The sequence below is a fragment of the Gordionus sp. m RMFG-2023 genome, chromosome 3 (genome assembly GCF_954871325.1).
Source record: "Gordionus sp. m RMFG-2023 chromosome 3, tfGorSpeb1-WG-v2, whole genome shotgun sequence".
In the NCBI taxonomy this organism is placed as follows: Eukaryota; Metazoa; Nematomorpha; class Gordioida; order Chordodea; family Parachordodidae; genus Gordionus; species Gordionus sp. m RMFG-2023.
In genome coordinates this window covers 1,011,053-1,518,415 of record NC_088777.1, presented here as the reverse complement: position 1 = coordinate 1,518,415, position 507,363 = coordinate 1,011,053, and the positions used below count along the sequence as shown (strand labels likewise).

Here is a 507,363-nt window from a genome sequence, read left to right as displayed (position 1 = left end):
ACACGAAATACATTTCCGGTCAAATCAGATGTTTAAAATTTTAAAATCGTCATCGATAAATGATTTTGAAATAGAAATTCCAAATCCCTGTGGATTCAATATCCCAATACGACATATACTCCTAAAATGATCGCGTTTTTGGTCATGTCTCATAGTGCGAACAAATTGAGAAGAGCCCATAATGCCATGGCCTCATGCAAATTGGTAAAATTACCGTTTGGCGTTAGCAACCATTTTGAAAAAAAAAACGCAAACAAGCGGAAGGATACTAAATTTTTTTAAAACTTTGTTTCAATATTAATTTAGGCGGAAGGACATCATCTTTTTTTTTAAACTTTTTTTTACGAAATTAATTTAAGCGGAAGGATATCAAATTTCCTTAAAAGGAGAGGACCTCCATATTTATTATTCGCATTTGTTTTTTTTAGACAAACATAAAATTTTTTTTTAGCGAGATGTATCATATTTCAGATTTAAATCGTACTAAACAAGCCCAGCCCGTGGCTCGTTAAGAAGTTTAGTCCAAGTTGCCCCGCCGGTCTAAAATTTTTTGTCCGGTCCATCTACGAAAAAAATTTTTTCATACTAATTTTTCGGGCCTTTACATCTGTATATATCTTATTTATTTTTCTTTAACCAATATCTATTAAAGATTTTTATATCTCTACCTCTACGGTTTAGATTTCTATAACACCAGTTTATAAATGTCGTGTTCGATATTAACATATTGTAAATAAGTTTAAAAAAATTTTGTGAATTTACTCTTATAGTTAGACACATCTCTTAAAATTACAAAGAGAATTAACATTTTTTTTGGAGTTTCAAAACTAAGCTGGCCAATTTTATGTATAAATTATCCGCTCTGGTTTAGCCCAAAATTTTTAATATCATTTCAGAAAATGAATAATTTTTAAGCTTTTTGACATTTTAGTGCATTTGTGATAGGATGGTTTGCTAACTAGAGTCTTTCTAAATTTTTTTTTCTTACTTTCATCAAATTCCGGTCATGGGTGTTACTTTATATGAATATTTACTGATTGAATCAAACTTATATTCCTAAATATTTTATATGTACTGGAATACCTTTTCGACAAAATCAGCTGTTAACAAATTTGTGCGTTATTTTCCAATTCTAAATTTATTTTCGTGGGGTTTAAAAAAATCGTAATTTAACCAGAAATGTATTCCATCATGCGAACCAATAAAAAATCATTTTAAAATATTGGGTTAAGCGCGTTAAACATTAGCCAATGGGTGGGCGGGCGGGCCTTCGTGTTACAACCCTCTAAACCTCCCTTCAAATTTCATGGTAACATAATAGTGTCCCCCAAATTTAGTCCGTTCTAAACGATAAATGGCATTAAGGAAATTGGTAAAATTATCGTTTGGCATTTAGCAACCATTTTTAAAAAAAATAAATAAATAACGTAAACATCTTATTCTCCATTTTGTAAAAATTACATAAAAAAGGGAACTTACTTAGATCTTTTAAAAAATGGAATATTTAAAAATTCGAAGATATAAAAAAAAAAGGCAGACGATAAAATATAATTTTCAATTTGGATGGACGATATTAATAAAAAAACATGCTTTACATTATAAAGAAAATTGCGTTATATTAACAAAGATCGACTTTCTTTCTTTCTTTCTTTCTTTCTTTCTTTCTTTCTTTCTTTCTTTCTTTCTTTCTTTCTTTCTTTCTTTCTTTCTTTCTTTCTTTCTTTCTCTCTTTTATATGTATTAAGTGATGAATATATTTAGACGAGAATTCAGACACCATTACAATAGAGGAAACGTAACCAGCGAAGAACTTATTTATAGTCGAACTTAATCTTAGTTTTAACCTTTTACATTCCTTAACCTTCACTTTAAACCAGGACTTCTAACCGAACCGTTATAATTTTCTGAATCGTAACCGATCCGTTATAAAATAAATATAAAAAGAGCAGACCGAAGTGTTATAAAAAATTTTTGAACCGGTGGGGGTTTAAAAATAATTTATTCAAAATTTTAATTTTCCTTGGAGACAATCAATACCAAGTTTTTATTGTTTTTAAATTTACATACGCAATTTAATAAGAGATTAATTAGGCAAATGACTAGTTACATTGAATAGTAAATGTTTCAAAAATATAAATTAACAAGATTTTTCTCTAAGATTAATAGATATATAGCGGAGACCTGCAGAGGTATCATTTGTCGGGCCAGCCTAGTAGGTTTTTTTTAAAAAAAAAAATTTACAGTCCCGGCCCGGTTTTTTTAAAATAATATATAAAAAACCGTAAAGAACCGAAAAGAACCGCTATACATTCTGAACCGAACCGATATAAATTTCTTCAAAAAAAAACCCGAAATGAAATGAATCCTTTATAAAATTATAAAATCCGTAACCAACCGAAACCAACAGAACCGCTACTTAACGGTTCGAACACCTGTCTTTAAACCCTTTATGAATAAGAAGAAAATATTAGATTGTATTGACAATTAAATCTATTATAACAATATTATTACAAAAACGGAAAAAGGATTCTGTTAAACCTCGTCCAAGCACAACATACACCAATTTATATTTAATCATGGAACCATATGCTTGCTTCCGATCTGCTATGATACAAAATTACCTGGGTTAGCTTCAGAAAAAAATGCGATCCTTCCCGAATTCTAACCAAGATGTCAATCACCGCCCGAGTATCACACTCTACTCAAAAAACACCCACTTAGACACTTCCCGCCATATCCATGGCATGGGCAGGCCCATCATAAACTGGAGGGTAAGTAGTTCGATTGAACGCTATTTTAAAGTTTCTTAATATTTGAGTCTAAATCTATAAATAAGCGGTAAAACGTTGAGATTAAAAAAAATAATATAATTCTTAAAAGTATGAGTGCTAATACAGAAGCTGGAAGAAATAGCTTTAAAATATGGAATATCAATTATTATTTTAGTAGGGAAAAATGTTTCAAATATAAGGATTTTGACGTACTAGTTTAAAGGTAGTGCCCATCAAGACTAAGATAATGGTGAACAGACTTAGGTTTTATGGGCACACAAGGAGTAGGCCTATGAACTATATTGAAAAATAAGGTTGAGAGTTTGGAAGTTATGGGGAAACGTAAAAGAGGAAGGCCAAAACTACGATGGGGCCAAAAATTAAGAGCCAATATGAAGAAGTATAAATTATATAAAAGAGAGAAAGATATTGAAGGAGCTTACCAAAGAAAAAAAGATGCCTGAAGATGTAAGGTCCAATCACATAGATGAATATTTTCTTTTAAGGGGAGGGGTGGAGGGTGGTTTAATACAGATATCATCTATTGATATAAATGCCTGGATCCAACTGGCAGCGCGATCTGCCAGTATCGAAATTGATTGAGACCTTTCAATTTATTTAAAAAACCATATGCGAACTATATTTTTTTGTAAAACTAATCCCAAAAAATTTGATTTAAATCATGATTTAGATTAATCATTCCATTGATGGAATACTATTTCCATTTCGACAAAAATTTTCTCTTCGGAAAGTCTTTTTCATTTAATCGATATAACCAGATACTCTCTATAATGTTAGATTAGCCAAATTTTACTAATCAGCCAATGCGGAGAAAACTTTTTTTTTAAAAAAAAGTTCCTTAAATTCAATATCACCAAGGAAAGAATGAAGTAATTTAGCAATGATAACAACCGATATTAATATAATAGTTTAAATACATTTGCTCATGCTATCAAAAAATGACGTCGAAAGGAATTTTCTTTCTCCGTTGATTAAGCGCTAGTTTCGGTCATTTACGCAATGCTACATTCTTCGCGATTTATTTTCATCCAATCGGATGAAGTTATTTTATAATACCATATTTGATGTGCATATCTTTATAGGAAAAAAACGATCATTTATTTAAAAGTGAAATGAGGGGTCCTCATACAGTTTTTATTTCTCGCGGTTTGAGCACTAGATATTGTTTACCCCCCCCCCCCCTCTATATGTATCTTATAAAATGTGTTAGTTGTCAATCCAAATCACAAAATTGTAAAAATACAGGATTGTTAGAAACTATCTAAAGATAAGCTCCCCCAAAAAACGCAAGGTTAAAGATGGGCTAATTTTTTTTTTATCGGTTGTGTCTATTGCCATATGTTATATTTTTTGATAATTGAAGACCTTTATCGGACATTTTGATATTTTATTACCTATTTTTTTAAAAAAAATTAAATTTTTTTCCCCACTTATTTCTGTTACTTCTGTATATTTCCTCCATTTTGTAATATTTTAAAAGATGATTTTATTTAAATTTCAATTCTGATTATTTGCTAATAATAGTAAAAAAAATTATTTATTGGCAAAAAATTATAATTTATAAAATCAAAACATAAAAACTTTATAAATTTTAAAAATAAAAATATATCAATATTTTATAATCACGTGATATTCATATATTTTAGCAAAATTCAAATCCCTTATCATTCCCCTGAGCTTTGTTTAAATGGCATGAGATCACATTGTATAAGAATATTATCCCCATGAATATTATAATTTATTGGCAGAAATTTATTCGTGCTTCAACGGTTACGGAAAAGATTGGCGCCAAAATTTTTGTCACAAGGAACAAAGAATATAATGAAGGTTGTTGTGTAGGGTTATCATAGGATCTTTTGTTTATGATTAAAATATCAAAATCATAATCAATTTTATATAGTTTTTTTTTATAAAATGTAATCAAAAAAACTTTCTTTAAGGTGCAAAAATTTTGGAATAGAAAAATAATATGTTAAATGCGATAAAACGAATGGAAAATATACAAAAACAAATTATGAAGTGAATAAAACAAATTATTAAATGAATAAAACAAGAAAACTTTTGGGTTAATTATTGTATAGCATCAAATGTTATTGATTTTTTATACAAAAAAAAAATGGTTTTTTTCGATTAACGTTTGTGGCTTTATCGGTGAATGCATATAACGTTAACCATATTAAAGATCTGGATTGGAATCCAGGAAGGACGTGTTTTTCTTTTCTTCTCAACTAGTAGGTTCTACGGGGTGCTATATATGTATAATATCTGTCGTAACCACGTGTTTCCGTTAGGGTCGTTGTTTAGTTGACTTGCTATATGATGACCAACCCTCATTACCCAAAACCTTTATTAGCCCATATATGGTCTTCCAATAGAAATAAGGAATAAATGAACCAATAGAAATACGAATTTTTTTTTGAAAGAAACAATTTAATATTCATAATAATTATACATATGCAAGAGAAAATATCTTATCTCCCCAATTGGATTTTTTTAAAATTTAATATTTTAAAAATGAGGTTTATGACAAAATATAGACAAGTTAAATGTAAATTAATTTTTAACAAAAAATGATCGAATTTCGCACATTAGTCAGAAATATTGTTATATAACTAGTATTTATCTCATTTTAGATTAGAACAAAATCTAATTCAAGATTATGATCCCATCCACCATGATTCGAAGTAGTTATAACTATTTCATGATACTTCTAAGAATAATTATTTTAGGCAAAATCTTTGAATATATATAACCGGAAATGCGATAATGAGCGATTACGAAGATTCGCCATATTTCGGCATTATGACGTTCTCAAATAATGGGTAAATATAAAAAAATAACTATATACAAAATACGTGCTTCGATGCCGATAAATTCATCCAAACATTTTAAAAAAAATAAAATAAATAATTATCGACTATTTTATATTTTTTATGAGGAGTAATAAATACTTTATTGGTTTTAAGTATTATTTTGCATTTTTGTTATAATGTCTATGAACCGAATGTATAACAGAGTAGCGTTATAAAGGGAGAGATGAAAGGGGAGGGGGGTCGCGCAGGGGCCCAAATCCCCCTTGAAAAATTTGAGGAGTGCCCTGAGATTGTAAAAGCTAGTTGATCCGATCCGTCTCTGGTGTAACATATTTATGTAAATTCAGGGTGGGTAGGTAGAAGCCCTAGGGGGGGGGGGCTGGATGGACAGGGTAGAACTTCACAAATGAATATCCGAATCGATCTAGGATCGGAATGCAATGTTGTTATAACGGCACGATTTTGGCCGATTTTTTAAAAACAAACTATAAAACTCAATATTTTTTCCAGGCAAAATATTACTCCAAGCTTGAAGGTTTCGCTCTCTCTTAGATGGCACGAATGTGTTTGGGACAATCTATATTAGCGAAATGTCGAGGCTAATGGGCGATATTTTTCTGGGCCAAAATGATTAAATAGAATCATTTATTAAGACTACCGAAATTTTTGTATCTTCGAGAACGCTTAATGAGTTCATGTAATATAGTGTAGTAATGAATATCGATTTTTTTAATTATAAATTTGCTAAAAATTCCGGTAATTTATATTCATGTGTTTAAATTGTCCTTTATAAATATCGTATATTTTTTTAAATATTTTTTTGGGAATTTTAAATTTTTTAAAATTTTATCTCAATTTTGAAATCAAAAAACATTTTTAAATTTGTATTAATCGTATAAAAAAGATATTTTTTAAAAAAAACAATATTCAGTTCATTGAATTTGTGATAATAGGAATAGATAAAACAAATCAATCTCGCTTCTTTTTTTTTAACCTTAATTTTAATTACGAAATGCGATAAATATTATGTTATATTAGATGACAATTTTCCTCCCCCCCCCCCCACCTCGTTGTTTTTAAAAAAAATACTTTTTGTTTTTTTTTCGGATGGAATAAAGAAGTAGAACAGGTCGATTTACGTGGAATTCCAATGCAAGCTGTGAAACCCATCAACTCATCATGAGATTAGAATCATTTTATAAGGGCCGTTACCCTAAGGCTGTTTAGAGAACACCAAAGAGGTTCCTAGGGAGTAATGAGTATGTTGGCTATTTTGAAAGACCTTCTTTATGGCGATGTTGATTGGTGGGGGGGGGGGGGTCCTTTCGATAATTCCTAGTGTAGATAAAGGTAATCGCCCATTTTTACCGAACTAGAATCTTTACAACAAGAAGCATGTACAAGAAAAGGGAGGGGGCTAGTGTAAACGGCTCGTTTTGAGGCGATTTTTAAAAACGGCCAACTCAATATTTAAGCCAGAAAAATATTGTCCTAAGGCTCGAGATTTCGCTAATTGAAGTTCTAAACCTTTGTGGCCATCTATGAGCAATATCTTCAGGGCTTGAGTAATATTATTCTAGATAAACTATTGAGTTGGCTGTTTAGCAACACTAGGAGGGACTATGTAACAAGAGACACGTAGCTCTGAAAGATGTCTAGGAACTGTTTCAGTAACACCCCAATATCCATGTTTATAGTAAATTCAAAATTGGTAACATCCGTAGTTCGTAGCTTCGAAAGAGAGGAGTTCGACGGAACGTTCAAACAGCAGAAAGTCCCGATCCTTTTGACGCGTCAAGAGTGGGCGATCGAATAAACTAAAACTATATAGGAAGAGAAGGGGGATGGGGTTAATAATAAAATAAATTATGTATTCCGATTTATAATGAGCTGGGTAGGACATCCTAGGGTATTAAAATTTCGAGCTAACTTTGGATTAATAATTTAAAATAAAATAAGTTACAATATATGTATCTCTTTGTATTTTTAAGAGATGTGTCTAACTAAAATACTAAATATATATATATATATATAATTATTATAATAAATTCACAAAAAATTATTTTGGTTACTTACGATAAGTTCCAATTTACAAATACACAATACGGATGTCCAAACACGATATTTATAGACGGTTGTTATAGAAATCTAGCCGTAGAGGGCGAGACACAAGAGTAATTAATATTGGTGAAAAAATAAATGTAAAGGCCCGAAAAATTAGTACAAAAACAAAAAAATTTAAAGGAGGGCCGGGTAGGGTTTTTTCGTAGCCGGACCGGACAAAAAATCTGGACCGGTGGGGCAACTTGGACAGAACTTCTTAACTAGGCACGGAATGTGATACATCTCGCTTTAGAAGGAAGAAAATGGTGAATAGGAAAAACCGAATTAAAATTTCTTTTATGTTTGTCTAAAAAAAAAACGAACGCGAATAATAAATATGGAGTCTTCTCTTTTTTTTTGGAAATTTAGTATCCTTCCGCCTAAATTAATTTCGTAAAAAAAAAGTTTTTAAAGATGGTGTCCTTCCGCCCTAAATTAATATTGAAATAATGTTAAAAAAAATTAGTATCCTTCCGCTTAGATTAATATTGAAAAAAAAAACTCAACGTGTTGACAAATGACTTAAAACGCAATCTTTTAGGGCGTGTAATTAATATTTAAAATCATTTATTGTGGACGATTTTAAAATTCTAAACATCTGATTTGACCGGAAATGTATTTCGCTAGGCATCGAGTGTACTCACATCGCGAATTTCGAGCAATTTGGCAGCAGTGAACCTCAGAAAACTACTCTTAATGGATATTCTAATTTTAATTAGGATTATGCACAAAAAGTTTATGACTAATGTCTGAAATCGACAGGATAGGTTGCTCTAACCATGCTAGATGACGTTTCCGGTTAAATTGGATTTTTAAAAGTTTCCCCACAGGCCAAACGATTTTATTATCAAGAGATTTTTAAATCTCAATAGATTGGTTTTGTTTTATACCTTGGATTAAGTAATGGTCAGAACTCAGATCTGAGCATGCGCGATTTTGAACAAGTCTCATCGTATTGTCACGACAAAATTTATAATTGTTTTCGCTTAAAAGAAGAAAAAAAAATGTACATAAATTAATCTATTGATTTTCAAATTTTCTAGAAAATAAAAATTTTTTTATTTTATATTATAGATAAATTAATAAAAATTTAGTTTTTATTTTCCCAACCAATTCCTTCCACAAGGAAAATATAAAAAATATTATCTAGTGTATATTTGATATAATTTGAAAAAAAATATTTCATCAAGGTCATTTTCATCATTTGGAATAATATTTGATCTGATATTATTATGGATTTTATAAGATATATTGGTTGTCCATCATTTAATCGTTTTAGGTAAAATGGTGTCTTAAAAAGTTTCTTTCTTTCTTTCTTTCTTTCTTTCTTTCATTTCTTTCTTTCTTTCTTTCTTTCTTTCTTTCTTTCTTTCTTTCTTTCTTTCTTTCTTTCTTTCTTTCTTTCTTTCTTTCTTTCTTTCTTTCTTTCACATGTCTTTTCTTTAGTTGCAAATATATAAGAATAAACAAAAGCTTTTATTTTTAAGATTAAAAAGGTTAAATTTTGACAATTAAATAATATTACCGCAAAAAATTAAATAAAATATATATATAAATAAATGTTTATTTCTATTTAAAAAATTAAATATAAAAAAATTAAATTTAAAAAATATGTTTAGATTTACAAAAAAAAATTTGACAATTCGAAAAAATTTTAGTAAAAAGAAAATCTAAAAAATTTTAAATTTTGGTTAAAAAATATTATTTTAATTTTTTTTTTTTAAATATTTTTTTAAAATTAAATGAAATAAATGAAAATTATTGGATTTCTTATCAATCACAAATTCGTATTATTAATAACGATAATAATCCACGTTTATAGCGATTTAACGCGCGATAAAATATGGGGTGTCCGAGCGGATATAGACTTTTCTTACAGGGAAGGATGCATCATAGAAACGTGGGGAAAAAAATACCCCAGTTGTGTTAACGTTCCGTACACTCGAACGCAGCTCGCGGCTAAAAGCAACGGTAATCTGAGTAGCGTCGAATCGCCCTCGCTTTCCGTACAGTCACCGATAAATATCAGAACGAGCGAAACCATCAAAGCCTACTTCAAGGATTATTCTCTCCATTTCCGGAATTACGAATTGGAGAGTCCGGTTACCGGTACGTGGAGAATAGAAAAAACGCGTTACGGGTTTCTGCTAAAGGTAAACGGTATATTGCCCTTCATAGAAGTGCTGCTCGGGGATGGGAAGGCGGTAGCCTACGAGTTCGTGCAGGCCCATTTCCACTGGGGCGTAGGCGGGGGGAGCACGGTGGGCTCCGAACATTCTATCGACTGCCAATTTTACCAGTTAGAAGGCCATTTGTTGCACAGGAGTCTAATCGGGAAGCAAGAGAAATTAGCGGTGGTGGCGGTGTTCTACGAATTGATCGACGAAAAGGAAGGAGGAGCGAAGGAAAGCGCGCCGGAGCCAAAAAATTTGCGAGCCATTGTTGACGCCATCAAATCTAGCGAAAATGAGTTGAAGTCCGAAATCCCGATAAACACCAGCTTCAGTCTGAACTTCCTATTACCTGAAAGTGTTTGGCAGACTAAAGGGAACACTCCTTTTTACAAATACCTGGGGTCGCTTACGGCTCCGCCCTGCAGTGAGACGGTGACCTGGTTGATTATTAAGGAACCCGCTAAGATCTCTCTCGGACAGTTATCCGCGCTGGAGAATTTAAAGCTGTGCAACGAAAAGGACCACACATGTTTTCCGGATAAATACGTGGGATCCAACAGAAGGCCCACCCAACCAACTAACAAACGACCCATATATTTTGTCTCGGCCAATGGGCGAGCTGCTGTTATAACAAATTTATATGATTGGCAAATATTATCGATGGCGAGTTTATTCGGAATTATTATTGGTGCAATATAGTTTTGGAAAGTAAAAAAAAATTCCTGCCTTTAGCGACTCATCTGAATAAATTTTCTATAATACTCTATTCTTAATTTTAAAAAAAAAAAATTCAGAACTTACCGCGAGGAGAAAAATGTAAGGACCAATCAAAATATATCTCGGCCATATGTTCCAATCTGATTTAAAATCAATATTACGAGATGTTGTATTTACTTCTTTCTTCATTTCATTTTATTTTTAAAAGGTTTTCAAAATTTCTAATTCATAATTTATTTTTCATATTTTATAAATTATTTTTTAAAATATATTATAATACATTATAAATTTCGAATACAAAATAAATCGCGTTATTAGTTAAATTTTTGAGAATAAGGCATCGTTAGCGTTATCTTCAAGGCGTAGCGTTTTACTTAACGCCAGCCTAAATTACAGCTGAGTCAGTTTTTTAAAGATTAATTTTAAGGATAAATGCTTAAAAATCAGAGATAATTATTTCATATAATATTTAAGAAAAAATTCTCCACGATTTTTACAAATCGTATACCGCTTATTTTTAAAACTCATTGCAACATATGTTTTGTCGATTTTTACCTATTTTTATTGGCTTTAATTTTGTAATAACGCAACGCATGAACAAAACGCGTTTACCAAAAATCTGTGTTTTTTTCCAAATGTTCTTTGAAATATTTAAACATTAACATTTTTCTCAATTTATCAATAATGCCCAAATCTCAATTGATTTGTTCCCTTTAGGGAGCTTTAGCTTTCCTTTCTAGAAAAAAATCAACGGTGTTTAGTTAGTTAAAGTTGGTAACAATAAACATATGGTGCCCCTTATATTAATGTGAAACTATATTGATGATCCATATTTTACTATCCTCTTAGGTATACGTGCTGTAATATCAAACATTTTGAGTAGAGGTCCGTACCCATGAATTCCCTGGGGGGAAGGGGGAAGATGTTATTTAAAAATATATCAAGTTTCACGAATTAATTAATTGCTAGTGACTATAAAATACTGACACTATCTATTACACAAATTCAAACGTAAATGAATGATAAAAATATTTGATGTATATGGTTAAGTGGTGTTGTTAAACGACTCGTTTTGAGTTAAAAACGGCCAACTCAATATTTTCGCTAGAAAAATATTGCCCAGGCCCTCGAGATTTCAAGAATATATGTTCTAAACCTTGGTTCCTTCCATGAGCAAAATCTTCAGGCATGCGCAATATTCTTCTGGATAAAATGTTGAGTTAGTCGTTTTTAAAAATCGTCTCAAATCGAGCCGATTAACAACACTGATTGGTTAGCGTGTCAATGTGTTTTTTTTCCGGCAATGTCTTATTTTTTTTTCAACTTTAAAAAATCAATTTTTGAGCGTATAAAAATTTAAATTTAACGTAGTAAATGTATATTCCTTTTTATGAATTTCAACAATTTTGCCCAACAATCTTAATTACAATTTTTATCAGTTTTTTTTTTATCGACAATTCATAAGATTGGTTATCTTAGCATAATTAGAATATATTTCCGGTATAATAACAGATATTTTTTGAAATTTTAAAAAGGTCACGTGCTAAAAAATGATTTAAAGTTGGGAAATTAACACATGGCGGGGGGAAAAAAAAATCACATTTTGACGCTAACGTATAAAATCGGTGTAAATGAATCATTATAAAATTAATGTATCGAAAAGTTCATAGACAAATACTGCAGATAGAAACCCCTGAAATCCTTAGATCCCAACTTCATAAGATTTTCCATCCTAGGCACATCATTCTTTATTATTTAAATATATAGGATTAATGCGCGAAAATATTCTTAAGAATTATTGCAATGTATTCATAAATTTACAAAGGCATCCTAAACAGATTTATAAGTGGCACCTGGATTAATTAAAGAACCTCCCATTTATTTGAGCTGTATAAGGTATCTAAGAAGGGGAAAAAGATTCATCTTATAGTATTCATCGACTGATCCTATATTAATATTGGAACGACGATGGGCTTGCTTTGCTGGGAGTCGAGGCAGGCAAATAATTCCTATTCCTAGAGCACTGCCTTTGATCTTAACGATGACTTCTCTTAATTTATGAAATTCCTTCATTTGCATTTGCACTGATTTCCTTAAGTTCCTGTATAATGCTTTCAGCTATTCTCAATAGTCTCAATCAACAACTGAGCGATGTTATTCCTTTTTTAGAAATATTTTACTTTAGTTTCGCGGGAAATTTTTAAAATTATAAGTTAAATACAATCCCAAGGAAAATTTGAAATCGATATCATTAATTCATAAAAACCCTTCCCCCCCCCCACCTCAGCTGCGTAGGCCCTGTATTTGTATAATTGTAATGCGATTATTATCAAATTATTTTTAAAGCTAAGTTGACTGGAATAAATGCTGGATAATGTTTAATGATATTACCATTATGGCTAACATTGATACGAATAAACCCTGGCCCATACCTGAGTAGGGAAGGTAAAAGCTAGGACCAGTCAGTTATTTTATTTTTTTTTGCGCTGAAACTAATTTGCCAGATTCATATGAGTGATTAGAATAAGTTGATAATAATAGAAGAGTCGTTCTTTTAGGGAAATTTTCATAGAAGATTAGAGAGACAAGGTGTCGATCAATTACCCCAAGTGTGACGTATTTTAATGACAAAAAAAAAGTTATTGTCCATCTAAAAAACACTTCTTCGATGCTAATGCCAAGCCTCGTCTAATATCTATTATTTAATATATTTTGGCTAACAAATATAATTTTGAGTGCCAAAAATGACAAAAAAATTTGGTCTTTAGAAAATGATATTTTGATTTTGATGAGATTGTAAATTTGTTTAATTTTAAGGTGTGGTTTAAAACATTATATTTAAAAAAAAATTTAATGGAAAGATTCGCAAAATTCTATCGAAAAAAACGCAAAGATAAGCGTGGCCATAACTAGACCTGACCTGTGCGCCGATTATATATAGAGCACTACGAGAAAATGCCATCATAGGTCCAATGACATATAATAATACGTAGACAGATGCGTTCATGATAATGCGGTGTGAAAGCGTTCGTTGAATGCAAATCAGCTGGGACCCGCCACTTTTGGTAACTTAAGTAATTATTCTCGTGTTAAAAAAAAACTACTATTAAATTGATAACTTTGCTTCTCTTATTATCTCGATTCATCAGGCAATTCTTTAATAAAGTTTGTGTCAGAGCATAGGAAATAAATTGGTCTCTCGTTTAAAACGTTTAATAACGATACGTGGGTAATCAAAATGGCGTTCGCCAGCTGTTTTTGTTGATGTGCACTTTTAATGAATGCATGCTCAGTCTAGGTATTACTATATTTGTCGTCGCGCAAACTCTAATCTTCACAGACATGCGCAATGCCTTTTTTTAAAAAATATTATTGATACCACTAATAAAATGCAAAATTATGCGTATTTTTTTAAAGACAAAGGCGATTGGTTCCCCGAAGAAATGATTAAGGCTGACATATAGAGTTGCAACGCTGAACGTTAATAAGCGTGATAACCAGGTGTGCTAAGATAAATTATTGGTAGCGATATATTTTAACAAACATAATTAGTTTAATCCTCGGGGAAAAATTTATTTTAGAAAAAAAAAATTAAGAAAATCTCTAATCGGTCGGGGAGAAAATAATTGTCAAATATTATCCATTTTCTAGCAATCGGCTCATCTAAAAAAAAAAGGAAGAAGGTTTCCTTTTCTGGAATTTTATTCCCATAGCTTTAATTTCGGATTAATCAGCTGTTTCGGATTTTAGTCGTATTCTAGAAGATGGTCCAAAAAATGTCAAAATATATAAATTCAAAATATAGGAAAGAACCAATAAATGATTTTCGATCTGATTTTGAAGAATCGAAATTTGGAAAATTATCAACCATTTATTAACCAATAGTCTAAGTAGATCCCGATGCAAAGGATGCAGTTTCGAATAAACGCGTATAAGACATTGGGGAGAGGGTGGGGGGGAATATAGAAAAATGGCAAAACTAAAATTAAGAAAATGGGTAAGAAAATATTAATAAGAACAGCTGATGTGTCACTACGAATTAATTTTGTATTGCGACATAACTTATATAGTGTTTATAGTGTATACTTATAGTTAGTATCAGACATCTGCAGAGGTACTACTTGCATAGCCCGGCCCGGATTTTTTCAAATTATTTTTTCGGCTCGGCCCAACCCGGGTTTTATATTTTCAAGTCCCGGCTCCAGATTTTTCTTTCTTTCTTTCTTTCTTTCTTTCTTTCTAAATTACTTTCGATTTCTTATCTTTCTTTCTTTCTTTCTTTCGTGCTCTGGCTCTTTCTCAAAGGATATTTTTTTCATAAAAATTTCAGGCCCGGACCGGGTATATTTAAAAAACAGGGGTCGGGCTTAGGTCCGGGCCTGTAGATCTCTGAGTTATATTAACGATCAAATCGACCTTTCAATATAGATTTATTTCGTGAATCTAAATGGTGGCACCACAAGGGATATAAGAATATGGACAAAGAGTTTTCGTTATTACTATACAAAAAAATAATGAGTGTTGAAGACACATGACCCACAGCCTTGTTTTTCTATTTAAAATTGCGTATCGAAAAATGGATCATTATACCCCGGTTCATTATAAACCCAGAAACTAGATTTTTTTTAGAAAAAAAAAAATATATAAAATTTGATAAGGCTTTAATTTATATAATAATATTCACGTTCCGCTAATTAAATTTTCTTTTTCATCTCTTTTTTTTAAAAAAAATATAATTATATGTATATATCTTTCCTTTATACTTTTTTAAAAAATAACTAATATAACTTAATTAAATTTATAAAAATTTAAAAAGTAACATACATATACCAAATAAATTTTTTATGCTATAACTAAAAAAAAATCTTCTCTTCTCTTCTCTTCTCTTCTCTTCTCTTCTCTTCTCTTCTCTTCTCTTCTCTTTCTTTCTTTCTTTCTTTCTTTCATTCTTTCAACGGCAATATTAAAAAAAATAAGAACAAGGACATAACTGGCAGAATCATTAAGTTGAATAGGAGGTCTTTCAGAGTTTTTATTGATTGATTGATTGATTGTTTTTTTGACTTTGTCATGGCTATAGACGGAGATTTATGATCATTGGATTTAGAGGATCGTGCCTAAGGTAGTCTGCCCCCTTGAAATATCAGGAAGGCGATCATAGATGATGATCTGAACTTATCGATATGTTAAGAAGGCCAAAGTTGTTTTGCCCAAAGAGTGATAGTTTAATCTTTTATTAGTGAATGAATATAAAAAAATTCTGAGTTAGAAACTTCTTATTGTTTTTAACCCCTCTTTATTCATGGGAGATGACTTTAAAGGCGATGAGCATTGCACAGATTAAAAGGTAAGTGTTTAAACAAAATGCACGCATAAATTAGGATGCGTGCAATGAAGGTCATCTCTATTCCAATGGTCTAGGACTGCTGAGGAGCGTCAAAGATATGGGAGTCACATATCCTTTATTTTAGCGACGGATGAGTCCATCATACCGACGTATAGCGGGGAACGGAGGCCTAGAACGCCTAATTTTGATGTAAAAGAGGTTTGATCATGCAAATATAATAAGTATAGTATATGTCGATAATCATGTACATTAATGCTTACAATTCGTTACTTATTAAAAAATAAAATTTGACTTATAGGTCCAAAAACTATGTTCCAGATTTCCTCTCATCAGCTGTGGGATTGGATGGTATCAGGCCTGTGTATCTCCGTGATCATATAGATATAGACAATTCTTGCTCTCTGATTTTATTGCAAGCATTGACTGATATCTGTAAATCTTCTATTAATTTCATTATTCTTTGGAACCAGGCTAATTACTTTTCAATAGCGAGATCAATGCTTCCGCCCAATTGCAATAGGGGGAAGTCATAAGAAGGATTATTTCGAAAAATTATATGCGAGCGTATAAAAAAACCTAGGGTTTGGCGCATTAAATGGGGAAGCGATACAGCTAGCCACGCGGCAGGAAGTACTTTGGATAACGATCCTTCAGAAACATGCATTCGTTAAGCTTGACACAAAAAAATGCCTTCAATACTTTAAATCTTAATTTTTATTCAATCCAAAGATTCTGAGAAGTCTACCCAGATTATTTCAACTATATCCGGTCAAGCAATTGAACACTGTCATATTACGATATGCCAATCAAACTATCTCATCGGCACAAGGAATACAACAAGTGGATTCACTCGATCCAATCTTTACTCTGCTCATTAACCATAAAGGACATCATCCAAAATATAGAAAATCCAATTGTAATCTCGATCTCAATGTTTGGGTATTTGTATGATACCCACTTAATTCGGGTTCGGGTCCTATCAGTTAAATAGTTAAAACTGTATATGTCAATCATTTCGAATTTCCCAACAACTAAATTTGCCCCCTTATAAATTATAGGATATACTCAACTAAAAATTTTTCTTTCCCAAACTATATTGATCTTCTTTTTTTTCCTCGTGTGATTAAAGATAAAATCTTCATTCTCTTTGGGTTACCTGGAACACAATCCGATTAATCTAGTGTTGCTAAAAAGCCGGCCGATTCTTCAAAACGGCCCGATCAAGATTCCGGCTAAAAAATAGTATTGTTGTAGGCATCGAGATCTGGCGAGCGAATATATGTCCAAGAATTTCTGCCAGCTAAGAGCAAAATCTTTGACGCTTGCATAATGTTATTTTTGGTTATAATCTTAATAGGGCCGTGTCATAAAATCTACATGAATAGGGCTTTTTAACAACAGCTGTTCAATCTGAATTCAAGGCAAAAGAAGATATTCTCAAGCATTTACCTTCTCATCAGGGCATTTTATTAAAGAAAGAAAGAAAAAAAGAAAGAAAGAAAGAAGAGAAAGAAAGAAAGAAAGAAAGAAAGAAAGAAAGAAAGAAAGAAAGAAAGAAAGAAAGAAAGAAAGAAAGAAAGAAAGAAAGAAAGAAAGAAAGAAAGAAAGAAAGAAAGAAAGAAAGAAAGAAAGAAAGAAAAGAGAAGAGAAGATGAAAGAATTTTTTTTTAATATTCCCCAAAAATACAATTCTGCTTTCAGATCATTTGGTGCCATTTATTTCCATCTACACTTCTAAAAAAAAATGGAACAATAATTTAAATCGATATTGGAGAATATTAGTCAACCTAAAATTTCACCAAAAATGGCTAGTTATAAAACCTTGCGGTCTTGGCTTATGATTAAAAAATAAAAATCTAGTTCTCGAAATTAATTAAACCCTTTTGAGGACGCCATGTTAAACAATGTCTTCGTTATGCTGGTTCTGTTAACACTCCTTTGGCGCTATTTATCTATTTTCTAAATTTACGAAAGGATTGGGATGCTGCAATCGCATCGCGCTCTGTCGATTATCTACTCTCGAGCAATGAGACACCTCAGTGTACTCTAACCTTCGTTTCATTGGTAATGGATAAATCAGGTGACGTATGGTTAATAGCTCATCCAATAATATTAAATAAATATCTTTTGACAAATAAGAAATTTTGATATGCTTTGGCTATCTAGACATATATCTCTAACTCTACAACTGTAAAAAGATGAGGGATAATGTTCGATTCTAAAGCTAGATACCCACTCCAATGTTTCCTGAATGTGTACTAATATGCGAGGCGCGAAAGAATTAATAAAAATAATACAAGATTCAATATTCAAAGCAGGTGTTCTTTTACATCTCGAACCTCGGTTTACCTCTGTTATAAATAACTCGTGGCCTGATGAGCATACATCAATCCACTGGAATAAGGGCCTCAGCCAGGGGGGGAGCCCATCTCCCCCCTCACCAAATTTTTTAGGACGCCAAACCTGGCCCTCTCGAAAAAAAAATTTTTTTTTAAAAATATTATTTAATTAATTTATACAAATTAGAAAACATATTTTATTTAAAACTTTCGTTAAATTTTTTTCGTGGAGTTATAATCCAGGAAAATTTAATAAGGAATCATTAATTTTACAATGTCTTTCTGTCTAAAGGTACTAACTAATCGTATTTTTCAAAGCAACTTATGAATTAAATATTAATTCATCGAATATTATATGACAAGCACGTGATGCGCAAACCATGTGTTCAGGCCGAAATGGAGTGGTGCATACTCTGCTTTGGGACTAGTATACATCGCTACTAACACATGTTGCATCTCATGATTTATCTAATGTATGAGTATAATTTTTTTAGGTGTTTAACCGTATCCTGTGAATATACAGAGAGAGTTTTAATCCACAGGGGGCTGATCATTTAGAAATAATCTCGTATCATTTCTAAGAATTTTTAGGCTAATTGGTGAAGTATTATTTTACTTTTCTAATCATAACTCTTAACTCAGATCTTTCCGCATCACGATTCAGTCGAAGCCCTTGGACTTTTATCTCAAGGTATTAGTAACAACAGATCCACTAAATAAATATTCACAGTTGAGTAGGCACTAATGTAGTGGATGCTATAAATTGTATTTGATTCCACGATCAATTTATTGAAAAAAAAATATGAAAAAGTGATAATTTTTTATGATTTGATGAGAAATACAGCTGAGAAACTTATGATCAAAATTTACCCTCATCCCTCTGAAATCATCAAAAGGGCACGTATTATGGCTGACAAATCTTCAAGATTTAATTTGATTGTGAAAGGGGCTTCAATTGGAGTTCTTTAAGAATTATTATAAAATTTTTGATTACTTTGTTAGATCATTTTTTTAGACAGATCTGCACGAGATGACTACAATCTTCTCTTATGTTTTAATACATTCCCTCCCTCACCCCCCCCCTCCTACATCCTTTGACTCTAACAATTTTATATCAGATAAAATGGTCTCATTAGAATCATCATCAACAAACTTAAATATGGGGAAAACGTTACGTCATGAAAATGAAAATAGCAAAATGATTATTTAGCTGCTGAAGTTTAATGGTTAAATAATATGTACAAGAAAAATAACTCCATCTTTCATTTAAAGATGTGTATAAATGCTAACTTCAGAAGCCCATCATCGTGAATCAAAGGCTTTTTGTGAGACCTCATTCTCTAGACTAAAGAGAGTTTAAGATCGACGAAAATAACAAAATTTAGTATTTGTGACTTAGGCGGGTAAAATAACAAATACAGAATTTAGCTTTTAATTCGTTTATGTTAGAAATTTTAAAAAAGAAAAATCGTCGTTTACAAAAATTCTTAATTAAAAAAAAAAATAGGAAAAAAAATTTCTATGAGTGTTAAACAATTTCCCCACCCAGTTGAAATTCCTGATTAAGGCTCTGCCCGGGATATAGGGAAACACATGTTTTGGTACTTCACACGTGTAGACATTTTTCGCGCCATCAAATATAAATTAGGATTCATTAGGCATAGCGGAAAACAGGAAATCCCAAAAATAGTCATTGTGGATGGTTTCAATATAACTGCTTATTTGGGAAAGCGGCTAAATCCCTAATTAATTTTAATTGGTTAAAAGAGCTATGAAAAATGGCAATCTCAAGGAGGTTACAATTTTAAATTATTCAAAGAGAGTGACTATTTTTAAACAAATTTTTTATTTTTTTTTCCCTAAATATGACATCTTATAAGCAATCTACCAATCCTTAAAGCTTATAAAATCTAACTAATAATTAAACATGGCGCTGATAAAATATCTCATCATAGAAACTTCATTAAGAACTATAGAGACTTGGGGCCTTTTAGAAATGTTATTTTCAGCAACAACGAGTTAATTATTTTTTTGCGTGAATTTTTTTTGAAAGAGTAAAAAAAAAAATTTCTAAAAACAGCTGTGTCTACTCTTTAGAAGAACTAAGAGTGCAACCTAACCCTAAAAGGATGGGAGATATCAGGAATCAATTGTTATTCTCAATTAACTTATATTAATTTCCCTATTAATAAATTAATAAGGAAGGATGGCAAGTGAGTTAGTAAAAAAAACCACTCTATTAAGATTTTGTTCTTTCTTTCTTTCTTTCTTTATTTCTTTCTTTCTTTCTTTCTTTCTTTCTTTCTTTCTTCTTCTTTCTTTCTTTCTTTCTTTCTTTCCTAGAAAAAAAGATTGAAAAAAAAAATAAGAAAAATTAAAATTAAAAATGACAAAAAATAAATTAAAATAAGGATTAAAATAAAATTATAAGATGGCAAATTAAATATTTGCAAAAAAAAAATAAAATAAAATATTATAAAACCTATCAAATTAAGTTTAAGAAATCGATGGAAAAAATATTTAAAAAAACCTAATCGCCCTGACACCGCGGTGCGGCTATGCCCGTTCATTTTTGTTAGAATGTTTTTGTGAGTCAAATTGAATGAACCCTGGACTGAAACACCGCCGCTAAGTTAGATGTACGGCGTACGCCGTTCTTCCTTTTAGTAATTTTAACTAATTTTTTATTTAGAACCTGTAATCTTCCCCTGATCCGGCGTTGCGGCGGTAGTAGAAGGTTAAGCGGGGAGGAGTGTTGTGTTTTTAAAATATTTTATAATTTTCATTCGTTTATACCGAGCCCCTGTTTACGATTTTATCCTAAAAAACTGGTTTTAGCCAGTTTTCGAGATTGACGATCACACATGACATTGATTGATTGTAAAAGGGGGGGGGGGGTACTATATAAAGACTCCGAAAAGTGAAATTAAGATCATTAAAAAATTTTTAATGTCGATCACGCTTTATGATTACATTTCATCGTAGATTAAATCATGTTAAATTAATTCTTTCTTTTTTCTTTCTTTTTGGATTACCAATTGTGTAAAATAAAAAAATTCGTGTTACGATAAACCCGTCCGGATTTTGGAGATTATCCGACTAAACCTACAGTCAAATCCGGTCCGCCTGTCCCCTTTATGACCATCTCGGACTCCACGAAAACTCCGTCGATATCTGTCCCACCCCGAGGGGAAGGGCCAGATGGTCGAAATTACACTATCAAATAAACATTAAAGAAATAGATAGAAATTTTTTTAAAAAGATAGATAAATAAATTATAGGAAACACAATATTATTAAATTTTTTAATGTATTATTTGTAACTGTTTTTTTTTTAAAAAAAACAAATTTTGTTTGTTGTTTTTTGAAAAAAATAAATTAAAATGGAAAATATCCTATTTTTTATCAATTTTAAATTAGGATTATTATTTATAACCTTAATAGTTCACGTTTATAACGATTTAACGCGCGGCGATAACATATGGCTAGTTCGGGGCGATGTCGACTTTTCGTATAGAGAAGTAGAAACGTGGGGTAAAGATTACCCTCGTTGTATTAACGTGCCTTACACTCGAACGCTCCTCGCGGCAGAAAAAATCACCAATAATCTTGGTGGCATAGTAGAATCACCGTCATATTCTATGCAGTCACCGATCAATATTAGAACGAGCGAAGCCATCATGGCCGATTTCGAGAATTATTCTCTGCGCTTCAGGGATTATAAATTAGAGAGTTCTCGCACTGGCCGTTGGAGAATAGAGAGAACCCGCTATGGGTTGCTTTTAAAGGTAGACGGTATATTGCCTTTCATCGAATTAAAACTAGGGGGTGGGAACCCGCTAGCCTACGAGTTCGTGCAAGCACATTTTCATTGGGGCGTAGGCGGTGGAAGCGCGGTGGGCTCGGAACATTCGATTGACGGCCGATTTTACCCGTTAGAAGTCCATTTAGTGCATAGGAGTCGAATCGGGAATAAAGATAAATTCGCTGTGGTGGCAGTGTTCTACGAATTAATCGAAGGATCGAATGCAGGCGTGCCAGAACCAAAGAATTTGATAGCCATAACCGATTCCCTGAAATCGAGCAAAAATGAGTTGAAGTCCGAATTCCCTATAAACTCCAGTTTCAGCCTGAACTTCCTCTTGCCGGCAACTATTTGGCGTGGTAACGTTAACACTCCTTTCTACAAATACCTGGGATCGTTTACGGCTCCGCCCTGCAGCGAAACGGTGACATGGTTGATTATGAAGGAACCCGCCAAAATCTCTCTCCGACAATTAACCGCGCTAGAAAATTTGAAGCTATGCAACGAAAATAACCACACGTGTTTTCGTGATAAATACGTGGGATCTAACAGAAGGCCCACCCAATCGACTAACAAGCGGCCCGTTTATTTTGTCTCAGCCAATGGGAAAGTTTCCGCCGCGAATACAGTACTATAAACTTATTTGATTGGCAAATATTAACGAGCAAGTCTATTCGGGATTATAACGCTTTATAGTTGAAATTTTTGCTTATACAACTTATTTAAATTATCTATGATATACTTCTATACGTTTCTTTTTTTGTTTAAAAAATAAATTAAGAAATTTGCGCGAGGAGAAAAGTGGAAGAAAGAAGAACCAATCGAATATATCTCAGCCAAAATCTCCAATCAGATTTGAAATAATTTAAATTTCTTTAATTTCATTTTCCTTATATTTTAGTGGTTTCCGTTTATATCTATGATAATAATTTAATAATTTATTTCTAATTTTTTAAATTTTAAGCACCTTAATATATCGCTAAATTAGTTAATTTTGTTGTGAGCAAGGACAAGTATAAAATATTAGCACTGATTTATAATTTACCATTTAAAATCTAAAGGGTTTTCAATACTCTACGAAATATTATAAGCATTCATTTTATGCAGTTTAAAAAATCTAGTTCATTCCGTTAACGTATAAAATATCAATTTGAAATGTATTTGTTCCCTTTAGGGAAATGTAAAGTTTCCTGATTAGAAAATCAAAGGTGATATGTTAATTTAAAGTTGGTAACATAAATATTCGGTGTTTGATATATCAATAAAGCTACAATGGCTTAACGAATAAACAATGATAACCATGTTTTATAAAACCCTGGCCCATACCTGAGTTGGGTTAGGGGGTCGGATCGTTTTTTGGGTACTAACACAAATTGAGCTATGAAATCAAATATGACTGGTTAGCAGCGCTTCTCTTACGACACTTTCAAGTACATTATTACGAATGCATAAGTCTAGGCTATTATTATATGTCATTGGGGAGGGGGCAATAGAGCCGGAATCTGGAAGAAATTTACATTTATTGGTTGGGTTTAGGGACAAAAGATTTAACAGAATTAGTCGATTTAAAATTATCGCGCCTATTTGAAAATAGGATTACTATATATATTTATTTTGTATTGTTTAAGCGCCGTCTAATTTAAATAAATTACTAAAACCCTTTCTGAAATAAATATGAATATAAGTAAATTCGCAACAAAAAAAAATTAACACGTTATTTATGATATATTATATATCGGTTACAAAATATTCGATTGATTTATAAAACGGTTTGTTACAAAAATGTAGCCATAGAAGGACAGAGACAAGAGCCTTTGAATTCATATTGGGGAAAAATTAGATATAGAGATTAGTGATCTCCATCGGGTCGAATATTTCAAACCCGGCCCGAGCCCGGTTTTTTTGCAGATCTCCAAAAATGTGATGGGCAGAGTGCAAAAAATATTTTGAGGGTTTTAAGGAGGGATTTTTTTTGTAAAATTTTAACCAACCGATCAAAATAATCTGACAGGGCGGGGTAGCTTGGACAAATACCCAATCACGAGCCACAGATCGGTCATTGCAATGGTGCAAGTTAAAATACGAATACGATATCTAGCTTAAGGATAGCCAATTAAATAAGAAAAACAGAATAAATTTTTTCAAAGTTTTTACTCGTATAAAAACCGACTGTGAGTAACAAATATGGAGTCTTGCAACCTTCTATAAAGAATAATTACTTAGAGTCTTTCTACCATTAAATTAATATGGGAAAGGGTCCACTAGTGTTTGAATAAAAAATAAGGCCTAAAAAAGCCAAGCATTTGTAGCTTCTAATTAATGCATCATTAAATCATATGCACGTAATGTGGCTAATACTTAGAAAACAATGACACGCAAAAACTAAATTTCCCTATATAATAAGCTTCCCCATTTCCTATTGGTTGAAAATAAATGATATTTCATATTAATCAATATATACCTTTCAAATCACTTCTTTCCACCATAAATATTGTCAGCATCATTTCTGCCATGGAATTTTGTTTGCACCATTTAAATCGCCCGCTTAATAAGTAAAGTATATGTCGATAATCGTGTTACATTAACGCTTTCAACTCAATATCTATAAATATAAAATTTATAGGTCCAAAGAATTATGTAGCAAATTTCCCCTCATCAGCTGAAGAATTGAATGTTACTCAGGTCAGTCGATCTCCGTGATCCTACAAATATACATAATTATTGCTTCCAATCCCATCGCTGGCATTGAATGATCTTTGTTAACATAATTAGTTAATGAACGGACTTCTACCTCATTTAATTCCGTTATTCTTTGGGAGTCAGGCTAAATCGCTTTACAAAAGCCAGCTCATAGCATCAGCTCAGTGGCATTAGGGGGAGTCATAAGTATATCAGAATTGCCGTCTCTCATTGGAATCATTATCAAACTTAAATATGGAAAAACGTTACGTCATGAAATGAAAATAGCAAAATGATTATTTAGCTCCAGAAACTTTAAAATAAAAACACAAAATAATTTTGAAAATATGGTAAATATTATGAATATTAAAAAAAAGTATCATCTCACGTTTAAAGATTTGTATAAATGCTAACTTCGGCAGTCCATCATGATGAATCAACTGCTTTTTGTTAGATCTCATTTCTCTACACTATCATAAAGTTCGGTTCTAGCACTAGAGAATAGATGGAGGATCGACATAAAACATAATTTAGTAATAATGGCTCATGGAAAAAAATGGTATGGAATTTAGCTATTAGCCAAAAAATTATATGAGTGTCTGTTTGTTTTATTTAAAAATATCGCCACCCAACCCCACCTAAGTAAACAGTTGCTCCTCCCCTCAGCTGGAAATTCTTGGTTGAAGCTCTGCCGGGGATTTAGGGAAACACATGTTTTGGGACTTCACATGTATAGACATTTTTGCGCCATCAAATAATAATTAAGATCCATTAGGTATAACGGAAAATAGGAAATCCCAAAAGTATTATCGTGGTTTTAACATATTTGCTTATTTTGGGGAATAGGCTACCTAATCAAAACTTAATTGCTCAAAAGAGTCAAAAAAATGACACTCTCAAGGACGTTACAATTTTAAATTATTTAAAGATTCATAGCCGTCACCAGAGGAGGAGTGATTATTTTTAACAAAATGTATATTTTTTTTCTAAATATGATATCATATAAGCAATCTACCAATCACGTTAAAGCTTATAAAATCTAAGCTAATAATTAAACACGGCGCTGATAAAATTTTAATATTTCATCACAGAAAATTCACTAGAACTATAGAGTGCTTAGGACCATGTCATTTCAGGAATATCAAGTTAATTAAAAACCTTTATAAAAAAAATAATACTAAAACAGCTGTTTCTACACCTACTCTTAGAAAAACTAAGTAGTGCACCTAACACTAAAGGGTGAGAATAGTGTCGTTAATTGGTTGGTTATGTAAACCCCAGACCTTATATTTGGGTCTAAAAATCGATCAAACCAGATCTGAGCGCGAACCCCGGGTCTGTACTACGGGTCTGTGCTAAGGGTTGGTGCTCAGAGCAGGCCTGAGCACAAAACTGGGTCGTTAGTTTTAAGTGATCTAGCAAATTAACAACACTAGATAAGGAGATATGTTCCTAAATACTAGTATACAGTTTAAAATTATTAAATTAATAAGAAAAAATGGGATTCAATATATAAAAAAAGAAGAAAGATTAATTGTAAGACAGTTAGTAATGTTGTTTAAAAAGCCCTACTTTGTTCTATTCCTAAAGAGTAAAGACTACCCAATTAAGATTTTAGCTAAAATAGTGTTGTGCAAAGCTTAGAAATTTTGCTCGTAGATGGCAAAGAAAGAATTTGAACCTCCATCTACCAAATCTCGAGGCTCCGACCCTAGTTGGGGTTTTTGATAACGCTAGTGAAGTAGGACACAATGACTGACTGACGTTGCATTCATTAGAAGTGTACATCAAACGAAAACAGCTGGGGAAGCCATTTCGATTACACGTATCATTATTTTAAAAAAAAAAAAATTTTGAAAGAGAGGCCAATCCTATGATTGAACCTAAACTTTATAAAAGAAATGCCTGATCATCGAGATAATTAAGGAAGCAATTTATCAATTTAAATAGTAGTTTTTGACGTGAGAATAATTACTATACGGGTTACCAAAATGGCGGATCCAGCTGATTTGCATTCAACGACGCTGACTGCATCGTCAGTCTAGGTATTATTATATGTCATAGGTATAGGAACATTGTGGGCTATGATATAAATAAATTTCAAAAAAAAAACCATATAAGGAAAATGATTAAAAATTTTTCAAAAAAATAAAAAATTATAGATAAAATTAAATACGACAAAAAAAAATAGTTTTTTTAAAAGAAAACTAAGGAAAAGATTGACAAAAATAAAATAAGGAAAATTAAAATTTAAAAAAATGACAAAAAATAAATAAAAATAAGAAAAAATAAAATGACATAGTGACAATTTGATAATTATATATTTGCGAAAAGAAAATATTTAAAACCTAATAGTTTAAGAAATTGACGGTGAAAATTTTAAAAAACGACGAAAAAATATTAAAACTATTAAATAAGTTCAAGAAATTGATACAAAAAATTTTAAAAGATGACGAAAAAATATTAAAAAACCTATCAATTAAGTTTAAGAAATTGATAGAAAAATTTTTAAAAGACGACGAAAAAAATATTAAAAAACTTATCAAATAAGTTTAAGAAATTGACGGCGAAAATTTTAAATATAAATAAATTATAGAAATACAATATTATTATTTTTTTTATAGAAATTTGAAAATTATTTTGTATTAACATTTATTATAAGCCAAAAAGCCATTTCGATATCTTAAAATTGGTTTTTAAATTAAAATGAAAAATATCCGATTTCTTATCAATTTTAAATTAGGATTATTCATAACCTTAATAATCCGTGTTTATGACAACTTTACGCGCGATAACATATGGCTAGTCCGGGGCGATGTCGACTTTTCGTATATAGAAGTAGAAACGTGGGGTAAAGAATACCCTCATTGTATTAACGTCCCTTACACTCGAACGCCCCTCGCGGCAGAAAAAATCGGCAATAATCTTGGTAGTAGCATAGTAGAATCACCGTCATATTCTATGCAGTCACCGATCAATATTAGAACGAGCGAAACCATCAAAGTCGATTTCAATAATTATTCTCTGCGCTTCAGGGATTATAAATTAGATAGTTCTGGCACTGGCCGTTGGAGAATAGAGAGAACTCGTTATGGGTTGCTTTTAAAGGTAGACGGTATATTGCCTTTCATCGAATTAACACTTGGGGGTGGGAACCCGCTAGCCTACGAGTTCGTGCAAGCACATTTCCACTGGGGCGTAGGCGGTGGAAGCGCGGTGGGATCCGAACATTCGATTGACGGCCGATTTTACCCGTTAGAAGTCCACTTAGTGCATAGGAGTCGAATCGGGAATAAAGATAAATTCGCTGTGGTGGCAGTGTTCTACGAATTAATCGACGAGAGAGAGGGATCGAATGCAGGCGTGCCAGAACCAAAGAATTTGATAGCCATAACCGATACCCTGAAATCGAGCGAAAATGAGTTGAAGTCCGAATTCTCTATAAACTCCAGTTTCAGCCTGAACTTCCTATTACCGGAAACTGTTTGGCGGGGTGACGTCAACACCCCTTTCTACAAATACCTGGGATCGTTTACGGCTCCGCCCTGCAACGAAACGGTCACATGGTTGATTATGAAGGAACCCGCCAAAATCTCTCTCCGACAATTAACTGCGTTAGAGCATTTGAAGCTATGCAACGAAAAGGACCATAGGTGTTTTTCGGATAAATTCGTGGGATCTAACAGAAGGCCCACCCAATCAACTAACAAACGGCCCATATATTTTGTCTCGGCCAATGGGAAAGTTTCCGCTGCGAGGACTATAAACTTATTTGATTGGTCAATATTATCGCTTAAAAGTTTATTCGGAATTAACGTGAATTATAGTTTGGAGAAATAGAAATTCCTACTTATAGATTCATTTAAATTTTTTATAATTTACTTCCATACTTTTCTTTTTTGTTTAAAATAATAAATCCGCGAGGAGAAAAATGCAAGAAGGAAGAACCAATCGAATACATCTCCAATATTTCCAATTGGATTATCTCTTCTCTTCTCTTCTCTTCAATTTAATTCTATCTTTCTTTCATTTTCTTTATATTTTAGTGGTTTTCGATGTATATATCTAAATTCATAATTAATTTTTAATTGTTTTAAATTTTAAACACTTAATATATAGCGATATTAGTTGTATAATATTTGCACTGATTTATAATTTATCATTAAATTCCAAGGTTTTTTAATACTCTATGAAATATTATAAACATTCATTATATGCAATTTAGAAATCTAGTTCATTACGATAACGCACAAAATTTCAATTTGTATATTTGACAAATTTGTTCCCTTTAGGGAAATACAACTTTTCCTAATTAAAAGTCATAGCTGATATGTCAATTTAAAGTAGGTAACACAAAAATACGGTGTTTGATATTACAATATAATGCTAGATGACTTAAATACCATTATGATGACAACAAACAAATAATAATAACCATGTTTTGTAAAAAAAAAAATACTGACTAACCCTCATTCATACCTGAGTTGGGGGTGCAGGGATGAGGGTCAGATCGTTTTTGGGTATCGAAACAAATTTGGCAGTGAAATCAAAAAGATTCAAATGACTGATTAGCATTCTTTGCAGCAAAGTTATCATTTGGATTTCACGTAGAGAAAATCCTAAGTAATATTTGCTTCGGTAAAAAAAAAAATTGATCCGAAAAAAATGCACCAACTGGGGCTTAGAACCTAGTACTCGATCTTGATACAGGTTGTTATCTCTGAGCCTGACAATTTGATTTTTATATATTTCTTAGTCATAACTGTAATGCTTACCCATAAGTCTATTTTTCTTATGTTCCCTTCATTTTGAATATGTAATATTAACTATAAAACTTCTTATACATTTTGTATGTTATGGTTGAATTCGAAATAGATACAATAAAAACCATATTATATGTTTTCCTTCGGTTCAAAATTTAGTGTAGAAGTGGGCATGACTGGCGTTGATTCCATTTTGAATAAAATTGGGTTTAATCAAACAAATCATACAATTCTTACTCAAAAAAAAAATTAAATTAAATTTGAAAATCAAAGCTTTTAACTGTAACAGTTTTTGAGCTAAACGAGTTTGCGCAGAAAGTTTTTTTTTCGGACTACTTCAAAACCTTACATGCTTTTATTGGTCATTTACCCCAGTATTAACTGGATAGTAACTCCTTAAGACTTTCATTAATAAATATTACGATATGTAATATGTGTATGATACAATGATCTAAAGTTAATATTTCTTGAGTTTTAAAATATTTTAAAAACCCGAATTATAACACTAATTCATTTAATATTATAAACATCTCTCAGTTTATCGTCATGCAATGTCTCTCGAAATCTTTGTTTTAAATATCTTTATTACATGTATTAAGTAGTTAAAAATTATTGTTGTAAAACTGCCCATCTTTAGTCAACCATAAAACAGCGTAGCCATTATTTTTATCCAGAAATATTCTAATCAATCTTCAAGCTGAGACTCAACTTAGAAGCTTAATTCAATTTTTTTTAGTCTAAAAGCTTGACCTAAAGACACAAAAGAGATGGTCAAAGTCATGTAATTTAATAACAACTCTAATCAAATATGATAATTTAAATATAGATTTTAATTAAGACAATATATGAAAAATAAATATGATATAAATTATTATTAAGTTCAAAAAAAGTTCTTTTCATTCCAAACATGATGAGAATGCTTCCGGTAGAATCAGAGTTGAAAAAAAAATTAAAGCATTTCCGGAAAAAAAACAGAATGACGCTAACATGCACAGAAAACAATAGGTATTCAAAATTCAATTAGATAGATATACTACATAAATTAAGTTTGTTTTTTTTTATTAGAAATAATTGAAAGATGTTTTGCTTTACTTCTTTTATTAGTATGCACATTAGTTATATATTATCATTACAGAAATGTTAGTTATTTATTACAGTTTGATTGACAGGTGCGGTGAGACGTCATTAGACTCTACTACAATCTGAGGAGACTCAGAAAGGATCTTTTTTTACAATATACCAATTTTTTTTTCTAGCAAACATTTTCAAAATGACATTTTTTTAGCCCGTTCATAACGCTACTGCACAAGTTTCTAGTAATTGCTGGCTCACCCCATTTAGTAACTTAAGTTTATTTTTTTATATATATCATTGTGATACTATTTTAAGGTTCCTATCAATCAATCATTCTTTATTTTAAAAATTTTCTGTCAAACAAACACATTTCAAGTATATACTTAAAAAAAATGATTTTAATTTTAATGGGATATATGTATAATTTGTTTCTATTTATAAGGTCATGTCCAAAACATCTAAAATAAAAACAAAATTTAAAAACTTTATCGAAAAAAAAATGCGAAAATAGCCTATATTTGGCCACAAAATTATTTTGAAAATTGAGGTATTTTTATTTTGACAAATTCTCAAAAATATAAAATAAACTAATTTATTACTTTTATATCTTATTTTTTTGAAAAAAATACATTTTTTATTGAGAAGGTTTTGTTTTGACAATTTGTGTCTGTGACCCTAATAGAATAATAAAATAACTTAAAAATCATTTTATACTATAATTTTTTTATATTGCTCTTTTATAATAATAAAAATAATATTTTTAAATAAAATATATATGTACATACCAGCTAAATCGTTGTGTATATTTCCTGAATAACAATTACTTTTTTTAAAGATGATTCTTCTCATTCTACTAGAAAGAATACCTAAGCACAAATTTTTTTTTTATGACTCTAATAGAATAATAAAATAACCTAAAAATCATTTTATACTATAATTTTTTTATATTTCTCTTTTATAATAATAAAAATAATATTTTTAAATAAAATATATATGTAACATACCAGCTAAATCGTTGTGTATATTTCCTGAATAACAATTAATTTTTTTAAAGATGATTCTTCTCATTCTACTAGAAAGAATACCTAAGCACAAATTTTTTTTTTAAATAAAAAAAAATATAATAAGCTTTATTTGGGCCAAATATTTTTGTGACATTATCCAAATGTAATTTAAGTTTCCATCATATATATAATCTGAGGATCGGTGTAAGACATGTAGGAATATGTTGGATTTCAGCGTTTCCGGCTGCTGGCGATAGCTAGTCTTTAGGATATTAGCGCTCGATAGTATAACCCCCCCCCCCCACAATCTCTAATTAGTAGCATAAGTCGCGTGAAAACCCGCCAAAATTCCAGCGTTAGCACATAAAGGATTAAACCGCACAGCTTTCCACGATGTAGAATGCGGTTAAACAAGAGCAATTTTATTCTAAGAATGCCAATCATAATGATACCAAGAAACAAAAAGTGATTGATTAAGTTTAACGAAAAATGACATTTGACAAGTTACTTTTTTAGTCGCAAAGTAATTTATATTACACATATATATATATTTTTATGGATGGCCTCTAATATTAAAATAATGTACATAACACATGTTTATTTTTCTTCCTTCCATTAAATAGTTCTACAACCATTTTTATGCAATCGTATACAAATAAAATATAATTAATATAATAATTAAAAACTACTATCAGATTTTTATATTTTTAGATAAACATAATATTTTTTTTCTTTTACATTAATAAAAAAATATGTGTAAAATTAAAATTCAAAAAATTTAAAAAATTTATTTACATAATATATTAAATACGTGTTATAATAAATAAAATCTAAAATTTTTCATTTCTTCATTTCATCCAAAATAAGAGAATGGTAAATATCCTATTTCTGTTCAAAATTTTAAAATTTTCATTAATAATTCATGCCTTGACCGATTTAACTGGCGATAACTCATGGACTGTTCAGGCGGCCAAAGCTGAAGGTCAATGCGGCGCGGAAACGTGGAATAAAAACTACCCGCAATGCATTAACGTACCTTACACTCGACCGCTTCCTAAGACTGAAAAATATGTCGATAATTTGGGTATAGTAGAAGCGGTACCGTATTCCATGCAGTCACCGATAGATATAAGAACGAGCGAGACCATCAAAGTCGATTACAAGAATCATTCCCTCTACTTCCGGAATTATAAGTTGGAGACGGGCCAATGGAGGATCAAGAGAAAGAGTTACGGTTTCAATTTGAGGGTAGACGGTGTATTGCCTTTCCTTGAGTTAGTGCCGGGGGATGGGAAAATCGCGCCTTACGAATTCGTGGATGCTCACTTCCATTGGGGAGTAGGCGGGGGTAGTCTGGTAGGGTCCGAGCATTCGATTGATGGCAAATTTTACCCGCTAGAAGTCCACTTGGTGCATAGGAGTCGCAACGCGGATAAAGAAAATTACGCCGTGGTGGCCGTGTTCTACGAATTAATCGACGAAAAGAAAGAGCCGAACGGACGCGCGGCGGAGCCAAAGCATTTGCACGTCATAACTGACGCTTTGGAATCGAGGGATAACGAGTTGAAGTCGAAATTCCTCATAAATTCTACCTTCAGTCTCAACTTACTACTCCCCGAAATCACGTGGGAGAGTCTTGCTAACACTCCTTTTTACAAATACCTGGGATCTCTCACGAATCCCCCTTGCAACGAAACCGTGACTTGGTTAATTTTGAAGGAGCCTGCCAAGCTGTCTCTCAGGCAGCTTTCGGCGCTAGAAAATCTAAAGCTGTGCGACGGAATCGACCATGACACGTGCTATCCGGATAAATACGTGGGGCCTAATAGAAGGCCCACCCAATCGACCAACAAAAGACCCATATTTTTCGTCTCGGCCAAAGGGGAAGCGTCTTCTGTTATATTAAACCTTTATAAATGGCAAATATTATCGGCAACAAGTTTAGTAGGGATTCTCATTCGTAGAATATAGTTGTTGTTTTTTTAATAAAAAATAATAATTCAGATCCTCGGGGGAAACAATGAAGAACGCATCAAAGTATAAAATCCCAACACCTGTTTTCTTCATCCATTTTTTTTTTATTATAGTTCGAACTTTTATAACCGTGCCTAATTTTTATTTTGTTATTTCTATCATAATATGCTACCATTTTGGTTTTATATAATTAAAGATATAGAGCAAATTAATAATTCGGATTATCATGCTACTTATTTTTGAAATATAAGAGTATTCTATCTACTTGTCAATTTCAAGAATGTATTTAACGTAATATTTTTTTTTTTTAAATTATGTTTTTTTGGGTGGAGTTATAAAACAAACGGAAATTAAATATTATTTAATCGTCACATAAATCTCAAATATAAATCAATCATAATTTTGGTGTAAATTTTTTTTATCATCGCTTGTCAATCATTTTACAACTCAAGTCGATTCATTAAATCCTGTTTGTTTTTAAAAAAATAAAAAACAAATTTAAGCCTTGTTTTTTTTTGTTTTGTTTTAAGTTCGTAAAAAAAAAGGATTCTTTTATAATCCCTTAAAAAGAAAGGATTTGCAATAGGCGAGTTAATTTTAAACAGCTGACGGGCGTTTTTTTAGCGGGTAAAGAGAATTCAAATGAGCGGGCGACTAAGGAAAAAAATACCGTGTATTATAAATTCCTCAGAACATATTTTTAAAAATTAAATACTAACATCATCATTTATTCAAAATTTAAGAAGAAAACATTTTTACCAGTATTTTGTATTTCCAATGACATATATAATACCTAGACTGACGATTCATTCATTAAAAGTGTATACATGAAATGCAAATCAGCTGGAGACGCCATCTTGGTTACACTGATCATCATTAAAATTTTAAAAGAGAGCCTAATATATTCCTAATATCTGATGCGAACTTTATTAAAGAATTACCGGATCATCGAGATAGTAAGGAAGCGAGTTATCAATTTAATGGCAGTTTTTAACATGAAAATAATTACTATATGTGTTACCAAAATGGCGGCTCCAGCTGATTTGCTTTTTAACGACGCTTTCGAATGCATCATAATGAATGAATAGTCAGAATTACTGACCCCCTTGCACCTTCTAATAATATACATGACCCCCTACTTTAGGGCTGAGTCATGAAAATTTTCTAAAATATTTTTTACCCGATGGGTGATACCCGCTTCGCCTTCCGCCTATCGTAGGCTACATCATCCTGGCTCATATGGGGGCAAACCAAACGCACAATCTCTCCTTTTTTTTATCGCGATCACCCTAATTTCAATTATTTAACGTTTTAAAAAAAAATTCTTGCCCCGAATTATTCATTTATAATTTCTTCCATTTTTTTCCGTTCGTAATTTTATTTTATTTTATATTTGTTCTCTTTGTTAAATATTGTTTCTATTTTAATATAAATAAATTTATATGTAAATTTTTAATTATAAATTATAATAAATAATAAAAATGATTTTCTTTACCAATTTGGTGGAAGATGGCTTGAGCACACTTAAGCACCCCATTTTAAACAAACGCGTTCGTATTTTATTTAGAAGGACTCTCTCTCTCTTAACGATATTTTAGTGGTTCATTTTTTAAACAAATATTTTTTTTTTTTTCCTTGTGGCATTAAAATTTTATTCTTTTCCTTTCTCTCGTAAGCCAAAAAAAAACAAAATAAGTGAGAAGAAAAAAAAAGAAGAAAATATAATCATATAAAATTCATTTAGGGGAATATTTTTTCTCTGGCGAAAATATTGAGTTAGCCGTTCTTACTTCAAATGAGTTATTTAGCATCACTACTTTAAAGGAAATTCTGTAAGGTCAAGCTAACCAATCACCGTTTAAGTTTTAAAAAGAATGTTTATAAACAAATTTCTTCTATATATACATATATAAAGTTGTGCTTTATTTTTCAATTACTTTTACTGTTCATTTTTTGGAATTAATCCCATTTAAATTATGGTAGAATCAAAAAGGATGAACTTGGCAAAAAAAATATTTGATAAGAAGCCCTAAGAGCTTTTCGATTGGTGGTTAGTTTAAGAATTTTTATTGGTCGTGAGGAATAAATTAAATTTGAGTTAGACATTATTTTTTTTATTAGCTAATACATGTATATTATAATTAAAGCTATAGACACCAAGACAAAGGCTGAGCAAAAAGTGAAAAAATAATTAGCACACCCCTTTTGTAAAAAAGGTAGCAACGCCCCAGCGGCGTCTATACCCGCCCATTGCGGACCTATGGCCCATCCTGCCCCGATGAAAAGGGAGTATGCTCATATCTGACTCGTTCAAAATCCCATTTTAACAATGATATCGATGCATCTTTTTAGGTCATTAGAAACTTCATTCAGTTAAATGATGAAATTATCATTTAAAATTATATTTTTTTTAAAAAAAGGAAGATTTACAAATAATTTGGAAAAAAACAACCAATAGCATCGCTAGGGAAGGAACGGAGAGGGGTAACAATACCCCTAAAAACTTTGGGCTAAAAAATTGCGAATTTTATTTTCTTAGATATGGATTATAACATATTATTTCTCTTTTTTTAGGGACTGTCGGTTTTCTTGAATATAAACATAATAAATCTTTCATATGGTAATAATAATATTTAAATCAAGACATTGATTGACACAAATCATATGCTGTACTCATTTAATCTAACTTCGCATCTAGCGTTGTCAACATTCATTGATAAACACTTCAATACTTAAAGTTAAAAATGTAGGTTTAGAAAAGAGGGTAATATATATATATTTTTTTTAAATATCCGGCAAAATTTCTCCGTAATATTCATTTTCATTCCGTCACGTGGCAAAATCGAAGAAATTCTTGATGATCCAGAACTTTCCCGTAAATCGGCGCTTCGATCGACGAATCACGGAGGCTCTCGAAATCGTTCTCAGGTAAGGAACGTTCGCTATTATTTGACGAAGGAGAAACGTCCAGGTAGCGGAAAAGATTGTTGGCGGACGCTATATATTTTTTTTTAAAAAACAAACAAAATAGTGCGGAAATATATATGTTTGGCGTCAACGCGTTATTTTTTCAACTTTAAATTCACTCTTCGAGCGCGTTTTTTTTAAGTTACCGGAAATGTATCACAGCATATTTGGAACACTTAATCCTATAGTGAACTAACAGCGTAGCCATGTTTTTATCCAGGAATATTCCAATCAATCTTCGAGTCGAGACTCAGCTTAGAGGGCTTCTTAATTCATTTTTTAGGCTAAAAGCTTGAACTTAAGCCATGATAGAGATGGTCAAAGTCGGGTAATTTAAACAACAATATCGTTAAACTTTGAGTCATTTTATAAATTTAAATGGAAAAATCTTCGGAAAAATTTGAATACAAATTAACAGAGCTGTTAAAAGATACTTTTTAAATGGATCTAGATACAGATACATCGTCTAAAATAATATTTAGATACCGATATCTTAATCAAAAATCTATCTAGATAGTCGATACCACGTTTTTATATCTAGATACAGGATCTAGATACTTGTATCTAGAAAATTACGTGAAATTCGTGGGTCAGGTATATTCCATTCCGAACCGGAAGGAATACGATTCCGGCAAAATAAGATTTTTTGTTTAAAAAAAAAATTTAAATCGACATTTGAATCTATTTTTGTTTGAAAAAAAAAAACAACAACAATGTTTAAAAATTTATTTTAAATTGCGTTTAAAATTTCCAAAAAAAAATAAATTATATTGTCGATTCTAGTATTCGTTAAATTACCTGACTATGACCATCTTCTATTGTGTCAGAGTTCAAACTTTTAAGAAGCTTCTAAGTTGAGCCTCAACCTAGAAGATTGATTAGAAATATTTTCTGGATAGAAATATGGCTACTCTGTTTTATAGTTGACTAAGGATAGGTTAGTTTAACAACACTAGAAGTATCCTTTTTTATATTTTTTTTTTAAAAAAAAGAAGGATAGGCAGAAAACGATTCCCCTAAAAAAAACAAAATCCCTAAATTAATAATTCTTAGAAAATAATCCTATCGATTTTCTAAAAAAAAATTTTTTTTAATATTTTATTTGAAGATTGAATATAATTTGATAGGGGAATTTTTTTTTCTTCTTCTCCTATTGGCTAATTAATTTTGTAATTTTTTCGAAATCTCAACAAAAACACGTGGGAATTTTTTCTTCTTCTCCTTCCTATTGGCTAATTAATTTTGTAATTTTTTCAAAATCTCAACAAAAACACGTGGGAATTTTTTTCTTCTTCTCCTTCCTATTGGCTAATTAATTTTGTAATTTTTTCAAAATCTCAACAAAAACACGTGGGAATTTTTTTTTCCTAGATTTCACTAAAAACTGTGGAAATGTAGCGTATTGATAATTTGACATATTCGTAGTCGAATTTCGATCGTGTTTCAATGTGCATTAAACTTAATGTTGTTAAACGGCTAATTTTGAGTCGAATAAAACGGCCAACTCAGTATTCTAGTCAGAAAAATATCGCCTAAGTCTAGAGATTTAGCTAAAGGATACCCAAACCTTAGTTTCTTCTACAGGCAAAATCCTTCAGGTTCGCGTAATAACGAGCCGTTTAGCAACACTGCATTAAACATAAGTTTGTTTTTTAAAAAAAAATAAATAATATTTGTGATTTTATCTTGGAAAATTGATTTATGCATGAAAATTAGGAAAAATAAAAAAAATTTTCAAATAAAATATTTTTTAAGCTATTTTCAAAACTCTTACAAGTAAATTTCGTACAAATTAAAGTAAAAATAGTTAGTTATATTTAAGGATTATTTTTCTCAAGGAGGAATAGAAATGGGCTACCAAGACCAAGGATGCCATCTTCGCCCGTGTCCCGACCCAGGGAAAATGATACCAGAATCTGTTTCCAGTGACATATCCGGGGACATGTCCGGAGCAGATGTCCGCTTAGGTGGAAGAACCATATAGCCCATGAAGCATCCTGGGAGAGGTCTCCTATACGATTTGTATCTACCACAGGCACCAGGCCGGTAGTTGAGGTGAGGGGGTGTGTATATAGGCCCGTTTCTCCGGACAGAAGAAGTGCAGGAAGATCGACCTTCATATTCATCCTACCTCAATGGAAGGGGAGACCGGCAGATGGCATATGACCAATATTACTGAAGTTGTTGGAGAGATTGAAGGAGCGACGTCGGTTGAGGAAAGCAGAAAGCAATTGGGAAAGGAGAACACCCACAGGATGGGAAAGGACTATGGAGCCGGCCATTAACAATGATAATAAATATGGAGAAAGCAATGCCGCCCCTATCCATAGAAGAAGATTTGGAAGAGACTAGCTAGACCTAGTATTTTCGGGTGGGGATCTCGAAGAGTCATCGTGAGAGCCCAGTGGGGGCTTTGAAATGGGCGAGACTGTGGCGGGAAAAAAAAGCGAAAATCGAAGATCTTATTCCATTTAAAATTATTAAAAAATTATTCAAATTATCTCGGACTTTAAATTGCGTGTCAACTAAGGGTTAAAATAATTACTAAAGTACTCTTAATTGAGGCGGCTGAATTTATAAAATAATGGAAATTTACTAAAGTCATTTTATATTATTAAAAGACCTAAGCGCTGATATTTTTACAGTAAGCACTGTTTTCCAGCGCTGCCCTATCTTTGCGACATTCTACGCTAGGCTCTGTCGAACGAAAGTGCTGCCGAAATTTTATTTTTTTACAAGATGGTTTAAATCTTTTGATTATAATTTTATTAAAAACAAAATTAATTACGATTAAAATGAATAATTTCTATAATATACGATCCGCAAGATGGCTTCTACTATTTTTTAAACTATATAACATAAAATAATTCCAAGTTTAGTTTTAGTTGTCAGATATTACTCGCTAAAACCCTCGATATAGGTTCCATAGTAATCAGCTGATGTCAGCTGATGTGCCATAATTCTATAATTTAAAAAATATCGCGTTGCCAAAAAAAAATAAAGTTTTTATTATTTAATAAATACTGAAATTTTTGTTATGACAAAAAGGATAAAAATTTTTAACCTTTTTTAAAAAAAAAGGATACGTGCTATGTTACCATTCATTTTTCTTCGGGTCCGCTAAATAATTTGATAACGAATTAATTGGATAAAAAAATTATTCGATAGCAAAGTTAGACCAAAATTTTTCTTTTAGGTTGTTTAGGTATTTAAATTTTAAAAACATGCAATAAGCGTTAAAATTTAACCATAAAAAACAAAAATCGGGAATTTTAACCTTTGTATTGTGTATAAATCAATTTATATTTCTTATAGATAATAAATGGATTTAAAGAAAGAAAGAAAGAAAGAAAGAAAGAAAGAAAGAAAGAAAGAAAGAAAGAAAGAAAGAAAGAAAGAAAGAAAGAAAGAAAGAAAAATTTTAAAATCCGATAAAACCGTAAATGTATTCTAGCACGTGTAGAGTGTACTCACCCCGTAAATTTCAAGCCAATTTTTGCCATGAACGTTTTAGAAACTACTTCTAATTTATATTAAATTTTTTCTGGATTTTTTCATTATAAATTTTTTAAAAAAAAAATACTAAAAATGTCTATGGCTGAAATTGGCTGAACACAGAATACATTTCTGGTTAGATCGGATTTTAGATTCCGAATCCCCATATGACATAAATATATATATATGTCATATGCTTACTTTTAATTTTCTTGGACAAAATAAACGACAAATTTCTGATATAATTTCTTACGTTTTATCGATTTTTCGAATCAAAATCTATGAATTTCTGGTAAGAGCGCGATAATAGCGAAAAGAAAGGAAACATCGAAAAAATTGGGGAATCTGGCTCATATCTCATAGAAAAAAAAAATTCTGAAGTAAATTTTGGCATCGATATTGATAGGTGCCAGGGAAGTGAGTACATCTATTTAAATTAAAGTTTATTTTCAGAGAATCTCCTAAAAATGGACGAAATATTCTCCATATTCCCAATTTGGGAATCAAAATTTCTAGTAAACATCGAATAAATAGGATTTTATGGAATGCACATGGAAACATATATCTCAGAATTATAGATATTAAAAGTGTATTCACTAATTCTATGACTCTCACAAGTAATGAATGAAAATAACAGCTGTTCTGAGATTTATAGCAAAATAAGTTCTCATCTCATATTTTTTTTTATTATAGTTTAAACTTATAGGGGAAGAAAATGGGAAGAATTGATAAAAAATAATCTAAGTTATATGACATAGAAAATAACGTATAGTGTAGCAGTAAGTTGGTAAACAAATAAGTTGATGGAATGAAAAATAAGGAGATATTGTTAAACAAGATATTATTCCACTAAGAAAGTGTTATTTTAATAGTTGGCAAAGCCATATATTTATATTTTAAAAAAAAACTAAAATGAGGAATATTTCCAGAGAAAATAGATTATCTTCCTGCCCAATTTCCAGGGAACTCACCCTATGCTGACACCAATATTTATAACTATTTATTTTTCTCTGAAATAAATCATTTTTGCTTTTATTACTCATTATAAATATTTACATTGGTAAATAAATATGCCACATAAAAGTAATACTAAACATTTCATAAAAAATATAGTGGAGGTTTTAAAATATTTGACATAATATTTTTGTACTTGTTGTGAATATGGGGGAATAACTCGGTGGCGGTTTTAAGAAGTTACCTAAACCATCTTTCATGTGGCTTCTATCCGAAGCAAAGTGGTCCAAATAAACTTTGCCGGGAATGATCCGATACTGTTAGATATAAAATAATAAAGTATCTTTAAAAAGGGTTTTGTTAAATAAGATGTAAATACTGCCGTAGTCGTAATTAACGACAGGTAAACTGAGAGAGCCTATATGTCCTAATAGTATTTGTAAATTTTTACGATATTTTTTTTATTATATCTGTCAAATCAATAATAATGCTTACTGTTGATTGGTCGGAGAAAAAATAATTTTTTTTTAAATAATATATTTGTTGGGCATACAAATATAAAAGTAAATAATACGGAATACTTATCCAATATATACAAATAGTTTACATGTACAACTTAAAAATATATTTATATTAAAATATTTAATTTCGCAAATAATAAATATATATAATTACAATAAAATATAAGTAATTTTTACATAACGGAATTTAAGAAAAATATTTAATTTAACAATTCTAGAAATTTTAAGAAATTTAACAACCAACGACTTCATAATACAAAGTATAATAATGGAAATATAATTGATGCAAATGATAATACGAGGAAGAAGGGGGGGGAGGGTAATTTTAAATGATTTAGGTGAGAAGAAGAAAATCTAGATTAATCGGGCTCCTCGGGGAATGAACCTATGAAGCATGTGAAATTAGATTTTATAATCTGAATTCCTATGCGTTGACGTAAGTAGACGCCTTCTTTTGGGTCTCCTGATTTTGTTCTTAAGGCTCTGCCAATCTTTTTAATTAGGCTAAGAGCCTGACTTCCAAGAGATGTTAAGGTTGTCGTGACAACTGGTACGAATTTATACTCATCTGGAATATCCACATATTTATTTGTTTTAAAATCTTCGGTGTATTTTAAAATGTCTTTATTGATGTTGGAGGGTGAGAGGGGGTCAACGCAGGAGAAATCCCACGCTAGAAATCGGCCATTCTCCCAAGGAATTTGTGTAATTCCATCGGGTCGTCTCCCATCCGTAAAGAGACCTGAGGGTTCTAAAGTGGCAGGAAAGCCTGCTGACTGTAAAGCTCGTTTTATGAGAGCATTACACCTGTTATGCCGGATTGAGCGTCCACTGCTAAAAATGCATTGGAGGCAATGACGACCAGTTTGGCTAACTGGCCTTTTGCACTTGGCGCACTTATATGAAACTGAGGTTGTTACATTTAATCGAATGGCTACAGCAAAACTGAATTCTTGATTTGAAAGTTCGAGATCAAGATTTTTAGAGGGGATGGCATCCAAGTATTCATGTCCTGAACCTTGGTTGAGGGAAGCTAATAGGGCATGATCTTCAGATTGCAGTGTCGAAAAGAGGTAATCAACGGACCTTGCAATCATCGGATTATCCCAATCCTTTTGTTTATGGGAGGGTGGTGGTAGACATTCATCTCCAACTGAGGCTTTCCAAATGACATAAGCTTCGTCAAGCAGTGCATCTGGCCAGGTCAGGTGATCAGTTATTATTTTGGAGCTTGTCAATCTGGACGAGATGAAACCACTAATTGATAAGGCTATGTGTGATCATAACCCTAAGCCTCCTTTATTGCAGGGGAGAGTGGCTTGATGCCACGAATTGGAGTTAAATTTGAGGTTAGTTATTTTTTCCATGATGTTTTTAATTATGGATTCATATGCTCTTAAGGGTTTGGGATGTTTAAAAACAGCAGTAGACCGTAGAGCATATGGGATCTTTGGTATATTGAAGAAATTTTTTATTAAGAAGAAAGATTTATGCGTGGGAAGTTGCATAAGTAGACCCTCCATATTGTTCAAATTATTCGAAGTAGCCTGGAAAAAGGCTTCAACTGCTAAGCAACCCCAAACTGGTGAACCAAGATGCGTTAGTTCTTCGGCCATAACCTCTTTAAAGGCGTGACAGTTGGGAGATTGAGAGGTGAGCTGACAGAATTCTGTTTTGTCGACGTTTAAGAGAAGGCCTATGTCTGGCCCATCCTTTTGCAAAATTTCTAGGGCTTTGTCTATCTCTTCTGGGCTTCCGCTTATTATACCGTCATCTATGTACCAGATATGAAGATCTAACAGGCAACTGCTTTTAATTTTTTTAACTAGATTGTCTATTCCTAGGCAAAATAATATCGACCCTAGGGGATCACCCTGTTGAATTCCTTCTGTAGAAAAAAGCCTACCATATTGTAAGATGGATGGATTCGCATAGCAGCTTAAAATGTAGCTGGAGTTGCATGGGAAGCTATTGCGATTAAATGTAACAACCTCAGTTTCATATAAGTGCGCCAAGTGCAAAAGGCCAGTTAGCCAAACTGGTCGTCATTGCCTCCAATGCATTTTTAGCAGTGGACGCTCAATCCGGCATAACAGGTGTAATGCTCTCATAAAACGAGCTTTACAGTCAGCAGGCTTTCCTGCCACTTTAGAACCCTCAGGTCTCTTTACGGATGGGAGACGACCCGATGGAATTACACAAATTCCTTGGGAGAATGGCCAATTTCTAGCGTGGGATTTCTCCTGCGTTGACCCCCTCTCACCCTCCAACATCAATAAAGACATTTTAAAATACACCGAAGATTTTAAAACAAATAAATATGTGGATATTCCAGATGAGTATAAATTCGTACCAGTTGTCACGACAACCTTAACATCTATCGGAAGTCAGGCTTTTAGCTGAATTAAAAAGATTGGCAGAACCTTAAGAACAAAATCAGGAGACCCAAAAGAAGGCGTGGTTAAAAAGATGTCAATGCTGTTTTATTAGTTGACTAAAGTTAGGTAGGTCGTTTTTAACAACACTAATTGTAATATTTTAAATCTATCCATTTTTATTAGAATATTAAAAATTGATGGTTTATTATTCTTGTATTTATTAATTTTTTTAGTCTATAAAATTATATTTATTTATTATTATGATTATGCAATGTATCTTTATTCATATAGATATTCTACGCTGTGTATTGCCTATATGATATATTTAAATTTTAATTCTTTCCACACACTTTTGAATCTATCCAATGACATTATATAATACCTAATAGATTGACGATTCATTATTAAAAGTGTACATCGATGCAAATCAGCTGGAGACGCCTTCTTGGTTACACTAATCATCGTTAAAATTTTCCTATATAAGGATGCAAACTTTATTAAAGAATTACCTGATCATCGAGATAATAAGGAAGCAAGTTATCAATTTAATAGTAGTTTTTAAACACGAGAATAATTATTATATGTGTTACCAAGATGGCGGCTCCGGCTGATTTGCTTTTAACGAAGCCTAGAAATGCATTTTAATAATCTAGTGTCATTCATTGGATAGATTCAAAAGTGTGTTGAAAGAATTAAAATTTAAATATATTATATAGGCAATTAGATTATTTTGAGATTTCTTTTAGTGAGAACCAAAACAATAAGGATATCTTAAGAGTAAGTTATACAGGTTTCATCTTTTATTTTTTTTGTTAATTATTGTCGTGCGTGATTATGTAGATAGTTAGAAAATATTATTTTATTTATGCAAATATTTCTTGTTATTGAGAGTTCGTTTAATTATATTATAATACTTATCGATGTATTCAAATTTTTCTTATCATAAGTTATGTTTAATTATATTATAATATTTGTCGATATATTCAAATTTTAGTTTGTCTAATTTTCACGTTTAACGGTAGATAGATTATATTTATGATAAACAGAAAAAAGCAAATTGAAAATAGATTTGAATATTTAGTTTTTTTTTTAATTTTATTTGTCTAAATATATTTTTGAAAAGCGATAACTAAAAATAATTTAATTTTTGAGTATAAAAACTCTAATTTTTTTACCATTCGCTATCATTAAATTTTTTATATTATATTTATCCTAATTTATTTAAATATATTTTATTTTTTCTTATTATTTAGATGAGTTAATTAACATCGATAATAAATTAATCAACTTTCTATACACAACTTCAACTCAAGCTTACACTCAATCAGTGGCGTAGCTACGGGGAGGGGGGGGTTTCGGGTTTGGACCCCCCCCCCAGAGCAATTAATTTTTTTTTTAGAATATTCGTTTAAAAGACTCAAAAGTGACTTTATATCAAATAAATACCATGAATATTTATATTTTTCTGGTTTTGATGTTTGTGGAAGGATATTATTACTTTTAATTTTAAATATATATATAAATTATTCTGTATATTATTTTAAAGTCATTGATAATAATCTAATAAAATATAATAATATATTATTTGTGCATTTTTAAAAAAATATTTATTATAAATTATCCAAGATATGGTTCGATAATAATAATATCAAATAAAAAAGTGCATAATCTACCCCCCCCCTCAGAGCAATTTTTTTAGATTATTCGTTCAAAAGACTCAAAAGTGACTTTATATCAAATAAATACCATGAATATTTATATTTTTCTGGTTTTGATGTTTGTGGAAGGATATTATTACTTTTATATATATATAAATTATTCTGTATATTATTTTAAAGTCATTGATAATAATCTAATAAATTATAATAATATATTATTTATGCATATTTAAAAAAATATTTATTATAAATTATCCAAGATATGGTTCGAAAATAATAATATGAAATAAAAAAGTGCATAATCTACCCCCCCCCCCTCAGAGCAATTTTTTTAGATTATTCGTTCAAAAGACTCAAAAGTGACTTTATATCAAATAAATACCATGAATATTTATATTTTTCTGGTTTTGATGTTTGTGGAAGGATATTATTACTTTTATATATATATAAATTATTCTGTATATTATTTTAAAGTCATTGATAATAATCTAATAAAATATAATAATATATTATTTATGCATATTTAAAAAAATATTTATTATAATTTATCGAAGATATGGTTCGAAAATAATAATATGAAAATAGTGCATAATCTACTTTCTCTGCTTTTATTTCTAATAATATATATTTGGTTTATATTTTGTAGCATTTTTATAAATGAAATTATTAAAGAGATTAAATTTATGACTAAAAAGTAAAGATTGTTATTTCCTATTTACGAACTTTAAGATTGAAGGAAATGGACATTAGAAAATATTTACTAAGTAACAAAAAAAATTTACCAGCTAATATCTCATGCAATTTATGCCCTGTTGAAAATGATAAGCATGATATAAATACACGAGGTTAAAAAATATTTAATCCAGTGTACTAATTAATATCTTATGCATTATAGGCTCTATTGAAAATAATAAGGATGATGTAAATACACCAGGTCAAAATAACATTTAATATAAAAGATATTTAAAATTAATAGCTAACTATTTTTATTTTAGAATTTAAAATTAAACACCTAGCTCAATCATTATATTGAAAAATAAAAACACCCCTTAATAAAAAAATTTTAAAAAATCATAAATAAATTTACGTTAGATGGCGTAAGAGATTTAAAATATAGTTTTACATAAAAAAAAATTAAAAAGTAAAACGAATTATAGGGAGGATAACTAATAATAAATTTAAAGTTTCCATCATTATTTTTGCTGTTATGATGTCCATTCTCAAATTTAGTCATTTTTTTTTTATTTATTTAGTTTTTTTTTGGGTTTTAAAAAATATATCTTCTATTTTTTTCGACTTCATTTTGTGTAAACTAAGATGAGGCATTTATAAATTCGTCTTCTAACAGGCATCGAAATAATAATAAAATAAAAAAAATTTATGATATATATAAATTCAAAATTTTAAAAATAATAATAATAAAACGATAATTGAAAGAGAGTTGTTTCGGCAAATTGTATAAATATTTTACTTAATGTTTTAAATAAAGTGAATTTTCCCAACTCTTGCATCTTTATACAACGAACGCAGCTTTAAAACTACCATTCATGTCTTGTTGCCCCCCCCTTCCCCCACAGGTGTTATGAAAAGTTATAAAAAGTTAGACACGATGTTAAAGTATCTTTGAAGACTGATATTAACATCATGTGGACTTGCATGATATGCCCAGAAAATTTAGCTGCCTTTTCCCCAAATCATATTTGCTATGTGGAAAAGAAGACATCATACAAATTTGTATGTATATAGATTTAGAAAGTCCAGTAAAATCTCAATCTATAAAACTATCTCCTTCAAGAACATCTTTAACACTTTAACATTCTCCGACAAAATACTAGAGGGGGAAGGTGCTTTAGAAAATGAAAATAGAAAGAAAGAAGAGAAGAGAAGAGAAGAGAAGAGAAGAGAAGAGAAGAGAAGAGAAGAGAAGAGAAGAGAAGAGAAGAGAAGAGAAGAGAAGAGGATGGAGATTTTTTTTAATTTTTGAGTTTATAAATATGATCTGAAGGTGATGTATGTGAAAGTGTTAAAGAATGATTTGTTCTAGGAGGAGATATTTTATAGATTGAAGATTTAACTGAACCTTCCAAATCTATGTATACAAATGTGGATGATGATATCTTCTTGCAAGTCAGCATGATATTAATATCGGTGTTCAGATTCATCGTGTCCTTTTATAACTTTGGTGTATTGGCTATATTCTAAACACACGAGGGGGGAGGGGTAATAAGACATGTTTAAAGCTGTGCTCGTTGCATAAAGATGCATGGGAAAATCCATTTATATTTAAAACATCGCGTAATATTTTTTATATAATTTACCAAAACAATTCGCTCTTCAATTATCGTTTTATTATTATTATTTTAAAATTTTGAATTTATATATCATAAAATTTTTTATTTTATTATTATTTCAATGCCTGTTAGAAGACGAATTCATAAATGCTCATCTTAGTTTACACAAAATAAAGCCAAAAAAAATGATATATTTTTTACCTAAAATTATTGACAATAAATATTGACACTATCTACTCATTGTATCAGTAAGTGCTGTTAATCTTTATTTCCTATTTTTGTATTTTTTAACTCAATTTTATCAATTTCAAATTTCTGAGCTTCATAAATCACCTGTAGATGGCAACAAATATATATTGTACATTATTTGGTATTTGTTATCCGTCGATTAGTGTTGTCAAATGGTTCGATTTGAGCCGATTTTAAAAAAACGCTAACTCAATATTATAGCCAGGAAAATATTGCCTATGTGTCGAAATAATCCTATGTGCCATCTATGAGCAAAATCTCTAGGCTTGCATGATATTTTTCTGGAAAAGAAAATATATAGTTAGCCGTTTAACAACACTACAGTATATAAATGTTATTATCAGGTACCGGTTATCATCTAATTAAATTTATATCGGTGCATTAATAAGAAATATATTTACTACATAATTATCTATAATTTTTAGCATGGCAACTTATCTATTTTAAAAGGATTATTATGATTATCACATTTAACTAGCAAAAAATATCTTTTGAGTTTTTTCATGGTTAAGTTAAGGCATGACTAAAACACGCGCCCCTACATGACCCCTGTGAAAGAAGCTTAATTTAAATTATATTATTTTAGAATCGAATTTAGCTTCATAAGATGAGGCAGAAAATGTTGTTTTTTTCACTTTTTAAAAAAAATGATGACATAGTAAAATTTTTAAAAAATTATTCTTTTACATGACTAAAATACATGCCCCCATCAAAGAAGCTTAATAAAAAATGAAAGCAGAATCGTATTAAGCTCATTAAAAGGAATCAAAAAATGTCAATATTAAGTTAATAAATTATTTATAACTTATTGAGATTTGGAAAAAACTCTTAATTTATAATATTATAAAATCAGTCCATAAGGTTAATATGATGTTAATAGGAGGTCTATTTATTTTAATATTCTCATAATTTTTTAATGAGTTGTATTTTGATAAAATTGAAAAAAAATTGTTAAGATTTAACAAAAAACCCATCTTTTTTAAATACTTATAACATAAATAACGAGGTCTCGTATTGATTTATAGCTTGATTGGAAATAGTCAATGTAAATGAAATTCTGCATAAATAGTGTCATATTTACCAAAAAATTTCGATATTTCAAATTATTTATGTTAAAAAAATTAATATTATCATTTTATAAATCTCCTTAAAAAGTATGATTCTTTATTCTTTTTTAAAAAATAATATATATTTAATGGGGGCGCATAGTTTAGTCAAAAAAAGAAGAAATTAAGTGTTTTTTCCAAATCTCAATAAGTTATAAATAATTATAAACTTAATATTAACATTTTTTGATTCCTTTTAATGAGCTTAATATGATTATGCTTTAATTTTTTATGAATTTAGCTTCTTTGATAGGGGGCGAGTAGTTAAGTCAAAAAAATTTTGTTTTTTCAAAAGCCCACTAGGTTACAATAAGTTTTAAAATATTATATTATCATTTTTTATACCTTTTAATAAGCTCTATATGATTCTGCATTCATTTTTTATAAATGGCTTCTTTGATGGGGGGGGGGGGGGGTGCGTATTTTAGTCATGTAAAAAAAAAAATTTTTTTTAATTTTATTATGATATCATTTTTTTAAAATGAAAAAAACATTTTCTGTATCTTATGAAGCTAAATACGATTCTAAAATAATATAATTTAAATTAAAGTTCTTTCATAGGAAGAGGTGCATAGTTTTCTGGGGCATGTATTTTAGTCATGCCCTTAAGTTTCTTTTTTTTAAACTTAAATATTTATTAATTATAATATATCCAAATTACTTTTCGTTTGTATTTATCAGGGAAATTGTTTTCATTTTTCAAGGCTTTCTGAAAATATTCCTCCAAATTACACCCAAACTCTAAGGTTGTATCAAAATCGTATACTTTGCTTGAATTATCACTTTGATAATATAAGACTAGGTTTACTAGTATCACATGATAATCCTATATATTTAATTCAAATAAATTAAATAATAAAATTGTACCCAGATCACAATATCATTATTTTTGGCACATGTCATAGTCCATATTGGAACCTAAATTTTAAAAGGAAACAATTATTCAAATCACTATATATTAATTTAAAACCTGTTTTAAGTTATTTGTAATAAATACAACATAGTATGAGATGTCATTATCTTTATTACATAGTGTAGATGTAAAAATTCCTTTGCATAATTGCCATATATTTTCCTCACTATCTATTATTATAATAGAATGTTATATTTGCATACTCACCAATAATATGGTGTATAAATAAAGGATCTATGATCAAGTTTAAAACTCATACAAATTTCTAGGACAGATGCATACACTTAAATCTAAAAAGAGTACTGAAACTATAGTAAGCCTGATGTGCATTGAAAATCTTAACATGCTGTTTATGTCAATCATCGTCAAAAAAATATTTCATTGATGTGCTTAAATATTTTTAAAATCGTTTGTATAAATTATCTCTTTAATGTATTTAATAAATTGATTTTTACATTAGCTTAAAGCTACAATTTATTACAATTTATAAAAATAGAAAAACATATTTTTTATTATATGAGATAAATCACTTTATATTATTGTTCTCAATACATTTCATTTGGCGACGATTTATTTTCAAATTTTTGACGACGACAAATTATTTTAAATAAAAACATTAAAATTATACTATGCCTAACGAAGACTCTGTAATAGAAACAATTAGCCTCAAAGGCAATTAAATACATGATGAATTTTAAATATATATATTATTAATTGTGTACGACGATTAATTGTTTGTTTTGTAAAATATATATATACTGCTGTACAAAAGATAAAAAGATGTTAAAATTATAATAAAATTTGGTTTCATCACAGACTCAAAGAAGATATTTCTGAAGAAAAACAAAGAAACATCAACACCTACTCAATTTCACAGAATTCGTAAAAGATAAAGTTAATATTCAGAATTACCTATATAATATAGAACTCATTTTCAAGGTAAAAAAATTTTCCACCAAAATAAAAAAAAAGATTTATTATTGGCCTAATAGGCACTGAAAATTTAATTTAAATTTTTTTATTTTCCAAATAATTTAGATAATATAAATTATTTAACGTTACTCGAGAATTTAGAAATAATTTTTAGATATCTCGAGTATTATTCTTCATAGAGACAATTTTTATACCTTAAAAAGAAATAACTAAACTATAATTGAATTTTCAATTAAATTAAAGCATTTGCGCTTTATGTAATTTTAAATCTTCGGTTGATGAACTCTTAAGAGATATTTTTATCTTAGGAGTAGGGTTACCTGAGCTGGACAAGGAACTTCGGTCAAAATATGCCGAAGGGAATATAACTTTTGAAGATACTGTGTGTCTAATCGCCTGACAGTAGTTAATAAAATAATTAAACATAAGCCTATGCAAGGTTCCAAAAATACTTATTTTAGGAATAATTATAACAACGTAAACAAATTCAATAACAATAATAATAATTATAATGCTAACAAATTCAATCAAAATTTTTATAAACCAAGTTTTAAAACTAATTTCACTCAAAAAAAGTAATATGTTTTAGGTGCAGAAAAGCAAACCACATGGCGATAGAACGTATACAAGTGATTTTACCACGGACACCTCGCCTGTCATTTGCTAATAAAGCTAAAATCGATGCGAAAATAAATGAACTGCAGCTTACTATGGAATTTGATACTGGCGCGGCGTGTAGTGTTATAGATGAGGTTACCTGGAGTCGCATTGGCAAACCACCATTATCACCCATATCAAAATCAAAATATTGGGTTAAATGTTTAGTGGAAGTCGAAGTAAAATAATATTTCAAAATTTTTACCTATTTGGGTAGTTAAGGGTGAGAATTCCCTTATTTTTGGAATGCCCTTTCTTAAAAAATTTGATATAAAACTTCCTGAAGTAGTTCGTATTGATAATATAAATATGATAGATTCCAGTTTAAATACTATTGTTTCAAAATTTCCGCAAATTTTTTAAAAAAAAATAGGAATTACAGGAAGCCGTCATCAAGATACAACCAAATACAATGCCAATTGCGTTGACATCTAGAAGAATTCCATTTCAGTTGCATCGAACCATTGAAGCTGAGTTGGACAGACTTTTAGATGAAGGCGTTATCGAGAAGGTGGATCCAACAAAGACTCCAATTACTTGGGTTGCGCTAACGGTTAATATTTTAAAGAAATCCGGTGCCGTGCGGATATGCGGTGATTTTTGTTTAACAATCAACAAATATTTAGCGATAGATAACGATTTACTATCAACTTTCGTCGACCTGTCAAATAGGATCGCGGGTGGTAAAATATTTTCAACGATAGATTTAAGAGATGCATTTTTACAATTCGGAGTTAGTCCAGAATGTAGAGGCCTTTTAGTAATTTAGACTCATGTCGGTTATTATCGATATCAAAGAATTCCTTTTGGGTTGACTAGCGCTCTGATAATATTTCAACGCTTTATGCAAACCTATTAAAAAGGAATTCCTATAATGAGTGTATATTTAGACGATGTAATTATTGCAGGCGAGAATAATTTTGATCATATAGTTAATTTAGAAGAAGTATTAAGAAGATTTGATAAGGCTGATTGACAATGACGACCTATATAAAATTGGAGAAAAGTCAGTTAGTTATTTAAGTCATGTTATTAATTAATTTGGAATTCATCCGACCGAAGATAAGATTAATGCTATAAAAAATTGTAAAACACCGTCTAATGTTATAGAATTATGTTCGTATTTGGGAATGGTAAATTATCAATTACGCCACTATTGATCGGGAGGCTTCGGCGATCATGTTCGCTATCGAGAAGTTTCATCAATATATTTATGGAAGACATTTTATTTTGTTTACACATCATAAACCTTTAAAATATATCTTAGGTGATAAAAGAGACCTAAATAAAATAACAAATAACCGTTTTACGGTGGGCGACGAAGCTTTTAAATTACGACTATGAGATAATTCATAGGCCGGGTAATCAAAACAGATGCGCCGACGCTCTATCCCATTTGGCGGTAGAGAGAGAAAAACTTAATGAAGTTAAAATAAATTGAAATTAGAGAAGTAAAGATCAATTTAATAGAAGATTTATCGTTCACTCGAGGTAAAGTTATAAGTAAAACCAATGATATAAATCTAAAAGAGATCATTAAATTAATAAAAAATCATTGGCATATTGATAATATGAATAATTATTTGGAAAGTTTAAAAAATTCATCTTAATTAAAGATAATATTTCTTTCGAAGAAGGGCTACTATTTTATAATGATAGAATCATCATTCCGATAACCTAAAAAAGAGGTATTGAATGTTATCCATCAAGGACATCCTGGGATATTGGGGATGAAATCCTTATGCAGATACTATGTCTTCTGGACAAATCTTGATCGAGATGTTGAAGAATTCGTCAAAAACTGTAAGAGTTGTCAGGAAGGAAGACCGGGAGCCAGAGAAGTACCATTATACAATTGAAATATTCCTACCCGACCTTGGGAATAGGCCTATAACGAATTAATTGTTATTTGATATTCGATTCGATTCGATTCGTATTTTACGAATACGAATAACACAAAGATTCAATGAGGAAAATTATTCGTATTATTCGAAATTATTTATATATAAATATTCGTAATTATTCGCAAATATTTTATTGCAAGTAAAATAAAAAGAAGCAATTATTTCCTAGTGGATATCATTTCGTTTTATTTTATTTCCTATTATCAAATATCAAATCTTAACAAGTTATATTTGCTGAAAAAGTTTAATGGAAGAAAAGGAAAAGCTTCAAAGTAAAATATAATTATTTTATTTTGATTGTTTCTCTTTAATCATTTTTGATGTTATGATTTATGAACAAGTCAAAACATTTTTATAAAGTGTACCTCTTTCTCATATTCTCGAGCTCCTGGCAGATAAATAACTAAATTTTTTTGATTATTTCTTATTATATGATTAGGAAAATCCTTTTCCCATTTAGTAAACTTATTTTTGGAAAATTTTAAAGACAATCTAATTCAGATAGTGCATTATAATATCTTCATCCTCTATTACATTGTCATAATCACCTCTAAAAATTATATTAATAATTAAATAAAGGAAATTTATGCTACTAAAGTATTTTTATATATTAAATAAAATCTATAATGAAATACTTTCTAAAATTTGTATATTTTATATTTTATATGCAAATATTTAAAATATAGATATTTTATAGATTATAATTTTAAAAATTTTATTTTGTCATAATCAACTCCACCTCTAACTAATAAAATGATATTAATAATAAAAATAAATACATGATTAAATAAAGGAAATTTAGGCTACTAAAGTATTTTTAATAAATAAAATATATAAAGAAATACTTTCTAAAATTTTGTTGTATTTTATATGCAAATATTTAAAATGTAGATATTTTAAATAGATTATAATTTTAAAAATTTTATTTTGTCATATGATTAAATAAAGGAAATTTATGCTACTAAAGTATTTTTAATAAATAAAATATATAATGAAATACTTTCTAAAATTTTGTTGTATTTTATATGCAAATATTTAAAATATATATATTTTAAATAGATTAAAATTTTAAAAATTTTATTTTGTCATAATCACCTTCACCTCTAATAAAATGATATTAATAATAAAAATAAATACATGATTAAATAAAGGAAATTTATGCTATTAAAGTATTTTTAATAAATAAAATCTATAATGAAATATTTTCTAAAATTTTGTTATATTTTATATGTAAATATTTAAAATAAATTTTAAAATCTAGATATTTTATATAGATTATAATTTTAAAAATTTTATTTTGTCATAATCACCTTCACCTCTAATAAAATGATATTAATAATAAAAATAAATACATTATTAAATAAAGGAAATTTATGCTACTAACGTATTTTTATATAATAAATAAAATATATAATGAAATACTCTCTAAAATTTGTTATATATTATGCAAATATTTAAAATAAATTTTAAAATGTAGATATTTTATATAGATTATTTTTAAATTTTTATTATATAAAAACTATTTAAAATATGTAATTTAACTATTACATAAAGTATAAATTTAAAAAAATATATAAATAATACACTGTACTTTGATTAAAATAGTATTTCTATAAATTTTAAGAATTAATACAAAAATTATATAAATTTTATAACTAAGAATTTATTCTACAAAAAAAATATTATTTAAAACTAATATTATCATATTGCTATTTTTGATTTGAATTTATAAAGAAAGGTCTAATTTTCTCTAAGGTTTTGCTAATTCATAATAGGAATAAAAATAGTAAATTAAAATAATTTTATTTTTTAAAAAACAACCCCCCCCCCCTTCATGCCTATGCCACTGTTTAATTAATTTACTGTTTTTTTCTTTCAATTTCTAATGTGTCATTAATCTGGAATTTCAGGAAGGATGGTAAACTTGGATTTTATATGATATAATGTTAAAATATATTCAAAGATCAATTAGAAAATCTTGATGGAAGAAGATGTGGTGAAGGACATAGTCAATTCTCAAAAAGTTCAAGATCTACATCAATCTCTGATCAAACTGAACCTTTTAATGCTATGCGGAAAAATTCTTTAATAAGGAATCATTATCTCCATGATGCTAAAAAAGAAACAGCTAAATGTAAAATATGCAATGTGGAGATAATGTGCAAGAAAAAAACTACGTTAACACTAATTAATCATAACAAAAGATTTCATCAAAATCAAAATAATACTATTAGAAACTATTTAAATGATATACCCAAAACAAATGCTGATGATGAGCATTATTTATTAAAATTTTTGCAAAAGTCAAATACCTTTTAAAATTCTCGCCACGTTTGAGCTTTAAATCATGAAATAAAAATATGCTCAATACCGTCAATTAAACTATATATGAATGAAATTTTTAATAAATAATTCAATAAAGTTAAAATAATTATAAATAATTTAAAATGCCAAATTAACTTTACAACTGATATATGGTCAAGTCCTACTAATGTACCATTTTTAGGATTGACCTGCCACTTTATTGATGAAAAATGGGAGATGAAATCATTGTTATTGGATATAGTTCCATTTACTGATTCGCATTCTGGTGAAAATATTTATAGAGAGTTTTCTCATGCGATAATGCTACTTTCATAAAAATTCTTCGTATGAAACACCCAAATTGTGAAATTTTACATGTACGATGTTTTGCACATGTACTCAATTTAGTAGTACAGGAAATACTTAAGAAAGTAGACAGGCAAGTATCAAAATTAAGAACAATCATAAAGATTATTCGCAATTCTTTTACAAAGACAAATAATATGCAAAATGTGTGCTCCTCCCTACTTCCCCCTATGAAATATTTAAAATTAGACACATCCATCAGATGGAATAGCTCTTATTTAATGGTCGAAAGAGCTATTAAAATGAGAAGGGCTATTGATGAAGTTGTGACCCAGATATATGATGATATATCTGATATCGAAGAAAGAAAACTGAGTGAAGTAATTTAATTTTATTTACTAATTATTATTTTTTATAAGGATGATTGGACTACTTTAATAAACATACAAAACAAATTAAAGACTTTTTTTGATTTTACCGAAGATATATGTGGTGACAGATATCCTACCCTAAATCTTGTCATCCCTTTCTATGTTTCTTTAATCGAACATTTAAATTCATTTGATCTCGATTTTATAAACTCTATCAGTGCGATTGAGAAAATAGAAACTTATTATAACTTAACAAATATTCACACTATAATATCAACAATACTGGATCCTAGACTAAAAATGGAATTTTTTGAGCAACTACCAACTACATATAACATAGACACGACAAATCTATTATAAAAATTTCAAGATGTATATAATGATTACAAAATAACTAATATCAAATCAACATCAGTTAACCCAATAGTACAGTGGAACATGGATAGAATTTTTAAACAAAATAACATCGCATCAGTATGTGAGGTGGAGACATATCTTAACGAAATAAGAATCAGTTCAAATAAGAGTCCCTTAGAATGGTGGAGATTGCATGGGGATCGTTTTCCTGTGTTGTCGAAAATGGCAACTGATATATTGTCAATGAATCCCGGAAAATAATTCCCCGGAAAAAAAAATCCCGGAAAATAAATCCCCGAAAATTAATTCCCCGGAAAATAAATCCCCGGAAATTAATTCCCCGGAAAAAAATCCCCAGGAAAATAATTCCTAGGAAATAAAATACCCGGAAAATAATTCCCAGGAAAAAAATTCCCCATAAAATAATTCCCAGGTAAATAATTCTCCGGAAAAAATTTCCCCACTATATATTGAATTGCTAATGCATTGCTAAAAAACTGCTTTGCTAAAAAGCAATCAATCATAATCAATTATAAATCAATCAAAAATTTATTACGTATATTTTTTTAATGATAATTTTTTAATGATAATTTTTTAAACTTTTTTTAAAATATATTTAAATCATTTTTTTATTATAAATGAAGTACTGATTAAATGGTATCGTCCCTCCAATTCGTATGAAGATTATGAATTAGGCGGTTTGTCGTATTGCCAAGATTCCCAAAAAAATCTCGAATATTCCCAAAATTGTATTTGAAGTAATTATGAAAATTAAAGAGGTTAAAGATATATCGCTATGTTATGTATTGCATAAACATGGAAAGAATGCTATATATACATGTAGAAGAAAATGTGGAGGAAGAGCTAAAATTTGTGGTACTGAATTTAGCATCACTGTAAAGCATTTAGAAACATGCAAGCCAATTCAAAGTAAAAGTTATAAATATTTTACCATATATTATCCAATTAATATTCCAATTTAGATGATTCTCTATATTGCATAACAATTTTTTAACAAAGTTATAAACCAAGAAGTCTTGGAGGAAATAGATGCCCATAACAGAAATACCATTGGTCCAAGTAAATAGTATCTTTTAGATATTTATATCATTTTTAAACAAAGCTATTATTCAAATTCTAATAATCAAATGGTTCAATATAGTTTGATTAAATCAAAATACAACAATAATATTATCTATTCTAACATAAATTTAATTCAATTTATACATTATCATGCAAAAAAAGAGATTGCATTTTTATATATTAATTAAAAATTTTATTAGAGATATTTGATAAAAATTTTAATAATGTTATACCAAAAATATATTTGTAATACAATTGTGCTGTCTATTATATATTAATGGATCTAGAGTATGAGTTTTCTAAACTATTGTAAATTATCTGCTATTTATTTTTTAATATATACTGTTCTTGTATTAATATAAATATTAATTACCATTTAGCCATTTAAATTTAATTTAAAATAAAAAGCATTTTTTAATTTATTCCTCAAAATTATTTATTAGTAAGAAATTTATTTTTCTAGCTTATTAAAACAAATATACATTTTATTCAATTTTAAAAATTAACAAATATATATCCGTAAGAGGGCGTTATATGTTTTAATATGTATCATTTTAGGAAACCGGCAATTGGATAGCACTTTTTTTATATTTGGGTATATATACATATGAAAAACCTAAAAATTAAAAAATTTTTTTTAGGTTTCTTTGATGTTTAATTTATGAGTAGGTTTAGAATAGTAAAACAATGGAAATTTTCTAAAGTAAATATTGCTGGCGTTATTTATCAAAATCTCTTCATTGTTTTATACGTGTATATTTACGTGCTAAGCATTATCCTAAAAAATATTTTGAAAATAATTTGGTTTGACCGATTGCCGAGTTCAAAACCGACCACTTATTAAATATTCGATTGATCAAATTTGCTATTAAGATAAATTGAAAAATGTTGATTTTTGTTTTATGTGTCTATAAATACGTATAAAACATAATTCCAAAAAATATTTTAAAAATATCGTGATTTGACCCGAAAACCGACCGAATGACCAAATACTGCATTGCTGGCGTTATCCATGGAAAAATCTTCATTTTTGTATTATACGCGTCGTATATATATACGTGCTAAGCATTATCCTTAAAAATATTTTGAAAATAATTTGATTTGACTGATTGCCGAGCTCAAAACCCCACTTACTAAATATTCTATTGATAAAATTTACTAGTAATATGATTCGAAAAATGTTCATTTTTTGTTTTATATACCTATAATTACGAGTAAAACATATACGAGTCGGTTATCCGCCAAACCACGATATTTTTAAAATATTTTTTGGGATTATGTTTTATATGTATTTATAGATATATAAAACAAAAATGAACAATTTTCAAATTATATTACTAATACTTCTTCTCTTCTCTTCTCTTCTCTTCTCTTCTCTTCTCTTCTCTTCTCTTCTCTTCTCTTCTCTTCTCTTCTCTTCTCTTCTCTTCTTTGAATCTAGGAAAATAATTCCCCTGAAAAAAAATCCCGTGACCCGGATCTGCTCTGCAGTATTTATTTAAATAGAAATGTTTTTTAAAGTCAAATTTCTTCGAGGATTTGAGATTCTAAATAATAAAACGAAAGTTAAATAAATCTAGTTCACCTTTACACACTTTCATCAACTTTTAGGTATTTATTGAAAAATTATTTTTACACAAATTTTAATCATTTTTTTAGAAATATGATAAAAGGCTTTTCACAGTTTACTGACTCTTAAATAGCGTCCCTTTTTGTTTTTACAAGGATAAGCTATTAAATAATATAATTTTATAAATTTTGTGGCGAAATAGGAAATTAGCAATTCAATCTGATACCCTTTATTTGATAAAAATTATTTTACTGAAGTATTTACCTACTTTAAGAATTTAACTGACTGAATACAGAATCACTATAAAACTTGCAAAATTATATTTTTTACGGCCCAATTTTAATTAAATACTGCCAAAAGTAATGAAAAATGCTGACCACTTTAATCAAAATACATCCAGAGGTGATTATCAGCAGTGAGTATTATATTTTTCTAATCTAACAATTATTATTTTGCTTATGAATTTTTTTCAAAAGTTACAGAAAAGAAATAATTATAATTTTATTAAATGATATATAGAATATCAAATTATATTATTCAAAAGAAACAATTCTAGAACGTATATGTTCTCCAATTGAAGAGAGAAAATTGGGCAAGTCCCTTCTCTCTTCTAAATAATCAATGCATAAATTTTTTTTAAATAGTTTGTTTCGTTGCATAAATACGATTTTTTTTGGGAGTATATGTCCCAATATTACATTGGCAGATTTTTCCCATATCAACCGCTATTTCCATCCTTATTTTTTCGAGTAGTTCCCATATCTTCGGTTTTTTGTTGCCTACAATATGCTTAAATCGGTTATTCCATCCTTCACATACATTGTTTGTTCGATTTTCCCCAGCAATCGTAACATTAAACACATTCCATGTTTCTGGTGGGAAAAATGGCTCTACTTGCCTTTGAGAGTTTTTCCCATGTCTCAATTCTCCATTCACATAATTTTTATCAAAATAAAACAATAATTCTTTGTTTTCATCCGATACAATGGTTTTTAAATACTCCATACCTCGTTTGACATCGTGTATAGGTAAGAATGCTAATCCATCGATCATAGCTGCAAATAAGCATAACATTCGATCATTCCGATATGATGATTCTAACCCCAATTCCTGAATCTTTCTATGAGTTGATTGAGTTAGATGATAAAAACATCCTTGGATGTTGATATCTCTACCTAAAAGTTGAAAAAATATAGATTAAAATTATTGTATAGGTTTTATTTAATATTTATGTCTTTATCAATTTTTATTAATTACACTGTGTGACAAGAAAAATGGGATAAAAAATAAATAAAAACAAGTTTTGGTGCAGAATTTGACATTGAGTTCGAATTCGTTTTCTAAGTTTTCCCTTCACGTCAAGTTTTAAAAATATTTTCGTATAAAGGCAACTTTTCGAAATCTCAAAAATGGTAAAATTTAGGTCTTTATACGGTATTTTAAAAAGTATCAAATGAAAATCCCTGAAAATTGGTGATAGTGTTAGACTTATATTTCCTTATAAATTTATTAATTTTTATAATTTTTTATCGATTGCTTTTTGAGAAAAATGGTAAAGAATTTCGTTTTGGGGGTCTTAAGTTTTCAATTTAAATTCCCGGCAAGAATCGTATAAATATGTTGGTGGACTACTGCTGGAGTATCTTTTTTGAAAATAAATCATCAACTTCATATTCGGGGAAATATATTTAGATTTACCATTAAATGTTTTTAAATTCGATAAATTTTATGTTATTGTTTAATTTGTTTTAAATTCAATAAATTTATTGTATATTACAAGTTAAATCCTATATAATAATGAAGGAGGGGGTGAGACAACGGACCGATAAAAGGTTTATTAAAAGTAAAATATGAGATAGGTTAGCTTAGCATAATATATTTATTTAAATATGAGAAATGTAACTATTTCATTTAAAATAAATTGTTTGGGATTCGTACCTTGTGCAGTGTAGCGAAGAGAACGAAAGCCACAATAAATATATTAAATGTAAGCTATATTAAAAAAGAATCTAGAAAAATAATTCCCCGGAAAAAAAATCTCCGTTTTTAAGATAATTAAAATTACAAAATTAATAAATTAGGAGAAAAAAATTCCCTATAAATAAATCAACGAAATAATAATTCTCAAATAAAATATTTAAAAATTTTGATAAAATTAATTCTGAAGAATTATTTTCTAAGAATTTACTGTCTTAAAACATGTTTATTTTATTTTCTCCCAAAAAATCAAGTCAAAATTTGTCACACAGTGTTACTAGAAATGGGTTCGCTCATCCTACACTCATAAAAAAATCGTTTAAAATATTACTAAAAACAACAGAAAAAGAAAATTAGGATTAAAAAAAATTTCAAGTCCCACGGTCCAAAATACATTTCAAAATCAAGGTCCTAGCATATCTCGATAGTTTATAGATGTAATTAAATCGTAAAAAGAAACCTAGAGTATTTTCGACGGCATTGATTGCAGCCTTTTCAAAATCCATATAAATAATTCCGTTCTTGGGCTTTTTCGAGTAAAATCTTAAAACTTCATATGTTGTATACGTTTTTTTCTTTGTAACAAGAAATATGCCGCTGTTATAAACAGTGTTTTAAAGGGTATTCTAATTACATATAGCTGCAAAAATAAATGAGGAGCCAATTTAAAATTCCCGTCTATATACCAAGTTTTCGTTTCGGCTAGCATTTTAAGCATATAATCGGTGGCAAATATAATTATCCGTTCATTAGAATCTCCGCCATTATCATGCATGCAAAAGAAATCTCTCATTCGTGGGAGATCCGGTTGTAGCCCAATCCTCTAATATTAAAAGATATTTCCAATTAAAAGTTATTTATAGACATAAATATGATTTAACCTGAAATGCTTAATTCTTCCAATATGGCCGGAATAGGAGGAAACCTTTTTATTTTGCTATTTCTAAGTGTCCTCTTGATACTCTCTTCATTCGGAAGTCTTTTTCTGGATTCGGGAGACAATTTAGACATTTCTTCTGCATATATTTGGCAAGTATTTTGATTTGTTTCAAAGGCTTTTCTTGTCATCGTGCTTATAACATTTTCAATTTGATATTCATGTGGGTTTATAGGATGAATATGAGGCGTATTTTCCAATGTATAGTCATTTTCATTGAAATATTTCAAAATAACGGGGCATTTTTCAGCATTATATAATTTACATTTATATCTTTTAAAATTTTTCGTAGTTTTATGATAATTGTAGGAATATCGCTCATGAAAAATTTTAGCATGCTTATTTAACGGAAGAATAAACATAAAAAATTTATTAAAATTATCAAAAATATTTAAAATGGTAAAAGAAAATTTTATAAAAAGTAATAAAAAAAACTAAATGAAAATCGTTTCTTTCAAAATTACATAGAATATATCACCCAAATATATAAATTTATTTATTTTTGAGCATAAATTTCCTTTCAACGTTATAAATAATAATAAAAATATCAGGGAACTAGGATTATGTAATAACATTTCAAGAGTTGGAAACTTTCAAATAAAAAAAGTTTCTATTTTAAGATTATAGTCCAGCCTTTCTTTGATGAATTAAATATATTAAAAATTATAATATTTATTAAATTAAACAAATACTATTTAGAATAAATAGTATATTTTTTTGTAATGTTCTTACTTGAGATAGTCTTTGAATTAAATAAGCTTTTGTAATCAGTGATTAATATTAATACTTTTTTTGAAAATTTATAATCAGATACAATTTTTAAAAATTAAACATAAAAATTTCCATTATGTTATTTTTGTCCGGGATTCAAACTGATATTAGCATACAGAACAGAATAGTGTCATAATTTTATTTTAGTGTTATATATATTTTAACAGTGGCGTGTTAGAAATAACCACCCCCTCTGCATGGTAAATATAATGTGGTTTAATTACCTGTTTAATATCTATTATTCAAGTCTAGATGAAAAGTAGGTAAAGGAAATAACCTTTCTCTTTCTCAGTAAAAATTTGCTTTCACATTTTTCTTTTCAATTCTAAATTACCTCTTTCATAATTTTCATATATTTCTACGGGAATTTTTTTCCGGGTAATTATTTTCCAAGGATTTTTTTCCGGGGAATTATTTTCGGTGATTTTTTTCCGGGGAATTATTTTCCGCTTACCAGTAAATTTGATCAATCGAATATTTAGTAAGAGGTCGGTTTTGAGCTCGGCAATCGGTCAAATCAAATTATTTTCAAAATATTTTTCAGGATAATGCATAGCACGTAAATATACACGTATAAAACAAAAATTAAGAGATTTTGATTTATAACGCCAGCAATTCAGCATTTAGTCATTGGGTGAGCTAGGAGTCGGTTATCCGCCAAATCACGATATTTTAAAAATATTTTTTAGGATTATGTTTTATACGTATTCATAGATATATAAAACGAAAATCAACATTTCTCAAATTATATAACTAGTAAATAAACTATTAGAAAGACTTCATGCTTAAAAAATTGGATATTATCAAATTCGGATTTACTGTAATTTTATATTTTTGTGTATTATTTTCTATTTTTATAAAATGAGATTATTGTACATTTTTAGAAAATTTTAATAAAATTTGAATATTAGATTGAAGAAATAGTTTAAATATTTTTTTATAAGCAATTCTAATTCTAAAAATCGGATATTTTGGTCAATTTGTTTGGTTAACGTTATATGAAATCATTGGGTTTTATTTCGTTTATTTTCTATAAATTTTTATATTGTAATGACAATTAGTTTAGAGAATCCTTAAAAGTGTCATCTTTAAACATCTGTAAAATTTTTTTTGCAAAATATTTTCTAAGCTTTAGAAAAATTTTCGAATCGAATCGAATATTCGACGAATCGAAACGAATAATGATTTTATTATTCGTACGAATACGAATAGCGCTATTATTCGATTCGATTCTTTTTTTTGTAGGCCTACTTGGGAACGAATGCACATTGATTTGACAGGCCCCGTGTCTGGGAAGTACTGGTTAATTTGCTTAGACACTTTCACCAAAATGGGTTGAAGTTGCAATTTTAACACATATTAATTCGAAGAGTGTAATAAATAATCTGCGTAATTATTTCGCTAGATTTGCTTTACCGCCTTACATTGTCTCAGATAACGGTACTCAGTTTACTGGATCTGAATTCTAAACGTTTCTTTTTAAAAATGGTATTAAAGATTTTAGATCAGCCTCTTATCGCCCCAAATTCGAGTGGTTTGGCTGAGCATTATATACGTGCGATAAAGACGCGTTTCTATGCTAGAAGGAGAAGTGAGACTCCGGACCAGTTAAATTTAGCGAATGTTTTAATTACACACCGAAATACCCCATACGCAACTACCGGTAAATCCCCTGCCGAAATGATGTTTGGAAGGCCGCTCAGGGCGACGCTAGAACAATGGAAATTATCTACGAGAGAAAGGACTGAAAACGTGTTACGTTGAGCCCCGTGAATTTGAAGAGAAGCAAAAGAATTGGGTAAAAAACAAAAGGACTGCGGGGATGGCACTGAAGGGACAGTGGTTCAACGGAGAAGTGCGATATTGTATGATGTTGAGTCTGAGGGTATTGTAAAAAACCAGCATGCCGACCTGAGGGAAGCTCATGTACAAGCTAAAGAAATACCCATAACAATGGCTGAGGATTTGGGCATTGCAGAACATAATGGAAATACAACTCTAGAAAAAAGAGTTTCAAAACCCCCATTACGTTATTATGAGGAATTAAATTTATAGTGGGGAGAACTGTAATGTATTTAAATAAATAGATTTTTATATTTGCTAAAAACTACAATATATTATAATTTATAAAAATGGAAAAACATATATATATTTTACTATATGAAATAAATCACTTTATATTATTGTTCTGAATACATTTCAATAGAAAAATATAGGTAGTTTATATTAGAATATGAGAAATACTGTATTTTATTAAACACCAAATCTATTACATTAGGAGCAGCGCCAAGAGCCAATAAGTAACTTTTATTTCTTTACCAAACTACAGGATTAAGGTTAAGTCTTAATATCAAGAGCAGTAACCGCGTTAGTGTTTAACTTATCGTTATATTAGCAAGATAAGGACTAATTTTTTTATTAGATTTAGAGTGAGGAATACTATATTTTATTAGACACAATCATTAAGCATTCAGTAAAATATATATGAACTGAAAATTAAACTAAAACCTCATGTGGAAACAAATTAAATGTATTGGATGTTGATTTCAAATTATTTTTTGTTTTTATTTTATATAAAAAAAATTTTTTTTTCATTTTTAGCTTTCACCTTTTCTGGTGGGATTTATAATTACTTTTTAAATCTTATATCATTATTTGATCCAAAAAAAAACAAATGGGTTATCAATAACTTCATCATTAATTAAATATTTAGTTGAGATTTATATTTTATTTTACAAAAATTAATATTCATATCTATTCTATTTATCTGATTTTATTTCTTTCTTAGATTCTTTTATCTTATCATTTATTAGATTAAAATTTTTGCAAATATTTAATAGAATTGTATAACTATAAGTTTATCTCTTATTTACTGCCAATATTTTTATATTGGTAATATCTAAAATATTATATTTTAAATATAAAATTGGTCTTTAAGGGACTGGCTTTTATTTTTCTACTTATTTTATGCAGATCATTATGACTTGCATGAATACCCTAAAAATAATGAAAAAATATTAAATGAATTTACTTTTAACAGAGGATGAATTGTGATATCTTGTAAAAGATATTATTTTAAACTGGGCTTACTAATGAGGCTATTTTGAATATATTATCTTTATTCATTCTTAACATATGAATTAAAAATTACGTATCAATAAATCCGAATCTCATAATAATTAGTATTATGTTGACAATTTATAAAAATAATATAACAAACAAAACTTTAATTGCAATATCTCAATAAGCCTAAAAGTTCATAATATATGGGAATAGGGCATAGATTGCGATGCATTTTTATAAATTAATCTCTGGACTGCTGTGTAAACACATGAAAACCACTTTGACTACTGCCTATGTATCCTCCCCCATATATACCAGATAGGTTTTTAAGTGACTTTTTCCCTAGGTTACTATTTTATTAAAACTTACCTTGCACATTACATGTACATACATCATTTCAAATAGCAATAGCCCTTTACAATCAGTATTGTTAAACGCATCTTTAAAAGAGAGGGCTACTCCTATAGCTATCGCAATTTGGGAAAAAGATAGCGCGCTTTCACTAATTTAACCTGTCAAAAACCAAGTGGCATACTATGGGCTAACCCTACCTTAAAAAAAGTACTAATTAATCTTTTTTCCTTCTTTGGTTATAATGTATTTTTTGCGACAAAAATATCGACATTTAAAAATGACAAAAGACTTCGAGCCAGTAGAATTTTATTGAAGTCTACTGGATTTTCGACTATGCTCATTGGTTGAATAGTATCAGTTATAATTCTAAGAGTTTTTGATTAACCATTGGAGAAGCGAAGATAATATAAGAACTTTTGGCAAGCAGTAGGGAAACTTTAATAGTAAAATATAAAGGTCGCTTATGTAATAACAATTAAAATATATAATAATAATTTACTGATCCTCTATTATATATGATTGCAAACACATTTACCATAAAATAATAAAAATTAGAAAATGATAGAAAAATTTAAAGTAGAAATTTGAAAAGTAATACAATATAGTAATTGTGTGAATCGCAAAAGAAATAAAAAATTAATGACGCATAAAAAATATAACTTCCTTTAAAAATTAACCTTTTCGAAATAAATAATGCAATAATTCTTCTAATTATATCTCGTATTTATAAATTTTCATAAGGGAATATAAAAAAAATATTGATTTGAATATCACAACAATAAAGTTTAAAATGACTTTATCACCACTCTTCATAAAGGAGAAAAGAAGTGAAGTGAAGAGAAGAGAAGAGAAGAGAAGAGAAGAGAAGAGAAGAGAAGAGAAGAGAAGAGAAGAGAAGAGAAGAGAAGAGAAGAGAAGAGAAGAGAAGAGAAGAGAAGAGAAGAGAAGAGAAGAGAAGAGAAGAGAAGAGAAGAGAAGAGAAGAGAAGAGAAGAGAAGAGAATAAAATTTTATTCATTCATTCTTACCGCCTAAGAAACCGCACTATTAATATCCATTAGTTTTGTTTGAACTAAAAATGTTTTTTTTTGAGGTGTCTTCATTCTCAATTCAAAATTATTGAGATCTTTTTCAATCTCTTCGAAAACAATTTGTATGAGCATTCTTAAAAAATAAAAATATGAATTGAATTTTAAAAATAAAAAATTACTTTTTAGATCTTTTTATTAAGGTTCTAACTGCTCGATTTATTAGAAGATACTACATATTTTTTTTATAGAAATTATAAACATACGAATTTGTAAGCCCTATTTTAGATTTTTCATATAAAAATACTCTTTTTAAAATTTTTTTAAAAAGAAACTTTGTTAAAGTTTTTGAAAATTCCAATTTCTTTTTCGCGTAGACTTCTACTCCATTTGCATTCCCACATAAATCCGTATCACGTGACCTCGGTATCCATTTGCTTCGACAATTTTAATATTTTTATACCAGCTGATTTGGCTTCCTATTTCGATTTCGTAGTTATATTTTTTTAAAAAGTGACACGCCTCAAAGACTAGCTCTATTGGCTACAGCAATCAAAAGTCACGTGCTCGCTACTTTAACAAATCGTACATGTGCGGTAAAACACTCGTCTTATTTCGGCTCTTAATATTTTGGACAACTCCCTAATTTGATCAAAACTACTTTGAGTCCCAATCAAATTCCTTTTAGCTACTATTTGTAAATGCCTTGATAAATTGAGCAATTGTCTACTTTGAAAAAGTGGGCAGTGTATATTCGTGTAAGACTAAGTGGGCATTGGTCGTTTTTTTATTGCATTCATTCATTCATTCATTCCAGATTAATAAATTCCTAAATCGTAGTACTCAAAGAGAGTGGACTGAATGATTTAATATTTCTGAATAGAGTGTTCACAAATATTTTTATATCCAAAGAGAGGATGTATTTTATTATTCTTTATAAATCGAGGAATTGTCCAAGTTGGACAAAAATCTTGGTTTTAACGGGGTTCAAAATTAGAAAGTTTAACTGCATTTTGCCAAAAAAAAAAGAGGTATTTTTTAAAAGAATTTACGATATTTTCTATCTAAATATTTATAAAATAAAGGCAAATAAATTATAAAGGTAATAATTTGTATGGCTTTTTTTTTGAAGATTATTTTAAAACAGGTTTTAACTGGAGCTAAACATAAATTTATGTAAAAAATTTAAACAACGGCTCGATCCGGAAAATATAGAAGAAGAAAAATTACAGTAGCGGGAAGGACCGGAAAAACATTCAAGTAACGAACCGGGCCTTGGGTTATTCTGCTGCGTGGGCATTAGACTATAGTTAATAAGATATTTTGTATTTTTAACCTAATAAAAATCTCTTTGAGCTATAAATCATCACAATTTCACTGTGCACATAAATTATCAACTTATAATTCCACGGCAAGAAAACGCAACATGTTAGAAATTCCTAGTGCAAAAAAAATAAATAGAATGCAAATACAGCATCAAAAAAGTAAGCCCAAATGCCCGATTCGTGTAGATTTTTTACAAAAAACACGCCATTAAGATTATAACCAAAATAGCTATATGTGAGCCTAGAAAGTTTGCTCTTAGCTGGCAGAAATGCTTGGACATCTATTTGCCAAATTTTGATGCTTACATAAAGCTATTTTTAGCTTAAATGTCGGGCCTTTTAACAAACACTAATAAAACGCATAAAAACTTTAACATATGTATCTATATCATTTTTATTATTCAACATACTTTTAAAAACAATGTTATAATAAATTAATGATAATCTCTCCTTTTTCAACACATCGTAAATGAATTTATATGTTAAACAAAACATTCTAATTTGTTATCATGATATTCAACAAAATACAGAAATTATCTCGAAACCATGAATATCTTGTTGAGGAGCGCTCTAGATCTTTGAATCAAAGATGACGGGAGGAAGGTTCCTGTATAATGCCGGAAGATTTAAACCTTATAACTTGATATTATTTTTTTTAGTATATATAAATATATATACATATATAAAAGGCAATAATGTCAATAATAATTTGGACAACGATCCACAAAGAGGAACATATGATAAAGATTCGCTTATTACCTAAATTTCTAAAGAAAAGGTATTCATACAATAGGTAATGAAATTATTTTAGGGGGGAAATGAGCATAGATTTTTGTGTTTGGATTTGCCTTTCCAACAAACAATTATGCTTCATTGTTACAACATATACATTGAAAGTGAACATTATCTTATACTCATCATAACTTTATACTCAATTTAGTTTTCTTTAGTTTATATCATCATATTTCGTGTAGACGGTGACAGTTGTAAGATAACAATATATTATATAATCCTTTCATATTTGGGTAATGGCTATATGGCGGATTAATTTCGGTTCAATCTTTAGGCGCCTCCCTGCCGAAAATCCAGCAACAAGGTATTTTAATTTCAAATTAGTTTTCACCAAGGGCTGCCATCTTCTTTTTTTTTAAAAAAAAAAACCTCCCGAGACCAAAAGTAATAATATTCGGGTTAAAAACTTTAGTTAGCCGCTTTTCTAAGCCCGGCTAATGATTGGCTTAAATGGCTATAAATATAGTAATTGGTCCAACCCAACTATAATTCCTTATATAGCGTATCCGAAACCTTTTGGAGGTGGTTTAGCTGACACGATTCTTTTGGTGAAAGCTCCTTTCGCAGTCATCATAGGTATCGCCAGCATTATAAATACGATAAATATGCATAGCGAAAAGTAAAAACAAAATTGCATGATTGTTCCCTTGCTAAAACAAGCGTAATTTTCGCTGAATCTTTTGTTTTTATATATATAAACATTTAAATATATAGAATACCTCGAGGAATTTTATCATCTTTTAAGGCGCTTTTTTTGATTCCGAAAAAGTTCTCATTTTGAGCGGAAGCGTATTCCAGCTAGCGTTGTCGAACGGCTCGATCTGAGCCCATTTTTCTGTCTCAATATTTTATCCAGAAAAATATGACGCGAGCCTAAATATTTTGCTCATAAGCGATTATTTCTAGGCTTGGGCAATGAACGTTTTTTCTGCCTGAAATATTGAACTAGCAGTTTTCGTAAAAAAAATCGGCTTAAATCGAGCTGTTTAGCCACACTAATTCCAGCGCACATCGAATACATTACCCCATAAATTTCGAGATAATCTTAGTCACGAACTTACGTATATATTTTTAAGGCAAAATATTCCGAAATTTACGGTGTGGGGTACTCTACAGATGTTGGTATCCCTTTTCGGTCAATAATCGTTTTCAGTAAATTAATTAAATTTTGAGAGATTCCAAAATCCCAATGAATTCCACATCGAGCTAACTCATTCTCCATTTTTATTCTCTTTCAAGTTTGTGAGTGGTAGTGTCCCTTTCTTTCTCTCTAAATGTATGCCAGAGAATGGGAATCCCAAACGACAGTCAGGTCCATTCGGAAAATCAAATTTTTGCCGGGTAAATATTCTTAAACAGATTAGGATCCAATCCAATCCAATATTGTAAATTTATTAAGCACTTTTCTTTTCATTTTTAATCTTTCTTTCTTTCTTTCTTTCTTTCATTCATTCATTCATTCATTTATTCATTCCTTAAGATTTCGGTTATATAACAGAATGGTTTGTACATCTCTCGACCAAATCTCGAAGCTTGGATAATATTTTATTATGCTAAAATTTTGATTTTAGGGGTCTTTCTGGCAACTCTAATAGTGGCATTAACGGTTATCTTATTATATTGATCAAAGTTTATACATCAAAATAGAAAATTATACCTAAAATATCCTTCGAAGCATTCACATCTATAATTTTGGCACCAGGAATTCTCGTTACAGTGATCATCACTGATGCAAATATCCCCAAACTTGGGAATATAAATGGGAGGGTAGATAGAACCATTGAACCAAATACTGTTCCTAATCACCGAATTTTTTTCGAAATCGTGTACCGCGTAACCCGATTTTCCTAGATCGTATTGCGGAAACGTATCTCTATATTCTGTCGGATTCTCCATTTCCAATTGATTCGCCATGAATTGCAATCGGCTGATAAACGAATTGTCGTCATCTTCATAAGCCCTCTTTTGAATTTCGTGGTTTCGTTGTTTTACGTTTCCTCCCTCATTTGATTCAGGCTCAAGAACCGAACCCCGTTCTTGGTCACACGAGAACATGATCAAACAAATACTGAGGAATAGTTTCATTTCATTTTTTTCTTCTTCTTTCTTAAAAAAGTAGTTCTATATATAAAAAATTAAATATATACAATCGTCAATTTTGATAGAAAATTGTTTTCTAAAAAATATAAATATATAATTTCACTTTCTTATAATTTTCAAATGTATTGTACACAATGACATATAATAATACCTAGCATTTGAAAGTGTCGTTGAATGCAAATCAGCTGGGATCGTCATTTTGGTAACCCATATAGTAATTATAGTTACCCTTTAACTTACGAAACATCTCAAGATCATCTCGACCTCTTCTTTAGCTGTATAAGAAACAGAGGAGGTTTTAACAATAACCCTTCAGCTTATCAGCTACCATCAGCTGTAAGAGGCGTCATGTGCCATTGATTGTACCTCAATTTGCGTTTAAATTTATACATTAATTTATAATAGTTATATTTTTCCATATGGTAGTATAATATTTTATACAAAATAACCCTGTAATTAACAGTTGCCGCTAATTTGTGCGACCAAGTGTATAAAAATTACAGACAAAAATACCAGACGTATTTTGCACTACCTCGTTGTGAATTTGTGCTAAGTGAATGCATGGTAATAATAACCTTATTCGTAGTAAAAATGGCGCGGATTCGCGATCTTCTCCATTGAATACTAAGGCACGATTTTTGTCAAGTCTCTGTGAATCCCAGATTGATCATCCGTATTAATCAGTGATTTTAATTTCCATGAATCGAAATCTTCATAATAAATTTGTCGATCATATATATTCATTAACTGGCGAAGAGCCTTCTTCCAATCATAAACACATTTTCTTCCTTTGTCGCTTTTAATGGACTCCTCTAAATGTAATTCCTTTAAATTTAACATCATCTTGCTTGTCGTAATCTTAAATTATTTTGATCAGAATTCATATATATGTATATTTTAACACTTTGAAAATTGGGAACGATGAACTTTTTTGAAGGGATTCCAATCATTTTTAAAACTTCTAATCTCCTTAAAATATTGATCATCGTTTTATGGAAAATGTAAAAAGTTATATGCTTTATTTAGCGTATTTCTTTCTGATAAAAGCTTCATGATTACTTTCATAATTTTATTTTCTATAGATTCTCTAGCGATACTACTCATACACCAGGGTATAGCGTAGGGCATAATGGACATAAAGTAATAGGGGAATTTATCATATTCATCTCTGGATGGAACGAAAGATTTTCCACGCGTTTAGCAGGATCGTTAGCAAAAAAAAGATAATAAATTTTCAATTAATATATACAATAAATTCACGATTTTTTTTTTTGGCGATAATATTAAATGAATTTTTTATACCACCAAAATTTTAATGTGACTAGCAAGATGTAATACACAGATTGCCTCAAAATTTTTTTAATATAGAGACTCGTTTGTAAACCATATATCTTTCCATTAACGTCAGAGACTTCATCATAACATAAACCACTGTGTTTTTTGATGTCTAAAGAATATCTTTGATTATAGAAATTTATCAATTGGGATGAAGGCCTTGCTATCCCCACGAAGTTGGCTCCTTTGATAACCAGTTAGCGATTGTGAAAGGGGCTAAAGTTTGGTTAACATACCTAAATTTGATCTTTTTTTTAAAAAAAGTATACGTTTAAATATATAAAAAAAAATATTTAATTTTCTGAATTGTTTTAAAATAGTTGAAAGCTATCCAGCTGAATATCTCAAGGAATTGGAAAAATATCAAAAATGATAAATTTTAAAGGCTCACAAAATAAAAAAAATAAATAATTTTAAGTTATAAAATTTATATTAAAAAAATTGTAAGGGTTAAGCTTTAATAATTATTAACGAATTTCATAACGTTTATAAAGATAGAAATTATTTTTCACACCTGCTTAAAATCTCTACAAAGATCATGTATAAAGAGGGTAGGGTTAGTTTTAAAACTATAAAAGAAATCATAGGACCCAAATTTTATTTTTTTTAAATGGAAATATTACCAAAAACAATGGTGCCCCGTAGGAATAATCGTAATAATTGAGCAATTATCAATTATCGAATGTTATTGGATTTCAATTGATGACATATGGAATACACATTTTTATCACTAAAGAAACATCACTTCCTTTAAGGTCAGCACTATCTTAAGTCTTTTTAAACATAATTTATCTATTAGATTCTTCAAAATTTTGCTATTGAATTTGTCTAATTTTTTTTTTCTTCTTCCAAGTATTGATATCATTTGAAAAACAAGGATTCGTTTAATTTTATATTCATTTTGTAACAAGATTATTAAAAAATATATTATCTAGCTGGGTATACACTATCCAAATATGAAATGTATATAAAAGAATTGTTTTATTGTAAATAATATATATATATATATATATATACTAAAATATAGACATATTTTAACTTCTCATAAAATTAGTAGAGCAAATGTCGCTTTATCTAACTACTTTTCTTTTCTGATTATTACCAATTTTTGCTGAAATTCTAATAAACTTTCAACCGACATTTCTTAGCATAATATTCTATGTTTAGAAGCGCTTCTTTACTGCAGAGATTATAAGATTCTTGTCATATGGTTCATAAAAGTAATTAAACTCCCCCTTTCTCTCCTTCTTTCCAAAATTTTTACATAATTTTTCTATATTTATTTAGATTAGCGATTATCATTTTTTAGAATTACCGATAAATTTAGCGTTTTATTGTATTGCCATAATCGATTGTTGTAAAAATCTTATAAAATTATATTTTAATCAATTTCAAAATTTTTAAAAATTGTTATGGATCAAAATGTTATTTTTAATAAGCAAATAGAGAGCGCCACCCATTTACGTAATGATATGTTACAAAAATATGGGTACGATTTTTTACGAATATAAATATTTATAACTATATTGGCTTTAAATGACTCCTTTTCAAACTCGTAATATTTTATTTACTATTTTTTGAAATAATACCACAATGTCTTTTTCAAAATAGAAAGAATAAAGGTAAGAAAGAAAGAAAGAAAGAAAAGAAAGAAAGAAAGAAAGAAAGAAAGAAAGAAAGAAAGAAAGAAAGAAAGAAAGAAAGAAAGAAAGAAAGAAAGAAAGAAAGAAAGAAAGAAAGAAAGAAAGAAAGAAAGAAAGAAAGAAAGAAAGAAAGAAAGAAAGAAAGAAAAATTTGAAAAAGACATTGTGGTGTTATTTCAAAAAAAAAAATATAGAATTATTTATAATAAATTTGTTTTTTAAATTAACCAAAAAAAAAAGTAAAATAAGGAAATTGATAGAGATCGAAAGAAAGAACGTTTTCGACATCTATGAAAATATCAAAAACTTTGAAAATAAAGGGTCCCTAACCAAGACTCCAGACAGCGTTGAAAAAGGCAAAGAGCTAGCAAACGGGAAGGCATCCAATACGGCTAATTGTAAACCCGGTGATCCATTGTTCAAATTTCTAAACAAGGATATCCAGTCTGAAAAGGTTCATCAATTTATGGAACTTATATATATGTATATAGTTTATTTTCTTCTTCAAATAACCTGTAATCTTATTATTTTTAGAGGAACAATTAATTTTTATATAATAAACATTGAATTCTGGATTAAATTCTTCCTTCCTATCAGTGGCGTAGCTACGGTGGTGATTTTCGGGTTTGGACCCCTCCCAGAGCAAAATTTTATTTTAGATTATACGTTCAAAAGACTTAAAAGTGATTTTATATGTATATTTTTCTGGTTTTGATGTTTGTGGAAGGATATTAAATTACTATTGAAATTATTCTGGATAGTATTATTATAGTCATTGAGAATAATCTACTAAATTATAATAACATATTATTTATGCATTTAAAAAATATATTTATTATATATTATCGAAGATATGGTTATGATTTGTAAGATAAATCCGGCCGAAGGCCGGGCAAAAGGGCCGAAGGCCCGTTAAAGGGGTCTGGGGGGCGAAGCCCCCAGCTTTTATATGTATGGACCCCCTCTAAGGAAAATTCCTAGCTACGCCACTGCTTCCTATATTCCAAAATATCTTCTATTTATCCTTAGTTTTTTCTTCAAGTATAACGTTGTAATAAATGTGGTTGTCTTATTGGCTACGTTTTTTTTTCAAAATTTTACCATATGATATGATAAGCTAGTTTAGAGTGAAAAATTCCGTTGAGAAAAATATATTTTTGGGTTTCTATCTGTAGTATTTGGCCGAGGATGTGTGTGTGTAGATTAGAGATCTGCTCACCCTCGCCTGAATACCGTGTAAAAAGTTGTTTTATTAGGTAAGGCCGGATAACTTGTGTATTTTACGGGCCTGGCTAAAAAACGTTGTCCGATTAACCTCCAAATATTGATTTGTTACAAATCGCGTTGTTTGTTTGTTATTTTACTACTAATCATAATAGAAATGAATGAATGATATTTTTATTTTTAGACAATTTGCAAGGAAACTGATAGGCAATGCGAACTTAAACAACTTTTGGAGATCGTTGATAAGAAGATGCGTTTTTTGAAATGTAAAGAAAATGTTCTAACATTAGAATTAACACAAACGCAATAAAAAGGAAGATGACATTTTATTTATATTGAATTTTATCATTGTCAGTTTGCGGTAGTGTTGCTAAACGGCTTGTTTTGAGCCGAGCCTTAAAACGGCTGATTCAATATTTCACTCAGAAAAATATATTATGGGAGTTCTGAAGATTTTGCTCACAAACGGAACAAAGGTCTAGACATATATTTTCAAAATCTCGAGGCTTAGGCAATATCTTTCTGGCTAAAATATTGAGAGCCGTTTAGCAACACTAATTTGCAGATTAATATATATATTTTTTTGTAATTAATTCATAATTACAATCCTTCTGTAAAGCTTTCTTATTTCTGTTATTTTTTGGTTACCATATTACTCCTTTTTCAAAATCTCCAGTTTTTTTATTCTTCTTCTTCTTAACATTTCTTAGATTGCTATATGTATATATATATATATGTGATATAGCGATAATGGAGATTTAATGATGAATTTTTTAAGATTCCGATAAAATTATTAGGAGAAGTTGCAAATCAATGATCCATGTAGTTCATATTAAGTCAGTATTTTTTTTACGGTTCCCTGGATTGATAGTTATATTTTAACTGGGTCCGAGAGTTTTAGCGGAAGGAACATTCAATGCTAAATTTCCCGCCTGAGAAGGAGTTGGCATTAGTTTGACTAATAAGCCAGCCAAATGTATGAATCTAATTTCATAGTTTAATTCCAGGGTAATTATGAAGTGTGAATGAATGAAAAAAAAAATTGTATAAATTTTAAAATGTTATATATGTTAGGTTCGATGTGTTTTTTTTCCTGCAATGGGTTATTATTTTTTTATTTAAAACTTTTAAATCATTTTTTGAGCGCGTTTTTATTTTTAAATTTAAATTTTTTTTATTATTACCGGAAATGAATTTCGGCATGTTTAGAATAACCTATCCTAAGAATTTCAGACAATTTATCCGCGAACTTTCAAACTTGATTTAATTTATATTCGATTTCCCATATATTTTTTTTATATAATTTATAAATGAGTCAAAGGTCCACAATAGATTCATAAAGGAAGGGGATGCCAGCGTTGCAATATTGTCTTACAATTCGTAAGATAGGCATTCGTATTCCAAACATGATGGAATATATTCCCGGTAAAAATCCGATTTTTAAATTTTTTTTAAAAAACGCCCTTTAAAAAAAATGTACACATTTCCGGGAAAAAGGCACTGGAGATAACGTATATACCTAATTCGACATAAAATATTATAATAATTGATAGAGTGAATTTTTTTTTTGATATTTGAAAGAGCCAATTTCTCATTGATGCGAACCTTTCAAATAATCTGTAAGATTTCAAAGTAAATTCTTTATCTATAATTATAACCTAAACTTCCCACTTTCAAATTTACAATTCATCAAATATAATCTTCCACTTCCTTCAAACTTCCCTAGTAAAACGTGTTTATTCATACGTTGGAAGGCTGATCTCTAAAGTAAAGCACTTCTTTTTTTGTTATCACAGCTTGAGAACAACATCAAAAAATAAAAATTCTTGACAGAGATTTTTATAATATAATATGATAATAAAATCATTTTTAATCATTATATGACGAATAATGATATAACATTGCCCAGGAATAGACAGGATTTTGTTAAGGGGGGGGGGGGGTTTTAGGTTGGCTTACTTTTTAATTTTTAATATTTTTTTTCGTAAATTTTTTCTTTTTAATTTTCCACTTAATTTTTATTATTATTAAATAATTTTGATTATGTTATTATTGATGTCTATGGGAACATGTGTGTATGATTAAAATAAAAAGATAAGATAACTATAACTTGTATTTTAATGTTTACGACAACAAACCCTAAAAATTTTATAAATACATGTTTCTTCTTTAAAAGAGTTTATTAAACCTCGTTTATACATTTGGGTGGAAGAGAGAACACGTTCCAAAGTTATATTAGGAAAATTTTAGCCTAATGCTAGGCAATACATGGGGATTAAGAGTTTGTAAAACTGCATTCCAAGAATAAAAATTAATAAAAATATTTAGAGAAATTCAATTTATAATTTAAAATACTTATTATGAAAAAAAAAATTGTTTTACAGTTAGAAAAAATTAGAAACTTAAAAAATTTGAGAAATCTTGAAACTAAATTGTTAAGCCTAATGGATAAGAAAGATATTAAGGTTTTAAAAGAAAAAAGGATTAAAGATATCATGCAATTATATTGTTAAAGTAATATTGTGAAAAAATAGAAGAAAATTTATAGTTTCTAACATTTATGGATAAGAAAGATAATTATAAATTTATATTAAATTTTAAAAATTTATATTGGAAATGGAAAAAATTAATATACGATAGCACATTTATATCTCAGACTAATTTTTTGCAAATATTGATAAGATTAAGATACAAAATGATGTAGCAATATTAAGGATTGTCGAAATGAATAAGAAAAAGTCATAAAATCAGCATTCATAACAGATAAGATATAAAGAAGTTTGTATTATAGTTATTTTAAGGTGATAATTTAGGAATTCTATTGTTAACAGAGATATTACTGGCAAACGTAGAAGCCAATATAGTATAACAGAATAGAATTGAGACTATAAGATGTTTTAAATTTTAGAATTATTGTAAGTCATTAAATAATTGATTACTAGAGATAACTGTAACTAATATAAATGAACAAAGATTGTGAGGTTAAATAAATTTATTTGTAAGAATATATTATAATTGAAAATATTCACAGATTAAGAATAAAGACTGAAACGAATACAAATAGTTTGTTAAAAATAAAAGAAAGAAAGAAAGAAAGAAAGAAATTAGAATATTCTGAAAATAAAATTAGAGACTAAGACAAACAGACAGTTATTGTTTGAACATATGTTGATATAGCAAAAAAATTTTTATTGAGTAATTACGTTTAACTTATATTTGATTTAATAATATTTAGTAAAATAATGGGTTGTTGATTAACCAAAATCTTCAGGAAGAGAAAATGCTTTCATCATTTAAAAAATCAGGCCACAATTGAGCTCAATTAGAGATCAAAATTTTATTTAGGATTATTAATAACAATTGAGATTAATTATGCAATATTATTCTAATAATAGCAGCAGAAAGAAAACGTAGAAATATATATGTCAATTGCATTTCAACAACTTGTGTGGAAAACTATAATACTTAGATTTCATGGGTTTACCATCAGCGTGTAGGTAAAAACATAATGATTAGATTTCAATTGTTTTCAACAATGTATGTGTGAAAAGAGATAATATATTTCAAAGATTTTTTTAACAACGGTTCTGAACTGTGTAGAGTAGAAGAAAATAAATAGATATTATGTTTCTTTAAAAAGTTAAGCATTATAGGAAATAAAGGCATAATGATATTTTTTTTGAAAAAAAGAAAATATTTGGGTACATATTTCGAATTAAGAGATTTAAAAATAAAGTTTAATTAAAGAATTTTATATTAATTTAGCATTTGACATGGTTGACAAAAGATGTGGATCAATAGTTTAAGAACTACAAGCGAATCAAATAGTTCAATGAAGATATGGGACTAGTCTAATTGAGGGTAGGATGGTAAATAATAGGATTAGAAAATGATGATTTTTATAACTTTTTATTTTTACGGCAACAAGCTTAAAAATATTATATATACATTTTTCTTCTTTACAAGAGTTATTCAACCTCGTTTTTACATATCGAACAACATCAGATAAATTTAAATTTGATTTAAAAAATTACATTAGTTTTTTCCTTTAGGATAAAAAAAAAATTAAATAGCCATTTGCCTGAAATTTTTAAAATCCATAGCGGAAGTTTTTGCAATATCATTAAAGCAATGAGTATTCATATGCTAAAATCGCCTTTAAGGGCTATTCTTTTCAATAAAACGGTTCTTCAAAATTCAAATTTAATCTATAAAAATGTAAGTATTAAATATTAAACATCCTGATTATATAATATCCGATAGGAATTATTTTCATCTATATACCTTTTTGGTCATGCAAGAAATTATGCGTAAGATAGATATTATATATCGATTTTATCTAAATCTTATATTAAGCAATGAATCTGTCAAAGGAGTTGTTATAGGTATTGACCTGGGAACTACTAATTCATGTGTTGCCACAATGGAGGGCAAAACACCAAAAGTGATTTTTTTAAATAATATTAAATATAAAGTTTGTGAGAATTTATTTTATAAATATTTTTTTAAAATGCTATATTATAAGGTTTTAGAAAATGCTGAGGGGTCCAGGACAACTCCATCTGTTGTAGCATTTACAAAGGATGGTGAAAGACTGGTTGGCATGCCAGCTAAGAGACAATCTGTAACTAATTCTAAAAATACGTTTTCTGCTACTAAAAGATTAATTGGTAGAAAATTTGCAGATCCCGAAGTTCAGAAAGATATGTATGTTTTGTTTTATTGTTTCATTAAAATGAACTTATTAATGTTTAAAAAAAATTAGGATATATATTATTAAAAATTTATAAATGCCCTTTTATTAAAAAAAATACAAACAGAAAAACAGTTTCATATAAAATTGTCAAAGCATCAAACAGTGATGCATGGGTAGAAGGAAATGGTAAAATGTATTCTCCTAGTCAGATAGGGGCCTTTATACTTATGAAAATGAAGGAAACTGCAGGTATTATATATTTTGTTTAAACAATATTTTTTGCCAGCCATTAGTTTAACATTTATTAAAGTTCTCTTACATTAACAATAACTACAAATATATGCTATTCTGCTTTTAAACAAATATTTCTATTTTTTTAAGAGAATTATATTGGTCACTCAGTTAAAAATGCAGTCATAACTGTACCCGCATATTTCAATGACTCCCAAAGACAAGTAAATTTGATTATTAATTAGATTAATAATTTAGATTACATTATTTTAAAAAAAAATTAAATGAATAGAGTTTTATTTCCTGTTAGTAAAACCTAGATGATGATATTTTTAGTCAAAAAATGAAGGCTTTTATTTTTAGGATTATTCAAAACAGATGTAATAAACCCTTTTTAATAGGAAAATAAAAATATGACCAAAACATATTTTTGAATTATTTAATACTTTTTCTTTATATTTTCTTAAATTTTAAAACTAGAAATTTTTGAAACAGTTTTTAGACACAATTTTAATCCATCTTAGCACAGGTGGAAAGAATGGCACCAAAAATATAGATGGGATTACCTTCTTTCCCCAATTTAGATACACTATTAGTGTTAAATGGTTCATTTTGAGTCAATTTTTTCAAACAGCTAACAATATATAATATTTTAGCCAGGAAAATATTGCCTAAGCTGCGAGATTTCCTTATTATATTAGACCTTTGTTCCTTCTATGAGCCAAATCTTCAGGCTTGCGTAAGATTTTTCTGGATCGAATATCGAGTTAGCCATTTTATAAAAATCGGCTCAAAACATGCCGTTTAACAACACTATATCTTAAAATTAAATTTATTTGTAGCTTTCATATTCTATTCATACCTTAGTTTAGTGACCTTAATTGTTATTTTAAAATTGTATAACAGCTTTTGCTAAGAGAGTCAAAAAAGGGGCACATTATTTCAAAATGACACAATATGATATTAATGAATATACGAATAAAATTTATGAGGTGTAAGGTTTATCGAAGTGTTTATTTATGACTAATATTATTGCTAAAACAGACGAAAAAATGTTACACAGATCATCTGTTAGGATCTACGCAGATGCCAAACTTAAAAAAACGGTTATAACTCATGAACAGCCAAACAAAATGAAAATTAATTTTGCACACACACTTAACCAAAAAATAATAAGCTACTAAAAGACCCAGACAAATATAAAAAGATTAAATATGTTGTTTTTAAATGGCTGGAATTCTGCATAGTCCCTGGTACAAGGAATTAAGATAAATCATTTGAATTTTCAAGGATTATAAAAAAAAATATTAGTTAATCCTATTCCTACTGGAGATCGGTTCCACCTCTGGCCCAAATATATTTTGCACGATTTCTCAGCCTGAAATTATTTTAACCTGGCCCATTATTTTTTTTATGAAATAAATATTATTATTTGATGCCTAAAAAACTTTTTCATACAAGGACTGCTTTTTGGACCTAGCAATGTAGATCTCTGATATAATTTTAAAATAAAATTTAAAAAACTGTTTTGGTTAAAATTATAGGGAGGTGGGAATGGATGATATGTCATACAAATATGCAAACATAACCCATATTTTCTTTATGTTCGCAGGCAACCAAAGATGCCGGGCAGATAGCTGGTCTCAATGTGCTGCGGGTTATTAATGAACCCACAGCAGCCGCTTTAGCTTATGGACTTGAAAAATCAGAAGATAAAATGTAAAAAAAATATTTGATTTGTTGTTTTTATCCCCAACTCTGATTGGAAGATTTATATTTTTTTGTATTAAATGGTATAGATCAGAATGGGGTATAAATGAGTATTAACTGACAAGAAGGGGCTTCACGTTTAAAGAAAATAATTAATATAAAGTGCTTCCTCTTCTTAGATTTAAATTGGCCTTAAGGGTTTAGATTCCGTTTTCTTAATCTGAACAAACTCCCATGCTATATAATATATCAAGTACAATGTTAAAACCTACTCCTTCTTAATTTCATATATTTATCTAACGAGTTTATTACAATTATGGTATTTTTAGCATTAGCATTATTATTTTTAAAAATTATTAAAGGTTATTTTTAAGAAAAATAATTTTTTTAAAATATATAACTTAAGAAATCTTCACTATTTTAATAACACTTTTTGATGAGATAAAGAATTTACCTGCTGCATAAGAAATACGTTTCATATGCTTGCTAATAATCTAGATAAACGCAATCCCTCTGTAAAAGCTAGCGGGTTTACTATGAAAATATAATAACTGGATTAATCTCTTGTAGTGTTGTTAAATGGCTCGTCTTGAGGCGATTTTTAAAAATGGCTACCTCGATATTTCATCCAGAAAAATATTGAGCAAGCCTGAAGATTTTGCTCATAGAAGGAACTAAGGTTAAGACAAATATTGTCCAAATCTCGAGGTTTAGGCAGTATTTTTCTAGCTAAAATATTGAGTTAGCCGAAATAGGCTCAAAACGAGTCATTTAACAACACTAATTATCTCGATGGTGAAATCATAGTTGAGATATTGGGGGGGGGGCAAAATGATCTTCTAACAGTGTTAGCGTGATTGTCCTATCTAATCTTGTATTTGATCTCTGACAGCTACATCATAACACTTTTTATTTATTGTAGGCCTATTCATAAAACGAATATGAGTTCTAGTAGTGCATTTATATGTTAGTTCTTCATATTTTGAAGAAATATTGCTTGTTAATTCCTTGAGTTATTGAATATATTATTTTTTTTAAATGCATTAATGAACAATTTTTTAAAATCATATTTATTATTACTTAATAATGTTGAATAAAGAACTGCATTCTAAGTAAACTCCTATTAAATATTAAAATTGTATATACATCTAGCAACAGTACTGGATACTCTTGGACTGTCTAATATAGGAGTGTGCTAAGATTCTTACACTGGTTCCATATTTGGCTAGAAATTTTTAGAGGGTTCTGGTACCTATAAATTTTTAAAGGCCTCGGTCCAGTTCATAGATTTGTCACTCTTAGTGGGTTCTTTCCAATTCCCCTGATCCTCCTCACTCATTTCACGCTAAAATTATTTTCGATTTATTATCTAAACAGCATAGCCGTATACGATTTGGGAGGAGGCACCTTCGATATATCTATCCTGGAGATACAGAAGGGGGTTTTCGAGGTTAAATCGACTAACGGAGATACGTTTCTAGGGGGCGAAGATTTCGACAATGCGCTCCTGAATTACTTGGTTCTTGAGTTCAAGAAAGAGGTTTGCCTAATATTAGTGTATATTATAATGTAACTTAACTAACACCCCTAAAATTTTGGTCTTAAATATTATGGTCCTTAAAATTAGACAAATTGTACGGGGAAAATGCATTTCTCTTAATCAGTGCCGTGAATGATTCATGTATATTAATAATTAATAAAGAAATATGAAATTATATAGCAAGGCATAGACTTGCACAAGGATAACATGGCCATTCAACGACTCAAGGAGGCTGCCGAGAAAGCTAAATGCGAGCTATCTTCCTCTGTTCAAGTAAAAATTTTTTGCCTTATCTTCCTTTTTTTTAAAATTATTGTCCATTGTTTCTAGTGTTGTTGAAGATACAATTTCTTGTAATTTATGTTCGCATAATGTATAACTATACTCCAAAAAATGAGAACGAAATTGGAACCAGGGGCTGCGAACTCACCTTATTAAAATAAGTGTTTGTAAGACATATTTACGATATCACAAAAGTTTAAGAATGCGATTAATTACCTAGAATGCTCAGTCTATAAACTGAAGCCAAATGACAGTCGAATAAACTAAAGATTGACATGTTTAAAATTTTTTTACAACCAGACCGAAATAAACCTGCCTTACCTGACCATGGATTCGGGCGGTCCCAAACACATGAACATGAAATTGACCCGAACCCAACTGGAAAAGGTCGTGGCCGATCTGATCAAGAGAACCATCGGTCCTTGCGAGAAAGCCCTCAAGGACGCCAACGTCAGCAAAAGCGACATTGGGGAAGTTCTACTGGTGGGTGGGATGACGAGAATGCCCAAGGTTTAACTTACACTTTATTTTATTAAGATGATGATACTACTTTTCCAAGAAAATTATCAGCAATTAATTAGGCTCGCTTTATTGTTCTTTCTTCAACTTAATCCCTCCTTTTGATGATCTTGCTTGCTGAAGGGAGAGGGAGTGAGTACTGCTTATACACAATTTTTTAACACCAAGTGAAGTTTAAGAGTTTAGGGAAAGATGCTTCTAATGATCTTTTTTCCTATATATTGTTTTTTTGTAATCGTCTTTTACTTTATATAACCTAAATAATTTATCTTTCTTTTACTAAAATTTGGGTGCCAACCGATTGATTTGTGTTACCTCAATATTTATGAAAATACAGGTTCAACAGACGGTTCTAGAAATATTCGGACGGCAGCCCAGCAAATCAGTTAACCCCGACGAGGCCGTAGCTCTCGGTGCCGCCATTCAGGTTTTTTTTCTTAAAACAAATTGTTTTCCCGGGTAAATTTTTTATAAAACCGCTATTCAGAAAGTACGCTTCTTTTTTTTTACAGTGAGGCGTCACTATCTGAAAACGCAATTAAGGTATAAGAAAACGCATTAGCGTTTTGCTTTATGTCGCCGATAAAAAAGACCTAAAATATGTTTTTCTTATCAAAATTTTAACGCATTCACTTATCGTTTTTGTTTAACGACAACCATTGGTTGTATCAATAAATTTGTACGTTTTATTTCGAAATAATTGGAACAAAGGGGGGAGTTCTATCAGGTTCCGTGACGGACGTTTTGTTATTAGACGTGACACCTCTCTCTCTCGGGATAGAAACACTCGGTGGGGTGTTTACCAAGTTGATCAATCGTAACACCACGATACCCACCAAAAAATCTCAAGTAATTTTTTTTTCTTTGGAATATATTGAAGATTTACTAAATTGCGCGCGAACTTTTTGGTTTAAATCGATGGCGGCTTCCTGCAAAATGGAGGTTCGCGAAGGGCGGGGCCCAGGGGTTAAAATTTTTTTCCCAATATTAGATGAGTGGGTAAAACATAACGAATGGGTGGGTGAATTTGAAATAGGGGCGAAACGGACCGTGGGAACGAGCATATATTGAAGTTATTCTTTTATTTCCATAGGGTTTAAATTTTACAACAATGGGAGGGGGGGGCATCCTTTTGAGTTAAAATTCCGCTCATTATACCCCCCTACTACAGGATGCTGAGAAATAAAAATAGATAATAAGTTCAACCTTAAAAATCATGAAAAAATTAATTCTTGACCTAGGAAAAAAATTTTAACGGTTTTTCCGTTTGGCTCATAAAATATATGCTATCATTAAAAAAATATATTTTGTGAGCTTCATCATAATTCAATTCTAGCATAACTTGTCCTTAATTGTAAAAAAAATCTATAGATAAGGTGTTGATAAGAGACGTATAGTTATTTTTTGCTAGAACACGGGCGAGTATTTAGATAAAAAGCTCAATCATGTTTATAAATATTGAGCACTTTTTTCCGTTCGGTTATTCTCGTATCACGATTATCTTGGCTTATTTTATATATTTTTTTTTTTTAAAATATTTATATACAATTAAACTAATTCAATCATTCAAACAGAATGCAATCAAGTGAAGTTTGACACAAAAAAAATGAAGTAATATTTTTATTTTCTAGGAACTAATAAAACATGAAAGGTCTGATAAAGAAATAAAATATTTGTTGTCAAAGTAAATTGCAGGGTGAGATAGTTCTAAGAACATCCAATATAAGTTTGGGAAAACGAGAGAAATCTTATTCAGGATATGGAGCCACAAGCTCATCATTTACTGTATACAGCACTCGTAAAAATTTTAAAAAAGTAATAATATACAGCTATTTCTTTCCAAGCTCATAATTGGGTGCTTTGAAATCACATATTTTTAAAAAAAGATTATTTTTTTTTGTGGAATCAAAGATCCGATTAAAATCTACCAGAATAAATATCATATCTTGTATAAATTTTTTTTAATTTTTATTGATTTACATATTTCTTGAATATGCCATCAGCTGTAAAGACTTAATTGATATATGCATGAATTCCTATCAATAAATCAAAATCTAAGGATCTATTCCTTTTTACAAATCCCCAAATGACTGGGTTAATTCATCATATTACAAGTGTTGTATTACAATAAATGATGAGCGTGGCTTCTTCCGTATCACGAATAAAGTTTCTCACTTCTTCTGAACTTATATTGGATGTTCTTAGAACTATTCATTTGTGTGTCAACTTCACTTGATTGAAAAAAAAATCATATGTGAATGACCGAACGAAAAAGAGTGCTCAATATTTCTCGACACTAAGAGACTTTGTTCAAATGCCTAAGGGCCATGGCGATTTTTTAAAAATTTACATATAGCCGTTCCTACATTATTTTAATCGGTTATATTTGGATTGATAAAATTTTCAAATGAAGGTATTTTCGACAGCCGCAGATGGCCAAACGCAAGTCGAAATCAAGGTTCATCAAGGGGAAAGAGAGATGGCTGGCGACAATAAATTGCTCGGACAATTTCAATTGGTAATATTTAAGTTTTGAATTTGTTTCTTTTGATCATGTTTTATCCAGTTTTTTTAAAAAAATATGTGTTTTTTTTAAAAGAAAAGTTTTGTTTTATTCGATTTATAGAATTAGAAAGAATTTTTTTTTTAAAAAAAAAATCATACAAATCATCTAACTTTCTATTCTGGATACCAGATTTAAATCAAAAAAATCGAATATATTTTTAATAAATCATGCAAATGCATCTAACTTTTCTATTCTGGATACCAGATTTAAATCAAAAAAATAGAATATATTTTTAATAAATCATGCAAATGCTCCAACTTTTCTATTTTGGGTACCAGATTTGAATCAAAAAAATCGAATATATTTTTATGGTAGCCTGACTTAATACATATAAATTTAATATGATTGGATTCCCTTAAATAATATCTTCTTTTTTTAAAAAAATACCGCATTTACTAATAAATACCATCTTATCAACGGTTGTTGGCGAAGCTCTTTGGGCACTAGTGCGGCTCGATTTGAGCCGAACTTAACATTATAGCCAGGAAAATATTGCCTTAAGCGTCGAGAATTTGCCAATAGAGGTTCAATCCTATGTGCCATCTTTGAGCCGTTTAACGACGTGTTACTTTGGATAGTTACGAGAAAAATCTCTAAGGTAGCTTAATGTTACTTTGGCTGAGCTATCCGTTTGTAAAAGTAGGCTACGCAAGCTGTTTGACGATTAACTTGGACCAGCTCGAACCAATCCACGACCCATCGGTTCATGTGAGTGGGTCATGGTTGACTTCAATAACGGTTTTTATTTTCATTCAAATCTATAGTCGATGTCTCCACGACGCCTTCATAAATTTAATCATTTTTTTTAATCCCTTTATTTTAATCCCTTTATTTTAATCGTATTCGAAAAGGTCGGCTTACCTCCCGCCCCCAGAGGCGTGCCCCAAGTAGAAGTCACTTTTGACATAGACGCCAACGGCATCGTTCACGTATCGGCCAGGGACAAAGGGACCGGAAAAGAACAACAAAGTAACTAATCAATACAACCACATATATTTAAAAATTGTAATCGTGTTACTTATTGTAATATTCTTTATAAAGAACGTTTGATTTTTTTTGTCGGAAAGAGGGAGGGGGGGGGAGGGAGGGCTAGGTGTATTAAATTTCAAGAAACAGTGAAAGTGTAAGGCGCTATACGATTTAAAAAAAATGTGTACTGACGACATATCGTTTCACCACGAAGGAAATTTGTGTAAGAAAAATAATAATGCATTACTATTTCTTGCAAGGATAAAATAAATGATTACAATTTGCAAGTTGAAACGCTTTTCATTTTGGTTTTAGGTAAAGGATACGATTTTATCGCGCCTTTAAAACGATAATTATTTCATATATATATAAAACAAAATATTAGGGTTAGGGTTTTATAATATACGGTCCGGTCCTAAATCCGAGCCGGGCTTAGGGCAGGACCTGCAGGTCTCTTAAAAACATCAAATTTCATATGATCATCTAAATCTTTATTGTTGTTTAAAATAACAACTCCAAATCACCTGATTTAAAAACGAATTATTTGTAATATAATATCTTCTCTAAAATATATTGAAAAACGTCCATATCTTGTCAATTACGAGTGAACAGATACAACAAATAATGGCGTTATTTTTTTTTATATGTAAACAACTTTAAAAAAAAAATTAAATAAATTTTCAGTCGTCATTCAATCTAGCGGAGGTCTAAGCAAAGACGAAATTGAAAACATGGTCAAGAACGCCGAAAAATTCGCCGTCGAGGACAAAAAGAAAAAAGTCATTTTTTTTAAAAACCATATGATTAGAAACTTAATAATTTATCACCATTTTAAAAAAAATATACCATTCCTCTAATATATAATACTAAAAACATATGTTTATGTCATGGGAGGTCTGCCATGATCCAAAATTTTGTGTTATTAGCTTATAGCGATGGGAAAAAAATTTAGGCCAAAGCCCATGGTCTAAAAGAAGAATATATACCATTTTACGGTGTGCGATTAACCTGATACTGTGTTGCTCACGCAGGCCTCCTTTGATTCATGACGACTACCGATTTACTCCTAGTCATTCTAACATCCCGCAAACATATATTAAATATTTAAAGAAAATGTAAATTATATATTTTAGGATACCGTCGAGGCTGTCAATATAGCCGAGGGCATCATTCACGACACCGAAAGTAAGATGGACGAATTCAAGGAGCAATTGCCCCAAGACGAAGTAATTGACAAGTTTTTAATTTTTATCCTCTAAGTAAAATTTCCTTCTTGTATCATTTTTAAAAATATCTTTAAGTTTTTTTTATAGAAATAAATTTTTTTCCCCTTATATTTTAATCTCATTTATAACCACTCTCTTCACTATCGTATTAATATAAGTGCAAGAAATTGCAAGATTTGATTGCTCAAGTCAGGACGAAGTTGGCGGAGAAGGATAAGGAAACGGCGGAATCAATCAAATCATCTACCAACGCCCTGCAACAAGCGTCCCTCAAGCTCTTCGAAATGGCTTACAAAAAGGTAATGTAAAAATACGGGTTTTTTTAAAGTTTATTTATAAACACAGAAGGAGATAAAAAGTATCGAGTGATATCTGTTATATTCCATTTGTGCAAATTTTTGGGCACAATGCTCAATTGCAACGCAATAAATTCCAATCATGTGATTTGTAACGGTCTTTTTACGTAGTTTTTTTTATATATATAGTCCCACCACCTCAAACCAAAGATTTTTGGGTCAAATAAAATATTTTGTTTTTGAATATTCCTAATTATTACCAAATATACTTGTTATTATACACGCGGAAAATAGATGGCTCAAGAGAAAGAAAGCAAACAATCCCCTCCCTCGGATAGTTCGAGCGGCACAAGTGGCAGCGATTCCGGGACCGAATCGCAACAGGAAGGGAAGAAAGAGGAAAAACAATGATCACTTAAAAAAAACATTTGAACCATTTACACCTTACGAAATGATTGAATAATACTCCTTTCAATTTTCCTTTTCCCAAACATCATTTTTTATTTAACAAATTTATAGTCATTTTTTGTTTTTTTTTGCTTTCGAAGACTTTTTGAAAGCAAGATAAAGTTAAAATTGATTGCAAATAAAAATTAGATTAATTTTTTTTAAAATTTTTTATTAAAGTTTCGCAATATTTTTACGTGATCGATAAATTATTGGAACTTTTTAAAAATCGTTGTGTATATTGTTTTTATCTTTTTCGTAGACAAATTTCATATTTCTCGACAACGTTGTAATCGAAGGATTTATATATTTAAAAAAAATATATAATAATTAATGTGTCAAAGCTGTGGGTTAGGGAAACGGGTAAGATTGGAGCTAAGTCGATTATGAGTCAAGTCAACAAAAATGTCTTGAGCTTAAAAACGGTCATGGTTAATTAATGGTAGTTTTGAAAAAACTATGGCTATTGCCGGGTCTATTTATTTATCATAATGAATGTCCACGTGTGAGAATTAATGTGGGAAATAAAGAAATTACAATGTTATTGGGATACAGGAGCTACTAAGGTCATGGGGTGTTTTTAAATACCTTATGGCTAATAGTTTTATTTTTTGAAATTATCTTGTTTTTTTATAGTTTAGTGAGCAGTATGTATGTAATCATGTCTATAAATAAATTTTAATATGTTGTTTTTGTTTCTTCCATTTTTTTTTCTCTCGAAAACCCGGCAATACAAAATAATAACATCATCCCCACGCTATATAATTGTCAGTGTCTTTACAGAGGTATACCGATTTCACGTCCCCTCAATTATAGTTGGATAATTACTATTTTTAGCCGTTTAAGCCTATTTTTACCCGACTAAAATTTCGGCTAAATCAAGTTTTTCACCGAAAACTCTCACTTTGGCCTCTGGGGTGTTCTGAAAAAGTAGGCAAATTTGGAAAATACTAATATTTAAAACGCCTTAATGTTGGCAGATTTTTTCCGGCAGGCGCCTGAAGATTGAGTCGGCATTTAGCCATTACCCAACTATACTCCCAATTATAAAATAATTTTTATTGGCCTTGCATTGCATTTATAAAAAATTTCGATTTGTATCTAAAAGAAAATATTATTCTACATTATACGATTTCCTTATTTGAAAATATCTATTCTAAAATATCAAATATGTAATCATTTAACATCTATTGTTGTTAAATTACCTAACGTTAGTCAACTATAAAACAGCGTAGCTATGTATTTATCCAAAATATTCTCAATCTTTAAGTTGAGACTCAACTTGAGGCTTAATCTAGTTTTATAGGCTAAAAGCTTGATAACTACAATAGAGATGGTCAAATAAATTTTTGAAACCATCTTTATTCTTAAAATGATAAGTGAAGATTATTTTTCGTTCAATACCTAGAAAGAGTATTGAAATATAACTATTAAAATTTACAATTTCAAACCTAAAAACTAATTCTGATTATTATTTGAATAAATTTAATAAAATACTTTAAATTTTTCTTTTCATAAAACCTTACAAATGATAAAATGGAAAAACTAAATAAATGTGATATATATGATTCCATGGACCCAACAATCTTTAAATATATTTCAATTTATTTAATTATAATTTACAATATAAAATAGTCGCGATTTAAAGTATTATGGCCTGACTAGGGTATTTCTAAAATAAGAGAGATTTTTGGGCCTAGTTTACGTATATTTATAAAAAATATAATTTATTACAAAGTAGGATACCCCCAATTTAATATTTTTTAGCCGCTTAGGCACGAAACTTAAATTTTATCAATAAAATGATTCTGACTTTTGGAACGATATAAAAAAATTTAAATTTTGAGTAATAAGGTAAATTAGATGTATCTATATATTTGAAATCCTTTTCAATTTGCTATTTTAAATAAAGATGTCCCATGGCTAACATATTTATATATTTTTTTAAAATAAATTTTTAAGTCAGGCTTAATTTATATGCGAACTTATTATAAGCTATATATTGACATTTGAATGTCTTTAAAGAATAATAAAAGGGTGTAGGGGGTTGTGTTATATTTAAGCAATCGATTCATAACCCGTTGTATCTTTTTTTAAAAAATAATTTTAATTATCATAAATTTTGATAAATTAATATCCATAAGATGGCGTAATAGCGACAACCATGTGAAAATTAGTGTCGTTAAATGGCTTCTGAAGATTTTGTTCACACCAGGAACAAAGGTCTAGACGGCTAAAATATTTAGCCGTTTGTAAAAATCCGCTCATAATAACCCGCTAACAATACTAGTGTAAATATGAATTTTTTTTTAAAAATGATTAGTTTGTAACTCCTTTTAGGAGCCCCTTAAATTGGCTTCCGAAATAGATGAAATCCTTTCCAAGTGATCAAAATTAAAGAACTAACATGCAATCCTTTGGTTTAAAGAATGACAAAACAAGCATTTTGTTTATTTATATATAAAAATATGATATTATCCATATAATTATTAACATTATCGCGAATGACAATTTATTTGTAACCTTTAACGAGAGACGGCTCTCGGTTAAAAGGTATGTGAACATTCTAACGTAAAATTCCGGAAACAATTAAAAATGTGCGCTGAAATTTTATTTGCCGGGATCGAAAATAATTTAATAAATTAATTATATGCAAAAAAAAAGGAAGGTTTTGGAAAATACTGGATTGCATAGTATATAATTTGCATTTAAAAAAATAATAATTTATATAATGATGTTCACAATTATTTGAAACTTATAAAGTCAAATATATCGACCATTGATCTGCAACTGAACATCTCGGCGTACCAAAAAACTCCATAAAAATGGACAATAAATATATTCAGAGTTGGCCAACATTCGGAAATAAGGGAACAGTTTTCTTGTTCGATTTGACATCTTTCCCAGTGGATTTTACTTTAAACAACACGGGGTCGAAGCGAAATTCTACGGTCTTCAGTGGCATTCTATGTCCGAAATGCTGAGTGAATAAGTTGAGGCAATAACTTCTGATATCCTTATGCTGATAGTTTTTCTTGGATAAGCCAGTTTCCTTAGAAACTTTAGAATTCACGAATTTTTGCCTCGAAGTTACCTAAACGTGTATAAATAATAAAATTTTGTTTTAAAAAAAATAAAAATAATATAAGGAATAAATTCGCGCGACACATGGCATAAATTTTGTTATACCGCGATGCGGGTTACATTAAGAGCGATGCGGTGGTCTCATTTAACAGCAGCGCATTGCCATTGTCGAGCTATTTCGACTTTTAAGTCACGTGATTATACATCATATGTTAACTTCAATATGTGTGTGTTTTTCTCAGTATATCTCTTATGATGCATATATGCTAAATACTAATAGATTGACCATTCATTAATTAAACGCATTTAGTGTAGATACATATGAATCATCTTTAATTAATTAATCTCGCCAATCTAATAAGTATATATGTTAGCGTTAAATATGTTTTTTTTCGGGCAATTTGCTATTTTTTTTTGACTTTATATCACTTTTTTGAGTGCTTTTTTTTTTAAGATTTTTTTATAAAAAATCCAATTTTACCTGAAATGACATCTGTCATGTTTCGAAATATCTACCCTATAAATAATCAGTACACTTTCGCCGTGAACATTTTAACTTAATATAATTTATAATAATTTTTTCCTTAGATTATCTTTTTACATAAATGATAAATGACTCAAAGGTTAACGGCATAATTATGTAGAATTCATAGGATAGGTACTCCAAACATGCTATGCCATAATACATTTCCGATAAAATTAGATTTAAAAAAAAGTTGAACCGATAAAAACACATCGGCGCTAACATATATATACATCATTAATTCAAACGTTTAAGAAAAAATATTCTAAAAATCATAAAGTATCTGCAATATTAAAGAAAATGCTCTAATAAAGATCTAAGATTTGCAAAAATAACATGATGACTGAGAAAAGAAGAACAAATTTACGCTAACATATATACATTACTGGTTTAAAAGTTCTTGTTTCTAATAAAGTGGATCCTTTTATACTTGCTAGAACACATTGATGCTAACATATATAAATCATTTGTTCAAAAAAGTTCTTGTTTCTAATAAAGTGGATCCTTTTATACCTGCTAGAACACATTGATGCTAACATATATAAATCATTTGTTCAAAAGTTCATTATAAAATTTTCTAAAAATCATAGAATTGGTCTTTTTATATCTGCAATATTAAAGAAAATGCACTAACAATGATTTAAGGTTGTAAAAATAACAAAATATACTGAGAAACAACAGAAATATCCTATTTCTTATTATATATATCAAAAAATAATATTCAAAAATAAGAAATTTAACGATATTCTAATTTTATAAGGAATCTTTTCATTAATTGTTTAAAAAACAAAAAAAAACACAAAAAAAAACAAATTCGAGGGTATAATTAGTTTTAATTTTTTGTTATAAATGTGTTTGATGAGAAAACAAACTTTAATAGGCGGGTTGCCAGATATGTCCGCGATCAAAAAATTCATTGCGAGATCTTCGCAATTGAAATGATTATTGACGAATCTCCTAGGTTTTTCCGGCATAAGGTAAGTGTACAAATGATGGAAATGCTAAAAAGATAGATAATAAATAATAATAATAAATGATAATAATAAATGATAATAATAAATAATAATAATAAATAATAATAATAAATGATAATAATAAATAATAATAATAAATAATAATAATAAATAATAATAATAATTTTTAAAATAAATGGTCAATTACAAGAAAATTATTTACTAGAAATTTCGCGTAAACAAAAAAAAAACCCAAACTGATTAGGAATAAGGTAGAAATTACGCATTTAAATTTGTTTTTTTTATAGTTTTTTTTTACTCTATGATAAAAAGCAGCTCCGGTTAGTATGATGGATATATTAGGCCTCCATTCTGAATCGTAGCTATAATGATTCCTGAGAGGGTCTAAGGAATGAACCCTACCAGGAAACCCTACTATATGATCGGGCATTTGCTTCCAAGTTTGAAACCCGAATTCCAATTCATCCACCGTCAACATGTCTATATCGTCGTCGATGGATAGAACGCATTCTGGGATGGAAATCTTAGGAAGAAACTCGGGTGGTATTAACCTTTTGAGGGGTAAAAAACGGTTCCCCAATTCATTCGTTGTCATATTTGATAGCTTCCATTATTATGGGAAATAAAAATAAAACATTTAATAATATTTTAAAGAAAGAAAGAAAGAAAGAAAGAAAGAAAGAAAGAAAGAAAGCAAGATTGAAGGCAAATTGAGAATGAAAAAAATCTAACATTGAGATAATAGGAAAGTAAACCGGTCTTACGGAGATTATAAATATATATCTATATATATTGAGTATAAATATATATATACATGGATGTTTCGAATACCATTATAGGTCTATCTAGAGGGTTGTGGAATTCTGATGTATTTATGGTAGGGGGTTTCAAGTTCGGGTTGTTCCATATGACCAGGATCGCGAGATTACTGGGTACCTTGAGTAATTTTCTGATCATATCCTTGCAACTCTTCCATCTGTCGAAAGTTAGCACGATGCTGATAAATCCTTGGGTCGCCGGACTAGACTTCATGGTCCCGTATCTGTTAGCCATGCGAGGCAGTGGTAGGATAGGTCCGAATTTGGTTCTCTGTCCCAATTATTTTTATAGTGTGAAAGAGAAATAAAAAAACTTATTAAACGTGAAATCATTTCGTAGGATATTACAATAACCATATGTTTGGTGTTTTTGTTAAAACAAAACCCCGATCTTAGTAATTTTTTTTTAAAAAAAATGGCGAAATCCAAGATTTTAGCCAAAAAAAATTTATTGCCTTTTTTTCGGTTTTCTGTCTTTTGTCAAATATGGCCATTATTTTCCTTTCGACTATTTTTAAGTAGTTATAGTTTCTCGTCGAAGATTTTAATTATTATTTACGTTTATTTTCATGAATACAAACGAGAAACGAAATTTGGCGGTCCTTAGAATTCATCAAAATTTAGCGGCCTAGTAGCCCTGTGTGCCTATGCCGGCGACACGGACCTGTCTGGGCTCTAGTAGTAGACCTGGGTTCTTATCCAGCAAGGAACTGAGGGTCATGATGTATAATAGATACATTTTGACAAAATTTGATATTTATTTAACTAAAATTTAACAAAATTTGGTCTTTATTTAACTAAATTTACCAAAATTTAGTCTTTGTTGTTTTATCATCGCTAGCCAGAATTTTTACATTTATATAGCTTTTTTTATCCAATTTTGGATCACTCATTCATCCTCAAAATTATACATTTTTAGGACTAATTATTTAATGATCATTTTTTTAAAAACTTTTCTTTTACTGTTAGAAATAGCATATTGTTTTTATAGAAAAAAACAAAGGAAGATGAAAAATATTTAACATTGATTTGCCGGCTTTTATAATTCCATTGATAGTAAAGAGATTTCGTTCCATTTTTAGGTTTGGGATTAAATCTTTGATCGATGATTCTCAGGGTTGTCGTAGTGATTCTTTGGATCGAGCTGAAGTATTTGTGCCAAATGAAAGAACCCTGCTCCCTCAAATCATCGATCCTGTCAGTGATCTGTTTCTGTCGCAAAAATGAGGGCAGGGTCTTCGTTAACTGACTAGCGGATATTCTTATGGAGAACCTAGAATATTTAAAAACGTAATTTATTTGGATAGATATTTATGATTAGTAAGAGAACTAATTTTAGTAAAAAGTGATATAACCTAGAATAATCCAACACCTCCTCGAACGGTAGAATAAAGTCGGACCAGACTATGACAGGGATGCAACCTGTCATCATGGCCTCCGAAATGTCCAGGGAAGTTAAATGACAGTTGGGCAGTATCAAGCAAAAATTCGATTTCTGAAAAAAAAAAATTAAATAATCGTTAATTAATCCATGATAAACTTCGTTTTAGATACATCGATCTCGTTAGTAATGTCAATCATTTTTCGAAATTGATCATTATCATAATCGTTTAGGGAATATTTTGTGTTACATATGTCACATTCAATAAGGGGGATGGTATATAAATCAATGATGATGCCATAAAAGTTCTTAATCAAATACTTTAAGTAAAAATGGCTGCTATTTACTACGAATTATCATATTAATTCGCTATTTTAAAAAATTCTAATCATTTCCGGAAATAAATTGCCTAAAATGTATTTCCAGGAATGTGTCGAGTATCTATCCTAAAAATATTCAGTCAATTTAGCAAGATATCGCGTATGTTGACTAAGGCAATACGCACGCGTATTGTCATTAAGCGATTTTGATGTAACACGTTATTTACTTCACTGATGTATACAAGGACCGCAAAATAAAACTTAAATTTTTTTACTGTTCTTTAAAGGCTCGTACAAAATAACTATTGCGCACAGAGCCCTAACCCCGTATAAAAATTCTAACGATATCTAAGTCTTGTCATGCATCCCTACTTCATATTGCAAGTATACAACAGTATACGGATACAAGACAATGATATCATTTTTTTTTGTAAGGGTCCTCTAACCGGCGGAATATCGTACGTGCCATTAAAAATTTCAGGGATGTAGTCTCATAGTCAACATACACATATTCACTTTCGACATTCATCTTTTTTTATATAATTGCAATCATTTGTATTTTCATCACGGGAAGGGGGGGGAGTTGACCTCCCCATCATTGGATTAGGGGAAAGATACAATCTAAATCTTTGCAGATATGGATGCCTCAAGAAACTTAAAACTCTAAAATATGAATATTGGATGATTAAATCTGCAAAAATTGATAAATTTTATGAGGACTTCTTCGAAGAACAATAATGTATTAGGCTTAATCACACATATATTTTGGTAATTTAAATCACTAAAAATTAAAAAATGATCCTCAAAAAAAGAGTAAATTTTTTTTTTTATCATCTGTGGCGAACCTTCAAGAGTGGAACGTATTCGTAATATTTACCCATCTTTGATCGATGGATATCGTTTTTGAATTTCTTGGTCCCGCGAAAGAATTCGTTAAAGAGCATCAAATCGGATTGACTCAAATCACGTGCCAATGTTGAAAGTATGGCTTTATCGACGTTGTTCGCCAATATCTGAGTGTTGATAATGAGCCACTCCCTAAGACGACGAGACGGTTTGCGGTTTTTTTTATGGGGTAATATTTTAATTATTTATTTATATATATATTTCAACTGATCCAAAGATTTCTCGAATTTTGATTGGTCAATTATATTTTACCTATTTCCTACTGGATCCCACTAAAGACTATAATAAATGTTTGGTAGGATATTACGAGGACATTTTTGGATCAGATGACAGGAAATTATATGACATTCTAAGATTGAATCCAGTCAGTTATTAAAAAAAGAAAAATTTAATTTCGTGGACTAAATTTGATAAGTTGTTGTTTAAAATATTTATTAAAAACAGATCTACAATCGGAAATAGGAAGAAAAAAACCCCAGGAAAAACTCGCCGGAAAGAATACCCCGGAAAAAAAACCACATGGATAAAAATCACTATCGAAAAAAAAAGGAAAGGAAAATTGTCAATCAAATTCTAGAAATTAAAAATTTTTAATAATTAATCCTTTTTTTATTTGAAACCTCTCATATTGAGCATCTTTCTCGCTAGTTGCTCCATTTTTCTGACATACATATTCATCATTCCTTCGCTATTTTTGCACATCAATCAACAGACCTCTCACAGGTGCTTTTGCTTTATTATTGGCAGCATTTTTTTTATTTTTTATACCTATGGCCATTCCCCACGAACGCAGAATCTGCCCATCCTGCATGAAACCAATACATTTAACAAATGATGGAGAATTTTTTGTTCATGGACCAATCTCTAACAGGTGTCCGCATTCAAAACACACGCCTCTTTCTCAGATCACTTACTCGCTTCCCCCCCCTCTCATAGATTCTCCCTTAAACCAAGTAATTGGTGCCTCATTCTCAGATATTTTTCTTAACCTACAAAACCAAGTATCATAACGAGAATACCCAAAGGAGCGAGAATACAAGTAGCTAAATCTCTCAGCAACTGCATATCTTCTCTTTTGCAAAATTTTAACAAAGAAGAAGAATGGTTAAAATTTTTAAACTTTGGGTACAATACTTTCAAAATACCTGACATATCACTCCAAAAATCATTAACTCAACAAATAAAAGATGCCTGTTTAAACATCAACACTCATCTTCATGAGTCCCAAATCTTCAGACATCCCATAAACAAAAAAAAATAACCCCACTTCAACAAAAAGCCTCATTGATTTCGAAGAAAATTGACAGTCTTAATATCAATGGGGCCCTCAAACTCATTTCAACCAATGACACTCTGGCGGAATCCAATTTAGAAACCTTAATTAAGCTTCGATCAAAGCATCCCACAACAACATTTATGCCAATATTGCCCAAACCCTTCTCCCATTGTGCAGCAGATTTCACACAGGAAGAAGTAAGGAAAGCAATCCTATCTTTTCATCGGGATTCGGCTCATGGTCTAGATGGGATTAGACCAATTTCTTTACAGGACATTACCTCTCCTGTGATCTGTACACAGGTTTCAATTCTCACTAAAATCACAAACTTAGTCAACAAAATCCTAAATGGAGACGTACCCAGGTTTATTACCCCCTTACTATTCGGTGCCAGACTCATCGCACTCCAAAAACCAAACAAGGACAATCGGCCCATCGCCGTCGCTAAATTAATCGCATCTAGAATCAAACACGATGCCGCACACATTCTAAGCCCCTATCAACTTGGTGTAGGGATACCTGGTGGGTGTGAAGCTGCTGTGCACTTAACAAGAATTCACCTTGAAAATAACCCAAAAAACGAATCCCTAGTAAAAATTGACTTCTCTAACGCCTACAACACTCTTTCGCGCAACACGTTCCTACATTCAACTTGCTTCCATTTCCCCGCTTATACCAAATTTCTTTTCTCTTGCTACCAATCACCAACAATCTTACAATTCAACAAAGAAAAGATATTTCTGTCGAGGGTATCCAACAAGGTGACCCTCTCGGATCCCTTCTCTTTAGTCTTGGAATCAATGACATGATAAAATCAATAAACTCTTCATGTACTCTATCGCTCCACGCTTGGTATATTGATGATGAAATCTTGAGTGGTCCCAGTAGTGAAATTGCCAAAGCAGTCACCATAATTAAAGATATGGGCACAGCCATTGGACTTTCGCTTAACCAGAGCAAATTTGAATTCTCACTTTTAAATTCTAATGCTCTCAACACTCACGATTTCAAATTCACATCAAGCGTTGAATTAACACATCTAGGATCGCCTGTTGGAGGACACGAGGCAATAAGCACCTTTCATTCCACACTTGACATACTCCTTAAACTGGAGGACATCTTTACACTTCTTCCATCACACAAGTCCTTTTTTTGCTAAAAAATTTCTTTTTTATACCAAGGATTCTTTACGCACTTCGGTCAACACGAATTTTTAATTATCCTATTCCTCTCCAAACTTACGAAAAAGGAATAAAGGACTTAACCGAAAAAATAGTAAATATCAGATTCAACGAAACCGCTTGGGCCCAAGCAACTTTTCCAACCAAATTTGGTGGTCTCGGCATCAGATCTCTACTTGACTTAGCAACAACTACTTTCATATCGAGTAGTCTCTTGACAAAGCCAATAACCACCGCCCATAATTCTAAAGAAGACCTTTCCTTAATCGTTGCTATGGATATTTGGAAAACAAGGATCAATGCTGATTCTCATCCCCCCACAACCTATAAACAGAAAGACTGGGATGCACCAGTGGTTGCTCGCTGCGTTGAAACTCTCTTATCTAGCATGCAATCTACCGACCGCACCCTATTCTCTTCCTTGCTCAATGGTACGGGACATGAGTTTCTTGAGGCCATCCCATCTACCAATCTTCAGCTTCAACTATCCAACAATGAATTTACCCATGCCATCGGCATTCGTCTAAATTGTTCCATCACTCACCCCCACATCTGCTCAGGACGCAACTCGCCAGTTGACTCGAAGGGTAGACATAGTTTACATTGTCGCTCCTGCAATGGACGATTCATCAGACATAAGCAATGTAATACAATCATCCAACATGCTCTGAAATCCGCCCAAATTCCTTCCACGTTAGAACCACAGGGTCTTTTTAGATCTGACGGTAAACGTCCTGATGGGATCTCTTAAATCCCATGGAGGAGAGGCCAACTTTTGGTATGGGACTATTCCTGTATTGACCCCTTGGCCCCATCCAACCACGCCATCAACATCCTTGACCAGAAGGAACAACTTAAAATTTCTAAATACACAGAAATAATAAACGATCATTGCTTCATCCCAATCATATCAACCACTCTTGGCACCTTCGGCAAACTCGCCTTAGCATTTTTCAAAAACTTAGGATCACAAATCATCAAACTCTCAGAAGAACCTCGAGAGGGTTTTTTTCTTCGTCAACGATTATCCATAGCGATTCACAAAGCTAATTATATCAGTTTCAATGGTAGCCTTCTAGCCAAAGAGCTATCATAGACAACGCTTACGTCCCTTTTTCATTTTTGTTTCCCTGCGTCACACCATCTCCGTTCTTTTATTTTAATAGTATTATTATATATTTTTCAAACATTTCTAAATATATTAAAATTTATTATAATGAAAATTTAAATTATTATATCTTATATTGATATAAAAATTATAGTTATATTTATTTTTTAATCTTCGTTCAGAAATAAATATAAATAATTATCAAAAAATGGAAAATTCCCTTTCAAAAAAGGAGAATCGTTATTTCCTAAAAAAAATTTATTTTTTTTCTTGTCAATTTATTATTATTTTTTTTTTATTATATCTTTTCTTCAATTTATATTTTTCTTTTCATTTTTGATAATTCTTTTCTTTTATTTTTGGAATTATTTTTAATTATCACTTATTTATTTTTTTTTTAAATATAACCTAGCAATAATTTTATATTGATAATTAAATTTTTAAGTGAGTGCTCATGGCATTATATTATGGCATGATGGAGGGCTTAGCATTTGTTCCTTTATGCTATATGGGCAATGCAATGGCATTCCTCTGAGATCGGTTGTTCCGAGGAGAGGGAAGGATATTCTTGATTATTTCGATAGGGAAATCACAGGAAGCCATTTTCAATCCTGACACCTCGAATTGGGCCTCGATTTCTTCCAGAAACTTGGGAACGTGAATCAAAGCACTCTTATCCAACCGAAGAACGCGTAAATAATCAATACGAAGGTTGGAATCATCGTTTTTTCTAATCTGGGTTGGGGAATAAACACCCATCAATCTGGGTAATGATTTTTTTTAAAAAATGAATTGCGAGGTAGCGCTAACTATGAAACCTAACTTGAACGATGGCGTGTGGCGTGTAGGTAGTTGGACACCGTAAACAAAATGGCAGAGTCATTATAGCCGGATTCGGTTAAAGAAACTTTGCGCGAAGAATACCGTGATGGGGTTGCGAAGCCTTCCAGATTTTATGAGAGCCATTTCCTTCAATATTGGATGCCAACCCGTATTAATTATTATTCTAAATTATTAAGATAGCGAAACATGGGCAATGAAAGCGACTCACGAAGCCCAAATTAAAAAAAACAGAGATGAGGATGATTAGATTGGATGTGTAGAGTATCTCTGAGAGAGAGAGAAAAAACTAGCATAGGAACTGAGAGCAAGATTGGATATAGAAATGATTGGAGCGGTAATGCGACGAAATAGAAACTATGATGGTTTAGGCATGGTGAACCGTGTGATAAATGATGACTGGGGGTCAGGAGATGCGCCTTGACGGAAGCAGGAGGATCAAGAACCTAGAGGAAGGTCCGAGATGACGCGGACCAAATGTAATAGCGGCGGATAATGAGAAGAATATAGCTTGCACAAATCGATGCTCTCAGGACCGCCAAAAAATGGAAGGCCTACCTGGGTAAATCCGGCCGGAAAGAAAAGAAGAAGAAGATTAAATTTGTCTATACATGATCATGAATTTACCGATAAAATAAAAACATATTTTTTATATTACAAATAATTTTGTCATATTTTAGTCCTACTAAATATCCGTAATTAAGGATGGGTATTTGTATTTAATTACCTATATAGCGAATAATTATTTTACCAAAATATGAAATACATGGGGGTTATTCTAGTACCAATTTTAACATCAGCATTTTTTTTTATGGAGGGTATATGAGTAATCTTTAAGAAAAGAAAAAATTATAGCTTATTAAATGATATTTTAATAATAATTTGTTTTATCTAAAATACTAATAAATTTGTCTATACCTTATTTTTAAAAAATCCAAATAAAAAAAATGTAATTATTATTGTTAGGTCTTGAGTAAATTCGGAAAAAAAAATTTTCTGGAATTATTTTTTGTTCCTGAAGATTTTTTTCCCGGGATTCCTATATTTACCCAGCATCCAAGGACTACAAGAACAGGTAAGGGGGAGGGGGAGATTCTGTCTCTAGAAATCTTAAAGGGATAAGGTGGTTTACGTATTTTAGGATTTGGGAGGAAGGTGGTAAGGACAATTCCATGAAGACTCTGACACGTATCTTTTTTATATTCTTTTTTTCTCAAGATATCTTTTATCAGCGTCCCGAGAAATTTTTACAGAGAGTTAGTCTAAATTTACCCAACTATCCCTTACATCTCAAACATGTAGCCTACTTACTACCTATCATCCTAAAATATATATGGAATATAAAATATTTCTACCCTTGTGGTGTTGGTTGCTCTCATTGAAGTTTATAATGGTATAACCCAACTTTTTTAAAAAATATAAAATTTTGATTGGATTAGAGTGTTAACCAATGATGTTAACGCAAATAAAAATATCTTTAAAAAATATATATTATAGACATGCCTTTTCCTATTTGATAAACTATTCATTTTCCCATTGACTTCGATCCCAAACGTGGCATCCGGAGAATCTTTATCATCCCAACTGGTCAAATTTTTAGGATTTCTAATTAAATCAGCTGTTCGAGGATTTAAAAGCGGGATAGCTATGTCGTAACTGACGCGGTAAGTGCTGGTCCTGAAGTAGGTCCCGGCTATCACCGCGTTACCCAGATACTCCCTGAGTTGCGACATCGTGTTTTTCATGGCATTTGGACACATATTAACGTCGGATAAAGCGTAAGTCATCTTGGGGATTGATGTGAATATCAACCAGTTAAGGTGCGGGGTGTTGGTTCTTTGGATAAGTTAAAGCAATATTAAATAGGAGTGAAAATTTTTTTTTTTTCATAAATTCATAGTTTAATGGTACTCAAACTAGAGATTTGCAATAGTAGGATCGAGCCGGGTCGGGTCGAGTCGGGTCAAGTCGGGTCGAGTCGGGTCGAGTCGGGTCGGGTCGGGTCGGGTCGGGTCGGGTCGAGCCTTTTTTTAAAAAAAAATCGGGTTGGGTCGGGTCAGGCCTTGAAATCTTTTTAAATATATCTAAATTTTCCAGTTTTATGTTGATTTTTTTTTTATGTATAATAAAAATATTTGATTTTATTTATAGAAACTAGACGGCCATATAAACTTATATACTTTTATTTTTTGAGTAATTATAAATAATTTAATTTCTAAAACTTTATAAAAAAAATTTTTTTCATAAAGTTTAAAAAAACTTTTGATAATTTTGTGAGTTTTCGAAAAACAAATTATGGTCACAAAACTTAACATGATATTTAGTAATAACATAAAAAATAAGTCATCCAATGGCGTTTGGGGTATTCCCCTTTTTCATCCTCTCGGAATGTTGTGGATTATTTTATTTACTTTTTAATTAAGAAAAATATCTTCATCTTTGTTATCCAAGAACACAAACACCTTCTCACTTGACGCCAACTGATTATTGGTAGATTTCCCGTAATTGTAACTTTCGAGCACTTTTTTTTATAAAAAACTCCACTAACCAAATAAAAAATTTAGTTTAATTCCTAATACCTCAGCCGCCACGAAGATAGGGATTCCAAAAATGTATCCTGCACGCGATTCATGTTCGTAAAATCGATCGCGGGAACCGCGAGACAAGGGTTAGAAGATGTTGGCGGGTGATATCTTTCGATGTCAGTCAAATACTGGTTATCAATGATCGTTTTCATGATTGCCATGTGTTCCTTCGATTCGCTGGGTATTAGACACGATGGTAACTTGGCTTGGATGGAGATCATCATTTCTTTGTCCGAATCGATACTTATCTTTAAACACATATTTTGAAATATTAAAACAAATTAATTTGTTCCCTCGAGGATAGAGATATTCATTTTAATAATTTTGTCATATTTATAAAACCTCGTGAAGCGATTAAGCAAAAAAAAGCACCCTTTTCCTTAGACTTTTAGACTTCTCGAGATAACGAAGGCCTGCCAAAAAAGTGACGAATTTTGGCCAGAAAAAAAAATATAGCTTATCTTTTAGATGTATATAGTGTTGTTAAATGGTTCGTTTTGAGCCGATTTTTCTAGAAAAATATTTCCTAAGCCTCTAGATTTCGATAATATATGAAGAGATCCTTAGATCTTTCTACGAGCAAAATCTTCAGGCTAGCTTAATATTTCTCTGAATGGAGTATTGAGTTGGCCTTTTTTTTTGCCGTTATAACAACACTAGATGTATAAATAGCTAAAAAAAAATATCAGATCTTTTCAAATTTAAAATATTGACCAAAGATAAAAGATGGTGTCAAAAACCGGTGAAAATCATCGGATCGAATATTGATAACCCGATTTTGATAAACATTAATGTCAAGGCATTTGGGTCGATATTTTATAAAAAAAACGGACTGATCGATATTTTATTTTTCTCGTAGATGGCAGAAAAGGGTTTTAGGAACCTCTATTTCGCAAAAAAATCTCTCGCGGCTTACGTAATATTATTTTTGGCTGATAATCTTAATCAGGTCCGCAGTTTTTAAAAATAGAACACGTGATTATTGAAGAGAATTAACAAAAAAAAATTTGCATAAAGATGACCGAATTTCAAGTTAATGACTTTTAAAACAAAAAGTAATTACGTATTTAGTTAATCGGAATTTCGATTAAGTCGAAGAAATTTTTTGGTCAAATTAGGGAGTTGATCGAATTATCGAGAGCCCAAAGTAAAAGGGTTTTACTTAAATGCTAAATTTTTTTGAAATTTAATTATTGGTCGCAATCATTTGCCATATAGAGTGATGCATAATCCTAAGAGAGTTATTTGAAAGTTATAGGGGATTCAGAGGCGCGATCGATAAAAATATATCGTCCGATACTTTTATTTTTTTTACAGATACAGCGTAGTTTTCGTAAGGCTTCTTTGGAATGAATCATTATTAAAATAAAATATTTATTTTTTTTATATAATTCATCGCAAAAAAATGGTTATTATCTTTTGTAGCTTAAACCATATCAGGCGCCGGCGCGTATGTAGCGGGAGAAATCAGGGGACACATCCCTTCCTCTCCAAAGTCGAAGAAATCCAGATTTCTCAAAAAATATTATTGTCCTATAATTCTTCCTTCTTCCTCCCCGTTCAATGGCGACTTCCTGGTTTACGCAGGTTGGCCAGTTTTCCCTCTGATTTAATCATCAGGAAATTTTCAGGTTTTTTTACAATCGAGTGACCTTTCCTGACATCAACCCCCCCTTAGGTGTTTTTACACCCCCGTTCGAGGAGACGGTGATCCAAATCAAGACCCTGACTCCAAGGAACCTTTTAGACTTCTATTAGCCGCCAAAAGACGTTGCCACTCCCCCGTCACGATTAAGCTGAAAGTAGGATTTTGTGTTTTAATTTGACTCTCAGCAAAGCAAGCTCCTCGTTTTCTAATATTAATATAGGGTCAAGTCGAAAAAAGAGTTACTATAAAATAAATATCTTTGCCCCCCCCCACCCCTCTTAGATACTTTTATGACTAAAAGAATGGAAAGATTCTTGGTTAATCCAGCTAGCACTCATAAATCTGTAAATATTATTTTCCCAAGAAATCCTTCCCTAATCTATTTCAAGTCTTCTTATACGAAAAATGGATGTTAAAGTATCCCATGATGCAATGAATAGTTGATTAACGAACTATGTTATAAAAAAAGGTTATTTTATATGGTTGATAAATGTTCCAAAAGTTACTATAAGATACTTTCGTATAATTTCTATACACATTTTTGACTATTTTTTCTAATATATTAAAATTATTATAAATTTTGGCAACTATATCCATTAGTGCAAGAGATGAGAAGAGAAGAGAAGAGAAGAGAAGAGAAAAGAAGAAGAAGAGAAGAGAAGAGAGAGAAGAGAAGAAGAAGAAGAAGAAGAAGAGAAGAGAAGAGAAGAGAGAGAAGAAGAGAAGAGAAGAGAAGAGAAGAGAAGAAGAGAAGAGAAGAGAAGAGAAGAGTAAATATCGCGTAACCTTGAGATTTGGCTAATCAGATGTCCAAACCTCTAACAGGTACTACCTTATGATGATAGGAATTGGATTAGCCCTTCTTAATATACATAGGAAGGAGTTGGCACCCAAGCGCTGACAAAATCATTTAATAAAAAATTAGCTCAATTTCCCCAAGGAAGATCGAATTTCGCATTATAAAATTTACATGGTTTCTAATTATATTCCCCCCCCCCCTATTTAATTTCACCCATATTATGAATTGTTAAATAATATATTACTTGCAATAATTCTTATAATTATTTTTTGTGCATTTAAATCGTATTATTTTCTGACCTTTAAAAATTATAAATTAAAATTTAAAATTTTCTTAACAAAGAATTTTACAGTGATTCATATGTCGAATTTATATGCATTCAATATTTTATCATTTTAAATTATATTTGACATCATTGTGTATTAGAAATTGCCAATATTTTACGGTAGCTAGTTTTCCAATAAATTTCTGGAATTTAAGATAATCTTAATAATTCCTAGTTACACCCTCACCCTCACCACTCCCACCCCTATGGCGAATTCCTGCATCTAAGCGCCCTGGACCACTTGATTTTAAAAAAAAGTTGCCCCCTCATTTCTTCTCATTTTTTATTTCAGACAGCTACCTAATCAATTTATAAACAAATGCGGGATACATCCATCCTGAAGGGAAATAGATTCGAAAAAAAAAAGAAAAAAACGTTTAGTTTAGAAGTTGACCTATAAAGAATCGCAAATTATATTATATTTACATTTATATATTTTTCGCCTTGGACCGATCGTTGTCTATTCTCGACAAAAAAAATATAGTGCTAGTCGCGTAACCGTTTTCAGATACATATATATCGATACTAATTATTAGTTGTATCGGTTCGGAAGGTAGTATCGGAATATCGGTATAAAGTGCATGAGTGGCGTGCTGGTTATCTCTTCTTATAAAATTTCAGTGTTTGCATTTAAAAATTAGAATCGTAAAAGAATTTTTATTCGCGTATCGCATTTGCCCCCCCCCCCGTGCGGCAAACCGCAGTTACTCCAGCGTCGTTATTATTAAAGCGGAATCCTTTAAAGAACCATTTTCTAAATTAAAACATAGAAGCCTTTAAAGGTAACTTAGAAAATAAGGAGGAAGTAAAAATGTTTTCCAAGATAAGGATCATCAACTGCAATGTGGAGGAAAGTGGGGATGAGAGAAGGGAGGGTTTATTTTTGGAATTCCTACAGGACCTTTGTGAAATGTATTTAAATACGTAGGCTCGCTCCCCTTCCCCCGCTACGCAACCATCACCGCCACAACTCATAGGTGAATAAAAACCGCGGTAACATTACTTGGTTTATGGGATGGGTTGAGAGTTTAAAATTTATTTTTATTTTCTTAAAAATTTAATAAAGAGTTTTAATATATATATATATATATATTACTGTTCGTCCTCTGCATAAAGAATGATCTAAACAATTCGGAGAGTGGCATCTATCCCGGGGTCTTTCTTGTATATTGTTATTAGCAGCTGCCTTATTGCCCTGATACATGTCAATCATTTTCGAGATATCATCCTGTATATATGTTCCCTTCTTCGAAATATTGAGATTAGTAATAGTATAAAATTTCTTCCGAGGCAACATGGCCTTATTCGCGGAATTTTGTTGTCCACCATCCCAAAGAGCCCCTAATAGGTTATACTTTGCTAGACTGTCTCTCAACCGGGGTATATTGGAATTTCTTTCTCTGATATTGTCCCAATTAATATCTCGAAGGTTCGCTAAAACGGAGGACTTCTTTACGAAATAATGGCGCGCGTAATCGATCAGAATTACTAAATCCACCATCAAAATGAAAATCGTCAGCAAACATTTCCAAGAAAATTTAGAGTTGTAATGATGATATCTAGCGGATTTAAAGAAGATAAATTGGGATAACATGAAGGTCGGTTCAAGTAACGCGTTGATTGTGAAGATACGATAAGCGAGGCGGATGTTAATAAATATATTTTATGTAAATAACATATCTTATTATTTCCACTGTAAGAATTTTTCCCTGTAAAATATAAGATTTTATTATTTTATTTCCGACGAAAAAAGGATAAATATTTTTAATATTATTTTTAAAATGAAATGAATATAATGTAATCAGTTTGATTTGCTTAACTCAGCAAAAAATGTTTAGTTTATTTTTTTGTATATAAAAATATATACAAAAAAAATATATAAAAATTTAATAATTTAATAATTTAAAAACTTTTTAAATAAATTTAAAATATTATTTATATATAAAGGTGAATATGTCAATATTTAATTTTTTTTTTGGCGACAATATTTCAAATTCTTATATTTACCTTTTCTTTTCTTTTTTTTTAACTTTAAATTTATATATGATAAAAATCAAAAATATAAGAGTACAAAAAACCCGAAAGAAAGAAAAGAAAAAAAAGAAAGAAAGAAAGAAAGAAAGAAAGAAAGAATCTACACGGCCCTGATTAAGATATTAAGCTAAGAATAATTATTAGGTTAGCATCGAGATTTTGGCAAATAGAATGTTCCAAGCATTTCTGCCGCCAGCTATGAGCAAAATCTTTGATGGGTTACATTATAAATCTACGCTAGTAGTAAGGGCGTCGTAATTTTATACCTACGTAACACGCCTACGCCCGTCCCCCGCCATCAAAACGATAACTCTACAGGAAATAGAAAATATGCCGATTTGCTTCTTTCCTTTTTTTATTTGCTTTTTTTTTAAAATTATTATTATGCTTATAAATTAACTTCATTCAGTTGTTTAAATTAATTACGATTTAATTTTACAGTTTTTTTTTTAAAAATACCTAATTCATATTCTGAGCCGCTTCGAACCGAACCCAGAAAGGGTAAACTAGATAGAAATACGATCGAAAAAACGTGTAGTTATTTTTCGTCACCAGTGCCTTACCAGTCTTAGGGCCGAAATTCTAAGTATGCTCTTGTACCCCCCGTGTTCATTTAATTATTTTTTCTTAAAAAAAACTAGCTCTATATGTTATTGATTCTAGCCCTTAGCAACTCATCACGCCCAAAAATGAATTAAGACCTAAGGGTATCGTAACTGTCGCTAGTGGCCTCGGCAAATTCTTAATATGGGAGTATACTTGGGTCTGGGTTTGATCCGCTAAACCCAAGCTCAAAACCCAAAAAGATTTTTTTAAAAAAAATATAACTCGCACAATTCTGTTCTTATACCCAATAGTCCATACCACCCTGCCCCTCCCCCGCCATTCACAAATGTCAGTTGAATGTCTGTCAAGATTTTTTTAAAAAAGGGCGTATTGGAGTGTATATGATATATTTAAGGAATTGATTCATAATCCCTTGTATCCAGAGACGTCGCTAGCCTTTACAATCTCGATGGGCTCAACTAAAATTTTTATAGGGGGCTTAGCCCCCACATATCTCTTAATCTGCGGGCCCTCGGTCAGCTTAACTCTTAACAATTATTCTAAATTTCAAAGATATTACAACTATAGCTGCTGAGAGCATATGATTGAATATTTTAGATAAGCAATAATGGTCAACTGTGTAGTCAGTCATTTATACATTATTAAAAAATGGAAGATAATCTTTTAGAAAATGTAATATCTCACAATAATTTTTTCGATTACTTCTCTAGCTTCCATCGAATCATCTAAGAGGAAGTTATAAACCACCATATAGTTTTATGATTTGGATTGGTAGGTTTATAATCTCTTCTTCGATAATTGTCGATTTGGTTAGGCCCTATAAATATTTCCTTATTAGTCCATTCTATAAAACATTTGTCTAAAAAATGGTAACAGAGTGTTATATTAGTTTCTTGACCTTTTTGTCAATGTAAGTTACCATGAATTATATAGCCTTATGTGGTTTTTAAAAACCATTATCAATTAAGGCATATGTATGAATTATTTAACCTTCTTTATAACTTGTGATACTTTTTTAACCACTAAAATTTTTTTTTTATATCAGCAATCGAAAATATAATTATAGTATAATAAATAGATTTTGTAATAAAAAATAATTATTTTTAGAAATGTCTTGTATTTGTTTTAATTATTTATAAAACAAAAACACCAAAAATCTTCAGAAGAGATTATGTGAGGGTCGGAGTCGGGCCCTAATTTTATAATAATCGGGTTCGAGCCGGGCCGGGCCGGGTCGGGCCGGGCCGGGCCGGGTTTAGTATTTTTTAAAAAAATTCGGGCCGGGTCAGGTAGAATTTTGGAGTTTTTTTTAAATATATATAAATTTATAAATTTTATATTGATATTTTATGGTTACTCACTGAATCACGGGGAAATTTTTTAATATTTATTTATTTATTTTTTATTCATTTATTTATTTATTTATTTATTTTTTATTTATTTTTTTTTAAAAATATTTTTTATTTATTTATTCTTTTTTATAATATTTTTTTAAATATTTTAAAAACAAATATTTTTTTTTTATAAAAAGAATAATAAATATAAAATCGTCTGGATATTTTTTTGGTGTAATTGATTGACATGTAATTATAATACCTAGACTGACGATGCATTCATTAAAAGTGTACATCAATGAAAAACAGCTGGGAACGTCATTTTTGTTACCCATATCATTATTTAAAAAAAAAATTTTTAAACGAGAAGGCCAATTTATTCCTATGCCTGACGCAAACTTTATTAAAGGAATTGCCTGATCCTCGAGATAATCAGCCCAAAGTTATCAATTTAAAAAAGTAGTTTTTTTAAAAAAAATGAGAATAATTACTATACTGGGGTTAGCAAAATGGCGGATCCAGCTGATTAGCATTTTCAACGACGCTTTTCGAAACGCGTTATTATGAATGCGTCGTCAGTCTAGGTATTATTATATGTCATCGATAAAAACAAGAGTATATTTAAGAATTTTTTAAAAAAACGGAATATTTTATTTGTTAAAATTTTAAATAATTCTTACAATTTACTATTAAATCAAACACTAGATAATTGATCTATTTATTTGGATAAACGTAATATATATTATATACATTAATAATATAGATATGTATCTAGATATAAAAATGTGGTATCTGTATCTGTATCTAGATAGATTTTTGATTAAAATATCTGTATCTAGATATTATTTTAGACGATGTATATGAATCTAGATCCATTTAAAAAGTATCTTTTAACAACTCTGATAGATATATAATTTTTAAGGAAAAATGAAAAATAGTTCTATATAAATCAATATATCATTTTAAAAAATTTAATTTAATTTATTTATACTAGACCAATGACATATAAGAATACCTAGACTGACGACGCGTTCATAATAATGCTTTTTGAAAAGCGTCGTTTAAGGAAAATCAGCTGGACCCGCCATTTTGGCAACCCATATGGCAATTATTCTCATTTTTAAAAAAATCTACTATTTAAATTGATAACTTTGTTTCCTCATTATCTCGATTTATCTATTCCTTTAATAAGGTTTGCGTCAGCAGACATAGGAATAAATGGGCCCTCTCGTTTAAATTTTTTTTAAAAATAACGATATGGGTAGCCAAAATGGCGTCACCAGCTGTTTTTTTTAATTGTACACTTTTAACGAATGCTTCGTCAGTCTAGGTATTAATTATATGTTTTTGTATTAGACATATTTTAAATATTACGAAAATAGGAATATTCACGTATATATTAAATGAGAGGAAGCTTTTCTTCCATTCTCTGGGGCTGCTCGCCTTAAGATCCCTCCATAAATGCTCTATACATTTTGATTGGAGTCTATAAAGTTTTTGCTATGATTGACAGAGTAATGATCATATCAAAAAATATTTAATTATTTCAAGATTTGTCGATATTGAAATTTGCCACTTCCAATTAAAAAAATTTATACCAAAATCCAGAATATCTTATATGTATTATTTGCCTTATAACATAATGTCTTTTATTCTGAATAAAAATTTCATTTCCATATTTAAATCAATTTCGGGTTCGGGTCGGGCCGGGCCGGAAAAACTTTTTAAAAAAAATATTCGGGCGGACCGGGTTTGAAAAATTTGACCCGGTGCAGATCCCAAAACCATATGTTTGGACCTTGAAAATATTTTTCGGGAGAGGCATGGAAAATATAATTTAAGAAAATGAATAATATAGTTGATTAGTAAAATTTTGAACTCGCCTAATTACAATATTAAATTTGTTAATTTTAGATTAATAAATAATTGTATTAATTTAATTTGGGGTTTATTATAAAAATTTAAATAATTAAAATCAATTAAGCTTCAATTGTTACATAAAAAAAATGAATAATATAGTTGATTAGTAAATTTTGAACTCGCCTAATTACATTACAATATTAAATTTGTTAATTTTAGATTAATAAATGATTGTATTAATTTAATTTGGGGTTTATTATAAAAATTTAAATAATTAAAATCAATTAAGCTTCAATTGTTATATAAAAAAATGAATAATATAGTAGATTAATATATTTTGAACTCGCCTAATTACATTACAATATTAAATTTGTTAATTTTAGATTAATAAATGATTGTATTAATTTAATTTAGGGTTATTATAAAAATTTAAATAATTAAAATCAATTAAGCTTCAATTGTTATATAAAAAAATGAATAATATAGTTGATTAATATATTTTGAACTCGCCTAATTACAATATTTTATTTTTTAATTTTAGATTAATAAATGATTGTATTAATTTAATTTGGGGTTTATTATAAAAATTTAAATAATTGAAATCAATTATAAGCTTCAATTGTTATATAAAAAAAATGAATAATATAGTTGATTAGTAAATTTTGAACTCGCCTAATTACATTACAATATTAAATTTGTTAATTTTAGATTAATAAATGATTGTATTAATTTAATTTGGGGTTTATTATAAAAATTTAAATAATTAAAATCAATTAAGCTTCAATTGTTATATAAAAAAATGAATAATATAGTAGATTAATATATTTTGAACTCGCCTAATTACATTACAATATTAAATTTGTTAATTTTAGATTAATAAATAATTGTATTAATTTAATTTAGGGTTATTATAAAAATTTAAATAATTAAAATCAATTAAGCTTCAATTGTTATATAAAAAAATGAATAATATAGTTGATTAATATATTTTGAACTCGCCTAATTACAATATTTAATTTTTTTAATTTTAGATTAATAAATGATTGTATTAATTTAATTTGGGGTTTATTATAAAAATTTAAATAATTAAAATCAATTAAGCTTCAATTGTTAATGCTAAATTTCTATTTAGAAATTATGAGTGATCTTGATATTGCAAGCTGACATAGTTAAGAAAATATAATTTATACTAAATGGAGCTATCTAAACACTTTCTTTTATAAGTTCAAAGAGGATATTAAAGAGCGATCAAAATAAAATTTTTGCTTTAGGGGGGTGGGGGGCTATTCAAATTTTTTAGGGGGCTCGAGCGCCTGCGCGCCCTTTCCTAGTGACGCCACTGATAGTATCTTTTTTAAAAATGTACGATCATAAATTCTGATAAATTACTATCCATAAGATGGCGTAATAGCAGCAACCATATTATAATCATGATTTTTTTTATAAATAAGATTAATTTCGTAATTCCTTTGACAATTTCTTTAAGCAGCCCCTAAATTGGCTTACTAAGTAGATAAAATACCTTTCCAGGATCACTAACACGTAATCCTCTGGTTTAAAGAATGACAAAAAAAGAAGTAATTTATTTATTAATTTATTTTTATATAAAATATGATATTATCAATATAATTATTTAACATTATCGCGAATGGCAATTTATTTGTGACCTTCAACGAGAGACGGCTCTCGGTTAAAAGGTGAACGAACATTCTAACGAAAGATTCCTGAAACATATTAAAAGTGTATACGCGTTGAAATTTTATTTGTCCGGGATCGTAAAAATTTAATAAAATTATATATGAAAAATACTGGAATTGTGCCTATAATTTGCATTGTAAAAAAATAAATAAATAATTTAAAGTATATAATGATGTTATTATACAATTATTTTAAACATATATAAAGTCACAAATATATCTCGATTTAATACTTAAATTTTTTTTATTAAATTTCGTATCATCTCCATCATTGTAGCATAGATTTTGGTATTCATGCCAAATATTAATTTGATTTGAAACTGAATATCTCCACAAGGAATGGACAATAAATAACTAATTTAGACTTAAAAAGTAAAATGGCGTTCAGAGTTGGCCAACATTTGGAAATAATGGAACGGTTTTCTTGTTCGATTTGACATTTTTCCCGGGTTTTATTTTGAACAACACCGGGTCGAATCGAAATTCTACGGTCTTCAGTGGCATTCTGTGTCCGAAATGCTGAGCGAATAGGTTAAGGCAATAACTTCTGATATCTTTATGCTGATAGTTTTTCTTGGATAAGCCCGTTTCCTTAGAAACTTTAGAAGTTACGAATTTTTGCCTCGAAGTTACCTTTCGTGTTTAAATAATAAGATATACAAATATATTAATTATACTTTTGTTTAAAAAAAAATAATATAAGGAATATATCCGCATGACCTAGGGCATCAATTATTGTTATACCGCGATGCGGATTACCTTAAAAGATGCGGTGATCTTATTTAACAACAACAGAATGCCATTGTCACGCTATTTTCCTCTTATAAGTCACCTATAATTGTGATGTATACATCATATGTTAATTTCGATGTGACTTTTTTTTTTCAGTCAATCTTTTATGATGCATGTATACTAAATTACTAAATAGATTACGGATTCATTCACATTTAAAAGTGTCCATGCATATGGGTCAGCTGTAGCGTAGTCATCTTTAATCAGCGAATCGCCAATCTAATAAGTATACATGTTAGCGGTCTTATGTCTCCTTTTCTGACAATGTCTTATTTTTTAGACTTTAAATAATCATTTTAAGCCCGATTTATTTAAATTTTAAAAACCGATTTCACCGGAATCCGCCGGAATCCGCCGGAATCTGATTTTACCGGAATCCGATTTTAGCGGAAATGTATTCCATCATGTTAAGAATTACTTACCTTATAAATATCAGACAATTTTCGCTATGAACTTGAGCTCAATACAATTTATATTAGTTTCTCATATATTTTTTCAAATATATTAATTATAAAAGTTAACTAAAGAAAGAAAGAAAGAAAGAAAGAAAGAAAGAAAGAAATAAAATTATCTACTACAATTCATAAGATAAGTATTTCAAAAGAAACACATTGAACGCTAACATATATATACATCATTGGTTCAAATAGTTCACGATAAAATATTTCTAAAAAGTTACTTAGATCTTTTTTACACCTGCTAGAATAATATATTTTACAGCTAAATTATATGCAAATATTAAAGGAAAGATGCTTTTAATAGTGATATAAGGTTAGCAAAAATAACATAATAACCGAGAAAAGCGCTAAAAGAATTGTGCTATGATATTCAATTTTACGAAAATAAATGGTTAAGGAATATTTTCATTAATTTTATACATTGTTTAAAAAACATAAAAAAAACACAAAAAAACAAATTTTTGTTATAAATACGTTTGATGAGAAAACAAACTTTGATAGGCGGGTTGCCAGATATGTCCGCGATCAAAAAATTTATTGCCAGGTCTTCGCAATTGAAATGATTATTAACGAATCTCCTAGGTTTTTCCGGCATAAGGTGAGTGTACAAATGATGGTAATGCTAAAAAGATAGATAAAAAAATAAAACTTCCCTATACTACAATAATAAATAATAATATTAATAAATAAAAAAATAATAATAACTAATAAATAATAATAATAATAATAATAATAATAATAATAATAATAATATTTTTTTAAACAAAGAGTCATTTTAAAACCGTCATAAAAAAGTTATAGTGTTATATTCAATGATATAATAATAATACCTAGACTGACATGCATTCATTAAAGGTGTACATCAATAAAAAAACAGCTGGGGACGCCATTTTGGTTACTCAAATCATTAAAATTTAAAAAACGAGAGGTCAATTTATTCCCAAGTTCTGAAGCAAACTCTATTAAAGAATTAGCCTGATCATCGAGATGATAAGGCAGCAGGTTATCAATTTAATATAGTAGTTTTTATCATAAGAATAATTATTATATGGGTTACCAAAATGGCGGGTCCAGCTGATTTGCCTTCAATGACGCTATCAAATGCATTATCATGAATGCATACTCAGTCTGGGTGTTTATATTAAAAATTTATTTAAATTCGGTTTTTTTTTATAAATATGCTAATATAATACAGGGTTTCCCATTCAAAAAAGGAAAAGTCCCAATCAAAAAAGGAAAAGTGTCAATCTTAAAAGGAAAAGGTCGGGTCAAAAGGAAAAGTGTCAATCAAAAAAGGAAAATTCCCTTAAAAGAAAGGAAAAAGTCCGATCAAAAAAGATAAAGTGTCAAACAAAAAAGCAAAAGTGTCAATCGAAAATGGAAAACTCCCAAAAGGAGAGGAAAAGTGTCAATCATAAAAGGAAAATTCCCATTCAAAAAAGGAAAATCGTAATTTTTTAAAAATTTTTAAAAAATATCATAAATTTTTTCAATTTTTCTTTAAATTTTTATTTATTTTTGTCATTCCTTCTTATTTTATTTATAACTTTTTGCGATTTCTTTACTTTATTTGTATCTTTTCTCAATTTATTTTTCTTCTCATTTTTGATAATTCTTTTGTATTTTTAAAAATAATTGATAAATATAGGTCCATTTATTAAACAATTCTTTACGTTTTTTTTCGTCATAAATATATCGTAATTTTTAAAGGTATCATAACTATTCGGGATTGTGACGGGATTTAAAGGGATCCCTTCAAAATTTCATTTTTTTAAAGGATAAAGAACTATACGGCATTATCACGTTTGAACCATGATATAGAAGAATCTTATTTTAAAAAGCGTTTTCCGCGCGTTTCGTTTCGTTTCGATTTTTAATTTTATTGTTATTCATTAATTTTCAATGTTGTATTTTTGGCCATATGAAATAAGATATGTCTAATATAGGGTATCAATCGATAGCTAATCAAAAGATCTATTCAACTGGAGATCAATCTCTCTCCCATAATGGGCGGTCTAGGTCTTGGGGGGTCAGATTTATCAACTAAAAATATCGATATGGGTATCAAATAAATGCTAATTTTAATATGGTTTGACTGAAAGTCTTTATTCTTGGTCTTGATGTAATGACTTGGTCTGGGAGGTAAGGGTGGAGGAGGGGTGTAAAAATAATTTTTTTTGATATAGGTATCAAATAGAAGCTAATTTTAATATCTTGACTGAAAGTCTTCATTGTTGGTCTGGATGGGTATTTAATATATACATTGTAAATATTATAAAAAATAATTTTTAAATGTCGACAGTAGACATTGTTAATTAAAATAATTATGGTACAGTTAAAATAAAAAGATTATGATTTTAGAATAAAATTATTATAGTAATCTTTGCTATAATTTAGTAACGAGCTACCGCTATCTCTCTATTTATGTAGCATGCTAAAGCTATCGATACCAAAAAAAAATAGATATGGAATAACGTGATAAATATAGAACCCTGCAAATTATATATTTCAAGTTCAGGATTGGAACCAAAAAAGATTTAAAAAATTGCTTTATCTTCATTCTCTTTTATTTCTGTAAATTCTATGCAACTAGATATTTTGTTAATATGTTGAGGGCCTGACAGTCATATCCATCAAGACAAAAAATGAATAATTTCAATCTAAAGATATTTAAATTAGCTTTTATTTGATACCCATATCAAAAAAATTATTTTTTACACCTCCTCCATTCCTATCCTTTAGAACAAGTCATACCAATCCAGACCAAGAATGAACACTTTCACTCAAACCTAAAATTAGCTTTTATTTGATACCCATATCGATATTTTGTGTTGATAAAAATATTTCTGACCCCCCCCCCCCCAAGACCTAGACCCGCCCATTATGGGAGAGAGATTGACCTCCAGTTGAATAGATCTTTTGATTAGCTATCGATTGATACCCTATATTAGACATATCTTATTTCATAAGGCCAAATTAACAACATTGAAAATTAATGAATAACAATAAAATTAAAAAACGAAATGCGCGGAAAACGCTTTAAATAAAGATTCTTCTATATCATGGTTCAAACGTAATAATGCCGTATAGTTCTTTGTCCTTTAAAAAATCGAAATTTTGAAGGGATCTCTTTAAATCCGGTGAAGATCTCGGATAGTTATGATCCCTGTAAAAATTACGACATATGTATGATAAAGAATTGTTTAAAAAATGGACCTATATTTATCAATTATTTTTGAAAATACGAAAGAATTATCAAAAATGAAAAGAAAAAAAATTGAAAAAAGATATAGATAGAAAAATAAATTGAGAAAATATACAAATAAAGTAAAGAAATGGCAAAAAGTTAGAAATAAAATAGAAGGAATGACAAAAATAAATAAAAATTTAAGAAAAATTGAAAAATTTATAATATTTTTTTTTAAAAAATTTTAAAAAATTACGATTTTCCATTTTTGAATGGAAATTTTCCTTTTTGATTGACACTTTTCCTCTCCTTTTGGGAACTTTCCTTTTTTAATTGAAACCTTTCCTTTTATGATTGACCATTCTCCTTTTTTGATTGATACTTTTCCTTTTTTGATTGGACCTTTTCCTCTCCTTTTGGGAATTTTCCTATTTTGATTGACCCTTTTCCTTTTTTGATTGAACTGTAAATAGTCAATTACAAGAAAATTATTTACTACAAATTTCGCACAAATAAATAAAATAAACCAATTATTCGATTTGAATAGTTAGAAATTACGTATTTAAATTTTTTTTTTTTTACTCTATGATAAAAAGCAGCTCCGGTTAGTATGACGGATATATTAGGCTTCCATTCCGCATCGTAGCTATAATGATTCCTGAGAGGATCTAAGGAGTGAACTCTACCAGGAAACCCTACTATATGATCGGGCATTTGCTTCCAAGTTTGAAACCCGAATTCCAATTCATCCACCGTCAACATGTCTATATCGTCGTCGATGGATAGAACGCATTCTGGGATGGAAATCTTAGGAAGAAACTCGGGTGGTATTAACCTTTTGAGGGGTAAAAAACGGTTTCCCAATTCATTCGTTGTCATAATTGATAGCTTCCATTATTAAGGGAAATAAAAATAAAACAAATTTAACAATATTTTAAAGAAAGAAAGAAAGAAAGAAAGAAAGAAAGAAAGAAAGAAAGAAAGAAAGAAAGAAAGAAGGCAAATTGAGAATGAAAAAAAATCTAACATTGAGATAATAGGAAAGTAAACCGGCCTTACGGAGATTATAAATATATATCTATATATATTGAGTATAAATATATATATACATAGATGTTTTGAATACCATTATAGGTCTATTCAGAGGGTTGTGGAATTCTGATGTATTTATGGAAGGGTGTTTCAAGTTCGGGTTGTTCCATATAACCAGGATCGCGAGATTACTGGGTACCTTGAGTAAAGTTCTGATCATATTCTTGCAACTCTCCCATCTGTCGAAAGTTAGCACGATGCTGATAAATCCTTGGGTCACCGGACTAGACTTCAGGGTCCCGTATCTGTTAGCCATGCGAGGCAGTGGTAGGATAGGTCCGAATTTGGTTCTCTGTCCCAATTATTTTTATAGTGTGAAAGAGAAAAAAAAATACTTATTTAAACGTGAAATCACTTCGTCGGACAATCACAATAACCATATGTTTGGTGGATCTAAATTTTTTTTTTTTAAAAAATGGCGAATTCCTGTCTTTTGTCAAATAATTATTTTCCTTTTGACTATTTTTTTAGTAGTTACGGTTAATCTCGTCAAAGATTTTAAACATCGAGTTTATTTTCATGAAAACCGAACGAGAAACGAAATTTAGCGGTCCTTAAAATCCGCTAAATTTCCGCGGCCCATGGTGGCCGCCTTGCCTGCCCATGTCAGCGGCAGGGGCCTAATTTAGCTCTAATTGGCAAGTGAGTCATTCGATAGACCTAGGTTCTTATCCAGCATGGACCATTTTTTTTTCCTGAAACCAAATCTTTGGTTCCTTGGGGATGAACGATGATGTATAATAGATACATTTTGACAAAATTTGGTATTTATTTGACTAATTTTAACATTAATTTTGTTATTTAAACTAAAATTTAACAAAAATTTGGTCTTTATTTAAACTAAAATTTACCAAAATTTAGTCGTTGTTTTACCAAATGGTTTTGTAAAATTTTGGTAAAATTTAGGATTGGGAGATTAGAACCGTTTGTCAAATAAAGAAAAGTTAGGACTAAAAATGATACAAAATCTTTATTAAATACTTAAATATAAGGTTGAAAACATAATCAAAATAAAATTAATATAAATTAAAATTAAAAATTAAGTTAGTAAAATCATGATCATTTTCTTAAGTAAAATATTCCCGATTATATATACTTTTCTTTCCTATTCCTTTGCATCGTCTTTACTTAAATAATTTAATAAATCGATTTGAACATTAATTCTTTTTGAACATTACTTCTTTTTTCTCTAATTTAATTCCAAGTAATTTACATATTACAACAGGTTTAACGGGTATTATCGCTAGCCATAATTTTTACAATTGTCTAACATTTTTTGTTCCAATTTTGGATCACTCACCTATCCTCAAAATTCTACATTTTTCTACACTAATTATTTAATCATCTTACTGTTATATATATACTATCCTTTTACTGTTATCGAAAAAGCAAATTTACAAAAGAAGATGAAAAATATTTAACATTGATTTGCCGGCTTTTATAATTCCATTGATAGTAAAGAGATTTCGTTCCGTTTTTAGGTTTGGGATTAGTTCTTTGATCGATGATTCTCAGGGTTGTCGTAGTGATTCTTTGGATCGAGCTGAAGTATTTGTGCCAAATGAAAGAACCCTGCTCCCTCAAATCATCGATCCTGTCAGTGATCTGTTTCTGTCGCAAAAATGAGGGCAGGGTCTTCGTTAACTGACTAGCGGATATTCTTATGGAGAACCTAAGAATATTTAAAAACGTGATTATTTGGAAAGTTATTTATGATTTGTAAGAGAACTAATCTTAGTAAAAAGTGATATTACTTAGAATAATCCAACACCTCCTCGAACGGTAGAATATAGTCGGACCAAACTATGACGGGGATGCAACCTGTCATCATGGCCTCCGAAATGTCCAGGGAAGTTAAATGACAGTTGGGCAGTATCAAGCAAAAATTAGATTTCTGAAAAAAAAATAATCGTTAATTAATCATAATCATTATAAACTTCGTTTTAGATACATCGATCCCTTATAAGTCAATCATTTCGAAATTGATCATTAATCTGTCACTTTCAATAAGGGTGTAGTATATATATTAATGATGCCACAAAAGTTCTTTTTAAATAATACTTGCTTTCAGTCAAAAAAAAAATTAAAACTCTTTACTATACTAAATCTCATTTAATTAGCTAGATTTTTTTTTAAAATTTAATCATTCCCGAAAATACAATCCCTTAGACACCTAAATATTTCGGACAATTTAGCAAGATGTCTCATATGTTGAACCTAAGGCAATACGCACGTGAATTGTCATTACGCGATTTCATTGTAGCAGTTTATTTACTTCACGTATATATTACCCCGCCCGTAAAAGAAAAATTTTAAAATTTTACGGTCCTTTAAAAGCTCGTACAAAATATTTTTCAGCGCACAGAGCCCTAAAACCCTGTATAAAAATTCTAACCAGATCTGGGTTCAGGTCTCGCATCCCTACTTCATATCGTAAATGTTGGAGACGAATCCCGGAAAAAAACCCCTGGAAAAAAAAACCCCGGAAAAAAAACCCCCGGAAAAAAATTCCCCAAGAATTATTTTTCATTTTTATAGAATTTACTTAAGACCTAATAATATAGGTATATTTTAATTTGGCCTACTCTCCATAAAAAAATGCTTAAATAAGAAAAACTGATGTTTAAATTGGTACTGGGAAAAAATGCCTCAGTAAAATAACTATGTATTGTAAAAATACAATACCATCTTTAAATATGATATTAAATAGACTAAATTTGACAAAACTTAGAAATAAGAAATGTTTATTTTATTGGTAAATCATGATTATGTATATACAAATTTTATGATTTATAATAATAATTATATGGGTTGACATCGAATATTGAAGGAAATCGCTCTTATAAAATCTGTAAGGCTTCGCACCCCATCACGGTATTCTTCGCAAAGTTTCTTTAGACGAATCTGGTTGTTAGAACTCTACGATTTTGTTTTCGATGTTCAACAACCTACGCGCCATCTTTCAAGTTTAGTTTCATCGGCAGCCCCCTCGCATTTCATTTTTTTAATGAATACCCAGATTGATGGGTGTTTATTCCCAACCAGATTAGAAAAACGATGATTCCAACCTTCGCATTGATTATTTGTTCGTTCTTCATCTGAGAGAGTGCTCTGATTCACGTTCCAGGTTTCTGGAGGAAATCGAGGCTCAATTCGACGTGTTTGGGATTGAGAATTGCTTCTTATGACCTCCCTTGATATTTTTTTCCTGGGGGGTTTTATTTCCTGGGAGTTTTTTTTCAGGAAGCTTTTTTTTCCAGGGGGTTTTTTTTCCTGGGGGTTTATTTTCCGGCGGTTTTTTTCCGGGGGTTTTTTTTTCCAGGGGTTTTTTTTCCTATTACCCTTGGGGACTAATACATAAAAGATAATAAATAAGGGTTCAATATTAGTACACTACCAGTTTACGGATACTAGACAATGACATCAATTCCTCTAACACGGTGGAATATGCTACGTGCTATTAAAATTTTAGGGAAGTAGTCTCATAGTCAACATACATGATATTCATTATTCGATATCCATCGTTTATATATATATATAATTGCATCATTTTGTATTCTAATCATCGGGAGTGTGGGGAGGGGGAATGAGGGATGGGACCTCACCAACATTGGATTTGGGGAAAGATCCAATCCAAATCTTTGCAGATATGGATGCCCTAAGAAACTTAAACTCTACGTTTTTTTATTATATTTTTTTGATGGGTGTCACTTTCGAAGAATGATAATGTAATTGAACATTTAAAATAATCCTTGGATAAAAAAAATTTAGATTTTGGGCGTCGAACCTTCAAGAGTGGAACGTATTCGTAATATTTGCCCATCTTTAATCGATGGAAATCGTTTTTGAATTTCGCGTTCCCGCGAAAGAATTCGTTAAAGAGCATCAAATCGGATTGACTCAAATCGCGTGCCAATGTTGAAAGTATGGCTTTATCGACGTTGTTCGCCAATATCTGAGTGTTGATAATGAGCCACTCCCTAAGACGACGAGACGGTTTGCGGTTTTTTTTATGGGGTAATATTTTAATTATTTATTTTTTATTTTTTTAAAAAAAAAAAAATTTATTATAGTTGTCTCGTCAAACACTAATCACAAGTTTTCTCGAATTTTTATTGGTCAATTATATTTACCTATTTTCCTATTGGATCCCCCTAACGACTAATAAACGTTCGGTAGGGTATTATTAGACTTTTTTTGGAATGACATTCTAGTATATACACATTTTTTAAAAGATTGAATTCAAAGAATATCAGTTATTATTAAAAAAAACAAAAATTTAATTTTGTGGACTAAATCTGACGATTTGTTGTTTAGAATCATTAAAACAAAACACGAATAAGAACTAAGTGATTTATTTATTTATTTAATTACAGATCTATATTCACTCAGCATCCAAGGACTCCAAGAACGGAAGGGGGGGGGGAGTGTTGGTGTTGTCACTATAAATCTTGAAGGGATAAGTGGTTTACTTATTTTTAGGATTAGAGGGAGGGTATGAAAAAGCCCTAAGTAAATGTTTCCCATGAAGACACTGACAGTACCATTTTTTATATTCCTTTTTTTGCAAGATATCGTTATTCAGCGTATTGAGGAATTTTTGATAGGCAGCCCGTCTAAATTTACCCACTATCCCTTACCTCTCAAAATAATTTTTTTTACTCCCCTAACCCACAAAGGAGCCTACTACATATGAAAGCAAATTATTCCTACCCATCTCCTTCTTACGTGGACACTGTCGTTAGTTGTTCTCACTGAAACTTATAAATAAATTTTAATTGGATTAGAGAGTTGACCAATGATCTTAAACGCAAAAATAATATCTCATTATATCTTAAAATATATAAAAATATATATATATATATATAAACCTTTTCTTATTTGATAAACTATTCATTTTCCCATTCCCTTCGATCCCACACGCGGCATCCGAAGAATCTTTATTATCCCAACTTGTCAAATGTTTAGGATTTCTAATCAAATCAGCTGTTCGAGGATTTAAAAGCGGGATAGCTATGTCGTAACCGAAGCGGTAAGTGTTGGTCCTGAAGTAGGCCCCAGCTATAACCGGATTGCCCAGATACTCTCTGAGTCGCAACATTGTGCCTATCATGGCATTTGGACACATATTAACGTCGGAATAGGCGTAAGTCATCTTGGGGATAGTTGTAAATATTAGCCAATTAAGGTGCGGGGTATTGATTCTTGAAAAAAAGTTAAAACAAATATTAATATGAGAGTGATATGGTTTTCAATTATTTTATGTTTTAGCCACCCCCCCCCCCCCCCCCACTTCTTCAAAAACTCTATCTTGTGCTGTGTTATAAGATTTTTACAATCATTTTTCATGCTTCCATGTGTCCAAAAACATCAAATATTTTTTATAAAATAATAAAATTTCCTTAATTTAAAAACTTTCCATAATTTTGTAAGTTTTGAAACAAATTTTGGGCACAATCTACACACAATATTTAGTATAACATAAAAATAAGTAAGTCATTCAAAGGGAGTTTTGGGTATTCCTTTTTTTCATCCTCTTGGAATGAGTGAATTATTTTATTTTTATATTTAAATTAAGAAAAAAATATCTTTTATCCCCTTCTCACTTTCCATCACTTGATTATCGGTAATTTTCCCGTAATTGAAAATAACCTTCGAGAACCTTTTAACTCCACTAACCAAATAAAATTAGGTGTATGTATGTGTATATATATATAGCTTAATTCCTCATACCGTCGCCAAGAATATAGGGATTCCAAGAATTTATCCTGCACGCTATTCATGTTCGTAAAATCGATCGCGGGAACCGCGAGACAAGGGTTAGAAGATGTTGGCGGGTGGTATCTTTCGATGCTAGTCAAATACTGGTCATCAGTAATCGTTTTGACGATGGCCAAATACTCCTTAGATTCCTTGGGTATTAGACACGACGGTAACTTGCCTTGGATGGAGCTCATCGGCAATATGCTCGAATCGATACTTATCTTTACATCAATAATAATAATAATTTAATTTTTCTTTGGTATATTTATAAAACCTCGTGAGGTGACTTAGAAGAAGAAAGAAAAAAAAAATTAAAAATGTTAGCTTTCAACCCTTTTCCCAGACTACTTTAGGCTTCTTGAGATACGAAGTCTTCGAAGTCTGGAATTTTGATCAGAATCTTTTTAAATTTAAAATATTGTCCAAGATAAAAAGATAGATGTTAAAACCCGGTGAATATAACCGGATCAAATACCGAATACCGGATTTTATTAAACTTTAAATGTGAAGGTCGAATGACTAGTTACCAGTTGGTTGTTAAATTTAAAAAAAACGGACCGATGGTTCATAGATGGCAGAAGGGGAGGGGTTAGTGTTGTGAATGTGATATGTTCAATTTATATTTAAATTAAAATGTTTATATTTTTTTTCTTCAAGTGTTGTTAAACGGGTCGATTTGAGCCGGTTTTTAAAACCGGTTTAACCCGATATTTTAGCCAGAGAAATATTGCCCTAAACCTGGAGATTTGGTTAATAGAAGTCCAAACCTTAATGATACCTATGACTTAAATCTTTAGGTTCTGCGTTATATTTTTTGTGGATAGAAATGTCGCGTTCGCCGTTTTTAAAAATCTGTTCAAGTAGAGCCGTTAAAAACACGACACTACTCGAGGCCTTATTTTCTTATTTATTTTTTTTTACTGTTTTGAAGGAATAATGGATTGACTGGCCATATACCATGTGTTAACTGCAATTTATTTTCATATTATTAACACGATAAAAAAAACAAAATTCTTGATTGATAACAAATTAAGAATTCTGGTCCAAACCTACCCCGAGCAATCTCTGCAGTTAGGACCTTTATTTGCTAAATCTCCAAGCTTACTTACATAATATTATTCTGGCTAAAATTTTAACCCGACCGTTTATAAAAATAGAACTACCGTTATAACGTTGAAGAGCGTTAACAAGATAAAAAAATAAAAAATTACATGATTAAAAGATTTTTTTTTGGTCAAATTAGGGAGTTGACCGAATTATCGAAAGCCCAAATTAAACGAGTTTTAACTTATAATGCTAAATCTTAATTAATTAATTGGGTCGCACTATTTTACCGTATATAGAGTTGTGCATAATCCATCTAAATTAGAATGTCTTTACCTGGAGGCTCATTTAAAAGTTCTAGGGGGATTCAGAAAGTGCGAACCGATAAAAATGTACAGGTCGATATTTACAAAGTTTACACAGATACAATGGAGTTAATATCAAATTATTCTAACCAAAGACTTCTTTCGAATATATAACTAATAGATATAAAATATTGATTACTAATAATATATTTATTTATTTTTTTGTTGCTTCAACTATATCTCGGGTTCTGTATGCAGCTGGAGGAACCAGGGGGAACATCCCTTCCCCTCCAAAGCCAAAAAAATTCAGAAGCCAGTTATGTAAGATAAATCAGGTGTACTGAAGAGGAATTCGTTAAATAAGTGTACGCGTTACAATCTAATCGAAGTTCCGAGCTGATCCTTACAGTTACTTAGTTACATTTTTTAAGTAACTCGCAACCGTACCTAATTATTAATAATCACTCATCATCATTCACGGCTGAAATGAATACGCTACTAATTTATTCTACGAATCAATTAATTAATACTTATATTTTATTTTACATCTATACCCATTTTTTTTAAAATTTCCCGCCAAATCATTTCAAAACGATTTGAGATTTGAGATTTGACGAAAATTAACGGGAAAGGCGCTAATATTTTGGGAAGAAGATTAGTTAGCAAAATGGAGTTGGAACGAATTTTCAATAAATTATAATGTCATTTGTTGAGTTAAAAAAAAAGAGAGCTAGCTTCTAACGAATTTAATTACGTAAAAGATTTCTTAGATTATGGGGATGGGTTAGGAATCAAAAGCTAAAATGGATTTCTTTACTAAAAATCATCAATTTTCTAAAGAATACGAAAAAAAAAATAGATTTAAAAGATTTTACCGTTCTTCCTTTGCATAAAGAATGATCGGAACAATTCCTAGAGTGGCATTTATCCGTGCCCCTCACGTGTACAGTATTGTTTTTATTATTAGCCTTAGTAGTATTGACCTGATATTTATTAACACTTTTCGAGATACTTCCTTGTTTAAATATGGCTACTTTCTTCGATACATTGAGATCAGTAAAAGTAAAAAATTTCTTCGGTAGCAGCGTGGATCTACGTAAGGAATCGCGTTGTCCGCCATCCCGAAGAGCCCCGGATTGATTAAACCTTCTTGAACTACCTCTCAACCGGGGTATATTCGGAGAAGATATTTCTCTGACATTGTCCCAGTTAATATCTGAAAGATATGCTAAAACGGAGGACTTCTTCACGGAATAATGGCCGGCGTAATCGAGCAAAATTACTAAATCTAGCATCAAGATGAGAATCGTCAGAAAATACTTCCAAGAAAATTTAAAGTTGTAATGATGATATCTACCGGATGATTTGAAAGTAAATTGGGATAACATGAGGGTTTCGGTTCAAGTAGCGCGATTATTTGAGGATATACGATAAGCGAGACTTTAAAAGAAGAGCTATGAGATTTTTGCCGATAAAATATAAGATTTTTTAATTTATTTTCTTCTTTATATATTCTTCCAAACGTTAAATTTCAAGAAAATCGATCATTTTTATTCCAAAAGAAAAAAATGAAATATTTTAATATTTTAATATTTTTTTTTTAAAATTAAATGAAATATAGTATTTAATTTAGTTTGATTTGCTTAACTCCGCAAAAAATTTCTAGTTTTGTTTTTTGTGTATAAAATATATACAAAAAAATATTTTGTTTTAAAATAATTTTTAAATGTTTTTTAAGAAAAAGACGTCATTCAATTTTATTTCCCATTTAAATTTAAAATATTATTTATACATATAAAAGGTGTATATAGTAATATTTATTTATTTTGGCGATATATGTTTCAAATTTTTATTTACTTTTTGCTTTTTTTAAACTTAAAATTTTATATATGGAATAAAAATCGAAAAAGTATTATGAGTTATAACGGTATCTTAGTAAAGCGGTGTTTGTTAAATAGCCCGAAAGAAAGAAAGAAAGAAAGAAAGAAAGAATGAAAGAAAGAAAGAAAGAAAGAAAGAAAGAAAGAAATAAAGAAGGAATTGAAACTATTTTTTAAAATGGCCCTGTTAATATAAGCTAAGATGATATCTTGTGAGTATCGAGATTTTGGCGAACAGATGTTCCAAAGCATTTTTGCCAGCTAAGGAGCAAAGTCTTAGAGGGCTAACAATAGGGTTTTTTTAGGTTATAAATTTACGCTATTAGTAAGGGCGTGGTATACCTAATTAACACGCCTGCCACCGCGCCACCGAGGCGATAACTCTACAGGAAATAGAAAATTTGCCGATTTGTTTCTTTCTTTTTTCTCGCTTTTTTTAAAAAATTAATTATAATTTTAATTTTATTTATTTTTTTTTTATTTTGGGGAAAAAAAATGGAAACGTAAATATTTGCATAAATTATGCTTATAAATTATTAACTTTATTCAAATTTGTTTAATTAATTACGAATTAATTTACATTTTTATATAATAAATGAAAAAGAAATGAATGAAAGAAAGAAAGAAAGAAAGAAAGAAAGAAAGAAAGAAAGAAAGAAAGAAAGAAAGAAAGAAAGAAAGAAAGAAAGAAAGAAAGAAAGAAAGAAAGAAAGAAAGAAAGAAAGAAAGAAAGAAAGAAAGAAAGAAAGAAAGAAAGAAAGAAAGAAAGAAAGAAAGAAAGAAAGAAAGCAAGAAAGAAAGAAAGAAAGAAAGAAAGAAAGAAAGAAAGAAAGAAAGAGAACCGAACCCAGTTTTATTATGGCACACAAGAAAAGGGGGTCGAAATGCGTTTTTTTCACCGGTGGCTTCCCTATTCCTGGCGGAAATTTTAGCTATGATGATCTTACACCTCGGGTTTACTTCTTCTTTTTTTAAATATACATTTCAAGTTTTGTGCCTTAAAAAGAAATCATGTGTTATTGATTCGAGCCCCACCAACTTATCCACACCTAGATTAATTATGAATCTCGTAGGTATGAAAACTTGTGGCTTGTGCCCTCGGCAAATTAGTAATATGAGACTATACAAGAAGGAAGGTTCTTTCTTTCTTTCTTTCTTTCTTTCTTAGAGAAGAAGAAGAGAAGAGAAGAGAAGAGAAGAGAAGAGAAGAGAAGAGAAGAGAAGAGAAGAGAAGAGAAGAGAAAGAAGAGAAGAGAAGAGAAGAGAAGAGAAGAGGTCTGGGTTTAATGCGCAAACCCAAGCCCAAAACCCCAAGAGATTTAGAAAAAAATATATATATAATGATCTCAAACAATTCTCTTTTTATATTCCTATTATCCCGCCTCCCCCCCCCCCCCCATTACACAAACGTCCATTTTTTTCGCCAATTACATTAAAGTTTATTTTTCTTAAAAAAGGAAATTTTGGATCAGCTATGGAATAATATGATTTGAACTTATATGTATATTCCAGATTAATGTAGGAAATAACTACCCTATAAAATTTGGGAACAAATATAAATGGCGGTGTGATCAAGATCTTAGCCAAAATGATATTATGAGAGCCTCGAGATATGGCAAAAAAACAAATCCCTCCAGGCTTAATCATATCTCGGGGCTCGGTTCCGGGCAAGCTCGGTAACACCTTTTACATCGGAACCAATCCCCATATAAGAGACGGGCAAGCTCGGTAACACCTTTTACATCGGAACAAATCCCCATATAAGAGACGGGCAAGCTCGGTAACACCTTTTACATCGGAACCAATCCCCATGACAGTCTGGCCAGTATGGTGACCGGTTAACGGACAATATCCGCCCAACTGCGCCAGCTTATCCGCAATCTATGCGCCAAATCTACAGAATTATAAAAATATTATTGATATGTTTGGACCGATGGGTCCCCCAGTCTGAATGGGGAAAATACAGTCCGTGATCGGGGGTCCTGGATGGTCGATGACGGAATCCAGGGGGGGCGGGTTTTATCGATTTTGTCATGGAATCACTTGGACAACGTTAGTTAAAATGATATTTTCAAAGTTTATTCCACAAAATACAATGGAAGTTACAAAAAATATAAATTTTACAAAACGAAAGAAACGAATTAATCCGCTAAAAAGGTTCCTTTTTTTTCAACCTTCATAATTTTTCAAAACAAAGAGAGGAAAAAAAGAAAGAAGTTGTTATTTAATCGCGATACAATCATTCATGAAACTGGTGAGAACCAGTTTCAAACGCAATATAAAAATAAGGTATGATATATCAATTTCGTAACAAAATAAAGGAAGATGGGAAAACAAAAGAAACAAGTGGAGAAAAACGTAAAGAAAAGAAATAAGTTGTACGGGACCGGGGCTTAAATGTTCGGCCCCAAATCCGGGGGGGGGGGCGGAGTTTAACGACATTACTATTAGCCTTTCGGCGCGCGTGCGCTGTAAGGTATATCTTTATTTTTTTAGATTTATTGTTTGTTTGTTAATCCTATATGAATTAGTGATGGGTATCGGGCCTAATTTTCAAAATCCGACCCGAAATTTTTTTATAAAGTTTTGCCCGGCCGAACCCGGGTTCGGGTATTACCATCTGAAATGTTAAATATTGTTAAATCGACGGATATTATCTTTTAAAAGTATCGTTAGCGAGTCTGCTAACCGGTAATGTAGTAATAATAATCAATAATTTTTTTTTATAAGGGATAACGCAAACTAACAACTATATATAAAACTAATTCCTAAAATATATAATTTATTTTTTTTTATAAATATCTAATATATATATTATTTATATTAATTATAAATCATATTCAAAAATTACATTTAAAACCTAATAAAATAATTTATTTTTTTTATTAAAATTATATAAAATATAACCCTACTAAAATATAATAATTTGATACAATTATAATGAACAAAAATATATAAGTAGAAATTCTTGTATATAATAATAGACGTAGAAAAATATGCAAAATATTTTATTAAACGGAAGAATCATTGGTTTTTTTTGTTGGAAGATCATCTGTATTACAGTGTTGACAAAGGGCTCTAACTCAACATTTCATCCAGAAAAAATATCACGCAAGCCTGAAGATTTGGTTAATAGAAGGGATCAAGACAATATTTTTTCTGGATAAAATATTGAGTCAGCCGTTTAACAAACACTAGAATCTATAATATGATAGGTTTTGCTTCAACATTCTACTAATATTCTCTCTTTTCTTTTCTCGTTTGAAGCTAAGATTTAAAATAAATAAAATTAAAAAAAAAACAATATATTTTTTTAAAGGAAATATTTAATGGAATGAAGCTAGACTGACGACCCATTCCTTTATTGAAAGTGAACGTATATTAAAGTGTCAGCTATAGTCAAATATCATTGGCTGTAGCAGGCAGTGACGTCACTAGAATCTTTACAAAATCGGGGGAAAGATTCTCAAAGATTATTTTTTTAATTTTCTGAATTTTTTTTTAAAAATATTTTTTAAAAATAAAAATAAAATTTATAAAACGATATCAAAATAAATTTTTTTTATTTTTTTTTTAACAAATAATGAATACATTAAAAATTATATGAAAGTAAAAACATAAAAAAACACTGAAAATGGAAGAAAATCACCCTAGAAGAGAAGTGGATGCTTAAGAAATTGCTAAATCTGCTGACGGAGGTAGAATACCAAGACAAAAAGAACTAAAAATGGCAGGAACATAGAAGAGAAGTGGATGCTTAAGAAATTACTAAATCTGCTGACGGAGGTAGAATCCCAAGACAAAAAGAACTAAAAATAGAAAAAACATATCACTCTAAAAGAGAAGTGGATGCTTAAGAAATTTCTAAATCTGCTGACGAAGGTAGATCCTAAAGACCTCTTTTTTTTTAGTTATCCATTTTTTAAACTATTTAGCTTACATTTTTAATTTTTTAAAAAATTCCTAAGGAACTCATTTAATTTTTCAAAAATCTAGAACCCCCTGTGCCAACCCCCCTTCCCATCTAGTGACGCTACTGGTAATAGCCGCCATTAAAAGTCGTTTCTAGACATTTCCGTCTAAAAATGCCTTTTCAAATGGCTGATTTCGACGGTAAGCGTAATTTTTTTTTTCGAAAAAAATAAATAAATCGAATGGGTCAGCCCTACGTCACTCATTTAAATGCCAATCAAATAAAATACCATAATTTCGATCATATTTATTTTCCTTTCAATCCGTTTTGTTGCGATCGTGTCTGCTAGAAATTTTGTGAAAGAAGTTATTAACGATATTTTTGAAATCGGCCATGAGCGCTTTGGCTTCTTTAGCTCTTGGACCATCGGAGGAGAGTATTTGCTGCTTTGAGGTGCAGTCATCCTTTAAAATATAAAATAAGAGTAATTAATTAATACACTAATGTTGTCAATAAAGGGGGGTGTTAGAGAGGCGCATTAATACAGTGTTGTTAAACGGTTTAACTCAATTTTAGTTAATATATGTCTGGACCTTTGTTCCTTCTATGAGCAAAATCTTCAGGGTTGAGTGATATTTTTCTGGATGAAACACTGAGCTAGCCGTTTATAAAAATCTAACAACACTAGGGAGAGGAGATCTAATCAAAATTTATGGCTTTAAACTCTTTTCCGACATTTATAAACTTCCATCCTTGGATACCCCCTCAAAAATACTAAGGTAAACGCCACTAACGGTTCTAATAAAAGTTCTCAACAATTTTAAGAATAATTACTTACTGAAAAATGTTTGCTTTTTTTTCAAGCTTTATCTTGACGTGGTTCTTTATAATTATAGGTTCGAAATCAAAAATATTATTTAATAAATATAATATAATAAATGAATATGAATGAATGAATGAGCCCAGAATAATTATAAAAGAAAGTAATTTATTTTAATTTTTTTTTTACGTCAGCTTTGATTTTGTCGTGTCGCTTTTTCGAAATTTTTTTGTCGGTTAAATTCGTCGTTTTCGTAGACGAAAGAGTTTTGCTTTTTTGTTTTTTTTTCAAAAAAACAGGTTAAAATGTCAATCTATATTGTCACGTGGTGCTAGGGTCCGCCATATTTTTTTCGAAAAAAAAAATAAAACGGGAAAATGAGTAAGGTAAATGTTCCCAATTTTTCGAAGAAATCTGGATCCAAAGACTTGCCCTGAATTAACAGTTTGTTAGAATTCGCTATGAAGATAGCCACGAATTCGCACTTACTGTGAATTCGGGTTTAGGGAGCTTTTAAGTCGCATTAGCTAGGTAATTATATTATAATGTAATACCCATTTATTTTGATTTTCTTAGAAACGTTACTTGATTTAGATAGTTTGGGAACGGAATATGATTGGTCATTAATTAAAATGATCATTAATATTAGATTAATCTACTATACTTTAACTCAAATATCAAAGTTCAATAAAACTTTTTAATTGTCCAAATTTTGATCTTTTTCGTGTCGTCGCTATTGGGCCTATCATCAATATACCGTTGTGAGGTGGCGGCGGCTAGTATGCCTTTCTTTATATCACGACTATTCCCGTCACGTGGAGTCGCGTTTCCTTTTGGAATAATTCTGGAATCTTCATTGGCATTCGTATTTGTGAGGATCTTCGTTTTTATGCTCTTGTGACCACCATTCGATTCGTGCATATTAGATTGACACCTTTCACGAATGGGTCTTGTGGCGTTCGCGTGTTTGCAAACATTTACGCAATCCTCTTTACGCGTGTCGGTGTGCCTATCGCAATAGTTCTTCCCGTTATGATGCTTCAGTTTATGAATTTCATTGTCCCAGGGTACCTTGTCGTAGTCGTCTTCGTAATTTATCAATAATCTATCATTTGCGTCACCGCCGCGAACCATGAGCGCCAAATCTGAATGGCATTTTTTCATGGCGCTCTTGTCCATTGCATCATAAAAGGGTACATATTTAAACGCGTCGTAGAGGTCTTCTTTGGTTCGGCCGCACGGCTTACCATTGATTACGTTGTATTTGTTGCAACTCCTTTTGCATTTGATCGACGTTTTGACGTTTTTAACCAGAGACTTGAGAAGGAGAAGGTTTGAGGCCAATATCTGACTCGAGTACTTACCACTTTTGTGCCATTTTTTATCCATTAAGTTTTGATGATGTTGATAAATGTACCGCCACAGGGAGGTGTACAGGGTTGAAGGTATCATTATATCATCGAGGCATACCATGCCATCCCGATCCGGGCAACACTTTTGGCATATACTCTCGGGATAGAAATTGTGGTGAATGTCATTATTATGGGCGGGATGTATCAGACTTTGACTACAGCAAGGAAATTTGAGTAAGTAAGAAGAATGTCTCGTAGTAGGCAGATAATCGCCTTTCAAATGGCACCCATACGATTCGTTTAGAACTGTGGGGATACGCGGTTGCCTCATTTCGCCATCGCGATGGCAGATTCGGCAAGGCGTATTCGAACAACCCCCGCACCTGATAGGGTGAAACGAAGAATGAGGTCGGTTATAATGTTTTTCGCATATTTGCTCGCTCCCGACAGGATTGAAACTTTCCGTTAAACTTTTACTGATGCAAATGGGGTTTATTCTCTTTCCGCCAACGTTAGTAGCGTAATGTGAATTTAGTCTGGGTGGCGCGCGAATAGCGCAATAATGACATTTATCGTTACGATCGACGACAATTTGACTAGGCGGCTTCTCATGTATGTCTACGGAATTATCGGTATTCGAATTAAGGGGACATTTACACATTGAAGAGGGGTGCGGAGGCGATTTTACCAAGTTCTGCGTGAAAGATTCCAAGGATAATTTAATGTCCGATTGAGCGATTGGCTTCACTCTCCGGGCGTAGGGTGTCGCCTCTTTAGCGGTTTCGTAAAAATGTTTGACTCCCTCGTAATTATCCTTTCCGCAAAATTTTAAGGGTTTCACTTTACTCAATTCCGAACTCCTAAATGGGATATGAGTGACGGAACATATGGTTCGGGTTCTAGCGGGAGATTTTTTTGTTTGATCATCGGTGCCGTATAACCACGATGATTTTTTATGATCCATATTGTCCCGCCATTGATTTCCGGAAAAGGAGAGTGAGTGAGTTCTTGACGTTGAATCCCTAATTTTTTTAAAAAAATAAAATATTAATTAAACCAAATTGTTTAATTTAATTTTTGCGCCTTAAGTTAAATCTTCCACTTCTGCGAAAATGATGAAAATAGATAAAGTCCTAAAACGCCCATCAGATTATAATTATTCCGATATCATCAGAACCTACAATACCTATTGCACAGCTGTGACAGACTGTCAATATCAGAATTTTGATTTTTTAAAAAAAAACAATATAACATTGGAATAGCCTATTGGAACATATTGTCAGTGCTTTACGATAACCTATCTCCATAAATAAATAGCCATAGTAATATGCCCATTATTAAAAAAAAATAATTATCCTTTCAACCTCATCGTGGTGGGTGAGTGGCAGCGTCATTGGGCTGCTAATAAGAGGTCTAAAAGGTTCCCTGTGGTCTGGGTCTGACGGACCTGAAGGGGTTGATGTCAGGAAAGGACATCCGATTATAAAAACCTTGGTAAAAAATTTCCTAACAAATTAAATCAGAGGGAAAACGGCCAAAACCTGGAAATCGCCATTGAACAGAAAAGAAGAAGAAGAAGCAGAATAGAAACCCTCATACTTTATGTATGTGTTTATGGTTCTACTGATAATAAGTAATAGATATTGTGAAAATCTAATGTAAGAAAAAATGGAGAGACACATGATCCCTTGATTTCCTCTCAAAAACATTAGGTATGGGGGAAGGAATTAATATTATTTTAGTTATTATAGGGCAATGCAATCCACAAGGAGTGATTCCTGACTCTCTAGGCTAAGGCTAATACATCCTCCTGGAACATCATATTTGGAGAAACTACCCAATAGGACTTTATCTCAACCATATTTATCTTCCGCAAAGATTTAAACTAACGATACATTATTAAATTTTATAACTTTTTATTAGTTAGTTTAAAATATATAAATATACGATATTTACTCATTTCTCGAGGATTGGCTAGAACGAGTGTTGAGTGGCGTATTGGTCGCCGCGTATTTTAGGTCCAACGCTTGCGTAGACTTGTATTTTATAATAAAATGCAAAAAAAAATATAAATAAACGTATTGTTTATTTTAGCGGCTTCTTTCACGGCGGGTAGCAGCGATCGTCAGAAAAAATCCATGGAGTGGCGTGGGGGGGGGGGGTAGGAGAGTAAAACGCATGACCGATGTCGATAAAATTATCAGGGAGGTTAAAAAAAATTTTTGAATGAATTAATAAAATAGATATACTATGATATCTTAATCTCGTATCAATAAATAATCATTTGAGGTTTAGGTGGGGTTAGTGTAATTTCAGTTAGATTAGGAGCAAATGATTAAGGTTTGGAATCGGCTACTTATAAAAGACTCGTAGAAGCCGCTGGTTGAATCAAAAAAAAGAAGAGTATTACAAATACAATTTATTAGCCATAATAAATATACTATTAAAATATCGATCCCAATAATTTTTAGAGAATTTTAAAAATAGGAAGATAGGTTTAAGTATTATTAAGTGTATATATTACCGTTAGCGGATTTACGCTTGACTGAGATTGTACGGTGAACCAAGGGCTCGGACGACTGAGGGGGCTAAGAGGACTTCCGGCTAAAAGTTTGTGAATAGTTTTAGCTTCGAAAGGCGGCGAGTAATCGGTATGGCATTTTAAATTGAGGCTCGAAAAGGTTGAACTATATTTCTGGACATTATCGTGGACCGTATGAGTGGCAATTATGTCGTCGCATTTGCAGGGATGATTACCATCAAAAACGACGCTGGTATTAGAGAGCGAACATTTTAGGGGTCCGATGCTATCCCGAGACATCTTGAGACAGGAACTTTTCCTTAACGTAGATGATTGGTAATCGGATGTTTTATCTAACAGGGGTAGGTTAGCGATTCTATCATTTATTAACAATGAACCGTAATTTTGGTAGCTAATACTTTCTTCGACCACCGAAGGATCCATATCGAGGCCCAGCGGGTATTCAGCGTTAGACGGATTTTCAACCACGGTTATTAAAGAGGATGTTTGAGAGTCGTAAGAGTCGGTCATGCAATCGCCGACGTTAGTGTTCTCGTCTTCCGGAAACTCTTTATAGAGTCCACGGGTGTTCAGCTTCACGTTGCTTTGATTGAGTTGACTAATTGAACTGGAATTTACTTCAAAGTTATGACGTTTAGCCATTTTAAATGGCGAGTTTGTCGATAACATCTGTTTATTTGGGGTAGATGCGACGGGCGCACACTTATCAAAAATGGTGGTTGATACGGAGGGATTGTTATTGTTGCTTTCATTATTTATAATATTGGAGTTTCCTGTCCTATTGGGTTCCTCCAAGATAATGTTCAAGGAGGATACATTTGCCTTAGCCAAAGAAATTTTATTGTTCTCCGCATTATCGGCACTCCTCGTGGACTGAATAATAACCTCACCTACTTTATCGGAGAGAACGGAAGATCCAAGGATGCATCGAAGAGTGGATTCCACCTTCGCCATCTTATTTTCCATCCTGCTCATTTCGCTTCTCAGAAATCGGGCGCAAAGCAGCCTCAAAAGATGAGACTGTTCATTCCCCGTCGAGCCGCTCAGCCTATTGCAACTGTCACCAGTAACGCTACCGCCGTTACTAAAATACCCGCTCAAGCGATTGAGGCACTTGGACCCTTCTTGAAATCCGGAGTCGGTATTAATATTGGGTCCTTTGTAGTCATCTTCTAAACTGGGTGGCGCCTCTTCGTCGCTGCTAGAATATTCACCGGGGAGCGAGGGAAAGGATGACGGGGTCTGATCGAAAATGGATTCCTCCTTATAATCGTCGAAGCCTTCCAACCGTTTCCAGAATATGCACCCGTACGCCTTGTCCCGGAAATCGCTCCAGTCTTCCTTCAGCGCGTTCCATTCCCGCATAAAGTGGGATAAATTTTTCGAAAGCTTTTGATCCTTTCCAGCGTTACAGCTCAGAAAATCGTCTACCTTAAATTCGTTCTGCAGTTGGTCCAGCTAAAATAAATATTTTAGATATAAAAAAAAAAGAAATTCTAAGAACCTTCAACCCTAACCCTACTCCTTACAGAAATAATTCCTATGGACCTTAAGAAAACGTAGAACTGCGCTTAATTCCTCTTTTTTTATGCTACTTCCAGCGTTTTTGGCTTTTACCTAGCTCTAGGCAACTAAATGCTGTTAAACGGCTAGATTAGAGTATTTTAGCTTTAAAATTTATAGCACAGACCTCTTAGATTTGGCTAATAGATGTCCCAAACCCATTGAGCCAATCTATGCCAAAAATTCTTCGGGCTCGCGTAATATTTCTCTGGATAAGATTATTGAGTTCGTTCCTAATGGCTCAAATAGAGCCGTTTAAACAAAACTCAGCCATCATCTTTCCTAAGTTAATTTGATTTAGTTCCACCAGGAATAGATTAATAACGAAAGGTGAAGACTGGAAAATTAAATAACGGTTTTAGACACAAGTTAAAATACACTATATATATCAGAGACCTGCATAGGTACCATTTATAAGGCTCGGCCCGGCCCGGAAAAATTAAAATAAGGACCGGGTCGGGCTTTGGTCCGGGCCTGCGGTCTTTGATATATATATAGAAATAACAGAAAGTACAGAATATATAATAATAGCTCGGCCCAAACACAGCTGATTTCATAATTTCGAAACTTCACCTAGGTGTCGAAATGTTTTTAAAAAAATTCGATTTGGCGGGGAGGATGGGAAAGGACCAATAGGAAAATAGTAAAATAAATTTTTTAAAAAAAATATAAAAAAAAAATGAAAACTCTGTCTTCCAGAACTTTGACGTTGAGAATAAAGGGAACGATGACGTCATCGTCCGAAAAATCGCCGCTAAATTTATCGTTGACTAATTCGACGCTCCAACCTAAAAAAAGAAAAAGAAATTATTATTTTTTATTACGAATCGAAATGGCTGGTCGATAACAAACCGCTCTTACTACAAAAGGGGGGGGGGGTTATGACGCAAAACCGTCAGCTAAATTAAAGCGGGGGGTTAGGATATTGTCAAGATATCGTCATTCAAATAAAATTCGAGTTGGAGGGGGGGTTTACTAATTTTAATTTGTTAGGACTAAGAAATGATATCGTCATTGGTTTTGGGGGAGAGGTCAATTACGGCCTGAATTGATACGCTTAAAACCTTAAGCGTGATTATATATACATTTGTGGCGCAAAATTATTTGTTGCCCAATTTGTCCAGCTGGCCCTGCAAATCTTCTAGCCCGGCCCAACAGCTTTCGGGGCACGATAATACCGTATTACGCTTACGATTTCCGCCTTTCGAGTTTCAAAAAAAATAATATTAATAAAAATCCTCAATCCAACTCATTAAATTATTGCACTGAGGTCACGGTAATTTTTATAACAGAAAATCCTGACGCAAAAATCGTACTTAAAATATTCATGGGTGTTATAATAGGCATTAAAAATTTTGAAATCCAAACGCAGTTTTTAAAAGCGTTTTTTAAAGTTAAAAACGCTTCAACATTTTGGGGAAATGGTTATACTAACGAGATGAGAGTATTAAATTTCTTCTTGAGCATATATTTTTATGATTATATATACACATATAATTTAACACAAATTTATTCATAATTGTAATTATATGGGGAAGGAAGCTAAAAATGAATGTGAAATTATTTTTTTAAGAAAAAAAATTAACTAAATTTTTATCATAAATTCTTATTTTTAAAAATACAACGAACTCCAAAAAATTACAACGAAAAATTTATATATACTTTTTTTAATTTAAAAAAATTTAAAACACAGCCTAATTTTTTTTTTAAAAATTTTTTATTTGTAAATATCTTTTTAAGATATAATTTAAAGAGAAGAGAAAGAGAAAGAGAAAAAGAGAAGAGAAGAGAAGAGAAGAGAAGAGAAGAGAAGAGAAGAGAAGAGAAGAGAAGAGAAGAGAAGAGAAGAGAAGAGAAGAGAAGAGAAGAGAAGAAGAAGAGAAGAGAAGAGAAGAGAAGAGAAGAGAAGAGAAGAGAAGAGAAGAGAAGAGAAGAGAAGAGAAGAGAAGAGAAGAGAAGAGAAGAGAAGAAAATGTTTTTTTTTTAAAAAATGAAAAGTTAAGAAAAGAATAACAAGAAAAGACAAAAAATAGAATAGACAAAAAAAAGGAAAAAAAATATTTTCGTTTCGTTTGTATAAATACAAGATTAAAAGAATTATCTGGTTATTTTTTTACAAAAAATACTTTATTTTTAATATTATTATTAGATATACTTTTAATATCCTATGCCAAAAAACCAACTAAAATATGTATATTTTCTTATAATTTTCATATTGCCTTTTCGAAAACAAGAAGGAAAAAATAAAAATAAATCAATAATTTCAGCTATAAAATGACTTTTTGAATTAAAAATTATTCCCCGATGAAATAAAGGAATGAAAATGTAGAAAAATTTGATAATATTAAATATTTATTTATGCTAGAGATCTGCAAAAGTAAACCCGGCCCGAACCCGGCCCGAACTCGACCCGGCCCGTATAAAATAAATTTCGGGCGGGCCGGGCTTAAAAAATTAGGCCCGAAGATCACGAATTTATACTATAAAATGTCGAAAAACTCCTCAAAAAATTAGTTTAGCGACAGATAATTTCCATAAATTGGTATAAATGGGTCGGTGAACAGAGCCGAATTCTCTGGATCTGAGTTGGGATTTAGTCCTGTCATGTCATTTAGAATTTATAACCAGGTATGCTAGGGCTGGGGTAAGTTAAACCCTTATCAAGATATCAACTTATATCATGATTACTTCGTAAATATTTATCAAAATCCAAAAAAAAACCAATATTTGGTCTGAATGGTAAAAGAAGAAGACCTTAACTTCCCGACATCTAAAATGCTAAGTATTGACCTAATATTACATTGGGGGGGGGGGCTGACATTATCCCTGATATGCCATTATACTGCTTTTCATTTGATTGGTTAATGAGAAATGGTATTTAAAAAAAAGTAGGAGCCCAAGAACAAAGGCCTATTTAGGGGATAAACATATGTAACGTAACAACTAGAGTCACTAGTATAGTGGTGGAGTCATTATAATAACACTTAAATTGGAATCAAGCCCTTAAAAGTGGAGTTCAATAACATAATCATAATTAAAAACACACTCACTCACTCATACTTTCTAATTACTAGTTATATTATCAAACCGCTAAAAAAAGGGTTAATCCAGAGAAAAATATTCCGGAAGTCTGAATATTTTGCTCCCACAAAAATAGTTTGGAATCTATTGGCGGAATCTCTAGGAGGAATCTCTAGGCGGCTTTAGGCTATATTTACATCTGGCCAAGAATTTGAGTTAGCCGTTTTAGATGGGCTCAAAGCGAGCCGTTTTAACTACGCTAACTGAGACCTAAAAAAAATTGCTTTAAAATTTTTGTCAAATCACACTAAAAATAATAATATAAATAGAAAAATTACCATATTTTATTAATATTTTATAAGTGACATCTGTGCTGTCTTTTAATCGTTATAGAATGACTAATATTAGAGATGCCATAAATTAATCATAAAGTATAAATATTAATCCTAAAAAATATGCCTGAAATTTAAACTTGAATGAAATTAAAAGGTTTTATGTTTGACTTTGAGTTTAAATTAAAGACCTACCATTCCATCTTTCAAAATTTTAATAGGATCAAATATCTTTGGGATCTAAAATATAGTCCTTTTTGGAATTCTCTTCAGCCCAAATTTCCATTTTAAAAAAAAATCCTCAAAAATGAATTCCTCAGCCGGGTGAGACTTTTTCTTGGAAGAATGATCTTACGTTAAATCGAATAGATGTGGGGTCTTTAGAAAACCCCTTATAATTTTTTTTTTTTACAATAATCATATTCTGATTTCGAATTGAATAATCTGATTATTCTTTTTAAAAAAAATTTAACTTTTCTTGTGGAAGGGTGGCGTAGCTTTAGCGGGATCGCCCATGGAAGGGGAGCATTGAAACGACGACTGGGCGTATTTGAGGAAGTCGGAATTGTTCAAATATTCTTCGCATTTTTGCTGGGGAGTAACGTTAACGAAATTGACAACGCGATTAGGAAAACAACGCGTTATTTGGGACCGATCTGATGGCGGCTCATTCAAAATCTGCAGCTCTGGTCCTGACCCGTAAGAACCGCCCAAATTTAACGGTTTTTCCGCGCCCACATTTTTAGCCCTATAACTAATCTCATTGGCCATAGGTGTTTGAGAGTGAGGCATCATCAAATTCCTGAGACTGTCCTCCACGAAACAGGAGGAGAGCCGCGAGCTGATGGACGGCGATCTGGAGTCCCCGCTATTACTCAAGAGGGCTTCTCTCAGCACGGGTCTCCAATTGCGAATGGTTTCTTCGTTCGCGCTATTCTGCAAGGAAAGTTCGTCGATTTTTACCTGGGCTCTGGATAGCCGGATCAGCAGCTCCTTGTAGGAATCGACGAGGGCCGCATTGGGTTCCGATTTTTTCTCGTAATTTCCGAGAACTCTGAGAATTCCCGTCCCGCGATCATTGGGTCCTTTGGAATCGTGGCGGATGGAAGCGTCAGGCTCGACGAGTTTCGTGGTTTTGTCGACGGCGTTCATTTTTTTATCGGCGCGATCATTTTGCGGTTGTTTATCGGGTAGAATTCTAGGGTTAGAGTTCACCGTGGCGAGCTTCGATTTGGATTTTCGGTGCTCGCGGAGATGCAAGGAATCGGGGCGTTTAATAGCTAGCGGATCGATAACTGCTTCCTCCCGATTTTTATTGGCCGCCACACGGGATTTGACGAATGTAGTAGCGTTCACGTCACTACCACCACGTTTTTCGGAGGGGAACGGGACCGAATGGGTCGATCCCCTTAATCTGGGCACGTCAAGTGTCGCGGAATTCGTCAAAATTTTTAGTTGTTTGTCATCCATCATAATTTTATTTTGTGTTTTTTTTTCGATCGTTGAATAAAGATTAAATAAATCTAAAATAAAATTAATGTTTAAAATTTGTAAATAAATTTTTTAATAAAATATAGATAATTTTTTTTATTTATCGATTTCGTTTAAATCAAATATAAAAATTAAAAAAATTATATATTTTTTGATCAATTTTTTAAAAAGTTTATATATATATAGCTTTTAAAGCATAAAATTATTTAAAAAATGTTTTTTGCTTTGATTTAAATTAATTTTTGGCTAATTTAGAGCTGGCGACTTTATACTTTGAATACGTGTTAAAACGCTAGATTTGAAACATTTTTTTGTGAAATTAAAATTTTTTTTTTTTAACATTTATTATATATATAAAAAATAATTAAAATAAATATTATATTTTTAATAATTTATTTAATATTATTTAATTATTTTATTTATTATTATTTTTTAAAAAAGTTTTTAATTTTTTTTTTCCACTTCATTTTCAAATTTTAAAAAATATTAAATTTATATTCTGGCCTCGTTGGGGGGGGGGGGGGAAGAGAATTTATATCTTAAAAAATCTGGGGGGTGGGGAGGAGGAATGGGAGAAGGAGGGAGGGGGAGATCACGTGATTAGGATTTGGATAAATCCGATTAGAATTCATAATGTCCATTTTTTCCCGCCCTTTTGTCCGTTGATACCAGAATTAATATACGCAACCTATTATGTTTGCGGGGACCCGGAGTGAACCGTAACGAACCGTTAAATTATTATAAACCGTTATCCGTAACCGAACCGTTAAACCATTATAAACCGTTATCCGTAACCGAACCGATAAAATTATTTTTCGAAGGAGTAAAAAGAACCTTTATAAATTTCTTCTCTTAAGAACCGTAAACGGTTCGGATCCCTGGTTTTTTTTGTCGAAAGAAAAAGAGTTGTTTTCTCGTTTACCTAACTTTCACATTAGAAAACTTAGATAACTGGGAAATTTTTTTAAAATCAATCGTTATTGCGTGATTATCCTTGAATATACGATCAATCTTAAAATGTTTGATAATGCTAGAAAAGTAAAAAAATATTTAACGAAAACAAAAGATTTAGTAAGTAATAGTGTTCTCAATCGTGGCTTTGTTAAACTTTTGGCTCTAAAAAATGGAATTAAGCCACCAATTTAAGTCTCAACTTGAAGATCGATTGGAATATTCTTGATTTAAAAACATGGCTAAAGTCTCAACTTGAAGATCGATTGGAATATTCTTGATTTAAAAACATGGCTACTCTGTTTTATAGTTGACTAAAGTTAGGGTAGTTTAACAACACTTACACTTAGTAAGTAGTAATTATAAAAAAAAAATATGAAAATTACTTTTAAAAAGATATCTCTTTTTTTTTTACTACTGTCCTTCCCCCGGTTCGTGATAAAATAACACACAAATAATCGATAAAAGAAGATAATAAAAAAATGTAATAAAATTTGGCTTTTTCTTTCTCTTAAGATTAATCTCCCTAGCGTGTTTTTTTTTGGAGAAAAAATTTTTCTTCGTTTAAAAGGAATTTAATTTTAAAAACAAATATATATATATGGGGGGGCTATTTTCAATTTTTTTTATTTGTGTTTTGTGTCACCAATCGATAATTTAGTTTGACAATGAGTAATAATAAAATAAGACAAATTATTTTATATAAATATTTTATATATAATATCCCTTACATCATTATTAAAATTTATTATAATCATTTTAAAAAAAAATTAATCAAGTGAAGATAAAAATTGATTTGATTTCTAGGTTAAACAGATGGTTTCATTATAATAAAAATATATTAAGTGTTAAGCTAAGTATTAAAAAAAAAATGAGAATTAAAGAATTAAATAACCAATAAATATAAAATTTAATGTAAAAATATTTTTAATATAGTTACTGGTTATGACATTGTTGAAGCTTAATATTTAGTCCGATTTCTAAATCAGTTGAATCGAAAAATTTTAATTTATTATATTCAACGAAAATAAGCAATATTATATATCATTTCGCTAACAATACTGAAATATATTATAAATAGAAGAATTAAGTCAGAAAACTATTAAATAAATGAAGAAAAAAATTTTTAAGCGCGCAGGCCCATATCAATTTTTTTTTCTTCAAAAACCCGAGCACGGCTAGAAAAATATAAATATTAGGGCCCCAAGTCCATGGGGCAGGATATGGACATATGAACCGGGGGGGCAGGTTCGGCCCACGAAGGTCTCCGATAAACAAAGATCGTTTTTAGAGATGTTTTAAATTATTTGGGTAAATTCTAAACTTTATTAAACTTTAAAAATTCGTTATAAAATATTACAAAACGGTGAGGGTTGTGGGGTGAGGAGGTAGGTCTGCACCCGCCCCCTCCTTACCCCCTCTTTTAGTCCCTCCAGTGACGTGGGAATGGGGGGGTTATGGGGGTTCAATCCCCCCCCCCCCTATGAAAAATGAAAAAAAAAATTTTTTTTTTAATTAAACGCTTGATTTTTGTGTTTTAAATTTATTATAAATAATAATAGATAAACACAACACATTTCATTATTTTTATATTTATATTTATTAAATAAATTTTATATTATTTTGCATTTCATAAAAGTTGTCTATTTTTTCATATTTAGGTTCATATGATAAGTTACGATGTCGAATTTTGGTTTAAAAATCTTGACAAAATAGGGTATTCTTTGAGACCAAAAAATGCTCTGCAGGCCCTTTCCATGTGTAATTGCATTTTAGATTCCCTGCCTAATATCAAAACATTATTAATTATTTTAAATACCTTGCCAATTAGTACCTGCACTAATGAAAGTCTTTTTCAACTTTAAAAAGGCTAAAAACCTATTTAAGAAACATAACCGGTGAAAAACTTTTAAATGGATTACCCCTATTGAATATTTATAAGGAGATTATTTTAGATAAAAAATTTGATTCTAGATGAATTAGCAAAGTCTCAGAGAAAAGTAGATCTCTCTTTTTAAATTCAAATCAAAAAATAGCAATAAAATTTTATTAGTTTTAATATATAATCAATTTTTTTTTGTAAAAAAAGTATTATTTATAAGATAATCATATTTTTTTTAAATACCATTATTGGCATAAGAATTACACATATTTTATATAATTATAAAAAATCACTTTTTATTGAATAGAGTTTTTTTACATTATAATTTTTAATATTAAAATCTGTATTGTATAAAATATCAACATTTTGAAAATATTTTAATTAATAAAAATATATACATGGTTAAATAAAGGAATGTAAAATATATAATAAAATACCATAAAATTTTGATATATGAAAATATAAAACTATTTTAACAAATTCAAAAATATAAGCAATTAAGTGTTCAAAAAAAATAGGAGAAACCCCCCCCCCCCCCATGATAAAATCCTGGCTACGCCACTGAGTCCCTCCCTTCTGACTGACGACAATGAAATGAAGTATTCTTATAGTTAGAACAATAATAAATACAAATTATTTATAAAAAAAAAATTATACAAATTGTTTACATATTTTTGTAATCCCGATAAATTTTATTTTGAATTTGAATTTCTTTATTTATTGCATAAAGTTTTGAGTTACACACATCCTCTTCACATCCCTCACAGTCATCTCCCAAAGTTTATAAAAATATTGATTTTGACATATTAAAAAACACAATCTTTTAAAAAATATAATTATCATATTTATTAACAAAACTAAATCATTCATTATCAATGAGATCTCAAAGTGACATACTTTCCCCAAGAATTTTGAGCATTAAATTTTATCGTAAAAAAACAATTAGAGATTTTTTATAATTTTTTTGTATTTTTCTTATTGGATTTTTTCATATGATTTAAATTATTTAATGAATGAATTTTTTATTTAAATTATAATAAAAAACAGTTGCTTTTTATATGTTATTTTGTTATACTTTTTTTTAAAAAAATCTTTCTTTAGTTTTTTTTATGTGTATTATAAAGGTTAATTTTTAATTTACGGTTATTTATATTTTTATTTAGCTATTTTCAAAATAAATGAGGATATCTTTCTAAACATTTTTGTTGTTGTTTGTTGTTGTTTAGATGCAAAATAAAAAGGCGTCATTGTGTCCCCGCTAAATTCCGCTACCCTAAAGTTATAACTCAGAGACCGAGAAAAAGATTGGCTATTCTATACGGCACAAATGATAACTTATGCAATTAGGAATTTGGCGAAATTCTTGCGATATTGCTAGAGTTTATACAATTTTATTAATTTCCTTCTTTTTTTTTGCCACGGAGATTATTATTAAAAAAAACTTATAAAAAACATATGTAGGTGCATCGAACCTTGGGTTTTATTGTTATTTTAATATTTAATCGGGAACAACATTACGCAAACCCGAAAATTTTGGTCATAGATGACACAAAGGTTTGGACATCTACTTGATTCATAGACCTGCAGGCCAGGTCCTAAGTCCTGGTACACGGGTTAGTCGTACCCTAATTTTTTGAATATATCCGAGCCGGCCCTAATTTATTTTAAATATCCGGGCCGGGATTGAAAATATAAAACCCGGGGCAGACCCGGCCTTGCAAATGGTATCTCCACCCGATTTTTCCTATTTCATTTTAAAGTTTTGGTCTTCCTTCTCATCTCGTTTACCCGTCACTTTCTAAATTCTTAAACCTCGTTTCCTGTACAATTTTTAGTCCTTTTCGTCATATGTTATTACCACTTGTTAACCATAAATTTTGACTTCCCAGTAAATATTTGTATATTTCGTATCTGATTCTTTTTTTTTTGATATCCACTGCTATCAATTTTTTTTTGACCTGGACATGAGGGCTCAATTCCTCCAAAGGCTCCTCGAAAGAGGACCAAAGCCCGCACCAAAAATCTGAAAGAGTATGAGAATTGAGGAATAAGTTTTTAAATGTATACGCGTTTATTAAAATAAAGTAAATATTTATAAAATTTGGAGAGTGAGAGGGAGGTCGGGGGGGGGGGGAGGGAGGAATACATAAATAACTCTTCATTGCTTCTACCAAGAGTCGACATCCTCTACATTATGCTGTATAAATTATCTCTTATTTTGGCTAAAATCTCTTGGAGAATAAGGATTGAAATTACAACTTAATACCCAGTGGTATGAATCTTAATGCTTTAGTGCAATGGATCTACTCATATCTGAAACTATGCCTGTTGGGTTGTAGTTACTAATTTTTATTTCCAGTGTTAAAAGTTTTATTTTCCATTCGTTTATCATATAGAGATAATATAAAACATATTGAATAAATAAACCTTAATTATAAAAAAATTCAATTTTTATTTTTAAAAAAATAAAAATAGATTTTTATTTGGAACAAAAATCAAATTTTTATTGTAATTTGATAATAAAGGAGTTTATCGTTATATATATCATATACAAATTTATACAAATATTAGTAAAAATTTTATATACCTATATAATAAATAACATAATAATTCACCTTTAAAATAATTTTTTCATAATTTTAAATATATTTTTAAAAATTTTTTTATAATATATCTAAAAAAAAAAGGATTATAAAAAAACACAGATATAAATTTCATTTTAGTTTATGATAGATTCCTTTAACGATGGTTTCAAATGATCTTTTGCGCTCGTAACAAATTCCTTACATTTATCATAATATTGATCGTATTAGATGTTGTTAGATCTTTCATCGATTCGGGAGCCAATCAATTTTTGAATGGGAAAACATCCGAAGGTAAGAAATTTATCCATCTAAATCAGTGTTAACCGGCTAGTTTTGAGCCGATTGTTTAAAAACGGCTAACTCAATATTTTAGCCAATGGTCTGAGCTTTGAATTTCGCTGATAGATGTCCAGCCGTTCGTAAAAATTGGCTTAAAAACGGCCCGTTTAACAACACTACATCTAATAATACGAAACATAATTAATTTGCGCTCTTGACTGAAGTGTGAATAATATATATATATATATACGTTTTTTTTCGCGGTATAATTAATATCTACAATAAAAAAAATAATTTAATCAATGGTTTGGAAAAAGTGAATTTAAAAATATTCCTTATTGATTTTTGTTTGGAGTAGGAGAAGGATAAGGGGGGGGGGGGTGGAAGGCGGAAGGAGGAAGGAGTGGTATATCATGGCATATTTATTATTATTTCACGGACTATTAGACTTCTTTTTTTCCCCGCTGTCGTCTTTGCAAGATAACGAACAAGTGTATCACCTTTTAGTTAGATACTCATGAAACTTTAATTTTGCGATAACCTCAAATATTTGTAATTTCTAAATGTAATAAGTAATGGTTTTAAACGGCTCGCTTTGAGCCTATATTTTATCTAGAATAATATTACGCAAGCCTTGAAGATTTTGTTTGTAGAAGTAACAAAATCCAGAGACTTAGTCAATATTTTTCTAGCTCAAATAGCGAGTTAGCCGTTTTTAAGGCCATGTGTTAATATAAATTTACTACTGAGTTTGTAAAATATGACTTTTTTTTAAAAAAAAAAAAATAAAAATTTTGAACTTTAAATAATAAAAACACTTATTTTTTTAGATTTACTAAATTCGGTTCACAATATAACTTATTATCAATTCTATTTGATTTTATATAATTGGTATTTAATAAATAGTATGATAAGATTCTAAAGAGATAAAATAACAGCATATCAAAGAACCAATTACGTTAGATCTTCCTTTCACAATGATATATAAATATATAAATATATAAAATATACAACATCTTTGCTTATTTAAGAATAGGATACCTCTAAAAGTCAAGTAAGTATCTTTCTAAGTAACGGTATTTTTACAAATCTCTCCAAAATATCAAACTATTATTATTAAAACATTAAGTCAATCAACCTTTCTTTTTACTTCCTATTATTATTATTATTATGCTTGATTTTTGTTAACTCCTGTAAATTTCTAATTGAATCTCAGATAAAACAAAAAAAGGAAGATTGCTCAATTTCAAATTTTAGCAATTGTTCCACGGATCAAAGTAACTTTAACTTTCGAATCACGAAGAGCTGATTACTGGCACCTCTCAATCATATGTGTACCATTCTTATCAGAGTTTTATTAACGTCTAATTTATAAATCCTACCAGATCATTTCTTCAATATTCCTTGAGAAAGATGTTTAGCATGTTTAATAATTCTATTCTTGGCCAAAGATATGAAGGGGGGGGGGAATTTTCGGGGTTCAATTTGACTTTATCCTATATCATCTTTACAAAATGTTTTACCTTTTCATTCGGTTTAACATTTTCTTATAATTTTTAGAGCTTCCAAATATCATAAATTAATAATCATGAAAAGATAGGCTAATATACTGTAATAAAAACCATCCAACACCGTCAAAATCTAGGGAGCCATCTCTCCCGACCTTAAAGGATTTCAATAAATCTTATCAATAGTTACGTAGCATTGATCTCCCTGTTCTGCGTATGCCAAAAACACTAGTAAAAATAAATGGACATACACTAGTATTATGATATATCACCCACCCTTTAGAGTTAGGAGCGCTGCTAAAAATATTCTAAAGGGTTCGTATCCGATATACTAATAATGTAAAGGTGGGGTAAAGTTTCCAGGGAATTTAAGAAACATTTTTCTGGAAACGTTCCCGGGTGGGAACTATATTTAAAATTTATTTCGATAATTTTTAGGAATATTCAAATAATTTAAAAATATCAGAAAGAAACGAAACAATAAACTTAAGAAAGATCACAATATTTTTTTTTATTTATCTTTAGTCAATTTAGGACATTTTTTTTTACTGAATCTCCCAAAATACCAGAGTTATTTCTAATGTAACTTGTCTGTCCGGGAGCATGTTTAGTTTAAAATTTCCAGGAGTTTCGTATTGGTAATCCGAAGTTTCAAGACAGTATTATGTTCTGAGGCTCTAACTAAAAACAGTAAACTTGTTCTATGGATTTAAAAAAAACAAAGCTCAAGAGATATGCCTACTTACTTTATGCTAGTATACTTGCATCGCATCGCATTACCATATTTCCAACACTCATACGAAAATCAACATCATAAAAGAACTATCTTTCGTAAGGGGAGGTTAGGAGCCATTTGTTGTCTTTGAGGGGTTGTAACAAATAGAGGGTGACATACTAATTCATAAGTCAAGCTTGTTGACTTCAATTTTATCTATCTCATGTAGACCACAAGCATTAACGGACAACAATGGGAGAAATATAAATATTCCTCAATAAAATATTTTCAATTGTTATTTGTCAATTTTAGCTTTGGGGTAAATTCGTTCAAGTAAGCATTGGCTTTCCTGAGGAAATCAAGATATCGGCACATTCAGGGGATCGCTAAAATGATAGGCTTGGTAATATGCAAAGCAATTATATTATACTAGTATATATATATAATATCAAAATTGTGTAAAATTGTTACACCGTCAGATTGTATTGAAATGAGGCAAGCATCCCACCTCTGGTCACACATTTTAGAGATGCTATAAACAAATTTAGATTTTGTATTTACTTGAAATACTATATATATATACAATACAATCAAAGTGTTTATAATCTATCGGGAGAGTTTGAGCAAAGCCATCTTTAAAAAAACAATAACAAATAGAAATGTCTTTATAACATACTTGCACCTCAAAAACTTCCCGTTTAAAATATTTTTGCTGTCCTGTCGATACTATGAGATCTCCGGCAGCAATCTTCATTTAAAAAAGACTAGCTTCTCTATCGCGAATCACAAATATCACATGATTATACTTGGTTTTCAGGCCTCACTTCTATAGTAAATATGGCGGTGTCGCTTGGAACTTGAAAGAGTTTGCATAATCATCGAAATGTGTATAATCTTTCCATTTTTAAAGTTTATTATTTCAAAATTTAGCAAGGAAATGACAGATATTTCATAAATTATAAATCTAATAGACAGCTGTTTTTATATGAGATTTTATGAAATTCTTTAGATTTATTGACTTATCTAGCTTTTTTTTAGCGGGATTTTTAAAATTTTCATAATTTCGCGCAGGACATTTGTTAAACATTTGACGGCGTCGCCGAACAGAAATTTGCTTAACAGGAATGCGCAACCTAAAGCGGACCTATGGAAGGTCTAGAAGTGTCCCTCCTCTTGTCACCCCCTTTGAATTAACTTTGATAATTTATCATAAATGACATCTAAACTCTATATCTTCAATAATGGAATATTAAAATGTTATTTACAAAATTATTAACTTTTTAGTTATGATGTTATTATAAAAAAAAATTTTTTTTAAATGACAGGTAAAAGTAATAAGTTAAAACGTCACGGAGTCCAACTTGACGGGCCTTACATGATCGAATTAGCCATTTTTGTTCACGTGACAACTGGGAAATACTACGACAAATATTACGATATAATCGCGATGATAGACCTTGTAATCATGTCTCTTAAATAAATAAATAAATAAAAATACATTTGCCTTAAATAGAATTGGAATAAATAAGTTTGGAAAGTAGGAAGGAAGAATGGAAAGAAGAAGGAAGTATGGAAAGAGGAAGGAAGAATGGAGAGAGGAAGAGAAAAGGAAGTGAATTGGAAGTAAACAATAGCAATTTAGAAAACATATAAAATATATATTATATACTATAATTAAGATGATGAAGAATATACTAGATTAAAACTTCTTTTTTTTCCCCTTATAAGGCCAATAGGATTCTCAAGGAACCATCTTTAGGAATGAACATAAGCGTGAACATCGTTCGATTCCAATATTTCGATGCCAACGAACATGTGAGAAGATAATCATCTCTTTCATTTATTATTATTATGTATAATAATATAGCTACCAATTATTTCAAGAGTAAATAGTATAATCAAAATGGCAACAATAACGCTAACATATTATATATGTTAGCGTTATCGTCAACGTAAATCATTTTTTGAGCGCGTTTTTTTGGAAATTTAAAAATCTGATTTTACCGGAAGTGTATTTCATCATGATGTTTGGAATACATACCCCTAATGAATTTCGGAACAATTTTTGTATAAACTTTTAAAACCTTAATTCCCGATGACTTATATAATACCTAGACTAACGATTCATTCATTAAAAGTGTATACATCAATGCAAATCAGCTGGAGACGCCATCTTGGTTACCCATAGCCTAATTTATTCCTATTATATCTGATGCAAACTTTATTAAAGAATTACCGGATCATCGAGATAATAAGGGGGCAAGATTATGAGATATAATTACTATACGTGTTATCAAAATGACGGGTACAGCTGATTTGCTTTTTACCTACCCTTAAAAAATGCATTTTAATGAATGAATGAATCGTCAATCTAGGTATTATATACGTCATTGGATTTTCCATATATTTTTTAAAATTAATTTATAATGACTTAAAAAGTAGTTATAGGTGAAATTATCTACGATTCATAAGATTGGTATTCTTAAACATGCCGGAATACTATTTCCGGTAAAATCGGATATTTAAATTTTGAAAAAAAAAACGATTTTAAGTTTTAAAAACACAATGCCCGAAAAAAAAACATATATTTGTTTTTTTTTAAATTGTTCGAAAAAAACACACACTCACATGCATACATATATTATAAATTTAATTAATTTTTTCTAAAAGTACATACCTATATCCTCTTGGGATGTTCCCTACGTCTTGAAACGTTTCAATACATTTTTGAAAAAATTGAGAAAAAAGGAGGGCATAAAGGATAGCGATGCGTGGGATCTCGCCGTACTGCTGTCACCGTAAGCAAATCTTTAATTTGATTGAAGTTTGTTTCTTTTATTCGGGGTATATTTTTACACTCCCCATGCCAACGACAATATTACTCCTCCCCTCTACCCCCTTTACATTTATTTTACCCCACACATTCCCTTCTTAATGACGATAGATATTTAACAACTCCCTCTACCGCCCTCCGCATCCAACTATCCCGCTGGTAGAAGTGCCCGTTATAGCACGTATAATTATGAAGTAGGTAGTGTGCTTTATATTAACGACACGCTATCCGTTAGTTTTCCTCAAAAAAAAATGTATTAAGTTAACGGCGTTGTTAATTGGGGTAAAATATATTGTATTAAAAAAATAACGCGTTACTTCCTTCCGTTACATTATTGTATCTTTAGGCTTTATGCTTGGTAAAACAATATAAATATCTTTAAAAAAAAACCAAGTCATTTAAAACCAATTATACCCGGATCCCATTTTGTTCCTCTTCCTGCTCTTAATTTATTGGGGTCTATTCAGACGTCTTCCGAAAGTAGCAAGGGCGTCTTTAAGCTTTTTACCAAAAGTGGCGCCAAATTAATCATTAGCAGCTGTTAAGTTTTAAGCCGACCTAGGACACAGTCACCCTGCCCTTTATTTTAATTTTATCCTCTACATATCATTTTCTTATTTAGTTTCAAATAATGTTGTATATGCTATAAAATTCAACCAATCATATGATAGATAGATAGATATAATAAAAGATGACCAATGGTAATTATGGCTCACGCGAACCATAATCTTACCATGAAGAGATTGTCTGACGACTCGGTTGATGAATTGTAAAAAATTTATTCGATAAATAAAATATATCTAAGAAAATTTTTAAACAATTCCTTAACATTATAACCATTTTTCAAAAAAAAACATATTGCATCACCCTCTCGTTATCCTCGCAGCATCTATTGAACAGCTGTTTAGTACAGCAAAAAGACAATACTGAGAGATCTTGTGGAATAAATACTTTAAGGAACAATTCATACTATAAAAATTTTTTTTTTTTTAAATGATGAAGTTTTCAAATGAATTTATTAGAATATAAATATTAAATATTAAATATTAGTAAATTAACAAATTCTTATCTATACATATTTTGAGGTTTTGTGTAAAATAAATATATATATATATTGATTGAAATTAGAAATAGTGTGTTGTTAACCGGTTCGATTCGAGCCGGTTTTTTAAAAACGGATAACTCAATATTTTAGCCAGAAAAATATTATCCGAGACTGAAGGTTATGGTCATAGAGAGCGAGCACAAAGATTTATACATCTATTAGCGAAGCCTAGAGGCTTAGGACAATATATTTCTGGCTAAAATATTGAGTTTAGCCGTTTTCAAAAAATCGGATGCAATACTAGATTAGATAAGATTAAAGGAATATAGAATCTTTTTTGTAATCATAGTAGTTTCGTCGATACTTTTTAAAAAAAGTAAAGTGACGATAATAACGTTACTATTTTTTTTATTTACAGAATAAAATTGAAATGTAAAGGCGTTACTTTTTGTTTTGTTTTGTTAGTAAACATTTAAAATTAAATACAAATGTTCTTCTATAATAATAAATTATGTATTTTTTATTTATTTAATAAACTGTCCATTTTTTTTTAGAGAACTTTCGATTCCCGGAGCGCCAACAGGTATAATTGAGGATTATTATAATTTTTAATATTAAAAGTCAGTCGAGATGACAGGCATAACAAGGTGGTAGGATTATTTGTAAAATGTTAAAATTTGTTTATCAAAATGAATATTTTTTTAGAAAGAAAGAAAGAAAGAAAGAAAGAAAGAAAGAAAGAAAGAAAGAAAGAAAGAAAGAAAGAAAGAAAGAAAGAAAAAAAGAAAGAAAGAAAGAAAGAAAGAAAGAAAGAAAGAAAGAAAGAAAGAAAGAAAGAAAGAAAGAAAGAAAGAAAGAAAGAAAGAAAGAAAGAAAGAAAGAAAGAAAGTGCCGATGAGTTTTAATCTGGAATGATTTTAATTTAAATGTTATGTTAGAGATATCCTTATTTTTACCCATTTAACTATTCCTGGCTTGAATTAACAGGGCATTAAATATTTTAAATTTTGCCATAAATTATATGATGACAAAAGTGGTAACACCACTGATTAGACAAGCATGTGTTCACGTTGTTGACAAATAACATTAATACAGAACCGTTTAATGATTCATTTATTAAAATGCATTAAAAAAGCGGCTCATTGAAGTCCGCCATTGTTAGACATTTTAGTTGAAATGTCTTTCAATGGCATCCACTACAGCCAGCTAATGACATTGGCTACAGATGATTTGAATGTGTGTGCATTGTAATCCCTGTATAACTTCTAAATGACCAACAACTTCTGAATCTTTTACATCTAAAATATAAATATGAGAGGGACTAATAGGGGGGGGGGGCATTTTATGATATAATTAAGTCATTTAAGGTTATATTTCTACCTATGGTTAAAGCCTGCAACGATCAGAATATAAAAAAAAAATTTAGATGCACTAGCAAAAATATATTTTTAATTAATGGACATTGAGAGACTTAATTCTTTATTTAAAAAAAAATATCGCACATTATTTACAAATTTATATTTTTTTAAACCCTCCAGTTAGCGGATACAACATTTTAAAACCAATAAACGGGTAATTTTTTTTTCTACCAAAGTCAATAGGCTAAAACCAGCATATTTCAGATCTCTAATTTTTATCTTTTTAAATTCTTATAGGATTAGCGTATACTCCTTCGGTATGTGACTTAACTAAAAACGGATTTATCATGAAATTTTTTGGACGCATATCGATAACGACATTTATACACGAACTCGGACATACGTAAGATCGCAAAATTTTTTTAAAACAAATGTACATTTAAAATCGATCAATATAGTCAGACACTCGCTTTACCGAGAATATTCACATTGAATTGGTATTACTATATAAGATATGTTTAAAGCCATAAAAGTTCTTTAACCGTATTATTAGGAGGTTACAGCTTATAGAGGTGGCTTTTGTTATTTTGTAACATGGTTTGGTCCTATGGTCCGGTCCGACCGAAGACCGATAAAAGAAGATAAAATTTTATTATACTACTTATAATACCTTTAAAAAAAAATATTCTTAACAATTACCCGCATAAAAATGGTCATGTTATATCCATACTAGCAAAATTTCCAGGAAAAACTTTTGTAGCTTAATAAAAAAAATTACATGGGACCGGACTGACAGGTCCGGTCTCATTTGGCATTAATATATTTTATAAATACAATAAAAATTTAAGAGATAAAAATGGAAATTTGTTAAATAAATACTAAATTTCAAATAAAATATAAAATAATTATACCAGAGCTTAGTCAGTTTTATTATTGGGTACGAGAATTGTAAATGGCTTTAATTTTTATTTTAAATTTTATAAAATGATAATTATATTTTCAAAAATGTATAAATTAAAATAATATAAAAATTTTTAAAAAAATATAAAAGTATTTTAATGGCACATTAAAAAAAATGGTTATTAAAATAAAATATACCAGAGCTCCGTTGCTTTATTATTGGGTACGAAGAATTGTAGATGGCTTTAATTTTATAATTAGAAAAAATTATTTCTAGTTTAATATAATTAAAAAATTTTAACCTTTTTTTAGAATACAATTTTAAAATAATTTATAAAACAATTTTAAATTATGAATTTTTTTAAAAAAATTTTTAAAATAAAATATAATTAAAATGACAGAAAAATTATAAAAGTAGCACATGGGGGGGGGGGGGTGAGATATAAATATCATCACATATAATATTCTTTGATTTATATTAACTAGTGCTAAATATTTTATTTTGATAAACATTTTTTAAAACTTATACAATACCTTAAATGGTTCTCATATAAAAAATTTGGCACAGAAAAATTTTAGTAAAATAAGTTTTTTGGTAGACATTAGCACAGGAAATTTGTTAAAACACTGACATCTGAACATATTATTAAAGCAGATACTTCATCAAAATCGCAAGTTTTTTTATAAAAAAATATAATATTTTTAAAAAATAAATAATTAAAAATCCGCGAGATGGCTTATTTGAAATATTTATTTTATTTTTTGAATCAACATAATAAACTTTTAATAGGTAGTTTATATATTAATAAATTAGAAACAGATACTAGCCTAGCTATAGATTATGAATGCCATTTTTATGATTTACAGGTTCAATCAATGAATTTGTAAAAAGGTCAAGCTAAATAAATTTAAACTAGCTGTTATTATCACACTTTAGTTTTTGTCTTATTTTAAGTTTTAACCTAACATTTTGCCTCTGTCAATAATAATAAATTTGTATGCTATTATATATCTGAAGTTCTGAACAATAAATTTTATCAAAATTTTGGATGTTGATAACTGAACCTTTTAGATCAATCATCATTCAAAAAAAAAAGCGATGGGGTTTTTATTTGAATAATTCAATTTTAAAATTATTTTATAGTCATATAATGCATTACCAAGGGAATTAAGTTTAAAATTTAACAATTAGATTACGTAAGGTGTCCTCAAACCGCTCTCTTATCCCCGGTTACCATTTTAATTTATTTAATAATTCAAACTTATTTATATTTCCATTTCTTACAAATTTAAGTATTTATTTTTTAAACCTATTTAATATTTCATAAAATGCCTTCTTTTTGTTTTAATCGATTTTATAAACCCAACATCCTTATCATTTAAGTAAAAAAATGAACATTGGCTTGGATATTTCATATTGCTATATAATGTCATAGGATATTCATTTTGTGCTTTTTCTTCTTTTTCTCAGAAATAAATCTATAAAATTGTTTCATCGCCTTCAGATGTAAGGATAATAAACAATTTCATGGATTTATATAACATAAAAAAATGATATTTATTAAACAGAGCTTATTAATTAAGTTTTAGCTATTATAATATAACAGTTAGAGGTTTGTAAAATGGAAAAAATTCTCAAGCACAGTTCGGATCAATGGGAATTTGGTTTTGCTTAGGCCTGAGCCAGAACCCGACTTGGCTCGGTTTGATTTCGATATTTTACCTAGGTTGCACCAGGAATGATCAGATTTTAAAATTAAAGACCTAAACCAAAATGTTGAACACCAAAAATAAACAACTATTTATAATCTTGGGGATTGTTTAATTTTATAAAACGCTAAACCTAATGGATTCTAAATTCTAAATCATAATCATATATATATATTACAAAATAAAATCCCCAAATTTTGCCCGACTTGGCCCGGAAATTTCGCTTGGACCTGCCAATCAAAAAAGTGATGAGCCGTTGCCCAGCTCAGCCATTGGCGATCTTTTATTAACAATAACTATAAATAATTAGGTTGTCAATTTACATAATATAAATTGGTAGAAGAAAAAAAAAGAAAAATAGAAGGTGAAAAGTTCCTTGGAAATAAGATTGTGCTTTGAAGCCAATTAGTTAGCTTCGAGGGATATATAAGGTAGATCTCGACTTACGATCATTAAACGAAAAAAAAATTAGGATCGGTACCAAATGAATTTGATAAGAAGGTCGAACTTGCTGGAATATTGTTTCTAATTAATTTTTTATAAATATTAGTTATGAGGGGAAAAGGATTCTGACCTTATAAACATTTAAATTATAGATTAATGTATATTATAATAAAAGATTATAAATTTATGCTCAATAAGCCCTTGGAAGCCTCATCCATATGAGGATGGGTGGGTGGGGGTGAAGCACATCATAAATTATACATATTATTATAAAATAAATCAGGCACCCTCAAAGTTAAACAACCCCATTTTTTTAAAGAGATCAATATTTAACCCACAACCTTTTTTATGATTGCCCTAGTTAATTTAAAACTATATTTTTAATATAACAATAATTTTTTTTTAACCAACACACCAATTACCTCTTTTTAATATTATAACTAACCTCCGAAAAAGTTTCTAAAGACAGACATTTATATTTCCTTAGAATTTATTATAAAAAATATAACTTTTCAACACATCGCGCCATCTAGCGAATAGATATATTGCTTTATTATAAATATAAATCTATCATAAAAAACCAGTGTGTTTTAAATATTTTAATATTTTAAATAAATATTATAAGAGATCAGCCAAATTTTATATATTTTTTTTGTTCTTTATCAAAATAGAAACAATTAATTAAACATTATGTTATAATTAATAGGGTACGAAGTAGGCCTTACTAAAATACCATAAGTTATATAATCTTTTTGAAGTGTTTTGAGAACGAGTCATAGACATTATTGTTTAATTTATTGTTTACTTAATATCAAGAAATTTTTTTTACAAGAAAAATATAATATATCTAAACTATAAAGAATTCAACATTAATTTACAGAAGAAAAATAAAGTATATCTAAACTATAAAAAATTCGTCCCTTTTATAGGGAAAATAAAAGGCGCAATTATAAATTAAAATTAAATTGGCGCAAAGTAAAAAAAAGAACGTTTTTGTGGAACCGAGTTGTGTTAGTTTTATCGTACATAATTGGAGATAAAACCTACCCCCCTAAACTTCCCGAAACTCAAAATATATCCTGGGGATGCAGGGTGGTCTCCCGGACCCAACGGTCTAACTCATATTTTCGGATCCCCTTACTGAGGACTCCTAAAGTAAGAAATCCAGTAAAGTGAGAGAAAACACAAAAGCCATATGTTTTATTTTCACTGTGTTTAACTTAAAACAAAAGAAGGAAAAGGAGAAACCTTTTTTTATAACTTTCATTTTATGGTAAACACAAAGGAGGGGTATTAAAAAAAACTTTATTTATCTTTAACATAAACAAAAGAGGGGGATTAAAAAACTTTTTCATCTTAACTATAATAAAAGAGGATATAAAAAAACTTTTTTTCCCATCTTTAACACTTTTACTAAACGCCAGTTATTTACTGATAAAACACTGGAGGCTGTGAGAAACAATAAAAATAAAATAACTATGTCGTAATTATATAATATTTTATTTTAATAATTTTAATATATCTTTTACAATTTTTATTCTATAATATTTAATTTTAATAATTTTTATATATCTTTTACAATTTTAATTCTATATTATATATTATTCTTTATATAATTATTTACATATATACAAAAGAAGAATTTTATAAAAATTAAGATTTATTTTAAGCTTAAAGAATTTAATTTAAAGTTTTTAGAATATAGAAAAAGAAAAGTACGAAACTAAATTTATTTAAGGTTATAAAATTTTAAAGGTTACAATATTCATTTTATTTTTTTTACATATTTAATATGTACAACTTCTATTAATTAAACTGCAATTTATTTTTGTAGGGTTATCTATAGGCCAACCTAAATTAATTTAAATTCTCAATTTATAAATTATTAAATGTTTCTTTGATGAAACTTGACATAATTTTTGGATCATATGTTAATTATATATATATAATACATGTTATTTTAAAAATAAAATAATTAATAAGTAAATCTTTTGTTCTTGCAGAGGCCTAAAGAGAATGCATCTTCAAATTTTGATCTATATAGATTTTTGATTGAAAATAATATTTAATATTCCAAATTTATTTTGTTAAAACTTTTATAAGCAAAATACTTTGTGTCTTTTATACATAAAAAAATCTTTCATAATTTATAATATTTTTGATATTTAAAAAAAAATTCATTTTTTTTGATCTTCAAAGAAGCTCATATGAAGATTTTTTAAAGCTAAACCATGTTTTTAGTAAGGAATCGAGTTCATCCAGCAAAGGTAAGCTCTAATTTTTGAGAGATATGAATTGAGATTTTCTATGAGAAAAAATATAAGCTCACTTTCGGGTCTTCAGTCTTTGGGGGGTTATTATTTTGTCGAATTAATGATTATTTTTAAATACAATTTTGCTTCCCAAATATTGCCAGCATAGTTCCAACGGAAGAATAATGTAAGGAAATAAATTCCCTGGGAAAAATATCCTCAGGAAAAAAAAATTCCTCATTTTTTTGTTTCCTAAAAAATATTGTAAAAATGCTACTTAGAATTCTAATTTAATAATTAAAGGTAAAATTTATACAGGAATGGGCCTAATTACTCTAAAAATGTAATTAATTTTAAAATTTTTATAATTATATTTACATATTCCTTTTTCTAAACAAGGCTAATTAATTACTAGTTAAAATGTAATTGTGATTTACTGAAGTAATTATAAATACACAATTACAATTCCTTTTATAATAAAATTAAAAATAAATTAAAAGTAGGATTTGATTAAAAATCATTGAAAAAACAACGAGAAACCCTATTTACTGGAATTGAATTTATTAAACAGCTGATCTGGGTCGATTTTTAAAAGTGGACCAATTAATATCTTAGCCTTAATAATATTATATAAGTCTGAAAATTTGGCAAATGCCATCTAAAGCTTGCATAATATAATTTAGGAATAATCTTAGTTATCAAAAATCGACCCGAGTCCTTTTTAGCAACACTAACTAGCATATAATATAATTGTAAAATTTTATTTTTGATAAAAAAAAAAGTTTTACTCGTTCAATATAAAGTACAATTCATTAGACATTTATGTATAAATTATTATAAAAATTATAATATCTTAAGAAATGCAATCAAATTCTGGGTCACATGCAAGATGGAATATCATTTATGATATTTAACTATTAATAGATATAATTGGCATTAACATTTAAAGTTCGTTTTTTATCCTAATCAAGAAATGATATTGTATATATTTTACTTAAGATTTTAAAAATAAAATGTTTAATTTTTTTTTAAAGTATCAATTTTTCAAATTCGTTATTTAAACGAGTTCCATTAATGTTAAACAAAGTTGCAAAGATAAATAGTTTTTCAATGTGACGATGAAGACAACAATCTGTTATAATTTAAAATCATTATTTTGATCATGATAACTTTCTAACTTATATTTATGACTTCCATTTCATGTAAATGCACCTCAAGTTCAATATCATTTATCGGATTTGATCAAATTTAAAGAAAAATAAGATTGTTTTTTGTAATTTTGAAACTTTTAGATCTAGCGTGTTTATTGAACAACTTCAGATTATACTAATATTTTTAAACAACTTGTTTAGCTATGAATTCAACTCATCTACGCTTAAAGTTTGGGTGTGATCTTTGCAATCAAACTAAAGATTTTGAATTCAATAAAAATCTCATAGATGGCATAAAAGTTTGGGCAACTATTAACGACATCTTAATATTTTTTGATAGTAGAATATAGAAAACGAAGGACAGATTTAAAAAGGTTAACAACTAATTTAAGGAGCATATTAAGAAGTTGAGAAAAATTAACTATGAGGAAGAATAATTTGCGCGATAGAGACAAAAACTACTGCCTCTATATGAATGATACCGGAATTTTTTAAAAAAACTTAGGCCATTAAACATTAGATTAAATTTGTAGTATGTCCTATTATTCTTATATTTTTAATATAATTCCATTGCTAATTTTGTACTATATGCACGATGGGTGAATTGTATAAGTTATTCAACAAAATGAATAGGTAAACTCTATGGTATTTTAATGTTCAGTTTTGTAGAATTGAAATCCAATCAAACATATTACATAAAAATAATATAAATTGGATTGAGGTTGATTGATACCCTGAGGGAAAAGCCTTACCTTGAGATTATACTTGCATATTTAAATCTGCAAAATAAAACCAATGATTGAATAAAACATAAATACTCACTTCGCATATGGTCATCCATCCCAATCACGATCGGCAATTTTGAACATGAGACCTTTGTAAATCTATAGAGAAAAAGCTATCAGCACTATCTGGCTATTCTAAAGAATACAGCAGATGTGTCAATTCATGGTTCTATAAAATTTTTTAATTTTAATTATCACGTACGTATTTTTTTGTATGGTTTTCGAATTTTATTATAATATAATTATTATATGCTATTTTATAAATAATTCACATTTTATTTTAGTAATATTTAGATAAAAGATTAATTCATTACGAAAAAAATGTATATTATTTATATAAATAAGCATATTTAATCATTTAATTTTCGATTACGACCATATCACGTTGAAAGCACCGGTTCCCTTTCGAACACCGAAGTTAAGCAACGTTGAGCCTGGTTAGTACTTGGATGGGTGACCGCCTGGGAATCCCAGGTGTCGTAATCTTTTTATTTAATATATATATTTTTTTTAAATTATTTTTTATATATTTATACATTATATTAATTTTTTATCTGTTTTTTTTTTAAAATATTTTATTATTTTTAATTTATATAAATTCCTAATTATATTATCCTATAAAAACGGAAGTGAGACTACAAGTTCCCTAAATTGAATAATTTATATTTTAAAATGATTAATTTGTATATTTTGTTTTAGAAAATAAAATTTATTGGGTTCTGATGTATAACTGAAAAGCTCGTTCAGTTGAATTAAATTTTTTGATGACAATATTAGATAATATTGTTTAATGGGTTCTCGTGATAATAACACCTAAATTTTGTTTGGACCATATCAAGATGAAAACCCCGGGGGGGGGCGTAGTCTGCTAGGTTTTCTGGGTACTAACTAACGCTAAGGCATCCCAGTTTTCAAAAATATGCATCATTTTTTTAAAAATTAGCAATTGATAAGAGAACCTACAAGATAAAAATTTTAAGCTTTTAGTTTGAAGTTATAAATAATATTTTTTTTTATTCATTTGAGGTTAGATTCGATATTTGTCTTAGATAATATTTTTATTTGCGAATACATATTTGTCTAGTTAATTATAGTATAAAGATATAAATCTTGGGACAAACTCGAGTCCAAAGGCTGGAAAAAAAGCGCGCCAAAGGAAAGTAAGGGATCGGAGCTGCCCATAATGTTTATACAAAAAATAGTGTAAACAACGTTTAGCACCCCCCCCCCCGTTTTGTTAAAAGCTGGGGACACCCCCTGTTAATATATTATATATAATATTAGTGATACTGATAAAAAAGAAATAGAAAAAAAATCAACCCCATATCACACAATTTAAACTTGATTGGCAGGCGTGGCTTCAAATGCCAGAAATTTTAAAGAGTAAAAAAAAGGGGCTGTTGGCACATATAATTTGTCCATGTAAAGATTACAGAAAAATCGCAAAGAAAAAAATCCTAAATGATTTCAATATTGTATTTTTTTCAACACCCTCGAGAAAAATATGTAATAAAATCAGCATTTGCTCAAAATTTAAAAATCTTCAAAGTTCCCTTGCTCTTTTGAAGATTAAAAATATTGAATTATACACAAATATATTTATTTTATTTAAAATTTAAGCCTGATTTTCCTCTTATTAAGTAATAGCAGTAAAGGATATTTTTGATATTTATCTGTTCTTGCTTGATATAAAATTATAAATTTAAATGTACCAATTCGAATTAAATAATTTGTGATATTTTAAAGCAGTAAAGGAAGGATATTTCCTGTCACTAAGTATTGGCAGCAAAGGATATTTTTCTGTTACTTAGTATTCTTTTATTGTTAGATATTTATTTGTTATTGCTTGATATAAATATAATTATAAATTTAAATGTACCAATTCGAATTAAATAATTTGTGATATTTTAAAGCAGTAAAGGAAGGATATTTCCTGTCACTAAGTATTGGCAGCAAAGGATATTTTTCTGTTACTTAGTATTCTTTTATTGTTAGAGATATTCATTTGTTATTGCTTGATAAAAAATTATAATTATAAATTTAAATGTACCGATTTGATTCATTAATTTTAGATTTTATTCGTAAAAGTTGAGGTTCGGTCATAAATTATCAATACGGTATTGAATTTAGATGGTATTGCTTTTACAATACCACCGGTCCGAACTTATAAACATATTAGGCCTAACCCAGAGATCTTCATTGTACACTAACCTACACTAACCTATTTTTTTTATATGTTCTAAATTTTAAGTTTTCTTTTTTAAAAATTTTAAAAAATTACTATATGTATTTGTTTAATATAAATGATATTTATGAATCATTTTAGCCATGTGACCAATATTTAAGGTGCAAAAACTTCTGGACCATTGTTTGTCCCAGCCTAGGTTTTTGCACAATTTAAGGTACTTTAATGTCCATATGTAAGAAAAAATTGAAAGTAGTAAAAAAAGAGCAATTTTTACATTATAGCTATTTTCCGGTTTTTGGTGATAAACCTATTTAATAGAATAAATTTTATATCACAAAAATTAAAATTATGTTTTCAGCTTAATTATCTTTTGAGATATTTAAAATTAGTATTTTGGAATTTTCGCGTTTCTAAGGATGGCCATATCTCACGAAGTGAGCTGAGTTGGGAATTAAAATTATATATTTTTTTACTATGTTAATAGCAATATGTTATTTTTTACAACTTTAAATCATTTGTTGAGCGCGTTTTTATTTTAAATCTAAAAATCTGATTTTACCGGAAATGGATTCCAGCATGTTTAGAAGACCTATCTTGTGAATTGTAGATAGTTTTGCGGTTAACCTTTGAGCCATTTATAATTTATATAAAAAAAACCTTGTAAAAACTAATATAAATTATATAAAGTTCAAATGTTCGTGGCAAAATTGTCTGAAATTTACAGGATAGGTATTCCAAATATAATATAATGCATTTCCGGTAAAATCAAAAATTTTAAATTAAAAAAAACGCGCTCAAAGTTGAAAAAATAACACATTCCCGGAAAAAAAAACATTGACGCTAACATATACTACTACTACATACAAATTTTTTAAAGAAAAATCGAAGAGGGTAGGGTTGAATCTTCAGTTGATTTGATATGGAATACAACATGTACGAAATCAAATTAAATTTTAAAAAATGTTTGGATATCTGTTTCTAAATATATTTTATAGCATGTATCTGTATCTAGATATCATTTTATGCCGGATATTCGCTATTTTATATATTTAGTGGTACTAAAAAGCTAATTTTTTTAAAAAAAATTATGGAGTTCTAGTAAAAGTTACATTTAAAAAACTTATGAACATCCACCAACGTTTACCACTTCCCTTTGACGCCAATATTTTAATGAACAAGGTAATGGCCGCGAGTTTATAGGGTTCTGTGTAGCGACTATTTTTTATTCACTCACAGTCTTTTTTAAAATAAGTAACGGAAGAGGGAATTACAAGGGTTTCTTTTGAAACACTTCCTTATCCCGCTTGGTTCTAATAATACGTATGATAAAATGACACGCTATTATATTTATGGTTTTTATTCCTTTACTTTTTATCATATTTTTTTTAAATTATAATCAAAACGTTACAAAACATTACAACAAGAAAGAAAAATATATTATTTTTTTTGAAAAAAAATTATCTATAGATTAGGCGCCTACCACGATCCGGGATTTGGCACCAATATAGTGGAGGAACAGCAGATATTTACATGTAGACAAAACCTTAAAGAGAGAGGTATCATGGGATACAATCTAAAATCATTGGAATATTTTCAATGGTCGGAGTGCAGTTCTCTCTACATCCGATACAATTTACGGTTATAAAATTTTACTGAAAAGCAAACTAATTTTTTTCTTCCTTATAATAGAAAGAAAGAAAGAAAGAAAGAAAGAAAGAAAGAAAGAAAGAAAGAAAGAAAGAAAGAAAGAAAGAAAGAAAGAAAGAAAGAAAGAAAGAAAGAAAGAAAGAAAGAAAGAAAGAAAGAATGTATAGCTAAGATATCTTAAACTTCAAATATTTTGCAATTAATCTGGAATATTCAACCAATAACTTTGATAATATAATTATTTTTATCTATTTTATTTATTTAAAAAAAATATGATATGAAAATGAATAGAAATATTTTCCATTTAATTTTATTTTAAAAATTTTCCTGTTACTTTGAATTTTTTATAATTGTGAACTAAGCAAAAAAAATTTAAAAAAATAGGAAGTAAACATAACATTAATATATTTTGGGTCAGGAGCTGTGTTTATTTCTTATTGATTTTCTGCAGGATACTACCCTTTACCCCTTACATTAAATAGATATGCTTTGGCTTTAATTATTTATTATAAATGAATGGAAAAATGTTGATCATAATAAGAAATTATTCTTTATCACAAATTACATCGTATTTTTATATTGGTTTATTTGCTTTTAATAGCACAGCTTCATATGGATTAGTGAGTTAAGATAGTGTCTATTTTGCTCCTACTGTTGTGAATCATCTTGCTTGTTCTTGTATTTATAAAATTTTTGAAAATACAGTAAAATGTCAGATAAACTTAAAAAAATTACATAAAGAGAATGAGGGGAGAGGGGGTGGTGGTCTTGTCTTTCAGCCTCTTGGATTTTACATTTTTGCTTCATTGCTTCATGACTAAACCTCCCTTCATATTTGCTTTCATATCAAGCTGTTTATAGTTAATTTGTACTTTACTATATTTATAATTTATTTAGAAAAAATGGTGGCTGCCTTAAAAAGTCAATCTCAAAAACTAATTTATACAAGATAGATTCCACGTATTATCACTACATTTACGCCTACGTACCCGATCAGTATTGCCATTCGTATTACGGAAAAAATTACAGAGCGGATTACAATATGGTTTATTTTTAATACACCCTTTCTTTTAAAAGAAAAACCCTGATTATATATCAATCAATATTAATTTTGTTCCAATTACTTTGTCGAATAGTCCAATTGTCATAAAATGCGTTGTCGAAAGGAAGCCTGGAAAACGGACAAATTTATCCCAAGTCCCGATTATTCGTTCTGTCATAAAGATACATTAGCATCTTTACCAACGGGATTTGTAAGAAACCATATTTTTGAAAAATTCATTGTAGGATTTCCCAAACATAATATGAATTCAGGAAAAGGATGATGGAAATGGGGTAGAGTGATGTTAAATGAATAAGAGTTTGGCGGTGTGGCCCCGATAAATCCCAAAAAGCCCAAATTTGTTTATCATTATTTTACCAGACTGCTAAACAATAACTAAGGGCTGGACCAATTAACCACTTAAAATATCCACGCTTCGTCACGCTGACCTCTGAGCTGAATATTTTTGTTCGTAAAATAAAATAATAATTATTTTTTTTTTCAAATTTTATAACGGATGAGAACTTTTCAAGTTTCAACCAATAAAAAATTAATTTATCGTAAAAATAGATATATTCAAAAAAAACGATCTTTTTTGATTGGTTATGCATTTAAATATATTGATTTAAAAATTTAAAAGAGCTAATATAATTTTTTAATAATAAAAAATCAGGTAAATATTTAATATTTTAATTATATTTAGCGTATATACATATAATATATTTGATTTGGGAATTTATTTTTGACTTCCCATAGTAAAATTAACATTTTTTTGTTAAAATTTAATACATTTAGGATATTTTATAATTATATTTTAGGTATGTAAAAGTGGGAAATGCCTTCAAATTTTAATAGCATCAAGTAGTAGTGGATCCTTATATTCAAAACGCTTTACTTTTACTATATTCCATTTTTTGATCCTTATAATATATTTTTATTAAAATTAATTAACATTTGCCTTTATATTTTGATATAAATATTTTATTGTATAACTCATTTTATTATAATTACAAATTTATGAAAGAATTTATAGCTTGTATAATAAAATCTATATCATATATCAATTTTCTATTTTATTTAAAATCTATATTCGTCATAAATATTTTAATTTTTTATTTTAATATGTACAAAAACATAAAAAACTTTTACATTATATCGTTTTGGGGAATTATTTAGGGTTTAAAATAACGAGTTAAATAAAAATATTTATGAATTAAATATTTTTAATGGCCGATTATAAATGATGATTTATGCTGAAATTTTATCAAGATCCGTATAATTTATAGTTGTATTTAAATATTTATAATATTATTGAATTTAGTATAAGATATCATTTATTTATTTTGGACAACATGACAATTGTATATTTATCTTAAACGAAAATAGTAACCTTAATATGTATAAAATAAAGTATAAGATAATATTATAAAATTAAAATGCTAATATTTTAGTAAGATTTATTATTGCGTAATTTGGGGTATCTACACTAAAAGAGGTTGATTTTTTTTATTATGCACAAAGGTACTATGATATCAATGTTATTCATTCATGCATGTTCTAAAATTGTAGAATCATGCTTAAAATAACACCATTTCTTATTATAAATTTATTGAGGTTATATGGTGAAATATATTTTAAATGATAAGTTATGCCTCATTTAAGCTAGCTAATATACGAAAACGGCTAAGAAAATTGTCCGTTATAGTTATTGGGAACGAAACCACAATTATTTTTTCAAAGATTGCCTATATCCATAAAATACTCATGCTTGTTGATATAAGCCAGTGGAGGGGATAATCGATTTAATTCTATTTATAGAAAGATATAATTAGGAATAATCATGGACATATGATGGATTTTAGATACACCATAATAATATACATTAATTTTAAGCCGTTTTAAAATGTTGGCTAATTAATATATTTTTTTTTAAAAAACGAATCATTTTTATTTATTTAATGAGAGTTAATTTATTTATTAAATAAATAACCATAATAATTATTTAAAGTAATATTATTTTTTAGGAATAAATTTTTTGGTTTCGTTTTGTTTTCAAATCATACCTACAAATTCCATAATTGTGGGTAAAAATATTTTTCCATATATTTTATGTATATAATAATTAATTTTATATTATATTTTATGATATAAAATATTCTCTAATAATTTTTAATGATTAATATATTCCTTTTAAATTTAGTAATTTCTGTTTATGAAAACGAATCTTTTCTTTTCTTTACTTCATTTAAATAAAATTAAAACTATGTAATCTTAATAATTACTTATTAAGAGATAAAATATCTTTTCTCCCGTATTCATTTCTAATATAGTCCTGGCTAAGCTTACAAATAAAACACCTGCGAAGGTATTTTTTCATTATCCTGATAATTATTTTTTCAATTACACATAATATATGTTATATTAAATCAAATTACATGTGCTAGACCGTCATATTTTCGCCATATTGGATCAATATTTTTTTGAATATAAATTATTGATTTTTCATTTTTAAAAATTGAATTTTTTGACACCATAATTTTTAGTGTAATAATTTTTCAAGATATATAATTAATTATATTATTTATATATATCATTGTAAGATATTTTGAAAATCTTATACCAATCATTTATAAATAAAAGATTTTTATAACCACTAAATTTGTATCCTTTTTTATTTATTAAAAAAATTTCAATGTCCCTTTAATATTTATAATTTCCTTTGATTTTTAATGAGAAAAATATAAAATTTATAACAATCAATATCCAGCATATCATTGTAGCACTACAAACTATAGATCTGCAATAAGCAGTTTTAACCCACTTACCCATGGTTTTAAACAAAATTGCCAGCGTATTTTATTTTAACATCTGTCCCACCCAAAGATTAAATATTATTTGATTTGTCTCTTTAATTATTCTATCTATCAAATAAATAAAATTATAAATATATGCCCATTCTACTTATTCCACTTGGAAAATATTTGAAATCTGCTGATCAACCAACCACTTTCTTGTTTTAAAAATAGGGTTAGTCCATCTCCATATGCTTGCTCAATTTTTAAGTTATTTAATTCACCCATTGCAGACTTCTTCAAACATATGTATCAGACATTTTTTTTAGCAAAATCAATTTGTATGCACATAAATGAGTCAGTTTGTCTTTGTTATGACAAGTATATATCTCTATTAAGTCATTTCATCCCAAATTATCTTGAAGGACCCATTTTAAAGCAAACAAAATATAATATATTAGTGTGTCAATTTAAATAAATCAAAGTTTTAAAGCTGTCTCAACTATATCTGGAGTTGCGGGTCTTCAAAGTCTCACCTGTTTTCCTTTTTTTTAAAAACTCTCAAATGACTAATATTTAGTATAAAATTTCAAATTATAATGCCATCTTTTAGCCTATTTTGTTAAAAAAATACTATTAAATTTTTTTTTATCCATGTTGTTGCAGTTCTAAAAACAAACAAATGTTATTTTAACTAACTCCAATTCGATATGATGGAACTCACGAATATGTTTATTATCAATACATTAATATTTAATTAAAAATGTCTAAATCATTGAACATGGAATGCCCCTATTAAAGGTATGCACAGACCAGCTAAAACCATTCCACAAAAATATTTTTTAGGTTTTTTGGCCTGACCTCAATAAAAGGAAGGGGTGGGGAGTGGTTGAAAAATATTTTGAAAAAAAAACGATGTCTACCAAATACGTTTTTACACTTGTCAATAAATATTTCGCGCATTCGCACCATTCCCAGGAAAAGTCAACCATGGTCTGATGGCCGGCTAATCTTTGATAAACAGGAAGTTGCAAAGTGTCAAAAACGGGGGGTTTGCAATGTAGTTAACAATATGCCGATATTATAATTTTATATAATGATTACAGATTATTGTAAATTTGTTATTTTTCCCTTCGTAAATGGGATTATTTCGGATCCCTAGTTATCAGAATTGCAGGCCCGACCCTAAGCCAGGCCCGGATACCTGGGCCATATATTTTAAAACCAAATATTTGAAATCGCCATTATTAGCTATAAAAATCATATATAATTATATAATATATTTCAAAAAAAAATCCAGGCCAAACCTGAAATTTTATTTTAAACAAGACCCGGGGCAGGGCCAAAAAAATTTTTGAAAAAAAATCTGGGCTGGTTTAATTATGAAAAATTTATATTAGTAATATAAGAAATCATCTAGCCCAAACCAGCTTGCAAAAATTTTTTAAAAAATGTTTTTTTTCAGTCTGGCCCATAATAATTTAAACAAGTTGCATGACTTGGCTCAATTTATTTTAATCCCATTCTGGATGGACTATAATTATTTTTCTATGAAATTGAAATACTTAATTTGCATTATTCAAAGGTTTATTTATTTATTTTTTTAGAGAAGAAAATTTCTTTCTTTTCTTTTCTTTTCTTTTCTTTTCTTTTCTTTTCTTTCAACTGGTATAAATATTGTGCACAAATTAAAAATTTTTTTCACTAGTTACAAGGCCTAGTAGAGATAAAATAGTTTTGGTTCAGGCTGGGTCTAGCCTAATATTTTTTTTAGCCATGCTGATCTTAAATTTTTGAAAAGTGATATTATTCAATAAATTGAAATATTTTAAAATTCTTGCACGAAAGTTATTTTTTAAGAAATATATATATATATATTTTTTTTTTTACAATTTAAAAAATGTTAAAATATTTTATATTTATATAATTTTATGCCAGGCTGTGCAGACAAATAACTTTTATTTATGGGCCAAACTTGTCGAAACAAATAAAAAAAAAATTTGTTCAGGATTGAAACCTGACAAATATGCAGGAAAATCTTTTAGCCAGGCCAGGCTTGAATATTAGGCCCGATGCAGATCACTAAGATTATGGGACTATTTTTTCCAGCTTCTGGGACAGGTTTTTAGACCTGGCTATGCGGGATGTTAAAACTATCATCAAAGGAATTTTATTTCTCAGATAGAAAAAACATATTCTTCATTTTAAAAATTAGTTACTAAAATTTTAAAACAATATATGTATTAATTAATTAAGACACACCAGTTTTGTACACATAATTAATTTTGATTGAGCACTCTTCTGATAAACAATTGGCACAATGTGTTATACTCTTTACATCAACGCGTTCATACAAATTTAGTTAACCTTATATCTCAATTTTAAAGACACGTTGATAATGATAATTATTAATTATCCCAATTCCATTTTCGAAATGCATTATTTTAATCCAATTAATCGCCGATAGAACCTCGGTAACACAAAAAATTGAGCGTAAAATATCCTTATTATTTACTCCTTATTACCATATCACCAACTAGTCCTTGTACAGCTTGATTCTTGCCCAAGGCCACGATAGAGGTGGCAGGGGCCATAGCTATAAGAGTAAAAACTGAGAAAGATGCCTAGTAGTCTCCTTTTGATGAAATGACTACAATTCACATTAGAGATCCGCCAATCACGGCTCGGCCAATAGGTCCGGACGGGTTTCTAGCCTGGCCGTGAGGATAAATGATTTATAAAACGACTCTCTAATTTTTTTTTACCGATCTAAACGATACTAGCAATTTTTAAAAGGGATCCTGAGAAAATGTGCCTTTCTTGATCGATTTGACATGGAATTCTTAGTTCTTTCTCCGTTACTTCTACTCCTCACTTTCCAATATATAGCTTTCCCTAAAAAAATAACGTCACTAGTAACGGCGTTACTTTTGACCACATTACGCATTACGTTACAGGGCTAGTTTTGGGGAAATAATAGTTACTCGTTACCTGGTAATTTAAGAAAACTTACATATTTTAAAAAAGAGTATTTCCGTCCTATCATATTTGTAAAGGGTGGTCTCTTTGGCTGCATTCAAAGCGGAGACGGATCCGTTTTTAAGACGGAAGGTATCGGAAATGGACGCAATATGAACATATATATATCATTTTTAATGAGATTGACTTTTGACGGAACGGATGTAAAAATCGGATCGGTCTCCACTACGAAAGCAGCCTTAACCTTGTACAGGAAGGTCAGTTCTTACCTAATATCCTAACACAACACTTTGTTTACAAGGGTATTTTATATATTTCCTCTTCATCCTTTTAAATTTCCAAATATAAAATAATTACAATTACACTTATAAACTTTCATGATTAAAAAGTGCTATGATTTGATTTTTTTAAAAAAGAAAGAACCACAGCTGTTTATAGGTTTTTTTGTATTTTTTTTGCTTAAAATAACTTCTCCCCATAACGTAATGATTATTATATTGTTACAATATACTTTTAATATAAAAAATAAATAAATAATGATATTTTTCTATTAAAAGATATAATGCATTAAGAAAGTTCTTTTCCGATAAAAAAAATATAACATAAAAGTAAACTTGATTGATTTATTACATCAAAACTGTGGTATGGTAGTAGGGACATTACATCCCCGCCCACGGCTAACGGAGATTTACCCGCTTACCCCTCCTATTCCTTACCAAATCAATATTAGCAATGAACCCTAATTTCAATAGTCCCCTTCCGCGGTTAAGGTCCCCGGTTGGTGTACCGTTGTTAGATCGATTAATTTAGCTGCATAGACTAATACCCTAATTTTAAGGTTGCTAGGCTCCCGACATAAGTTACGCAGAATTATAATCGAATATCTCAGGAAAATAATAAATATTTTGATTGTGTCATGGGATTGGAGTTGTTTATCGGTGCACTGCAGCTAGGTCCTACGCTATCGTGCTCAGTGGGAGCTCTCATAGCTAAATAACCTTAAACCAGAATTTGAAATCTGGAATTGTTTTAAAAATTAAAATTCTTACGCGGTTCTAAGGATTCCAGGTTTCCGGGATTCCTATTTCCATTTCATCCGGTTCTCCGGTTCCTAGATTTGCTCCGATTCCCAGGGTCTTCGGTTTCAGTTCCGAACTATGATACACTTATCGGCCTAAATATAAAAGGGCAAAGGAAAAAAACCGATAATGAATCAAAAATGGTGAAGAGGGGAAGCTAATACAAAATATAAAGTTTGTAATAATAGTTCTAGCTATAGTTTAAAGATGTTGAACCCATTCGTACGATGGTTATTATTTCTCATTCATTCATTTCATTTTACTCCCGAATTTTGTTTTTCGCGGGAAATCTAAATCTTCCTAATCACAACCCCAACTTTTTTATTGAATTTGTATCCATTTCAATTCCGAATCGAATGGAATCAAAACACGTGTAACGAATTACCGGAAAAAAACCTTTTTTCAATAAAATAAAACGAACTATAAAAAAAAAACTCAACAACTTTATAAAATATAATATAATATAAAAGGGGAAAAAAAATATTAAAAGAAATCAATAACTTATTTTTAAAATTTAATAATAAATCGTTATATATTTTTTATAAATATTATACATAAGTGTCGTTTTGCTGTTTTATTATTATACATAATAAATATTTAATGAGAAGGGGGATAATATTTTACCACAAAGTAAAAGAGAAAACATTCATATACTCTTATATTCCACTAGGAGTGGAGAAATATCATCATCTTTTTTATACGGATTAGAATCGTTGGATCCCCCCATATTTTTTTGATCCTTGTCCAAAGCAATCCCGTTTTGGAACACGCATGGAAAGTCGAGATATATCTCGTACCTTAGAACTTATTCGATTCGAGCCAGTTCTGGTCAATCAATTAATTGCCGGAATTTGATAAAAGCCGGCCATTAATTGTTCTTACCTTACGCTCTAGGTGCCAATGTAGCGGAGACGCCCCCTGAGTATGTACGTTGAGTGTGGAGGTACCTGCCGCCAGGCCCGAAATTTTAATTACGCAACTCGTACTTTCCATCACCCTAACCCCCCGGTGTTTAGAGGGACCTCAAATTTTCCGCGCGTTCTACCTTTCCCTTTCATATTACGAGATTCGCGGTTCAACAATTCGAATCGGAGACCCCTAAATAATTTTTTTAGGCGACTCTGATTTAAAATTTATTTAACCCGGGTCGATTTTTGGAAAAATTTGGCGAAAAACAAGATGGATATTTTTTAAAAATATTAAAATAAAAAACAACATGTTTTTTTTGTTTTATTTGTTTTTTATATTTTAGCTCCTTGCCAAATCTGCCCACCAAATTATAATGGTATCCCATCTGGGTTATTTCATTTTAAAAAAATCATTCCAAAAACAGCAAAAAAGTTATTTTATTTTTTGAAATTAAAAATAAAAATTTTCGTACTTTTTTCATTCTTTTTTATAAAAAAAAATGATGGAACAATTTTAGTTGAACCTTCTATAGAACAGATTCCGACCTAGAAAAATTGAAGAGATTCTATTCTCTTGTTACCTACAGTTGGGTAATGGCGAAATGTCGGCGCCTCAATCTTCGGTTACCTACCAGAGAAAATCCGTTAACATTACAGGCTTTTTAATTTATATTAGTTGTCTTTCTAATTTAAGAAAAACCCAGAGGCCAAAGCGATAGTTTTCCAGCTAAAAACTTGGTTTTAGACTATTTTTATTAGCCGGCTAAAAATTGCCTTAGACCGCTAAAAATTTGGTAACCCGACACGTTTTGCCTATTCGAATACAAATCGGATAGCGAATTATTCGTATGAATACTGATAGCGAATTATGAATTTATTTCATGTTCCTTTTTACTTGGACATGGGCCTAACCTACATCGAATAACACGGTACAATTTATTATTATCGCTATCCCTAAACCCGTGTTGTCCATAATTTTCACATTTCGGATTATATTTTGTGGGCAATGGCTTCTAATTTTAAAACCTGGGTTTTAACCGGAGAAACTGTCACCTCAGCCGGTTTTATTTGTAGCGGTCGATAAATATAGCCGAGACTTTGAAGGAGTCAGTTAATCGACTCGATTCTCGGCGGATTTTCTTTAACGACGCTCTCCTGGATCGCGCCGCGTTAGCCGATTTTTCCCCGAGGAAACTTGTTACAATTTTAACGCGCCAAAATTTTAAATATTTTAAATTTGAAAAAATAGCAAACCTTGATTCTTTCTTAACCTAGATGGCTAGTCTGTGGGGACCCCCAGGGCGATTGTAAGATCTTACCCTTCCAGGGTGCATCCGAGGGATCTAGTTGACCACTTGACATCAAAGTCATTGAGACCGTAGATGAGGATGCCGTCACATTGTATAGCTTTTCGTACCGTTTTTAGCGGCAAGCGTGCAATACGACGCTTTGGAGACAATATGGAGCTAAGGGAAGCTATCATGGGGAGGACAATAATATTTTATTCATTTTTTTCCGGAAAAATTTAAACGTTTAAACTATTTTGCTTCCTTCCTCGAAACAAATAAATTTGTTTACTCAGCGGAACAAACAGGGTTTTCCCGCTTCTACCCACAATTTTTTGAGATTAATCTTGGGTTTTAAATTGTTAAAAATTCTTTTAGCACCGACATAACGATGAATAATGAAAATCGAGTTGATTCTAGTCGAGATTTAGATCCCTCTAAGGCTCGTAAATGTAAATAGAAATATATAAAAAAAATTAATTATAAAAATCACTAATTGTTTTGTCCCAGTAAACCCGGATAAAAAAAATTAATTAAAAATTATTTTTCGCGATATTTTCGATGAAAAATTAATTATGTAAGAAAGCGGAGATTATTCCATCATCCATTTTTTGACAAATATGAGAGGTCACGTGATTAGAAAAAGTCGGATAATAAATTACACGAACCGGCCGCCGTAACGGCGAATTTCTTGAGTTGCACCAAAATCGCCGGAGTTCAAACCCGGCCCGAATAATTAAAAAAAATATTTTTGAGAGACCCGAGTTCGTCCCTAAAACGAATTCTTACGTTTAGTGCTTGTCCCTATCTAATTTAAATCAAGGCCTTTGGTGATCTATCGTGAATAACCAGCAGCTAGTTCACGATTTACAGTTAAAACGATTTAATAAGACGATGTAATGGTCCTCCCATTATGCCCCACCCTCCCCCATCCTCAAGAGTATCAGAGGCATATCAGCTTCTTAAAGACAAAAAAAGGCGACACTCATAAATATTAAAGGTTTTGGAAATCCGTTATCGATATCTCGGAAGTCTTATAGGCGGATATTTTTTTTCATGGCTAAAAATATTGTGTTGGCCGTTTTTACTAAATCGCCACGAATCGACAGCCGTTCAACAACACTTGTGCTTTATTCCAGATTATTTATTAAAATATCTAAATCAGATCTATATTTATTAGTATTGAAATATAAGGTTTGTCAATTTTTTTTTAAAAAACTTTTTAGCATTTATCAACATTATAATAGTCGTTAATTGGACAAATGAGATTCGTTATAATATTAATTTCCTCCTCACGATCCCCAATATTTATTTATTTTTTAACAAAACAATTACGTACACCATTTTTGCCCCGTTCATTCCTACCCCACAAACCGCATCTCGTCATTTTTATTATCACAATATTTACTAGCCAATTTGTTAAGAGCTGGGGAGGAAAAATAAAATTTATTAACGAAAAATATCGATTCAAAACAAATAAAAAAAAACAATTTTCTTCTTTCTTCTTATCATTTGAAACGAGAGTTGAGAGAGAGCGTTTTTATCTTATTATATATTAAAAAAAGCAAGAAAAAAACAATACAATATAATTAAATATTTCGTCTCGTTATTTAATATAATGTTTTAATGTCTTCCATCGTATTACGTTATGTAAAATATAAATCAAAATTGCATTTTATTCGATGGTTTGGGGAGGCAAGACTTATCGAATATGGCTCGTTCCTGTTTGTTAGAGTTTGAAATGTGATTGACGGATTAATAACCGGAAGTAGGGGGATCAACGATTTTCGGATATTTTTTAAACCCGAATTCCCGAAATGGGATGTCGAGTTGCGAGGGATGCGCGTCTGATCAAATTAGAGTTTGTTCTTTTTTACAAAATTTAAAAAAAACACTTGACTCGATAGAAACTAGGGCCATCTATAAATTCATCATTTTTTTTTCGGCCCGACGCCGGCCCTATATTGTAAATTAAAATAAAATGTCAGCCCTTAATCACTTCATATAAATTGCTTTATCACTCCTGATGATACCAACGAATCTTTTGTCGAAGAAAGGAAGACACATGAGCCCCACCCGATTAAAAAAATCTTAGGATCTGGCTAAGCTTCGGCCCGATTTTTTAGCACTTGGATGGGCGTCCGGCCTACTTTTTTTAGGAACGGGGCTGAACTTTGAGCCGACTTGCAGGGTTCTAATAGAAGTTATCGATCGATGTTTAAATGGTTCGTAAAACAATCTGTGCCTGGCCAGACAACACGCCTTAAATTTCCCAGACTGTAACCAAAAGACCTTATCAATATCATAAATTATATTTTTATGTCTCCCACGCGTTCTGAATTTTAACGAATAAAATGATTTATTTTTTTTTGTGATTGATCTCGTCGTAAGTAATAAGTTTTTTTTACGACGACGTCCAATAGGAATTCAGACAAATCAGCTGATTTTAACTTTCTAAATATTATTTAAAAAAATATATAATATCATTTTAACCGCGGGGCAACAACAAAATTAAAATTTTTTTTTAATATATGCGTTTGAAATTTGGTGGCAAAAAAAAAATTATATCCGAACTACAACATTTATTTATTTTTATTTGTAGACATATTAATGCTAATTTATTATTTTTTATTGTCTAGTAAATTCATTGGGATTATGACGATATTGATCTTTCGCGGATTTTAATTTCGATCAAAAGCTATAATCTATCATCGAAGCAACGAGCCCATCAAATTTTGAAATATATTCTATACCGGAAATAAAAAATGTTATCGCCTTTTACAAACGTTCCCGTTTTGTCTTTAAAATAACGAATTTTGTTCTAAAATTACGCGTTCTTTATTCGCAAACCCAAAAATCGCTGCCTTCTCATTCGATAAAATTAGCTATTTTTTGTTTGTTTGTAATTTGACAAAACTATGGCTACACCACGCGCCCCGCGTTTTATAGACACCATTAACACGGAAGATCCGGAATACGTCAAGAATATGCAAAGGCCGGCGGATGTTAAGGAAGACATGAGGGACATGGACGCCAGGAAACGCGTCTCTGCCGTTCTTAACTCTAGGGTAATATTTTTGTTAGATTTTTATAAAAATCTGGAATAGAGAACTTTAGAACTTTTCGGGGAAAACAAGACAAATTTTTTTTTCTTTATTTTCGGTTCCAGGGTTCCTTTGAAATTTCGGTTCCCGATGAGGAGCCGTGTTTTACAAGAACCCGGAAAAGTTCTGGAACGTATTCCGTATGTTTTTCTTTTAATGGTAATGTTCCCCCAATTCCATGCGACACCTTTTTTATTATCGGATCGGGTTCCAAGTCCCGGATGTTGGATCTTAGGCGCCATTTTATATAAGATTATCATCTAACCCATGAATCGATTATGTATTAATCGAATGGGTGTAATGAAATGTTTTGTGGACGGATTATACGGTGAGAGGGGGGGGGGTGTAAGATGGAACGAAAGGTAAAGGACCCTAGAATTCAAATTTTATTGACGTATGTAAGTAGCGGATGATTTTTGGGTAGTGTGACTTTCCGAAACCGTTTTAACTTTTATGTAACCTCGTTTATGATGGACGTTTAAACCTGACAGTTGACAGGTTCAGTTGGTCTTTTTTTCTATCTCTCGAGAAGATAAATATCGAAACAAAACTGTAATAAAACATCGTAAAAAATTTGGCTTCTGTTACTGGGAGCTCTCCGTTGGCGGTGTAGCGATGAAATCGGCTTACCCTTCTAGGCGATAAGGACTAGTTGTTTTTCATTCCCTTAGGAAAATATGTCCTTAAAAATTTAATAAATACCGTATACATATTTTAAATAATAAAATTTTTTTTGATAGCTTATTTTAAAAATTACTTATTATTCACATTGATGTAAATTGGAAATGTAAAATTTTATTAACCTCTCATTTCTGGGTTAAAATAATATATATTTTCCTTTTTGTTTCGCAAATTATACTTATGTTTTTGATATCGTTTTAATCATTTTGAATAATGGTGCCACTCAATTCCCAGCTGATTTTCATTTGAAGATTTTTTTTTTACTCGATCTGTTTTTTAGTTTACGATAAATTACGAGATATATTATTTTAACGATGAATCTAGGGCTCACTAAACCTGCAGCTTGTCTATATGTTACCGGAGATATTATTGGCTAAACGCGCCAAAAACGCCATTATTCGCTTTTTCGAATCAATTTGAATATTAAATTATATATATATACCAGTTAACTAGAAGATTGATAATTAGGGAGGGGGGGGGGGTTAAAAAACCAAAATTTTTCTTCTACGTGGCCATCATCTGTTCTAGTTTTTAAGTTTAAAACTTAAATTTTATATAATGACCTAGGACTTTCAATTTTTAGGTTTTTCTTCTAGTGTTTATTGACCAGTTTACTCAAGTTTGGTTTTCCTTCGATAATTTGCGCGGTAAAACGAATTTGTACAAAAATTAAAGCAAATCATATGGCTAAATAAAAGTAAAGATGAACCTTTAACTAGATACAAGATGGCCATATGTTTGTCTCTAAATAAAAGCAAAGAGGGACCTTTAACTAGATACAAGATGGCCATATGTTTGTCTCTAAATAAAAACAAAGATGAACCTTTAACTAGATACAAGATGGCCATATGTTTGTCTCTAAATAAAAGCAAAGATGGACCTTTAACTAGATACAAGATGGCCATATGTTTGTCTCTAAATAAAAGCAAAGATGGAACCTTTAACTAGATACAAGATGGCCATATGTTTGTCTTTTCCCCTAATTAATCAATCTTGTTGCCTAGCCATTCGTACTAAATTTGATATTTAAAATTAAGTTTTTATTTGGCGCTTTTTTTTTACACCATATCAACTCTTTATATATATCCGGTTAATATAAAAATTTGTCAAAATTCCATTGGAATCATAATATTAATGATCGCGAAAACAATAAAGCAGAATCCAAAGGAATCGGCCGTTAAGACCATTTTTTTTTCGTCGATTTGTCGCGGAATTACTCATTTAAGTTTACCGCCATGTAGGTAATTAATTACTTGCGAATATAGGATTAATTTTAAACTTACCGAGTTTGATCAAAAATGGCTAATCGATCCTAATGAAAATTGGGAAAAATGTATTGACTAATTAAGGACGGGTTGGGAAATGAATGACATGGAAATTATTATTTTTATTCAATCAAATAAAAAGTGGAATTGAGGGCCAAAGATCTGCGCGGAGTGCTGTCTTATCCATAAAATATGACACCAGACAAACCCTGATATTTACGGGTTTGCATGTGCATTTTTTAGCGTCAGGGCCTGCTAATGAAGCGGAAAAAGGCGGTTATTTTTTCGAGATGATAAAATCGAGAGTACTCAATGTTATATTTTGGCGCGAAGACAGCCTCCTATGGCTACCCTCCCAATAGAATCACCCTATTAAGACCTTACCCTCCCCACTCCCTCATATTTTCAAGAGACGAGTTCTTAACCCCTCCCTCTTCACCCTACACTCTAGTCAAATAATCCTACCCATACCAACGAAATTCCCCTACTCATCAACGAGGTCATTTAAATAACGAATCACGTAATTTTTTTTTAAGGATTTTTGGAAGACCGGATAATGTTTTCCATTCACAAGCTACGAGTTCGGCCCGGCCCGGGTTTAAAAATTTGATTTTAAAACCGGGGCCAAACAGATCCATAGTTTTTTTTTAATTGAAAACAGAAGTTTTGTCGCGTGCTATTTAAAATGAAATTAACTTTTTAAAAAAGAAAATATTGCATAAATATTAATCAGACACGTAAATATAATTTATTTATTTTTTTTTAAAAAAAACGCGACAATTTATAATTATTTTTATTTTATTTTTTTACGATCGTTTTACAACAATAATATTCTTCGGACACGCTTTTAATTTTAAAACGACATCGAAAGAAAGAAGGAAAGAAAAGAAAAGAAAGAAAGGAAAGAAAAAGAATGAAAGAATATTAATTTTTAAAATCAATAATTTATTTTTAAAAAAAAAAATTATATGTGAAGATATATTAAAATGGCTTTTCTTTTTTTTAAAAAAAAAATACACTTTGGGCCATCGTTTAGACATAAAATAAATACTATAAATAAATTCATTTTAGAATTGTTAAGATTTATTTTTCATTTTCTTTGGGTTTTAGTTGGTGGGGGGGGGGTCTGGAATGATATTTACTAGTCCCCTTTTACTGCGAGATAATTAGAGGTTGTCGAATTCTTTGACTGATGGTTGGATAAGACAAGGGCAATAGATCCAAAAATATTTACAGTGAATGACATCTGCCAAAACGGCTGGTATAACCTTGAAAAAAGGCTGGACCATAATTCCGACAATATCGAATAATCAAACTCGATCTCCGTCGAACCGAACCCTTAACTCTCGCTCGAGTTGTATTCAAGCGCACGCGCACTGCGGAAAATCTAGTTATATCTGTTAATGACCTCCCCCATTCCCATCTAAGTTCTTTTACGATGTTATTAAAGAAAGGGGAAAATAAATACATCTATAATTTGAAGGAACCTTACAATTTACACAACTTCTTATACGGATAAATGATTTTTTTTAAAGGCATTTAAACAAGATCTGGAGCAAATTATAATGGAACAGCTGAGGGATGGTTTAGACTACCCTTCATCCCTCATAGCCTTGCACCACCTATCCGATATATTGACCTCTTACAATCGCTCCCCGGGACCCGACAAGCTCAGTTTGGCCTCTTCGCCGCTATCGAGCATGAACGGTAAAAAAAATTAATTGCGTTATACCTTTTGATTGGGTATTTCAAGAGTTCTTTCTCTTCTAATTGACCATTTAAAATATAAATAATTCTAGCAAAATATTTACTACTCGTTCATAGAGGATTGGGTAACGCCTCATTTTACAGTTAGCGCTGGTGTCGTTAAAAACCGCCCGTTTTGAACCGATTTTTTTTAAAAAACGGCGAACTCAATATTTAGTCCAGTAAAATATTACGCCACGCCTTTAAGAGCTTGCTCTTGGGGTGCCTGGCACACAAAGACGTGATCGTCTACATCTTTCGGTCTAAAATATCGAGGTGGCCGTTTTTTAAAAAAATCGACTTAAATCGCGGTTTAACGATGCCTTGCTAGCGACAATATTTCATTGATCAATATTACTTTCTTTATATTTATATATTTAACCGGAATCCATTTAAAAAAAACATAAATAAAATAATGACTGACAGCTCGAATCCTACCCGTAAACGATATCAGGGGAGCCGACTGGAGTCACGTTCCGCTAGGGGAAAAGGTATTGCGCTGCAAATTGGCCTCGCTTTACAGGTTAGTCGACGTGATGAATTGGGGCCAAAGCATTTACAATCACATTTCGGTAAAACTTTTAAATTATTTACCGCCATTATTTTCTATTCGAGATCGATTTTCGCTCCTTCCATTTCCGGGGTTGACGCCATATTTTTGTAAAAAAATTTAAAAATATTATTGCTTAGCTTATATAAGTGAAAACGAATTAAAAATGCACCGTTCATATTTTTTTTATGCCGTCATCTCAGTTCGTATTCGACATATTTATCATCGATATTTCGCGTTTCGTTTAAATTTGACGAACCTCCACCCGCTGGCTGATTGGATAAAATTTGTGATTGGCACTCATCAATGGTTCGCAGCATATACCGAGTTTCTTTGAAAACCGAACTCACCGCGAGATTCTCGATCCTTGATATGAATTTCTTTTTTCTGGAGATTGTATACTAACAATGAAATGTGTTAAAGTCTGCTACAGATCAGAGACGAAAACTAGAAAACAACGAAAAAAACAGGAGAGTTTTTTTTTATTCCGAAAAAATTTTAGCCTAAAAAAATATATCAACCTTAAACAATTTAAGGTCACAGCTGACTGATGGAGCTGAATCGTATAAGATAAAACCGCCAAGGTCGTTTTGGGCCTAAAAAATTTTCTGTTACAAATTTCCCTAGTGGGGCTAAAAAAAATTTTTTTTACCTATAAATTCGGGTCAGGCTATAGAGAAGAGAAGAGAAGAGTTAAGAGAAATTAGAAAATCCGTGCTGGGCCAAATTTTTTTTTAACCATTAGTTCAATCTCAAAAATTGCGCGTTACCCTAATTAATTCCACAATTTACTAAACGAAAACCATTTCCCTACATCGTGTTAGGTTTTTTACCACAATTTAAAATTAAATTCATTCAAAAAAATACCACTTACCCATTGCAATTGGTACCATTTAAGCTTCGATTATCGCCAAATTTAAAAAATATTTTGTGGCTCACTATAAATTAACATATTTATTATTGCATGAAGTTGTTGAAAGATATTTTTCGGTTGTATCTTAGATGCAGATAGATTAGTATTAAAATGGCAGAGTTGTTAAAAGATACTTTTAAAATGGATCTAGATACAGATACATGGTCTAAAATAATATCTAGGTACATATATTTTAATCAAAAATCTATCTAGATACAGGTACAGATACCACATTTTTATATCTAGTATCTAGATCCTTTAACAACTCTGTAAAATGGTATAGATTACATTTTTATAAAATTTATTGATAATTGTGTGTAATGTAAAGTATGCTTAGTGGAGTTCACTGTTAAAATTCATATTATGTTAAAACTGAGTTTTAAAAAAAAATATTTTATACAGAATCGACATCTAATATACAAAATATATGATTAAATAATAATTATTGTTAGATTTCATTAATAGAAACATAAATTTTTTTTTATCTCTAAGGCATCCCCGTTTAACTATCAAGTCTTCTATCAGAGCACATGTCTACAAGAGTGGCGTTATATTTTATGAATGACAACTTTATATTGGGATTGTGTCAAAATTTATACCACTATTCATATCTTCTAAGTGGATGCTTAAAAAAGCAAATCTGATATTGAATTGATTTTTTTATCACAAATCAGTTAGAAACTTTGATTGTTTGTAAATTAAAATTTACCGTGTTTATAAAATTTGTCTGGTTTGTTTTTGTAATGAAATACACTCGGACATAATAATATTTAAGGAATTGCATTCAAATATTATTTATTAAATATAAAAAAACATATATCTAAATGTATTTACAGATACCATTGTTTTGTATCCATATACTTTTAATAACTCTGGTAAAAAGGCGCCACATTGATATTTTCGCGTTATCATATTTTTTTAAAAACAATGACAGATTATCATTATCCTATCCTCTTTGAAAAATATGATTCAGGTTCGAATAAGCCCAGATAACGAACACTTTCTCATCAATCCATTCGGTTTGTTGTATTCGGAAATAACGGCTTCCAGCCTCGTCAAAGTTAACATGCAATGCGAGATATTAGATCCCGGTTCCACCACGTTGGGAATTAGCAAGTGCGTTATCATTTTTTTTTATATTAGGATAGGAATGCGCCAATTGGCTCCAATAATAGTAGATTTCTGACCTGTCAAATCATGAATCAAATTTAAATGCACACATTATTATGTCCATCAAATGTTTAGTATAAAAAAAAAATCTATCGAATCTTTCGAAAAATACGTAAACATCAGAGCCGGCTTTTTAATTCACGGTGCCGTTCACGGAACGCGGACCGACCTCCGATGCGCCATTCATATTCATACCCCATCCGTCGTGGCCGTATCTTGCCAATCCAGGGGCCTGCTCCCGTTATCCCAAGAGGCTTTGCTCTGCTTACCCCTCGTAGGGTACCACGAGTATCAAGGCATCGCCCTAACCGAACAAGAAAAGGAGGATCTTATCCGGGACCTGGGACCGAGAAACAAGGTTCCTTAAGGAAAGATGAAAACGCGAGAAATAAGATTTAACCCTGAGATCCGTGAGAATTATATGGGTAGAAGAAGATTCTATAGTTGTAAAGCTTGCCCGGAAAAGAAAGAACTCAGTTTTTTGTTTGTTTTTGGAATTGTTTAAGATTGATGGGGATTTATAAATATTTTTAAAGCTTTTCATTTCCTTCACCCGATTTGCTCTGATATTCCTAGTGAATGGCGATATATAGACTTTTTTATCTTTTACAGAGTAATTTTTTGATTCCCAAGCCCTATAATGGAGGGATAGAGAGGAGGAATTTTTACATACGCGAGTGTAATAATTTAGTAAGTAAGGAGAAGGAAAAATGGCTGTCGATAAACTAAAGGGGAGGGAATATAAAACTCGTGATTGGGGTCTTAAATAAGCCAGGCGTGAAACACGCGGAAAAGGTGTGGGAAACTTTGAAAAGGGTATTTCACTGATATCTTATCGGTTTAGCAATTATCTCTTATCTTTAGACCCTGAAATGAGAAACATAGTTAAACCATAATCGACATAATATATATTTCTGTTACAGATCTTGATCCTAAAGAATCACGGCCTCTTAGCTTGCGGCTCGACCATAGAGGAAGCCTTTCATTATGCTTACCATATTATGCTGGCTTGCGAAACACAAGTAGGCTATATTTTTTTTGTTTACAGTGAAACTTTTTGGAGCAATGAATATCGTAAATAGAGTACAAGGATTAGAAACTTTAAAATCTTCTTAAAGGGTTTTCAATTAGTTTGGGATGGAGTTTAGAAGTGCAATATTTTTAGCAGAGTTTTTACAAAAATAAAAATTATAGCTCTAAAAAAATACAATGGGAATGAATAATATTTTAGTTGAATTCTTATGTTATAAATATTTTTATATTTGGACCATCCTACCCATGTCCAATGTTGGCCTATATTTTTATTTTATTTTAAAATCTATTTCACTTTAGGTCAAGGCGTTATCAGTTGGGATGGAAAATTTATCGCTCATAAACGATTCGATGGCCAAGGCCACATTCGAAACAGCTAACAAGCCCGATCTGGGCGTAGATTCGAAAAATGTCGCGAAAGAAGATCGCAACGTTAACGAGGACCAAGGAGCGGGTGGATATAAATGGGGACTCGGGGAGATACTATTTGAGAGTTACATGAGATACTTAGATACCGCGGTATATATAGGCGTAACATTACTAATATTTTATTGGGCGTATCCATTTTGTAGGGGAAATGGGGCTGAGTAAATGAAAAGGTTGCTTGTTTGGGAAACAACATAAAGATCGATTTAGTCTTCATAAAATTCCTTTAAAATACTTGTATTTTGCTTAGGGCTACAAAACCGGATACCCTTACAAGCATGCTAACGTATGGAGAGAAAGGGGGAAGAAAAATTACAATGACATAGAGATACCCCCTTCGGCTTGGTCTTCCAGCTCCGATTATTGGGACGAAAAGTTTGTGGCATATTACAATGTTTTGGGTTTTATTATGGTTATCATTCGCTCTTGCTAAATTGATTGACGCAATTATAAAATGATATTATTTCGAGTCAATCAAAGATTTTATTCATAAGCTCTCTTAGATGACCACCCTGAAATCTGTTTGTAACTCTTAAGTTATCATTTGCCATTCTCGCGTATGCCACCTAAAAACTTTGGTGGCATTTCTAAATTTTTTTTTAATCACAGCCGACTCCCCCCCTCCCGGATTACATCCCTGCCAAGCTGACAGGTCATGTGATTGATCAGCAAACTAAATTGCTGTCAAAAAAAAATCGCGCGTCTTATAAGAAAGACGCCGCGATAAGATAAAAAACTTACTACGAGATCCTTATTTAAAAAAATCATGGTAAAATTTTAGCACGCACGCATATATAAATTTGAAAGCCATCTTTAATAGTTTCCTTTAATTTTTTTTTTCTCTCTCTCTCTCTATTAACGATCAATTCTATTTTTTTTTTAGATTATTCAAAATCAGTGACTTCAAGAAAAAATTGGAAAAAACTCATTGGCTCAATTCGCCCAACGCTTATACCAAAGTGGAGGTTACGGAAATCGGAACGAATCAACCCAAGAAGATTACTAAAGTAGTATTATTATTACTACTACTACACTACTTATTATCTTTAAAATATAAAATGACATTTTAAGTCGTCCAAAAATTTTTTTTAAAGGGCCAAAAAGAGCGAAGGAGGAGGACAGAAGAAGTGCAATCTGGAAAGTTAAGAAAAGGAGTCAAATTTGGGATTTGTAGTTTCGCTGACAGGTGTCGTTTAAACGGCCCTACCCGAGAAACCGCTAAACTCGATATTTTATCCGGTTAAAATATTACACGACCCTGAAGATTTTTTTCTCTCGTAGATGGCACCAAATCTCGAGGCTCGGGCTATATTTTTTTTCCTGGCTTAAAATATTGAGTTGGCCGTTCTTTAAGAATCCACTCAAGAATGGTTGTCATTCAAAAATGAAAAACGCCTAATTTACCGAAATTCTAATGATTCTAACTTGCTAATATTTTTTTTCTCACTAATCAATAGTGGGTGCCTTGCGAAAATGGGGCTCATCATTCTACCACTATCAAGGAGGAAAAGGACCAATTTGCCCCCACCGGGACCAACAAGAAAGAATTCAAGAAATTGCACCAGGACGTAAGAAAGCAGAACAAAACTTCCTTCTTTTTTTTCTTATTTAAAGATAAGTGCGCGCGCATCCTAAAAGCTATATATATATTGTTTGGCGCTAAAACTGTCCAATCAACTCTACTCGTAGATCTTACGACTACGACATTCCTGAAGTGAATCTCCTCCCCCCCCCTATAGCTGATATATCTTTCATTAAATTTAAATATTAATCATGAAATGTATTTCTTAAATGGGCCAAAGTTTATGGCCCTAACTCTAACAAATCTTGAACTGAACATAGTGCAAAGATTATATTTAGAACCTGAAAGACATTATGATAGGAAACGCGTAAGGCTAAATATAAAATTAAAACGATATTTATATATTATAACAACAGATAAAGGACAATAGGAGAAGCGATAAGTTAGACGGTGGTCCTCAATCCAATATATTGGAAGGTAGATCTTGGGAGGAAGTTAATAAAATGCAGGTTTTTGAATTTTCTTTTTCTTTCTTATACCCTTGTGATTCGGGAGAAGATAATCAGGATTGGAGTTGGAAAAAAATATCGATTTATTTGATATTAATTACGATGATTTTTTTTGATTTAAACTAAATTTTTATAATAAAATTAAACGGATGAGTAGCAAAATTATCAATGGGAAAAGTGTATTAATTTTATTATATTGCGCGAATAAAGCATTGCTTAATTGGCACTGAATTGTTTAAAAGTATATTAATATAAACGTTATATAAAAATACTTACATTTATGATTAATACACATTCCTGTAGGTATATCGGATCATTCCATGTCAAATCAATCACTTTTCGGTAAGCTAGTTATATATGTTCCCATTAGATTATAAACAAAATTTTAGCGCATTAGCAACTATATTAGCGGAGATAATCGGGGTTAAATGTCCAAAAAACGTCTTTTTTTGTTTTTTTACTGATGTTAAATAATTAGTTATTAATTTAAAACTAAATATCATCAAATATTGAATCTAATGTCAATAACTAAGTTAATAATTGATAATTATGGCGAAAACATCAAAATTAATTTTTTTTTTAAATAAGTTGAAAATTTGAAATTAATATTTCGAAATGAATGTGATCTCCGATTTTTAATTTTTTTAAGAAATATTATCCGTTTACTATTTTTTTAATAATTTATTTAACAATTAGCATGGCTGGATATCAATTTAAAAAAATAATGCGATTTTTATACTTAAAAAAAAATAGATGGCGCTATATATAATAGTTTTAATATGTTAAAATTCATTTTTTTTAATGATTAAAAACATTTTAATGTATATATATCATACTAAATTGATTACAATGTGCATTATATATATTTGTAATTCAGATCATGAAATTTTTAAAATCTTTACAAATTTTGAGATAGTTTATATTAATTAAATCTTACTTCATCTAAAGGAATACAAACCCTGGCTAGCTTGTGAGATTTCTTCAGGAGATAATATATATGTTCGACTGGTGGGAGTGGAAGGATTGACCAGCGAGAGAATATGAGATTTAGGCAACACTAAAAATTTAAATGAGGCTGAAGGTCCACAAGAGTGTAAAAATTGGATTTTTACTTCCTCATTTGTATCATTTTTATCGATTATATATCCTAACCAGCATTTATCATCATATACACATGTTACATATCCATTAATATTTTTAAATATAATTTTCTCATTTAAAAACGAAACTTGTTTTATATTATATTTTTTGGAATTTGAATATATTTTGGTTTTAGCCTATTTTGATCAATGGGAATAACCTCGTGAATTTTTTGGGTCCCATGTATGGGCAGTGCAGAATTAAATCTTTTATGAAGGGCTAATTCCCCTTCCATATATTCTTGATTGAATACATATTCAAATTGAAATCCATTAATTTTTTTTTAGCATAATTATATAATTCTAATGGGGTTAGGATTTGATTTTTATTTGGCCTTAGACTAGCTCTGGCAACTAATTTTTTTACAGTTCCTCCGATACCGTCACATGAATTTTTGCCGTGAGCAGGGCAAAGAAATGCCATTCGGCAGGAATATTAAAATCATATTTATGAAGGCATATGTTCATAAAATTTTTGCGATTCTTGTATTGAGACGCGCGGCTCCATCTGAAAAATATATTATTTTTTCTGATTTAGAATTAAATTTGGGTGTTCAGAAATTAATAAAAAATTTTTGATAAAGGTGGACTGCACTAGTATTATGGTTTAATGATTTGGATATAATGACAAAATTTATATTTTTTCAATCTTCTCCAGATTTATAATATGCTACAAATGGATGTATAGTAGCCTACACGTTGTTCCAATGAAATTCCTGTACTTCATCTTGTAAAATGAAGGAATAATTCTCAGAATAATCTAGTATTGTTACGAATTCCCCATCTTTTAAATTTTCCTTAGAATTCTTCATAAACTTTGTTAAGCTATAAACAAGTGAAGCAGTCATATTTGAACTTTTTCTAATAGATATTCGATGAAATCATCAACGGACTTTATAATAGTTTCAAGATTTGCTCTATCCACCGTGATCCATTGTTTAAACGTCACATATTCTATACGATTTCTCTGAAACAATTGGTATAATTGGCCCTTAAGAGATTCTATAACAGGGCATTGATCACAATTTGTTAAATAACATTTTGGATGAGATGGATCACGAATAATTTGCGCCAAAAGATAATTATAAGAATTTATACAGTAATCTTCTCCTGCTGTTATATCAGCCATTACATTTGTCATGTGTGGACCTTACTTAACTGGTATCGGCACGAATTACATATTTATTTGTTGAAGATATTAATCACTAATTATATTAAGCATCCAAGGTAGCACCGATCTTAGATTTTTTTATGATTTTTATATGTTTTGGTTTATTCAGTGGATTGCAACACTTTAGCTTATCTTTTAAAGGTTTCGTTTAGAAAAATTTATTTATTTTTAACTACAAGTAAAAATATATTAGTTTTTTTTTTAAATTAGAAAAATGTTTAAGAAATGAATCAGTTTTTACAATCTGTGAAAAAATACTAAAGAAATCAATTTATATTTATAGCAACTGCGATTTATCGATTTAATTCGCTAATTAATTTTGCTAATCAGTATATTTTTTATGGCTGGCTTATTTTTATTAATTTTTTCAGTGTTAAACATTTGCTCAAAATTCAAAGACTGATCAGAAATTGCTCAAATTCATTTGGTACCCAAAATTCTATAAAGTTAATTTAAGTTATTTTTATTGCTTAAAAATTTTTTCAAAATCTTGGAAATTTTCTTTATCTCTTCTGGTTTATTTTAATAATTTAAGTTAATGACAATTTCATGACATTATTGGTCCTGATGGGTATGACATAGTCTGGGGGGGGGGGGGTAGGCATGGTAATTAATGTAATTTTCCTGCACTCCTTTAATCCTGCTTTTTTGTTCGCGTGCTAGTCGGATTTTTCAATTAATTTACATTGAAATATTAAAAAAATTATTATAATTTTTTTTATTCTGCTAATATCTCAGGGGAATAAGGTTTACAAAGTTATACAATCGAATTTTATGATTCTTTAAAGTATAAAAATCGCAATATTTTTTAAATAAATGTCCAGCCAGGCTAATTGTTGAAGAAATTATTAAAAAAATAGTAAACGGATAATATTTCTTAAAAAAATTAAAAATCGGAGATCATATACATTTCTAAATATTAATTTCAAGTTTTCAACTGACCATAAGATGACCCATATTTTATCAAAAATTATTTTGATGTTTTAGCCATAATTATCAATTATTAACTCAGCTATTGATATAAGATTCAATATTTGATCCTAAAAAAAGGACTTTTTTGGACCTTTAACCCCGATTATCTCCGCTAAATATAGTTGCTAATGCGCTGAAATTTTGCTTATAATCTAATGGGAACATATATAACCAGCCTACGATTTTTTATCGGAATTGAAAGGGGTCGGCCGAAAATCTTGATTTTTTTGCTCATTTGACATGGAATGAAGGTCAAGATTATTTTGATTTAAATCATTATTTTTTGTATTGACTTTTAAATAGATATTTAAGGGTGAAATAAAGATTACATTTTTCGTACTATGTCTTTTAACGATTTTATTTAATATCAGTTTTAAAAAATCATGATCGTAGGGCTATGGTGAAACAATTTATTTTTTGTTATCGATGGGAATTTCATCTTCATTATCTGATTAGGCTATTCATTTTCATCGAATAATCTATTAACTTCCTAGTGGAAAAAATTCAAATAATTTATTATAACGTTTTATTTTTTATATATAAACCATTTTTTTCCTTCGCAACAAAAGGACGGAAAATTGAGTGGATTGGGTGATCAAGTCATTATAATGGGAGCTGCTTCCAAGGGGATCATAGAGAGAAATCATCAACATAACAGACAAGTTAAATCTTTAATTATTATTATTGTTTTAAAAGGTTTTTTGGAGAGATGCATATCTAATAAATTTTACGATTTAATATTTCACATTTTATTTCCTACTCAATTCCCTCCTCAACCCCTTTCCCATCCTGCCAGGCCTTTCAACAGGAATACCAGAAGAATCCGTTCGACCATTTAGATTATTCTCACCTACAAGAATATGAAAGACAACTATCGGCCCACTCTACCCCTCACAGCGCCGAAATTTACAACGGAAATGGGGTTAACGGTTTCGAGTCTGGGAACGGTCCGGGGCACGATGGTTCATACTATTATACTAACGGTTAGCGATTTTTTTTTCTTCAAACAACCCATAAAAAAATTCAGACCTACAATATTTTATATTTTTTTTTGCTTACCTTTTCTTTTGACAGGGGATCGTGACGTGATCGACATGTCCACCACGTTTCGTTCTACCGATGGAAGCACCGATGTTACGCTCGAAGAAAAATTAAACGTAATGAAGGGGAAAAATGTGTCCGCTCAATATGGAGAGTGTCGGCACCTATATTTTTGTTCTTATTTTATAATTAAATGTGAATGGCATGCTTCAATCACCCTTATTATTTTAAATTGCGATCCCAAGTTGTTATGGCGGCCATAAAAATTAATTCCTTTTTTATTTATTTAAAAAAATAATAAATAATTTTTAGGATTCTACCAATCTTTCCAACGAAAATCAGCCTTCTCTCATACCTACCCCGTCTTCCCCGTCCAAAGCGGAAGGCAAAAAGAAGAGCGGCTCCACGGGGTTCAGAACGCCCTCATTCCTCAAACGCAAGAAAAGTAAGGAGAGACGCCGCCAAGATACCGCTGTCTAAAACTTAGCGCTTAAACCCCCCCCTCTGCTACCCTAAAAAGAAGAGAAAATCTCAATTTTTTTTAAAAAAAAACGTAATTTTTATGGTCGTATTTGCTTTTTTAGCGGGAGATTATTTCCAAAATTATTTGACAATATTTTATACTTAATAATACTTGTGTATAAATATATCGAAGGCTTTTATAGTTGATAATTTTTTTTAAAAAAAATATTTCATATTCTTTTATGATATAAACAAGAACCTAAATTTACCTTATCATTCTCATAAATTTGTATAACAAGGATTTATTGTCTATTCCTTATGATAAGTAATTCCTTAATAAAATATCTTTTTTTTTTGCTAATTCTTGGAACAGAAAAATATTTTGAAATTATGTATTTTATTTCTTTTTTTTTAAATTCACAAATCATTTTTTTTAGACCAATCATATTTTTTTTATTTACCATTATTGTTCCTTTTACAATGTCAATCTTTTAAAACGAAGCGAATATTTTTGTAATTATTCCCCATATTTTACTACGCTATTATGGTTTATTTCGCTTTACTTTTCTTGGTTAAAAAGGAATGATGCATATTTTTCGTATAAAAATAGCTTATATTTTAGATAATATATCCTTTTTTTTCTTCTTTCTAAAATTTCCTATGTTAAGAATTCTTTAAAAAAATTTTTTTTTATATATATATTTAAATTAATTGCCAAAGCTTAACTAAAACTTTAATATACAATTATTGTATAATATATGATAACATTTTATTTTTTTATATATATATATATAAAATTATTATTTAATTTAACCCGAAATTTAGGATAATTTTTATAATCGTTTTATAAAATTTAAAAATGTAATTCTTTATATTATATTGAGAGTTAGTTATAGGTGGAAGTGTAAAATATTGTTTTATGATTGTAACATCATTGATATCATTTTTTTAAACATATTTTTTTTTACCCCCTTTCACATGTAAAAATCTATTTTATAACGAAACATAGCAATTTCCTTACATTATAAAAATTTAAAAATTTCCTCCCTAAATTTCATAAGATTTTAAAGTAGTATTATATATATATAAACAACGTATTTATCGATTTTATATCTAAGAAAATTATACATTGGTCTCTCTTTATTTTTGCTAATAATTGCCGTTTATTACACAACTCTTGTTCCATTATAGGAAGAAAGGGACTAAAATTTGTGATTTGTCTGCCACTCTTGTATCTCACTATTCAAAGATGCCTTTCATATTCTCCTTTCTAACACTATTTATTTTTTTTCCCTTGGGAGTGCTCGCTTATTATACGGCCATAAATTTAAAGTTTCTCGACGTCGAAGGAAAATCGAAATGTAAAACGGAAAGCGTTAAATAGAAAATTTTCCGCCGGTCTAAATATTAGAGACGCGAAAAGCGGGAAAACCTTGTGGTTTGTAACTCTAATAATTATAAAATATAGATTATTTTCGTTGGCTAGTTTTAAAGTCTATAAAAATTTAACCAAGAGCATTTTATATAAATATATATAATCTATTTTTTTTTGCTATACTTTCTCATTTTAATATATTTAATTTTGTATATTATATTAATTTTTTCCTTAACGCGATTTGTCTTATTTTTAAATATTGTCCCAAATAATATTCTGTTTTTTTAGTGACATTCTTTAAATTAATTACATATATATATATATTATATACTGCTATAAAAAATTAATAAATATTTTTTAACGAAATATATAATATTATGCAGGTAGAATTTATACATAGTAAAAATTCCACCATAGAATCCTATTGTTGGAATGAATGATACCTATATATTTAAGATAGCTATTGTAGGCTATAATAAGTGGCGCTATTTTTAAGTAGCAATGGCTCATTTTTTATCTCTACTTTAAAAAAGAAATTAATATTTTACCCTTTTTCTTACTTTTAAAAAGACGGACAAATCAGATCCTATTATTTCATCAATAGAATGCTGAGAGTCAGAAATTATTCTTTTTCTAGGAACCTTCTGGCCTTATTCTAACGATCTTCCCTGACCCCCTGGTCTACACATACCAAATTTTGGGTATAGATGATATAGAGGCAACACATTTTTTTGTTTAGCTGTATTGGTCATAAATACCTAGAGAAATTTTTCTAAATCATGATAAATGACACTTACACGAATTTTAAATTGAATCCGATACATTATTCCTTCCTAAGATATCTAAAAAAATTATCTTGATGTCTCCATACGGAAACGAGAATTCACAGGAATAGAGTTGAAGCCCGTCAAATCTGACATGATTATTCAATACCTACTTTAACATATAAGATATAAAGGCCAAGCTAGACCAATGACCTACAAGGAGTTAATTTTATTTCCCCTTTCTCCCTTCCCTGATTGGACAGAAAATATTTTATACAAGAATGTTATAAAGTTAGAATGGTTATAAATTATTTCCCGTTGCCGAGATAAGGGCACATCTGAATTCCTAATCCTGTTCAATTTTTACTAGTGTTGTTAAATTATCTAACTTGACTATTTCTATTGTGGTTTAGTCGAGCTTTTAGCCTAAAAAATTGAAAACCTCTAAGATGAGTCTTAACTTGAAGATTGATTCCAATATTTTTGGATAAAAACATGGCTGCGCTGTTTTTATAGTTGACTAAAGTTAGTTAGTTTAACAACACTAGTTTTTACGATCATTTTTTCATATGTTACCTATTTAATTTCCCGAATTTTGCTGTAGGAAGGAAACCATGTGAGAATTTTTGAATAGAAAATATAAGTTTTAAATCTCAATATTTAATTTTATATCGAAAATTATTTTTTAAAAAAAAATATATTTTTGTCACTAAGTTGTATTAGCGGCGATGTGTTATTTTTTTTTCAACTTTAAATCATATTTTTAAGCGCGTTAAAAAATTTTGAAAATCTCTGTTTACCGAAATAGTATTCCATCATGTTTGGAATTACCATACCCTGGTGAATTTAAAGAATATTTCTGTCACCAACTTTAAAACTCATCATTTATACTCATTTTTTTTTTCATAAATTTTTCATTATAAATTACTTTAGAAGTTAACGATTAAAATTGTCTAAAATCCATAAGTCAGGTGATGCCGGAATTCATTTCCGGTAAAATCAGATTTTAAAAAAAAAAATGCTCTCAAAAAAAAATGATTTAAAAGTTGAAAAGATAATAGTTGTTGTTAAACGGCTAACTCAATATTCCATCCAGAAAAATATTACGCGAGTCTGAAGATTTTGCTTCATAGAAGGAACAAAAGTCTAAGACATATATTAACGAAATCTCGAGGCGCATAGGTGTAATTTTTCTGGCTAAAATATTCAGTTATCCGTTTAACAACACTAAAAGATAACGCATTGCCAGAAAAAAAAGCATGTTGACGCAAACATATGACTAAAATTAATCTAAATTTTAAAAAGAAAAATATTTACCAGCATATTGCCCGGGGGCTGACTGGCCATAAGACCAGGTTGACATTTTGCTCAGGAGCCCATCGATAAAATGTCGATTTTGGGGGCCGATCAGAGGAAAGAAAATGTGAAAAAAAAGAGGCCGATAAGAAAAAAATAATAATATTATTATGTTCGCATTATTTTTCACTTATCATTTTATTTATTTTTCAATGATATATCTCTGTTATTTGAATATCGCATTCCTTGAGAATTGTCATGCCGTTTACTATATTGTAATGCATAAAATACAGATAACTTCGCTTGACGCCTTTCGCATCATTACGACGTGCGTAATCTTTGTAGTTTGAGTAGAGTGAAAGCTTAAGTTTTGATTAATTAATTATATTATAATTTTTTAATACAGCCAACATCTGTGTTCGTATAAATAAAAGGTTCGAATTGAAGAGTTGGTGTATAATGAACCCTTATCTTTGGCCGGGCCATTTAAAAAAAGGAAGAAAAATAAATTAATTGTCGTTTCGGCGCAATAAAATTTATGTTAAACATTTCTGATTTTGCTTTATGTATTACATCCCTGTGGTATGTTTTAATCTTGGTCAGGCCGCAAGAAGAAAAGAAGAATGAAAGAGATATTTTTGAAATGTGGGACGGGTACCATCCAGTGTTGTGTTGTTTTATTTTATTTTTTTTTTCCGCTTTATTTAAATTATATTTTTAGTATTCCTTGTCTGTTTGTTTTCCATCTTTGCAGAGCCGCAATGGGGAGACGAAAAACGGAAGAGAGTTGGGAAAAGATGTCATGGTGCTGAATTTCCACCATGCACATGTTTATGTATTAATAATATAAAAAAAAGGAAAAGGTTTTTTTTGGTATAACGACCCTTTCTTTTTGTGAAATATATTTTGTATGACCTAACTTTAAAAAAAGATATCGTATTTTGGCGGATACGTAAAAACGTTAAAATTAAACTTTAAAATGTTCTTTTCTTCAAACAAATAACAATTTTAAAAACAAATATGCAAATATTATAAAAATAATAATATTATTGCAAAAAAGATAATAGAGATTTTATAAATAAAGATAAATTGATTAAAAGATTTCGATAGATTTTATCCTTCGCCTTCCGTGAAATTATCATTTCTTGGCTAAGGATGCGTTTCTTATTTTTATTTTTTTTAAAAAAAATTATTTCTATTGAAACTGTATGATGGAAACAACAGCCAGATTAGTCGATATGGGAGACTGCTATTTCTAATTTTGAAGAGGTTTTATAATATATTTTTTTTTAAATTATGATTGGATATATATATTGATAATAAACTGATGTTCTTTATGAATATTTGGTTCGAATCTTTTTAGTTTGATATTAAATTTTTTAAAGATAGGATATTATTATTATTTTTTTAATTAACCTCTGTTTACTAGTTTATTTGCACTCAAAAAATTATTTTTCTTATTTTTATATTTTTACATATATGTATCCGAAAGAGGGCGTTAGATGTATATATGAAAAAAATATCCTTTTTTTTTAAGAAACCCCGAACGATTATTGGTTAGCGCTTTTTCGTATTTGTATTTGGGTATAATATATATATATAATGGCAGGTGTCTTTGACATTTAAATTTATAAGTAGTTTCTTAATGATTATATTTACGTGTAAAAAAAACATTATCCTTAAAGATATCGTTATTTGATCGATTGCCAAATTCAAAACCGAACCGCTCACTAAGTATTCGATGGACTGATTTTTGCTTGTAGTCTAAATTGAAAATTTTTTAATTTTGATGCAAAGAGGGGGTTGTCTTGAAGTATCTAAGTGGTTTTGGTTGATATTCGAAAGAGAATAAATTTAATCTTTTATTTTTTTTTTCTAACTTCAATAATCTGTTTTATGTAATACATTATCTAGTCATATATATATATGTGTAATTGGGCTAAATAATTTAAACGGTAATAAGTTAAATTAAGGCCTTTTAGATAAGTGATGTAATAAACATTCAATTTTAAATTGAAATAATATAATGTAATATAATTTACAAATTCCAATTACAATATAATTTAATGTCTTAAACCAAGAGAAGAGAAGAGAAGATATAAATAATCCATTATTTAACAATTTCAGATCACTCATAAATATGATTAATTAAAACATTATCCCGAAAAAATATTTTTTTAAAAAAAACCGTAAACAGACCCAATTGACTTGAATACTGCATTACTGACGTTATCCACGAGAAAAATCTTAATTTTTGTTTTGCATTTCTCCTGTACATATAAAGTGTTAAGCCTTATTCCCAAAAATTTTTTTTTCGAAAAAATATTTTCAATCGAACCGATTGCCCAACTCAAAACCGGCCACTTTACGAAATATTTTATTGACCAAAATAGCTAGTAATAATTGAATCGAAAAATGTTCATTTTTCGTTTTATATTCTCTTTATAAGATACAATAATGCTTAACACGCAAAATGATAAGCAAAACAAAAATTTAATGATGTTAAACTACCGAACTTTGGTCAACTATGAAACAGCGTAATAGTGAGTACAAATTTAACCTTTCGACGCAGCGTTTTAAAAACGCATATCAATAATTTAAAATACAAAACGCAAACGTACTCAAATTAAAAAATGCAATTAAAATGCATTATTTGCGTTTCGAAAACGCAGCTTTGAAATGTTTCAATTTTGTGCGCACTATAAACCATGTTTTTATCCAAAAATATTGGAATCAATCTTCAAGTTGAGACTCAGCTAATTCAATTTTTTAGGCTAAAAGGTTGACTAAGCCGTAGCGATGGTCAAAGTCAGGTGACTTAACGAAACTACAAAAATTAAGCTTTCTCCATGGCTAACGCCAGTAATGCAGTATTTAGCCATTAGGTCAGTTTCGAATCGGTTATCGGTTCTAATCAAGATATTTTTTTTTAAAGTATTTTTTTGGGGGAATAATGTTTTGCACGTATTTATAAGAAATATAAAATATGAATACTTTATAAAATTGATACTTATAATTAGCCTAGTAAATTTTGTCAATCAAATATTAGGTAATCTGTCGTTTTTGAGTTCGGTAATCAATCAAAATCACAATTTTTTTTATGGGAGGCATTGGAAACAAAAAAAAAATGAAAGAATTTATAAAACGCCAGAAATATGTGCCATTATAGGTCAGCTGTTATTTGTCGATATCTTATAAACCTACTCATAAATTTAAATGACATAAACTTATCAATTTTTTTTTATTCAAATTTTAAAATTTTTCACATGTTTCTACATCCAAATACAAAAAAAAACGGTAAATAATAATGATTCGGATTTTCCTAGAGGGATGTTTTTCATATATAGGCATATAACTTCCCTCTTTTGGATATATATTCGTTATATCTTTAAAGATTAAAAATTCCCGACACGATTTTTTTCAAATATTTTCCGGCCCGGTCCGGTTTTTTTTCAAAAATTTTTTCCGGCCCGGTCCGGTTTTTTAAAAAAAATTTTATTAGGCCCGGTCCGGTTTTTTTTAAAAAAAATTTTCCGGCCCGGTCCGGTTTTTTTTTCAAAATTTTTTAGGCCCGACCCGGGTAAATTTACAAACCCGGGCCGGTTTTTTTTATTTAATAAAAAAAAGTTTTTCATTTTTTTTTTGTTAATTAAAAAATAAGAAAGAAATTTTTTGTTTTTAAATCACTTTAATTAAGAAATTTATTTTTAAAATTTTTGTGTTATTAAAAATTAGTGTTGTTAAACCATCTAACTTTGGGAAGGAAGGAAGGAAGGAAGGAAGGAAGGAAGGAAGGAAGGAAGGAAGGAAGGAAGGAAGGAAGGAAGGAAGGAAGGAAGGCAAGTTTTTATTCTAACAAATAATATTCTCTAACATTAAGTTCAGGCCTAAACTTAGACGTTTAAAGTCGATGTTTTTAGTGGATAATCCTTGACCACGTCATATTGGAGTTGGTTAAAGTTAGGTGACATAACATTACTATTAAAAAATTATAAATTTTGTTGTAGCTGTTGAAAAAAAATAAAAAATAAATTTAATATAATACATCAAATGTCAGTTATTTTCTGACAGGAAAATTAAGTTTTCCTGGTGGATGGAGGAAAAACGTGATCATCACATGGGTTGAGGAGGAACAATGGAGCTTTCTTTAGGTGTCTTTTGGGGTGAAGAATATATGGAAGCAGGATATTTATAATCTTTATATATATATGAGTAAATATGACGTCTTAATCGACACACACATTAGTATCGTAAAATATTTTTACGCTTGTCATTTATATAAACATGACATGACTTGTAGAATTGAGATGTACGTAAAAAGTGAATAGTAAATGAGAAGTCGGAGGGAGGGGGGGGGGCTTCAGTAAAAGGTTGGAACTGTAGGGAGGTCGTCTTGCTGGGATCTTGTAAGAGGCATTTGAGTTATATAATAAAGAGTTTACTCGTAAAAACATTATTTCAAATTTTATTAAAAAAATTTAAATTTACACATAAAAATTTTGTAAGCCAAAAAAAAAATTATAGATCACAAATTTAATCCTGAAAATTAATTATTATTAAAAACAAAAAAAAATAAAGTATATCTTTTTAAGTATAAAAAATTTTCTGACTTTTATAGGGGAAAATAAAACGCGCAATTATTAAATTAAAATATAAATTGGCGCAAAGTTAAAAAAAAAAAGAACGTTTTTTGCAAAAAGGAGATGCGTTAGTTTTATCTTACGCAATTAGTAGGGATAAAACCTACCCCTCCCTCCTATATTTTCCGGAACTCTAATTATACCTATGGCATGCAGGACTATCTCCAGGACCTAAATATCTCTAACTTAGAGATCTGAACAGTTAGGCCCGGCCAAAGTCTGGCCGGCCCGAATTTAAAATAATCGAGTTCGGGTCAGGTCGGGTCTAATATTTAAAAAAAAATCGGATCGGGTCGAGTCGGGCCGGGTCGGGTCGGGCCGGGTCGGGTCGGGTCGAACCTTGGAAATTTTATAAAATATTTTTTTAAATTTATCAATTTTATATCGAATTTTTTCGGTAAAATAAAAAATATTGAAGATTTTATTTTACCGAAACTTAACGACATAATATAATGTCTTTTATTTTGAGTAATTATAAAAATTAATTTATATATTTAATAAATTCGGGGCGGGCTGAGTCGGTAAATTTTTTTTTAAAAAAAAATTAGGCCCAATGCAGATTACTACTCTAACTTATATTGGTAGCACATCCTACTTAGGACTCCAGTAAGAAAAATCTTCTAAGTAAAAAAAAAAAAACATAAAAACCATATGTTAAATCTTAAAAAAAAAATGTACTTAATTCACAAAAAAAAATTTTATTTAATTTTTATGTATTGAAAAGAAAAGAAAAACTATTTTTAATTGAAGTTTATAAACAAATTATTTTTTTATATAAAAATCTATTTATACAATAGTAATCAACTTATTTATACATCGAAACCTATTAGACAATAAAAAGTAAATGTTGTTGGTTTCCAAAGTATCTCTGGTGCCTCTAAAGAACAAGTTAAAAATTAATCTTCCTTTTAATAAATCGTAACTGTTGTAACTGTTGTAACTGTTGAAAAAAAGAAGAAATAAATTTAATATAATACATCAAATGTCAGCTATTTTCTGACAGGGGAATTAAGTTTTCCTTGGGGGAAGAAGAGGAGGTGATGAACACATGATGGGTGGATTTGAAGGATTCTTTTGTTAGCCATTTTGGGATGAAGAGTTTGGATTAATTCGAGAAAATGTCAGCGAGGAACTACGAATGGACCTTTGGGAAATGAAGAATCAGATAATTATGATTTATAATTTGTAATTTTTTTGTTAATGTTTAGAGATTGTTGGTGTTTTTGTAATGAATAAATTTGAGTCGTTTTATTCGTCTTATTATTAAATATGGTTGGAACTGACAAAAAACACAAACTTAATAATGTTTGATTATAAGAAAAAAATGAGACTAAATTCTAAAATAAGAATAAACCAGAAAGAAAACTACTGAATTAAAGAGCTAAATTAAGAATTATATAATAAAGGAAACACGGAACTGAAACTTGGACTTATATCTTTATTAAGTAAAATATATTCATCAAATTACAAAAAGTCAAAAGTAAAAATCAAAAGTGAAAAAGTGTTATCATAATTAAAAAAAAAGTAATTATTTATCAAAAAAATCAACAATATATATCCATCTCTAATATCAAAAAAATGACTGACATTTCTTTAATTAATATATATATAAAAATTGATTGACATTATATTATAAAATGTATCATTTACGACATAGTTTGGATTAATTCGAGAAGATGTCAGCTAGGAACTAAGAATGGAACTTTGGGAAATGAAGAATTATATAATTATTATTTATGATTTGTAATTTTTTTGTTAATGTATAGAGATTGTTGTTGGTGTTTTTTTTAATGAATAAATTTGAGTCGTTTTATTCTCCTTATTATGAAATATGGTTGGTGTTTAAGTAACCAAAGTATTTGTAATACTATTAATTACCGACTCAAATTTTAATTTATCATCTTTAAAAATATAACAAATATATATCCAAAAGAGGGCGCTAAATGCCTAAATACGATAAATATCCCTCTAGGAAAAGGCGAATGATTATTTTTTTTACCGTTTTTTTGTGTTTGGATAACATGTGGAAAATTTAAAAAAAAAATTGATAGGTTTCTGTCATTTAAATTTATGAGTAGGTTTAAGAATCGACAAATAACAACTGACTTATAATGGCACATATTTCTGGCGTTTTATAAATTCCTTTATTTTTTTGTTTCCAATGTTTTGTTCCGAAAAAAATATTGTGATTTGATTGATTACCGAACTCAAAAATGACAGCTTACTGAATATTCGAAAGACAAAATTTCTAGTATAATATCAATTTATAAAAAAAATGTTCATTTTTATATATCTATAAATACGTGCAAAACATTATCCCAATAAATTACTTTAAAAAAAAAGATATGGTGATTCGAACCGATAACCGATTAGAAACCGACCTAATGGCTAAATACTGCATTATTGGCGTTAACCATGGAAAAGGCTTAATTTTTGCTTTGTGCGTCATTTACGTGTTAAGTAAGCGTTATTGTATCTTATAAAGAGAATATAAAACGAAAAATGAACATTTTTCAATTCATTATTACTAGCTATTTTGGTCAATCGAATATTTCGTAAAGTGTCCAGGAGTTCGGCAATCGGTTCAATTGAAAATATTTTTTAAAAAATTTTTTTTTGGAATAAGGCTTTAATATACGTAAATATACACTGAAAATGCAAAAAAAAATGATTTTTTTTATGGATAACGTTAGTAATGCAGTATTCAAGTTATTTGGGTCTAAAAAGATATATTTTCGGGATAATGTTTTAATTAATCATATTTATGAGTGATCTGAAATTGTTAAATAATGGATTATTATTTATATATCATGGTTTAAGACGTTATGTTATATTGTAATTGAGACTTGTAAATTATATTATATTATTTCAATTTAAAATTTCATGTTTATATAAATACTAAGGTCTTAATTTAACTTATTACCGTATAAATTATTTAACCAATTACATTTATATATGACTAGATAAATGTATAAAACAGATTATTGCAGTTAAAAAGAAAATAAAAGATTAAATTTATTCTAATTCGAATATAAACCAAAACCAGGGATCCAAACCGAACCTGAACCGAACCGTTAAACCGCTAAAAACCGTTATTTTTTATTGAACCTAAACCGAACCTAAACCTCTAAAAAAATTTCTAGCCAAACCTGAACCGAACCGCTAAAATGCCTCTGAACCGGTTCGAGTCTCATAATTTTATGCTTATAAATTAATAAGTTATTACTAGTAGTATATTGCAAAAATTTTAATTATATTCAAATTGTTTTAAAAATTATTATCAATCACATTTGATTGATAAACGTCAGTCATAATTTTTATAAACTTTAGTATATTGCCATTTTACAACATTTTTTAAATATTTTAAGCTTATAAATTATAATGCCTAGAAATAAATTAAATCTAATATATAAATTATTTACATATATTATTATAAATGACACCTCAAATCTGATATCATACTAACAATGCCAGCTACCCAAGTTAGTGTGGAAAGATGTTTTTCAACAATTAAATTTATATTATCTCCTTATAGATGTAATTTGAGTGAGAATTTTGAAAATATATCAATTGTGCGGCTTAATAATTTAAGTAAATAAAATAAAATATTGTTTATATTAAAGTTAATCATTGATATATTTATTTTTTATATTTATAAATAAAATATTATTTTATAATGTGCAATTAATAAAAATGAAGGTTTTTATTTTAATTATAAAATTTAATAAAAATTTTCCTTATACATAATCCTAATCTAGGTTTGAATACATAAATGTTCAAACCGGTTTTTAGAGGTTCGAACCGAACCGATATTTTTATTTTTTGCGAACCGAACTTGAACCTTGAACCGTTATTTATATCCGAACCTTAACCTGAACCGAACCGATGTTCATTTCGGTTTGGATCCCTGACCAAAACCACTTAGATAGTTCAAGACAACTCCTCTTTGCATCAAAAAAAAATGAACATTTTTTCAATTTAGACTACAAGCAAAAATTGGTCCATCGAATATTTAGTGAGCGGTCCCAGTTTTGAGTTCGGTTCGGCAATCGATCAAATCACGATATTTTTTTAGGATAATGTTTTCTACACGTAAATATAAGCATTAGAAACTACCCTAAAATTTAAAATTCAAAGAGAACTGTCATTTATTTGTTAATTCTTAGGGTTGACCACATGTGTATTTATATATATATCTTTCTTTCTTTCTTTCTTTCTTTCTTTCTTTCTTTCTTTCTTTCTTTCTTTCTTTCTTTCTTTCTTTCTTTCTTTCTTTCTTTCTTTCTTTCTTTTATATATATATACCCAAATACAAATACAAAAAGTGCTAACCAATAATCGTTTTTTCATAATTATACATTTAACGCCCTCTTTTGGATATATATTTGATAATTTTTAAAAATATGAAAAATAAATTTTTGAGTTTGTAATAAGCTAGTAAACAAGAGTTCTCTTTTTAAAAGAGGCTAGCTCCCTCTTGAAAACACTCTTAAGAGTTCATCAACCAGCGCTTTAAAATTATGTAAAGAAAAGAGGAAATGCTTTCCAATTTGATTGAAAAATGGATAACTATAAAAATTATTGCAAAGTATTAAAATACTTGGCAATAAAATCATTAAATATTTTTACTAAATTCTCGAGTAAAATTTGGATAATTTATGTTATCTAAGTTATTAGGAAAATTAAAAATTTTTTTAATTAATTTAATTAAATTATCAGTGTATATATAGGTCTAATAATACAAAATTACTTTGATCAACAATAATTTAATTTTACTTTGAAAAATTAGTTCTATGATATATTATAGGTGATCCTGGATGTTAACTTTTTCTTTTCACGAATTCTTAGAACACGAATATCTTTCTCTTTCTCTTTCTATTAGTGGGTGCTGATGTTTCTTCATTTTTTTAGAAATATCTTCTTAGAGTCTTCGTTAGGCGTAGTAAATTATTTTTTAAACCTTTTTTTTTATTTAATACGTCTCTCTATAAAAAGAAAATAACTTCTTATCGCCAACGAAATGGTTTTGAAATAATAATATAAAGTGATATATTTATATGTTTTTTCTATTTTGTCTAATTAATAATAAAATCGTAAACTTAAATGGCAAAACAAAAAATCAATTTATATTTAATAATTAAACATAAGCCTATGCAAGGTTCCAAAATTACTCATTTTAGGAATATCTAGAATTGCAATTCCATTATGTTCTGCATTGCCTAAATCCTCAGTCAGTGTTATGGGTATTTTTTTTAGCTTGTTACGTGAGCATCCCTCAGTTGGGTCGGCATGCTTGTTTTTAACAATACCTTCAGATTCTATAACATACAATATCGCACTTTTCCGTTGAACCACTGTCCCTTCATGCCATCCAGCAGTCCTTTCGTTTTTTTACCCACACCTTGTGCTTCTCTTCAAATCTACGGGGCTCAACGTTTCCAATCTTTATAATATTTATCATTTTCGTGCAGCGCTTTAAGTCCTTTTCCCTCATAGATAAATTCCATGGATCTAACGTCGTACCTGAGCGGCCTTTCCAAATATCATTTCGGCAGGGGATTTACCGGTAGTTGCATTTGGATCATTTCGGTGGGTAATTAAAATATTCGCCAAATTTAACTGGTCCGGAGTACTACCTTCTCCTTCCAGCATAGAAACGCGTCTTTATGGTGAGTATATAACGCTCAGTCAAACCATTCGATTTGTGGCTATAAGGGGGACCGATCTAAAATGTTTATGTTGCTTTTAAAAAGAAATGTTTTGAATTCAGATCCGTCTATACCGAGTGTTGTTATCCGAGACAGAAAGTGTCCTCGATGCGTAAGCAATCGGTTTCTCCTGGCCAAGTAAGAAATCGGGTGTGCAATAACAGCTCCTAGACAATCTTCGGAAGCGTCTCAAGAAACCACGACCAGGAATATCGGCTGAATAAGGAATTATTGTATAATTCCTTTGAAAATATATTTTTTTAACTCTATTAAATATTTCATTTTCTTTAGCTGACCAAAGCCAACTCACATTTTAACCCGTGAGTCGATATAAAGGTGCACAAATAGAATGTAAATTTTTAATAAACGATTCATGATAATTTACCATTCCTCGAACGTAATTCTTTGAAATTAGACGGTGTTTTACAAGTTTTTATAGCATTAATCTTTACTTCTGTCGGGTGAATTCCGAATTCGACAATTACATGACCTAAATAAGTAACTGTCTTTTCTCCAATTTTAATTTTATCGGTCGTCGTTGTCAGTCCAGCCTTATCAAATCTTCTTGATACTTCTTCTACATTAACTATATGATATCTGCGTAATTATTTCGCTAGATTTGGTTAACCTAGTTACATTGTCTCAGATAACGGTACTAAGTTTACTGAATCTGAGTTCATAAGTTTCTTTTTAAAAACAACCTAAAACATTTTAGATCGGTCCCTTTATAGCCCCAAATCGAATGGTTTGGCTGAGCGTTATATACTCGCGATAAAGACGCGTTTCTATGCTGGAAGGAGAAATGGGACTCCGGACCAGTTAAATTTAGCGAATGTTTTAATTACCCACCGAAATACTCCAAATGCAACTACCGGTAAATCCCCTGTCGAAATGATGTTTGGAAGGCCGCTCAGGACGACGTTAGATCAATGGAAATTATATACGAGGGAAAAGGACTGAAAGCGCTATACGGAAAAAATATTATAAAGGTAGGAACGTGGAGGCCCGTGAATTTGAAGAGAAGTAAAAAGTTTGGGTAGAAAAAAACGAAAGAACTGTAGGATGGCATGAAGGGACAGTGGTTCAACGGAAAAGTTCGATATTGTATGATGTAGAATCTGAGGGTATTGTTTTAGAAACAAGCATACCGACCTACTGAGGGATGCTCATGTAACAAGCTAAAGAAATACCCATAACAATGACTGAGTATTTGGGCAATGCAGAACATAATGGAATTACAACTCTAGAAAAAAGAGTTATGAATACCCCATTAAGTTATTACAAGTGATTGATTTTTGTTAATTTGCCTTCAAGTTTACAATTTATTATTAAATAGTCAAAATAGAAAAAAAAACATATAAATATATTTTATTTATATCAAATAAATCACTTTTTATATTATTATCTATCATTTCTTAATTTTATAGAGACGTATTAAAAAAAGAGGTTAAAATAGATACTACGCATAACGAAAACTCTAAGAAGATATTTCTGAAGAAAAAAAACGAAGAAACATAAAAACCTACTCAATTTCGTACTCCAAGAACTCGTAAAAGAAAAAGTTAACATTCAGGGATTACCCATATAATATAGAACTAATTTTCAAAGTAAAAAATAAAAGATTTAATTATTATTTAAGCCTACTGATAATTTAATTAAAATTAAGAATATTTTTTTTTTACTTTCCAAATAGTTTGGGTAACATAATTTATCCAAATTTTACTTTGACAATTTTAGTAAAAAAAAAAATTTTAAAAATTTTTCTAGCATTTTCGTACATAGAAATAACTTTTTTACCTTAAAAAGATGCAGTGAAAACTAGTATCGATTTTTCAATCAAATCGAAAAGCATTTGCTCTTTATGCAATTTTAAAACGGCGGTTAATTGAACTCTTGAGAGATAGGGAGGGTGATCGCTTTGAGGATTTAGTGGCGGGAACGGTAGGTAGCTCTTTTCCTAAAGGAGCGTTAAGAACTTCAGGTTTGCTAGCTTATTTCAAACTCAAAAATTTATTTATATATTTAAAATTTAACAAATATATATCCAAAAGAGGGCGTTAAATGTATAAATAAGAAACACTGATACCCGAACGATTAATGGTTAGCACTTTTGTATTTGTATTTAGGTATATATATATATAATATATATATAGAAAGAAAGAAAGAAAGAAAAACTGATGTTCTTCAAATCTTTTTGGTTGATATTAAATTTTTTAAGGTAAGATTATTATTTTTTTTAATTAACCTCTGTTTACTAGTTTATTTGCAACTCAAAAAATTATTTTTCGTATTTTTAAAATTTAACAAATATATATCCGAAAGAGGGCGTTAGATGTATAAATATGAAAAAAATATTCTTTTTTTTATATGAAACCCCGAACGATTATTGTAGCGCTTTTTTGTATTTGTATTTGGGTACAATATATATATATATACACACACATGTGGTAAACCTAAAAATTAACAAATAAATGACAGGTCTCTTTGACATTTAAATTTATGGGTAGTTTCCAATGCTTATATTTACGTGTAGAAAACATTATCCTAAAAAAATACCATTATTTGATCGATTGCCGAACTCAAAACCGAACCGGTTACTAAATAAAATATATGGAAGAAACAATTTTGCTTTTAATTTAAATTGAAAAATGTTCATATAAATATGTGGTATCTGTATCTAGATAGATTTTTGATTAAAATATCTGTATCTAGATATTATTTTAGACAATGTATCTGTATCTAGATCCATTTAAAAAGTATCTTTAAACAACTCTGGAAAAAATAATTTTTTAATATAAAATAACGTGATTTGACAGCTAACCATCTCGTAACAGACCCAAACCAAATGACTTGAATACTGCATTGCTGACGTTATCCATGAGAAAAAATCTTTATTAATTTTTTGCATTTTTAGTGTATATTTACGTGTTTAAGCCTTATTCCAAAAATTCTTATAAAAAAATATTTTCATTTAAACCGATTGCTGAACTCAAAACCGGCAACTTTACGAAATATTCGATCGACCAAAATTCCTACTAAATATGAATTGAAAAATGTTCATTTTTCGTTTTATATTCTCTTTATAAGATACAATAATGCTTAACACGTAAATGATGCACAAAGCAAAAATTAAGCTTTTCCCATGGTTAACGCCAGTAATGCTGTATTTAGCCATTAGGTCGGTTTCAAATCGGTTATCGGTTTCAAATCGGTTATCGGTTCTAATCACGATATTTTTTTAAGGGGGATAATGTTTTACACGTATTTACAGAATTATAAAAAAATGAACATTTTATTGGTATTATATTGGCTACTAAATTTTGTCAATCCAATATTCAGTAAGCTGTCATTTTTGAGTTCGGTAATCAATCAAAATCACAATATTTTTTTGGGATTCGCACGTAAATATAGGCATTGGAAACAAAAAAAATGGATGATGATGAGAGGCAAAAGAGGCACTAGAAGAACTTCCGGCATATAACATCATCATCCTTCTCCAAGCTTCCTCTGGGATTTATAAAACGCCAGAAATATGTGCCATTGTAAATCAGCTGTTATTTATCGGTTCTTAAACCTAACTCATAAATTTAAAATGTCAAAAACCAATCAATTTATTTTTAAATTTTACACATGTAACTACATCCAAATTCAAAATAAAAAAATACGGTAACCAAAAATGATTCGACTCCCACCAACCAAATCCCCCAAAACTTTTGAGCCAATGGGAGAAAATCGAGAAAATTTTGGATTATTATTATATTCAAACCTTGCTATTTCCACCAACTTAATAATTTTTAGAAATTATCAGAGTTCTTAAAAGATACTTTTTAAATGGATCTAGATACGGATACATCGTCTAAAATAATATCTAGATTATCTAGATACAGATACGGATACCACAGTATCTAGATCCTTTAACAATTCTGGAAATTATCGATAGCTTTTTTTGGAGTAACTCCTCTCCCAACATCCTCAATTGAGGATACTGGCCTATTTTATTTTCTATAATGATGATTAATTTAAACCTTAGTAGTAGTAGTACACCCCTCTTCTCGCTATAAGCAAGGTTGAAGGAAGCAAATCGAACAGTCTATAAATTTTATATTGATCTAGCTTGGGACTTATGTGGAGCTTATTTTTGAAAAAATAAATTATAACACTTGTTTCTAAATATTAGGGAAAAATTATTGATACCTATAACTAAGAGGGGAGGGGGGTTATAACTAACCGACTGTGTTGACTGACATTTTCTTCTTAACTTCTTATTCTATATCAGGTACCCTTACCTATGTTTATTTATTCACTTGAATAATCTAATATCGAATCAAATAGCCTTCCCCTTTTTATCATTGTCTCTTCTCAAAGGGTATACGCATTCAAATTTAAAGTATTTTATATAGATAGATAGAATCCTTACATCTTATGTTATGTTCATATATTCATAACGCATTTAAAGGGTCTTATCTATTATTATATAAAGAAACCATTCTATACTAATAAATAGAAAGATAGTAAATAGGCCATGTATAGGTAAAATTTGATTAACTTAAGGTTATAAATGATTATTAATTCCATTTTTTTAAAAAATTTGATATTTATGATTATAGTTTTAATTATTATTATTTATATATATTAAAATGAACAAATTTAAACTAGGACCTTCCCAAAATCGAATATCCGATTGGAGTCAGGTTTAGGGGTTTCTAAAGAAAGAAAGAAATACAGAAAGAAAGATTAGAAATAATTTAAACCTCACCCCCTCGCCAATAATGAATAAGTGATTGTGGCAATTTTATGCTATGGAAAAGTAAGAAACACAATAAAGGGAACAAAATGAAAATCAAGGCATTTCTTTTATTGCCGTTTTCTTTTTTCCTAGAGGCTGGCATGATTTCCTGTCACCTTGACAGCTGATATATGCAAAAGGGAATGGGATAAATTACATTAAAGAATACTGGCAAATCTTGCAAGAAAAATAAATAATGTAACCTAAATTGAACATGTTTCTTCGTTTAATTTATTCGTTTTACATTTCATAAAAACTTGAATTTAAATTGTTCATTATTTTCCGGTCATAGGTTACTTTATTATGATTAGTAACTGATATAATATGTCTACCAAAAATGTAATTAAAATTAATATAAAGGTGAAAAAATATAGAAATAGAGTTAACGGGAAAGGATAAGGGATAAAAAAAAAAGAAAGTAAGAAAGAAAGAAAGAAAGAAAGAAAGAAAGAAAGAAAGAAAGAAAGAAAGAAAGAAAGAAAGAAAGAAAGAAAGAAAGCTAAGAATGAGAAGGGAAGAGAGAAGGCACAGACATGGAGGGTTATTCGATGGAAGAGAAAAAACGTAGATAGTTAGAGCGAATAATGACAGTATCGGTCTTTGTCGTAAGAAGAGGGATGCCTTAAGCTGATCAGTTTTTTTTCACGAATCGGTTTGCCTAATTCTTTAAAAAAAAACTTTGAGCTTTGCTACCGAAGGAGGCTAGAATGGAGCAGGCTAGGGATGAATAAGAAAGACGGGGTCTAAGGAACTGTACTTGATGATTTTTCGAGATTCTGCGATGGCGAGGGCATCGACGTTATAGTTAGGTGATGCATTTGTGTCAATGCAGGTGAAGTCCCAAACCAGGAGCTGACCCCTTGACCAAGGAATCAAAGACATTCCATCAAGACGTTTTCCATCGGTTTTAAAAATTCCGGTTGGTTCAAGTCTAGATGGAATGCCTTCTGATTGGGCACATAATACGATGTCATTGTATTTGGTGTGCCGTGGAAAACGACCTCGACAAAAGTGACAATGGGGGCAATGTCTGTGCCCTTGCTATCGACGCTGGTTTCGCAATGTTCACATCGATATGGAACAATTGAGCCGAAGTCCAATAGAAAACTTCAACAACTCAAGGTCGTTAGAGGGTATGGGTTCAAGAAACTCGTAACCGAATCGTTGGTCCAATTAGTGAAAAACTGTGAGATCGTCGTCATGAAGGCTCTATTTAGGTAAACCAAGGAACCTTCGTTGAATGGAATATCCCAGTCTTCTGTGAACATAAGGAGGGTCGTGGAGTGTTTGGGAAAACGGAATTGTACCAAATGGTCTGGGCTTCAGCTGATAAGGGACATTTAGAAAAATTAAGATATTTTTTTAAGAATTTGAGATAAATATTCCTATTTCGAAACACAAAGTAAAAAAAATGGATTTTAATAGGTCGATTACGAATATATCGAAATGAATGTTTTATCGATTGAAAAATCTATTTATAATAATAATATTTCGAAATCACTTTTTGATCGATAAAAAAATATATAATTATCACCTTTTTTGATAGCTAAACAAAAAAAATCAATCAATTAATTTTGGTTTTATATAAATAAATGAAAGAAATAAAGAAAGAAAAACAAAGTGAATCTTGATTTAAAAAAAAAATAAAATTAACTAGAACATTTAATGATTCCTCATCTATCCATCTAGTCCTCAAAAATAATTATTATTATTATATAAACACTTATAATTCGTAATCTCCAGGGTTGTGCGAACCCGAACCCGAACCCGAACCCGAACCCGAACCCGAACCCGAACCCGGGTTTCAGAGATGTAAAATTGTTTGGTTGGACATTTATTCGTGGACAACTCGACCCGGGGTAAAATAGACGAGTGTCGGGTTCGGACCCTCAATATTGTTTTCGATTAAGTTTCCCGTTATCAAAATTTACCGCTAAATAGAGCTGATAGCTCTCGAACACGGGTGCGGATTCGTATCCCCCCACCTGCGTATCTCTAAAATTTAAAAAAGATCAAAAAAAATATATATAAATGACTCTTAAGAGCGGTAATGATGGCATCATCAAACATATATGGGGCGTTTCGAGAGTAAATCTACCCACCCCCCCCCCCCCCCCCACCCTCAGAAGGTATTAAATTGGTGGAGATATAATTTTCGACTCTAAAAAAGAGATATATATATATATTCAATTTCCCTTTTAAATTTGTAACGATACTTTTTTTTAAAAAAAAAGATCCATTCTTCAATTTATAAGGTGAAGTTTTAAGTCGTTTTTGCCCCCACAGTGATAGTGTAGAAATAAATGGCGCGATAGGTTAGACAGGGTATAATAACTCAGCCCACGGCCTGTCCCGTCCCCACCCCATTATCTTTATTTTTAGGATCGAATATATATGAGGCTATTATATTTTGGAGATTTTATAAATTCAAATCTTAAAATTGATTTGAAATAGAAAATAATGCAAAAAATTTCCCCGACTTCCAATAAATTAAGAATAAAAGTTATAAAAAAGAGGTAAAATATGCCTTTTTTTTTCTTTCTTTCTTTTCTTTTCTTTCGTTCTTTTCTTCCAATATATCACAAGGTCAACTTGGACCTTTGGAAGGATCTAGAGAACCCCAAAAATCCTACTCTATATTTTTGAACAAATATATATATACATTTTTTTGATTCCTATAATAATTATATCGAAAAATATATGTACATATAAAAAAAAAATACCATTTTCAGTATTAATTATTTTTAATTAATTAATTTTTTTTTCTGTTGTATACCTAAGATTGCATTAATCCCAAAAATCCCACAATAAATGTCTTACCCACATATAAAATTTAAAAAATTCGGCAAGATTCTTTAAAAAAATCGATAATTGTGCTTTAAAGGTAACAACTTTTAACGAACAAAGCAAATTAGATAATTATCTCTTTATAGTTATATATATATAAAATCAAAGAGAGCTATATTTAGTTTGTTGAATAGAAATATGGCATAATATTAAGGAATTTTTTTTTTTTTGATAGATTAAACGTTTAAATTGAATCATTATCTGCCTACCTTTTTATATATTAAAATTTAAATAATATTTGAAAAAATATATCATTTTAATAGAATATTTATAAAAATGACTGTTAAATTTCCAGAATAAAAATTTTTTAAAATTATTTTTGCAAATAATTTTTAGTTTTTAAAATTATGTATTCATATTAATTCACACGGTACAGTCAATTCTTTTATGATTGTTTTCCGATGGTAGGGGCAACGGTCGTTTTTGGGTTTTCGCTGTTTTTGGGGATCGTAACGATGATAGGTAACGGATGTATCATGATACTTTTCCTACGCCACAAGAGTATAAGGGTTACGCGGAATTACATCATTTTCAGTTTAGCCCTGGCCGATTTCCTGATTGGATTATTCGCTATGCCGTTAGCCGCCAATCAAAATCATATCAGCTATTGGAATTTCTCAGTATCGCTCTGCTATTTTCACGTCATAATAGACACCCTAGCCACCCTGGTCAGCATATTCACAGTGACATTGACCGCCCTTTTGGACATAGGGTTAGTCTTTGGGAAGGGCATCAGAAACGTGTATTCCTGCAGGAACGTAAGCATAGTTATAGCGCTGAGTTGGCTCGCACCGGGGCTGACCATCTTACTGCCCATAGCGATAAATCCGAGTCAAATGGGCCTGTTCATCAAAGAGGAAGTCCGAACTCATTCTTTATTCTTTGGATCGGTCCAGATCAATTCAACTACCTTCCATTGTTTGCCAGATTTTCCCAAAGTACTGTTCGCGAGTCTTGTCGTGTTCTATTACATATTCGGATTGTCGTTGACAGTGGCAGCCTACGCGGCCATATTCATTAAAATCAGGCTGAGAAAGAGGTTCGTATTGCGAATAGGTTCGCGTGCGGTTAACGCGTTATCCCCGCATCCTCCATTTAATAACTTGGTGCATCCAAAAGTGACGAAAATTCCAACTGATACTCCCACTTTGACAGTCAAACAAACGGTCAGAGCGAACGCGTTAACAAAATGGAAACGGAACGAGGGCCTCTTGAGGATGATGTTCGCCATTGGTACGTTGGCGTTTGTTTGTTATTTACCAGGTTCTATCGTGTTTTTGTTGGAGGCGTTAGCGGATAAGGGTATCGCGTTATGGGCATTCAAACTCGGAATATGGCTGTCATATGCCAAATCAGCCATAAATCCCATACTGTACGGATTTTTGAATCACAAATTTAAAAAGTACATATGCAAATGTTTCGGAACACGCGTTGAAAACGCAACTACAACCATCGGATCCATATTGGAGGAGTAAATTTTTGAATTTATAGAGAGATGGATACGTCATATTTTTCGTTTATTCAAATGTCGTATTTTAATGTTTGCATATTTCGTTGTTTCGAACGAATAAATTACAATGTTTAAATTAGTTACAAAATGTATATTAAATAGAATAAAAGTTCCCCCCCCCCAAAAAAAAAAAATTAACGTTTATTAATCATTTACGATTTTCGAAGATAGCGAGAGTGGTGGTAGTGACGTCATTAAGGGGTGGGGTCGCAGGGGATCGAACAACCCTAAATAATTTGAAGAGTTCCCCTTCAAAATTTCGAATTTTTTTCTTTTATAACACCAAAAAAAAGGGGGTAAATGTTAGCTAAAAGAAAATGAAGATAGTTTAAGATTGAGTCCCACCCCCCTTCGAGATTGTAATGGCTAGTGACACACCCCTTAGTTAAATAACGTTATTTAATCTTATAATTTAAATAATAAAAAAAATGGCGAATTTTTTTTTCAGAAACCGGAAACCGATTTCTATCAAAAGGTTGCAAGAAATATAATATATATATATACTAAGGTGTCGCGCCCTAGCCCCGGCCCTCTGAAGGAGAGTGTAGTCTGGGATATCAGCGGAATCAGGGATGACCTAAGATGATGGATCAACAAATAATGAGACATCCAGAATTTAAAAACCAGAGTTGTTAAAGGATCTCGATACAAGTATCTAGATCCTGTATCTAGATATAAAAATGTGATATCTGTATCTGTATCTAGATAGATTTTTGATTAAAATATCGATATCTATATATTATTTTAGACGATGTATCTGTATCTAGATCCATTTAAAAAGTAACTTTTAACAACTCTGTTAAAAACGAAAGGAAAAAATATAATTAGGTATATAGGGTGAGGAGGTAAATCAAAAAAAAAATTAATATTAATTTATCGTATCTCCACATAGTGTAAATAATGAGTGTATTTTGAGTGTAGCCAATTTTATTGAACAGGAACACAATGAGAAAATTAAATTTTTATAGCTAATATAATTGGCGATTTAAAATATTTAAAAAAAAATATTTTTATACCCTACCTAGCCCGGTCTGGATATTTAAAAAAAAAATTTTTTAGGTCTGGCCGTTAAAATAGCTAAAAGAAATTTGTGAAAATTTAATTCTAGCACCTTTTGGAATACGAGCCATTGTGGGAAGGGGGGAGATCTTTCATAAATTTTACTAGCCATTCTTGTGCCTCAGCAATAAAAGTTGAATTAATGTTATTATCTGGGCATGAAGATATATTTAAAGGGATTGTTTCTGTGTTGAAGGTATTGGTTCCAAATTAATTCTATTAATAAGAGCCAGGATAAGAAGAAGGAGGCATAACAGGTTCATTGTTGTTAAAGAAGGTACCTGATGAAGGGCATCTGTTGGCCTCGTCTACCCTGACAAATAATTTTATATCCGTTTATTAAGGAAATATTTCTTAAAGCACGTGGGACATAATCACCATGGTTCATATTATTGTTGTGTATGAATTATGTTTAAAGATTACTTTATATTTTGAAAGATTATTGGTATACAAAACAAAACTTATCTCAGATTCAATCAGGATCAGCTGGTGGATTGATGAATTTCATGTAAATATTTAGCTAATTTAATTTTAAAAAATAAATTTAAATATGGCGGCTTTATCCATGGCGTGGAAAAAACAAACGATTTCTTATATTAAAAAAATTTGATAAGTCAGCCATAAAAATAGTCGGGTGGAAGCAAGATTTAATATAATTGGTCATCTCAATAATAGATTAGGCACTGGTCATCTCTATAGATTAGGCATAGGTCATCTCAATAGATTAAGCATTGGTGGTCATCTCAATAGATTAGGTAGTTATCTCATTCAAGTTCACCACCCAGAGCCGGGGCATAATGAAGAAAAAAGAAGGACGTCCTTGGAGAAAAAGTAAAAATATTATTTTATCTCTTTTTATTTCTCTCTTTCAATCTATTATTCATATATTTTTTACAACTAAAATTAGAATATTAATATTAGAAAAAGGTTAAGTTATAAAAATAAAAGTATCACTCAAAAATAAAAATATAATTTGAATAAGTTAAATGAATGCGCGTTATACATACCTAATAAACAGAATTAAATGATTGTGCGTTACATTATAAACGTATACTATTTATTAACCGAGATATATATATTAATTTCTATAATATAACATTCTCCCTTCTAAAAAAAGCCTTCCCATAATTTCATCTAAAAAGTCATAGAGAGTTTGTTGTCCAAGTGGTTCATCGTTTTGGTCATCAAGTTGCTTCATAAGTCAGTGTAATCGTTGGCTTGTCCCAATTGTTGGTTTGTTTAAATCGTAAGCTTGATATCCTTATCGTAAGTCGTCTCCATAAATCATGATTTTGTCATAGAGCTTGCTTGGTAGTACTCAGTTATTATTATTATCATTTTTCAAAATTGTTATTATCATCAGTAAGTTGCGAATATATAATATTTTTAGCGTTTTAATTTTTCGCGTTTTAGTGTTCAATATATTTTTTAGCGTTTTAAGTGTTTATTATTTTTATTTATAAATTAATATTTTCAATCCTGAGGTTAAAATATGCAAATAAAATATTATTCACATTTCCCTCTCTTTAAAAAAAAAAAATTTTTAAACAACAATAATTTTAGATACAATGATAGGAATTACGGTAATAATAATTCGAGATACTACGATAATTATGACAACTATAACTACAACAACTATCGCTACAACAATAATAATCAATCTAATTATGGTAGAAATAATACGTGGCATGATAATAATCAAAGAAAACAAATCCAATACGGTGACGGAAATCGTAACAATTACCAATCTTATAACAACAATTCAAATAATTATAGAGGTAGCGACAATAAACAGAGAAAGCAAATACAATATAACAACAACTCAAATAATTATAGAGGTAGCGACAACAAGAAAGCAAATACAATACAATAACAATGATTATAATATGAATATTGATGAAATTATTGAAGAGAAACAAAGATGAATACGATTTCAATGTTAACAACATATCTGGGGACATGCTCAATGACAAAGATAATGCATTTATGACTACTTTAAAAGTGAACGATATTGTTACATGTATGCAAGTTGACACAGGCTCAAAACATACTATTATACCTCATGGTCTGGCTAAAAAACTTGGTATTTGAGATGTTAAGAAATCCGAATTACAACTTATCGCTTATGACGGATATTTAATCAAGATCATCGGCATCACTCATGTTAAAGTGACTTATGAAGGTATCTCAAAATATTTACAAGCAATAGTCGTCGAATCGAGGTATAAATGCCTTGTTGAGTCGTACATGGATCAATGCTTTCAAAAATATTTTAAATAAATTTATAGCAAATATTGACACTAATTACGAAGATGAAATAAAAAAATTGATTAAAGAGTGTGAATCCAAATTGACTAATGGGCCAATCAACAAAGCAAGTGTCAAGTTACATGTAAGAAGAGATGCCCAACCTAAAATTATACCGCCCAGACGTATTCCTTATTCAAAAATTGATCTTGTAAGCAATGAACTTAAAAAATGGATACATGATAAAATTATTGAGCCGGTGAATGATGTCCGATGGGCAAGTCCTGTTACCGCTGTCTACAAAGATGATGGGAGCATTAGGCTTTGTGCAGATTTTAAGGACACTGTAAACCCAGCTCTAGAATATTTCAGATACCCTCTACCACGAATCAATGATCTAATAGCTAAACTTTCAGAAGGAAAGAAATTTACGAAGATTGACTTTAAAAATGCTTTCATACAGATCCCGATTGATAAAAGTTGCAGAAATATTTTAACCATATCTACGCACAAGGGACATTACCAATTTACTAGACTTCCTTTTGGGCTCAAGACCTCATCTGCAATCTTCCAACAGATCATGGACCAAATCTTCGGTGACATGGAAGACGTCATATTTTATATTGATGATTTACTTATAACTGGGAAAAACGATGAAGCCCACCTTAACAACATAAAAAAAGTGTTTGATAGAATATCATCGTTTGGGCTAATACCTAACTTCAATAAAAGTGTGTTCTTTAAAAACAAAGTGAGGTTCCTGGGTCATGATATTGACGCTAAGGGGATTCATGCTAATCACGACAAAATTGAAGCAATAATTAATATGCCAGAACCAAAATTAGCTGCTGAATTATCAACATTTCTGGGAATGGTTGGCTACTATAGAAAATTTTTGAACAATTTTGCAGAAACAGCCGATCCTCTGTATAAAATTGTCAACAAAAAAAGGCTTGGAACCTAGAACACTCTAAAACTTTTAATGATCTTAAGAAGTTGATTAGTCTTCCACCTGCTTTGACATATTTTAACCCTGAATTACCTATAGGGATAGCCACTGACGCATCGAAATGTGGTTTAGGAGCTGTATTATTTCATACTGAAAAAGATGGTAAAGAAACACCTATAGCTTTCGCGTCAAGAACTTTATTAAAATCCGAAATGAACTATACCAATATTGAGCGTGAGGCTCTCGCTATTATGTTCGCTATAAGGAGGTTCCGGAATACTTAATCGGCACGAAATTTACAATTATTACTGAGCATAAACCTCTAGTTCACATCTTTACCAAGGGTCTTAAGGATAATAGCACTATGTCCTTAAGACTCCAGAAGTGGAATATAACATTAGGAGGATATGATTTTAATATAAAGTATAAAGCCGGTAAATATAATGTTGTTCCTGATTGTCTCTCGAGATTATCACAAGAATGTCATGATGAAGCTGTTGAAAATATCACTATAATAAATGAATATGGGGATTTACCTATTAATTTTAATCAAATTCGTGACGAAACTTTGAAAGATATGGAATTAAATAAGTCATAAATGATATTAAGAACAACAGGCCTATAATGAATAATATTTATAAAAACATTGAATTGGAATTAAGTATAATTAAGGATTGTCTTTACAAAAGCAACAGAATCATAATTCCGTTTTCTAATGTACTACATTCATTACATGAAGGTCACTTGGGAGCAGGAAAAATCAAAGGCCAAAGATTACATGTGGTGGCCTGGTATAAACAATGGCATAGTAATGGAAGTGAAAAGTTGTGACGATTGTAACATATATCATGATAATCCTATAAAGATACAAAAACCACGGGTTTCGGCAACCAAACCGTTTGAAAGGATACACATAGATTATGCAGGTCCGTTTTTCACAAAAAATTGGTTGATAATAGTCGATGCCTACATCAAGTTTCCAATTATTATTCATCTTAAAAATATTACGACTGATGTTACTTTAAGAGAAATTTTTAAAACTATTTCGCTATATGGAATACCTGAAACTATAGTTACTGATAACGGCACTAACTAACGATTTTGAAAAATTTTGCAACAATTATGGCAATATATAAAATACAAAACAAGGTATTTATATAACATACAAAATAAGATATGATTAAATTTATAAAAATCTATAATATAGGATTTTATATTAATATAAGCATAATCATGGAATGAATCAGAATAGCAGTGTTGATTTAATACTATATGAACCTTATGTTGCTAAATACCTAAATAAAAAATATATTTAAATAATAAATTGCTTTATTTTTACCTTAAACAAACCATAAGCTTTTCTTCAACACTTATAGGATGTTTTATAAAGTTGGTACATTTGGTATGTAATAAAGGTTTTACATGTTTGAGTATTTAATAAAAGGTTTCCTAAATTAAAATGAATTATAGACAAAATAGAATAAAATTACTTTAGCACATTCTCATATAGTTGATAAATTTAGGCTCATTTTTTTTAATAGTTAAGGAAAGAGGACATAAAATTCGCCCTCTTTTGTTTTATTAATATTAAGATGGTTTAATCTTCTCCTCTTCAGGATCATTCTGTAAAAAATAATAATTTGAGGGTGGATACCATTTTGAATTAATAACGTTTTGCACTGCACTATAATGAAAATCGTTGCATCCCAATCGCAATCGCTCTTGGTTATGAATTCAGGGTAAAAGAAAAATTTATATAAATTTTGTAAAAACATTAACTTAAACTTAAACGAAATGGTAGAGCTAGGAATTAAGTTAGACAGTATCAATGATAAATCAGATGTTGATAAATATAAGTTATATGAATAACGATAAAAAGTCTGATAAAGATAAAAACTTTAACGATAGAAATGGAAATGACAATAATAATTATTTTAGACCTGATAATAATTTTAGAAAATAATTATGATAATAGAGATAGAGATAAAATAATATATTTACTTCTTTAGCCCCCCCCCCCTTTATTTAGATAAAAAGAATATATTTAAATTTTAACAAATATATATCCAAAAGAGGGCGTTAAATACATATATATATGAAAAAATTATTTATAGGACCAAATGATTATATTAGTTAGTGCTTTTTTTTTGTATTTGGGTGTATATATATATATATTAGCGTTGTTTTTTTTGAAATATAACTATTTACAGTTACTAAGTTACATTTTTAGAAATGTAACTAATTATTGGTTAAAGTTATATTTCAAAAGTAACAAGTTACATAATACGTTACTTTATATATCATTCATAAACGCATTAGTTACTCACTGAACTCATTTATTTAATATAAAAAAAAATTAGGATTATAATAATTATAAATCATTATTTGAAAAAAATATACAATTTATTTTTATAATAAAAAAAAAATTAAAACGAAAAAAAATATCGGAAAATAGAATATATTTAGTAGAGACCTGCAGGCCCGGCCCGAGAACAGAGGCTGGGAATACATTTGGTAAGGTAAACCTATAAATTACAGGTTTCTTTGAAATTTAAATTTACCAGTGGGCTTAGAATCGAAAAAATAATAGCACAACATGTAAAGGCACACATTTCTGGCGTTTTTAATATAAATCTCTTCATTTTTTGTTGTTCTAAAAAGTATTGTGATTTGATCGATTGTCGAACTGAAAGTCGGTAGCTTGCTAATGACAAAAAATTTACTAAAATATCAATTGTTGTTTTATTATCTCTGTAAATATTAGGTGTAAAACAATATCCACCCCCCCCCCCAAAAAAAAATATCGTGATTAGAACCGATAACCTATCTGAAACCGACATAATGAATAAATACAGCAATTAAACCATTGGGAAAAAAAAACTTTCATTAATTTTTAATTATCCAAAAATCTTACAAAATTTCTGTATTTATTACTTTAAAAGTTAAATATCTTCAAAAACTTTCATAAAAAAACAAAAAAAAAGATTAAATTATCGTATCAACAATAATATTTTTTCCAAATAATAATATGGTTGAAATATTCTTAAAAGTATATATTTTTTTTAGCGCCAAAAGTGTTATTTTTTTACAATTTTGACTCATTTTTTGAGCGCGTTTTTTTAAAAAAATCGGATTATTCTGGAAATGTAAGCCGCCATGTTGGAATTACCTGCCATCTTGAATTTCAGAACAATTTTTCCAAGAACTTTTTTTAAACTTAAATATAATTTATATTAAATAATCCATATATTTTTTTTTTATATAAATCATAAACGGACTCAAAGGTTAGCTGTAAAATTGTCTACATATCATGAGATAAGGTATTCCAAAAACATGTTAATTTTAAAAAAAGGTGCTAAAAATATGATTCAAAGTTGTAAAAATAACAGATTGCCGCAAAAAACACATTGAAACACACACCACACATATATATACTTTTCCCAATTTATATTAAATTTAAAAAAAGAATTTGGACATTTTTTTAATATTTAATTTAAAAAATTGATTTTAATATATTTTTTAAAAAAAGTAAAATTTTTCCCGAAATAACTGTGAAAAATCTTCCATTTTACTGTAACTAACTCGACTAAAAGTATTCATCAAATTTTCGTATGACATTACAATATGAAAGCTTAATTTTTTTGGAAGCAAAATTTTTAAATATTTATTTTCATCCCTTTCTTTACAACAACAAATACTGACAAGTAGACTTTGTAACACTCGTCTTTTTCGTAAAGCTTTCATTTTTTTTCTATTTCCATCAAAGATTATAGAATCGATGTCTCTCTTAAATACTTTTCTTTATATTTAATCATTGAAGTTTTATTTTTCCTTTTTTAATTTTATGTTTTTTTGTCCCCCAAATATTTACAAAATTGGTATAAAAACAAAAATATGAAAACGTATTCCTATTAAATTATTAGCATATTAAATTAATATTACCCTCACACAAACACAGATTGTAAAAACTGAAAATTTTGAAAAAATTATGAAGAAAATTGCAAAATGATTTTTATTGATTTTTTCACGAATATTTTTTTTTAAAAAAAAATTTAAATTTTAAGAAATTTTTTGTTTCTTTTTTTCCTCTTCTCTTCTCTTAATGCCTTAGAATTCTAAACTTTTAAAAAAGAGTTCAGGTTTGCTAAAAGTAATATTAAGCCAAGCCTCGAAATTTCCTTAGATGCCCAAAACTTTCTGTAGTGATGTTAAATCACCTAACTTTGACCAACTCCAATATGGCGTGGTCAAGATTATCCCCTAAAAAATTGAGACTTAAACGTCTAAGTTTAGCCTAAACTTAATGATAGAGACTTAAAAAACTTGGCTAAAATCTTTCAGAACTGGCCAAGGATGGTATAACAACATTACCTTTCTGCTATCACAAGAGTAAAATCTCCAGGATTACCTAATATATTTTGGTAGACAATATTCTGGAAGCAATCTTTCTTACTCAAAAATCTCGTTCCTGGTTATGAACAGATCAATCGAGATTATTTCATCGTCTCAGGAACGGTTGTAATATATATATACTCCCAATACATACTCTCTCGGGCCCCACCCTCGCACTGTAAATTCTAAAAAAAAGGTCACCAACCAAGACATAGTGTCAAATAGCAAGGCTAAACATTTAGCAAACGTTGTTCTAGATATTCGCTTATAATTATTATATATCCAAGAGGCCACAAAAAGAATCAATACACCCGCGCTTCCTTAGAACGACTAGAACAAGATATAACCGATCGTATTAGAGAAAGATAGATTGATATTTAATTACTCCAGAACATAGATTTGCCTTCTCCCAATCCGTAATTAATTGTTTTTTTAAAAAAGGTAAATAATCTAACAACATCATAATTTTTTTTTATTGGAAAGAAAAAAAAAATATTTTTATAAAAAAGATATATTTATACACATATTATATATTATTATTATACAATAAATATTTTTACATTTTTTTTTCACAAAAAAAAATAAACTTTTCAAAAAGCCATTTTAGCCCAAATCCAGTTAATTCGATATACAAATCAATGTATTGAATGAATTGATACTAAAAGGAATGGAAATGAGAAAATGAATATCTTTGGTACTTATAAATTTTTTTTTTTAAATATATTAAAATGATCGTAAAAATAGTAGTGTTGTTAAAAAACCTAACTTTGACCATCGCTAATGGTGGCTTTTTAGCCTAAAAAAATTGAATTGTGCCACCAAGTTGAGTGTCAACTTGAAGATCGATTCTAATCTTTTTGGGATAAAAACATGGCTACGTTGTTTGACATAGTTGACTAAGGTTAGTTAGTTTAACAACACTTAAAAAAAATTAGTCGCAAAAATATTATCACTTTTGTTTATTAAAAAAAATAAATATAAAAAAAAATTTATATCATGATTTTTACGTTACGTTTGTGAGAACGGTAAACGGCTCATTTCAAACTTTAAATAAAAAAAAAATATTTTTGTTTTATTTCGATAAAAATTTAAATTTACAAAAATGTTATAATTAATTTTTGTTTTTATAAAAAACATGATTAATTATTATTATTATTTTATATCACTTAAAATAAATAAAAAATATAAATATACAATGATTTTTGAACAAGTTTGAGTTAAATATATATATATATATTAATGGACAATAATTTAAAAGAAAATAATTTATATAAATGATTATGAATCTTAATGTTTAGTCGGGGGGGGGGGGGGGTAAAATCGGTAGGAGAGAACGAAAATGTTCCACCAGGGAGAGTTTTAAAAAATAAAGAAATATACGAGTTAGAAAGATGGGAATTAAAAATTTTCCAATAAATATAATTCTGGAAAAATCTAGAAATGTTGAATCAATTTTTTGTGCTCTTGGGACGTTATCGCGTCCTGATATTCCTTAGCGAATGTTTCGCTCAATTTGGTAGTGAGCTCGAGAGATTCCTTGAATTGACTCTCATTTCCGGTAGCTTGATACATTTCTGTCATATATTTATTGATTTATATATAAAAATTAATGGGAATAAATTTCTCGTTTTATTTTTTTTTAAAACCCTTAGCCCCTTATTCGAGTGCTAATCCAAGCAAACGCATCGATCCGGATTCCAACTCAACCTGGGTCGGGTCGGTCGGATTCGAGCAGCCATTTTTTTCGGATTCGGACAGATTTAGGATTTTCTTTTTAAGATCGGACTGGATCTAAAAGAATATATTTCTAACACATACTAAAATAGCTCTGAAGATTTATCGATTAAAAGTGAATTTAAAACTTGTAACGCATTACAATCAGGAGTTCAACTTAGAGACCCCTTTTTTATGGTTTTGAACGTTTGACTAAGAGGGAACATTACTTTCAGAATTAATTTTTTTTTAAATGTACGTCTATACTCTACGCGCAAGACCATAAAATGACAGTACAGCGTACATCACTTTTAAAGAATGAATGGCCATTGTATAACTAGTATATAATTTGGCACAAGCTTACTTTCCCAGTTGTTATATAAAAATTTCTAAATTCACATCATAAAAAAAACCAATCTAATATAATAAGGATTTTCTCCAATATTAAATAATTATAATTGAATGAGTAAATATCTGAAAAGGTAAAAGGTCATATTATATTTATATAATTTTTATTTAAAAATGAGAATTAGAAAATAATATACGATTTACGTTTATATAAGACAGATGCCCATATTTGTGAGCAAGGATCTTGAATCTTAACCGACAGCTGACATCCAGGATTAAGCATGGTCAAGCAATCCTATTCGCAATCATATGAAAGAAATTCGAAAATTTTGGAAGATTCGAAAAATGTAAAATGGTTTATAAAATTATCTATAAAAAAAATGAGTATAATTGAAAGAACAGAAGGACATAAATAACGAATATAGACTAAATAACGTAGGCTATATGCCCATTATCTAAAGAAAATATAGCAAATTTTCCTTCTCTAAGAATGTGGTCTATATACCCATTTTTTGAACCAAATCTAGCAAATAATTTTTTATAGAAGCATGCCCTAGTCAAATTCCGAAATACAAGTACAGTTAAAATAAGGTCCCTTATCAAAAGGCATTAAAATGGATGCTTACAATGATTTGAAATTTTTAAAGATTACTCCCCCCCCCCCCAAAATCCTAGAATATATTTTTTCAGCGCGATTGGCGTTAAGAATCCTTGTCGAATATCACATAATTTCTAAAGAAAAGACATATTGGAACGTTTCAATCAAATAAGAAAACACTGATTCTCACTTATATATATAATCGATGAAAACACATGATTTCCTCGGAAAAGAAAATGAATGTCAATCAAAAAAAAATTTGAAACTTAACTTGAAAATTTTGTGAATGAATGAAAATTTGGCCCAGGAGAAGAAGAGAGAATGCCGTCATCCTGTTTACGTCTTCGGCGTTGGACATTTTCAGTGCCTCCCTCAAATATTTCCTGGAGTTCAATTTGCGTATTTTTTTTTTTTTAAAAAAATGGCGTCAAAAATATATTATTACCGAAATGTCGTAAAAAGATTTCAATAAATTTCAGGACCATGTTTCATAAACCAGGGGTTTTTTAAGCAAATTTCAGGACCATAATTCATAAACCAGGGTATTTAGCAAATTTCCGGAAGTTGATTTTGCCGGAAGCACGTTATAATTTTTTTATAAAAAAAAATTTCGCCATTTAATAAAATTTTATATATGAACGTATTAAGATTTACGATCAGCTGTAGGTAAGTGTTTATAAAATGGCTCATTTTTTAAAAAAAAAGGTTAACCCACTACATTTTTTTTTTGTCAAAATATACACGTGTCAAGTCTAGGGATTCCGCATACAGGAAGTAGAAAGGTTTGGACAATCTTTTAAACGGAATCTTGGAGATCGTGTCCCCTAGGCTAAAATATAGGGGTTAGCGGTTTTTTAAAAATCGAGCCGGTTTAAACGCAAAAAGGAGGAGTTGCAAAAAATCGGAAAATTCGCCGGATAGTATAGTTCCCATAGAATCCAGAAAACGAGCGTAGCGTTTAACGAATACCGAAAGGGGAGAGGTTTTAAAAACCTCAAATTTCCGTTACCGCTATTAGCGTAAGATATCGATTTACGATAAACGCCGGCCGCGTATAAACGATATGGCGCGGAAGCGATAATGAACTTTTTACCAATAAAAATACCGCCTTACTTGATTAGCAAGAATTAAAAAAAAATTGAAATTATGGTATATGATATAATAATAATAAATAACTGGCAAATAAATCACTAACTTTGCTTCGTTGAAATCTCTCTTGCAAAAATGCCATAAGGAGTAAACGAAATTAGCCGCCGATTTGTAAATGTAAGGACTTGTTTGTTTTTTTATTTAAAAATAGTTTTGTTTTAAAAATATATAATATAATTTATAATTGAAAAAGAATTTAATAAACATATATTAAAACTTTCTTTCTTTCTTTTCCCTTTCTTTCTTTTCCTTATTCTCTTTCTTTCTTTCTTTCTTTCTTTCTTTCTTTCTTTCTATCTATCTATCTTTCTTTCTTTCTTTCCAAGAGAACGATTATATGGGATCCAAAAGAGAAGGAAGGGGGGAGGGATTATAGATTAAAGAATGACCTCAACCCCTTAAAGAATGCCTGAGAGAACAAATAGCAAGACTCAAATTAGGGAATACTTTTTGGCATAACCTTTTTTTTTAGGGTAAATTAGCCAACATTAGAAAACAATATTAAAATTCTCCTCACTTAAAATATATACAAATCTATTATGCCGACTTGAGGTCTGCATTGGTCGGGTTTCCTGCCCGCCCGCCCACGCCTGCCCATCTAGGTGGGCAGGCGTGGGCGGGTAAAATTTTTTTAAAAACGGGCAGGCTAGCGATTTAAAAAAATTAAAAATTTTTATTTTAATTAATAAAAAATTGTTCTTACGAACTTAAAAAATAAAAAGCCCTTTTTCTGGTATAACTTTTTTATAAAATAAATCAACTTTTTTCTTCAATTAAAAAAAAACTTTTTCTACAAATAAAAACAAACCTTTTTTTCTATAAACAAATTAAAATCTCCTTTTTATGGTAATGAAATAAAACTTTTTTTCTTAAAATATATAATTTTTTAGATATTGAAAAATTAAAATTTCCTTTTTTTGGGAATAATGAAATTACTCCATTGTGTTATTTTATTTTAGTAATGATTGTTTATCTTTATATTGCCCTTTTTATTTTCATTTTTATTTTCTTATATAATTATATAAATATTATTTTTTATAACATAATTTTGACAAAATAATATTTTTTAATTTAATTTTAAAATATGAATAAAGAATTGATTGCTAAGAAAATAAAAAATAATTTGTATAAGATAAAAAACAATGAAGATAATAATAATAAACTTAAATCGTCTATGTGGAAACAATTTAAAATTATTTTTGATGAAAATGACAAAAAGCTAGATTGGAATCGCTGCAATGATTGCGACTCCATCTTTAAATATAATAGCAAAAGTGGCACCTCCTTCTTCCTTCGGCATCAATGTTCATCTGCAAATTATGAAGATTTGATAGATAATAAAAAAATAACTGGATATTTTGAAAAAGACAATTCTCAATTAAACAAAACGATAAAATCTGGTCTAATAGCGAATTTTGTAGAATATTGCGCTAGAGACATTAGGTATTTTAATTTAATAAATTATTCTTTTATCTTTTTTAGGCCATTTCAAGCAGTTCAAGGACCTGGATTTATAAATATTTTACAAAGATTTGCCGACTTAGGGGCAAGATATGGTAAATTGGATGTTAATAAGATCATCCCTCGTGCTACAACAGTTAGCCGCAACGTATCCAAACGCTACTTCTGAAAGAAAATTTAGCATTGCCGGAAGGTTTTTAGAAACAAAGAAGAACGTGTTTGAATCCCGAAAATGTGGAATTATTTTTGCATTATAATTACTTATAATATTTATATTTATATTTTATAAATAATTTTATTTGATAAAATAAAATTATCCATAATTTAAATTGAATAAAGCTTACTTAATAATAGTAATTTCCTAAATTATAAAACTTATAGAAGATGTAATGTTGAAACTATTTTTCATTAGATGCTTAAAATAGCGGGCTTGGGTAAAAGATTTCTGACTAATGGGCGGGCGGGCCAAATATTTCTGACTAATGGGCGGGCGGGTAAAAGATTTCTGACTAATGGGCGGGCGGGTAAAAGATTTCTGACTAATGGGCGGGCGGGTAAAAGATTTCTGACTAATGGGCGGGCGGGTAAAAGATTTCTGACTAATGGGCGGGCGGGTAAAAGATTTCTGACTAATGGGCGGGCGGGTAAAAGATTTCTGACTAATGGGCGGGCGGGTAAAAGATTTCTTAGACTTAATGGGCGGGCGGTAAAAGATTTCTGACTAATGGGCGGGCGGGTATAAGATTTCTGACTAATGGGCGGGCGGGTAAAAGATTTCTGACTAATGGGCGGGCGGGTAAAGATTTCGACTAATGGGCGGGCGGGTTAAAAGATTTTTTTTAAAACATTGAGTGGGCGGGCATATTATCCAAAACCCGCCCAATGCAGACCTCTAATGTCGACTCCAATGGCATATAATAATACCTAGACTGACGATAAAGCCTGTGGTTGAATGCAAATCAGCTGGAGCCCCCATTTTGGCAACCCATATAGTAATTACTCTCATGTTAAAAAACTACTATCGAATAGATAACTTGCTTCCTCATTATCTCGATGGTCGGGCAATTCTCTAGTAAAGTTGGCGTCAGACAGGAATAAATTAACCTCTCGTTTAAAATTCTTCTTGATTATGATATGGGTAACCAAAATGGCGTCCCCAGCTGATTTACATCGATGCATACTATTAATGAATGCATCGTAAGTCTAGGTATAATTATATATTGGCTTACTCGACGAAAAAATATATTTATTTTTTACGCGATTTCGCTAATAACGTCGGGATTGAGCGTTTCTAAAATACGCCTAATCTCGGTTTCCAGGTTGCTGTTCGATACGGAATTAATGGAGGAGGCCGAGTTGTAATTGTGCCGGTTCAAATGAAGGTACATGAGAAGCAAGTTAAAGGAACAGAAGATCTTGCATTTGGTTGATTGATAGCTCGTGTTATTGTCGTTTTCTGGATCCGCCGTCTTTAAAAAATAAACAAAAAAAAAATAAACAGCTGATTTTAATTTTTCTTTCCTGAAAAATTTCCCAATAAAAATAATAATTCCTAGAAAATATTCGCAAACAACTTAGTCGACAAAAATTAATAATAAACCTGAAGTCTTATGAAATTGAAATGTGTCTGAGATTTTTCGTATTCTTTGGTTGCCAACGAATATAGACCCTATTTACATATGCCGAAAAATAAGGTAATAAATTTATCAATTCATATATATTATTCTTTTTTAAATACATAAAAAAAAAATACAGTTAAAAATAATGTGGACAAGTCATATTCACGTGAAAAAAGTGAATAAGCACCTACCTCTAAAAAAATTATATGGTATATATTCCATCGGTGCCACTAGATCCCATTTCCGGCAAAATAAGTTTTAAAAAACGCGAAATAAAATAATATTCGAAGTTGGTTAAATAGCATAAAATCATTTTTTCGTTTGGATGCGTTCTAAGTTTGCCTAAAAATGTCAATCCGGATGTGCAGAATATTTAATCCTATAAATTTTACGCAATTTATCCTGAACTCCTCCTGGGAACCGACTAATACCAAAAAACCGGAAGTACAAAACCGGAAATGGCCAAAGAAAAAGAAGGGATTTTTTCTTTCTGCCAGTCTAGGATTTTGTACAAATATAAAAGCAGACTGGTATGAATCCTACAGAAAATAAATTTTTTTAAAAAAATAACCTTTCTTTTTCTAGACAATTTGCGCTTTGGTACTTCCTGTTTTGGGTATTAATAGGGTTTCTATCATATTTATTAATATGCCATATTAAAGAACCGTCACTAGGCTATATAATAAAATTTAAATAATTGTTCTAACTAAATTAAATTCTCGAATACATTTGAAAATTAACGAAGCGCATTTTTTGTCATAAACGTACCATTTTTTCCCGCTCTCGCTGTATCTTAGCGATTAAGTGGTGTAAAAAAAGTAAAATTTGATTTATTTTTTCTTAATTATAGTATATACTAAGCCAGTATACAAAAAGACTCCCGAGTGGGGAGGGGGAGGGTGATCGGGTTAAAACCTCGAGTTGATTTGATGTCGGATATTTACTAATATACCCTTCTCTGTATAGGCCATATCAATAACTAGAGTAAACATGGAGGATCAAAATGACAGCTGTCTCCACTTTTAGAAGGGCTAAGAGTACCCCTAACCCTAACGAGTGGGAGATATGCCCTAGCCTTAAGAATTGAATTCAATATTTAGGTAAAAAATCCTAAGATTTAATAAAGAATGATAGTATAATATAAGGTGAAAATTTATGCCCGATGATTTGGAAGGGGGGGGGGGGAGAAAAAAATGGAATAGTAAAGCTGGTCATAAAAAAAAAATCTAAATCGGAGAAGGGCAGATGTCAAATGCCAGTCCCGAATTCGGAACATATGGGACTCAGTCTGGGATTTTAAAATGCGCAAGGGGAAATTGAAAAATATATGGGCAAATAAATGGATATAATAAACGCTTTTCCAATTGGTTAATATGGATTATAATTTGAAAGGAATATATAATCAGCTGTTTCTAATATATATATTTTTTTTTAAAATTTTCATTCCTCACCAAAAATGTGTGTAAACGTGTTTTGTAGTTCCAATCGACGTCTCTTTTGATCACTATGCCGGTGGGTTCGTAAAAAAATCGCATTTGTATCTGTTAGGAAGGAAAGGGGAGAGGGGTAAAAAATAAGTAAATAATTAAATCAGCTGATCGCTTTTAAAAATAAATAAACAATAAAACAAAATGGTAGCCTCCAAAAGGTGACAAATAAGTAAATAAAAAATGTATACAAAATATAAATGCGAAAACTTCTTTGATAGCGGAAGAATATTTTCCGGTAACTAAATTGGACACTATTGCGTATTCGCGGAAAGCGGATTCGAATTTGTAGAGAACGTTGATGCGCGATAACGGATTATCGCTAAAGTCTAAAGTTTTTATTCTGTCGTTTTGGGATAGGTAGTCGGCTAAAAAAAAACGAAAACGGAAATGAGATTTTTAAAAAAATAAATAAACAAAACCATAATCCATTTGTTTACAAACACCGAAATAATGGGACAAATTCTAGAAAAATAATCGATTAATGGTGAGTTGAGAGAAAATGAAGGCGATGATAACCTTTAGGCAGTTAGGGAGAAGGAAAATAATAATAGGCGAAGCACTAATGGCGGCGCGAAAGTAACTGTAATTACAAGTTACATTTTTTAACGGATGTTACTTGTAAAGAGTTACTTTTCGAAAAGTAACCGTAAACAACATTTAACGGGATAAGTGCAAGGAGGGATGGGCGATAGTGGTCTACAACAAAAAATCGCTATTATAAAAATTTCCATATTTATGCGTATTATATTTATATATATTCGAGAACCTGGAACTGCAGCTGATTAACGGCTAAAAAATGTCTAGAAATTCGACTAGAAGATTCAGAAGTCTGCAGGAGAAAGTCCGTTAACATTAATTCGGGCCTTTTAATTTATATCAGTTTCTTTCAAACTTTGAGCGGCTTAATTGTCATATAAACCCCCCCAAGGCTAAAGGTGATAGTTTTCGGGCTTAAAAAAAATTGGTTTAAATCGGTTTAAACCGATTTTTTTAGCCGGCCATAAATATAGGAACTGACTAATTATTTCCACAGAAACAAAAGAATTCTCGCGCCAGGCTCCCTCCCTCCCCCCTCCCACCCAGTTTCGAGTTTTCGGAAAGTGTTTCTCGGGGAAAAAAAATTTTTTTTTAAAATAATTATTTTATTATTAATTCATCTTTTATCACACAAAAATCAAATCGAATAATAATCGTGTTCACTAAAAATGTAAGTATCATTTTTATCATTTCCGGTCAATGTAGCAAGTTATTATGAAATTCCAACAAACTCGGTAACAGTATTTGGTTCAAAAATTTTTTTTTAAAAAAAACTTTTAATTATATTAAATAATAACTAACTATCTCACGACAGTGACCTGCAAAGGTACGGCCCGACCCGGATTTTTTTCAAAAAATTTTTCCGGCCCGGCCCGGGTTTTTTATTTTTCCGAACCGGCCCGGGTTTTTTTTTAAAAAAAATTTCCGGCCCGACCCGGATTTTTTTCAAAAAATTTTTCCGGCCCGGCCCGGGTTTCTTATTTTTCCGACCCGGCCCGGGTTTTTTTTAAAAAAAAATTTTCCGGCCTGGCCCGAATTTTTTTTTCAAAAATAAATTTTTCAAGCTCGGCCCGAATTTTTTTTTAAATATATTTTATTTAATTTGATTTTTATAGCTACTATTTCAAATATTTGGCCCGGATAAATTTAAAAAAAATTTAAATACGGTGCCTTGCGGGTCTTTGAAAAAAATATTATTTCCAACAAATCAATAATTTTTTAAAAATAAAAGAGAGAAGGGAAGAGCTTCAACGTAGACTTAGATCCACGTTGCTAAAATTTTCTAACTATTTATGAACTATACTCCTAAGTTGAGTTCTAAAAACTTCGTAAGGAATCTAAATGAACATTTCTTGGGATCAAAAAAAAAAATTTTGGCTAAAGCCGTTCTTAGATTTTCCCGAAGTTTAGTCATTTAAACAAACAACTAAAGAAACGAATAATATAGTAATACTAAGGAAGAATGGTTGGCGATGCAAAATCCCTCCATTTGAGCAGAGGGAAAAACATTAGGCTGCAAACTGAAGATTTTGCTCACATATATTACAGCACAAAGGTTCTGGCATCTTTAATACGAAATCTCGAGACCTTGGACAATATCTTATAGGACTATAATATTGAGTTGGCCGTTTTTTTCAAAAAATAGGGGTCAAATGGGGATATTTTGCGTATTACTAGACGATACACCTAAATTTAAATCGACGATGTATTAGGATCCATTTTAAAAGTATCTTATAGTATCGATTTATTTAAAGTTAAAAAAAATTGGAATTATTTTTTAAAAAAATATTATCGTAAGAAATTAAAATTTTCATATTTATTTTTATTATTTCGGAAACGTTCTTGAATTCGCTATTCTGATTTTATCAACGTTCCATAAATCGATGTGCCAGATTTCACGATTCCACTTATTCTAAAAGCTCGCAATTTTCGGGGGGAGTGGGGTTGATAGATCCTTAAACTTACTTTTAAGGTGGGTGCAAAGGGAAACAGGGGAGAGAGGGGGGGGGTGAGGGGTACTCTATATATTCTTGCCATTTTAAGTAATTTTGGTTTTATATAAAAATAAGATATACCTTTTAGTATATCGATTTGAGCTAGCCCCTTGTCTATATACTTCAAGGCTCGTTCCATGTAACCGACTTGCAAAGCGTGAACTACTATTAACTTTTTTTTTTTTAAAAAAACAAAAAAAAATTATTTTAGCCGATAATACCGAACACGAATGCAGTATGCACATATCCTTATTGATACTGAACATTCATTCATATATATTTTGAATCAGCAGCTGGCGCGCCATTTTAGTTCCCCGTAAAAAAATACGTATACATATATGGAAAACAAAAAATGACGTTGTCCCCAGCTGATTTAAATATCGACGCTTTCAAAATAAATTTTTAAAGAACGCATCGTCATCGTCATTTGGTTAAGTATCATATGTCATCGACGTCTATACCCAAAAAAATGATGTAAGGGGAAGAAAGAAGAAAAAAAATTAAGAGCTCCTTCTTTCTTTATTGGTCGCGTTAACAAAATCACCTGACTTTGTCCAACTTCACAAAAAGAATTCGCCAAGCTTTCCGCTTCCGCTTTAAGATTTTAATACGATTATTTTCTAAAGAGATAAATTTCATTGGGCTAAGCCGTGTTAGAGTTTGGACAAAGATTAGGCGAAAGCTCCTCCTTTCTTTATTGGTCGCGTTAACAAAATCACCTGATTTTGTCCAACTTCACATAAGGAATTCGTCAAGCTTTCCGCTCCCGCTTTAAGATTTTAATAAGCTTATTTTCTAAAGAGATAAATTTCATTGGGCTAAACCGTGTTAGAGTTTGGACAAAGATTAAGCCAATCAACAAAGGTTTAGAAAATATGCACGTGAATTTTAAAGATAAAAAATGTCAGGGTCAGGGAAAATGTTAATACGTGACTTCAGGAAGTTAATTTTTTTTGTTCCTCTTTTACCTTGAATTCATAGTGGCGCGATTGCGATCGCGATTTAACAGCTGATTGATTTTAAAAATCTGTTTACGAGATCAATTATACTTTATAAAAATCATTATTTCTTCGATTATTATTATTAAAATTTGAATTAAAGATAAAATTGATATTAATAAATAAAAATTGATCTCAATAAACAAGATTTTTAAAAATCAATCAGCTGTTAAATCCGCGATCGCGCCACTATGAATTCAAGGTTAGCGGATTAATTAATTATTGGGGGGGGGGGGTTAATGTTCAAAAATAATTTAACCTTTGGTGAACTTATAAAATGACTTAACCGAATTTTCAAGTTCAAGGTCTTAGCTTATAGAAGGTAACTCAGTTTTACACGCAAAAAAAACTTGGCCAAACCATATTGGGATGATTAGACTAGCAAGTGAATGGGAGGGGGGGGTGATCACTCAAATCTCACATTCTTCTTGATTGGACTTTAAGCAAAATGATTAAAGCAATTTTTTTTTTAAAAAAAAAAAATACAAATTTATAAAATTTTATGTTTGTTTTTACTAGATAAGACATGAGAATTATGTACGGCCGGGGTAACCACAGTATATCCAAAGTATCTGAGATACAAAAAGAAATATTATAATAAGTGAGGAGATATAAAAAATATCATTATAAATATAACGCGAATGAATGAGTAGGGCGTGAGGCGGGCATATCTAACTCTTCCAATTTTGCGGCTGATATATATATAAAAGAGGATATTTTTTTCGAAAGAGTGTTCGATATTAGGGACCATGGCAAGAGCTTTTAAAAGGTGGATATTCAAAAAATAAACTTAATTTAAATCACAATTTAAATCGAATCAATTTTTTTTTTATTTCCACACTGCATATTATGCCTATTAAAATGTCTATATTAAGCTTAAATAATGTTTATGACATTTAATAAGATTAACCTCAAATTAATTATAAATATATAAGAAGTTTTAATTTAATATTTGATAAAAAATTTTTAATAATGTATATTTATCAGAGTTGTTAAAGTATCTAGATACTAAAAATGTGGTATCTGTATCTAGATTAATTTTTTATAAAAGTATCCGTATCTAGATATTATTTTAGAGGTATCTGTATCTGTTTTTAGATACATTTAAAAAGTATCTTTTAACAACTCTGATATTTACTATATATATATATTATTATTATACAAATCTGTTTTAAACATTGGGCCAATTAAAATTTAACCTCATTATCGATGACATGTAGTAGTACCCAGACGGATGACGCACTCATTATAATGCATCTAAAAGCGTTCTTGGAATGCGAATCAGCTGGACCCGCCATTTTTGGTAACCCGTATGTATAGTAATTATTCTTATGTTAAAAACATTACTATATATTATCCTAATTTTGTGATCCGGATTGGATGTTATTTTTAAAAAGAAGGGGTCACCAAAAATGGCGTCCCCCAGCTGTTTTTCGTTGATGTGCGCACACTTTTTTTTAATGAATGCGCATCGTCGGTCTAGGTAATCATTATACGTCATTGCTCATATATATATTAACTCCCAAATTAATAAACTATAAATAATAATCTATATTCAAATTTTCACCGTCATCTTCTTCACTCCTCGAGGTATAACTTTGCAATATCTGTTGAAGCTTTTTCAGGTACGGTTTCACGGATTTTCCCTTTTATAAAAAAATATTTTATAAGGATCCTTATATCATTTATCTATTATTTTTTATTTATTTTGGACATAATATTCATTTTTATTTAGATAAAATTCTCGAGAGTTTGGAAAAGGAAGCAAAGGAATCGTAAACTGGAACAACCTCCCCCCCCCCCACCCATCACCTCCACACCCACCATTTTCTGACAATTGGGTTAGCTAGACTCTCAATTAAAGCAATCACATTTTATGATAAGTGTGTCGGGTAAGTTTCTATCTTATCGAATTAAACGATCTTTAACTCAATACCTAAAGCCTCGAGACTTCGCTAATAGATGTCTAGAACCTTAGTTCCTTCTATGAGCAAAATCTTCAGGGCTTTGAGTAATGATTTTTCTGGATGAAATATCGAGTTTTTTTTTAGCCGTTTTCAAAAAATAGCGTCAATGTTGTTTTTTTCCGGCATTCTTTTGCAGCGCCTTTTTATTATTTTTAAAATTTAAGAAGCAAGGTTTTCAAAATTGGCGATTCCTTATGATAATAATAACATAATTTCGCCGCGCGTACGAAAACCTTAAAATTAAATGTCCCTAAAACACGGTTAGCGGAGTAATGTGCTAGAAATCTTATCAGGGATTAAAATACCAATTTTGTATCGGAACAAAAAAAGGGGCCTACGTTAAACTTGGCGTTACTTTTTTGGAAATGAAATTGTAACGCATTTAAATGATAGGTGATAGATCTGAAATCGTTAAAAAAATCTTGCGTTACGATTTTCGGTTTGTGATCTGCGATTAATAAGATATAAGTACTACCTAATCTATTGAGATGACTACCTAATCTATTGAGATGACTACCTAATCCATTGATATGACTGCCTAATCTATTGAGATGACTACCTATTCTATTATATGACCAATGCTTAATCTAAGCGGTACAACTAAAAAAAATTATCTAGGTATTGGCGCCTCCTTTAAGATCCAAGATTTCAAAAAAAAATTGACAATCGTGTCAAAGCATTATAATAGAGCAAAATTGATCAGCTTCAGAATTATTTACAATTAAAACATCTTGAACTTATAAGAGAATGATGATGTTCGGGTAGTTAAATATAGCTATCGAGGATCAAGTGGGGAACTATCAAATTCAAGTTATTCGACAAAATCGGCAAATAAACATTCAACAAAAACAAATTTACGATTCCACGTTCAGGTGACTTAGAACAAGAATGCTTCACGAGATATGGATTTTCTAAATATTTTTGGAGAGATAAGAAGAGTGAACTTACCAATGTTTCCAGGCTTGCCCCCCCCCCCAAAAAAAATTCTTTGTATTCCAGCGAACTAGCACACCCAGTGAAGGAGTTTTCTCTCCCGCTGGATTGACGTTGAATTCAAGGAGGCCATCATTATGTTTTGAAAAATTAAAAATTTAAAATAATTTTTATAGCATGGTGCCGTATAAAATTACGCCGTCGATTTTGGATTTGTAACGAGTTTTCGGCTTAAATAAAGATTAAACGATATTCCGCGATATCCGCCGAACAGCGCACGTTTATTTATTTAAAGAAGAAATTCTGCCATGGTAACGAATTATTTTTAAAAAATTCTTTAAACTGAGAATATTTTTTTAGTTCTAAACTCTTATTGGTTATTTTAATTGTTCTGACATGACGAATCAATAAATGATTGACAATTTTTTTTTTTATTGAAAAATTGTTATTTATCCATTTTACTCTCTTAAAAACAGTGGGTTATAGGATCCTGATAATGAGGCATCCATTAACTTGTAGATATTAAAATATGGGGGGGGGGGGGAGTGAGTGGTTTTATAACAGATACATATTTATTTTTTCAAAAACATACCTTTCCCTGTACTAAATGGTGCAGTATTTGTATTAGAAGTGTGTAAAGTGTCAAGCTTTCCTTCTTTATGGAATTCTGAACCTTTTTGAGTAACACATTTAGTAGGTCAAGAGTGACCTCCAGTTTACGGATGTCATTTGTTATAAGAGATACCTTGTATTTATTTTTTTTAAAAAAATAATATATATATGGTAAAATGATGGAGAATATTTTAAGCTGCACAAATGCTCTTAAGGGTTTTTAATAATATTAATGCTTATCTTATAACCCATTAATCACCAGTTTTATTTTTTGGAGCTTCAACTTTTAAATTTGAGGATTTTATAATTTTTCTAACATATAAACACTTTAAAAAAAATATATATTTTCTTATAACTCATATGATTAGTTAAACTATAACTCTTTAAATATTTACCTCAGAGTTACTCATTTCCTGAAGATATAATGTATATTGGTTTATTATGTTCAATTTTTCAAACATTGGTAAGCAACTGATATCTAAATTTTAATTTTAATATTTTTTTTAAGATTTTGTTATAACCAGGAAAAAATTCTCTTATTTTTTAAAAACAGCTTTCAGGCAAATTATTAATCAAGGTGAATATATATTAGGTCCATAATTTATCCCAAATAAATGTCTAATAATTGTTTTCAAGAAATATGATACATCTGGCCAACAATTTTGATATTGATAAAACTGATAAATTAGTGAAGGTTAGGCTACTTTTACGATATTATTGGTCAAAATATGCAACATGGGATATTCAAAGAAAAATTGAGTCTGGATGAAAAAATGATGTCCTATCAAGGATACTAAACCAAAAAGAACTACATGCGAAAAAAAAGCCAGAAAAATTTGGTGTTTGGGTCCTATCTCATCTTGTTTGTATCCTTTTTAAATAGTTATTGGTGATAAGAGTCCTGAAAAAGATTAACACTTATTATTTCTAGCATTTAGGAACATGCACTATTCTTAGATAATTTTTTTTACTTCTACAAATCTAAGCAGAATGCTGGAGAAAAGGCTGAGGTAGTAGAGGAAAAATCCACATAAATCAAAAAATTCCCATAGAATTAAAAACTAATGAAAAAAAATTCATAGATGTCTTTATAAAGATAAAAAGATAGTTTTGTGTTGTAGGAATCATATGTCTCCAATAGCAGTGGCAAGCTTCAAGGAGTGTATCCTATAAATAAAAGTCAAGTGATGGAGTTCTAAGCATAAGGCAAATATTAACATCAATCAATTAAATACGATCACCTCATACTATATAGAAGGAATTGATATATTAGATTAGATTTTTATGTGATTATAGTGCCCGACATAACAATAAAAACTGGTGATGGTGCCTATTTTCTTTTTTTTTACAATTTATGTTGTAGCCACTTGGATAATACATTTATCCTTGGATGGGAATATTGCTCACCTGCTACTCAGAATAATTATTGTGCAATTTTGATTGGAAATGCACTTAAAAAGTAATACCATCCTAGACAATCAAGATGAACAATTGATTCAATCCAAAAAATAAAGGAAAATCAATTCAATTAAAGCCAATTGTCAGGTTTAATGTGACAAATGCTATGATGTACTATCTCATACATATAAAATTTTAAAATTATTTCATCAAACCTGTACCTCCCAATGTTTGATATTTTGAAGGTTCAAAAATCTTTTTTTTTAAATTTTGATATATAAATATGTTTATACTTATGTATTAATACAGAAAAAAATAAATTTTTGAAAAAAGTTTATTTTTTTATATCTCAGATAACTTGGCATATAACGGGTTAAGAAATCATGATGAATGATAATAATCTGAAAAGATATTTCAATTTATTTATAATTACAATTGCTAAGCTCAGTTGCATGAATATGGTATGTTCATATGGATACCCCTTTGAAAATTCAATACCATTTTCCAGGCATATTATAGACTTTTGAACATCTTTTTTCTTCAGATAGGTTTGCTTAATGTTGTAAATTTATCATTTATAAAATAAAATATATGAGCAGCAATTAAAAATGGATATTTTTGTAAGCAATTAATATTAGATCTCATTAATAAAGAATGTAAGTAAAACTTACTGAGAGTTCTGTAATAAATACTGAATACCACAAAGAATTATCTTTTGACAATGATATGCATTGTTTCAGTAAGCGTTCAGCATCATGATATGAGCCCTATAACAATTACAAATTAAAAAATATAAATGAATGCTATCAACCTCAGATTGGTAAATCTTTGCCAAAAAGATTGCAGAGCTATATTTGGTCCCTATGTATGATGCATACTAGCTAAGGAAGTATTAAATACTATTTATTCCAATATAAAAATAATATATATAAACTCCAATAAAAAAGGATATTATACTCGAATACCACTAAAATAAACATAAAATAAGAGATATAAATAATTATATCTAACTTACAGATTTTTCAAAATAAGTTTTGGATATGTCAAGATCATTATATGTAAAATATAATATTTTTCCAATTTTCAAATACACACTGTAATGTATTTCAGGTTCAACAGGTAAATTTAAAATAGCTTTAAGACATTTTAAACTTAATAAACAATTATTGTATGGATCATTTTGAAATTTTTCTGAGAGCCCCAATAATACCAAATAGGTATTTTCCAGATCAGGATCCATAGTTTTCAAGAAATTTCCCTATCATTTCAGGATTCATACAACCGAACCCTAAAGTAGAGCATATGTTGGAATGGAGCAAATCGAAATATAAGCATTATGATATATTCAATTAAACAATAGCAAAAAACGATGGTACCTAATTTCTAGTATTTTTAAAAATAATCAATTCACCAGGATAAATATTAATCTTTTTTTTGTTAATGAAAACTTAAATCAGCTTATATCTCGTTCTTTTCTACAATGTAAACAATACATATTATGTTCTGATTCATTACTTATTATGTCCTTATTAATTTTTCTTTTTTGGAATTCTAGAAATCTATTTGAAATAGTTAGACAGTTGAGTCCAACCATTGGGGAAAGGGAAGGATCGACAGAGTTCGAGGTTCTGAATTGTCGGAGAATGGGCCCAGTGTTTTATTACGGTACCCAAGTCCAAATGCAGGTCGCTCAGAATGAAGTAAACCACCACATATCCACACATGGTTGTATAGCATAATAGAATTTTATTTAATTAAGAATAGTCGCCTCCAAATAAATACTCTCCAAATAAATACATTAAAATAATATGGAATAAATTAATCGTTACATAAGGAGAGTGAAAAAATTAATAATAAATCATTTAATGCCCTATCATTTTTAGGGGTACTCATATACGAAACATTTTCCAACAAAACAACAATAAAATAATCTATAAACGTATTGTTATAATAATTTTTCCATGTAATGGGTGAATAAAATATAAAAACAAGCTCTGTCTATAATGACGATTAGGGCAAAACAAGATAAAGAATAATAATATTTTGAGTGGAAAAAAATATAATAACACTCTTTCGTTTCGTTTATAGTATTATTAAACACTAGTGTTGTTAAAAAGCCCGATTTGGGTCGATTTTCAAAACGGCATAATTAAGATTTTAGCTTAACTAATATTATGTAAGCATCGAGATTTGAGAAATAGATGTCCAAGCATTACTGCCACCTATGTGCAAAATCTTTATGCTTAAAAAATGTTATTTTGGTTATAATCTTGATCGGGCCGTTTTTTAAAATCGACCCCAATCGGGGTTTTTAACAACACTATTAAACACAACACCATTCTGAATAGTAAATTTTAGATTTAAAAAAATAGGACAAAGGATCATCATATTAGTCAAAATTTACACTAAATAGGTCTATTATTCTATTGAGTTTTAACTTTTCAGTATGGATTATTTTAGTAAGTAAAAAAAATTTACTTATAAAAAATAGATTCAAATGTGGAAAGCTTATCTAATTTGTATTTTATTTCCAGAATATTTATTTACAAATTTTTTGTATTTTTTAAAATTATCTTTTTATTTATATTTTCAATTTCAAATATTCAAAACGTAGTAAAAAATATTAATATAAAATTATATAAACAAAATTAAAAAAGAAAAACTGTGGGGTGGTTTAAAAAATTAATTTGTTGGGCGTAAATCTGAAGTTTTAAATAAATTAGATTTACATATCTCAAAAGATATTCTTCCTGTGATATATATTTCCCTAGGATCACCTATGATTTTTATTGACTTTTTACCTAAACTTTTTAAAAATAGAATTGCATTTAACATTAAGTTTCTTAATGTGGTATTAATAAAGGTTAGCAAAAGTATATTTTTTAATTGAGGATAATTTTTAAGTTTGGATGATTCGATGGCCGCTATGGATGAGTCTTATGCTTTCAATTCTCAAAACGTATCTATACAGGTATAATTCCATACCAAAGACTGTCCTTTCAACCACGGCGTAAGAATGACGCATCTAGTTTTTTATTATCGTAGATATTTAATCCGACTGGTTGTAACGTGGAAGGAATGTTAGTTGATAGAAACCCCTTGTGATTAAGTTTTTAATTGTCGGGTGACGGGAATACCTGCCTCTAGAGAATTTTCAATGTAAGGAGTGATGACATAACATGAATGTTGCAGTGGATGTATGTGTGTGGTATGACGATATTACTGTTAGGGCGGAGTCCTTACATATATTTATTTCCAAAAATAAATTCAAATTAACAAATAGAATTTTATTTTCTGCAACCATTATATATGTAAATAATCTAATTTAAAATTTAAAAAAAATTATGCAATACATTTTAAATACATGCCTATGTATATTAACCATACTCGTTAACATCCTTATAAAACATATCGTTTCAAATCCAATAAATTTAAGAGAAACATAATATAATAACTTTATTTTATTTATGATTTATTTAGAAATTGACATACATACCCTCTTTTAAAGTATAATATAGCTAGATAGTAAAATAACTAAACAATATTAAATTTATTAATTTAACATTTAACAAAAGTGTATTTTTATTTTATGTCATTTTGACCAAGGATATTATTATCCAGTGCCATTTTACTAAGCTCTTGACTTTGTTTTGTAATTTTTGCCTAGGCTAGCATACCCTATATTTATTAAATTTGTTAATACAGAATGGGAGAAGTGCCCTCATCATAAATTTTCGCTTCTTAATTGTTTAAATCTCTTTTTTATAAAATCGGAAAAATCACATTCTTACTCAAACTTTTGATATCTAATAAAGATTATTTCATCTACATATATATAATAGAGTCTTGTATGAATTGTAAATTGTATTATATTTAACCCAATTTTTTTTTTAGATTCTTGATGAAAAGAATTTTATTTCACGGCTTCTTGTTTGATAAAATGAATCTGAATTCTTATTGTTTATATGTTTTTGTAAAACAGTCTGCTATCATTTTACATTCAGAAAAAAAAATAAATATATATATATATTAAGTAATTTTTTATTTATCTCTTTCCGAATGCTATTATTATATATATAGAATTTTTTTGGAGGGGGATTCTGAAATTGATTTTCGAAATCTTTATAAAATTATATTATTGCATAAGTCTTATTTTCTTAAGATGTTGTTTATTTTTAATAAGATGGAAAAGATTTCTATACTTATTACTAATCATCGATACGATATCATTTCTTAATCGATACTAAGCTATAATAAAGAAAAAAATGCGATAATGATTTTTAGTTGACACTAGTTAGGTAAATTAACACGAGAGAGGAGACACGTGGCATTATGCCATCAAACCGCAAATTATATCTTAATAAGTTTTGGCAAAACTTAGAACTGTAAATTTTTCTTCATCTCGTAACATTTTAAGGAATAATGGCTCAAACTCAAGGAATGTTCATTCTGAAAGAATTAAAAAATGGATGAAATATAATTAAAACAAAAAACATGTTAATCCAGAGTAAGGAGTAGTAAAATGATTAAAGTCTTATGTGGTGACTTAGGATAAATTAGAGGTTATAGGGATATGGGTTTAGTGTCAATATTATATAAAATTTAAATCATTTTTTATAAAATAACCTGCCAATAAAAAAGTGATATGGGAATAAAATTTAATCATTTTTATTAAATAACCTGTCAATAAATCATTTAGTGATAGGGGCTTAATGTCAATATATACATATAAAATTTAAACATTTTTATTAATATTTTTCGAAGTTTATTAGAAAATATTTTAATAAACTGGAAGATTTTAATTGGGGTTTCTCACCTTTAAATCTTTTATCTCTTTCCTCATTTTTGGCATCGCGTTTGATGAATAACGCCATGATATATTCTTTTATCTCTCCTAAGGATAACCTTTTAAACTCAGCCTTGACAGCTTGGGTATTTTTAGCTCCACCTGAAGCTGTTTTACCCAAAATCTTAACACACCAATCTATTTTCGAACCTTTAATTAAAAAATTTTTCAAAATAATCTCATCAACCCCCCCCCCCCCCTATGGAGTATATTCAACTATTACAGAATTCTGACTGTACTAGTGGTTATGAATGATTGGATTACCAAGTCGTAACCTAGGTAACCTCTTATCAGATGAACAATTAAGAGTTTCCATAGGCCATCGACTTGGATTTAACATTGTTCAACCACATACATGCATCAAATGTAAAATATTAGTTGACTCCAAAGGGAGACATGGTCTAAATTGTATATATAGTCAAGGCCGGCATGCAAGGCATGCAGCCATTAATTTAGCTATTAGCCGTTCTCTTACCAGGGCCTGAATACCAAACATCCTGGAGCCTACAAATTTATCATTAGATGATGGCTTAAGACCAGATTGCTTAACTTCCGTGCCTTGGTCTTTAGGGAAATCCTTAATTTGGGACTTCACATGCATCTTCTTTCCCAATTTAAATTCTAATCCGGTTGATATAGCCGAGAAAAAAATACAATGAAATATTCAAAATTCACAAATTATATTTTTACACCGTGTTATATCTTCCCTTGGACACATGCCAAGCGGAACCTTAAAATTCTTAAAAAATATTGGCGATAAGATAAGAGCCCTTACATCAGAACCAAAAGAATATTATTTTTTAAGACAAAATCTACAAATCATTATTTTAAAATATAATTATACATGTTTTTGGGAACTTGTAATCCCACCTCCGTTTTTATATAATATTTTTTTTTATTTTATCCTATATTTGATATGTTAATTTTAATATTATTTTATTTGATATTATATTCAGTTCTTAAATAAAATATTTTAATCAAAAAAAATATAACCTGTCAATAAATCAGTTAGTGATTATGGTTAGTGTCCATATATATATGATTAAAACATTTTTATTAAATAACCTGTCAATAAATTATTTAGTGCAACAGCCATTTATTTGAGTTAGATTAATCCATTGTAAGAGATAATATTATAAACAAAAAATGTATATAAATTTTGTTCAAAAAGATAGAAAAATATTTATTATTTTTTTAAAAGTCATAATTTATGTTTAATTAATAATTAATAATAAGTTTGATATTGTAGTAAAAACTATTCATTAACCTTGGCATGGAAGTTAAAACTTTTATTTGTGGTATGATTATTAAACATTTAGAATAAATTAATGTGCATTTTTTAAAAAAAAAATCATAACTGATAAAATAAAATTATTGGACATTATTGTTGCTTTCTGCTGGCAAACTCAAACAGATGATTTATAACTTGATTATTAATGCAAAAAATAATAATAATAATTTTTGGCCTAAAGGAGAAAAATGTTATAAAAGGTCTATGCTGAGGTATTCAATTTTTATCACATATAGATTCCAAAAACGTGGTGAACATTTTACCTCCCCGAGGAAAAACCTTTTCCTAGTGGCTGTTATATTTTATTAGAAGTCCAATTTTTTTTTAATATTAGTAAATCATATAAAAACTTAATCAAAAAAATAATATCGATTTTAAAATATAAGAATTATACTAATTTGTAATATAATTATTTTTATAAAATTTTATTTATTTATAGTTCATATTTCAATTTTTTATATTCTAGTGAGACTCCGAAACCAGGAGTCAAGGTAGTAATTTTATTTTTTTCAACCCTTTCATAGCACAGCTGGAACTCATCAGACCCCTATCATGAGGAACGTTATTACTTAAAATTCTACCGATAATTTTTTTGTCTGGATCTTTAGTAGCTTAATATTTTTCGGAAATCTGCACGACCGGTACCATTATGATTTGTTTACCAAATTTATTTACATTTGATTTTTAATTGCGATTTACAGCTATTAATCGCGGTTTGATAATATCCGGCCTTGCCTAGAGTATCCGGGGTCTGCGGGCATCTGATATTTCTAGATAAAATATTTATAGACTCAAAATTAATTTTGATTTTATTTAGTGACTCAACAAGTTATAACGGTTTTTTAGGAGCGTTGCTTACACCTAATGATGCCTGCCACTTTTTTTTTCTACCTGTTTTAGCATTGAATATATTTAGTATAAATGAATACTTCTTTTTCAGGGATCCTAACCGATGTATAATGATTCAGGTTCGGTTCGTAATAATTTTATCGGTTTCGGATTTTAAAAGAAAACCGCCTTATAGCGTATTAATATTATATAAAATGTTATCAACTTTTACTTATCTAATCTCTAAAAAAAAAATAATATAGAACGGTATATACAATTAAATTTTCATTAAACAATTTTTTTCTGTCAAATTGTATCTATTAAAGTGGAAGAATTAAATATTGTACGAGTAACACTTTTATAATGCTAACTTGTGTAGCTGTGTAACGTTAGAATAATAAATATGCTAAAAAAAAATATCTATAAATTAATTAGTGATATTTATCAGTCAAAACATCATTATCAAATCATCTTTTAAAAAAGTTAAAATATCGAAGAGTTCTAACCGCTTTACGGCATATCCGACAAATCGGTTCGAGTTTGAGTTAGGTTAGCTAAATAATAATAATAGAGATCAAATTTTTAAACAGTTCAGTTTAGGGTCGGCTTATAAAAGCCTGCTTATTTTTATACATCATTTCATTGATTTTAAAATTATGCCAACCTTTAGAAACATATTATACATCATGAATGTTATTTATCAGAGTTGTTAAAGGATACTTTTTAAATGGATCTGTATGCAGATACATCGTCTAAAATAATATCTAGATACAGATATTTTAATCAAAAATCTATCTAGATACAGGTACAGATACCACATTTTTATATCCAGATGCAGGATCTAGATATAAGCATCTAGATACTTTAACAACTCTGTTATTTATATATATATATACATATATATTTTTTCATAAATCATATCCTAGCATTTTAAAAAAATAATAATTTTTGAGTTTTTAATCTTTTCTTGCCAATGATGGGCTATCATAAAATCTATAAAAAAAACAGTTTAAAGCCGCTAAATCGGAGTTTATTTTAATGTTAAAATTATGAAAGCTACAGATTAATTTGAAGATTTAGCATAATCGAAATTTAGGCCCCAGGGAAGCCCATCTAGTCTTTCGTGTGATTTTTTTTTTCACTTGTACTAATGAAGGAATTGAGAATATATAAAATTATGTATAATTTTTTTAATATGGTATTTATCAATTTTTTTTTATGAAATATAACTGAGAAAATCAAAAATTTTTCGACCTTTAGGTTTTTCCAGTTTATTTGATATTCAATTTTTAATTTTTTATTTCTTTAAAATTTAAGTCCTAATAATAGACCTCGTGGAAGAAAAAAAAGAAACGTTGATGCAAATCAGCTGGACCGGCTATTTTGGTAACCCATACAGTAATTATTCTCACGTTAAAAACTACTATTAAATTGATAACTTGCTTCCTTGGGTTCAGACATGGGAATAAAATGGCCTCTCGTTTTAAAATTTTTTAAAATAATGATTCGGGTAACTAAGGCGTCCCCAGCTGTTTTTCGTTGAACACTTTTAATGAAAGCATCATCAGTCTAGATATTATTTTCTGTCATTGAAGTATCCCCATTATTGAAAAAGATAATATTTTAGACCCCATATACAGATACATTAATGTAAAAGATACTTTTTTTTTAAAGTATAAGGGCTACACCACCATAGAGATTGTTTGGCTAGAGATCAATCAGATGGCCAGAGCTAACTTCAATTCCTAGACAGAAAAATATCGACTAAACCTCGAAATTTCGTTAACATATGTGTAGACCCTTGTTCCTTCTGTGTGCAAAATCTTAAGGCTTATTTAAGTGAAATATGGAGTCAGCTGTTTTTAAAAATCGGCTCAAAACGAGCCGTTAACAACACTACCCTGGCTCATGCCAGATTCATTTTATTTAAAAAATTTTAACTTTCTAATACGATGATATTTATTGAGTGAAAAAACGATTAAAATATAACTTAAATGACAATATTCTCCTAAATAAATTACCAAAAAAATAATTACCCCCAAACCCTCACCCCCACTCTCAGCTTTAAGATCTAGATTGGATCCAAGTAAAAATATAAGAAGATGGTCCACTGATTTTATTCTTAGCTATTTTGTATAATTTATTATTCCTTTAAAAAAATGACATATTTTTATCATCCACGTATTGACTTTTAAAATGTTTAAGCGGAAATGAATGGTCACGAAGATACCGCAACTTTTGTTTAGCTCGCGAAATTCTTCGTGAAAATTATTGTCGAATAACATGAATACATAGAAAATGAGAGAGACGAACACCAACTCCATCATGTTGGAGATATCAATGATCAACTCGGATTTGATGTCATTTCTCAATATTGATATCACTATGTTCGGGATTTCGCATAGGCAATAAAGAGCGAAATATATCAAAGCTGATAGGTTACGTGTAAATATCTTGGCGTGAAGGGAGCTCCTATTGCTATTTTCTGGTTTCGTAGCGTGAATAGGCACACGCCCCACGGGTGTTGGAGTAGTACGGAAAAACGTTCGTTTAGAGCGACTCAATATCTTAGCGCGTGAGCCCCCGTTACTTCTTTTTGGCTTTTTAGTACGAATAAACGTATGCTCCACGGGTGCAGAAGTAATATGAGAAGATGTTTGCTCAGTATTATCATTTACGACCGGAAATTCGCCTTGTTCAGTGTTCAAGGTTCGGGATTTGGGCCTAGGGCCTATTAAGTCTAAAGAATTGATATTATTCTCAATTTCTCCGGCAAAGCGTGAAAGCTTTGACATCGTATCGCCTACGGAATCTTTTTTCCTGTCCATTAAATAGGTTTTGTCGCGTTTAGCCATAAACTTGAAAACGTAATACGTAACACCGAATCCATAAAAGAGGATAAAGAATCCTGGAATCACCAAAAGTATGATCATCCTGATTAAATCGTAAGTGACCGTCCATGGGAGGACAATTTACCTAACGTAAAAAAGGGTATAATTAATTTGTTTATTAGAGTCATCGCGATTTAACGCGCTTCCGAAGTTCGCGGAATAATTCGCTGAGCCATACATGTTTCTCGAAATGCTACATTCAATGACACCGTACCAGAAATAGCTAGAAAAACAGATGACGTTCGAGATCAAAATGAAAATCGAGGGCGAAAGTTTCAGGACAATCATTTTCCAATTTCTAGTTTTCGTGCCGACTACAGTGACCCCGCGGTTAGATATAATGCTATCACTTACATTGACGTTATCTATTTTGTGATGCCTTAATGGCTTGTGGAGGTTCATAAATCGATCCCACAAAATCAAGCAAAGAATTAGTATAGATGCCCCAAAAAACCCGTTAATTATTAAGAGAGTATAATGAGCATGGAAATGGAGCCAGGCATAGTTGTACGAATACAGGGTATGAGTGATAAGGTTCCTGATACTTTCGCCAATTCTGCAAGCGTCAAAAATACATATTACCAAATTAATCCAGGCTATATAAGTCAAGTAGTAATAATAAAGATAACTAATAGTCACGCGACGTTTTCTAATGTATCTCATAACGTATAACCCTAATCCATTACCTATAACTCCAAAGAATAAGAGGACAGGATTGATGATCATATTTATCACAGTGGATATATCCCATATCAAATTCTGATTTAAGATCTTACTTTTCACCGGACATAATGTCGTAATATCGCTGTCATTTACCAGAATTATGTTCTCGTTGATAGAGTTTGTCATCGAAAAATTTTTTTTTATATTATATGCGTCGAATTTTATTTTATTAATATTGTTTCGCAAATAATTTTCAATTAAATTTAATGCACAATTTATCTTCCTTTAATATATAATATATTAATATTTATATTCCATTTAATAAAAACCTTTTTTTTTTTTCTTCAAAAAATAAAAAAGAAAATATTTTCTATCCAATCCAATATGCCAATTTTTATGATAAATATTGTAAATCAATATTAAATAATAAAAAAATTTTTATATAGTTTTTGCTAATGATAATTAAGGTAACTAATTTAAGGTAGGGGATAAATGCCGGATAAAATTTTAGGAGATAAATTAAAAAAAAAATATGGAAATTCGACAAAGTATTAGGTTTGAATTACAATATTTTTTTTTTTTAAAAATTCGTGTGACGGAACTAATAAGTGCTGCTAAACGTTTCTAAGAACTTCACATTCGTTCATAATTTTATGATAATTTTATTAAATTTAATTTTAATATAAATAAATGTGTTATATACATATATTTTTAAATACGATATATTATAAGTGTCGAATAACGGTTTCGATTTGAGCCGATCTTGAAAAACCGGATAAACGAATATTTTAGCCAGTAAAACTTCGTTAGTAAATATTCAAACCTTTGTTCTGCTTATGAGCCGAATCGTAAGGCTTACATAATATTTTTCCCGATAAAATATCGAGTTATAAGCCGTTGTTTAATGAACACTCAATATTAGCCCATTTTAAAAAATAGTTATAGTTTTATTTTTGATAATATAATTATATATATACAATATAGTATTATAACAAGCGAATAAAAAGATATTTTTTTTTATTTTATGTCAAAATTTTGATAGACTGGGTAAGTTAATACGGCATTAGCTCATTTCTAGAAAATAAAATTTGATTAATTAATCATCTTCAATTTTTTTTTAACCTGTTTGGGTTAGGTCCGTTAAATAATAATAACGATCAATTTTTAAAGGTTCTATTATTAATTATTTTTTTCATATGTATTTTTTTTTTACACTTCTTGCCAATGATGGCTATCACGAAGATCAATTTTTTTTAAAATATTTTTTATATGGTAAATTATTTTATTTTAGAGACCTTTGGGATTTTCCAGTTTATTAGATATTATTTCAATTTTTTTAATTTTTTAAATGTTAATTCTTTAAAATTTAATAAGTTCCTACTAAAAACTATGTTAAATATTCCCATAATGAAAAAAAATAAATATTTTAGACGGCTTACACAAACGTATTTATAAAAAAAATATACTTTTTATTTTTTAAATCTGTACCCTACCCTACCCCTATAAATGGAATTTTTGTAGGAGATCAATCAGATGGCCAGTGTTAACTTGGATCCATTTTTCATATCAATTACGTATTCTATGCACCCAATCAATTAGTCAAGTTTCAAGGCCTAGACTCATATGCTAAATTCCTTAAATAACTTTTTTGGTACGCTGATATTTACTGAGTGAGTTTCCATGTATCGCTAATTCAAAATGATTTAAATATTATATACAATATTCTCCTTCAATAAATTATCAAAAATAAATAAATAATTATAACCCCCTTCTAGGGTCTAGCAAAGGATCTAAGCAAAATATAATGAGATAGTCATATCCTGATTTTATTCATTGTTTATTTTGTATAGTTATTTATTTCTTTATAAGATGACATATATTAACTTTTAAAATATTTAAGAGGAAATGATATTGGTCACGCAGATACCCAGAACTTTTGTTTAGCTCGCGGAATTCTTCATGAAAATTATTGTCGAATAACATGAATACATAGAAAATGAGGGTGACGAACACCAACTCCATCGTGTTGGAGATATCGATGACCAATTTGGATTTGATGTTGTCTCTCAATATTGATACCACTATGTTGGGGATTTCGCATAAGCAATAGAGAGCAAAATATATCAGAGCTGATAAGTTGCGCGTCAATATCCTAGCGTGGAGAGAACTCCTATTTTCTGGCTTCGTAGCACGAATAGGCCTATGTCCCACGGGTGTTGGAGTAATACAGAAAAACCTTCGTTTAGTGCGACTCAATATCTTAGCACGGAGTGAGCTCCCGTTACTATTTTTTAGCTTCTTAGCATGAATATCCGTGTTCTCCGTGGGTACAGGAGTAATATCGGAAAAATTTTGCTTAGTATTACCATCTTCGGCAGGAAATTCACTTTGTTCAGTGTTCAAGGTTACGGATTTTTGGTAGCTAGGGCCAATTAAATCTAAAGATTTGATATTCTCAATTTCTAAGGTAGATCCTAAAGGCGTTGACGCCACGCGGACTACTGAGTTTTTTTTTCTCTCCATCAAATAAGCTTTGTCACGTTTAGCCATAAATTTGAAAACGTAATACGTAACACCGAATCCATAAAAGAGGATAAAGAATCCTGGAATCACCAAAAGTATGATCATCCTGATTAAATCGTAAGTGACCGTCCACTCGAGGACAATTTCCTTAACGTAAAATAGGGTATCATTAATTTTTTTGTAGTTATTACGATTTAACTCGCTTTCGAAATTACCGGGATAATTCAGTGAGCTGTTTGTATTTCTAGAAATGTTACATTCAATGACATCGTACCAGAAATAGCTAGAAAAACAGATGACGTTCGAGATCAAAATGAAAAACAATGGCGAAAGCTTCAGAACAATCATTTTCCAATTTCTAGTATTTATGCCTACTACAGTAACCCCACAGTTAGATATAAAGCTATTACTCATATTGACGTTATCTATTTTGTGATGCCTTAATGGCTTGCGGAGGTTCATAAATCGATCCCACAAAAGCAAGCAAAGAATTAATATAGACGCGCCGAAAAATCCGTTAATTATTACGAGTGTATAATGAGCATGGAAATGGAGCCAGACATAGTTGTACGAATAAACGGTATGAGTAATAAGATTTCTGATGTCTTCGCCAATTCTGCAAGCGCCAAAGATACATATTACCAAATTAATCCAAGCTATATAAGTCAGGTAATAATAATAAAGATAGCTAGCAGTTACTCGACGTTTTCTAATGTATCTCATAACGTATAACCCTAATCCATTGCCTATAATTCCAAAGAATAAGAGGACAGGATTGATGATCATATTTATCACAGTGGATGTGTTCCATATTAAATTCTGATTTAAGTTACTTTTCATGGGACATGATTGTGTAATATAGCTGTCATTTACTAGAATTATGCTCTCACCGAAAGAGTTTGACATCGGAAAAATTAAAATTTTTTAATTTATATTATCGCTATTATTATTTATGCATCAAATTTTTTTTATTTATTAATATTAATTCTTAACTTATTTTCAATTAAATCTAATTTATATTATATATATATATATCATGAAAAAAAATGTATTTTAATATTATATTCCATTTAATAACAAGAAAAAAAAACCTTTTTCCAATTCAATAAGCCAATTTTTAAAATAATTATTATAATCTATATATATATAGGAAAATTAGTTTTTGCTAATGATAATAAGGTAAAACTAATTCAAGGTGAGGGATAATCCAGGATAAAAATTCAGAACAGAAGTAATTAAAATGATAATAGAATGATTTACAATTTTTTTAAAAAAAAAAAAATTTTTTTTTATCCAGTGTAACAATTTTTTTTACCGGAAGTAATTAGTGCTGCTAGCATTTCTAAAAAAAAACGAAGGCGTTTACGTTTATTTTCAAAACAAGGAACGCGTACACGTTTAAAACTTTATTTTATTTAATTTAATATAAATAAATGTCTTAGATATATTTAAATACTTTTCTTATTAATTTTTTAATGACTTTTCAAAATCTTTATCCCCTAGACGGGAACGCTTGGCTACGGCATCAGATGAGGGAGTTTGCGGTATTATATTTAATAAACATCTCTTTTAACGAAGGGAGGGGGGGGTGGTGATTTATCAAGAACATTTATTGTTTTGTCTCCTCTGCTTCAAAAAATTGAGATATAAGTTATCCTCCTCCAAGCTATCCTTTACTTACTCATCAAAAAAAAGGATATATCCGAAATTAACAGTTCTTTGCATTATCATTTCTAGGAATTTCAATGCATTTCTTTCAATAACGCTATAAGTTAATTTTTTTTTATAGATTCGTTCTGTGGAAGTTCTATCCATGGCCACTGAGGCCCTGAATATTGGATATATAATTGCTGAAAGAAAATAATGATCTTCATATATATGTTCAAACTTTTTAAAAAATGAAATATATGAATTAATTTGATAGTGATAGGTTTAATACCTTTTACTGATCCCATTTAATACTGCGTCTCTAAATGGTTGACCATATTATAGGTCATTAATTTTTTTTTTAAATTTTAATATAGCCATCGTTTATTGTTGGGGTCAAATAGTCTAAAATACATATTTTCCTCACTTTCTAGTTGCGATTGGTTCCATGATCTATTTTAACAGTTTAAAAAATTTTATTGGAATATTTATTCTAAGAGACTTTTTATTAGGACTTATGTTACAGTATTCTTCTAGAATAATTTTTTATCATTGCTTGAAAGTCTGCCTAATTCTCCCACGTCACACACTTTGTTAAAAAAAATTAGAATTATCTTATTAGCACTGACAAGTTCTTCTTAAAATTATGGAGATCGTTAAGGTCTTAGAGATACATCAGGGATCTATCTTGAGTCCGTTACTTTTTATTAGTCTGGCCAATCGTTTATTAAAGGATAGATGAACACAACTTCTTTTTCTTAAAATAAAAATTTTGATTTGTGAATGGTATAATTATTTGCTTTTTATTAAATATGGAATTAAAGAAATTAAAAACTATGATAAGAATAAATTCAAGAAAGCCTTAAAAAGTAGCAATAAATTTTTGAAATTTTTTTAAAAATAAATTAAAAACAGCAAATTTTTCTGTAGGTCATTTAGCATGTGTCTGCGCGATGTCACAACATAGACCGTATACCAATGGCAAATGTTTGTCTGATAAGAGATTACAAAGCTTAGGACTAGGGAGTAATTCTAACCATTCATCGCCATCAAGTTCTATCAGCTGATTGATAAATTGTATGCAATCTAAATGTGGATTGACTGATATCGATTTGGATTCCAATATGGTTTGAAAATTTTTTTTATGGGGGTAATGATTGATGGTAAATGAGTGCTAAAAGGTATATTAGCTTCCCATTTGTTGATTGCGTCAACCATTGAAACCTATCTTCGAGTTGTTTCTTAATTTGGATGATAAAAATGACGATAAAGATAATAGATTGAGTGGGAATAAAGTTTAAACAGCCTTTGTTGGTAAGGTATATGGGCGAGTGATGACCAATTAAATGGGTTTAATTTAATGTTCAAATTTTTTCCCAAAGATATTTTGAATTTGTTCCCTAAATTTGTGATAAAAATTTGTTGTATACATATATATATAAAAAAGGATGATGAACGGAAGTATAGGCATTACATATTAAAAATAAGCTTTGATGTGCTGGTAATCATGTTGTGAAAATTTTAAAAATGTTATGAAGGAAATTATCGGGTTTGGTGGTATTAACTATAGAGGGGGGACCCTAATAGGGTTAAACTGTCAGGAGCAATGATTATATAGCCATCCAAATTTAACCTGTTGCTTTTAGAAAATTATAATTCACTCTTTTTATGTTTAGAATGTGATCGGTAGTTTAGGAATTGATTTCCAAATTTTATGGAGCTAAGTATACATTGATTTAAAAAGTGTGTTAAAAGAATTTTTTAAAAAAGAGATAGGTTAGAGGCTTAAACGTTTTCTAAATTCTGGTTGACAGAATTACTGAATCATGAGTGGCGGGTGGAGGGAAGAGGGTTTCCAGGAAAATTCTAAAAAGTATAAGCTACAAATTTCTCTGCCATTCTTGTTCCCGGAAGCTAGTTGATAAGAGTTTTTTAATATTGTCGACATCATGTTTGATAGGTTCAATTTCGATTTTGGGTGAGTACGTTGACAATTTTATCGTTGGTAAAAATTGTTTATTTTGGTGGATTAGTAAATTATTTCGTGGAAGCCTCGTGATGCAGCTGTTTCAATAAGTAACAATTTAATATTCATTAATAAGAACAACAAATCATGACAAAAAAGAAATGCTTATTTAAAATGACAAGCCTTTTATTATATGATTTTATAAAATTTTTTTTTATTAAACTACAATTTAGGGTAGTTTGCAATAGTAATTTCCATGAGATTTAACCGAAAACAATCCAAATTTTTAATTATAAGTTAAAAAATTTTTTTTAATAAAAAATAAGAGTTTTACTTAAGTTTTTATTAATATAATAATGTTAAAAAGTTCGTTTAAATGAAAAAAATATGTTTTCCTCGGTAATAAAATCTCAAAAATTTGTATAAAAAGTAAAAGGTTTTGTTGTAGTTGGAACAATTTATTAATGCGTTGTTATTATTTCCCGTTTGAGATGTGTTAAATAAAAAATATTAAGATTTGTTATTTTTTTAATTTCAAATAGTTTAATGGCTTAGTGTAGATTAGATATATTATATATTATTTTATTCAATGATATATATAATACGTAGACTGACTATTCATTCATTAAAAGTGTACATCAAAGCAAATCAGCTGGAGACGCCATCTTGGTTACACTGATCATTATTAAAATTTTAAACGAGAGCCTAATTTATTCTCAATATCTGAGGCAAACTTTATCAAAGAATTACCGGATCATCGAGATATTATGGAAGAAGCAAGTGATCACATGAGAATAATTAACTATATGCGTTACCAAAATGGCGGGTTCAGCTGATTTTACTTTTAACGACTCTTAAAAATACATTTTTATGAATGAATCGTCAGTCTAGGTATTATTTATACGTCATTGATTTTATTTGTAGACAATAATTTTGTTGTTTTAAAAAATTTATGTTTTCTTTTATATATTTTTTTTAACACAATGTCTAAAGAGAAGAAATTTTCGTTTGGTAAAAAGTTTGCGTTTTAGTGAAGAATCAGAACAAGTTATCCATTGTGTAAGAATAAAATGTTATCATGTATGTAAGAATTATAACCAAAATTAAAAAAGAAAATAAAGTGTAAAAAAAATAAAAATAAATACATTTATAATAGAACTAGAAAAAAAAATAAAATACATTTAAAATTAAACCTACAAAAAGGTTTCAAATAATTGTGAACCAACTAGCTAATTATTATAACGCTAATTTTTTATTTTAATTTTTAAAAATTTAATAAATATATATCCAAAAGAGGGCGTTAAATGCATATATATTTAAATATATTTTTTTTTAAAAGTTACTTTTGAAACATAACTAGTTATTACTTAGTTATATTTTCAAAAGTAACTAATTACATTATAAGTTACTTTATACACCATTCATTTAATGCATTTACTAAATTTTTCAGGAAAATGAATTATATTTAATCTTGCATGGAAATAAAAATATCAAATATTTATTTTTACTAAAATATTAGAGATTAATAAATGGATTATTTGTTTTTAAATTATTCTAACTTTGACCATCTCTATTGTGGCTTAGTGTCAAGCTTTTTAGCCAAAAAAATGGATTAAGTCTCTAAATTGAGTCTGCACTTGAAGATTGATTTGAATATTTTGGGATAAGTTGAATTAAAGTTAGCTAATTTTAACAACACTACAACAAATTGATTTCAAAAATTTTTATCTTAAGAGACGCGTTCGTTTCTCTCCAAAAAAATGAGCTTCCTTAGACTGAATAAACGCTCTTAAGGGAATACTTGATTTAAGGACAACATTATATCTAATAAAAACAAGTAATTTTAAATTTGAGGAAATCATCATATAAAAGATAATATGTTATAATTAAATTTATATAAAATTTTATATATAAGTTCATTAATCAACAATATTTTGTCGTTTTAGGTTAAAAAATTCAACTACATCAAAAGATGTTGGTTTTGAACATGATTCAATTCATTTGTCAGGGACTTTAAAATATTAGAGTCTTTTGTTCCTTTCTTGCCTTATCCCAAGGCCAGTCATTTTTAAATAATGGATGAAGAATTGCAAGCAATTATCATTATCATAAAGATCAATAAAATCCTATAACATTATTAATTTATAAATAATTATTTAGTTTAAGTTTATTTTAATAGCATCCTTTTAAAGGCTGACAATATTATAATTTTTGCACATTCTAGACATATAAGTATCTGTATTTGGGGCATAATAACCCAGATACATCTGGTTCTTATAAATTTTAAAAATGGTCTATTAATTATAAAAGGTTTCAGCAATAAATTTACTTAAATATTTTGCAAATATAATATTTTCATACATGCAGTTGTTGCAATATTTATTTTTAAACTTATTGCATATATTTTTTTTTCAGGTTAATTTTTTTTTAAATTTAATAAGTTCCTACTATAACTGGATCTTTTTGGAAAGCCAACTTGATTTACGTTAAATATTTATCATTAGACGGCGTATACAAACATATTTATAAAAAAGATATGCTTTTTATTTTTTAAATATATACCCTTACCCAACCCCTATAAATAGGATTTGTGTAGGAGATCAATTAGATGATCAGAGAACTTCAATCCATTTTTCATATCAATTACGTATTCTATGTACCCAATCAATTAATCAAGTTTCAAGCCTAGACTCATATGCTAGATTCTTAAATAACTTTTTTGGTTTGCTGATTTTTACTGCTTCCATGTATCACTTATTCAAAACGATTTAAATATTATATATATAATATTCTCCTAAATAAATTATCAAAAAAATAAAATAATTATAACCCCCTTCTAGGGTCTAGTAAAGGATCTAAGTAAAATATAATGAGATAGTCATATCCTGATTTTATTCTTTGCTATTTTGAGTTATTTATTTCTTTATAAAATAACATGTATTAACTTTTAAAATATTTTGGAGGAAATGATATTGGTCACGCAGATACCCACAACTTTTGTTTAGCTCGCGGAATTCTTCATGAAAATTATTGTCGAATAACATGAATACATAGAAAATGAGGGTGACGAACACCAACTCCATCGTGTTGGAGATATCGATGACCAATTTGGATTTGATGTTGTCTCTCAATATTGACACCACTATGTTGGGGATTTCGCATAAGCAATAGAGAGCAAAATATATCAGAGCTGATAAGTTGCGCGTCAATATCTTAGCGTGGAGGGCACTCCTATTGCCATTTTCTAGCTTCGTAGTCGTAGCACGAATATGCGTATGCCCTGTTGGAGTAATATGGAAAAACATTCGTTTAGTGCGACTCAATATCTTAGCACGGAGTGAGCTCCCATTATTATTTTTTAGCTTCTTAGCATGAATATTCGTATTATCCATAGGTGTAGGAGTAAAATCGGAAAAAGTTCGCTCAGTATTATTATTAACGACCGGACCTTGTTCAGTGCTCGAGGTTACGGATTTTGGGCAGCTAAAGCCAATTAAATCTAAAGATTTGATATTCTTAATTTCTAAGGTAGAGCCTAAAGGCGTTGACGCCACGTGGCTTACGGAATTTTTTTTCTCTCCATTAAATAAGCTTTGTCACGTTTAGCCATAAATTTGAAAACATAATAAGTAATTCCGAATCCATAAAATAGGATGAAGAATCCCGGAATCACCAAAAGTATGATCATCCTGAATAAATCATAAGCGACCGTCCACTGGAGGACAATTTCCTTAACGTAAAAAAGGGTAAAATTAATTTTTTTATAGTTATTACGATTTAACTTGCTTTCGAAATTACCGGAATACTTCAGTGAGCTGTTTGTATTTCTAGAAATGCTACATTCAATGACATCGTACCAGAAATAGCTAGAAAAACAAATAGCGTTTGAGATTAATATGAAAATCAAGGGAGAAAGTTTCAGAAAAATCATTTTCCAATCTCTAGTATTCATGCGGCCTATAATCCCACAGTTAGATATAATGCCATTACTCATATTGACGTTATCTATTTTGTGATGCCTTAATGGCTTGTGGAGATTCATAAATCGATCCCACAATAGCAAGCAAAGAATTAGTATAGACGCGCCAAAAAATCCGTTAATTATTACTATAGTATAATGAGCATGGAAACGGAGCCAGGCATAGTTATACGAATACACGGTATGAGTAATAAGGTTTCTGATGCTTTCGCCAATTCTGCTAGCGCTAAAGATACATATTCCCAAATTAATCCAAGCTATATAAGTCAGGTAATAATAATAAAGATAGCTAGTAGTTACTCGACGTTTTCTAATGTATCTCATAATGTATAACCCTAATCCATTGCCTATAACACCAAAGAATAAGAGGACAGGATTGATGATCATATTTATCACAGTGGATGTGTTCCATATTAAATTCTGATTTAAGATCTTACTTTTCACCGGACATAATGTCGTAATATCGCTGTCATTTATTAGAATTATACTCTCGTTGATAGAGTTTGTCATCGGAAAAAGAAATAAATTTTGATTTTTTATTGCCATTATTATTTTGCCTTAAATTTTATTTATCATTATTAAGTAGGGAAATTATTTTTCAATTAAATCTCATTTAATATTAATATCTTCAGTTAATATATTTTATAATTACAATTTTATTTTTTTTAAATATTTATTTTAACGAGTATAACAAATTTGTTACCGGAAGTAATTATTGCTATAAAATCTTCTTTTCAAAATGTTATGATAAATTTTTTATTTTTTTGTAAAATTTAATTTCATATAAATAAATATTTAATTATTTTTACAAAATAATTTTATAGTTTTATTTTTAATAATATAATAACTAATGATATTTTTTCTCATTAATTTTTAATAAATAGTGAGCAAAAAAAACGTTAACGTAGCCATGTTTAAATTGAACCGCCGTCTAAATTTAAAGCGGAAAATAAAATGTTGTTCCAATTTGAACGAACGCATTGAAAATTTTAATATTAGCGTTTTTGAAAAGGCTGCTTCGATACGCTAAAATTTTTCATTCAAAATTTTTTATCTGATAGATAGGAAGGCTTGGCAGTTAATAAGACATTAGCTAAATACTAAAAACGCGCTTCTACAAGGTGCAGGTGAACGGCGTTGCGGCATGACTCTCTTAACCTATGGAATTTATTAAACACATTTATGGTTTTATCCTTTGCTTCAATGAATCGGGGTAAGTTATCCTTCTCCAATCCATCCTCTACTTCCTCTTCAAAAAAAACGGATATCTAGAAATTAATATCATTTCTTAAGGTTTTCAATGTATTATTTTTCAATAACGCTATAAGTTTATTTTTTTTATAGGTTCATTCTCTGGAAGTTTTATCCAAGGCCATTGAATGCTGAACAGTGGTATATGTTCAAATCTTTAAAAAAAAGGATATATGATTTATTTTAGTAGTGATAGGCTAAATACCTTTTATGGATCCCATTCAATACTAAGTCTATCAATGGTTGACCATATTTTATGCCACTAATTTTTGTTAGGGTCAAATAGCCAAAATGCATTCATCTTGACTTTCTAAGATAGTGAGTGCAATTGCAATAGGCTCAATGATCTATTTTAATATTAGAAAAAAAAATATTTCTTTTAATTTTAATTAGGACTTACGATACAGTATTCTTCCAAAATATCGTTGCTTTGATAGCGTGGTTAATTCTTTAACGTGACACACTTTGTTAGAAAATTTTCTTTCACTATAATTGGGTCTATTGATTTCAGATAATTATGATCGCATCAATTTGCTGCTGATTTAAAGAATAATTTATCAAGGTTATTTATATAAGGCTTGTTGTTACAAGATGGAATTCTCATTATAATTCTGTATTAATTAAATGGGATTGATAAAAGTTATTTAACCTTTCACTATCAAATATAATTACATATTATATAAATTATTATTTTTTTAAAAAGATTTGAACATATACCAGTATTCAAGATTCAATGGCCATGGTTATAACTTCAACAGAAAAGAACCTATAAAATATAAAATTTATAGCGTTATTGAAAATAAAAAATACATTGAAAATCTAGAGATATGCCGTAATAACTGTCAAGCCTTCCTCTAATCAGATAAAGATTTCGAAAAACAACAAATTGTTATTACAAATATTAATAAAAAATTCTCTATTTATTAAATTGTAAATTTAATAAATTATATTATCAAAATAAAACTATATTATTTTTTTTTTAAAATGGTTAACTTATATATTGTAAAAATATGAAACATTTATTTAATATTAAATCGCATTAAAATTAAAAATATATTCATAAAATTTTGAACGAGCGTGTGAACGCGTTCATGAACGCGAACGCGTTCGATAGTTTTTTAGAAGTGTTAGTATCACTAATTACTTCCGTTAATAAATTTGTTATGCTCGACAAAAAATATTTTTTAAAAAATTATAATTAAATTTAATAATTTTTCAAAATTTTTTATCCAGGATAATCCATTGCCTTGAATTAGTTACCTTTTTATCATTAGCAAAACTCATTTTTATATTGTATATTAATTATTATAATTATTTTTTTTAAAAAAAATTGGCTTATTAAATTAGATAAATAATTTTTTTAAAAGGTTTATATCAAATGGAATATAATATTAAATACATTTTTTATAATATATAAATTAGATTTAATTGAAAAAGCGTAATATTGATAAATAAAATTTGACTCATAATAATAATTCGTAATTACAATAATGATTTATTTAAACAAAAAATTTGATTTATTTTAAACAATAAAATATAATGTAAATATAATTAATAAATCAACAAATTATATTTTTCCTATGACACACTTTCAATGAGAGCAGAATTCTTAGTAAATGACAATAATATTACACAACCATCCGATGAAAAGTGACTGACATATTAGATCAGAAATTTAATATGGGATATATCGACTATAATAAATATGATATCATCAACCCTATCCTCATATTTATTTGGAGTTATAGGCAATGGATTAGAATTATACTCTATGAGATACATTAGAAGAGGTCGCGTGATTAGCAGTTATCTGTATTTTCATTACCTGACTTATAAGGCTTGGATTAATTTGATAATATGTATTTTTTGACGCAGAATGTATCAGAAACCTTATTACTAATACCTTGTATCCTGGCTCCATTTCCGTGCTAATTATACTCGTAATAATTAACTAATTTTTTTGGCGCATCTATAATAATTCTATGCTTGCTTTTGGAAACGATTTACAAATCTCCACAAACTATTGAGGCATAACAAAATAGATAACATCAATATAATATAATAAGCATTATATCTATATTTTATGTTTAGTGGGAGGTCGGTAGTTTAGGAATTGGCTTACAAATACAAGTAGATTAGCTGAGTGGCCACTTCGAAGCAAAATAGGATAATGAATGTTCCTGTTTGGAAAAGAATTTGAAAAAGTTAGTATGTCAAAGGCGTTTGAAAGCCATAAGAGGATTCAATAAATTTAGAAGTTTAAAAGAAGAATTTAAAAAAAAAACTAGTTTACAGATTACTGAGTTCTTGTGTGTGGAGGGTTTTTTATAAAACTTTTTTAAAGTATGAGCCGCAATTTCGCAGCCACCCTTGATTCCGGAACTTAGTTGATAAGAGTTTTAAATATTGACGACATCATGTTCCATAGGTTCAATTATGATTTGGGATGGTAAAAAAAATGTTATTTGGGTGAAATGGGGGGGGGGGGTGAATAGATTATCGCCTCAAGATGCAGCTGTTTCAATAGTAAAAATTTTTATTCATCAATAAGAACAACAAATCATGACAAATAAAATGTGATAAGCCTTTTATTATATGATATATAAAAATAAATCAACTACCATGTAAAGCAGTTTCAATAGTAATTTCCATGTGATTTATAGATGGGATTAGATGTAAAAAAAATTCAAATTTTTTATATATGTTAAATTTTGGCATAAAATATAAAAGTGTCACTCAAGTATTTAGTAATAAAGTTAAAAAGTTTGTATGAACGAAAGTAATTTCCTTGGTGATAAAATGTTAAATTTTGTATAAAAAGTAAAAGATTGAGTAATTATGAATTAGCTTAATATAACTAAAATTTTTTCTAATTTTAAAATTTAATAAATATATATCCAAAAGAGGGCGTTAAATGCATAGTTTTGTCAAAAGTTACTTTTGAGACATAACTAGTGTAACTAGTTACATTATAAGTTACTTTATACATTATTTATTATGATGCATTATTTATTTACTAAATATATAATTTACTAGAATTATGCTCTCGTTGATAGAGTTTGTCATCGAAAAAAAAATTTGTAATTTATATGCGTCGAATTTATTTTTATTAATATCGTTTCGCAAATAATTTTCAATTAAATTTAATACACAATTTATTTTCGTTTAAATATATTATATATTATATTATATTATATAAAAGTATTTAAATATTTATATTCCATTTAATAAAAACCTTCTTTTTTTTCAAAAAATAAAAAAGAAATATTATTTATCCAATCCAATATGCCAATTTTTATGATAAATATTGTAAATCAATATTAAATAATAAATTTTTTTTATAGTTTTTGCTAATGATACTTATTAAGGTAACTAATTCAAGGTAGGGGATAAATCCCGGATAAAATTTTAGGAGATAAATTTTAAAAAAATATGGAAATTCGACAAAATATTAGGTTTGAATTACAATATATTTTTTTAAAATTTGAGGGACGGAATTAATAAGTTCTGCTAAACATTTCTAAGAAAATCAAAGGCGATCACCTTCACTTCACATCCGTTCAAAGTTTTATGATAATTTTTTAAATTTAATTTTAATATAAATAAACGTGTTGTATATACATTTTTTTAATACAATATATTAGATAGTGTAGTTAAACGGCTTCTACTTGAGCCGATCTTAAAACAACGGATAACTGAATATTTTAGCCAGAAAAACATTTGTCGAAGTTTAGAGATTTCGTTAGTAGATGTTCAAACCCATGTGCTAAATATCACCAAAATCGTAAGGCTTTCATAATATTTTTCCTGATAAAATATCTAGTTAAGCCGTTATTTGCCGTTTTCAAAAATAGTCATAGTTTTATTTTGATAATATAATTATAAAATACAAATATAATATAATAACGGCGAATAAATTAGATAATTTTATATTTTATATCAAAATTTTCATAGACTGGAACGCTTGGAAAGTTAATACGGCATTAGCTCATTTCTAGAAAATAAAATTACTGACATTTATCAGTCAAAACTGATTAATTAATCATCTTCAAATTATTTTTTAACTGTTCGGGTTAGGTCCGTTAAATAATAATAACGATCAATTTTTAAAGGTTCTATTAAAGTTCGGTTTGAAATACTGCTTACTTTTTATATACAAACATTTTACAATCATTAATTATTTTTTCATATGTATTTTTTTTTTACTTTTCTTGCCAATGATGGGCTATCACGAATATCTTAAAATAACGGTTTAAAATCACTTAAATTAGGGTTCATTTTAATGTTAAAATTATGAAAGCTACACACACTTGATCAAGATATAGCATAATCCAAATTAGGGCCACAAGGAATCTAGTCTAGTCCTTTTCGTGCGATTTTTCTTTTCACTTGTCCTAATGAAGGAATTGAGACGTTATAATATGTATAATTTTTTTTAATAAGGTAAATTATTTTATTTAGGGACCTTTGGGATTTTCCAGTTAATTTGATATTTATTCAATTTTTTAATTTTTTAATGCTAATTCTTACAAAATTTAATAAATTTCTACTATAACTGAACCTTTTTGGAAGGCAAAAAAAATCTGCGTGACTTACGTTAACCATATTGAAAAAAAATAAATAATTTAGACGGCATTATATACCCTACTCCTATAAATGAGATTTGTGTAGGAGATCAATCAGATGGACAGAGTTGACTTCAATCCCTTTTTCATATCAATTACGTATTATATGCACCCAATCAATTAGTCAAGTGTCAAGCCTAGACATGCTAGATTCCTAAAATAACCTTTTTGGTATGCTGATATTTACTGAGTGAGCTTCCATGTATCGCTAATTCAAAATGATTTAAATATTATATATATTCTCCTAAAATAAATTATCAAAAAAAAAATAAAATAATTATGACCCCCTTCTTGGGTCTAGCAAAGGATCTAAGTAAAATATAATGAGATAGTCATTTTCCGATTTTATTCTTTGCCATTTTGAGTAGATATTTATTTCTTTATAAAATGACATATATTAACTTTTAAAATATTTAAGAGGAAATGATATTGGTTACGCAGATACCCAGAACCTTTGTTTAGCTCGAGGAATTCTTCATGAAAATTATTGTCGAATAACATGAATACATAGAAAATGAGGGTGACGAACACCAACTCCATCGTGTTGGAGATATCGATGACTAATTTGGATTTGATGTTGTCTCTCAATATTGACACCACTATGTTGGGGATTTCGCATAAGCAATAGAGAACAAAATATATGAGAGCTGATAAGTTGCGCGTCAATATCTTAGCGTGGAGGGAAGTCCTATTGCTATTTTCTGGCTTCGTAGCACGAATAGGCGTATGCCCCACGGGTGTTGGAGTAACACGGAAAAACGTTCGTTTAGTGCGACTCAATATCTTAGCACGGAGTGAGTTCCCATTACTATTTTTTAGCTTCCTAGCATAAATATCCGTATTCTCCATAGGTGTAGGAGTAATATCGGAAAAAGTTTGCTTAGTATTATCATATACGGCAGGAAATTCACTTTGTTCAGTGTTGAAGGTTATGGATATTGGGTAACTAAGGCCAATTAAATCTAAAGATTTGATATTCTCAATTTCTAAGGTAGAGCCTAAAGGCGTTGACGCCACGCGGACTACGGAATTTTTGCTCCTTATTAAATAAGCTTTGTTACGTTTAGCCATAAATTTGAAAACATAATAAGTAATTCCGAATCCATAAAATAGGAAGAAAAATCCCGGAATCACCAAAAGTATGATCATCCTGAATAAATCATAAGCGACCGTCCACTGGAGGACAATTTCCTTAACGTAAAAAAGGGTAAAATTAATTTTTTTATAGTTATTACTATTTAACTCGCTTTCAAAATTACCTGAATAAATCAGTTAACTATTTATATTTCTAGAAATGCTACATTCAATCACATCGTACCAGAAATAGCTAGAAAAACAAATAGCGCTTGAGATTAATATGAAAATCAAGGGCGAAAGTTTCAGAACAATCATTCTCCAATTTCTAGTATTCATGCCTACTTTAACCCCACAGTTAGATATAATGCTATTACTCATATTGACGTTATCAATTTTGTGATGCCTTAATGGCTTGTGGAGGTTCATAAATCGATCCCACAAAAGCAAGCAAAGAATTAGTATAGACGCGCCAAAAAATCCGTTAATTATTACTAGAGTATAATGAGCATGGAAACGGAGCCAGGCATAGTTGTTTGAATACACGGTATGAGTAATAAGGATTCTGATGTCTTCATCAATTCTGCAAGCGCCAAAGATACATATTACCAAATTAATCCAAGCTATATAATTAAGGTAATAATAATAAAGATAGCTAGCAGTTACTCGACGTTTTCTAATGTATCTCATAACGTATAACCCTAATCCATTGCCTATAACGCCAAAGAATAAGAGGACAGGATTGATAATCATATTTATCACAGTGGATGTATCCCATATTAAATTCTGATTTATGGCGTTACATTTCATGGGAGATGATTGCGCAATATCGCTGTCATTTACTAGAATTATGCTCTCACCGAAAGAGTTTGACATCGGAAAAATTAAAATTTTTTAATTTATAATATCGCTATTATTATTTATGCATCAAATTTTTTTTATTTATTAATATTAATTCTTAACTTATTTTCAATTAAATCTAATTTATATTATATATATATATATATCATGAAAAAAAATGTATTTTAATATTATATTCCATTTAATAACAAGAAAAAAAAACCTTTTTCCAATTCAATAAGCCAATTTTTAAAATAATTATTATAATCTATATATATATATAGGAAAATTAGTTTTTGCTAATGATAATAAGGTAAAACTAATTCAAGGTGAGGGATAATCCAGGATAAAAATTCAGAACAGAAGTAATTAAAATGATAATAGGGTGATTTACAATTTTTTTTAAAAAAAAAAAATTTTTTTTTATCCAGTGTAACAATTTTTTTTACCGGAAGTAATTAGTGCTGCTAGCATTTCTAAAAAAAAACGAAGGCGTTTACGTTTATTTTTAAAACAAGGAACGCGTACAAGTTCAAAACTTTGATAAATATTTTTTTAAAAAAATTTTAATTTAATATAAATAAATGTCTTATATACATATATATATATATAAATTTCCTTATTAATTTTTAAATGACAATTGTATTTCAAAGTTTTTATCCGATAGACGGGAACGCTTGGCAGTTAATACGGCATCAGATGAGGCGGTTTGCGGTATTATATTTAATAAACATCTCTTTTAACGAGGGGGGGGGGAGTGATTTATTAAGAACATTTATTGTTTTGTCTACCCTGCTTCAAAAAATTGAGATAAGTTATCCTCCTCCAATCCATCCTTTACTCACACGTCAAAAAAAGGACATCTCCGAAATTAACAGTTCTTTGCATTATCATTTCTAGGAATTTCAATGCATTTTTTTTCAATAACGCTATTAGTTAATTTTTTTTTTATAGATTCCTTGCGTGGAAGTTTTATCCATGGCCATTGAGGCCCTGAATATTGGATATATAATTGTTGAAAGAACATATTGATCTTCATATATATATATGTTCAAATCTTTTTAAAAAAAATGAAATATATGTAATTAATTTGATAGTGATTGGTTTAATACCTTTTACTAATCCTTTTTAATACAGCGTAGAGGTCATTAATTTTTTTATAAATTTTAAGATAACTATCGTTTATTGTTGGGGTCAAATAGCCCAAATACATATTTTCCTCACTTTTCTAAAATAGTGAGCGCAGTTACGATTGGTTCCATGATCTATGTTAATAGTTTAAAAAATTTATTGTAATATTTATTCTAAAAATTTTTTTATTAGGACTTATAATAAATACAGTATTCTTCCTAGAAAAATTTAGCCTGGCTAATCCTCCCACGTCACACACTTTGTTAAAACAAATTAGAATTTTCTTATTAGCACTGACAAGTTTTTCTTAAAATTATGGAGATCGTTAAGGTCTCAGAGATACATCAGGGATCTATCTTGAGTCCGTTACTTTTTATTAGTCTGGCCAATCGTTTATTAAAGGATAGATGAACTCAACTTCTTTTTCTTAAAATAAAAATTTTGATTTTGTAAATGGTATAATTATTTTCTTGTTATTAATATGGAATTAAAGAAATTAAAAACTATGATAAGAATAAATTTAAGAAAGCCTTAAAAAGTAGCAATAAAGTTTTGAGAAATTTTTTAGAAATAAATTAAAAACAGCGAATTTTTCTGAAGGTCATTTAGTATGTGGCTGCGCGATGTCAAAACATAGACCGTACACAAATGGCAAATCGCGATTGTTTGTCTGATAAGAGATTACAAAGCTTAGCGGGAGTGATTCTAACCATTCATGGCCACCAAGTTCTATCAGCTGATTGAAAGAATTGTATGCAATCTAAATGTGGATTGGATGATATCGGTTTGGTATTCCAATATTTAAGGTGCGAAATTTTTTTTTTTATGGGGGTAATGTTTGTTGGTAAATGAGTGTTAAAAGGTATATAAGCTTCCCATTTGTCTATTGCGTCAACCAATGAAACCTATCCTCGAGTTGTTTGTTAATTTGGATGATGATAATGTGATAAAGATAATAGATTGAGTGGAAAAAAAAGAATGGCCTGGTAAGGTTGATGACCAATTGAATGGGTTTAATTTAATGTTCAAAATTTTTTCCCCAAAATATTTTGAATTTGTTTCCTCTAAATTATTTGATAATAATTTGTTGTATATATATATATAAAATAGGATGATGAAAACGGAAGTATAGGCATTACATATTAAAAATAGGATTTGATGTGCTGGTAAATGACATAAAATGGGCTTCATGTTGTGACAATTTTTTAAAAATGTTATGAAGGAAATTATCGGTTTTGGTGGTATTAACTATAAGGGGGGGGGGAAGCCCTAATATGGTTAAACTGTCAGGAGCAATGATTATATAGCCATCCAAATTTAGTGACCTTGTTGTTTTTAGAAAAGCATATTTCACTCTTTTTATGTTTAGTATATGTGACCTGTAGTTTTTAGGAGTTGGTTTCCAAATATTTTAAGGAGCTAAGTATACATTAATTTAGAAAAGTTTGATAGAAGAATTTTTAACAAAAAGAGGTAGGATAGAGGCTTAAACGTTTTTTAAATTCTAGGTTGACAGAATTACTGAATCATGAGTGGCGGGAGGAGGGGGAGGGTTTCCAGGAAAATTCTAAAAAGTATGAGCTACAAATTTCTCTGCCACCCTTGTTCCCGAAAGCAAGTTGATAAGAGTTTATAATATTGTCGACCAATTACGATTTTGGGTGAGTACGTTGACAATTTTATCGCTGGTAAAAATTGTTTATTTTGGTGGATTAGTAAATTATCCCGTGGAAGCCTCGTGATGCAGCTGTTTCAATAAGTAACAATTTAATCTTCATTAACAAGAACAACAAATCATGACAAAAAAAGAAATGCTTATTTAAAATGTGACAAGCCTTTTATTATATGATTTTATCAATTTTTTTTATATTAAACTACAATTCAGGGTAGTTCGCAATAGTAATTTCCATGAGATTTAACGGAAAACAATCCAAATTTTTAATTATAAGTTAAATTTTTTTTTTTATAAAAATATAAGAGTTTTACTTAAGTTTTTATTAATTTAATAATGTTAAAATGTTCGTTTAACTGAAAAAAAATATGTTTTCCTCGCTGATAAAATGTTAAAATTTGTAAGTAAAAGGTAAAAGGTTTTGTTGTAGTTGGAACAAACTATTATTGTGTCGTTATTATTTCGCGTTTGAGATGTAATTGAAAAAAATAAATAATCGATATGTATTTATTATGTTATAATTTTTTTCGCTAGTTTAATGGTTTAGTGTAGATTAGACATATTATAAATTATTTTAATGACATATATAATACCTAGACTGACCATTCATTCATTAAAAGTGTACAACAAAATGCAAATCAGCTGGAGACGCCATTTTGGTTACACAAATCATTATTAAAATTTTAAACGAGAGCCTAATATATTCCTAATATCTGAGGGCAAACTTTATTAAAGAATTACCGGATCATGGAGATAATAAGGAAGAAGCAAGTTATTAATTTTAATATTAGTTTTTAACATGAGAATAATTAACTATACGCGTTACCAAAATGGCGGATCCAGCTGATTTTACTTTTAACGACTCTTAAAAATACATTTTTATGAATGAATCGTCAATCTAGGTATTATTATACGTCATTAAATGTATTTGTAGACAATATTATTTTGTTGTTTTAAAAAATTTATGTTTTTTTTGTAAACATATATTATTTTTTTTTTACACAATGTCTATATAAAGAGAAGAAATTTTTGTTTGGTAAAAAGTTTGCGTTTTAGTGAAGATCACGAGTTATCCATTGTATAAGAATAAAAAGTTACCATTCGTAAGAATTATAACCAAAATTAAAACAGAATATCAAGTAAAAACAAATAAAAATAAATAAATATATATTAGAACTAGAAAAAAAATAAATACATTTAAAATTAAACCTAGAAAAAGGTTTCAAATAATTGTGAACTAGCTTAATATTTATTATAAAGCTAAATTTTTATTTAATTTTTAAAATTTAATAAATATATATCCAAAAGAGGGCGTTAAATGCATATATATTTAAATATATCTACTTCCATTTAAAAAAAGTTATTTTTGAAACATAACTAGTTATTACTTAGTTATATTTTCAAAAGTAACTAATTACATTATAAGTTACTTTATACATCATTCATATAATGCATTTACTAAATGATATAACCAATTATTTTTAAAAAAATATATAATTTATTTATATATAAAAAAAATTTGTAGGAAAATAAAATATATATAATTTTGCATGGAAATAAAAATATCTAATATTTATTTTCCCTAAAATATTAGAGTTTAATAAATGGATTATTGATTTTTAACAGAGTTGTTAAAGGATCTAGATAGATCCTGTATCTAGATATAACAATGTGGTAACTGTATCTAGATAGATTTTTGATTAAAATATCGGTATCTAGATATTATTTTAAACGATGTGTCTATATCTAGATCCATTTAAAAAGTATCTTTTATCAACTCTGGTTTTTAACAACAAATTAGTGTTTTTAAACTACCAAGCTTTGGCCATCTCTATTGTGGCTTGGTGTCAAGATTTTTAGCCTAAAAAATTGAATTAAGTCTTAAGTTGAGTCTCAACTTGAAGATTGATTCGAATATTTTTGGATAAGTTGACTAAAGTTAGCTAATTTTAACAACACTACAGCAAATTGATTTCAAAATTTTTATCTTAAGAGACGCGCTCGTATCTCTCCAAAATATGAGCTTCCTTAGACTGAATAAACGCTTTGGACAACATTATATTTAATAAAAACAAGTAATTTCAAATTTGGGAAATTACCATATAAAAGATAATGTAAATGTATTATTATAGGATTTATATAAAATTTTCTATACAATAAGTTCATTATCAACAAATATTTTGTCACTTTAGGTCAAAAAATTCAACTACATCAAATGATGTTGGTTTTTGAACATGATTCATTTGTCTGAGATTCACCTTGAGGTATTTTAAAGTATTTATTAAACTTAAAATTTTATTTTGCTTTATTCCTTCCTTGACTTATCCCAAGGCCAGTAAGTTTTAAATAATGGATGAAGAATTACAGCATAATAATGTTATCAATTATCATAAAGATCCATTAAACCCTATAACATAAATATTATTAATTTATAAAAAATTATTTAATTTAAGTTACTTATTTTTTTTATAGCATCCTTTAGAAGGTCGACAATATTTTATTCCTTGTGCATCTTCAAGACATATAAGTATCTGTATTTATTGATGGGGCATAATAACCCAGATACATTTGGTTCTTATAAATTTTAAAAATGGTCTATTAATTATAAAAAAATAGGTTTCAGCATTGATTTTTTTTTCACTCTAATATTTTGCAAATATATTTATACATGCAGTTGTTGAAAAAATATTAATTTTTTAAACTTATTGCAAATACATATATATTTTTTTTAAATGTTAAATTCATCAGCATTCAAGTCTTTAGCTTATAAATAGAACTGTTTTAATTTTGGAATATTTTTTTTGTTGTCAAGAAAATTGTGATGATGATAAGAATAATAAGGGAAGGATATTAGAAAATTTATTTTCTTATTATGTATATTTTATAATCTGGAAAAACACTTTTAGATCATGGAATTACCTATTTTTTTTAGGAAGGCAAAAAAAAAATCCCGGACAAGTCGGACCGGGGCAAAGATACCCTAGAAATATCAAATCTCTTGTCGAAGGAAATGATAATTTAATTGATATCTGCGTTATAATATTTTGTTTTTCTTTCAATCTGACTTTAAAAATTAATTTATCACTATATAAATTAAAAATAATTATTTTACATATTTATTTTTTTTAAGTAACCAGTTACTTTTGGCAGTTACATTTAAAAGAAATATAACCAATTACAGTTACTAGTTTCAATTTATAAAAATAACTAGTTACTTTATGCGGTTACATTTCAAAATATATTACTAGATACTTTGTAAGTTACATTTGGAAAAATATAGTTACAGTTACAAGTTCATTTTTTAAAATATAACTAGTTACAGTTTATTTTTTAGCAAAAAAAAATCTTATTAGTAAACCCGAATATTTATTGGATAGCGCTTTTTCTTAGAAAATATATTTGGATGTAGTTACAAGTGGAAAATTTAAAAATTATTTTTTTTAAAAAAACGATACATTTTTCTGTGACATTTAGTTTCTAAGTTACCCGAGACTAGTAGATCGCACAACGGCTGGCGTTATTGATCTAAATCTTTTCATTTCCGTTTTCTACGCTCATATTCGGGTGGTATAAAACAATTCCTCTAAGAAAATATTTTTAAAAATATTGTGAATTAACCGATCACCGAGTCAAAACCGATAGCGATTGACCACCAACATTTCCAGTATTATCCATCAAAAAAATGTTCATTTTTTTGTTTTGTATCGTCATAACTATTTGTAATACATGATATTGTGATTTGACCGATAACCAACTCATATAACCCTACCTATGACTAAATGCTGCGTTTACGGGTAATTCGCTTATAATGATACTCGTAAAATATTATCCTCAAATATTTATTTAAAAATATTCGTTGATCGTTAACTCACTTATAACCGATCATATGACGTTACATTCCCGGTTTTATCCATCGAAAATCTAATGAAATTTCATTTTTTTTTTAAAATTTCCTTTAAACTTTGCGATTTCAACTTGTAAGAATTTTTTTTATGGCGTTAAATTTAAAAAAAGAAAGAAAGTTATTAAAATTTATATATATATATATTTAAAACTTATAATTATATAGTAGTATGAAAATTTTTTTTTAAGGAAAATAAAATATATATTAAAAATTATATGAACTAAATTATTTAAAAAAAACAGGGGAAGGAAGGGGGGAGGGATCAAAGAAATAAAGATTTTACCATTTCTAAATAACTGCTTCCCTTTCTAATTTTTCAAAGATTCTTACTAGAGAAATGTAAAAGTATGCCCCGGCCCAACCAAGCCCAAATGGGTTTGATTCTTTTTAAAAAAAACAAACTAATTTCTATATTTAAATAAATTCGGGCCGGGCCGGGACCGGGCTTGAAAGATTAGGGCCCTATGCGGATCACTAAATTCTTACTCAAGAAATCCTTGAAGATATTCCTGTAAATTATGAAATTCCAATGCTTAATTGGGACGAGAATTGAGCGTCATATTTTTGAAAAAAAGGAGTCATTACCTATTTAAGATAGAACACTATGTTACTAAAAGAAAAAGGAAAGGGTTTACAAATTATAATATATTTGTTTTTTTTTTACGCGATTCGTAATATGGTTTATTATACAAATCCAATTAATTTAATTACAAAAAAAAAATAGGAAAATTACAAAAAAAAAATAGGAAAATTACAACAAAAATTAGGAAAATTACAAACTCATAATTAATATACTCTATACACATTGGATAAGCTAAGAATATCTAATTAACAGAGTTGTTAAAGGATCTAAATACCTAGATACAAAAATGTGGCATCTGTATACAGATAGATTTTTGATTAAAATATATGTATCTAGATATTATTTTAGACGATGTATCTGTATCCAGATCCATTTAAAAAGTGTATCTTTTAACAACTCTGCTAATTAATAAATGTTTAATTATATATATTTTGTTTTATATTCATAATTTTTTATTCATCAATTGAGTGTTCCTTAAAGGTTGTAATGTAGTTGGTATAAGGATAGCCTCTTTATTGAATTTTCTTTATAACGTAGAAATTTAATTTTAAACATTTATCCGCACGAGTGAAAGGATATGATGAAATTATAGGATTAAAAAAATTTTATTATATAAACCATGCACGACCTGGTTTTGTTAAAAAAATTCGCTCCGTCTCAGTTTGGACAAGTCATGGTTTTACCTTTTTTTTATTCCCCGCGCTGGCCAATATTATTTCTATGAATTATTATACGGCCCTGACTCTCATTCGCGGGCCGGGCTTTAGTCTGAATTCACGGTTAGCGACAAAAGTAGAGCATATGATGCCTTAACTATTAAGAATTCAGGGGAGGTTAGTCTAAACTTTTGCAAATCTCTGATATAAACAAAATGGGATTATTTATTCTGGGTATAGTCTAGATTAGGATCTAAAATATAATAGGACGGACCGTACAAGTAGGACAAACATAATTGCTTACAGCTTTTATAATATTATGAACGTTGAGAAAAAAAAATTTTTTAGGGTATTTTTCAGCTTTAGCGATACATTAACCATAGTTTGCCGTAAACGTTTACCTAGCTTATTGATTTCCTCGTGAAAATTTTTGTCGAATAACATGAATACATAGAAAATGAGCGTGACAAAAGCTATCTCCATCATGTCAGAAATATTGAAAACCAATTCGGATTTAATATTATATCTCAAGATGGTAAAAGTTATGTTAGGGACTTCGCATAAGCAAAAAAGCGCGAAGTATATTAAAGCCGATAAGTTACGAGCCAAAATCTTAGCCTGGAATGCTCTCTTGATGCTAGCCACTTTCGAATTCTGGATAAATTTAGCCTGAATAGATATCCGCTCTATGGGTGTGAAAGTTATACTTAGAAACCTTTGATTATTATTATTATTATTTCCAATAAATGATTCTTTATGGTTACTGTTATATTTGGTCGTCAAGGTTGAAGATTTTAATTTAAGATCAATTGAGTCTAAAGAATTGATATTCCCTATTTTATTTTAGAATGTAAAAATATTCGATTTGTGTTTATTCGGGAAGTTGTTTGACGTTTTGCCATAAACTTAAAAACGTAATACGTAATGCCGAAGCCATAAAATAAGATAACGAATCCGGGTATTACTAAAAGTATGATCACTTTGATTAAATCGTACGTGACTGACCAGGGAAGGATGACGCCTTTGACGTAGAAAGTCGTGTCATTATTTTTCGCGTACTTATTCCCATTTGACGTGCTGCCGACATTTCCGGTATGATTCAAGAGGACATCTTTATCAATTGACACTATTATACATTCAACGACATCGTACCAGAAATAGCTGGAAAAAGAAAGTAGGTTTGATATTAATATAAAAATCAGGGGCAAAAGCTTCAGGATTCTCCGATTTCTAGTATCTCTACGACTAATGTTAGCATTGTCCACTTCTATATGCCTCAATGGTCTGTGGAGGTTCATGAATCGATCCCTTAAAATCAAGCAAAGGATTAGAATTGTTGCTCCAAAGAATCCGTTAATTATTACGAGGGTATAATGGGCGTGAAAATAAAGCCAAGTAGGGTTGCGAAAATACACTGTTTTGGTGACAAACTTTTTGATATCTTCACCAACCCTACAAGCGTACGAGAGACATATCACCAAATTAATCCAGGCTATATAAGTCAGGTAATGATAGTAGAAATTGCTAGTCGTTATTCTGTGGCGTTTTCTGATAGAAGCCATAAAATATAACCCTAACCCATTACCCACAATTCCTAAAAATAAAAGTGTAGGGATGATTATGGCATTGATAATAGACGATATATTCCATATCAAATTCTGCGAGGTGCTATTTTTCACGGGACATAATTCTAGAATATTCTTATCCATCAGTAGAATCATACTATAATTTGTAGTGTTTTGCATTTTGAGAAATTTTTATTAATTTTTTTTAATAAAGATTGATTATTTATTAATTAAATCAATTTATTAAATTAATATTTTTGATAAATTATATATATATAAATGACATAATAATTAAAGTAATTTTTCTAATTAATATAGTAATATTATAATTATTTATAATTTTATTAATTTGTTATTTTATTTTTTTACAAATTAAAATAAAATAATATTATTAAAACATATTGCTAATTATTATTCTCCCAATATTATATTTAACATATTTTTGTGTTACGATTTTTGGTTAATAAAATTTGGGATTTTTTCTACAGAGTAAATCACCCAAATTCTCGATGAAATGGGATAAGAAGAATATGTAAATTATTGGTGAATAAGAATTCAATATAAATTTAGCGTTTAATAAATATTTTTGAAAAAATGGTTTCAAGTTAGGATATAAGGTAATATAAAAAATCATGTTTTAAATCAGCTTAAGATAAAATATTTATTTTCATCATGCGAATAAACCATAAAAATCTAAATAGAGTTCGGGAAGTTTAAAATTGTTTGGGGTTGAGCATTTTGAGAAGCGTGGTTCTAAAGAGGGGACCTATTTATGAGAAACCACTCAAACTCCGGGGCAAAGTGGACCATAGGATGGTTCAGACCTCTTTAATAAAACTTCGATTAAGTTCCTGCTGGCAAAAATTTCCGCGACATAGAGTTTTAGCATTCCTGAATCCTATCTGGGCACATCCATGACCGGAGAGTGGATGATATCAAGATTAAATACAATATTTTAGAATTATATTTAGTTAAAATTTAAACTAAATTAAACACCATTTATGATCTTATTTGGTGTTGATGCTATAAGAGGCTCTGCTAACGAATGAAAATTTTACTAATTTGTTTTTAAAATTGCAATAGCGTTCATTTTAAATATTATATATATTAACATTACACCGCATTAATACCTTCAATCCTAACTTCAACCTTTTTTGTTAGAAGGCGTATTTTAGAAAGAAAAAACACTAGTACAGGTTTGGGATCGAATCAGCAGAAAGCCGATTCTCAGTTAAGAGTATCTAATTTCTGAGCCATACCCGCCACTTCTTAAACAATGATTCTATCATTTTATTTGCGTATAATAAATAAGATTATCTTGATATGACGCTCGCGATAAACGCAAAAAAAAGATTTGTATTATTATTTTTAAAAAAAAATCGCGGCGATTAGTTTTTACGACTCGAGTCGCGTGATCGGTAACTATAAATGCGATAGATATGATATTTACTGTTATTTTTGAATTTAACGCGGCTAAGTCGCGATCGCAATAGCGGCCATTACGAATTCGAGGTTTACCATAATTAAAGCCACGTTTATTATTTCTTAATATAAATAATAGATATTTCCTGTTTCTCCATATTCCCCTTAAAATTAAAAAAATGCGTATACCGCTCTGATTATTCCACTCAGATGATCATAAATGTTCTAAAATCCAAAATTTAGGCCGGCCATTTAAAGAATCAATTTTTTTTCTTCGGGTTGGTTGGTTGGTTAAATTTTACCCTTATAAAATTTAAAAAAAATATTAATAATAATTAAGTTTTAAAACATCATTGTCACCATTTTACGAACAATGTCTTCGTAGGAAAAAAAATAAAATAAAAATAAAATAATATGGCGGGTAATGACCGGATATACTTAAAAAAAATATAATCTTACTCACTACCCCATAGAAGTCTTGGAGAGGAATGATTCTTACATCTCTTCCGTCGGTTCATGCAGACACCCGATTCTAAGTATCTGAAAACAGCCAACCTTTTAAAAAAAAAATAATAATCATTGCACAATTGAATTCTCTAAGGATTGAACCAAGTTAATATTTTAAAATGTTACGTTAAAAATTGGTAGATCATACTAAATAATAGGTAATTTATTAGATGAGAAAATAAATTTATTTATCGGCCAAATCAATTTCTTCTTTCTACCGGCCCGGATATTTTTTAAAAAAATTAAAATACGCTGGCACAGGCCGGGCCGGGCCGGGTCGGGCCTGCAGGTATTCGATTTCTATAAAGGAAAGAAAAACATTAAATGATAAGTTTTTTAAAAAAAAAATCAAATTTGGAGAGGAATTAAGCGATAAAATGCCTCTTACACCAAGTTTGGTCGCCGACAACTGTTATAACATTAGAAATTTATATGATTCAGGAGAATCCACCCCGATTTTGCAAATAGTTCCAAGATACTTTCTAATACTCTTCTGAGCGTTATAACTAGTGTAGTTAAGCTAAAAAGCCCGAATGGGCCTATTTTTAAAAACGGCCCGCTCGATTAAGGTTATAACTAAAATATTATAATGTAAGCCTGGATATTTCGCTCATAGCCGGCAGAAAGGTTTGGACATCTATTGGGTTTATCTTGAGGCTTGCATTAGAAACTTAATCGAGCCGTCACTAATCGACACCCAACTCCTGCTTTTTAGCAACACTAGTTATAATAGATTTAGCTTATTCCATACCATTCTAAATCGTCTTCAAATGAAGATTCGTTCATATGATAGTAATTTCATCTTCATTAAAATCTCTCTCTCTTATAAATTTTTTTTTTTTTAAATTTCTGTGTTCATTTTAAGATACATCATTTATAAATACTATTCTTAAATAATTTGTAATATCGGATTTATTTTATCACTTCTAGTTTATATAACTAAGTGTATTAAATACGAATATGCCAATATTTGTGTCTTGATAGATAATCTTTCAAGAAAAAAACGATTCGAGATTATAACTTAGAAATTTTAGCAATAATTATATTACTAGTAATAACTTCTTCAAACGATTTTATAAGCAAAAAACCGTGAGGTTTAGAAACCGGTTCACAAACATTTCTATTTGGTTTAGGTTCGATCAGATAATAACGGTTCAGTTCGGTTTCTATAAAAATAGCGGGGTTTTAAGGTTCGATATTGATGTTTGGATCCTATGGGAGAGGGGGGGATGCATCATTTTATACGAGTTCGTATTTTGGGGAATGGAGTGATAAGAATGACTGTTGTTTTGAGAACTGTGAATGAAATAGGCCTGGAGTCGTCTTACTAGATTGGGCGTCTACCTCACCTCTATCTCTCTATTGTGGTACTTTCTCCCCTTAAATTGAAAGAAAATTAACTCTTCACCCGCCTTTTCTCGTGGAGATGTTGTTCATATCCGATAAAATTTAAAAAAAATTTTTTTTATTAAATAATATTCACGAATTCATCATATTTTCCAGTCTTCATGTCATTGACTTCTAGCTAGAGACAAATATTATAATTTCTATAATGATGAAGATTCTATTTTTATCTCATAAAATTTTTGGATAAGTACACTACAATATTCAAAACTTTTGCATTCAACAATCGTAATATATTTTCCTCTCCCGAAACGACAGATTAATATGTAAATCGCTGTATAATTCATCATAATATATTTTATTTGTATATATACATTTTAGAATTCGCCGTCTATTTTCGATTAATATCATATCATATTATATTAATATATATATATTCATTTAAATAAAGCTATTTATAAATATAGTTAAATTGAAATATATATATAGGTGATTAAATTAAGGCCATTCAGTATATTATAACTGTTACATATAACACGCTCCCGTTAAAAGAAAAATAAGAAGCGAGGGAAATACTTCATAATTAGCGATCAATTAGAATGATTAATTCTGTTTTGTAATGAATATATACATATAATATATAGAAATGTCTAATTAAGAAATTATGATCTCATTTGATTGCTTTTGTTTGAATAAACTTTAATTTTTATAACTTGTAAGAACTATTATACAAGTAAACCTTTTCATTTAAAAAACTGCTCAGTTGAAAGGGGGAAAGGGGGGGGGGGGGGGTTGTGAATTAAGAGAATCGAGGTGGAGGGGGGGGGGCGTTATATTTAAATATTATTTTTTTACCCCGGGTCTTGACCGTGGGTCCGAACCTCGACTTATCCTAAAAATTTCGGACAATTTTTCAGCGAAACCATTAAACTTGATATTAATTTATGTTAAATTTTCCACATATTTTTTTTTATACGAATTATAAATGAGTCTCAAAGGTTGACACCTAAATTGTCTACAATTCGTATAAGATAGGTATTCCACAAACATGATAGAATTGTATTTCCGGTAAATTCAAATTTTTTAAATTTACGCGCTCAAAAAAAAAAATTTATTTTAAAAAATTGAAAAAAAAAATGGAACGCTAAACATAAATATAAATATATTTTTCTAAAAATAATCAACAAAAAAATAAATAAACAAAACTTTATTAAATCGATAAAAAACAAACAAACAAATAACAACAAATTATCAAAAAAAAATATATCGTTAAAACCTTCAATTACCACACTTCTTTTTTTTGGGGGGGGGGGGGGGTGAGGTAAAGACGGGAGGGGGTGGGAATGGGGGTGGAAATTTTCCCACCAGTTGTTCCGTAGTAGTAAAATATCATTTAAATTAACAAAACTTTCTCCCCTAATAAACATTTTTGAAATAACGACTATAAATCTCACAAATTTTTCAGGAAAAGGTGAAAAGTAAAAAATTATTTTTATAAAATTCTAGGCGTAAAGGCATTCAATAAGTTAACCCTTAAGACCTCCAATAAAATTTATGACAGGAAAACCCATTCTAATGATGCTTCCATCCCCCCCTTACCTTAGCAAAATGCTGGCAAACCGCCTACGCAATATTATGAACTAATTTTATATGTTATATAATTTTTCATACTAACTTATAATTTTGTTTTTTTTCTTTCTGTGAATGAAAAAGGATTAATTTAGAATACTTCAGGATAAGATCCTTGTAATCATTCAATTTGATTTGTATAAAATGGTTCCATCTACTTTGTTCGCCTATCCCTTCTTTCGTGCTTATTTTAATTCCCTCAATCAACCTTTGTGTATGGTTGTTAGTAGATTAGTGTTTCATTTGGATATGGCGGTGATTAGCTAGAAACGGGCTCTGATTGGCCTTTTATTGTAAACTCGTGACTCTAACATTTCACATTTCAATAAATTAGCATATGATTATTCTATTAATAATTTTTCTTCATTATTATATAATCGCAATTTACCAATTAACGATAAAAGTCCAATGACATTGTTAGCTTTTTCAACGTAATCTCTATCCTAGGAAATTTATAATTAAAAAAAAAGGGAATTCTAAGCTAAAATTCGAATTATTTTTCCGAAGATCTGTTCAAAATTTTCAGATAACTTGATCTTCGATCCCTACACCTATACTTTGGAGATACTAATTTTATTCTAAATTTCTTTAAAAAATTATAATAAATAAAAATACATTCAATAAATATTTTATTCATCGTTAAATATACCGTTGATAAAATGCTTAAATAAGAATAGCGAGGTATATTTTTAGATTCGATTTTATATATATTCTATCAGCCAAAAGCGTTTACGTAGCTTACTAAATTCTTCTTGGAAATTATTGTCGAATAACATGAATAAGTAAAAAATTAGCGTGACAAATATCAGCTCCATCATGTCGGAAATATCCATAACCAACTCGGATCTAATGGTATATCTCAAGATGGTGAGTACTATATTAGGAATCTCGCAAAGGCAAAAGAGAGCGAAATATATTAAAGCTGATAGGTTGCGAGCCAAAATCTTGGCCGATTTTTTAGTACTAACTTGTTTCGAATTTTGGGCAAATTTTGTATGAGTGGACATCCGTTCCAAGGGTGAATAAGTAATATCGAAAGAACTTTGATTACTAGTCTTATCATTTCCCATAGGTGCTTTGCCGTGGCCCATGTTATATCCAGTTGTCAAGGTTAAGGAATTTGGCCTTAAGTCAATTAGGCCTAATGAATGGGTAATCCCTATTTTATTGCTACAGCGTAAAGGCACCACTGTAGAAATTTGTGTTCTGTCCGTTGAGGAAGTTTTTCGATGTTTTTCCATGAACTTAAAGACGTAATAGGTAATCCCAAACCCGTAATATAAGATAGCGAATCCTGGTAGCACCAAAACTGTTATCACTCTGATTAAATCATAGGTAACTGACCAGTGTAGGATGACTCCCTTAACGTAGAAATTTGTGTCATTATTATTTCTATAGTTGACGCTATTGGCCGTGCCTCTAAAATTCCTGTAGTAATTCAAGGGATTAAATTTCATTGGTGACTCTGAAATACTGCACTCAATAACATCGTACCAGAAATAGTTGGAAAAGGATAAAACATTCGATATTATTATAAAGATCATAGGCATAAGTTTCAGAAACCTACTCCTCCAATGTCTGGTATCTATGCCGACTAGATGACCAAGATTGGAGACGATTCTATCATTCATATTGGAATTAGCTATTGCTCTCTGCCTGAATGGTTTGTGGAGGTTCATATATCGATCCCGCAAAAGCAAGCAAAGAATTAGGATAGACGCGCTAAAGAATCCGTTCATGATTGAGATGGTACAACGGGCGTAAAAATAGAGCCATGCATAGTTGGGAGAATAGACGCTATAAGTAAAAAATTTTCTCATATTTTCACCCATTCTAAAAGCCCCGAAAAGCGATATTATCAAATTAATCCAAGCAATATAAGTCAGGTAGTAATAGTAAAGATCGCCAGCAGTTTTTCGATGACGTTTCCTAATGCGTTTCGTAACGTACAACCCTATTCCATTGCCTACGATCCCTAAAAATAGAAGGATAGGCATTGTAGCGATATTTATTATAGCCGACGCATTCCATATTAAAGCATGATTTGAAGTGTCGTTTTTAATTGGACATAATTTTATTAGATTCCTGCCATTAAGTACAACTATGTTGGCAGTAGAAAAATTTGACATTTAGAAAATTAAGTTTTTTTTTGTTTGTTAAATTTGAGGTAAAATAGAAATTAATTTAAAAAAAAATTTTTTTTTTTCTAAATCAGATAATCAATAACAGTTAAATTTAATTTAAGCATATTTAATTATTAATGATTTGCGAATAAATTTATAATTTATATTCACACAAACCACCTAATTTTATTTATTATAAATATATATACACACACACACAACTGTTATTAAATAATTAATAAATAATAAAAAATTCAAATTGATTTAAACATTCAATTCCAAATAATTATAACGTATAAGTTCCCAATAATGGGTTTCATATAATGATGGAAGCCTATATTATGAGAGATCCCATGTTGTTCAAAAATTTCCTGCAATTAGAAGTCAGGATCTTAAGGCTTATCCAATCTGGACAAGGTTACAATAACTAGTCTGTAGATTCCCTGGTATAAATATTTTAAGTAAATAATATGCCCAAAAAGCCTAGAATTTGTGACAATTATTACGAAATTTATTATCAAATTATCAGATCAAAAAATAATTATTTATATTAAAAATAATTTTATGCAAAACATTCATCACAATTTACATTTTTCCAAGTATAATTGGACACAAATATTAACAATTTTTTTTTAGCATAGACAATAATAAATAACATCCATTGAACAAAAGCTCAGAGAAATATCATTGATTGTAGTAGACTCCATTGAAATTTAGTTTTTGAAATGCCCTTAGAATATTTAGTCTAGATGCATTCTCAATGGGCGACTTTAATGTATGTATAAGATTTTTCTATTTTAAATGAAGTGATATGGTCATATCTCATTTTAAAGGTTTTATGACTACGATTATAATTACGAGATAATTAGAGTTATAAAACAAATATTATTTGTTATTTCTGCTTATATAAAAAAAATATGTAATTTTTAATATTATAATTTCGCATTATCCCTGATTGAATATTATAGGGTTCTAACTTCTAACTTTTATAATCATCAATCTTATTTATACCTTTATCCCTTTATCTAACATATACCTATTACATCGTCAAATTTCAACTCCAAGCAAGAATAAAAATTTTTTTTAAAAATACCAATAAAAACTGATTTCAAAGTGTCAATATACAAATTTAATAATTTTTTTGAATGACTGTTTAAAAACCTGTCGTGTCTCTTCTAGTTTCAGTTTAGTTTCAGTCAAGTCCTTTCAATCTGGTCCACTTTTGTACGGTCCGTTCTTTACAGTCTGATTCTTTTACAAGGACCTTTGACATTAACAATTATTCCTTAATTTATTTATTTTGGCTGTACTCATCCCAATTTAATTCTCTTAAAACATAAATTATAAAAAAATAATAGTGAGATGTTATAGTTCAATAAAAAATGAGTGTAATAAAGATTAAAAAGAACTTTCTTTCTTTCTTTCTTTCTCTTTCTTTCTTTCTTTCTTTCTTTCTTTCTTTCTTTCTTTCTTTCTTTCTTTCTTTCTTTCTTTCTTTCTTTCTTTCTTTCTTTCTTTCTTTCTTTCTTTCTTTCTTTCTTTCTTTCTTTCTTTCTTTCTTTCTTTCTTTCTTTCTTTCTTTCTTTCTTTCTTTCTTTCTTTCTTTCTTTCTTTCTTTCTTTCTTTCTTTCTTTCTTTCTTTCTTTCTTTCTTTCTTTCTTTCTTTCTTTCTTTCTTTCTTTAATCTAATTATTAATTAACGTCATAAAATCTAAGAATTTGTGAGAAAAAAAATAATCATTTTTTTAAAGTATATGGGTTATATTTGGAATCAATTTGTATGATTGGGAAATCCAACTTCTAAATAAAAAAATTTCCTAAACGGCTCGTTTTAAGCCGGTTACTAAAAACGGCTAAATTCAATATTTTAGCCAGAAAAATATATCTTAGACCGCCAAGATTTTGGATAATATGCCTAAATCTTGGTTCCTTCTAATGAACAAAATTTTCAGGTTAGCGTAATATTTTTCTGGATTAGCCGTTTTTAGAAAATCCACTCAAAACAGCCGTTTAACAATACTAGCCTCATTGAATGGCAAATGATTTAATTTCAAATTGTATTGATCGGTATATAAGTGTCAAATAATACTAATATAGTAAATAAAGTTTTTATTAATTTATTTATTTTTATATTTTGACAATATTGGCGCTACATAAAAAAGAACTTGTGGATCTTAAAGCTAAAAAGACGGCTAATGACAAAAACAGACGCGCTAGTAAAGTTGCGTAAATGTCGAGAAGACCAGCGGCCGCCGCCAACGGTCCTTTTTTTTAGATGAAAAATTCATAATTCGCTTACTTAAATATTATTAATATCATATCAATTTTTTTGCTTATACTTATACTTAAAATTAAAATTATACTAAATTACGATGGTGCGTTATTTTAAATTTCTCGCAAAATATAAAATGGCCAAATAATTGAATTTGTAATTACACTATAGGTTTTTTTTTTACCACTAATATGAATATTTCGTAATATCTCATTCCATAAATGTAAGAAAAAATATATTCACAAAAGTATGTGTAAAATACAGCATGTGTATATATGTATATCAAACAATTTGGTTTTTAATTTATGGAACTAAAATTATACTGTACGCAGATTGCCCGAAATAAATTATAGGGTAGGTCAGGCCAACGCCAGAGATTTCTAAATCCCACAATTTAAAGACATTCCTCCCACCTTCTTCCTGCTCCTAGAATTCTTCTACTATCTCCTTCCAAATCATTTTTTTTACCTACAAAAGGTGGAAAGCAGAATTATAATAATTTGAAAAAAAACGCAAAAAAAAACGCGAAAAAAAACGCGAAATAAAGATAGCGTATTAATAACTGCGCACCTGTTTACAGCTTGGAGTTGTGATAAGTTTATTATTGGGATGTAAAATTAAATTAATATTTATATATATTAGTTGTAATAAAATGTTGAAGATAGATTTCCCCTTTCTGATTTCAACGAGGGACGCGCGCAAATCGCACCGCCCTTCCTTTTCCGCGAGATAGAAGCCCCCGAAAAATACGCTACATCACTCACTGTCAGTTGACACGTATATAACTATTTTTTTCGGATCCGACCCGATTCAAAGAGAAATGCCGCGAATTCACGTTAACCTCCATCTAAACAAAAAAAAATTAAGAAAATTGAATATGAATTTTTAAAAAAAAAACCTGCCCCTGGAAACAGCTTTGAAAAACAAAACAAAAAACAAATTGTTAACCCCCCCCCCCTCCTCCGACCCAGACCATGCCGTACCCATTATGCGCCAAATCGAATCGAGCATAAATTCGGGAGAAAGGCGGGAGGTTTGCGCTAAAATCGGGAAAGGTTATGATTTGTGTATATTGGTATATATTATTGGTATACTCTGATATATATTTTTTTTTTACAAAATTTTTAAGCAACTTTACGGATAAGCCCGGACCGGGTTTTATACTTTCAGGCTAGGGCTGCATTTTTATTCTACCAATCACGATTGAAAATATTTGGTCATAAAATACGGGCGGCTTCGGGTAGTTTTACTTTTAAAATTTTTATACCCGGTCCGCAGATCTCTGCTATATAAAAAGTTCGAATTGACGCCATCTATCGACGAAGGGTTCGTAGCTATAACTAATTGCTTTACAAGGTAAAATGAATATAGTAAATTTTTTTTTATGGAAATACAATAAATTTTGTACACACAAATGCAGTTTTGAAAATTTTACATATATTTGTACTTTTATATATTAAAACCACAAAAACATTGTTATTTAATATATATATATATATCATAACACAGGTCAATTTTGAGTTTGCGAAAAAAGAAAAAACAACAAATTAAAATTATTTTTAAAACACTATAATGAAAATAAGTTAGGGGAAAGGGGGGGGGGGGTTATATTTTAAATGTTTTAAAAAAATTTTGCTATTATATAATTATTATAAATTTTGTTGAATTTTTAAAGGAAGAAGATTTTTGACAATTCTTAATTAAAGGAAAGAAGATAATTATTATCCGCATTCCTTATAAAAAAGTTTGAAAAATAAAAATATATATATAATATATAAATTAAATACAAAATTTTAATATTAAATAATATAAATATTGATGATATATCATTTTACTTGTCTTGTTATATTTTAAATTGACCATTTATCTTGGTGGTCTTTATATTTACTCCAGAGTAAAATCCTGAAAGTAGATAGGTTTTTTGAATATTTGGATAAATAGCATGTAACCAAAATTTTAATTTTTTTTTACTTCTTATTATTATTCAAGTTCAAGGATTTTGAATTAAGGTATCAAAGACTTTCCTGTTGAGACCTCATTTTTTACAATAAAGAGAGTTTTATAGAGCACTAGAGAATCGATTAAAAAAATTGACCTAAAACAAAATTAAGTATTATTTTAATGGCCTATGGAGATAGAAATAACACCAAATTTAGCATTCAATTCATTTACGTTAAAATTTAAAAATATATATAGTCGTATACATTAATTATTATTATTATATATTTATCTAAAAGTATTTATTTTGTATTCATATTTATATTTTACATAAAAAAAAAATAGCAAAAAAAAATATCCCTGAAGTGTTTAACTAGTTCTCCATTAGCAAGAAATTCCTGGCTGCGGCCCTGATTACAGATATAACATTTATTTGCCCATCAACATTAAATGTGGAATCCAATGCTAATACATTTAATCTTGGTTGCATTTCTAGCTTTAGCTACATGCGGTATAGTAGACATTAATATTATTTCCTTTTTATGATAAATAGTTTTAAGAAAAAAAAAATGCTTACAGTATAATTCTGCAAATTATTTAGGAATGTGTAAAAGACACAAGCCTCACTTGTTTGATCCCTTAAAGACAGAAGAAAAAAGTAAGACATATTAGAATAAATTCCTTATAACCAGATTTTCTATTTTATTATGTAAGGATAGATAGGAGAAGGTAATGGATCCAAGAGATTTATGCTACAGGGGGAGGGGATATGACTCAAGATCTATATAATATTAAAATTAGAGAGGGGGTTAGGAAAGATATTATATTTATTAGATGGCAGAAGAGTATTTTTAATTTTCTTTTCTTTCCCTTCCTTTCCTTTCCTCCTTCTCACTCTCTAAATTTAATTTGGGTAGAAAGGAATGAAGAGTAGGGTAAGAGGCAAATCTTCATTGGTTTATAGAGGGGTGCAGAATAAATCAGCCACTTTAAAGATATAAAAATAAATGTCACCATGCATTGGAATTTAAAGTCCAATTTTTATTTGGATTTAAAGTATATAATATTTTATACCAATGTCTTATAAATGTATCCATGTTTAAATATTTGCTGATAATTTGTGGGAATTCTAAATCATCGTTTCCTTCTCTAATGCAGGTACACACCTCTGATAAAATTTTGAGTTTATCATCAGCTTAAATCTGAACAATATTTTTATTTTACATTTTACTTGATTAAAGTTAAACTTCGGGTTATATAATATAACTTTTTCCATATCAATAATTAAAACGTTAAAATATAATTTAGAATAATCCATTATTTGCATGATTATAAGTATGATCTCTCCTTTTATGAAACACGTCCTTTTGCGATTCCCACCTCTAGAGCTCCAGAAAATTTTGTCACTGAAAAGTTTCTTCTTCGCCCCTAAGCAACTATTATCAATTTTAATCAATTCTTTTACATCCTTCACTCGTTTATTTTACTTAATAGCAATTCCTGATGCAAAATCTAGCCAAGATATACTTAATTTTACATCTGATTCTCTTCCTACTGATAAATCTCCTTTCGTCATCCAATCGTGAGAACAATTTTATTTTGAAGAAGAATGCTATCTGAATGCTCATCTATTATAATCTCGAAAATCCTTTCACGATACAATTATTATATATAAGGAGAAAATATGATTTTTAATCATAAAATTCTTTCGATATTGCTGTATGGGTATTCATAAATTAATTCAGATAACATCGGCAAAATAATCCAAATGAGTGTGTTAGAATCAAAGGCAATCACCTGAACCAGAAATAGTATGAATGAGATGAGGCTAAGATAAACATAGAGGTTGTAGAGTATATTTCCGGTTCACCAATTTTAGTTGGTAGCCAGCATTTCGACACTCGCCTAAGACACTGACGATATTACTCTTTTATACCAACCCCTGCCCCATCAATTGACAGAGAAAAAGAAAGCAAAATCAGCATACCTCTTTAACTCATTTAAATTCTTTTACCCCTCTACCATCCCCTCTAGAATGGCTACAACCCTGATTACGATTCTACACCCCCCCCCCCCAATTCCACCTCCTTCATAGTAGAAGTACTTTACTTGGTTTACTTGGAATCAGAACTATTTTGCCTAACATTTTTAATTTTCAGTTCGCATAAAACTTGGTAAGTTATTATGACGAAGATATCATAAAAATATATATCAATGACTAATATACAGTTTCACTCAATTTTAATCAATTTGGCATATATCTTCTTAAAATTTATAATATGTTCAAAACGTTAAAAAAAAATAATATATCAAAATAATTGTACTATTTTTTTAAAAAAAATATATTTTGAGAAAAGGAAATCGGCTATTTCTTAAGCTTCAAATCAAGTGGCAGAAAATTATAACTTACCATAAATTCTGAGTTAGCAGTTTTTTTTAAAATCTAATCAAATGGAGCCATTTTGGAATAACTAGCTGAGATTAAAGTAAAATTTAAATAGCAATAATAATTACATAAAAGAAACATATGTATGAAGAGAAGAGAAGAGACCTGTTAAGCTTAAATTAACCTTAGATAAATTTTGGATTTTTTTTCAATTAAAAATCCTTGATTTTTAGTATAACCTATAAATTAACCAAAAATGTTACATTTTTAATATATATATTTTCTTTATAAAAAAAAATTAATTCAGTCGACACCTATTACTATTCCGAAGATGGTCCTATTGAGGTGACAAATTTAAGCGGAATCAAAAGTCGGGAACAATTGAAGTTAACTCACGTGACATCGAATAAGCATTTACGGGTGAAGTGCTCGGATCAATGTCATAGGACACATACACTAACCATTCCTAATGTACCCCCCGGTCTTTATACCCTGACAGAAAATTTGACAGTTCCGTTAAAGATATTTAGGCTAATCAAAAAAAGTATTTGCAAAAAATAATTTATTTTACATGTTATACGCTTAAATTTAATCTCATGGACCTCATTCGAACTCAGGCATAAATCAGCCTATCGGATTACTACTAAGGGGCTCCGGTTAGAGTTTGTATAGTCCTAAAAACACCAGAGCTTATCAACAAACATTAATCACTATTCCATATCGTTTACGATATTTTCTATCTGTTCCAAAATTTTTAAACGAAAACACATCACAGTTAACTTTCAAGGAGCAAAGGGTTCATTCAAAGGAACCATCGGAAAAGATCCGTACAATAAGTTGACAAATTTGGAAGTCACGGAGGCACTGGGTGACAAAAAGTCGAATATCTTAGTTTTAGAGAAGCGGAAAAACGATTTGGTTCTCCTAACAAACTTGAGTTGGGTTACCGCCAAAGTGTATCGCATCAAAGCGGGCGGAGACGTATTATACATAGTTGACATGATCCTATTTACAAGTAATTCAATTCAAATTAATTCAATTTATTATATATTTTTTATATATATCTCCTTTTTTTTTAAATTAAGAAAACATTTCAAAAATCATCCCGAAATATAAAGAATAACACAAAATTTTTGCCATTTATATTAATAAAAAAAAAAATTATAAATTAATAAAAATGATAAGAATTCTGGATTCTGAAGAAGATAAGAAATTGAAGATTAAAGAAAAACAAGCCAAGAGTATAAAGGCAGAAAAATAATTTAATGATATATTTCCCTTTTAGAAAAAATGTAAACTATTTAAAAATTATATTGCGTATCTTATATTGTTGATGGTATTTATCAGATAGTTTTAAATTTTTATAAAGGATTCAAGACGCCTTAATTTATTTGGGGAAGGGCCTTATAGTAATATTTAATTTTTTTTACTGGGGGACTAATATCTTTTCGAGTAATTCCTTGTTAAAATTTGTTGTTATGACAAGTTAATTAGGTTATCGGCGAAATAAAAACTGCTCACATCATTTTCATTGGCCGAGAGAGTTTTTTAGCCAAAAAATGACTAATTTAAATTTCTAGGCATCGAAAACAGAGATAGGCACATAGATTTTTATAAGAAATAATATCATATATTATGATATATTTGTTTTAAGGAACTACAATACTTTATATAATATCTTATATATATTTTTTAAGCAAATATAATAAATTAAATTATAGACATCTATAAATTTTATAATAGTAACAATACAAAATTTAGGAATCAAAATAATAGAGAAATATAACATAAAACGAGGAAGAAAGAGAAAATCTAGCAAAGCTCCTTGGGAAGTTGTCAATGTAGCAGGCTTTAGGGCTAACTATGGTTGCTGCCATAGAAGGAAGTAGGCTTGTCAGAGAGCTTACAGATGTTATGAATATAACTGGAATGAAAACGTGACCTTCTATTCTTAATTTTTTTTTTGAGTTGTTCTTTATGTTAAAGTAAATTAAGTGTTTGGTTGAATGGGGCCAATGACTCCATGCAGGAATACTCCCAAACAAGATCGGACTATTCAATGAAATCTGTGTGTTACAATAACGGAACCTCTTTTAGTTGGATCTGAAAATTTCGGATGGGCTCAAGTATGGCAGGTGCATTATTCGATTTTAAGGCCCATGAATTATTAGAAAATTACATTAGACGCGCGTAAAAATTCGGCCTTTACATGATCGGCTTGTGTTGATGTCTATGGGAGTTCTGTAGCCAGATTAATATAAAGAAAGGTCATCGAACATTTAAAACGGATTCCAGAGAAATCATTTACAAAAATTTGTGTCCGTATCCACTAATTAAGTAAGTTAAAAAAAGGATCAATTGATTGGTAGTATATTAGATAATTGAAATTCAACACAGTGTGCTGCAACTCATCTATCCTAATTCTTTTGTTGGATCCAGGTTATGAGACATCGCACACCAGGTTATGAGACATCGCACACTTCTTTCATAACAAGATAGCGTCTTCTAAGGAAAAGTCATTTCTGGGTGTGTAATTGGTTTAAAAAGTAGACAGCTGAAGAAGGCAATGGAAGCCAGATTGGTGGTAGATCTAATCACAAACCCCTAATTTTAGTAGGTATCGAAGCTTGATTCCCATTTAGTTTTGTTGATTTTTAGGTTCAGGATATTATAGGTTAGATCTTCTAATCATTTTTCCAATATTTCTAAAAAGAATGTAATTTAAAAAAAGGAGTTGAACGTAGAATGTTAAAGAATATTTCAGGGGTAAATATAATTGATCCATTTATGACAGGTCCAAAGGTCCATAGTTTGGAAGAGCATCAATCAGGAGTATATGGAAGAAGGCAGAGGAATCAGTCTACAGAGTTACTTAAATGTGTTAATTACTCCTGAGTAGTGATTTTAAAATGATAAAGATTTGGCCCGTAGGAGTTTAATTAAACAAATTTAGATTAGCCGGGAAGATTGAGATTAATAGCGCATCCCCTTTCCTTGATAATGGACCTTGTTAATTTCTTATCGCGATCAACTAACGATTACCATCGTTCAATATACCAGACGTGAAGTAAACCAAGTGAATTTTGTAAGTATTTTGCGAGAGTTTATGAAGTTTTGGTCGTTTTGCTAAATTTATCTATATTTGATGAATTTTAATTTATTTAATTTGGCGAATACGATTCATAATATGATATATGATATTCTATAGATAAAAAAAATACACCTTTCAGAGAATCTCCCATTTCATAGAATTAACAAACTTTTTCAAGTTTTTAATGGGTATTTTTTATTGTAAAAAATTGCGTAAATTTATCCTAATTCATATCATGGAATATATAAATTTTATATATACCACTTTCTTACACATAATAACTTAAGATACAAATATTTTTCAAATCATGCATAATGATTAAATAAAATAAATATTTTATATATTTATGAATCTATATATAAATTATCAGAAAATATTAAGAAAGAATCAATCGAAAAGAAAATAATGGTCGAATTGCAATTTGTCGATAAAATATCAAATCACTCAATTATGAATGACAATCTCACTTATACTTGGAAGATTGAGGGAAATGATAGAAATCTAATTTTGGAGATAAACCATTCGGAAACTACACGAGGTCGTTACTATGTCCGGAGTAATCAAGAAGTTCAAGAAATAACTCTCATATTAAAAAGTTTTTTTAAAATTTAAGGGATATATTTTAACAAAGTATCATGATACGTATCTTAAATAATATATTTAATCAAAATATTAGAGAAATTTGCAATAGGGTGCTTGCAAAATTTAAAGGATTGCGAATTGTTTCTACCACTAAAGGGCGACGTCAATCAAAGCATACATTTACATTATGTGACAGGTAGGAATTACGAACTAGAGGCTAAAATTTCCAACATAACTCTAGTAAATGTTAAAGTTAAAAGAGACAATTTTAAATCACCCGAACCAGTCACTTTTGATTTAATCCACAATTTTTATAACGTCGCAATAACTATTACATGGATAGGTTATTCTCTATTATATATATATATATATATACGTTAGTTTGATATCTAAGAATGAATGAATGAATGAATAAATAAATGAATGACGTAATGAATGAATGTTTTTTATTATATTCCTTAAACAGACTTGATAACAACCAAAATTGGGAAATCACTTTCTATTTTAAATTATAATGACGGGGGATTAAGATGGAAGCATATACATGGTGGTGTCTCAAAATATATAGATGTCGGAAATGGTTCTATAGCCATTTTGAAACTAATATCTATTAAATTAGCCGATCAAGGTTTATATCGTTTGATTAAAAGGAATGCTAGCAAGGAAACCATCTTATCCGAATTTAGGCTAATTGTTTGGGGTATTCTTACATTTATTTGCGTTATTTATCAATATTAATTATAACTTTTAAAATTTAATCTGATAAATTTTGTTAGAACCAAAGGCTTTTTTAAATAATAACCAAGGATTTAATCGTGTTTTAGTCTTCTTTTAATATAGGATTATATTATATATATTTATATATATCTTATAAACTGGACTTAAGAACAATTCTTTTCATAATCTTATAAGAGATAAAGATCTTCAAGATTAAATACGGCCACCCTTTCACATATGAATGGTCAGCAGAAAGTTATACGACTTGGCAATATATGACCGATTTCACGATACTTCATAAGGTACATCGAAAAGATAATGTCATAATCCATGATGCTGTTAGGGGTGTACTAAAATTTAGCAAATCGTATATTGAAGACGTTGACGAGGGAAATTACGATGTTTATTTGGGAAACAATTTGATAACGCAATTCGAAATAATTATTATAGGTAAAGGGGGAAGATAATTTTTATTTTCACTAGGAAAATATTTGTTTTTATGTAAATTTCTTCCTTCTCCTTTAAACGAACAAATGGATTAAATAAGAAACAATGGCTAATTCATTATTTACCGGTTTAGCGGTCAGGTTCGGTAAAATAATAGCGGTTAATAGCTGTTTAAGGTTGGATTAAGGTTGGATTTAGATCCCTGGAAATAACTATGCCGTGTACACTCATTTCAAAAATTCAGAAAATTCTGAGAAACCGTGCAAAATTTAGGCTGTCCACCATTGATGTAGAAATTTCTGGCCACGAGTTGCTTGGTTATCTTCTCTCACTAAAGCAAAAATGATAAAAATGAATGGTAATAAAAGTTATTAGTGTGAAATATCGGTGGGGGGGGGGGGGTGGTTGAAAGAAATAGCACTTTCACCAAATTGTTTCGGAGATGTAAAAAATTATATATTGGGTTAATAACTAATAAGTAATAGAGCAATATATTATAATTCCGTAATTTTTTTTTTAAATCCCTCTTTGGATTAATATTCTAATTCTAGAATGATTTGAACTAAGTATCAATGCTGTAACAGGAATGATACACTTCTATTTGGCGGAAATCTCGGTAGTGACCAATATTCTGATAGAAATCCAATCTCCCCTTTAAAATACCTCTTTCTGGATTGTTCCTAAATCGGTCCCTACCTGTTAGATATTCTCAAAATCCCCCCAAATAAAACAATTTTAAAATTCTGAAACCTAATTTGTGTTCACGGCATAGCTTAATATTCGAATAATAATCTGAAGATAAAACATCTTGAGATGAGAAGTGTAGTTAAAATGAAATAGGTTTTATACCTTAAACGTCTATCATGCACGGGATGCCGTCTTGCCCTAAGCTCTCACTTCAAGACCAATATTGGAAAAATTTAGTTTAAAAAAAAAGTATCCATGCCATCTTTAAAAGTAATTAATTTATAAGTGCAGGAAGAGTTTTCTAACTCTATCTATGAAATAGAACATTACGAATTATCTTCGTGTGACTTCCTTTTTTCCTTGGGGAATTTTGCTAGAATAATAAAAAAATAAATTTTGTTATGATTTTGATAAAATAAAATATATTTTAACGGTTAAAAATTATTGGGCCGGAAAAGTGGTAAGGGGTTAACTAAACGACTCCCGTCTAAAGTTTTCTTCTTCAGGATGTGTCCTTGTCCAAGGTATAGCCTCGTTACGACACGCTCATAATAAGCGGAACAGATGTTTGATCGTAACTATAGTACTCTCTTTTCCTTAAGATGAACAAATTCTCCCAACCTGTGAAAGGAAAAAAAAATAAATTAAAACTTCATATACCATTATTGGATACGAATCTCTTAGGATTTGGGAATCCCAACGTTAAGATTCGATCTTTAGAAAAAAAACTATAAGAATTTAGAATAATCCCCCACCCCACCTACTCCCTTAGAAAATTTTTGGCTACACGTCTGTCCATATGAAGGTGATTAGTGTCACCTAGCGTTAAAACCTTTATAGCCAGAAATTAATAAAGAATCATGTCTTATATATAAACTAAAAGATATTCATCAAAATTTTAACAAATTCTTTTTTTTGGATAAAGATGATAAAAAAAAATTTAGTCTTATAATTCATTTATAAAATAATATTTTAAAATATTTGAATAAAATATTCTTTACAATTATAAATTTGTTCGTTTTAGAGATCGAAAGGCTACATATATTTTTTATAATTTTGAATCAATAAACGAATAACCGCTGTGCAGTTCTAAAACGGCGCGTATTCCTAGAAAAACGCGGTGTTTTTGAGTGTTCGGATTCCGTTATGACATATATAAATCATACATTTACTTTCAATCATTTTCATTCAATTTTTTTTGCGCACCACGCAGATGACATCAAACCGATTGTGTATAACGAAAATGAAAAACTAAAGTACTCCCATAGATTGGATGATCATCCCTTGGTTCACAATTCCAAGGAAAAATTAGTCGTCGTTTTTCTAGAGGAACGTAACTTTTCGCGAGTTGGAGAGCCAATCCCAATTTATTTCCAAAATGATTCCCTGATCTTGGAGTTCGATAATATCGCGAGCCATCAGGCTGGAAGATACGTTGCCCGTTTCGAAAAATCTTTAGCAATATTTCGATTCGTTTTAATATATTCAAGTATATATATCTTATCTAAAAGGCTAAAACATTTTTAAACCTTATTAATTGCTATATATTATTATTTTACATTTTTTAGTAGTAGCAAATATACTCCAAAAAAACTATTGATTAGGATAAGAATAGAGTGTGAGCTATATGTAGAATTAATCTTTTATTTTTTATTTACATCTAAAATAATCATCATTTATCGGTGAAAAAACATATTTTTTAGAAAAATATAGTAGTAGTAAATCAATAATTAGGTTTTTTTAAAAAAGGCTAACTCAATATTTTTAGCCAGAATTGCTTGAGCCTCGCGATTTCATTAATAGTTGTCTAGTACCTTTGTGCTATCTATGAGCAAACTCTTCAGTCTTGTTGCAATATTATTCTGGGATAAAAATATTGAGTTGCCGTATAACAATACTAATTAGGAGTATGTTTGAATGAGGCCTGGGGACAAAATAATATATTAATTAAATGTTTATTAAACGAAATGATTGATTGTATAAATAAAAAATAATGTATTTTTTTTTATTTTTATCATCCAAGTCTCCAGATATCTCATTTCGAGAGCTAACATGAATCTAAAATTTGGCGAAATATGTCAAACAAGGCTGGCACATAGTATAATTCCTACCCATAATCTTTTCACTGTAACATACGGGACAGTGAGTGTAGAGTTGGAATTATTCAATTTCAGCCAAGAATATGCCAAAAATTATTTCGTGAAAATCTGCAACCGCCCATACCATATAAAGCTGTACCATTTGATAGGAAGTTAAAATATTTTTTTATTTTATTATAAATTTGTGAAATATATACATATTCTTTCTTTCTTTCTTTCTTTCTTTCTTTCTTTCTTTCTTTCTTTCTTTCTTTCTTTCTTTCTTTCTTTCTTTCTTTCTTTCTTTCTTTCTTTCTTTCTTTCTTTCTTTCTTTCTTTCTTTCTTTCTTTCTTTCTTTCTTTCTTTCTTTCTTTCTTTCTTTCTTTCTTTTCTTTCTTTCTTTCTTTCTTTCTTTCTTTCTTTCTTTCTTTCTTTCTTTCTTTCTTTCTTTCTTTCTTTTTACAGTGACCATTATTTTAAAATTCATTTTGCGAAAATGGAATATTTTCGCGTTCAACCTTTCATTTAAAAAAAGGGAGGTGTTCGTGTGTTTATTCAAATCTTTAAAATATATATAATACAATAAATACCATATTAGCTATGAAGATTACTTATACCATTCTAAGGTAGAGAATTAGCGCGCAAAAATATACAACTAAAACAACAATTAAAACATGATTTTATTTATTTTTAAAAGATAAATTAGATTTCTAATAATATATCAATTACCAAATTGTTTTTCAAAACCTAACTCAAAGAGATCCTTATAGTTCAGTTCCTTTTTAACGTTACTTAAAATAATTGTCCTTGTCCAAGGTATAGCCTCATTACGGCACGTTCCTAATAAGCGGAACAGATGTTTGATCGTAACTATTATACTCTCTTTCCCTTAAGATGAACAAATTCTCCCAACCTGTGAAAGGAAAAAAATTCCATCAACTGATCTAAATCTTTATTTCACTCTCACTGTGAACCAATTGTCTTTATATCACTTTTATTTTAAAGTCACGTGCCTAATATTTTAAAATTAATCAATTTTGAAAAATTAAGATAATATGATGATTGTATAACAATTATTGAAAAAATGTAAACGATAAAATTAATTTAATAAAATAAAAATTATTTATGTATTTCTGCTGCTAAAAAGCTGTCAAATCTTTAACCTTGTACATAGGACCATAACTAAGATATTATTTGATTGTTAGAATGCTAAATAGCTATTGGAGTGGGTTCTAAGTCTTAATTTTTATTCATAATTCTAAATTCTCTTAAGAAATGAAGCTTGGATATTTTTCACTAATATATTCTTCTTCTAGTGATTGCTGGCTCATGTTTCCGCAGAGAGAATAAAGAAGAGTAGATAGTTCATTATCTATTCGTAATTTTTAAAATGGGATGGGTTATTAAGCGGAGTAGAGGAGTGTTGACAAGCCGGTTAATTGACCGAAAGTATACATGACATCGGTCGAATACGGTCAAATACTCTAAAATGTTATATTTCGAAAGAGTGGTTATTTAATTAACATGTATCCATTATTAAAATAATGGTTAAATTTTTTTAAGATTGAGCATTATTTCCAAGTGCTGTATTTTCGCGGTATAGAAATCAACATGTAGCTTAACAAGGTAAAATGTAAGCAAACAAATACAAATTTGTAAAAGCGCTTTAAAAATATCTGTCGCTGAATGAAAATGTACGCGATATATGTCCAAAAAAAAATGAACATATCTTCGACGAAATTTTAAATATATTTAAACGGCTAGCTAGTGTTGTTAAAAAGTCGAGTTCTACCGACTCCGACTCAAAGTCTCGAGTCGTTAGCCGAATTAGTCGACTTCAAGTCGTGAACTCGGGTCATGAACTCGAGTCATGAACTCGAGTCAAGTCGGTTTGGATAGATTTTTTTGACCCAAAACTTGGATAACGCTACGGCTAGCTATAAATAAGAAGAAAAAAAATTATATAAATAATACAGCTTGCTCATAAATCCCCCTACTTATTTGTAGATTCTCATTATCAAGGATATCAAAGCTTGTATTAGGATCGAAGTTCTAGTAATTCTGTAAGGTTGTTACAATGAAGCCATCTTAGGCGATATAATAAATCTTTGCAGTGAAAAAAAAAGAAAGAAATCTTTGATTAAACTAAATATGCGAAGTGAGGTAGAATCCGATCCATAACGATAAATAAAATTTTGGCATCTAGCTTGGTGGATAGAAACTTTACCTACTTAATCCTTTCAAGGAATTAGAGCAGCAAATAACTTATTACTCCTCCCAAGTTTAACTTATTCTTCAGAAATAAATTGTTTCGTCCGGGGTAATATTCTTACAAAGAAGCGAAATCGATCGAAAACTTTGACAACTGGAAAAATTAGTTTAGCAATTATCATAATTTATTACTATTAAATTTAAAACATAATAAAAGAAACGGATTATTCAATTGAACAAGAAAACGACTCCAAAAATGATTAATACCAAAAAAATTATTATCAAGAATGGAATCAAAATAATTAACAAATTTAATATTAATAATTCAATTATTTACACGTGAAAAATATTTGATATATTTGTTATTACATATTAATAAAGCTAATCATAAAAACTAATAATTGAATTTGACTTTATTAGACCATATTTGACCAGTCAAATACCGGTCAATTCTTGGATTGGTATATGATTCGGTTAAATAAATTATTGAAATGTGTAAATGATTGGTATAAATGATTAAAAAATTAGGTAGTAGTCATATGGAGATCATAACCTTTTACTCTTTATTTTATTGATTTTAATGGTTGAATTTTAATGGTTGAATTTTAATGGTTGAATTTTAATTTTACTTTTGTAAGTTATATTTCGTTATTCAAATAAGCTATTTAATATACGCGTAATATATATATGCCAATATAAAATCGCATAAAATCTCAATAGGTAGTTATAAAATTAAATTGTATCTTTAAAATAAATGACATTATTACAAAGTCTCATATTTTTATACCTTATTAATAAAACATAAATTCAATAATAAAACTAAAAAGTTAATTAAAAAATATATAAATAACTTTATATATAGGTTAAAAAATGGCAATAGTTCCAAAAATTCTTTATGCTTATCACTTAATTTTGGCGAACGCTAATATGATTTAGCCAAACCTTTAGCCTAAAAATTGACTTAAATCTCTAGGTTGATCCTCAATTTATAGATCAAGACGATTTTTTATAATTAAACTTTTAATTATGCACATAAAGTTATAATAACTAGTTATTATATATATTTATTAAAAATTAAGTTGTATTTAGGATCATATCTTAATTTTTATTTTAAGTTTTGAAGATTTTATTTTATCATTTTTATCATTTGAAAATCTATATTTTCTTGCCTTCAAAAGATCCCTTTAAGGGGAAAGACTACATTCTCCCAAACAACTTTCTTCATATAAAACAAATTAAATTTGAAACAAAAGCCAAGATTTCTCACCCCCCTCCTACCCTCTCACAACACTCTTAAGAATCTACTTTCTATAACTTGAAAGATATATGTAGGCAAATCTCTCATTTTATCTATCGTGGTAAGACACTAAAATCATCATTAAATTTATAAAAATTAAATTGTTTGTATAAGATATTCTTAAAAAAGTAATGTAATATTCTTCTTATTCCTTTTAGATGTCCAAAATATATCAATACACGAAAACGAACATTTCAATGTCACCTTAGCCTTTAGCAAAACTATTAGAAACTTGAATATCGATGCGTTGGGAAAAAATTATTTAAAGATCGGTAAAAATGATAATAAAAATAATTGGAAAATCGATAAAACTAACAAGAAGAAAGTGACGATCACTAGAATCGCGACCCTAGAAAGTTCTGGAGAATATTACGTAACCAACGACAATGAAGCTCAAAAAATAAATCTTTATGTTGTAAAAGTAATAGCTGAAGGAAAAGAAAATTATACATCATTTTAGTTATTATAAACATTTTTACATTTTTTAAATCAACTTATATTATATATTATATTAAAATAAACACTTTTATTATATTATAATGTATAAAGGTTGGCCGTTTCTATTAACCTTATTTGTTTTTTATGAAAAATCAAATTTTATCATTATGATCTAATTCTTTAACATCACATATTTATGATAATTTTTTTTTGAAAAAAATAAACTTTCTAAAAATATGTTTTGAAGGATTAATCGTTAAAAGTAATAATAAAAAATAGAAAGTTCTATTGTGAATCGTAAGAATAAGATTATATTAAAATTATAGAAAAATTGGGTGTCTGATGTTGTAAGGGCTACCTTCTGATTTTGCGCATAAATGTAAAATAATTTCAAAATAAATAGACCAATGAAACGTATGTGTAGCTCTCAAATAGGCCATATCTAATGAAAAATGTGGTCCATTTGATAAACATATTTTTGTTCTATGGAAAGAAATGCATCCCCAGGCTTTTTTGCTGAGAATCTCCCCACGCTCCTATAGAATCTAATTCAATAGAAATAGGTTTGGAAAAACTTATTATAACAGTTCTTGCCATTTAATAAAAACTCAGCAGGGGGGGGGGGTCTTGACGGTTTTCGACCTTCTTATTTCCAATTTTTAATAAAGCCTTAAATTTCTTATTTAGGATACAGATACTTGTAATATATATTTTTTTAGGTTAATCACTCAAGCCATCATTATCAAAATTAATGTGTTTATGATTAAAAAAAAATAAATTAATATTCATTTTTTGAAATTTACACGATAAAAAGGTATAAGAAAAACAGATCAATTACTCTGTTGTATCATATATAAAAATTGTTATTTGGAAATCTTATCTGTAGGGAAAAATATATTAGTAATCAATAAATAAGTTATCTTAGACTAGAAATTATGTGTTATCTTTATATTATTATAATTAAAAGGGTTTACCAAAAGTTCTCTTAAGTTAGGAGGCTGACTATAAAAAGTCCCCTTATCTGTTTTTACGCTAAATTTCTATAGTAAGACCTGTTGCACGGAACTGATGCCCTTATTTTGTTATATTTTTTACACTAAGTCTACGTTGCATAGAAGTACTGCCGAAGAATTTTTTCAGTTAGCGAAAATATAATAAACAAAGATTTATCACACCAAGTTCATCATTTTCTTTTTGGGTGCTAAAATTAATTGCGTCTAGAGGTTGATGTTAAGGGTGTTCGGGCCATAGTAATAGCTTTATTTTTTTTATAATTAGATTAATAGCTAAGATACTAGTTGAGCTCATTAAATCTGCTGCTTCAAAATGGTTCCAAACATATAAACTAGGCTTTAGTATTAAAGGGGGATGTGAATTAGCCACCACTTTCTCTTCATATATATAAAACATTCCCCAACAGACTCAGCAGACTGTATGTTGGATTTTAAAAATGATTCGCTTTTAAACATTTATTCTCAAAATAATTTTTAAAACCTGTTTTTTTATCAAAAACTCCCGGTATTATGCGAAATTTATTGAACAGTCACATAGCTTTAGAAAGAACCCCTCTCACATTTGGGGATTATACAATTCCTTCTGATGAATGTATACATACAAGGAGACTGTTTGGGTCCTCTCATTTTTTAGCTTGAGCATACATAAATTTAATTCATTTTTTAGAAATTCTTTTCTGGATGTTGACACCATCTGTAGACACTCTAAAAATATTTTAGCAGCTATATAGATTATATAGAGTTGAATTCTCTAAAAAATAGGTCTCCTACTCTAAATGAAAATATCTGAAATATGTTTTTTTTTTAAATTAAATTTTATATTTTTTTAAGATCCTCCTTTATATGTGATGAAGTGATTAATCGTTTTCTTGAATTTAAGAAAAATTTAAGAAAATATTTGAGAATAATAAATTAGAAGATTTTAAATGGGATTTCTCTTAATTTTACCCTCTAAAATCAAAGGTTTATATTTATATCTATTAAGCCTTATATCGCTCTTCGGCATCGCATTTAATAAACAAATGCGATGATACCTTCTTTTATCATTCTTAAAGATAACCATTTATGCTTGGAAATCTTCAACTTCATCCGAAGTTGTTTTACCCACCGTTTTAAAAGGTCAGTCAATTTTTGAACCTATGGTTAAAAATAGATTTTGAAATATTGTCATCAAACCCTCACCCTCGCCCCCCCCCCTTACCGGAATATATTCAACTATTACAAAATGATGATTGTACTATTATTGATTATGAATGGTTGCAAACATAACCAAGTTGTGCAACCTTGGTATCCTCTTATCAGATGATCAATTATAAGTTGCCATGGCCACCGATTTGGATGTAACATCGTTCGGCCACATATGCATAAAATGTGTAATATTGGTTGATTCCAAAGGCAGACATGATCGTAATTGTATATATAGTCAGTCAAGGTAGATAAGCAAGACATGCAGCGATTAAATTCGTTATTAGCCATAATCTTTCGAGGGCCAGAATACAAAATATCCTCGAGTCTGCTAGTTTTTATCAGGTGATGGCCTGAGGTGGTCAGATGGTATAACTTCTGTATTAGGGTCTTTAGGTAAATCCTCAATTTTTGGACTTCGTATGTGTATCTTCATTTTCCAAAAAAAATATAAATTCTAATCCGGTTGATATAGCCAAAAAAAATAATAAATAAATATTCTAAATTAACAAAGTTATCTCTTCCCCTGGATATATGACAAGCAAGGGAACTTAAATTTTTTTTTTAAATATAGGATGTAAAGTACGAGTTCTTACATTAGAATAGAAGCAAAATATTTAAATTATTATTTTTCTACTTTTTTTTGGGGGGGGGGGGGTAGGACTTGTAGTTACAATTCCGTGTTTCTAGGATGAGCGTTTTTTATATTTTTATTTTAGAATCTGATTTTGCCGGAAGTGTACTCCATAATGTTTGGAAATCCTACCCTATAAATTTCAGACAATTTTGCCACGAACTTTAGAACTTAATAAAAATTTACAATAGATTTATCATAATTTTTTTTATATATAAATTGTAAATGACTCTAAGGTTAAAACAGCAAAATAATCTATATTTCATAAGATAGATATTCCAAACATTGACGGAATTGTATTTCCGGAAAAATCATTATATTTAAAATTTTATTAAAAAATAACGCGCTTCAAAAAAATGATTTTAAATAATAAAAAATAACACATTTGCCGGAAGAAAAAAACATTAACGCTAACACATATATATATATAATATATAAAGATTTAAAAAAATTGGATAATTTTTAAGATTAAGATAAGTTATAAAAGGTCACCTTATATTTTGAATATTTCAGGTTAAGAGTATTTTTAGACATACCATTCATAGTATTTTATTATGCCTTATTATATCCATTATATATATATAGATCATCAGTGTTGTAAATTGAGACTGCATTGGTTTATTTCCCTTTCTATGTATAATCTTATCTACTCCCAGAAACAAAAGAGCATGGGTCAAAAGAAGGTTACCCCCTTTAGGATAGTTTCTAATAGTGGGAATAATTTATCTTCCAAATACGAGGTAGGTTGTCTTGAGAAGCAGTTCTTGGAAGAACTGGTAAAAATTTTCTAAATAAATAAATAATATCATTTTACCCCATCCCCCCCCCCCCCACTTCTTTTTTTAAAAATTAAAATATTTTTATTTATTTATTATGATTAAAAACTAATCTTTGTTTTTTAAATTTGATTTTGAACTTCGAACCACTCAAACAAAATTATATTATGTACTAATATTAAACATGTAAAAAAAATTTTCAAGAGAACTTCGAACTACTCAAACAAAATTAAATTATGTACTAATATTAAACATGTAAAAAATTTTTCAAGAGAACTTTTTTTTTAAAAAAATACGTTATTTTTTAAAGTAAAGTTATTTAAAAAAAAATTTTTAATTTCGCGAACTGAACTAGAAAATTATTAATGAATCTTTTTAAAATATATATATAGTATTTTAAGAGAATTATTTATATATTAATTAATTGGTTATCGAATTTACCCATCGTAATATCTGGCATAGGTAGAAAATTATTGATTTCCCATCCGTCTCAAAATATTTAGAGCTAGTGTATAAAAAATATAGATATGTTCCGCCGCCGCTCTAGGCTAACACTAGAAATCTCGGTCCAAACCCTAAATAACGGTCCGCGTAACGGGGAAAAATGATAAGAAAAATTTTCAATCCCTAGCCAGAAAGTTGACCAATTTTTGAGGCTTAGAATTAGGCAAATTTTATATTTTTTTTCCCTCAAAATTATTTACGGAACTTGTCAATTTGTATCAAAATAATTTTACGAGCCGGGCACAAAAACTTTCACGGGCGGGTTGGGTTAAGTCGATTTCTCTAGCATAATATAACAGTTTAAATGTAAAACTGACTTATTAAATTCGGGGCGGATATTAGGATCGAATGCCGATATTTTAAAAAATATACCGATTCGCTAAATTTTCTCACCGGATAGTGTCGATTCGGTCAAATACGGAGCTCCCATATAATATCGATTTCCATCATAAAGCTAATAAAATTATAATAATGAAAATATTATATAATCGTTTTAAAAAGGTAGTAATCTAAGTTTATTGGAATGTAATTTTGATTTTAAGTCAATATTTCTAATGATCATTTGTTGAATCGTTTTTAGCTTAAAACATCGATTTTAAAAAAAACATGCCAACTTGCAATGCCTGAACTAGTGTTGTTTAACGGCTCAATTTTTAAAAACGGCTAAAAAAATGTCAAGCATATCTCGAGATTTAGTTAATAGAATGTCCAAACTTTTCTTCTCTATCTAAGAGCAAAAGTTTCAAGGCTTACGGAATATTTATGTCCAAAATATTTGGTTAGCAATTTGACAAAACACAGGACACATTAAATATTTTTTTTTAGTTGGAACTGAAAGTCTATAGGAAGTTAGAAATTTTTTTCTTCTTTTTCCATTTATAGTCTTATAGATTATCTGATCAGGGCAGATAGAGCAGAAAATAAAAATTAATAGCATATATCTTTTTAAATTTTGCATATCGTTTTTCGCTATTAGTAAAACTGATGAATGTTTATTTTTTTACAATTTTTATAAAAGAACCATCTTTATAAAAACATATCACTCGCAATTCTAGTAAATTGTTTTCATATCTTCTTAAGAAAGATAAATAACTCGAACATTATAATCATAAAAAATCGAAATGCAAAAGGGAGTAATATTTATATAAATAATTATTACAAATTACCTAAAAATTAGTTATAGTCATATGAAATATACGATCTAATTAAAAATGATATATCAAAGTTAGCCATTTTTTTAAAATATATATTTTACTAAACAAGTCTTTTTTTTAAGCGGTAGGGCCTATATTCTTTCTTTATTTCTTTCTTTCTTTCTTTCTTTCTTTCTTTCTTTCTTTCTTTCTTTCTTTCTTTCTTTCTTTCTTTCTTTCTTTCTTTCTTTCTTTCTTTCTTTCTTTCTTTCTTTCTTTCTTTCTTTCTTTCTTTCCTTCCTTCCTTCCTTGGTTATAAAATTTCATTGGAGGGTGGTCTAGTCTTTATTTTTTTACATTATTGTTCACATCTTGCATTTCATTTTTCTTGGCGAATTATTTTTTACATAATATTTACGAAATATATGAGAATCTTAACAAAAAAATATATATCTTTATAACACAAGGGGATTTGGTCAATAAATTTCTACTTTGCCTTACCTTCTGTTTCAACAAATGTGCTTCCCGTCCTTTTCCCTAACATAAAAATTGATTAATATATAATATGTATATATATATGTACTAATGAATAATATTATATATCATGTACTTTAAACTATGACTTTCCCTAATTAAAATAATATATATATAAAAAAATAATGGTAATAGGAAAAAAAATCCAGGAAAAACCCCATGGAAAAAAAAATTTAAATAAAAAAGAAAATAGGAACACAGGTGAACTAAAAAGGAAAAAATATAAATTGTTTTTAATCACATCTTGTATTACTAATTTGGAGAAAGGATGGGGGGGGGGTTTATTATTTTTACATAATATTTATAAAATATGTGAGAATTTTTATTTTTTACATGGGGCTTTGGTTAGTAAATTACTATATACCTACCTTCTGTTTCAACAATTGACCCCTAATATAAAAAAATAGTTAATATAATAATATGTGTATAATGTAATATTGAATAATAATATTGTATCATGTACTTTAAAACTTTGACTTTCCCTATTTAAAAACAAAAAATTAAAATATTATTACACAAAAATATATCTACGTGATTAATTTTTGTTGATTAAAACATTATATAAATATTAAGAATTAGATGTTCAAAATTGAAAGAAATAAATGAAATTTTTAATATTATATTATATGTATATGTATATATTGTTATTAAAAGAGATTATAATGTGTAAGTGAGTTTAGTTCTTATTCTCTTGAAATGAAATATATTTACTTTAAGTGTAATACAGGATTTATTTGCCAATGTCGTGTGTCTGATGTTTATATATCAGTGGATAGATAATATATTTTTTAAGTCTAAAATTGATAAAAATTAACGAATATTTAAAAACTTTCTGAATATTTGATTTTCAAAAATTTAGATCTAGTAGGAAAATATTTTTTGTAAATGTTTGAAGAATCATTCATTCTTTTTAAAAAAATTAGTAATATAAACGGAAAACGTATTAAGTCAACTTAACCTAAATATGGCGAAACCCATTTTTAGAAAAGCTTTTTATCGCAAATGCCGTTTATCTTAAAAAAAAAATATTTTTTAGAGCAAAAATAATATCGCGAATTTCGACGATACCTAAGTCGCGAACACTTTAGTATCAAGTTACATTATAGTGAAAAACCTTTATCGATACACCCATTATAGAGCTACTTTAACCGCGAAAACTTTATAGTTATAGTTTTTAACTCGAAAAATATTTTTTTCGAGGAATCACCACGAGAACATTACGACAAAACAATAAATACATTGCAAATGCATACATTAAAAGGATAATAACATATGAATCATAAACCCCGAAAGTGTATTAAATAAATCTTTCGTTACTTTCTCAAATAAGTAACCTTTATCTGATACGATAGAAGAAAAAATTAAATGGTTTCTCTCACTCTTGATATTAGGTATGGGTGATTTTGGAGCAAGTTATTACCCCATTTAATTTATCCCCCCCCCTCCCATCCAACAATTTTGAAAATTTTAGAAATGGGCTCAGTGTAATTAAATTTTAAGTGCTTAGAATTTTCCTTGTTCACTCAAGATTTATACTAAGTTAAAAATATTTGCCAGCATCGTGTAGGGGATTCAGTAAAAAATACTTAAATTTTTTTTAAAATCTGAGCAATTAAGCTTAGCCTAATATAGATCTTTTAAAATTCAAACAAAGGTTTATGCCAATTTTTTTTCAACCTATTACGAAATTCAATTTAATGTTTTATGCATTGCTTTATTTTCCGGTGAAAAAAAAATAACTAATTAATTTATATTTTTATGTTCCATCTTTGGTCGATGCCAATTATGGAATTTTTTCTAATATCTTTTTTTATTTTCACTGACACTATTGTTTTTAATCACATCTTGTAATTCCAATTTTGTGGAAAGGGAGCGAAGATGTAAGGTGAGGGGTGATAATTTAATTTATATTTACATAATATTTACAAAATACATGAGAATTTCAACAAAAATCATATTTTTTAAAAAAATATATATGTATAAAATAAATTGCTATATACCCTACTGTTTCAACAATTGACTACCCTACCCCTCCCCTTCCCTAATATAAAAATTATATGTATAATTGAATAATATTATTATTATCATGTACTTTTAACTTTGACTTCCCTATTAAAGTAATAAAAAAAAATTAATATATTATTATACAAAATATATCTACGTGATTAATTTTGTTGATTAAAGCATTTTTTTATATTAAAATTCGGATGTATAAATTTTAAAAATTGAAACAGATAAAACTAAAAAAAAAATTTTTTTTTATATCAAATTTAAAAATATTGTATTATTATAGGAACTAGGTATGAATAGTAATGCAATTACTCTGATGAATCGCCATAGTAATTGCTTAGTTTTTTTAAATCATTAAGATCGCAACTATATTTGACTTTATTTTTCTTCTCCCAAATAATATGACAAATTTAAAGAATTCTTCACCAAAAAAACACAAAGTGTAATTGGTGAGACAAGTAGGATGAAAATTACTTCAGCTAATTAATATATCATGATGAGATTAATGAATATAATAGTTATACTCATTTCATTTAAATTAAATAAAATAAATTAATCCCCATTTTTTTCTTCTTCTTCCTACTAAAATTTTAAAATCTTTGCCTGAAGGCATTTATATAATACTCTTAGAGTCATGCATTTTGTACAAGAGTAAACCCCAGAAAATTTTTAAATGTAAGAAGTAGGGAGGTGGTTGAATGAGCTGAAGGTGAGTTTATCATTTTTAACTTTTAATTTAATCACATTTTTGTATCCATTTTTTTGGAAATAGGGAAAGCTACTGGGAGTGTTGAAAGATAATTTTAATTCGTTTTTTAGATAATATATACAAAATATATATGTATTTTTAATATAATAATTATATTTTAAAAAATAAAATACAATCCTATTGGTTAGTAAATATTGCTATATTCATGACACCTTCAGTTTCAGCAATTGACTCCACTCCCTTTCCTAATGTTGAATATATATATATATATAAATTATTTAATATATTAAAATGTATTATTAAACTTTTCCCTATTAAAGTAATATAAAAAAAAAATTAAAATATTATTACTCAAAAATATATCTACGTGATTAATTTTTGTTGTTTAAAACATTTTATAAATATTATTAGAAAATTTTTAAACATAATCTCTTTTTTAGGAACTATTTTACTATAAGCTCTTTTTATAGCCATCGATATTTTTAAAATATACATTCACTTTAAAAATATATATATTCACTTTTTAATTTTATATCTTATTTACATGTTTTAAAGAAAAAGAAATATATTAAGAATTGGAAGTTCAAAATTGAAAGAAATAAATGAAATTTTTAATATTATATTATATGTATATATTGTTATTAAAAGAGATTATAATGTGTAAGTGAGTTGAGTTCTTATTCTCTTGAAATGAAATATATTTACTTTAAGTGAAATACAGGATTTATTTGCCTTTGTTGTGTGTCTGATGTTTATATATCAGTGGATAGATAATATATTTTTTAAGTCTAAAATTGATAAAAATTAACGAATATTTAAAAACTTTCTGAATATCTGATTTTCAAAAATTTAGATCTAGTAGGAAAATATTTTTTGTAAATGTTTGAAGAATCATTCATTCTTTTTTTAAAAAAATGGTAATATTTTACCGAAATCGTATTAAGTCAACTTAACCTAAATATGGCGAAACCCATTTTTAGAAAAGCTTTTTATCGCAAATGCCGTTTATCTTAAAAAAAAAATTTTTTTAGAGCAAAAATAATATCGCGAATCTCGACGATACCTAAATCGCGAACACTTTAGTATCAAGTTACATTATAGTGAAATACCTTTATCGAGACACCCATTATAGAGCTACTTTAACCGCGAAAACTTAATAGTTATAGTTTTTTACTCGAAAAATATTTTTTTCGAGGAATTATTATCACGAGAACATTATGACAAAACAATAAATACATTGCAAATGCATACATTAAAAGGATAATAACATATAAATCAATAACCCGAAAGTGATTAAATAAATCTTTCGTTACTTTCTCAAATAAGTAACCTTTATCTGATATGATAGAAGAAAAAATTAAATGGTTTCTCTCACTCTTGATATTAGGTATGGGTGATTTTGGAGCAAGTTATTACCCCATTTAATTTATCCCCCCCCCCCATCCAAAAATTTTGAAAATTTTAGAAATGGGCTCAATGTAACTAAATCTTAAGTGCTTAGAATTTTCCTTGTTCACTCAAGATTTACACTAAGTTAAAAATATTTGCCAGCATCGTGTAGGGGATTCAGTAAAAAATACTTAAATTTTTTTTAAAATCTGAGCAATTAAGCTTAGCCTAATATAGATCTTTTAAATTTCAAACAAAGGTTTATGCCAATTTTTTTTCAACCTATTACGAAATTTAATTTAATGTTTTATGCATTGCTTTATTTTCCGGTGAAAAAAAAATAACTAATTAATTTATATTTTTATGTTCCATCTTTGTTAGATGCCAATTATGGAATTTTTTCTAACTTTTTTTATTTTCACTGAACACTACTGTTTTTAATCATATCTTGTATTCCTATTTTGTGGAAAGGGGGCGGAGAGTAAGGGGAGGGGTGATAATTTAATTTATATTTACAAAATATATCAGAATTTTTAACAAAAATCATATTTTTTAAAATAAATCTATATATAAAATAAATTGCTATATACCCTACTGTTTCGACAATTGACTACCCTACCCATCCCCTTCTCTAATATAAAAATTATATTTATAATTGAATAATATTATTATTATCATGTACTTTTAACTTTGACTTCCCTATTAAAGTAATAAAAAAAAATTAATATATTATTATACAAAATATATCTACGTGATTAATTTTGTTGATTAAAGCAATTTTTTATATTAAAAATCGGATGTATAATTTTAAAAATTGAAACAGATAAAACTAAAAAAAAAATTTTTTTATATCAAATTTAAAAATATTCTATTATATTATATTATATATTAACTATGTATGAATAGTAATGCAATTACTCAGATGAATAGCCATAGTAATTGCTTAGTTTTTTTAAAATAGAAGGCTTCATTAGGATCGCAACTTTATTTGACTTTATTTTTCTTCTCCCAAATAATATGAAAAATTTAAGGAATTCTTCACCAAAAAACACAAAGTGTAATTGGTGAGACAAGTAGGATAATTACTTCAGATAATTAATATATCATGACGAGATTAAATTTATTTAAAGAAATTGTCCAATGATTTGATCTGTGAATATAATAGTTATACTTATTTCATTTAAATTAAATAAATTAATCCCCCATTTTTTTTCTTCTTCTTCCTACTAAAATTTTTAAAATCTTTGTCTGAAGGCATTTATATAATACTCTTACAGTCACGCATTTTATGTACATGGATAAATCCCAGGAAATTTTTAAATGTAAGAAGGGGGGAGGTGGTTGAATGGGTTGAAGGTGAATTCATAATTTTTAACTTTTAATTTAATCACATTTTTGTATTCATTTTTTTGGAAAGAGGGAAAGCCGCTGAGGGAGTGTTCAAAGATAATTTTAATTAGTTTTTTAGATAATATATACAAAATATATATATTTTAAAAATAAAATACAATTCTATTGGTTAGTAAATATTGGTATATTCATAACACCTTCAGTTTCAGCAAATGACACCACTCCCTTTATAAATTATTTAATAAATTAAAATGTATTATTAAATATATTATTATATCATGTTCTTTAGCTTTGATATGAAAATATATCTACTTTTACTATTTTTATAATATATATTGTTGTTCAAAACATCTTTTTTTTTAAAAAAAAATAGGAAAAAAAAATTTCTATTTTTATAAAATTTTACTTTTATAATTTTCAATATTTTATATAGTATATTTATTTTTTTGTGTTGAAAAAAAAATTATTTTATTTTATATTTTCAAATTAAATTTATTTCTAATTCATTTTATAAATTTTATTTAATATTTTTAAAAAAAACCTTAAAATAAAAAAAATTCAAACAATTTTAATTAAAGGAAAGAAGAGAAGAAAACTCAATTCTTATAAAAGTTTAAAAAAATAATATATACATTATATACAAAATTAACAAATATATTTATATAATTCTATTGTAAATTTTAGATTAAATTTTATTCTTAAGATTTTTACATACAATTTAGTTTCCGTTTTTAAAATCATTTTTGATTCCCAAAATTTATTTAAAATTCCCTTACAATTTTAACATATGGATATTTTAGGGTTTGTTATTAAGTTGATAAAAATTTTATATTTAAATAATTTTTTTAATATTACAAAATTTTTTTAATTAATTAATTTTTTTAGTTAGCTCTAAATCTTATTTATTTTGTTATTTAAAGGGGATTCACTTTTTACAATAATTTTCGTATTTAACAGGTAAATTTTTTTTATATATAAATAAAACAAATATATAATTTAATTTGAGATTACGTATAGACCCTCCATATAACCTATTCTGTTTTATATTTCAACGATTGTTTTAAAGGATTTACAATGCCTCATTTATTAGATATCTAATTTTTTGCTAAAAAAAAATTTTATCGTTAGAAAATTTATTTAAAAACTGTAAATCATTATCAAATTCAACTTTCACGCTATTACGATTTTTCTTGAAAGCATGGTAAAAAGTTTGTGTTGTCTTAATATTTTTTTCTTTTTAAATTCAATTTGTTCCTTATTTTGTCAAAACTTTAATCAAAAAAACTTAGATAATGGTTATATTAAGAATATAAAAAATGTATATATAATAAAAAACAAAAGGTATATACATATATATTAGATAAATTATATAAGAATTTATTTAATATTGTGCATCACACATCACTTACAGATACAACGTTTATTTAAACACCACCAACGTTAAATGTGGAATCCAGTGAAAATAAAGTTGACATTGGTTGTATTGATAGCTTTAACCACAAGCGGTAAATATTTATTTACGATAATAATTTTTTTTATTTTAAATAATGTTTTATATTAAATTCTGTATGTATTCTTAGGAATGTGTCAAAAAGGAAATAATAAAACAAAACCCAAAAGTAAAACGTTTAATTTTAAATTATTTTCCTTTAGTCAGATTTTTATCTCATATTGAATGTTAGATAGGGTTAGGCAATTGATTCAGGAACTTCTATATGCCACAAGAAGGTCATTAAGGGGGAAGGTTTTAGGGTGGATTGGTTAATATATCATTGTAATTAAAATGCAAGGGATTACTTTTATTTTAGATTTCTTTTTGCCAGATTTGAATTTGTAAAAGGGTATGAAGAGGGGAGGCAAGGAATATATCTTTATTGGTGTAAGGAGTTTGTAGAAGTATTTGAATAGATTATAAATTTGAGTGGCCATTTATAATATAAAGAAAATAAATACGTTTTTAATTTAAAGTCCAGTTTTTTTTTGAATCGAAAAATTTAATATTTTACACACTTTCCCAAACCCCCACACGACTCTACCCCTTTAAAAATGTATTGATGTTAAAATATTTGTATGATTTCATGTGATTTATTTTATCTATCTTTAATCTAAGATGTGTGTGTATAATATTTTTTAAGTTTCTCGTGCTTATTTGGAGTCTGAATAATATTGTTAAATTTAGACTTCGAGTTACTTAAATTTATATCTGTGAAAATTAAGCCATAATGTTTTTTTAAATTTCATATTTTAATAACACGTTTAAAATGAGACCAACATTATATAATTAAAGAAAACGGTTTATAAAAAAGGGCTAATTATTTATATCTAAACCTTTACTGCCTTTTCCAGATGATAATAATTTAGAAAAATCTAAAGCAAAACACCTCATTGGCCTACTACTGGCATGAGATATTATATGTAAAGACATTTAAGATAATTCCAACATCACCACGATTTCCTAGGCAAAAATTTCCAAAAATAAAACAAATATTTAATATATATATCTTCTATGCAGTGAAATATATATAGAGGGTTATATATCAGGTAACATCTGCCCCTCTAGAAATGCCAATTTAACATCGTCGGGGTTTTGGATATATTATTATATGTATTTTTTAAATGTTAATCTATCATGATTTTTTTGAATCCATGGCATATAACTAATGACATCAAATATTCTTAGATTATAATATATGTACTTAATGTATATATTAGATTTAGAGGTATCAAAAAAAATTAAGCTTGCCACTTCAACTTACTTTGATTTATTGAGGGCTTCCTCTATGTACAATCACCAGAGATTTAACCATTTAATAGAATATTTAAAAAACCTGACATTTATTTAACCTTAATTCTTACCTTTAAGTAAAAATAGAATTAAGCAACCTATACCGTTAATTTTCTAGGAATTCTTTCCTACCTATGCTAAATCTGCGCTCTCTCCTTCCATATTCTTCCCATCAATTATTATTTTATAGAATGGCATCTGGCTGACATCTATTAGAATCCTATAAATTCCTTTTCCACAATATAATTAATATATAAAGGCAGAAAATAGAGATTTAATCAAAACTCTAAATATTTTCTCAATTGTTTTTTTTTATAAGATGAGTAAAATCTACTATGACAAATAAGTGACAGGTTTCTTTTGCCCCAAATCATGTGTTCTAAAATTTAATATTACTTAAAATAGATTTAGTTTCATAAGAGGTTGAACAAAAAATATATAGCTAGCCATTCTTATCAACATACCTAAATAGTCTACAATAACATTAAACAATATAATGGATAGTGTTGATAAACGGCTCGTTTTGAGACGATTTTTAAATACGGCTAACTCAATACTTCACCTGGAAAAATATTAGCCAAGCCTGAAGATTTTGCTAATAGAAGGAACAAAGGTCTAGACATATATTATCGAAATTTTGAGACTAAGGCATTATTTTTCTAGATAAAATATTTAATCGTTTTTAAAAATTGGCTAAAAACGAGGTTTAATAACACTAATAATGGGAAATTGTGTTCGATGGATCTGTTTCAATCTGTCCTTGATTTAAGAATGTATAAATCAAAAGTTATAATCTTTAATATATATATTTTGCTAGATAAGTTAGATAAAATTTACTACTCTGGTGATGATCCCATTGAATTGACGAATTTTAAGAAAATCAAGGATGATAACATACAGCTGAAGTTAACTCACTTAAAAACGAATAATATTTTAAACGTGAAGTGCGATAAATGCCACAAGGCACGTATAATAACTATACCTAATGTACCCCCAGGCCGTTACAGATTGACACAAGATGCTACAGTTCTAAAGAATTTTAGTCTAATTAAAAAAAGTATTATGAAAATAATATTAACAATAAATATTTATATTTATTTTTTATAAACATTGATTTAAACCCACGCCAATTTATTGCGCTATATTGAGCCGACTCAAAATGTGGATTTACTACTCCGGCTTCCAGCTAGAGTTAGTAGCCAAGGTTTTCTACCTTTGAACTAGACTAACCACTTCTGCTCAAATGTTTTTTATTTGTTTTCTTCATTTAAACAAAACACATCACAGTTAACTTTCAAGGAGAAATAGGTTTATTTAGAGGAAGTATCGGAAAAGACTCGTACAATCAATTGACAGATTTAGAAGTCACGGAGGCATCGAATAACAAGAAGTCGCTTAACTTAGATTTAAAAAAGGAGGAAAATCTGTTGATACTCCTAACCAATTTGAGTGGGGTGACTGCCAAGAAATATTACGTCAAAGAAGGCAAAGACCTCTTATACATAGTCGACATGATCCTGTTTACAAGTAATTCAATTATATTTATTACATATTATTGTAAAATATTTTAAATAAGGAAACACATGCAAAAATATCCCAACATATAAAGAATAACACTTATTTTTTTAACATATATATATTTGGAAAAAAATGCGTTAAATTGATATATAGGGGTCTCAAGAGTCCTTAAATTAAGGAGAGATTGACGGGGCCTAAATATTTTGAGGCACGTCACACTTTTAAATATTTTCGTCATGATTTGTTTAGTAGGCCATGGAAAAACTAAAAAAAACTGTACCCATTCTTCATTGGCCGAGAGCATCTGAATCCGAAAACTTCCTGAAGTTAAGACTAATGATTTAAAGGCGTTAGAACAGACAAGAATAGGGGAATATATTTACTTTTAGAAATATATAATAAACATAAACATTTCAATTATTTAATTTTTTTTTAATGAAAGTTAAATATTTTTATATCTTATATGTTATTTAAGCAAATATAATTAAATAAATTGTAGTTATAATAATAAAAGGGTAACATTACAAAACAAAGCTAAAATAACCATAAAACGTGGAAGAAAATAAGGAAGGAAGAGTACTAAGAAAGTTCTATGAAAGGTAGACTATTGTTGAAGCATATTTAGTACTTTGAGGATAGCTGATATGGACAGCATATGCTAGAAAGAAACCTTCTAGAGCAAGTTTATCGAAGGAAGTTAAGGTTAGAAATATAATTGAAACGAAAATGCCATCTTCTAAAATTTTCCAATATTTAGCAATTTTAAGATGTTCCTTCTGTTCAAGTAAGTTAAGGGTTAGGTTGTATAAGGCCAATAAATCTTTTCAGGTATCAATCAAAAAATCAGTTCCTATATATCATCAGACCGTCTTCCATCTAATCTAAAAAGTTTAAGTGGTTCAAGTATGGCAGATATTTGAACCAATTTTTAGCTCGTTGCAGAAATTTACATAGGTGTTACCTGAGGATTCAGCTTTACATGATCGGCATTATAAAATGCCCCCTTCCTATCTGTAGGATCTTTGAAGCCGGAGAAGATGTGAGCAAAAAATAGTGTACAGTTAAGGGCGTATTCCAAAAACATGGGTAACCTAATTGTTTGTGAGTTGGAGTTGAAGATTTGAAAAAGAAATAACCTCTAAAAATTCTTGTCCTGAAAAATTAATTAAGAAATTGAAGAGGAGTATGCATCGGGATATTACCCTCCTCTTGTAGATTCCCTAAGATGGGCAATTAAACATAAATAATAACATGATTCGCCAGTCCTTAGGCAAACATATCTTTATCTTGAGACCCAACAGGAGGAAAATGTAGGGAACAATAAACGCCTTTTTAGAATATCTTTCAAACTTTAGAAATTTGGCAAACCCCTCTCTTGTGACCACTCACATAATTATATATTCATAACATTTAATAATAATAAATCATTTTACTGAAACAGCAAAATTATCAACGGTTAGCGTCATCTAAAGAAAAATCATTAGTTGAAGTGTGAACATATGGGTTTGGAAGGTAGACTATTAGGAAAATAAAGGCAGTGAGATCTAGATAGGTGGAAGATCTAATCCCCAAACCATTAACTCTGTTTTGTAAATGCAATTTCGTTGACTATAGTTATTTTGATATAATCCTTTTATCCCTTTTTATAATTGCTAAGAAGGATGGGAAAAACGGGAGTTGAGCCCAAAGTATAATGAATGCCTGGAATGTTAAACATTTTTAATAGTAAAATGATTTATGCCAGAATAGCAGGTCATAAAAGTCATCAGGCTTAAGGAGGATATCAAGAAATAGAACGCAGAAAAGAAAGGTACTGATTAAAGTAATTCCGCCTACAAGGAAACCTAAATGTGTTAGTTCGTGCTGATTGGTTATTTTGAATTCATGAAGGTACGGATTAGAGGAATATAATTGTACAAATTCCGATTTGCTGTGAATGAAAATGAGACTAATAGCGCATCCCCTTTCCTGATTATGTTCTACAACCTGTTTGATTTCGTCTTGTGGGGCCACGAATGATAGCATCATCAATATACCAGGTGTGAAATGAAAGGGTAGTGTGCAGAATGAATGGTTTAAATTCTCTCATTAATTACCGTACCAAATAAAAGAGATCCAAGTGGATCAACTTGATGTGATGGATGCCCTCGGTTAGTATACCTTTTGATAAATTGTTTTAGTTTGATTATTAATTTGTATTTTATTAAATTTTTATTTTTGTTTAATAAAATGTCTAATAAGATTCAGATATACACTATATTATCTTAGAATTGTTTTTATTAAAAATCTGAATTTTTTTTTATTTTTTTATAAAGTTTGAAATAGATATATATATTTTTATTTTAAATATGCGTTTTAATGTATTCGAATTTATTTTAAGTAATTTTAAGGTAAATTTTTATAGTAGGGGTACGAGTGTATCTTTTATATACGATTTATAAACTAAATAAAAAATATTATAATAAAATCATGCATATTAATTTACAAAAACCAATAATAATTATATAAATTATACAAGCATTACAATACTAACACTATATATATATATATAAATTATCAGAAATAAGGGTAGAATCAAGTAAAAAAAAAACAATGGTAAAATTGCAATTCGCTGATAAAATATCGAATCACTCAATTATAAATAACAATCTCACTTATACACCGAAGATTGAAGGGAATGGCAAAGATCTAACTTTGGAAATAAATCCTTCGAAATTCCGGGGACTTTATTATGTGAAGAGTAATCAAGAAGTTCAAGAAATAACTCTCATATTAAAAAGTCTTTTATAATTTCATAAAGAATTAATAATTTGTTACTAAATTTAAAGATAAATTATCAATAAAAAAATTATTATATATTTTAAAATAAAACGTATTACTTTTTTTTCTTCAATAATATTCAGAAAAATTTGGTATGGAGTGTTTGCAAAATTTACAACATTGCGAATTCTTTCTACCACTAAAGGGTGACGTCAGTCAAAGCATACATTTAGATTATAAAGCAGGTGGGAATTACAAACTAGAGGCTAAAATTACCAACGAAACTCTTGTAAATGTTAAAGTTGAAAGAGTAAATTTCAAATCATCCAAACCATTAACTTTTATTATAACACACAATTTTTATATCATCACAACAACGATTACATGGATAGGTTATTTCTTATAAAATATACGTTTGTACCTCATACATGAAAAATGAATGAATAATTAAATGAATGAATGAATAAATAAAATGAATACATTAATAAATGAATGAATAAATAAATGAATGAATAAATGAATCAACTCATTATTTCCAATTTTTTATTTTATTTATCGAAACAGACTTAAAAATAGAGAAAATAGGTGGATCAATTGCCTTTTCCTTTCCCTTTAATAATTCTAAGGGACTCAGATGGAACCATACGTATGGTGGAGTCTCAGAATCTATAGAAGTTAAAAATGGCTCATTGGCCACTTTGAAAATTAACCCTATTAAACTAACCAATCAAGGTTTATACCGTTTGATTAAAAAAGATACTATTGACAATGAAACTATCTTAGCTGCATTTAGGATGATTGTTTGGGGTATAGTAAAATTATTTTTAATTTGTATGCATATATATATCTTTTTTCTATCAATATCGAGAACTATTTTAATTTAATTTTGAGTTGTTTAGGATCATGAAGAGTAACTTAAAAATTTAATCGTCTTTGTTATAATACATTTTATATTTAAAAATATTCAAATGAAATATAAATAAATTATCATACCAATAAAATTTCTTTTTTTTTCTCTAAAAGAGAAAGAGACCTTTAAGGTTGAATTCGGTAACCCTTTTACTCATGAATGGCCAGCACAAAATTTCACGACTCTGCAATATTTTACCGATTTTATGGTACTGCATAAAGAACATCTAAAAGAAAATGCCATAGTCCACGATGTTATTAAAGGTGTATTAAGATTTAACAAATCCTATATTGAAGAAGATGACGAGGGAGATTACGAAGTCTACTTGGGAAACGAGAAGATAATGCATTTCGAAATAATAGTCATAGGTAATTTAAAAAAAAATACATTTACTTTTAATTTTCCCTGGAGGCGTAATTTTATTACGTTTCCGTTTCCTCCTGTTTTTTTTTTCTTCTTCACCGAACAACTGTATATAGAGTAATTCTCGTATAATATTATGAATGGTAAAAGGAAAAATGCAAATATAACCGATTATTAAAAAAAAAATGAACAATATATTTAAAGTAGCGTTGTTAAACAACTCGATATTTTAGCCAGAAAAAATATTGCCTAAGCTTAGAGATTTCGTTTATGTATGCCTAGTTATTTCTTCTACGAGCAAAATCTACAGGATTGCGTAAGATCTTTCTGGATGAAAATGGCTCTAAACGATCCCTGTAACCACACACTATTTATAAGAAAATGAAATTTTAAAATTTGCGAGTCATAATCAGGGTTCAAGGCATTAGAGTTCGTATAAAAAATTGGGAGATAAAACAGGTTCAGTTAATCGAAAAACTTTTTTTAAAATAAACCCGTCTCGCATCAAAGTTATTTATTGACGTTCGTCGACATGTAGCCATTTGTTAAGCAACGAATTTATTTTAAAAAAAATACAATAAGAATCTCCATCTGTTTTTTTTTCCGGCATCTGTTATTTTTAAAACTTTGAAAAATCGTTTCTTTTTGAGCTCGTATTTTTAAGTTTAAAAATCGGATTTTTATCCGAAATATATTCCATCATGTTAGGAATACCTATCTTATGAAATTGTACACAATTTTACTGTTATCCTTTGAGTCATTCATAATTAATATAAAATAATATATATGTGAAATTTAAATATAAAATTATAATTAAGTCTAAAGGTTCATGGAAAAAATTGTCTGAAATTTATAGGGTAGAGGTATTCCAAACAAGGCGGCATACATTTCCGGTAGTACGCGCTTTAAAAAATGATTTAAAGTTGAAAAAATAACACATATCCAGAAGAAAAAAACACATTTACGCCAAGCCTATATAATAACGGAATCACGTGGGATGATTTTCTTTGACTCCGTCATTACTAAAGAGTGTGCGATCTTACCTAGAATAGTTAGCGCTAATTAGCGGTGAAAGAAAACAAAAGTACAACTAATTTGCCACACTTCGCCGCCAATTCACGCTAACTGTGAATGGCAGGGTTAAATACCACGTCTATAATTATTCAAAATCCTCATGGTTTTTAAAAAGATTCCAAAAATAGGAATTTTGGATCCTAAGAGATTCCATTTCCGGTAGCGACATAATATATATATCTCACATATTTATTTTTCTCTACTTTCATGATTACAACTCTCCGACAGGTGATATCAAAGAGATTATTTATAGCGAAAGACAAAAACTAATTTACTCCTACGAACTGGATAAAAATCACGGGATCTCAAACGAAATATTTGATGTTGTTCTTTTAGATAATAGGGACTATGACCGAGATATAAAGTTCCCTATCCATCTCCAGAATAATTCGCTGGTCTTAGAGTTCGATAATATTGAGAACTATAAGGCGGGGCGATTCGCGGTGCGTATCAAAGATTCTCGAGCAATATTTCGATTCGTTTTAATTTACTCAAGTAAATCTCTCTTCTTTTCTTTCTTTCTTTCTTTCTTTCTTTCTTTCTTTCTTTCTTTCTTTCTTTCTTTCTTTCTTTCTTTCTTTCTTTCTTTCTTTCTTTCTTTCTTTCTTTCTTTCTTTCTTTCTATCTACAAAAAAAATTATGTTCATTTAAGAACTAAACATTCGGGCTTGATTGCTTATATGTTATTAAACATTTTCTAGCAAATTTACCCACATTATTGCTCGAATAGTGTAATGAGATATATAAATTAATTTTTTTAAGATAATATATATTTTTTTTTAAGAAAATAGATTTTTTAATAGCTATTTTTACATTATAAAATATATTTGAATAAGGCTAACAGAGTAAAAATAAATTAAATTTAGAGGCTTAAAAAAAGGATATATATTTAATAGTGAAAAAATTATATGTACAGTTTCTGCACTGTTTTTTAAATATGATTTATTATGATTTTCACAGTTTTAAATTATTTTCATATAGTTTTTATATTATTTTAACAGTTTTTAAAATAATTTTAATGGTTTTGAAATAATTTAATAGTGTTTATTTAAAAATTCGTCAATTTATATGATTCTAATGTGCAAATAAATGTTTAATGTACTTAAATTTTTTTTTTTTTATCAATATAGTCTCCAGACATATTTATTCAAAAAATTACAAGATAATAAATTTGGAAAAATTTTATCTATCTCATAGGGTAGAATATGCCATAACTCCCTTTGATCATCCTTTTACTCTAAAATTTGATGGTGTGGATGTAATGTTAGAATTGTTTGATTTCGACAAAAAATACGCCAAAAATTATTTAGTGAAAATAGCTGGCCGATCTTACCAAATAAAGTTGTACCATTTGATAGGAGGTAATATATATTTTTATTATAAATATTTTAGTATATAAGTTGCAAGTAGTAGTGTTGTTAAACGGTTCAATTTGAACCGATTTTTAAAAACGGCAAACTCAATATTTAAGTCAGAAAAATATTGCTTAAGCCTAGAGATTTTGTTAGTAAATGTTCAAACCCTTCTTGTGCCATCTACGAGCAAAATCTTGAAGCTCGGATAATATTCTGGCTTTAGGGTAGAATATGGCGTTTTGTAGGTTCAGTTGAAGTTCGGTAGTATAGTAAACATTTATTTTTTAAAATAATTCTAATTCGTTCGCGTTTACCATCGCCTCGTTTGGCGTTCAACGAGGAAAGCGTTTCAATTCTGCGAACGCGTATAAGTTTATTAAAATCTTATAATAAAAAGCAATTTTTAAATTTTTAACCCTTAAAATTCTATATTTTACGTGGAATAAAGTGAAATACTAAACAACGATAAAATACGAATCATTCAAAATTTTTTCCTCTTAATATAAGAGCGTGTTAAAACGGAATACACTACACCAAAATGCGTTCTATTGAAGTTGGGATTAATGAGATTTATTTAAATTAATAAAAATTTTCCTCCAGGGAATTTTAGATAAAATATTTAACTGGTTATGGCCAACCTTTTTTTATCTTCCTGTTTTGTAAATAACAGACCTATGTATGTTATAAAAAAATTTATGAAATAATAAGCAAAAACCATCACTATATATATTTTTATATTAAATAAAATGATCTTACAAATATTCACTAAATTTATGACTAATTTGGTCGAGCTAGAACGAAAGGTATAATATTAAAATTTAACCAACTCCAAATTAAATGTGTTATATCAAATGTGAGAGTTATAAAAATAATTATTAAAAAATGTAATAATAAAAAATGCATATATTGCCTTTGAATAATAAAAAAAATAAAATATATCTTAAAGCAAACCTATCTTTCTCTAATACATCTATAGTTTAAATCTGTGTTTTTAAACGACTCCATATTATAACCGATATATTTAAATATGGTAAACTCAGTATTTTATCTAGAAATAAAAAACATTACACGAGCTAAGATACAAAGTTTACATATTACATTTGCCAAATATCGAAGCTTAGTCACTTTATTTCAGGCTGAAATAGTGAGTTAGCAGTTTTTAAAAGTCGCGTCAAATCTAGACATTTTGACAAAAATACTATTATAAATCATACTCCAATAGAACCTTAATTTAATTTATCACGAGTGTCAAGAAGTTAACAACTCTTAAACATTTTAATCAGGGCTATAAATCAATTATTTTTTGATGGTGATTATATTGTTTTATTATAATTGTTTATGTTAGATATTTTAAAGCAATGTAATATTCTTCTCTTTCTATTAGATGTACAAGATATATCAGTGAATGAAAACAAACCATTTAATGTCAGCTTAGAATTTAACAATCCTATTAGTGACTTAAATATAGATACTTTGGGGAAAGAATTGAAGATAACTGATAATAAGAATAATAAGAAAATCGACAAAACTAATAATAAAAAAGTGACAATTACCAGAATGGCTACCCTTGAAAGTTCTGGAGAATATTATATAACCAACGATTATGAAGCTCAAAAAATAAATCTTTATGTGATAAGTAAAACACCTTAAAATGGAATTATAATATAGAAATTTTATTATATAATTATTTTCATTTTTAATTATATATAACAAAAGGTTAGAGATATATAATTAAAATTAAAGATTCAACAACTCTAAAAAAATTAGTATGAGTATGCTCATTAAACTAATATACATCTTTCTGTATAATCATATATATATAACATATTACTTAGGACCCTTTAGCATAAAATACCCTTCAAATCAATTTAAATACCAATTTGCGATGGAGAACTTATATTCCGATGGGCTGCGCATGACGGACTCATCAGGCAACAAATCTTTTTACCTAAACCAACTAATAACGTTTTCCAAAGAGAACGGATATCAAGATGATACACTAATTTTTACACTGAACAACATCAAAAGTTTTCTAACATTCCAGCTGAGCTTATCATTTAGAATATATAGATTCGAACTGGTTCCCACAGGTATATAAAAATTTTATTCTGGATTGTGCAGTCTTCTATTTTTTTTAAGGATTTTTACTATTAAATATTTGCATCTTATCATTTCTTAATGTTTAATTCCTTTAGATATTTGTAATATTAGTGGGTCAGAAAAAATAATTTAAATGTATAAGGAAAATATTCTTAGATTTATAAAAAAAATTACATGATAAATCAAGAACCTTTCATTTATTTGACTTTAAAAAATCTAAAAAAGGGGATTAAGAGAATTATTTTGTAATAATCTTCCGCTAATTAATATTTGGAGAGATTGGATAGGATTTTCTTGATGCCAGTTGTAGTATGAGAATATTAAATTTGCAAAGCTCACATATTTCATTAAATTTCTCATCAAAATTTGCCTTAATTTATTTTGTCTCTTGATACAATGATTTTCGTCGACTAAATCACAACATCGTCTTTTCAATTTTTTTTTTTTTGAAATAGCATTAAATACTAGTTATTAATTATAATTAAATACTTTGTTGATACACTCCATTGCCAAAAAATAAATAAAATTTTGGATTTTATCGTTTACAATAAGGAGGTCCCCTATCTAAGAAAATGTCTTTTTCAGACTTATTTTGCTATGTTATGAAATGAAAATGATTCAATATACGTTATTTATATATAATCATCGCAAGTTTTGATTTAGGTTAAGATTTTTAATTTTTATAATTTATTAGAAAATAGATTATGATTGTAGCTTAGTAAATAACACCATTCAGATATTGCTATTAGCATTTGAAAAGAAATTAAGATTATGACTTTTATTTAAAAAAAAATTTTATCTTAATTTATTTTTAGAGATACTATGTTTGTCAAATGGTTCTTCATCGACTACTTTATACTGATGGTATCCCAATTACCGGAAGTGATAAAATAATTTGGAATAAATCATAGAATCTTGTGCGAATCTTAAAAAAACAAATGAAATGCTAAAGATACTCTAAATTCGAATCCAAATGTGCTGGTATGTACACCGCAAAATTTAAAAAGCTTAATCAAAAAGCTTGGCTTATCACTGAAAAAGGTTTACATATAAGAAATTAATTTACAAAAAAAAAACAATATTTAAAATGTTTTTATCAATTTGAAGTAACTTACAACATTGTTAGCAAGGGTTTGCAATGCAATGACTCCTGGCCTAAATTTTAGTACAATCCTTATAAACTTGAGAATATTTTATTTGGATTAGCCATGTCAGAATTATCATGAAGTTAAAAAGGGAAGAATGTTTAACAAATAAAAAACGAACTGCCACCATAAAAATATACATTTAAAAACTTTCACTTGCATTTATATCATAAAATTTTAAAACAAAATAAATAAATCAACGTTTAGCCACATAAGATAAAAAAAAGAAAAGTGCAGCTATTTACCTAATACTTTATGGCTATAATTAATAATGTGAAGTGTGCTACTTAACCCCCCATGGCCAAAGTAATATAATATATAATTTGGGTAAAATGATTAAAATAAAAATTTTGATATCGAATTCATAACTCTATTAATTATGAAGTAATCACTCATATAAGGTAATGCAAAAATGTCAAATAAGATTTCTCTAGGGGGAGTCTTGGTTTACAGCTGTTTAGCTATCTAGATGGCATCGACAAAACAGCCCAAAAAGTAAGAAAAAAAACATCAACAAAATAAACCAAAGGAAAACAAAATGGATAAAAAAATTTTACTAAAAATAACAATGGCAGCCAACACTTAAAACCAACTAAAATAGTGTGCCATAGTTCAACATCTGTTTAGCCTAGTCTATACAAACAAAAAGTATCAAAAATGCAGGATGAACTCTTAAAGGTTATAAAGGACCGGCTATTGAGTTTTCGCAAACCATAATCTCGATATTCAAAAAACATCAATCAAAAATTAAGATTTAGATGACAGGAAATGGTTCGAAAGAAGAGGGTTGAGATTCCTCCCTACACCCCCTTCTTTAATAAAAAAAAATTAAGAAAAATCTTAAAATAATTTATTTTTATTTACTGTTTATAATGGACTTGCTATCAAAGCTAGAAACTTGGAAATTTAAATTTGACAAGATAAACTAGTTTTGACTTTAAAAAAAACGCTGGGGTGTTTAGGTCAACAAAGTGGAAAAATTTTATTGATTAATATAACTAAAACCCCATATTTTGATTGGATGAAAGTTTTTTAAAATTTCTAATATCTTACAAAAATTTTTTGAAGATTGTTTTAAACAATTATTTTTCTCACCTTTATAAAAATAAAATAAATATTCAAACAGCTAATTAAATATTATTTCTTTAATTCTATTATAATTTTAATCCATTTTTAAAGTTACATCCCCAGTGTCTACATGACAGGATTTTCACTGGATGCAAACCCCCCTTTAAAAACATTTGCCTACCCCTCTACAATTCCCACCGTCTTTGGCGACGGTGTCTCCTTATTATTATTTTTGCCTTTTTAATTTATTGGATACTCTTTTCAGATAATTTATATAGGATAACTTAATATTAATCTATCTCTACAACCAACTATCGATATTTTGTGAATATAAATAATTTATTTTTTAGATAATAAATTCAATTAAAACCTCCATTATTTACTATGAATTAATTCTTATGGCATTTTCTAAAAAATTACATTTAAAAAGATAGCAGAAAGTTTTATTTGGAAAACAATGTGTATGATTGTTTGCAATATACCGATTTAGTCGATGAATTGTATTATAATAATTCTATAATAAAAGTAATTAATTTTTACAGCAAAAATTTTGTCCTATTTCATCTCATAATTTAATAGATAAACCTCCCCCCCAAAAAAAATTATTTTTTTTATCCTAACCCCATTAAAACAGCCTGCCTCTTACCCCTCTCAAAAAAATAGGATGCCAACTGTTCCTACCCCTCCCGTTCATGTAGACGCTGCATCACTTTATATTTTTTATATATAGTAAGAATATCTATACTAAACTCACCTAATTATGTTATGATGAGATACTAAATATTTTTATTTAAAAATAAATAAAATATAATAGTTGTCATCAATTTCGAAATGGATCCTAGTGATGATTATCTATTCCTATCTCTCAATTCCTTTTTACTGCCCCACCAATATAGTGCCACAGTAGAACTAATAAAAAACAACAACATTATAAGTTTATTTTACAAACCCAACGAGTTAATGCATATAAAAGATATAAAATCCGATCTGACTTCTGGCTCTTATGATATCAAAGTGAATAACGTTCACATAGGAAAACTCAACTTAACAGTCCACGGTTAAAATATTATACTATATAAATCATAAATAATCGTTTTGAAGCTTCTTAACGAAAGAAAGTTTTAAATTCATTAATATTTATGCTATGTTTTTATTTTTCAACTACGCGTTGTTAACGAGTAAAGAACTTACTCATTTAATGTAAGCAACTGCAATGCGCTGCTTTTTGCAAAGTAACTGTAGTTACATTTTTACATTAGTTTTTTTTTTAAAGAAGTGAGTAACTGGAATGCGTTACCTTTTGCAAAGAAATTTTAACTACACTTTTTAAAGTTTAAAATTTCGTTTATTTTTTATTTTTATAAATTTATTTTTCAATTAAAAAATTATGTAGTTTTCAATCATTTAATTTCTTATCATTGTTTCCCTGTGCTAGTACTTATTTTATAATTTCCTCTTTAGAGTGCTATAAATTAATAACTAAAGTTTGACATTATTTAAGCCTTAACCGGTCGAATTGAACAGATGTCATAAAATTTACCCTAAATCTCTTGATAAGTGTGATCTTGTATTTAATAGAAGATATCTAGACCTTATTTATTATACCTATATTTCTTTTATTTTTCTCTTCAATTATATAAATGTAGAATTCGACTTGAACAAATTTGAAGTTATATAAATATTATAATATTTTAAAAAAAAAATTCTTTAAATTAATCGTGACTATATGTATATTTTTTTTTAAATAAAACTTTTTTGCTCGAAATATAAATAAAATATTTAGGAAGCTTGTACAAAAAATTTCGAATATTCTTATGATCCAGTATGCAAGTAAATCCTTAATTAATTCATCTACCCTCCATTTTTTTGAATTTTAGTTGGAAAAATTAAATAATATATTCTTTGCTAAGTTAACTCACTTTTAAAATGACTCTTTGTATCGTGTGTCTAAACTTTATTAATGATTGGGCATTGTATCTTGCAAAATCGCCTAATTTGTGTAGGGCCAAAATTATACTATATAATTTATTTACTCTTATAATAATATTAATTAATTTATTTTTTTTTTAAATTAAAATCAAAAGTTTACCAAATGTTTCACACACTTTCCATGTTGAATACTTGTGCACCCCAAATTTCAGTATTTAAAAATATAAAATAATTATAACAACATCTCACATATATATAAAAAAATAATATATTTAAATCATTATACAGTTAAAAAAACTGGAAAACTCACCTATATATTGGATGAGCAAACTAGTTACAAAACATACATGTTAAAAGGAACTAAAGGCGACACCAAAATTTGCAGAGTATATATATTATATATATTTATTTTATCCTTTTGCATCAATAATAATACAAAATTATAAATATAATTTGAATGGTATTAGTTTTATTCTAAGGTGCATTGGACTTTTTCTTTACCCAGTGCTCAAAGGATAAAACATCATAAAATTGAATACGAAAACGCCTCAAATTTTTTCCTTTTACAAATATTACAAATAATTTATTTTCTTGAAATTTTTCAAAAACTTTTTTGAAACAAATCTTGGAATATACAGGTTCTCTCTAATCTTTAAAATCTTATTTCTATTTGGTTATGTTTTTAATTCAAATATATTATTTACAAAGTTATGCAAAGGTCAGTTAAAAGACACCAAAACTAATTGTAAAATAGGATATATAACGAAATATATTCGATTTCAATCAACTGTCGATACGAATGTGAAGTTTGAGTGACGGAAGATATTAAATTTGATTAATTACCCTTAAAATTTAAGATATATATAATTATATATGAATCTGAAGCGAGAGATTTCAATTCAAAAAATTATTTGGAAATTTTTTAAAAATTTATATAAGGTGTAACTATACTATACGATGTATATATTATGTATATAGTATATATTATAATTGGTAATAATTATTAAATCTATATAATTATGATAAATAAAATGGATTAATAATTTAAATAAATTTTGTAATAACAGATTTTGATGTAATCTTATTCTAGTATATGTTCTGTGGCTAACTAAATCTTGGGGACCTAACAAATTCCCTTTGATTCAACATTTTTAAATTTAAGCAAAGTAGGATATTTAAATTTATTTTGTACTAATATAAATTTTAATAATACATCAATTAAACAAAAAATATTTTGAAAAATGAATATTCATTAAAAAAATTTAATAAGATATTAAATTTTGATGTATAATATATATTGTTGCGTTGTATAAAAATAAAAGTTTTCAGCCATTTTAAAAAAATGTTTTTTTAATATTCTCAATCTCCCTCACCAATCTTGTGAGTTTCAGTATTATGATTTGGGCTGATTCTAAATTGATTTAAAATCCTTGAATAAGCAACACTCACTCACCCAAAAGTGAAGTAAATTTTTGATACAGGTTCTTTTACCAGAAAATCCAGAACCCTTGTTATTATTTTTTTTAAATTCTTGAATATGTATGAAAGCTTTTAATTTAAAATTTACTAATGGAATGATGGCTATTTATATTAATAAGAATCCAAATAATTATTTCCATTTTTCCTTTAAGTCCAATTTTTTTTTGAAGAAAAAATGGATATATCGACTTTATCATTATCATTGGCGATAGCCATTTTTTTTTATTTTTCAAAGTGGTTCCTAGGCATATACTTTTAGAGATTTTCTTTTAAAATAATATTTCCATAATTCGTTTTTCCCCACGTTTTTGAGGTTATTTTTTAAAAAAAAAACATTTTCAAACAAATCAGTTTTTTTAATTTTTCAAAAAAGTTTTCTAGACACTCTTACAGATAATAATTTTAATATTTCCAAAATTTTTAAAATCATTGTTCGAGGGCAGTTAGGGGGGTAAAATCCAAATTTCTCCTCACGTAGTTACTTTCTTTCTTCCTTTCTTTATTTCCTTTCTCAAATCCGGCCGGAAGTCCACCCCCCCCGCATTATTTTTTTTAAAATCGTAAACCCACCAAAATTAAAACAATTTTTAACTGGCTACAACTTGTTTTACAACCATGCATTTTAACATACATAAGTATAATCCGAATTTGCCAGCGGAAGCTATTTAAAATTTAATTGGAGGATGGATCCGTCATTTTTACATTATTGTTTTTTAATCATATTTCTGTATTTATTTATTTTTTCTGGAGGGAGGAAAAGTGAATAGTAGGGAAGATAATTCAAAATATTTTCACATCTCCACTTTCAACCAATTATCCCTTTCCATTCCCGAATATAAAAATTAATAAATAATAGATAATATGTATATATATATTTTCTTTTTCTTTTTAGCCTTCACCATTTTTTTCTGGTGATAAGTTACTTCAATATCTCTCTCCACTTTATGTTATTCATATGCCATCTCTTTTATCTAATTTATATATTTGGTTTATTGAACAAGTATGCTAGCACCAGGCTGTCCAAGCCTGTCGGTGACCTGGGTGGCATTTCTAAGCTCAGAAATTTATCTTATCATATGTCTAGTACACATTAATCATCGAAAGAATAAACCTCTAAATTTTAACAGTTCCTTAATCAGGATTGAACCTGGTACCTTCGGCTTCCAAGAATACATCATAAACTCACTTATACCACCCATTTATATATACTATATACTATTAATAATATATCATGTTACTTTAACTCTAATTTTACCTATTAAAAAGTAATAAACAAAATAATATATATCATTATACAAAATATTGAATAATTTTGTTGATAAAAAAACATTATATATATTTTAAGAATCTGGATGTATAATTTTAAATTGAAACAAATAAAATATTATTTATACCTAATTTTAATAATATATAATACGTATATATTGTTATTATCAAGATATTATAAATAATGTATAAGAGAGTTGAGTTTTCTAAAAAAAACTATGCTTTAATTATCCTCTTGAAATGTATTTACTTTAAGTGAAATATAAGATATTTATTCGCAAATATAGTATCTGATTTTTAATTTTTAGATCAGCGGAGTGACCAATACATTTTTTTTTAAAAAACTTTCTGAATAATCTTGTCTTTGAAAATATATAAGTTGATTTTTAAAGTTTAAGATCTCACTATAAAACATCATCTGAATATTTAAAGAATCATTCATTTAAAAAAAAAAATAGTATGAATTCTATATAACCGCAATCGTATCAAAATCAATTTTAACGAAAATATCGCGAAACCCCTTTTTGGAATGTCGTTTATCGCGAACAATGACATATATAACATAGACTGACGATTCATTCATTAACATGCATTTTTAAGCGTCGTTAAAAGCAAATCAGCTGGACCCGCCATTTTGGTAACACGTATGGTAATTATTCTCATGTTAAAAACTACTATTAATTTGATAACTTGCTTCCTTATTATCTCGATGATCCGGTAATTCTTTAATAAAGTTTGCATCAGATATAGGAATAAATTAGGCTCTCTTTTAAAATTTTAATAGTGATATGTATAACAAAATGGCGTCTCCAGCTGATTTGCATTGATGTAGACTTTTAATGAATGCATCGTCAGATAATATATGTCATTGATCGCGAAGCAATTTTAGAGCACATGTAATATCGCTAAATCAATTCCGCTAATGGTTTTTCCGAAAATCATTTACAGCGATGACAATATCGTGAATCTATTTTGAGGAAACATAAACCGCGTATTAGCAAAAAACACATTGTACTAAAACCTTTATCGAGAATAGAGATACTTTAATCGTGATTACTTTATAATTGTAGTTTTTAAACGCGAATGTATTTGCAAGTAGTCATCGTAATCACGAGAGCATCATTATGGACAAAACAATTAAATACATTTGCAAATGCATTTATTAAAAGGAAAGTAACTTACTTAAGTAATTAGCAATATATTTTTATAACATTTCACCCTTATGATTTAATTAACTTACTATATAGGCATTCAATAATTTTGAAAAATTTAAAAAATATGCTGAATACAATTAAAAGTAAATTTTACCAAATATTCTGAAGGGCTTAGAATTTTCCTTGCTCACTCAAGATACACTGAAAGCTAAAAATATTTACCAGAAAGAAGCTATTTCATTAAATCTTTACCCTATTTTGAAATCTTAGAAAAGGTCTTAATATGTCCCTCCCATAACAAGATACTTGGTTTTAAGTTTTTATTCCTCTTCATGGTCTAAGCTCTAAAGCGTAGTAAGAATAATGAGCAATTTTAATAGTGTACAGATTATTTTATTAGCCTTAGTTTTTATTCGATACTCTTAGATATTTTTTTTTGAAAAGATTATCACCACCCAACCTCTATGACATTAATCCGTGGACCTAGAAAAATGAATAAATTTTAACACTCAAAAAATCATGCTTACGCTAAATTCGCTTAGAGAATAATAAAAATAGAATAAGTTTCCGAGAACATTAAAATGTTTACTTTAGCCTAAATCATCTTGTAGCGAATCCAGTGAAAAAAAATTAATATAAGTTTGTTTTAAATCTGAGCAATTAAGCTTAGAACTTTAGTTTTTATTCTGAGCGAAATAATATAGGTCCTTTAAAATACAGACAAAGGTTTATGCTAAATATTTTAATTATTATGGAATTCGAATTTAATGTTGAATGACGTTGCTCCATTTCTGATGAAAAAATAACTAATTGATTAAATTTTTAGTTCGATCTTGATAGATGCCAATTATGGATTTTTTTCTAATAACTTTTTCATTTTTACTACTACATTATTATTTTTAAACACATCTTGTATTCCTATTTTAAAAGGAAGGGGGGGGAGGGGGGCATTTAAATTATTTTTACATAATATTTACATGAGAATTTTAACAAAAATAATATATTTTTAATAATCTAACCTTGGTATATAAATTTCTATATACCTTTCTGTTTCAAAGACTTTCCTCCCCTACAAAATCTATAGATACATAATATGTATTATTGTATATTATCATTATATTATGTACTTTTACCTTTGATTTCCCTATTAAAATATATGAAAAAAATAATTTCATTATTATACAAAATATATCTACGTGTAAATTTTGTTGATTAAATAGAATGTATAATTTTACATTGAAAGAAATAAATAAAATGTTTACCAAATTTTAATATCATATAATATATGTAATAAAAAATTATTTTCTCAAATTATAATATATGTTTATATTTTTATTGATAGATATTATAATTGTATAAGTGATTTGAGTTCTAAAGACTATGCTTTAGTTATTCTTATGAAATATATTTGTTTTAAGTGAAATACAGGGTTTATTTGCAAATTGTTATATCTGATTTTTAATCTTTAGATCTGTGGAGAGACTAATATATATATTGAGTAGAGAATTGATAAAATTCAACGAATATATATATTTTTAAAAAACTTTCTGAATATTATTGTCTTTGACAATATCTAAGTTGATTTTCAAAAATTTAGATTTCGCAATAAAATATCTTCTCAATATCTGAAGAATCAATTTAAAAAAATTTATAATAGTAATTCCTTTACAACCGAATCGTGTCAAGAAAATTTAACCAATATATCGCTAAACCTCTTTTTATCAAAACCTTTATATCATATGTCGTTTATCGCGAAGAAATTTAAGAACAAAAATAAATGGCGCGAAATCAATTATGTCAAGCTTGAAAATTTTGGTCATAGATGACACAGACGTCTATTAAGGAAATCTAAGGCACAATTTTTTTTTATCTGACTCAAATTGGCCATTTTTAAAAATTATATCATAAGGCACTTGTTTATTCTAAACCTCAGTGAATCTAATGGATAACATTTGTTTGGTATATTAGATTTTTGTTATGAAAACGAATAAGACCTAATTCTCTTTTTTAAACACTTATCTACAGCACTAAAAATATTATTATATCATATTCCAATCTTGATTATTTACGATTTTCTATAAATGACCAGGTTTTTTTCATTGCTATGCGATTTTATTTAAGTATAGGATAAATTGGGAATTCCTAAAAGACTGTGGGAGAATTTATATTCCGGATTAAAAGGTTCGAATAAGATCTGTATATTATTTATGAAATAGAAAATAATTGGCCTTAGTTTCGTAATTCAACAGTTAATAAGCTTGAAACCAAAAAATGGATATTTGAAAATGCGCTAAAATTTAATTTATTATTTTCTATTTACTTATCGATAGCGGGGTCCAAGTATCATCGATTTGTACATATTGTAAAAAAAGATTAATCATCTATACAAAATATGTTGTATTTTTGCATTCTTCGCCTCCTCATTCGAGCTTACAGTGAATGAGGTGTAAGAGTAAAAAAATATATTTCTAACAGCAGTCCCATCCACTGTGTGCTGGAACTCGAATTCTTCCTATGTTTTTTGTCAATTTTCTATATTCTTCTAACAAATTATATGTTTACAAATTTTTTAGCACATTATGGCTATGTTGATTATATAAAAGCAGAGTTCCTATCAAATTTTTTTTTTAATGATTTTTTATTGTTCAAATAATGAATTTATTAAAACAAAGGTCAATATAAAAAAATAATTAACAATTATCTATAAAAAAATTCAAAAAAAAATAATAAAACTGAATTTTATAAAAAAATAATTAAGAGATCGGGATATTTGCATTACTAGATATTCCTGGTTCCATATAGCCTATATGGAAGAACTTTGAAAAGTAATGCAATTACTTTGATGAAGTAGCCATCGTAATAATTTTTTTTTAGAAGGCTTAATTACGATGGCCAGTAATTTGGCTTAATTTTTCTCTTCTAATAATGTGATAAATTTAAGGAATTCTTCGCCAATAGCGCTGAGAGTATTGATGAAACAAGTGGGATAAAAATTACGATTTAGAGAATTATTTAAACAAATATTTTAATAAATAAGTATATTTTAGATACATAGAATTATATTATCTCAGCGAATTATATGTCATGATTGAGTTTAAATTTATGATAAAGAAATTGGTTTAATGTTTAATCTGGGAATAACAGTAAATCATTGTCTGAAGGCAGAGCTCGTATAGAGAGATATAAGGGATTTTTTTCTCTTCTCGTAGTTACAGTCATGCATTTTATATAAATGAGTGAATTCAGAATATTTTTAAGGGTATGGAAATCCATAACGACTAATGAGTGTGCAATGTTAACCATGAATTGTTAGCGCTAATTCGCGGTGAAGAATATAAAAGTAGAACATATTTTTTATACTTCGCAGCGAATTCACGCTAACTATGAATGCAGTGTTAAATAACCATGTATCTATAATTATTCAAAATCCTTTTGATTTTTAATGGATTCCGAAAATCCCTCGGAGTTTTTGGATCCTAAGAGATTCCATATATCCGGTTACAACAATATATATATCTCACATATTCATTTTTTTCTATTTTACATTATTGCACACTCCACAGAGGATATTAAAGAGATTAGATATAACGAAAATGAAAAACGTAATTACTCGTATTAACTTGAATAAATCATCATGGGATTTTAAACGAAAATCTAGTTGTCGTTTTTTTTAGATGAACATAACTTTCCCGAAAAGATCCCTATTCATTCCCAGAATAAATTGCTGATTTTAGGGTTCAATAATCTTGAGGAGTATAAGGCGGGACAATTCGCGGTGCGTATCGAAGAATCTCGAACAATATTTCGATTCGTTTTAATTTACTCAAGTAAATCTTTTTTTTTAAAAAAAAAAAATTATGTTTATTAAGCCTAAATAATTCAAACTTGATTACTAACGTTATTAACATTTTCTTACAAATTTTTACCCAAATTATTGAACGAATAATTATTAATGAGATATATATATAAATTAATTTTGTTAAGATAATATTTTAAATTAAAAAAAACTCATTTTTTTTCACTAGCATCATTTATACATCTAAAATAATTTAAAATAAGGCTTAATCGAGCAGAAAAATATATTAAGTTTAGATATGGCTAAAGAAAAAGATATATATTTTATTATAGTGAACAAATTATATGCACAGCTTTTAAATCGATATGATCAGTTTAAAATTATTTTTCATGTTTTTTTTAAATAATTTTATAATCGTTTTTTTTTTTTTAAATTATACAGTTTTTGTAAAATTGTCAATTTCGATTAGTCTATTGTGCAATTAAATGATATCCTTTAATATATTTTTGTTATTTTTATCAATCCAGATATCTTCATTCGCAAAATCACGTGAGTCTCTATTTTGATAAAATTTGTCAATCTGATCAGAAATATGTTATAACTCCTCCTAATCATCATCCTTTTATTTTAAAACATACGTGACTTCGGATGTAAACTTACAAATATTCAGTTTCAACAAAATATACGCCAAGAAATTATTCAGTGAAAATTTGCAACCGCCCTTACCAAATACAGCTGTACCATTTGATAGGAAGTAAAAATAATTTTTATTAGAAATTTTAACATATCATTATGTTAGGTAGTAGTTATTAAAAGGTTCGATTTGAAGGAAGGAAGGAAGGAAGGAAGGAAGGAAGGAAGGAAGGAAGGAAGGAAGGAAGGAAGGAAGGAAGGAAGGAAGGAAGGAAGGAAGGAAGGAAGGAAGGAAGGAAGGAAGGAAGGAAGGAAGGAAGGAAGGAAGGAAGGAAGGAAGGAAGGAAGGAAGGAAGGAAGGAAGGAAGGAAGGAAGGAAGGAAGGAAGGAAGGAAGGAAGGAAGGAAGGAAGGACTTTCTTTCTTTCTTTCTTTCTTTCTTTCTTTCTTTCTTTCTTTCTTTCTTTCTTTCTTTCTTTCTTTCTTTCTTTCTTTCTTTCTTTCTTTCTTTCTTTCTTTCTTTCTTTCTTTCTTTCTTTCTTTCTTTCTTTCTTTCTTTCTTTCTTTCTTTCTTTCTTTCTTTCTTTCTTTCTTTCTTTCTTTCTTTCTTTCTTTACTTTCTTTCTTTCTTTCTTTCTATATAAATCAGGAAAAATATTGCTCAAGTCTCTAGAGATGAGCAAAATCTTGAATCTCGGGTAAAATTTTGAAACAATAAATAAAAAATAAATTAATAATCTTTTAAAGATTGTAAACAGTTATTTCCCCTCCGACATAGATGATTCGCTTTTTAAGTCTTTACCTCGTATATAAAAAGTTGTTAATTATAGTTATGGTGGCGAATTAAAGAAATATAAGATTACTATACGTTTTTCATATAACCTCCAATGAAGCTGCTTGTGCCTCTAATGCTGAAAATATCCTAATAAAGGGGTCAAAATGAAAGGTTAAATAATATAATAATATATATTGCGTTATTTGACAGGACTATTATAAAAAAAATATTATTTAATTCATTTTTATAGATATTTCATCCAATTAAAAAAGATTTTCAATCAGTTAAACATTACTTGAAAAGTTTAACTTTTTTTAAAAAAATTTGAATATGTTCGGTAAATAAAAAAAAATTGATTTACGTTAAAAATTCTAAATTCGTCTGAAATAAAAACTTCCGGTCACCATGTAAAAAAAAATAAATAATATACCAATTTTATAGTTCACAACACTAGGAATTCAGGTTATATTGAAATCTTTTAAATTTAAATGATTTATAAGCCCTAAATTTTTTTAAACTTGATTTTGCCTGAATTATATTTTAACATGTGTATATTTGCATTATGAACATTCCGAAAATAAATTAATTAATCCATTATTACATATTTTACCAACTCTACCCTAAATCCTAATTACATAATATTCAATTTATTTTAAAAATAAAACTATTTTTAATTTTTATAAATTTATTTAATAAATTTTTAAATTACGTTCGGAGATTTTGGGGATTAGAACCTTATAGCTTCATTTAAAATAATTGAATAACCTCCATCTATTTTAATTCTTAATATCTTTTTTTTTGTACAATCAACTGACCTCAACTTTTATTTCACCACTGCAAATGACCTGTTTTTTTTTTACATTACTTCTATTTAATTACATTACTTTGTCATAGCTCCACTAAATTAAAAAAATTAAAATGTTTGAAATAAATAGTGTTAATTGCCGAAAAATATTTTTAAGAAATATAGCTAGAAAGTTATTTGCGAAAAAATTTCTACAATCTACTTTTTCATTGCGTTAATTTTTAAAAAAGGTATTTGATATCAAATCCTTATTTGTACATAAATTTTAAGAGAGGGGGGCAACTAATTTAATATATTTTTTTAGGTATTACCTTTGAAAGTTAATATTCTTCTTAAAGAAGAAAATATTCTTCCATTTCTGCAAGTGTTAATAAGTATATAGTGTTGTCAATAGATATTATAAATTGAATGTATAAGGAAAGTTATCTTAGATCTATAAAGAATTGCATGGAAAATCAAGAAGTTTCCATTTAAATGACTTTTAAAAAAAAAGATTATCCGAAAAGGCGGTTTAAAAAAGATTTATTTTGTAATATTTTTCTGCTGATTAATATTTGAGCGATTGGATACAATTGTCTTGATGCTAATTATAGTATACGAATATTAAATTCACAAAGCTCAAGCTTTGTTCTCAACAATCACAACATTTCATTAAATTCCTCATAAAAATTTGTTTTACTTTTCTTTTAAAATTTTAAATAGCATTTAACACTAATTATAAATTAAATAATTCGTTAATATTTCGAGTTTTATCGTGAACAATACGTGGTCCTCTTCTCTAAGAAAATGTCTATTTCGGACCATTTTACTATGCAACAACTCCAAATCTGTTTACTATTTTGAATGGGCAAATTATTTATAATTTTAAAAACAAAATAAAAATCTTACATTTTTAAGGCTGATGGAGGGATTTGTTTCTTTTTCCCTTTCCCCGCTGGCCACCGCACTTGTATTGAAGCAACTCAAAGATCACGTTTAAAATTATGCGCAAAACTTTCTCTTGATTAAATTTAAAAAATAAAAAAAATTAAATGATAATGTAAATGAAAACTATAAGTAAAAAAATGATATGAGATTCAATTACGTTGTTATTTATATATAAGACACATAGATCAAAAAATTGGTTAAAAAATAAGAAGTTTAGAAGGGGTTCAATTTTTATTTTTATAATAAAAATAGATTATGATTGTAGATTAATAAATAATACTCATTGAGATTTCTACCTAGCATTTGAAAAAGAAATTAAGATTAGCTATGATGATGAAGACCCATTTTTTTTTTCGATTTTAAACTTACAAAATAATGCCTTTTTTTAAAAAAAAATGAATCTTAATTTTATTTAGAGATACTATGTTTGCCAAAGGGAATATCATCCACACTTTATATTAATGGTAATCACGATTAGTAAAAGGGATAAAATAATTTGGAATAGATCCTAAAACTTGTGGGAATTTTAACAAAATATACGAAGTGCTACGGATATCCAAATTCGAATCTGCATGTGCTGGCATATACACCGCGAGATTTAAAAGGCTCCACCAAAAAGCTTGGTTTATCACTGAAAAAGGTGTATAGTTGTTTAGATAATGAATAATCATTTAATGAATTTGCAAATCAAAAAAGGATAAATTAGAACTTAAATTTATGCCCTCTAAAAACTTTACACATTTATACCATCAAAATTAAAATAGAAAAACAAAATTAAAAATCAACGTTCTAGCCCCATAAGATTTTTTTTAAAAAAGAATAAGCTCTAATAATGTGATTGTGTCATTTTACCTATATGATCAGAGTAAAATAGTTCATTATTAAGGGCAAAAGGGATTAAAACAGAATTTTGGCATCTATTCATAACTAGGGGATGTAAAAATATTAAAAATATTAACAAAAATAGCAAGTTTTAAATGTGAAAAATTAAAATAAATGTCTCGAATTTAATGAGCAAGTATGTAGGGAAGCCTTGATTTTGCTTTATTACTAAACAACCATTTGTTTAGCTGGTTATATGGCTTCGACTAAATAGTGCAAAAAATGAGTTAAAGCAACAACAACAAGGGAGAAGAAAAAAATACGAAAAATAAACAATGGCACCCAACACTTAAAACCAACTAAAATAGGATGTCCTAATTTAAAAGACATTTAGACTAAGCTGAACCAAACCAAGACACGCTAAAATTAATCATAATCTCGAAATTCAATAAAAAAAAATATTTAAAAAACGTCATCAATCAAAAATTTAGGTCTAGAGGACCGGAAGTGGTTCAAAAGAAGGTTGAAAATCCTCCCACACTTTTATAAAAAAAAATAACGAAAAAATTAAAATAATTTATTATTTTTTTAACTGCTTATAATAGACCTGCTATCAAAAGAAACTTTGACATTTACTGACAACACAAACAAGTTGACTTAAAAAAATGCTATAGGTTTTTAATTATTCCGATTTCTCATAGGGATTTAAAATTTTCCAAAAAACACGTGATGATTTGAAATTATGAATCCTCATGTTGATACTCGGAATCCTGAGAAATATTTTGTATCCCGTTACGACATGTTGAAATAATATTTTAGGTTAATCTAACTAAAATCCCTTATTTTGATTGGACGAAAGTTTCTAATTTCTTACAAAACTGAAGATTTTTTAACGATTTTTTTTCTCAGTTAGTATCTAAAAAGTGTAAAACAGAACAGAAATTTATTTTTGATTCCTTTAGGAAAAGTAAAATAAACTATTCATAACAGCTAATAAATAAATAAAACAAGTTTCCTTATTTCCTTATTATTATAAATTTAATCCATAGTTTCATCACTTCAAGTTATTTAAATATATTAGGAATATGTAATTAAACTTGCCTCATAATGTTACGAGATACTAAATAATTTTATTTTAAAAGATATATTAAATATAATAGTTGACATCAAAGCCGAAATGGATTCCACCGATGATTATCTATTCCTATCTCTCAATTCCTTCATACTGTTCCATCAATATAGCGCAACCGTAGAACTAATAAAAAATAGCAAAATTATAAGTTTATTTTACAAACCCAACGAATCAATGGACATAAAAATGATAAAATCCGATCTGAATTCTGACTCTTACGATGTCAAGGTGAATGGAGTTCACTTAGGCAAACTCGCTCTAACAGTCCACGGTTATAAAAAAAATCATAAATTATAGTTTGAAGCTATTAAGGAAAATAAAGCTTTATATTTATTTATTTTTATGCTCGTGTTTTTCTTTTTCTACTACGCCTTGTTATCGCGTAAAGAATTAATTTGTTCAAAGGAAGCAACTGCAAGGCGTTACTTTTTGCAAAGTAACTGTAGTTTTTTTACATTAGTTTTTTTTTTAAAGTGGTAACGGCATTGCTTTACCTCTCGCACAGTAATTTCAACTACCTTTTTATTTATAGTTTTTAAAATTAAAAATTATGTAGGTTCAATCATCATTGTTCCAATATCCTTATTGTGCCGGCACTTATTTATTTTAATTTCCTATTTAGGGTTCGTCAAATTAATAATAAAAGGTCGACATATTTAAGCCTTATTGTCGAATTGGACATATATCATAAAATTTACCATAAATTTTTTGATTTGAAAAATGTGTAGTATATTTTTGAACCTTATTTTTTTATATTTATATTTCATTTTCTCTCGTTAATTATAAATCTAGAATTCCACTTGGACACATTTAAAATTATATATATTATAATATTTTTAAAAAAATTCTTTGAAAATTAATCTTATATATTATTTTTATAAATAAAATTTTTCTTGCTCGAAATATATATTACAATATTCAGATAGCTTGTAGTCTTTTGAAATCATCATATGATCGGGATTGCAAGTAAATCATTTATTAATTCATCTAAAAAAATTCTTTTCCTAAACTAACTCACTTTTAAAATAACTTTTTTGTATTGTATGTCTAAACTTTATTAATTGATTGAACATTCCATTTTAAATATCGGAAAAAATTAGGCTTTATACTGATTATAATATGTAGGAACCTCTTTGAAAATAAATAATAATATATAGGGCTCCATATATTAAAGAATCATAGATATGTTTGATAATCTTTTCAAATTATTTTGTAAAGCATACGCAATAATTCAATGTAATTATTACGTTTTTCTTAAATATTTGTCATGACAGGTTATGTTTTGCTAAATTTTTTATATATTATATAATTTATTTATTGTAACATAATATCAATTTGATTTTATTATAATCAAAAGGTCACATAATGTTTCAAAAATTTTCGGTGTGGAATACTTGTGTACCCAAAAATTCGGTATTTAGAATATAAAATATTTATAACAACATAAGGGTTTAACTTGCATATATATATAAATAAGAAAATCATTATTCAATTATTAGAACTGGAAAACTAGCCTATAAATTGGATGAGCAAACTAAATACGCAACATATGTTAAACGGAACTAAAGGCGAAACAGAAATTTGCAGGATAAATATATTTTTATTTTATAATTTTTTTTCAATAATAATACAAAACTATAAATGTATATTGGACGATTAGTTTTATTCTAAGTGCATTGGAGTTTTTCTTTATCCTGTGTCCAAAAAAATTATCATAAAATTGAAATTCAAAAACATTTCTAAACATTTTTTTTTTTACAAATATTGTTATAGATGTTTACAAAAACTTTTAAAAATTTTTTGAAACTAATTTTGGAATATGCAAGTCTTTTTAAAAAAATTGATAATCTTATTATATATTCTTTCCTTTTATTCTTTTGAATATATTATGTACGAAGTCATGTCCGGGTCATTTAAAAGACAAGAAAAACAATTGCAACTTAGGAAATATACCGAAAGATATTCGATTTAAATCAAATTTAGATACGAAAGTGGAGTTTGAGTGACGGAAGATATTAAATTTGATTAATTACCCTAAAATTTAATATAATATCAATCTGAAGCTAGAGATTTCAATTCAAAAAATATTTGGAAATTTTTCTAAAATTATATATGGTGTAAACTATTACTATAACGATGTACATATATTATATAAATAGTATTTTATGTAAATATAATGTATTATGATTGCTAATAATTATTATATTTAGATAATGATGATAAATAAATTTATTTTAAATGGACTAATAATTAAAATAAATTTTGAAATACCATATTTTGATGTAATCGGGAGTATGTAATTAACGTGACTAATTTAAAATTTCATAATGAAAATTTTTATTAATAAGGATCGAGTGACGACACAGATAAAAATAGAAACACAAAAATGATCTGCTCACCAAGACCAGGCTAATATCTAAAAAATCGGATAACCTGAATGTTAAATCCGCCATACGCCTGGCAACCTCCGACAATTAACTGGCTCCCTATGATTTAGTAACTTATCAGGCCCTTCTCCTAAAACACCAATCACACGAATTTAAAAATTAAATACCGACTTACCCTGAAACTCCTCTAATTGCGGCCACTTATACCGCAAGCGACGTCAGAAAGGCTATTCTCTCCTTCAAACGCGATTCGTCACCTGGGTTCGATGGGTTTTGCCCAACATTCTTTCAAGACCTAACCGCACCTTACATAACACAACAATATGACGTTCTAGAAAAAATTACTCAATTAATCAACCGTATGCTTACTGGAGGCATACCACCCGCCATTATTCCACTGCTATACGGAGCTAAACTCATCGCTTTCCATAAACCCAATAAAGATATTTGCCCAATCGCTATTGGAACCACTTGGCGCCGATTAACTGCCAAACTTGTAATTAGCAGATTATTGTTCACAATATCCAATCACCTTTGCCCGAATAAATTAGGAGTCAACGTAAAAGGTGGATGTGAGGTATCCCTTCACATGACCTGGATGTACCTACAAACGGATCCCACCAACGATATCCTAGTCAAAATAGACTTCTCGAACGCCTTTAACTCTCTAAGGTGTGAAGCTTTTCTAAACCTTATTCTCACCCTCTACCCAGAATACTCACAATTTATCTTCGATTGTTATGCTAATCCCTCACAACTTCAATTCGGAGATAGATTGATTCTTTCTAACGAAGGTATACAACAAGGTGACCCCTTAGGTTCCTTTTTGTTCTGTCTGGTCATTAATAATCGAATACTAGAAATTAATGACCTAACTGGTATATCGACGATGGCATACTAGGCGGCCCACCGACTGAAGTCACGAATACAATCCAAATAATAAAATCCAGCGAGAAAAGTTTGGGACTTCGAGTTAATCAAGACAAAAGCGAATATTGTCCTCTTGGAATCATTGACCTTAACCACGATACTTTGTTCAATCATACACCATTGAACGTTTTAACACATCTCGGATCTCCAATAGGTAAAGACGAGTCCTTTATCAAGTTCTTTGCCGATATACTACGAGAGATATCCCTTATGTGAGATACACTATCTCGCCTCCCAGCTCACCAAGCTTTCTTCTTATTAAAGAACAACCTTTTAATTCCAAGAATTTTATATACACTTCGAGCGTCTTGGATCTTTCAATATGACGTCAACCTCGCTTCACATGAACTGGAGATTAAACGCCTAACAGAAGATATACTTAATCCTAAATTTGGGGAGTTATCATGGCTACAGGCTACCTTACCAACCAAATCCGGCGGTATTAGTATAAGGTCACCTTCCCTACTTTCTGTTAGTGCGTTCATATCCTCTCGCTTGTCCTGCGAGCCCATCATTCAAACGCTAACAAAACATCCTGACCCCTTACTCCAACAGACAATTGATCTATGGAAGTCCCTCTCATTAGTCGATCCTCCATCGTCGGCATTACAGAAGGATTGAGATCAACCTATAGTTGGCAACTACGTTGCATTCCTTAAATCGAGGAGCCAACCAGAGAACCATTCTCTACTCTTCTCCATTTCCGAAGGTAGTGGATACGAATTTCTTGGCCTTCCCATCCCGAAACCTTGACCAGCTCCTAAGAGTTACGTCACCCTATCGGTCTTAGACTGAATTGGATATGGTAATACCTTATAACTGTATCCTCTGTCAAACGTCGGTCAACTCCAAAGGCCGTCACTCTCCACACTGCAAGCGCTGTAAAGGCAGATTCATTAGGCATTCAAAATGCAATGATACCATTGCCAGGGCCTTAAAATTCGCCGGCATCCCATCAACCCTCGAACCTACTGGCCTTTACGATTCAGATGGTAAGCGGCCCGATGGTTCGACTCTGATCCCTTGGAAGAGGGGGGAATTCCTAACTTGGGATTTCTCCTGCATCGATCCTCTTGCCCATTCTAATATAAATAGAGATGCCATACTAGATGCCGAGGCGAATAAATTAGCTAAATATTCGCCATCTCTTCCCGTCAATTATACATTCCTACCATTAATCGCCACTACTTTAACGTCGTTCGTCTCTCGTGCCCTAGACTTCTTTAAAGAGCGGAAAACGGATCTCTGCTAGGACCGACCCAACAAGGGATTCTACCACCAACGATTAGCCATAAACATAGTAAAATACAATTATTTCAGCTTTATTTTTTCAATATCCGAAACCCCGTAAATGAACATCCTACGTATAATATAGACTTTGGCCATTTTGTTGCATATTATTATAATGTTAACGCTAATTTATATTAATGTATAATTAATCTATGTTATTTTATTTTATTGAATTATTTTACTAATAATTTAATTATAAATTACAAATTACATCTCATTGTGTTTCGAAGTTATTATTAATTTAACAGTAGTTATATAAAAAAGTAAAATTAATATGGCCTAACCTAAACTGAACCGCTAAAATCCCTCTGAACCGGTTCGAGTCTTATAATTTTATGTTTATAAAATAATGTGTTAGTATATTGCAAAAAATTTAATTATATTCGAATTGTTTTAAAGATTATTATCAATCACATTTTAATGATAAGTGTCAGTCATAATTTTTATAAACTTTAGCAATTTGCCATTTTACAACATTTTTTAGATATTTTAAGCTTATAAATGAGAAAAATTAAATCCAATATAAATATTATTTACATATTGTATTATAAATGACACATCAAATCTGATATAATACTGGCAGTGCCAGCTACCCAAATTAGTGTGGAAAGATGTTTTTCAACAATTAAATTTATTCTTCTTATAGATGTAATTTGAGTATAATTTTGAAAATATATTAATTGTGCGGCATAAAAAATTTTTAAATAATTGCTCATATTAAAATTATTCATTGATATTTATTTGTTATATTTATAAATTAAATATTATTTTTTAATGTGCAATTAATAAAAATGAAGGTTTATGTATGTGTTTTTTATTTTTATGAAATAAAAAAAAATTCTTCTCTATAAATAATTCGAATGTAGGTTTGAATATAAAAGTGTTCAAACCGGTTTTTAGAGGATCAAACCAAACCGATATTCGTTTTGGTTTGGATCCCTGGGCACAACACTGAAATTTGTTTTAAAAATAGATTTAAATCATTTTTTAACCCAGGAGTACAGAATTTTAGTTTTTATTATGATATATAAATCATTTATATGTAAATTAGATTTTATAGCAAAGTTTAAACACCCTTTTATAATTTGGAAATGTTTTATATAAATTCAAGCTATATTAGTAAATTTAGGGCTAGCGAGACATATTAACCCATCTGAAAGTCAAATATCAGAATCATACTCAGCTTCATTAGCATTGAAAGATATTTTAAATATTAATGAAAACTTAAATATATGGGAATATGTTCCAAGTACCACATTATTTATAATTATAAAGTGCAATAAATATTATAAAACGTTTTGAGAATTAAAATTTTTTTTTTTTTCCATTATTAAAATATCATATAAGATTAATTTAAATATAATATTTATTATTTAATTTAATTTAAAAAATGAGTATTTTGAATTTTTAAGACTTTAATTTCAAACATTTCCTAATATTTGAATACCATTTTTGGGATCAGATATATCTTATCGAAATTTTTCATTTTTTATTATACGAAAATATACAATATATATTTATTTTTTAATAGTATTTAATACATCATACAAGTTTAAATTAAAATTATATGTCAATAAATTGGGACTACATTAATTTCCATATGAAAAATAATATCTTAAAATAGTAATTTAAATATGTGTTTAAAAATGAATTTCTTTAATATTGAAATTATTTATTTTTTAGTTTGTAAGTATACTAAATATACTTATCAAAAAAAAATTTATTGAAATTATAAGGGGATTTTATTGTTTATTCGACAATCTTTGAACTATCGCTCTCCATAACCCTTTATACACAGTTAGCATATATTAGCGGAGAAGTATACAAAATAATATGTAAAATTTTTGTAAACTAGACGCGAATTAACTTGAGATCAGTGGCATAGCTACGGGTGGGGGGGAAGGTCGGTTTAGACCCCACCCCCCGAGCAAAGTTTTTTTAGATTATACTTTCAAAGACTTCAAAAGTGAATTTATATCAAATAAATACCATGATTATTTATATTTTTCTGGTTTTGATGTTTGTGGAAGGATATTATACTATTGACTGGATAGTATTATTATAAAGTCATTGAGAATAATCTACTAATTTATAATAACATATTATTGGGACTTTTATATTTATGGACCCCCTCTAAAGAAAATAACTAGCTACACCACTGACTGAGATAGTAGTGTTAGTTAATTAATATGATTTAAATTTTTAAAATTCTAGAAAACTTTAAGTAAATAAGATAAAATTTATTATTCTTCTAAAATCAAAATTTTTTATTTTAATAATTGAGAGAATAATATAACTCGTGTAGCTAGTTCATTTATAATGAAATATTCTTACCTTACAATCTTTTTAATAGCTATCCTAATTAACAAGATATATGATTTAGATACCAGTGTTAATATGGAGTCTGAAGTGGACGAAGGAATTCGATATCATCCAAAACGCCTAGCAAAACAAAATAAGTAATTTTATAAAAAAAAAGATTTATTGCTAAGATTATTTGTTAAACTATGGTAGAGATAATTTATAAATAACAATTTTTTTAGTTGTCTTTAATTTTGAAAACAATGAGAATAAAAGTTCCCATCAGAATGTAGATTTAAATTCTATTCTATATAAGATTTGAATTAATTTTATTATTAAAAAAATTGATAAATTCGACGATAAAGTTTAATAAAATTTGTAGCGATTATTATCAAAAAATTCATTTTTAAATATATTGTCTTTGCAATTAAATGCAGTATACAGTGTAATTAATTAGGAGTCATCGATAAGAAACAAAATATTTTAATAAATTGCTCAGTTAGACTTGCACCAAACCGTAATGTTATTCCGGCTATGCTTATACAAAATACATAATGTTAAATTATACAAATCTTAAATGATAAATTACGCATTACCATAAGCGAATCACAACGCAACATATCTTTATTTATTTCATAGATCCTTTTATGTTGTACCATAAATCCTAGCTATTTCGCTATTGGGTAGACATATATATATTAGAATTAAGTCATGAGGCCTGTTAGTAATTCGTATTTCAAGAACTCCTATATTTAAAATTGTTAGATTTCATCCTATAAAAAAAAGCTATATAAATTAACTAAAATTAATGCATATCAAAGTGTTGATGTTAGGAAGCTAAAATTCTTCAAATCAATGATGAGAAGACTAAGATGCTCAAATTGTAGCCATATGGTAAGATCGGTAAGATGGTCTTACTCCTAATCTTCCGTTTAAATTCAACTAAATTAAATGTATACATTTACCTGCCTGATAAAGTTTGACTTCAAGCGTACATGTATATAGATATATTATGAATAAAGTATGTATGTAAACAAAAATGTGTTGTTTAGATTAAATTAAATTGTTCTTTAGATATATTTTAGAAAATTAATATATTAGAATATATAATAATTATTTACATTAACTTAAATGGATTAAGCAATATTCCGAATATTACATTATATATACAATAATTAATGACCATTTAATGAACAGTAATATTATAAGGTCGGCAAAGTATTTTAACACAATTCAACCATTAATACCAAGATTAAAGAGAAAGACACTGGACAAAAAAAATTAAGTTATATATTAAATTTTTATCTCCATCTTATGCATCGCTTTAATTTTTTAAAATAATGAACCCCTCTCCCCTCAAGCCTATATTTATGAGTTTATAAAAAGGTTTACAATAATCATTAAAAAATTTTTAATATAAATATTTATAGTTAGCCTATTGGTAGTATTGTTAATTAGCCTGAAGATTAAAACTTTAGCGACTCTTATAATTTCTATTTTAATTTTATTTTTAGCACATGACTGAACACCAATATTGTTTATTTTTTGCTTCTAGCTTGGCTCTAAAACTAACATTTTGTATATTTTTTTAAATTATATAAAATAAATATGATAAAAAGTTAATAAATTTAGTCTTAGCCGAGTTATTTAGTAACTAAAGTTTTATGTCAAATTTTTTGACTATAACTATTAGGTAGTCGATTAACAACACTAAGTGTGGGTATTGTTGAAATGGTTGATTTAAAGGTTTTTAAAAAAATGAGTATATCAGAATTTAAGCCCAAATAAATATTATATAAACCAAGATATTTGGTCAAGAAGGCCCAAATCTTTCTGCCAGTATGCAAAAACCCTAAAAAGTAAGTAATAGTATTTGGCTAAAATTTTGATCGAGCAGTATTTTTTATAAGCAAAACGATGCTTTCGATGACACTAGCTATGGGAATTCAAATTTTTTTAAAACCATATTTCCCGTGCATTATCATTAGATTTATATTAACAAAGATTGTTTATTTCCTGGTGTAAATACTAGAAAATTATTATCAAAAAAAAATTAAAAAGATGGAAGGATAATGGGGGACCCAATCTGAGAAAAATAATTTAAAATATTTTGTTTGACCAAATCCGATTCAATTATTTTTTTCATTGGGCTTTTTGAAAGATATTTCAACGAAATCAAAAAAAAAACTATGAGAGCTGAAGGATTTAAAAAAACAAAATTTTTTTGATTAATTTTACTAATAATATTTCATAAAAAACATTAGGAAATAATAAAATGATTTAATCCGAAAAAATGTTAAAGTCTGTCTGAGGGTTGGTCAGATTGGACTTGATTCAAACTCAGACCAGTTTATGCAGTGCTATATATATATGTATATACATAGAATATAAGAATTAAATCCTAGTTTTTAGATTTTAATTATTCAATATGAACCATTTTGAGTGACGGTCTGGGTTTGGGTTCTCCAAGAATTCCTCTCTGAACAAGGTTCAGCATGCCACACTTGGATTCGATTAGAAGCCCTGTGTCAAATCTATGTAGAATGACAGGATATTTTACACCGAGAATAAATTTAAGAACTTTGTCCTGTATGAAAGGTAATTTATGATCTGTATATAATCGTATCATATATAATTTAATCATAATAAGGTTTAAATAATTTTTTATGGCTGAACATATATACAGATTAATGCCGCTAAAGTTATTTAGTTATAATTTCATCTCTCATAAATCTAATACAAAGAACACTAAATTAACCCAAATTATTCTTAAACGACAATAAAAATTTTTGTAACGCTAGTTTTGAGTTAAAAGTAATTTAATCTTATTTCAGACCAATCAAATATAAATATTTTTAAAATTATTATTCGAAAAAGAAATCTGCAATAAAACGCTAAAACCTAATGCTAAAAAAAAATTTGGTATAATTGTATCTAAATTTATGACTTAGGATATGATCGCGAATTTGAGAATAACAAATAGAAGAGAGAATATGTACAGGTAGCCGATGCGATATAAATGTCGAATTTTTTTAAATTACATTTTTTTTAAGGCTTGTATATAAATAATTTTCTAACTAAAAAAGAATATATGATATATTTGGTTTCAAATTTTAAAAGATATTACATGCTAAATTCCGTTTTAACCTGAGCCAACTAAATTGTTTAAATGCTTCTGACACTAGTAAAAAATAATCTACAAGTTTAACTGTTCCCCTTACCTTCTTAATATGCATAATATTTTACTACACAAGGTATATATGATTTACAAAAAATATCTAAGATTAATTTAGGAATTAAAAATCCATAAAAATAGTTATCATTTTTTATATAAAATATTTTTTAAAATAAATTTGTGTGTATATAAGTCAAAGCCTTTTCAATTACGGTATCGTGATTTTTGTAATTCTGCTGCGGTGCATAATTTATTCGATTTTTAGCGTGGAGTAATTTGCGACTCAAATATTTTTTGCTAAAAATTTGGCGCCAACTTTGTTTCTTCCCTTGGCTGTCGAAGGAATAGTTGTTACCGCCAACATCGATTTGATTGAATTTTTCCAAGACAAGGTTTAGCCCAATATCTGCTTTTGTGGAATTAGATTTGTATCTTAAATAACAATTAATAATTTAATATTAAAATATTGCTATATTTGCCTATTATTATAAAAAATAAAACAATCCTATCCTTATTAAGTAGACATGTGTCACTTTTCTTTTTTTCTATATCGATGATCGGTTGCCGACACAATATATTGGATATTTATTTTATTAACTGAATTTTAAGGACTAGAAATTAATAAAATTGAAGTTAATCACATTATATATAAATTATAATTTTCTTCTGAATTTATTAAATAAATGATAATATTTGATTTATCTAATATAATTGATATTGTGTTTGATTTGTAAAAAGAAGAGTATATTAATTTATATAAGTAAACAAAATAATTAATCAACAACAAGTTCTTCAAACTCATTGTATCTCCTTGGATAGTGCATCTTTTGACTACAAAATAAAAAGTTTTTCTATCATTTTTATGGTGTGTGAATTATTTAATTATACAATTCAAATAAATAAAAATCATTTTTTGTTTTTTATTTATTAATAACTATTGGGTTGCTACATAAGCAAACCATTTAGTGTATTATAAAAAATTTTCCTCGCAAAATGGTGGATCACTTGTCATGCAAGGACAAGTTTTACACTGTCAATTCTGGCCCTTTGTGCTACTTTTATATATATCTGGCAGAAAATGTAAATATCTAGCGACCCCGAAGATAAAACAACAATTTTTAGTTAGAATAAAACAGGATTTGTGATTACATTTTGCACCGTATCTCAAAATATTTCGTGATCTTTGTGCAAAATAATGTAATACATCTTTTTTTTAAAAAAAAATCTAATCAAAATGAGAAATTCGAAGATTTTTGTTAAACCATATACAGGGAGAAATCAAATTTCTTTCTTTACTTTAATGCCCTTTATAGATTACCTTTTGCATTTCGATAATTTATTTTTAACAATGCTGTCATAATTTTGGAAGATTTTATTTAGCGATTTATGACTCCAAATTAATATGATGTATGAGAAGAGTCAATTAGGTGTCAACTTGAAAGGCGTATGTGAGGTATTTCTTCACATGACATGAATGTAACCTACGAACCCCAGCAACGATACCCTGATTAAAATAGAATTTTAATTCTCTTAAGAGTAGCATAAATCCCATCCTCGCCCTTTATTCGGAATATTCACAATTTATCTTTGATTGCTATGCTAATCCCTCATACCTCCAGAGATGAAATATAACAAACTTTCTCAGCTCCTTTTTATTATGTCTAGATATTGATGGCCTGATTCGAGATATAAAAACGCAAGCTAAACCTTCATGATTGGTATATCGACTATGGTATATTAATCGGCCCACCGGATGAAGTAAAGTAGACAGAATAAAAAACTAACTAGAGCAGTTTGGAACTACGAATTAATCCAAATAAAAGTGAATATTTTCCCCTTGGGATTATTGATCTCGTGTTCAATCATACACAATTTATCTCTGACACATCTGGGATCTCCACCAATAGGTAAATACGAATCCTTTATCAAATTCCTTGCCAACACTTCACGGAGATATACTATCGTGCTCCCCATCCCAATTTTGTATATATTCCGATCTTCGCATATCTTCCAATATAATGTCATCCTCGCTGTGCATGAGCTTGAGATTAACTGTATCACAGAAGAGATATTCAATCTTAAACTTCAAGACCTATTTTGGTTACAGGCTACCTTAACAACCGAATATGGTGGCAGTGACATAAGGTTGCATTTGCGATATTCCTATAGCACGTTAATATCCTCTCGCCTGGCATGTTAGCTCATTATACACACACTCACGAAACATCTCGATCCCTTGCTTCTGCGGGCTATAGATCTCTAAGATTTCTCCCATTAGTCGATCCTCCATAATCAGTGAAACAGAAGGACTGGAATAACCCTCTAGTTGTCAGTCAGTTGCATGCCTTAAGTTGACAGGTCAACTCAAGGATCATTCTTCCTCCATTTCGTCAGGTAGTGATTATGAATTTTTCAAAGCTTTTACATCGAGAAATCTTGACTGTATTCTGTTAAACAAATGTCAACTCCAAAGGTCGCCGCTCTTTACCAAGCGTTATAGAGGCAGATTCATTATAAAGTACAATGATACTATAGACAGAGCCTTAAAATCAGCTGGCATCCTTATAGCCCTCGAGCTCATAGGACTATACAGTTCTGATGGCTAAGGGTCGATGGTTTTACCGTGATCCCCTGGAAAAGGAGGGAATTCCTAACCTTGAATTTCTCACATATTAATAATTTTGCCCCTTACAATATAATTGAGATGCTCTCATAGATGCTGAGTCAAATAAACTAATATTTGCCATCATTACCTATCAACTTTACATTTCTGCCCATATTCACAATTATTTTAACATCGTTCAGTTCTCACTATCTCAATTAGGGCCCTGGATCCCAAAGAGAATTATTACCTTCATCGGAGAATGGCTCTACAGAGTAAAAAATATTTAAGAATTATATTATCAATAAATGAGACCATAAATAAATATCCTATAGTTGGGATGTGTTTTAAACTACTAGAAAATAATACTGTTATATTTGTGTTGTGCAGCAACTTCTCCTGGGATGACTTTGCAATTCATTACATCTTTTAATCTTCTACGAGAAATTAACATGTAATCTATCTGGGTTTTCTTTGTACCACTTTCATGTTATTAAATGACTGTCCTTTTTTTAAATAGTAGGTGTTGGTTAAGGCAAGGTCAAAGGCTTGCACAAATTTCAGTACATGCTCTCCTTCATCATTTCTTAATCTAAAACCACTATGATGCCTTTTGTAACTGTCTCTTGCTTTTCCCACATGCGCTTTTAAGTAACTACCTATTATGACTAGGTCATCCTTAGGGATTTCCATTACAGCTTCATCAAGGATAGCTCTAAAGTTATTTTTTTCTCTTCTTTGCAACCCATTTGAGGAGGATATACTGAAAGGAAGTGTAGTATTGATTGACCAATGCATAGTTTTATTTTCATTAGTCTATCTCCAACTTCTACCACTGGGAAGGTTGATCTTGACTGAAGATGATGCTTACTAACAATTTCTTTACAGTACAATTTATACCCATCTCCAATAATTAGAGTCTTCTGACTTTTCCATTTTGTCTCTTGTATTGCTATTATTAACTTTTCTCTTGTTCAACATGGATGTCTATTTTCTCGTCTTACCTTTAAGTGTACCAATATTCGATCTTGCTAACCTTGTTTTCTTTGCTCTGACCATTATTTTACTTTTCACAGGATGGAGGTCCACCCTGTGCATCGCTTAGAGGGAACGCCCTAGCTTTCATATTTATATTTTTGTTTGTATCTTTCATTTGGTTTATTTGACAAGTATCATAGCATCCGGCTGTAAAAGTCTGTCGGTGACCCTAGTGGGTTTATGATGTATGCTTGATAAAAACTGTAAAAATTTTCAGGTTTTTCTTCGATGATTGTGTAAAGTCATATGATAAGATTAATTTCTGAGCTTAAAAATGTCACCCCAGTCATCGACAGGCTTGGACAGCCGGGTGATAAGGATACTTGTCCAATAAAAAAAAATGAAGGAAACAAACAAAAATAGGAATATGAAAGCTAGGGCCTTCCCTCCAAGCAACGAGCAGGATGTAGACCTCCATCCTGCGAAAAGTAAAATAAAGGTCAAAGCAAAGAAGACAAGATTTGCAAGTTTGAATATTGGGACACTTAAAGGTAAGACGAGAGAATTGGCATCAATGTTGATAAAAAGAAGTTGATATAGTGTGTATACAAGAGACGAAATGGAAAGGTCAGAAGACTCTAATGATTAGAGATGGGTATAAATTGTACTATAATGGAATTGTTAGCAATAGGAACGGTGTTGGCATCATCCTCAGTCAAGATCTAACCTCCTCAGTGGCAGAAGTAAACAGAATCTCTGATGGACTAATGAAAATAAAACTATGGATTGGTCAATCAATACTACCCATCATTTCAGTATATGCTCCTCAAACGGTTGCAAAGAAGAGGAGAAAGATAACTTTAGAGCTATCCTTGATGAAGTTGTAATGGAAATAGTTAAGGATGACCTAGTCATAATTAATAGGTGGAAACTTAAATGCACATGTGGGAAATGCAAGAGAGAGCTATAAAAAGAAGGTGGTTTTGGATATGGAGAAATAAATGAAGGAAAGCATGTACTAAAATTTGTGCAAGCCTTTGACCTTGCCTTAACCAATACCTATAATAAGAAAAAGGACAGTCATTTATTAACATATGAAAGTGGTATAAGGAAAACCCAGATAGATTACATGCTGATCTCTGGCAAAAGATTAGATGTAATAGGTTGCAAAGTCATCCCAGGAGAAGATATTGCTACGATACACAAGTTACTAGTCATGGATTCATACCTCACAAATAAATCCACTCAAAACAAGATAAAACTAGAACCATGCATCAAATGGAATAGATTAAAATCAATGACAGATGCCTTTGCAATCAATGAAACCTTGAAACAATTGATTCCTCACAAGTGAAAAAATGTGGGCAGACCTTTCATCCTGATTAATAGACACTGCCAAATCGACATTAGGCTTGAGAAGGGGAGGCAACAAATCATACAAAGAACTATGGTGGTGGAATGAAGATGTAAAAACCACTATACAGGAGAAAAAAGCACTATATAAAATATGACAAATCCAAAAACCTAAATGACAAGACAAAATACAAAAAGTCCAAAAGAATAGCTACAAAGGTGGTGGCTAGGGCCAAGGCAATGACATTAGATGAACACTCCCTATGTCAAAACCTTATACAACCAGTAATGAAACAAGAAATAATCACATGCCACAAATATATGAAAAACAACAAAGCTAGGGGTCCTGATGATATTCCAATAGAAAGCGTTAAAGCACTAGTAGTTGAAGGAATACATTTCCTCACAAATTTGTACGATAAATATGGGAAACGAAGAGTCCTCAAAAATGCAGGTAGAGCAGAGCTATCTAGTTCATATCAAAAATAAAGGGGATCCACACAATTGTCAAAATTACAGGGGTTTAAATTTATGTCACACTATCTTAAACTTTATAAAAAAAATAATAGAAAAAAGGTTAAGAGACAACATGGTAGAGAAAGAATAAAATTAATCAAGGGTGGTTAAAGTGGAGATCTTTAAAAAAAATTACTAGTATTATAACTGAAATTCAAAATTATGGCTTTCCTGCCCCCTATATACATTATGCTTTTATAAAAAAAATTTCAATATCATAGATCTCTAGTGAAGGGCTGTGTCGATCAACATATTTTTCACCAAGAGCCTCAAGAATTTATACAATAAGCTTGTACAATGTGGGCTATCTTTATTCCCTGCCATACTGAAGATAGACTCAGATGTGACACTTGTTACAAGAGGCACAAAAAAATACACATTTGACAAAGTTGGATATTTTTCAGCAATAATTCTCCAATAGTCAAGTGGATCCACTAGGGATATATCAATATTTTTTAAATTTTCTAAATAAACAGACATAAAATTAGCATTTTTAAAATATTGGGTTTCATAAAAACCCAACCTTTTGTTGGGTTTGAAGAATAATCCAATACCACCCAAACAAATAAGTTAATCATCCAACCAAGCATTTCTAGATAAAATATGAAAAATATGTTATTATACAACCTAGATATAAAGAATATTTTAAATATTCCTTGTTAGGGGTGTTGTAGATTTTCATTTTTTAATAATAAATAAAAAATCTTTTGAAATATTATAATAATGTAAAATAATCTTTATAAATATATATAGCATAAAATAGCAAAAAAGAAAAAAATATTGGATGGATCATTTTTTTAATCAAATAATTTTTGAATGCTAAATATTAGTGCCGATCTAATATTTAATATCGGCACAGCCATAATATAGTGTATTGCTTACATTCTTGATATATTATTAATATACTTTTGTGTACACAATAAATAAAATGAATATTGATCTTTAAAAAACATATGAAAAGAAAAGAGATAAATTTTAAATCAAAATTTATTTCATAATTTTCAAATATCATAAGATCATTTAAAAAGAAAAGAGATAAATTTTAAATCAAAATTTATTTCATAATTTTCAAATATCATAAGATCAAAAAATATTTATTTTTTTATAGTCAAATAAAAGGCAATTAATATAAATTTTTTTTTTTGATTTTTCAAGATCTGCAGAAATATTATTTAGAGGGCCTGGCCTCGATATTTTTTTAAATAAATTTTTTTGGCCCTGTTTGGGTTTTTTCAGACTAACTCCAGATTTTTTCAAAAAAAAAAACAGAATTTTCAGGCCCTAATGAATTTTTTTAAAATTTTTATAGCTAATAATCATGATTTAGAATATACAGCCCAGTCCAGGTACTTTTTTTTAAAAAAAAATTTCAGGCCTGGCTTAGGTATTTAAAAAAAATGAAAATTTAGCATATTATTAATTATTTCAATTAATGTTATCTTTTTAAATCTTTGATAAAATTTAAATAATAACTTTTCGATTCCATATCTTTTTATAGCAGTGGCAAAGCCAAAAATTTTAGAATCTACCCATGCTTTTTTCTCACAATTGGTTATATTTGGACTAACATTATCTTGAGTGTACGTGCAATATTCTCTTGCCATCTGTGCAGATAATATAATAATTATTGTAATTTAATGTGATAAAACCATAAATTTTTGATGCATTATATTTTGCTTAGATGATACATAAATTTTATTTAAAGGATCTATGATACATTCTTCAAGTATGGGTACAGATCTAGCAGGTATGATTTTTTCCGCCCATTTAGGAATTCTATATAGATGTAATAAATTATTAAAATTTATTTAAAATGTACTTGCTAGTTTTGACAATTATTTTTTTAATATATAATTTATTATCTTTAATTTCTTTAGATATGACGTCTTCAGATATTACATGGGAACTAATGTATATAAAATTTTTAATATTTTAAAAATATTAATTAACCTGTAAGAATTTGTTGTATATCGATTATTTATAGCAAAAGCTACTTTTTCCCATGGATAATAAAATGTAAAAGTTTGGGAACATGATTTTGCCATATATTTCCTATAACATAGAATTTATTAAAATAAAGTGAGTAACATATGTCGTTATTTACTATATTTTTTTTAAAAGGTTTAATTTAATTTTATAAATTCAAAGTTTATCTATAATTTATAATAATAACATTGTTCACTAAAATTAACATTTAAAATATAGTCCTTAAATGCAAATTTATATATGTATTATAAGTTTAAGATTTGATTAAATGATGAAGCGTCATGTTTCTGGAAAATAATTTGTTGATCAGTCGAAAATATATTCAATTCAATATGATCCTATAAAATTAACTGTTCTTAAAGTATAAGCAATTATTTAAATAGATAGCACGTCTGCAATAATATCCTTATAAATTAATATATATCGTTTCGTTTTCCGCGTAATACAGATTAATTCCCCCCAAAAAGAAGAGTATATCATAGGAAAATCGCCCAGTCTGGAGTCAAATTTTTTGAAAAAATTAAAATGTTCATATGAATTTTGAATTCATAGTAACCGAGGGTGAGGGCTAGGGGAAATTTCCTACCCACTTTATAAATAAGTCACTTTTTGTGAATATCATTTTAAGCTAATTAAAATATTTTTCTTTGCCCCCACCCCACAAAAAAATATGCGTATAACTTATACAATAATTTGAAAGAAAGAATATAAAGGTTAATAATTATTTTAACTAAAATTAATAAATTATATATAAAAAAGACAAATTTTGATACAGTGGCATAGCTTGGTGGGGGGCGCGAAGAGGCTCGAGTCCCCTGAAAAATTTGAATAGAAGCAGAAAAATATTTTTTAAATGGGTGCCTAATATCCCCTTGACTAAAAATAAATTTTTATTATTGCCCACTGAATGATTTCTTTTTGAGTAATATATAGATTTAATTTTATAATTTAAAAATTAGTAAGTCTATCTAAATTATTTTTAAATGATAACTATTTTTAATTATTAGATTAGATTAATACTTATAAATTATATTTTCACTATGTCAGCTTGCAATCAAATTCTGTGTTAAAAATAGAATATTAATATCACTCACTTAATATTAATTTAGCATAAACAGTTGAAGTTTTATTGACTTTTATTATTTAATAACCATAATTAAATAAATATCAAATTAACAAATTTAATATTGTAATTAGCCGAGTTCTAAATCACTAATCAACTATATTATTGATATTTAAATTTAATTACCATCTTCTTAATATTATTTTCAAGGTCGAAATCTAAATAAGTACAAGAGATTTATTTATTAAAAGTAAGTAAACATATAGTTTATAATCCTCTATTAGAAATAATTGGTCAGGCTTGTTAACCGATCTTTTTAAAACGATCGAATCGCGATCACGATCTTTTCAAAAAAAGAGGATCAAATCCAGGATTGAAATCCAGGATTGACATCTTTTTTTCTATTTAAATCTGAAGGAAATTTCTGACCGATGCTAAATTAACTAATATATGTTATAAATTTATTGTAATTGAATAATAATATAATATAACCGATGCAAAATTAACTAAAATAAAAATAAATTAAATATGGTAGAAATTTATTGTAATTGAATAATAAATATAACAATTATAATATATTTATTTATAATTAAAATTGCGTCTTTCATTTAGAACATGTTTAGTAAAGGTGTATTATATTCAATAAATATTTTTTTAAAATTAATATAAGTATTAAAAATATTCATGGAATCATCATTTGAATAAAAAAATTTTTTAACGGAACAAGCATTTTGTACAGTATTTTTCCCAAAAAAAGCATCAATGTCATCTTGAGGTATCCGCATATGGTTGTTCCTGCATATTTTCCAAATGGGCAACTAATCTTTCTTTTACCATCATATTTTGTGGCAGATTAATATAAGGCCAATTAAGTTTAAATTTAGGGTGAATCATGGCTGCCAAAATGTTACTGTCTTCATACTGTGAAGGAAATCTATATTAATGATAATTAATTTATTATTAAATAAGTGTTCATTTTATTTATATAAATCAAATCAAGTATCTGCAAAACTTAACCCTTTTAAATTTTACAGTCAAGTCTGGCACATCATCTGTATGGTATTTATTTATATTTGGGTCATATCATAAATATTGATTAAATGTAAACTTAATACTTAATATACAAAGAAATTAACATTGTAATTTATTTACAAAGAAATTAACATTGTAATTTATTTACAAAGAATATTAATCAAAATATTAGCTTAAAATTCAAATAATCTAATAAATTTTTAATGTCTTCAAAGGCCCATTAATATTTTACTAGATATCAGAGGTTTAGTAGAACTGGCCTGTTAAAAATATTTTACTAAATTTGCCAGATCTTTGCAATTTTTTAATATATTTTGCAGATATCTGATAATATAAAATAATTGCATAAAAAAATATTACATTTTATCAATACCTCTAAGAACACTATCTACAAGGGGCTGACAATACTGCAGGCAGCTAAATTTCTTTAATTTATCTATCAATATCGATAGAACGGGAGTTAGATATCCCTGCTCCATATTATCCTCCTGTTCCAAGATTTTTAACGAGATCGCCAAAGGTTCCATAACCTATAAAATTTAAATTTATTTAGAGAATATCATTGTATTACTGTTGCATACTCTTTAACAAAAAAACATTCCTCTTGCCTAAACATTGCAAATCCAATTTGATCACATACTTGTTCTACTTCTGAAAACTTTTCAGAAAGCATCTTATCTATTAATTTCATGGATTGGTAATAAGAATTCCATCTTGTCTTGTTGGGAGCTATTAAATATCTTCCCAATTTCTCCAATAAAATAGCCGCCATTTTTGACGACATATTTTGTTTATTAACTAAAGCAAAACATTTTGCAAAAGTGGATCTAGATATTCGTTTATAATTGAGATCACTATCTGCCATCTCCGTATCTGTTGATGCAATAAGGTTAAGATTATGGCAACAACAACGTTGATGTTTTGGTAGGCATAGTAGGAATAATTGGGTCATCAAGGGATAATATGTCTTCCAAATTTATCAATTCCATATCCTCACTACTATCTTCTTCATTTTCTCCAAAAACTCTAGAAAAAATAAATTTATTTAAATATTTTTTGCTAAATATAAATATTACTTAAATGCCTTGACAAAGTTGGTTCCATTGTCAGTCACCATCTTCACCACCTAATTATGAATTTTATAGAACTTGTGGATACCCATGATTTCGTTGGCCAAAACATCATATGTTTGCCTCCCAATTATCCTCCTCAGTGCCAAAGCGGCTGACCTTCTCTTGAGGGTTAACGGATCCAATCAATGTGCAGTTTTCACATAAAGTAAAATACTTACGTAATTTCAAAAATGGTAAAAGATTCTCATTCTCACTTATATCTGATGTTACATCAATAGTCAATAGAATCTTCTAAATCTATAATGGACATTTACATTTACTCATTAAAATAAATATCGATATATTATTATAAATTTATATTAAATAACTTGTAAGAGCTCTAAATCTCGTAAAATTTAGGAAATGAATAAATATATCTATAAAATAAATGGTGGAATGCAAGTTGATAAAATATGAAGATAGATATTTTTTAAAAAATAATATTTTAATTTAATTTTCAAAATTTTTATTTTATTTATTGCTTTATTTTTAAAAAGATCGGGATCGAATTTTAAACAAAATGATCCCGATCCTCAATTTAAGTCAGAATCATAAATCTCGTAAAATTGACAAATTTGCGATCGAATCCAGGATCGTCGATCTTTTGATTCGATCTTTTAACAACTCTGTAATTGGTTATAAAATATTAGGTTAAATACCACTTTTACAGACGTATTTGACAGTTATATAATATATTGCAGTTAATATTTTAATAAATTTTACTAATAAATGCTTTTGATAGTAAACATAAGTAATTAGAAATATTTTTAAAATTTAACATCTTATTATTTATCCCAGAAATAAATTAAATAACTTTTCTCCTCTTTTTTATGTGTTTTTAGGAAAGCTATTTTTTTCTTATTTAAAAAACAGTTTTGAGTTAAATTTTTAATACTAGTATATTTTTGATATTATTACAAACTACCACAATTTTAAGATGTAATATACCAACTAGAGGTGGTGCTACAATAATATATAAAATCTTAATTAATTTCTTTTATCATATCATATCACTATGGTTCTTATTTTATAGTTACAAAATGTTTTATTTCTAATATGGCATCCCTGCCTTGTAAATCTTAAGGCTTCAATACATTTGCATAATTTTCTAAAGATATTTTGTATTTTGTTTTATCAATTCATCTAGCATAATAAATTTTTTATATAATTTAATATAGTAAGTGTCACTCTCATGGCTATGACTGCAAATTAACCAGCATCTATTATTTGTGTGGCTATGTAATTTAAAATTATTATTTCAGCTGCTGATAGCATATGATTGCATATTGTATAAGCAATCATGGTCAACTGTGTAGTTGTTTATATATCATTAAAAATGGAGATAATCTTTTAGAAATTTAATATCTCACAATTTTTTTCACAATTACTTATCTAGCTTCTATCATGTCATTTAAGAAGAAGCTCAACCACCATATAGTTATATGATTTGGATTGGTCGTTTATATTCTCTTCTACAAGAATTGTTGATTTGGTTAGGCCTTTTTTCCTTATTAGTCCATTCTATAAAACATTGTCTAAAAATGGTAACAGAGTGTTATATTAGTTTCTTGACCTTTTGTCAATAAAAGTTGCTAATTTTATAATATATAGTTTTTAAAAACCATTATCAATTGAGGCATATATATGAATTAATTAACCTTTTTTATCACTTGTAATTCTTTAGACGCAAATTTTTTTATATATCAGCAATCGAAATATTTTATACTGTAATAAATATATTTTGTATTAAAAAATAATATTATTAGAAATGTCTTATATTGTTTTAATTATTTATATGCAAGTTTATTTTGTATGCATTCTATAATAAATGACATGAAATCAGCGTCTACATGACAGTATATTTACTGGTTGCAAACCCCCTTCAAAAATATATATCTACCCCCTAAAAATACCAAAATGTTATCCATAGATAATTTAAAAATGTAATGAATAATTTTCTAGATTATTATAGCCTACCCCCCAAAATGCCTACCCCCTTCCCCTTTATAGATATTAGGATGCAAACTGTTCCTACCCCCCCCCCCCCCGCTCATGTAGACACTGCATGAAATTCAAAATAATTATTCAGAGTTAGCAAATTTTTAAAAAGTATAATATATTAATATAAAACCCTGCCGAAGACCGGGCAAAAGCGGGCCGAAGACCCACAAATGGGGGTATTGGGGCGAAGCCTCACATAAAATTTGTTTTAGTTGAGCCACCTGAGATTGTAAAGGTTAGCGACGCCCCTGTTTTGATACCATTTCTTGCTTGTACTAAATTATAAATAATATTTAAAATTAAATGATTTTACCTATATATTTTAAAAATAATATAATAAAAATTACAATCCTATTTTTGCATTTAAAGAGAAGTTGTTTGGAAATGGATAATATTTTTAAAAATAATTGATATTTATTCTATCTTCAGTTTACTAAGAATGAAAAAAAAAACAATTTTTAAGAATAATAGAATAATAATTTATATAATTAACGGCGTAGGAACTATTAAATATTCTAAATTTAAAAAAAATTATGTAAGCATTTTTATTATTCAAAAACACAGATAATGAAATTACTCACCTGTAAAGTTGGAAATAATGAAGATAGAATAATATAATTCTCAGGTGACGATATATAGGATAAGGAAATCCTGCCTAAGGCTGAGTAAATGCGGACCTAAGTCACTTCAAAAATTGGGGGAGGGTTAAAGTCCCATAAATTTATTAACCCCCTTCCCCCTCCCCCCATTAAATGTTTGAAATTTAAATTATTCCATTTCAAATTCTTGTAAAAAGTTAAAAATAATTTAAACCTCACATATTCATATTTTATCCCATGCAAATTTAAAATGTACTTTTTTTTATACCTTAAAATCTGCTGGATATTTAAAAAATTAATCAGCCAAAAATAATTTCAGTTAATTTATCTCTACTAATATTTATGATTAGACAAAATTTCTAGAATGGTGAATTTTTCAGATATTCAAAGAGCCAGAATATGCTTAATTAAATTAAAAATGCAAATAGCATGCCGGGGTGGTGTCAATATTGGGTGGTGTAGAATTATTGTTGTGCTAAATTTGCAGAGATTCGTAAATAGAAAATTCGCACTCTTAGCCAAACTAGGGTCTCATTTATAATGAATGAGTATTGCTCAAGTGGAGCTTATATAATGTGGCGCTATTTACAAAATCAAGAAAATATTATTATAAACCATTTTTTTAACTAAAGGTTTAAGGTGGGGGAGAGGGTCGTGATTGTATAAAGATGATGCATAAAATGGAAATAAAATTTAATATAAAACATAATTTTTTTTGTACAGTGTCTTTGTTTTTAATCTTGGTATTTTTTTAAACGTTGTATTTTGTCGTAAGACACTTTGCCGACCTTATATTTATTAAATGGTCATTAATTACTGTAATATTGAGAATATTACTTAATCCATTTAATATGAGTAATTGCAAATAATTATTATTCATTATATGTCTAATCTATTAATTTTCCATAATAATATATCTAAACAAGTGTTTCAAAACAATTTAATTAACACATTTTTATCTAGATATATACTTTATTCATAATATATATAATGAGGTTTGAATTCAAATTTATCAGATGAAATTAAGTTCTATTATATAGGAAGCTTAGGATTCAGACCATCTTACCATATGGCTACAATTTGAACATGATAATTCCAGCTTCCTATTATCATCACTATGCATTAATTTAAGCTTATTTGATAAAATCAAACAATTTTATATATAGGAGTTCTAAATCAATATGAATTTTACTATAAAGAAAGACCTCATTTGAATTCTGACTTAATTCTTATACATAGTTATATCTAATGGCAAAATAGATGAAAAGGAAAGAAAACCATTATTGAAATATAATGGACAAGAATAAATAATATCGAATAAATTGTTGGCGATAGTATTGAACCACTACGGACGATTGAAAGTTAAGGATATATCATCAGTTTTAGAATGTGGAATCCGTGAAATTAGAATATTACCAATTTAATTTTTATTTTCAATAAGATCAAATAAAATCATCAGTGTCAACGTTATCATGATTTTTTAAGTATATATATTTATATTTACATCAATTTAATATTAAATTAAAATCATTGTATAACTTTGGGCAACATCAATTTAATATTAAATACCATACAATGTTTCGTTTTAAAGCTTTAAGACTTCTACTTTACAAATTTCATTAATAAACATTGTCACTTGTCTTTAACAAAATATATGACTTAATCTTTCTGTTCTTTCTTTCTTTCTATATCATTAAAATAGAGTACAGTTAAATTATAAATATCTTTCTATATCTTTCTTTAACGAATAAATCTCAGTGTCACTTTCATTTCTTTCAAGATATAATCTTATCTTTGCTTAATCTTATCTTTCTTAAATCTGGGTAATCAATAATTAAAACTTTCTATGAGTCGAATTTCTAATATACAAGCTGGACAAAATTTGGTATATTTTTGTTATTAAACTAATAATTATATAGAATTCTGTTATATATAAACAAGGCCATGCTATAGAATGTCCAGTGCAAAATAAATTTGGGACCTTTAAAAAATCCCAAAGATTATAAAATATTAGTAATATCCTCTGTTCGTAATTTTTAAAATGAAATTCGGAAATAAGCAGCAGAATATGAATAAAGTATTATTTATTACTATAGTTATGTCTTATTTTGACTGACGGTCGCCCCATTCTGTTACTAAACGATATGTTTATTTTTGCTAGATAGTTTAATAGAAAAATTATTATCTGAAAATATCATCAAAAAACACTTCTTCTAGCAAAATTAAAAGGTTTTTGGATCAATTTACCAAAATAAATTACAACATTTAGAATGATTATGAAATAAAATCAAATCTTGGAATATGATATGGGAGACTGGGGCTTGTCAGCGCATGAGACTTATCAGTTCATTGGATATTATTTTAGAAATATCAGTACTGTTTATAGCTGCAAATTCAGTTTTATACTAGCATCCCATTTATATCTATTAACTTTATATAGCGAAAAATATTTCTCTTGGTTATCTTCTAAAAATCATTAACCAGTTATAAATATTTGTAACGAAATCAGTTGCTAAGGTTTAATTTAAAAGGATAATCCTATTTTCTATTTTGTTCAGCGAAGTTACTAACTAATAAAATTAAAATGGACTTTCAGATAAGGTTACCAATATTGAAAGTTAACTATAACCGAATTTTTAAAATAGATGATTTAAAGTAATACTTATAATCATATAAAATTTAATGCAGTTTTTATAGGACGGGTCTTAGCACCGTACAAAAGGATTGAATGAATATATTTTAAAATTTCTTCTGGGTCGTTTTTTATTGAGTTAAATTGTAAATTCATTAATATAATATTTTCAAGGACATTGCAGCTCTAGCCGCTAACTACTTAGTAATTCCCACTAAACTATCGCAAGGAGCCAGGTGCAGTTGCAAAAAAAATATCATTCTGCTTGATCAATTATTATAAAGGTTGTAGAGGAGTTTTTTTTAATGTTTTCATCCGATCTTTATGTAAAGAGATTATTGAGCTCACTTTTTATTAACATAGTTGTTACTTTATTACTTTTTACAAAATCTTATTATTTATTCCTTATAATTAGTGCTGTAAACATTACGTCAAAAAAGGAACGCCTTACCGTTACTCCATTGGCAAAGAATGGAACACGCGTTACTGTCTATTAACGCGTTACTAGTTGAAAAATTAAATATTATATACAAAAATATCTTATATATAATATAAATAAAATAATACAAAAATAAAATATTATAAGATGAGATATTTTTGTAATAATTTTTTCTTTATTTATAACAATGAAATTTTCAAAAATTTTGATCAGATAAACAAGAGAGTGCCCAACACAATTTTCATCGTGTTAAACACACGTTCAACTGGCGCAGAGGATGTGAGGGTTGTATTATATTTAATAAATAAAAATTTTAATTGTGGAAATTTATTAAAAATTAAATAATAATCCTTTAATTGCAAGAAGCCTAATAGATCATCTTTTAAAGAATCTTTATTCATATCCTTATCAAAAAATCTTTAATCTTTATCCGAATAATCTGGTTTATGCGTTATTTTTTAAAGGAATTAAAGTCTGCTTTTTCTTTTTAAAGATATTTTCCCAAATTGGAAATCTAAAACTTTCTACCTTCGTTGATCTAGAATTTTATCCAGGGCTAAATTATCAAAATAATCGGATATTTTTAATATACTACCAACATGCAAATTTTTTAAAAAGTAAAGGGAATCGGGTTGAGAATCAAGTTTTTTTTATTTGACTCAATATGGAATACAACATATATATTACAAAGTATACTATTTAATGTATTAATTTATTATTATATCATGTATTTTAGCTTTAACTTTCATATTTAAAGTAATGCAAAAAAAAATAAAAATGATATTATACAAATTGTTTCTACGTGATATAAATTTTGTTGAGTGAGAGGTAAAATTATTTGTCTATATAAATCTTGTTTTATTATTTTATTATTGCAATATATTATTATCGAAATATATTATTTTTCAATATTTATCAATGAATTGTAATATAAAATATATTTAAATTAAATTATATTAACTTTGTTGTTTATTAAATTGTTATATGCTGACTTTCTGTTAAAAAACATATTTCACCCATCCCCTATCCCCTCCACCTTTTATTTAAAATTAATTTATTTTATATTTTATACATTAAATGATATTATTATTTCATATACCTTTTACCTTTAACTTTCTTATTAAAGTAAATTTATACGATATAAATTTTGTTGAGTTAGACAAAAAAATATTTGTATGTATAAAATCTTATTTTATGATTATTATAATAATACAATATATTATAATATAGTAATACATTATATTATTTATTGAATATATTATTCAATATTTATCAATGATATTGGAATGTAAAATATACTTAATTATAATCTTAAAATATATTAACAATAAATGAAAACGAAGAGTTTATTATAAAATACTTGATTTTTAATCTTTAGATCAATGGAGACCAGTAGCATTACTTGGGAAGGGCAACGCGCCGTAGCCCGAGCCTGCTGAAAAATTTGAAGAGCTCAAAATTTTGGAATTTTTTTTTAGTATCTAATATAATTTTGATAAGGATAGCAGAAAAAAAAGGTAATTTTAATAATGTTAAGCTAAAAAATGGGTAATTTTAAATTTCACCCTCTAGGATTGTAACCCCGGGCTGTCTTGAACGATAGTTTAATTTACGGAATTTGTGTCGAATATGACTGAATATATTTGAAGATTATCTTGAGAATGCTCAAAAAATTTTTGATATAATTTTATTTTTATAATTCCAAATCTTTTTTTGTTTCATGATGAAATCAAAATTTTTTATAAAATAAAAATAATTTTGATTTTAAAAAAATCTTCAATTTTTGTGATTCAAAAAATCGTTAATTTAAGATTCGTAAGTATTTTTCAGTTGTTTCCTTTTCCAGGAACCTTTTTATTTTTGACTAATATCTTATACTTCAATTGAACTGGAAAATTTTACATTCAAAATTTAAATATTTATATTTTTATAAATGATAAACAACCAAAATATTTAGGACAGGTTAATTTTGTTGAAGAGGAGAAAAATAAAAAAAAAAAGTTATTATTTTTTAAAAGAAATAACGAAATTAGGTGTATGAGGGGTAAATTATAAAATTTAATGTATATAATTTGGGGTAAATTGATAGTGAATTGATAAAATCGTCAAATATTTGCATTGACTACTTTATAGTTAATCATTTCCTTATAATGACCGGCTGTTTGTTAATGTCTCCTATAATTCCTTTCATTTTTCGAATAAATTACAAACGATGCAAATTTTATTAAGAATTTTATTGGCTTACTTGCAATGATAAAAAATCAAAGATTATCCAATAAACAAAAGTTATAAATTAACCCCAAATTTTACAAGTAAAATAATAATTGTATATATAATTAAGATTTTCTGGTAATATTCATATTGATTCCTTTATGAAATATACAATTAATTATATAATGTGTGGATATAAGATAATATTTTTTTTTAAAAATTAGGAATAATCCACCCTATACATTTAATTATAATAAATTAGGTTAAATTTAATACTAGAAGCTAATACTGAATAGATTTACATATCCACAAGTATTAAAATACAAGATTCTTTTTAATATAAATTAACGCAATTCAAATATGTTAGCAAATAATCAAAGACTCTCCTATATTAGGAATTATAAAAACGAAATTATTAAGCTCATAAGACGAAATTCTTATAATTAAATATTATATTATCAACATATTTTAAAAAATCATTATCTATTTTAAAGATCTGCAAAAGTAGGCCTGGCTTGTACCCGGCCCGACTCCGGCCAAGCCCAATTTTAAATAAACTTGGGTTCGGGTTGGGTCGGGCCTAAAATATTTTGAAAAATTTTGTCCGGGCCGGACTTGAAAAATTAGACCCGATGCAAATCACTAATATATTTGCAAAAATTTCTTTAGCGATCTTATTAATATATCAGCACTCGTAAGTTAGTATTTCCAAATTAAGTATCATTCCAACCTTAAAGTGCGTCATTTTAAACTTTCACAAAATGTTTATGAAAATTTAATTTATAAATTATCAAGAAAACGAAAAGAAAGAAAGAAAGAAAGAAAGAAAGAAAGAAAGAAAGAAAGAAAGAAAGAAAGAAAGAAAGAAAGAAAGAAAGAAAGAAAGAAAGAAAGGGGATACGGAGAGGATTCGAGATTTTGAATCCCCACGTTTTATTCGGAATCTTTTTTTTAAATATTTTTTTAATATTCCGAATTCCCATGCTAAATCATATTTTTTTTCTGCCTTTTTTTTGACGTCTGGCTGGCACCAGAAAATTTCATTTAGAGATATTTAATTTGTTATAATAAAATAATTAATATAGATTATAAAAAGAGGATATAATTAAAATGCCAAATTAAGGGATTTAAAAAAAAATAAAAAAGTGAATAGAAAAAAATAATGAATTGAAAAAGGGATAAGGTTAAGAAGACATTTTTGTTTGTAAATTTATATAAAATCATAAATATTTTCACATGAATTTATATTTTTCAAAATTGGAATCAAAAAAATTATTTATTGCAACAATTATTCAATAAATCGCTATCGATATTTAATTATATTAAAATTTAGCTTTTAATTATTTTTATCCCCTGACTCAGTCTTTTTATAAAACCTTACTTTTAAAATGGAGTTAATATTTTTCCAGCCTGACCCAGTGTAAATTTGTTAATTTTTATTATTTTATGGCATATTATTGGATTTTTGTAAATAGTTTGAAAGGAATTTATTGGTAAATAGAAAGTATTAATATTTTAAATTTTATCACTTTACAGCCCTATACAGGACTAGTATAATGTATTAGAATACAATATTTTTAATATCTAAAATTTATACGATAAATATCATTTATATTATATATCTTACCTCTTTCCTTATGTTCTGATCAATAATTGTTAAATCTAATGTCATTTTTTTATATAAAATAGAGTGAATAATTTTTCCCGTTGCAATCTGACTCTTTAATATTTCATGTATAAATCTTAATTATGATCAATAATGGTTAAGTCTAATTTATTCTAATCATGAATATATATTTGAGTAATTTTCCATATCAAACGCATGATTTATCTTTTATAAAATAAAAATTTAGACAAAGAATTAATGGAAACACAAGTGCAATAAATATTTTATTTTAATTCGTATTTTTTAAAAATTTATATTCATTTGAAAATATTTATGATTTTATATAAATTTACAAAAAGAAAAATGTAACCTTATCCCTTTTCATTCAATACACCTTAATTTTATTTACTTTTTTAAACATTCTCTTTTTAAATCCCTTATTTTGGCATTTTAATTATATCCTTTTTTATAATCTATATCATTTATTTTTTATAACAAATAAAATATCTCTAACTGAAATTTTCTGGTGCCAGCTGGACGTCAAAAAATGGGAGAAAAAAAATATAATTTAGTATGGGGGAATCGGAATATTTAAAAAAAATATATTTGGATTCAAGATCTTGAATCCCCACATTGGAATTCCGAATCCTACATAATTCTGTATCAGAATACGACATATATATTACATTTTGCTGTTGGGAAACGAATTGTGGTATTATAAAATATTATCAAGAAATAAATATAATCAAAATATTAATAATACTACAATTGCCAAATGATATTCTACTATAAGTTTGAAATGATACTTTTTTTTACCATTTAAAATTGCACAACTAATTGTAAGTATTCGTTCATATAAAAAAGTAAAATAAACAAATTTTTTTTTATAATTTATAATACCGTTATGCTGTAGTAGATATTTTTTAAAGTCTATAAAATAATTTTAAATCGTGGTAACAAACAAATTCATTTTATAAATATTTTTTTGTACCTCTATTATAATTTCTGATGTAGATAAAATTAAAGACTATAACAAATATAAAATTTATATCATATCATGTAAATTTTGTTGTATTACCATCTCCCCGGAAAATTTCTGTCGTTCCTATTATGAGGAGATAAATTAATAAAATAATTAGCCTTTATATTTCTATTAGCATTATGATGTAACAGTCAATTTAGTTTTCTAAGTTTTTAAATTTTTTGATATTAATTTTATCTTTTATTATAATTAATCTTTTAATGATTATTCTTTATTATTACGATAATTCATTATAAGTGAACTAAAGATATCAATTACAATATTATTAGAGAAAAATTGATGTAAATTTATATTATTTTTTTATAGAATATAAATCTAAACACTTGTGTTAATTATTATGATAATACAGAAAAAACATCGATTAAAATAGTTGATGTGGGCTCAGAGGATTAAAACTCTGGATCAAGGAAGTCAGAAATTTGATCTTGAATGCTTAGCTAAGGGAGATAAGATAGGGTTGGATAGAGTGAAAGCAACACTGTCTGACGGGGAAAGTTCCTAATTAGATTTAAGTAAGTCTACCATGAAGGAGGCTAGTATGACTTAAGATTGTCATTTAAACTAGAGGAAGGTAGGTAGTTAAAAGTTATAAAAAACATTATTTTGAATATAATTTAAAGAAAAGAATATAGTTTTGATTAACATTTACTTTAATTTTCTAATTTTAATTTTATAGAGGGAGGGTGTGATAAAATTTAGAGGGGATCGGGACTACAATCCAAAGGTGGTTTCTATGGTAACATATTTTTAGGGAGTAGGGGAAAATTATTTGGTGTAAATGTTTCTAGTTACATCGAATCGTAGCATTAGGGTCTACTTTAAGATCAAGCTATAGAATTGTACAATTTTTTTTTAATATGAGAGTAAATTCAATTGAATTAAATATGATTTTACCTAAGGATATTATTAGAATCCCACTTATATGGTCTGTATTATTTAATAAAATCATATTTTAAAATTAAAGCCATAAATTCTTACCCAAATGGGAATTAACTTTTGTTAGCTATCGAATTAGTTATGTTTAAACGACTCGATCTGAGCCTATTTTTAATATAACGGCTAACTCAATAATTTAGCCAGAAAAAGATATTGAATAAACCCCCAAATTCTAACAGTCATCCTAACTTTGTTACTATCTATAACCAAAATCTTTATGCTTGAGTAATATTTTTCCGGATAAAATATTGACTTGTCCATTTTTTGAAAATTGCCTCAGATAGAGCGGTTTAAACATAAACAACACATTATATCGAATTCTAAGTGAAAACAATATTTTTCTAAACAAAAAATGTTATACCAAAATTTTCCATTATCGCAGCTTTTAAAATGTTAAATAATATGAAATTTTATTTCAAATTTTTTATAATAATTTAAGAATTTTTGGAATGAGATGATAGAATATTTCTGGTCACAGCCAATGATCTCATTTATGCTAAGATACTTGAATTCGTGTAATTTAATATTTCATACAATTTGATATAAGTTTTTAAAAGTAAAAAAAACATAAATACTGACAATCCTCAAATAGTATTTTTACAATGAAAATATTATCAGCTTGCAAGAAATATTCATGTTAAATTTATGTGTTTTTGAATGAGTATTCGGATAATTGTTTGAAACATTATTGTATCTTATTGTCTTAATTTTTTGGAAATATTTAGAAAAAAAGGCAACGCTAACAGAAGTCATTTACATTATAATAATTCGGTTGCTAAGAACAAGATGAACATATTCATAAAATCTCTTTTTGTCATAGAATCTATCAAATCTTAAAGTAATTCGATAAACTTTTATAATATGAGAGTTGAATAAATTATCAATGTTTTTTATAATTTTCAATGTTATGGATATTCAAAGTTGGACAAACAAAATTAGAACTTTCCAACTTGTAAAAATTATTTTATTTTAAAATTAAACTTTACAGTTAGGTAGACGATAATTATAATAAAAAAGAAATGATATTCAGTAAAGATGACTTAAATTTCACTTAAATTAGGTAAGAAATAAAAATTTATTATCACATAAGGTTTTTGAAGACAGAAATGAGTGTATCACATTGAACTGATAATTGCCAGAAATTAATTTTACCGTCAGCCTCAAAGACCACGCACAGCTTACACTATGAAAAATGTTGATTTAAAACATTGGTATTGATTCAAAAAGATAGACCCGGTATCCATAAAACAATTCGTTAAGTTTCTCAAGAGACCTATATTTCGCAATCTTCAGGGTATCTGATTATCCACAAAGAGGCAGCTAAATTGTTTAAAAAAGAAATAACGCCAGAATCTAAGCGATAAGGATAGGATTCATCATCAAAACGATTTCTACAAAAATACCCTTAGAGAGAGATTAGTTTATTTCATCTGATTCATGGGAAAAATTACAGTAACTCCACCGGTAAATCTGCCAATAGGATGTAAGTTAGATTTCAAAAAAAATAAATTGCAGCTAATAGATTGCTTGGTACCCTTTCAAATTTTTCTAAATCCGTCATGTTTTTAGTCTGAGTATTAAATCTTGGCTGCACACAGCTTATCTTTATTGATCCATGGATAAAAAATTATTTCATGGCGTTTCAAAAAGCCTTGTCTAGGAATAAAATCGTTTTATCAAGGAATTAATGAGTGAAATCAATAGCGAGATCGTTTTGGATCATGTATTCATGCTAATGATGGTCATTTTGAACATCAACTTTGAAGTATAACCTCAGACTCAAATTAGTTTTAAATGCTGATGTTTTTATGCTCTTTTTTTGTCGAATTGTAAAGCTTAATAAAATATAAAAAATAAATTTTTACATGTAAGAAAGTTTGATTATGTTTGTCTAATGTAGAATGTGCATAACTTTAAACCCTGTTGATAAATTTTGATCAAATTTGGCAGAAAACATTTAAAATTATTGCTAAAATTAAAAAGGATGTTAGTTCAATTGAAACACAGTGTATATGAAATATATAATATTAATATTTTATTGAATTTAATTTGATTTATTAACTATAGAAAAATTAATGCAAAATAATATTATTTTCTCGAATAATAAGCAATAAAATATTTGGTTTTAAAAATTAAAACTGAATTGACGTTTGAGAGAGTGTCTTTACTTGTCTTAAATCCGAGCCATTTAATCTATATCAGAGACTGCATTCCCGACCCGACAATATATTTAAAAATGATTGTTTTAAATAATAATATATCACAATTCATTGACTTCTCATATTTTTTATTTACATTTCAAAACCATTTTTTTGATTCGTTAAGAAAATACCTAAGACAATCTTGAATTTTTTTACAGATAAAATTAAATATAAATGCTATGAATTAGGCAAATTTTCCGTGTTTAGATAATGAAATATTTATTACGGCTTGAATTCTGGGTCGAATTATCCAAAATCCAAACGATGGCTTTTACTTTCTTTAGGTTCGTATTTAAATATAATTCGAACTAATTCCATCAGTTTCATATCCTCAGTTGGTCCATATATTTTTTTAAAATTCTATTTAATTTAATTATTTTAAACCAGGGTTGGCAAATCAGTCAATTATTTGGCCAAATTTAGTCAAGTGACAGAAACATATTTGACCGGATGCACAACCCTGTTTAAAACATTTGTAACTCATATTTTAAGCAAATCAATTATTTCTAAAAGAAATATTCAATATTTATGAAAGGTTTGCATAAATAATATAAATTGCGTTTAAAATTTATTTTTCTTAAAATATAATTTTGCATTTATAATTGACTTATCACTCTAATAATTTAATTTGCTATTCACATTCACATTTGATATCATACAAATCGTATATATAAAAAATTATACCTTGTAAAATATAATAATAAACTTTACACGCATTAGTAGGTTTGAACAGATATATCTAAAGTTAAGATGATACTTTCTAGATTTCTAATGAAGCACTTCAAGGTTAGCATTAATACTTAACAACTTTTTGCTACTTATGCAAGGTAAATATAAATTGGATTTCTATATAATAAGCCTACTCATATTTATTACTCCTAATAAAAATTAATGAGTAAAAAATTACATTATTAAATAACATTTAATGTTATATTTGTACAAATATCATATTACTACAGAATATATAAAAGTTTTAGGTATTTTAGTCTTTGGCTATTAAATTCCTCCCTTTATTTTAAAAACTGATCAATAGTTCGGGGTCAATTTTTAAATTGTGCAGGTGAAATTAAAAATTTTAAAAGAATAAATTACTTTGAATCAAAGTATAAAAAGATTCTTTAATACCCCACCTTGGCCTATTTATTTCTTCTAAATTTAACCTTATTATAATTAGCAATAACATACTTTGATTAATTGCAAAATTCGATATAAATACTATATAATATAAATATAAAATCACAATTAATAAAAATGAAATATGATGGATTCAATATAAATATATTTCGAAGACTTGAATTTTATAATATTTTGGATCTTCAAAAATAAATTATTTTATGAATTTAAAATCTTTTACGAACTTCTTCTCATAAAATGGACAAAATCTTTTTTTTTATATTGATAATTAATCGTAAAACGAACCTAATTATATTTGATTATTTAAAAAGAATATTAATTTTACTAATTTTATATATAAATATGGATGAATTTCATTGATAAATCAACATGAGTATGAAACCCAGAATAAGATTTTTATTAAATTTTTTTTACTAGAGTTTGTATATACAACTTTAAACAGCAGCTGAGAAACGGGCCATTATAGGTCGAAGAAATGGGGCAGACAAAATGCGCTCGATAATTTTAGATATCTTTGGATATAATTGAGGACGTCATTTAAATGCTTTTATTTGACATAATGGTATGCTTTTAAAGTTATAAGATGTGAAATATTGTTAAAAAGTTTGAATGTGTCAAAAAACGGAAATGAAAAGCCGGAAATAAAAAACTAGAAATGATCCAAATATTTTTTCTCTCAAATTTTATTTTTTGTATAGAAATAAGATTAATTAATAAATGTGTCAAATTCCAAGTTGGCCAAATACAGATTTATGAGATGTAGCTTTTTAATCATTAACAATCAATAAGAAAATTTTGTAATATTAATCATTAATTATAGTATTTTTAAGCCAAAATATTTTAAAAATTTTACGATTTATTCTTTTCTTGATACGGTAGATTACAATCCATTCAATTTGGATAAACATATAAGTATTGGGTGATACAGAATATATCATTAACAATTAAAGATAAAAATTTGTAGTAGCTGATTTAAAATGATTACACTGTTGCATCCACAGAGGGTGAAACGTTTTAATCATGTATAGCGTAAAAAAAACCTCGCCCAGATTAAAAACCCATATTGAAAGCTATTAAATATAAAAATAATAACCAAATTTTATTATACAAAATTATCAAACAAGTATATTTCATTTAATTAATCATTTAATATATATATATATTAGATTATCAATTCCATACTACTTTATAGCAAAGGATTTTATCAGATAGTGTTAAAGAACACGATATTTTAATGTTTACTTTATATGAGGAAAAAAGTCTACGTTAATATATATTAAATGCCAGTAGAAGTTTTATGGGATCATCTCCTAAAAAGGTAAAATATATACATGTTTTTAATCTACATTTTGGTATTTTATTAATTTATAATTACACTAAAGAAATTATTTATATGACATAGAGCATTAATTTATAATAATGTTAAAAGAATTTTATTGGTTCATTTGCCATCTTATTCTATTATTAATTTCATTTATAACATTAATAAACTTTTCTTATTGTTTAAAGCTTTGGTTATTTTAATTTGTTTAAAATTTTATATATTTAAATTTAGATATTAAATGTTTATTTAACTAACAAAATTTTTATGTAAATATTTATATTCTATCTGATAATATAAAATTAAAATTTTATCGTAAAAAAAGTTAAACATCCACCATATGGTTTTCCCCTACCAGGAAATCATTGTTATTAAAGAAATGATCTTAATATCAGGTCATTTAAATAGTAAATTTTAAGCAAAATAATATATATTATTTAACATTTATTTTGGAACTTTCTTATTTTAAAGAATGATGGAAATAGTTATATCAAAAGTGACAAAAATAAATTATATCCTAGAAAAATTATATTTAAAAGATCAGTTATCTTATATATTAATAATCGATGATTTCATGAAAATGGGCAGTAATATTATTATTTGATTGTAGTCGGTGATATACAAGAACTTCATTAAAATTGAAGGGGGAAGGTAGTTAGTTGTTAAGACATTCCAAGAGGTAGGGAATAAAATTTTTGTTAATTTAGGAAAAGGGAATTTCAAAATCCCTGGTCCTTATGATAAAAATATAAAAATTACCATATATATGTAATTAAAATTATTGAATTATAATTTTTAATTAAAAAAATTGATCTCATTCTGCCTCGGGAACGAATTCCATAATATAAATTACCTATTTTAATATAAATCTTCTAAATCCTCTTTATCTTATAGGAATTATTTTAAAAATTTATTCAAGAAAAAACTAAATATTTTACTTTTGGGTTCATTTTCTTGTACTATATTAAAATTATAATAATAAATTTGATTACTTAATATTTTTTATACCTATGTTTAGAGTAACGTCTTCGTTTCTCGAACTCATTCCTAATATTTTTAATTATTTATTATCATATTTTTAATAAATACATACATATCATATCTTTAAATAATTTACTTATCACTATCCACAAATTTGGGCCTTAAAAGATAATTTTAATAAATTTGATGTTAAAAAATTGATATAGTATAATACGGCAAAAAAATATACTATACTTTCTATATAATAGTCCATATTTATCACGTAATCTATAGGAGGCAGAATTGTATATAAATTTTATATTTCATAATGTTTAAGACCTACTAATAAAATAGGCAACATCTAAGGCCTCTAAATATAAAATATGGCAAATTATAATTGTTATATTGAATCTTTAAATAAAATAATTCACAATAAATATTCAATAAAGTAGAATACAATTTGCAACTGGGTAATTAATTAAACCTCTTTTTGTATGCATGATATCGCCATCTATAAATAATATGTATTTGATTGTAATATAAAAATTCTTTATTTATATATTTTTTTTAAATATAGGTTAATGATGCTTACTACCAAGTCAACGTATAGCAATTTTCTAAATGCCAACCAAATTTGCTAAATACCGACCAAAATTTATTAAAATGTAATAAGACCCTTATTATTTAATATATTATAACGGAATCGCGTGATATGATCCCCCCAAGGACGGAGCCACCAAGTTAGATTAAGAAAAATAAACATGATCCTTGCCAGGATTCGAACCCATGACCATCGGATTAGGCGAACCGACTAGGCCATAGAGGTTCTCCAAAAATTACGATACAAATTTGATAGGTAATATCTTAAGGTAGTGTGCATCATTAACCAAAAAAATACTTTCTTTCGTGCAAACGACGTAGACTAAATATTAATTTTTAAATATATTATTCTTCATGCTAAAAAATATAATTTTGTCTTACAATTAGGATTACTACGTATACAAATCAAGACCTTTGACACTAAATATGTTTTGAAAGATAAAAAAGTATTTAATATATATAAATATGCACGTTAAAATTTGATATTAAAATGGTACGTTGATTAAAATATTTATACTAATATAACTTTGCAAAATTCCAAAAAAATTGCTTTTATAAAATATATAATAGCAAGCAAAGTAGTCAGAGTAATAATTTTAGTCTGTAAAACTTCCAGATCAATCATAAAATAAAAATATTTCTTTCTTTATATCTTCTCTTTCTTTCTTTCTTTCTTTCTTTCTTTCTTTCTTTCTTTCTTTCTTTCTTTCTTTCTTTCTTTCTTTCTTTCTTTCTTTCTTTCTTTCTTTCTTTCTTTCTTTCTTTCTTTCTTTCTTTCTTTCTTTCTTTCTTTCTTTCTTTCTTAATGTTTTAAAATAATTTAAATTTTAAATTATTCAAAGATTTCTCGCTCTTAATGAAACTATCAATAATTTTAAATTATTTATATTTAATTATCCTTTTTAGCTCTTTTAAATTTTAGTAAATAATTTTAAAAAAATAAATAAAATTGTTTAAAAAAATAAATAAAATTACTAAGATTTTGCATGTCCATGCCTAAAATTGTATAATATAATGTATTAGTTTATTATTTAAAAAAAAAATTTAATAAATTAAATAAAACACATAATTTTTTTTTAGAATAGCACCATACGCCTTTCTATTCTTACCTTTTTTTTAATTCATCTCAATATGTACCTTATTTTAAAACCAAATAAACATTAATATATTACGTAAAAGCATTATCACAGGCCATAAATGGCACAATTAATTTTTTATGTTTGTAAGATTTTATATAATTTAGCATTGTTTTTATGTTAACCTCGTATTTCATTTATGGAATTTTATTAGAGCTATCTAAGATATTATTCACATATATTCTTTTCCGCAGTTTATTTTACCATTTTTAGTTTCAAAATTTTATGCTACACTTTTATTTTTTTTTCCACATTATTATTCTCAGAATAAAATTTATCAAGGATTGGTATATTGTAAATTAAGGAAAATTTTATGATAGTCGATTCATTATTCATTCATTTCTTTATTGGACATCTATTAGAGCAATCCTGATAATTAGCCAATATTTTTCTGGAAAAATTATTGAGTTATCGTTTTTTTTTAAAATGACTCAAATTGAGGCCGTTTAATAACAGTAAGCGATATAAGGACTAGACATTTTACAATTGTTCTAAAATGTTAATTTTTTTACACCCATTAGAGTTTTCTTTTATTTAGCCTAAAAGTTATCGTAAATTATAGTTTAAATTATTAATATTTTTTGATTAATTAAAAATAAATGCAGTAACAAATAATATATCTTTATTTAACAATTTAAAAGTAAATTATTATAAATAATTATTTAATATTAGGCATATGTTTATGAAACACAATTATTCGCTAATAATAGGTACAACCCCTAGGTATATATTTATTCAACAGGATCTGGGTTTTCGCGCAAAATCTAGTCATTCATTTTTATAGGTAGTGATTTAAATTTCCAACCAAAAACAGGAAATCTTAAAAAAGATTATTTAATAAATTGAAACTTCCTCTAAGCGCTCGTCTTGATAATTGAGCTAAAGTTTTTAGAAACAGTAAATAAGATCCTAATATTATAAAAAATTTTGAAAGACATGACCCCATTGAAAGAACTACTACGTTTAGCAACCCTAAAAGTCATAATCATAAATTTAAATACTAATATTCACAGAATGATAAGCAAATGGACATATTATCTTGTCATTCCTTCAAATATTTAAGAAGTTACTCTTCCACTGAGGTATTGGCTAATATATTATTCTAGAAACTGAAAGAATACAGATACATATACTTGATAAATTTCGAATTAAATAAAATCTATATTATCAGTATATTTTACTAATTTTTAAAAAATAACTGATATGTTTATAATGAGAGATCTCCTAGTAAAAATTTTTAAACAATTACGAATTTGAATGCAAACAAAAGTATATGATATTATATGTGTACCATTATATTTTAGAAGGTATGGTTTAACTGGTAAATATTAAATATTTAAAATGCTTATTAATTTACTATTTATTTTATTTTATACCTATGCGGGATGTAATTGTGACATTTTCATAAACGTGAATAAAATAATCTGTTACTCCTAAAAAATCACAAATAAATATTAGATTTCCTTTGACATTCAAATTCCATCGATAATATGAATTATTTTATATGTAACTTAAGTGTTTAGGATTTTAAAAAAATGGGAAAATATTGTATATAAATATTACTATATTATTTACCTAATTAAATTAATATAAAAATAATATTATTAACATGATTTACCGAAACTTATTGTTAGAGTTCCATTACAAGATTCTGCGAGTGAATTTAGAAACAAAGTTTAATTATTTTGAATTAAATTTATATATAATCTGTAATAAAATAAAAACCAATTCTAAATATTTATATCAAACCAATCAAAATTTTAACCCGACCCCATCAGAAATTTTTTTTTAAATTTTGTACATGTATATTGTTAGTGTATACTATAACTAAAAAATAAATAAATTTTACCCCCTTAAACCCACTTAATCACTAAGAATTGGGGGTTTAATTAGCGAAAATGGTACATTTTTGACAAACTTTATTAAATTTTAAGTATCTCAAGAATAAATAAAGTTATATAGCAATATTAAAATTTTTCTTATAGCTAAATAATGGATCTTTTATATGTATGACATATAAATAAATGTGTAGAAAACTGATTGATACCCAAACTGGTTGTACAAAATCAGAAATGGTTGTCTTTTATTTTTGATTTATACTAAAATAAAATTTTCAAAATTATTTTGCCAAGTAAATTAAAGAGAAAACTTAACTAAAGTGTGTTTAAACAAATCACATCGCCCACCCTCATCTCTCAAATATATAAATATTTTAAATAATAAATTAAGAGCCTTTCATTCAGACATATTTTTAAAATAAAAATTTTTATGGAAGTATTTATTAAATATAAATCTAATGATATTTATGTTAAATTTTGATCAATTTTAGCTATATAAATAATCATTACTCATACATCCACATATATCCCAGTCTAGTATTTCGTACAAATATAAAGTCAGTCTTACATTTACAGGGAAAAATACCTTCTTTTCTATGACCACTTACGGTTTTCTATTAATCGGGTTTCCATAACATATATGTCATATCAAAGATCTATTAATAAGTTGTATAATATTTAAATTATTGATCTAACTTTATTTATTCTTAAGATATTTGAAAATTAATCATTTTGTCAAAAATAAATCATTTTCCCCCTCTTAGAGTACTCTTTTATAATCATAGTATATTTTTTAAAATTATTTAAGTATAAAATACATATCTCCATTAATGTTTTCCCCTGTTCAAATATTTTTTCCTGAAAAATTTTCAAAAATTTACTGTTTTTTAAATTTTCCCTTAATAGTAATGATCAATAATTAAAATTAGAGAATAAGAGTTTTTTTTTAAAGATTATTTAAGATAACTTAACATAAATATATACCTAGTCTTTTAACTATCAGACCTTTATTTAATAAAATAAAAAAATAAAATTATTCTTATAATATCCAAATTCTTCGATTTCTATTGATCAGAAATGTAAATTTCTACAAGGTATGATATAGTGCACTTAAAATAATATTACAAAAAACTTATATTTAACTTTCTCATATTATATAATTAAATGTTAGTAGTGTAATATTTTTGAATTAATTTTTCAATGGAAAGGAAGTTAAACTGGAGATTTACTTATTATATGTTACAGTCATTACAAACTTAGTCTACAAACTATCTAGAGATTAACTGATTTAAAACTAGCTAGAATCTTAGATTGAAAAATAGCAAAAGGATTATATTAAATTAGCTTAAGGTTCAAATAGCGAATATAATAGTTAAATTAAAAATGTGTCAAATATTTATAAGTAAGCGAATATCAGGGTTATCATTAGATGGGGGGAGGGGGGGGGGTAAGTTTGCTTCTTAATTTTTTGAAGGGGAAAGTGGTTAGCTATCTAAGGAGAGTCTAGAGAGTAGGCTAAGGGTAGGGTAAATTTATTGAGGGAGCTATGATAGATGAAATTGGACAAATATATTGCTATAAAAATTTATGTAATACTTTTATTATAGACCTATTTATTGCGATATATATATTGTGAAACAACGATCAGATCTATATATTGCACATTATAGTTATTATTTTTCTTATAAGATTATTTCTGAATAATTTTCTACTAAGTTTTAAAAATATTATTTATAAGGGTTATTTTAAACTTATATTCAACGTGAAACAATATAATATGATAATACATTCATCTTAAATGTGGAAGCTTTTAGTTTAATTCATATTCAAAAAAATGACTATTATTCAAATTTTTTGATAGTTTGTAGTAGAGTATAAACATTATTTAAGTTAAATTTTTTAAGGAGATGGGGAGTAAGAGTAGGTTAAAGATGATTTGCCTCAATTTTTTGTCATGTAGACGTTGCTCAAAAATAATAATAATAGATTGAGGCAATTTATTGAATTTCCAATGATATCAGTCATATTGGCAAATATTTATTTTTTCACCTTAAGATAATTATTTTGACATTAATGCTCCTAATACTAATTTATAAGTATCATAGCATTACTATACGATATTTTGAACAGAGCCTTTTAGCTAATTTTAATGCTTAAAAATAAATATCCGAATTGTCTTATAGATATTCTAAACATTACTCTTATTTGTCTATTAGATAATCAGATAAATGGATTATATTTGATAAATAATATTTTAACATAACCCTTTTATGAAGATTAATTGATATATCAAATAAATCTTAATGTCACTGCGCTATAGGATTTAATATATATAATTTCGCAAAACTAGATCAAAGATCATAATTTATTAATGATAATTATTCACATTAATTTATGAATAAAGAAGACTCTCTACTTACTGAACTAAGATAGTATATTGAGAAAAATATCTGATTTAAAAAATGAATTATTTTATAATCAGTGAAAACAATCAAAAATATTACTATGAATATAAAAATTATCTAAAAAATATTATAATTTAAAATAAATAATTTTATGAATCCTAATTTTGCAATAAAATATTTCCTTTATGTTATATTAAAATAAAAATTAAAAAAATTTTCAGGAGGAAAACAAAATTTTTTTTTGGGGAATATTTATCAAGAATCTCATTTACATCTCAACTCTTGATATTACTCCTTAGCGAAAGTTTTATGTGTATTTTTATTTGTTAAATGAATGTAATGTTTACTTTGATGTAATGTAGATATGGTTTCAGATACTAATTATTTTTAAATTGAGAGATATTATAAACTATATAATCCGCAAATACAAAATTAATTGGTAAAATTTAAGGTGATTTTAAATTCCTTTATCTAATAAGATTTTTGATATATCTATAAAATATTTTAAGTTCATGACTTTGACAGATCAAATAATATTTGCATTATAAAAAAATATAAAACATAACTATTAAATAACTCGAAAACAATATATCGGAGGGACATATTTTATAATATCAAACAATAAAATATTATTTGTTTGTATATACTATAATATTGTATTGGTTTTTCTTTCAAATAATCTTTTTATTAATACAACATAAATTTTGTATTTTTTAGTTCCTAATAAAAAATTTTTTTTCCTATAATCCTTATACCTTATATAAAAATATAGATTTATACCATTTATTAAATAAATTTATGAAAGATTCTGACGCCTTTTCAATCTCCTATAATATGACTAAGTTATTAAATTAGGGAAGTCTAATTTACATCTGCATAATTTTAGCAGTTTGTAAAAAAAATTGGTTTCCAAGCTGAGAAAATATTTGACTAATCCTTAAAGTTTAATACCGTAGTAATGTTTTAATTCATTTGGAAAATTCTTACACAATTTTATTATGTCATCAAGTACATAAACTCAATTTATGTCGTGAAAAACATATTTTTCTTTGATAACTTTAAATATGTTGTTGAGATTTTATTTTACTTCAAGGCCATTTCTTAGAATTTTGTCGCTCTTTAGAATAAGAATCTAATATTTAATATTTATTTTAGCTTCCACTTCAATTATGACTTTAGGCCAGACCCATTCTTTCCCTTTTCATATATTTTTTTGTAATATCTCTCATTCCCTTTTACCCATCATCTTTCAATTCCAATATCTCTATTCTGTAACTACCTAACCGAAGACCGTTTACATTTTTAAGTACACCTGCGCCCAAGCTCGCCTTTCCCATGCCAAGTTACCATTTTTATTAGCTAAATATTTTTATTACTGCTTTTATGAAATATTCAATTGTCACCAGACCAAATAATCATCTATATTTCTTGGGCATATACTAAAGTCATTCAAACGTATTTTTGAGATTGCAGCAGTAAGTTTCTTTTTCAATCCAAACCAAATTGGATTGCAGAACTTTTCTAAAACTCACAATTTCACGTTCATAAATCAAGATAAACTCCTGCGCCTAGGTTCCTGGTTAAAGGTTATTCATTTGTTTGCAATATTTATTACTCAAACATTGAGACCCATTCTAAAGATGGGGGGATATTACTCCTGTTCTCTTCTCATAAATTATTTTTTCTTTAAATTTAAATATTATTCTTTTCATATATACCTGGTTTTTCTATAATACCAAATACAACGTAATATAATGCTAGTAGAACATCTTTCCTCTCTTCTCTTCTCTTCTCTTCTCTTCTCTTCTCTTCTCTTCTCTTCTCTTCTCTTCTCTTCTCTTCTCTTCTCTTCTCTTCTCTTCTCTTCTATTCTAAAATAACAATAACGATTACTATTTTAGCATATGATGTAAGAATATAAGATTATTTCAGTGCATGATAAAAAGTATTATATTTTACCGTATGGTTTATTTGTCTGTTCTATTTTTAAAATAAAATATATAGCTAATTTAAATATAAAAAAACAATACCTAGTCCAACAGCAAAGCTTTTATTCCCCACTTCAAGGGTATTTCAATACATCGTTTATTATTACATATAAATATTTTTTATTAAGTTTACTTATTCCGATATAAAATTGAGACGCTTGAAAATATTTTTTTAAACATAATTATTTTAAATTAAAATTTTTATGAAGTCTAGTTAAAAAATTGTACATTACTTTGTATGTAATAATCCGTAATTTTTAAGTGATCTATTAAAAAATTAAACCCATTTCTGTAATGTATTCTTATTGAGTAACTAAAAGGTTTACCAAATATAACAGTTGCAACATTTTCTACATCAATTAATTTTAAAAAAAAATGTTGTATAAATATTGGTAGCTATAGTAAATCTTACAAAATTTATTAAATATTCCAAAATTGCTAATTAATTGAGTAATAAATGTTAACCTTCCACGGTATCTATAGAATAGAAATATATGAATAAAATTTATTTTATCGATTGTTTTTCAAAATTTAATGGTTCTTCAATACTTTCATCGTCGCATGTAAAAATTCCTAGAATATATTATTTAAATGTATTTTACATTAATAAATTATAAAGATGGCTTACTTGTTGAACGCCGAAAACAAATCATTATATTTTTGTCTATAAATATATTTTATGAGATAAATTTTTTTTTTTTTCAGGAGGGTGAAAGATTTTATTTTATAGTTAAAATATTAAAGAATATCATTACTTGAAAAATTATTTTCATCTATTAATTTTTAACAATAATATAAATTTGCACTAGTTTAAGTCATAATTGATATTAATTATATTCTTTCAAAATTAATTTTGTACTCAATCAAAATTTTCTTTCTTTCTAAATAATTTCATTGGAGAACTATACTTATTCAAATTTGTATAGTGTCAAATTCACTCTTAATTATATAGTTACATTGAAAAACACATTAATACCATATTATTATATAATACGACCTAAAGAAGCTATTTTAACCCCAGAAATGTGAATTAAATTAGAGGGTTTAATTGTCTTGTTTAAAAATTTGATGAATATTGATACTATAGATGATAAATCAGTTGGTAAAATTATTCTAATTTTATTGAGATATTGATACGATTTAAATGGTTATTTAAATCAATCATTTATTCACATATAAAAGTGTAGTACAATTAAAATTTATACACCCTGGTGGCTAATTACCAGTTAATAGCTGATTCTTATATTTATTTGCTATTCTCTTAACCAAAATTATAGTGCCTGAAAAAGTTTTTAATTGTATTTTGTGGAATGTTTACTAATGTGGGGGCTTATTAATTTTTTTTTTATAATCGTAATATTTTAGGAATCTAAATGTAGTTTTTGGAAGAGCTTACTTTCATCAAAATTTCTGTCAGGTAGACTCTGAGGATAAACAGTTTGGCTCTAAATTACTAAAATCACTAAAGCAAATAAATATACATTCCATCGTCTTAACAACACATGTTGCCCTGGTTCATAACAATATATAATGTAATATTACATATAACCTAACTCCTCACATTCACAAACTGACTGAGAAACTGTTTTAAAATTACTTCTTGAAGAAAAGGATAGCCATTGTTTATCATAAGACTAATTATACAGCTTCCTGGGTAACTTCATTCCAGAAGTTAATTTTTTTAAATATAATACATTGTTCTTGACTTATATTTGTTTATTTTTGAATAATATTTTCAGAGACCTGTAGGCCCGGCTCTAAGCCCGTCAAGGATACCACCGGGCTTTTTTTAATGTTGTAAATATATCCGCGCTGAGCTTACAGATGTTTAAAAATAATATAAATGTCGGGTAGGACCGTATTTATTTAAATCAAATATTTTAAATCACTTATTATCCACTGAATTTTTTTTTTAATCCGGGCCTGGCAGTGCAAATGGTACATCTGCAGGTCTCTGAATATTTTATTATAAATTGGTTATAATAAGGAATTATTGCGTTATATATATTATGTTTGAATATTTTTATTATAAAATTGCGATAAAAATATGAATATATGTATATTTTCTTATAAAAGTTCAACATAAAAATTAATTAAAGTTATTTAAATTTATACTTGATACTGCTTGCACGACTATTAGAATGAACAAATCATTTTTACAGATAAATATTAAAAATGAAAGAGTAACTTTACTTTTAACATACTCAAATATTAAGATGAAAACGAATAGAAAGGCAAAATATTGATTCATGATTTAAAAATTAATTTTTTTTTGAAAAATTCTCAAATAAAATAAAATTTTTAATTTATCTACATATCAAACATATACATTACAATTAATAGTTTATTTCATCAAGACTTGATGGTGAGGTCAGGAAACAAAATTAATTAATTTATTTAGCCTTCATGGTAGGTTCAGAAAATGTTACAAGTTAATTAATTTTATTTAAAATTTATGGTATGAAAGTAATTAAAGTTAAATTAAAGAAAAGGGATAAAAAATAATTTTTAATTTTGCCAGGGTAGCTAAAAATTATTATTTATTTCTTTATTTAGAATTTAAATTTACATAAAGAAATAAGAACTTAATTTAAAGAATAATATACCTACCATTTGCATTTGCAGTACACCAAGTTATTTAGAGTTTTACAGTAAAGTTTATTTAAAAATTTGCAGCTCAATCAAACCGTTTTAAGATAATTTAAATTCACAATGATATTACAACCCCATGATGATATAATATAAAAAAATAAAAATAAGTGACACATCATCATAAAAAGAAAAAATATCCTTTAAAAAAACATAAAATTCTTTTCTTTACAGAAAAAATATGGTGAAACTTAGAATTTAATGATAAAATTAGACTGTTGTAAGTAATTTATTCACAATGATATTACAACCGCATGATGATATCATTAATTATATATATTTTAGTCTTTTAAAATAAATTTTTTTCACAACAGTTTGAATAATTGATGGTTTCAACATATAATAAATTCCATAAATTAATAATCATATACTCAACTGTTAAAATATAGCAGATTATAATAAGAAAATGTAATAATAATTTTTTTTAGAATTATTTAGGATCATATATATAAAAGAAAATAAAATATTTTTTTTATTAGATTTTATTTTATTTTTAAAATATTATGTGTATAACGCAGTGGTTTTATTTTGAAATGTGTCTTGGTCTCATTAATAATTAACTATATGAAGATAATTTATTTTATAAATGATCAATGTCGGATTAAATTGAAAGAAATCTTATCATTAATGAATTTGTTTTTAATGTTTAAAGCATCATTTAATTTTAAACCTCGTTTAGGTTATGTTATCCATATTCCCATTGAAAATTGTTTATTAAAAAAAATATCCACTCGAAATGGATTCAGCTTATCACATCATATTAGAGTGTGATAATTTTATCTTTTAAACAAATTTATATACCCCTAGCTAATTTATCACAAAATAAATTTTTTGCTCCCGTCTTTTGGTATGCCTATATTTTACCCGGACATTAAAATTTTATGGATCATAGAAAGAAAGTTTTTTTTGCCCGATATTAATTTATATTTGACGCATTTTTTCTACATATATAATTAAATATTTATAATATACATGAAAGGAATCAATTTTTTTAATTTAAGTATTTGTCGTAATTTTATTTATTTTATACCTATTTTTATGTAAATTATTTGTTTTACCAAGAAGTTAATGTTTACCATTTTGTTAATTTTTTTAAGAAAAGTAAGAAAATAAAGATAATATTCATACGGCTATTTAGTATCGGAGATTCCTTTCCAGGCATCACTACCGAAAGTTACTCAAGTTTATACCAATGAAAAATTGAAGAAGTTTAATAATGGTGTTCGATGATGTTTCAAATGTAATTCTTCTAGACATGTAATTTCAGAGTACAGATGCATACGTCTGGACTAATGGATTTCACCTGATATATATATATTCTACCTATTCTGAAGAATTGGCACTGCAATTTAAGATAGAGTTAAGGCTAAATTTATTGGATAAATACAAAAATCCTACGATATCATTTTATAATTGGATTTTGCCTTAAATCACATCATGCTATTTTTAACGTTTTCTCTAAATGGATCTTAATAGGTAATTCACTTCACTTGTTTTAATTGGATTTTTTCTGAATTAACCGCATCTTTGAAAATTACGAAAAGTAAATTGGGACTAGTTTTTCATAATACATCAATTTAGATAAGATTAAAATTCCTGGATATTCTCATTAATCTCAATTTCAACATTCTTTCATGGTTAAATATTAATAATTTCGGTTTTAATACGGATCCAATTTCAATACAAAATAACAGAGAAAATAAATAATTACAATAAATGAATAATGGACTCAAAAATATAATTGCAATTCGGTAAATTGATTATATAAGATGTAATAATTTAGTATCCCAATCTTAGTAATTACATAATTTTATAATTTTTCCTTGTTTTCTTGAAAAATTCGAAATTAAATTATGAAATTTAGATATTTTAACTTACGAAGTTAATCATCAAAAAAACTAACAGTAACAAAAATCTTTTATAGACATTTACACTCTTACCAAGTAAATAATCATTAAATTCCATATATTCCACAAGGATTGGTTAAATCGATTTAATTAAATTTTTAAAATTGAACCATGATTCAATTGATTATATATAATAGTTTTTATCACATATTTTACCCCTATAATCAATTTTTAAAGAAATATTCACCATGCTGAATGAAAATAATTTATATAAAGGCTATTTTGAAAAAATAAATTATAATCCAATATAATAAATATTATCATAATATATATATCCCTTTAACATTTTTTAGAGCACACTAAATAGGGTGCAGGAATTAATTTTCCTATATCTTTTGACATCAACTCCAATTCATGGTAATCTGCTATAATTAATAAGTGTCCATCTAAAAATTTAGTATCAAATTTATCATTAGCTAATTGTCCTTCCATTAAGACGCCTCTCTCTCTTTGTGTTAGTGTGACCTAACAGTAGTTTTTTAATATTTCAGATTTGTTACATAATTTTGTAATAGCTAATTTAATTATAACGCATAATTGTTTATTAACTAGGATAAAGATAATTAAATTTAAGCTATTATTAATAATACTTTCATATAATCCGAAGCCATTATTATAGTTGTGGTAAGATTTATATCGTTATTGGCAATCATTGAAAATTTGCTTGTGGAATTAACATTAAGGTTATGCAATTGGAATTCAACCTATATGAAATGAGCGAAATACTATTTGTAAGTGTAATATATAATGATATATAACAATATTGAAAAACCTTAACCAATCTGATTAATATTATTGATAGATAAAGTTTGCTAATTATTTAAATAACTTGGCTAGTCTCTATAATAAAGTCCTTTATGTGTTCCAATCGCATCATATTATCTAGCATTATCTTGAGTGTACGTGCAATATTCTCTTGCCATCTATGCAGATAATATAATAATTATTGTAATTTAATGTGATAAAACCATAAATTTTTGGTGCATTATATTTTGCTTATATGATACATAAATTTTATTTAAAGGATCTATGATACATTTTTCAAGTATGGGTACAGATCTAGCAGGTATAATTTTTTCCGCCCATTTAGGAATTCTATATAGATGTAATAAATTATTATAATTAATTAAAAATGTACTTGCTAATTTTGACAATTATTTTTTTAATATATAATTTGTTATCTTTAATTTCTTTAGATATGACGTCTTCGGATATTACATGGGAACTTATGTATATAAAATTTTTAATATTTTAAAAATATTTATTAACCTGTAAGAATTTGGATATCGATTATTTATAGCAAAAGCTACTTTTTCCCATGGATAATTAAATGTAAAAGTTTGTGTACATGATTTTGCCATATATTTCCTATAACATAGAATTTATTAAAATAAAGTGAGTATCAAAGTTTATCTATAATTTATAATCATAACATTGTTCGCTAAAATTAACATTTAAAATATAGTCATAAATGCATATTTATATAAGTATTATAAGTTTAAGATTTGATTAAATGATGAAGCGTTATATTTCTTGAAGAAAATAATTTGTTGATCATTCGAAAATATATTCAATGCAATATGATCCTATAACTGTTCTTAAAGTATAAGCATTTATTTAAATAGATAAAACGTGTTTAATAATATCCTTATAAATTAATATATATCGTCTCGTTATGCGCGTAATACAGATTAATTCCCCAAAAATGGAAGAGTATATCATAGGAAAATTGCCCAGTCTTAAATTTTTTGAAAAAAATTAAATGTGCCTATGAATTTTGAATTCATAGACATAACCGAAGGGTGAGGGCTAGGGGAAATTTCCTACACTTTATAAATAAGTTACTTTTTGTGAATATCATTTTAAGCTAATAAAAATATTTTTCTTTGTCCCCACCCCACAAAAATATATGCGTATAACTTATACAATAATTTGAAAGAAAGAATATAAAGGTTAATATTTTTTTAACTAAAATTAATAAATTATATATAAAAGAGACATATTTTGATACAGTGGCATAGCTTGGTAGGGGGCGCGCAAGGGCTCGAGTCCCCTGAAAAATTTGAATAGCTTCCTGAAGCAGAAATTTTTTTTTTATGGCTCCTTAATATCCCCTTGACTAAAAATAAATTTGATTGCCCATTGAATGATTTCATATATAATTCTATTGAGTAATATATAGATTTAATTTTGTAATCTAAAAATTAATAAGTCTATCTAAATTATTTTGGAATGAATACTATTTTTAATTATTAGATACTATTAATACTTATAAATTATATTTTCACTACGTCAGCTTGCAATCAAATTCTGTGTTAAAAATAGAATATTAATATCACTCACTTCATATTAATTTAGCATTAACAGTTGATATTGACATTTATTATTTAAATTATTTTATAACCCTAATTAATTAAATATTAATTGAAAAATTGTAATTAGCCAAGTTCAAAATCACTAATCAACTATATTATTGATATTTAAATTTAATTACCATGCCTCTTCTTAAAATTATTTTCAAGGTCCAAATCCAAATAAGTATAAGAGATTTAATTATAAAAAGTAAGTAAACATATAGTTTATAATCCTCCTAGATATAATTGGTTATAAAATATTAGGTTAGATACCACTTTTACAGACGTATTTGACAGTTTTATAAGATATTGCAGTTAAAATTTGAATAAATTTTACTAATAAATGCTTTTGTTAATAAACATAAGAAATAAATTGCTTTTAAATATTTAAAGTCATCTATTTATTTAAAAAAAATTTTTAAATTTAACATCTTATTATTTATCCCAGAATGGATGTAATAAATTAGATAACTTTTCTTCTCTTTTTTACGTGTTTTTAGGAAAGCTATTTTTTTCTTATTTGAAAAACAGTTTTGAGTTTAATTTTTAATACTAGTATATTTGTTATTATTACAAACTACTACTATTTTAAGATGTAATATACCAACTAGAGGTGGTGTTACAATAATATATAAAATCTTAATTAATTTCTTTTATCATATCATATCATTATGGTTCTTATTTTCTAGTTACAAAATGTTTCATATCTAATATGGCATCGCTGCCTTGTAAATAACTTAAGGCTTCAATACATTTGCATAATTTCTTCTAAAGATTTTTAGTATTTTGTTTTATCAGTTTATCTAGCATAATAAATTTTTGATATAAGTTTATATAGTAAGTGTCACTGTCATGGCTATGACAGTAAATTAACCAGCATCTATTATTTTTGTGGCTATGTAATTTAAAATTATTATTACAGCTGCTGATAGCATATGATTGCATATTATATAAGCAATAATGGTCAACTGTGTAGTTGTTTATATACCATTAAAAATGGAAGATAATCTTTTAGAAATTTAATATCTTACAATTTTTTTCTCAATTACTTATCTTGCTTCTATCATGTTATTTAAGAGGAAACTCAACCACCATATAGTTATATGATTTGGATTGGTCGTTTATATTCTTTTCTCCAAGAATTGTTAATTTGGTTAGGCCTATAAATTTTATCATATTAGTTTATTCTATAAAGCATTGTCTAAAAATGGTAACAGAGTGTTATATTAATTACTACCTTTTGTCAATGTAAGTTGCTTATATGTAAAACAATTTTCAATTGAGGCATATATATGAATAATTCTTTAGACGCAAAATTTTTTTATATTAGCATTCGAAAATATTTGTAATAAATAGATTTTGTATTAAAAAATAATATTTTTTAGAAATGTCTTATATTGTTTTAATTATTTTTATGCAAGTTTATTTTGTATGCATAATATAATAAATGACATAAAATTTAAAATAATTATTCAGAGTTAGCAAATTTTTTAAAAAGTATAATATATTAATATAAAACCCTGCCGAAGACCGAGCAAAAGCGGGCCGAAGGCCCGCAAATGAGGAATATGGTGGCGAAGCCCCACATAAAATTTGTTTTAGTTGAGCCGAGATTGTAAAGGCTAGCGACGCACCTGTTTTGATACCATTTCTTGCTTGTACTAAATTATAAATTATATTTAAAATTGAATAATTTTGCCTATAATAATATAATAAAAAAAATATAATATGTGTAATTACAATCCTATTATTACATTTAAATAGAAGTTGTTTGGAAATGTATAATATTTTTAAAAATAATTGGTATTTATTCTATCTTCAGTTTACTAATGAAAAAACAACAATTTTTTAAGAATAATATAATAATAATTTATATAATTAACGACGGAACAACTATTAAATATTCTAAATTTAAAATAAAATTATGTAAGCATTTCTAATATTCAAAAACACAGACAATAAAATTACTCGCCTGTAAAGTTGGAAATAGTGAAGTTAGAATAATATAATTCTCAGGCGACGATATATAGGATAGGAAATCCGGCCTAAGGCTGAGTAAATGCGGACCCAAGTCTCTTCAAAAATTGGGGAGGGTTACAGCCCTACAAATTTATTGACCCCCCCCTCCCCCCATTAAAAATCCTAGCCACGCCTATGTTTGAATTTTAAATTATTCCATTTCAAATTCTTGTAAAAGTTAAAAATAATTAAAATAATATTTTATCTCATGCAAATTTAAAGTGTACTTGTTTTTATAACTTAAAATCTGCTGGATATTTAAAAAATTAATAAGCCAAAAATAATTTCAGTTAATTTACCTCTACTAATATTTAAGATTAGACAAAATTTATAGAATGTGTGAATTTTTCAAATATTCAAAGAGCAAGAATATGCTTAATTAAATAACTTCTGAGAATTCTTTTCCTATAATGAGGAAAAAATACAAATAGCATCCGGCGTAGTGTTGTAGAATTATTGTTGTGATAAATTTACTGTGATTCGCAAATAGAAAAATCTCACTCATGTCAAATTAGGGTCTCATTTATAATAAATGAGTTATGCTCAGGTAGAGCTTATATAAGGTAGCGCTATTTACAAAATAAAGCCAATAAATAGGTATATGAAGAGTTATGATGATAACGCCATGATAAAATTTGATAAATAAATGTTGCGACATTATAAGTAAACGCTATGATGAATCAGATGTGATTTCGATAGCATTAAATTACGCAGCGCTTATGGCGTATACTATAAATTCAGCCTAATGGTTCTCAAAATGTAGAACATTAACAAATTATTTTGTATCTAGCGCACTAATACAGTTAGAAGCGAATTCGCTAGGTTTATATTTCAAATTATTATAAACCATTTTTTTTATCTAATTAATATAGGTTTATGAGGGTCTTGATTGTATAAAGAGATGCATGAAATGGAAATAAAAATTTAATATAAAATATAATTTTTTTGTACAGAGCCACTGTTTTTAATCTTTGTATTTTTTTAATGGTTGGATTTTGTCATAAGATACTTTGCCGACCTTATAATATTATTATTTATTAAATGGTCATTAATTATTGTAATATTCAGAATATTTCTTAATCTATTTAATATAAGTAATTGCAAATGATTATTATTCATTATATATCTAATCTATTCATTTTCCAATAATATATCTAAACAAGTGTTTATATCAATTTAATTAAATCAACACATTTTTGGCTAGATATATATAATTTAATTATTATATATATAAAATGAGGTTTGAATTCAAACTTATCAGGTATTTAAATGTATATATGTAATTAAGTTCTATATATCGGAAGATATGCTTACAATAAGGTTACAATTTAAAATGCTAATCTTCTCATAATTGATTTTTAGTATTCTAGTTTTCTATCAGCATCACTTTTATATGCATTAATTTTACCATATTTATGTATTTTTTTCTAGGATAAAATCAAACAATTTCATATGTAGGAGTTCTAGAATATGAATTACTTAAAGGCCTCATTTTCTGACTTAATTCTTAAACATAATTCTGCCTAATGGCAAAATAGTTGAAAAGGATTTATAAAATAAATAAAGAAAACCAATATTGAAAAATGTGACTCAATATATAGCCATACCATTTAAAAAGGAGTACAGTTAAATTTTAAATATATGCCGATATTTTTTTTAAAGAATAAATCTCAGTGTCACATTCATTTTTTTTAGATATAATTTAAATTTGCTCATTTAATTTTTTTAAATTTGGGCAAACAATAAATAAAACCTCAATGAGTAGAATTTATAGTATACAAGCTAGACAAAATTTGGTATATGTTTGTTAATAAACTAATAATTATATAGAATTCTGTTACATATAAACAAGGCCATGTTATAGAATGTCCAGTGCAAAATAAATTTGGGACCTTTAAAAAATCCCAAAGATTTTAAAATATGAGTAATATCCTCTGTTCGTAATTTTTGAAATGGAATTCAGAAATAAGCAGCAGCAGAATATGAATAAAGTATTATATATTATTATAGTTATGTCTTATTTTGACTGGCGGTCACCCAATTCTGTTACTAAGCATAATTTATAATTAAAATACGTTTATTTTTGTTAGATGGTTTAATAGAAAAATTATTATCTGAAAATATCATCAAAAAACACTTCTTCTACCAAAATTAAAAGGTTTTTGGATCAATTTACCAAAATAAATTACAACATTTAGAATGATTATGAAATAAAATCAAATCTTGGAATATGATATGGGAGACTGGGGCTTGTCAGCGCATGAGACTTATCCGTTCATTGGATATTATTTTAGAAAAATCAGTACTGTTTATAGCTGCAAATTTAATTTAATAGTAGCATCCCATTTATATCTATTAACTTTATATAGCGGAAAATATTTCTCTTGGTTATCTTTTAAAAATCATTAACCATTTATAAATATTTGTAGCGAAATCAGTTGCTAAGGTTTGATTTAAAAAGATAATCTTATTTTATATTTTGTTCAGCGAAGTTACTAACTAATAAAATTACCAATATTGAAAGTTAACTATAACCGAATTTTTAAAATAGATGATTTAAAGTAATACTTATAATCATATAAAATTTAATGCAGTTTTATAGGACGGGTCTTAGCACCGTGCAAAATGATTGAATAAATATATTTTAAATTTTCTTCAGGAGAATAAAAATCGTATAATTTTTATCTTTATATAATATTATTATGTGGGTCGTTTTTTATTGAGTTAAATTGGAAATTCATTAATATATTTATTTCATAAGGACGTTGCAGTCTTGCTCTAGCCGCTTAATTCCCATTAATAAATCGCAAGGAGCCACGTGAAGTTGCAAAAAATATACCATTCTGCCTTGATCAATTATTATAAATGTTGTAGAGGAGTTTTTTTTAATTCTCCAATCTTTATGTATAGAGATTATTGAGCTCACTTTTTATTAACATAGTTGTTACTTTATTACTTTTTACAAAATCTTATTATTTATTCCTTATAATTAGTGCTGTAAACATTACGTCAAAAAAGGAACGCCTTACCGTTACTCCATTGGCAAAGAATGGAACACGCGTTACTGTCTATTAACGCGTTACTCATTGAAAAATGAAATATTATATATCCTATATATAATATAAATAAAATAATACAAAAATAAAATATTATAAGATGAGATTTTTTATAATAATTTTTTCTTTAATTATAACAATGAAATTTTCAAAATTTTGATCAGATAAACAAGAGAGTGCCCAACACACTTTTCATCGTGTTAAACACACGTTCAACTGGCGCAGAGGATGTGAGGATTGCATTATATTTAATAAATAAAAATTTTAATTTGTGAAAATTTATTAAAAAATTAAAGAATTTTCCTTTAATTGCACAAAGCTTAATAAAGCATCTTTTAAAGAATCTTCATTCATATCCTCATCAAAAAATATTTAATCTTTATCAAAATAATCTGGTTTATGCGTTATTTTTTAAAGGAATCAAAGTCTGCTTTTTCTTTTTCAAGATATCTTCCCAAATTGGAAATAAGCTAAAACTTTCTACCTTTGTTGATCTAGAATTTTATCCAGGGCTAAACTATCAAAATAATCGGATATTTTTAGGATCCTAGATTTGATGCTGTTATTCACATATATTGCCCACTTTAAAATAAAAATAAATTACTATATATTTGGTATAATATAGGATTCAGGCCGCATACCACTTTTATTTAAAATGTAGTAATTATTGGTCTAGTTAGTATCTGTTGCAATCTAATATTTTATACAAATATTAAGAATTAAAATGTCTATCTGTAAAAAAAATATAAAATAATTTTTATTTTATAGCTCCATTTCCGGTTTTTGGTAATAGTCTTATTTTTAATAAAATAAATCTTATATCATATTAAAGGGCAAGAGAGCTATTTAATCACTTTTTGAATAGCGTATTTTGGAATTTTAGCATTTCGAAAGATGTCCTTATCTCACGAAGTAAGCTGATGCGTAAAGAAAAATTTTAAATTTTTATAGTGTATATACTACCAACATGCAAGTTTTTTTAAAAATTGAAGGGGGTCGGGTTGAGAATCAATTTTTTTTGGTTGACTCAATATGGAATACAACATATATATTACAAAGTATACTATTTAATGTATTATTGTATCATGTATTTTAGATTTAACTTTCATATTATAGTAATACAAAAAATAAAAATGATATTATACAAATTGTTTCTTCGTGATATAAATTTTGCTGAGTGAGAGGTAAAATTATTTGTCTGTATCTTCATAACAGTAATAGATGTATTAGCACAGTTTATACCACAAGCAGTCCCCTGGAATATGTTATTTGCAGATGATATTGTGATACTTGCCGAATCTAAGGATGAAATGAAAGAAAGATTAGTTAATTGGTTAAATATCCTAGAAAATCACGGACTAAAAGTAAATAGAGAATGGACGGAGTATATGGTGATAGGAGGAGATGAAACAAAAAGCAATGATATAAATGAATGGCAGATATCGGCAATTGAAAGCTGCAAATATTTGGGCTCCACTATACAAAAAACGGCAAAATAGAGAAAGAGATAAAGAATAAAATTAATCAAGGGTGGTTAAAGTGGAGATCTTTATCTGGAGTGCTTTTTGACAAAAGAATCCCACATAAATTGAAGGGTACAATAGAACAACCAACTATTCAATATAGTTCGGAAACATGGCCAACCAAATAATCAGACGAGAGAAGTCTACAAACTATGAAGATGAGAATGCTGAGGATGATTGCTGGGGTAACAAAAAAGGAGAAGGTGCGAAGTACAAGAATACTAGGAAGTTTAAAGGTAGCCCCCATTAAGACTAATACAATGGTAAACAGACTTAAGTGGTATGGGCATACAATGAGAAGGCCTATGAAATACATAGGAAATAAGGTTGAGAGTTTGGGAGTGATGGGTAAACGTAAAAGAGGAAGGCCAAAACTTCAATGGGGCCATAAAGTAAGAGCCAATATGAAGAAATGTAAATTAGATAAATGAGATAGTATGAATAACATAAAGTGGAGATAGATATTGAAGTAGCTTACCACCAGAAAAGGTGAAAGCTAAAAGAGAAATTTTTTTTTATATAAATAAACTAATTTATAATTCTCCACATTAAAGTCACCATGCAATATTCTATATCTTTACAAATTTTAAAATAGATATAAAATTAATAATAGTTGATAAAATCCTACGATGTCAGTGTTCTTTACAGGTATGCAATAGGTTCAGGCATCACAAGAAATTACTACAAGAATATCTGCTGAATTAGGAATTATTGTATCCTCTTTTGATAATATATTTATAACATTCTTAAATATTTCATTTTTGAGCAGACCAACTAATTAACATTAACTCGTTGGTCAGCGTAAAAAGGCACAAAATTAGCTTGTAAATTTTGTATATACGACTCATGGTAAATTAACTATTCCAAGAAATGAACATAATTCTTCTATATTTAACGGTGTATTATAATTTATAGTCCATTGGGGTTAATTCATAATTCATCAATGACCTTACCCAGATATCTTGATTGACTTTTCCCCAATTTTAATTTTATTGGTCGTCATTCAGCCTTAAAACGTCAAAATATTTCTCAAATTAATTATCTCCAGAAATGATAACTTTGTCAAATAAACACTGACTATAGGAATTTTTTTTAACAGATTTTGCTAAAAGCGTTAAATTATTATTGGTAAGCTAATCAACTTAGAAGGATGGTACATGTAATAACGTACTTGAGTAGAAATTACTAAAAGGTAAAAGGTATCCATACATTCTGAACTAACCCGGATTGTAGGAATGCGTCTCTTAAATCTACCTAGAGAAATATTTTAACGGCTGCTATCCTATTTATCAGATTAAATAAAGTTAGTAGTAAATCGTTATCTTTCGCTAAATATTTGTTGATTGTTAAAGGAAAATCTCCTCATATCCCGGCGGCACAGGCAGGGGTAATTTAAGTTGCTGTAGGATTCATTTATTTGATAATGACTTCGTCTAGGATTCTGTTCAACTCAGCTTCCATCGTTCATCGGCACAACAGAAATGAAACTCTTCTTGTTAGTTAAACACAATCCAAGTTATTATATTCTACGTAGGTGATAACAAAAAAATCCAAAATAGTATTTTAATAATATAATATTCCTATTTTTTGAAAACTTATACTCCCTTAGAATATGATTTGGACAGACCAAAGACATTATCAAAATGATGAATCCTACAGCAACTTCGAGTGGTAAATGATTAAGGAATCCTGTGCCACCATGTGGCAGATACAAACATACTGCAAATAAAGATATTAGACAAAATGATAGAATTTGAATTTTCTTTTATGAGGGATAGGGAAATATTATTTAATTTTCTATTACAACCTACAAAATAGGCATGAGTTTAGTAGATAATGGTTGCTAAAATTCCCCTAATAAAATTACTGTGAATAAAAATACAATAGACAGAAATATTATTTAATTTTCAATTACAACCTACAAAATAGGCATAAGATTAGTAGATAATGGTTGCTAAATTCCCCTAATAAAAATACCGTGAATAAAAATACAATAGACAAATGTTATATATTGGGTAATTATTTATTATTTTTTAAATAAGAATAGCAATTCAAATATTTTATTAAACATTTTTTTGTGTTAATTATATCAGGTAATAACCATTACTTTTTAATGATTTATGACTAGTAACCAATATAATAAATATGTTTCCCATATATATTGATGAAAATTCTCTATTAGGATTATTCACTTATATAATTTTTCTAAAACTCACAAATTTTTGATAGAGAATCTAAGCCTCCATTGGTTTCCTTTATGTCTTCAACAAATGAATATTTTAAATAAATTGTAAAATTTAATGTATATAATTTGGGGAAAATTGTTAGGGAATTGATAAAATCTTCAAATATTTACAATGACTACTTTATTGTTAATCATTTCCTTATAATGACCGGCTGTTAGTTAACATCTCCCTATAATTCCTTTCATTTTTTGAATAAATTACAAAGGATGCAAATTTTATTATATTAATAAATATATAAGAATAATATTGGCTTATACTTGCAATGATAAAAAAAACCAAAGATTATCCAATAAACAAATGTTATTCAAATTAACCCCAAATTTTATAAATAAAATATTAATTGTAATATAATTAAGATTTTCTGGTAATATTCATATTGATTCCTTTATGAAATATACAAATAATTATATAATGTGTGGTGTGGATATAAGATAATATTTTTTTTAAAAAATTAGGAATAATTTATTCGACACTATACATTTAATTATAATAAATTACGTAAAAATTAATATTAGAAGCGAATACAGAATAAATTTACATATCCACAAGTGATTAAAATACAAGATTCTTATTAATATAAATTAACGCAATTCAAATATGTTAGCAAATAATTAAAAACTCTCCTATATTAGGAATTATAAAAACGAAATTATTATGCTCATAAGACGAAATACTTATAATTAATTATTATATTATCAACATATTTTAAAAAATCATTATCTATTTTAGAGATCTGCAAAATTAGACCTGGCTTGTATCCGGCCCGACTCCGGCCAAGCCCAATTTTAAATAAACTTGGGTTCGGGTTGGGTCGGGCCTAAAATATTTTGAAAAATTTTGACCGGGCCGGGCTTGAAAAATTAAACCCAATGCAGATCACTAATATATTTGCAATAATTTCTTAAGCGAACTTGTTAATATAATAAGCACTCGTAAATTAGCATTTCCAAATTGTTTCATTGCAAACTTAAAGTGCGTCATTTCAAACTTTTAAAGGTATATCTTAGGAAAATAATAGGATCATACAAAATGTATAATGAAAATTAAATTTTTATATTTTACCAAGAAAACGAAAAACTTTATTGTCGTATTGGGATACGGAATCATGTGGAATTCGGAATCCTAACCTAGGGATTTGAGATCTTGAATCCCCTCGTTTTATTCAGAATCTTTTTTTAAAATATTTTTTATAAAAATATTTCGAATCCCAATGCTAAAATATATTTTTTTTCTGCCTTTTTTTTTGACTTCTGGCTGGCACCAGAAAATTTTATTTAGAGATATTTTATTTGTTATAATAAAATAAATGATATAGATTATAAAAAAAAGGATATAATTAAAATGCCAAAATAAGGGATTAAAAAGGAATGTTTAAAAAAGTAAATAGTATAAAATAATGAATGGAAAGGGATAAGGTTAAGAAGACATTTTTGTTTGTAAATTTACATAAAATCATAAATATTTTCACATGAATATATATTTTTTTAAATATCCGAATTAAAAAAAATTATTTATTGCAACAATTATTCAATGCAATATGACATTTCGTTGAACATTTAAGGTTGTTCTTGAAATACTCACACCTTTTATTCTTCCGTGAAGCTCCTAAATATTTTTAGAAGCTGAAATAAAAAATAAATATATTTTATGTACATTAATTAATTTGTAGAGTATATGTGGTTTGGTTACTATAAAAATATCTATGATTGGTATATCTTTGTCGGGAACTTCAAAATCGTTTAATTTCATAGTTTTTTATAGACTAGAGGTAATAAATGATGTAGAAATTCCATATTTTATTTTATTTTATTCAATTTTTAATACTTTCTCTTCTAAATATTTAGTATAGATATTAGTTCTCTCTGTCCTATGGATAGGTAAAAACAGGTTATCATCACCTAAGATAAAGTTATTTTGTTCAATTATTTGAGAATAAATTATGTTTTGTCGCCCACTCATTTAAATAAATAAAGGAAGGGGCCCATTATAAAATATTAGATATAGTATTCCCAATATTATTGGTAGCACAACTATCTTTCCATGTAATTTTATGGTCAACATTTTTTGAACAAGGACTATTAGAATGGACAATTTAAAAGCTCGAATCTTTTTTTTGAAACCTTTGCGATTTTAGTAGCAATGTATATAACGTTCGCATAATTTTCCTAATTGGTAAACAATAGGCTTATCTGTGAACATATAAATAAATATTATACTTAATATCCCTCTTTCCTTAATCGTTAAATATATAATCTACATTTCCTTAAGATCATATAAAATCGCTATCGATATTTTCATTATATTAAAATTTAGCTTTTAATGCTTCGACTCAGTCATTTTAACAAAACCTTATCTTTAAAATGGAGTTAATATTTTTCCAGCCTGACCCAGTATCAATTTGTTAATTTTTATTATTTTATGGCATACTTTGGATTATTGTAAATAGTTTGAAAGAAATTTATTGGTAAATAAAAAGTATTAATTATTTTAAATTTTATCACTTTACAGCCCTATACAGGGCTAGTATAATGTATTAGAATACAATATTTTTAATATTTAAAATTTATATGATAAATATCATTTATATTATACATCTTACCTCTTTCCTTGTGTTCTGCCAAATAATTGTTAAATCTAATGTCATTTTTTTTATATAAAATAAAGTGAATAATTTTTCCCGTTGCAATCTTACTCATATTTCAAGAATATATCCTAATTCTATCGGTAAGGAGCAGAGACTTGCCAAGAATATGATCAATAATGGTTAAGTCTAATTTATTCTATTCATGAACAAATATTTGAGTAATTTTCCACATCAAACGTATGGGCATATTTCTCTTTTATAGAATAAATATTTAGACAAATAATTGATGGAAACACAAGTGTAATAAATATTTTATTTTAATTCGGATTTTTTTAAAATTTATATTCATTTGAAAATATTTATGATTTTATACAAATTTACAAATGTAACCTTATCCCTTTTCATTCAATATACCTTAATTTTATATACTTTTTTAAACATTCTCTTTTTAAATCCCTTATTTTGGCATTTTAATTATATCCTTTTGTATAATCTATATCATTTACTTTATTATAACAAATAAAATATCTGTAAATAAAATTTTCTGAGAGACGTCAAAAAAAGGGAGAAAAAAAAATATAATTTAGTATGAGAATTTGGAATATTTAAAAAAAATATATTAAAAAAAGATTCCGAATAAAACGTGGGGATTCAAGATCTCGAATCCCCACGTTGGGATTCCGAATCCCACATGATTCCGTATCCGAATACCACATATATATTACATTTTGCTGTTAGAAAACGAAATGTGGCATTATAAAATAATCAAGAAATAAATATAATCGAGAAATTAATAATACTACAATTGCCAATTGATATTCTACTATAAGTTTGAAATGACACTTTTCTTCCATGATGTGAACCCTTCGACAAAAAAAAGGGTTCAGGTCTAAAAAGGAGGTCCAGGGTTCGGGTCCGGGTTCAGGGAACATAAAAATAATGACTCAAAATATGACTTTTTTTTCATTCGTTTTTTTATTGTACTTCAATATATACACATTCATAATTCAAAATGAAATAATTTATATTTTAAATATTTTTTTCAATCGCACGATCATGATATCTTCTAAAATACCATCCTTCAGATTTCCACGTAAATTAGACAAAATTTATTTCAATGATGAAAATCCATGTTCTACGCTTACCTAAAATAGATAGTCATTTTTATAATACATAAATTATTGTACGTGTCGCCGGTACAGCCAGGACGATTCTAGACAAGGTATATAATTCTGGATATATTGAAGAATTTTCGTCCCAGAATTTTAAAATATCGTCTCTATTTATTCTCTTAACTTCTAAGAACTTCTATTAAAGATACAATAGATATTTTTTGCTCCTTTCTATCTGATGATAATTTGATTTTTTTTCCTCTATTTAATAGTAAAATTCAATATTGTTATCTTTATCATTGTTATCGCTAAAACCAGTAGATATTGTCGTAGCCTCCAATATATTGTAAATAATAGAGATTAGGGTATGTCATAAATCCTCAAGATGGTCTATTGCCATTTAATTTTGCTCAATACAATAAAACTTAATATCGAGGGTCTAAATATATTGAAGCATATAAAATATTATTTTCTTAAATATTGTTGCTCTCTAATTTTCATATTTTCTAATACTTTATATGAAAAAGAACTTGTAAATCTTTCTAACTCTAATCCACATCTTATCTATATGCCATAAAAATCCGATAAACATAACTGTTCTGCTTGCAATCTTAATATAGTTATTTTTAAAGGAACCAACACACTAGTAAGTTGATTCCAATCATCTTCTGACAAAATGACTTCATATGCTCCTATAATAAACTCATTACAGAAATTTTTCAAACTTATTAATCGCTCTAGCATCATACAAATAGAGGGCCAACGTGTTCTGCAATCTAATATTGCCATTTGCCTTATCATGGATTTAAATATTCTTACAATTGTGGGAGTTCTTAAATATTTTACAGCATCCCTTGCCTTTATCAATTATAGTTTTAAAGTGATTATTTTTTAGGGAATCATTAATAGCCAATTGTAGCGTATGGGCTGCACATCTGATACAGTATATTGTTGTGGAGGAATCTTTTATTATTTCCTGTAAATCAATTTAACTTATGTCCTCATAATTATCATCATCATCATCTATAACATCCATTTCTTCCAGTGAACATTCATTTAATAATTTGATTGATTTTACTAGATTAGCACCATTATCCGTAGTAATTGTATAAACGTTTCTTATAGGAATATAAAATTTAATATTTCTAATATCATTCTTTTTATATTTTCAGAAGTTGAACTCTCTTTAATCTCCTTCATAGTTAAATTTCTTATTATTATATTATTTCCTTTTAATAATGTATATTTATTCCTAGAATATTTCTCCCTAATCTTTGGGCGGAATCAATTTTTAATAAAATTTATTTGATTTTTGTTTCTTTTATTATTTTTGCTTCAAATTTTTTTCGATTCATTAATCACTAAGTCCTTAATTTTAAAACGATTAATTGATGTTCCAATTGCCTTACTAATAGGATCAATAATTTTTTTTAAACCAGAATCCTCAATAATATTAAAAGGTCTTCCATTTATTGTAACAAACTCAACTAAAGAATTCATCAAATTCTCCTCAGACATTTGAATATGAATGATTTTTTTAAAGCAAAATTTTTCAATATTATTTTCATCCTTTTACAATACAGACAGTAGACTTTGTAACAATGTCTTCTTCCAAAAACTTGGTTTTTCTATTAAAATATTCCTCAAAGATTATAGAATGATGTCTTTTTAAATGTCTTTCCAGGTTAGTATTGTGTGAACCTTTTATCATTATGTGGCAGGTTTTGTACTCAGAATCCCCTTTAGTTGCATTATAGTACTCTAACAAAATACCTATTACTTTCATACTAAAAAAAAACAAAATTTAATTTGTCTAAAACTTAAAAGTATAGAGTCACATAGAATGTATATATTTTTAATAAGGCTGCATCCAAAATCTTAATATAAATAAATAAATTTTGAATAAAAAAAATTACATAATCTATTTTTGATGTAAAAATAAAATAGTGTCCAATTTCATTTTTCATAATTCAAATTTTTATAAAAAATTAGTAAGTATAATTTTTCTTAATGCTGTTAATTTTTATAAATTTACTACCCAAACTATTATAGCCTTTTATATTAATATATTTTACGAAAAAAATTAATAAAATTTTATATTAATTTTTAAAAATAATATTTTTACATTATTTAAAATTTTTATGTAAAATTTTTTATAACACCCTGAATCCTTAGACCCTCCATTAAGGGGTTCAGCCATAATACATGGGTCCAGGAGGGTTCAGATCCGAGTCCAGGTACACATCCCTGCTTTTCTTTAACATTTAAAATTGAATAACTAATTGTAAGTATTCGTTTATATAAAAAGCAAATAAACAATAATTTATAATACCGTTATGCTGTAGTAGATATGGTTTAAAGTCTATAAAATAATTTTAAAATCGTGGTAACGAACAAATATATTATAAATTTTTTACCTCCATTAAAATTTCTGATGTAGATAAACTTAAAGACTATAACAATAAAAATTTATATCATATCATGTAAATTTTGTTATATACCATCTCCTCGAAATATTTCTGTCGTTCCTATGAGGAGATAAATTAATAAAATAATTAGCCTTTATATTTCTACTAGCATTATGGTGTAACAGTCAATTAAGTTTTTAAATTTTTTGATATTAATTTTATCTTTTATTATAATTAATCTTTTAAGGATTATTTCTTTATTATTACGATAATTTTTCTAAGTGAAATTAAAGATATCAATTACAATATTATTAGAGAAAAATATGTTGATGTTAATTTTTATATTATTTTTTGATAGAATATATATCTAAACATAAACACTTGTGTTAAAATTATGATATTATAAAGAAAAACATCGTATAAAATAGTTGATATAGGCTCAGAGGATAAAAACTCTGGATCAAGGAAGTCAGAAATATTATCTTGAATGCGTAGCTAAGGGAGATAAGATAGGGTTAAAAGAATAGAGTGAAAGCAACACTCTCCGACGGGGAAAGTTCCTTACTGAGCGGAAAATATGACTTAAGATCGTCATTTAAATTAGAATAAGGTAGTTAGTTATAAAAAAATATATCGTCTTTTGAATATAATTTAAAGGGAAAAGAATATAGTTTTGATTTGGATTTACTTTAATTTTCTAATTTTGATTTTATATAGGGAGGGAGTAATAAAATCTAGATGGGGTCGGGAGTACAATCTGAAGGTGGTTTTTAGGGTAACATATTTTTAGGAAGTAGGGGATAATTTTTTGGTGTAAAAGTCTCTAATTACATCATATCATAGCCTTGGGGTCTACTTTAAAATCAAGCTATAGAAAATTGTACAATTTTTTTTTTAAATACGACAATAAATTCAATTGAACTGAATATGATTATTACCTAAGGATACTATTAGGATCCCACTTATATGGTCTGTAATTTAATAAAAATTCACATTTTAAAATTAAATCCATAAATACTCACACAAATGGCAATTAACTTTTTATTCGCTATCGGTTTAGTGTTGTATAAACGATTCGATTTGAGCCGATTTCTAAAACCGGCTAACTCAATATTTTAGCCAGAAAAATATTGCATAATCCTGGAAATTTAGCTAATAGATGTCCTAACATTGATGCTATCTATATGTCCAAAATCTTTATGCTTTGCCTAATATTTTTCCGAGATAAAATATTGAGTTGGTCATTTTTAAAAATCATATATTAAATTCTAAGTGAAAATAAATATTTTTCTAAGCAAAAAATGTTTTACCTAAATGATGGACTGTCGCAGCTTTTAAAATAAATAATTTAATAAATTTTTGAAAATGAGATGATAGGATATTCCGGTCATTAGCCAGTGATCTCGTTTCTTGCTAAAAATATTTGAATTCTTATAATTTAATATTACCATCCAATTTGATATAAGTTCGTAAAAGTATAAAACATAATACTGACAATCAACAAATAGAATTTTTACAATGAAAATATTATCAGCCTGCAAGAAATATTCATGTACAATTTATGTGTATATGGTTTTAGATGAGTATTTTGGATGTTTGTTTAAGTCATTATTTCATCCTTATCGCCTTAATTTTTTTTGGAAATATTTAGAAAAAAAAGGCAACGCTAACAGAAGTCATTTACATTATAATAGTTCGGTTGCTAAGAACAAGATGAACATTTTTTTAAAATCTCTTTTTGTCATAGAATCTATCAAATCTTAAAGTAATTCGATAAACTATAATATTTCTGTAATTTTCAATGTTATGGATATTCAAAGTTGGACAAACAAAATTAGAACTTTCCAACTTGTAAAAAATTATTTTATTTTAAAATTAAACTTTACATTTAGGTAGACGATAATAATAATAAAAATGAAATGATATTCAGTAAAGATGACTTTAATTTCACTTAAATTAGGCAAGAAAATTTTTTTTTTATTATATCACGTAAGGTTTTGAAGACAGAAATGAGTGTATCACATTGAATTAATAATTGATTGCCAAAAATTAATTTTACCGTCAGCCTCAAAGACTACGCACAGCTTACACTATGAAAAATGTTGATTATAGACCCTGTATACATAAAACGATTCGTTAAGTTTCTCGCGCAATCTTTAGGGGATCTGATTATCCACAAAGAGGCAGCTAAATTGTTTAAAAAAGAAAAAAACGCCAGAATCTAAACCATACGGATAGGATTGATCATCGAAACGATTTCTACAAAAATACCCTCAGAGAGAGATTAGTTTATTTTATCTGATTCATGGGATAAATTTGTTTACAGTAACTCCACCGGTAAATCTGCCAATAGGATGTAAGTTATATTTCAATGATAAAAAAATAAATTGCAGCTGATAGATTGCTTGGTACCCGTTCAAATTTTTCTAAATCCGTCATGTTTTTTAGTTTAAGAATTAAAACTTGGCTGCACACAGCTTATATTTATTGCATGGATAAAAAATTAAGCATACTATCATAACGTTACAAAAAGCCTTGCCTAATCGTTTTATCAAGGAATTAATGGGTGCAATCAATGAATGGCGAGATCGTCTTGGATCATGTATTCATGCTAATGGCGGTCATTTTGAACATCAACTTTGAAGTATAACCTTAGATTCAAATTAGTTTTAAATGCTAATCTTTTTATGCTCTTTTTTTGTCGAATCGTAAATCTTGATGAAATATAAAAAATAAATTTTTACATGTTAGAAAGTTTGATTATGTTTGTCTAATGTAGAATGTGCATAACTTTAAACCCTGTTGATAAATTTTGATCAAATTTGGCAGAAAACATTGAAAATTATTTCTAAAATCAAAAAGGATGTTAGTTCAATTGAAACACAGTGTATATGAAATATATAATATTAATATTTTATTAAATTTTACTTGATTTATTAAGATCTATAGAAAAATTAATGCAAAATAATATTATTTTATCGAATAATAAGCAATAAAATATTTGGATGATATTTTAAAAATTAAAACTGAATTGACGTTTGAGAGAGTGTCTTTAATTGTCTTTAATCCGAGCCATTTAATCTATATAAGAGACTATTTAAAAATGATGTTTTATCACAATTCATTGACTTCGCTATTTTTTATTAACATTTCAAAACCATTTTGATTCGTTAAGAAAATACTTAAGACAATCTTGAATTTTTTTACAGATAAAATTAAATATAAAGGTTTGCTATGAATTAGAAAAATTTTCCGTGTTTAGATAATGGAATATTTATTACGGTTTGAATTCTGGGTCAAATTTTCCAAAATCCAAACGAAGGCTTTTACCTTCTTTCGGTTGGTATTTAATATAATTTGAACTAATTACATCAGTTTCATATCCTCAGTTAGTCCAGATATTTTTTTAAATTCTATTTAATTTAATTTTCTTTTTAAGCCAGGGTTGGCAAATCAGTCAATTGTTCGGCCAAATTCAGTCAATTGACAGAAACATATTTGACCGGATGCACAACCCTGTTTAAAACATTTGTAACTCATATTTTAAGCAAATCAATTATTTCTAAAAGAAATATTCAATATATATGAAAGGTTTGCATAAATAATATAAATTGCGTTTTAAATTTATTTTTCTTAAAATATAATTTTGCATTTATAATTGACTTATCACTCTAATAATTTAATTTGCTATTCGCATTTGTTGTCATACAAATAGTCGATATAAAAAAATTTATACCTTGTAAAATATTTTAATAAACTTTACACGCAAATATTTAAAATAAGTTGTAAATAATATTTTAGTAGGTTTGAACAGATATAAAGTTAAGATCATACTTTCTAGATTTCTAATGAAGCACTTCAGGGTTAGCATTAATACTTAACAATTGCTACTTATTGCAAGGTAAATATAAATTGGATTTTTATATAATAAGCCAGCTCATATTTATTACTCCCAATAAAAATTAATGAGTAAAAAAAATTACATTATTAAATAACATTTAATGTTATATTTGTACAAATATCATATTACTACAGAATATATAAAAGTGTTAGGTATTTTAGTCTTTGGCTATTAAATTCCTCCCTTTATTTTAAAAACTGATCAATAGTTCGGTGTCAATTTTTAAATTGTAAAGGTTAAATCAAAAATTTTAAAAGAATACTTTGAATTAAAGTATAAAAGATTCTTTAATACCCTATCTTGGCTTATTTTTCTTCTAAATTATACCTTATTATAATTAGCAATAACATACTTTGATTGAATGCAAAATTCGATATAAATACTATATAATATAAATTTAGAATCAAAATTAATGAATATGAAATATGATGGATTCAATATAACTATATTTGGAATAATGTGAATATAAAAAGTATAATTTTATAATATTTTGGATCTTCAAAAATAAATTTATTTATGAATTTAAAATCTTTTACGAACTTCTTCTTATAAAAATGGACAAAATTATTTTTTTTTATATTAATATATAAATGAATTAAATCTATCATAAAACGAACCTAATTATATTTATTATTTAATAAAGAATGCTATTTTTACTAATTATATATATATAAATATGGATAAATTTCATTGATAAATCAACATGAGTATAAAACCCAGATTAAGATTTTTCTTAATTTTTTTTTACTAGAGTTTGTATATACAACTTCAAACAGCAGCTGAGATACAGGCCATTATAGGTCGAAGAAATGGGGCAGACAAAATGCGCTCTATTATTTTAGATATCTTTGGGTATAATTGAGGACGTCATTTAAATGCTTATTTAACATAATGGTATGCTTTTATATGATGTGAAATATTGTTAAAAAGTTTGAATGTGTCAAAAAACGGAAATGGAAAACCGGAAATAAAAAAATAGAAATGATCTAAATATTTTTTCTCTCAAATTTTATTTTTTGTATAGAAATAATATTCATTAATAAATATGTCAAATTTCAAGTTGGCCAAATACAGATTTATGAGATGTAGCTTTTTAATCATTAACAATCAATAAGAAAATTTTGTAATATTAATCATTAATTATAGTATTTTTAAGCCAAAATATTTTAAAAATTTTACGATTTATTCTTTTCTTGATACGGTAGATTACAATCCATTCAATTTGGATAAACATATAAGTATTGGGTGATACAGAATATATCATTAACAATTAAAGATAAAAATTTGTAGTAGCTGATTTAAAATGATTACACTGTTGCACCCACAACTAGAGGGTGAAACGTTTTAATCATGTATAGCGTAAAAAAAACCTCGCCCAGATTAAAAACCCATATTGAAAGCTATTAAATATAAAAATAATAACCAAATTTTATTATACAAAATTATCAAACAAGTATATTTCATTTAATTAATCATTTAATATATATATATATTAGATTATCAATTCCATACTACTTTATAGCAAAGGATTTTATCAGATAGTGTTAAAGAACACGATATTTTAATGTTTACTTTATATGAGGAAAAAAGTCTACGTTAATATATATTAAATGCCAGTAGGAGTTTTATGGGATCATCTCCTAAAAAGGTAAATTATATATATGTTTTTAATCTACATTTTGGTATTTTATTAATTTATAATTACACTAAAGAAATTGATTATATGACATTGAGCATTAATTTATAATAATATTAAAAGAATTTTATTGGTTTATTTGCCATCTTATTTTATTATTAATTTAATTTATAACATTAAATAAATTTTTCCTAATGTTTAAAGCTTTGGTTAATTTAATTTGTTTTAAATTTTATATATTAAAATTTAGATATTAAATGTTTATTTAACTAACAATATTTTTATATAATTATTTTTATTCTATCTAATAACATAAAATTAAAATTTTATCGTAAGAAAGTTGAACATTCACTATGGTTTTTCCCTACCAGGAAATCCTTGTTATTAAACAAATGATCTTATCAGGTCATTTAATCTGTAAATTTATAAGCAAAATAATATATATTATTTAATATTAATTTCGGAACCTACTTATTTTAAAGAATGATGTAAATAGTTATTTCTAAGTGACAATGTTTTCAAAAATTAAATTATACCCTAGAAAAATTATATTTAAAAGATTAGTATTATAATCGACGATTTCATGAAAAGGGGTAGTAATATTATTATTTGATTGTAGCCGGTGATATACAAGAACTTCATTTAAATTGAAGGGGGAAGGTAGTTAGTAGTTAAGACATTCCAGGAGGTAGTGAATAAATTTATTTTTAATTTAGGAAAAGGGGGTTTCAAAATCCCTGGTTCTTATGATAAAAATATAATAATTACGACATATGAAATTAAAATTATTGCATTTAATAGTTTTAATTAAAAAAAAAGTGATCTCATTCTGCCTCGGGAACAAATTCCATAATATAAATTACCTATTTTAAATAAATCTTCTAAATCCTCTTTATCTTATAGGAATTATTCTAAAGATTTATTCATGAATAAACTAAATATATAACTTTTGGGTTCATTTTCTTGTACTATATTAAAATTATTATAATGTGAATGTAATTTTTTATACCTATGTTTAGAGTAACGTCTTCGTTTCTCGAACTCATTTCTAATATTTTTAATTATTTTATTATTATATTTAAAATACATACATAAATCTTTATATAATTTACTTATTGCTATCCACAAATTTGGACCTTAAGAGATAATTTTAATAAATTTGATGTCAGAAAATTGATATAGTGTAATCCGGCAAAAAATAAATATACTTTCTATGTAATAGTCCATATTTATCAGGTAATCTATAGGAGGTAGAATTGTATATAATATTTATATTTCATAATGTTTAAGACCTACTAAATAAATAGGCAGCATCTAAGGCCTCTAAATATAAAAAATATGCCAAATTATAATTATAATATTGAATCTTTAATTAAAATAATTCACAATAAATATTCAATAAAATACAATACAATTTCCAACTGGGTAATTAATAAAACCTCTTTTTGTATGCATGATATCGCCATCTATAAATAATATGTATTTGATTGTAATATAAAAATTCCTTATTTATATTTTTAAAAAAAAATAGGTTAATGATGCTTACTACCAAGTCAACCTATAGCAATTTTCTAAATACCAACCAAATTTGCTAAATACCGACCAAAATTTATTATAATGTAATAAGATATTTATTATTTAATATATTATAACGGAATGTGGTCGAGTCCGGTCACCTATATATCAACCCCAAGGACGGAACACCAAGTTAGATTAAGAAAAAAAACATGATCCTTGCCGGGATTCTAACCCATAACCATCAGATTGGGCGACCCTCTTACCGACTAGGCTACAGAGGTTCTCCAAAAATTACGATTTTTTAAATATATATTATAAATAAATTTGGTTATGTCTATCCAAATAATAAAATTAACAAAATACAAATTTGATAGGTAATACCTTAAGGTAGAAAGCATCATTAACCAAAAAAAATACTTTCTTTCGTGCAAACGACGTAGACTAAATATTAATTTTAATTATATTATTCTTCATGCTAAATAATATAATTTTGGCTTACAATCAGGATTACTACGTATACAAATCAAGACCTTTGACACTAAATATGTTTTGAAATATTAAAAAGTATTATATATATAAATATACACGTTAAAATTTGATATTTAAATGATACGTTGATTAAAACATTTACTAATATAACTTTGCAAAATTCATAAAATATTGCTTTCCAATAACTTTGTCGCAAAATAACTTTAGTATCGATATAAAATATATAATAGCAAGCAGAGTAGTCAGAGTAATAGTTTAAGTCTGTAAAACTTCCAGATCACATAAAATAGAAATATTTTTTCTTTCTGTCTATCTTTCATTCTTTCTTTCTTTCTTTCTTTCTTTCTTTCTTTATTTCTTTCTTTCTTTCTTTCTTTCTTTCTTTCTTTCTTTCTTTCTTTCTTTCTTTCTTTCTTTCTTTCTTTCTTTCTTTCTTTCTTTCTTTCTTTCTTTCTTTCTTTCTTTCTTTCTGTCTTTCTTTCTTTCTTTCTTTCTTTCTTTCTTTCTTTCTGTCTATCTTTCATTCTTTCTTTCTTTCTTTCTTTCTTTCTTTCTTTCTTAATGTTTTTAAAAAATTTAAATTTTAAATTATTAAAAGATTTCTTGCTCTTAATGAAATCATCAATAATTTCAAATTATATATTTAATTATCCTTTTTAGCTTTTTTAAATTTTAGTTTTAATGATATAATTACATTATATCTTTTCAAATATAGAGTTTAAAAAGATGAAATAAAAAAAAATAAACTTTAAAATTGTTGAAAAAAATAAATAAAATTACTTAGATTTTGCGTGTCCATGCCTAAAAATGTATAATATAATGTATTGGTTTATTATTATAAAAAAAATATTTAATAAACATAAATTTTTTTTTAAAATAGCATCCATACGCCCTACTATTCTTATCATTATTTTTTAATTCATCTCAATATCTATCTTTTTTTAAACTAAATAAACCTTATAATACAACAATTGTAATTTTAAAAGCTTTATTTTATATATTGTAAAATCTTTTATTAACTATGTTTAAAGCGATGTAATTTTTATTATACACCTCCATTCAAGTAGATTTATAGAAAGCTCAATATTTTAATTCAGATATATATTACGTAAGCCTGATTATCTCGGAATGGCACAGAGATTTATGTTTTATCTACCACTGCTTCAAAATTAATTTCTTATGTTTGTAAGATTTTATATAATTTAGCCTTGTTTTTATGTTAACCTCGTATTTCATTTATGGAATTTTATTTAAGCTATTTTTCTCTAAGATATTATTCACATATCTTCTTTTCCGCAGTTTATTTTACAGTTTTTAGTTTCAAAATTTTATGCTACACTTTCATTTTTTTTTCTATATTATTATTCTCAGAATAAAATCTATCAAGGATTGGTATATTGTTAATTAAGGAAAATTTTATAATAGTCTATTCATTATTCATTCTTTTCTTTATAACAGTTTGGACATCTGTTAAAGCAATCCTGAGGATTAGGCAATACTTTTCTGGAAAATTATTGAGTTGGACGTTTTTTAAAAAATTACTTAAATCGAGATCGTTTAATAACAGTAAAGCTATGTAAGGACTAGACCAATTGATCTAAAATGTTAAATTTTTACACCCATTAGGGTTTTCTTTTATTTAGCCTAAAAGTTATCATAATTTCTAGTTTAAATTATTAATATTTTTTGTTAAATTAAAAATAAATGCAGTAACAAATAATATATCTTTATTTAACAATTTAAAAGTATATTATATTATAAATAATTATTTATTATTAGGCTTATGTTTATGAAACACAATTATTTGTTTATAATGGGTACAACCCCTAAGTATATATTCATTCAAAGGGGTTTAGGTTTTCGCCCAAAATATAATCCATCATTTTTATAGGTAATGATTTAAATTTCCAAACAAAAAAAGGAAATCTTAAAAAAAGGTTATTTAATAAATTGTTTAAAACTTCCTAAGCTCTCGTCTTGATAATTGAGCAAATAAGTTTTAGAAACAGTAAATAAGATCCTAATATGTTATAAAAATTTTTGAAAGACATCACCCAACCATTGAAAGAACTACTACGTTTAGCAACCCTAAAAGTCATAGTCATAAATTTAAATACTAATATTCACAGAAAGATAAGCAAGTGGACATATTATCTTGTCATTCCTTTCAAATATTTACAATATTACTCAGTATTTTACGAATTTTAAAAAATAACTGATTAGTTTATAATGAGAGATCTCCTAGTAAAATTTTTGAAACAATGACGAATTTATTATATGTGTACCATTATATTGTAGAAGGTATGGTTTAACTGGTAAATATTAAATATTTAAAATGCTTATTAATTTACTATTTATTTTATTTTATACCTATACGGGATGTAATTGTGACATTTCCATAAACGTGCATAAAATAATCTCTTACTCCTAAAAAATCACAAATAAATATAAGATTTCCCTTGACATTCAAATTCCATCGATAATATGAATTATTTTATATGTAACTTAAGTGTTTTGGATTTTAAAAAAATGGAAAAATATTGTATATAAATATTACTATATAATTTACCTAATTAAATTAATAAAAAAATATTATTAACATGATTTACCGAAACTTATTGTTAGAGTTCCATTACAAGATTCTGCGAGTGAATTTAGAAACAAAGTTTAATTATTTTGAATTAAATTTATATATAATCTGTAATAAAATAAAAACCAATTCTAAATATTTATATCAAACCATATCAAAATTTCAACCCGACCCCATCAGAAATTTTTTTCTAAATTATTTTACATGTATATTTTTAGTATACTATAACTAAAAAAAAAATTTTACTCCCTTAAACCCACTTAATCACTAAGAAATAGGGGTATTAATTAGCGGAAATGGTACATTTTTGACAATGCACTTTATTAAATTTTAAGTATCTCAAGAATAAATAAAGATATAGCAATAATTTAAAATATTTTTCTTATAGCTAAATAATGGATCTTTTATATGTAATATAAATAAATGTGATAGAAATCTGATTAATACCCAAAAACTGGTTGTACAAAATCAGAAATAGTTTTCCTTTATTTTTGATTTATACTAAAATAAAATTTTCAAAATTATTTTGCCAAGTAATTTTAAGAGAAAACTTAACCAAAGTGTGTTTAAACAAATCACATCGCCCACTCTCATCTCTCATTTCTCAAATATATAAATATTTTAAATAATAAATTAAGAGCCTTTCATTCAGACATAATTTTTAAATAAAAATTATTATGTAAGTATTCATTAAATGTAAATCTGATGATATTTATGTTAAATTTTGATCAATTTTAGCTATATAAATAATTATTACCCATAGACCCACATTAATCCCAGTCTAGGATTTTGTACAAATATAATGCCAGTCTTACATTTACAGGAAAAAATACCTTCTTTTCTATGGCCACTTACGGTTTTGGCTATTAATCGGGTTTCCATAACATATATGATTAAAGATCCATTATTAAGTTATATAATAAAATTTAAATTATTGATCTAACTTTATTTATTCTTGAGATACTTGAAAATTAATGGAAAGTGCATTTTGTCAAAAATAAATCATTTTTCCCCTCTTAGAATAATCATAGTATATTTATTAAAATTATTTAAGTATAAAATACATATCTACCACATTTTAATGTTTTCCCCATATAATGTTCAAAATATTTTTTCCTGAAAAATTTTCATATCAAAATTTACTGTTTTTTAAATTTTCCCCTAACGGTAATGATCAATAATTAAAATTAGAGAATAAGGGTTTTTTAAAAAAAAAATTGTTAATAGATTATTTAAGATAACTTAACATAAATATATACCTAGTCTTTTAACTATTAGATCTTTATTTAATAAAATAAAAAAATAAAATTATTCTTATAATATCCAAATTCTTCGATTTCTATTGATCAGAAATGTAAATTTCTACAAGAAATTTGATTAAGGTATGAGTAACTATGTGCATCAATATGAGACATACATAAAATAAGATTTAAAAAAACCTACATTTAACTTTCTCATATTATATAATTAAATGTTAGTAGTGTAATATTTCTGAATTAACATTTTTCAAAGTAAATGAAGTTAAACTGGAGATTTACTTATTATATGTTACAGTTATTACAAACTTAGTCATTTAAAACTAGCTAGAATCTTAATTGATTGAAAACTAGCAAAAGTATTATATTAAACTAGCTTAAGGTTCAAATAGCGAATATAATAGTTAAATTAAAAATGTGGCAAATATTCATAAGTAAGCGAAAACCAGGGTTATCATGAGATGGGGGGGGGGTAAGTTTGCTTCTTAATTTTTTGAAGGGGAAAGGGGTTAGCTATCTAAGGAGAGTCTAGAGAGTAGGCTAAGGGTAGGGTAAATTTATTGAGGGAACTATGATAGATGAAATTGGACAAAATATATTGCTATAAAAATTTATGTAATACTTTTATTATAGACCTATTTATTGCGATATATATATTGTTAAATATCGATCAGATCTATATATTGCACATCATAGTTATTATTTTTCTTATAAGATTATTTCTGGATAATTTTCTACTAAATTTTTTATAAGGGTTATTTTAAACTTATATTCAGCGTGAAACAATATAATATGATAATACATTTATCTTAAATGTGGAAGCTTTTAGTTTAATTCATATTCAAAAATATGACAAATTTTTTTGATAATTTGTAGTAGAGCATAGACATTATTTAAGTTAAATTTTTTTAAGGAGATGGGGATTAAAAGTAGGTTAAAGATGATTTGCCTCAATTTTTTGTCATGTAGACCTTGCTCAAAAATAATAATAATAGCTTAAAAATAATAATATTAGATTGAGGCAATTTATCGAATTTTCAATGATATCAGTCATATTGGTAAATATTTATTTTTTTATCTTAAAATAATTTTTTTGACATTAATGCTTTATAAGTATCGTATGACATTAATGCTTTATAAGTATCGTAGCATTACTATATGATATTTTGAACAGAACCTTTTAGCTAATTTTAATGCTTAAAAATAATGGAATATCCGAAGTGCCTTATAGATATTCTAAACATTACTTCTTATTTGTCTATTAGATAATCATTTAAATGGATTATATTTGATAAATAATATTTTAACATAACACTTTTTATGAAGATTCATTAGAAGGAAATATCAAATAAATCTTAATGTCACTGCGTTATAGGATTTTATATATATAATTTCGCAAAACTAGATCAAAGATCATAATTTATTAATGATAATTATTCACATTAATTTTTGAATAATATTTTAACATAACCCTTTTTATGAAGATTCATTAGGGAGATATCAAATATATCTTAATGTCACTGCTATAGGATTTAATATATATAATTTCGCAAAACTAGATCAAAGATCATAATTTATTAATGATAATTATTGACATTAATTTATGAATAAAGAAGACTCTCTACTTACTGAACTAAGATAGTATATTGAGAAAAATATCTGATTTAAAAATGAATATTTTATAATCAGTGAAAACAATCAAAAATATTACTATGAATATAAAAATTATCTAAAAATATTATAATAAAAATATTTCCTTTATTTTATATGAAAATAAAAATTAAGAAGATTTTCAGGAGGAAAAAAAATATTCTTTTTCAGGGAATATTTATCAGAAAATTATTTACATCTACTCCTGATATTACTTGGCGAAAGTTTTATGTGTATTTTTATTTGTTAAATGAATGTAATGTTTACTTTGATGTAATGTAGATATGGTTTCAGATACTAATTATTTTTAAATTGAGAGATATTATAAACTATATCATCCGCAAATACAAGATTAATTTAAAAGTTTAAGGCGATTTTGAATTCCTTTATCTAATAAAATTTTTGGTATATCTATAAAATATTTTAAGTTCATAACTTTGATAGATCAAATAATATTTGCATTTAAAAAAAATAAAACATAACTATTAAATAATAACTCGAAAACAATATATCGGAAGGACATATTTTATAATACAATAAAATATAATTTGTTTGTATATACTATGATATTGTATTGGTTTTTCTTTCAAATATTCTTTTCATTAATACAACTTAAATTTTGTATTTTTTTGTTCCTAATAAAAAAATTGTTCTTATAATCCTTATATAAAAATATAGATTTATACCATTTATTAAATAAATTTATGAAAGATTTTATTTCAGGTCGTGATAAAAAAGATTATATTTTACCGTATGGTTTATTTGTCTGTTCTATTTTTAAAATATAAATATATAGCTAATTTACATATAAAAAAACAATACCTAGTCCAACAGCATAGCTTTTATTCCCTATATCTAGGGTATTTCAATTAGATCGTTTATTGTTACATATAAATATTCTTAGGTTTATACTTATTCCGATAAAAAATTGAGACGCTTGGAAATATTTTTTTAAACACAAATAATTATTTTAAATTAAAATTTTTATGAAATCGAGTTAAAAAAAATTGTACATTACTTTGGATGTAATGGTCCGTAATTTTTAAGTGATCTATAAAAAATTTAAACCCATTTCTATAACGAATTCTTATTGAGTAAACTAAAAGGTTTACTAAATATAACAGTTGCAACATTTTCTATATCAATTAATAAAAAAAAATGTTGTATAAATATTGGTAGCTATAGTAAATCTAACAATATTTATTAATTATTACAAAATTGATAATTAATTGATTAATAAATCTAACCTTCCATGGTATCTATAGAACCTCGACCTAACGAATAAAATTTTTTTATCGATTGTTTTTCAAAATTTAATGGTTCTTCAATACTTTCATCGTCGCATGTAAAATTTCCTAGAATATATTATTTAAATTTTACATTTATAAATTAAAGATGGCTTACTTGTTGAACGCCGAAAACAAATCATTATATTTTTGTCTATAAATATTTTTTTATGAGATAAAATTCATTTTTTTTCAAGAGGGTGAAAGATTTTATTTTATAGTTAAAATATTCAAAAAATATCGTTACTTGAAAAAGTATTTTCATCTATTAATTTATAATATAAATTTGCACTAGTTTCCTTAAAGTCATAATTGTATTAATTATATTCTTTCAAAATTAATTTTGTACTTAAGATTTTCTTTCTTTCTAAATAATTTCATTGGAGAACTGTACTTATTCAAATTTGTATACAGTCAAAATCACTCTTAATTATAGTTTTTACATTGAAAAACACATTAATACCATATTATTATATAATGCGACCTAAAGAAGCTATTTTAACCCCAGAAATGTGAATTAAATCAGAGGGTTATAATTGTCTTGTTTAAAAATTTGATGAATATTGAAACTATAGATGGTAGATCAGTTGGTAAAATTATTCTAATTTTATTATGAGATATTTATTACGATTTTAATGGTTATTTAAATCAATCATTTATTCACATATAAAAGTTTAGTACAGTTAAAATTTATACACCATGGTGGCTAATTTTTACCGGTTAATAGTTGATTCTTATGTTTATTTGTTATTCTCTTAACCAAAATTATAATGCCTAAAAAAGTTTTTAATTGTATTTTGTGGAATGTTTACTAATGTGGGGACCTATTAATTTTTTTTATATAATCGTAATTTTTTAGAAATCTAAATGTACTTTTTGGAAAAGCTTGCTTTCAACACAATTTCTGTCAGGTAGACTCTGAGGATAAACAGTTTGGCTCAAACTCACTAAAATCACTAAAGCAAATAAATATACATTCCATCGTCAACAACACATGTTGCTCTGGTTTACAACAATAATTATAATGTTTAATTACATAAAACCTAACTCCTCACATTCACAAACTCACCGATAAACTGTTTTAAAATTACTTCTTGAAGAAAAGAATAGCCATTGTTTATCATAAGAGTAATTATACAACTTTACGGGTAACTTCATTCCAGAAGTTAATTTTTTTAATTTAATACATTATTCTTGATTTATATTTGTTTATTTTTGAATATTATTTTCAGAGACCTGCAGGCCGGGCTCTAAGCCCGTCATGGATACCACCGGGCTTTTTTTAATATTGTAAATATAATCGCGCTGAGATTACAGATTTTTTAATATAATATACATGCCGGACAGGACAGTTATTTAAATCAAATATTTTAAATAACTTAATATCCGCTGAATTTTTTTTTAAAAATCCAAGCCTGGCAGTGCAAATGGTACATCTGCAGGTCTCTGAATATTTTATTATAAATTGGTTATAATAAGGAATTATTGCGTTATATATATATATATATTATGTTTGAATATTTTTATTATAAAATTGCGATAAAAATATGAAAATATTTATATTTTCTTATAAAAGTTTAACATAAAAATTATTAAAAATGAAAAAGTTATATAAATTTATACTTGATTCTGCTTGCACGACTATTAGAAAAAAAAATCATTTTTAGATATAAATATTAAAAATGAAAGAGTAATTTTACTTTTAACATACTCAAATATTAAGATGAAAACGGATAGAAAGGCTAAATAATGATTCATTATTTAAAAATTAATTTTTTTTTTGAAAAATTCTCAAATAAAAATTTTTTAATTTATCGTTTTTAAAACAATTATATTTAATTTGATTAAATATATTATTATTTATCAAGTATATAAACTTATCAAACAAATACATTACTATTATTAGTTTATTTCATCAAGACTTGATGGTGAGGTCAGGAAACTAAATTAATTAATTTATTTAGCCTTCATGGTAGGTTCAAAAAACGTTACAAGTTAATTAATTTTATTTAAAATTTATGGTACGAAAGTAATTAAAGTTAATAAAAAATTAAAGAAAAGGGATAAAAAATAATTTTTAATTTTGCCAGGGTAGCTAAAAATTATTATTTATTTCTTTATTTAGATTTATAATATACGTAAAGAAATAAGAACTTAATTAAAAGAATAATATAAATAATTTTTACCCCTACCATTTCCATTTGCAGTACAGCAAGTTAGAGTTTTTCCTAGGCATTTAAAGTTTATTTAAAAATTTGCAGCTTAATCAAACCGTTTTAAGATAATTTAAATTCGCAATGATATTACAACCGCATGATGATATAATTAATTATATATATATTTTAGTCTTTTAAAATTAATTTTTTTCACAACAGTTTAAATAATTCATGTTTTCAACATATAATAACTTCCATAAATTAATGATCATATACTCATTTATTGAAATATAGCAGATTATAACTAAGAAAATGTAATTAGAATTTTTTTTAAAAATTATTTAGGAATATATATAAAAAGAAATTAAAATATTTTATTTTATTAAATTTTATATTTTATTTTTCAAATATAATATATGTATAACTCGGTGGTTTTATTTTGAAATTTGTCTTGGTCCCATTGATAATTAACTATATGATGATAATTTATTTTATAAATGATCGATGTCGTATTAAATTGAAAGAAATCTTATCATTAATGAATTTGTTTTTAATGTTTATAGCATCATTTAATTTTAAACCTCATTTAGGTTATGTTATCCATATTCACATTGAAAATTGTATATTAAAAAAAAATATCCTCTCGAAATTGATTCAGCTTATCACATCGTATTTATATAGAGTGTGATATAAACAAATTATATACCCCTAGCTAATTTATTGCAATAAAATTTTTTTACTCCCGTCTTTTGGTATGCTTATATTTTACCCGGACATTAAAATTTTATATATCATAGAATTAAAGTTTTTTTTCTTCCCGATATTTATTTATATTTGATGCAATTTTTCTACATATATAATTAAATATTTATATATACATGAAAGGAATCAATTTTTTTTAATTTAAGAATTTGTCGTAATTTTATTTATTTTATAACTATTTTATGTAAATTATTTGTTTTTCCAAGAAGTTTTAGTTTGGTGGCTTTTGTTTTGAAAACATTTTTAATAAAATTACCATTTTGTTAATCAAGAAAAGTAAGAAAATAAAGATAATATTCATACGGCTATTTATCGGAGATTCCATTCCAGGCATCACTACCGAAAGTTACTCAAGTTAATACCAATGAAAAATCGAAGAAGTTTGATAATGGTGTTCGATGATGTTTCAAATGTAATTCCTCTAGACATGTAATGTCAGAGTACAAATGCATACGTCTGGACTAATGTATTTAACCTGATATATATATATATTCTACCTATTCTAAAGAATTGGCAGTTGCGATTTAAGATAGAGTTAAGGCTAAATTTATTGGATAAATACAAAAATCCCACGATATTTTCTAATTGGATTTTGCCTTATAATCACATCAAACTATTTTTAACGTTTTCTCTAAATAGATCTTAATAGGTAATTCACATTTCACTTGTTTTAATTGGATTTTTTCTGAGGTAATTAACCGCATCTTTGAAAAATAGGTATGCATAATCGTAAAGAAGGTATACGAAAACTAAATTGGGACTACTTTTCTGTAATACATCAATTAAGATAAGTTTAAAATTCCTGGATATTCTCATTAATCTCAATTTCAACATTCTTTCATGGTTAAATATTAATAATTACTTTAATAAGGATCCAATTCCGATGCAAAATAACTGAGAAAATAAATAATTACAATAAATGAATGATGGACTCAATTTAGTATCCCAATCTTAGTAATTACATAATTTTTCCTCGTTTTCCTGAAAAATTCGCAATTAAATTATGAAATTTAAATATTTTAACTTACGAAGTTAATCATCAAAAAAAAAACATTAACAAAAATCTTTTATAGACATTTACACTCTTACCAAGTAAAAAATCATTAAATTCCAGATGTTCCAGTCACAAGGATTGGTTAAATCGATTTAATTAAATTTTTAAAATTGAACCATGATTCAATCGATTATATATAATAGTTGTTATCCCATATTTTACCCCAAATAATTAATTTTTAAAAAAATATTCACCCTGAAACCTGAATGAAAATAATTAATATAAAGGCTATTTTGAAAAAATAAATTACTCCTTATATTATAATTTATAATTATAATCTTATTTTTTATTTCCCATTAATCCAATATAATAAATAATATCATAATATATATCTCCCTTTAACATTTTTTAAGAATCTTGGAGCACACTAAATAGGGTGCCGGAATTAATTTCCCTATATCTTTTGACATCAACTCGGATTCATGGTAATCTGCTCTAATTAATAAGTGTCCATCTATAAATTTAGTATCAAATTTATCATAAGCTAATTGTCCTTCCACTAAAACGCCTCTTTCTCTTTGTGTTAGTGTGACCTAACAGTAGTTTTTTATTATTTAAGATTTGTTACATATAAATATTACAATTTTGTAATAGCTAATTTAATTATATAAATTATTGAACTCATAATTGTTCATTAACTAGGATAAAAGTAGTTAAATTTAAGCTATTATTAATAATACTTTCATATAATCCGAAGCCATGATTGTAGTTGTGGTGAGATTCATATCGTTATTCGCAATCATTGAAAATTTGCTTGTGGAATTAACATTAAGGTTATGCAATTGGAATTCAACCTATATGAAATAAGCGAAATAAAATTTGTAAGTGTAATATATAATGATATATAACAATATTGAAAACCTTAACCAATCTGATTAATAATATTGATAGATAAATTTTGCCGATTATTTAAATAACTTGGCTAGTCTCTATAATGAAGTCCTTTATGTGTTCCAATCGCATCATAGTATTTATTTCTTCATCTGTGAATAGATCAAAAGTGGTTCTACCATCCTTGTAATTGGCTTCAATTTTAGCTACCCACTTTATCTCCACAAGCCCATTGCAATTTCTCAATTTTACATTCCTTTTATAAAAAAAAAATAGGAAATGTAATTCTACAAATTCAAAAGAAAAATAAGATATTAATAATACAATATTCTGTATACCATAATAACTTATATTTCTTCTTTTATTTATTTATCTCTTTACATTTATTTTAAAGGTTGAGCCTTAAGAGAGAGTCTTTCAGCAAAAGCCAGTGATATTTCTAAATCAATAAAATATATTGATGAAGCATAATACCCTCTCTTAATTATTAAAAATTATATTCTAACTCTCTTCTTTGGTCTTAATTGAGATTAGAGTCAAGATCTTACCCCTAAGAATCTACTCAATTTAAAAAAATATATAAACTATTGCTAAATTATAATTTAACTAATTTAAAGCGCTCTCTTATTCTAACAAATTATTTACGGACTTAAAACACTAGAGGCTGACTATGTAACAATGTTAACTCGAATTTTTAAACTTTCCTGAATTTTGGTGTATAATTTTTTGTAATGTTTATCCTTCCGAAAATATTTCTGGTTATAATTTTGTCAAAAAAACCATGCTTTACATATAAATTATATAAAATAAATCCGCATTCTTTTGCTTTTAATAAAATTTATTTATCTCAATGAATATAAATGTTGCACAAATTGTATATTAGATATAAAAGTTATTTTAAGTAGAAGCCAAATAACGATCTATAGGATAAATATTATCTTGGAATAAAGAGGATAAGAGGTAGAAACGGTTAATATTTTTCATCATGGTAATAAGTTGTAAAATGAATTCTAAAATATTATCTTTTACTTCTTGTTCAAAAAATGAAAAAAGGAACGTTAATAAAAATGATTATAAAAAAAATTTTAAATGGTCCTAAAGTGTGCAAAAGTATTTTATATTTTAAAAATGAACGATCTGTTCAAAATGGGAACATTTTGAAATGTGCTAATTTTGATTATTTCTCTTATTGAATATTGTTTATAACTTAAAAATAATAAATAAATATTAAAATTGTAATATTTAGTTCAGTTATATTCAATTTTTTTTATAGCCACTTTAGTTTTGGTGATTCACCCAAAAAAGATACATATTCCATAATATATGAAGCTCCTAAGTATCTTAGGTAGAAAACTACACTGTATTTTCCTTTTAAGTGATGGATTGAGCTAAAGGATTGATTTATAATTATTTCTTATTTAATATCATTTTTTTATGGTAAAATAATAACAAAATACTGCCAGTTTTGCCTGGGTCATCTCTATAATAATCAACCGACGATGCGTAAATTTAAATATGATAACGCTCAGAGTTGACGATAGAATAAGAATAGACATAAACTTTTATATTTTACTTTAAGGTATCGCCGAAAGTTTGTAAATTAATCACATTATAAGTCTTGTAGAATTTAACTAAATAGCACAAATCTTGGGCATCAAGATATCTGGCTTTAATAATTGAATTAAAATTATAAATTATTTGCAATTTTTTAAATGATAGGTAAAACAAAAAATGTTGATGTTTAAATAATTTACTATATATTTATTGTGACACTGCATTTGTAGTAAGCGCGATTCGCGCGAGCTATGCTAAATTATTCGCTTGAAAGATTATAGCTAATTCATCAAATGATAATAGTTTTTATGAAATTATACCTAAACACCAGTCGCGATCTCATCATTTCACATATTTGTGAATTATACATATTATCGGCTCGATTATGTAATTTATAGTGTAAAATTTTGCGTGGCTTGCGCGATTCGCCCTGGCTATAAAAGCAGTCCTTTAAATCATTTTTTGATCATGACCTTTTTAAATTAAAAAAAATATATTTTACAGGAAGCGCATTCCAGAAACTTTAGACAACCTTCCTCTGTGATTTTTATTTACATATCTAAAATTCATAAGTGGTTAGGTATTTCGAAACATAATGGAATCCATTTCCGGTGAAACCGGATTTTAAAAATTTTTTTAAAAAAATCCCCAATTATTTTAAGTTAAAAAAAACACGACGGAAAAAAAACATATTCCTTATATATTTTTTTTAAAAAAAAACTATTATTTTCTAAAGGCACGGGAACATCTTCGTAATCTTTCGTAATGCAGCAATCCTTTTCAGATGAAACTATCGTTAAAATATAAAAAGAAAATGTCTGATATATATATGTATTATATTTAATCAATATATTTTTTTTAAATATATTATTATTTTTTATAAAAAAATTTTATATATAATAATAATAATATACTTATAGAATACGTAATTAGAAAAAAAAATTACTAAAATTTATTTTACAAGGGGGAAAAAAAAATATATTTAGTAGACAAACAAATAATAATTTATTTTAAAATTTTAAATCTAAAGTTAAAATAAAGCAAAAATATCATATCATAATTTAGTGTTATTAAACGTCTCGTTTCGAGCCGATTTTTTAAAACTGCTAACTCAATATTTTATCCAGAAAATTATATTCTAAGGCTCGAGATTCAGATAATATATATATTCAAAACCTTGTTCCTTCTATGAGCAAAATCTTCAGGCCTTGCATAATATTTTTTCTGGATGAAGTATTGAGTTAACAACAACACTATCATAATCGATTTATATTAGAGAATTATACCACAAGTTAATTCTGATTCCGAACATTTTGATAAAACGGTAACCAAATTATGAATGCCATCTTTAGGAGAGTTTTTTTTCCCCTTTTTATAGAACAATTGGGTAATGAAAAATATGCCACGAAAATTTTTTAGGATCACGCTATTCGCATAAGTTTCGGTCAATAAAACACCCCGCTTCTCTTGCGAAATCTTCAAATACTAAAATAAAAAAATATATAATTAAAATCATAATTATACTATAAAATTTTTAATTAATGGTAATAATTAATTAATTAATTAAAAATTTTACTCGTTCACTTTCGGGAACATAATACTGGAATTGATAATTATTAAAACTGTTACACTTGTCAGATATGACCCCATTGTTATTGGTAAGACCGCAAATTTTTTTGATAGACACATCACCCTTCATTATGACGTACCACTGTTATTATATTATTTAGTATTTTTTTTAAAAACATTATATTGCGCATATCATACCGAACTGTCTACTCTGTCAAAAGTGTACCCATTCAATTTTGAACCATATGCTCTCGCTATATCCCACGTTGAGGGATTACCAGCTTCATAATAATTAACTCTTTTTGGGGAGAATATGTTTGTTCCTTCAAGAATCCATTTAATATCATCTGGTGATCTATGCAAAAATACGTATTGTTTGCTCAGAATCCTAAAAAATATATATATATAATGTATTTGAATTGTTTATAAAAAGAGATTATATTTAAAGTAAATAATAAAGCTATAGCCTTAAATTTTTTAAAACTAATTTCGTCAAATATTGTGTAGGTTGGTGAGCAACAGATATAGAGGATCTTGCTCAGTTCGCTCAAAAAGCCGCGAGTCGGGCTAAAAGGTTTGACCAGCGCCGGGTTTTACCTGTGCAAATTATTTTGCAAAATAACTTTCTAGGCCGACCCAGGAATTTCATAATTTTGTTTAAACATTGATTAAGGCAAATTTCTGATTTTTCTTAAAAAACTAATTGGAAAACTGGTACAATATTTTTAGGGTACCCTTTAACGATGTACCTGATTATTATGGCAAACTAATATATGTAAATGTGCCAATCGATATGTGCCATAGGTTTAATCAATATTTAATATTAATATAAATAATTCACCAAAATACTTGTGAATAATACCTTTGAATCCCTAGCGCGTCATGAATTTCTATCAAACCTGTTTTGGGAACCCTTTTGCAGATATCTATATGTTTTATAAAATATATACTTTAGCAAATTTTCTCTATCAAAAATGGTATGATGTACAAACTATTATATTATGATATTCAATACTGTATATTATTTTAAAGGAGAAAGATAAGCCTATCCCAATTTTTATTGATGGAAATGAAGTTAAGAAGGAGGGTATAAAAATTAATATAGTATGTTTCAAAAAAATATATGATGGGATTAAGAATGTACTATATACAATCATGTTAGATGATCAGGATAATCGAAATAATTTTAGGCGAAATTTGCTTGTGATTTAACATTAAATGAGTAGAAAAATTTATTTTTTTAGAGATAACGATACTAAGGAAAAGTTAACAGTAGATGCACTCCTAAATATATGAATCCCTTAGAATGGGGTAAAAGCTGGAAAAAAAGACAGAACTTGTAGATAAGTTTTTTTTAAAATTATGTATCTATATTTAGATCCAAAAAGTATCTATCAATAATTCTGCTGGTTGCATTATTAAAATTGTAACTAGTTACAATTACTTGTTACGTGTTTATAAACATAAAAAGTTTTATATTTCAATAATATGGGATTTTCAGTTGAAATTCAATAAACTATGTTTAATTGAAACTTATCTTATTAGTATATAAAATTTTTACAAATTTTGATAAGAGGAATTTATAAGAAAATAACACTTTTATTAAATAATAAAAGAGGCAGAAAAAAAATGTACTATAATTATTTGTATATTTAAAAATTCTCATAAAATATTATATTTACACAGAAAAAAATATATAAAATAACACATTATATTACTTATTTTTTTAAAAAAAAATTTTTTAAATAAATTTCAATATGACTTTAACAAATAAACTATTTTCAAAATTTTTATCTTAAAGATGTTTAAGTTTTTCTCCAAAAAATACTTTCCTAGACCAAACAGACATTTTAAAAGAAGCATGTTATGTAAATGAGACATTGTGAGATAGGTTCTAAATCGCTAAAAATTGGGAATCTGTCTTATATCTCTTAGAAAATTTTGAAAGTAAATGTGGAGTAAACACTTGTATTTAAATTGAAAATTTTAAAAAATCGCTAAAATGGAGTAAATATCATCCAAAATCCAAGTTTTAGATTCCCAATTTTTAGCCATTTTTGTTTAAGCGATTTAGAACTACTTAAACAACATTAATAAAATCTGTTTTTTAATTGCATGAAATTTAATTATAAAGCATGACTGAAAAGCAACCTTATTTTTATTACGAGTAAAAAAAAAAATTTAAAATTTACGTGGACATGGGCACATGGTAAAGACGAATTCGTAAAAAGTTCCTTGCAAAGTCAAATCTCCTATGATACTGGTGAGATAGGAATCTAAGAATTTCTTTTCAAGGATCTTTCCATTTTCGGTTTGCGACATCTCGATAGCGTTACTATTTTGAATTATTCTATTCTAAAAATATATTCAATTGTTTCTTTTTATTTTTTAAGTATATTGTATTATTAAAAATTTTTTTTCTATTATACATTAAATAAACTCACTGTTTTCCTTAGGTCCTCTGCATCAACACACTTTTCTCTGCGTTCACTATCTTTATAATCGAAGTAGCAAATTTTTAAATTAGACGTTTTGCTGCTGGAACTCATTGTGGCTATCAACTTTATTTTTTAAAAAATAGATACAATGATAATTAAAACACCAAATTAAGATTTAAAATATTTAAAGATATTATTACGTTGCTTTTGACGTGTAATGGATTTTCATCGTCACCACTAAAATACTTCATCTGTCAAATATTAAATAATTTAAAAAAAAGAAAATTTTGACCAATCAGATATAGTGTATAACCTGATTTTTTAACCAATGAACGGCCTCTAATTTTTCGTTGAATATAGAGTTATTTTGATTCTCGTTATATATATCTGCGCCATTTATTTTTATCATAATATCTCCATACTTGTTGATTACTTGTAAATTTTTAGGGCTATGGTAATAAAAAAAAATTATAGTAATATTCTCTTTATAACTTTATATATAATATTATATTCATACAATGTTTCAGGTAAATCAGTCTTCAAAATATCTCCTAGTATTTCTTTCGAATTAATAGTTTGCCAATCATCCCCTTTAATTTTTTCACATATGTTTGAGGAATCTAAATATCAATTAAAAGTATTAATATGCATTCTTATATCATATTAATGAGCAAACCAATAGGGTAATTTTAACTGTAAAAAAAAATATTTTACCCCTAGTTTGATTATCCATAGCAGGTTTCATAGTTGGAGCAATCTCGGGTTCTATTGGTGGAACAACCACAGGTTCTATAGGTAAGGCAACCTCAGGTTCTATAGGTAGGGCAACCTCAGGTTCTATAGGTTTAGCTGGAGCGACCTCAGATATTGCCAAAGAATCTTAAAATATAATTATATAGCTTTAGACTAAAATATGTGGAAAGTAAATTATCTAATTAAGAAAGAGGATCCGATGTGTAATAAGCGCTCATCCGTGTAGGCTAAATTAATTTTGAATAAAAATATTAAAGATAACAAATAATATATCAGGAAAAAAAAATTGAAAGTGTCATTGGAAAGAAAGAGAACGCCATTAATTAAAAATTGGCGAATATGGAACTAACTGCACGAGTGGAGAACAATTGTAATACCAGAATACACACAGTATTACCCAGATCATCCATATTCAATGTGGTGGTTCCCTATATTATCATGAAATTCATTTTTTTAATTTTACTAATTCACATTTTGTATTTAAATCCTTGAAAATAATATTTTTTGCCGAACTGACCTCCTATCATTTTTTTTGACTCAAAATTACGAAAGATATTTAAAATTTTTCATTTATGTCCAGGTTCTAGTTTGTATTTTTATTTATCTTTACCGATTTTTTGTGACAAAAATAAGAAAGTCAGTTTGTAAGAATATCGACAGCCATCTTGAAAGATGGTAACCAATTGCATTTTAAAAAAAGAAGAAAAATAATCTTTGAATGATAACCACATGAAACATTTTATACCAAAATGCACTAATTACTAAATAAATGAGAAAAAAAAATTATCACTATAAGATCATTACAAAGCTGGATAAGCTGTTAGAAGGGGTCACGTTTGCTGTAAATTCACTTTAAAAAAATAACATGCATGAATTTGAATCAATCATATGCATTAACAATGACTAAAAAGATTTTTTAAGACCTTCAATTTTATCATGTTCCGAAGGGCATTCTCCAAGTTTCATCATTAGGGTGTGCCTTTTTCCATGAACCATGAGATCATCAGATTTATAGGAAATAATAAAACTATCTTTTATAGTTTGATCCACTCTACCATCACCTAGCAGAAGAATATCATTCTCTTTTTGCTTTACCTAATATTCATATTTTTTTTAAAAAAAAATTAAAATCTACAATAAAATAATCACTATAAAATTATATTATAATTTATTAGTTTTATTTTTTTTCGAATCTCGCCACCCCTGCAAAATTCTCTATGAGTTATATTCACAATTTGAGAGAGATTACAAAAAGAAGAAAAAAATCCTCATTTTAAATGAAAATTATGTGTTGTTTGACAAATTATTGAGAAAATTAAAATAGAAACACAGTTTACAACTGTTGGTTAGAGGGGTTTAGATATATATAGAAGAAGTTTCTTTAATACATGGATATGGTTTTCATTAATGTAGTTAAGCAGGCTGATTCCGATTAAGATTTTTAGCCTAAATAATATTATGTAAGCCTGTTTGCTCATAGATAGCAGAAAGGTTTGAACCTCTATTCGCCAAATCTCAAACATATAATATATTTTTGGATAAAATCTTGATCGGGCTTTTTAACAACATTAGTGTTCATTATACAAATAAATTTTTCATTAAAAATATATATACGAATAATTATTTGAATAATAATTATATTTTATTTTTTTTATCAGAAATTTTTTTTTTACGATAATAGATTCCTTATTAAAAAAAGTAAAGATTAAGTTTAAAATAATGCAATGTCTCTATAAATTACAATTTTGGTAATACTCCTTAACGAGTGTAATAGGGATTACTCAAAATATTTATGAAATATAGAGTTAATAATATATATATTTAAGTATAAAGCTTGAGATATATCACTGTTGCTCTACCGTACTTATATGCAGTAAATAGTATTTATTTGTAATGGCATAGACTTATCTTAATATATATTTTAAAAAAAGGCATGGAAAACAAAAAGATAGGGAATTCCCACTATGCCTAAAAAAATAGGGGCCGATATCGACGCAGAATGCTAAACTTAGTAATAGTGCTGAAAGTGCTTACTATTTTAATTTCTCAAAACTCTAACTAATGTCGTTAATTTTGATTTTTTAATACTTACCTTTTTTTTAATTTACAATATCTAATATGACTTTCTTATCGATACTAATAAAATTAATGTTTTTAAAAAGTCTATTACAACCATACAAAGTATAAAGTTAAATTAAAATATTTCGACGGCAAATTTTAGATTTTTTAATCTTGTATCCTTCTAATATGATTTAACATCAAAGTGATTAGGCCTTTTTTTTGTTCAAAATATTTATTACCGTTGTGTTTAAGTATAACAAAAAACTTCAAATTAAATAAAAATTTCTAAATTTTCATAAAACATTTGCACTTTGCGGCGGCGACAATATAATTTAAAAATAAATTAACATTATACCCCAAATTTATAGCCCAATATACTGATTACAAGGAAGCAGGTTATTTCCATTGTATTTATTGTAAGGTAACAAAGATTAGTAGCTTGAGATTGTGTACCCTCCTTCATTTCCAATCTCCACTTTGAAAAAAATATCAATACGATTATAAATAAATGCACCATAACTTTATCTTGCAAAATTAGTGTTTTTAAACTCCTCGATTTGAGCTAATAAGGCTAAAGTCAATATTTTATCTAGAAAAAAATATATTAAGCCTTGAAGATTCTGTTTATAGATGGAACAAAGGATTTGGAACATCTATTAGCGAAATCTCAAATTTAAAAACAATATATTTCTGGCTTAAGACATTGAGTTGGTAGTTTTTAAATAATCGGCACCAAATAAAGCCTTTTATCAAACACTATTGCGAAGTATGGACATTTCAAACTTAAATGGATATATCATTTTAGATAGATTAAAATAAAATTTTAAATTTCAAAGGTACGAAACGATACATTTTAAAGTTTTAAAAGATAATTTCAGAGGTTAAAATGCTATAGATTAATTATAGGAAGTTACATCGCTCTGCATATACCAAGAAGGAGAGTAATATTCGTGCAACCATTTTAGGGTGTTCAAAAATTTCTCGTTTGTTAGCTTCATGGATTGTTGATCAATATAGGTTTGATTAGATATATATCCGCTTTTGATTTCGTAAGACCACATGACATTGTCCGCATTTCTTCTGAGACGAAGATCCCGCAAACTTTATAATTAAAAATTTTTTTTACATTTAAATGATTTATTTCTTTGAATTTAATCATATTTAACGATTAAATATTTTGATCTTTAAAGTTAATGTTGTTAAATTACCTAGCTCTGACCATCTCTATTGAGTCCTAGTTCAAGCTTTTAGACTAAAAAAATTGAATTAAGGCTTCTAAGTCAACTTGAAGATTGATTAGAATATTTTAAGATAAAAATATGGCTATGCTGTTTTATAGTTGATTAAAGATAGGTATTAACAACACTTACTTAGAGTAATATTAAAATGGAACATGAATTACAAATTTCTTCGTATATATCCAGCTTGCCCCTCAAATAATCCTTTCATTTCGTAGTATTTATTTTCCGCAACTTTTCCGCATAAAGAAACTCGCTCAATGCCTTACATTTTAAAGAAATAAAAATTTTTAATATTTCTTCATAAAAATTGCTGAAAAAACGGTTAAAATTTTTTTTTTAAAATTAATCATTACTATTAAATAAAATTTAGTTTAGCGACTACATTGAAACTTCGATGCCCAAAAAAAATATTTTGAAATGGACAAGAAGGATTGCTTGAAAAATTAATTACTTTTAAGAATATAGTCTACATAATCCGAAGCCCAATGTGTGATAAATTTAAATTAAGAATTTATCAACAAAGCGAAATATATATTTCACTATATTAACATTAATTAAAAATAAATTTAAAAATAATATTATTGAAGGTTTAAAATTTTATAAGAAATTAATAATCTTAAGAATACCCACTGTTTAAAATTATCAGGGAGTAAGGGTGATTGTAGTCGTAAATTGAGATTAAATGAAAAAAAATTCTTTTTTGGAAATAGATATTTTTAAATGAGTTTATTTGAGGTGAGTTAAAAGATAACAAGGGCAAAATCGAGATAAAGCCTATAGGTAGAATATAGATGCCCGGCAATTATTTTTATATATAAGAAATTAGGTTTAGGTATAAATAGTATTCATACAATTTTAAAGATAATCCGCTTTGCGTAATCGTAATGTAATATATATCATACAGAATTAGCAACATTTTTATATCACATGTGAACTCAAAGAGAAATAACCTCTGGACAAAATAATACAAACAAAGTGGTATTGACTATCAGAGAAATCAGTTCTTTATATAGAGAAAAGATCTTATACGACTTACATTTTGCAAAGAAGGAGTCCATTTTTATTGTTAGATATAAATATCAGAAAAAGTGAATGAGCTTTATGATATAATTAATTACAGATAATAATCCTATATAAATATACCTCATTTTTTAAAAAAAATCAAATAAAAATATACGTTTTTTTTATTTTTAAAATTTATAATTCGATATAGAAAAAAGTATGAATATTTTTTTTTTGTAATAAAACATATAGGAAATAAGGTTTTAGTTTTGAGCGTTATTTGTTACCTGAAGCGGAAATGGGATTGAAATCAACAGCAATTACATAAATGAATGCCAGGGTGGCTATTTTTGTATAAAGAAACATTTTTAAATTTTTTTTTCGGATCAATTCCTTTAACTTTTTTTTAAAATAGGTGGGAATGGTAAATTAATATTTTAAAAATTAGTAATTTTCCAAAAAAATAAAAACCAAATCCTTTAGATCAAATTAAATATAAATATTTGTGCAATATTTGCGCTCTTGGGTGGACTATTTATATATTGTCAATATTAAAAATAATTTTTTAAATTTTCAAAGGATATTTATTTTTCTTCATTTTTAGAAATATAAATTATCAATTTTCTTTTATCAGCTTAAAACTTGTTTTAGTTGGTTTTGTCCTGTTCGAGAATTTTATATGTATGCTTGTTTTTCTTATTTTTATTTACATTTAACCCGATCCCCTATGATAAAACAGTCAATATAGTCGGTTATGCCCTAAATATGCATTTAGTTTAAGTTTCTTAAACATTTTTATTAGAAGACTCACCAGTCTTTCTTGCAAAACTCCATGATTATTTTTTGCATGCAGAAACATATATCGACCTGATTTATATGCTGGAATTTCTTAAAATGGGGTGTTAAAATATTAAATTGATAGTTTTAATATATCTTAACTATATATATACTATAAAATAAAAAGAGTTATACTGGTAAATACAAACACAATATTGGCAAATAAGCTGATTTTTTTAACGCCATATTACAGGGCCGTGACTAATGTTATTAAACGGCGTGTTTTGAGCCGATTAAAACCTACTAACTCAATATTTCATCTAGAATAATATTGCTCAGGCCTGAAGATTTTGTTATGTAGAAGGAACAGAGGTGTGGACATATTAGCGAAATCTAGAGTATTTTCAATATTTTTCTGGCTAAAATATTGAGTTAGCCGCTTTTAAATATCGGCTCAAAACGAGCCCTTTAACAACACTAGCCGTGAGCTTGGCTTATATTTCTCAGAGGTTTTTGATAATCGTTTTTATAAGATTTATTTATTATTTTTTGTTATTTTAAAATATATTAATCCTACAGAAGAATTGTACAAATAGAGAAACCAAGGGCACATATAACTTTTGCAAGGCCTAAAAATAGTTTGAAAATTGATAATTATTATTTCATTTTGGAACTTTTTTTTTTGTGTAAATCAGGTTAAATAAATATATTTTGTTACAGTTAAAATCATGATTTAAAGTTTTTTTTAGAGGAGGAATCACTTTTAAAATTTTATAGCAATATTGCCCAATCTAATTTTAAAAATTACCCGTCCGCATTTATAATTAGTGTCTGATTTTATTCATTAAATGTAAGATATTATAAATTTACATTTTACTTAGTAACGGTATTAAAGAAATCGATTTTGTATTAATTATAACCTATTTCAAAAACTGTGATTCGAGATCCATGATAAATTAAAAAAATATTTTTGAATTTTTAAGCCAATCAGTTCGGATTCAGTCATCTGATTCAGTCATGTTTTTATTCCTAGCTATAAATTCATTCTCAATTATTCTGATTTACTATGTCAATCATTTTCCCTCATAACATTAAGTTCCTATTTGATATTGTATGAAATAAGTTCATTATCTTAGTTTTGTCAGTATTAATATTTAATTCTAACTTTTCCCGTTCCATGACAACCATATTAACAATGAGACCTATCTTCGGCTAAGGCCATTATATCAATATTCCCAATAAATTTTTCATCTTTCTTCCTTAACTTTACGGTTTCAATTACCCAATTTATAATATGGATAGAGAGTATTGAATGGCCATGAATACACACCATGCTTTAAGTCGATCTCCACTAGATTTTTTTCCATGTGTGAAATATCTAAATTGTGTAATTATGTAAGATTTTTATAAGGGGGAATAGGTGATGGGTTAGAATTCCTACCTTAATTAAAGATTCTCACAGTTTTACATGGGTAATCATGTCAAAGGTTCCCGAGAAGTAGATGACTAAGATAGGGATATCTTTCTTTTGCAGTGCTACTTTTTCTAATAATAATCTTTCTGTCATGATAGATTTTATTGTCTTGTCCTTTTCTAAATGACAAGGGCATCATCAAGGTTAGTATAATCATGGGTTTTAAACGTGTGTAAACCTTTTATAACCAATAATGTTTAATGATGTTCCTCTCAACATCTTAGATTTTATACTCTTGGAGAAACTTTTTAATAATGCCCAGCTGCTTATATATTATTATTTTCAACCTTTTTACTGTGAAGGCGATTATGAAACCCGTATTATTTTTATTTGTTGACTAAAATAAACAAATAGTAATATTTTTTCACAATAATTTATAACCTTATTATATATTTATGAACCGGTTTGGACAGATAAAAACAAGAGGTGAGCTCAAATATTTACCAAATACTTTTTTGTAAAAATTAGGTTTATATTTTATATAAAATTTTTATTTCACAAATATTTTATAACCTTGACATATTTGCTAAGAGTTTTAAAATCATTTTGGTATTGACAAATAAATAATATTGTGTAAATAGATAACTCAAATATAACTTAAAGTAATTAAATTAAAAACTATAACTTTTAGTGGCAATCCTTATAAACGACATTTATAGATGGCACTGCAATAAATACCGTACCAGATTTATCATTTTAATCCATTACCAAGTTTAGTCTTTACTTTACAAAATTGTTTTTAATTTTAATTAACGATTTATATATAATATTATCTAACCTCCTATTTATATTTTATAATATATTATAGAAAATGTCTTATAGGTTATATATAATTTTTATTAATTAAATTTCCTAATTTATAGATTTCTTCAATTATACGCACCATTACATTGAAAGTATATATTATACTTTTTCCTCTTTATAAATTTTTACCTAAATATTTAATATATTTTTAAAATATTATAAACTCCTAAATTCTGGGTTGGAATATGTAAATTAAAGAAAATAGTGATATTATTGGAATAATAATGATTTATTTGAAATGATCTAGGGTTGGAAAATAAAAATTTTTTCATTGGACCAAGTAGAAAAATTTAAAAAAATTAATTTATTTAGCATAATTATAATAGAACATATAGATGCACCCGTAGGTAAGATATATTTTTTTTTACATGAAAAATATCTTAAATCTAAACATATTATACATTTTATTATTAATAAAATTTTTATCGTTTACATAAGAATTAAATTAATATATTCATGGATCATTCTTATATGAGTGAGATCGCATACTAATTAGAATTACAAAATATCTTATCTTGTTTTTTAAAATTTAAGAAAATACATCTATTTCTAGACTTAAAATCTTTATAAATTGCCTTTCAAAAAACTCAAATCATCTTGATTTCAAAATTAGTAAAGGCTAAATATTTATTGTTAAAAATTTCCATGTTTTATGGAGGTAAATATATTTTAATAAAATTAATTGTTCTTAAATTATTATTTCGAAAATAAAATTAGAAAGATTTATAATATTTAAAATAATCCATATAAATTGTAACTAAAACTCATATTAAAAAAAATGAAATTTTAAAAAAGAATTGTTTCCAAAATCTTCATTTTTTATACTATTTTTTAATGGAATTTGTACTAACTTTAAAGTATGACTTAAGATAATTAGAGGGAAATTAACAAATTCAATTAATAATACATTAGATGACATTTTGTTAATATTTTTATAAATGTGAGCTTCCAAACATATGTTTTTCTCATTAAGAATTAGCCGAAATTTGGAGATGATATATAATTGCCCAAAGTGATGGATGGTAACAATTGGAATACACCTCTTTTCAAATTACATTTTTTTATAGTTTATAAGGGACGATCATTTTGTTAAAGAGTAATTTAAAAAAATAAATAAATGGAATATAACTCAATAAAAAAGGATAACAAAAATGATTATCAAAATAAATATATTGTAATGGTTTCCGAAAACGATATTTGAAAGGAAAAAGTATAAAACTGAAATTAATCAAATTAAAAAAAATGAATTTTATAGAAATATGTATGAAACGCTAGGAAAATGTTAGTCACTTAATTGCTCAAAAAAATTTTTTGCATAGTAAAATAGATTTAGATGATTTTTATAGATTATAAATTTTTAAAAATAAACATTGACCCCGATTTCTGAGGAGGGAAAGAGTTATAAGATTAAAATATTTTAAACCATACCCCGCATTATACATACCCTTTAAGAGATAAAAGAGGAAGTTTAAATAAAGCTAATAAAAGCCTAGGATTGACTGATCGAATATCATTATATACTTCATTTTTGTAAAATCGCATAAATATATTTTTAATAAAAATTTTTAACTTTTTTTTACTTTTAATATCCATATATATATTTCATAAAAACTAAAAAATGGCGACTTCCGTAAGACCTAGAATGATTCATAACATATAAGACAAATAATTTAGTTGGCCTAATTTTGAGAACCATGTCAAGATTATAAACCCTTGGCTCATATCAATTCTCACTAAAACTTGAATGATATTTAAACATTTCCGTCGTTAAATTTTTCACATAACACCCCCATTTGAAATCTTATAAACTCAAAATACCTGTAACACCCTCCTCCATTTCCTAATCCATTTGAAGAAATGAGTAATAATGTAATAAGTTAATCTTTTTATTTGATATTCACGTCAAGATATTTAATTATGAACTACCCCCCCCCCCCCTCAACAACTTGTCAACATCTACCCTAAACACATTGAGCGATGTGCAACAATGTAAACAATTGATATTTGTATTAGATTTAATTTGATACCCATGCTGAAATGTTATATTTAAAAGATTACCCCTCCCCCATTCCTCTGTATTAAAACTTACCCTGATGATATAGAATGTTGAATATCGATTTAATCTATTTATCCATTTATTAGTTTTTATTTGATAATAAATTAATTTTATAAAAGTTCTGAGAAAAATTAGAATTTTTTCACTTTGCAAAATATTTGATTATTATTTATTATTTTTTTTATTTCTGAGCAAGTAAGTGAAAATATTCTTGAACATTTCAGATTTTATTCTGTTACAAATAATATAAGTCCTAAATTATATAGCGTGTATTGCCAATGATGTTACATTTTTTTACTAAATATTATAGTTTGGTAATTAGTATATTATTAGCCGTTTAGCCAATTTTTAGCTGGCTATAAAAGCACGAACCTGGCCTCTTAGCTGAAAACCTTCGGGTTTTTATTTCAAATTTGAAAGAAACTAATTGTGTGTTATTGAAAGATGTAATAAAACCTTTTTCTTTTATAATACAAATATTTCCAAATTCTGTAAAATGAAAATATCTTCCTAAAATATATGATCACGGAAATATTATTGATTGAAGTTTTTTGTCTTAAATATTAAATATTAGGTATGATTTGGAATAGGATTTAAAATTTTTGACCCATAGATTTTAAAGAACAATTCCTATTTGGGATCAAAATATCCTAATGTATCAATAATACGTTGAGTATATATACCAAGCGTTAAGAAAATTATTAGTATTTTAAGGACTTGGGTTGGTGTTGGATCAATATTTAATGGTGATGGTAATTCAGTTTCGCATTGTAAATAAAAAATATTTTATCAAAAATAAGAAAATAATAGCGCTTGTCGACTAAATCTATCAATTAATTTGGTCGCTCTACTTTTTTTGAAAGACAAATTTTACAGCACGTTGAATATTTAAAAGCTAATATAATATTTATATTAATTTTACATAGGGGAAATAGATTATTATATTCACGCTATTGGAAATGTTACAATTGCATCGGCTATAGGTAATTAAAAAATGTGTTAAAGAAGGAAATTAGAATATTATAAAAATATCAGATAAGCCATACCTTCTACAGTATAATGGTACACATTATATAATTTTATTTTTTTTCTACCTAGATTTTTATAAGATAAATTTTGCTAGGAATATAAATTTTAAAATGATAAAAGATATGTATAATCCAATTTAAACAAATATTAAAAAAAAATTGCTACATTATAACATGTTGATTATATACCCATATACTCTTTCTAATAATATAGCTTTGTTAAAAGAATTTTTAACCCTCTTCAATAATATTGCTTTATTTTAAATTCTAAATAAAATTTAGAAATTTGGATAAACTAATCCTAGGCTTTCTAATAAATATTAAATCTGGCAATCATATTATCATCTATTTTTTTCTACACAAACTTTAAATTTCTAATTTCAGTATTGTTTTTTATTATGTTTAGAAAGTTTTTATTAAATATTTAATCTTATTATTTTTTTAGGAATCCTTCCTTCCTTCCTTCCTTCCTTCCTTCCTTCCTTCCTTCCTTTCTTCCTTCCTTCCTTCCTTCCTTCCTTCCTTCCTTCCTTCCTTCCTTCCTTCCTTCCTTCCTTCCTTCCTTCCTTCCTTCCTTCCTTCCTTCCTTCCTTCCTTCCTTCCTTCCTTCCTTCCTTCCTTCCTTCCTTCCTTCCTTCCTTCCTTCCTTCCTTCCTTTCGGAAAGGAAAGAAAAGGAAAGAAAAGGAAAGGAAAGGAAAGGAAAGGAAAGGAAAGGAAAGGAAAGGAAAGGAAAGGAAAGGAAAGGAAAGGAAAGGAAAGGAAAGGAAAGGAAAGGAAAGGAAAGGAAAGGAAAGGAAAGGAAAGGAAAGGAAAGGACTTGCGAGCTATAAGTAAATATATTTAGGTTTTTTTTATAGTGATGATTATTTTGAGTTACAAAGTTATTGTAACTCATCATAGATTAACTATTTTTTTAATGATCGACCTTATACCATACATAAATCAGAGACTTGCAAAAATAAAATTTGAACGGCCGGCCTAGATTTTTAAAAAAAAATTAAAAATATATTACTGCTATTTAAAATCTCTATAGCTAATAGTGCCGATTTAAAATATCAGGTTTTAAAATATATATGGCCCAGCCTTGGTATCCTTTAAAAGGATTTTTAGGCCAGACCAGGGTTTATTTAAAAAATGGCCCGGCCGGGCCTTCAGCTCTCTGATGTATGTATTCTTGTTGAATTTTTATTTCTATTTTGAATTTGTTAAATTAAAATAAATATAAAAAGGTATTTGGTTTTAATTTTAAATAAATGTTTGAAGAAAAACGGCAAAACTAAAAGGAACACAAAATTTTAATTTATTTCTTAAAAGGTTTGATAAATGATTTTACAAAGGAATTTTTTAAAAAAAATAAACGTTAATCTAGCCAATAATTTATTAAAAAATCGAATATTTTAGCCAAAATTTTTTAGAAGCAAAAATAAATATCATTTATATTTTCGTAAATTAGAATTATAATTTAGTCATTTATTAATTGTTTATATTTTATTATGATTGAATATTTAGTTACTATCTAATATTTTAGTCTATCCATCATAAAAATGATAAAAAGTTATCAAAATGTTCAATTTCTGATCAAATCTCTTATGAAAAAAGTCAAAGCCTAAAAATTATTTTTAAACAAAGTGTAAAAGAAGGCAGATTTTCCATATAAATTATATATAAGAGGCTAAATATATTTTGTAAAAAATAATATTATAATATTTTGCAATATTCATGCATAAAAAAATTTTTGATAAAAATAATGAATTTATTTTTAAAAAAATCAAAAATTAATAAAAATAACCAGAGCGAGGTAGGCGAGTTAAAAATATATATGGGCGTATATTACTCTCTATATAAATGGGGAATTTATGTCAAAAACTTGCCCATTACAGACTTCTGGGCTAGGACTATTCAAAAATAGGGGAAATTCTTAGCAATAGGTTAAGGAATAAATGTATAAAACTCCTAAATTTTTAATGCATTCCATCATAATTTATCCATTAAAAATTAAAGATTCGATAAATTTATATAAATTATAAATCCTAAAACACATGTTTAGTGCGAAAAGTCATGATTTGCAGGAGTTGGAGTAAGCTAACTGTATTGTTTGATATATAAATATAATAACTGAAATTATTTATTTAGTGAATGTCATTTGCTTTAACCTAATTAATTATGAAATATATAATCGAAAATTTTAGAATATAATATATTTATAGATCGTGGTACAGTAATAATTGTAAAAGGTATAATTTATCATAATTGTGTAATGATCTGTTGAATAATTATTACAAACTATTTCAAAGTTTTTCTATTTTAAATATTTATGAAAATTTTTGCAATTGTAGGACAAAACTTAAATGCCGTATATTTATCTGGTATATATTTACACTTAGAAATTTTTATAAATATAATTTTCATGATTCCTATAAAAGGCTTTATAGTTAATATGGAATATTACATCGAAAGTATTATTATTTTATGTATAAAAATTAAAAAAGAGACTTGATATTTCATATTTTACAAATATCCTTAAGGTACGAATTTGTGGATCTGAATAAGTATATATTATTAAGATTTATCATAATAATAATAATAAATATTAGGAATGGGAACCAAAAATCAGAGTCTTATTGTGAACCTAAAATTACCTTTAATATTATTAATATAATATAAAATTTTTTAAAATATAGTACAAGAAACTACACTTACATAATGACTAATACAATAATAATTATGTCAAGGAAAGTTCTTTGGATATAAGGACACTATGTTTTTGGGTAAGAACAGTATGTGACTAAAGTTATATATTATACAGGGCCGATTATAAGCCTATAAGGAAGGAAGGAAGGAAGGAAGGAAGGAAGGAAGGAAGGAAGGAAGGAAGGAAGGAAGGAGAAGGAAGGAAGAAAGGATTTCTTTCAAAAAAAATTCAACCTGTCCCTCACCCCCAATTTTTTGAGAGAAATAAATGTTGTTCAAACAATTATCTGTTTTAAAAAAAAACAATTTATTCATGCCTGCTGAAATACCTAATAGCGTCAACGCACCTCATATTGTAATGAAGAAGGTTGAAATGTAAATGTAGTTAATTTGGTGGTAGAATGGTAGTGATCAAGATGCCAAAATTCAGAATAAGAAGTATGAGTTTGATCTTGTAAAAACAAAATGGATAAGAAAGATTAAAGTTAATTTTTATTGCAAATATTTTACAACAGATATATATGCAGGTATCACAAAATAGGCCAACATCTAGTGATGCTATAAGGTTCGTATAACCAAAATTATATTATGCAAGTCTGAAGATTTTTGCTTATAGATGACAGAAAGGTCTGGACATTTATTTGACAAATTACGAGACTTACATAATATTATTATAGCCTAAAATCTTAAGGTCGTTTTTAAAAATCAGCACAACTCAGGCATTTTAACAACAATACCAACATCACTTAAAAAGAGTTGCTAATAATAGAAGAAGATTTCCTTTAAAGTTTTATAAAATACGTATAGGTTGAATAATTAATTGAAGCGTATGCAGTTTTTTTACCTTGCTTGTAAGATGTGTAACTTAAAGGAGGGTTAATAATATCTATATCAAAACGGGTTTTACCAACTGGAAGAAAGTTCTTGTATACAGGAGCCTCGAGAAATATTAAAATTGCAGAATGCATAGAAGAAGAAATCAATTTTTTTTAAATTTTTTTGTATAAACTAACTGGCAAATTTAAATAAAATTTAAGATAGCCATTTTAATTTTCTAGACATAAAAAAAATTAAAACCTTTATTGGCAACCAATATTACTGGAAGAAGGATTAGTAATTGAAATTGAGATTGAGATTGTTAAAAAAAAAATTTATTTGTTAAAAGTTTTTAAAATTATAAGGATTGTGTTACATCAGAAATTGTCAAATTTCTATATCCATACAAAAAATGCATTCTCAGATGTTTTTCAAATATTCTGTTTCAGTTTAAATCATCCACATCGAGTTGTGATAGGTTGTTGTTAGTGTTGTTAAACGACTAACTTAATATTTCATCCAGAAAAATATTAGGCAAGTCAAAATCTCGAGGCTAAAACAATATTTTTCTGGCTAAAATATTGAGTCAGCCGTCTTAAAAAAAATCGGCTTAAAACGAGCCCTTCAACAACACTAGTTTCTCTTCTCTTCTCTTCTCTTCTCTTCTCTTCTCTTCTCTTCTCTTCTCTTCTCTTCTCTCTCTTCTCTTCTCTCTCTCTTCTCTCTCTTCTCTCTCTTCTCTTCTCTTCTCTTCTCTTCTCTATGTTAGACATTTTGGCTTATATAATAATAGAATATCGACTCTTTTTTTAATGATTAATTATTTATTTTTATTTATTATTATAATTATTATTAATTTGTGTTTGTTTTCGTAGAAAAAAAAAAGAAATAAATTCATCATTTTGCGTTTGGCCATTAAAAATATTGTTGGGAATAAAAAAAAGATAAATAAAATAAAATGAAATGAAAAAGGTAAAAATAAAAATATTTTTTTAACAGTAACAGGAAATGGGAGGATAGGGTTGTTTTGGAGAACAGGAGGCGCAAAGTGAGTAGAATAGGGTTTGCAGACGGAAGAGAGGGTGTGCTCAATCGAGATCAGATCTGTAGAAGGATAGAATCTGCTAGGTTGAGAGAGTTTGCAAGAGAGAATAGGGGTGCGAGAATGGTTAAAAAAAATAGGATACATTTATAAAGTAATTGAATATTAATAGTAGTAAAGAATCAAATTTATAATAATATGATGGGAGGGGCTAGTATTATCCATTTGTGGAAGGAAATCGGGGTAAATTGTAGTATTTTTTTTTCTTTCCCGTTTTTGAGAAAGACAAGATGTGAAAGTAAAAAAAAAATTTTTGTATAACAATGAATTTGGACAAGATAAAATTTTTTATTAAAGTTTTGCTATATAATCTTCAGATTTGAGATTGGATAAAACTGGTTTACTGCAATAAGATCACGGCTTCATAGCCTCCTTTTACTTTAAATCCAATATTGGCAAGGAGCTAAGCAAGAAGAAAGATAAAAAAAAATGAGGTTTTGTAAAAGAGAAAAGTATGAAAAGGGGTAATAAATCGTGAAATTAAAAAAAATAAGTGGGAAATAACTTAAAATTATATTTGAGTAAATTAAGGATGATACGATTTAAAAAAAATTTATTATAATTAATTAAATTAATTTGAATTAAAAGAAGACTCACTTATAATAAATTCTAAAGCCATAATAAGATATAATTTTATTTGATCATTATTTATGGGTTGAGTGTAAAGGATGTGAAATATCAATTTAGACCACCAAATTAGAAAGTGAAGAAAAGCGGAGAGAAAGAAAGAATGGGAAAGTGAGTTGTAGGAGCAGAAGGGGGTTGAGTTGTAGATTAGAATAGTAACTAATAGATAAGGACAGGTAAATATATATAAAGTGAAGTAACATTTTCCCTCGAATTTAGAATTAGACGAGCCAGCTTTGGATATTTGAGGATTTCGAAATACAAGTGATAACAAGACCCCTTCAAACCCCGGATTGTTGGACGCGGATGGGAGGACGAGAGCCAATGATGACCCGGCCATGGATCAAACGTGGGAGATGTTATCATTGCGGAATGGAGGGATCCCTGATAGGTCGCAAAGACGAGCAACAGCATCGAACAGACGTGGTGGCTGATGACCAAACGGCGGCTAATGAATTGATGAAGCGAAAAGCGGTAACGCTAGACGTACGAGAGATGGTGGTAAAAAGATCGGACCCAGTATCCGGAGATGTCGCGTGGGCACCCTAATGGTCGAGGATGGATGGAAAAGGCGCGACTGTAAACTGGGAACAAGAGCAAAAAATAAATGGCAGGAAAAACGATTATGGTCAAAGTAATGGAAGTCCAGGGACGGACCACTTGGCCGCGATTTTGGGTCAAGAGAATACGTGTTCAGAGTAAGATCTGGAAGCAATATATCTCACACCGGAGTTCGTAGACTGGCTGGAATACGCCATAACGGACTCAGAGAAATAGAATTTGTGTCGGGCCCGGTTTTACTATTCTGTTTTGTGCTATATATTATTTTTTTTTGATTAGACGTTTAAGAAATCCATTTTTATTTTCTTATGATTGGAAATATAAAAAAAAAAAAGATTTAAAAAAAAAGAAAAGGGAATAGCTACATATTTTCAAAAACACTTGGAGAGCCCCTCTCTTTTAAAATTGGGGAACGGGAGCGGAAGCGGGAACGGGAGCGGAAGCGGGAACGGGAGCTAGCTCATTTTAGGGCTGGAGTGGAGGAGCGACGCTCTGCCGCTCCTTTAAATTTTAAATTATTTTTTAAATCCATTAATAAATGTTTGGCCGAGTTTTATATTGGTTTTTCATCTAATCATTTTAAATATTAAACGTCAAGTTTTCCTTTTTTTAAATTGAAATTTTTTTTGAAAAATCTTGTAAGTCAGTCATATTAATATTCATTTTATAGAGATATACATAATAAAAAAATAGCTTTAGATATTATGGATTTAGAGATCATAGATGAAGAAATCGAATTTCCATTTCCATCATATTTTAAACTTCTAAAAGATGTTGATCCAAATGATCAAACAAATTTAGGGGCAAAATGTCTTTTGTGTTTAAAAAAAACTATTTAATTTTAAAAAGTGAGCAGCTTCAATCTAATAAAGCATCTTTCTTTTAAATACAAATTGATTTGGAAGATTTTTTTGGATTCTATGCATGAAATTGATCATCAGGAAGATAATATATTGGACAAATATTTTTTGAATAGTGATACCAAAATTACTATTTTTGATAAATTCCCTGAATTAAAAAAATATCTTTATAAAATACAATACCCCGATTCCCTCTAGTGCTTCTGTGGAGTGCCTATTTAGTATTGCAAAACAGGTCTTAGGGGAGAAGCGTGGATGTTTGTTAGATTTCTAATTTAGAAAATTTATTACTTTTAAAGGTTAATAAAAGGTTATAAATATTTTGATAGATCATTTAATATAAATAAAGCTTTTTGATAAAAAAAAATCAATTTTATTTCGTATACCTTCTAAAAAAATGAAAATCAAAGGAGCGGTTATGGAGTGGCAATCCATTACTTGGAGCGGAAGCTAGCTTCTTTTCAAAATTTAGGAGTGGGAGCTAGCTATTTTTAAAAAGGGGCGTTAGCAACTCTGCTTACGAACTTAATACGAACCTGAAAAGAAAACTAATAACCAAATCGTTAAATAACCAAATCGTAAAAATTGTGAATCAACTTTTAACAACAGGATATCTTTCGATAGAATACTCCGGTGGGATCTGTAGATATTGAAACTTTGGTGTGAGATCAAGATACATTGGTCTAGATAGCGATACTACGGTGGAAGATCCAAGTGTAATGGATAAAAAAAAACTCCGGTCGGGGATATCAGAGATAAAAAGAGATAGATAGCATGAATAATAAAGTTACCACCAGAAAAAGGTAAAAGCTTAAGAGAAAAAAAAAATTATTTAAACATTCGAGTAATGATATAAGGAGTAACTTCGTTTATTAGTATAGATGGGAAAAAAAAACATAACCGATTAATTTTGGTAATGTTTTTTAAGGTATTATACATTTTCAATCAAAATTATATTCTTTTGATGCTTTATTTTTGTTTAGTTTTGCACTTGCTCAATAATTATTGTATATGAGCAATCATATTCATTAAATCAAGTTATTTCTTCTTTCTAGCTAGAAGTCAATTATTCATTTTCCATCTAATTTTATAAGCATTTTTTGATGATTTTATATTTTTATATGTGATATTTTTTTCCAAATAAAATCGTATATTAAATATTCGTTCTAACGGTGCAAATTTTTTTTTAACTGCCCAAATAAGCGAATCTAGAATTAGGCCTGATAATATATATTCTATCATTCGTATTTCAAAAATTAACATTACCTATCAATTCAACTGCATATCCGTACATGGGTCATTAAGCCCCGTCGACCATACCTAATTAATGAAAATTTAAAAAAAAAATTTCCTTTCTTTTAAATTATATATTTTTTATGTAAGATTATATATATAGTATATAAATTATAATTTTAATATATTTTTTTTTAATTAAGATAATCTATAAAAATATGATCTAAACTGAAAACAAACTCATTTGTTTATGGGTAACTTTATTTTAATATTTACTATAATTTCTTAGTATCCACTTCCAATGGCGTCCCTGGAAAATTTTATAAGGCGAAAAACTAAATTATCCAGTAAATAGTTAAATTATTCTCTTAATAAATTTTTAAAAATGTTTTAATATGCTTTTTTTATATCTAAAATCACTTGCAATAAATTTTGTTAGCAAAACCCTATATAGGTATCAGCTTAGTAAATAAAAAAATAATTTATTAATAAGATAAAAGTTTATACAGGTGGAATTTATTTTATTAAAATAAATTGTATTTTTTTTTGTAAATTATATAAAAATAATTTATATTACGAAATATCATAAATATCCTTGAAATCAGATATCGTAAAAATGATGGTATTCCCAATTCAAAATAAGATTTTGATCTTCTCAATCTTAATATTTCTTGCATTTTGTAAGTTTTTACAAAAAAAAATATGTAAAATTTCATGGCTAATTTAATTTTGAATTTTTTTATGCAGATAACTATCAGGTATTTTGCAAGAATAAAGCTCAGAATGATAAAGTTGGACTAAAATATAAAAGCGAAAAATACCCTACGATCGCTATAGCGGCCAAAATCAACTCAGCTTTACATATTAACAATGAAAGTTATGTATTCTCTCCATTACTCATTTTTCAAATGATAAGCACCATTCTTGCTGGACTCAGAGATGATAGTCAGTGCAAAAAAACTATCGAGCAAATTTTAAACAACGAAATTCCTCAATCTGACACAATTGCTAATGGGAGTCAACGGGTTACCGAAAAAAATGAAGATGTCCACAATAATTGGAAATTACCTGATATCATTGAAAACATTTTGTTTCCTAATTTGATAAGAAATGAAATAGAGAGGGAAAATAAGAAAAACTCTAAATTTGTTGACTTTATTAATTGGCTTATCAATTTATTCAAACCCTATAAACCATTGAAAACCCAAAACGCTATTTACGTTAAAGAAGGATATAAAATTACCAGAAAGTTCGCGAAAGATTTGTCAAAAAGAAATAAAAAACAATTATTGCTGGATGCTCCTGATTGGGGAAAGTTGCATTCGGAGGATAAAAACATCGTGATTTCCTCAATAACCTGTCTAAAATTTAACGAAAAATGGACGCATCCTTTTAATCCAAAGTAAGAATATATATTTATAATTTAGAAGATTTATTATATACATTTTCTTACATTCGACTTATCCAAGCTTGGGAATTTCTAGTTTCAAAGAGCCATTCACTAATTTATGAAATTTTAAATTTTCAAAATATTATAAATACAAGGATCAAATAATCGATAATTTATTATCAATTAAATTTGTTGAGGTTCAATAACAAGTTTTTATTATTCTATATAATTTTATATAAGATGAATATTAAGAGTTTTATTTTTTATTAAAAATAAATAATTATATGGTAAATTCTATGGAAACATAAACCTGAGTAACAACTCGATTATAAAATTAAGTCGGCAATTTTTATATATGTATATAACTTTAGGATTAATTATTTCAAGTTGGGGCCGACCATAGGCTTATGAGATATGCCATTTTAATCAGTTGAAAATTCATAATTAAAAATTTTGATTTAATCTATAATTATAATATATTTAAGCCAAAATTTTTTATAAATATTTTATTATTTTTAGAAATTTAAAATGAAATATTAAATATAGTCGGAAGGTAGAGGGGGGGGGGGGGTGTTATTATTAATATATTTAATATATTTAGTTGGCTCCTAAATTTAGCAATTTTATTTTTAAACAGTAGATTACAATTCGATCTATAAAACACATTATATGTTACCAAGGCCCTGAGAATATGTGCTTCTTGGATGATCTAACCAGAATAAATCATTGGCAATTACAGGGTTGGCAAGTCGGTCAATTGACCATGACCCTAGAAGTATTTGACCTGTCAAATACGGTCAAATACTCTAAAAAATTTAAATGAAAAATAAATTAAAAATATGTTTAAAAAAGGGAAAAACGATGTAAATACATGTGATCACAATGTTTGCTTATTTTTTGTGTCCACAATATCAAGAGGAAAACTCACAAGTATGTGATATAATTCAAGAATTAGCTATTTTACAAGGTAGTGATGACCAAAATATTTTAAGTGATATAATTAATTTCAGAAGCAAAAACAGCATGTTTAATATAGCAAATTATGTGGAAAGTAACCAGAAACAATCAATTCCGACCTAGTTAATAGATTAAACTTTGTCCACCCTGCCCATTAAGAGACTAACAATTCCTAGTTCTACTTCTCCTTTAGAAAGAAATAGGTCGATTTGGGTTAATATTCTTATGAAAATGGAAATCGATTGAAGATCTAAGACATCAGGAAAATTGATTAAAAAATATTAAAGAAAATGATAATATTGAATATGAATCAGAAAAAAACTCTGCTACAGAGAGCTACATGTTAGTTATTGAATGACAATGAATTTAAAAAATTAATATTATAGATTCATTTTACTATTATATTCAAAATAAAGTTAATATTAACTTAAAAAAACATATATTTGAATTTGACCCCATTTGACCGTATTTGACCATATTTGACCTGTCAAATATCGGTCAATTGACCGAAACGTATTTGACCGGTCAAATGCACAACCCTGGGCAATTAACGATAAAATATGAACGTATTTGACACAAAAATATTTACATACTTCAACCCATTAACGCATTTTTTATAATATCTATATTTCTCCGAGGATTATATTAATGATGGCCCTTATACTTTTCCATCTTATATAGTATATAAATACGACTCAATATTATAACCAGAAAAATGTTGCCTAAACCTTGAGATTTAGCTGGATGTTTAAATCTTTATGCCACTGATGAACAAAATCTTCAGGATTGCGTGGAGAAGAGAAGAGGAGAGAGAAGAAGAAGAGAAGAGAAGAAGAAGAAGAAGAGAAGAGAAGAGAAGAAGAGAAGAGAAGAAGAAGAGAAGAGAAGAGAAGAAGAGAAGAGAAGAGAAGAGAAGAGAAGAGAAGAGAAGAGAAGAGAAGAGAGAGAAGAGAAGAGAAGAGAATTTGAATATAATAATTTTTTGGAAATTTACATTTCCGGTTTTCGAAAATTTAAATTTATTTAAACAAAATTTATCGTCTTATTACTTTAAAGGCCTAACATTAAGCTATATAAAGAAATTTAAATGAAGTATCTAGTTAAAGATATCTAAAGTGAAGGGACTGTTGCCTAAAGTCCCAATTTTTTAAGAATATTAGTGGCCCATTATCTCAGCCGCTGCATAGATGTGAGGGCTAATATTTTATATTTTTTTTCTTAGATAATATGTACAAAATCTTATAAAAAAACAAATATCAGGAAGGGTCAGGTTAAAAATCGTATTTTTTTTTGTTGGTTTGTAACTCAACAATTCAACAAGTTAATGTAAACTTATAAATGTATTTTAATCAAAGTTAATTGTACCACTTTTCAGTGGTATTTGCAGGATTTTACTTCGGGGAGTTCAAAATTTTCTTTAAGGAGTCAAAAACTAATATCTAGTATTAATAATATCAGTAGAGGAAGCGAATTTTTTTAATTGGATAAGCTACTAAGAGAATATTTCTAAATATTTTTAAAAGTCGTGTAATCCCAGATCAATATTTCTTTGTGAATTTTCTAGTATTTTATTGAATTTCATTTTTCTCTCTCATACCAGACATTTATGAGTTATTGCACATTCTCTTGAATCATCTTTTATTATATATTACCTGATTTCATTACCAGGAATAATTCTAGTATTCAATTTCCGAGTTAAGTTTTATATAATTTTTAAAGGCTTTTTTTTGATTCTCTTAAAGAGGCAGAATATAATAAATAACCCGGTTCTTTTAAGATTTTTTTAAAAACTAATATTCTAACTGGATTCGATTATATATTTTTTTAGCACTTTTATAATTACTTAACTCTTCTCAACATGTATAACTGTATTCTATGATCTTCAATTAAAATCTTGCATCTTCAAATTTATAGGTTCAGTAGCTATTTTTATTTGAGCATTTCCTTTTTTCTATGCATCAATATAGCCACTCTATATTTTTCTTAGACATTCCGCGAGTCATTGGAAACAAGAAGAATTAAAGAATAAAATAAAAAGTTTCTATTATTTAAAATAATATTATAATATCGAAATAATTTTTTTAAAGTAAATTTAACTCTGACAATATCTCATTAGTTTTCTAATGCTCTTTCTTTTATATTGAATCACAGATCACTTTTTATCTTGCCAGATTTTGAAAAAATATTTGGAGGAAAATAAATGTTTCAAAAATGTTCATATGCTTAAAAAAATTATATTATAACGTAGTAAAAGCACTTATAAAAAAAATTAAATCCTTCTAATTTGAAAAAATAATGTTTCTTTATCAAAGAGTGGTATTTATAACTTATTAATTTCAAAATTTTTTTGTATATCTTTGTAACCTTAAAGCTCAACTATTACACCACCCACAGCTGCACCGAATACCACAACTTTTACCCTTTCAACGGAAACATCAACATTACTCACTACAATGGAAACACCATTATTATCTACTACAATGGAAACAACAATATTAACAGCTACAATGGAAACACCAATATTGACTACTACAATAGAAACACCAACATTGACTAATACAATGGAAATTTTTTCTGAATTTGAACCAAATACAACAATTTTAGAAAAATTCGCAACTATTGGAAGCTACTCTACAATATACGAAAACCCTATTAATGATTCTAGCAATAGCATAATAATTCCATGGGAGAATTACAGGAGAAAGTTTAAACATTCTTTGAAAAAAGCCCCCACTGGTTTGAGATCAAAATTATTCAGATCAGTTTTAGATATCAACGAGGAAACTAATTCTTCAAAATTAAGTGGAATATTTGATAATAATATTGGCCATGGCTCAGTTGGATCCTGGACTAATGAAGAACTTAGAGCTGATATATTAAAACTCTCCTTAGGGCAGGGAAGACATCGTGATTATTCCTTGTACATTATGGTACCTATAATCGACGATAGTGGTAATGGAAAAGATTCTGATTTAAATGTTATCACTGAAAAATTATCTGATAATCCTAAACTTCTGCTCGACATTATGTCTCAAAAGGGTAGACCAACAAAACATAGCAGGCACCATCATGAAGATATCCAAGTTGAGATGATAAAGCTAGTTGATGAATACGAAATGGACATTGCTACGACATTTAAGAGCATGGGACTAGAATGCATTGAACAGTAATTTTTTTTTAAGATCAATAGTGAAAAAATTAATTAAACATTCATCATTGAGTTAGTTGGAATAGATATCCTAAAATTTGAACTAATAATTTTGCGTTAAATTGGTTTAATTTTAAGGAGAAAATAACATAGTAACATAAAAATAAGGATCTGCTCACACAATAAAACAATTAAAATGCTATCTATTTTTTTTTCTAGGTAAAAAGATGAAATAATAATACATAGAAGAATTTTATAATACTTAATAAAATCGTAACAAAGACTAGTGAAAGTAGGTCCATTTTAGGCCCATGACAATTTGATCTTTAGTATAGGTCTTTGATCCTCCGTTCAGTGTGTGGAGACAATAATATATTTTTCTTATATATTTTTTATTTAATTAATTCAAACAAAAAAAAAGAGGTATTCTAAGAATACGTCGATTCTCAAAATAAGGGATTTTTTTTATTTTTTTCCAATTTCATCTTCCTTCAGATATTTTATATTTCCCTTCTCAAAATTTGTTGAAGGTAATCTAAGCAGCTTAATTCAAACAATATCTCCGGATCGAGATTTAGAAAAAGTTGTCTTCTAAGTGAAGAAACATTTATAATACTTGGACACCATATGAAACTCTGGTTCATTGGGTTATGAAGTCGACAACTTCTTTCAATCTATTCGATCCGGTACCTTCTGAACTAGATTTGTTGTAGAAGTTGGTGGGATCTGTTCTGTAGAAATTTTTTCGAAAAATGAATTTCGGTTTGGCTTAAAATAATTAACAAGTTGTTCCAAACTTAGCTAGTAATAACAATTTTTTTTTATAATATATAAAAAAGAATTAATATTTGCCTAACACTGTGCTTTAAAAATTTGCGGGCTTAGAGGATCATGAATTGTTTAGCCCAGTCAGAAAATCGTATTTCCCGGAATTAAAAAAATATTTTTTATTTATATTATATTCAATTTTTTTACAAAGTAAAATATTTGGGAAGATTTAAAGAAATATATATTCTGAAAAAATGGGTCCGAACTCAGTCTTATGAGAATAGGTGTTCGGCTGACTCCAGGAACTCTCGCTAGGGCAATATTAAATAATTAACAACCAGAAATATCAAAATCCTATAAAATAAATGAAATTAGATTTTTAAAAAAATTATTAAAAAACTTAGCAAAACCTTTTTTTTAAAAAAACCCACCAAAAAAAATATATAAACCAGCACGAGCATGAAATGTGTCGTCAATTAATATAGTTTAGCATCGATTGTACATGTTTTATTATATTTTTCTTAAATATATATATATATATAAGGCAAGGTACACTTGACAATATGGTAGAAAATGGGAACATTAGTTTAGAAAGTTCTATCCATAACTCAAGTATCAATATCCAAGAAAATAATCTCGGGATTGAATCTACTCTTATAACCAATTTTGGTTTTGAAAGTCCCAACGGAACTGATCAAGTTCCGATAGATGATAACAATAACAATACGAGTGGTAACTATGAGATCAATTCGAAAAAGGCTCGTTTCAATGCATATAGTAATTTCTTGTATTTTATGGTTCACGATTCGTCCAAGCAAATTTTATTGTTCGGAAAATATTAATAAATAAAAATTATATAAAGGTTTTCCGATATTTTAAGTTATAGCAACATTATAAATAAATACTAATTATTTTGTCAAATTTTGGGTATTTAATCTTTAAAATTATTTTTTATTTTGATTAATATATTGTATCTAAATTGAATTAAAATCAAAATTATAAAAAATTATATTTATTTTATTATTACTATAAATAAATAAAAAAAATTAGTAGATAACGTCTGAATTAATATAATAAATCATTAAAATATTATTTAAAATGCTATATATATATATGCTACAATTATTTGTGGCTTTTGATGTCGATCTGAAAATTGGTAAAATATTTGGTTGAAAAAAAGCATCTATTAAGGTGATTTAAAAAAATCTTAATCAGGATTACAGCCAAAATATTACAGAGCCTTCAAGATTGTACCAACACATATAAGAAAGGTTTGATCTTTTTTGGCTTAATCTTGAGGGAGGTAATATTTGGTTGGCTAAAATATTGATTTAGCCTTTTTTTTTATTAAATATGCTAAATCGAGGATTATTTAACAACATTAAATTTGAAACCTTATATTCCCCAAATGACCAAAAATATATATTTAAGCTTTGTGAACTTTTAAATAAAATGTAAATTACTTAGAGGGGTATTTGGGATCAGGCCCTTTTAAATATATTGTTCTCACTCAAATAGGAAGTATATGCTATTCAAAAACTTACTTTATTCAATTTAAAAAAAAAATTATAATTGAAAATTGAATAAATATGATATAAATTAAGTCATTTGTAAATAATCATTTATTTTAATTTGAATGATTTATATTAAACAATTGGTTAAAGACAGCAGTATAACTAAAGGGGGGTTATCGGGGGAGGGGGGGGGAGTGCCCCAAGGTTTCCAAAAATACAAATCTTAAACACAAATAAAATATAAAAAAATATTTGTTCAATAAAATCTTCCCGTTGAGTCCAGGCAAACTGAAAAGTATAGTGATGTCCCTGAAAGCCAAGAGTTAGTAATCAGCTATAGACGCCATTTGTATACATATTTTTTAGCTTTCACCTTTTTGGGTGGTAGGCTCCTTCAATATCTCTTTCCTATTTATATTATTCATACAATCCATTTTATTTATTTAGTTATATTGGCTAAACTTTGGAGGTTCATTGGAGTTTTGGTCTGTCTTCCTCTCTTTCGTTTAACCATCACTTAACTTTGTTTCCTGTATAGTATTTAGGTCTCCTCATTGTATATTCAATAAAGATTCTATCGAATCATCACAATCCTCATTTTAGTAAAGGATCGTTATTCCTAGAAATATTCTAAAATTAGGATCGAATTCAGGGATTGTAGATCCTTTAAAAACTCTTAAGATCAGTTAATGATAATTTATATAAAAAAATTTATTAAGCTTAAGGGGTACTATTGTTATTAGATATCTATATATTGCAGAGTATCATTTTCTGTTAACTATCAAATGATTTATAATTCATTTCTAAAAAATAAATATCGTTTACTCCTTTTTGAAAGAATAAAAATCACACGGTATTATCGAATGTTTTAAGAAAATTTAAAAATTCTTCCATCAAATCCCATTCAGAGTAATATCTTTTAAGATCATATTTCTCTAAAAAAAAGTAACTCTGGCTGGCAATTTTAATAAAATTAATCTTATCTCAATTAAAATAAGAAAATATTTCCTACCGCATCAAATGTTATCTATTGCTAATGCTGGTGAGAAATAAGATAAAATTCTATTGGAATGATTATTTATTAAGGTGCAGTTTTAATATAAGTTAATTGGTAAAATGTTTGTAAACTTAATTGAAAAATATATCTCTCAACATCTCTTATATCATTCAATTCAATTTATTTTATATATTTATTATAGAATATATTTTTATATCTATTTGCCTCGAGTGCTCACAAGTAACTGCAGCCTACCCAAAAAAGGTGGGTAGTCCTTCTTTTAATTATCCGTTAAATTTTTTACACCAGTTTGATGTGCTTTTTCTAAGAGAAAAAGCTTTGCTCTGTTGTATATATAACTCTGTCATGTAATACAACACATAGGGTTAAGCGCTTTATATCGCCAAGTATAAAAAAAAGTTTTTAGTAAAAGGATATTTTTCTAAATTAATCATTTTGAAGAATTATATTTAATAATATATTATGGCATTTATAATAATTTTTATTATATTTATCTTTTATTTAATTTAAAACTTTGATAAATGGTTCTTAAATTTTATTTTAATATTTGCATTTTTTTATATATTTATTTTATAATTAGTTTACATGTTAATTCTTCTCCAAATAAATAATTAATTATAATTCCTAAACAGTGGCGAATAAATAAAATATATTCCAATGCTACGTGTTTTATTAGTATACATGAGTGCTTCAACCATATAGTAGCCAATATAAGGGAAATAAAAATAGAATTATATTCAACTTAAAGATAAAAAACAGAAAGGATTTATTTTGATAATTTTTCGCTAAATATTTTAATATATTTGATGTTTATTTACCTTGAAGTAAGTGTTATTACTATACTACAACACAAACACACATTTCCTTCAAGTGCATCAGTAGGAATTTTTTTCTTGTGGCTAAATATGAATCAAAGGATAAGCGGTAATATCTCATGCCAATGTTGACAATTTTGAAAATGTAAATTATTAGCTTACTACAATAAAATTATTTAATTATGTAAGTAGGAAGTGCCAAGAATGGCCATGTTTGAAGACTGACCATAACCATTTAAATTTTTATCTATTAGACCAATTTCTCTCAAAATTGGTCAAAATCCTTTTTATTTCCACAGTTGAATCCACAAAAAGAAATTGAAGTAATGATTCGCAATATACATCATAATTAATAAATAATTGAATAAATATTTGATCGTTACAATACATATTTATACTCCATTCCCTAAGAACCTTTGTTTGAAAATGTAATTAATAGACCTAACAGAGGATTAAAATAATGTTTTATTTAAAAAATTAAGTCTTTATTGAATGTTTAAGTGATAATCTATAATATATTTTGAATTAGACACTAAATAATCAACAAACTAGTATCCATTTATATTTAATTATTTTAATTTAACCCAATTATTAAATCCTTGTAAATTACGGGCAAATATAGTTGAGTAATAACTATATATTTAGCCGTGAAAAACAAATTTTGCCGGCTAAAAAATTAGCTAAACCAAGTTTATCTGGAAAACTATCAATTTAACTTCGGAGTGATAGCAGCTTAAACTTGGAAGTAACTAATTGTCGTAATATTTAAATGAAAACGAATAATGTCTTATAGAATTTGAAGAAGTTTTATAATATTTAATATTACCGACTATGTAAATGATTATTTTAAAAGAAAAAATATATAATTGAAATTTTGTGAATATTATATAATTTCCAGTTTTTTGGAAAGAATTTTAATTCAATTTTTTTTGTATTTTTATTATTACTTATATTTTTAACTTTTTATCTTATTATTTTATAATTATTGTGTGTCAAGTAATAAAGTGATAGTAAAATTAATTATTACAATTTTATATATGACAATTCTTTCTATTTTAATCTATTCTCCAAAAGTTGCCTCAATCATGCTTCTTACATTAATATAAATTAAAACATCTCAATGTTATTCCGGCTCTTAAAAATTGAGCCTAATCATTCAGCGATCACCTAACCATAAAGGCAAGTGAAGGCTATTCTTATTGTAATTTGTCACTGACTGCATTTTCCAATTCTAAAACTTAGACATTTTCAGAATTTCTTTGTTATTTATTTCATCTAAATACTTCTGATACTATAACTAGTTACAAATTTTGCTAAAAAATATCTCTAACTAGTTATATTTTAAATATCGTAACTTAGTAACAGTAACTAATTATGTTTCAAAAGTAATTTTTAACAACACTAATTAAATACCTCAAAAATAAATATAATATATTCCATTCTTTCAACAACATAATATCTACGAGAAGACTAAAGTAGGGATAAAAAATATCTTTTTATTGTATTTTGGACTTAAAATATTATTTTTTAAGGAGATGTCAAGCAAATAAATACTCATTTTGACTATTTAGATTTATTTAAGAATAATATGAGTGAAATTAATTGATGTCATACACACTTAATTATTTTGCATTTATAGCAACGCACGACAACATATACTCACCTACCCTATTTATTTGATTTTTGATGCAAAAATATTATATAGAATAAACCCACATAATTCTTAAAAGATACAAACTTGCTTTTGTAACAACATTTCCCTCATGTAAGCTATTTCTGAATATTCTATACCTTTCCCGCTTTTATTATTAGCTATTTTTTATAATAAAAATTTAATCTCGTAATTATATCTCAATTCCTGATTTTTTTTCCTTCTCAAAAACTGTTCTGCCATCATTATCTCTTAGGTTTAAATTTCACAAGACTTATGCGATATGTCTTTTTATATTTGGAGGTCTCTTCAGCTTTTTCTCCTATCCCCAACATTTTTGAGAATATATCTCACCCTTCTCCTTTACACATGACCCTATCGAGCATGCTACCTATTTTGAAATAAAGTTTGCCAGAATTTTTTTCTTACTTTCACTTACTCAATCTTAATAATCATTTATTTTTCTTGTACATCTAGCACTGTACATTGATGCAAGATTACTCCTCCGATGAGTATATCTCATATATGATCTAAGGCTAATTTTTTTAAGTTGGATTTTATAACCTATAAATATTAATTTTTTCTCAGATAATTAGTCTCATATAAATCAGATATAATTAATTTTATCTCTGCAAAATCGATTATATTAAAAGCACAACCCCCCCCCCCCCCCTCCCCTTTCAATTCCATATTTCCAGATCTTCTTCTTTATTATGCAAATGATTCCACAGTCGTGGGGTTTGTTTTGATAAGTTTCTTCCATCTTGATCGAGTAAGGGCCATGTCCGGATTTATCTTCTTAGTCACCATAACTTTGTCTACTTGACCTTTCCACGTAACACGAGGTCGTCCTCTTCCTCTCTTCCCCGGCACCTCCATGTCCAATACTTTTCGATTTATATCACTCGTCTCCCTTCTTAATATATGACCATACCATCTTAACCGATTTTCGTTTATCAAGTCCGCCATGAATGCCCATTTTTGCTCTGAACACTCATTCGTCATATGGTCGATTTGTGTATACCTCAAGATCCACCGTATCATTAATAACTTTTCTTCCGTAGCGTTTAATGCCCATGTTTGACTTCCATAGAGTAACACCGGTCTTACGATGAATTTGTAAGCTTTGCTTTTCAACCATATTGGCATCTTCTTGTCGCACATCACACCAGATATACTTCGCCATTTAAGCCATTTTTTGGATCGGTGCATTGACTTTATTTGCGCAACCTCGTGTCGCATCGAGCCTAGGTATGTAAACCTGTCTACTTTTGGGTATTATAATTGGTCATCCAGCGATGGGGTGCCTGTAACGTTTATCTCCATGTATACCGTTTTCGATTGTTGACTTTTAAACCATATCCAGCTAAGCGTTTTGACCACTTTTCGGCTTCTTCGAATACTTTCTCCTTTGTCTCTTCGCATAGTACTATATCATCGGCATATAGCATACACCAAGGAGATGGCTTTTGGATGTCTCTCGTTATCGTGTCCATAATTATATTTAATAAAAATAGGGCAGATCCTTGATGTAATTCAATTTCAACAAAAAGTTTAGAGTCTCCAACTGTCGTTCTAACGGAAGAAGTTAAGGCTTCATAGATATTTTTCATAAGCCGTGCATATGCGTCAGGGATATTTTGTTTTCTCAAGCTCCTCCATAAATCTCATAAGCTTTCTCCAAGTCAATAAAGACCATATGTTGGTTTCTTTTCTCCATATTTATCCATCATTTCTTAGTGCAAAGATCGGACGATTGTCGATTTGCCGGCCACAAATCAGAATTGGTTAATAAGTTCCTTGAAATATCCTTTCCACCTTTCCATCACTTCCTTCAGCTTGAATAAGGTTTGACCTTCCTCATTTTTGACTATTTTAAGGACTCCGACATCGCAACTTTTCTTCTCCCTTATCTTGGCCAATTTATACATAAGCCTGTCGCCTCCTTTATGATCCAGTTTGTTTGCCATCTCGGTGTACGCAGCATTCTTCGCTACTGCAACGGCCTTCTTCTCAGCTCTCTTTGTCTCCCTATATTCTTGATAATCCTCCGAATTTTTAATGCCACCATCTATATAGAATTTTCTTTCTTTCGATGAAATCCCTAACCGATTGATCCCACCACCTTAGTTCCCTATTCAAAGCTTTGCCTCCTTTGGTTCCTAGAATCTGAATCGCAGTTTATTTATGTCTGCAGTTAGCGTCTCCCAATCGTGGTCTACTTTTCGTTCTAACTTTCTGGCATCCAAGAGTGTGGCTTTCTGATGGTATTTATTGTTCGTCGCCATGTCCTATTATTTCATATCTAATTCGAGGTTCATAAACCTTTCTTTTTCCGGAAACCCTTTACTTTCAAGATCCATGACAAGTGGACGATGTTGCCTGGCGATTTCTTTCTCCCGGGTATTACTTCTTTGATCCTCCATAAATCCTTTCGCCGTATAAGCAGATAGTCAATTTGACGAAAATGCTTTCCACTTCAATTAGTCACAATATGATCTTCACGCTTTTGAAAATAAGTGTTAACGATCGCCATATCATATGCTTGGGATACTTGGAGAAATTTTTCCCCTTCCTTGTTCTTCAGACCATGCCCATAGCCATGAATTTGTTCATACCCGAAACGATCTTTTCTTATGTGGGCGTTGAAGTCCGCCCCAATAATTAGCTTTTCTTCCTGTCGTATTCCTTGTATCTCTTTTTCCAATTAATCTAATAATATATCTTTCTCTAATTCCATACACCCAATTTGAAGAGCATACGCGCACATAACGGTTACGGGGCCTCCTTGATCTGCAATCTTTACCCACATTAACCTGTCTGAACATCGTTTGACTTCCACCACCTAGTCCTTGGATTCGCTCAGAACGATACCGACACCGTTTCTACGATTTGGTGACCCACTGTAGAATAACTTGTATCCCTCTCCTAACTCCCGAGCTTTAGTTCCATTCCACTTCTAGCATTTGTGCGACCTCGAAGTTCTTTCCTGTCAACGTACCCACATTCCAGCATGTTATTCGCAATCTATCCATAACTCCTTAACCGCCTTCGTTGTGAGTCAGGCGGTAACCCTAGCGTATTATTCGCATTGCACGGGCGGGAGAGTCATTGCGCGTCGTTTGTGAAGGACGTCATAGCTTTCTGTTGTAGAGTTTTATTTGAAACTATCATCATTTTGGAGTGGGTCTCTACAGCCGGTTTCCAACCTGACGCCAACCCTCTTGCACACGGACTTGGGACCGTCGTAGGTAGTGTTCCTATATTTCCAGATAACTTCTAATAACCTTTATTAGCAATTGGGAAGAAAAAAAATAAACGCAATTTCTTGGTATTCATTTTACTTTTAAAAGGCATTTATTATAAAACCAATAAAAAAAAACAATAATATATTAATTCTATGATCGTCTTTAATTATTTTAAAATCTTGATTCCTATATCGTTCAGCTCATTCTCTTTTCCATACCTATTGATTACTGCTCTTGATGTTTTTATTTTCTCGTGATAATTAATATATTAATTGGTATAATAAATTATTACTTTATATTATTTATTCAAATGTTTTATTCAATATTTATGAAATGAATTGGAATGTAAAATAATCCTTAATTATAATCTTAAATATATATTACGATAAGTGAAATAAAGAGTTTATTTGCAAATGCTTTGATTTTTAATCTTTAGATCATTAGAGACCAGTAGCGGTCACTAAGGGAGAGGTGCGCGCAAAGTCTTGTCAAAATTTTGAATTTTTTATATCTAATATAATATCGATAATGTTATCTGAAAAGTAATTTAATAATGTTTTTGAGCCCTCTGAAATTGTAAATAATATGAATCGCACTAAATTCAACTACTATAAATCTTGGAATAATTAAATTGAATATTACCTAATGAATGGAGTATATTGTGCCAAAAATTGTTTTATAATAAATATTGGTTCTCTATTTTCATTCTCTTGCTAATCGGGAAGATGGCGGGGCAAGCTGTTCCTGGCCTCAAAGACCACACTTTATAAATGTAGTGTCTATAGTGTCACAAATGCGATCAAATCGAACTGGATAGTCTTTACTCTAGACGATTTTTGATCGAAGAACGCTTATTCTTTTTTTGACGAACTTTTTTATTTTTTTTTACGTTCATTCAATCAAACAAAAATCATTATTAAGATTCCGCTAATATCTTTCTCAGCTGTTTCCTGCAAATATTTTGCGGCAGATTTTTCTTTCCGACTAATGTTTTACTTCTTATTTTTATATTTAAAAAAAAGGTTAAATATTTATATTTTATAAAGATAAACAACAAAATATTAAAAAGGGTCAATTTTGTTTAAGGGGATAAAAAATAACAAAAAAAATAATAAATTATTCTTAAACGTAAATAAAGGAAGGGAGGGTAATGGGGTTGGAAGGTTATACCATATTTTCAATTTATATTTATAAATTTTTAGTTTTTCAAATTTATTTTATTTTTTAAAGCAAAAAATAATTTTGGACGCATTTTTAAATTAAAAGGAAGGAAGAAAATTTTTTAGTTGGATTCATAAAAAAGTAATGAATATATTTATATATACAAATATTGATATCATTCTAACCACTTATATAAATCAACCATTATTTCTAAGGTCCAGTGTTTTTTTTTAAATCAACTTATTAAATCTTATAAGCATGAAGGTCTAAATTTTTTAACTAAGTTTTACACTTTTGATGATTATTTATTTAAGGATTTTATAATTTAGCCCAAATTTTTTTTTTAAATGTTCTAATTTCCAATATATATATGGATGTTAGGATGGAAAATCATTTTAATTAGTTATTTTATCATAAAAATTAAAGAAGATTGATATTTTTTTTTATGTAATATGTATAAACTTGTTATTATCAATAGATTAAAGCATACATAATTTTCATATTTAATAATAAAAAAAATGTTTATAAATATGTCGTATTGGATATGGAATCTATTGAAGATTCTGAATAATTTCTCAATTACATAAGGAGTTAAATTTGACACATACGTATATTGGCATATGTTGAATTATCTATACTCTATAAATATCAGACATTTTTTCGCAAAATAAAAATTTTTTATAGATAAGAAATAATATAACAAGTCACTTGGTTAATATAATTTAAAATAAATTTCAAATGTAAATATGCCACATAGTTTAATTTATATATAAATGTTTATATAATAAAAAAATTAAAATTCTCATTTGTAAAAATTCTTTTGAATTTTTGACATTAAAAATTTTATTTCTTAATTTTTTTTTAATAATTCATTTATTTCAAAAAGATTATCTGCCTGTAGATACAAACTGATAAAGGCTATATATTTGGATTAAAATTTAAACCCTTATATAGTATATTTAATTTTAATGGGATTAAGTGGTTTACCAAGCCCAGGAGTTTTTCTGACCCCAATCTTCCCCCCCCCCCTATTAAATGAAAGTTAAATTAAAAAAAATATATATTCATTTCATAGTTACATTTAAATTGTTTTAAGTTCTTTCTTTCTTTCTTTCTTTCTTTCTTTCTTTCTTTCTTTCTTTCTTTCTTTCTTTCTTTCTTTCTTTCTTTCTTTCTTTCTTTCTTTCTTTCTTTCTTTCTTTCTTTCTTTCTTTCTTTCTTTCTTTCTTTCTTTCTTTCTTTCTTTCTTTCTTTCTTTCTTTCTTTATTTCTTTCTTTATTTCTTTCTTTCTTTCTCTCTTTCTTGAGCCTGGTTGGAGGGACGTGAAGAACATATATTTTCCACATGGGTATAAAATGAAAGCTAATAAAAGGATCTGTTTACAAAAATATTCTTTCGACTTGTTTTGTTAATCCCTCCATCGCCAAAGATCGTGAGATAGATAAATATTTTTTATAGTTTTTCTAAAACATATTTCTTAGCATCGAAATGAGGGAGTATTGGGGGGGGGGGGTTATAACACGCGTTAATAATTTAAGAAACATTTCTGCGTAAATTAGTAATGAATTTGTTGTTTTTCTTTAAATAATCTATTTAATTTTACATAAATTTTTTTAAAGAAAATTACTATATATTTCAAAATAAATGATATTTATTTATCGATTAGACTATCCGAACCATTATTTAAAGTGCGATATCTCTTAAGCAAGTACTGGTTCATTTGTACAAATATTAATGATGTTTATCTATATAAAATTGAAGGTAACAAAAAAATTCTGGCTTTCTATTTTCGGTTTTTGGATGATTTGGTATTAACTTTCACTATATTAATTTTTTATGCCATATTAAAGGCTGTAATCGCAATGTATAATAAACTTTAAGGCCATGGAAGTAAGCATAGTTAGAAATTTAGTGTAAATACCATCATGATACAAATTTAAAAAAAAAAATTGAAAAGGGTAGGGTTCGAATCTTTAGCTGATTTAATATGGAATTTACCGTTTTCTGACTTTGATGATTTTGTCAAAGTTTAGCAAGTAATTTCTCACATCTTGTAAAATCTTCGAAATAAAAATTTGATATTAATATTTTTTGATATAAATCAAGAGTCACACACTTTGTGCTTTATTATAACATTTATTGATAATTTTTTTGACGGTCCTAAGTCCGTGTGCAAAAAGTGGAGGGTTGGCGTCAGGTCAAAACTGTAAAAAACCACTCCAAAATGATCATAGTTTCAAATAAAAATTAAAAAGAGAAAGCTAAAGCCTCCTCCACAAACGACGCGCACTGCATCTACCGCCCATGCAATGCGAATAATACACTAGGTTATCGTCTGACTCACAATGAAGGCGGGAAGTCAGTTGTGGATAGAATGCGATTATCATGCTGGAATGTGGGTACGTTGACGGGAAAGAGCTTCGAGGTCGCACAAATGTTAAAAAGAAGAAAGGTACACATCGCCTGCCTACAAGAGACGAGATGGAATGGAACTAAAGCTCGGGAATTAGGAGAGGAATACATGTTATTCTACAGTAGGTCACCTAATCGTAGAAACAGGGTTGGTATCGTTCTAAGCGAATCGTTCAAGGACAAGGGGAAGTCAAACGATGTTCAGGCAGGTTAATGTGGGTGAAGATTGCAGATCAAGGAGGCCCCATAACCGTTATGTGCGCGTATGCTCTTCAAATTGGGTGTATGGAATTAGAGAAAGATATTTATTAGATTCATTGAAAAAAGTATACAAGTAATACGACAGGAAGAAAAACTAATTATTGGGGCGGACTTCAACGCCCACATAAGAAAAGATCGTCTCAGGTATGAACGAAATCATGGAGGTTATGGGCATGGTCTGAAGAACAAGGAAGGGGAAATACTTCTCCAAGTATCCCAAGCTTATGACATGGCTATCGTTAACACTTATTTTCAAAAGCGTGAAGTTTATATTGTGACTAGTGGAAAGCATTATAGTCAAATTGACTATCTGCTTATACGGCGAAAGGATATATGGAGGATCAAAGATTGTAAAGTAATACCGGGAGAAGAAATCGCCAGGCAACATCTCCCAATGGATCTTGAAAGAAAAGGGTTTCCGGAAAGAAGAAAGGTTTATGAACCGCGAATTAAGTATGAAATGCTAAAGGACTCGCCGACAAGCGATAAATACCATCACAAAGCTTCCACATCTTGGGTGCCAGGGTTAGAATGAAACGAGACGACGATTGGGAAACGCTAACTGTAGACATAAAGGAAACGGCGATTCAGATTCTAGGACAGACCAAAGACAAAGCTTTGAATAGGGAATTATGGTGGTGGGATCAATCGGATAGGGATTTCATCGAAAGAAAGAAAATTCTATATAGATAGTGGCATAAATCTAAAAAGTCGGAGGATTATCACGAATATAAGGAGGCAAATAGAGCTGCGAAGAAGGCCGTTGCAATAGCGAAGAATGCCGCGCACACCGAGATGGCAAACAAACTGGATCAGGGGGCGACAGCCTTATATACAAATTGGCCAAGATAAGGGAGAAGGATCGCGATATCGGAGAAAGTCAATTAGTTATTTTTTGACCGGAAATTGAATTCCGTAAATCTTTTACTGTATCTTAAAAGACCTATATTATTTCGCTCAGAATAAAAACTAAGAAGCTATGATTACTCAGATTGTAATCTACTTAAAGTAATTTTTACTGAATTCCTTACAAGATAATTTTGCTTAGTAAACATTTTAATGATGTCAAAAATTTATTTTATTTTTAAGTGAATTAAGCGTAAGTATAATTTTTTGAATGTTAAATTTTGATTTTTTTTTAAGACATAGGATTAATCTTATAGAGGATGCGTGGTAATAATCTTTTTAAATAAATATCTAACGTATCAAATGAAAGCAAACAATTATAAAATAATTCGTGCTTTTAAAATTGCTCAACACTATTTCCATGATATCGAGTTTAAACCATAATGAAGAAAACTTATAACCCAAGTATCTTAGTGTGGAGGGAGGGGAGTATTAAGACCTTTTCTAGCATTTTAAATAGAGTATTAAATGAAAGATTAATAAACATAACCTCGCTCTGTTAAATATTTTTAATATTGGAACATATCAGAAGTTATAAAAAAATTATATATTTGTTTAATTTTATCAATTCTACACTTAAACAATATAAAATCCACCGATCAAAAATCAGACACAACATTTACGAATTAATTCTCTATTTCACTTAAAGCAAATATATTTCAAGAGAATTAAGCGTAGTTTTTAGAACTCAACTTTATACATTATACTCTTTTTAAAAAAATATATATACATATTATAATAATATTAAAATTTAATAAAAAAAATATTTTTATTCATTTCAATTTGAAATTTTACAGCCGATTTTAAAAAATATAAAATGCTTTAATCGACAAAATTAATCACGTACATATATTTTGTATAATGATAATATTCTATTTCATTTTTATTACTTTAATAGGAAAAATAAAATCAAAGTTAAAGTACATGATAATAAAAATATTATTCAATAATGTAAATATTAATTTTCATTTTTGGGAAGGGAAGAATCGTTGAGAAACGGAAGGTAGGTATATAGCATTAAACATAATATTTGTTAAAATTATTATATATTTTGTAAATATTATGTAACAAAATTTTAACTATTCATATTACTCTCCGCTTCCCCCCCCCTCCCCCACACCCAAATAAGTGAATAGATGATGTGATTAAAAAAAATAAGGTAAAAATGAATGACGGGCACATTCTCCAATCAAATTTTATTTCCGGAACATCCAAAAAAAAAGTCTCTGTTATAAAATTCCGGGTTATACCTGTGTATGAAAAATGAATGGTTATAACAAGGGTTGCCAGTTAAAAATAATATCAATTGGGGTCGATTAAAAAAAAATTGGCGGGACTTTGCTTTCAACTCGCCTTTTCCCATTCTTCGGCACGGGTTAGAAAGAAAGAAAGACTGTAGCTACGAGAAAAAAAATTTGGATCACTTTTAAGTGCCCATCAAACAAATTGGAAATATCAAAAAAATTAGCTGGAAAATGTGTCCAAGCTTTGAAAAAATGTATTATGTGGAAATTTTCAAAAAATAGCTAAAATATCTGCATAGAAACCGCTTTAAAAAAAAGCAACTTGTTTAGTGAAAAAAAAATATATTGAAAAAAAAATTGCTAGTGCCAAATGATAATGATAAAGTCGAGGTAACATTTTTATCAAAAAAAATATGCGCTATAAATTAGGTCGTATATTTCCTATCAAATAAATAATTTTTAGGTAATTTTTATAAAATTATTTACATAAATGTTAATCCCGTTTGCCCTTAAATTTTTATGATTATTGGTTTAAAAATTATTAGCTCAAAAAGATATGAAAACAAATACTAGGATGCGAGAGATATGTTTTTCTAAAGATGATTTTTGTTATAAAAAGTATGAGATAAATCATCAGTTAGTCAGGTGAAAAACGATATACTGAAAGATTTAAAAAATGTATGCTATTAATTATTATTTTCTCCTCTATCTTCCCTAAGCAGATAATGTAAAGACTACTAGGAAAAAAAATTCTAACTTCCTAGAGACTTTCAGTTCCAACCAAAAAAATATAATGTGTCCTAAGTTCACACTAATGTTATTGTTAAATGACTCAATTTTTAAAAACGGCTAATCCAATTTTAGCTATAAACGCAAGCCAGAATATTTTGCTCATAGGAGAAGGTTTGGACATGTATTAACAAAATCTCTAAACATGCACACCATTTTTTGACTAAGTTTTTGAGCTAGACGTTTAATAATTGAGCCGTTCAACAACACTAGTTCACACATTGCAAGTTAGCCTATTTTTGATGGTCTATCAACTTTCTTAAAAAAAAGATACTCAACATGCCCTTCAAATTTAAAAAAAAATTACTATAACAAATGATAATTAGAAATATTGACTTTAAAAAAAAAATTTATTAACTTAAAATCAAATTATATACCAAAATCTAAGATTACGAATTTAAAACGATTATAATAATCATTATATTTATTAACTTTAATAAAAATTGTTATAACGGAATTAACTCGTAAATCAGTATATTTTTTTAAATATCAGCGTTCGATGATTATCCAACCTTTTAATAGAAATTAATCATTTTAAAATTTAAATAGTTATTAACTTATTTGTATTTATAAGTTATTTCAACCTATTTCATTTAATATAAACCATAGAGAAATCGACTTAATCCCAACACCCATGAGAATGCTTGTGCCTGGTTCTCGTAAAATTATCTTGATACAAATTGTAAGGAAAAGATTAAAATTGTCCGAATTCAAGGCCAAAAAAAAATTGTTACTGGCCGGATTAAAAATTTTTTTTGTCATTTTGCCTTTTACGCTAGGCGGTAATTTGTTAGTCTACTGCGGATCATATCTATAATTTATACATTAGCTCTCAATTTAAAAACGGACGAAATCAATAATTTTCTACAATTGCCAGATTATTATAATGGGTACAATTAATTATTATAAATAATTATTACAGTGTTAATTTTTCTTCTAAAATTTCAATATTTTTTTAAAAAAAGCTTCATTAATAATTTTTAGTTTAGTTCGCGAACTGTTTTTTTTTATTACCTCTTTACTTAAAGAAAATATATTTAAAAATTTTTCGGTAAAAATTTTACAAGATAAATTTACCACATAATATAATAATTTTTTTTTTTTGAGAAGTAAAATTATATTATTTATTATTTAGAATTTTATCAGTTCTTCCAGCACTGCTTCTCAAGACAACCTACCTCGTATATGGAGATAAATTATTTCCATTATTAGAAACTATCCAAATGGGTTAACCTGCTTTGATCAATGATCTTTTGTCTCGAAGCAGATAAGATTATACAAGGAAATCTCTTAGGTAAAATGGATAAATAAGCCCGCTCAGTGTCAATAGACAAATGGAGTTTTCTATCAAGTTGATTAACTAATCTAATATTTAATGCTAAATTTTAATAAAAAGTTTGATTTAACATATCAAATTCTGTTTCATTAACTAAATTTTTACAATCAAGATTGATATATCATCTGAACCTTGAGATTATATATTTTTATTATCAAAGGTATTCCTTAAAACTTAGTTTCATGAGTCTGCTCGATAGGGTAGCATATTGGGTTGACGCGGGTTTAACCCAAGGTTTATACACCAAGGAGTTTATGTTGTTATATTTAAATGAAAAATAATAAATACATATAATATATTATTTATATAATACCTTTTTTAAATAGATTAAATCTTATCAACAATTTGGAATTGTCGGTCAAGATGTAGTGGCCTGGGGGTACATTAGGAATAGTGATTGTATCTGTCATTTTGCATTTTTCGGGGCAATTTACCTTTATATGGGTATTCAATTCCATGTGAGTTAAGTTTAATGATTTATAATCTTTATTTATTCCCGGTATCTTCACATTAATTGTACCATTACCAACCAGAGTAGTATATGTTTTTAACTAGAAAAGAAAAATATATTAAATAATGTTGTTAAATTTGTGCTAAAATCAAAAAATTTAATTTAAAATTTTTTGAACATAATTTAAGTGTGACAGGATATTGTTGATACTATATTAAAAATAATTCGGGAAATAATATAAAATATAATTGAGTATATTATGATATTTTTATCAATTAATTAAAATAGAATTTCTCCAATTTTTTAGATGTAAATTTTAAATGAAAATCGATTCTAATTATAATGAAAGAAATTGAAAGATATATTTCATATTTCAGGAAGAAAAACCCAAACAAACTTATACATGGATTAGAATGTTCACTAATTACAACAAATATATAAGCATGAATAAAGTTTTATAGGTGAACATATAGGTATAAAATACTAAACTTTTTACAAATAAAAAGAATTAAGACTTTCAATTATAAACAGAACATTTTTTTTTACATTTCAAATAGCCAATTTATCCTCTAAATATACTACCGATATAAAAAATCTTTTTACAAATAAAAATTATTCCCATAAGTCAATTAAAGATACTCACCCTCTAAATTGCCCTTCTTCCAAAGAGAATTCAAATCTAAACTACCCTATGGTCTTCTAAAGACATAATTTATTTACTATTCCCCCATCCAATTTCAATGAAAATTTTGTGACCCCTTACCCCTCTTGGTAAGAAGTTTTTGAATCTACATCACCATACCCTATCTATTCTACATTAATAAACGTTTTACTTCGGTTTTCCTTGGGGTTTGATTGCTTAGCTGAGCCTCTTTTACATATTCCTAAAATAATTTACAGAAATTTTATGTAGGCGTTTTATAACTATTATTAAATACAAATTAAATTTATTTCTACTTACCGCATGCGTTAAAACTAGCAATACAAATAAGGTCCACTTTATTATAACCGGATTAATCTTTACACCATATTAGCACATAGTTTTAACCTTGTTTTATAATTTAGGAAGGTTCATACATGATTAATCTATTCTGAGCTGCGGAGTTTAAACCGCGCAAGTTAATTATGACAGTTAATATGAAAAAAAATATATATATTTCATAATCTTGGAAAGATAATTTCATGGCTGTGTATGATTGATATTTAGGAAAAGAGATCTGCAAAAAAGTGTGCCGGATCGGGTCGGAACTTAAAAATTTTTTTTAAATATACCTATCAATTTTATGTTAAATTTATAAAAATATGTGATTTTATTTATAGAAGTAAACGCCCAAATAACATGTATCGTTTATTTTGAGTAATTTATAAAATTTAATTTTCTATATTTAAATAAAGTCGAGCCGTGCCGGGCTTAGCTTGCAAAATTTTTTCTAAATAATTTCGGGTTAGGGCCTGGCCAGACAAAACTTTATAAAAAATTTGGGGCCGGATCGGGCTTTAACACTAATTGCTAAGAAATTATAATCTCTCTCTAAGATCCTTATTTTTTATGTCCTAAATGCTTATTAGATTTAATTTCTGAGAGATATATTATTTTAGTCTAAGAAAATTAAAATCTGAAATTCAAATGTTTACTTAGCAAAATCTTCTTTTGAGAATTAAGTGAAAATTAATTTAAGTAGTTTTCATTCTGAGTAATAAAAGGGGAAATTAATAATATATGTTGAAAAACTAACCTACATATATTATATTTCAAGCATCACATATTGACTTAAGCTTCAGAACTAAATTTTATATCTTTATTAGATACAGATTCCTATCAAAAATTTGAAGATATGACTAATATTTTATATCTAAGTTATCAGAAAAGATAAAAAAAATATATCTATAAAGATCGCAAAAATTCATAAGATTGAAAAAATATTTTCAAATTGAGGAAATCCCTTATTTCATTTATATGTAATTTTATGAGAAATGTTATAGTTTATAACTCTCTATTTTTGGGGAAGCGAGTTGCGAAACTGATTGATGAATTTTAAAATATTGAGACAAGAAATATAGACGCAACCCAGATATCAGATTCGCCAGTAAGGATCAAGGTTTAAATTAAATGAAATTATTTGATTAATATAAATTAACAAAGCCTGAGTTTTTTTTATAGGGCTTCCAGGAGAAGCATAGAGTAGGATTGACAAGAAAATATTTTAATCCAACAATCATTATAATTAATTTATTAAGTTTAAAGGATAATTTTTAAAAAAAACTATTATTTTTATTTAAAAAAAAAAAATTAATTCAAAAATAAAATAGTAAATATCAGCAATTATTCTTGATTTTGACCTCGCCATAATGCATTGTTTCGCGAAAATAAGGGGGAAAAAATGATGTAAATAACTAAATAAAAAACAAATTTGTTTTTTTAAACAAGATATCGTTTTTTAAAAAAAATATCATAATGTAATTAAAACAAATTTATAAATTTTTTATTTTGGCATTACAAGAAACTAAAGTGATTTAATCTTTATAGGTCCTTGTAAAATAAAACATTATAATACATTATATTTAGGTAAGATCTTTAATCTATATTCCTGTCAAATATAGCCATTATTTTCATACTTAATTTCTTTATAAATATTAAAATATATACAACGCGTTTTGTTAGCTTTTATTTTATAAATTTTTATTAATCATCATAACTGAAATATCGTTTTATTATATAATAATAATAATATAAATATCAATAATGTAATTCATAACATCCACTAAGAATAACCAATTTTTGATAACAACCCTATTTAAATGTAAGTAATTTATATAAAAAATATTAGAAAATATTCATATAGTGCAACGATAACACAATCCAGCTGGTAAAATTGTACAGTTGTGGAGACAAAATATATCAAGTCCTTAAAATAATTATTTGTTTTTTAAAAAAAAACATATTAATCTATTAGTTTATTTTTATTCACTCTTACCATAACTATCTATATATTCTTGTTGTCGTTCCTGATATCGAGCGTATCGCATTTCGCTACCAAACATTTGTGTTTCTGGATAATTAATTATAAAATTATTCAAATCAAACTCTTTGTAAGTTCCTTTTGGGTTTATAATTAAAAATAAATTTTCCATGTGACTATGTATATTCAATTGTAATAAAGATTTATAGAGAAAAAAATCGTTTATCATTTTAAAGATTTGTAATTCAATACACACATTGATATTGGCTACACAAGGTCGTATATATAATATCTAGGATAGTCATGACTGGCAACTTCTCGGTCTTTTGAAGGCTCAAATTAATTAACATTTTTTTTCAGAAAAATTAAAGATTTTCAAATTTATAATAAAAAATATTTTGTACCTATAACACTGGAATACAACGTTGCTACTAAGAAAATTATTAAATAAGAAACCAGCATATTTTTTTTGTTTTACAAATTAGGAAAAAGTTTAAAAAATAAATTAAAAAATTAAATATTTTTTAAAATTATATATATTATTATTAAAAGATCAAAACTAAATTTTATAATCAAAAAATAAAACAATTTTAATTATATTATATTTTTACTTTTATATAAAAAATGCATTGGTAGGCTAGGCTTGAAAAGTTCATTACATATTTTATAGGTTGTACACCTCCCAAAACCTTATTAATATCCTAATTTTTTTTAAAAATCAAATTATTTTTAGATAAAAATAAAACAAATTCTATTTTAGTTTAAGTTTTTTATTTTCTTACTACATTTTTTAGCTGCTTAGCTATTAATAAGAAAATTGATTTTATATTTTGATATCCAACGAATGGGGCTTTAAAAAATAGCCACAAGTATTAGGAATATTAAAGTTTATTTTTTTTTATTACATATTTATTTAATCTTGATGAAAATTAGAAATTTAAAACATTAAAGAATCTATACCATACCATACTATATGGTCATCTCATCTTAGACTTGTAATTTTTGGTGCGATATCATAGCTAAATATTGCATCGATAATAAAAAATTATTGTGAAAAGAGGAAAGTGATTTTTGATTTATATTATAAAATATTAATATGATCTATATCTAGATCCTCAAATAAAGATTTTTATACTTTCCAAGGTGTGAGTATTTGCTGAACATTGACAAAATCTAAGTTTCCAGAGTATGATGTGAATTCCATATCAAATCAGATAAAGATTCAACCCGACCCCTTTCAATTTTTTAATTTGTAAATATATACACTTATAAAAATTAGAAACCATTTTTATTGCTTTATTTTGAATCGATGTAATAGTTATCGATGATACAAAAGATTTAGCATCTTCCATCATTTTCCATGCTGACAAAATAGCTTAATTTAAAATTTAAAGATATGATGACAGTGGCCCAATAATTTCAAAAATTTACAAATATATTATAGCTGTACTTAAAGTTTTAAATTTATATAAATTATCTATCAACTATTGCACTTCTGACAAGGTTTTTGCCTCAAATGATTTATTGTCTATTATAAATTGATATGCACTTATCGTTATTGGGAGCAACTCTTCACAATATTTCCATCTTATGGCTTTATTACCTGCCTACCACCTTATATCACCCATTTTTTGCAGCCTCAACTTATTTCGGCCAGATGAATTATTCTGTTTCACCCAAACATCCATCCTTTTATGTGACCTAGTCTGTTGAAAAACGGTTCGTTTTGAGCCGATTTTTCAAAACGGCTAACTGAATATTTCACCAGAAAAATATTACGCAAGGCTGGGGATTTTGCTTATAGAAGGAACAATGGTTTAGAATATATTATCGAAATTTCAAGGTTTAGGCAATATTTTTCTGGCTAAATTATTGAGTGTGATTAGGGAGAGGACCATCGATATTTTATTACAGATTCAAACCTGCCAATCTCTCGATCCCCCCTCCCTACAATTCCTAACAAAAATGAATATTTCCGGGAAAAGGAGACTTAAAAAGTTCCCGCATAAATTTATCGCTAAAAGAAATAATTAAATTATACCTCTTTTTCTTATAAAAATGCTTAAAATATCAAGAATTTATGCAATCGATTCGCTTATGAAAATAGCTTAATTATTTAGCACGGTCATTATAAAGAAGGCCTTGAAGATTCAAATTAATTAGCAATTATTTTTCAAAAAAAATTAAATATTTTAGAAATTTATAATAATATTTCAACTATAACCCCGGAATATAAAGTGTTGCTAATAACCAAATTATCAAAATAAGAAATCAGCATATTTGTTTTTAAAAAAAAATTGAGAAAAATTAAAAAAAAACGAATCTCTTGATATTTTTATATTTCTAAGTGTCAAGCTTTAATATTTGGATTCCATTTTTTTCTAAATTTTGTGTATGGGAATTTCATCTATTTCATTTTCACTAATTTTTTTCAATACTAAGAATATCATTATTTTTACAGTCATAATAATCTTTTAAAAGTTCACCATGTGTTCTTACGGGTAAATTTATATTTTCATCATTTTTATCTTTAGATATTAAAATTATTTTAAACGTATGTCAACAAAAATTTCCCTTAATTTATAAGTATTCATTATGTGTTTGTCAATATTTTTATTTATAAGATTTATATCATTACTTTTATAAAATAATTTTAGCCTAATCTGCAAAACATCAGGAGATTCAAACTCCTCATCTGTCGATATGGCCCTAATTAAGTTAAAGATGTTATCAGTAAATTAATAGTTAATAGCATAGCCTCACATCTACTGTTGAGCTTACTATCTTTAAAAAAAATTATCAGCCTTAGCAATATAAGATTGCATGTCGCCGCTATACTCCGGAAAAGATAATATCATAATATTTATGTTTATATTTTATCTTTTTATTATAAATTTTAGAGATTTTATAATTAAAAATTTAATTTATTTTTCACTTTTTCAAATTAATCATTTCTTACGTGTTTTTATAATGTTTTTATCTAGTTGACTATGTTCCAGTAGCTAAAATCATATTGTTTATAGATTTAGAATATTTAGTAATTCATCATAGCCAAATTTTAATTAGTTCGTCTAGTTTGATATCTAGTTTAACAATTCTCCTGCCATTGTTGATTTATCCAATAGATTATCATTTGGTACGATTCCAGTGTCATAATCTAAATTATATTTTGCAGAAAAAAAAGTTTAAAAGATTTTAAAATTATAAATTCCGTTGCTCCTCTGCCACCATGTTAAGGTTGGCAGGGAGAAAAACAAAATTAAGAAAGTGATAATAAAAACTTTTATTTAATAAATTTATTGTAAAAAATATTTAATTAAAAATACAATAAAACTTATTCTTTATATAAAAAAAATCTATTATACAATTTAAAGAACTTTTAAGCGAAGTTGTGTTAATTAAATGAATGCGACATATAAAAATTTGCGCTATATAACAAGTAAAAATTATCCATGTCTAACAGTAATATTGCTAAAATGCTTAATATGAGCCAATTTTAAAAATGGCTAACTCACTATTTTATCCAGAAAAATATTATGCAAGTTTAAGATTTCGCGCTCATAAGTGGCACATAGGATTGAACATTTATTAGCTAAATCTTGACGCTTAGGCAATATTTTCCTGGCTATAATGTTGAATTGGCATTTTTTAAAAAATCAACTCAGATGAAGCCATTTAACAACACTAGGTATATGGAATATTGTTTTATTATTATCTTAATTTTTTTTTTTTGGGGGGGGGGGGATTTGTACAACTACATTTCTTGATTATTTTTTTAAAGGAATGTAAAATTAAGAAATTGCAATGGGGTTGTGGAGATAAAGTGGGTAGCTGAAATTGAAGCCAATTCCAAGGATAGTAGAACCACTTTTGATCTATTCACAGATGAAGAAATAAATACTATGATGCGATTGGAATACATAAAGGACTTCATTATAGACACTAACCAAGTTATTTGAATAATCGGCAAAATTTATCTAAATAATATTATTAATCAGATTGTTAAGGCTTTTAATATTGTTATATATCATTTTTGTTTTTATATTATCGCTCATAAAATTAAATTTCCAATAAGTTGAGTTCAAATTGCATAATCTTGATATTAATTTTACAAGCAAATTTTCAATGGAATAACGATTGAATCACACCACGACTACAAAAATGGGTTCGGATTTGAAAATATTATCAAAATAATACTATATTTTTGTAAAATATTCTAGACAATTATGCGTTCATTTACAAAATAATATATTTGTTTGTGAATAAATCTTAAGATAATAAAAAACTACTGTTTTGGTAGCACTAACGCAAAAAATTTGTGAGTAAGTTTTTAGATGGGCACAAAGGAGAATACCTCGAATCGGAGTTGATGTTAAGAAGAAAATTACATCCTACGCCTTATTTAGTGATTCTTAAAAAATGTTAAAGAAGATATCTATTATGATTAATATTTATTGTTTGAAAAATTGATTATTTTGGTAAAATATGGGATAAACGCTATTATATATACCCAATTAAATCATGGTTTAATATTAAAAATTTCAATATTTAATATAACAATAAAAATCGGTTTAACTATACTTTGAACATCTGTAATTTCTTAATGATTGTTAATGGTAAGAATGTATATCTATAAAAGATTTTTTGTTATTGTTCGTTTTTTGATGATTAACTTCATAAGTTAAAAAATAGATTAAATTTCATAATTTAATTGTGAATTTTTAAGAAAACGAGGATTAATTATGTAATTACTAAGATTGGGGTGCTAAATTATTAATTCTTATATAATTAACTTACCAAATTACAATTACACTTTTAGTCGATCATCATTTATTTATTGTAGTTATTTATTTTCTCAGTTATTTTATGTCGGAATCGGATCCTATATATTGAATATGAAAACAAAGTTATTAAAATTAATCTAGAAGATGAATATCTTGCGCATTAAAATCGAAATTATCAATAATTTATGCCAAGAAAGAATGTTGAAATTGAGTTTAATTAGAATATCGGGAATTTTAATCTTATATCAATTATTATATTATGGAAAACCAGTCCCAATTTATTTTTTGTACACCTTCTTTAACATTATGCCGCATTTAATTACCTCCGCAATAACCGATTTTTTTTTAAACTCAATGTGAATTACCCATTTTTAACTACCATTTGACCTTTCATAAGATTCATTTAGAGAAAACATTAAAAATAGCAAGATATGATTGTCCATATCGAAAGATATAGCAAAATCCAATATATCATTATAGAAAATGATATCGTAGGATTTTTGAACTTATTCAATAAATTTAGCCTTCCATCTTAACTTATATAATTTTGGGTTGATGTTTGAAATGATTAAAATGATTAAATATCTGAAACTATTAAAATAATTCTAATCCCTCATCCTGGCTCAGGGAAGTTAGACACATACCTTATCTTGTATTATCTTCTTAATTTAATAGACCCACTCACTGTTGAAGCATTCAAAAAATTAATTTTATAAGGGTCGCTAATATTATTAGATTTTTTTTAATTTTTGTAAATAGATATTTAATATTAGGTAAGGTATTCATTCTAAGTTATATCAGCACTAACCACATGGATGCCCAAAGTATAAAAGTGTTGTTGAAAATTTTTAAGCAAGCGCCCCTTATCACACTAATCACAAACCCTTGTTAACAAGTTCTCCTCCTTAAAACTATTTAATTTAAAAAAAAATTCTTATTCCATTTTCTTAGTTATAATCTGCTATATATTCTAGTATATAGTTATTAGTATATATATATATGATTGTTGTTTTATGTAAGTTATTATAAGAAATCGAGGACAAAAATATATATTTAAATAACAATATCACGCGGTTGTAATATTATTGCGAATTTAAATTATCTTAAAGCAAGTTTGACTAAGCTGCAAATTTATATATAAACTTTTAAATGGCCTAGGTAAACTTCAAATAACTAGTTGAACTGCAAATGGTAGAGGTAAAAATTATTTTTATTATCTTTTAATTAAGTTCTTATTTCTATTTTTCGTATTTTAATCTAAATAAAGAACAATTTTTTTATAATTTTTGGCTACCCTGGCTAAATTATAAATTATTATTTATTCTTATATTCTCTATTAAATATTAATATAAATTTTTTATTAATTTTAGTTATTTTTATATCATAAATTTTAAATAAAATTAATTAACTTTTTACTTTTTTATGAACCTAACTAAATTTCTTGACCTCGCCACAAAGTCTTAATAAATTTTAAAAAAACTCATAATTAATAATGTAATGTTTACTTAATATAATATATTTAATCAAATTTATATATATTTTAATTTTTATAAAAAAAGATAATTACAATTTTATTTGATAATTTTTTTTAAAAAAAAATTTTTTGAATAATGAATCAATATTTTGCCTTTCTATCCGTTTTTATATTCGTATTTGAGTATGTTAAAAGTAATTCGGTCTTTCATTTATAATATTTTATCATAAAAATGATTTGTTTTTTTTAAATAGTCATGCAAGCAGAATCAAGTATAAATTTAAATAACTTTTTCATTTTTATTAATTTTTTTTTAAACTTTTATAAAAAATATACATAAATATTTTTATGGCATTTTACATAAAATATATATTACAAAATAATTCCTTATTATAGCTAATTTATAATAAATAATTAACCTGCAGAGGTACTATTTACACTGCCAGACCCGGATATTTTCAAAAAAAATATTGAGCGGATATTTAATGATTTTAAATATTCGATTTAAATAAATACGGTCCCACCCAGCTTAGCCTCCATATTATTTTTTAAAAATTTTAGGCCCGGCCTTGGTATATTTATGATATTAAAATAAGGCCCGGCCGTATACTTGGCAGGCTTAAGGCTGGGTCTGCAGATCTCTGAAAATATTATTTAAAAAAATAAACAAATCTAAATCAAGAACAATGTATATTATATTAAAAATAATCAACTCTTGGAATGAAGTTAATCCTTGAAGCTGTATAATTAGTCTTATGAATAACAATAACTATCCTTTTCTTCAAGAAGTAATTTTAAAACCGAGGTTGCGTGTAATAATTCATTATAATTATTGCTCTGAACCAGGGAAACATGTGTTGATAAGACAATGGAATGTATATTTATTTGCTTTAGAAATTTTAGTAATTCTGAGTCAAACTGTTCATCCTTAGAGGCATTTTAATTAAATAAAATATGAAAAACCATGAATAAGGGGAATAAAAATGAGAAAAAATAAGATAACAAAACCGTGTCTTTATTGATCTTTTCTCAGTGAATGTATTAGTTATTATTAATTTGATTCATTCAGAGTCTATCTGATAGAAGTATTGTTGGAATCAAGCTTCTACAAGATTCCTAAAAAATTTCCATTATATAATAAAATTATAATAAGCCCCCATTAGTAAACAATCAACAAAATACAATTAAAAACTTTTTTAGGCACTATAATTTTGGCTAAGAGAATAACAAGTAAACATAAGAATTAACTTCTACCGTTAAAAATTAACCACCATGGTTTATATATTTTAACTGCTCTAAACAGAGAAGAGAAGAGAAGAGAAGAGAAGAAGAAGAGAAGAGAAGAGAAGAGAGAAGAGAAGAGAAGAAGAAGAGAAGAGAAGAAGAGAAGAGAAGAGAGAGAGAAGAGAAGAAGAAGAGAAGAAGAAGAAGAAGAGAAGAAGAAGAGAAGAGAAGAGAAGAGAAGAGAAGAGAAGAGAAGAGAATCTATAAATAAATAATACATGATTTAAGTAATCATTAAAATTTAAATAAATATTTATTAATAAATTAAAAAAATTTTACCAACTAATCAACATTTTTATAGTTTCAATATTCCTCAAATTTCCAAACGATATATCTAATTCAGTTAATTCTAGGATAAATAACCTCTGGGTCTCATTATATAATAATATGATTTTAATGTGTTTTTCAATGTAGGAGATCGTATACAAATTAGATTATGTATAGTTATCCTAGAAATTATTTTGAATGAAAGATATCTTGTGTACCAAATTATTTTTAAAAAAATATGATTAAACAATTATGATTTTAAGAAACTATTACAAATTATATATTTTTTTAACATAAGTTAATATTGTTAAAAATTAATAGATGAAAATACTTTTTCAAGTAACGATATTTTTGAATATTTTAACTTTAAAATAAAATCTTTCACCCTCTTGATAAAATGAATTTTAAATCATAAAATTATTTATAGACAAAAGTATAATGATTTGTTTTCGGCGTTCAACAAGTAAGCCATCATTAATTTATCATGTAAAATAACATTTGAAATTATATATTTTAGGAAATTTTACATGCAAAAAAGAAAGTATTAAATAAGTTATATTTTAATCTATATAATATTCATAGATTTAGATTCGAATTCTATAGATACCATTGAAGGTTAAGATTTAATAATCAATTAATTTGCAATTTTGGAATCATTTATAAAAATTTGTTTTATATACGCCCTTGTATATTTTCATGAAAGATTTACTATATCTACCAATATTTATACTCTTTTTTTATTAAATGATATGATATAGAAAATGTTGCAACTGTTATATATGGTAAACCTTTTAGTTTCTCTGTAAGAATTCATTATAGTAATGGGTTAAAATTTTTTATAGATTACTTAAAAATTACAGACCATTATATCCAAAGTAATATACAAATTTTTTTCAACTTCATAAAAATTTCAAATAATAATTATTATGTTTAAAAAATATTTTCAGCATCTAAATTTTTTATTGGAATAAGTAAACTTAAGAAATAATATTTATATATAACAATTCATCTAATTGAATACCCCCTAGAAGTGGAAAATAAAAGCTTTGCTATTGGTCTAGGTATTTTTTTTTAAATTAACTATATATTCATATTTTAAAAATAGAACAAACAAATCAACCCTACGGTAAAATATTATATGTTTAATTTTCGACTTGAAATAATATTATGTATGCATCTACTTTAAATAATAGTTATTGTAAGATTATCTAAAATAGAGAAAAACTTCTATATTGCAATTTTTCTTATATAGGCATCCTACTAGCATTGTAATACGTTGTATTGAGTATTAAAGAAAAATCTGGTATATGTGTTATATTTTTTAGGTAAAGAATGCGCATATTTAAGGTTTATAAAGGTAAACCAATTTATGAGAAGAAAGTAAGATTAAAATAGCCCCCATCTTTAGAAAAGGTCTCAAAGTTTGAATGATAAATGGGAGAAAACAGATAAATAGCCGCAGACCGGGAAACTCGGTGTAGAAGTGAATCTTGATTCACGAACTTGAAATTGTGGGTTTAATTTAGAAAAGTTTATTTTATTGCCATCCGATTTGGTTTGGAATGAAAAAAAAACTGATGATAAATCAATCTCAAGGATACGTTTTAATGACTTTAGTATATACTCCAGACATGTAGTGGAACATGATAAATTGATTTGATATTCCACACTTCACTGAGGGAGCTGTTGTATCATAAAAATAATAAAAATATATAGCTAAATGGTTCTCGGTTTGGGAAAGGAAAGCTTGGGCTTAGGAGTATTTGGAGGGTAAAAATGGTAACGATCTTCGGTTGGGTGGTTACAGAATAGGGATATTGGAATTGAAAGTAAATGGGTCAAAGGAAGTGAGATATGATACAAATATATTTAAATAGGGGAAAATAATGGGTCTGGCCTATAGCATTAATTGGGCGGAAGCTAAAATGAATATTAAATATTGGCTTTTATTCTAGACGACAAAATTCTAAGGTATAAAATAAATTCTCAACAACATTATTGAATTTATCTAAGAAAAATAAGTCATTTCACGACATACGTTTATGAATGGTAGTTGAAGGCATAATAAAATAAAATAATAAATTTCCAAAAGAACTAAAGCATTACCTGTGGTATTAAACTATAAGGATAGGCAATTTTTTTCTCAGGAAACCAAATTTTTCTACAAACGGAACATAATGCAGATAAAAACTGGACAACTTCCCTATGAAATTTAATAAGGAACTTAGTCATACAATAGGAAATTGAGAAGGCACTCGGATCTTTCATAAATTTATTGAAATAAATAATATGATTCTTATATTTTTATATAAGGATTATAGGAACAATTTTTTTTAATTAGTAATTAAAAAATTATTTAAGTTGTTTTAATGAAAGGAAATATTTGATAGGAAAACCTATCAATAATAATCATGAAAATTACCAAAGTCATTGTAAACACAAACTTATTATCTTTAATTGATTGATATTATAAATATGTTTCCTCCAATATTTTGTTTTCGAGATATCATTTAATAATTATATAATTTTTATTTAAATGCAAATATTATTTGATCTATCATAGTTCTGGACTTATAATCAATTTCATAGATATACGAAAAAATTTTATTAGATAAAATAGAAAATTCAAAATCACTCTATATATATTGATTAATTTTGTATTTGTTGATAATATAGTTTATAATAAATCTTATTTTAAAATTAATTAGTATCTGAAACCATATCTCCATTAAATCAAAGTAAACATTACATTCATTTAACAAAAAAATATACTCATAAATCCATCGCAAAGGAGGAATACATAGAATAGAAGATGTAAATGTGAAAGAAATATTTTATTGCAAAATTTGGTTTATAAAATAATATATTTAAATTATCATATTATTTTTTAATCATTAATTTATTCATAATAATATTTTAATTTACCATTATAAAATACTTCATTTTTTATATTTTTTAAAGTGAGCGCAAATATTTTTCGCATTATATTATCTTACGTTCTGTAAGCATATTCTTCCTTATTCACAAATTAATGTGAATAATTATCATTAATAAATTATGATCTTTGAAATCTAGTTTTGCAATATTATATATTAATATGATTAGAATATTAAAAAAAATTATCGGAAATTGAGCTTAATATGCAAAGGAAAATTTATACAAAAAGCCATTTTGGAGAACTCTATTCTTACCTAACCTTTCTTATGGCAGAAAGTGCTTAAAAGTCAATTCATTAGCCTATAGACTATAAGATTTATTTGGTATCTCCTTCTAATAAATCTCATAAAGGGTTATGCGAAAATATTATTTATAAAATATAATATTCGCATATAAATGATTATACTAATAGACAAAGAGTCCACTTTAGGATATGAACAAGGCAATTCAGATTTTATTTTAACGATACTAAGTGACTATAATTTTTAAGTGGCATTCCAATATTTTGTAAACATTAAACTTAGCTAAAGGCTATGTTCAAAATATCGTTATATATTATTTATATTTACAAATAATATATCGCTTACAAATTAGTATTAGCTCAGAGTTGTGTATTTGTATAATATTATTTTTATTACGCATTTTAATTTGAATTGAAATGATATTTTCTATTTAAATGTTAAAAATTATTATTTTTTGAATATATATATATATGTATTATAAAAGGTAAAAATAAAATTACCAATATGCTCGATCGATATTGCTGGAATAAACTCATTTTTTATAATAAGAATTAAATTAAAACATTTAAGATCTATGTATTATCATAAAATATTGGACCTAAATACAAGATTACACTGGAAAAATAACCCTTATAAATTACATTTAAAAATATAGTACAGAATCATCTAGAAATGAAAAATAATAACTAAGATATGGAATATATAGATCTGATCGATATTTAAAAATATATTATAATATGTCTATAATAAAAGATTAAATAAATTTTTATAGCAATATATTTTTGCACTTTTTTGTAAAAAATTATTTGATAGCCCTCCAATAAATTTACCCTTTGACTACTCCCCCCCCCTTAGATACTACCCTCCAAACCTGAGAGGTTATGCAGACACTGCTTTTGGGTCACTTATGAATATTTGTTACAAATTTTTAGTTTTACTATTATATTTGAGCCTTAAGATAGTGTGTAAATAATATAATATTCTCTTGCTAATTTGCAATTAATTAAGCCTCTTATAGTTTTAAATCAGTTAAGTCTTTAGATAATTTATAGACTAATTTTGTAATGACCGTAACATATAATACATAAATCTCGAGTATAACATTTAATTTATGCATGATTTATAGGACATCATTAGATTATAAGCGATAAAAGCTATAAAAAAATTATATATGAGTAGGTTAAATTTTGAAATATTGAAATATTATATTATGTATATTCCATTTAATGCACAAAGTTACTCATACCATAATCAAATTTCTTGGAATAATTTACATCCCTCAAAAAGATTTAATTCGAAGAATTTGGATATTATAAAAATATTTATTTTTAAAAATTAATTAAATAAAGATCTGACAGTTAAGCGACTAGGTATATATATATATTTATGTTTAGTTATCGTAAATAATCTACTAACAATTTATAAAAAACTCTTATTCTCAAATTTAAATTATTGATTATTGCCGGTAGGATAAAATTTAAAATGCAGTAAATTTTGATATGACGTTTTTTAAGAAGAAATATTTTGAACGTTAATATGGGGAAAACATTAAAATGCGGGATATGTAATTTATACTTAAATAATTTAAAAGATATACTATCATTATGATAAAATAAAGAGCGAAAAGATGATATATTTTTGATAAAATGCACTTCATTAATTTTTAAATATCTCAAGAATAAATAATGTTGGAACAATAATTTACTAATTATTATATAGCTTATAATGAATCTTTAATATGACATATATGTGATAGAACCACTGATTAATAGCTAAAACCGGAATGGGCCATAGAAAAAAGGGTATTTTTTTTAAATTTTATTTTCTGAAAATGTAAAACAGCTTAATATTTGTACAAAATCCAAGACTGGGATGAATGTGGATCTAGGAGTTATGATTACTTATATGACTAAAATTGATATTTATTTAACAAAAATACCATCAGATTTATATTTTATGTGATAAGGTAATATTTTTATTAAAAAAAATATGCACAAATGAAAGGCCCTTACTTTATTATTTAAAAAAATATATTTGAGAGGTAGGGGTGAGCGATGTGGTTTTTTTTCAACACTTTGATTAACTTCTTTTAAAATTATTGAGCAATATAATTTTGAATATTTTATTACAGTATAAATCAAAAATAAAAGAAGGATTTAATTTATTATTTTTATAAAAGAAGGATTTAATTTATTATTTGATGCAAATTCAATAGATTATATACAATTTCTTTTAGAACGCTTATAAAAGAAGGATTTAATTTATTATTTGATGCAAATTCAATAGATTATATACAATTTCTTGAAACGCTTATAAAGTCCGCAAAAAAATTGAATAATTTTATTACTAATTTTTATAGCTTTACAACAATCCTTATTTAAAAAAACTCAATAAAATAATATTTATATTTTGGCAAATTACTTAATTAATTACCCTTAAGAAAATTATGCCTTTGTAGTGTAGGACGATGAACAAAGATTCCATTGGACCAATAATTAGGGCACTATTAACTTTTTCTTTATTACTGTTAATAGGGCTTTATTAAACAAGTATATTTAATGGTTATATCAGGTTCATTAAAGCACAACCCATGTGTATTTTATTTATTTCTATTAAAATTGAACTTATCTTTAAGAAAGATTAGCCAGGGTAGTCAAAATTCGTAATTTTTTATAAGGGAGGGGCAGTTTCCCATTATAAAAATATAAAAACTTTATTAACCCCTACAATCATGAAAATAATTTTGGGATTAAGGCAGAATGACATTGATTTATAACAGGTGGTAAAAGTCCCTGCGACAGTTTTGAGAACTTTTACTAAACGGCTTTCGGCTTGAGCAAACTTGCAGCATTCATATATTATTATTGCCAAAAATAGATTAGTTTAACTATGCAAATCAGTGGAATAAATATACATTTGTTAGCAATGACGTATAGCTAAGTATGAAAAATCATCCTGGAAAACAGATTTTTGACAGAAAAACAAATTTCAAGAAAACAAACATTTTTTACTTTTATTCCTTTAGAGGAAAATAAAATTAAAGGCATTATATAAAATATTTTATAAGTTTTGCATTTTATAATAAATTTTTTTGAATGTATTACAAGATTATATAGAAAATATTTAGTCAAATAAAGTCATGAATATGTTTAAAATATTTTGACACGTATTGCTGATAGTTTTAGCAGATAGTTTTAATTTAGTTTAAGTTAGTTAAAATTCTAATGGTTTTAAATAAATCTCATTGTTCCAACTCCACAACTTTAAAATATTTTTGTTGAAATATAATAGAGTAAGAGGCTTTCATTTAGACATAATTTTTAATTAAAAATTATTAGGTAAAAATTCATTAAATTTAAATATAATGATATTTATGTTAAATTTCGATCAATTTTAGCCGTATAAATTATGATTCTCCTGATCCCCGTTCATTCCAGTATAGGATTTTGTAAAAATATATAGAAGTTCTAACATTTACAGAAAAAAAAATTTGAACTAAACAAATAAATATTTATTTATTTCTATTGTCATTTCTGGTTTTTACTACCATTTTTGAGTAACCGGGTTTTTATCACATTGATTTATATTTTATATTAAAAATCCTTTATTTAAATATATAATAAAAATTTGAATTATTGCTCTAGCTTTATTTATTCTTGTGATTAATAAGTGTATTTTGTCAAAAATGTGCTATTTTTCCGCTCATTAAACCCCTATATCCTAGCGAGTAAATGGTGTAAGGAAGTAAAAAAAATTTTTCTTAGTTATAGTATATTTTTCCCAACATAAAACTTATTTTTTTTTAATCATTAAGGTGAAAAATTGAATTAAAATAAATTAATTATAATATTTATAAAAGAAATTAACATATTTAAAATAAAATAGAATACTTTTCCATTCACAATTACTATTAATATACAAAATCATAAAAAAAATTATGAAGGGTTAGGGTTGAAATTTCGATTTGATATGATATGGAATTCTCCATATATAAATTATTTTTGTTTTATTTAATTTTCTTCAATGCTATGATTTTTAAATTGAATATCATATAAAAAAAAGAATATAAATTAATTAATTAAATTAAATTTATATAAGAAAACACATTTAATGGAAAAAAAATAATTACATAAATGGCCAGAAATTTAAGTACTTAATTTTATTAAACGAATTTCAAAAATATAAAATTGTAAACGAGAATACATTATATGTGAAATTAGGAAAGGATATGAAGCGAAAACAAATGTTTTCCTATTTAAAATATTGGGGGTCAAAATTCAAATATAAAGGGAACAATATAATATACAAAAAAAATGTGTATAAGTTCTTTTGAAAACTTAATTTACAACATTTGTAATCTTAATTTTGTAAACATTTAGATTTAAATTTATCTAAATTCGTTCACAGAATCGGTAAATGGAAGCCTAATAATAAATTTAGGTAAATTTAATTATGTAATGATATATATTCTTATTTTAACCATTTTTTTTTTAAATCTAAAAACACTTAAGTTATGTATAAAATAATAATATCGTCAAAGCAAATTTAATATTTATTTGTTTTTTAGGAGAAATAGATTATTATATTTTCGAATATGGAAATGTCACAATTACATCCCGTAGAGGTATAAAATGAAATAAATTGTGAATTAAACTCATTCCAAATATTTACCAGATAAACCATACATTCTAAAATATAATGGTACACAAATAATATCATTTACTTTATGTTTATATTCAAATTCGTGATTAAAGTTTCAGATATTTTACCAGGAAATCTCTTATTATAATAAATCATCTATTTTAAAAAAATTTGTAAAGTATATATATTTCTATAATTCCTTCAGTTTTTAGAATATTATATTAACTAAATTCTTAAATATTTGAAGGAATAACAAGTTAATATGTCCAAATTCTTAAAGATTGAAGCTACTAACAAATAGCGAATAATATAAATCCATCGATATTTATTTCTAAATACCCTTAACCCTCCAGATATTTCTATAAAAGGATTTAGTATATTGCTGATTTTTAACCCTATCCACATCAAAATTATCCGATGTTTAATTGATTACGATTATGTTTTGATCTTTTATTATTTTTAATATCTTGAAAAATCAGAAAAAAATTAAAAATATAATTATAGAATTTCTTTAGTTGTCAATCAGTGAATATAATTTTAAAACTATTGATAATCAGATAAATACAAAGTTAAAGTTATAAGCAAGCTAATATTTAGATATTAATAGTGAAGCCATTCATTTGGCTTGGTCATCGTTTAATACTTATATATCAGACTACCTTTGAAATTTTGACTGATTTTATATATTTATCTTTTACATCATCTCAATATTTAATTTATGCTGAAAAAGTAAAAATGTTCCATTGGAGTATTAATTTAAATAATTTTCAGAAAATAAAGATTTTTTAGATCTTAGCTTTTAGAAAACTATTCCTTGACTTACAACATTTAGATACTCTTTGCGATAAAATATTATATTAGGATATTTTTGAGCATTTTAAAGCTTGGTGCAACATATTGCATTGTCTAAACCCAACTATCGTGTTGGACATATAACTATATGCTCTTTTAGAACTTATTTTCAAAAACAATAAAACGAGCTTCAAATATTTTAGCTCCTACTCAATTAAGTTATTAAAACTTTAGAATTTTACACTACATCGGATAAAATAATATGTTAGCTTGTAAAAATGCCTTTGATAATCTTGACAGAAAAAAACTTTATTACACTTTCCTCTAAATATTTCAACTTTGTTATTATTCCAAAACTTATTTATATACTTGAAATAATTACTATTCTAAAGATCTTAACTCATATTTAATCTTTCTATGAATATTAGTATTTATGATTATACCTTTTAGGGTTAATAAACGTAGTTGTCTATCAATGGTTGGGTCACCTATTAGAGGGGTCACTTCGAGTTCTTTCAAAATATTTTATAACATATTAGGATCTTATTTACTGTTTCTTTTTATCAAAACATTTAATTACCAAAACCAGCGACTTGAAGAAGTTTTAAACAATTTATTGAGCAATACTTTAAAGTTTCTGATTTCAATCAAGATCCTTTTTATGTTATTGCTTTATGTAAATGAAAAAATGCCTTTATCCTTCTATAGTAATGATCAAAAAGTTTTTATCGAGTTTTTGATTAATTTATCACGTGATATTATAGTAAAGATTGCTAATCCAAATGATAACCCTTTGATAGGTTTAGTAGCTCAGATAAAAATATAAATCTTAAATCAAGACAGAAATTAATTCCTGACAATAGATTTTAAGTATACTTTATATTTAAAACAAACCAAATTCAATTTTAAATATTACAAGGTCAAGGTTACTCCATACTTTAATGGAATATATTTTCCATGCCTTATTTAGAGACATTTTTGTAAAATATACAAGACAATTTATTTTTTAGAATATATCATAAAAAATAGTTTATTAAAGTAGATTTTGGGGCAGAAACCCTAACGAATTGAATGAATATATACCTAGGGGTGCACCCATTATTATTATATAGTTATGTTAAGACTATTTTATTTTCAAAAACATAAGTAATATTGAATAGTTAAATAAATATTTATAATAATTTATGAAAAATGAATAGACTATCATAAAATATTTTCCTTTATAAATAATATACCAGTCCATGATAAATTTATTCAGAAAATTACTGTAAGCAAAATCTTTAATATAAGAACTGTAAAATAAACTGCAGAAAAGAATATCTGTATATAATATCTTCGAAATTAATAGCTTAAAAACAACTTCATAATTAAAATACAAGGGTTAACATAAAACAAACCTAATTTATATATAATCTTATTCAAACATTAGAAAATAATTATGATACAGTTGTAGATAAAACATCAATCTTTGTGATGGCCGACATACTCAGGGTTGCTTAATATATTTCCGAACAAAATCTTAAGTTAGCCGTTTCTATATATCGACTTGAATTGAGGTTTTTAATAAAAACTCGCTTTTATCAATGTTAAATATTTTTTTTTACAATATATAAAATAAAGCTTTGAAATACAATTTTATTATAAGGTTCATTTAGTTTTAAAAATATAAATACATATTGAGATGAATAATGATAAAAATCATAGGGTGTATGAATGCTCTTTAAAAATATTATGTTTTTATAAAAAAAAATTATAATAATAAATCAATACATTATATTATGAATTTTTAGGCTTAGACACTCGAAATATAAGTAATTTTATTTAATTTTTTTTTAAAAAAATTTTAAAGTTTTTTTAAAATTCATTTCCTATTTTTAAATTCAAATTTTAATGGTATAATAGCCAAAAAGGATAATTATATATAAATAATTTGAAAATTATTAATAGTTTCATTAAGAGTGAAAAATCTTTTAATGATTAAAAATTTAAATGATTTTAAAACATTTTGTGTTTGATGGAAAAGATCTTTGAAATTGCTATTTTAGGAATCAATTGGTTGATAATATGAGATTTGCCACTTTTACGAATGAGAAGATTTTCGTATTTTTCTATAGGGACCTTTTAGATAATGCTAGTTATTCCAATTATTATTAAAATCCTAGTGAAATGTATGAACTGGGGTATAAGATGTAGAGAGAAGAGGAAGAGAAGAGAAGAGAAGAGAAGAGAAGAGAAGAGAAGAGAAGAGAAGAGAAGAGAAGAGAAGAGAAGAGAAGAGAGAAGAGAAGAGAAGAGAAGAGAAGAGAAGAGGGAAAGAAAGAAAGAAAGAAAGAAAGAAAGAAAGAAAGAAAGAAAGAAAGAAAGAAAGAAAGAAAGAAAGTAAATAAATAAATAAAAATAAATAAATAAATAAAAATGGAGATTAATATTTCTATTTTATGATATATATGGACGTTTTATAGACTTAAACTATTACTCTTAAAACTTTGCTTATTATTATATATTTTATTCCGATATTTAAGTTATTTTACAACATAATGAAAAGCTATATTTTTTGAATGTTGTAAAGTTATATTAGTATAAATATTTTAATAAACGGATCATTTGAAATTAGCAAATTTTAACGTGTATATATTTAACATTTTTTAATTGTCCATTACATTTAGTGGCGAAGGCCTTGATTTGTATCCGTAGTAATCCTAATTGTAAGCCAAAATTATATTATTTGGCATAAAGTATAATATATTAAAAATCAATATTTAGTCTATGTCGTTTGCAAGAAAGAAAGTATTTTTTTAAATATAAATAAGGAATTTATATATTAAATTATAATATTTAATAGATGGCGATATCATGCATACAAAAAGAGGTTCAATTAATTACCGAGTTGAAAATTGTATTATGTTAGATTAAATATTTATTGAGAATTATGCAATTAGAGATCGATAACAACATAATTTACATATTTTATATATATTTAGAAAGTTTAGATGCTGCCTATTTATATGGTAGGTGTCTTAAACAGTATGAAATATAAATACTACTTCAAATATGTTTCTGCTTCTTATAGATCGCTTAATGAATATGGACTATTACATAGAGAGTATATTTTTTTGCCGCTCTATATTAATTTTTTTCTTCAAATTTTATTAAAATTTTCTTTTAAGGCTTAAATTTGTGGATAGCAATTAGTAAATTATTTAAAGATATACGTATGTATTTTATAATATAATAATAAAATAATTAAAAAATATTAGGAATGGGTTCGAAAAATGAAGACGTTACTCTAAACATAGGTATAAAAAAATATTAAGAAATTACATTCACATTATAATAATTTTAATATAGTGCAAGAAAATGAACCCAAAAGTAATATATTTAGTTGTTTTTTTTGTCACATGAAAAAATTTTAGAATATTCCTCTAAGATAAGGGGATTTAGAAAATTTATTTAAAAATAGGTGATATATATTATGAAATTTGATTCCGAGTCAGAATGAGATCAATTTT

The 507,363-nt window shown here is 28.0% G+C and overlaps 12 protein-coding genes and 1 non-coding gene across 14 annotated transcripts; 7 read left to right on the top strand and 6 right to left on the bottom strand.

Moving 5' to 3' along the window:
• The first annotated feature begins 9,430 nt into the window (after positions 1 to 9,430).
• On the top strand, positions 9,431 to 10,905 carry LOC135927637 (carbonic anhydrase 1-like). Its single transcript, XM_065463754.1, has one exon. The coding sequence runs from the start codon at positions 9,460 to 9,462 to the stop codon at positions 10,579 to 10,581; it is 1,122 nt and encodes a 373-aa protein (XP_065319826.1). The 5' UTR covers positions 9,431 to 9,459; the 3' UTR covers positions 10,582 to 10,905.
• A 5,003-nt stretch (positions 10,906 to 15,908) lies between these two features.
• Positions 15,909 to 22,999, top strand: LOC135925940 (uncharacterized). The gene is made up of 6 exons (XM_065461538.1): positions 15,909 to 15,946; positions 15,997 to 16,144; positions 16,676 to 16,885; positions 17,921 to 18,026; positions 21,705 to 22,717; positions 22,871 to 22,999. Exons 1-6 carry the CDS (start codon positions 15,909 to 15,911, stop codon positions 22,946 to 22,948), a joined length of 1,593 nt encoding a protein of 530 aa, XP_065317610.1. The 3' UTR covers positions 22,949 to 22,999.
• Positions 23,000 to 27,459: 4,460 nt separating this feature from the next.
• LOC135925938 (uncharacterized) lies at positions 27,460 to 33,794 on the top strand. Its single transcript, XM_065461535.1, has 2 exons — positions 27,460 to 28,605; positions 32,477 to 33,794. The coding sequence occupies exons 1-2, from the start codon at positions 27,475 to 27,477 to the stop codon at positions 33,578 to 33,580; spliced, it is 2,235 nt and encodes a 744-aa protein (XP_065317607.1). The 5' UTR covers positions 27,460 to 27,474; the 3' UTR covers positions 33,581 to 33,794.
• A 2,333-nt stretch (positions 33,795 to 36,127) lies between these two features.
• Positions 36,128 to 50,444, bottom strand: LOC135926085 (protein N-terminal glutamine amidohydrolase-like). Of its 2 annotated transcripts, none has more exons than XM_065461758.1 (6): positions 50,323 to 50,444; positions 50,173 to 50,281; positions 50,070 to 50,120; positions 49,864 to 50,028; positions 41,196 to 41,316; positions 36,128 to 36,580 (listed from the first exon to the last, which is right to left on the bottom strand). In XM_065461758.1, the coding sequence occupies exons 1-6, from the start codon at positions 50,370 to 50,372 to the stop codon at positions 36,405 to 36,407; spliced, it is 672 nt and encodes a 223-aa protein (XP_065317830.1). In that variant the 5' UTR covers positions 50,373 to 50,444; the 3' UTR covers positions 36,128 to 36,404. The 2 variants fall into 2 exon arrangements, with proteins under 2 accessions (XP_065317830.1, XP_065317831.1); XM_065461759.1 differs by lacking the exon at positions 36,128 to 36,580 and adding an exon at positions 40,290 to 40,404.
• A 9,792-nt stretch (positions 50,445 to 60,236) lies between these two features.
• Positions 60,237 to 62,352, bottom strand: LOC135925933 (uncharacterized). Its single transcript, XM_065461528.1, has 3 exons — positions 62,264 to 62,352; positions 62,038 to 62,174; positions 60,237 to 60,775 (listed from the first exon to the last, which is right to left on the bottom strand). The coding sequence occupies exons 1-3, from the start codon at positions 62,350 to 62,352 to the stop codon at positions 60,237 to 60,239; spliced, it is 765 nt and encodes a 254-aa protein (XP_065317600.1).
• Positions 62,353 to 80,231: 17,879 nt separating this feature from the next.
• LOC135927262 (stress-70 protein, mitochondrial-like) lies at positions 80,232 to 90,792 on the top strand. Its single transcript, XM_065463217.1, has 18 exons — positions 80,232 to 80,366; positions 80,412 to 80,458; positions 80,505 to 80,592; positions 80,674 to 80,855; positions 80,969 to 81,093; positions 81,226 to 81,299; positions 82,688 to 82,794; positions 84,163 to 84,325; positions 84,506 to 84,598; positions 84,908 to 85,117; positions 85,464 to 85,553; positions 85,838 to 85,975; positions 87,540 to 87,644; positions 88,544 to 88,661; positions 89,346 to 89,440; positions 89,795 to 89,887; positions 90,046 to 90,186; positions 90,478 to 90,792. The coding sequence occupies exons 1-18, from the start codon at positions 80,280 to 80,282 to the stop codon at positions 90,592 to 90,594; spliced, it is 2,073 nt and encodes a 690-aa protein (XP_065319289.1). The 5' UTR covers positions 80,232 to 80,279; the 3' UTR covers positions 90,595 to 90,792.
• A 2,680-nt stretch (positions 90,793 to 93,472) lies between these two features.
• On the bottom strand, positions 93,473 to 98,984 carry LOC135925927 (exostosin-2-like). Its single transcript, XM_065461515.1, has 8 exons — positions 98,944 to 98,984; positions 98,576 to 98,768; positions 97,385 to 97,524; positions 97,053 to 97,302; positions 96,043 to 96,300; positions 95,510 to 95,815; positions 95,110 to 95,238; positions 93,473 to 93,724 (listed from the first exon to the last, which is right to left on the bottom strand). Exons 1-8 carry the CDS (start codon positions 98,982 to 98,984, stop codon positions 93,473 to 93,475), a joined length of 1,569 nt encoding a protein of 522 aa, XP_065317587.1.
• A 34,715-nt stretch (positions 98,985 to 133,699) lies between these two features.
• Positions 133,700 to 149,267, bottom strand: LOC135925922 (uncharacterized). The gene is made up of 9 exons (XM_065461505.1): positions 149,176 to 149,267; positions 144,428 to 145,477; positions 141,289 to 141,389; positions 139,021 to 140,496; positions 138,453 to 138,532; positions 135,839 to 137,518; positions 135,334 to 135,415; positions 134,614 to 134,788; positions 133,700 to 133,852 (listed from the first exon to the last, which is right to left on the bottom strand). The coding sequence occupies exons 1-8, from the start codon at positions 149,195 to 149,197 to the stop codon at positions 134,642 to 134,644; spliced, it is 4,638 nt and encodes a 1,545-aa protein (XP_065317577.1). The 5' UTR covers positions 149,198 to 149,267; the 3' UTR covers positions 133,700 to 133,852; positions 134,614 to 134,641.
• A 16,943-nt stretch (positions 149,268 to 166,210) lies between these two features.
• On the top strand, positions 166,211 to 166,329 carry LOC135927713 (5S ribosomal RNA). Its single transcript, XR_010572160.1, has one exon. It is a non-coding gene; the product is annotated as a 5S ribosomal RNA (ribosomal RNA).
• Positions 166,330 to 172,749: 6,420 nt separating this feature from the next.
• LOC135927539 (protein hu-li tai shao-like) lies at positions 172,750 to 198,021 on the top strand. The gene is made up of 16 exons (XM_065463584.1): positions 172,750 to 172,804; positions 182,404 to 182,832; positions 186,350 to 186,521; positions 186,987 to 187,132; positions 188,997 to 189,139; positions 189,317 to 189,551; positions 190,117 to 190,215; positions 190,526 to 190,744; positions 190,902 to 191,026; positions 191,535 to 191,658; positions 192,109 to 192,219; positions 192,590 to 192,682; positions 196,534 to 196,626; positions 196,761 to 196,947; positions 197,039 to 197,121; positions 197,318 to 198,021. The coding sequence occupies exons 2-16, from the start codon at positions 182,683 to 182,685 to the stop codon at positions 197,483 to 197,485; spliced, it is 2,148 nt and encodes a 715-aa protein (XP_065319656.1). The 5' UTR covers positions 172,750 to 172,804; positions 182,404 to 182,682; the 3' UTR covers positions 197,486 to 198,021.
• Positions 198,022 to 219,284: 21,263 nt separating this feature from the next.
• On the top strand, positions 219,285 to 220,358 carry LOC135925915 (D(2) dopamine receptor-like). The gene has a single exon (XM_065461493.1). It carries the CDS (start codon positions 219,285 to 219,287, stop codon positions 220,356 to 220,358), a length of 1,074 nt encoding a protein of 357 aa, XP_065317565.1.
• A 9,735-nt stretch (positions 220,359 to 230,093) lies between these two features.
• On the bottom strand, positions 230,094 to 504,222 carry LOC135925916 (MAU2 chromatid cohesion factor homolog). Its single transcript, XM_065461494.1, has 16 exons — positions 504,219 to 504,222; positions 246,669 to 246,722; positions 246,529 to 246,624; positions 246,291 to 246,410; positions 244,440 to 244,592; positions 242,515 to 242,593; positions 241,464 to 241,519; positions 240,031 to 240,121; positions 237,626 to 237,783; positions 237,380 to 237,469; positions 235,910 to 235,978; positions 235,567 to 235,778; positions 232,895 to 232,972; positions 231,971 to 232,082; positions 231,306 to 231,396; positions 230,094 to 230,614 (listed from the first exon to the last, which is right to left on the bottom strand). The coding sequence occupies exons 4-16, from the start codon at positions 246,309 to 246,311 to the stop codon at positions 230,475 to 230,477; spliced, it is 1,350 nt and encodes a 449-aa protein (XP_065317566.1). The 5' UTR covers positions 246,312 to 246,410; positions 246,529 to 246,624; positions 246,669 to 246,722; positions 504,219 to 504,222; the 3' UTR covers positions 230,094 to 230,474.
• On the bottom strand, positions 359,886 to 367,572 carry LOC135926565 (PRELI domain-containing protein 1, mitochondrial-like). Its single transcript, XM_065462487.1, has 5 exons — positions 367,477 to 367,572; positions 367,346 to 367,432; positions 367,176 to 367,302; positions 367,000 to 367,130; positions 359,886 to 360,509 (listed from the first exon to the last, which is right to left on the bottom strand). Exons 1-5 carry the CDS (start codon positions 367,569 to 367,571, stop codon positions 360,245 to 360,247), a joined length of 705 nt encoding a protein of 234 aa, XP_065318559.1. The 5' UTR covers position 367,572; the 3' UTR covers positions 359,886 to 360,244.
• Positions 504,223 to 507,363: the final 3,141 nt, after the last annotated feature.

Coding starts and splice junctions, on each gene's coding strand:
- LOC135925940 (XM_065461538.1), top strand. CDS start 15,909: ATGACTTTAAAGGCGATGAGCATTGCACAGATTAAAAG. Junction 16,145..16,675: donor CTAATTTTGATGTAAAAGAG/GTTTGATCATGC, acceptor TTCAATCCAAAG/ATTCTGAGAAGTCTACCCAG. Junction 22,718..22,870: donor AAGTTTCCGCCGCGAATACA/GTACTATAAACT, acceptor AAATAAATTAAG/AAATTTGCGCGAGGAGAAAA.
- LOC135925916 (XM_065461494.1), bottom strand. CDS start 246,311: ATGCAACTGAGCTTAGCAATT. Junction 240,122..241,463: donor TAATTCTCATGTCTTATCTA/GTAAAAACAAAC, acceptor AAAAAAAAAAAG/TTAATAGTAGTTCACGCTTT. Junction 237,470..237,625: donor ATTCTTCCGCTATCAAAGAA/GTTTTCGCATTT, acceptor CCTTCCTAACAG/ATACAAATGCGATTTTTTTA.
- LOC135925915 (XM_065461493.1), top strand. CDS start 219,285: ATGGTAGGGGCAACGGTCGTTTTTGGGTTTTCGCTGTTTTTGGGGATC.
- LOC135927539 (XM_065463584.1), top strand. CDS start 182,683: ATGGCTACACCACGCGCCCCGCGTTTTATAGACACCATTAACACGGAA. Junction 182,833..186,349: donor CTGCCGTTCTTAACTCTAGG/GTAATATTTTTG, acceptor TTTTTTTTAAAG/GCATTTAAACAAGATCTGGA. Junction 187,133..188,996: donor GCATTTACAATCACATTTCG/GTAAAACTTTTA, acceptor AATATGATTCAG/GTTCGAATAAGCCCAGATAA.
- LOC135925933 (XM_065461528.1), bottom strand. CDS start 62,352: ATGCATGATAATGGCGGAGATTCTAATGAACGGATAATTATATTTGCC. Junction 62,175..62,263: donor CTAGCCGAAACGAAAACTTG/GTATATAGACGG, acceptor TGTTTATAACAG/CGGCATATTTCTTGTTACAA. Junction 60,776..62,037: donor TGCCGTCGAAAATACTCTAG/GTTTCTTTTTAC, acceptor TTCAACTTTTAG/GTAGAGATATCAACATCCAA.
- LOC135927637 (XM_065463754.1), top strand. CDS start 9,460: ATGAAAATTATTGGATTTCTTATCAATCACAAATTCGTATTATTAATA.
- LOC135926085 (XM_065461758.1), bottom strand. CDS start 50,372: ATGAGTTTTAAACTTGATCATAGATCCTTTATTTATACACCATATTAT. Junction 50,029..50,069: donor ATAATGATATTGTGATCTGG/GTACAATTTTAT, acceptor TTAAATATATAG/GATTATCATGTGATACTAGT. Junction 36,581..41,195: donor TTCCCCCATATTCACAACAA/GTACAAAAATAT, acceptor AAAAATATATAG/CGTCCGCCAACAATCTTTTC.
- LOC135926565 (XM_065462487.1), bottom strand. CDS start 367,571: ATGGCAAAATCATGTTCCCAAACTTTTACATTTTATTATCCATGGGAA. Junction 367,433..367,476: donor TATACAACAAATTCTTACAG/GTTAATTAATAT, acceptor TATATACATTAG/TTCCCATGTAATATCTGAAG. Junction 360,510..366,999: donor AAAAGATATGGAATCGAAAA/GTTATTATTTAA, acceptor TTGTTATTTAAG/ATACAAATCTAATTCCACAA.
- LOC135925922 (XM_065461505.1), bottom strand. CDS start 149,197: ATGCTCAAAATTCTTGGGGAAA. Junction 137,519..138,452: donor AGCCAATCCTCGAGAAATGA/GTAAATATCGTA, acceptor TAAAAAAATTAG/GGATTCAACGTCAAGAACTC. Junction 135,416..135,838: donor AAAATTTGGACAATTAAAAA/GTTTTATTGAAC, acceptor AAAACAAAAAAG/CAAAACTCTTTCGTCTACGA.
- LOC135925938 (XM_065461535.1), top strand. CDS start 27,475: ATGAAAAATATCCGATTTCTTATCAATTTTAAATTAGGATTATTCATA. Junction 28,606..32,476: donor TGAATTATAGTTTGGAGAAA/TAGAAATTCCTA, acceptor ATCCAAAATAAG/AGAATGGTAAATATCCTATT.
- LOC135925927 (XM_065461515.1), bottom strand. CDS start 98,984: ATGTCATATAATTTCCTGTCATCTGATCCAAAAATGTCCTC. Junction 97,303..97,384: donor GAGGTGTTGGATTATTCTAG/GTTATATCACTT, acceptor TAAATATTCTAG/GTTCTCCATAAGAATATCCG. Junction 95,239..95,509: donor GAGCTGCTTTTTATCATAGA/GTAAAAAAAAAC, acceptor CTATCTTTTTAG/CATTTCCATCATTTGTACAC.
- LOC135927262 (XM_065463217.1), top strand. CDS start 80,280: ATGAGTATTCATATGCTAAAATCGCCTTTAAGGGCTATTCTTTTCAAT. Junction 80,593..80,673: donor TGGAGGGCAAAACACCAAAA/GTGATTTTTTTA, acceptor CTATATTATAAG/GTTTTAGAAAATGCTGAGGG. Junction 89,888..90,045: donor AGCAATTGCCCCAAGACGAA/GTAATTGACAAG, acceptor TATTAATATAAG/TGCAAGAAATTGCAAGATTT.